The sequence below is a fragment of the Lonchura striata genome, chromosome 15, assembly GCF_050655825.1.
Source record: "Lonchura striata isolate lonStrDom1 chromosome 15, ASM5065582v1, whole genome shotgun sequence".
Taxonomy (NCBI): Eukaryota; Metazoa; Chordata; class Aves; order Passeriformes; family Estrildidae; genus Lonchura; species Lonchura striata.
In genome coordinates this window covers 5,543,466-6,094,096 of record NC_140717.1, presented here as the reverse complement: position 1 = coordinate 6,094,096, position 550,631 = coordinate 5,543,466, and the positions used below count along the sequence as shown (strand labels likewise).

General features: G+C 42.9%; 20 protein-coding genes and 1 long non-coding RNA gene across 107 annotated transcripts; 13 read left to right on the top strand and 8 right to left on the bottom strand.

The window, feature by feature from the left end:
• Positions 1-5,698: 5,698 nt before the first annotated feature.
• C15H12orf43 (chromosome 15 C12orf43 homolog) lies at positions 5,699-26,618 on the bottom strand. Of its 9 annotated transcripts, XR_014958650.1 has the most exons (8): positions 26,354-26,618; positions 25,921-25,968; positions 25,568-25,667; positions 24,889-24,962; positions 24,473-24,563; positions 23,147-24,086; positions 11,446-11,617; positions 5,699-5,946 (listed from the first exon to the last, which is right to left on the bottom strand). XR_014958650.1 is itself a non-coding variant. In XM_077787141.2 (6 exons), exons 1-6 carry the CDS (start codon positions 26,616-26,618, stop codon positions 23,732-23,734), a joined length of 933 nt encoding a protein of 310 aa, XP_077643267.1. In that variant the 3' UTR covers positions 5,699-23,731. The 9 variants fall into 9 exon arrangements, 1 of the variants encoding a protein (XP_077643267.1); XR_014958645.1 differs by having other exon boundaries at positions 9,097-24,086; XR_014958646.1 differs by having other exon boundaries at positions 11,446-24,086.
• On the top strand, positions 7,552-22,412 carry HNF1A (HNF1 homeobox A). Its single transcript, XM_021549919.3, has 10 exons — positions 7,552-7,886; positions 14,473-14,672; positions 14,783-14,969; positions 15,269-15,507; positions 16,272-16,429; positions 17,818-18,019; positions 19,257-19,448; positions 19,712-19,833; positions 20,126-20,267; positions 20,847-22,412. Exons 1-10 carry the CDS (start codon positions 7,552-7,554, stop codon positions 20,972-20,974), a joined length of 1,905 nt encoding a protein of 634 aa, XP_021405594.1. The 3' UTR covers positions 20,975-22,412.
• A 39-nt stretch (positions 26,619-26,657) lies between the features above and the next one.
• Positions 26,658-41,877, top strand: RNF185 (ring finger protein 185). 5 transcript variants are annotated; one of them, XM_085593062.1, is made up of 8 exons: positions 27,683-27,726; positions 31,951-32,057; positions 33,132-33,359; positions 34,870-34,888; positions 35,523-35,635; positions 36,157-36,211; positions 38,137-38,254; positions 39,383-41,877. In XM_085593062.1, exons 3-8 carry the CDS (start codon positions 33,184-33,186, stop codon positions 39,478-39,480), a joined length of 579 nt encoding a protein of 192 aa, XP_085449188.1. In that variant the 5' UTR covers positions 27,683-27,726; positions 31,951-32,057; positions 33,132-33,183; the 3' UTR covers positions 39,481-41,877. The 5 variants fall into 5 exon arrangements, with proteins under 5 accessions (XP_085449189.1, XP_021405597.1, XP_085449188.1 ...); XM_085593064.1 differs by lacking the exon at positions 27,683-27,726 and adding an exon at positions 27,793-27,915; XM_085593063.1 differs by lacking the exons at positions 27,683-27,726; positions 31,951-32,057 and adding an exon at positions 26,658-26,799.
• Positions 40,529-72,685, top strand: LIMK2 (LIM domain kinase 2). Of its 6 annotated transcripts, none has more exons than XM_085593045.1 (16): positions 40,529-40,664; positions 44,645-44,744; positions 57,113-57,248; positions 58,516-58,625; positions 58,855-59,043; positions 59,442-59,547; positions 60,867-61,063; positions 61,753-61,939; positions 64,292-64,378; positions 65,105-65,236; positions 65,503-65,559; positions 65,718-65,783; positions 66,579-66,753; positions 68,098-68,153; positions 69,937-70,094; positions 70,677-72,685. In XM_085593045.1, the coding sequence occupies exons 3-16, from the start codon at positions 57,231-57,233 to the stop codon at positions 70,831-70,833; spliced, it is 1,695 nt and encodes a 564-aa protein (XP_085449171.1). In that variant the 5' UTR covers positions 40,529-40,664; positions 44,645-44,744; positions 57,113-57,230; the 3' UTR covers positions 70,834-72,685. The 6 variants fall into 6 exon arrangements, with proteins under 6 accessions (XP_085449171.1, XP_021405653.1, XP_085449170.1 ...); XM_021549978.3 differs by lacking the exon at positions 40,529-40,664 and adding an exon at positions 42,105-42,159; XM_085593044.1 differs by lacking the exon at positions 40,529-40,664 and adding an exon at positions 42,552-42,860.
• A 781-nt stretch (positions 72,686-73,466) lies between these two features.
• Positions 73,467-80,094, bottom strand: PIK3IP1 (phosphoinositide-3-kinase interacting protein 1). 8 transcript variants are annotated; one of them, XM_077787135.2, is made up of 6 exons: positions 79,934-80,094; positions 79,669-79,785; positions 79,462-79,581; positions 77,291-77,479; positions 77,076-77,154; positions 73,467-75,079 (listed from the first exon to the last, which is right to left on the bottom strand). In XM_077787135.2, exons 1-6 carry the CDS (start codon positions 80,016-80,018, stop codon positions 74,872-74,874), a joined length of 798 nt encoding a protein of 265 aa, XP_077643261.1. In that variant the 5' UTR covers positions 80,019-80,094; the 3' UTR covers positions 73,467-74,871. The 8 variants fall into 8 exon arrangements, with proteins under 8 accessions (XP_077643261.1, XP_021405655.1, XP_077643262.1 ...); XM_021549980.4 differs by having other exon boundaries at positions 77,291-77,476; XM_077787136.2 differs by having other exon boundaries at positions 79,462-79,578.
• A 6,392-nt stretch (positions 80,095-86,486) lies between these two features.
• Positions 86,487-110,656, bottom strand: PATZ1 (POZ/BTB and AT hook containing zinc finger 1). Of its 6 annotated transcripts, XR_014958643.1 has the most exons (8): positions 109,319-110,654; positions 106,880-106,943; positions 103,709-103,780; positions 101,177-101,348; positions 95,319-95,456; positions 92,321-93,527; positions 90,869-90,989; positions 86,487-88,775 (listed from the first exon to the last, which is right to left on the bottom strand). XR_014958643.1 is itself a non-coding variant. In XM_085593039.1 (6 exons), exons 1-6 carry the CDS (start codon positions 110,602-110,604, stop codon positions 93,109-93,111), a joined length of 2,151 nt encoding a protein of 716 aa, XP_085449165.1. In that variant the 5' UTR covers positions 110,605-110,654; the 3' UTR covers positions 92,009-93,108. The 6 variants fall into 6 exon arrangements, 4 of the variants coding, with proteins under 4 accessions (XP_085449165.1, XP_085449166.1, XP_021405550.1 ...); XR_014958642.1 differs by having other exon boundaries at positions 86,487-90,989; XM_085593039.1 differs by lacking the exons at positions 86,487-88,775; positions 90,869-90,989 and having other exon boundaries at positions 92,009-93,527.
• Positions 110,657-120,337: 9,681 nt separating this feature from the next.
• Positions 120,338-125,741, top strand: DRG1 (developmentally regulated GTP binding protein 1). The gene is made up of 9 exons (XM_021549964.4): positions 120,338-120,434; positions 120,610-120,733; positions 121,509-121,684; positions 122,083-122,152; positions 122,704-122,873; positions 123,608-123,738; positions 123,924-124,091; positions 125,034-125,156; positions 125,626-125,741. The coding sequence occupies exons 1-9, from the start codon at positions 120,393-120,395 to the stop codon at positions 125,723-125,725; spliced, it is 1,104 nt and encodes a 367-aa protein (XP_021405639.1). The 5' UTR covers positions 120,338-120,392; the 3' UTR covers positions 125,726-125,741.
• Positions 125,742-127,023: 1,282 nt separating this feature from the next.
• EIF4ENIF1 (eukaryotic translation initiation factor 4E nuclear import factor 1) lies at positions 127,024-147,299 on the bottom strand. Of its 7 annotated transcripts, none has more exons than XM_021549959.3 (19): positions 147,146-147,299; positions 146,568-146,691; positions 143,352-143,425; positions 142,429-142,556; positions 141,600-141,880; positions 140,788-140,989; positions 139,516-139,691; positions 137,869-138,004; positions 137,352-137,531; positions 135,236-135,465; positions 134,269-134,340; positions 133,721-133,904; positions 133,193-133,272; positions 132,685-132,824; positions 132,425-132,509; positions 131,227-131,359; positions 129,774-130,118; positions 129,397-129,561; positions 127,024-128,884 (listed from the first exon to the last, which is right to left on the bottom strand). In XM_021549959.3, the coding sequence occupies exons 2-19, from the start codon at positions 146,661-146,663 to the stop codon at positions 128,658-128,660; spliced, it is 2,934 nt and encodes a 977-aa protein (XP_021405634.1). In that variant the 5' UTR covers positions 146,664-146,691; positions 147,146-147,299; the 3' UTR covers positions 127,024-128,657. The 7 variants fall into 7 exon arrangements, with proteins under 7 accessions (XP_021405634.1, XP_021405636.1, XP_021405638.1 ...); XM_021549961.3 differs by having other exon boundaries at positions 129,774-130,055; XM_021549963.3 differs by having other exon boundaries at positions 129,774-129,836.
• Positions 147,300-147,466: 167 nt separating this feature from the next.
• On the top strand, positions 147,467-173,976 carry SFI1 (SFI1 centrin binding protein). 17 transcript variants are annotated; one of them, XM_085593012.1, is made up of 31 exons: positions 147,488-147,585; positions 149,577-151,261; positions 152,079-152,258; positions 153,294-153,365; positions 154,989-155,096; positions 155,254-155,348; positions 156,855-156,972; positions 157,631-157,730; positions 158,657-158,813; positions 159,580-159,741; positions 160,173-160,243; positions 160,989-161,081; positions 161,454-161,551; positions 161,841-161,922; positions 162,829-163,007; positions 163,239-163,314; positions 164,079-164,174; positions 164,607-164,683; positions 164,992-165,094; positions 165,579-165,675; positions 166,310-166,470; positions 166,866-166,940; positions 167,222-167,296; positions 167,647-167,823; positions 168,513-168,754; positions 169,676-169,771; positions 169,952-170,204; positions 170,860-171,001; positions 171,768-171,888; positions 172,585-172,687; positions 173,220-173,456. In XM_085593012.1, exons 2-31 carry the CDS (start codon positions 151,227-151,229, stop codon positions 173,325-173,327), a joined length of 3,552 nt encoding a protein of 1,183 aa, XP_085449138.1. In that variant the 5' UTR covers positions 147,488-147,585; positions 149,577-151,226; the 3' UTR covers positions 173,328-173,456. The 17 variants fall into 17 exon arrangements, with proteins under 17 accessions (XP_085449150.1, XP_085449146.1, XP_085449138.1 ...); XM_085593014.1 differs by having other exon boundaries at positions 147,567-147,581; XM_085593017.1 differs by lacking the exon at positions 147,488-147,585 and adding an exon at positions 147,892-148,327 and having other exon boundaries at positions 151,093-151,261.
• PISD (phosphatidylserine decarboxylase) lies at positions 173,565-198,078 on the bottom strand. Of its 11 annotated transcripts, none has more exons than XM_085593046.1 (10): positions 198,024-198,078; positions 194,993-195,087; positions 191,139-191,314; positions 182,716-183,131; positions 180,929-181,094; positions 178,685-178,921; positions 178,422-178,560; positions 177,551-177,697; positions 176,616-176,776; positions 173,565-176,309 (listed from the first exon to the last, which is right to left on the bottom strand). In XM_085593046.1, the coding sequence occupies exons 4-10, from the start codon at positions 182,910-182,912 to the stop codon at positions 176,085-176,087; spliced, it is 1,272 nt and encodes a 423-aa protein (XP_085449172.1). In that variant the 5' UTR covers positions 182,913-183,131; positions 191,139-191,314; positions 194,993-195,087; positions 198,024-198,078; the 3' UTR covers positions 173,565-176,084. The 11 variants fall into 11 exon arrangements, with proteins under 11 accessions (XP_085449172.1, XP_085449177.1, XP_085449176.1 ...); XM_085593051.1 differs by having other exon boundaries at positions 182,910-183,131; XM_085593050.1 differs by lacking the exons at positions 191,139-191,314; positions 194,993-195,087; positions 198,024-198,078 and adding exons at positions 187,195-187,265; positions 187,479-187,600 and having other exon boundaries at positions 182,716-182,832; positions 182,910-183,131.
• Positions 197,636-211,460, top strand: LOC110481375 (serotransferrin-2). Of its 7 annotated transcripts, none has more exons than XM_085593035.1 (19): positions 198,377-198,476; positions 198,791-198,873; positions 201,508-201,643; positions 203,127-203,290; positions 203,663-203,762; positions 204,151-204,327; positions 204,510-204,672; positions 204,779-204,843; positions 205,514-205,671; positions 206,157-206,343; positions 206,499-206,647; positions 206,858-206,948; positions 207,254-207,322; positions 207,542-207,724; positions 208,004-208,160; positions 208,845-208,927; positions 209,744-209,928; positions 210,234-210,420; positions 210,711-211,460. In XM_085593035.1, exons 3-19 carry the CDS (start codon positions 201,589-201,591, stop codon positions 210,758-210,760), a joined length of 2,223 nt encoding a protein of 740 aa, XP_085449161.1. In that variant the 5' UTR covers positions 198,377-198,476; positions 198,791-198,873; positions 201,508-201,588; the 3' UTR covers positions 210,761-211,460. The 7 variants fall into 7 exon arrangements, 6 of the variants coding, with proteins under 6 accessions (XP_085449159.1, XP_085449160.1, XP_021405641.3 ...); XM_085593036.1 differs by having other exon boundaries at positions 198,389-198,476; positions 198,806-198,873; XM_085593033.1 differs by lacking the exons at positions 198,377-198,476; positions 198,791-198,873 and adding an exon at positions 197,636-197,868.
• Positions 211,461-212,266: 806 nt separating this feature from the next.
• On the bottom strand, positions 212,267-232,121 carry PRR14L (proline rich 14 like). 2 transcript variants are annotated; one of them, XM_077787130.2, is made up of 9 exons: positions 232,038-232,121; positions 230,403-230,895; positions 229,264-229,345; positions 221,722-228,052; positions 218,771-218,839; positions 217,821-217,986; positions 217,431-217,537; positions 216,448-216,519; positions 212,267-215,827 (listed from the first exon to the last, which is right to left on the bottom strand). In XM_077787130.2, the coding sequence occupies exons 2-9, from the start codon at positions 230,850-230,852 to the stop codon at positions 215,551-215,553; spliced, it is 7,554 nt and encodes a 2,517-aa protein (XP_077643256.2). In that variant the 5' UTR covers positions 230,853-230,895; positions 232,038-232,121; the 3' UTR covers positions 212,267-215,550. The 2 variants fall into 2 exon arrangements, with proteins under 2 accessions (XP_077643256.2, XP_085449136.1); XM_085593010.1 differs by lacking the exon at positions 232,038-232,121 and having other exon boundaries at positions 230,403-230,954.
• A 132-nt stretch (positions 232,122-232,253) lies between these two features.
• DEPDC5 (DEP domain containing 5, GATOR1 subcomplex subunit) lies at positions 232,254-271,284 on the top strand. 10 transcript variants are annotated; one of them, XM_021549976.4, is made up of 43 exons: positions 232,274-232,510; positions 233,088-233,205; positions 233,929-234,016; positions 234,677-234,723; positions 235,058-235,143; positions 235,942-236,025; positions 236,689-236,738; positions 237,235-237,304; positions 237,656-237,734; positions 238,669-238,730; positions 239,149-239,218; positions 239,634-239,706; positions 239,846-239,949; positions 240,246-240,320; positions 240,511-240,645; positions 241,123-241,184; positions 241,278-241,351; positions 241,868-241,937; positions 242,430-242,466; positions 242,848-242,968; positions 243,993-244,213; positions 245,750-245,953; positions 246,447-246,582; positions 246,910-247,007; positions 248,922-248,987; positions 250,338-250,494; positions 251,550-251,710; positions 252,090-252,207; positions 252,364-252,531; positions 253,372-253,591; positions 254,467-254,600; positions 254,945-255,053; positions 257,762-257,824; positions 259,359-259,510; positions 260,273-260,350; positions 260,785-260,917; positions 261,730-261,838; positions 262,118-262,342; positions 266,188-266,357; positions 267,304-267,475; positions 268,502-268,562; positions 269,632-269,714; positions 270,491-271,284. In XM_021549976.4, the coding sequence occupies exons 2-43, from the start codon at positions 233,148-233,150 to the stop codon at positions 270,784-270,786; spliced, it is 4,779 nt and encodes a 1,592-aa protein (XP_021405651.3). In that variant the 5' UTR covers positions 232,274-232,510; positions 233,088-233,147; the 3' UTR covers positions 270,787-271,284. The 10 variants fall into 10 exon arrangements, with proteins under 10 accessions (XP_085449127.1, XP_021405651.3, XP_085449129.1 ...); XM_085593002.1 differs by having other exon boundaries at positions 232,370-232,510; positions 262,118-262,282; XM_085592999.1 differs by having other exon boundaries at positions 232,370-232,510; positions 250,311-250,494; positions 262,118-262,282.
• Positions 271,285-272,265: 981 nt separating this feature from the next.
• On the top strand, positions 272,266-283,511 carry ANHX (anomalous homeobox). Of its 4 annotated transcripts, none has more exons than XM_085593009.1 (9): positions 272,266-272,530; positions 272,801-273,073; positions 273,691-273,815; positions 274,031-274,154; positions 275,049-275,235; positions 275,706-275,838; positions 276,089-276,390; positions 280,617-280,704; positions 282,586-283,511. In XM_085593009.1, exons 2-9 carry the CDS (start codon positions 272,819-272,821, stop codon positions 282,611-282,613), a joined length of 1,242 nt encoding a protein of 413 aa, XP_085449135.1. In that variant the 5' UTR covers positions 272,266-272,530; positions 272,801-272,818; the 3' UTR covers positions 282,614-283,511. The 4 variants fall into 4 exon arrangements, 3 of the variants coding, with proteins under 3 accessions (XP_085449135.1, XP_085449134.1, XP_077643425.2); XM_085593008.1 differs by having other exon boundaries at positions 272,281-272,530; positions 281,469-283,511; XR_014958640.1 differs by lacking the exon at positions 272,266-272,530 and adding an exon at positions 281,469-281,647 and having other exon boundaries at positions 272,668-273,073; positions 282,586-282,722.
• Positions 283,512-288,444: 4,933 nt separating this feature from the next.
• Positions 288,445-323,792, bottom strand: LOC146765994 (uncharacterized). The gene is made up of 4 exons (XR_014958639.1): positions 323,650-323,792; positions 321,962-322,093; positions 290,423-308,280; positions 288,445-290,305 (listed from the first exon to the last, which is right to left on the bottom strand). It is a non-coding gene; the product is annotated as an uncharacterized LOC146765994 (long non-coding RNA).
• YWHAH (tyrosine 3-monooxygenase/tryptophan 5-monooxygenase activation protein eta) lies at positions 291,048-298,196 on the top strand. The gene is made up of 2 exons (XM_021549952.3): positions 291,048-291,374; positions 296,772-298,196. Exons 1-2 carry the CDS (start codon positions 291,288-291,290, stop codon positions 297,426-297,428), a joined length of 744 nt encoding a protein of 247 aa, XP_021405627.1. The 5' UTR covers positions 291,048-291,287; the 3' UTR covers positions 297,429-298,196.
• On the top strand, positions 300,438-350,426 carry SLC5A1 (solute carrier family 5 member 1). 5 transcript variants are annotated; one of them, XM_085592994.1, is made up of 17 exons: positions 300,440-300,576; positions 307,626-307,699; positions 322,358-322,488; positions 326,663-326,734; positions 333,963-334,067; positions 336,107-336,166; positions 336,507-336,611; positions 340,872-340,977; positions 341,192-341,272; positions 341,611-341,831; positions 342,760-342,895; positions 343,626-343,733; positions 344,640-344,790; positions 345,321-345,489; positions 346,542-346,757; positions 347,050-347,152; positions 347,943-350,426. In XM_085592994.1, exons 4-17 carry the CDS (start codon positions 326,666-326,668, stop codon positions 348,164-348,166), a joined length of 1,854 nt encoding a protein of 617 aa, XP_085449120.1. In that variant the 5' UTR covers positions 300,440-300,576; positions 307,626-307,699; positions 322,358-322,488; positions 326,663-326,665; the 3' UTR covers positions 348,167-350,426. The 5 variants fall into 5 exon arrangements, with proteins under 5 accessions (XP_085449118.1, XP_085449120.1, XP_085449117.1 ...); XM_085592992.1 differs by lacking the exon at positions 307,626-307,699 and having other exon boundaries at positions 300,438-300,576; XM_085592991.1 differs by lacking the exons at positions 300,440-300,576; positions 307,626-307,699; positions 322,358-322,488 and adding an exon at positions 323,934-324,068.
• Positions 350,427-354,442: 4,016 nt separating this feature from the next.
• On the bottom strand, positions 354,443-428,415 carry RSPH14 (radial spoke head 14 homolog). The gene is made up of 7 exons (XM_077787129.2): positions 428,266-428,415; positions 427,360-427,808; positions 425,611-425,713; positions 425,304-425,422; positions 358,856-359,081; positions 356,033-356,169; positions 354,443-355,058 (listed from the first exon to the last, which is right to left on the bottom strand). Exons 2-7 carry the CDS (start codon positions 427,556-427,558, stop codon positions 354,799-354,801), a joined length of 1,044 nt encoding a protein of 347 aa, XP_077643255.2. The 5' UTR covers positions 427,559-427,808; positions 428,266-428,415; the 3' UTR covers positions 354,443-354,798.
• Positions 372,207-421,816, top strand: GNAZ (G protein subunit alpha z). Its single transcript, XM_021549917.3, has 3 exons — positions 372,207-372,614; positions 392,626-393,902; positions 419,747-421,816. The coding sequence occupies exons 2-3, from the start codon at positions 393,180-393,182 to the stop codon at positions 420,089-420,091; spliced, it is 1,068 nt and encodes a 355-aa protein (XP_021405592.1). The 5' UTR covers positions 372,207-372,614; positions 392,626-393,179; the 3' UTR covers positions 420,092-421,816.
• On the top strand, positions 428,347-444,692 carry RAB36 (RAB36, member RAS oncogene family). Of its 3 annotated transcripts, none has more exons than XR_014958638.1 (13): positions 428,347-428,445; positions 429,442-429,643; positions 431,053-431,190; positions 431,941-432,037; positions 433,548-433,636; positions 436,175-436,240; positions 436,906-437,007; positions 438,629-438,693; positions 439,284-439,335; positions 440,666-440,747; positions 441,745-441,831; positions 442,370-442,489; positions 442,721-444,692. XR_014958638.1 is itself a non-coding variant. In XM_085592995.1 (13 exons), the coding sequence occupies exons 4-13, from the start codon at positions 431,969-431,971 to the stop codon at positions 442,783-442,785; spliced, it is 801 nt and encodes a 266-aa protein (XP_085449121.1). In that variant the 5' UTR covers positions 428,356-428,445; positions 429,442-429,643; positions 431,053-431,190; positions 431,941-431,968; the 3' UTR covers positions 442,786-444,692. The 3 variants fall into 3 exon arrangements, 2 of the variants coding, with proteins under 2 accessions (XP_085449121.1, XP_021405494.2); XM_085592995.1 differs by having other exon boundaries at positions 428,356-428,445; positions 441,741-441,831; XM_021549819.4 differs by lacking the exons at positions 428,347-428,445; positions 429,442-429,643; positions 431,053-431,190 and adding an exon at positions 431,197-431,341 and having other exon boundaries at positions 441,741-441,831.
• A 3,405-nt stretch (positions 444,693-448,097) lies between these two features.
• On the top strand, positions 448,098-547,982 carry BCR (BCR activator of RhoGEF and GTPase). The gene is made up of 23 exons (XM_021549904.4): positions 448,098-450,233; positions 495,850-496,034; positions 505,687-505,791; positions 506,291-506,476; positions 510,024-510,131; positions 511,535-511,595; positions 512,034-512,086; positions 512,439-512,579; positions 521,231-521,352; positions 522,580-522,748; positions 524,042-524,161; positions 525,004-525,079; positions 525,656-525,760; positions 526,345-526,419; positions 526,985-527,082; positions 527,761-527,892; positions 534,960-535,019; positions 535,149-535,258; positions 536,081-536,220; positions 537,620-537,754; positions 538,344-538,449; positions 539,254-539,416; positions 540,121-547,982. The coding sequence occupies exons 1-23, from the start codon at positions 448,724-448,726 to the stop codon at positions 540,208-540,210; spliced, it is 4,050 nt and encodes a 1,349-aa protein (XP_021405579.1). The 5' UTR covers positions 448,098-448,723; the 3' UTR covers positions 540,211-547,982.
• Positions 547,983-550,631: the final 2,649 nt, after the last annotated feature.

The following is a 550,631-nucleotide window of genomic DNA, read 5'->3' as shown; positions in this document are numbered from 1 at the left end:
AGCCCCGGCGGAACGGCGCGGGCGGGTTCGGGGCCGGGGCCTCCCGCGGGCAGCCGCGGCTCCCCAGGTCAGTCCCGAGCCGGGTTCCGTGCCCGCAGCTCCCCCGGGCTCGCGGCTGGGCCGGGGAGGGACCCCGGGGCGCTCCCGCCGCCCCGGCGCGGCGCTGGATGCCCGCGGAGCCCGCGCGGTCCCGGCGCTCCTCTGAGCGCGGGGTGCGCGGTAAATGCACCCTTCAGGTAAAATGATTCATACTGCGTTGTTAATTCATCAAACGCACAGGTGTTTCTAGAGATTACTGTACTTTTGGATTTGTGGACTTTGAGTAAAATCAATAGGATCAAATGCTCAAAATGTTTTGGTTTTTTTTTAGGTACGGAAAATAGCATTCCAGACACTTTGACCAAATAAAAATCATGTGTGCTTCGTTTTATCACCAGCTTGATATTAAACCTGTGCGAGTCTCATGCAGAGAAACTGCTGCGTTGATATTGGTCTGATTTCTGCTGCCAAACCCTCAGCCCTTCGTTATGTTTCTGCCGAATGCAGAACTGGTGCTTTTTGCTGGGTTTGCTCGCGTCAGTAATCCTCACCTCCTGGGAGTTCACTTGCAGCAATTTTGTGCAAGTGGGGCTTTACAGAGCTTGGATCAATTGTTCCCATCCAGCTGTGCATTCCCACTCATTGTCCCTTTCAGTGTGGGAGGGAGAACAGCCACTTTGAACATACAGTTAGAGGTGATGTAACTGCATCAAATATAAATAGAAGCACAAATGCCTGGGGATGATAAAAATAACTATTTGTTTTAAAAACAAGTATGAAGAAATTCTATGCCTCGATAGAATCTTCAAAAAAATAATGAGACACTGGGACATTCTCATTGCATCTACAGGAATGCCAGATGCCTCTGAAATTTGGAGCCCACTTTAGTAGTAGATTGAATAAATTATTTTCATGCTGTCCATCTTATTTATTCTCTTTAATGGAAAAACCTTAGGCTGCTGGATGGTCATGACAGAGGATTAAAACTAAGGAATGTCTCTGTTCATCTTTGTTGTGTCACCAGTTGCTGTGTAATCATGGGCAGATCACTTCATCCCTGCTAGCTCAGATCATTAGTCAGTGCAGAGGGAACTGCAAAGTGCTGCAGCCACCTGAAGTTTTGGGGAGCTGCAGCAGGAGGATGCTGCACACCCAACACAGGTGTACTTGGTCTTGGTGGAGGGAATGCCTGGGACTCCTGTGCTCCAGTTAAACATGGCTTTTATTAAGATGGTGCTGGACACGGAGGGTTTCTCCCCCTGTATCTTTATGCTTTCCAAACTAGTGATATGGGTTGTGTCACTTCAGCACCCAAATCCTCAGTGTTCTTCCCAGCCCTTTGGCCTCATGGACAGGAATGACCTTAGAGCTCCCGACATAATCAGCTCTTTACCCACTTACTAAATCTGTTTGAGAATGGGATTTATCAGCCATGAGGTGGAAATGCTCCAAGTACCTGTGCCTGACTGGGTCACGGGATCCCTGCTGGGGTCAGTCCTGGCAGCTGGGGGTGCTGGAAGGATGAGAGGGTGAGGAATGTTAAACTTTCCTCCCATCCAGTTCAGGCTGGACTAACTGGAGAAACTTCCTGCCCTGTTTGATCTCTGCCCTCGGCTTGCACCCTGTGCACAGTCCCTCTGCCCATCTGGGTAGATCGGTGAGCTTCGGTGGGCATGAGAGGAGGAGGGAGGAGTCATGCTCAGAGCTGGAACAGTGGGGTCCACAGCCCATTCTGTGAGTTTGGGGGGAAACTGCTGTTCCCACATACAGATCCCCTGTCTAAAAAACAAAAATCTTAGGTAGGGTTTGCACAGTAGATACAGTGCCTGCTTTTGTTCTCCTCAGCACAGCAGAAAGACCTGCAGAAATGCTTAGATAATAAATAAACAATTTGGAATCCTCACTCTACTGTGGTGCAAACCTGAATGCCTGGAATGCCTATTGGTGCTACCCTTTTCATTGATTATAACAGAGTAAATGTAAGAAGAAAAAAGGACCTCTCTGTCCTTTTAAATCAATGCAGAGAAAGATAAATCAGTCTTCAGCCTTGTCTTGATACTAAAGAGCCTTTCCAAATTTTCTTTTTGCTGAGAAGGATGTAAAACTGATATTGCTATCTATGAAACAATATCCCTGTTTTGTGTTCAGCTTTCAGTTTCTCAGTCTTGCAAAATTTCCAGCACATTAATTTGGCACAAATGATTTATAGCTGATGAGCAATTAAAGTATAATTTCTTTCCAGCATCTCAGGCTTTGTGACTAGACTATTAAATGATTTTGCAAGCTTGCTCTATCATTACAGGATAGCGATGTAATGAATTCACAGGAGAAATTTATTCCTCCCTGCAGACCCAGCATCTACTCTCAACTGCAAACTGGAGCACTGCTTGCATTCCTCAGATAATTTTCTCATTGTATCTTCTGTACAGTCTCTCTTTGGACCTACAAGAGAACTTTAGTCTGAATTTTAGTGACAGTTTACTGTGACATTACAAAGTCCTCGCAAAATGCCTGTTCTGCCTGGAACCTTTGATGTAGACTGATGCTTTACTTAGACCTGTCAAGGTATTTCAGAACTAGCAGCAAACAAAACTCTTTTAAAAATTATTTTTATATTTGGAAGGGCAGCTCCCAGAGGCAAGCGTGGTAGGTACAGAAAAATCAGATTAAAGTACTGGCTACAGAGTCCTCACCTCCAAGCTGTTTAAATGTCAGCAGATGACATTAGCTAACCATGTCTTGATTCTGCTGTAGTGGAGGTGGAGAGAACCAGAGGAGCTTCATGTAGACACTTCACCCTTCAGGAAAGGACATGACAGGTATAGTTGTCAACCCTGCTTTGTTTAGGAAGGAACAAATAGCATGGACAGGAGCAGAAAAGGAAGGAAAAAAAACAAAAATCAAGAGATCCACTTCTGACTGTACAGCTGGGAGCTATACTAGGCTATTTACTTGTTAGATCCTTGTGGGATTCCCCTTTATAAAACCTAATTACAACGTGCAGTGACCATGTGTGACACGATTCTCTTCACTACCACCTAGTGGGAAACCTCTTCATAACCCAGCTCCAGAGCTGCTCCTGATCTCCACCCTCACCCTCAGCCTGATGGTAGAAACAGGGAGTAAGGGGAGAGAGAAAATGACAGATGACTGGGAAGGAGGACACAGTCCTGTTTCCACATACAGGTGGAGGAATGTGTAGAGAAAGTTTGTCATTTAAATCCATTTGCCCGATGGATTTACCACATCACAACTCCAAGCCCTGCATCCAGCCCAGCCCACTGATGAAAAAACCCAGCTTCCTTCTCGGTAAAATCACATTTTCCAATTACACTCACATATTTACACCAAAGACTACTGCATTAGAATCTAAATGGGTATATACTGGAAACATTAAAACCATGTATTCAAGCAAGTCCTTCCCCACTGAGATACTCAGGGTTTGCACAAATAGCTGAAATCCAACCCTGTGATAACAAGGTATAAATAACATTTATCTCAGATTTTTCACACTCCTGTGTGCCTTTTGGGACTAAGCTCCCAATGCACAAATAATAATCGGTTTTGGGACTCATGTAGCTTTTTTTTTTCCCCAATAACAGAAATAAGGGTGAAAATTATCATAATAGCTCTCACATTTCAAGGAGGGGATTATGTTAATGTCTTTCAGGCCAGTAAAGCATTTATCAGCCACAGCAGGAAGAACAGTAAAATGGTAAAGAATTATTAAAAGAACCATTTCTCCATGTTTCATTTGCCAATGGCAATTTTACCACTCTATTCAGGGAATTATATGAGCTCCCTCTAGTAGCACTTTTATCATAAATATATTTAGACTTCTTTTTTCTTTCTCTGTGTGCTCCTTGAAGCTGCATTACACTGGCTTTGTACCAACAAATTACTGTGTTTTTCATCATGTACACTTCATAATAGATATAATTCAGTACATTAAAACATCAGAGGTAAAAATGGTGTTGATACAGGACTGAGGGTTTGGGAGTCTATTCTGCCTTCCATGAGGTTCACAGGACTCTGCTGTCCCTCATTTGTGAGTTTGGCCTAGTGCAATAAGCAGAATACAGACCAGTAAAATAAGAATAATGTTCCTATTGTGTACCCATTCATACTTTCATGCAGTGTTTCCAGTGTTAAGTAATTCACTCACTTTATTAGATACAGGAGAGAAGAAGAGATTACTTTGGAACAGTTAATACAAAAGCAAATACTGTAAACATGAGAAAAACAAGCAGGTATCTCTTAGTGTCTTCAAACTTTAAGTTTCCCCTGTTACAAGGACCAAGATCATATTAATCAGAGTGACCTGAGAATCAAGTCATGACCTAGGATGTGGTTACAATTAAGGAAATCAACATAGAGTAAGCACTAGTAATAGATAAAAATGGGTATAGGAAACATAAGTCCCCTTATTTCAAATATTCACCCTCAAGGCATCATCCCTGAGTACAATTCAGTTTCAGGAGAACATTGTCTGATTATGGCACTCTGCAACTGAGTTCTTCCTCCAATAGAACTATAATCTATTTCCACCCTTGACCTCTGCCATTCTCTCATCAACTCAAAACTGCACTTGTAATAATCTGATAAATTTGATATTGCAATCTTTAGTGCCAGGCTATAAAATAGGGATGCTGGTTAATTCACAACAGGAATCCCTTTCAGTCTGACCCCTAGCTATTTCTACCACTTAAGAAACACTGAAAAGCTCACTGGTTTTCCTGCACTGAGGATCTGAAATACTTAGTGGGGCAGAGCCATTCACTGGCACGGCCTGGCAGGTTCCAATGAATGGAAAAATGAAAGTGGGTAAGTTTATTTAGTTTTTTGCTAATTGTCCTACAGTTTAAAATGGACAATCCCAATAGACCAAGAGAAAAAGCCTTTCAGGATAAAGTGATACAGAATATTTACCACCTCTTCAGTATTTGAAATGTTTCCTTGTCCAGCTAAGCGTTGTCCACGTGGCATCCAGTTGTGGCATTCAGGGAGGTCCCATCATACAAACAGATGTGCATTTCTGGTTTTATAGACTTCAACGTTCACTGGTCTCAAAAAAAAGCTTCTAGAGCTTAAAGTACTCAAGGCAAGCAGAAGCAGCAGCATCAGGACTTCTGGGTGCATAAGGAATCCTTGAAACCACATAACATAGACCTAATTTCTTGCTATGCTTTCTTCTCTTTACAGCTTCTATTGACAAATATTGCTGTTCTTTATTTAAACTTAATGATCTGTGTTCCCCATCACCCCTCAAACATTCAATAGGTTTTATATACCAACAGAATATGGACAATCTCAAGAACAGTGGTAATATTTTCCACCTTGGTTTATGTAAAAGAGATCACCATGCCAAAGAGAGGCAGAAATAAGTAACACAGAATGACAGCATCTCCTCTGTCACATATTGCAAGAGCTCCACAATCTGCTGTGTCTGTTTGCAAAATCCTTGAGTTATAAGGACATATCATGCAGAAACCGTATGTCATGGTTGGATACTGTAATTACAATTGAAAATTACTGTTATCAGCTGGTAATGTTGTCATATCTACCTGAGGGGCGGGAATGAAGGAAAACTGTAATAACAAATAAAATACATGGAAATTGTATCAACGCAGTGACAGTACAATGCCAGAAATGCTCACCATTCTTTAAATACTCTTGTGATGGGTGCAAAACCAGCACAACTCTTTATTAAGAATATGACCCCAAAAAAATCTTTAGAAGCTGAAGTTGTCTTTACATTAATGCTCACATGAACATTTCTTCAAATAAATGGTTTCACATGGACTCGGAATTCTCATTCGTTTTAGCCACACAAAGCCGTCAGTATCCATTAGAGCTTTGTTAACGCCCTGCAGGGAGGGGACGCGGTGCTCTGGGCACAGACCAGATCTGAAATAAAAGGCAAGAGTTAACACAATCCCGCCCGGTGCCGGGAGGGAGGAGGGTCCCTGCAGGAACCCTGTCCTGCAGCTGCTGACTCAGGAGCCTGGAGAGCTTGGCCAGTGCTGCCCACGATGGAAAACAGGAGCCAAGGTCCTCTGCAGCACTGTCTTGGGACACTGCCCAGTCTGGGGACAGCCCTACCAGGCTCCATTTAGCTCAGGCTCCATGGGAGTGTACAGACACAGGCAGTTGTCCTGGCAAACTTCCATTGAGACCACAGCTTTACATCCTCCAAAGGATCACTCGCATGAGACACTCGTGCATCGAGCCCACGTGTGCACATAAAGTCACTCCCTAATTTAGCCATTCAAAGTAGATAGATTCATTCATATAATTTCAGACCAGAAAAGAGAATTTAGTCAAAAAGATTCCTGGAGAATTGTTTTAAGCAATTCCAGCCAAGCCAGGGATCGTGTTTTAGGAAATCACCCAACAGGTGGGAGCAGAACCTCAGAGGAGGGCTGGTATCAAGAAGGGATGGAGGCAGATGATAAAGGGGAACCACAAGCTTACCCAGAGCACTCATCAGAAGCAGTAGGGCAGGCTGATGATAGAACAGGGGTATGAGCATGACCCAGCACCCAGGGATATCCTTTATCAAATACATTAATCACAAGCTCAGAGGGGCAAGTCCTGCAGTCCCCCAGATTGTGTGGGAACACTGCTTCTGCTCATAGTTGAACAATAAACACGGAAAGGTGTAGTTTTTGAACATCAAGATACCCAGCAGCCAAAGCCAGAAATGAAAATGTCACTTAAGTCTTGATGGTCTGCCACAGAAATCAGCTGGAGCTTCAGAACACCATGTGAGGTTTGGGAATGTTCACATAAAGCCAGTGGTCACTTTCCCCTCTTCTGGGGGTTGCACAAAGACCAGTGCAGCCAGTGTGGCTTTCTCTCAGCCCAAAGCCTCTGGCAGGGCCTGACACTGGCTGTACTTCACCAGTGACAGAGCTCTGAGCAGGTTCTGTGATATTCCAACAGCAGCACCTTGTCCTGAACCATGGGCAGCCAAGCACAGCTCCTCCTTTTGGGTACTCCACCTCCTTCCTTCTCCAAAATGAATGGGGCCACAAGTAAGCCATGCTTTTCCATCCCCATCTTCCTAGTTTTCTTTCCATACTCACTTTTCCATGCTGCAGATTTTTTATCCCTTCATTTTCTTCTCCTTCTGACTCCTGCTTCCCTCCCTTTCCCCCTCCCCCTGCTTTCTCTCCCTCTGCACTTTGTGAACTGCTGCGGCAGTGCTGAAGTCCAAAGTTCAGTAACTTGCTAAAGCACACAGATAAATATGAACCTTGGAGAATTTACATTTGCTCCAATGTAAACAGATAGCCAAGGGTCCCTTTATCAGCACTGGCTCAGGACAGTCGTGGGGGGTCTGAAGTGGCTCAATTTTGTATTTTGTTTTTTTTGGGGGGTGTAAAGGCGGGAGGCTGCGCTGTGCCCACTCTCCTGACAGTCGGGCGCGTTACCTCAGGAACATGGTGTAGGGAAGCTGGAAGCAGGATAACCCGAAATTCAAACCCAAGAGACACCAGGCTGAAGACCATGGTCTCGAAGCTGACTCATCTCCAAGTGGAGCTGCTGGAAGCGCTGCTGGAGTCGGGGCTGACCAAGGAGACCTTGATCAAGGCACTGAGCGAAGCGGAACCCTACGGGCTCCAGAGTGAAAGCCAGCGCGCTATCAATGCCCTCCAGAGTGAGAAAGGGGAGCCCTGTCCCGACATCCCCAACCTCCCCAACGGAATGGGGGAGCCCCGGGTATCAGAAGATGAAACCTCAGATGACGGAGAGGAATTTACCCCTCCAATAATGAAGGAGCTGGAAAACTTGAGCCCTGAGGAGGCTGCTCACCAGAAGGCTGTGGTGGAAAGACTATTACAGTAAGGACAGATTTACTGCTCCTCTTTGCTGCTTTCTTGCATTCTCCCTCTAAATCTCTTTTCCTTTCCCCTTCTCCTCAGTGTCCCTAGTATTCACAATTGATCACAATCTTCACCCAAGCCAGGACTAGCATCCCCCAAACACCCCCAAATGCTTTATAAATGCTCAGATTTTCCTTTTATCTCGCTTAAAATGCATTAAGGAAGCTATGGAGCCTGATTACATATTTGACATGCTTATAGCATCAGGCTTCAGAATAGTCCAAGGCCTGTATAGCTCTCATCTCTTTTACTGAATTTTAGGGTTTAGGATTTAAATTTTTAATACAATTCAAAATTTCAGTCATCAGGAAGGGAAAAAAAACAACTGGTCACTCTGAGCTGGTGCTATATTTGCATGAATGGTACAGTGAAGTTGTAATGTTTCCCAGCTGTATTTAAGGATAATTATATTGTTAATTTCACTGAGGTTTGCTATAGATTATTGGCCAAAGCCAAATCAAGAGACCCTGTCCTTGTTGTTCTTTTGAGTGTGAAGTGCCCTGACTTTGGTGGGGATTTTTCTTGTAAAAAGCACATCCCAAATACATGATGCAGAGGTTAAAACCTGGACAGAACACTCTGCTTCTACCACCCACTGCCCATCACAGTTACAAAGTACATATGCAGCAACAGTTACAGAGTTTGCTGCCACATAAAATTTGCCTTTGCATACAAGCATTTTTGAGATCAAAAGACAGGGAAAGCTCCCTGAATCAATAAGCCTCATAATAAAGTCAGAGAAGCATTCACTCAATTTCCCATTTGGGATTCTTACTGGGATACAATCCCCATGGGAGACCAAAGTTTGTCCAAGCAAGGGTCAGGCCCATCCTACCATCCATCACAACAGATTCCTGACTGCTTTAGGGCTATTTTGAAATGACAAGCTGACAGAAGACAGAGGTGCAGCAACATCCTGCACCTAAAGTCTTCACAAAAAATCTAGCTGCGGAATTTCTCAGGCTTTCTGATCACTCTCTTTCACTTGCCAAGGAAACAACTGAAAATATAACAGCAGAAGCAAACATCAAATCCCACCACAAAAGGCCAGAGTTAAGAAAAGAGCATGACAAGACTTAGCATTCCCTGTAAATACTTAAAAGAAAGCTCCCTGGCAGATTGGGAGTTGAGGATTCTGCAGAACCCAAGAGAGGAAATCAGCTCTTACCTGGGTGGGAAAATATTCCCAGTAATTCTCTCTTCTTCCTGGCCCAGTATGTCTCTCATCTTCTGCACTTCCAGCTCTTCCACATCTTTAAGTTTTCTCTACTTCCTTTACATCTTTCAGATTCTTTTTACCTATCTCCCTTCTCTCCTCACTATTGTTTCTGCTGCTATTCCTCACATTTTGTTATGTCCTTGGCTGGTTCTCTCTCTGCCTCCCACTCTTTTTCTTCCCCTCATCCTTGTCTCCTTCTCATCCTCCTGAGTCTGCGTACAGGTCTTGGGGCAGTTTGAGCCCAGTGGCACCGGGCGGGCCCTGGCTAGTTACTAATTATCCAATGGCTTTATTATTTCTCTTTTGTCTTATAAATTTATAGATGAAAATACCTTGATAAGCTTTTTGATCATTAACTTTTGATGGTTTATCAAGTATTTCTCCAGAGAGGAAGCCATGGAAGTTGAGGAAGACCTCCCTGGCTTTGTCCCTTTTCTCTAATGAGTGGGTGAAGCAGGACTGAAGTGACATCTGCTGTGATCTAAGAACAGACACAGGGATGGAGGCAATTCCTTCCTGTCACCCTCACTTCAGCACCATTTCTGGCTTCTGATCCTCCCTGCCTTTCTAGGATCTTGCTGCCAGTCTTCCCTGTGCTTACCAGTCTCACCACAAGTCTTACCTCTCTTCCAAAGCTGTGATATTAACACTTTTTGATGTACAGTCAGACAGTGTGCTGAGCAGCATTTCCATTTCACAAATGGAAACTGAGGTACAGACAAATTCTAGGACCTACCTAAACCCCTGAGACAGCACAGAGGAGACTGGGCAAGGACAGGGATCTCCTAAGCCTCACACTGCCTCTTAATTACAAAGGCTTTACTCTGAAACAGAGATCTCTGCCATCAATCTCCCCCACCACAGGACAGAGCAATTCACTTCTGCTGTTGACAATAGGATGAAGACACCAGTAGCCTCAGTGTCAGAAAAAAATTACAAGTACACTTATGGAGGTCTAGAATAGATTTAAATTAATCAAGTTAAAATGAAAAGAGTAGGAAGCCTACACTGACATATTTCACATTTCTCATCAAATCAACAGAATGTCTAAAAATGTGTTCAAAGCACCTGAACCAGTATCAGGGCTTGATAATACCCAAGAAGTTCTTATCTACTAATACACTTTTTTGGTTTTAAGACCACACCTTTCCATTAATAGATTTAAAGTAATGTCCTTAAAATAATACTATAAGTATTGTAAAGCAGGGCAGAATAGTCTATGGTAGAAATTACTTCCAGCAATAGACAAAAGAAAGGCAGGCAAGAATCTCCATGCCCATGGATTCTCAGCAAAAGGTCAATGCTTGCAAAACTATTTCACCATCTACACAAGGGTTTCAAATGCAGAAATCAGATGGAGGCAAATCTCCCTTTAGACAGAAGCCTCTTTGGGCATTATTAACAATTCCTGGTCTGCAGACCAAATTTCAACAGACAGATTGACTTGTGGGCAGCTATTGCTGATACAGGAAAGTCTGTGGTAATTGCTTTATAAAATAGAATCAGGAAAAGTGTCCATTATTAGGCTTTCCAGGAGCTGGGAAGAGAAAAAACTGACAGCACCAAGAGACCAACTATGTCTTCACAGGACCACTGAAGCTGAAACTGGTTTGAAAAACTCTGGTCAAAGCTGAGTAGAACAAACAAGATACACTCACAGGACTGGGTGCACCCATGGGTGTTGATTAGATTTTGTCCCTGCAGAGAAAACATGCTAAAAGCAGTTCAGATAAAGGTTTCTCTAGTGGGCAATTAACATAATTTCATTTTGTCCTTTCCTATGTCTCACTGATCTCCTGTAGATTTACAGTTTGAATAAAAACATTCTTTCCATATCAATCCACACACAAAACAAATTGCATCTATGATAAGAAATAAATGACTCAGTAGGGAGGTAGAGCTGTGAGGAGAAACTCCCAGACATTCCCAGAATATAAAGCAAGAAGGAGGCTACCTTGGGGGAAGGGATTATACTACTGCAGGTAAAGCAAATGAAGAGAGGTATAGTGACAATCCACCTGTAGGGCAAGGGCTGAAATTCCATTAGGAAAGAGAGAAGTTGAGATAAGCAACAGATTTCCCCTGGAAGCAGATATAAAAGCATGTTTCCCAGAAGGAAAAATGAAAACAAAGATATATAATGACAAAGGTTCAGTCTTTCCCCTGCTTAGAATGGCTCTAGTTGGGGAATCTGGAGATGAAGCTGCCACACCCCTTTCATTTCCACATATAAACCAAGATGAGGCAAACCAGGCCAAGTTCAACAGAAAGGAGCTCTGCCAGGATGGATGGTCTTACCTTCCCTCTGCCCAGCCTGGCTCCAGACTGGGCACTGAGTTGTGGAGCAGCTCCAGAGGAAAGGGCTGGGGATGGTCCTGAGCACTTCACAGCTCTGAACCTCTGCTTGAGCAGGGTCTGGTCCAAAGCAGCAATTCAGAACCCACCTCAGGGAAATGAAGGCTTCTCCCACCTGAGAATCAGAACAGGAAAGAAGGGGAGAGAGACAGAACGAGGAAGAGGAAAAGAAAGAAAAGAACAAAGGAAAAATAAGAAGTCAGGAAGAGTGAAGGAGGGAGAAGGTCCCCTGAATGTTACATCTCCAGCTCTCTGGAATGGGTTTTCTTTAATGCTAACAACTTGATATTTACTTTCCATTTAAATTTGAGATGTTGCTATAAATTATCAACCAGCCTCTTGTTCCCTTTGAGTTTATAACTAACTACCTGGGTTACTTATTGTTCAGGTAACAAAAGGGAGGTGAAAACGCCCTTAAAAAGTGACCTCAGAACTAAGAAAATGGGAAGCTGACATGGAGAGAGGACCCTGGCCCCTGTGCTGGGGATGAGCCATGGAGAAGGGCTATGCTCACATGGCAATAACCAACTGAGAGCAGGAGAACAAGACTTCAGAAGACAGAAGTAAAAGCAACCTGTGTAAGACCAACTAGGAGACAGATTACACCCTGGAGAACAAGACCCTGGGGAGACAGTTTGCTATCTGAGGAGAAAGGGAAACTAAAAGGCAGAAAATTGGAGATGATAGGGAAGGAGAGCTTGAGCAAAGCAGACCTATTTGTGCAGTTCTGACTCACTGTAACAATTGAGATTTGGCTGTAACAACAAGCAGGAGAACTCAGTTTAGAGTGAAATCCTCCCTCTGACAGTCAATGATATTCTTAAGACAGTGAAATAGAAGAGGTCTCAACTTCTGATGTCTTAGCCTGTGATGAAGGCTCTGCAGGTGGAATTGTGTATTTGAGCAAGGGTTCAGCTGGCCAGACTGTCATCACTTGGACTGTGGTGTAGCCTTGGGCCTGAAGTACTCGCTGCATTGGTTTTGCAGACTGGCCTTTGACAATGTACAGAGTAGCCAGGATTTCATACAGCTGTCCTAGGAAATCACACTACTAAGATCCCCTGCACTATTTTGTATCACAAAGCTTCCTGCTGTGTCAAAAAAAGGCAAAACCCACAAGTCTTTACTGTGAGAAGAGACTCACAGAACTTACTGTTTATTCCTGCTACAAAATGAGGATCTCAACAGAGGAGACAAAACTGACTCGACTGGGGTGCAGAAAGGAACTAACACATAACAGAGGCTTCCATCAGTGACAACACAGTCTTTCCTCCTCCTATCTGAGCCAGAACTCAAATCAAAGAAGTCAGCTTCCCAGTCAGAGGCTTTTCTCCTCTATAGAGGGACTTGGACAATGAACACAGGGTGCAGGTGCTAGGCAGACTATCACAAGCACAAAGGCAGGAGACTGGTTTGGGCAGCAGAAAGAAAGAAGCAAACAAATAAAATGAACCACAAGGAAAGAAAAGATTTCTTAAATTCAGCTCAATTTGAGGTTTTTGAAAGTCAAAGATAGTTAAGGGAAGATGCTGAAAATCAGAAGCCTCTATGGCAAGTGCTCCAATGTAAAAGAGAAACTAAGGTTCTATTTTAAGCAGGTTTTCAAAAAGCTGTAACTGACACCATTTGTGTCACACTTTAACTGCTCTGGAGCTTGCTCCTTGGACTACACAGGCCCTGGGAGAGGGGCTGCAGGGGAACAGAGATAAGGGTGTTTGTACTGAGAGAACAGGTGTGGACTTTGTCCTCCTTATCACTGTGCAGCCTCCAGCAACCTCCTGAGTCAACAAAGCCATGAACAGCACAGTTGTTGCCTGTTGCTCAGACATGTGTGCTCTTGAGACAGTTTCTGCACCCTCCCAGGCACCTTTTTTCTCCCCACTGCTCCTTTGATGCTGGTGTTGAATATGACACCAGTGTCTTCCTACAGCACTGCAAACCATTTCCTCCAGACACTTCACACAGAAGGCACAGAAGGATGCTCTTGTTCAAAGTGAGCCAGGAGCTGTGCTGCAGAGGTGCTCTGGCACTGCTTGGATTTAGACTGATGTGTTTCTTTACTTCTACTGTGACTTTCAGCTGGGGTGAAATCAATACACATAAAGTCACAGTCATGTTTTCTCTATTTTCCTCAAGAACCTTAATGGGATATTCTAACTGGATATCAAAAAGCCCAGCGGATCACATTAATTATAAAATCCCAAACTGTTCCTCAGATTTTGTGAGCGGTCTTAAATAGTTCTATTCCCTCAGCTGTTACCCAAAGGAGGGCAGCAGTAGGAGGAATCAGTGGTTTGCCTGTGGTTCTACATTGCATTTAGAAGCTTTGAGTAGATCTAGGTGTGAACCAATGTGTTTGAGTAACACGTAGCAGATGTGTAAAAACATAATTCTGGATGATTTGTCATATGCATACAGAGCTGCCATGTCACAGCATAATGACAGCCTGTTTTCATTTGCTGAATCATTGCAAGGCAACCCAACCTGGACCATAATCAGGGAATGAGTCAAGTTCAGTCTACTATCACAATCAATCTGTCTTGAGAAATTCAGTACATCTGCCCCATCTGCTTTAATGAGAGGGGGATAGAGAAGAAAAGTAATACAGGGAAATGGAAGAGAGAGGTTGCCTCTGTGTATTGGGAGATTCCCTGGTAAGCAAAGTCTCCTCCTAAGGGCAGACCTAAGCGTGTACAGACAGCAGTTCAAAGGAAGCCAGTGCTACATTTTTTGCAATTTATTTCCAATATGATGCAGTTTTACCCTGCACACAGAGTCAGAACTGAGCAAGGCACACTGGGGAACAGCTTTCTCCCCTGCAGGCAATGAGCGCTCTGGCCTCACCAAACGTGATGGTGGTGACTGACAAGTGCCACTCAGGAGCTATTACTGCACTTCCTTGAAGTCCAGGTCTGCTGAGAGCAGGTGCTTGATCTCTCTCCCCTGAGAAAGGTTTTCTGTTCCTTCCAGAGAGGATCCCTGGCGAGTAGCAAAGATGGTGAAGTCTTACCTCCAGCAGCACAACATCCCTCAGCGTGAGGTGGTGGACACCACTGGTCTGAACCAATCCCACCTCTCACAACACCTCAACAAGGGCACTCCCATGAAGACCCAAAAACGGGCAGCCCTGTACACCTGGTATGTCCGAAAGCAGCGAGAGGTGGCCCAGCGTAAGTATGGCAACAACTGCTCTCCTGACTCAGTTTCAGAAAGGATTCTGCTTGTCCTTACTCCTTATTGTTTTCAAGGAAAAAATTCCCTTGCCCCTTTGTGCTTGCAGAATTCACACACGCTGGCCAGGGTATCCTGACAGATGAGCCCATGGGAGATGACCTGCCCACCAAGAAGGGAAGAAGAAACCGCTTTAAGTGGGGTCCTGCCTCACAACAGATCCTGTTCCAAGCCTACGAGAGGCAGAAAAACCCCAGCAAAGAAGAGAGGGAGGCACTGGTGGAAGAGTGCAACAGGTAAGGGTGGGTGTGTGTCTTTGAGGAAGAGGGGCACAGCAGAGTCCCTCTGTGTTCTTGGTGTTTGCTGGTGCCACTGTGAGGCAGGCCAAAGGTACAGCACTGGGTGGCACCACTGACACCAGCCACGCTTGAATTAAATGCCACAGCTGATCATTCTTTGTCCACAGAGCACAAGGAATGCCTCAGGACCCTTCCACACAGTGTGCCAGAGCACAGCCACTTTGGGGCTGTGCATTTACTTTGTGTCTCTGAATAAGCCCAGCTCAGCAAGGCTCTTCTTGTGCTTTTCCCAACAGGGCAGAGTGTATTCAGAGAGGCGTTTCCCCATCTCAGGCCCAGGGACTGGGCTCAAACCTGGTGACAGAGGTCAGAGTTTACAATTGGTTTGCCAATCGCAGGAAGGAGGAGGCGTTCCGGCACAAGCTGGCCATGGACACCTTCAGCGGCCCACAGCCCACCTCTGCCCCTCCTCTAACTCCCCACAGCTCCTCCTCCCTGCAGCCACCACCTGCTCTCTCACCCAGCAAAGTTCATGGTAAGAAACAACCAGAAGGAGATCTGAAAGAGATCTGAACCTCCCCAAACTCAGTCACCCAAACTGTCTCAAAGTCCAGCCCTTTAGGAAGCGAATCTACAGATAGAAAAAGCAGATTAGTACAAGGGAAGAGCAAAGGTGACAAAGAGACCATGTTTCTGGGTGAGGAGTGGCTAGAATGTCAAGGGAGATAAAATTCAGTAACAAAACCCACAGCCAAAGCTTCTCACTTACTGTGAGGCCTCCCAGGTAGCAGGCATCAACCCCAAACCGACTCAGCTCCAGGAGTCATCACTGCCTATCAGAAGTCAGTTCTGTGCCCTTTCAGTCATGTGTGCCCCTTACTCCTTTCAATGCCAACCCCATCAGACTCTGTGACAGCGTTTTTAGGCATGAGGAAAAGCCATTCTCCATCCAAAAAGAGCACAGCTTTTTCAGCTTCACAGGCCAGAGCTGGGGGCTGCTCTCACTCTGGGAAGAGATGATCTCACTGAGGCTCCTCTCTACAGGCACATTCAGAGGGGTGGTTCCTGCTCCCTGCAGCACTCACAGCCAGCCAGTGTGTGAGGAAGCAGTAACACCAAATTGCAGGGGAAAGTCAGGGCAGGGTGTGAGTGCCTTTTCTTCTGGTTCCCCTACTGACCATTAACTACCTGCCCAAATATCTGGTGGCAAGTGCCTGCAAAGGAAACTGAATTTAGTGCCTGCCTAATTTTCTCAGTTTCTCACTTGTGACAACCAGTTTCCCTCCTGTTGTGATGCAGGAGTGAGGTACAACCAGCAGCCAGCCAGTGAGGCAGAGTCCTCCAGCAGCAACCACCACGGGAACAGCTCCATGGTGACCACCCAAACCATCCTGCAACAGGTTTCTCCCCCTGGACTGGAGCCCAGCCAGAACCTGCTGAGCACAGACACTAAGCTTGTAAGTGATGGATACTCCCATTCTGCTGACTTGGAGATGCTAGGCCATCTGCCTGTGGTCATAATATGAACTAATCATGGGTATTTTTTCTAGAATGTTCTTAAATCCACCTTATGTTTCACAGTTATATGTAAGATATTGTACATAACCTGTTATGTAACAACATGTTATATTAGAGTCACTCTACACTGACCATGTAAGACCAATAGTCCTGAGATATATGTGCCCTCTAGACTGTGGTGAGGGCTGGTACTAGAGCATGAAAGCAAGAAGGCATTTCCTTATGAGCAATTAAAACAGTCTGCTCTGGAGACACAGCACTCAAGGTATGACAAGATTTTTTTCTTCCCAGGAAACCCTATTCTCTCCTTTTCACAGAGAGATTCTCATCTCTAACTCTTATTTGGACTCTACCCATCCTGAGAGTAGATCAGACCAGCGGGATTACCAGAACACAAACTCATACTTACATCTAGCTTATCTGTAAAAATGAAGCCAAACAGCCTGTACAGCAGACATGTACTCGATAACTAGATTGCCTCCTCAAAGCCAATTTCCTCCTGAGATCTGACCAGACCTTTTCCCACATCATTTACAAAGAAGCATCAGAACTACATGACTGATCATTTTCAGTCTGCACATGTTCCCTTGTTTTCAGAGAAACAGCAGAAGTTTGCATTAGCAAAGGCTGGCTGGAGGCAAAGTTAAGGTTGCTAAAAATAAGTATGATTTAAATCTCATCAGTCACTCACTTTGCTGGCTTTCTGGTCTCTTGGTGAAGAAAATAAGTCTTTCACGAGGTCCTGAAAATCTTCTATGTCAGTATTCTAAAACTGATATCAAGGTGGTTTGTCCCACTGTTTAACCTCTTGGTGCTTATTCTTACTAAAGATTCTTTATAGCTTTTCATCTGAGGGGAGAGAAAAGAAGGATAATATAAGGCATTTAACTTTATCAGCCAAATCACTAGAATGCTTTTTTGTTCTTCCACAATACTATGACTACAGGTCCCAAAAGGAAAGAGGAACTCCTGGAATCTGCGCTGAACTCTGCTAGTAGAATTACCATGTGAATTTACCTGAGCCTCTTAATGTCTCTGAGCTTCACCTTCTGCTCTCAGCTATGAAAATGATCTTTCCCTATAGAAGATTATCTTTCCCTATAGAGAATGCAGTGGTTTTAATTTCATTCTTACAATTTCTTAAATGTGAAAGCAGTAAACCAGCAGGGATTTACTCTTAGTATGTCAACAGCTGACCTGTGCTAGTTAATTGATTTGCAGACAAGGATATGTGAAGCTAATTGGAAGAGCAGGAAGAAAGGTGTTTATCACAGCTTTGGGACCTGCCTGCTGCAGGTGGCACATTCAGGGCTCTCCTTTCCCGCAGGTGTCAGCTCCTGGAGGAACCCTCCCTCCTGTCAGCACCCTGACTGCCCTGCACAGCCTGGAGCAAAGCCCACACACGCTGAGCCAGCAGACACAGAACCTGATCATGGCCTCCCTGCCGGGGGTGATGGCGATCGGGGCGGGCGAGACGCCGTCCCTGGCACCCGCCTTCACCAACACGGGCGCCTCCACCCTGGTCATCGGTGAGTAGGGGCTGCAGGGCTCTGCTCCTGCACCCACAGCAACACCTGCCTCTCCTTGTTACAACTACCCACCCCGTTTTCAAAGCCTTACCACTAACTCGGCAGTGATAGAAACCAGAGGAAACGGTCACCAAAGATCAGCAGCGCTGCTGGCAAGTACCACTGGGATTAAGGATAGATGTTCCTCATTCATGGTAGAATTAAGTTACACACAAAACCCACGTTTTAAGAGTAGGGGACTTTTACAATCTATTCCTATCCCAATGTTTTGGTTTGCTGCTCTTCATATTTCTAAATATAAATATAGTACTTCCTTAAAATTATGAAAATTAAAGAATGTTCATAGTGCTTGAAAGACAAAACATCGTGTTCCACTTCCTGCAAAGAGCAGCATATGCCTTTGGAATTCATAGCAGTAATTACTATTTTTTTATATTTTTCATTTTGACAGCTTTTCTGGACTTTTACGAGATTTCTTTTTATTCCAAGACTAGTCTACAGCCAAAGTGCATCTCATTAAGAAGGAAAAAAAAATAAAGTGTATACTCTTTTCTTACACTTTCTTCCCAGGAAGAAAGAGGCCTTGTTTTGTTCCATGGTGACAGCTGTGAACTAATTTGCATTCATTCCCAAGACTATGATATGGATTTGAATTCTGTGCAAACAACAACAAAAAAAAAACGGGAGTGCTGGAGAGACCTGGTGATTTACAGGGTCTGGACAGTTGTAGAAAATGGGCAGTAATGTGTGAAACCTTCTACCCCTCTCACTGATTCAAATTCCTTTATTTTGCAGCCCTAGCAAAAAGAGCTGAAACTCCATTTCACGTGGCTGGACAGCTACAGCCTAGTTGTCTGTGTTGCCAACAATTTCATAAAATAAAAGGAGTAAATTAACTGGGCACTGAGGTGATGCTCTGAATTTATTTTTGAGCAAGACCCCCTGGTGATCACTAAATTGGAAAAGAAACTATACTGGTACACAAAAATGTAGACAGGAACAAACACTGGAAACCAGAGGTGGGTTTATGCAGGTTTTTGGACATTTCCACTTCACTCTCACAGGCATGAAATCTATTCCAAATCATAGACAATCAAGGGAACACCTGAAAAGCAGGATCTGAAATCACCCTGCAGTGACAGGCTGTCCCAATGCCTGTTTCAGATGCTCCCATTGCTGAGCAGCCACACTCCTCCCGCAGTGTGGGACACCACTGGCATCAGTCCTTGTTTTCCAGGCCTGGCCTCAACCCAGCCCCAGAGTGTTCCTGTAATAAACAGCATGGGCAGCAGCCTCACTACCCTGCAGCCCGTTCAGTTCTCCCAGCAACTGCACCCATCCTACCAGCAGCCCCTCATGCAGCAAGTGCAGAGCCACATCAACCAGAGCCCCTTCATGGCTACCATGGCTCAGATACAGAACCCTCACGGTAAGAATGTGAACTCATTTGTTTAAGTAAACAAAAATAAAGACACTGTTCCTTGAGTCCATTTGCTGGGTCTTTGGGCTTACAGCACTCTTTTCCTCCTCTGTTCTTGTTGCTCTAATTATGAAACTATTTTTATATTGCATTTATCTCCCTGTCCCTCCACTCCCAGCATTTTGGATATAGACAGCAGGTCCCATTGCATGAGGAGAAGAACTCAGCCAAAGCTCCAGCATCCACATGATGTTGTTTTCTTTTACGTACAGCTCTTTATGGCCCCAAATCTGAAGTGACTCAATACACACACGCAGGCCTCTTACCACAAACCATGGTGATAACAGACACGGCCAATCTCAGCGCCCTGACCAACCTGACACCAACTAAACAGGTAACAGCTTTTCTTTAGCCTTTGTTCCCCCTCCTGAGAGCTGCACCAGTCTGCAGGCAGCTCCTTGCAAATCAAAGAGCTTTGGGTGTGTCCATGCCATCCCAGTAGAAGCATTTTTTCTCATCTCCTGGCCCTGCTGGTACCAGCTGCAGCACTGGAGGCACAAGTGCAAGATCTGCACTGCATCATCCAGGAGGATTTCACCTCCCCAGAAACTGCCCTGCTCAATGCTTCTCTCACAGCTGTTAGAAGGGATGTAGAAGGCAGGTACTATTAACTCTCTTTTCTCCAGGCATTCACACCTGACTCAGAGACTCACACTGAGTCTGGGATGCACACACCAGTGTCACAGGCACCAACAATCCATCTACAGAACCAGGACACAACAATCCAGCACCTTCAGCCAGGCCCACGCCTCACCTCGAGCCCTGCTGGTAAGAGCAGCAGCCACTATTGTGGCTCTTAAGCCGTGTATTGCCTAGTTTTTATAGATAACACTGTAAAATCTAGTTAGAAAATGGTAACTGGGGCTGTCAATTCCCTAAATTGGCTCTGCCAGTGTCCTGAGGGGTTTGAAAAGTCAATACAAGGAAAAGATTCAGAGCAGAGTGCATGTAAGGCCAGACTGTGGAAACTGGACCTTTTAGAAAGGTAAGTGCCTTGAAAAATATAAACAAAAATCAGCCTCAATGAGTACCAGTCCTGTGGGCAGTTTTCAGGGCTGAGAAGCCCAAGACTCCCTTATGAAGACTCCAATTGGGTCTTCCCAGTTCTAAGAGCAGAACTAGGACATCATCTAGAATTCTTAGAACTGAACTCTCTGGAGATTGCTGTCCTCAATGTTTTCAGGCTAGCCTGGACAGAAGCCAGGTATTTAGCAGCACACAAAACATACAGACTAAAGCAGTTATACCCCTAAGCCAGGAGAGCACAGCCATGCTGGAAATGGGGGTGTACATGCACTAAGGGGCTGATGAGAACCTGCAATTGACTTCTGCCTGTACCTTTGGCAGTGTCCTCCAGCAGCCTAGTGCTGTACCAAAGCTCTGACTCCACCAACAGCCACAGCCAGCTGCTGTCATCCACTCACAACGTCATTGAGACCTTCATCTCCACACAGATGGCATCTTCCACCCAGTAACCACCACAAGCAGCCCCTGAGTGACTGCCACAACCAACCTGCCAGGTGCAACTCCAGCCGTGCTTGCTTCCACAGCCTCACACAACCCCCTACTCAGCTGCCTCCAGGAGAGAAGAAGTCTCAGGCTCAAGACAGAAAACATGGAGAGATGATGCTGGCACTGCTGAAATCCACTGCCACCTCCTCCCATCCCTCCCGAAAAAAAACAAACCACAGCAAACCCAAACCCTAACAGCCAGCTCAGAATGGCCAGACATCCTTTTGTGGCTGCCCAAGAAGGAATCCCAACAGTGCCAGGATGTGGATGGGACTTTATTTCAGCTCAGCTTTCATCAAGCTGGGTCTGTATAAACCTGCCAGCACCAGACTAAATCATGTGGGAAAGAGGAAGACTGAGCTGCCAAAGAAGGGACACCACCTTTAAACACTCTCCTCCTTTGATGCAAGGAAGCACCAACAGGAACTATAAGAAATAACAGCACCTTGGAAGTTCCTGACTTTGCAATGAGAATAACCAAGAAACAGATTTGGGAATGGCTTGGCACAAATCTGTCAGTATGGGATCACTGACAAGCTACAAATCCTTAATTAACTACCAAAATACCAAACATTCTTGGTTAAAAATGACCTGCTCTAAAATCATGCTATCCTAGTGGAAATGGCTTGGTTGTTTTTGATATAGCTCTGCTTTGTTTTAAATGCAGAAATTAAAGTTTAACAGCTGCAAGGAGAATTCCAGTTCTCTGCATAAACCTTCTGGATTCTCATCTCATCTGACTTGCTGAATGATTTTCAGGATGGCATTCCCCACTGGTCCCTGATGCTGTCCAGCACCTGAGAGGTTCCCATGCTCCACACAGAGTAGAGGCTCCTCCAGTTTTCTCTGTAAACATTCAGCCTGGATTTATTTTACAGAACATGGCTCATCTCAGCTTCCATTTAGGCTTGATTTGTAGTTTTTGGTATACAAATAACTACCCGGGGTCTGAGTCCTGCTTGCACTAAGTGAAGAGTTTAAGTCCCAAGAATCTACTTATGTAATTCCTCTTCTAATTATTCCTCTATTTACTCTCAACATCCACATCACTGATACATCATTAGCCAGACATGAAAACAGCCCCAGCTAACAAGTTTTTGTCTGTGACTGAAACTGAGCTACTCTTTCAACTGTGAAATGCATGAAAAACCTTGAGACTGGAAGGGAGAACTGAAAAATGCCCAACAGTGAACTCTTCAGTTATGGTATCTGGGAATACCAAAATTGCAGATATCCGTGAAAAGTTTCATAAGCGTTTTCTCTAGATACCATCAACAATTTCAGTAACAAGATTCTCCGAGGAATTTTATCCTAGAATTGTTTCCTAATTTCCCATGTACACCAGTTGCAAACATATCTAATTTCCAGTTAGCATAAAAATAAACTCAAAACAAAACTAAATGTTTAGGCCACCATGAATTTGAAACCCCAGGTTTAAAATTCAGTACACTGAAGTTTTAACTGCATATAAGACAAGTAATTTCTGCTGGCACATTCTGTTAAGATTATAAGCCAAGTTTCTACTTAGTTTCTCTATTTTTGGATGCCAGCTGTGTTTTCTTAACTAAAAACCAGCAAGAATCTTACAACTATTTCCCATGCTCAAAGGGCTACACTTCACTCCTTTGGTTTCTCTAATCTGGCTTTCTGAACTTCTGAATTGGGCCAATAAGTTGGCTTTCCTGAAACCCAGGAATCTTAAAAATGTAAGTATTTATCAATAACAGTTGATCTCCTGAAAGATTGGGAAATGAAGAATAAACAGACAAAGAGTGAAAACGACCAAACCTCACAGTATTTCATGGAGACATAAGTCATTAACCAGCCCAAACAAGGACCGAAAGGTGGTTTTTAAATTATGTTGAAGTCCTTCCTGTAGCAATTTCATAGCATTGAACACCAGGCAACTAAAAAGCCATTCTGAGCCACCTCTATCTCTACTGGGGACAATCTGAATACAGCAATATTTTAAAGCCACTGTTGTACAAAACCTTCAAAATTAAGTATGTCCAAGAGTATAGTAAAATTTAATAACAACAGATGCCATAAAAAAACCCCTATACATGAACAAAAATTTTGAATAGAGACAACCGGAACAGTAGGATGCATTTACACCAACCCTGAAATCAGCTCACCACACACTGTTTATGTGCAGGGGTCCTGGAGAGGTGCAGATTGCAGAGGGATTAGTAACACAGCAGGTTTCAAAACCAGATTGTTGTGATGATCGCAGGGAAAAAATAAGGGGCCCTGATTTCTGACAGGATGCTTTTGAAAAATGAGTCTCCCATGGGCTGGAGCTATTCTTAGCAGTCTACAAGGAGGCAAAAAGTAGCTGATCACCTGTTGCCATGTAAACCAAATTCAATTCATCACACACTTTCTCCAGAAGGGTTTCATGATGTGAAGGAACAGACCAGGAGGAATGCAGCTATGATCACATCCCTCTGCCATGCAAGCCTGGCACAGGATTTAATCCTTTCAGATGGGGCCTGCACAAGCAGCAGCACAGCCAACTGCTGTGTGAGGAGAACAATGTTCCTTTCCTCAGGGACGCCAGTAGCACAGGAAGTCACTTAATTAGTCTCTCAGGCCACTGAGCTTTTAGAACAGATGCTTTGCCAATTAATTTTCCCTCATCTGCAGCAACTCTTGTTGTTAGGTTTTCTTTCAGTTTCCTTCACCCATCACAACCACCTGCTGTTTGCAGAGCAAAATCATCATTCTTTTTTCTTCTTCTTTTTCTTCTTCACAGCTCCTGGCAGCACAGAGTTCTCTCTGTGATGGCTGTTCTGTCTCTCCTGCTGGCCATTTGCAGACACCAACCGAGGCAAATCTTTGCAGATCTGGTCACACTCTGCTGGGTCTATTATTTTCTCTTGAATATTATTGTCTCTCCTCATTTTCTTCTTCTTCTTCTTCTTCTTCTTTTTCTGATTGGGTTCCACATAACTCTGACTCTGATCCTGGCTGGAGCCCTGGGACCATGCAGGGAAAGCACTTTGCTTCAGAATATCTGCAGCTGACACGGCAGCCTCCTGGCACCTTTGCCATTCTTGCTCACTGTCTGTGTCACTGGAAAGGCAACAAGAGGGAAGGAATTTGTATTGTATTTTTTCCTTGAATTCACCCAGAACTTGAACAGCAGAATAATCTGAGATGAGAACACACGATAAACACCCAGTGGCTCTGAGACTCCCACACCTACAGTTTGCATTTAACCAGTCTGAAGGCCAGTGTGCTCTTTACACACACTAGGAGGAGAAAGAAAATCTCCCACAAACGTTTCTCATTCTCCAGCACTAAAAAAGTAACAAAATTCTGGTCTAGTCAAATATAGGAGTCATAAATGCACACTTCTCAAGCTCTTCAGCTTCCTATTCCCTTGTGGGAGTCTCAGCTGCCTCTGAAATGTGGGATGCAACAGTACCTGAGGAGCAAAGCAGCTGCCAGCACCTCACCTGGAGCTAACTGGCCTCCTCCTCCTTGCTGCAGGGCAAGGCTCCGGCTTCCCACAGTCTCCAGGGACAGAGGAAGAAAAGAGGCGGAAACCTGAAGTATGGAAAGAGGGGTTTTAGGCAAAATATAAAACAGAGGTGGAATCAATCAACTGCTCTTTTCCTGGAAGCCTCAGTGCTGTTTCTGTATTTCCACAGTGCTTGACAGCAAATATTTGGGACTGTGTGGGAGGACCTGGGGCACAGAGGTCAGAACTGAAAAGGAGCAGCTCTCATAGACACCACCAGAAGTTCTTTCAGTTCAGAGCAAATGTTTATGAGACACTGGGATGCACTGTCCTGGTGATGGACAGGATCCACCCCACCTGTCAGCAGCCAACAGTCACAAAACAGATACAAAGGCTGAGACTGGAACTCACCATCATCTTCAGAGTCAGACTGTGCCAACCAAGTCTGTGATGGTCCTGATGAATCCTTCAAGACAGTGATGACACTAAACAGAAAATCCCAGTCAGATCTCAGACAGGTTTGTGCACACTGAGCTACAGGTGGGTATTTCTGGGAAAGAAGATTAGAGGGAGATGTTGCACAGATCCTTTTTTGTTAGTGAGGCTGCCTCAGCTCCCTGTTTCCAGAGCAGACCAGGCCTTCTCTCCTCAGCAATGAGGAAGAGAAGAACAGTTTGAAAACAGTGTTTCTGAAGCCAGCTCTGAACAGCAGGAATTCCAGTTCCTCAGGGCCATCCTTGCCTAATAGACAGAGGGGCAGCCCAGTATCATTCTGCCAGCACAGCCCTGATTCAGGGACTGGTGGAGGTTGTGAGAACAAGATTCTCTCGCCAGCCTTTACAGGATGGACGTCTCTTTTTCTCCGCACAAGATGTTCACCACAGAGGCAAATGAAGACACCCAGTGCTGCACAGAGAGTTTTGACTAGATGGGCACAACACATCAGCAAGGTTAGGTCACAGAATACTGGAAGTTTGTACTTAATACAGGCATGAAGGAGACAAGATGTTGACTTTCCCGTGTTTAGCACACAAACACGTCAGTGTAACTGACCCACAGAACACAGGTTTCAAGCCTTGCACACCAGTACCTGTCTAGCATGGTTCCCAGTTTCTTTGCAACGTGTGCTCTGAACTCTGGAGTCGTCTGGAGCTCATTGTCACCCTCCTCACGGCCGATTGCCTCACGCCCGTTTGAAATAAGAACAAGGATTATCTCTTTCGAGGCCAATAATATCTGTCCCTCTCACCCAAAGCCTTAAAAACATATTATCCTGTACAAATTTAAGCATAATTTCAGATTATGGTTGGACTAATTCCCCAAACAGAAACTTCCCCTTTCAGTACGAAGTATCATAAGGTACAAAGCAGAAGCAGCAAAAATATTGCACATAAATTTTTTCTTAATGGAAACATTAAGTCTGAAACCAGAAGCAAAAATACCTCAAGCTTGGCTGATCTTTAGGCTGCAACCGATCCTTTCTAAAGCCCCCTGAAAGGAAAGCAGCAAAGCACACTTAGAGACTTGCCAGAACTTCCTTAACCCCCGTCAGGCACATGTCAGAGCATAAAAACAATGCCTGAAAGACAGCCCTGGGCCGCCTTCGGGGGAGAACAGTTATGAGGGGAAAGGGGAACTCCCCTCAGGCCAGGACTGCCGGGAGGGGGCTCTGGGCCGGGCTGGAGGCCGGACATGGCTCGGGAGGGTCGGGCAGAGCCCCCTCGCTTCTGACACCGGCAGCGCGGCACAGAGGAATCCCCACGGGTCAGAAGTTGCGGAGGGGGCCGGACCGGAGCGGCGGGGCGGGGCGGGGAAGAGAGAGGAGGGCACGCCGCAGCGCGGGGAGCAGAGCCCAGTCTGTCCCCCGCCCTCTCACCGCCGCACGGCTCCGCCCGCGCCGCCGCCAGCGCGGTGCAGTCCCAGGCAGCCTCCCGGAACCGCGCGGCCGCTTCGCCGCCGCTGTCCGAGTCCGAGCCGGTGTCGCTGTCCGGGCCCGAGACGCCCCTGGGCGCCGCCATCTTGCAGGCGCGGGGCACGCTGGGCGCTGTGGTACGGCCGCAGCGCGTGCCGGGAGCTGTAGTCCGGCCGCAGCGCATGCCGGGAGCTGTAGTCCAACACCGTCCCTCGTACCCGACTTTCATAAACTGATCCTTGTTTTAATCAGCTTTTGGAGGATCCGGTTCATGTCTGTGGGGCCCTGGTAACGTTCTAATCAGTTACTACACTGACATGAAAGTTTTTGCTGGGGCATAGAAGCTGTGCCAAGCTGTGCTGGTGGAAAACGAGAGAGTGGCTTTGCTGGAGATTTTCACCGCTCTGCAGGTAGGAAGGACTGCTTTGTGTGCTCCTCATGCCATCAGCGCTGTCACGTTAAGTGCTACATTTTCAAGTCATCTTGAAATTTTCTGGTGTGAGACAATGTGTTTGGTGACTCCAGGTGGGCTTCTGGATAACCATTTTGCTGTGGGTTTTGCCAAGCCTGTGTGCAGGAAAGCAGCAGAAAGATTTCGTATAACTGTTTTTATCCTGGTGGACACTTCCCGGCTTGCACCTTCCAACCTCCACGCCAGAACTCTGCACTCTCAGGCTGCCTGGCAGCAGACAGGTCACTGCCAATATCCTTGGGCTCTTTCTGATGGGTTCCCTTGGCACTAACTTCCCTTAATTTCTTCACTATTCCCTAATAAAACTCACCTGCTATAGTGGAATACCTTGGTTTAGGATTTACCCGTTCTCCACCATGTAAAGAACAAGCAATTTTGGGCTGTTTTGTACCTTGGAGTTCCCAGGACTGGTGGGGTGCCCTCAGAGCTGGGACAAACCCTCCAGAAATGCCTTCTCGGGCAGGTCACCTCCTCTCCCTCGCTTTGGTCCCTCTGGTTCTTTGGTTTCTCACAACTGTATACATACCTTTATCAATCTCTAAATACCTTTATCCAGCTCTCTGTTTCCGTTTCCATCCTGGAGATTCTCAGCTCAGATTCTTTCCATCCTGAATCCGCTTCTCGGCTCAGACTCTTAGCACTCTACACTCCTAAGTCAACACTTCGTTTCCCTCAAACTTACGTCCTTCCCTTTCCGTCCTTTTCTTTCCTCCCTTCCTGCTTGGGCCGAGCTTTCTCGGCGCGCTCCTGGCAGTGCCCGGCGCCGCCGTTCGGAGCGGCCCCGCCCCTCCCCGGGCAGCAGAGCCGCCCACGCCCGCAGGACCGGGGGTCGCGGCGGGGCCGAGCGCGGGCGGGGCTGCCCGAGGTAACGGGGCCGGGGGCCGGGGGCCGCGAGGGGCGGCGGGGCGGGGGCCGGGCCCTTCCGCCGGCCGCGCTTCCGGGCGGTCAGGTGACGGGCCCGGCGGAGGGCGGCTCGGTTCGGCTCGGCTCGGCGCGGCTCGGCGCGGCTCGGCTCGGCTCGGCTCGGCGCGGCGCGGCGCGGCGGGAGCCGCCGGTGAGCAGGGCCGGGCAGGGCCGGGCCGGGCGCGGTGGGGGGAGCCGGGGCCGCGGCTCCGGGGCCGGGCCGGGCCGGGCGCTGCGAGGCCGGAGCCGTCCCCGCCGCGGAGCGCCGGCCTCGCCCGGTGCCCTGGAAGCGCGGCCGGCGGGCCCGGGCGAGTCCCGAGCTCCGCGGCTTTGCGGGGCTCCGCAGGTGCCGGCGCCGAGCGGGGCCCGACCCGCCGCCCGCAGCGAGGGATGGCTCGGGCACGGCTCGGGCACGGCTCGGGCACGGCTCGGGTACGGCTCGGGTACGGCTCGGGGCACGGCTCGGGCACGGCTCGGGGCACGGCTCGGGCACGGCTCGGCCACGGCTCGGGCACGGCTCGGGCACGGCTCGGGTACGGCTCGGGGTGTCAGCTGCTGCGGCGGGACACCGGATATATTTTGAGAATTGCTCGTACATTAAGACTCGCTTGTTACTTCTTAAATCACGTCTGTTGTATGTAAAAACTGCTGTGTTTGATATTTTTACGTTTTGCTGCTAACCTGGGTTAGCCAAGCACGTCTCTCACACGGCACTGCAAACCAGGAAAACGCTGGGGCAGCATTACCCAACTGGTTATATTCCTTTTTTTTTTTTTTTTTCCCCCTTTGGACTTTGTGAGGTAAGAGGATAAAATCTTTGTTGAAAGATTTTTCTTGGAGTCTATATTAAACCTTTATGGAACGGATAACAAAAAAGCAGTTACTTGAATCATCCGAGGGTTTTTGCTGTTTGCATTTACAAGGTACATGGACTCCTCGGTGTTCCCAAAAGAGCCCTTCAGCCTGGCAGCACTGACTGTAACACAGATGTGCATTGCAGAATCCCAGTTCATGAAACGAGGCCAGCAAGGGCACGTTGGACTGGAAGGCAAATGGCTGCTTTTGCAAGAGCAAGTGATCACAAGTGAATTCATGTTTTGGGACCACTTTGTGGTGATATTAAAATGCAGGTGCCCAATACGGGTTGCCGGAAGTGGAGAGATGAAACTTGAGAAATGTTTCCAAGGAGTTAAAATGTAACATGTTTGGGGGATAGAAAAGAGTAAAAAGGTAGTGAGAGATAAATATGTATTTAATGATTAACAACAGGACACTCATTCGTTTGTTAAAAATATCTAAAATGACTGTCAAGAAGTCAGTGCACTTTCTTCTAGGCACTGTCAGCAATTTTCAGCTAAGGTTACCTGGTTGTACTTGAAGCCCAGGCAATTGTAATATGTTAAGTTTCAGATTGTTGTTAAATTTATGAGTGGGCATATTTATATAAACTCTCAGTAGTAGTTTTAGATTTAAATTTATTTTCTAATTTGAATTTTCCTTTTGTAAAATTTTTCAGTGTCAGAAAATGACACTATTACCTTAGGGATAAGAAAAATACACTGACAAATCTTTTTGATTTAAACTGCAAAAGGTTCAGGAACTAAATCAGAACTTGTTTCATAAACAAACTAGATTTAGATTATTTAAATTTCAGTAATCTTAGTTAAAATAAAATTTATTAGGAAAGAAATATGGAAAAGGGTCTTTCCTGTGGAATTGACATCCAACAGTGCTGCTCTTTTTATTTCATTGTTATGGCAAAGAGGAACAAACTTTGGGTTTTGTTAATAAACTAGCCAGACTTCTATATTCTCACCAGAACTTTTTCTCATTTTTTCATGAAAAAAAATAAATACTTGAGACATCCTCATGTCATGCTGTGAACACGTATTCCAGGACTGTTTTCTATAGGTGAAATTAGCTTCTAATTTATAGTCCCTCTTTGCCTTTCTCAGGTTGAATTAACATTGAATTAATGCTGTTTCCAGCAGGTTTTTTTGTGTGTACCTTAACTTATGGTGAAAACTCCCCTAGCCTGTCTTGAAGTGTTTTTCGTGTGTTTTGAGGGCTAGGCAGTGTACTTTGGCAAATGCAGTCATTTGCTGAGTTCAGAAGTGTGATCTTTGACAGTAGCCACTCAGCTCGTGCTTTCCTGGTGTACAGTAGATTTACAGATGAAGTTTTTAAAATATTAGGGGAAAATTTCTTTCTGACTGAGATCCATACCCAGCCCATGGACATGCCCAGTCCCCTGCACTTACTCCTGTCGTGGACCTCCTGTGCTCTCAGCTGTCACCACACGTTCAGGTCCTTCTGGAGTTCCACCCTCTCATGTACCTCCACTTCCATGTCTTCATGCTCCACCAGGTTTCTGTATTTATTTAGGAAGCCTACTTGCAGATGAGTTCCTTGTTTCTTAACTGTTCCTCTGCTGCCACTCTTGATTCTTGGTAGTAAACGTCAGTCATTTTTCAGAAGAACCTGTTGGGGTATAACATAGGGATTGTGGTTTAAAGGAAATAAACAGCTAATCTAGATGGCTTTTATGAAACAAAGATAATGTTTTCCTGTAAATATGTAGAGAGCAAAGAAGTAAGAAAGAGAAAAGGCAAGATCTCAGAATGCCTGCAGTTAGGTATCAGCTGATTTTTATATCCTTTCCCTTGTTTTGTTTGTTGCTCATCATGCCTCCAGGGTTGATTTGGAGACCTGATCTGATGGATAAGTTTGTAGCAAACCTGCAAACCTTGACTGGCATCCCTCAATTGTGTTTACTTAACCCCAGAAGTCATATTCTATCTCAGTGTACTCAGTCTTCCTCCCAAACTCTAAAGCAAATTGAGAATGGGGTTCATTTGGCCTGTTGTGTTAGTTGTTGATTTTTTTAGTTTGTGATTTGCATATGGTTTATTGTTTTGTTTTTTTTTTTTCCTAGAGAGTTTTGTCTCAGAGTTTAAGAAGTTTGAGTGTTCGATTTTGAGCTCATTGTTCACTCAGAACAGGTTCCATTTGCAGTTGAATTCCTACTTTGGGATTCACATTACACTCACAAGCTACACATTGTATGATTATCAAATGTAAATTTAGCCACTGGAAGCTGTTTTAGGTTTGCTTCTTTATCTATGTGCAGATGTACAGAGCCCAGCAGCACTTGTTACAGACCAGTTATGTTAAACTGGGATATTCCAGGGACAAGAGCAAATGTTTAAGAAGGCTTTTATAATTTTTACTGTTGCATTTTGCTATGGTTTTGCGATTTTAAATTGGTTATATTCTAAAAGGTCACTGGGCCCCATCAGCCAATGAACAAATACTTAGGATCCCCAGCAGAGATTAAGGAATGACCCTGTTCTAGGAAAGGAGATTCAGTGCCTGTTGCATTATGTCATTTTAATCTTTCTTCTGTCTAAGCCATCTTTATTCCATATCATTACTGATATTTCTCTGGATTTCTTTGTCATCCTTCTTCATAACATTTTATTTATTTGTTGTAGTAACTAAAACTGAGGGCTTTTTTCAGTAAGTTTTTGTGGAGATACAGATTGTATCTTTTTGACAAGTCTTCAGATTCATTGCATTAATATACAGAATTTAATTTGAAAAAAGGATTTTCTTTTCCACATTGGTATTAGGGACTATTTGCTTCTTGTACACATCCTTTCCTTGTGTTAGATGTCAAGATGTTTCTTGTGACCATTCCATAAAGGGATGCAGTATTTTTACAGTGTGTTGAGCTTCTTAGTTTCAAGGAGGTTTTCTCATTTTTTATATTAATATATAGGTCCAAGTTGATAAGTTTTCACTTAACTACTGAGCAAGACAAGCTGAAGATTCTGGTTTTAAGGATGTGTGAAAAATCCAAGTGTCTTTGGCATACAGTTTGTGGGTTGGCAGCATTTCCATCTGCCTTGATCTAACATGGATTTTAATTCTGTACAATGAACTGAGTGTAAATGGAGTCGTGGTGTGAAATGCTAAGAGTCAGCACTACTGAAAGCAGCGTATGTTGAAGTGCAGCATCTGTGAATACAAATCTGCCCTTCTGGGACACTGTGCAAAATGATGTAACAGAGTGAAAAAGCTCTGCAGAGATAGATTTCACCTGCTGTAGCTGAGTGTTTGCTGCAGTTCTTCACAAGGCCCGGGTGTGATACTTTCCTGACTGTGCAGTGGGATTGTATTGTAGGAAAAAAGCTGCTGGCAATAACAGCTGGAGATCCTGAGGCTTTAGTTTGCTGAGCTGCAGCTCTGCTACAAAGAGGCAACACTAAGGAAAGCCTTTAGTTCTTGGGGGTAAGTTGGGAAAGAAATTACCTTCTGAAAAATTCACGTTGCCCTTTGAAAATGCTTCACTGTTTGTACACTTGCAAAAAGTTCAGATAATCTGAATCACCTGTTTGTTTCTCACAGCTTTATCAAAGTATTCCTGCTCCTGCAGCATCAACATGATGTTAGAGTTTCATGAAAAGCATAGTGAAATATTTTAAACATTTTTGTTTTAGTGAATTAATTTCTCTAGCTACTGAAACGCTCTTAGTTGTTGGATTGCAAATCTTGTACTGGCAAAAGTGTTTCTAGAAATGTAAATGCCTTGAGCTCAGTCTCAAAGTTTTAGGTACTGTGGAATTTACATATAAAGGAATTGCACTGTAGGGGTTGTTGCTACTGGAATAAAATAAATGTTCTTTGGTTATTATGATTATGTTAATGAGAGATGAAAGCATGGAAGTAAAATTCAAGCATATTAAGGTAAAATTTTTGATACTTCTTCATTACTACTTTGCTACTAGATTAGAAATGTTGAATAGTTTGAAAGTACTAGGAATGTTTGATTATTAACACTGTTGTGATAGCAGCAATATACAGCTCAGGAGAGAATGCAAGTTCTAAGCCACCTTTGCTTGCCATTATTGTCATTTATATTCCAAACTAACGAACCTTGAACTTAAAATTCTGCATTGTCAGTCTGTTCAAACTGTTAATTACTTCATGATTAAACTCTGCTTCCAAGTGCCCTCTCAGTTATAAGTTGTGTTGAATTTTGGAAGAGCATATATGACTAGGTGAGCTCCTTCTCCTTACAGCAAAAGGCATTTATGAGAAAATACAGGGGGGTTGTTTTGGCTGTGGATGCTTATCAGTAACAGTAAAACACAGGTCACACATCAGCCAGGTCATACTGTGGGACTGTAAAGTAGCTTAGTTTCTAAAAAAAGATCCCTCTTGGCTATGTTAAATTAAAACCATCAACAACAGGATTCAAGAGCTTCTTAGATAAATCACTACCAGTTTGGAACGGGGCCAGAATACAGTGTTCATAATGCCAATAATTATTTAGGTTTGTTTGGTTTTTTCCCTTTCTCACAGCTAGGATTCCAAGAGGAAAATTTTCTTGACCTTGTGTGGGCAGTCCTTGAGGATGGCAAGCAAAGGACCCACAACTTCTGCATCAACAAAGAGCTCCAGTACTGGAGGGACCAGTGGCAGCAGTAATGGTTCTGGGGACAACACTAATCAGGACAACACTTTTGAATGCAACATCTGTTTAGACACTGCCAAGGATGCTGTTATCAGCTTGTGTGGGCACCTCTTTTGGTAAGTGCTGCAGCCCCACACATCAGCCAGAACACCACCTATCTGATCCTATAAAAACCTGTGGTGTTTGTAATTCTAGAGGAGGGACTGTGGGTTTGGTTTAGGAGAAGCTTGGGTTTGCTCCTCAGCTGGTTTTCTTTGCTTGTGTTCCAGGGAGTGGGGTTCCTGTGTCTTAAACTCCCTGTACTGCTGGATTATTGTGTAAAAGCAAACAAACAGGCAGCCCCACACACACAATTCAGTGCTCATTGATACTGTTTGCTTCTGTGTGTTATTTTATCTGTGCTGTCTGGCCTAGCACAGATATGTTCTTTAGACCTGAATTCCTTTCTGACCTCTGCATATCTGGGTTCTGCAGGCCAAATTGTAGTTTCTCTTATAAGATTGCTCTTTTTTTTCCTTTGAAACCATAAAAAAAGAAAAGAAATAGGAAATAAGCTTTTACATATGGGCAATTTCTCTTTTCCCATAATTTTGTACTTGTGTTAGGAACTTTTTAGTTTTTTAATTTGACTTAGAAATAATGTACAGCACAGATATAATATCTGTGTAGAATTTCTGATGTGAATTTCTTAAATGTGAAGAATTTAAGGGTTGACATGGCCAAATGTGGGGGGTTGGAGTTTATTTTGCACAGTGGGCTAAATCTTTAATAAAAAAGAAACCTGAAAGTGCTTTTCTCCTGTGCAAATATACATAGAATCTGAAAATCCAGGACTTTTTGGGGGGAGATGGAAAATCACTGACTTAGGGAATGTTAAGATAAAATAACATTAAATTATTGCACAAAAGGATTTGGAATAATGGAACCTTAAAAGCACTAGGTGTCTTGTCTGTTTGGTGTTACTGAGACCATTTTGAAAGCAGATGGCTGTTTAGCAGTTTTATCTTGTAGTTGCTTATCTTTGACCTTTTTTTAATTTTCCATACCAATTTAATCTATATAATGGGAATTTCTTTGCCCTGAGCAACTGAGTCTGATCTCAATAGCTGACCTTGCTCTGAGCATCAGGTTGGACTAGAGGCTACCTGAGGTACCATCCAGCCTTAGTTATTCCTTTGATTCTGTGAATGTGGCTGATGTTTCAGCTCGGTTTCTAAGATCCTAAAGTCTCATTACTGACATCTTGCTCATTTGCATCTTTACTTTGGGATAGCTTTTCATGGTATCAGAAAAGAAAATTTGTACAATAAACTCTAAAATTAATGCAGGCTCTGTCTGGGCCTTTGGTGTGGATGAGGACCCAGGAGTAGGAGATGCACAGAACCACATTAGGAATTTAGATTGCATAACCTGAAAAAACCCAGTGGAGATCAGTCTTGGGCTGTGTTTGCAAAAATGATTTTAATGGGAGGCTACAGAACTGGCCCAGCTGGATTCCAGGATTCTGTTGTCACCAAGCTGTGCTATCCCTGTACGCTGCACATTTGTCATAGAGAGTTCAGTAACTAATTCTATTTTCCTCTCTTTTTCTGCTCTGTGAACAAATTGTCCTGGGAATGCTCACAGTTGGCCTTGTTTACACCAGGTAAGACAGGTTTTCTTTTACTCTGTCTTTCATCAGCTCCAGTTGCTCAATAAAGCCCTTGGTTCTCTGGAGTATCCCCCTCTTTTCAAATGTGCTTTTCTCTCCAGGGCAGTCACAACCTGTTCATGCAGCTTAATGTGCAACAGCTTGCAATCTGCTCTTTGAGCAACAAGAAAACTTAGATTCTGTTCCACTTGCCTCCACTTTTGAGTTTCTTAAACCCTGCGTAATTGTATTTTTGGTACAATTGTTGTTGGAGCTTACAGGGTTTAGTTTGCACGTTTAAGTGCTGAGTGTACTTCTCTTTGTGTACATAGTGTTTTACATTGTGGTAGCACTACAGAGAAGGTGGATGACAGGAAGGGTATCTGCACTAACCCTTGGCCTTTGTAGGACTTTTTATTTCTTATTTTACTCCAGCACAGATGTGAATATGTACACATCAGCAAGTTGTTCCCATCAGAACAGCCTAAGTGCCAACTCCACTTGAGGGAGTACTTGGCACTTAGAAAAATGTTTTGCTCCAGAACTTTGTGAGAAATTGCTACAGTCTTTCTGCCTGGCTGCAAATTAGGTTTTGCATAGTTATTTTTGTGGCATTTTAGTGGTTTTCTTGTAATTTCCTTTCTTTTAGTGGCTAGAGACCAGGCCAAACAGACAAGTGTGCCCTGTATGCAAAGCAGGAATCAGTCGAGATAAAGTTATTCCTCTGTATGGAAGAGGTAGCACTGGGCAACAGGACCCCAGGTAAGAAACCTAAATGCAACTCTTCTCATTTGAAAATTAAAGATTAAACTTTAGTTTAGGGTCAAAAGATTAAGCTGTTAAAATGCTGGATTCACAGTTTTAAATACTTTGTCAAAAGACATAGATCTCATATTTCTGCCAAATATTTCTGGCTTTTTTAGGGCTTGGGTTTGCACACATTTCTTGTTCTACTGGCAATTCATTTTAATTTTAATCAAGTGTTAATTATCAGTTACAAGTGGCAGGTTGCAGTGATTATTATCTGACTAGAGAATCTTATATTAAATGTTCATATCCTGAGTTTTTAGCCTTTGCAGTGGGTGTTTGTTATTCAAAAATACAGCATTATGTGCTGCTGAAGGTCCAAAGCTGCGTGGTTGACTCTCTCACACACTGTTCCAGCTCTGCTGGATGGCTCCAGGAGACTGTCTCTTATGGTGATTCTGTATTATTAGCCAGGCTACTGCAGATACTGTTGTCACATGTCCTTGCACTTGAGTTAATTTCACCACTTCCTGCAGAGAGAAAACTCCACCACGACCCCAAGGACAGAGACCTGAACCAGAGAACAGAGGGGTAAGTGATCCAACAAGCTTGAGTGGTTTAGTTGTTTTTCATTGATAGTGGTATTTATTCATCCTGGAGGACATAATGCGTGTGAGAGAACCTGCATGAGGATCCTGCAGCTTCCCCAGCTGGTTGTTCATGAATCATTGGTAGCTGTGGTGTGGCAGAGAGCTCCATTCCTGTGGTACCCTTTAGCATCCCAAAGAACAACCCATCTTGGATCATGCTTCATGAATGCAGCCCAGTGCAGTATCACTGGAAAAGCTTTTAATGCTTGATTGTTTTCCATGTTTAAATACAAGGAACACTTTGCTTTGAAAATTCGTTGTGCAAGTGTATTTCTGTCAAAACATACGTGTCATTAATTAATCCACGTATTAATTTGGATTTTTTGACACTGACACCTGCTTCTCTCATTTTGACGGGATGTTACTGTACCATGGCATTACAAGCAAGAGGAAGTTGATATCTGTTGGATGCATGTTAATTTGAAGAGGGATCAGTGGTTTTGTTGAGGAGATTACATAGGGTGAATGTAAACAGCAGCTGGCACAGATGGAGCAGACGTGGGAGTAGGCGGTAGGACAGACCACAGCGTTCTTCAGCACGATGGCAGCAAGCATGACCTGATGAAACAATGGCACATTTCCATGTAACTCAGCCCGGGGTCCTTGGAGAGGATTGTCTCCCTCATGCTTCAAGCAAACAACTCTGCAGGGTGTGATTAAGGTGCATTTCTGTATTGAATGTATTGGGAGCTCAGCTGTTCTCTCTCACTAGAGCATTGCTGCCTTATTAAATCAGCTCCTGTACCTTACTTGAACCTTTCAGGTGGTGCTGCTGTAAATCAGAGGGATGGGGTGTGAAGGCAGGACAGTAGTGATGCTATTCTCTTCATATCCTGTATCTGCCACAGAGAGCTTTGCTGTCCCCAGAGTTAGTGGCAAAATGTTTGAAGAGAGTATGGTCAAAAGACCAACTCCTCAAATCAAGGGTCAACCAAGAAACATTTGACTTTTATTGTATAAGTAAAACCATCTTTGTCCTCCCATTGCTGGTGGTGATAAACCAGAGGGTCTTTCAGAACTGGTATCACTGTTTTAATTCTGAGGTGAGAGGGCAGTTTACTGGATTACAGAGCTGTGGGCTCTCCACAGTGTTTAGTCATGACACAAAGCCCCTAGATTCACACACAGTCAGTATCAAACAGCACACTGCTTCTGCAGAGCAGGATTCATCTCAATTCAGAGCACTTATCTTTTGACTTGATGCGGTATTTCAGTCTGGATCGCTTAAGGTCAGTGTTATTGCATTGTAACTTCCTTTATTTCATCCTTTCCTTATATCTTGCATTCCTGCCCCAGGTTATTTTGCCACCTTAATTTGAGTTCCCATGGTAAATTTTTTTGTGGTTTTCCTTCAAATGCTCTATGCATCCCACTGGGAATTTATAATTTCACTGAGTATTTAACTGATGCACATGTATCACAAATATCAGTTTAGGTTATTTTCTTGAGTACCTTTCTTATATGGCTAACAGCTGTTAACACACGATACATTGTTAAGACATTCTAAGTAGAATTCCTCCTGGTGATTTTGATACATTGGCAGATACTACTTTAAGTTGAGAAAGGTTACAGTTGAAAAACACTGTCCTAATTTGTGGCCCTCAAGCAAGAACTGCAGTTGCTAGTTTTCATTTTCTCAAACCTTTGGGTTGCTCGGTGAATTTGCTGCTGTCTGAAACATTTTAACCCAGGAGACCTAGGGGGGGATCTGGACAAAAGTGTGTCAGACTGAAAGTTGCCAGACAGCGTGACCCTCCTTCTGCCATGGCAAAGCCAGCGAGAGGGAATATCTGCTCATCCACAAAATACTCTGAAATAGGCTCTAAGTGAGTCCCTTTTTTGTCTTCTGTTCTTTGTTCTCTGCAGGGATTCCAGGGCTTTGGGTTTGGTGATGGTGGCTTCCAGATGTCGTTTGGAATTGGGGCGTTTCCCTTTGGTATATTCGCAACAGCCTTCAACATAAACGACGGGCGACCTCCTCCAGGTACCACGGATCCTTCTCCTGCCCCATCACAGACAGACATTTTACAAACTCTTAAATAACCTGCTAAATGGCAAAATATTCTGAGCAGTAACCAGTGTTGTCAATAGAACCACTAAATGAGGGCAGAAACACTCTGTACAGAACGTGGTCTGTGGCTGGTATGTTTTGTACACAGACTTATAAAAGAGCAAGTTTGTCACTTCTATATAATTTGCTGAAGGCCCTCCTGGGAGACCAGTGACTGCAGAGAAACAGTGGCACTGGAGACTACTCTCCTCTAATTCAGATGTCTCCTCTGGTACACCAGCAGACTTCTCCTGAAAAATGTGACAAATTGGACTAGACTTTCTAATAATAATAAAAAGGAGTCACTAGGGGTGTATGAAGGAGACCCAGTTTTAAAAACAGCAGGAAAGTACCATTTCCTGAAAGATGAGAAGGAAAAATTTAAACTGGTGCTCTGTACCACCAAATTATAAATGCAAAGATTGTTCATTTTCCAGAAATTTATCTGAGACAGTCATCTGTATTCTACAAGAAGTAACTTTCCAGTGAAATTACTTCACGTTTTTGATTAAGAAAAAACAGTTGGATTATTCCAAGGGGTGACCTTGCTCTCTAACAATGAAGTAATCCCTAGAGAACCTCCTCCCTATCTTCACTGTAGACAGACTGAATCTGTTTTGAACAAGAATGCCTACTGCCCAGGATTTTGTGAACTTATTTTGTGAACTTATTTTGTGAAAGGTTATACCTGGCAAATCTTCCACCATGTCATATGGCACGGGAATTATGAGGAACAAACTCATTCTTCACATCACACCAGCGTTGCCATGGTCCTGTGCTGTCCTTAGGTCAAATTATTTTCCCTGTTAGCTATAGTTCAGTGTCCCCTGAAAATCTGCTGGGGGTGGGACTGAACTAAGGAATCCTGCTTCAAGATACTTGTCTTCCTTCTGATCTGCCCATACAGGCAGCCAGGCTGAGGGTAGAAAGTAGCAACTTTTCTCACCAAGCAAATCCTTTGCATATTTTTCAATGTATGAATATACTATATTCAGAATATACACAATCCGAGAGAAAAGGAAGGAGCTGAACTGTTTGTTTTTTTTACTTCCTGTTTTCCAGCTGTTCCAGGGACTCCTCAATATGTGGATGAGCAGTTCCTTTCCCGCCTCTTCCTGTTTGTGGCACTGGTGATAATGTTCTGGCTGTTGATTGCATAAATCTTTTCCATTATTATATATATTCATGACCAACAAGGCCACTGAAACAGTTACAAACTGCATCCCCATCCCATTTTAAACCTCTTGGTGTCTGGTTCCATAGCTACCTATGGGCTTCAGGAATTGGTGGTACCACAGCACAATGAGGAATCTCACATTTTGCACCAGAGTTGGTAATTAAAACATTGGTTTAAAAATGTATTTCAGCTCAGATATGTTGTACAACAGGTTCCTGCCACAAACCATGGGCCTAGCGTTGAGCTGCACTCCGAAAGGGAGTGCTGCTTTGAAATCCTGTGCCAATCAGTGACACCAGGTCTGTGGGATACACAGTTATCCCAGCGCAGACTGGGCAGGTAAGGAAACTTCTTCAGTGTCACCAGTATCTCCTGCTTTGCAACCACGATGGATCTGCCAGAGCTGCAGATGTTATTTAATGTCTCCATCAACATCTGACCTTCTCCAGGAAATCATCTGCAGCACTGCTGAGACTCTCTGGGGCACAGCACGTGATGCAAACGGAACCAGGCCTGGAGACTGGTTTCTTTTCCGCCTGTTATTTCCTGGTGTGATGGAAAACCCTTCCTGAATGGTTCTGATGGCTGTTAGAAGAAGGGATACATATTTATGCTGCAATTTTTTAAAGCCTAAGCATGCTGGAGCCATCCACTGGAAGATTCTCTGGCTGTGGAGCCAGGTGGGGCTGCTGGACCCAGCCCAGTTCCTCACTGACAAACAGTGTTGTCTTCCCCAGCTCTGTGCAGCACCTGTGGCTGCACCCGTGGATAATCCCCTCACAGCCTCGTCACTGTAGCAACATTTATCTTTCTCAAGGCTTTGAGACTTTCTACAGAAGGTCATGTACTCCAGATAAAATCCTATTACAGATCTGAGATCAGCTTGTTTGGGGAGAGGAACAAAAGGCATCTTTACATGAGTTTTGAGGTAAAACTTGTCATACTGTAAAATTATACAGGAGGAGACATGAGATCCTGCCTTTGCCAGCACATGCTCAGTAGGGAACATTTGGAAGACCTTCTCTCTGCAGATGCACGCAGACCTTCTCCCGTGCCACAGCAGAACTACAGCGCAAGAGTCTCTGCAGCTAAAATCTACCAAAGATTTTAATTTGAAGTGCTGGAGGAGACCACAACCATTAATGTGCTGAGGGGATATTTCAGAAGGTGAGCAATCTGCAGCCGCTTTGGGATCCTGTTGGGTATCCAGCTTTAAAGAGTACTCCTGATGTATTTGTGTAGATTCCTTCAAAACAGGTATGAGAAAGTCCCTAGCAAGATGAACAGTTCATATTTCTCTGACTAGGCAATTCCATTTTTTTTCCTCTTACTGTCTATAGATTTTTTTGATTCCGGCCACTCATAGTCATAATGATTTCCTGCAAGATGAATGTTGTGACTTCCCTGGCAGTAGACAGAAAAACTGAAAAGCAAATCAATTAATAGAAACTTCATTTCAATATCTTGGGATTTTTTTAGCATATGGAAGTGTTTCCTGGGCAGGACACCTTTAATTAATTGTTATAGAAGTTTATTTATGTAATTATAAACTGTTTCCTTTTAGTGTCAAGGCAGAGTATGACTGAAGTTTAACTTGCCTACCTCCAAAATTCCATCTGGCAAGTAGAATGTTGCAAAGCTTCTGCAGTGTTTTGTCACGTCAGATTTATACCTGACTTAATGATAATCTGATAGAATATATTGCTCAACTATTTATAGTTGAGGTGGTGCTTCAGCTTTTGTTGTGTGACACTTCTGAGTAGCTGAACTTTGGCATAGGGTTCTTCTCAAGTGTGTAACTTGGTAACTGGGGCCCTTCCCAGGAGGAAAGGCTGTTTTGTTTGGTTGTCCTACAATGTCGCAGCTTTGGCTTCCTCTCCTGCGCAGTCAGCACCACCTGCTGATGGGAAGGGAAGGTTTGTGTGACAGTAAGAGATGGATTCCTTCTCCTTTTGTACGGAGAAACTCGATGCTGAGAGGTTATGCAGGAAGGAGAAGCCTTTATCCCGTAAAGAGGATAGAGAAGTGACTGCAATAGATTCAAGAGGTACTGAAATATATTTAATTAATACATTTTAAAAACCAGAATTTTAATGGATTGGGGATGGGGAATTTCCATCTAGGAGTGAGAGAGATAATGGATTTAGAGAAGGCTGCAGAAGCATGACCGAGAGCTCTTATTTTCCGGCAATTCAAGGATGAAATAGTCTAAAAGTGTTAACGCTTGGTTCCCCCTTTCCCTGGTGTGCTTTTGTATGTACCCCTTCCCGTAACCTGACCGCACACGGCCCGGACGGCTCGGTTAGTGCGTTACCGTTGCTCCTCACTAATTTTCACTGTTGTGAAAGTGATTTAGAATTAAAAAATGGTTTTACATTGAGCGGAGTGCGCCGCCGTTCCTTTGCGCTGCCTCGGGGGCGGGAGCGGGGCCGCGCCCGCCGGGCACGTGCGGGGCGGGGCTGCGGGCGGGCGGCGCCGCCATTGGCCGCCGGCGCGGAAAGGGCGGGGCGGGCGGGGCGGGGCAGCGCGGGGATTGGCCGGGGCGCGGAGAGGGCGCCGCCGATTGGTCGGGGGCGGGCGCGGCGCCGCGCAGAGGCGGGCCCAGGTGCGGCGGCGGCCGCTGGCGTCGGGCGCGGCGGGCGCGGGATGGAGGCGCTGCCAGGTGAGCTCGGGCCGGGCCGGCCGCGCCTCCGCGGGAGGAGCCGCGCTCCGCCGCCGCGGGGCGGCCGCCGCTGCATCGGCGGGGGCGCGGGGCTCGACGGGGCCGCTGCCTCCGGAGCCGGCCGGACGTCAGCCCTGGCTGGGGAGCGTTCTGGGGCCGGCCCGCGGCTCCCTCCGGCCGGTGGCACCGCCGGTTCCCGGGGGTTCCCGGCGGGTCTCCGGGGCACTGAGATCCGCAGGACGGCCGTGGGAGACGCGGCGCGTCCCCCCCGGGGCGGCCGGAGCCGGCCGGGTCGTGCAGCGCCGGTGCCGCGGGGCCGCCGGTGCCGCGGGGCCGCCGGTGCCGCGGGGCCGCCGGTGCCGCGGGGCCGCCGGTGCCGCGGGGCCGCCGGTGCCGCGGGGCCGCCGGTGCCGCTCAGCCCGTCCCCGTTGTCCCGCTCGGTGTCCGCCGGGGCCACGGCGGCTGCTCCTCGCTGGCCGTCTCTGACACATTCCTCCCGTCTGGGAAACTCGACAGACCTGTTACATGGATTATGTCCGTTTGCGTTTCCTTCGCACTGTTTCCTGCTCTGTTTTCTTCATTTCCGTCGTTTCTCCTGCATACTGAAGCAATTTCTGTTGGATTGAGGACTGTTCGTTTCCCTTTGTGAGCTAATCAGCCTTCCTGGGTACACTTAAAGAGATGTAGCACTGCAGCTGAGAGTAGGTGTAGTTTCTTCGTGGAGTTCCGAAGCCGATGGGTCAGATTCTGTAAGATGGTCGGGGAATAATTTGTTGCTTCTGGTCAGCTATGGTGTAATAGTTGATCTTTAAATATCTTTAGTAGGATCCACAGACAGTTTTTACACGTGTGTGTTGTGCTGGTGACACTGAATGGGAGGGGATGGAGCTGCAGAATGTTTGGTTTGCAGGTAGTTTTGGCCTGCAGCTATTTCAGAAATTCAGCTGACTTCCAGGGCTTGCCCTGCTTGGAGAGGAGAGCGTTGGCTGCCTGTGCATGGAGGCACAGGCACACGGAGCTTTGCCTTTTATTCCCAAGCCCGTTTGGTGCACTGAAAAGCCATTTCCTTTATGGGACAACATGGATAGGATCAGGTTTTTCCAAGGTTCTCCCAGCCTTTACTCTACTGTGCAGGTGTGAGCTCAGGTGCAGTTCTTGGTGTTCTGGATTAGCAGAAGGGCACAGGGGCAGGTGATCCAGGTGTGGTGCTGATGCACACTTAGGGACTGAAGTAGCAGTCACATTTGAAGGAACCCTTTGAGCCTTACATCTTTATGGAGACCTTCCTGGGTACTGCTGCTCTGCTGGTGATAGTGGTGCTTGTAGCTGAGCAGCAAATGTTTTTTTTCCCTGAAATAGCTATTTATGTAAAAAGTGCAAGATCTTCACCCTAGTTAATTTTAAACATTGTCATTGACCTAGACGGTGGGGTAAAGGTGCATGGAAAGTTGATGGCTTCTGTTTTGTGTAGCTTCAGGGAATTTAACAGTGGTATGAACTTGCCTAAGCAACTACCAAGTTGTACCATTCTTTGGAAAAGGGAAGTCCGTGGTTTGTGGTTTGCTTTTCTAAGTGCACCTTTTTCTTTAATGCTGCCTTGCTACAAGGAAACTGTTAGTAGCAGGAAGAAACAGGTTTGGGATCTTTTCAGCTCTCTGACACATTTCTTGTGCCATCCTGTGCTGAACTAAGATTCTTGACTCTTTAATATGCCTGCACTGCCCTTGGGATTTTGGATACCATTTATCTGTGTGCCAAATGTTCTTTGTGCACAAGCTTTCATTCTGTTTTTCTAGCTTGCTTGCATCTAAGTAACCAGCTCTCTCTGGGGCTTTCTGGCAGTTCTAGCAAAAACTATTATAGCTCTATTATAACTTTTATAAGTATTTTCTGAAAGGGCAATAGGCCAGTAGCATAACTCCCCCTTTCTAAGTCTGATGGGTAGTCTGATGTTGGCTGTACAGTCTCTATGGGATTATTCATTCAAGAGTGTAATTCCTTCCTGGTAGTCTACTTGTTCTCTACTGAAAGAAGTTTGTCTTTCCTTTCTTTCAGTTCTGGGAAATCCAGTTAATTCTACAAATGCGAGCAAATGTTTTGTGCTGAGTCAGTGGTGTGGGGGAAGCAGTAGCGTGTCTTCCTGGCCTAGCATGGTTCTCTGTTGGAATTGTTGTACTAGACCAGTGTTGCCTTCCTGAAATCTCTGCTCTGACAGAGCTGTAACTGAGCTGTTTTATGTGAAAAGTCATAGTCTTCTTTTCTGCAGAATGTGAAGAAAGAGATGTCATGTCTGGGGAAAAAAATATACAAGATATCAGAGTTTGATTTGGGAGTTCCCACTCTGGGGTTATAGACTTCCTGCAGCTTTCCATGTGGGAAGGCTTTCCTGTCAGTTACTTAAGATTGTTCTTTATGAAAGATGTACCAATCTTTGTTTTCTCTGGTGTAAACTGGTTGCTGTTTGTCCCCTTATTGCTGCGTGCAGGTGAAGAAGTCTGGAGATGCCTGGGATGTGGGGACAGCATTGCTGCTGGGCAGCGCCTCCACAAGACTGTCAATGAAGCTTGGCACATCTCCTGTTTCCGGTAGGTGAAGCTTCAGCCTTTAAACCCTCCTTGTGTTGTTCCACTGCCTGGGAGCTGGTGGTGAAGTACCAGCATGAGCTGGGAATTCCTACAGTGATCTCTGTGCCTGACCTGTTCCGAGCTCGTTTGTGCTGTACCCCAGGGACAGCATCCAGTCCTGAGAGCAGCTGACACTGCCTGGCAGCACGGCTGCGCTGACGCAAACGGGATACAGATAAAGTGCAAATAAAAGCTCTGATTTACTGGTGGTGGCAGAAGCCATGGCTTACATGTTTGTCTTCTGCAGCATTCCAAAGTAGTGCCCAGGCAATTTGCACAGCCTGTTACTTTTTCATTGTGTGGTAGGTGCAAGGGTGTTATCAGGGTGCTGATAGAGAGGAGGGAAGAGACAGAGATCTTGCCTTTTGCTTTCTCTCCTTTGCAGACTCTTAAGACAAATTTATGAAATCTGTTAGATAATGTTGCTGTCTGCAAGGACAAAAAGGAATATCTGCTGTGCTTTTTCGTGGTGGTAGGAGTAATACCATTTTGGTTTTCCATGAATATTCAGTCCAGTTTTCATGCTCCAGAATCACATTTCTGAAGGGGTCTGTATTTTTGAAAGAGGTTGAGTACCTCCAGCTTCTACTGGCTTCTCTGTTGGTTTGAATATGGGGAGGCTAATGTTTCGTTATTGTTAAAGAAAGTGGGGAGAAAAGGAAGCCAAAGTGTGGCTTTGGAGGAATGTTTTTTGTGCCAAAATAAGCATCTATTGTCCTCGTTTAAAGAACAGAAAAAAAAAGAAGCCAACAAAATACCCCAACTTTGTTGAAGGTTGATTGTGGTTATTGGTATATTTAAAAAAAATAAAGCATCTCATGCTGCCAAAGCAATGCAGGCTCAGTTCACTCAGAAAATGCTGTTTTAGTGACACATTAATAATCACAATAACATTTGATTTCATTACAAGTCCCAGTATTTCGGATTTCTGTTGGTTTTAGTGTTCATGTTTAGCCATAATGAAGCAGCTTGTCTTAATCCTGGTTTTCTCTTTTCCCTGAAGGATGAGTATCCTGCTGAGCTTCCCTAGATTCTGCCAGTAGCCAAACCCCAAGCTGTGTGTGCTGGGAAATCTGTCCCTCTTGCCATTGAATGTATTTCTCTTGTGGGTCTTGATTTGTAAATGTTGTGGTACTTCTTGCTGTTGGAGCTGTTGAGGTAAGGAACAGCTGAGCTGGAGGCAAATCCTGCCTTTGGGACACTTCACAGAGGATTTGTTTTCATAGGTTATAGTGTATAATGGAGGTTTGTTTGTTGCTTCTGGGCTGGTTTGTTTGATGCAAGCGATGACACCAACCTTTCTCTGAGCAGTGTAGTCACTTTTTGTATTTGCTGATGCACTTCTTTTGCTCTGTGCTTTTGGTGAGCTCCAGCACCCAGCGAGGCTGCTGTGCTCAGTGAACAGTTGGAACCTGCAGGAAAGGAAGCTGCCCTCCCCTTTTTCCTAGTTCCAGGGTAGGACTGTACATGAAAACAAGTTTCCAGTTTACACTGTGCTCCTCCTTTTCTTCTGCTGTCCCTAAGCCATGCTGAGCAGCAGTCTTATGCCTGATATCCCAAAGCCAAACTTTAAAAAGCCTCTACGGGTAGGAGGCTTTGGCAGTTGGTAGCTGTGAGTTCCGGCAGCTCTTGTGGAGTGTTTTTTGCAGTCTTCCTGTGGATTAGCTGACTCCCTGGCCTGGCACATAATTTCTCTAATGCTGATTGGCACTGCTCCAGGCTCGTTAGCTCTGTTTATTCTTGGTCAGGCTTGGCGCTGACGTACATGAGCGTCTCCGAGGATTTAAGTTTTTGTCACTTCCCTCCTTCCTCAAACTGCATGTACAGGAGCTTTTGTCTCTGAATCCTGCATTTTCCCTGCTGTGGCTTGAGAGAAGAGCAAATCCCTGTTTGTAGATCTTGGATATTTTAGACTGTTCTTTGGCCAGCCTGTTCCTTAGGCTTGAATCTGATGGGTTGGATCTGGCTGAGGAAGTTTCTTAAATGTTTCTGTCACAGTGTCTGTTGTGAATTAACTCTGAATGTGCTTTTGTGCCTCTGAGTTCAGTTGAGACAGCACACTCTATCAAAGGTCACTGCTTTTCACAGTTTGACTGGATTTGGAAATTTCATTGCACAGAACTTCAAACATTACACCAAGAAAGGGAAAGATAGAAGTGAAAAGGTATTTTTTTCCTAGGTCTGGATCATTTTTACCTCAGGGGATTATTGGAAGAGCTTTTTTGACCAAGAGCTTGCTGGTTTTATTGTTTTTGATCCAACTCTTTTCCATATTGCAAAATAGAAGGTAATGCCTTGAATTATACTTTTGAATAAAGTATTATTACCAGTGTTTATTTTTGGTGGTTTGTGTTGCTTTTCTGTAGTTAATGACAAATGAAATTAGAGACAATCCTCACTTTCTGTAGGGATACTGTGTATTTGAATTGGAGTAGGATGGAATGAGAAGACCCAGACATAGCTGTGTGGCTTTATCTTAAGGACATGGTATTTGTTAAAAATCCAGTTTTGATTATTTGAAAACCACAAATTCAGATCAAGCCTGTAGACTACATCCAGGTGGAAAATGGACGCATAGGAAGAAAATAATTGGAAATGCTGGCAGGAATTCCTACTGTAGCAGGGTGCTTAAGCACTTTTTAGGAAGGAAGACAGCTGAGGCTCAGTTCCTTCCTAACCATGAAATAACAGAGCATGTCTAGTACTGTGGTCTATAAAATAAACCTAATTTAAGTAGCCAAGCAACACTGGCTTGCTGCAGAGATCTCAGCTAAAAGCCAAAGCCAGAAAAAATGTTCACAGTATATCTTCAAAAGTAGCAAAAGGTGATGGATTACTGTGGTGATTTTACAGTCACAGATTTAAAATATACATGTTTTTTTATACCCAAACAAGTTAAGTAAAAGCTGAAAAATCATCAGGAGTTTGAAGAGGAGTGGATTTGCTATCCATGGATCAAGGGGTGCCCTAAGCTCCACCCTACTGAACAGAAAGAGAAACACTACTAATTTCCCAGCTCTAGTGGTTTGATTGTCTTTCAAAATGTGATTTTTCTATACTGAATGCCGTATTTTGTGGGCTACTGAAATGGTTTTTTCTGAGCAAAACTTAGTAAATCACTTTGATTCCTTTTACATTTAGGGGCAGGGGAAAGCAATCCAGACAAACTTGTATGAAGACTATGTATAATTAAACCTGGTCTGGGAGTGCAGGATAAACTGGATTATTTCTAAGGGTATTTTTATAAATCTGTTTTCTGTTTTTAGTATATCTACTATCAACTTACCTTTGAAGCAAGTAATTTTTGTGGCTTAGGGATGATCAAGGAATTGGTCATCTAACAATCTCCAGTGACTGTAGGACTTTGGTCTCCCAGACTGTCTACTAGCACTTCATTATCCTCGGGGTTAGAACCTTCTCTCTACTGTCTTCAGAAATCCCGTGTTGCAATTTAAATCCATTTCTTCTAGCCATGTTCATGAAAAACAAGCCTTTTCCCCTGCTTCTGCTATCCATATAGCCTTCCCCTGTCAGAAAGCAGATTGTGTCTCCCATCAGTCCCTCGAACAAGGCAGAAGCCCTGCACTTAGCAGACTTAGCTTTTTCTCCAGACTGTATTTTCTAGACTTTAGATCACTTCTGTCAGTTCAATCTCTTTGGCACAGGCCTTCATTTTCCAAAAGCAGCTCCCTCCCCAGAGGACAAATGGTTGAACAGGATTTAAAGCACAAATGTGGACAAATGAAATTGTAAGCAAGATGTGTATGAGGAGGAATTTAAATTGTGGGGTGTTTGGTGCTTTGAATTTTCCTTTAGCTTTTCACCTGTGAGCACAAGGCAGGTTTATACACAAGGCAGCTGAATTTGAGAGCAGGGGAAACAGCAGTAGTGATAACAGGCAGCTGAATTAAGGTAAGAGCAGGAAGATAAAAATCTCCTCTTCCCTCTCTTCTCCAGTTTCTGGCAGTTACAGAAACTTAATGATAGGGGCCTCAGAGGTGAGAACTCTTCACTAATCTTGCAGATTCCTGGGACTGTTCCTTTGGTGGTGTCTTCAGCATTGCAATTCAGGAGCTCACTAGCAGATTCAGGGAGAAATAGTTGCCTGTTGGCACACAGATCACTATGACCGTTAAAGAGTTTACACAATTCAAAGGAACAATGAAGCACTTTGCAGGTGGCCGAATTCCTCAGGGGACTCTATCACATACAGGGCATCAATGACCAGCCTTTATATTTAAGGAGGAGTAGGGCATTCCAGTCCAAACTTTCTTTTGGTTGAATTGGCAGCTTGTCCTTTAGAGCAGTGTTAGAGCATTATTATATCAAGGTAATTAGAATTACTCACACAGCACAGGAGCGAGGCAGGATCCTTCCCTGAGGAGTTCCCGGTCTTCACAGACCAAAGCAGCACGTTAAAGAGGAGTGAGGATGCAGTGGTGTGCCAGTCTTACTGCCATGTCTGCTGCTTTTACAGAGCAGAAGCCATTGCTTCCTAAACCCTAGATAACGTATGAAGTTTCAGTGGGTTGAATTTCCTTGGTTTGTTTTTCAACCTGCACACATTCAGGAGGGTTGCAGCCATCAGGTGAGTGTGGTGGGGATAAAAACTCTCCTTCCTCATGTGCTTTGTGGTGTGAGGTACTGAGAATCATCGCGGTGTTGTTCTGAAGTTGTGCTGCCGCTTGGAAGTGAGATGCAGTGATGGAGCTGAGCTTCACATCGCCGTTTGTTGTAGTTTACTCAAGATCCGCGTACAAGAGCTCCCGCAGGTACGTGCGGATGCAAACGGTGCTGCTTTCAGGGGCTGACTGCATTGGTTTCAGGAGCTGACTCTCGTCTTTCAACAGCAGCAAAGCACGTGTTACACGTTAAGTGCCTTAGAAATACAATGAGGTGTTGGGATTGCAGGAAGTATTTGGAATGCCTCCAAGCTGCACCCGTGCTAAAGGAAAGGCTTGCTTCAAACTCTTCAGGCATCAAGCAGATTCCTCTTCCCTCAGTCCCACACATATCGCAGTGTCTGTCTGTGCCAGGATAAATTTGTGCTGAGCGATACATCTGTCTGCAGACATGCTACCGAGCGCGGCATGTGTGGCAGAGTGTCGAGAGGCTGCCCGGCCCCAGCTGGCTCAAGGTATTCATCACTGGAATATCACAACAGCTGTGTGATTCATTTCTGTGGAGATAAATTTGTAATGGCTAAGACTCGGTGAGTCGTAAGTCGTTGTCAAGGTTTTTCACGTGTTCCTTTTCATTTCTTAGTTAGTCTTTTTGGCAAAAGTTACTGTGCAGTTCTAAACCCTAATGAGGAAAAAAGCTTTCCCTGCCCCCACTCTGTGATGACTACCTGTTTGGAGTGGAAATGCTGTCAGCACTTGCAAGAGAGAAGTTGCTGATGTCTGACTTGATTTGGTGAAACAAAAATTTACACCGGTGCGTTTTGGCCCCCAGAGATGGTATCTGTAAAATTAGAGAAGGTTTCCCCCCCACTTTTATCAGCATTTTTGAAGTACAGTCATTCTGGCAGGAATTCAGATCTAGAATGTATGACCACATTAACACCTTTTCCAGAGCCCTTTTATCAGAGACATTGTGTTCTCAAATAGGTCATAGAGACAACAGAAAAAGCAAGAAGTAACAAGACATTTCTGTGTAGCCAAAGTAACTCACTGGCTGCTGCTGCTGGGTCTTGCTGCAGAAGTAAAATAATTTTGATAAGAAATTTCCTGTTTAAATAGACATTTGACTATGTGTCCTTTGGCTTTAAGGAAGTCTTAAAATCCTTTCCTAGTTGCTTAGCTGTCTGGGTGGTTTTTATTACTTTGAAGTTCGGCTTTATCTGCTGGCTTCATTCACAGACTAGCTGGCTGCTTATCACATCTGTGGATCAAATCTTCAAAGGTTTTGTCTGAAGAGCTGGGATTGATGAGGTCACGCGGAATGGCCCTGGGAGGGCGTTGAGCCCACGGCAGCAGAATTGTGGGGAAGGCTTTTGTGTGTAGGTGCTGGGGCTGTGCTGGAGGTGGGCGTGTGCTGGGGAGGTGCTGATAGCCAGGGAAGCGCAGGATTGCGAGCCTGGCCCCTTTTCAGCACGCAACATACAGAGAATGTGGGAGACCAGAGCGCATTCCTAGACACAGACTCACCGTGTTGCTGCTTCCAGTAGAGCTGTGTGAAATGTCAGAAGGAATTAGACCCGTGCTGGAACTGACAAGCACATCGGGCTCTGCAGCACTCGGCTTCACTGCACTTTTACAGCCAAGCTTACCAACTACACTGAATGGGGAAAATGGAGATTTTTTTTTTCCCCCCTGCAGGAAGGTGGCTGATTATTAAAAGTTAAATTTAAAACATGTTTAAGAGAGGAGAAAAAAAGAACACAAAAAGCTGCCTAGGTTTCTGCGTACTTCAACAGCGAGCAGCAGCTGTCAAATCTGCAGCCAAGACTGCCTTGTTCCAGCCCCAAGCGTCCCTGGAACAGTTTGCCAGCTGAGGCGAGCATCTCCAGGAAAAGCACTTTAGAGTGCTTGTGTTCTTGCCTCTGGAACAGAGCATGGTTTTCAGGCTGTGTTCAGGCATGCCAGACTTTGCTGACTGTACAAAAATGGGCGGGCTTGGTGCAGCAGCATATGTTTGTTGCATTTTTGAGTGTCTTGTGAGCAGCTTTAGCTGATTAAGTCACTAGAGATCATGCTTGGCTTCAGACAAACACAGTGATACAACTGGATGTGCTGCGAGCTGGAGAGAGTACTCTGTGCTGATTTATACCTCTCAGCTTCCATTCAGGAGATGATTCTGTTGAAGGATTGTAATGATCTCTTAAAACAGTATTGGAAAGAAAGCACTGTTTCTTTAGATGGAGCACAATGGGAGTTACCTCCTGCAGCAGGATGAACGGATTGCAGGTGCTGTGAAGGCAGGATAACCCCACCCACTGTGCAGGGTTTAGGAACGTATGTAGTTAATTTGATATACTTGGAGATGTGGCTCGTTGCCGTCTTTGACTCCTCCATTAGAACGTGCGGCTGCTGCAGTGACGAGTTTCACGTGTGTGTGCTTGTATTCTTTGGCCAAAGCTGCTCTCTTTCCGCACTGAATACTCAGCCCCTCTTTGGGTCAGAGCTCCACCCCTGTGAAGGAGCAGAGCCTGTTGAGGCTCTGGAGCCGCCGCTGTCCGCCTGCCATGGCCCCTCCTCCCCTCCCACCCTTGGGTGGAACCAGAGAAGGGAAAACTTGCCAGTAGTTAGCAGGCAGCAGAGCTCGCAGAGCCGCTGCAGCAGCATGTCCCACTAGGCCGGTCAGCAGTGATTCTGTCCTTCCCGAGGTGCTGCTGAGCGCAGAAGAAGATGGTTATAGCAATGGGAGCCAGGAAAAATCTGAAAAGGAATGAGCAGCCGAGAGACCTGGCATTCCTTGGGCAGCTTCAAAGGGAGGTGAAGTATCTGAATCAGCGCAAGAGTAAATGAGCACTGGCTGCTGCCATGTTGGCAGAACAGAACTGTTCAGAGGCAGTTGGACAAGTTTGTGGCTGATCCGGTTTATCCAGTGTTGAAGATGGGAAGTTACTTGTCTGCTCCAGCTTACTTTGCTCCCAAGGATCCCTTTCGGTAAGTCTTGCACAGGGTTAGCAGTGGGACTCCAGAGTGTGGTTGCCCCCCTGTGATGCCTTCCCAGGCAGTCAGTGTGTGAGGCTGGAAGAATGAGGTCCCGTGCTCGTGTGCCAGAAACAGCCGGCCTCAAGCTGGGATCCCATGTTGCTTTCAGGAGGTGACAGGGAATAAATATTCCTATTGCCAGTCCCTTCCCAGCTCCTGGTTCAAGGGAGCAGCTCCAGTGTGTGCACAGCCAGGCAGGCTCCCTTCCAGAGAGCACTCGATGTGCCACTGTACCCTGTGCTTTGCTCACCAGCAGAGGAATGAGATTAATGTGGCTGCTGCTTCTTCTCTTCCAAAGCTCCTTGTGACTGGGTGAGATGAGGTGCTGCTGTAGGAGTTCAGGAAGGTGATGTAATCTGCAGCGAGGCAGATTAAGAAATCAGGCACTTTGCAGGTAACTAGGGATGAGAAGGATTCTTCTGTGATATTTTGGTTAATTCAGCTTTTATTCGGTTTTGGTACAGTTGAACAAATGAGGATCGAGAAAGGCGATAGTTCCAGAACAACACTTTGATTGCATTGCTTCTCACAGTGAGAAATATCAGTGGGGCTGAACACAGCCAGTGATTTACACTGATGTGCTGATTAGGTGGATGGATGGTGAAAGGCACAGCTTGCACTTTCATTGTCTCCCTCCTATCCCCTCTGCTTGGATTTGCTTGTTATTGATCCTGTTCTACAAACACTTTTGTACTGGTTTGGGAGTAAGGAGCCTATTGGTAAAACAGTCTAGGATAGGAGTAAATACTGCTGCACAGTTGCTGAGCTTCTTTAGGCAGCTTTCTGAAACAGCAGCTGCTTTCAGAAGAAGGAAAGTGAGCAGACACTCGTTATTTGTAATATGTGTAGGGTATTATGCTAAGCCATAGATACACCTTCTCCTGAGTGTGTGGAAATGGTTTTGCATAGTCAGAGCTTAAGCACTCTGTCTTTCTAGTAGTCTGTTTCCTAGCATCTGTTCTTCCTCGTCTGCTGTCTCTTACGTAGCCAGTGCACACACACTGCTAAGGGTGAGTAAGCCTTTGGGTGAGCTACAGGCTGGGCTGGTGCTTTATTCTGCAGCTCTCTGTCTGTGTGACTGTCCTCCCCCTGCCCTGCCTGCAGAATTGGAACCACGGCGCTCCCGAGCCTGGCCAGCGTTAACTGATCTGGCCTGACTGTGTGTGTGAGGGGGGCATTTTGTTAATGAGCCCTTCTCGAAGGGATCTGTCTCTTCAGTGCCAGGGAAGTCTTTGCTTCCATGAAGGGATTGCCTTTCATTTAGCTGTAAAAGAGATGCCACCAGGCACCAGTGCTGCTTTTCAACTGAAACTAGGCTAGTTACCTGTTGTGACCTGATCCTCCTACCACCCCCCACAAAACCAAGAGTCCATGGAGCAGTGATTTGGGAGCTCTTTCTGCACTTGCTGTGCTGCAGAGCATCAGGGCTGAACTCTGCACCCAGATGCTGCTTGTGGTTCCTGGAGGATGGCTGTGGGAGGCAAATTAATTTATTCTGTATAGCCAAATCTGGGAAATGAAGAATTATAATGTCTGGTCTGTAAAATCAGAGCAGGGTTCTGCAGCTCTGAAAATGGTGGCTGGGCAGCAAGAGGAAGCACACATGCAGGTATGGCTGTTACCAGTCCTCCCTGAAACTTGACCACCATGGTTTGCTGCTCTGTAATAGGAATAGCAAATAATCTAGGAGGAGATTAGTGGTTTCTAATCTATAAAAGATAGAGGAGTATGGCATACTCCTTTTGGTTGCGGTGACTGGCAAAGGTTAGCTTCCTTAATATTTGTAGCAGTTAATTGCATTCCTGTCTCAGCTGATGTGAACCTTGGTGCAAGGGCACAGCCCCAGTGAGGCGGGAGAGGAAGAAATGGCAACTCTTGTATCTTCTGGGATAAAATTCTGACATATCTCTTCAATGAGAGCCTTGTGGAACAATCATGTGCTGCTTTTATCATTTGGTGAATAACAAAAAGCATTGAAGCCATACCTGTGTGCTGTCAGCCAGTTTCCCACACCTCCCAAGCCTTTTTGAGGTTACAGAATGTCATTTTATAAGTGACAAAGGTGCTGCTTGGCAGCATGGGCTGCAGCCATGTCCTGTTCCTGGCAGGGATTAACCAAGCAGTCAGTTAGACCCATTCCAGCATCCAGCCTCTCCAGGGCTGCTTGCTCCGTTCCTGTTGCCTCATTGCCCAGGGTGGGGCACTGGGCCTTAAGCTGCAAACTTGTCCTGCCCAGATTTGTTTAATTACATAGCAGAGAACTGACTGTTTGCTGGCTCCACCTCCTCACCTTCATTTTGCTATAGGTGTGTTCCAAATTAGATACCAGCGCTTATTTCCGGATGGAAGCAAACTTAACTAAGTGCTGTAAGGTTGAACCAAAAAATTTAGTACTAGAGGAGGGGTCAAGGGAAGGCAAATGCACATGATTCTGTGGAGCTCACCTAAACAGAATGGCAGTTTGTATTGCTTTTGCAGAAATTTTACATTTACTTGGGGAGAAAAAGGAAGGGATTGAAGGTGAATTTTAAGAGGGGTGAGGAAAGGGAAGGTGATGTGCTTAAAAACAAATCAGTGACCCACCTGTGTGGAGAGAACACAGACTTTCAGAACAAGTCCTGAAATCCTGGTGAAGCAGTCTCCAGCACTGCTGTCTGCATCCCAAGTGCAGGTCTGGTCACAGCTCCCTGTTTGAAGATGTAATCACTCGTGGAGCACACACTGGTACAGGCATGCATGGAGGAGTTGGATAAGTCTGAGGGATCCCATTTGCCCATGCTGAGCCAGATGTTCCTGCCACAAAATGATAGAAATCTTTGCTGTTAGTCTCCACTTGCTCTTTTTTCCCTCCCACTCACCTATTTGCTCATTCAGCATGGAGTATTTACTGCAAATGGAAGCCAAAGGCCAGTGGTTGAAGGCACTGGGATGCCTTCTGGGTCTCTTGCATACCAGGAGCAGGGTGTAACCATGACAGTGCCTCCAGGCTGGGGCTCAAGTGATGTACGTACCATGTAAAGCAATCTTAAATTACTGTTCCCTCTGCTTCTCACAAAATTGGCAGGGCCTGTTGCATGTGCCAGAGTTCTTTCCCATCCCTTGGAGGGGGAACAGGATCTGATGCTCCTCAGCTGGGAGAACAAACATTGTAGAAGCCAAATACATCTTAAAGAGCAATCTTTCTGAGGGGAGGGTGCAGCACTACATGAGGTGTGTTTTTCCCTACAGCCAAAGGCTGCTTACAAGCAGCTTTACCTTGTTGCTTTGCAGTCTCTTGAGATGGAGCAAATATCTTTGTGCTCTCTTGGAGCATGACCAGCCTCACAGATCATCCTGCTCATTGCAAACTGCTGGAGTCTACAAAGAATGTCTTTGGCACAAATGAGCTTTTAGGAAGCTCGTGAGAGGTGAAGTCAACTGTAGCTCTCATCTTAGCCCTGGGAGCATGTGCTCCTCCAGTGCCACCAGCAGACCCCAGCACAGTGAGTGCTGAGGGAGACCAGCTGCCTGGAGGGACACCCACCTAAACCCCCATCCCACTGCAGTGCTTCCCCCCTAGTGCAGTAACTGAGACAGATGACAGGATTGATCCTCGAAGTGTTTCTTTGAACCGGTTATTGGTGACTAACCTGGATTCTGCACTCAGAAATGGCCAGTGCCAGACTTATTTTCCTTTTAAAGTCTGAGAACATGCTGCCCAGGGCTAATGGAATAATCCTTACTGATGCAACTCCTGTCTGTGCCTTATCTCTCCAGTAAGTCACACCTCAATGCTGCTGAACTCCCTTGCCCAATGCATCTTGCTGAGGCAGGATTATTTTGTATTCAGCAAACTTTTTTTTTTTTTTTGGAAGGATGTAGATAGATGATTAATAATGGTTTCTTGTTGAAATAGAGGCTGACAGATATGTGAAGGATTTGAGGATTCTGTTCATGAAATCAGAGAATTAGTTTTATTTAGGGTTTTTTTTTGTGGGTTGTTTGTGGTGTTTATTTTCTCATACACTGTGATCAGCAGAAGGGAGAGGTGGACTTTAATCACAGTTAATTGGTGGATGCAGTAAGTATATAGAGCTCAGGGGATGAACTGCTTTGAAAACTCTCCCTCAACTGCAGAATGCTGCAGTTTACCTTTTGGGAGAGGCCTTCCTACAGAACAACAGAAAAACTTTCCAGATAGGTTGGTGCAAATCTAGCTTTGCATTTCAAAGGGAAGTGGATGCTGCTTCTCAGTCCTGCTTCCTGAACTGAGGAGGCAGGTGCCCTGGCATAAGGGTGATGCTATAGAAACACTAAGCAGAAACAGAGCAGAGCTCTTGCTGTGCTGGGCAGCTCTGCAGCTGGAAACTTGCATCCAGAAAGAGGGAGAAAGCAGAGGAGCAAAATTTATAAATGTGGGTTTCAATGTGTGGGCTTTGTTTTAAAATTTGGAAGCTTCTTTTTCTTTGTAGTGGTTGAATCCACCTCTCCTTACAGACCTTGGGTTTGGTGCAAATTTTCAGTTCAAAGAGCACTGGCAAGTGGAAGGGTTTAGTACATTTAGTACATCTGTAACTGGCAGACCTACCTGGTGGTGAGCTGCTGCTGAATATTTGTGTTCTCCATGCAGGAAAGGACTGTTGATTTATGACTTGCTGCCAACTGGAACTTTGTTCTTTTGTTTCCTTCAAGGTGCTCTGAATGCCAGGATCCCCTCACTAACTGGTACTATGAGAAAGATGGGAAGCTGTACTGTCACAAAGACTACTGGGGGAAGTTTGGGGAATCTTGCCATGGCTGCTCTTTGCTGATGACTGGACCTGTGATGGTAAGGACTTTGAAGGACTCCTGCCTGGAGGCAGAACATGCCTGCCTTCATCTCCTCAAATTTAGTTGTGAGTTATTTTAGGTATTCAGATAACCAAATAAACTGAGGGTAATAATCTCCATGTTACTCTTATCTCTAATCAAAGATTAGAAATGGAGCTTGTGTGTGCATCTTCTAGATAAAAATTAATTTTGAATGGGGGTAGCTGTTAAAGGAGGGAGATGTGAGGATCTGAAGCACATGAACAAATCAAGTGCTGAAAAGTACAGACCTGAGAAGCACAAAGGTGATTCAGGGGACATCTGCTCAGTTTCTGTAGCACAGTGCCTCAGTGTCTCCAGGGGTGATTTTGCACTGCACTGTGGAGCCCAAGCTCTCGGCTCAGGGTGAGCAGCAGGTTCTGGCTGTGGGAAAGTTGCCATCCAAGTCCCACCTTGGCTGTGGCCAGAGTGCTTTTTCAGGCTGACAATGTCCTGAAGCAGTGTTAGCCCCGACTGCTTTGATGCATTGAACTCTTCCTGCACAATATGGGCTCATCTAAATGTTTCCCTCCTGCCACAACCTTGCAAATATATAAACTTTAAAACTGCCAAGAATGAAACAAAACCATTATTTTTCTAGAGCCTAAATAAAAAGCAGGATGGTACTCAGTAATATGATTGCTACCTCAAAAGGAAATACTGAGAAATGTGCAAACAATTTCTCATTGCCTGCAAAAGTCTTTGCTTAATAATATCACTAAAGGAAGTTCACGTAAGGGAAATAGAAAAATAGACCAATTAATTAAAATATTCTTTAAAGGTATTTTTTGTCTCAGTTTGTGCTTTTTTTTCAGTCAGCTAGCTGGTTAAATATCTGAATTTGTGCACTGCCTGTCTGCCAAAAAAAAAGCCCTTTCAGCTTTATTAATTCAGGCGTAACATTAATTATCTTGCCAAGAGCAACTGAACAGGAAGGTTTAATACCTTGTTTAGTAGTCTGCAGCAGACTGTCAACTATTTTTGATAGTTGAGCAACTGCCAAATACAGCAGAGGTTCCTGGGACACAAGCTTTGCTTAGAGCATTGATGTGTTTGTTTTGGAGTTCTGCAAACAAGGTGCCATGGATGGGGTTCAGGAAAGACAGAATGGACTAATATAACTCTTCAGGAAAAAACAGCCACTTGCCTTAGAGATGTGAGTGAACAGGTTAATTGGAGAGGAAAGCAGGAGCTGCATCTGCTGATGGGTTTTGGCCCTCCTAAGCTACTCCCTTTTCTGTCTGTAGGTGGCTGGCGAATACAAGTATCATCCTGAGTGTTTTGCTTGTATGAGCTGCAAAGTGATAATCGAAGATGGGGACACTTATGCACTGGTGCAACATTCCACTCTCTACTGGTAAGAGGAGATGGACTTTGCCACAGAGCTGCTTCCTGCTGGGTGTAAGCCGTGTTCAGCTGGCTCAGAGTGGTTCAGCCAAATGCTACTCTGAGGAATGCCAGGAAGCGGCCTTGGAGGGAGGAGTGGTGTAAACACTAAAACTATGGCTTGTGGTCAGTGAGAGAACTCAGAGGTGTGAGTTTGGCAGGGAGGGATGGGACATAATGATTTTCTTCACTTCTTCCAGTGGAAAATGCCATAACCAGATTGTGCTGACTCCAATGATAGAAAAACACTCCACCGAGTCCCTGCGTGAGCAGCTGCCTTATACACTGACCCTCATCTCCATGCCAGCAGCCACAGATGGCAAGAGGGGGTTCTCTGTGTCTGTTGAAGGTGGCTGCTCCAGCTATGCCACTGGTGTCCAGGTCAAAGAGTGAGTATGACCAGGTTTTGTGCAATACATGTCCGTGCAGAGGGAGCTGGTAAAAGTCCTGCAGCACTGTTGTCCTGAGGGAATCTTGGCATTACAGGGACGTAGGTTGACTAATAGTCATTTGTGTTTGGCCTTCATTTCAGTCTTGTGACAACTGATAATTGTATCTCTCAGTGCTGTCTCCTTCAGTCAATGCAAAACGTTTGGACTAAAATTTTACACTGGTGATATGAAGAGCTCTCTCCAAACCAGCTCAGACCTAAGCACCTGATATAATGGTAGCTCCCTGTGTTGGTAGATTAGCACTGGTTTATTTCAAAATACAAATATGAAGGGGAGAATATTTTTGATAATTTTGGCTAAACTGATTTCACACAGACTGTAATTCCCATATTCAGAGTTAACAGGATGCACATCAGCCCAGATGTCCGAAACGCCATCCACCCTGCAGATCGGATCCTGGAGATCAATGGAGCTCCTATTCGGACATTACAGGTGGAGGAGGTGGGTAGAGCTCTATTCTGAAGCCTCCTTCTCTGCCTTCCTACATCTTTTCTCTTCCCTGACACTGTTCTCCCACCTTACATACTGTGTGTGTACATCACTAGTACTCGTGCTGACAGGAGGAATAAACATGAAGGCAAGCTTTGCCTTCCAGCTGGAGTGGAAAATGTAACAGATGGAAATGCAGTTAGGATTCAGTCCTAATTTTGTGGCGTTCAAATGTGAAGGGAGGTAATAAGAAAAGTCTAGGGCTGTGACAGAGAGGCTGTGAAGAATTTCCCATGTCCTGCTGGTAAAGTGCACAGTTCTGATCCTTTTACAGGCTAACACACAAGGGCCCAGCTGATCCTAGGGACATTTTCCATTGCAAAAAAAAAACCTATTTGCTGTCTTTATTTACAGGTAGATACTTTCTACAGATATCAGGTGATGCTGCAAGAGTGTAAGGGGGGCACCATTACCTGCACTTCCCAAGGGGTTTATTTACTGTTGGCACTAAAGAGAACATGAAGAGCACAAGGCATCTCTAAGATAAATCTCCATGTAGCTTTTGCAAAGCTGTTTTTTGCAGTGCTGTTCAAGGTGGAAACTTGTGTAGTTTTTGAACGCTTCTCAGAGAAAGAAAAGTATTTAATAGAGTCATAAAATACCAGACTGGAAAGCACCTCAAGGATCATCTAGTGCAATCTTTCTTGACAAAAGCACTATCTAGAGCACTATGTCCAGCTAAAACATAAATGTGTCCAGTGTTGGGGAATCCACCACTTTGCTGGGGAGATTATTCCAAGAGCTGATTGTTTTTTGTAAAAAAATGTCTTTGTGTCTACCTGGAATCTTTCCAGGATTATTTTGTACCCGGTACCCCTTGTATCTTCCATGTAACTCCTTGTGAAAAGGGAGTCTTCATCTTCTTTGTAGCCACTCTTTAAATACTGGAACATGGTGATATGGTCTCCCCTAAACCTTCTCAAGGCTGAACACACCCACTTCCCTCAGCCTTTCCTCACGTGGCAGCTTCACAGCACTTCAGTCATCTTTGTGGCCCCTCTCTGGACCCTCTCCAGCCTGTCCACATCTTTTTTATATAGGTTACTTGTAGCTGACCAGAAAGAAGTATTGGAAAGCATAAGGAACTTCTGTGTTGCCAGTCTGATTTGTCTGATAGGCAGTTGTGGTGCACACAACTAAACCACAACTATGGAATGATCTCACTGGACTCTCTCCTCTGATTCCTGAGGGGCATTCCCTGTGCCTCCTTTGCCTCCTGTAGTTTGCATTCCTCCTGCCTGCTGCTATCCTGCCCTTTGGTTTGATTTCAGGTGGAGGAATTGATTCGCAAGACAAGCCAGACCCTTCAGCTGCTGATAGAGCACGACCCTGTGTCGCAGCGCTTGGACAGGCTTCGCCTGGACTCCCGTCTTCCCAACCACATGAAGACACCCATGTCCCCACGCTCCCTCTCCCCCCTGGACATCAAGGAGAACCTGGAAGGAACGCTGCGGCGGCGCTCCCTCAGGTAAAGACGTGGAAGCACTCTGACCTGCCCTGCCTTTGCACTGTGCTCCCTGGCTGGGCAGCTTTGGCCTTGTGATGGCAATGACTGTGGGGACATGGCTTGTGTCGGATGTGAGCCGTGGTATAAACCAGTGGAGAAATCGTGGAGAGCTTTGGATTCTGTTACACTCTCTCTCCATTCCCTTTCAGGATGACAAATGTTCCTTAATAAAGATAAGGAACTCTACTGTTAACAGAGAAAAGCTACTGTGTTTCAGAGTCAGTAAATGTGAAGGTCAGGTTTTTACCAGCCTCAGATGACTGGGGATGAATCTGGGGAAGGGGAATTTGGCTGAGATCTGGGGCTTGGGAAAAAGTCTTTCTAAGAGTGGACCACTCAGGTGCTCATTTAGTCTTTTTAGAGATAGTAAGTGATGTGTCTTCACAGCTTCCTCCCCCTGTTCTCAGAAGTCCACCTCAAACTGCCAGTGCAGGAGAGCTTCTTGTTGTTGTTGTTATTAGGCAGCTCTAACTTGGAAGCTGCTCTGGATTCATAGTGTTTCCACAGTGCTGGGAGAGCACCTGGTTTTGGAGATAGTAAAAGCATTGGAGCACATTAGAAACTGGTCCCTTAGCAGTAAATGATGGGATATGCTGGACCAAAGGTTACTCAGCAGCTTCCCTGATCTTCCTGTCATCCTTGTTTTCCAGGAGAAGTAACAGCATTTCTAAGTCTCCTGGCCCCAGCTCTCCAAAGGAGCCGCTCCTTCTGAGCCGTGACATCAGTCGTTCTGAATCCCTGCGCTCCTCTTCCAGCTGCTCCCAGCAAATCTTCCGGCCCTGTGACCTGATTCATGGTGAAGTTCTAGGAAAAGGATTTTTTGGACAAGCAATCAAGGTGAGGGAGGTCCTCAGACTTTCATCAATTACTTTGAGTACAGCAATGTCTCCCTGGCTTGGCATCCTTCACCACAGTCTCAGTGGCTTTGCCTTGCCGGTAGTGATCAGTCTTGGATCTTCCCCGGTTTGCTCTGAGATCCATTTCTGTTTCTTTCCCTGATCATGAGTGTGTCTGACTGCAGCTGGCTTTGACTTTGTCCCCTTTGAATGTCAACCTTGGCCATACATGTTCATCTCACAAGTCAGATTTAGCACTCCAGAGTGCCTGTCACAGCGGGCTCCTGGGTGAGGTGGGGAAAACAGGGAACAGGCCACACTCTCTTATGAGCATCTTTCATATGATGTACATTCAGCCCCCCAGCATTTCTTACCCACCCTTAGTGTGGCATGTTCAGGGGTTTGCCAGGCTGATGTAGTGATCATGTCTGAACCCCTGGCACAGCCTAAATGGCTTGTGTGGGGGTAGTGGTCAAGTTCTTGGCATGACTCTCACAGTCCTAATCTCAATCATTCTCTTGCATTTAAGCTCTCTGATCTTGACTGAGGGTACTCCAGCAGTTCTATCCCAACATTCCTGACAGCATCAGGGACAACTTCCTCTGTCTTGTTAAGGTCCTGTGAGTTCCTCAGTACTCAGACTGCACTCACCATGGGATGGGACTCCTCCCCTTACACTGGTATAAACTTGAGGTGTCCAGCCACCATGTTCATCTCACGCTTCCATGGGAGGTGATAAGGCAGCTCTACAAACAATGCTTGATTCATACTAATGAGCATATTTCTCTTCTTCTCTGCTCATAGAGAAATATCAGGTGCAGGTAAGTAAAACCTTTGCTCTGTTGCATGCTTTTGTCGTCTGTGTCCCAGCAATTACTGGCACAAAGGCATTTCTTTTCTGCTCAAATTGCCCCATGGCTATCCTGTTCTGGTGCATGCTCTGGGAGTTAAATTTGCCCCCATGGAGTTTCATGTGACACTTGTTTTAGTTTTGCTGGTATGTTAGCTTAAGAATTCCACTTAGTCTTGCCTTTGTCTCTTCACTTCCCTTTATCACTGGATATTAGATGTCCCTGGCTGAAACATGCAGTGTTCCCTGGCTCATTACTTGTGTATGGATGCTTGATTTCAGACAGGAGCAGAAGAATATTGTACTCTTGCTTCTGTTGTGTTATTCCATGCACTCACATTCCACCCGTGTCAGCTTTGTTATGTCCATGGCTCCAAACAGAACTGGTGTGTCACAGTGTTTGCAAGAACTCATAAGCTTCCAAAATACTGTAACTGGGTCATGTGTTCTGGATTTTAGTTCTAGAGGTTTTGTAAAGGCCTATTATGCCTCCTACCTTTAAAACAAAAAAGTGACATTTTTCTTAGGCTTCAGATTGACTGGATGTCAAGTACTGTATCTGGTCACATAATTCTCTTCTGATCAGAGAGGCAAGGTGGTTGTTTAGTTTGCTGCAGATCTTAGGGAGCCAGAGTTCTCCAAGTTAAGCAAACAAAGAGGAGAGGATTTCCAGGAAAATGTGCTCATAGGAATTTGGACCCTTCCTATTCACTCCTGCACCCAATGCAAGCAAGCCTGAGCTGGTTACAAAAAACCTCCATAATACATCCAAATGCCAGGAACTAGTTGGAGACAGGCAAACAGTTCTTGAGGAACTGGAAATGCTTTCCATGTCAAGAGCCAGGAAATTTATTACCTTATTATTATGATGGATTTCTTTGTGTTTTCCACTGTTCTAGGACATTCCTTGCATGTTGAGACACACTGCTCCAAAGGAGCAAGGTAAAATTAACTGCTTCCTGCCTTAACTGAACAGCCTGTGTGCACTCCAGTTCCACTTGCATGTGGATGAGATTCAGATTCCCCATAAAGCCAAAGCATTTATAATGCAGTTTTGGGTTGTTTGGTTTGGTTTGGTTTCTGATGCAAGTGAACGTTGATTATTTTGCTGACAAAGAATGCAGTTAGTAAAGGCTGTGTACAAAATGTGAGCATCCCGCTGGATAAATCTGTTCCATAAGGGAACTTGGAGGCATGCACCAGTGTGGAGGCTTTGGCAGCCTGTGTGCACACTCAGCCCTGTGCTACCCAATCTGGAGCCCTCAGCTCTGGGTCTTGGCATGATCCTCTGTCAGCTTTAGGTAGTTTCTGTTTCACATAAGGCATCTTTGGTGAATTCTGAAAGGAGAAGTTTCACATGGTTCTCAGCAGATCTCTGAATTTCCTCCCATCTCTCTTCTTCTCTGGATGGAGGGCAATGCTACACTTCTTCAGAAGTTGCAGGAGCATTGGAGCTGTGTATTCTTGAACCTTGCCTGTAGTTGTGGGTTTTGTTTCCACCAGGTGACTCACAAAGCAACAGGAAAGGTGATGGTGATGAAGGAGCTGATTCGCTGTGATGAGGAAACACAGAAGACTTTCTTAACAGAGGTAGGAGCAGGATTTCAAACAGCTTCTGAGCCAGTAGTGTGGTAGAACTCTCCCATCTTCTCCAGAAAGAGATCCTGCCAGCAACCTGGCAGGAGTGAAGGTGCTGAGGAGGGAGACATTGCATGGGGAAAAGCTGACATGGGCTGAATGATTGCTGCAGTGAAGTGTGACTCACACTGGGCAATAGAGATTGCTTCAGCTCCAGTTCATTAATTTTTCAGTGATAAGAGCAGCTTCAGTCAGAAGCAAATTGAGCTGTGCAGTACATAAAGGATTTATCCCTTGAGCCTTGTGCATAAGTACAAAGGATGAGGGCCAATATCTGTAAGATATTTAAGACTCATGCTGTATTTAAGCAAAACTATTTTCTTGGTGGCTGCCTATTGTGTTTTTCAAAGTCGTATTTAGCTTAAAGGCAGCTCCCTAAACACCTGACACTGCTTGTTGTGGCCCTAACACACAGAGACCCAATAGCTGCTTTGGAGAGTTACACCCTCTGAAATGCTAGCCAAACTCAAGGGTGCTCCCCTTAAATACTAAAATCAGGTTAATTGCACAGCATGAAAATGAAGAGGCAACAGTTAATTGACTACTTTAAGCTTGGGGTTTGAGTGTTCTCTGTGATCCCTGGACAGGACTTTGAGCACTGGAGTGCTTTTCTCCATAGAACAGATCTGTCAGGACATGTTCCATTCACTTTTTGGGGTGGGATGTCTCTGCTTGCAGGTGAAGGTGATGCGCAGCCTGGACCACCCCAATGTGCTGAAGTTCATTGGTGTGCTGTACAAGGACAAGAAGCTGAATCTCCTCACTGAGTACATTGAGGGGGGCACACTGAAGGACTTCCTCCGCAATGCAGTGAGTATGGACACCTGGGAGACATGTACTCAGTGAGCCTGGCTGTGCTGATGGTTGTATCAGCCTCATGTACTCATTACTAGTCTTCTTTGGAGCTGTGTAGTAAAGCTGCTTTGTAGCTGTGGGTGAGCTTGAGGCAGGAAGCCTCTTCTTTCTGGGGCTGTATTGTGTGTCTCTGAGTGCTGTAAGGGTCTCTGCTGTGAAGGAACTGCTGTCACCAGCTGGCTGGTAAGATGGTCCCTGACCATTGAGGATTTGTCTTTCAGGACCCATTCCCCTGGCAGCAGAAGGTCAGCTTTGCCAAAGGGATTGCCTCTGGAATGGTGAGTTGGACTGAGCAGACTCTAGGGTCAGGGTTAGTGCCTTCAGGAGGGTGGTGTATGAGGGGCTGTGGATGCTGCCTGATACTGGAATTGGTTTATTGAGTCTGTAAATGCTCAACTGGGAACTCCTAACACCAGATTCTCTCCTTCTGCTCCAGGCTTATTTGCACTCCATGTGCATCATTCACAGAGACCTGAATTCACACAATTGCCTGATCAAGCTGGTGAGTTACACCTCAGTTCCCACCGCATGCTGCTCCTCTCCTTGGCATCTTCCTCCCTTGGTTTTCTCCACATGATGTTCCCTCTTTTGTCAGGGTGGAACTGATTTCAGAGAGGCTTTGTGCCCTAAGCAAAGGAGCTTTATTCTCACACAGAACTTTCCAGACTGATCTAGCTTTCACTGTTTCTGTGTTCTGTTCTATTACCACCCTTCCTCTGGTAGCAGCTCCTATAAGAGTCACCTGCTGAGAGTTAGTACAGCTCTGTTCTTTATCTCAACTATGAAATGTTCTCTGCAGCTGTTTCTGTTCTTTTAACCACTCCATTACCTTTTATTGGCACTCAGGATTCAGACAAGTGTGTAGGTGTATCCACATGTGTCTTCTCTCATTTTTTTAAAAGCTGGGTCACAAGATTTTTGTGTAGTTTCATTCCCTCAAGCTGACCATTTTTCACTTGGCTTCAGACAACCCAGGATGAAAGTCCAAGTTAATTCCTGACCAGATAAAAGAGAAAGATCTAAAAGGAAAGGTCCAGGTTTCCCCTGGCAAGTGTAGCCAGATTGATGGGATAAGTGCTAGCAACCACACAGGAAATAAGATCATGAAGGGAGCAAGTGACAAATTTGGATCATGAATTGGGTCTCTGACACTGGACATCTTGCTGTGCTCATGTGGCTGCAGGAAACCTGGATAGCTGTCCTTAGACTATAGTTGGTAGTGAAGAGGAATTGCAGCCTCTTTGCTCCTGAAAGGGGCTGAGAGTAACCAGTGGCTTGTACTAAATTCCCCGTGCAGGATAAGACAGTGGTGGTGGCTGACTTTGGTCTGTCCCGGCTGATTGTGGAGGAAAGGAAAAAGCCAACTTTGGAGAAGCCGTCTGCCAAGAAACGGACGCTGCGCAAGAGCGACAGGAAGAAGCGCTACACGGTGGTTGGGAACCCGTACTGGATGGCCCCAGAGATGCTGAATGGTAAGAGTCCAGCAGCAGGGAGCAGGCAAGGAGACAGCCTGTGACAAGGTACAGAGATGACAGGATTACTGAAAGTTTCTGTGCCCGGTAACAACTAAACCTTTTTGAGCCTGTGGTTTTAGAGCTGCTAATGTGGAGGCTTTTCTATACACAGAGAGGCCATAGCTGCAGTCCTGCAGTGTCTGCCCTGGTAAGCCTTTGTACCAGCCCAGGTAATGTTTCTGGCTTGACAACAGGATTCTTCAGGAGGGCAATCCAAATAAAATAAAAGACAAAAGAGGCCTGAGATAAAACTGAACCCAAGACCAATTTCTGTTACAGCGTCATACTTTGGAACTGTCCCTTGAAACAAGGAATCATTACATTCTGGGATGAGGTTTATGTGTGCTGTTGCATAGATCTAGAGAGAGGCTATGTGCTGCCAGGTTTGCTGAAGGCTCAGGATTCAGGTGGGAGTTGTCCAAGTGCAGGGAAATCTGGGTTTTGACATGCAACCCTCAGTTGCATTCATTAAGGTTGAGCTGTGACCCTTAGAGAAAAAGCTGCCCCCGCAGGAGTTGAGATGAGTGAAACACAGTGGATAAAATTGCTCTGTCACCAGGTTGAACAGTTTGGCTGGCTGGGATATCACACTGTCCAGCACAGCCTACTGGGGAAGGGAAGACTGGGCTCCTCTCCTCCAGCTCAGTTCTCTATGTTGCTTTCTTGTGTGTGGTTCTGTTTGCCTTTCCTCAAGGTCTCCAGCCATAACAAAGGCTGAGGCTGCTTCTCTAAGTTTGTCTCAGTCCTGGCTTTTGTCAAGAGAACAGCAAAAGCATAGTCTGACATCAGCTCTGAAAGCAAGGCTGCTTACCAGCTACTGGTTGGAGGGGTGTGTCTGTAAGCAGAGCATGGCATGCTGGAGCCTGCCAGTTTTCCCAGGATCAAAGTGCTGCCGGTGTGTAATTTATTATCTCTGCAGTCACTGCAGCCAGGACTCACTGGCTGCTGGGGAAGCTGAGCACTGGCTCCATGCTCTGTAGAGGCACAAGAACAGCAATCAATGGAAATGGGCAGAAGCTTTCCATAGTTATCCTTAGCATTTGCTCAGATCTGATACAGTGTTGTCCTGTAATTCCCCAGTACAAGAGAGAAGCGTGCTTAAAATCTGTAATGGCAGTGTAATCCAGTTGGTATATACAGATCTTGGGGTGACCGACCCTGCTCAGGTTTAAGCCTTGCTTTGTCTCCTGTTTTAGGGCTCTCCAGGGAATAGCCTTAGTTAAGCTTGGTACTGGCAGTTCCTGAAATAGCTGGATGGGGAGCTCTCTCTTTACAGAGCTGAATGTCTCATGTTTCCTACAGGACAGAGCTACGATGAGATGGTGGACATTTTTTCATTTGGGATTGTTCTCTGCGAGGTAAGACAAGGATATTACACAGCATCTTTAATGTCCCCATCTCTGTGTACACATGGTATCACCCAGATCTCTGCACCTGAGTGTGCAGCCTCTGACCTAACAGCACATTATTAGTGAATTAGACTGGGAGAACAAGCTTACCCTGCCTCTGTTTCCTCAAGTAAGATAACTGTCTTGTAGTTTTCTGGTCCCAGTTTCTTCCTGGACTGAGAGAAGCTGTGCAAAAGTCATCAAGTTCTGACTGAACCTGCTATCTGTTTGAAAGTAGATGTATTCCCTAGAGCTGTGATGCTTTTTTTTTCTGCCTCATTAAAAGAACAATCAGCTGCATAATCTCAGCAAATTCAGGGCCTCCACTGGGGATGGCACTTCACTTCAAAAAAGTGGAAACAAAAACCTCTTTGCAGGTAGATTAATGAAGCTTGCACCCTGAAGTCTGTTGGCTTAGTTTATTTCTGAGCCAATGCAGAGTCTCACTGTTATATCAGGCTTTTCTATCTGCAGAACAAAAAGCAGCACTTGAAAGCTGCAAGGTATTTTCAGTTTAAAAGGTATGTATGACTGTGGAAATACAGATTAATGGCAGGCTGTTATGTGTTACACAGCAGTTGCAGGAACACCAGGGGATGCCAGCACAGTTTCATTTTCAGTGTTTGGATAAATGGGACAAAGAAAATGACTGTGCATAAATCTTTGGCCTCATCTGGAGCTCTGTTTACACTGGGCCCTCCTCTCAGAGAATGTTGTGGCTGTGAGTGATAGAGTTAGGAACTTGAAAAATCTGTATGTGGGAATAAAACAATTGTTACATTTAGAAAAAAAGACAAATAAAAGGGTAGTAGCATATGAACATTCTCTTTGCCACGAAAATTATGATAAAAAAAAAAACAAAACTAAAATTAAACACTTAGATAAGGAAATAAACCTGCCAAAATACATAATGGGTGTTTTCTGTCTAGTTACAGGATGTAGCTGTCATGCTGAGTTACTGGCATAGAAAAGCCTGGGTGGTTATAAATAACACCCCTTCTATGATACCCAGTGAGGCTTTAAACCTAATACTCTGTCCATGTGAAAGTTTGTGTTGACCTTCTGTGTCCAGATCACCCCACAGCTCTCTGCTCTGGGCTCCTTCCCTCCTACACTTGTGCTGGAGGTGGTGAGCACTGGGGCAATGCTGGGGCAGGGCTCCCCTGCCCACCCAGCTCTTTACTGGCTCTCTTTTACCTGCAGCCTCCTGGGTGCCAGTTATGGTTGTTCTTGTCCGACCCAGCCTCTGGCTGTGGTGGGGGTTGAATCTGTCAGTGGCAGAACAATTCAGAATTAGAGGTGCTGTTGGCTTCTCATCATTGTTTAGGACAGGGTCTGTACTGAGGGGCTTTGCTGACGGTGTGGTAAGATGGTTAGAAAGGGGAGGGATGGGATGGTGATGCAGGTTGCCTTAATTACCTGCAATCAGGAGAGACTGCATCATCCTCACTGTGGAGCTCCCTTGGAGGGGCCCATCATGCTGTGTCTTCTGGCAGAGAGGCCCTGGGCAGAAGGAGAAGGCATCTGGGACTTCCTCCACGGCCATGGACATGTTGCCAGGTCTTGAAAAAGTTTCCAGTGAAGTTTGCTGCACATACTGACATGAGCAAGTGGCTTCATTGGAAAGGAAGAACAGTGTTTCTGTTGTTTAATATTCACCATAATACTTTGAAGGAGCCCCTGCCTGATGCAGAGAGTTTGTTAACACTCTGAAACTGTTGCAGTACTTAAGTGCTTCTCTCACTTTCCCTAGATCATAGGCCAGGTTTATGCTGACCCAGATTGTCTCCCACGCACACTGGATTTTGGCCTTAATGTCAAGCTGTTCTGGGAGAAGTTTGTTCCTGCTGATTGTCCTCCAGCCTTTTTCCCTCTGGCTGCTATTTGCTGCAGACTGGAACCAGAGAGCAGGTAGGTTTGGGGTCTGGAGGACTCCTCTTTGGAAGCCTGCAGGATGTGTCTGTGTACCCATAGTGGAAGGACTGCTCTGCACAGAGGGCAGCTCCAGCCATCTATGGGAATGCTCAAAGGCTTCCATGAGTGAGAGGCTTCAGAGTCAACAGTCTGGGAGAGAGACTGCTGTATGGTGGAGATGTCTGAAACAATTCAAAGTCAGAGTAAAGAGGGAATGATTGTTCAAGATTTCTCAGGTACAAACAGTAGGAGCAGACTTTGACAGTAAGGTAAATACTGCATTTGATTTCAGTTATGAAACTTGTAGTTTCAGTTTCAGTTATGAAACTTGTAGCTTCGGCTTGTAGTGTTGCTGCCAAGTAGGCTCCAGAGAGCCAGACCTCCCTGGTCACTCACTGGCTATAAAAATGGGTAGCCCAGACAGATGAGTGCTTTGTGGTCTTGAAATCTGAATGGGCAGGAAATCATGTTCACCACTCTGTACATGGTACAGGGACCTGGATGGACAACTAGTTTAGCCTTTCCAGATGCTGTTCTGCTTCCTTTTTGCTAATAATGTTTCCTCACTGCTGCTTCTAGGCCCCCTTTTTCTAAGCTGGAAGATTCCTTTGAAGCTCTCTCTCTTTACCTGGGAGAACTTGCCATCCCCCTTCCATCTGAGCTGGAGGAGCTGGACCACAATGTGAATGTGCAGTATGGACTGAGCCGTGACAAGCTACCTGAAAACACAACCTAGTCTGCTCATCCTGCTGCCTGTGCCACTTCCATTGGAGCTGGGATGAGCATCAGGGAGGGAGGCACTTCAGCCACTTCCAGGGCATTAACGGGGCACCACGCTGTGCACCTGCTGCACTGCCTCTCTCTCCCCATCCAGCTTCCCTCCTCTTGGATATCCTGATTCACTGTGGATTCCTGGCATGTTTCAGAAGCAAAAAGGATCGTTTCCTGCCAGCTGCACCTAGGAAAGCCGCTGAACACTATTTTTCTGGCTTGAGAAATATTTCTCTGGCCTTTTCAGGCTTCTTTACTGTGGTGCCTTAGAACTTGGCTGCAAGCTGTGAAGCCAACTTGGCCTGTCTGCCAGGGAGGGAATTGCTATAGGAGACTCTCCTGGGTAAGGACCAGTATTTCTGGAACAGCTTCTCCCACTGACTGCCCTGCCCAGAAAGCTGGGGAAATTGGATATCTAGCAACATGTCTCACCAGGACAGCACATGTATGTATTTCCATGTGTTTCCCAGAACAATCCACTGAGATTTTGGCCTCTGACACACATCAGCAGAAGGAGTAAAAAGCCCCAGGAATTGGGCAGCTCTCCTGAAAAATGTCTCTGGGGAAACACATATGAATTGTTGTTTTGGTTTTGTGGGCTTTTATTCCTTCTGTGTCTCTGAATACCTCCAAAAGCCTGCCTAGAAACACTAAGACTGAGCTCTGCTTGCCCCTCCTGATGGCAAATGAGGCAGGCAGCAAATGAGCCACTGGAGCATTTTCAGACCCTGCACCTGCAGTGAACTTGCCTGCCCAAAACCTTAACCTAGGTGAAAGTATTTGAACCTGAATGTGTAGTTCTGCACTAGGCACTGGGTGTGGACATTCCTGAGTGTTTGAGCTCTTGACCTGTGGATGTGAGGTGACAGAAATGGAGGCAGAAGGTGCTTGTCAGAAAGCCAAAGGTTTGAAGTGGCTCAGACCTTGGGCATGGACAATGGGAAAAGGGGACTTGCCCAAGGTTAATTAAAGGATGGACTTGTCATTAATAGAAAAGTGCTGGAGAATGTTCCATCCTCTCTGGAGTGGCAGCTGGAGAACTAATAATTCAGTTGCCACTACCTCATCCTTTCCTGCAGATTGTGCAAGTTGTTCCCTTTGAAGGTCCTTCTTGCAGCTACTGCTGTAGCACCTGAGCTGATTCTCCAAACAGAAATTTTCCTCAGGGTCATTCCCTGCTCTGGAGGGGGGGAAAAAAAAAGGGCTTGGAGCCATTGGGAGGTGGGTAGGGCTGTATTTTCTTCCTGTACTTCTCTTCTTCCTCCCTTGGTGGGAGAAGGAAGGAAGGAAGCTACTGCTGCAGTAGCTCACATGGTAGGTAGAGCTGAACAACAAGCTGAATCAAGTTCTGCTCTAAGTCTCACAAACATCATGGTTTAACTGGATTTTTAGTGTGCTCCTTTTTCCTTCCTCCTCCTTTCAGCATGGGGTGGGGAATGGGTGTTAGTCTTTGCTGTTACTTTGGTTTCCTCCCCTACCCATGAGTTTAAAGTATTATGTAAAATAACATGGGACCATGCATCACCTGACATCAGGTATGCAAGGGGGGTGTTTTTAGTCTGTGTAGTGGTGTTTTAGAAACACTGGGGACTCCCTGTGCTGTACGTCAGGCAGGAGCCTCTCTAATCTGGGTCCAGTGGATCCAGGATTGTTAATAGGATTTGCCCTTTCATTCCCCCTCCCAGGCTGGTTTGTGAGGGGATCCCTGAAGGGAGAGTCCTGGGTGATGTGTGGGTGGGTTTCATGAACTGTGATTTGCACAGCTCCACGTTCTAACTAAATTAAAAAGCAGTAACCATATGCTATTGAGAACAAGATTTTGTGGTCTCTGTGTTAAATAAAGCCGGAAGCCGTAACTTTCTCAGGTTTCTATTGTAGTCACAAAATGGCAACACCAAAACTGCCCAGATGATAACACCCTTTTTTGAGTCAGTGAACTTTGCCACATTCACAAAACTGCAGAAGCACAGTGCAGTGCTCTGTAGGATTATTTACCTGGAGTGAGGGAAAGGGAACAAGTTAAGTCCTGTTCATTCGCTGGTTGGTTTTAAGGGTGGACAGGAGTCAGCAGATCATGGAGCCTCTCCATTTTCCTTTTCTAATCCAGGGATAAAAATACAACCTGTTCTTGGAAACATCTTATTCTGAAATATGTAGTTCAGGGGACTTTTGTTAAGGCAACAACTGAACAGAAATACTGCCTCTGTTGGTACCTCTTGTAACCTGCTGTGCCCTGTCTCCATTGTACTTCTCAAGGGATGGAGCAGCACCAAAGCAGAACTGACCCAAGTCAGTGCAGGAAGGGGCTGTAACCAAGAGTCTGTTCCCATGGGCCAGCCTGCTGAGTCACCCACAGCTCACACCCCAACAACTGCTTTTCAGGAAGTGTCCCAGTCCAAGAGCAAATGCTGGCAGCAGGGAGACAAACTCCATGCCCCTGTCAGTGCTGGTGCATGAAGGCACTGCTTGTAGGGATTTACTTTTGGGCCTGGCAAAACTGAAGTGGCACCTTCCCTTCTCCTCAATTCAAAGTCTGAAAGAAGGCAAAGGATGCTGCTCTGGCAGGAGGAATGCACAGATGAGCCACAGTCCACATAATTATACAGAGCATTCTTCTTTTAAGCTTTAATACAAGGTAGCACAGTCTGCACCTTCTCATAATGAGGTATTTAAAACATTTTACAAAGAAATGGTATTCAAAGGCATTTAAAAATAAAATATTTCCCTTTTCTGAACCAAACGTTAACACTAAAACCCCTGCTGCCAAGTGCTGCTCCCTGTTAGGCCCACAGCTATAAAGCAGATGGCTAGAAAACTTACTTGAATGGCTTGAATCCCCTGAAGCGGGGACAGATGTTTCCCTGAACTGGCCTTGCCTTGATGCCATTAGGCAGACACTGCAGCAACCATCCCTTCCAAACCCCCTGAAATGCTAATAAAAGTTGTTACAAAACCTCTCTAATAGGACCAGGCTCTGTAAGTAAGTAGTCTTGCTGCATAAGCTGAGTGTGTGACAGGCTGTGCCAGGAGCCACACCAGAACTTCAGTATCTTACAAAACAGCTGCCCTGTTCTGCCCTTAGAGCCACAACTGCTGCACTGTGACCAGGGTGACCTCCACAGCTTGGCCACTCTGTCCAGCACTGGCTCTGTAGGAAGCCTAGGGAATTCAAAAGAGGATGTTATGTATCCTCAGTGATTAACCTGCTATAAGTAACTGAAGGGCAATTTGTTTTCATCACTCCACAACTACCTACCACTCACCCTGACTTTCCTGAACTGTGTAAATGAGCAGGAGGCACAGACAGACCCCCCTGGACACCTACAACTGGCTATGCATGTAGCACCACAGGGAATGGAGAAGTGGCCTCAGCCCTGGAAGACCTGGATTTGTCAAGAGCTTGAGGAGTGCACTGGGGCTAAACATTCTACTTCTGGCCAAAGATATCCCTCAAATAAGCTCTTCCTTGGAAAAAAGCCTGATCCAGTAGCAGGATTCTAGACAGTGATTCCAGCTCTCAGCCACTAAAGCAAAAAGGCAGGAACTATAATCAGAGTGTAATTATCTAGCTAAATCTGACATGAAGCTCCCCTCAGTCCCTGCAGTACTGTTCTCTCCTGAGGTTCCAGGCTGAAACTTAATTAACAGTGCACACCATTAAATAGGAAAAGAACATAGAAAGAGGAAGCCACGACCACACTCCAGGCTACAGGATCTGTGGCCAGTTTTAAGCCTGGCCCATCATCCCCCCCAGCTCCTTGGCACACCATGGAGATAGGTGGGAGGAAGCAGCAGGGTCCACCACACCAGTCCCCAGCTGGTCATGCACTGAACGGTGCCCCTCGAACAGATGATGAATAGCCCATTGCTCTGCTCCTCTGCATCACCTTCATCCGGCGTTCATCAAAAAGAAAACAAAATAGAAATGAACACACGCAACCCCTGCACTCACAGTGGGAAGCTGGAGGCTTTGCTCAGCCTGTAGCGCTCCTGCCTGAGCTGCTCAGGCACCAGGAGTCCCCGCCTGCCCCATGAGGGGGCCGCTGCCATCCCGCGTGTCCTCCACAGGCGTCTGGTTGGTGTGCACCACAATGGTGTTCTCATCCACGAGCTCGCAGGTGGGGTTGCTGAACGCTGACAGGGGCAGCGTGATGCGCTGCATTTCACGCTCATAAACCTTCTGCTCGTGCTTCTCCTTCAGGTCTTTCCCCCTGCATTACAATAAAAACCAAAACACATACATGGGGTGAGGGCTGCTGCTTGGATGGAGAGTCTCAGTAAAGCTGATGGAGTAGAGAAAAAGGGACTCTGCTCTTTAAGATAAACAGTGGTTTCAGCTGCATACAAAGGGCCAGAAATATTCCCTACTGTAAGCAGAGGACAACAGCTGGGCATCTTTGAAAAACAAGCAGCCAAGTGAAGTCTGTCCCTCCCTCAAACTGGCTTATTCACTGACATTGCTGCTGATAAATGACTGTACAGCCAGGCCCATCCTTCAAACCACAGAGCTGCCATGTGTTTCCTTATCCTTTTCAGTCCCACAGCACAGCCTGGTTCAGGCCCAGGGGAGAAGTGAGACAGTGCAGAGGCCACTGCTGTGGAATAGAGCTGCTGTAACCTGCTTCATCTGAAACAAATACTAGAGCTGGTGACAGCTTCTGCCTTTTGTTTCAGCAAATTAAGCTGTCCAGAAAGTATTAAAGCTGACTTCAGAGCTGGCCCTGCTTTCTGCCACTGCAGCTCTAACAGCTTATTGCCACAACCAGCTCCTCAAACCTACCTTAGTCTCCAGCCTGTTGCTAAGTGAAGGAACACCTCAGTAATTTGCGCTGTGGAAGAACTGCCTTGCTATAAAAATGGATTTGGCATTAATAGCATGTTGTCTTCAGAAAAACTATGTATACCAAAAACTACTAAACCCATTAAAGGTTTCTCACCACACCTACTACCCAAACCTGCCGGCTTGTACATGCAATTTTGAGATCAAGGCAAGGAAGGAGACAGTAAACCTGCTGTACATCCCTGCTGTGAGCTCTCTGCGACTGGAGAAGCAAAGCTGCCTTTGGACAAAGCCCAACACTGGTCTATTGCTTCCTCCCACCAAGAACAGGAGAGAGGTGGGACAGGCACCACTCGTTCCTCCTGAGGCTCATGATCTCAAGCAGGCAGAGCTGCTGGGGTTTCCTGTTGGCATTTTGGCTGCTTTTCAAAGCTGCCTACAAGTGTGCAGCAGTGGCTGCTGTTCCTGCCAGCACACAAGACAGCAATCGCTGAAGTGACACCTCAAATCAGATTCCTCGACAAGCAGTGCTCTGTTTTGCCCCTTATGTAACACTCCTCCCTCTGCTTTTTTTCTGTCAGCATTTATTATAAACACTTACATAAGGACATGTCCCAGCTTGGGAAAAGGGTTCCTTCTGCTTGGTTGTGTCAGACTGTTGTCAAACAGCCAAAACATAGAACAAACCCTCCCAGAGGAGGGAGCCTGGGCCTTTGCTTGCTGCAGTGACAATCACTGCTATTTGTTAATCCTGCCCTCTCTCTTTGACTAAGCAGCTTGTTACTGCCACTACCCTCAAACTCTGCTGAGCTACAGAAACATTTCTGTCCAACACAATAAAGTGGCTGAAAAAGAGTAACTGAAGTAGATATCAAAATTGGCCTTAAAAGTATACAGGAGCTTTGCTAAAAATGAACTTGAACCAAAAAAAAAAAAAAAGTACTACCTGACAGTTAGCTTCATAGGATAAAATGCATTAGTAGCAAAAAAGATTGTCAATTGTTTTTCTTCTAAAGATAGAGAAGTTAGGGGAACAGGTGGCCTGCTGGAAGAATTGTTCTTTTTCTGAATAAAATAAACTTCCTGTGAGGGCACCTGGGATCTGCTCTTTCCAGTTCTGACAAAATCCTGCTCCCCTGGATACATCTGAAAAAAACACATCAAGGTGCACATGCACACACAAAACCCAAATATCAAAGAGGGCAATTTGAAACTTTAAGTGAAATAGAACATCACAATAATAGGGGCATGGAGAAGAACAGAGTTAATTCTTCAGTAGTTCTTTCCTCAGTGTGGCAAACCAACTTGCTCAATGTGCCATAATCATACACTTCTGTCCTGTTCCCTTGGGATCTGGTTGGGTCTGCAGGTGCTCAGACATTCCTGCTCTATATTCAGCAGCTTCTGAACAAAGAACAGCCACTCACCTCTTATAGATGTATCCCAAGACAATGCCAGCCCCGATGGCAATGATTATCACCATCATGATCAGCCCCAGCACATAACCTGTGGAAAGGGAAAAAAAAAGAGCCAAAATTATGAGGCAGCAGATCAGCTATAATGTTGTTTTCAGAACCTCTGTTGTTTTCAGAACCTGCCAGAATTACAGGAATGGATCTATCACAGCATCCCGGGTTTGTACCTAGTATCCCTAAGTCCTTTTTTTCTCTGGAGTTCATCTGTACTCTCTGACTGATGCCGATGACGGGCTGCACCGCGGCTGCCTCGCTCCGGGAGGGCAAGGTATCAGCTGGTTCAAACACCTGCTCATCCTCCTGGGAAGTACCAACTTCTGCTGTAGGGACTGGGGCTGTGGTAGCTGTAGCATCTGCTGAGAGGAGAAAAAAAAATATATATACAACATACCATTCACTTATGAGTACTCCAAAACAACGTGTCTTGAGAGTGGGACAGCTCTAGACTGCTATCACTGAACTGCCTTCAAAGCACACTGAAAAACACTTTTCCCCTTAAGTTGCTCCCCCTTAAGTTGTTGCCAGAAATCCTACCAAAGTAGACCAGAAATGTACTCCTCCCCACACTTTCCTTTGACATGAACCTATTTAACTAAAGAGCCCAAGAAACCAGCACAGATGAAAGAAGTCAGACTGCAGAATGAGACCCAGGTTCAGGGCATGAGTCCAGAAGATACACAATGACTTCATTTAGTGTATAGATCAACATACAGGCTGCAGCTTCAATCATGCTGAACAAGATTATGAGAATCTCCATCCCATCTCCCAGGAGCCTATTTATCTTTCTTCTACCTCAATCTTCCTGACACAGGAAAGTTTGACAGGAGACTTCAGCTGGTATGAAACCAACCTGGGGATATTCTTCCCTGGTCCCTGTTTGCAGTGGGTACCAAACTAATAGTCTGGGACACCACTGGACAGGCTAAGTCAGAGCAGCTCTCAGGCAGCACAGCCACTGACTAAGGACAAGTTCCTTCCTCAGTCAAGGCCCAGAAATGGCACCCAAGGATACAGGTTCCTTCCCAGCCCTGTTTTTTATCTGCTCTTTTTCATCAACAGCATTGAAAGATTTTCAAGGTAGCTCCTTCTTTCATGCCACAGTTTAAGTGGAAGCTGTAGCACTGTAAAAGCTGTGGTGACAGTGTAAAGTAGGTATCTATTACCTTTTCTACACAAAACCCCCTCCTTTTTGGAAATGCTATTCACAGTATGCATCTACACCTGAAAACTCACTCCACCTGCCTCTCCCCCCACAGCAGGCAATTACTTCATGTGGACTTTCTATCTGCAGCCATTTTGAGTCTTCAGTGGAATGTGAAATGGAAGTACAGAAGGGAGTCAGAGACAGGAAATCAGGGGTACTGCACAGTAAATTCACATAGGGTCAGCCAGGGCAACTGAACTAAAGTGAACTGTTGGACCATGAAAAGGTGCCCCCTCTGAGATGCAAAAATAAGAAACCTATTAAATACGAAAATGGCTGAAAGGTCAGGTAGCTCTTCTGATCCTAAAGCTGCAAGAATGTTTTGAGTAAGGATCTTGGCAGCAGAACATTTTTTTGCTTCATCTTTAGGGAAAAGCAGCAAAAAAAGAGCAAAGTGAAAAAAAGGGGAGGGTGTATGTGTGTGGGAAATGTATTTAGATGCAAGGATAGCAGTCTCAAGGGGCAGTGGTGCGAGTAAATCTTGTAGGGCTCAGAAAGTAGTAAACAGTTCAAAAAACCCCAAGTGGTTACTCTGATGTCAGTCAACACTGACACCTCCTCTCCCTGAAACAGGCTTCCACTACAGTTCTTTTGGCAAACTCTTTCTCACTGTGACTATCAAGGAGGAATCCAGTCTTTCCATTTCTTACCGTCCTCCCTTCTAGTTCTCATTTTTTCCACATTCTTCCCCTGCACCCCGTACTCATATTCCCACTGGCAATCCTTTAACAGCAAGAAGCTTCTTTAGTCAGCCATAACATGCCCCACAGCAACAGTCTACCCACAGCTCAGCAGTTCCTAGATGTCCAGACCTCAGCCTTTTGCAACACAGCTAGAGAGCGCTATGGTGATAAGCGAATTGTGGGGGAGTGGGGGCTTTTCACAGGCCTTTTCTGGCACTAATGGCAAAGCTCTAGGGGCGGAGCACGGCATAGCTGGGAGGCAGATGTGCACGCACAGGCGGCGGCTGGAGGGGAGCCCTGGGTACGCGGTGTTTCCGAGGGAGGTGCTGGCGTAGTCCGGGGTTGTTTGTGCGCCGGAGGGACCCACCCTGGTGACAAACCCAGACCCCAGCCGTAGGGGCCAGGCCAGGGTGGGCAGGAAAAGAGGGGAGCCGGCGGCGGCCGCTCTTACCTGAGCACTGGGCGATGTCGCAGGATCGCCGCTCGGGGATCCCGGTAGCGCCTTGGATGTAGCACCAGGGCGCGGCGTCACCGTCCGGGTTCCTGCAGCTGTTGTGGTCCTCATCGACTGCTAGGGAGCAGCGGGGCCGTCAGCGCGGCCGCGGCACCCCCCGCTCCCCCGAGAGCCCCCCCCGCCTTCCCCCGGCCCCGGACCCACCTGCCGGGAGCGCGGCGCCGGGGCCGCTCCGCACCGTCAGCCAGTTGAGGCACGGGGCGCCGCCGGTGGCCACTCGCCGGCTGCCGCGGTAGGACGCGCCGTTGCCGCGGAGGCATTCTGCGGAGAGACGAGCCGAGCCTCGCGGGCGGCCCGAGCAGCCCCCGCCGCTCCGAGCAGCTCCCCAGCACGGCCCCCGCCTTCCCCACGGGGGTGTTCCCCCTGCCGAGACCGGCCTTTGTCCCCCACAAAGCCGGGTGGCACTCACCCTCGGCGCCGCGGGCGGCCCCCAGCAGCAGCGAGCCCAGCAGCAGCACAGCGCGCAGCGCCCGCCGCGAGCCCCCGGGCAGCATCCTCGGCGCGGAGGGCGAGGAGCCGCCGCCAGCCCGGCCGCGCAGCTCGGCTCCGCTCGGCGCCGCGGCGAGACCTGCCCCGGCGCTCCCCTCCCCGGTAAACAACCGCCGGGCTGCGCTTCCCCCCCCCGCCCCGCAGCCGCCGCCGGGTCCTAACGCTGCCGCTGCCGCCGCCCGCCCCCAGGAGGGGAAGGGGCGGCTGCCGCGGGGCAGGGCTCGGGGCAGCCGGGAACCTGCTGCCGCAGAGGGTCCTTCGCCCCGGGACCGGTGCTCGGTGCCGTGGGGCTGTTTGGCTCGAGAGGAACTCCGTGTCCCTGGGCTTGTCTCCTACAGTCGCAGGAAAAGTCAGACCAGAAGAGGAGACTTTCCACACGGAACTATGCTTGAACAACTGCCTGTGGCAGGAAAAGTGTTTATCTTCAGAGACCTAAAACTGTTCTCTCCCCCAGAGAATTATCATGAAGGACTAAATCCTGCCGCCCTTATTCTCCCTTTGGATTCCCTTAGATCTAAAGATGCGTTGGAGGGGCTACACACTGCCATGGAGGCCGTGCAACTCCACCTTAAAGGGGTTTACATTCTCCCCTCTACTAATCCATTACTTTTCACTGACTCCTTGGACTTCCTCTAAGACCTGTGCCTGCTTATAGAGAAAAACAAGGTAAACAGCATCAAGGTGGTTTTAGAGTAGTTCTACTGCAGGCATTCAGCCACCATGATAAAACCTGTCTACAGGCATTTCACACAGCTCACAATAAATACTTCTGTTTCTAAACATGTCAAGGGATTCAGACAGTACAGTGCAAGTGCCTGTACACAGCATCTGGAGTCCTCAGCACTGTTTCTATTGCACCAGTGAAAAACAAGCCACTGAATAGCTGGTCCTGTTCAACAATGAGCTTGCAAAGGCAGCCTGGGCCAACTGATGGGTCTGTAGCCAAGGCACAGGCCTGCAGCACAAGGTGCTATTTCTGGCTTTCCCACAGAGTTCTTCCTGACCTTGGCCAACCTGCCTGCCTCACTTTTTTGCGCTTTCCCTTCCTTTCTGTTACGTGAGGTACAATCAAACCTTCCTTCTTAGAATAGGACAGGGAAGTTCCCTTCTTTTAAAGTTCATTGAAATCACATGGAAGCCACTGAACACAGAAGTCTTTCTATGTCAGGAAGCTGCTCCAGTGTTTTATGAATCACTTTTCAAGGCAGTGCTGGCTGGAGCAGGGGTCTTTCCCTTCTACTCCCAGATGTTTCCATCCTGGCAGTGCTCTCTGTCAGGCTGCTATAGGTAATTGTGTAACAAACTTGCTCAAAGTTCTGATCCAACCCAGCTTCTGCCCCTTTTTCACCAGGTCATGAATGCTTTAAGCCCTTTAACAGCCAGGTCGCCTGCTGCATCCAGTCTACAATGGAGCACAAAAACATAGATGTACCAGCATGATAGAGGGGCAATGAGGAAACAGGTCAATTAAGCAGCACTACTGACAAGTAGGAGACCACAGGTCTTAGCACACATTTGTGTGACTCGCACTTTAACAACATGATTTACCACTGCAGAAAATTTAGTTTAGTAATGTCAGATTAAAAGAAAATATGGTTGCAAAAAATCAAAACAGGAAACCAAAAACCAGCTGCATGTGCTAGTCCTGACTGACATCACCAGCAAAGATGCAGCCTTTGTGCAATTATGCTCATTTTCTGCACAGACACCCTGCTACTGCATTCCTGATGTTCTCCAGTTACTCTCTGTAAAGACAAGGCTAACTGGAGTCAGCAAGAATTTTTAATAAGGGCTATTCAATCAAGCTGCCTGTTTGCAATAGCTCTTCATCAGATTTTATGAGACAAATTCCATACAGCAGGAACTGCAGGGCCACACATGCATCCAGAGGCACTGCCTGTCCAAAACTTTGCAGATGGACTGCCAATCTGCACAATTAATGTCTTTTTGCTCATTTCATAAGACTAACTAATGCTTCTGTGCCACCTAGCACAGAAAGCACCTCCTTCTGTACATACTGATCCAAGAATTGCAGTAATCTCTGTGGAAACAAATCTCAGACCTTCCTAGCTCTCTCTCCTACTATGTAACAAGATAAATTTGCTCTTCTCATTACACCCAGCCAAGTTCCAGCAAACAATTTGAGTTTCTAGTCCACAGAAGGACAATGGGGAATCTGGAAGAAATACAAAAACCTTCACATTAATGGTAAAGATCAAAGTCTTTTCCACAACTGACTTCTAAGCATATTTTTTTTCTTTCATCTCTAGCTTTCTCCAGGATGAGGGAAGATTTATGCCTGGCAGTTTCACAGAGTCAAGTTTAATAGGATGCCAGGTGGCAGCTGTCAGAAGCAGACTCAATTGCTCTTTCCACTGCTTAGGAATAGGTTTGCTCTTCTTGCTACACTTTTAGAGATTAAACATTACATTATTTCCCATTACTTGATTTTAAACTACCCAAATTATAAGTAAGTTAATAGCTTTGCAGCTACTTCCTCACATAGTTTACACTTAGATGTCTGTTGGTATATACACACACATGTATCACAACATATCCCCACATTTTACAGAAAATATATACACTATTTTTTAGGAATCAGGGACATTAAACATCTTCCCTAAACTCAGTGTGAACCAGTTTCAGCTGTGAGCTGGTACCTTTCTTTATGCAAGTTCCAGAATGAACAATGCCTGCTTTCTTGCTCTCCTGTCTGTCAGCTGCTTGCTCTTGTTTATTTGTTCTATACTTTTACCTGTGGAAAAATTCAAAGTGTTTTGAGATTAAAAAAAAAAACAACTAAACAAATAAATAAAGGAATCTAACAGCACAACACTCTGTGCCAAGGAAGGCAGCCCCAGATCTATAGCTCTGGAATGACTCTGCAAGGAGCCATCAAACCCACCCTCCTTCTCTGGCCATAGCCAAGTGTGTTCAGATCTTGCCAGGCAGAAGTTCATCTAACTTCCTATGCAAGAACTAACATGCTTTATTACTTAATCTTGCTAAATAAGACTCTGAGTGGAGTAAACAAAATGAGTTTTCTAATCTGAGTAATCTTTCCTAGCCAAATTAACATGGATTGCTTAAAATGGAAAAAGTTGACCATTGCCCTCCTTGTAACAGGACATAAGTCATGTTCCCCTAGCCTCCTTTCATCTTCCCAGGTAATTAAAATAATTGTTCCAGTTTTCCCCAAAACTCCCTTTTCTCAATTTTCTGCTTCTTTCATAAATGACAATGTTTGAAATGACCAGTAGTACAATTCTGAGACCTCATCATGAACAGAACATTAGAGCAGTTTGTGCTTAAGCTTAAAAAGATAACCCAATTTGTTCTTGTTAGAAAATGCCGATCTAAAAATAATTGTTTATTATTTGCACATGAGAAATGCGAAAAGGCAGCATCAAAACATCTGGAGATCTGAGCCAAAAAAGCTGCAAGCATCGAATGTTACTAAACATTGTTAAGTACTTGAGTATTGTAACTCCAGCAAAAGCAGGGGTTTTATTTCTTTTCTGCCTCTCTCTTGATCATGAAAACAACTCTGGGTCTCACCTGTTAAAAGGCTTCTGTAAGCAATGATGTAGGAATCGGAAACAAATGTGTTTAATTTCTAACCTAGATATAATTTTAATGTAATAAAAGAACATCAGGGCTGCAACAATAGGATCAGATATTGACTTTATGAAACTGAGCCGAGTATAACCAAATATCGAGACAGAGGCAGTGACTACAAAGGAGTCGTTGTGGAGCGACAGGAGTATCTGCTGGCACTGTTGCATCGCGCTGCTGACATGCTCAAGGAGAGGCTTTCTCCTCCCCCTTCAGTCTGACAGCATAAGCTATTGCTAAGTAAATGCCAGCCACAGCCTCCAAGGACTAACAAGGAAGTCTGCAGAAGCAAAACAACCATATGCGATATTTGAACTGGTTCAGACTGGTTCAGTTTGCTCCACTAACTCCGAGTGCTTTCTCTGATGAGTTTTCTGTGTGGGCTGTAATAAAAGGCCAGAGGTTTCGAGAGGGCAATCTGGGTCCTATTGTTTACTGGGGAAAAGCATTAAGAGATTACCACTAAATAGTCTCGGCAGTCAGTGACTTGAGAAATTTCACACAGAGTCCTCTTAACAGCATAATTTTTTTGTCCTTTTTTTGACAAGAACTGCCCAGTGCCTTTCCAGTTTTCTCAGCTTTGCAGGACCCAAGTGCTGACAGACATCTGTGTTCACACCAGCCCACTGTAGCAGTGGCGACCCATGGATGATCCCTCTGCTCTTTCCCTGGCTACAGCATTCCAATCTCGGGTATCTGATCACAGATTGCTTTACCTGCTATCCAATGGGTGGGTGTGTCTCATAGAAGGATACTATAAAACCAGAGCAATATTGTTAGGAAGTGGGTACAGCTGTTTAAAGATGTTTCAGTAACCAGCTGCACTTGTTTTTGTTGGGTTGTTTGTTTGTTTGTTTGTTTGTTTTTGCTACAGATGCAGGCTGCTACTGACAAAAGCCAGAGCACATATTTCTAAGGGTGGAGGAAGGGAAGCTATTTTGAAAGATACTGTGATCTACTCAGAGAACACATAACTCTGAGCCAAGAACAGAAGCTTCACTCTCAGTTCTTTAACTGATCTTTGCCTGACCTTAGGCAAGCTTCTGCATTGGTTTCCCATGTTAGTATTACTTATGTCACAGAGGCAGAAATGATTATATATCTGCAAAGCGCTTTGGAAGCTTCAGACATCCAATACCTACCTTATGAAATGGTTCTGTAGGGGAAGGAATCCTGGAGACAGATATGCAGGACATGCTCTCAAGTACTGCATGTGTAGTGCTGACTTAGATGGAAAATACAAATAAGCATTATTGCAGGAATTCATTAGAATAGGAGAATGTGTTGTTTGGTTGTTTTTTAAGGTATAAACATACTTTTGTAACTTTCTTGTTTCTCAAACCACAGTTGTGCCCAGCAGCACCTGACAAAGCTACGTAATCTGAAAATGCCATTTGTTCTTGTTAGAAAATGCCTATCTAAAAATAATTGTTTATTATTTGCACATGAGAAATGTGAAAAGGCAGCATCAAAACATCTGGAGATTTCAGTCAAAAGGAATAAAGATTTATGTTATGATACCTGTTAAAATTAACCTCCAGTGAATCGGATGGGATTATTAAATATCCTTCTACCAATCTTTCACTCACCATGGAAGCCAATTCCACAGTGAAAGCCCAAAATTCTGCCGTGTAAACCTCAATAATAATAGAATATTACCACAGTAATAGTTAGATTTCATTGTGGAAAACATAAGGTTAAAGTTGCACTTAAATATGCAAAACTCCTAGTCTAAAAAGCACTACCATTCATGTGACCTCTTTTGCAAGCCATCAGAAAGGCTGATAAACTTGAACACATAAAAAAGTCAAACATCTCTCTCTAGGGCTTTGGGACTAGGACTAGAGTCATCAGCATAAGAGCAGAAGCAGAGATTCATTTTGTAATGGGTCTCTGTAATTCAGCGTGAGCAGAGGAAGTAGAGACCAAACCTTGCAATGGAGCTACTGCTGTTTCCTTATCAAGTGCAGGATTCAGGGACATTTACAGTGCAGAGCTCACAACTCTGGATTTTTCTTCTTAGCTGACCTGAAAGCAGATAAAACCACTGGCACACAGGTACTGTGAAAGACTCCACAGGTGTTTATCTGAAGGCTGTGGGAGGAGTTGGTTATTTTGGGAAGTTGTCCTTTCTTTCCTGTTGAAGAAAGGCAAATCTGTGTTTTCTCTGTGTTGCACATATGCCATAAGCATGCAGAGGTAGCTTTTTCCATGACTGACATAGGCACGTGGACTTTTTTACATCTATTTACAAAAGCAAAGACATTGTTCTTTTAAATATGTTTACAGAACAGGGCAAACCTCTTGTAATTTTGGTCTTCAGCTTGCCATTCTTTTAGAGTGTTAAGGCTCCAACTGGGTAACACCATGAGGAGGTTAAACAAAAAGTGAGGAAGAAATAAAGGCTTAATAAAGTTCCACTCAATACTTGCACTTATTTCTTTAGTATGTAAGGGTGTGGAGTTAAAACACTCTGCATTTAACCAACACTCCAGCACCTGAGGTAGGCAGGCCAGAAGCAAAATTCTATATATATGATCTCAGTTTTTTTTCACTGCCATTCGGTGAGGACAATACCAAATTTCACAGATAATTGTTACTCCATCCAGTTATGCTAAAACAAGAAATCTCACTACACAGTGCCAGAGAAAGGATTTCCTAGTTGAATAAGGCAGTCCTGATACACAGTTTTTCAACCTGCCTGCCACACTATGAATTCTCATGTAGAGCTGTGGAAATGTGCAAAGGCAGAACTGTCTCTGAAAAGGGGAAGATTTCAAGATACGAGAAGTCCAGGCCATCTCTGTGCACTCATGGTCTCTACTCTCCATCTCCAGGAAATGAATGCATGCAGCCTGCAGAGTTTAATTCTCTTTTGGTTTATTACTATTTAAAAATCAGGTTTTGTATCCCCTTCTACAGAGGCTTCACCTTCCAACAGAACATACAAAAAATACACACAATAGAAAAAAAAAAAGATAGGTAGGTAAGTTGCTTTATACAAACAGGTCCCTAAGAACCCAAAAAGGCTAAAACAGGCTCGGTTTCAATAGAAGCAGGCCCATAAATAGGCAAGAGACTTCATTCAAGTAGGGAAAGAGTCATCCATCCTCACCCAAGATCCTTTCTTGCTCCACTGAAGACAATGGGAGGATTCCCAGCAACTTCAGTAGAAGCAGGATTGGGATTCATCAGAGCCAATGGCAAACTTTTCTGCTCCTTCCCTTCCAAGGCACTGTCTCTTCCATATGGCATGCAGCCAGGAAAAAATACCAGTTTTCCTGGCTCATCCCACACTCATATTTCAGTTGTTCACTCTACAAGACATCTAAGAACAGCCTTTTATTTTCTCTCTTATTCTGGTATTTGCACTAATTGCAGCAAACTTTTAGATTACAACAGTACCGAAGAGAAATTCTGAGCCCGAGAGCAAGGCTTGGTTGATTCCTTAAGAGCCAGCAGTCAGTCTGACAGCTTTGCAGAGGGCATGTAAAATTTGCCTGGAGAAGGCACCAGTTTGTAGACACAGCAGCCAGAAAGGTATTAGCAAGCATGAGATTGATTTATTACAAAATCACTTACCCAAGGTCACTATGTAACTGCAGGATGCTCAAGAGCATTTATGGCTGCCAGTGGCTGCATGAAGTGACTCCATGGTCTACACGGAACACAGGAGCTGGGAGGGAGTCACTGGAACATCAGTGAGACTCCAGTTACTGCCCTCCTTCAGCATATCTCAGCTCAGAGCACTTCCAGGCCTCCAAAACTGCAGCACAAGTATGGAGGCCACCCAGGAAAAGCTTCGTTCACATAAACCCTGAGAGCAGATCAACAGTGCCAGGCAGTTTTTAAATAAATTTAAGTATCACACCTTTCAGGAAAAATGTGGCCAAATGTTTGTTTAACTTTACATTACATCTGAAGTCAGTGAGGCCAAACATTTGTGACAGAGTTCAGCAGCATAACTGTGCAGCACAATTTGGTACATCAATTAAATATTGGCACATTCTTACCCAAAGGTTATCATCATCTCATCTTACAGACAGGAACACAACACAGGAAGAGGCTAGAGATGACACAGCGTGTTAATTCTTGGTGAACAGGCCATCACTGCCGGCCAACACAGAGTGCACAGTTGTGGTTTTTCACTGAGGTGCCATAACCATTCCAACCATCACCACAACTCCTCCTCCTCCTGGGCTGCATCACTCTGCAGTTATGTCATAGCACCCTTTTAAAGTGCTGCTTTCTCTTTTTTCTTCTTAGCCAAATAGCTCCTGCTTTGTTTTACAGCCAACAGCTATTTTCAGAGCTGCACACATCCGAGGAGGCACCACACTGCACAGGACGTGTGGAGGGTGAGGATCAAAGCAGCAGGCACACAACACTTTGCCAGTGCTGGTGCTGACTCTGTAGCAGTACCTGTGGCTGCAGCCCAGGAGCACTGCCTGCCCCCTCCCTCTGCATCCCAGGCTCAGTCCTCTGGAACATGCTGCCTTCTCACAGGGACAGGGAGCTGCAGCAGATTGGGCTGGAAGCCAAATCCATTCCCAAGGGCTCATTCACAACAGCTGAAGGATCTTGTTTTGAAAAGGATGTTCAGGATGAAAAAACATGGCTCTTTCAAGAGACACTGGAGCCTTCCAGAACTTCTTTTCCTAGTGGGTTTATTTTTTCCCCCTCTTTGCTCATTTGTTTTGTCTCTCAGGGTAGAACTGAGATTTACTCAGAGCTTCTGTGAGTTTCTCAGAGATTCACTATGAGCTTCTGCTCTGTTAAAATAAAACTCAGCTATTGTGCCCAAGAAAAAGGTGAGCAGTACAAAGCTGGCTTAATTTACATTTAGGTATTGACAATGCTGTTAAGGTAAAATCATAATGCTGAAAAAGCCAGCACATTGTGTTGTTTGGCACTTGCTCTCAGATTTTATGCCATGGGGATGATTAAAAATATTTTATTGTTTTTGTGGGTGGTAAAGAAAAACCTTTATTGTTTCATTACTTAAAATTTTGGTGGCTGTTTTTTGCTTTGTCCATTTATCTCTCACGAAACCCAAGGAGAGCTCTTGCTCTCCATTCATTCTTCCAACACTGAAGTCTGGAGTTCCTTTGAAGTTTACTTTGGCATCTACTTCCTCAAGCAAGCACCTTAAAAAAAATTAAAGCTGAAAGTGGTATCCCACTCCCGACTCAAGACATAAGTTTAGATACTGAATTCTAGGAACAAAGATTTAGTGAAAAAACAAGACACTAAAGTTACAACAGAGCCTACAAAATCTAGGTTAGCTTTCATACTAGCAATTCAATTAGTTGAGTTATAGACATTCAGTTACACAGCTCTTCTATTCAAGTCATTCCTTACTGCTGACAGCAGTTGAGGGAGGAACAGTAATTTCAGGGAATACATGGGAAATAACAAATATTCCCTAAGTCACTGGCACTCAAACAGGTCTCAAATTGTGACTGGGCATTTACAATTATTCAAAAGATTGGTAGGAAGACCAACTCCACACCATCTTAATAGTTCTAAGCTTTAAAAACAAACAAAAAAAAACCCCATCCCCCCAACATATAATACTTTGCCCTACTATAATTAAGGCACTGGATTGAGAGAAGGAAAAATCTGTGTTCAATTTCTGGTTCTGCTATCAATTTCCCATATCATCATGGGCAAATCACTCAGGATTGAGAGCTCACGTGCACATTGCCATGTGTCAGGTGAGCCACACTGTTTGCACACATTTTAGACATGACAAATGCAAAGTCATGTTACCTAATTTAACTCAGCGTGGAAAAAATCACATTAAATTGCTTTACCTTGCATTTGTTCTGGATTCACATTTATAAATTCAGGCAACAAAATAAGCCTGAGAAGTTTGTGCCCCCACATTTAAGACAACACTTAAGCATGCATGTAAGTGGTTTTTAGTCCTTTATCTTTCACTCATTCTCTTATAAGCATCTATTCCTTTTTGTCTTTAATATTTCTATTATGAATGATTAAAGATGTTTTCATCATACCTAATACACAAGGCTTGAGCCTCAGATGAGAGGTTATGAGACTCCTATAATACAAACAAGTACTACAAGTCTGATTATATAAATTTGCATGAACTGAAGTTTCCTTCTTGACATGTGCACCAACTCAAACATTGGCTTGCAGTCCCTCCAAAGGGGAAGGCAAGGAAGGGAGGGTGGCCCAAATCAGAACTATCACCTACACACCAATTAAAAATAAAATGTAATAGCAACAAGCTGCAGCTCAAGGCATGTTATGTACTTCCCTCTGAACTCTGAACTTGTGAGGCTGAGTTTTCTGTTTGGATCTGTCTCAAATTCTAGAAGAAACAGGCATTTCCCAAAGTACAGAATACAAAGAATTTGCATGTAGATTAAATTACTGTCCAGAATAGAACAGTATGCCCCTAAAGAAGCAAAAAGCACTGAAAACACACTACAGCTAAAGATCTGTCCAACTTCCTAGTGGCACTAGGCTGCACGAGCCTCCTGTGTTGGTACAAATCTCTCCCATTTACACTAGGATGATCTAGAGCTGTCATTTCAGGATTGTTAACCTCCTGCCTAATTGTTTCCCTGTCTGCTAGACTGAGAAGTATGTAGTTTTCATTCAGTGTATTCATGACAACTTAGTAAGCATTTTCTTTGACAAGCAGAATACACAGTGTTTTTGAAGACTTCGTTTTCAGATAAAGGCTTTTGTTTCACCAGGTCAAATTCTGTAGCATTCAAAATTAAATTCTGATAGGTACAGCCAAAATTCAACCCACTTGTAACACTAAAATCAATGTAGGATGGAAGTATTCTATACTCTGGACTTAGCTTTTGGAGTTGAATTTTATGATTAATGCACCTTCTTTGAGTGCATATAGGAACACTGGGGACAAAAACTTCTGTCTTTTAGCACACAGCCTCAGTTCAACAGAAATTTTCCTTGTGGATTAATTATGAGCTATTACTAAATCAGTGACTGCAGCTGCATTTGCTAATCCCAACAAATTGTTTTGCTGACTGGAAGGCCTGCTCTCTCCTGATTTGCTTGGTAGCTTATAAGGTTGTCTCAGCACTAGATTTGTAAGGTATTTTAAAATGTTTTCTCACTTTCCTAAGATGTTTTGTTTTTACCTGTCTACTAATCTTACCAGTACAAGAGCAATTCCATGAAGCTTTAGTGGTGGGGTTTGTTTGTTTCACTGTTTTTTCCTTTAAAATGAGGCTCATACCTATTCCAGGATTCTGGGAGGAGATGACTGGAGAAGAACATGTCCTTCAGTCTCCCAACACAGATTAATAGCAAAACATCAAGTCCACTGCAACATGCTCTCAATTTAGAAAGTGCTGGTGCTATAAAGAGAAAGCCATTGATTATTCATTCTTGATTTATAATAGTCGAGAGCAAGTACAAAAAGTAGCTTCTTACAAGAGGGAATCTGGGTCTTCTAACTCTGTAGAATTTAGAATGTAATTCCAAAATCCATATACGTACAAAGGCCTCTCTAATTCTAACATAAAAACAAATTGGGAATATCAGTTAAGCATCAGCTGCAGGGTTTGGATTAGAAGCACCTGGGCAGTGCAGGCTGTGGTACAACACCACTTTGTGTCTCTGTGCATTACACAGACAGATCTCCTGCAGCAAACGAGAACCTGGTCCAAGAGGGTCTGTCCTGCTCCAGCACTGTATTAATGATGGAGATATATATTGTTTCATGGGATGCAAGTTCGGTGCAGGACATAGGCTCTTCAGAATGGCCTTTTTAGAAACATTCAATACACAAAGGAGTTTACCAAATCACTACTTAAACCTTTGCTCAGTAACTCTCCCAAAAATTGTGATGTAGAGAAGATTCTTCACAGATATGAAAATAAGGAATAAATTCAGGTAACTGTTCTATGTGACTTTGAGCATCAACAGCAGAACCATAATTAAAACTCAGAGTATTCCTAACTCCTAACCCTGTGTTAAACAACATTTATACCTGGGTTTGGTACATAAAACCATGAGTAGTTACATGGAAGGAAAGCGAGGGTCAAGAAATGACATTATTTCTGCACAAGTGGTATTTTCAGATTAAATGGAATGTCCAACAGCCTGAAGTGCAGCTTCTTTGCATTTTGTAATAAATTATTTTTCAAATATATGTTGTTTGCAATTCCCACCTCATTTGGAAAAGAAAGGAGTAACAGTGGCTTTTGCAAACCTGACTAGAGACAGATCAGCAGAGCATGACTGGCCAAAAAGCCTTGCTCACTGAGAATACAGCACAGTGCAGTGTGGGATTCACATATTATTTACTGGCTCTCATTTGCACACCTTTTGGACAGGTGGCTAAACTGCTCAAAAATCAGACAAAACGAGGGGATGCAAAGTAACATACTAACTTCTTTAATAGAGTCCAATCCAATTAAACCAAAATCACTCTGTGAACCCCTGGGTTTATTCACACTAAACATGTCAGTGGTACATACTGTTAACCCGATAGCTGATTGTGTTCATCCCCTAGGTCCCCACATGAAAAATGAGCACCAGTCAACCAGACTGTAATGGTATTTTTCCTTCCTTTTTTTTTTCTTTTTTTTTATTTTCATAAAAACTATTTCTTTCATAGACTTAAAACAACCAACTAGCCAAGTCATTAATTATGGTACATCTAAAAAAAAATAATCATACTAACCCTAATGTGACTGCTGCTTTACGAGTGCTCTGTGTATCGCCTTAGACTGGCTTTTCAGTAGCAATTCACTACAACAGGTCCTAAAATAATAATAATAAAGAATTAAAAACCTGACAGCAAGTTTAATGGTCAAAAGTAATAAAAACAACCTGTTCTGAAAGGTGATTTTTCTCAGCAGTTCAGTCCTGCTCCAGCACTCACTGCCTCACGAAGGCAGAAGGGGATCAAATACTCTCACCTTCTTTAAATGTTTCTGGTTTTAAAAGGATAACTGCATTGTAACATTGTAACCTGCTAGGAACCATGGGGCATTTTAATTAATGTTATATTCAATAATGGGTCTGTTTTTTAAACTTACTGTTTTTCTGGGGGAGTTTAGGGAGGGCAGGGGAATAGAGAGAGAATAAAATCACAGCTCCCTGTAGCTGCAGCTTCCCAGGCGCCTCGGTCACTAGGTCTGTCTCATTCTCAGACCAGTGCTGGTAACTTTTGATTACTCTCAAAGAACACAAAGAAAACACCACCAGCAGCCTCTAAAGCTCCATTTGTTTTGGGTCATGTCTCCTATTCAAGGCCACCATCTTCTGTAATTTATCAGCTAACGAAGCATTTTCTCCCTCTCCCCAGTGAAGGTTTAAAGGTGGGGTAGGGCATGAGACAAAGAAGGAAGCTAAAATGAATAAAAATTTCTCAGCTATAGAACCAAATTTCATTATTTCCTCTTTCATTCACAGCATCTTATCATTATAGCCAGACTGCTGCTTTGCTTTGTTAAGATCCAAGTGATCTCATTTCCCCTCTGGCCCCATTGGTTGCTGGTCGACCTCTGGATCCACTAGGGATGATGCAAATGCTGACTGGACGATCTGAAACCCGAACGACTCCAGGAGAGACATGTTCTGTTGGGGTGAGAAGGGGGATCCCAGAGCAGGACCCAGGTCCCCCAGTGGACCACCAAGGGCTCTGACGTGCACTTTCTGTATGTGTTTGTTCAGATAAGACTTCGATCTGAAAAAGCTGCCACATTCGGGGCACGGGTACTTCTTCTCTCCTTCCATCTCCATCTTGTTTTTGCTGACTGCCAGGTCACACGAGAAGGACCCATTGGTGCTCTGTTTCTCAGGAGTCTTGAGGTCACTGGTGTCAGAGAGGTCTCCATATGAATCAGAACTCTCAATCGGGTCCGAATGTGAACATTTCTGGCCTTCTATGGGAAAAAGAAATGAGAGAAGTTTTCAGAATCTTGGCTTCCAAAGGAAGATATTTTACATGCATTAAAATAAATTAGGTTGGTTAACACCTTATCACATTAATGCCTGTCACAACAGAATGATACACACTTAACATCCAATTCCTCATATCCTAAAGCCCTTGAGCATAGGTCCCTTTTCCAAACCACCAGACTGTTATCACAGCAACAGCTGGGGTTTCATTAGGGATTCGTCATGGTTCTGAATGCAACCATAATGGGTCTCTGCTTCATATAACACTTCTTGAATCCCAAGGATGTCTCACAATATTTACACCTCAGACACTACAAAAGGATGGACCTAATGACAAGTTTTCAACTGTGCAATTCACTTGCACACTTCTGAAATGCTGTTGATACTTTGGGGGAGTGCCTAGAAATTTCATGAAGTACAACAGGCTGCAGCAAGACATGAAGAAACCTGGAAACACTCAGCAAAACAGCGAGCTACTGCAATTTAAGAAGTGCAATTCCATTTAGTCTCAAGGAACTCTTTTTCACAAGTGTAACGCTGTTAGAAGTTAACTTCACAACCTAAAATTGTTCTGTCTTTAAATACTGCAGTGTGAAACAGCAGAGGGGTTAGGGACATTACTGAACTTATTTGGATATATTTCCTGGCAAAGCCATTGGTATGTTGGAGTCTTCCCCATTCTCCTCGGGCATTATGCCAAGGAAGTTTGTTCACACTTTTTTGCTCAGTGCATGTGAATGAGCGTGAGAAACCCAGACATGCTCACTAAAGGAGTCTCTGAATACAAACAGGCTGTACCTACTATGAACTCTAAGAGACCAAAGAACCACTTGGCACAACCCAAAAGACAGATTTGCTCTGGACTCAGCATTACAAACCTAACAGGATATGCATGAAATCAATACACCACTGAGCTGGAATAAATCTCTTGTTAAGTCAGCACACCACCCAAAACTACAGGGTTTCTGTAGTAACTCTATCAAGACTTCAAGAGAAAAAAATTACACAACCCAAGCTTTCTGCTGGTACAGTGTTTATTTAACCCAGCCCACTGTGTTCTCCTGGGCAAGAAAAAAAAACAGAACCACCATGGCTTTGAAGAATTTTCTGACGTTTCACTTTCACCAGGAATACTGACACCTCAAACCAAGAAGCAAAAAAACTATTCTACACAGGTAAACACACTACTTTACTTATTCAGAAGTTAAATACTCCTCAGCTATGCTTACAATAACATCTTTTTCTCCCCCCCGCCAAGGTAAATGAATGTCAAAACAAGAAAGCACTGGTACTATTATCACCCTCCTCCTCTTCTCCCCAACAACTGCATTTGGAAGTGTAAGTTTAGCTACAGACAGCTGCCTGAATGTACAGTATGGCTCCTATCAAAACCAGAAACGGGTTTGACTGATGCGATTCAAGTGGAGTGGGACTAATGAATTTGCCCTCAGGCAAAATTCAGATGCTGACTGCTCCAAGGAAGAGGGTCAAGATGAACAAACATGCTTTTTCAATCTTCCAAACTGAAGAAGCTGCCAAAGCTTCACACAGTCTTCTGTGTGAAGCCCATTTCCTTCCCCTGGACTTGTTAAATCTGCCATCCAATGACAGGTATTACATCCTATGTGATGCTACGGAATTTCTCTGCGTCTCCCTAAGCTTCTCTCCAGTATTTTCCCTGTCCTTCCTCCCTCCCCTTTCTTGTGCCCAGCCCAACACCCCACAACACAAAGTTCTGCACAGAGCAGCAAGGTGCAGAGCAGCGAGTCTCTTGCCTTTGATGCCATAGGTCCTGACGCAGTGGAACGCTGCTCCCCCATTCGGGATGGACTCCTGGTGCCTGGAGACCTGGGGAAGGGGAACACCGTGGTGGGTTTTAACATGGACCTTTAAGTAGGAGGCAGAGGAGAAACCTAAACAAGATAAAAGGAGATGAGATCCTGCCACCAGCAAAGACACACATCTGCCTTCCCTGTTCCTTTAATCTTTCTCTTGCTCCTGCTCCCTATTTTAATGCTGCTGTTCCACCAGTTCCCTCTGACATGCTCACGTAGGAGTCCTGTCATCCTCAGGCAGTAATGTAATGCACACTTTTAATCAGACTGAGTTTGCTTTCTGTTAGTCACAAAGAGAGAACAGCCTCCTTAAAAACAAATTCTTTGTAACCAAACCTAGCAGGTGACATGAAACTTTCTGGAAAAAAAGGCAGAAGAGACATTATACAAAAAGGCACCCATGTCTCTTCACCATTTCTGTGCTGCTTTATTTATTTTAATTAAAAATGCTTTTGTCATCTGAAAATACATTGGAAGATAGTTCCAATTAGTTGATTTTGTGATGTTAAGATCTGAAGGAATGCTACGTAGTAACAATCCTTGCTTGTTTAGTGTGCTTTCCCCTTAGATTACTATAGCACTTATAGTGACTTCTAGAAGGCAGAAAGCTGAAACGATTGACTTTTTAAGGTATACGCTTTTGCTCAATAGTAATTTTTGAAAAACATTTCCTGCAGTCAGCTCACCCTGAGTTTTAAAAAATATACTAGAACTCATATTTTGTCTAGTTAACAAAAAGTACTAAAAATAAATTTCAGTATTTTTATTAGCTCTGATCTGTAAGCGCCAAACACTGAAAATAAAAACATATATATCAAACAATTGATTTCTGAACAAAACAGTGTTTTACATTTGTGCTTGTGCTTTTTAAAATGTTTTTTTTTAAGTCTCACAAATAGTTTTTCTTTAACACAATAAATTATCTCACCTCAATTCAACCTCAGTAAGATCTGCAATTACTACTAGTACATCTGGAGCATATACGAGGCACAAGGAGGATGAAGTTTTAAAGACTTCCTACAGAGGTAAAGCTGCCACCACCAACCAGCTTAATCTTCTGTTATACTTTGAACAGAGTATTATGGCCCTTTCATGTGAGAACATTTTCCATTAACAACTAAGAATACAGCACAGGGCTCATCATGACAGACCCAGAGTTGCAGGTTCCCCTTCTGGAGACAGAAAACCCAAGCCCTAGACTTTTTTAAACCAATATAGCATTTACAGCGCAAGTCCTTGCAAGAGAACTTTCATATTAATAATTTCCTTAAAACATGAGCAGATATTCTACTATAAATCAATTTTTAGTGATATATCTGCATTTACATTTGATGGTATATAATAATATATTAGGAATGCTGCAAACCAAATACTACACCCCTCTCTGGGGTGGATTTTCTGACTGCAGCTGTTAGTTTCAGGTGCTGAATTTAATAATGAATCTGGCTTCACACAAGATTTCCCTGTGCCTAGCACACAGACTATCCCTCTACCTCGACTTTTATCCAGAGGTTATTAAGAATTATATATACTGCAAAGCAAGAACTCCATAGCAACCTGCTGAAGGGAAAAGGGGCAGGCTGCTGAGAATGAACAAGAGATAGTTACTGTGGACCCCTGAGTTGAAGATAAAAGTACAGAAAAGTAGACACATCACAACTGAAGAAACCAAGAACATACAGCTCTCAAAATACAATGGAGCAGAATCACCAAGGCCATGTCATCTGGGGAATTAATGTGAGGATATTATCCTCCAAAATAATGCAAGACCTACCCTCAGACACAAAATGCTGCATTGAAAATCTCACTGGGCAGCAAGAGAATATATACTTACAAATGCCAAAAATTCACTGTAGAACCAGTCTTTGACTGGTGGAAAAAAGGGCACAGTCTACAGATATAATGGGGACACTTCCACCTATGAGGTACCTTCCTTATTTCATACATGTGGCTAATAACCACATGCATGCTGAGATCAACCTCTTTGATGCAGTAATGCATTAAAATCTCACTGCCATTAAAAAAGGACTACATGCAGGTATTCCATATTTTTCTACACCACAACTGACACAGGAAAGTCTGAACTTGTAATCTCCTCACACAGTATTTTTTCTGAACTCTGCAGTTCTATTTGTAGAGTACATTGTTTTATATAATGAAAACTGCTGCAAAGTGTGTTAGTTCCCCTTTACGCACTTGGCAGATGAACATGTGAGTCATCAACTTCCATCAAAACCATAAGAATGCCAACTGCTTCATGGGAAACTATTTAAATGGAGATTTTTTTGGGGTTGTTTTCATCCTAACTTTTTCCTGAAGTGCTTAGCACTGGCCTTTTTATCTCCACCAGACTTTAATTGTGAATGCCTGTCCTAGGAAGATGGGGGTTTACAGACCATAATCTTTCACTCTTAGAAGTGTCTTTCAGAGCAAAGTCAGACTAATCCAGAGGATAAAGTGGCAGTATTTTTCAGAGTAGGAATGTATTTATTGCTTTACTCATACACATCTCTCCACTTTGCAAGACAGATTATTTTTTCATACCAGAAGAACCAAAATTACAAACATGTATAGAGAGGAAATGATCTCCCTTTATATAAATGGGACCTGTCCCTTGATGTCTTAGATAATATCTATAAGGAGAGAAACTAGAGAAATAATTGCAGGATGCTGATGCTCCTTATTCAAAAATTGTAATTTGGATTTAGCTGGAACATTAAGAGCATGTGTCTTTATTTACTGGATTCTATCCCCCATGAAATGTATAAGAACTCAGTGTGAAAAATAAATTCTCATTTGTGACTGGAGTATTTACCCTTTTCCTAACTAATTTGATCTGTGAAACAATTGGAATATTTACCCTTTTCCTAACTAATTTGATTCTGTGAAACAATGTATGTGTGTTTGAAACACAAACCCAAAGTTCTGAGTTGCAGGTGTAATTGCTAATTACCAGCTTGAGACCTGCCAAAGTCATTAATCTCTTGAATACTTTGCAAAAGTCTACACAAGCAAATAAAGTTCCTAAGGATGGTAATAGAAGATTGTGTAACAATGTAACAGGAGCATTTCTTCTTTATTTAAACTGATTAAAGAGAATTTGTCTAAAAATGTGAGGCTTGAGCATTTGTTTCTTAAGCACATTTTAGACAAATTGTTTAAGAAAAAAAATACAAAAAACAACAACAACAACTAAATACCAACCCAAAAAAGAAAAACAACCAAAACAAACCCCAGAATCCCAGGGGAAAAAAAAAAAAAAAAACACAAAACCCCCCAGAATCACTTCACTGTTTCCCTGGTTTAACAAGATTTAGTTGCTTCCATGATTACTCTAAGGATAAGGACCTTGAGTAAGAAAACAACCTGGAAAAAAACATCAAATCACAGCTGGTAGTTTTTTAAAAGTATACTGCCACATTGTAAAAGAAATAAGCATGATAAACAAATGAACCATATGACATGGCAAACTGTTGGCTACTGCTTTCTGCCAGGTACCGAGTTGCACCCCCACCTCCTAAAGCATTAAACCTTTAAAACAGTATGAGACACTTCATTAAGTTCCACAGAAAAGCCTTCAGTCCAATGGGATAAACTGAGGGAGTCGAAATCCTTCATTAACACTGGGAATGTCACCTTTTCATCCACTTTTTTTTTTTAAGTGGCTAACATCCAAAATTCTCTCCACAAGCAGCTTGAGCTTGTAGAGCATTCTTGCTTGACAATTACTATATCCAGAACCAGCTAAGTTTCAATTAAAAAATACATCAGCACATTAACCAAGGGAAGAATAAACAAAACCTCTCTGCACAAGCACCTCAGCCATGGCACAGCTGTGATCAGGTTACTGTCTGTGGCTTCTGACTGCACCAATGACTATCAAATACGTATTTCTAGTCCAGAAATTTTCCATTAGACTTCATATTTCCAGGCTCTACAGTTTAAAAAATAACTGTTTAAAACAATGAACATTTATCCTTTGATTCCAGAACACCTGGGATTAAAAATTCTGCTGTCATTGATCATAAATCTATAATCAAAATTTACAGCATAAAACGAGTTTACAACACAATTGTTTGACAAATCCAGTCTGTAGCTTCCCCTTCTTATGAATTTTAACACTTCCTATGAAATTTCACATTATTCATTATTACATTTTTAAAATCCTGATGTAAACTGAAATTCACAGCAGACAATTCTGACAACTCTCATGAAATACACAAACTGTAAGAAGAAAGTAGTTGCTTAAAGTTTGCTGTACAGCCGATTCCCTGTCCTTCTACAGAGAAGTATATATTTTATTTAAACTCTCACTGTACATTTAGATTTGTAAAATGTGAATAAACCACTTAGTCATTTTATTGTTTGAATGCCGGGTCTGTCTTTGTCACACTGGCTCCATTTCCAAAGAGCTGCAGTGACATCCAGTGGTAGTTAAGTTGAAATTCAAGCTTACAAATCTTGGAAACAAGACAATTGCCATCTAGCTTCTGTTTGGCACTACGTTCAACAGAAGGAGAGCAGGATAGCACCTGGATCTCCAACAATATCTTCCATGTTGTTGCCACAAAAAGAACTGGGATAAGCTCAAGCTGTTTTTCAGAAGCCAGGCCTTCAGCTGAAAAGGAGGGCAAGCTTCATTTCACACCATCTACCTGGAGCTTCAAAACCTGAAGATTTTCAACTCAGATGCCTTTTCCATTCACACTGATACCATCACTTTCAGGATTTACAGACTGTTCACCTGAAAACACCTCCCTTGCAATTTAATGTCTCATTAATCATCAACTCCATAAGCTCCCTGAACAGTCTGCACATTAAACACAGAGGAGCTTTATTTTCTCAAAAGATTTCACCTCTCTTAAACTAGAAAAAAGAACAAGTCCGGAAAGAAGACTCATCGAAAAAAACAAGATCCCAAAACACAGCAGCAATCTCTTCTAACACCTACTAGCTACGTATACTTGTGTGAGCCAAAAAGACATTTTTGAAGCTGTGAATTAATCCCTCAAAAAAAAAGGACACCAATAAGTCAAAATAATTTTCCCAGCTTGCCTTACATCCCACAAAGCCTAAATTTCCAACTCTCTCCAACTGAAGAGTACCACAAAGAGATGGAAAAGCTTCACAAGTTTAGTCATATGGTTTCATTTTACATAGTGCTGCATAAAGCAGGGAGTTGGACTTGGCGATCTTTATGGGTCCCTTCCAACTGTGAAAAGCTGTATTTGTACAAATAAAGGTAAACCACATTTCTAGTGCTCTTTACAAAGTATTTTTTATACATGTACATTAGTACAAAGCAGTTGCTTGTGTTAAGAGGGAGAAGCAGCTTGACTCTATTGCACCAGGAGGTTAAGTAATACTTAGTAATACAATGTAGATTTATGTTCAATGTATGATTCTCAACTTGATGTGTATTTCAAAGACACAAAAACATTCTTCTTCCAAACTGACTGCAAGGCCTCAAATCTAATCAGGTATAGGAAAAAAAAAAAAAAGAAGATGTATGTTGAACAGCAGCAAGGCAACTTATCTTGGTTATTGTATAGGGATCTGGCTATTTAGCAAATAAAATTTGCTTCAGATTTAAACTGCATTTCTTTGGGAACTATCTACCATGCAAAAAGGCCAGACCTATACTCCATCAGTTTCATGGTTAAGTATTCAGTAGGAAAAGCAGAGTATGTACACAAATAGGGTACAACATCCTCCTGTTGCAGAGAGTCATGCAGCCTTACAGCTCCTCTTGAGTGCTGTCCCATCCCAGTGGATTAAAAAAATAGTTTCTTCATTACCTCGGTTACAGATAGTGCAGAAATTGCTTGGTCCTTCACTATGCTTCTTCAAGTGATCTGCCATATATGCTGCTCTCAAGTACTTCCCACACACCTGGCATGGAACTTTGTCTTCATGACATGCCAGGTGTGAGCGCAGCCGGTCACGCGTGGCAAAGGAAGCATTGCAAGTCTGCAGGTATAACGAGAACCATGTGACTCATCAGCTCTCTAACAGCACTGATATTGTTGAAGGTATTTAGTATTCTTTAGAGTAAATACCTTAGATACTGTGCAAACACAAAAAATTACATGATGCACAAGCCATTTTCCCCCAGATAAAAAATTCAGAACACCAACACCTTGCACAAGATGTAATGTTACTACATTAAAGCAGCAAGAAAACAGCTCTGACACACTACAGATAGTAAAACTTACACCAAGATAGACTTGTAAGGTTTTAGCTCCTTTCTGAGGATGAAGATACTAAAATTTTAAGTAATATTTAACAGAAGAAATAGCAGAAACCACTTGACTCTGTTTACAATAAATTCTGCCATTTCACTGAGCCATTACAAGCACTTTAAACCACTCAAATGCTCTCTCTCTCTATCATTTTCCTAAATTCTACTCTTTGATGAGATAAATCTAACTTCAGTACACAGAATTCTATTGAAGTGTGAAGACATGCAAACAAAGGATCACAGAATTATCTGGGATGACAATATGATGAGAGACAGCAGAAGAGTCATCCTGGTATCCACAGCAGCAGTGCAGACAAACAGTACAAGTGAAGCCTCAAAACTGAGCAGGTATCAAAATAACTGCATGACATTTTAATCTGTTTTAACTTACCCCTGATCAAGGTAACATATTCCATTACTGCCACAAAAGCTTGATTTGGCATAAAATAATTTTGATTCTATTTGTCCACTTTCCAGCTGAAATATGTATAATAAGTGAAGGCTCCCTCCCATTTTCATAACCCCAGCAATGGGCAGGCAGGCTGTGCCCACAGCCTGTTCTAGTGGCCTGCCAGCTCTGAAAGGCTTGCTCTGTCTCTAATGTGTGAAGGGAAATAAATCACCAGCAATATGCTGCACAAGGGATTAGGGTTATAGTCTAAACCATTTCACAAGTGCAAGAGGAGAAACAAAAGCAAACACACATCAGAACGACCAGACTAAGCCAGAGCAGTGCCATTCAAGAGTGTACAGTGTTTTGTTTACACCAACTTCATATAAAATAACACAGTTTTAAGAGATATAACCAGAACCTCCAAAGAAATAATTTGAGGCTGTTCACTGTCTTGGTAACTGGGTATATACTGTATTTTTAAATATCAGTGTGTAATTAAACCACTATTTCAATAAAGATAAGACTTGTTAAAGTAACAATCTTAATAAAATTCCAAAAGTATAATTCAAATAAGTGGAATTGATAATACAGAAGAGGATAATGTAATTACATAAAATTCAGTTAATCAAGAGCTTAATCCAAAAACCATTGAAGGCAGCTGAAAAGCACCTATCAATTTCAACAGGCTTTACAATAATTCGATCCTGTGAGATGCTTAAGTGTGGAAAACTCCTATGAACCTGAGGCTGCTCTGCAGCAAGTACAAGACTTAATACCCAGAGGACCAGGACTTAATGAAATTGAAAAGGCAACAGTAAAATTATCTGGATTTCTGCAACATACACAGTTTAACTAGGCCCACCAGACAAAAGATTTATAAATTACAAGTATTGAGGTTTAAGAGGCAAATTCTTGAACATGGAAGATATCTCTTCATTTGTAATCTCAGTACACAGCACTGAGCAAAACAGGTGCAGCTTTCACTTATTAAAGCTTTCTTGGAGGTAAGCACTCTCTTAAGGCAGGACTGCAGCACTGATACAAATCAATCTGCTGGGTATCAACTAAAGATATATGACTAGACTATCAACAATGACAGCCAAGAGATCCATCATCAATAACTCTAAAGCTATGGAGCCACAGGAAGGTCCATACACGAGCATTGGGAGTGCATTAGCCGATGAGAAGCAGACCAGAGACAAATCACATAAATACAGCGATGCCAGAAGTAAAACCAAATTTATCCCACAGTGAACTTAGCAAGTTGAAAGCTTAGGTAAAAGCAGTACAATAATTCATGTGTTTGGTTTCTCACTGTTGCTGCTGAGTTGTGTAAAGCTCACCTTTGGATAAACTATATAATAAATATATCTGCAACAAAGCTTAAAAACAGTAATTAAGTCCAGTGGAGAAAGCAAGAACTAGTTTAGCTGAATCATAACAATGGGTGACAAGACTAGGGTTAAAGAAAATCCCAAAGTTAACATTCAAATAGTTAATATTTATAAAAGGCATAGAGAAAAAAAAAGTTTTATTTTATGAAAGATGTGAAGGGCTAAATGAGTGCCAAGTATTTGTCATTAATTGTTAATCATAGAAGAAAACTCTCCAGTGCTTTCCTATCAAACATTGCACAGGTATATAAATAGATCAAAAAGAATATATAAAGTTTAAAAAACATTGTTTAAGAAATACCTCTTGAAGTTTCAACTTTTCTATGGATGTGGATGTCTCTGAGCTTATTCCATGGTGGCTGCCATTTTCCTGCTAATAGGCAGGAAGTAAGAGAAATTAGGACAGGAAGAAACTCATTCTGCATTGAAATCAATGGGATACGCACTGGACTTGGGATGCCAATTAAGTTGTGCTTTAATTTAACCAGCATTTTTATTTTTTATTTAATTTGCCTGATGAACAACCTGTCTTGTCTCTGAGAGGAGCAAACTTCCGTTTTCTCCCCTTGTTCTTTCATGTCCACAGATTTTCAGATCACCGTTTGCTCCCAAACTGCAGCCTGACTTTCATAGATCGCAAGCCAAGGCCGACAGCTTCACCCCAATCCTGTGGGGTCAGGAACTGAGCTGCCCCATTCTAGCCATAAAACTGACTCCCTCCTTCTCCTATAGCCAGAACTCAGCTGTCAAACTGGGGAAAAAAGTATAAATTCACCAGTGCAACAATCCAAGGGAGAAGATCCAGAGTGCTATTTGCCTGGACACCAAAGCAACTTCTTAGATCTGATTTCTCAGCTGCTTTGGTTCTGTGGAGATCTTCCCTAATCCAAGTTTATTTTAACAGTAATGAAAAAGCTGGAGACAAGACTTTGGCATCAGGTGCTAGAGGTGCTGGAAGCTAGGATACTTGTGTAAGATCTGTGAAGCACAGCCATTATTTCAGGGGGATGAGTGCAGGATAACAAACCGAGCACTAAAAATTACTGCTGTTGCAGGGATGTTCAGCTTAAAATTATCCTGTTTCTCATACTTTCATTTATTCTGAAGTTGGGTTGACACCTTCCCATTTTTGTTTTGGTACTCCAAAGTGTACTGTGTTGCCACACCAACAAAACATTATCTATAACCAGTCTGTAAAGATACCTAAGAGCTCAGGCAAATGGCCAGTTTGTTTAAATCATAACAGAGCACAAATTCCAAAAATGCTATCACAGTGGAAGATTCTGGAGTGCTCTGCTCTTTACTGACAGAGTAATTCTCTTTCCTGGTAAACATAAACAAAGCACAACAATAACAGGAATTTTCAACAGGATCTGAACAGATTCAAAAAGGATGCTCAATGCTGTTCAGGCTGCTCTCAGGGGGAGCTAATTTGCCAAACAAAATCAATGGGAAAAGACAATGGAAAATGGGCAAACAACATGTCAATATTAAGTTATTTTCCTTCTTGGTGGCCAGATCCTGTGTTAGATACATATAATGGAACAGGTGTGTAACTGATTATGAGATAATCACAAGGAGAATATCATCAATTTATTTGTCAGTTTTCATATTTGAAACAAGTTTTCAGTGATTGCATCCCTTCTGTGATGTCTACAATATATAGCAGATCTGTGCATATTCAAGAAGACTTTCTAAATCTGATAGGATATTGCAAAACATTTTCTGCAAATACACAACAGGTCATTAACAAATTTTCTGTGCTTTAAGATTTGCAAAAAATTCACTTTGCAGGGCTAAGCAATCAAAACTCAAGGATAACCCAAGCCTGAAGGATAAATCTCAACTCTGCCTTGATGATTGTAACCTCTAGCCTGTACCTTTTAACTGAAATGAACAGTGTATACAGTATTATGACACTTTAGATAACACACAGTAAGAAAGACTGTTCTTGGAAAGTGCTATCACAAAATACATGTGTGTAAGGAAATGGATTTGAGTTTGGCTGTGCCATCATAGCATCCATGTTTCTTTACTTCTGAGCTCTTAGTGTATCCTCTGATTCACACGGAGTTGATATTTAATATTCTTAAATCAATGTTAAACTATGAAAGAATTATCAGTCATCACCTGGCAAAGGACAATTCATAGCTATCCATGTTATTTGTAAACAGTGTTCATCCAGTAATCTTGGTATCAACTAGCAGAAGACTGATGAGTGTCTGTTCATGCTGGGACGTAAACATTCATCATCAGCTCCTTCACAGACCTCTTGCTGTCCCCACATGTGAATTCTTTTTATGAGTGGAATTTTCCTGTTTGTATAAATCTAACCCATAAATCATCTCAAGACACTTGAGCCAACCCAAAGCTTTATACAGGACAGGCAGTTAAATCAATGTGACACCTCTGTGGCCTGACTTTCAGATGTGCTGGGCTTTCAGAGATCATATGGATGTCAACAGAAACCTTTACATGGCTCCAGCTGTCTAGAAAACTTCTCAGGATTCTTAAAATTTCAAAACGTTTCAAAACTCTCACAGTTTGAAGGAAATATAGGTGTGTCAAAACGTGCAACAATGCAGATCAGGAGGCAGCAATCATGTAGGACTGTCTAGGTTCATAAAACATGGTTAAATATTTTAGAAGAAAAAATCCTCTAACCTTCACTGTCCTCAAAAGAAAAAAAGGAATAGAATCTTGCTTCAGCTTCTTTAAATAAATATTAAATATTTCTTCAAAAGCCAAGCATGGAGATTGTTAGCCCAACATCTCTCTGATGGCAATGTATGATGGTGGAAGCTGATTCTCAACTTTGTTTTAATTGATACTTCCAGGCACCTTTTAAATATTTCTATAAATGGATTACAAAATATCTTCCTTTATTTGATCTTTCAAACTTATTATCTGTCAAAAACTATATACAGTATTATGACATTGTACAACAAAGGATATTGTGATGTCATTATTTATATTCTCCCTGAGATAAAAATAGCTTCCAATTTTGCTCAGTGCAATGTTCTGAAGGCTATGCAATTTAAAAAAATAATATCTTGACACGTTATGATAATTACAATTTACTCATTTTTTACTGAAGTTATAAAAAAATGAAGTCAGCATTGGAGCCTCCTGATGGCAACAACTGCAATTAAAAAAAAGGGAGGGAATCATCAGTGACATCAATTCCAAGCCCAGGTGGCTGGGTAAGAGCTCCAGGGTGAGACTGGGACAGCACAGTAGGGAAGAACATGTGTTAGAAGGGGGAGAGGCAGGAGAACCAAAGCTGTAGATGAGGTGAGGTGGGACGGGAGGGATGTAAAGCAGATGTCACTGTGGAACATTGTTCTTTACAAACATTTATCCCAAATCACATATACATGGTATTTCTACTGGTACTTCAAAATTGTCTGCACACATAAATGAAATGCCAAAGATTACCCACATCATTAATCTAAACCCCTCTGGCTCCTACCTGACACTTGTGAGGTCTCTCTGAGGTATGCACCTGTTTGATGTGTCCATTCAAGTGGTCTGGCCTTAAAGGAAAATACACATAAGCACACTTAAAACAAATACTAAAAATAAAGTTACAATTTTAACAGGAAAAAAAAAAAAAGAAAAATGTAAGGAAAAAAAAAATATATCCCCGTGCTTAGTATCTATGACAATTGTAATGATATTTAACTTTCCAAGAATCAGACTGCAAATAACTGAGACTCTACCTTGTTATGTACCCTCTGCAACTTGCTAAAAAGGCAGCATTTTATCAGAAAGAAATCATGACTGAATGTTCAGAGGAAACAGGAAATACAAATTATGATTTTCAAGCCTGCATGTCCCCATCCAAAATCCTATTTAGACCTTAACAATCAGGGCACTGTGATTTACAGTTGCTGAATATTTGAAAATCACACCCTTGTGGTTTAGGTCCTAAACACAGATTTAAAAAGCCAACTTTAAGCACCTCTTGCAAAAAGACTATCTAAACTCTGTTGCTGTGACACATTTTCCACCTGCAAGATGGAAAAAATACTCCTGACTTAAAACTTGGTAGGGAGACTGTATCAATAGAAATAAAGTGCTCTGAATATTCCAACTAGAAGGTGCAATGGAAGAGCAAATTTTTACTGTAGAAAGTTAGACCATGCTTCACAACCAGCAAAGCCTACTTAGAAGAAGAAAGGACTTGAAGAGCTGCAGATTGTCCTGGTGGGAGTTTCTCCTAGTGGGAAGAAAGCTTTTCATTGTATGAGACCAAAACTGCTTGGAAACAAGTTCTCCACCCTCTCCTCCCCCAACTTCCCAGCTGCACCAATGAGAGGGCACGGGATGGAATTCACGCACTGCAGACAGAAAATAGGCTGGACTGCGCGGGGAGGCTCTTAAAGCCGATGCTCCAGCGCTGGGCTGGGGCGGTGTAACCGGACAGACTGGTTGGGGTCCTGGGAACCTCAAGCCCAGCAGCCTCACGTGCTGCGCTACTGAATACAGGGAAGGACATCACGCTTCCAGCTTCCTCTGGCTGCTCCTGAGAGGGAATACTGAAACTTTAAGAGTCTCTATAGTTTTCATTCATATTTCGGTTTTACAGATACGCAAACGGTTTTGTTGTTAACATTTGTAACAGCATTCCCGCCTGTTCACATGATCTTACTGGGGAAAATAAGAACTACACGTGTATGTCTCAGTTCCCCTTAATGACAAAAACCTTTCATACAGCAACAGCCGAAATCTTTTAAGTGTCAGTAAAAACAATAAAACTTGGCACGCGGTCCCGGGTAGCACTATAGAAAGAAAAGTACTTTCACTTCTAGCCACAGATGAAATTTTCATTTTGTGACCTTCCATCACTCAATCTGCAGTCCTTATGAAGATGCATCCGTAATTACTACCGATTTAAAAGAAAAAGAGGGGGAGGGGTTGGGCTACATTTTCATAATTTATTTCTATAACAGAAAGTCCCTTTATCAAAAAGACAGTAGGGACAAAATTCCACAATTTACACAGCCTGGTGGCCTTTTGATTTGTTTTCAGATCTCGAGTCCATCCCTCAAGCTAGAGCAAATCAACTGCTGTAGAAAACCGACTGCTGGTACAGAAATAGCAGAGCACATCCCCCTCCCCCCACTACTTCTACACTCAAAGCGAGCGGCAAACTTCCAAAAAAGTTTCGAATTCATTAACTTAAGACTATAAGATACCACTAACACAACTACGTGTACCAAACTACTTATTAAATTAGCTCCCACAAACAGCGACAACAAAAAAATCAGCAACATTAAATGCACAGATCTTACGTATGTTGCAGGGCAGAAACAGGATCCCCTTCAGAAGGATGTAAACCCAAAGGACACAAAGATCATGTATTAAAAGATACTTGATGCTGCAGCCTTTGAAATCTCACCTCTTCCTTCACATTTGGGTGATAAAAAACATTACGAACTAAGAGAAATGAAGGGAAGTTAAGAAAAAGAAAATTTAAAATGGATACGAGAAAAATAATAATCTTGAGATGTATTACTTTGCACTTCAACAGCACCTTCAAGATACCTACACATCAGGGATCTCAAGACACTTCTGTGAGGCAGGTAATTATTCAATACCCATTTCACAAAAGAGTCATTTGAGGAAGAGACTAACTGATTTGCCCAAGGACAAGCATACACCAACTCTGGGACAAAGCTGAGAACCGTTAGCCAGAAGCCAGCTGACTCCCAGTTCGATGTCTTAATTACTTTTAAACCTTTCCAAGAGACCGGAATAGCATCTCAGAGAAAATGATGGAAGTCTCATTCCTTTAAACATTCAAAAGTGGGACAGTCAAACTACCCTAAGTACATTTCCAAGATATAGGAAAGTCAACTTCCTAGGTCTCTGTTTGTGTCCATGGTCCACACAAGCACTCTCTTACCTGGAAAAGCCTTTTCCACAGCTCTGGCAGATGTAGGGCTTTCCCACAGAGCCATCATGCGATCGAACATGATAGGACATCCTGTCTTTTCGCTTGAACCGCAAGCCACACACCGGACAAGAGTAAGGCTTTTCGCCAGAGTGTGACAGCTTGTGCCGATTCAGGTGGTACACGTCCCGAAAAATCTTGCCACAGATCTCACAGGCCACCTGTTTCCTCGTCCTGCTTCTTTTTCGAGGTGCGTCGGGGTCATCCTGACCAGGAACACCATTTTCACCCAGTCGTGGGGGTGGGATGTCTATGTAGCCCAGCTGTAAGCTTGTCACCCCATGTTGAGCCTCGTGCTGCCGAAGACGATTAGCATCCGTGAATACTTTCCCACAGAGACCACAAGGCAGGATACCAGCCTCTCGCAGGCCCCCTGGGGTACCAAACATCATGGAGTCCAAGAGATTGGCTTTACGGGGGCGCCCTCTGCCCCTCTTGGTGCTTAAAGTGGGGGCGCTAGCAGCAACATTCTGGAAGGGTGAGGCCAGCAGTGGTGGGGATAGAGGTCCTGCCACCATGGGCAGGCGGTCCACACCCTGCAGGACAGGTAGGGAGGACTGCGCAGCAGTGAGCGCAGCCCGCGTGGCCTCGTCTTCAGGCATGCCAGCAATGCCATTGCCATTGGGTGCCAAAGTAGCACCGTTGGTCATGTCAAGAGGGAAGCCGAGGTCAGCAGCACCCGGACGGAATAGCATAATGTCAGGGCGTGCGGGGGGCACGAGGAGCTGCACGTTGGACTGCTTGATGACCTCCTGGCAGATGTCGATCACAGAGCGCATCAGCAGGAACTTGGCGGCCGTCATGAGCTCCGGGAAGCTCTCCAGCCGCACCACGATGCGCGACGTGTAGGCGAAGTCCAGGATGTCTCCGAACACCTTGGAGCTGATGGTGTGCATCTCCAGCTCCCGCCCGCCCCCGGGGGCTCCGCCGGCCGCCGCCGCAGCCCCGCCGGCCGCCGCCTCCGCAGCGCTCCCCTCCGCTCCGCCGCCGCCACCACCTGCCCCGTCGCCGAGCTGCGCGCTGAACACCGACTCGAAGTACTCGCTGCAAGCGGCCAGCACGGCGCGATGCGCCGGGAAGCTCTCGTCGCCGACGCGTAGGAGCACGTCGCAGAAGCGGCCGCCGTTCTTGCGCTGCTGGTTGAGGCTGTGCAGCACGTCGGCGCTGTGCCGGCTCACCTGGTAGGTGTAGCAGCCCGACGAGGGGCCGCAGGCGGCGGCCTCGCTCACCCGCTCCATGGGGGCTGCGCCGCCGCGCCGGCGCCCGCAGGGGGCGCGCGCGCTCTCGGGCCGCCCGGCGGCGCGCGCCGCCTCCTCCTGCTCGTTCCCCGCCCCTGCCCGGGCCGGCGGCGCGCGCGCGGCGCTCCCTGCACAGCGCGAGGGGCTCGCGCGGCGCGGGGGGGGCGAGACAAAAGGCTCGGGCGGCCGAGGCGCGCGCGCGGCCGCGCGAGCCCCGCCCGGGCCCGGCCGCCACGAGGCGCTGCGGCCGCGGAGCCGCCGCGGGAAGGGGCGTGCGCGGCGCGGCGGCAGCGGCCGGGAGGGACGGGGGTCCGGCGGCGGCTCCGGGCTGCCGGCTCCGTCCGTCCCTGTGTGTTTGGAGCGGAGGAAAGATGGCAGCGGCTGCACTTCCTCTTGCACTTTCACCCCTGGGGGGAGGAGAAGGAGGGGGCGATACCACCCCCCCTACAAAAATCCAGCGGGGGCCCCCCGGCTGCTGCTCCCCGACCAAGCGCCGCCGCCGCCGGCCCCGGTCCGGGCCCCGCCCGCTTCGACGCACCCTCACCACCGGCGCCGCAAACTTTCCTCTCTTCTTTGGACGAGAAGACCCCCACCCTATTCACAGAGACCCCCCCTCCAGCCAGTCGGGCTCCCCCCCTGCCCCCCCGCTTCCTGCCCCCCTCCCTCCCCGCATCCGCCAATGCAAGAGCAGCCAGAGCCAGCAGGCCGGCCCCCACCCCGCCCGCCCGCGGGGGCTGGGGGCTGCAGTCTCCCCCTTCCCCAGCACCGATCCTCCAATGCCGAGCCGGCAGCGAGGCCCCCCCCTCCGCGGCTCGTGGGGGTGGTGGGGCTGCGCTCGCCCCCTCCCCCAAATATCCGGGCTGCAGCTCGCCCCCGAGACCCCCCTCCCACTGGAGAGAGGAGGAGGGGCCGGCGGGGGGGCTGCAGGCAACCTTCCCCCCTCCCCAGGCGCGATTCGTCCAATGCAAACCCTCCCGGAGCTGCAGAGGCGCAGAGCGGCCCCCGCTCCTCGGCTCGCCTGAGGAGAGCCGATCCCAGAGGGGCCAGGGGCTGCAGCGCAGACCGGCCTCCCCCCGGTCTTTCATTGCATTTCTCACCCCCACCCCCCGTACACGATCAACTCTCAGCCTCGCTAGAAGAGCGAAGCGCCGGCATTGTGGGGGAGGGAAGGGGTACAGCGGGAATTCTTCCAGTGCGAAAATGCCCTCCCCTTGGGAGCTGTTGGGAGGAACGGTACCCGCGGGCCGGGGGCTGCGGGAGGCACGGGCACCTCAGAGCCCCGAGCGCGTCCATGTTGGGGAAAGCGCTGCCCGCGGAGCCCCTCCCGCGCACCCGGGGTTCCCACGGCGCCCGGAGCGCCCCGCGCCCCAGCGCGGCGAGGCTCCCGCTCCCTCAAGTTACCCTTCCCCGGCCCAGGTTAAACGCTCCAAAAGGCACTGCCGAATGCACTGCGCAGGGTTGTCTGGACTGTCCTAGTGCTGAATCTTCCCTGTGTGCTCGAGGTCTCTTTATGAAGAGCTGCTATTTCAACATCATCGTTATTCATTTGCATCTGAAATCTGCTTTCTGTCTTAGAGAGGAATTTTTCTCTACTTTTGAAAAAACATCTCCCCCCCGCCCCCCCCCCCCATCACACACACACATACCCCAAACAGAGTTCTTTGTTTTGTTAAAGACAACGCTTGGAAAAAAGTGTTCAAGGACACTTTTTTGCATTTGTAACATCAAGCCTAATTAAGAATGCTCGGACCACCTATTCACGATCTAATATTGTCACTTAAACTATTCTGCGGAAAATAGTGAGCTTGGCGCATGTGAGGGCATCACAAACTCAGAGCCTTCCAAAAGCTCCAACCCAGCACTTGAATAGTGGTGGAACTGAAAAAGCATTCTGGGTACTGATGTGCAAATGAGTGCACCAAGCTTCCAACTTTCAAAATATTACGTTAACACTTAAGGCCACACAGTGCCCTCAGCCTGTACACCAGATTTCTTATGCTTTCCATAGGAACTGTTTGTCTCTACTGCAGTCAGAATATTACCAGTAACTTTTTTACTGCACTTCGTGTGCACACACCCTGATATGAACATATACTTTGAGAAATTCGACGTGGAGTGGTAGCAATGCTGACTAACCCAGCTTAAATACACTCTATTATATAGATAACATAGTGCTTGTGTTCTCTTAAATCTGTGTGTCACAGACACACACAAGTTGTACTTGCTATAGTGAAGAAAATGATCATGTTTGACTCACTAGCCAGGCTGCAAGCACAGCCAGCCACGGAGCAGTTAAAGAATCTGGAATTTGCTTATCTTTCCTAGTGGCTTTGGACAGTTGTGTGCCTTTCCCCCAGTGGTTTATTAATTTGCTTTCTTTTAGCCCCCAGCCTCCTGACATGGTTCCTGCTTCCTATTTCAGTTCCCTCCTCGCCTGTTCTTTGTCTCTCCTCTAGGCAGGGGGAGGGGGGTCCTGCCTCTCTCAGAACACTTTCCTCAGAACTTTCTCCAGTTGCCACGGAATGATCTGGTTTCAGCTTCCAGCCCTCCTGCTTAAAAGGCACCATCCCACACACCCTGCCTGTTTCTCTGGGTAAAAGCTAAAAAAACCCAAAAGCATGGCTGTTTCTTGGCAAGTGACCCACTCACACTTGCCACGAGGATGCCAGATCAGCACACTGGGAGCTCACACTCCGAATAGTTGCTGGATGCTCGTTCAACATGACCATCAGCACCTTGCAGTCCTGGGTGATCACAAGGGTACCGACAGAACCCTTTGCCTTGGTTCCTCAGCACTTGCCATGGCAGTGGCTGTAGCTCTCCTCTTGGTACTTACAGTCTTTCTACACTGGCTTATTGCACCCTACAGCTCCACCAGCACACTTAAAGGACTGCTGCTTAGAATGTTTTCTGGTCCCAAACTTACCCTGTCTCAGAATACAAGACTATCGAAGTAGTCACTCAACTAGCATTTGTTAAAACATTGCCAAATTTCTTCTGAAAATGAACAGGTTCTAAACACACTGAGCAAAAATTTGGCTCATCACTATGAACAGACTTGTAAGATGAAGTTCCCTAAATTTAATGTGATGACTAAATGGCATTTCTCCATACATAACTGTGTAAGCAAACAGGAATGATTACCTTTGAACTCAATTACCATCACAACTAGCAAGTTACTTTTAAAACACAAAGTTCCAGATAATGTGGAAGAAAATTTTAAATTTCAGTTTTTTGAAATTTATGTTTTCTATATCCAATATATCCTCTCCTTTTTAGATGATACCTATTCTATATTCTGCACTGGAATGTGCTGAACTTCTTTTGAATCCATCCCTCTTTTAAATAAAGGCATTTTCTTCAGCTACTTTATTCAGCTTCTCACTATTTCCTGTCTCACTTCTGCTCAAGGGAATTCCTGAGGTGTCCCTAAATGTTTTGCAGCTGCCTGGTGCTTGCTGAAACACTTTGATTGGTATTTCAATAGTATTAGTAATCTCCTTTTCTCCAAACATGTGTGTACCATTTGGGACTCCACATTGTACCATTGCTCGCTTCACTGCAGATCAATTGCTACTGGCCTTACTCAGAAGTGCAGACCTTAAATTGGTGTGCAAATATAGGAGGTAACAAAAGACTGTTACAGTTGAATCTGTTCAAACATATTTGGGTATACGTTAATTAGAGTTGAGTCATACCTATTTGTTCAACACTTTCAACTTGTGAATCTGTGCAGGTCTTGAGGCTACTGAAATTTTTCAGAATAGTCCCATTATTATACTCTTTAAGAAGGTTAGTCACTATTTCACAGGGATTATAATATTAGCAGAGACATTTGTGCATGGCACTTGTGCCAACTAATCAGTCATATGAACCATTTCTTTTCCATGCGTGTTCCACAGAAATACACAACACTGAACAGTTTGTGGCACACTTGCAATTTCAGTGAGTAGCTGTCAGTTTTTCTGAGCTTTCACCTATATTTTAATTAACTGCTACTGATATAACAAGCAATTAATTCAGCATTCATTACTTATTAGGTTGATTATTACTTAAATTTAGTTTTTAAAGCTTGCTTAGTTTATTATTAGGAATCATCCCATGAGAATGCCAACCCTAGCAGCAAGGATTCTCAGACCTGGAGACAGCAGAGTTTCCTCTGTAACCCAGACTTGGGTTTAGTGATTTGTCAGCTTTCTTCTCTACAAATAGATGAAAGTTCTTTAAAAATATCCAGCACCCTCACAAAACCGACAGCAATAGGGTATATGACGCTCTGGAAAGTACACAGAAAGACTTTCTGTGTGAGAAAACAGCACTGTTTGGTTTTCCTCTTTTTGATCACTCTCCTCACTGCACTCATGTGCTGTGTACTGTGTGTTGCATGGCAGTCCACGACAAAGTGTGGGGAGCGGATGTTAAACTATACAACTTTTAGTTGTTATACTGATTTTACACATTCTTGGAAGCCAACCTTTTGATACTTAATCTCGTTTTTGTTCCCCTCATTTCTTCAGTCTGCTCAGTTTAACATATTCTAGATTGCCTGAAACCAAAAGCAACCTGACCCATTCAAAGCAAGATTGCCACATCTAGGGATCTGTGCAACGTGGAAATACAACCTAGGATTACATCTCCTTGACTCCCAGTGAATTAGGCATTCATGCCTACCTAAGCAAACCTGACAGACAACTTTTTCTCCTAAAGCATACATTAGAATACAATCCTAAATATGCAATGCAAGCACAAAGGTTTGGTATTTACAGATTAACAGCTAAACTACGTGCTTTTCCCCAGGAAAACTCCTACCTAGATAACAAGTAAACTGGCATTAAAAAAAGCTAATCCTAGAAGACAACTAGGAACAGCTACATCTTTACATTTTACAACATTCAAAAGAGACACAACTTTCTGTCTGTTGGCTGAAGAGTTAATTAAGATGTGAATTGCATCAACTCTCAGTCACTTCACCTCAGGCAATCAGTATTATGAGTCCATTGAAGATTCAACACTATGGATTTAAAAACTCTTACCTTTTGATAGAGCATTTTCAAAATATCTTTCCTCCAAACAGGCATGAAGCTGGCCCCAAGTCAAATCATTATAGCTCATTATAGATTTGTCTCCTCTTTAGCATGAGCAGTTCTTCTCTGAAATACAATGATAGGGTTAATTAGCAGCCAGTTCTAAATCAAAATACAGTTCATAGGGTAAATTTGCAAAACTGTAAAAATTGAATAAAACCAAACATCAAAACTGAACAAAAACCCACAGAAAAACCACCTTAAAATGAACCAATTCTTTATATGCCTTAAGTTGCAGTTACCCTTTTTCATGAGGAAACTCTGGCAGGTTGGTTACAGTGTCATACCTATAATTCTTAAAATCATAAGTACTCAGATTGCCATTACCATTTGATACTAATTATTTTTCACTGGGTGGGTGATCGTTTCTGAGAGGATATGAAATTTCAAGATCCTTGCTTCACTTGAAATCATGATTTCATTTCCTCTCTGTCATCTTCTCCCCACTTTCTGAAATCCTGCAGAAATCCCACCACTAATCTAGAAATGCAGTCTGCAGCAAGCCCACAAACACACAGCATCAGCTGATTGCCAGTATAGTCTGCAGCTTCTGGCATGAGGTGAATTACCAAAACCACAAGGGTTGTACTACCAGAGTAGCTCTTAAGCTAAAATGACCTTCTCAGTGCACTGTGAATAAACTTGATATCCACAAGTATTTGAGATATTTATTAGAATATAAAGAGGAGAAAAAACCCTCAAAACTGTCTAGGTGAGCACTCACTGCTTATTTTTAACAAGGTACTTTATGTGATTTTAATGAAGCATACATGAGTTATCACAATTAATTTCATACTCACAGTATTTACCATGTATTGTACTATGATAAATTTCACATGGCTATCCAAAACACTTACAAGCCTCTTGTCAATATACTTTGTTTGCATCTCACTATCTCATGTAAGTAAAACTCTTACTCAAGCTAAAATACTAGTTGTTTTAAAAAGAATTTCAGAGTTTAATCCATAATGAAGTAGCTTATTTTAAATGGATAGTTTGACATAAAACCTAAATGCATTAGCTCCTAAGCTCTCCTAGGAAAGTGAGCTATAGTTACCATACTTGCAGGGCAATGCTATGGAAACATGAAAGTTTCAATCATTCTGTGGCAATTGCACATTCCTCTTGTGCAAAAATAAAACTGAGGCACAAGTAAAGGAAAAGACTTGCTCAAGATCAGTATCAGCAAGACTGAAGTGTGTAGAAAATGAATTTCTGAAACCCATTTTTCTACAGCCCACCATCATTCAGAACTTGCTGATGAGGTATGTGCCATTTCAGTCACATTCCTGTCACTGTAGCTTGGTGAAACAAACACTCCTGGTTTTTCCCAATCATTGATTCCATACTGTATCCTGTTCCTTAAGTGTTTGATGAGACAGCCTTTATGTATGATGCAGTCTTTGTCCACCTGCTGAATACCTTTTAGTAAATTGCTTTCCTTATCTTATTAAGAACATTACAAGAGAAGTGCTGAGGGGATATACTTCAGGTTTATCAATTAGTCATTCATACAACTGAGTGATCATTTGTGAGTTTAATTCCAGAGCTGAACCTTCATTTTCTGTCATCTGACATAGGCAATTGGTCCCAGGAGAGATTGACTGTTGTGCAAGTTACAGCCTTTGGAAGTATTCCCTCTGCTGCACTTAATTTAGATTTCCTAAATTGAATGATTGCAATTTAAAAAACACACATATATGTTTTAATAAAAAATATGGCAATTCACATACTCCATCTTCTATCAGTGCCCACTATAAAGCTCAATTAACCTTTTGAGCAGATCTCAGTCTCTTGCATCTCCTTTCATTTGCTCTCTGGTTCTACTGGGGGCTTTTATCTCTTCTGACATTATATCCAATTTTCTATTAATAATTTCCTTGATTTTTCCCTTCTCTGACTGACTTTTGTTTTCTTTTTCTTTAATAAGGTTTTAGCATTTGCACTCTATTTTCTAGTTTTGACTGCAGTCCTCAGGGGACATAATTTATCCATTCCCAGTCACCCACCCTTCAGTTATTTTTCCAGCTGTTGCATCTTATTTCCTATGGTCAGAACCACCCTGTTCTCTAAGCACCATATCACATAAAACACCTTTATATTAAAAAATTCACAGCAGTACTCACAATAAATACGTTACTCTGTTTACAACCTGGAAACAATCTCTGTTGGACATACGTTTCTGAAGCTTAAAAGATGGTGCTGTTATAAATGAATATAAACTACTTCAAATATCCAAACCAATTAGAAAGTGTTAATTTGGCTACCAAAAATGAAACTAATTATCTTTATTAATTAAATTCTTTCTCCCTTCAGGTAATTAAGGACAATACTCAACACTGAAAGAAGTTTTTAGGTGCCTAAATTCCTTGTATCCTTTGCTTGAGTAACTTTCTGAAAAAAAAAAACAATTTAAGAGCTTCCTGAGCAGCTGTATGTTAAGAACACTATGGAAACATAAACCAGGAACACAAAAACCAGCCAGTAACTAAATTTTCACACCATGTACTTTACTGACATCTTTGTTCATTCAGCCCCCACTTTGAAAAATAGTTTTAAGTTAGACTCAATTTATGAGATTTGGAGTGAGTTTATAAGAACAGCTAGCAGTAAGTTCTGAGGTTAACCATGATCTACTGCACAAAAGAGGGGAGGTCTAAAATCCTGATTCAGAATCTGTATTTTTCTCAATGTTTTTCCTTTTACTAAAAAGAGCCACAAATGTAGACTGATTGTATGGCTGAATTCAGTTGAGGCATAGACAAGTTCAACTCCATCTGAAGTAAATAGGAAAAAATTTATGCCAGGGTCAACTCTCCATCCCATGTTGGAAAAAGATTTTGTTCACAAGAAATAATTAGAAAGCCATGAACAAATATACAGAGGGTAGGTGCATTTATATTTACCCTAGCTTAGCTGAACTAACATTACCAGGAATAGCAATTCCACTTTATTTGAAATTCTATTTTAGTAAGCTCTGTATAAGTTTATATTAATGACAGTTCCTACTATAGAGTTGATGACAATAAAGGCTGCTTTCTTGATCAAAATGAGACAAAAAGGGAAATGCGGAGGCAGAGACCACATATAGCAATGTGGTTCCCATTACACTAGCACTCTTTTTCCCCTTTTCACTGTAATTAGAGAAGATTTAATGATTCCATAAAAATTCTATCACCAAAACTGTTCTAAGGTTAGTTCAATTTTGTCAGTTGTAACATACTCAGAATTGTCTGACAATGTGGCAGGTGTGTCTCTAAGTGCTCACACTACAGGCCCAGGAGAGTGTATTTTTGGCTTTTTTTTTTTCCCCTAAAGTTAAGTTTTACATTTAGATACAATCTATAGAAACAGACATTGCAATAAGTTGAGATAGAAGAGCCTTCCTGGAAAGGATACTGGACAGAAAGATTTCTACAAATATTCGAATTTAGACAAAATATGACATGGAAATAAACTTGGAAAACAATGTCCTGAACAATTATTAAATTGTATTTTCTTGTCATAAAAATACTTTTAACTTGAAATCAAATTGTTTGGCTTCTTGTGAAACAGCCTAACACTGGAAATACTTGGCATTTTAAAGTTTGAAGGGGCCTTAAAAAAATCCTCTCTCTAATTACCCTGCATTCAGTGCAGAGTTACAGATGTCCCTGGGGCAAAGTGGAGCGGTCAGGGCTCAGCTGAAAGGAGCCGTGAGAAAGCTCCGGCATGAAGTCCCGGCGTGACAAAGCACCAGCTCGGGAAGGCTCCGCCGCGGGCAGTGCGGCAGCGCCGCGCCACAGAGACACACCTGGCGGGGAGCAGAGCGGGCTGCGGCCGGAGCGGGGAGGCTGGTCCGGTTTAACCCCGGGAAGGGCACACGCCACCTCCCCTCGCGGGCAGCGAGACCCCCGCTCCTCTCGCACCTGCGGGGCCGCTGCCTCAGCGCACAGCTCCCCTCGCTCCGTCCTGTCTCACAGCCCAGCACCCGCCGCCTCGCGCCGGCTTCTCTGGGCGCCGCAGCCCGGCTGCCGCTCACGGCCAAGCGCCTCAGGCTCGCCAGCACCGCCCCGGGCCCGGCAGGGCTCTGGCACACCCGGCTCCCGCCGCCCCGCAGCCGCCCCAGCCGCGCTCTGCCTCGGTTACATCTCACGGACACGGGCAGACACACGGGTCTCACACACACACATCACACGTACACGGACCCCACACAGATCCCAGAGATACATGAATCGCTCTCACCCACACGGGATCTCACAGGCGCGCGATCCCTCTCACACGGGTCTCTCACACACATGGATGTTACAGAGCCACAGATCTCTCACACACACGGATCCCTCACACACATGGATGTCACAGGGACACGGATCTCTCGCATACACACGGATCCCTCGCACACACACGGAGGTCACAGGCACACGGGTCTCTCGCATACGCACGGATCCCTCACACACACGGATCTCACACTCGGACACCTCTCCCTCACACTCGCCCCTCACAGCGTTGCCCGCTGTTTCTGAGGCGGCGCGCGCTCTGCACACGGCCCAGGGGGCGCTGCGCCGCCTCCCCTCAGGGCAGCGCGCGAAGCCGGCGGCGCGCGCCGCGCGCCCTTTCTCGCCCGCCGTCTCTCGCGAGAGGTCGCAGGCGCGTGCGCGGCCGCGGGCGGCGCGCGGGCAGCGGCGGCGCTGAGGGGCGGCCGGGCGGGTCCGGCCCGGCGGCGCCATGAGCGGCACCCTGGCCAAGATCGCGGAGATTGAGGCGGAGGTACCGCACCGCCGCCCTCCGCCTCCCGCGGGGCGGGCCGGGCACGGGGCGCCGAGCGGGGCGGACGCGGCGCTCGGGAGGGGGAGGGGTGGCGGGGCCCTGTCCGCAGGCGTCGCGCAGGGGCCGAGGGCGGCAGAGCCCTGCCGTGTGAGCCCTCGGTCCTGTGCCCTTGCAGATGGCCCGGACGCAGAAGAACAAGGCCACCGCCCACCACCTGGGGCTGCTGAAGGCCCGCCTGGCCAAGCTGCGCCGGGAGCTCATCACCCCCAAGGGCGGCGGCGGCGGCGGCCCCGGCGAAGGTGCGTGGTCCGTGCGGGAGCTGCCGAAGTGCGGGAGGTGCGACGGAAGTCGAGCTAACTGGGGGGCTCTTGTCCCACAAATCCTGTCAGATTATCTGCTAAACAGTCATAGAATCACAACAGCGTTTGGGTTGGAAGGGACCGTAATGAATATTTCGTTCTACTCCCCGTCATGGCGGGGACACCTTCCAGTAGATCAGGAGCCCTATTTAACCTGGCCTTGCACACTTGCAGGGATGGGGCAGCCACAGCTTCTCTGGGCAACCTGCTCTGTCCTTGCTTTCTCTAGTCCTACCCGGTACAGGACCTCTAACCATGATTTGTGGTTCTACCTAGGGCTATGGGCTGGAGCACTTCCTGAAGTGTAGATGAAAGTGCTTTTGTATTTTGGCTCGTACAATCGGCAGAAATCTTAAGGTTTTTACGTGAAGATGCACCTTTGCAGCAGCCACCTGTTTTTATATATAAAGGTGTGAATTTCCTAAGCTGCAGTGCTTAAAGGGAGTGCTCTATTTACATTGAACTCAAACAAAGACCACTGTGAAGCTTTGCAGCCAAGATTTTATTAGGCAGGTACATGTAATGGAATATTACAGAGTGGTGCAAGGCAATAAAGATTGTGAACAATGTGTTTCCCACCCTCATCCTTCTTCTAGGAAAGCTAACTTGGCTTTTGCTCAGGCAATATTAAAAATAACAGTGTCTCTACTGTCCAGAACATTAGCAGATAGAAAATGTCAATCATTAGACAAATATTTCTACTCCTTATTTGCAGGTTTTGATGTTGCAAAGACAGGTGATGCCCGCATTGGGTTTGTGGGCTTTCCATCGGTGGGAAAATCCACTCTTCTGAGTAATCTTGCTGGTGTGTACTCTGAAGTGGCAGCCTATGAGTTCACCACACTGACTACTGTGCCTGGAGTCATTAGGTACAAAGGAGCAAAGATCCAGGTGAGATCTTGTCTGTGAGGGTAGGATGGGCTATACAGATGCTGTGCTGTTAGGGTTGAGTGGTCTGGCCTGACATTAGCAGGTTAGAAGTGATGTGTAAAAGTGCTTGAGAATACCTTGGGAATGTTTCCATGAGGTATGGATTCTTCCCTGCTTTTTACTTTGCTCTGGGAAGAAGTTCCTGTGGTAGTTCTAATTATTCCCTGTGAGTTAATCTGTTCTACTGGACTGGTAGGGCACATGGGCTAATACAAGATACAACAATCAGATGGGAAACAGTCTTGTCATACTCTGCTCAGATTTGCAGTAGAGTCAGCTGGTTTAGAAGGGTAAAAGTAGGATTGATTTAATGAAGAATACTTTTCTCATGTGATACTTTCCTTCCTGTGATCAAACAGCTGCTTGATCTGCCAGGAATTATTGAAGGGGCCAAAGATGGTAAAGGCAGAGGACGGCAGGTCATTGCAGGTGAGTGTGTTAGAGCTGGAGACAGCAGCTAATCACTGGTTCCTTTAACACAGTACAGGAGAATGAAGGGTTCAGTCACTGTTCTGATGTCTTTAAAAAGCTGGATTGTTTGCTGGACTTGAGCTGTCTGCTGAGAAGCAGTAGCTACTTTCATATTGTTACTTTAAGTTCTGGCTTTGTGCACTGGTTGGGTTTTTGTTCTGCACTGACACTTCGGTGAAAGCACATTGCCAGTTTTGCAGGCAGATGTGATCCTGTCCTAAACAAGGCTGCTGTTTTTATTTCCTCACCCAGTCAATTGTCCTCGGTCTGGTGTCCGAATGGAGACAGGAAGATTTTTTCCACCCTCTGTCATTCTTCCAGCATGTAAAGATCTATCACTGCTTGGTCAGCACAATAGACTTCAGTCCTACACTGGTATTTAAAAATAACAATATGCTGGCCTTCAGGGTTTTGTAGTGTCATGAGTCCACCAAGCCATACTGTGGTTGTTTTGTCTCAGTTGTGTGAGCATGCTTTTTGAGAGGTGGCTTTCTTTTTCTGATTCTTAGTTGCTCGAACCTGTAATCTCATTCTGATTGTTCTGGACGTGCTGAAACCCCTTGGCCACAAGAAAATCATTGAGAATGAACTGGAGGGATTTGGAATTCGTCTGAATAGTAAGCCCCCCAATATTGGCTTTAAAAAAAAGGATAAAGGAGGCATTAACCTTACAGCCACAGTAAGTTGGAAGTTCTCTTTAACCAAAATTAAAAACAAAATTGCTTGAAGAAAGAGGCATTTGTAGTTGATGGTATGTCTGGGACTATGCTGTACTGTGACTTCTTAAGGAGCTGAACTGTGTGCAGTGCTGCAGTCATTAACTTTCCTTAGAGGCCATCCGCACCTCTCCTGGAGCATGAGCACTTCCTTACCCTCAAAACAGAGCCTCAGTTGCTTTCCACACATAACAAGTTTGAGATCCAAAGGAGAATGTGCAAAAAATGCCTCTTACCTGGTGGTTACAATGTTCTTCCCGTGAGGATTGCTCAGAGTTTCAGGCCTTGCAACCCATTTACCTGAATCTTTAGAAGCATAGAAATAACCAGAGATACCAAAAGTCACAACTCTGCACTCTAAGTACCTAAAGTGTAGTTGTCTGGGCTCTGAACTAGAAGATACTTGGGTTTGTGTTGCATCTGGTCCCAAACTGAAAGGAAGCACTGCTTCTGAAATGTTGGATTGTAGCTCTCAGTGGGACATTAATATAAATGAAGCTGTTAAGATTTAGGTCTGTTTTTCCTTCTCCTCAGGCCAGCTGTGGTGAAATGAGAGTCACGTCCAATAACTTAAAATGCAGCTATTCTTTCTAGTAATGTATATGCAGTGGTTGCTGGGTGACAGCAATGTTAATTGTAATACTTGATTTGGCTGTTAGCTCTGCCATTCCTTAACACTGTGTCTGTCTCTGTTCAGTGTCCTCAGAGCGAGCTGGATACTGAGACAGTGAAGAGCATCTTAGCAGAGTATAAAATCCACAATGCTGATGTCACCCTGCGCAGCGACGCCACTGCCGATGACCTGATTGACGTTGTGGAAGGAAACAGGTACTGTTGGCTCCCTGCAGTCTGCAGTACAAAGAAAAGAATTTTCCTTTGGGTTTGCTTCCCACAGCAGCTGAGCCAGCAATGTGGCATCAACATAGAGATATTTTCAAAAATATTTTTTTGTTGCAGTGAAGGTAGCAGCATGCTGCTGTCAGGTTGCTCTAACAATTTTTTTCTCTTTCCAGGGTTTACATCCCATGCATTTACGTCTTAAATAAAATTGACCAAATTTCCATTGAAGAACTAGATATCATTTACAAAGTACCCCACTGTGTACCAATATCTGCTCATCATCGCTGGAACTTTGATGATCTGCTGGAGAAAATCTGGGACTACTTGAAACTAGTCCGAATGTAAGTCAAAATTGCTGCTTTCTGTGGAGTTAAGCGCATGGCTGAGACTGAAAAAGGTCTCAGGAATGGATGAAGAATATTTTACAGTGCTTTTCTACCAACTGGTATTTGCTTTGTAACCCAGAAATTGTGTTCGTTTTAGCTGTTTTGTGATAGCCACAATGCTGTTTTGAATTGGTAGGGGAATGAAAGGATAACCTTGTGAAACCAAGACCAAAGCACATCTTAAAAAAAATTCATGAAAACATGGAACTCTAGACAAACTTAGTGGTAACACTGTGATTCCAGATGTAATCATCTTTTTAGTCTGTCATGGATGCAACTCTCTTGACAGAACTTAGTTCTTAATCTAGGATTTCAGATATTTTTAGTACACGTTATTCCAGGTTTACCTCATAATTCTTAGGCATTTTTGGATGAATTTATGAATGAATTTACTAATACTCATAATACAGTAATTGTTGTGTTTTAAATTTATATCTATCTTCTTGTAATAATATAGAATATATTGTGAAAAGGCATTTCACAATCCCCTGTATCTGTGGTCTAGGTATCTATGCTATAGACTTCATCAGGTGCCTTTTTTAATATATGTTGAGGTTTTCACAGAAAAAAAAAAAAGGTAAGTTGGAACCATAATTAATATTAAAGATGTTATTTTCCAACAATTCTTGCCATCTGACTTTTTCTAAAGCACCTTCAGAAAGCTCACAAGTGAGAAACATTGGCAGTTAGAAGGGAGAGCCCACTGCGGCCACTGGCTGCCCAGATGCATTTTCAGCTTAGGTCCACCAAATGTTTTGCAGTGTATCCATTGTCACCACTGGAGTAGTGGGATGTGGCACACATGCTGGGGGTGACAGTGCAATCACTGATGAAATATCACAATGGGTTTGAAAAAGCAAGTTTTGGTATTGACTGATGGTTCCATCTGTGTTACAGCTACACAAAACCTAAAGGGCAGCTCCCAGACTACACCTCTCCTGTGGTACTACCTTACTGCAAGACCACAGTGGAGGATTTTTGCATGAAGATCCACAAAAATCTCATAAAAGACTTTAAATAGTAAGTATTATAATAAAAGAATATATAGAATAGAAAATAACTTGCCTTCAGAGATTTCATCCTCTTCTAAACCAGAAGGGAATGCCAGGACTTCTTTTTTTAATGTTAAATTGAATAAATCTGCCTAGAATAATCACACTTAATACTTCAGTTGCTGTATTTCATGTTCTCATGCTCTTTCCTACATAAATGTCCTCTGTGTACTTTTAAATTTTGCTATTTAAAAGTAGCACTAGGCACAGCATTGCAAAGCATTGTCCCATGCACTTGGGTACTCAGGACAACTTCAGGCTTTGTTCTGAGCTGCTTCTAACCCTGGTTCACACCAACTACTCAGCCAGGTACTTGTAGGAGAATAAAAATAGCTCTGAAGCATTGCTTTCTGTATTAGCTGTGTGACAGAAATAGCTGCTATTCTGCTTGCATATCATACTTCTAAGCCTTTTAAATTTGATTTTTCTTCTTTCAGTGCACTGGTCTGGGGTTCGTCTGTTAAACACAACCCTCAGAAAGTTGGAAAAGACCACACTCTTGAAGATGAGGATGTTATTCAGATTGTGAAGAAATAAAGTTATTCTTACATGGTTTGTTGCTGTGCCTGAAATTTTGTCATTGTAATTAACACCCAGCCCCAGTTTTGATTTAGAAATGGTCTTTTATTATAGCACTGTGCTGCATGGTAAAAGTGATGTTTCTGGTCAACTTACACTGCAGGGGCTTGTTCCAGCAGAACTTGCAGATGAAAAGCTCTGGTTAAATGACTTTCACAAGGACAAAATCTTACAAGAAGCTTTGATTGCAGGGATAAGGTTCTGCTTCATGTACGTGTCTTTCCAAATTAGAAGAAAGTTCACACATCAGGAATTATTTGTTCTAAGAACAAAACATGAAAAACAGAGGCTAAAGAATCCTATCTTATGAAACAATGCTAGAGGACAGAGTCCCAGCTGCCTTTATCTCAAAGTGTTCCTGTTGGAATACATCAAGGCTATTAATAGTCCTGCAGTAGTGGAAAAGCTGGTCAGGAGCAGTTGCTTTTTTAGTTGTTTAGACTAGTGGAAGTGAGCTAGCTGCTTGTGTCTGTATCACTGAAAGCTAAGTTTTCTTAAAATAATTTCCTGCCTAGATAAAGAAGGAAGGTGCTCAGGAGAAGCACATTGCTCTTAAGAGTGGTTCTCTTGATTAATAGGGATAAATAAAGAAGCTTTTAGCTCATATCAAGAGTTTTTATCAAATGCATCAGCCTCTAGCATTTGCTCTCCTACAAAAAGGAAGTAGGGGTGTTTAATTATAGGGGTGTTTATTTAGATGCATAAAAAACACTCCCCCTCATGTTGTTATACATTCAAGAAGACAAAGTGATTAGAGACACCCACTCAAGCACTAAATCCTTGGACCAGTGCTTGCTATTCAGCCTGGTAAGGAAACATCCAAGCCTTGGTTCTACTCCAAGCACGTCCAACTGTGCTTTTTCCCAATCCCTGCAGAAGTGAGGTGAACTGCTGCAGGGCTGCTTGGTTGATGTGCCTGAATAGAAGGGGCAGAAGATGAGGCTGTTGCTCAGATTCAGTTTCACTGCTGTTTTCTCACATTCACACTTTGTTTAGAGCTGGTTAGTTCTACAAGTTCGAATACACTGAGCCTCATTCCTCACACTTAGCTGTGACATTTAAATGCAGCAATTCCATCCAGGCTCATCAGTGAGGCCAGTCACTCTTATCAAAGCAGACTGATCCTCCCCACCCCTGGACTAGTTGACATTTTCTGTATCTCAACTCAAACCCAGGTTCATCTTACCCACAAGAACAGTACTAAAAATCAATCAATATTCTGACATGATTTAGTACAAGAGCAATTGGTACAGAGAGCTGGTAGAATCAACTTTATTTACAGAATGTTACTGGGAAAGTGTCAAGTTAAAAAAAGTATGAAAACAATCTTACAAGGACAAGCTGGTGATTGCATGTTTTACAGGGATTGTTTTGGGAACAACCACTAGAAGTATGGGTGACCTCCAACAGCTTCGACGTTGGAGATTGCAGCTTGCTATTTCCATACAACACAGTCTCTGCTGGACTGAAACAAACGCACCACAGCACACTGGCAAGGGTTATAAAATACAGACAAGTGATTTTTTTTCCCTGCTGCTGGTTTTGCTTTCAGTGAGACCTAAGAAAGAGCAAGTCTGTGAGAGTTCAGGTTTTACTTTCACCTCTTAAAAGAGCACAATGGCCTAAGCTAGGTAGGACATGACAGCACTACTAGACTCAACACAAGTGAGGGAGTGAAGTGAGGAACCATGCACAAGAATGGAAGAGAACACTTAACTGTTCAGGGAAGTGAAACAGGCTTAAAAGGAACATCGTATTTTAAAACCAAATATACACAGTAAGATCACAAAACTACCCCATCCTCCCCCTTTCAAGCCACAGAACACGACTCCAAAGGCAAGTTTCACAGTAATGGCATCACCAGATGCATACTAGATCGAGGACAGTACTTGGGACTCCCTTCTACGAACAGCACTGAAGGCAGTACAGAATATCCACAGCTATGACTGAGGAGTTGAAGGGTGAGGATTCCAAGGCTCCATTTTGATGACCTTTAGTAACTGGCTTGAAAGATTAAAACAAGGAAAATACTGCAGCTAAATAAGGACCAGCAGCAGCCCTCTTGAAAGAGCAACAACCAGTAGATACCTACAGACTGAAGATCTGGATTTATCATGACTGCACCAGGTTCCATCCTCAAGGCTTTTGAAGACTAAACAATTCTCTAATTTGGTGGCAAGTCACACGGAATCAGACCTTTGTTACATAGACAGCAAGATGTGGGCTTTTACTTTGAATTTTAGCTACACTGAGTGCACAGTACATGACAGAAAAATGTGAGAGGGAGACCTAGAGATGAGCAGCAAGAAAAGGCAAAGCAACTTCATCCTGTTCACTCACACTTAGGATATGCAACTTTAATCTTAAAGAAAGTCCCACACGTACAATGGAGAAAGGTCCAAACCATAGGCACAACTAAAGCTCAACTGTTATCAGCTACTCTTATGTACAGCTGTATAGATTCAAAAAGGCTATTCTAGGTGTGTATGTACAAAAGATTGTTTATACACAAATCTGTACAGAAGGGTCTATACATGTAGTTTTCTGCAGAAGGAATCCATAGCTGCTACCTCTACACTAGAGAATATCAGCATTCATTCACATATCTTACAAAAACAAACAAAAAAAATAGACACTTCCAGGATTAAACTGGCTTTGTCGTGCATCTAAATTTCTTCAGGCTTCACTATTCAAGCCATAATGGATCCTTTAGTCTTGATGCAGACATGAGACCAGGACAGGTGCCATGTGCTTTAGTCTCTCAAAAGGAAATTCTGCACAGGAGTGCTAAAAATAAAAGCCCCAAAAAACCAAACAGAAGTGAAGTCCTGACTATGGACATTCCCATCCAGTCTAAAGAATCGCAAGTGTTCCACCCAGTGGTCACTGTTCACTGCCGGAATTCCAGTTCATCTACACTGATGACTTTGGATGGCATGGATGGAAGAGGCTGCTGCAAGACATCTGAACCAAACCATTTTGCAAGGCCAATGGGAGAGCCACTTCTCTGGCTGGGGCGATGGTCAAGCTGTGTGTGCCCGTGAGATAATCCAGTCCGAGGCAGCACATTTTGAGGGGTTGTTTGTGCACCAGCAGGTGATCCCTGTGCTCCAGAGCCTGTGAAATGTAAAGCTATTAGAGGTGGAGTAACACCCAGCACAGATTTGCCCTCGAGCTATCACCTGATAAGGCATGTGAGCTGAATGTGGCTTTTATTCATTCTATGAGACCCAGGAAGTCCAGGTACCACGTGCTTATTTTCATTAGTACTCCCATAAATGGCCTGACACTGCCAGTTCCAGACACGGACGGATTTGAAGGGAAGACCAGGATCAAATAGCATTTCCCTGCAGAAGGTGGGTAGCCTGTGGCCCAAGAAAGCTGAAAGCCTGCACACATGCTGCAAGAGTCAGATCTGTCAGTAGCAACACATGTTCTGAAACCAAACACTTAACTTGGACTTTGTTCTGGCATAACAGCTTGCACTGGCCCGAACTACTCGAGACCCACACAATATTAGTGATCATGAATAACTCAATTTAAAAGTAGCTTCCTGCTACCACAGTGCACTCAACACCCCAGAAAACAGTTTTCTAGAAGTCACACTCCTGCTGTCTGGTCTAGCCTACCTGATCGTTGTAGCTGCTGTTGCATCATGGCGAGCTGCAAAGGTGTCCCCGAGCGTGGATTTAAGATGTGATGGCTTGCTGTTGGTAGTGGATAAAAAGGTTGGCCAAGGATGGGAGCAGATATTCCCTGCAAGTGAGATAGGTCCACTCCAGGAGGAAGCATACCTGTTGAACACAAGCAAGAAAACTTCTTACCTGATAAGCATAAGGAACTTAATGCAAAACAAAACATATGTATTTAGATGGGCTGGAATTTATTGTCTGATTTTGAAGGTAAGTTCTGATATAATAAAGACTACCAGTAGTATCAGTTTGTGCTGCTCCTAACACAGTCTCAAAGAGAACATGCACAAACAGGAAAGAAAAGTATGGATTACCTGCTTGCAGCAGAGGAAGATGTTGCGGATGGACCCCCTGTGCCATCATTCTCTGGACCAATCCTGGGTGCAGTTGATGAGCAGGTCGTACAAGTGGTACATGGGGAACAAGGGGTACTTGATGAACAGGACGAAGAAAAGGGCCTCCTGGTACTGGGGAGGCCATTGTAGGAGTCTTCCTACCAGCTGATTTGGGCCTGTAGTCTTGCTCTTTGGTGCAACGATTTGCTTGGGTAAGAGGTGTGGAACATGCAGAGCGCTGCAGTGCAGGTAGTTTGGTACCTAAGGTGGGCAAAGTTCCTTGATCTGCATTCTCCACAGAACTAGACAGTAGGTTATCTGTAGCTAGAATTGAATACAGCTATTACAGTCCACAGCTAGAGATTGCACCTAATGAAAATTAGAGCTTAATGATTGGATTTGATAGTTTGGTTCCAGAACTAGCTGAACTGTAGTCATACATATTTAATAGTAAGCATCTTTTTTCTGAATGCTTATGGCCAAATTATTTCAAAAAGAGTAATGAGAAGGAATGTTCCACAGAAATCCCTGTACAGGAAATTTAAATTACTTTAGAATCAGCAGTAACTCTACTTTTAATTCTTATTTTTCCTTATTAGGAATATTGAACTGGCAGCGTGGATGAGTCAGTGCCAAAGGTGATAAAAGGTAAAAGAGATCCTCCCTAGAGAAGATAAGTTGGAGTTGTGCCAGAAGTTGGCCAAACGTGGTTTTTCAGTTTAGCTGTGTTTGGAGGTTAACAGCAGCCTTCTACATCTGACATCTGCTTAGCAAGATTTGTAACACTGAAGCACCTCCAGAAGCTACTCCCACAGACCATCCAGATGAGTTAGACAAGGCCTGAAATACCCTGGCATCAACTACTACAGTGGAGGTATTTCAGCTGGACTGCTACCACGAACTGCAAGCTGCCTCTGCCGCTACCAGTGCTGAAGCACAATGCCATGGCCATTGGCCACATCAGTCTGACTGGGCCAGGAAACTGGTGTTGAGCATTTCCCTTTAACAACCTCTTACATCAGTTTGGGTGACAAAATGCTTCCCTGATCTGCTACACTTAAGAGCTTAATTGGTCTCAGCTTTGACTGTTCAATTGTCTCAAGACAAGTAAGTTTTCAAGTACTGGTGTAGAGAGCTGTGGAAGCATTATTGTCACTGTGCTTGTTCATCAAGAAAAGTTGCAAACAATTATGGTCCAGCCCTCTTAGTGTTGCTCAGAAATTTATAGGAAATAGAGATTAAACCCCAGCACTACTGGAAGAGTATTCCCTCCATAGCTCTGGCCCCTCCTCCCATAGGCTCCCTCACTTCTTCCTCCTCATCTCCACAGATCAGGAATGTTTAAAGGTAGCCTGGGTGTATTATGTGCTGAGACAATCTGAGTCTATTCCAAATCCCTTTTGTCTGTGGTAATTTAAAGCCATTACAATACCTTCATTTGGTCTCTGATTTTCATCTTTAACATCACTGATTTTCATTTTCACAGAAACTGGATCCTCTTTGCTTTTCTCTTTGCTCTCATACATCTTGCGAATCACCGAGGTAGGTGTGAAGGAAGGAGACAGCTGCAGAGAACACAGTAAGAAGCAGTGCCTCACCCAGTGCTCATTATCCAGGCCACAATATCTCAGCTGTGGGAGGACACCAATTCTAGCACATCCTTGCCATTTAAAGTTCTTTTGAATCAGCTGCTATGTACCCATGATTTTACTTCACACCTTGTTTAATAGCTTTATTCTATAATTTAAACATTTATTTTTCATTTTTTTGCAAGTCCAATATCAAAATCTGCAGCTGTCCTCAGTTAAAGGTACCTTAACAGGCTTAAAACAAAACAGCTGAGCTGTAGAGTAAGTTACAGCTGTTTTCTCTTTGCTATTGGTTCAGAAGAGCAACTCCATAGGAATTCCTGTAGAGCTGCTTCATCTGCATTAACTCAGGGCTGATGTTCTGCAGACAACTATTGCCTCATTTGGATTTTCCCCCATTCAGAGTTTCACAGCACCTGTGCAAGTCACTGATTTGGAATATAAACCTGTATTACTTGTTTCACTTGGCAGGTGATGGTCTGCATCAGCCCTGAGCTGCAAGAACTTGAATGATTAATTGGAAAATTTAGATCAAAACTGCATTCTACACAGTACTAAAGACAGATTTTGGCTTTGAGCTTTTACTCATTTTCAAAGTGACCCTTGAAGCACCTAGACATTATTTCAACCCACAGACACTTAGGTCAAACACTTCATACCCAAACACTGTTCTCTAAAGCATCTCGTGGCTTTCAGCACTTGTCTTCTTAAAATTTAAGCACCAAAATATGACGGCTTGAGTTTTCATAATCACCTTCATTTGGTTTTAGAACATGAGGTCAAGGTAACACTAATGGTGTTTCTTCAGTTTTAGGAAGACAGTGGTCAGAAAAGGCCCTTTTCCAAGGTGAAGACATTCAGTTAAGCATGAAGGAAAACTTATTTCTGTATCACCTGGCCACAGATACAACATGGATGTGATAAACTCAGTGGCAAACCCTTTTCCCATTGATTACTGCTGATTACAGATTACTGCTGTAATCTGGTAACTGCAGACACTTTGACAGTTCTCCCTACAACCACTGATCATCAGGTACTGACCATGCTCGTAATGGATGCTGCAGGGGCTGGAGAAGATGCATTCCCTCTGTGTCCTGGTGCAGGGGATTTTGTCATTCGCTGCTGCCTGTGAAGGGACAGGGAGTCAGAAACAGCTCTGCTCTTGGCACAGAATCAAAGGCAGCACTGCCAAGAACCAATGCAATCCTGAGTGACTAGTGCTAGTATCTAGTGAAATACAATACTCACATTAAAAAATCAGTTAACAGCATACCCCTTATATTTTGCAGTCAGGTGCTTACCTGTTTCTGTAGCCATCTCTGCTTTTGTCCATTTGTGGTTTACCAAAGCCATGCTGATAGAAATTTGCTGCATGTATGGCCAAGTCATGTGGGAGTGCCAGTCCCTCTAATGCAGCCTGCTGGATCTCCAGGGGACTCATCTGAGGTACAGTTGGATAAAAACCACACAAGTCAAAGCCTGTATTTGGCTGGGTTTTTTTTTAAGATACAGAAGATTGACTGCTATAGCTACTAATGCCTTCATCACCATCTGCACATCAACAGTCTCTGTTTTATTAACAGGCAATAGAAGTTTCAAAAAATTTTGTATTTCAGGTACTCTAAGGTGAGCCAAATTGCAATGAGGTTTTGAGACTGTATTAAATTTGACTTTGCATCCTCACACTCAGAGTAAACTTAACAAAGCACAAACATCTGTGTGCAACAGCTACGAGTTTCCACAAGTTAGCTCTAGACCACAGAAGACAAAGGCATGCAAATATATTAAATAAAAAGCAGTTCATCCAACCTGTGCAGCAACTGGGCTCATGGGCTTCCTTACACCTGGAAATGGATCACCAAGCAATTGCTGAGAACCTTGTCCAAAACCTAAAGAATATAAAACAGTTGTATTTAAAAGTATTAACAGTTTCTTTCAATACATATCCCAAAGTAAAATAATGCTACATGAATTAAGGATTCATTGTGAAGATTCTCAGCTCACCCCTTAAATCTACATAGAGCTACATCTCTTCCTTGTCACAGAGCTGGAGAGCTACAAAAGAGGTTCCTGGTAGTGTTTTGTAGTACAAATGGCCAAGCAGTCCTTGGGAGTTATTCTTACACAGTAGCTGAGCACATTATTCCTCACCAGAACTCACTGTGAGGTCTGGGTGATGAATTTAGCATTAGAGACTAGTAAATGAAAGGGCACTTAGCACTCAAAAAGCAGACACTGCCCTAGCTGCCCACTAAGTGCCAGGACTTTTTTACAGTTCTGTAAAGCAGTATTAAAAAACCCTCAAGTAATAAGAACCCACTTTGCAACCAGTCTCACCAATGGGTGAAGAGATTCTGTGGCGCAGGTAATCTGCAGAAGCAGCTCGTGTGGGGAACACGGGTGGGATGGGGGGAGAGGGGGCTCTCTGTGTCAGCAGAGAGGCTGCAGGCTCCAAACCACCTATCAGGCCACTTAAGACATTCGATGAAGCAGGTCTGGAAATGGGTGGACCAAGAAGTTCCTAAGAATAAAGAAAGGACATTCAAAATATGGCAAATTTACACAAACTAGCTCATTTTACTACACTACAGACTGCCCTATTTATAGCAACTTAGAGACAAGGGGACTTGTGCAACCAGATACACCAATCCTGGTTTGCTCAGAATTAGGCACTCAGCAAGCTTTTCATTTTCAAGCTGTAATTACAGGAAATAATATGACAAGACAAATTTTTACGTAAACTGATCTAGTCCCTAGCGCTTTCTTTATAGTATCTTGTCAGACTAATGATACCATAATTGCCTTAAATGCCTTATTTTCAAATAATTTTTGTTTTCCCATTGGGGATATGCTTTAAAGTACTTTCCTCTCCCCAGTAAGAATACCTGCAGAATATTCTTTGACAGAGGCTGGCCTGACATCTCTGGAGGTGACATTAAGTGGCTTTCAAGGCTCTGCTAAGAAAATGAAAACACTAAATTAGACATAAATACAACCAAGCTCAATAAGAAACTATCTACATTTGCTTTAGTGACAGAAATAATTTCATCTGTTGTGTTAGAACACTTGTTTATGCAACAGCCAAATAAAATTTCAACAAAGTTAAGGGCTGAACTGGCTCACAGAGCTCCCCCAAGAAAAATGCCCTGTGTGCTAGATTGCATACAGGTACTTCACTGTGCCTCATTCAAGTTTGGGTCAAATATATGAATTTATGTAATTGTGTAAAGTGGAGATGGAATACTGAGCCATTGGTTAACTGAAAGTATATAACAAACTAAAAAGTGTTTGTATGTTAAAGAAATTATTTAAGATATTCTTCTGAGCATCAAAATAGCATGTTAATGTAAAGAAACACCCAGAAGCAAAAGTATTGATTTAAGTCTGAGATCAATCTGCAAATTCTTCACAGGGCAAATTTACATTCTTCACTATCTTTTAGTGAAGTGGGATGAGTCTAAAAGTCCTTGGGCATAGTTTGGCAGGAAAACCACATGCTTTAGACCTACTCGGTTGTTAGAAGTATCTTCTGGTGCCAGAAATATTTACTGACAGCTTCTGGGTCAAGCATGTTGCTTAGGCAGTTAGTGACAGGATGAAATTTCATCCTACAATCCCTTGCAGTCTGAACCTTGCTATCATCTGTTGTTTAATATTAATCTTCCAGCTAACAAGTGCTCACTTCAGATTCCTCTTAGTACAAGTGCTGTTAGAAGTCAAGTCCAAAATAATAAATTATTCACTGACATACCTCTACTAAACAAAGGTCACTAAAATGATCTGGGCTTCAGGTAAGGGTTGGCTGTTGCCCCCCTGCAAACACAGGCCAGCAGAGCCACTGGCTGCACTTACATTGACTTTGGGCTGTGAAGGCAGAGTCCCGCTTGCCTTCATGCTGCTGACGAGTTTGTTAAACGCAGTCATATCCCCATCCTTCTTCATCTGTCTGGAGCCACTGACATTCAGGGCTTCTTCCATCTGCTCAGCCATAAAGGGAGTGGCAATTTTCCCCTCCTGATCCACTTTCAGACCTTTTAGCCCAGCTTCAACTTCCTCCACTGAAAGTACAACTCCTGAATGTGCTGAGAAATACAGGAGAAATACTGGTAAACCACAGTTCTGTTCTCAAGTGAGCTACTAGTTCTTGTGCAGGAGTTGAATAGAAGTTGTTTGGAAACTAGGAATAGCTAAAAACTTATTTTCTGATACTGCTAGTAGCTGTCAATCCATGACTGATCTGTGTTTAGACTGACATTCTAATATATTCAAATTCAGAGAACTGACATGCACAACTACTGCCATGTAAGATTCTACAAGAACTGGTTTAGACTTCAGCTACTAAATTCTCACTCTTTCATTTATCCTGAAAGAAATGTTGTTGCTACATTTTACAACTTTGCCTGCATTTAACAGAGAATATTCATGTGACGATTGAGTTGGCTTCTTTTCTTAATTAGGAAAGTTTCATTTATCTTATACTCCAGGCAGGAGATCAGATGGTTTTACAGCCATAGTGCAAGCCATGTAAAATTTCTGAAGCTATCATAAGCAGAAAGAATACATACCTGGAAAATCTAGATACTTTAGAGATTCAGTTACACACTTAAGCTCAGTGTGCATAAAGTATGAAGTAGATTTTTTGCTCAGAATTAAAGCATCTTATAGAAAGATTTCACTGGCATAACCAGCACAAGGTACAGTGCTCTCAGCAGTACCTTTTTCTGTATATGCATATGTATATATACACGTACATAAACACCTACTGGTGCCTGACATCAAGGCTAAACATGCTTTATGGATCAGCTAACACACATCACAAGGTATGACACCTTAAAAGAAAAGGAAGAAGAGACAGAAGCATGCCATGGGTTGCAGATGTTGGCCCAAAGAAATAAGATTTACTGGAAATTTGGGCAAGGAGGTGGAAAAAGAAACAATAATGCAGACATGCAGCATAGAACATGAGTAAATATGAAGTCGGTGGAGAGGAAATGACCTGAAAACTCCACAATACTTGAAGAACTGTACAGCATTTTGTGGGAATGCAGAGCCCCACATCAGGTACTTTTGAGTGAATGGAAATTTCCCCACAGATTTTTTTTTCCTTCATCCTTGGTTTGTGAGGATCAAAGTTGAAAAAGTTTTTAGTAGGAAAGTCAGACTAAGCAGAACAGAAATAGAACTACAAATCTTTTAAAAGTGAAATTAAGGAAGTTCTCCACATGTTAGCCAACACGCCCTACTCCCAGACTGGATGCTTAAGAATATTTGCAGTGCTTAGATGCTTTCCTTCCTAAATGCTTCACACTAATCAGAGGGGCATCACTTTTTCTTCAGTCCAGTTTACATGGCAATACATGCTGCTTGCCAAAGAGAAACCACTTTGGAATTAGAACTCGAGATTTCACAGAACACATGCATTTTGTACACTCCATGCATGCTATGGGCACAGACATGCAAATTCCTAAGCTGGAGGCACCGTTGGAAAAAAAAAAAATCAATCCCATTCTCAGGCCACTTTGCAACTTCTTAGATACTGAAATTTAATGGATCAATGTGATCCATCACAGACACTGTCAAGGATGACTGACACTGTCAGTTTTTTGGTAAAGCCAGAGTTTAAATGCCACAGTTTCAGAGCTGACATTACCAGTCACCAGTATGAAAAAACTGCAAATGGTATACACAAAGCTGGAAACTCAGACCAAGACTTGCATCATCTTATAATTGTTTCTGGCCACTAAAGCAGTCTGATAAAGTGATGTCATCCTGTGATTAGGATGAAAAGAGTCAGTGATGATATTGTCACAATTGAGAGCTGCTGAATACTGAGTTTTCAATACTGTAAGTAAATCTGTAACACTGCCTACACTCCTGGATTTGGGCTGTTAAGGTTTCCAGAATACCAAGCCTCTTGTTGGGAGATACTGCATCACAAGAACTTGACAATAGCTGAAGAGGCACTTACTGCTCTCTCTAAGCTTTTCCTTGTTGGCTGAAAGACTTGAGAGAAGAGGTTTTAAGTCCACTTTGGCTTTCTGTAGCATTTCTAGGATGTCCACTTTGTTTTCAGAGTGGTCTTCCAATGGAATGGGAGCAAAGTAGTTTCCAGAGTTCTGGCCAGGGGAGAGAATGGCTTGCTCTAGACCTGAAACAGCAAAACCAGGAGCACTGCGACATCAGTTTACCAACCCAATGGCTCAAGATGAACACACACTGGCAACCAACTTCAGCATGCCACTGCAAAGTTATGCCTCACACCCCTTGCCCAAGATCAGCTGGAGAGTCATCAGAAAGCACTGACAAGAACATTTATTAAAAGAGAACTTACAGCTGCTCACTCTAAGAGCTTCCAAAAGAATGCCAAGTGCTGAAACTGTGGGTGAATTCACTGTCCTAAAGCCTTATCTGCCATCTTCTTATTGAATGTGTAAGAAAGAATGTGGAAGGAGGCTACCTGACCCTGCATTGTCCTGCAGCCTTACCTGCTAGCCTCTCCAGTTCCTCATGAGGGGTAGATCTCAAGCTGCTTGACCGACTTCCAGAACGACTGGGATTAGAAAACCACCTGCTGAACCTGCTGGCAGACACTGAACCTTCCCCCAGCACATCTTCTATCATCTAAGGGAGGGAAGAAAGAAAAAATCTTCACATAAGCAAGATCAGCAACATCTGACTATCTTTACTGTACAAACAAGATTCTTCTGCTACAGACAACTAGATGCTGCTCCCAGAGTTTCAAAGCTTTGATGTGCTTTTTTCCTGCAGACAGTTAACATAACCCAGCATACATCTCTGATACCAAATATTTACTCACAGTAAAACTGTAACTGAAAAAGCACAGTCAGAGCACCCAAAGGCCATTAACTACACCATTTTAATGTGGAAGTGTCAAAAGAATTCCAAGTATTTAAAAAACATTGCATTACAAAAGTATAACTCCAACTAAAACTTCTCCTATCCTGCAAGACAGTACCCAGTTAAAGCCTGGCTCAATTGGCACAGATGCAGTTTCAAGCAGTGTGTTTCCCTTTAGACAAAAGGAAGAGCAGCTTCTTCCTCTCAGAGAAACTCATTTTTTTCTTAAACAAGGAACACTCAACACTATTTACAAAAGATTAAAAAATAGTATTGCTCCATTTGATTTTGATTGTTTGACTCTAACATATTAGAAGAATTAAGACAATAAATGTACAAACCTATGGTAACACTTGTCACAGACATATCACCAGTACAAAGAACTCTTTTATTACAAATTGTAACATCTGCCCATCTGTTTTGTCAGTAGTTTTTTTCACTTGGGAAATCCCTGCTTTTAAAAGGAGTCACCACCTTGCACATATGCTGAAAATTAGATTATCAAGTCTAAAGAACCATTTACAACTTCTATAGGGAGAATGAACTCTCCTCCATTTATTTGTCAAATCACTGGCACCACATGATGCCTCTTTTCTAATGCAGTCAGCTTGTCCACATTAAAGATTGAAAATTAGGTCAGAAGTCCATTTTTTTTAACCTCAGCATTTCTAAATCATGTCTGTTTGTTTGCAGTTGGAACACAATTTTTGACTTTTGACTGAATTGGAAGGCTGTGTTTATCCAACACAGGAGTAATAGTTCTAAAAAATTAATTAGCCTCTTAAAGGTCTAAGTAATAAAGATTCAAACCCTTTCAGGCATACATCCTTTCAGGCACTAGTGTCTCCAGGCTCACTGCCTGCCAGGAAGTCTGCACAGAAGATCTGTTTGTTGCATTTCCCAGACCTAGATAGAAAAGGTTGTCTTCAGCTAGACTAAATTTGTACAGTGAATCTTCTCTGAACATATCTTTAATAATTCCAAATAAGATCCATTCAGAATGTCAATTTTGAGCCTTCAAGGAATGACCAAAAGAAAGGAAAAATAGTCAGCTAGTCTGCTTCAAACACTTTGGAGATGGAGCCAGTCCCAGGGATAACACCTTGGCAGAAACATCCTAACACTCCAAAGCCAAGTCTCTGCAAAGTCATCTTAAATTTACACACTTCATAAAGAAACTTCCACAGTGCAAGGAGTTTTAACTTTCACAAAATGCAGCTGCAGCAAAAATCCTTCTCACAAATATACCCAGTCTTAAAACCCAGAAAACTCACTGAAGCCAGGCCAGGAACACTTTTATCCAAGTTAAAGAACTCATTGAAGTCAAATTCTCCTGGAGCTGGTTCTTGTAGAACAGCTTCTCTAGGAACTTCTTGATCTGCTGGAGTTTCATTGGCAAGGACAGCTTGCACTTCATCCTCTTCTGCCACTCCACCATTGCATTCTATGCCTTAAAAAGAAAACCAAGTGACTGCTGAATCACTGAACTTGATGATTTCCTGTGGGAACAGTGCCTGACAGCCAATGCACTTGCCCAGGGATTAGAAGCACAGGCCCAAAGGAACCCAGCCCCCAGCTGATACCTCATCAGTTACACTCCACTGGCTCCTGCAAGAGAAAACAGCACCCACTACAACTCCTAGCACACAGCTTCTAGTCTGGTAAGACTATCTAGCTCAAAAAAATAAGAATTGCCATTGAACCATGCACAAAACTGCATCCTGATCAGCCTGGGCTGTTATGCCACACCAACCACATACAGCTGTTGCTGAAAGTCAACAGCTGCTGCTGTTTTTACATCAAGAATCCTCTGGCAGCTCCTGCCTTCTTGACATGGGTTCTTAATAGTCAACATATGACAAATACTGCTTCTCCTTCACCAGGAGCAAGACACTTCTCACTTTAAAGACTTCTCACCAAGCTTGCACAGGGCACTGCAAAAAATTTGTGACAAAGTTGGCTACAAACTCCTGTGCTTGGAACTGCACTACACTCCACTTATGTTGTCCACCTGCAGAATTTCTAGCATTAAAAAGTCATCTCTCTCACCATACTGAATTTTTTTTTTAATCATCCAATGACTGCACACAAATTCAAGTTTCCTAATTCAATTTAAAGCTGTGTTACTGGAAGATGTATGCCCAGATCAGTGCTCCTAATGTTAGTATTACCATAAGAAAGAAAATATTTCAAGTACCTCAGAGCATTAGCTTAATTTAAACAGAGCTTTCAGCACCCAGCAGGATGTAGAAATGAACAAGACCTTTAGAATAACTTATCAACTTCTGATATAATTCAACATCCACGCCAAGTTTTTTCCCCCAGACTCTCAATCTCACCTCTCTTTGGGAAAATAAAAGTAATTTATCACCTAATTGATCCTTCAGATTACTAATACCATTATAGGCTTCAGGATGTCCAAAAGCCATGCAAGCTTAAGATAAAGGTTTTCATTTACACTTGTCTGGATCTCTAACAGTCACCTCCACAGCCAGCAATCTGCCCCACTAGCAGAAGAGCAGAGCTTTCGTGAGATTTGCCCTTACCTTCTTTCAGAGAGGCCGTGCGTCGCCTCGTACGTTTTCTCCCTTTGTGATCTTCCTCCAGAATTTTATCATCAAAGCCTGTGAGCTCAATGGTTTCAGACTGACTTGTAGGCCCAGCAGAGAACCACTCAGGTTCCTCTTCAGTGTAGGAATCATTCCTTCTTCGCTCCCCAAAGACACGTTTACTGTCACCAAATTCCCTCTGAAGAGGGATATTAAAAATATTAGCCTTCATAAAATACTGCTTCCTAAGATTCTTCCCCAACTTCCACTTTCACCAGTTCTGGATATTTTAAAGTGTGTATACAACCTCTCTGTATGTTCTGTAAGATTTTACATTTAAACTTCACAGCTGAATTTCTGCTTCATTACACCAAAAGCTATTGATCTACAAGTGCTTCCATAAAATCAATTTTGCAGCCTGTGAGTTATCAGTTCCTTTTTTTTTTTAATTAAAAAAAGTATTAAAAAAAGCCTGGAAGCATGGAAAACTCCCATTTGCTGAGGTTAAAGACAATGCTTGTTGACAACTGCCAGGTGAAGAACTACAAATGAACTATTAGACTTTTGAACCTCTTGCTAGTAAAAATCAGCCACAGGCAGGGTTTGTCTGATAAACTACAGTACATACATCCCTGTGAGCTCTCTGAAGGAATGTAAGTTTTGAAACACCCTTCGCACCTTAAGAATAAAGGGCCTGTTTGCACAGAACACTCAGCTGCTGTATGCAGCTCACCTGCCCCTGGTGCTTTTAGTGCCCAGGTGTCCAAACTCCCCAGTTGAATATACAGTCAGGAAAAGAAGGAACAAACCCTGAAGCGTTTATCTTTGTAGTCCCTGTCACGATCCCGGTCTCTCGCGTCCCTGGAGTCACCACCCCGATGGTCTTTGTCGAAGTTCCTCGAGGAGATGATCCTGCCGCTGCCGATCCTGCGGCCGCCGATGACGCGGACGCCGTCGCCGTCCTTCTCCAGGGGGCTCCCCGCCCGCCGGGAGCTGACCGACGCAGTCACATGGCAGCCGCCCCCGAAGCTTCGCCTCTGGGGACTCAGGACTACATCCAAGTCATCTTCTTTCACTCGCTCTCTTGGATCTGCAAGTCAAAGACCACACAAAAAGCACTACATTTAATGTGTTAGCAAAGACAAGTGAGTTGTCTGTATAGCAGCCTTCTGTTCCATAGCCTTGCTGCTATCCCAGCGCTTCTAAAGGAAAATGCTCAAGATTTATCTCTGTGAAGCTGATCTAGCTGAGACCACAAGAAATGCAAACAAAAAATTTACAGCTGCGTACTGAGGAGCTACTGTGGTCTCCTAGAAGTACCTGCTTTCTCACTATAGACCTTCTAAGTGCTCAGCCTCAAGTTGCAGGGAAATTGTCCCACTTGCACTTGACACATGTATTCACTATTACATGGCAAGGATAGGAGGATATGACTGTTGCACAGGTTTGTTCTTAGGTAATAGTTACCAGAAAACCTGCTATAGTCCAGTTGAAACCATCAAGATTTCTTTGACACTTATCCTCTCCAGTCAAACAATTTTCAGAGACTTTGTTTGGTCTCCTTTGTGGTACCCCAACAGAAAGGTCTTGCCAACAGCCCAGGTTCAGTTTTGAGCAATATGCTGTAGAACACCTCACCTACTATCCTGCGCATAAGAGAAGTCCGATCTGAATCCAAATCTTTTTTAAAGCTTTCTACTGGTGAAGTTCTTCCTGAAGTTGGATATAAAGATGCATGCCACTTCTCTGGATCCCAGACACCATCACTAGGAAAATAAAATTGCAGGATTGTTTGCTACCTTGTAGTCTAATAAATATTTCATAATGCTGCTTCTGGAAACCTAGAATTCACTGGTTAGCAACCTGTAGAAGTGAATTATCCTTCATGCCCAACTTTTAAATCTGCTGTACTATGGTTTATTACTTCACACATAGCATTTGGATCTCTTCTGCAACAGCTAGGAAGTATAATACCTACCCAGTATCAGATTTTAAAAGACTAGTTATTGGTGAAGCTTGCCTGGTACACTGAAAAACAGTTCAAGTGCATCACATGGTGCTGCTCTTAAGCATTTGGGTAATCAATCTCACACTTGTACAATAAATTTATCTGAATAGTAAAGAAACTCCTGCTTAATGAACTTGCAAAAACCAGCCAAGAACGTTCACCTCCATTTTTTAACTGAGGTACAGTGACAACATGGGAGAGTAATCCACTAAGCAAGGCAGCTTGTTACAGCCTGACCCAGTCTGTGCTACACACACACACCCATCTACATTCTTGGTACTTTTTCCTGCAAGTCTGTAAAAGTCTTGTGTTGTGTGAAGTTATGAGATCCAGCAGAAAATAATCTCTGTTCAAAGAGCAAAATCCTTGGCCAGAGCATTGAGCCTTTCCTAGTAGGTTAGTACTTCTTAAAACTGGACTCTGTAGCAGTCTGAACTTTGTGGCATGTACACCTCCCATCAATGTCAGAGCACTTATTAGCTAAGTGATTTTTGCAATTTAAACTTTTATTTTGAAATAAATGTATATAGCCTTTGTATAACCAAGAAAATACCTGTCATATTTTTCAGAAAGACAAGAAGGTCTTTTCTTAGAGTAGGGACGCTCTTTAATATCCAGCAATTCCTCCTAGAAAAAAAAATTAAAACAATCAAGACATGAGTTTCAATTCACACTGAGACAAAATTTAAGTGACTCAAACCATCTATTCCAGACTGCCTGTTCAATTTAGTGTTTTGACAGCCCAGGTTTCCCAATATATGAAATGCAGCACTGAAAGTTTATATTTCAGTTGTTCTACCAGTAGCCACTGACTAAACACTTATTTGAAGCACTAAGTCTTACTAGGCCAGGTTCAGTTTCTCATGAACACTCCAAGGCTGCTCACATCATAAATGGTTATGCATTCACTTTCCTAGACAGTTCAGCTTAAAAGCAACACAAGCATCAGAGACATCAGAGCTAGCGACTTCTCAAGAAGGAATCAAAATTGCTGTGGTGCAGCAGGTAAAAAAGCATTAGCACAATTTCAGTCACTGGTGTAGATCTGAGAATTCTAGACAAGCTTGCCATTTCTGACCACCACAACTCCAAGATATTAAGTTACGTGTTCTACAATTCCACCCAACACCAAATCAATGCTGAATGATAACTTATTTTCCCACTTTCTACCAGCTTTGAACAGCCATTAGCTTACCACTGTCCACCCTCAGCAATCAGTCACTTTACTGGCAACCAGTGCAATCTCACTGCAGCTTGCTACATTCAGAAAGCATTATTAATAGTGTGACCATCAGTGCTTTAAATCAGCATTAACTCTGCTGCAGTTAAGATGCACATTTCTAGTTACACTTATTCATTCTCCCAAAATCCCCTTTCTTCAACCTGCCTCACTCCCAACTGCGCTGAATTGATTCAGAACTGTCCAGGGATAAATGGGCAGCTGAAAGGATGAAGAAATCCTAACAGCAGACACCACACATCAGCCAAACTGAAGGAAATCCCTTCACCCTTTCCCCCCAAAAATACAACATCCTTCAGAACTTTTATATCATTTTTCCTACATGATTAAAATCAGATAATTAACTATGTGAGTTTGACACTTGCTCTAGATGGCAACTTGGTAGCTGGATAAAACCTTAACATCAGCCTGCATTAGACTTCAGCAAAAAGAGTGCCATTAAAGGGAGCCTGACTTCCCTGCCCACAGCTTCCCAAAATAAATCTCAACCTGTGAGGAACATCAGTGCTGTAATACTATCAGAGCCTGGTGCAGATACTACAAGCATTACCAGCCCTGTCCATCACCAGATTGGGAATAGGTTGTTTTGCTGGCCACGAGAGGGAGTCCACAGGCTCTCATTCACATCCTATCACAATTCTTCCGCTCAAGTGAGGAAAATTTGAATTGTTTCTTGCCTTTCATTCATTAGCTGTGCACCCTTGGGGGAACAGCTTCCCAAGAACTAGAAAAGACACAGGTTAAACTGTAGAGCATTCCTGTAACAGAGGAGATAAATGCTGGCACTTCCATGTGTGGGGTTTTTGTTTAATTCACATACATTCTAAGCAGGCTGGGGGGAGAAAAGTGTGCTTAGCTGTTATCATACAGTTTTAAGCAAACAGCTTAGAACTACTCATAGAATGAGCCAGATACTTTCCTAGTGGTAGTAAGTGAATATAAACCATTAAAGGAAATCACCCCTGTTTCCAAATCGGCAGCACATACCCCAAAACAGTGTTCCCTCAACCCCTAATTAGTAGGAAATTGGAACACATGAAAATGCCCTACAATGTTCATTACCTCACCATCTTAAAATATTTGAGCTTTAACAGCTAAAGAAACTACATAATGCAAAGTATTTTAACACAGACTGATTTCTGGTATTTCTTGATTTAGGGTCCTTGGAAACCAACTGATAAACAAGACTAGGCACCTTTTGACACTAGTTCTGCAGCTTTATCCTGGTCAGAAACTGAATTAATAAAGCTGAAGCTAGTAAGGCATTGCTTTCAGTAAACAGCCCCCACCAGCATGGGCGGAGCATTGCTCTAAAAAGCAGAACAGAAATTGAAGCTGAATTCAGTTACTACACAAGAGGACTTGGACAAGACTGAAAGAGAATAGAGTCCACTTTTTCAGCAGGGGAGCTTTAAAAACGGCTCTTCTCTTTCACTTAGCAGTTAGTTAACTACCTAGGTCTCAATAGCAGTATACTTCACACCCTCAAAAGTTAAGGGCACATCATTTTTAGGAAGTTAGAGAGATTTAAAAAGCTTTGCCAAGAAGTTTTGCCAGTTCTGAAGTACGTGGTTTATTGTTGATGTCTACTTAAAATAAGCCAGAGCTCTACTATGTCAACAGAACAGAGCCACAATGATAATTTTTTTTCTTTAAAAAACAACCTACTAAAAAGCCAACAGCTCTGAATTCCTCAAGAAAGATAACACAGTCAGCAGCAGTAAACTATCTCACCCGTTCCACACTTCAGGCCGTTTGCTGCAAAGTATCTTAACAGCTTTTCACAAATCAATGACCACCTGTTCCCACAGCTTGCCATGGGAAAAATCACTTACAACTACGGACTCTTCCCAAAGGCATTTTTCAGCAGTGGTACCAAAACCCCAAACAAGATGTGAATTCCTAAACCCTACAGTATATCAAACTCAGTACTAGAACAATCTTTCTTTACTTGCAAGTTATTTGGCTCTTCTTCTTCCACTCACACATATATTTAGGCATCATAATTAAACAAAAGCACCTGTGAACACTAAGCATTGATTAGAGTCACAACTGTTTAAGCTTCCAGCAATCAAAAATGAGCAATTCTAAGGTTACAAAAGGCACCCAGCAAACATATGAGAGATCCTGATAACATCTAGAGTGCTACACCTTTCTATGAAATGGCACCTACTGCAAGAAAACAGTTTTGGTCAACTTCTCAAAAGAACACTGCTGAAAACAGAACTATGAAGAAGTACTTGAGAAAGCTGGTAGAACAACATACTTCAGTCTCTACAATAATCTCTCAGCACAAGCTATGGGGTGCTCAGATACTAAGATAAAGTGGTGGGAATCAAATGCGCATCGAGGACAAGATTGCACAACTGCATCACATTTAATAAGCTGTTCGTTTGATGCCACCGTGTAAACCCTAATGCAGGCAAAGGCTTTCCAGCTTTCACCTCACTGCTTCCCTCCACCTCCCACTCTACTCCTGTGACGGAGACCTACACACACAACTCAGAGATGAAAGGAGAGTGAGCTGACCTTTGTGTAACGATGTGGGTATTTAGTTGTAATTCTGTTCAGCTCCAGGAAAGCATCGCCATTTTCAGTTTCTGTTGCACCTCCTCTTTTATCCATGGTTACTTCAAAGCCTTTGACCGCGGAGCTAATTAAAACAAAACCAACCCGTCAGATTTCAAGACGTACCTTTCTAGAGGGTGCATTTTCCTTCCAGCCTGACTCAGATTAACACTTGGGCACAGGAAAGTAGAGCCGCGCTCCCCAGCAGCGCCCGTCCCCTCCCAACCCTGCCCCTTCCCCCGGCCCAGCCAGGCGGCTCCCGCTGAAGGCTCCGAGCCGCTCGGGCAGCGCGGCCAGCCCTACCCCGCGCTCCAGCGGCTGCGGCACAAGGAACACCGGAATATCGGAAAATCGGTCTGCGGGCACGGCCGGGGCGCGCGGCCGCCGGGACCCGCAGCCCCGCACCCCGCGGGGCCCTGAGGGGTTGGGCGCCGCTCGGGCAGCTCGGCCCAGGCGCCGTCCCGAGGCACCGGAGCCGCGGGGGGGAACGGCGGCAGCGGGGCAGGTGACTCAGCGGATCCCCGCCCGGCCGCACTCACCGGCGGGTGTCCCGCGCCGCTCCGCTCCGCTCAAGGCCTCACCGCCGCCCGCGGCGCTTCCTGCTCCGGCCGCCGGCCCCACTTCTCCCCCGCCCGCCCCCACTGAGGGGCCGCACGCGCCCCGGGCCGGCGCCGCCGCCGCCGCCGCCCCCCCAGCCCCGGCCGCCCCGCGCAGCCCCGCGCGCCGCCGCCGCTCCCGCTCCGCCCGGCGCCGCCTCCGCTCAGCCGCCGTAGCCGGGGCCTCGCGCCGCCCGCTCCGCACCCATTTAACGCCCCGCGCGCAGGCGCGTCGGGCGCGCGCGCCGGGGCTCCCCCGCCCTCCGCCTGCCCGCGAATGGGCGGCGGGAGGCGCTGAGGGCGGCCGGGCTGCGCTCCCGCCCTGCGTCCCCGCCGCCGGCCGCCCGCGGAAACGGCGTCTCAGCCTGCGAGCGGTGCGGTGGGTGAGGAGAGACGCGCGGCTCGCCGAGGGCCTGCAGGCAGTCTGGGCGGGCAGCCCTGCGGGGGAGGCGGCCACCGGCGGGATGCGGTGCGCGCCATGTGCGGGGTGGCGGCGGGACCGGCGCGTCCCTGTCCCGGGCTGTGCCCGTGTCCCCGTGTCCCCGTGCCCGGCTTGCCTCGGGGGCAGCGCGGGGTCAGAGAAGCGCGGGAAGCGGCGGGGTGGTGGCGGCTGAGATGGGCCGGGAGGGCGCTCGGCGGGCGCTCCCCTCGCCCCGCGCGCTCGCCGCGCTCACGGGCGGGCTCGGGGACGCTGCCCGGGAGCGCCTCCGCGTCCCGCCGAGCGCGGCCCGGCTCCCGCGGGTGGCGGGGGCGGTGCGGCTGAGCCCGCCGCCCAGCCCGGCAGTGTGGGCACAGGGTGTTCTCAACCCGGCCCGGGCTCCTGTCACGTTGGAGTCTGCCATCCCTGTGGGATAGCAGGACTAGATTGGTGCAGTGAGCGCAGCAGCTTATTCGGAGGCACCGGAAAAGTCTTTCAGTTTTTGCTAATAAAGAGCAGACATTGTTTTCAACATCAGTTTAAGGAATTTACTGAGCGAGATCGCCTGCTCCGTTTGTCCACAGCTCTGTCCCCGGCACTTGCATTCATTCTGCCGCAGGAACCCAGCGGGGCCACAGTTTCCAAACACCTTGGGCAGTGAGGTCTGTGTAGGAGCAACGAATTTCATGTAGGATCTGGTGAATAAGGTATTCTCTTCCCTGATCTGTAATGAAGTTGAATACTATAATTAAAATCTGGTTACCTATGGAATGAGAGAAATATATGAGAAATAAATTTCTTGTTTTTTTCATGACAAAGTGCTCCATTATTAATGAGACAGGACTATTGCCAAGTCTTCTGAAGCTAACAAGTGCTTTCCAAACAAATACACAAGAAGACTCCATGGCAACCAGTGGGCCACCAGCCTCGAGCTGAGTGGTTGTTACGAGATGCTGTAGGCTTTGAGAAGGCCTGAACTATGTTGTGTTTCACTGTCACCTTTGTGCACGTCGCTATTTTGGGCTAAAACAGCTTTTTTGGCTCCCAAAGACACATCTGCCACAGGCGCGTGTTACTTGATGCCCACAGCAGATATATCCAGTGGTGCAGAAGTGGCAGAACACAGTTTTTTCCCAAGTGCAGCAACACCTCCCTGCCGCGCCGTTCGGCCCGTTTCCCTGCGCGGGCCGGTCCGTGCTCGTGGTCGGTAAATGCCGGTCACACCGGGCCCGCCCCGCCGCACGGGGGCGCTGCCCGCCCTCCCGCCCCGCCGCACGGGGGCGCTGCCCGCCCGCCCGCCCCGCCGCACGGGGGCGCTGCCCGCCCCGCCCCGCCGCACGGGGGCGCTGCCCGCCCCGCCCCGCCGCACGGGGGCGCTACCCGCCCGCCCCGCCCCGCCGCACGGGGGCGCTGCCCGCCCGCCCGCCCGCCCCGCCGCACGGGGGCGCTCACTCAGGGGCGGGCCGGGAGCTCCTGCCCCTCATGGCGGGGCCGCCTCAGGCGCTGCTGCCCTTCCCTCCGCTTCTCTCCCGTTTGCTGTGGATTTCACCGCTGCTTTCCGCCCATCTCCTGTGCCGGTGCCGTTTCCCCAGTCCCGGGTTCTGTGGCGCCCGTCAGCGGGGGGGGGCGGCTGCCGCCGTCCCTCACGGCGGGGTTGTGGAGCAGCGTCCTGTGGGTCTCCAAGTGTTTGTACAGGGTTCAGGGTATAGATACCTGCTGGAAGGAATCTCATGTAGTAAAACTCCAGAAAAATCTTGTAGGGTTCTGTTTGGTTTTGGTTTTAAGCCTTTTTTGTTTAGTTTCGGTGCTTTTTAGGTTTTTTTGGGAGGGGGGAGGGGTTGGATTTTGGTTTTTTTTGGGGGGGGGCAGAGGGTTCTATCACACAGTAACTAATGCTTATAGAAAAATCCACTCTGGATCTCACACTTAAAAGGAGATGCCTGGCCGTAATTCCAGGTGCTTCCACAGAATTGACTCTTCCCAGGACCTTTGGAAGCCACAGGATTCCATGCATGGAGAAGTTCTCGTTGGAGCTACCTTCATTTCTAAGTGCTTGTGAAGGAGAGGAGCATAGTATTTTAAAAAAGAAACCAACAGGTGAAAAGGAATCAGCTGCTGATGGTGTCACCCTTGGTTATGTATTTATTTTTAAGTAGAGGCACATAACTTGGAGTAGTTTACTTTTTACAGCACCTTTCTAGCACAGTTTTGTTTAGGTGGGCAGAATTGCTGTCTTAGGATTCATATGGTTATAACTTTATCACCATTACATCAAGCCAGCACAGTGTTGCTAAGTGAGACAAACAGAGGATTTTCATGTTAAACATCTGGAATTGCATGATGCTGTTTGAGTGCAGCATAAGTCTGAGTGGAAACATGTCATTTTTATGATACAGACTGCATTTAGCATAGATCCATGTGATGGATTCATCACAAGTAACAGGCACCAATTCATGCTTTGTCCAAAGTTACTAAACAACATTGCAGAGCAGAGAGTGCATTTGTACTGTAGGCTTAGAACCACAGTGAAATGGGGAAATTCAGGAGCAGGTAAGCAGTAATAAGAAACTACTTTGTTAAAGACCTCAGCTGTAATTTACTTTATGTTTACAACATCTTAAGATTTCCATGGGACAGAAGAAGGTTGACTGATTCTCACAGAAGGGCTTATTAGTCTCTATGGAACTTTGTTAGCCAGAAAATGTTGCTCTTAAAATCAAAGTAAAAAACTATGAACACCTAACCCCCAAACTGATAATGAAACACAACTTTATGTGAGTTTACATTATCTCAACATTTACTTATAAAAGTGATGTTCTTGAGCTTGAGATACTATACTGGAACATAAGGTATTTGGACACAGCTGTTTGTCCAGCCACAGATTTACTCCATGTTCTCTTCTTCCCATGCTTTCCGTTTCTGACTTTAAAAGGAATAAATGATCCTTTGACTCTTATTTTTCATGGTCACTTGCCATAAATTTTGGGGGACATAGGCTGTAATCATTAAATATATGCAGCACATAACAGTGTTCCAAATACAGAAATAAAAGTACATATGTTGGAAAATTATATAGATACTCTTACACCTTAGACTTTCATACAAAACTTCACAGGTTGGATTTTTTTCAATTCCTTTGTATAATGTCACTGCATATGGTCAGGCCAGGTTTGTCTTTGGGGCAGATGAAATAGTTTTAAAGGGAGCTGGGTCTAATAGGTGTGTACAAGAACTTGTGCTGAAAACTGTTTTGCATCAGTTTTAAAGTGCCTGAAACTCCTTCAAACATGCATAAAGTTGCCTTAGAGTTGCCTTAATTGCACATCTTGATGTGAACAGAGCCTGCTGTCTGCTGGACAGGGCCTACCCCTTTCAGAAAACATTCAGATAATATTTTATAGAACAAGAATTTCTCACACAAAATATAGGTCTTGTTTTCTTCCATTAACTTTTTTTTTTAACTCTTTTGCAGCCTACTGGAATAAACAAAAAATACTGTATTTCCTCCCAGTGATTTGTTGTTAATAGTGGTTATTCCGTGGAACTTTTGAAACTTGCATTGTTCCAGTCACTTTGTGAAAACAACTTTTTTTTCTGGCTGCAGCCATGTTTTCCCTAGTTCAGTTCAGGAGTTCATTGGGGTGAGATTTCAGATTATCCTCTTCTGTTGGCTCTTCTGGAACTGAAGAATGTGTTTGTGTTTCTAATGTGCAAATTTTCAGGGTGGTGGCAGCATTTGTTTTGGGAAAGAAGCTTCAATGGAACTGGTGCAGCAAGTTTTATCTGCATAGTTTTTTTTTTATCCTTGTTTTCAGAAATTTACCAAGAAAAAATATTTAGAATTCATAAAAACACACTTGTTATTTTTCAGATTAGAACTACACGTGAAAGTAAACCGTGATAGAAAAATAGGTCTAATTTTGTTTTTTAATGGTGAATATGTAAAAACAGGAAGAGATTTTTCAGGGGTTTTTTTTTTGTTTTAAGGAGAAACATTTAAAATAGCAACAAAACTAGGAAAGAGCTTGTTAAAGAGCATTTTATATTAAAATAGAAATCTCAGAGCTAGAGCTCAAGAGAATTTGTCAGCAGTAGGCAGAATACCTTGATGTGTTTGAGACTAAAAGGCAGAAAACCACAGTCAGAACTTCTCAGTCAAGACACCTTGTATGCACACAAAGGCATTTCAGTGATTTCTCATTTCAACTTTAGAGGAGAAAAGAGTTGTCTGTGACCTGATTGCACTGAAATGTATCTTCCTGGTTGTGTTGGGGAAAGTTTAGAATTCCTGATACTGAAAAACACCTGATAAAGAAACAATAAATGTTTATACCATTTTGTAGCTGTCATGTTCTGTGTTTGATTAGATACCTTTGCTACAGACCAGGCTATTGAAATAATGCCACTTCTTTGGAGGTAATACAGTTTTCCACAAAATATTTCTTCTTTCCTTTTAAGTTCAAAATCCCTGATGATGCATGAAACCCAGCAACCACCTGAGCATCAAGTTCATGCAGCTGGACAATCTGTTGCTCCCCAGCCTGCAACACATGTATTTCAGGACAGAGGTCATGACAAGCCAGGTCAAGATGTGTATACCCAGAGTCAAAGAAGAAAGTTAAAAAAATTCCAAAGCAGGTGATAAGTACAAAACATATTTTTCACTAAATGGAACAGGGGATCAGACCTGAAAATGTCTGGGTTTAGTAGTAGCAGTGTAGGTTACAGCAGAAGTTTTAGTTCATGGCCATGGCAGACAGTTCTGAGGATGCCTTGTGGTTACTTGAGGACAAGGGCTGACAGTCAGATTTCACACATTTTTTACTTTCAAAGGTAAATTTAAAAATGGCTATTTAAGAATATTATTTTATATACTGCCAGGTGTAATGATTTCTTCCTGCCTTCCTCCAGTGTTTTTTATTTGCTGCTTTTGTTTGTTGAAAGAATCTTGACAAAGGTGGGATGTAATTGTGTAGAGATTAAAAGCCCATCATTTTTTGAGCAGCTGGAGCAGCTCAGACCTACTGAAAGAGTGAGGCTGCCCTTCCTGGCTGTGTGCTTTAACTAATCACCTTGTGAAGCCTTTGGTGCTTATTAGGAGCCTCCATGTGCCAGCTAGTTCAGCTAATTCCACTGGGATTTAAAAAGAGGGGAAGGGTGATAGTGTCACAGCAACACATTAGTGAGCTGAGCTGGTGCTGGGAGAAGCTTGTGGAGATGTGGAACTGCTGAGGGGAGGTGGGAAGAAGGAAGATTTGCTGGCTTCAGGAAGGGCCAGACAATAGATTGGCTCAAGTATTCTGCACTCAGCTGGTTGACTTGGGGGAAGCAGTGATGTTACCACACTGAAACCTCAGAAAGGGCTGCCAGCCGGCCAGCCCCTTGCTCAGTGCTATCACTGGGAGGAAGAGTGTTTTTTGGCTACCCAGCATTCCTAAAGAAGTACATCCCAATTCAAGTTTTGCAATGATGCTTGGGCCTCTTTATGCTTTAGGAATTCTTCTGTTACAGGTACTAATTTCAGGGTCTAAATATTTCATATATGCATTGATCTCTGAAAACTAGACCGTTACTTTTATTACTGAAACTAGAATAAAAATTCCTATTTTCACTACTGCCTGTGAGTTTGGAGAAGAGGAGTGCAGAGGTAACTAATCTTTCCTTGTATTCCAGATACCTAGCAAGGAAGTTTTTTTATCTGTGGGCAAAAATGACATTTGGACAAGTTCTCCCTTCCAAAGCCAGGTAGATAAAATTACAGAACTCAGAGGTAGAGGTTTTTTTGTTTATCGTTTGTTTGTTGAGGATTTTGTTTCTTTGTTTTAAGGGTTTGGGTTTTTTTGTTTGGTTGGTTGTTTTTTGGTTTTTTTAGTGGCTTAGTGGCAAACCACTGGGCTAAGAGAGTACTGGCTGCCAAAAAAATATTTTTATGTTTTTGAGATCACTTGAACATTTTCTTTGGGTACCTTTCTTGCTCTTGCTTTTTTGTTTGTTTTTAATAATAGGGGTTAAACTTCTATTAACCAAATTAATAGGAATTGTGTTTTGATAAAGTTGACCAGTATGTGCATATAAATAATGGGATGTGATTGGGATATCTGCTTTAAATTTAACTATTTCCCAAAGTTATGATGACAGATTTCACAGACTATTCTGAGTTGGAAAGGACCCACATGGATCATTGAGTCTAACTCTTAATATGAAATTCAGTTAATATTAGTGTTTGCACTGTTGTTCTTAATGTATATCTGTGTATGTTTGGTATTTGTCTGACTTGGAAATACCTGTGGCAGATAATTCCTTTCTGCTGTCAGTGTTCTGTGAGCTACTGAAACCCCATGCTTTGATATGCATTTCTTGTTTTGCATTAATTTGCATGTTCATTCTTGCTTGACCACACCCTTGGGAACAGAAGCAGTTAACTGGGAAGAATTGCATTTGGAGTAAGATCAGTTTCATTTTTCTGTATCAGATATATTCTGTTTCTGCCTTTGTTGGGAAATGGAAGTTGTCCTGTGAACTTCCCCATTCCTCTTGTCCCATCTACTGAGTTGGCACTATCAATTCAGCACAATGATTAATTTATTTTTTAGAGGAAATAGATTTTATAAAGACCAGCAAGGAGCACAAGCAATAATTAATTGCCTTTCTAGTATTAAAAGTCCCCAGTTCTCCATAGTTTTAATTTCTAATACCTGTTAATGCATGTGCAATACTGTTAATGCATCACGTCCAAAAAGATAACATATAGCTCTTTTCTTTTTTCCTTTTCTGCATGAGTGCTTGGAATGACTTAGCTTGGCTTGGGGTAGGTGGCTGAGAATTGCAGCTTGTGAGAGGATTGATATGTTTCACCGAGAGACCTCTAGGTATTCTGGGCCTAATTCTGCTGTTATTACATGATAAAAACATCAAAGCATTATAACATCTGTTGTAGCTTTTGTATTTATTTATATATTAAAATATTTTGTGTTAAAATAGCAAAGAACAAGATTAGAAAGGAAAATACATGTATTGTTATCTACTGTTCCGATTGTCAGAGTAAAACACAGAACTGAGGACAAAAGATATGAATAGGTCTCAAGTCAACTGATACTCTGATATTTGACAAGCTAACAACATCTGTCTTTTATTCCTTGTTTTTATGTGAAATATTTGCAGTCAGTAGAGTGATTGCTTCTTGCAGTACTTCAGAGAGTCTTTGAATAAAGTGTCACAGTAGGGTAGTGGTTTTAAATGCAATTAGATGTTGTTAGGGTAATCAGGCAAGCCTGGAGAAAAGGTGGTGTAATAATAATTAAAACTGATTTGTGGTCACTTTGGAAACCTGTATGACATTTCTTCTGTCCAAATCTGTCTACTGTTTAGATGTTTTTATGATCAGAAGATTATTCAAAAAACTTTCGGAGAGTGGAAGGAGCAGTGGACACTTTGCAGGGAAAAGAAGCTCAGCCTCAGAGCAGATAACCATTACAGGTTAGTGAAATTACTTCCCTTTGGGGTGTGTATGAGAAATTTTCTGAAGGAGCTTTTAGTACCAGTGAGCAAGTTCCATCAGTGGTACATCTAGGCCAAGAGCAATCTTTTAATTGCTTATTTTAATATTTTACTGAATGGCACTTTCATTTTTCAGGAATTTACTCCTTAAATTTATATTCAAGGCTTGGAGAACCTATGTATGCCAACAGCAAGGAAAGAGGAGCAAGTATTATGTTGCAGAGTCTCATGGTAAGTGAAGTGGTGGTAATTACCAGTATTTGGGGACATACCGAGATGGGAGTTTCCAGTGGGAATTTTTTAGCAGGATCTCTGTCCCCTGTGCATGTTTTCACCCTGAGCTCCCCCACCCCATAGTAGTGCAGTGCTTGCAGGAGCAGATGGCAGGGAGGTTTTGTTATAGGGTGTTCCTATATAGTTATTTAGGGATGCCAGTGAATAAGCTTAAGAGCCTCTCCATCTGCTCTGGATTGCATTGGTTGGTTTTGGGTAACTCGATTTTTGGTTGTTTTTTTTGTTTGGTTGTTTGTTTTGTTTTGTTTTTTTCTTAATCACAATATGTTTTCAAGTAGATGTTTTTTGATCAACTGTTTTACTGGAATTCTCTATCAGCTGTTGCTATAGACATTAGATTGTAATTTCCTGTGCTTTTAACAGCACTTATTTTTTATCTATTGACTGTTCTTTCCAGCTGGTGTCTTGCAATTGAAAGAAGCCCAAACTTTTGAAGTACCCTTTGTCTTATTGTGTAGGTTCTTTGCTCTGGAAGGGATTTGACTTGGAGTTGTCTGTACTGGTAGCAACTTTCTTGGGTTCAGGGAATATGTTTTGCTGAAGGGAGGTTGACCCTTGTTTAAAGATGATACTGAGGTTTTGTTCTTTGAGGTTTTATTTTCTGCTGATTTGCAGAATAAGTTAACTGCTTGCTCTCTTTGCATGTGAACGTAGCCTCAGAATGTCCTAGAGGCTGGCACCTTTGGACACAAACTGACAGGCTATCCAGATTTCTTTCTTACTGAGTGATGCCAGAGTATTTACAGCAGAAGCTGTGTGTTACTTGGTCAAAAATAAGAAAAGGTGACCTGTTTCAAGGTAGGTTAATGCTTGGTTCACAAGGAAATCCTAAAAAGGAAAAGTCAGGGTATGTGTATAAAGTGGCATAGAATCAATGACAGTTTTTGCTTTAGTAGTGTCAGTTCTGACAAGCCAGCCTGATGTGAGAAGAATATGCAGTGTGCTGCAGTAAGTGGTAAACTGGAATTTGTGACACCACTTCTGTTTTTAGCTGCATGACCAGACTGCTAAATAAAGACGACTTGTTTCTGGTTCATTTCTCTGGTTGTAGGAGAGAATAACTCTTGAAAAGCAACTGATGAACCTGATACACTTTTTTTTTTTTTAACCGAATAGAATCCTCTAATTCTTATCCAGTTCAGTCGTTATCCTGGCTATTGTTCTACAGTTATTTCCCCTGTAAGCACTGAAGACAAAGCGATTATTGGCCATTGTCCGATAATTCACGCTGCTCTGAACGAGTGGCATGGACGGTGCTGTCAGCGATTCTGAGACTTCTCTCTGTGACACCCTCGACCAGAGGGAGGGTCGCTGTCGTTTCAGGCTTTTCCACAAGGTGTCCCTGCAGGTTGAGGACACAGGAGTCGGGGCGAGCTGTGACGGTCTGGTTAAGATTTGCCAGATTCCAGAACTTAATACGCTGCCGTTTATTGTCATGCACAGCCAAGAGGCAAACTCTGCTCAGGACCTGGCAGCACTGGCTGGTTTATGTTGATGTTCAAAGGACAAAACGTGAGATGCAGTCTGTGGCGCTGGCATTCAGGAGAAGAAGCTGTTTGCGGTAAGGATGAAATACAAACAGGCAGAGAGGTGTTGACCATAAGGCCATGGCTTTTATCTATGTTATCTTTTCCTAAAAGATAAAAAATACAAAGTCACACTGTGACTTTTTTTGGTGGTTTGTTTTTTTTTTTTTTTTTAAGCAATCTTTGACTTTCTGGGATGTGAGAGTTCTTCTGGCACACCCACAAACTGTGAATTTAAAAGATGTTATATAGCAGTTTGCCAATACCTAATGGGAGCCTACAGGAAGGCTGGAGAGTGACTTCTGCAAGGGCATGCAGTGAGAGTACAAGGGGGAATGGCTTTAAATTGAAAGAGGGTAGATTTAGATTGAATAGTAGGAAGAAATTCTTTACTTTGAGGGTGGCGAGGCACTGAAACCTGGAGATTACCCAGAGATGATGTTGGTGCCTCATCCCTGGAAGTGTTCAAGGTCAGTTTGCATGGGACTTGGAACAATGTGGGAAATAGAAAATGTCTCTGCACATAGCAGGGGATTGGAACAAGATGATCTTTAAGGTCTCTTCCAACCCAAACCATTTGATGATTCTTTGAAAAGATTGTTGTTCATACCTTTTTCCAGTCAGATGAAAGTGATTTCTTGCACCAAATTATGGCACCTGTGTTTGAACTTGTCTGTAACATTGTTTTGGCAGCATTTCATGGGCGGTGTGGAGAAGACACTACCGGAAATGCTCTGGACATAAAATGAATATTTTGGCTCTGCAGTATTGGGCCCAGAGTCTGCAATTTCGAGTAAGTCTCAGGAGCTTCAGCTACTGCCATTTCTAATGTTTAAGTCGCACACATGTGAAAATGTTGCAGATGAATAAAAATTAGGCCTTGTACTAATTTACTTTGAAAATTGCAGTACTTACGATGAAATATCATATCAGGACATGGGGAAATGGAATGAAGCTGTGTCAGGGCAAGTTTAGGCTGGACATTAGGAAAATGATCTTCCTAAGAGGACATTAGGAAAATGATCTTCCTAAGAGGGTGGTCAGTCCCTGGAACAGACTCCCCAGGGAAGTGGTTACAGCACCAAACCTCTCAGAGTTCAAGGTGCACCAAGTCCAACTTCTTTCTTCTTGCAGGACTACTTAAAACTAAATCAGATGATTGATCTTAGCTGAAGTGAAAACAGCATGGGTTTCTTTTTTCTTTCACTGAAACCATGGCTTTTTGTCCATTCATTAAAAAGAAGGGATGGTATTTAATTTGACCTGCACTGTAAGATGCAACATGCAAATTTGACCTGCACTGTAAGATGCAACAATACTGGTTGAGGGCACTATTCTGCTAAGGAAAGAAACTTGTGACTTGGGAAATCTTATAGTATCTCATTATGTGATTCCCTTTTATATGAATATAATCTGAAAGAAAGCCTGTTGGCAAAAGAAAAGTATTTTTAATGGAAAGAAGTGAGAAAGTATTTCTAAGAGTGAAAAACTATTTAACATTTTCTATCCTAACATTCCTTTGGTGTTTGTTTGGGTTTTGTTGGTTTTTTCTCCCTTTTTTTTTGGGGGGGGAACCTCATTGCTCATGGCTTTCACTTTTAGAACTTACATGGAATTTCATATTGCGTATGTGTTCTTCCTCTCCTTCTCTTTGTTCTGCTTCCCTAATCTTGTCTGTTTTTTCCCCTTACTGCCCCTGCCCCTTAATTGTTCCTTCAGGCTTGGTTGCAGTGGCGAGAGCTGTATTTACACACCCAGAATGAAAAGCAGAAGTACACCAGGGCAGTAACTCACCATCAGCACTGGGAATTGAGGAGATGCATGGGAGCATGGCTGGGATACCTGAACCTCCAGAGAGCAAAGAAATGCCAGAATGGTGAATGAAAATGATGAGCTGGGACAGAACAGGGCTTAGCCCCTTTGCTGAGGGCATGGTGATGGTTTTTTCTGTTCTAGGAGTCACACTTCTGCCCACCCAGGTCATGAGAATGCAGCTTGGGCTATACACTGACAGTCCTGGCTGGCTTAGGTCATATGCTGGACTGTCAGGAAGATCACTTTCTTTCCACAGGATTTAAAAGAAAATGCTGTACAATTCCCTTGATGAAAGCTTGCATATTGTCTCTTGGATTTTGACTGAGATATCTATGAGAAGGACATACTGAAGACTTTGATCAGTCAGTCAGTCTTTCTTGATAATCAGTCAAATCACAACTCCTGTAGGATGGTAAAGATTATTACACTAGTTCCTTTGTTTCTTCCCTTGAATGGGAATGAGTTCAGATATTTGTATGAATTGCTTTTTGATTGGTTGCAGTGGAAAAGAATCTAGCTTGGATGTGTAGGAACTAGTAATATGAGTATGCTGAAATGTAAGCAAATTTGAGTATGTTGCACAAGTAATACATTGTCCTACCTTCCCTCTCTTAAGTCACTACAGTAAGTTACTGCTTTAAAACTGCTTTTGTGATCAATAGGAAGGATGTGATCTGTATCTGAGTGTTAATGTGAATTCTTGTAACCATTTTTCAGTGTTAGAGCTCCTGTCACTTGTGAGCCAGTGGCTCAGATGCCAGAATCTCATCTGATATGAATGAGCCTAGGACAGAACAAGCTATGAGTGATTTGTGTTTGTCTTACAGAGCTGGCCCAAGAGCTTCACCGGAGGAGGATGCTCCGGAGGTGCTTCTCGGATTGGCAGCTGTCACGGGAGTGCAGGAGAAGAACGCGTGCTCACACAAGTGACCTGGAAAAACAAGCAACAAGGATCGCCTTATGGAGAGTCTTTGCACACTGGAAGCATTGTATCCAATCTGTGTTTAGTCCTTTGCAAAGACACCTTAGAAGCATTCCCACAGGGGGAAGATCCAGATAATAAGCAGGAACGTTGTGCAGTAGCACAAGTGACAACAAACATGTTGTCATTATGTGTATGTAATGCCATACTAACAATTCATTAAACTGTTGTAATTACAGTATGTTGGCAGCTGTATAAGAGTATATTAGAGCCTGCAGAAGATAATTTATGGTTGTTAAGATAATTTATGGATTCAGTTGGAGTGAATCAGAAACATATTGTGATAAGCCAGCAAAATCTAAAAGTTTGACCATAGTCAAAACTTGTGCAGATAACAGTGCTGGGCATTCAAACATTGAAGCAAATTCAGATGGAGATGTAGTGCCCCTCTGTGGGAGAAGGTTGTTCTGTGTAAAACGTACTTTAACTCAGTGACAGATGTTGTGCTGTGTGTGGAAGAGGCTCAGCAGCGTGAGCTGGCTGAAAAGCACTACAGGTGTCACCTGTTGGTAAGAGCACATTTATGTGCCGGGTGGGAGGGGGTGTGGAGTGTCCCTGTAACACTGACAGTGGTCAGCAGGTGTTAGGTGGGAGATACACCAGGTTTCTAAATTTCAGCTATTCTGGAATCTGCCAGCTGACTCCAAATGAGGAAACTCTGCTGATCTCCAAAACAGCTATTCATCCTTTTGGGAAACTGGTGAAGTAGATTCATCTTGAGGGTGTTGGGTTACCTGTTCCCTGGTATTCCATCATGAGATTGCCTTTTCCCCTTGATTTTTTTTTCTTACGCTGTTTGCTACAAGAATTATTTTTTAATCTCTTCAATAATGTGTGCATGCTATTTTTCCCATGAGGCCAAAAATGGCTTGCTGCATGTACAAGTAGTTGAATGTTTTGAAGTTTTGTCTACATTTTAGGGTTTTTTTTTAAGAAAAAGTAAATCCCAGAAGGCTATCTGAAAGGTGGGCACAAGCAAGCCTCCAGCTTTTTGGAAGTGAATTATTTTCAAGGTTGGATCAGTACTGGTCAGATATAAAGAGTACAAAGAATACCAATAAACTGGTTTGGATCATGAAGTGAAAACATAAGTGATTATAAGAGTAGGATGATTAGTGATTTGAAGTAGGATGCTTTCATAATGCTATTTACCATGTTCTGTCCCCACTCAAGGGATTCTAGGATTGTAAATCAGTTCTAAATTACCTGATTTGGATTACAAATGGAAGTTGTGTTTATTTCTTGTGGCTACAGGAACTTGGCCTTAAGGGTCTTTGGCAGAATGTCCTGGACACTCGTCTTCAGCGAATGAGAACAAATTTGTCATTCTGTCAGCATCGAGTTACAGTGAGTTTGACTTTGGTTCTTGTGTCAGTTTGTCTTGAGCTGTCCTATTGACTTCCACTGTCACCTGCAAAGTACTTTTTTATTACAGCAATTGCTTTGTTCTTAAATACTAATAGCCACAGAAAATCTGTGTGAGTCAACTGCCATGCTTATATATGTTTAGGGATTAGTTTCCCTGTGTTTATGGTGGATTTTTCCTTTTATCAGAAAAACTTGTAGGAGTTTTATAAGATTTGCTATATGAAGCAGTGCAGGAGACAAGCATTGCAGTATGCAGTTTCATTAGGACTTTAATAATTTATTTCTTTGCATTCTTCTCACTGGACATCTTTGTTGTGGGGAGAGGGTTGTCTCTTTCTTATTTTATTTTAGGTGCTGCAGAAGTACTGGAACCGTTGGAAGTCCCGTTTGGAAGAGAAGGAGGAAGAACAGCAGCAGGCCTTAACATCAATGGCTCATGCCCATTATAGGTATGCAGAGAAATATTAATACAGACTTGTACAAATGGGGAATCTGTGGGCCTTTGATTCCCTTCTTAAGTATGGCAATACCCTTGGGGGCATGACTTGATGGCAACTGCTCTGACATTTTCTGTGAGTAATGAATAATTTACATCTCCTGCTTCTCTCTGGAATGTAAGAGGGACATTGGTTAAGCCTAACTCTGAGGTTCATTTAGTGAGCTGACATTCATAAGACCAATATGTTTTCTGAAGGAATTGTCTCCTGTGTGCTGACATTCTCCCTTTTTGCTTGACAGGAGGGTGTTGATGAGACAGGTGTTTGACACATGGCTGCTGAAGGCCTGCAAGCTGCAAGGTTATCGAATGGATGAGAAGAGGGTAAATGTAACTCTTGTACCTTGCTTAGGAAGTAGAGGGGATGTTTGCATAGTCTCTGTCTGTGAATATGAGTTAACATAAGATAGACTTGGTTGTTGTAAATTCTCTTTTCCCTGGTAAAGGATCAAGTCAGGGGAAAGGGATTACAACCAATATTTACTGATCACAGTTTTTAAGTTGTTTGTTAATAATAGAAACAAGTTATTATTAGAGGATTGCCATTCACATAGTTCACTCACTTATTCCCTCACCCTGTAAATTTGTGTGTGCTCTCTCTCTCACAGTCTCATAGTTACTTTGTTGAAATAATAATAATAATAATACTAAATGGCCAACCCCAGTCATTTAAGAAGAGAAATACTGAGAAATTAGTTGCTTCTAGGTAGGTGTCCATAAAGTTCTTTACAGGACCCTTCATTTTTTAAGGGGGGGTGTGTGTGTGCATATGTATATATGTATATAGTCCTGGAGTCTTTACATGTAGCAGCCACTGTGGCCTTTATGTGGTCTTTTACAGAACTCCAAATTGACAGTAGCATGTGTGGGTGTCTTTGTGCAGATATGGCTCACCCTTGGTGGAGGGAGATTATCAGTTCTTGTACATTCAACAGGACTGGTTTCTGGAACTTATCAGTTCTTAGGAGTCCTTCACGTGCTATTTATCAGCTTGCGTTTTTCCTCTCTTTGGCTTGCTGTTTTTTGTAACAGCTCCTCCACCCACATGCACACAGGTACCTGAGGTTACATAGCCTCACCACAAAGGGGCTTTGGTGGTATGTCCATTGCTGCTCAACCTCAGAAAAACAAACACTGGACGGTTCTATGCATGTCATCTTTAAGGAGATGTTTCCTGTTGTTTGTAGCTGCCTGTGCTGTGCATTCACTGCCACCTTCCCTCCATCTCAGGCTGTCCTCCATTTCGAAAGGCAGCTCTTGCTCTGCTTCTGGTCCCGCTGGCGCAGAAGAGCAGCTGCACGTAAGGAGGAGCAGGAGGGTATGCTTCGTGCAGGAGATCACTACAGAAACCAGCTGCTGCTAAAGGCCTTCTGTCTGTGGAAACATAAGACTCAGGAGAGAGAAACAGAGTAAGATTTATTTTGAAACAGAAAATTATTTGGATTGGCCCTGTGGCAGCCTGCTTTGGACAAAGAGCATTTAATTCACAATGGTGATCACTCCTTTTTAGTGCTTTGGAGTCTACTAAGTTGTCTTCAGTAAATGAATTACTGAAAATAACAAATGTGGACTCAAGTCTGTGCTAGAAGTGCCCAGTAACATGGATTGCATTGTAGGACAAATAATTATTTTTCTTATAGGAGGCTCAAGGAGACAAAAGCATTAAGATTTCACTGTTCAAAGTGTCTGCAGCAGACTTGGAACAAGTGGAGAGAGGTGAGAGAGTTAGTAAATGGGGAAGAGCGTGAAGTCTTCCTGTTGTGTTTGAATTGCTTGTACCCATATGGCTAGAAGTTAGTGTTTATTTTAAACACTAGTCATTCCTAGGCTCTTCTCCCTTTTCATGTGGATAAAACTAGTTTGGTGTGAACGGAACAGGAACTGTGCAGGGAGAATGGGGAATTCTTTTTGTTCATGTATCTAGATATGGTGAGAATAGGAAAATGGTTTAGATGTACCTGGGAATGTAATCAGAGTTAGTGTGATGAAATTGTCCCTACCCACTACTGGGTATGTCTTTCTCAAAATTCAAGTTAGAAGTTTGCAGCAAGGCCTTTGTGTATGACCTGTATTTGTGTTACAGGTTGTCACAAACACTGTCACAGAATACTTGCATGGTGAGTCCCTTTTCCTTACCATGATATGAAGTACCAGATGTGCCTTGCCTCATGTCTTAAAAATCAATGAGAATTTTATAGTTGGAGCTGCTATGTTGGTGCAGACCTGTTAACTTGAGTGGTTTACATCAGTCTTCAAGAGGATTCCTACAAAGGGCAGGGAAAAAAAGCACCTCAATTAGGCTTTTTGGGGACAAAGCAGAATGCAGTACCAGTTTGAGTGAAAAGTTGTTACAGCAAGGTGAAAGATTGATTCTCCAGAGAATGGAAATGCTCAGTTTCCCTCCTCTCTCTGCCATTACTTGTTTTCCCTTCTTCATGTGTATGTATCTTTTGGTTTTTTTTTCCATTTCCTCCTTCTAGTATGTGGGACATCAGCGTGAGAAATGGAGGAAGCTGATGCGAGCAGATCTGCACTATCAACGTGTGTTGCTGGGCAAGACCTTGGCAGCTTGGAAGGTAGGATGGAACAGCCTTTTTGAGGCACTTGTCTGTATGTGCTGTAGTGTTTCAGTGAGAGCTGAAGAGCTCCCACGCTCCTTCACTGGAGGCACATACACACCACATGTGCAAGCCAGAATGGAGGCTCTTGTATGCAGGGCTGTATGAGCTCTGGCATTGCTTTTTGGAGCAGAACCACCAAGGTAATCTTGTAGCACTGGTGAATGGTATATCACAGCTAGCATTAACTATTGTGTAGTGACTGCTTGCTACAGCAAAGCAGCATTTTATTTCAGTGGCTGTATTTTTTCCTCCTGTACTTTACTGCCAGTGCTACTTATGAGTTAGTAAGAATTAGATGCTAGTAAGAGTTTCTAGATGTTGCTTCTCCTCACAGGTGTTAACAGTTGAAGTAAATTTGCCTCTAAATACTGATTTTTTTTTTTCCAGATTTACCAACAAAACATACAGTGCATTCTGTATCAAGTAGCTGAGAAGGAGAAACAGCACACTCGACTGCTGCTGCGGTGAGCCTCTTCCTAGGCAGCATGAGAGAAGTGACTGCACTGCAGTCAAATTCATTACTTTCTTTCACTGCCATGAACTTCTTTTGTAATTTTCTGAATGTTTGGTGCTGCAAGTGGACTCTGCCATGCATTGCTGTTTCTTTGCATGCCTTCTCTTCAGCAGAGACCTGAAGGGGCAGAAGTTGATTTGCACAACTGAGTTTATAGATGCAGCTGGTTTTGGTTCTCTTGTGAATAGGAAAGTGTCAAATGAACAAGTGCGAATCATTCTTAATGGGTTTAACTTTTGTGTGTATTTTTGCCTTCAGACAGGTGCTGTGTACATGGAGAGAAAATGCTCTTGCTCTTATACATGAATCTGAGGCAACTACTCGGGCAGATGAGCACTACAGGAGAACAATCCTGTCAAAGGTAGGGTCTGTACAGCAGGTGCCAAGGTCTCAGTACAGGTGCTGGTTCAGGCAGGGGTCAGATAATACAATTAGAAGGACCAAAAACTTAAATCTAAGAGCCACTACTAAGAGAGATCTGCAAAGTGGGAGTCTCATCTTATTTTTACAGGTGTCTCTGAAACTTGTCTCTGTGAGCTCATGGTTTTTTCTTTCCCTTTTTCTCATTCTTTAGAAGGAAGGAAAAGCCAGTAGCATGATATGGCATAGTAGTATTGGAGAGATGGGGCAGGGAGGGGATGGATGAAAGAGAAGAACACCTTGAAAAATGCCAAGGGGACCCTCTGAAATACTTTTGCCTTTAATTTGTAGGACATTCTGTCTGCTGAGCCTTATGTGAAAAATGAGGTGGAAATAGTTAAGTTACCAGCAATGGAGGGAGTACATTGTGTCCCCTTCCATTGCAGTGCCAAGTGTCCCATCTCCTGTTTGCATTGCATCCTTAGGTGCTGCTGCAGTGGAGAGACACTGCCTGGCTACAAGCCTGTCACCGCCATCTGAAGGTGACAGCTGTGGTGGAGGCCAGAAAACATTTGGATTTAGGTGAGTTGGTGTAGATGTTGAGCTCTCAAAAGTCCTTGTTGTCTGTGAATGAGCCATAAGCAGTGTTCTGTGTCATCTGTACACATGAAGTGACTGGATGGTCTGTTGGCTTACAAAGGATGTCCCTGCAGAATGGAGAGTGAATTGGGACTCCAGTGATCTGCTGAATGCTGCTTGTGTTACTTTTGTTTCTGTTTGTTCTTTTTACCATATAATGGATGGTAACACTTCCTTCCTCAAAGGAGTTTTCCATTACTAATTTTGAGAACCTCAGACATCTGTTTTGAGTGCAATGCAAGTAGTCTTATCAATTACTGCTTCACTTTTTCTCTAGAAATTCTTACTGAAAGACCCTCAAATTCTGCAAGCATTTTCATGGTACCATGGTACATTCTTGACATGAGGACTCTGAAGCACAGAGGGCTTTCCTAAAGGTTGTAAAGAATGTCAGTGGCAGCAGGGAAGACTTGCAAGTCACAGCTCCCTGTGTGTTACATGAAGTGTTTCACAGTTCTCCCTATATTGAATACTGTCAGTGCTGAGTGTTTCCAAGTTGAATATTGCTGAAACAGTCGGGAAGAGTAGCTGATCACTTGATACCCTGAGATTAACAATCTCCCTTTTCCCCTAACAGTGCATTTACAGAGCCTGTTTCTGCACTGGAAGGAATTAATGAGGGAGTCTCTGATGCTGAAGGCTCAGCACCACAGGGCAGCACAGCACCACCAGCAGCACCTGCTCCAGAAGTACCTGGTGAAATGGAAAAATTATCATCATCAGCGCCTTAGGAAAAAGGTGAGAAGGATCAGCAAACTTCCCAGCCTGTGGGAAGTTAACAGATATGGAGGAACACATTGTGCTCCCTGGTGGAGGGAATGGCAGTCCGGGCTGAGAAAGGAGCATGACAGCTTTGTGTACTGAGGAGGAAGGAGCATGGCTGTGTCTTGCCTGAAGTAACTCCTAGACCTAACAGACTGAACAGGGCAACCTGAGCTTACTGCAAATTAAATCTCTGCTGGGCTTATAGATGTCTGCACATGGGGTTACACTGTAGGGCACTTGGGTATTGAGGGTGGCCTCAACAGAGCAAAGAGAGGGTGATAAAGGCTATTTGCTAGCTGTTCCAACAGCATTTGGCTAAATAAATGGGATTTGTCTGCAAGTGACTCACTGCTTTGGTTGCCTTGCAGCTGCTGCAGAGAAGGGGAGATGAACTAATGACTCACAGACTTTGTTCTGCTTCCTTCTCTTGCTGGAAAACTCGGGTAAGGAATTTTTCCCTGAGTAGACACCTAGCTTCTTTGCCAGTCATTCTCCCTTCTTCTTGTTCTGTTTACACAAGGACCAAGAAAACTTTATTTAAACATTTTCAGAATTCTTTTCGTTCAGCTAGCACAAGAGACACTTTTCTATAGACTGGGTGAACTGAGGGTGTTTCTGCTCTGGCTCTACCATCACTTCCTCCTTGCTTATGCTTTGGCTGGTGTTCCTGGTATTGAGTATATGAATCCTAACCTGGTTGCTGTGCATTTTTTCCTCCTAATAGCTGTTGCAGCAGCAATGGGAAAAGCAGAAGACAGTGCAAGCATTGTGGCACTGGTCCCTTTCAGTGCAGAGAAAGGTAAGGGGCTGTGCAGGGCAGGGGCAGGCAGGTGAGTTTGATGTGCAGATCATGTGCAGATTTGACTGCAGTCAGCAGAGTGCACACTGAATGTCTGTTTCCTTTCCTCTTTGGGGTGCTGGAAAACTCCCTAAAATTTTGTAGCTGATTTTAAAATATGCACATTTTTCCCCATCTGGCCTCAGCTGACTTAAATCTCTGTCCCTTTGTCATTGTGGCAGTGTCCTGCTGTTGCTGTAGCTCTGCCTATTCCTATCCAGTGGAAGGGAGAGTGTTCTGTCTACAGGGGGGAGTCCCTGGCATGGAACCTGTCTGTGTAATACTCACAGCTCTCATTGTTCCTGTTTTAGGTATTTGATGCTTGGCTCAGGTTTGCCAAGGGGCAGCAGGAGAAGAAAGATGGCACTGAAAAGGTCACACGAGTTCACCACACAGCTCCTTTGAGAGAAGGTGTAACCTATGCCTTGAGAAACACTGCAGGCATCAAACAGCTGCAGGGACAGCTCCATACCCAGCCCCAGCTGGAGGTGAGAGAGAGATTGCACAGATATATATCCAGAACTGGGCTATTGTGGTCTCTGCTCTGTGTGTGGGATGTGTTTTTGTGTGTCTGTGCATGTCCACATCCCAGCTATTGTTTAGATCCTACATATACTTCTATCTCTGGTTCAAAACATTTCATTCAGCTGAAACTAGAGGACTTCAGACTCATTGGGAACCTTTCTTAATAAAATTATTTTAAAACTGGCCAATTTCTGCCATAGACAATAGTCCTGATTGAAACCTTTGCATGTGGGTCAGGTCTCTAAATTCTGTGCTAGAATGAAGCTTTAGAGACTACATCTGATCTTGTCTTAGCTTTAGCACTGCTTATACCTTCATATGTGGGCTTGTGTCACTTCTGCCTTTGAGTATCAACCCAGCCCTGTGTGTGAAAAGGATGCCTGTATTGACTGCTCTCTTATTGCTTCTGGGCAGCATTCCCAGTGCTTTTCCAGGTTTTTAGGATACCAGTTGTTCCATTTGCTAATGTGCAGCTTGCCTTAGTGCAGAAGTACCCAGTTAATTCTCCTCACCCAAATGTTACCACAGTGAACCTCTTTGATTTAGTTTAGAGAGCTGGTATGGCTTGGAGGGCATCAGAAATCTTTGTTCCTTCTCCATGGTGCTTCCTGCTCTCAGCCATCAGATGCTTTGCTATTCTTTGTGTTGGCAGGCAGCCTGCAGTCTTCCACCAGTCAGTGTATTGTTGTGCCATGCTGTGGAAACAGAGGCTCTCTTCCAGAAATTAAATAAGCCTTTTTCTTTTTTGCCACCTCTGAAGAAGCAAGTGACATTTAAAAATCCTGATGTTAGTCCTGAGACAAGAGAACATTCATCAGAGGAAGAGCCATGGCCTTCAAAATGCAGATATCTACCACTTCAGCCTGTTGAGGAGAGCTCAGTTCTGTGTGGCCTGTGAGTATAAATTTCCAGTCTCTCCCCAGTTTTTCTGGCATATAAGTAACTTTGCACATATGTAATCTGTCTGTCTCATTTGTGTTTCCAAGTTTTCTCATTGATGACTTAATTCCCTCCTTAACTCTGACTCTGCATCATGTGGCTGGTGGTACAGAGTTATACATAGCTGCTGTGTAATTCAAAGCATCAGCCCACACACAGTGAAGCTATTTGTGACTGTACTTGCCAATGACAGGTAGAACCAGCTCAGCTATAGACCTTCCACTTTGTGTTTCTCAAGGCAGAACTGAATTTGTGGAGCATTGGCCATTTGTCATAAGAACAGTTAGACAGAGAAACATTGAAAGATACCTTTGATGGGACTTGGGCCACTGGGAGAGCTTATCTTGTCCAAGTGACCTAATGTCACTGGAGCTTTTGTCTTTTTTGCACTGAAGTCACGTGATTAAATGATAATCATCAAGATCCTGGTGTACAGAAGCTGAAGTTTCTTCTTGCCCCTTTCTTTTCCCTGGGGAAGCTATTCCTTAAAAAATTCCTATTTATCATAGGGCAGTTGCAAGGAAGAATTGCCTATGAATCTTCTCAGTGCAGGACAGGAATCTTACAGGGAAATAAAATTGTAACTTCACATTGCTTTAAGCAAGGATATGCTGCCAAAAGAAGAGTTTCTGCCCTGTTCATTTGTATTAATTCCAACATTCTTTGTGCTGGCACCACCATTCTCATGGTGAACTAGATTCTCACAATACAGGCTGACATTTAATCTTTTAAGAATCAGGATTGCATGCAAGGAGAATGTTGCAGAGCAGGGATGAATGATGAAACAAGGACTGTTTCCTTAGCTGCAATGCCAGCTGATGCCAATTTACAATAATCATAAGTCTGGGGCATTTTTTGTTCTGTTTTTCTTTCCAGAAATGCCATTCAACGAGCCAGGTTACCACCACGGAAGCCTGCCTTCTCTCTGGAATCTCTAGAAAGCAGGGAACTGCTGGGACCTCCTTTTACTAGGTAGAAAATCTAATTATAGAAGTAAAGAAAAGTGGGTGACTTGCAGTGGGCATAGTAGAGCAGCTAATTGGAGAGCTTTATGCAAGGGAATGACAGGAGTCTTCCCTTTTTTGCACTGACCTCAAAGGACAAGGCCAACAGCTGGCAATGTATAGTGACCTTATTCTTCTTCCTGTACAGGTCAGAGGTGCCCTTTCAGCAAACATCTGTGAATAAATGTCCTGCACAGACCAGGAATTTAATGCTGACACCTCACGTGGAAGAAAGTACCTGTAAATGTCTATCTCAGATGGACAATGCTGCTCATCCCCATCCCTCTCTCACTTGTGCTTCTCTCCCTCCATGGACACAGGACATGCACCGAGCTGGACAGGGGCCAGAGCTGTGGTGTCCTGCATCTTTCATGTCCCACATGAAAGCTGGCTCAGAAGAGGTCAGTGTATTGCTGAAGGAACAGTTAGTGTGTGTACTGGGCTGCTACCAGCAGGCCCATTGCTTACTGCTGTTCTCTTGTGGTTCTTCTGAACTCCCCTGGTTGAGCTGGTTTTTCATCTTTAAAGCTGACCAGGTGAGCTGCCTCTGAATGCCCAAGAACTGTTTACCCCTAGTCTGAAGCAATCCACATGTGGTGTTCTGTATTTCATACCTTTTTCCTGGTTGTCTTCCTAGCCAGATCTTTTCCTAGCAAGTGATGTGAGGGTGTTGCCTCTTTGGAATCCAGAGCAGTTACAGTTTGCTGTCCAGATTGCAGGGATTTAAGAGAAACTCAGCTTAGGAGCAGTGGGTGTGTCTGAGAGCTTCAAAAAGTTGAAATTCAGTTAACCTGCAAGTAGGGGCTTGCTTTTTGAGCTCCTTATTCCACACAGAATAGGAAGTTTTAATATGGGTGAAATATCTCCCTGTTAGAAATCAAAGAGCCCATCTTTTAAGCTATGCTTCTTCTGTGGGATTTTATGAGAGGGGATCATCAGCACCTACAGGAGTTGTCTGAGTGGGAGTAGGACTAAGTAGGTCAGGCACATCCTACTTGTAGGGCTTACTTAAGAAAACCCTTTGAGAAAAACCCCAATATCATTCTAACCTTCTAGAGAGGAAGTCAGCCTGTGAATGGTCACAAAGGAGCCCATTCCCAAGACTCTCAACAGAATTCTGTGAAGTTGTCACCAAACTTGCAGCCACATTTGCTGTCACCTGAAGACTTGATGGGAAAAGGGAGTCACCAGACTGCAGGTACATCCTCAGATCCAAACTGCAGCAGTTGCTCATCCTCCTCTCTAATCTATGAGACTGCAAGTCACTGCCACAAAATGTATGGGAGACAGGGCAATCTTGTGTGCCAGCATCAGGAGGTAAAAGGGTTCCAGCACTCCTTTCTGGGAAGGTAACTGCAGTTGTATGGATTCTGCTGAGTCTAGGGGCTAAAGCCCTGCTCTAGGCATTGAAAGATGGGAACTGCTTGAACATTCTTTTAGCAAGAATGGTGCTGGGGTGTTCATATGTACAACAGAACTTGCTTCAGGAGCGAAGTTCATCCAGTAGAGGTCTCAGATTTCCCTGTACTTACAGTATGGCTGTAAAGGGGACATATGGTGTCTAAGCACCTCCCATTGTGTTTAAAATTACATCAGAGCATGATATTTGTTCTGCAGGACTACTGTACTTAATTACTTCTAGACTAAATGTGAAAGACTAAATCCTGAACAGGCCAAAACACTATCTGTAGTACTGAACCATCCACCAGAGTATTTTGTATCTTTTATGTGTTCAGACTGAGTCTTCAAGAGCTTGTTCTATTGTCAGAACTCCTGCCCTCTCACTGTACCCTATCTTTAGGGTAAACAGGCACATGTCACAGGGTAACCAAACACATGAAAAGCAGTTGGGAGGATTCCTTTTTTCCTGTCATTAAAAATATTTTCTGGGTTTTTGCTTTTGGTAAGAAGAGAGTGGATGTCTGTTCTACCTCCATTGCTTGTGCCTTATGTTTTCCATTCAGCTGAAGGGGAAAAGAAGCACAGTTCCAGAGAAGAAGCGATGTTGGAGAGAAGGGTGGAAGTTGAACTCCGGCATATCCAGCAGCAGATGCAGTACTACTACAGCAGGAAGCAGGAACTCAAGTAATGCACCTTTAGCCAGCCTTCCTTTATATTGTCCACTCTGTTGCACTTTTTCTGTGTATCAACCCTGGAAATAACCTGTTCACAGTAGAACGGTGAATGAAACAGAGAAAAGTTCCAGAGATTTTTTATTTTCTCCTTTCGAGTTCACTCCAGGTGAAGGAGAGTATGTGCATAACTACTTCTGTAGTCAGCCAAGTGGTATAATTATACCTTTGGCTGCTCTTGCAGAAGCGTGTCAGAGGTATCACTGGATGTAATCAGGACACAGTACAAATGAATAGGGCAGAGCTTTAGTAATTTAGCTTCTAGTTATTTTATCAAGAGGAGTGAGAACTGAGCTTTTCCAGCTTTCTATTAAAAAATTATATATGGCTGGTATTTGGTAACTGCTCTACTAGAACAAGGAAACAAAAATGCTCAGAAGAAATGGTGCTTGGCGGGGGGGGATTTAGCTGCCAGGAAAGGAAGTCAGGGACTAGAAGCAAGAGATGGAGATGACAATTTTCAGATTCCTCTGCTTTCCAGCATATTTTGGGTTTTGGGTTTTTTTTTACCTTTTTAAAAAGATTTTAACCATTGACTGTTTTGAGACAAAAAAATGGGTCTTATTGCAAGTATCAATTGCAGGTCTAAGTTGGCTTAGACTGTTGAGCTCTTAATTGGGATAAGAATCCTTCTAATCCATTTTATCAGGTGCTGTCAGCAGCAGGCACAGATTCTACAGCAGTGGCTGGAAATGAGCACGCAACCAGGAGCCCAAGATGGTATGCAAGGAGTTCAGGAAGAATTGGGTGAGGTGTGTACACAGCATTTAAACTGAAGCTACTGAATTGATTATCACTGTACCATGCACTTAACCTAAAGATGGATGGTAGCTGTGAGGAATTGTGTAGCAAGCTGTTAGTGAAATGCCAAGGGGAATTTGTAGTCAGAAGTAGGCTGAGGAGCAGAACAGGCTGTGTCAATGCCTCTTCCTGTTTATTAAGAAATGTAACTCCTGCTCCAGTAGACCTTTCTGAGGCTATTTCCAAGCTATGGATCAAGCTTTCATAGACTCAATCTCAAAATTTTTCTACAATTTCTCAAGACAATTCCCTGTGTGCAGACTGGAGCTGCACTGCTTTCAGGCCCCAGGTTCACACAGCCAGGTGTGGGTTCTGGTACCTCTGACTCCAGCCAGTCCTGAGCTGTTCCTGAGTGACACAATCTGCCACGTACTGGCCCTCAAGTGAGAGAACGCAAATCCAGCAGCTCTTGCTGTCAAAGAGTAAATATTGTCTCACTGTACAAACCTATGTTGATACTGATGTACTTGTGTTCCTTTTCAGTTGCAGGTGAGGATCAAGACTCTCACCAAAGCCCAGCTGGCCGAGAGACATCATGTGCAGGCCCTGCTGGCCCGCCTGCAAGAGATCCAGCTTGCCCTGGATCTGTAGTGCACCTTCCAACCTCCCAGCTCAGGGGTAGGACTTTTTGCCCCTTTCATAGGAGGGGATGAGGGAAGAGATGTATCCATTCCCAGTTCTATGTATGGCACTTATATTTGATAAATTAAGTAAAAATAATTTTGCTTTTTTATTGTTACTTTAGGCGATCAAAACCAAACTGGAGCTACATCTACCTCATGCTGCACTTGCAATACCTAGTTTAGGTTACCTGTCATGCCACAAAGATTAAGCAACACAGATAAGACTCTTTATTTCAAAATGTTTGCAATTAAATGAGTTCATGTCAGTAAGTCATACACTTTGACATACAAAAATACCGTGCTACTGATACAGTTGAATTAAATGGATTCTCCATGCAGGAGAAATTCACAGCATTATCAGTACCCTCGAGGAACTTTTTCACTCCTGGGGTGCATTGCTGCCCCTGCATCACAAGCAATGTTGGTTTATTAGCTTGCTCTGCACAGTATTAAAACCATCAAAACAACAGCCACTTGCATGCTGAATCCTCTCTTCCTTCTGAGATTTCTAATAAAGCAAACATCAAGCAACCCATCCTCCATCACTAGGCTAATATTTACCTTCAGATACTATGGATGATGCTGCTGAGTAGGAAGAAATTAAAGCTTTAACTTCCTTTGGCTTTGTCTGGATGTCATAAACCCCAGTGGAAAAGAAGGAAAAGATTCAGTTGTCTTTTTCTCTCATCCACCGGAAAAAACCACTTTCTCTTGTTAACATGACATTGAAATTCAATCAAAAAGCTCACCCTAATTTTATCCTCTTGGGGCTGATATTTGCCTTACACTTTTCTCACTCTCAAAGGTTTTAAAAAGACTTGTATCTGGTACTTTACTGCTGCAGGAGTAAACTTGCTAATACCAAGAATTTTAACAAGATAGGTGGCTGAGAGCCACTTCAAGCTTTCAAACTCCTCCCTGTGTGAGGAAACACTGACTCCTGGAGCCAAATGAATTTTCTCCTGCTTGTCACCCAAACAGCCACCCTCATCTGACTCATGCTGGGCTACATCACTTAGAGGCAGTTTATCATCCTTTCCTTCCTGATGACAAGCTAAGCATACAGGACTTGGCAAATTGGACATTTGTACAACAAAATTATATTCTATTTTCTGCAGTGCATACAAAGAAGGGTTTCTTTAGGAGATCAGAGCTTATCAAAGCTTGTCATCTCCTTGAAGTAGCAGAAAAGTAGCTCAAGCAAGGAAGTAGTATGAGAAATCTTTCAGAAAGCACAAAGGCAGGTTTCATAAGCGTGTCCACTCCAACAAGCTCTGGATAGCAAAATCAGTTCTAAATGTTTGAGTGCTGGGACTTGAAACAGTTTATTCTTAAAAACCAATTTATACATTGCTTTAAAATTCGATTCCTCTTCACTTTGGCAGTGGTTTTTGTCAGTGCCACATGCAGTAGATCCAAGGTGTTAGCTTTTAACTCTTCTTGATGTGAAGTCATGAAGAGGCTTTAAAATTTTACAGTGGATTACACTTCAGCACAAGGATTTCAGCCCCCAGCACATTCCTAGCATTAACTATGAGGGTAGAAGTCAGAGCCAGTGTGTTTTTTTGGTTTGTATTTTGAGTAAGATGAAGTTGTTGCCCAGTTAAGGGAAGGCCAGACTGGCACCTGGGAAGCAACAGGGGATTTCTTTAAAGAGCCATAAATATTTTAAACACAGTCAGTGCATAGGACATTTCACTCTGTACACTAAAAATTGGTCCTGAAGTAGCTGAAGCTGTCCTTTAACAGAGGAAAAAATTCTTCAAGAATTTAGTGACAAAGTAACAAGATACATAGCAGAAAGAAAAAGCTTACTTTAGTTGCCATCACATTACCCAGCAAAAATATGCCCTGTGTCTTCTAACTCCTTAATCCAAGAGGTGAAGTTAACTGTCTTTCATAAAGACAAAAGCTTTAAGGCCTGGAATAGCAAAATAAAACAGTGGATTAGGAAGAGGACACAGAGCTTTGTCTATCTTAAAAAAAAGTTGCAAGATGACAAGTTCTGTTGCCTGGAATGTAGACACTATTTTCAGGTTTAAAATACAGTGCAAAGTCCATGTTTGAAGGGACAATGTCAGACAAAAGAACTAAAGCTGTTTAACAGTACAAAATTCAGGATGAGTGTCACTCATTGTACTGACTGACTGTTGTACATTTTACTTTGGGCCATGAAGCCACACCAGCAAATTTCACTGTTTGGCCATATGTGCATTCAGAGACTGCTTTCATCTAGGAATTTGGGTGGAGTTTCTTAGAATAAAATAAATATGAGAATATATTCTTTACTCAAGGTCTGAAAAACAGATACTGAAGGTACAAAGTCTGACTCAGCCTGTCCCTTTAAATACAGGTAATCTCTACCTCCACCCTTTCCCACTGCACCTGCCTAGGAAGGCTTAAAAGGGACTTAGAGGCTGTAAGAACATAATTATCCTGTGGCACATTCAGGGGAGAACATGAAAGACTCCAGGCACAGAGTGGGCCTGAAACCACCATGGGCAAGATCTTTAAAGGCAGCTGTAGCCAATACATCCATGATCATTCAATTCAGTTTCTACATTCAGCAGCAGGTAAATGTAGACCAAATACTTTCAAGTTTAATGCAGCAGTGACATCTTTTTTCCTCCTCACCCAGGTCCTGCTGAGTGATACAAACTTGGTAAGTGAAACACTCAGTGGTGTGAAGAGTCCCTTTTTATAAAAAATCTTGCTGAGACAGTTCCTATAGAGAGCCCAGTGCTTCTCCAAAGCGGATTTTCTGTCCAGTTTTGAGGTTGAATCTGAAGTCCTTGGGGGCCTCAAAGATTAGTACGATCGTAGAGCCTAAGTTAAATTCCCCTAAATGTTCCCCTTTCCTCATGGGGATTCCCTCCTTGTTGTTGTTGGATATGAAGCTGAAGTCATTGTAGGAACCTTTAGAGTAACTTGGACTGTTCGTGTGCAAGTCCTGTACAGAGAAGGAAGAAGAGAAGGATTTACTGGAGCATTTCAGTGCTCTGTATTCATTCATCACCACAGCTGTGGACTGTACACACTCACGCATTTTCCATGCACAAACTCACAGTTCAAAGGTACAATAGCAATATTTTAAAAACTGTCCATATTGAAGACAACATTGTTTAGATCAGTCTTACAATATCACTACTGTGAAACACCCCAATTTCAGGGTAATAATATTTTTTAAAAAATTTTGTTATGCTGCACCAACCTCAACCATTAACACCAGAAAGGTGCCTGCTATGACTCTGCTCACCTGGTCAAAGTAGATGCGGATGGAGCCCACGTTTGTTGCTCCTACAGCTGTTAATGAGAAGAAGCCATGTTTCCAGTCACCTCTAAGGACAACCCGCTCATTGTGGCAGAACAGTTCCTTGATCCAGCGAGCAACTCCAGGATTCACAGACATCAGAGAACCTGAAGAAGTGAGAAAATATTCAGGTTAGCTTATCTGGTTTGGAGCAATATTGTAATGCCACTCAGATGATGTTTTCAGTGTAACTGGAGCTGATCCAGTAAACAACTCTGTCCGTTATTTGTAGGAAGAGAGGCAAGTGCCAGGCAGAGAAAATGAAAGAGAAGTCTGTGCTGAAAACAAAGGGGTCACAGAAGGATGTGTGTGGTGGGTCAAGCTCTCTCTCATGGTGTTTGAAACCAAATCCAAATACGTAGGGTTTTGCTAGATACCAAGAAGTAAAATATTTTTATCTGCAAGAACATCTGATCCCAGCTCCAGTAGTGTAACTGTTTGGTTGCATTTTCTTTGCCAAGCACAAGCAGAGATCATACTTTGGGATACTGTTTGGTGTGATCTGCAGAACTATCTATATTTCAGAACTATCTATATTTCTATATTTCAGTTTTTCAGTGTTTGGGAACAAATCAGGTCAGCGTGACTCAAGGGGTACTTCAAAGAACTCAAACAGTTTGAATACAATAATTACAAATTATTGTAATTTGTGAATTACAAATACAAAATACAATATATTACTGTTTTCACCATTTTTATGTGATTTGCTCTGGTAAACTCTACAGCTGCAGAAGTCATTACTGTTTGAGACAAATCACTTTTCCACCATTGTCTATCATGTTACTGTACAACTTCTGCACTGGTGTGTCTCATTCTGCAGAGGCCCATAGCAGTGCTCCCTTCCATAGCTGCTCTGCAGTTTCCTAGGAACAGAAACCAACCTGGAAAATGCCGTCGGTGTGACACTGTCCAGTCCGTGGGTGAGTGGAAGCAGTGATAATCCCCTGGTGCAAGGTAAATTACACAGTGGTAGAGCTCATTCCCCTCCTTTGTGACCAGTTGTTGCTGAAAAGAGTTACCAGGTGGGGCTGCAGAAAAAGCAGGGAAAGGAAGGGGTTAAAGATATTCCTCCTGAAGTCATCTACCAAAGCCAGGTTGTGTTAGAGCCAGTGCAATAGCAGAGGATTAAATGCAGCCCACGTGGTTTGGTGAGACTACAAAAACATAGGTTTCATGCAGAAATCAAATATTTCTACATGTTCCTTTCCCTTTACAAGAAAATTAGATTCTGGATTGTTTTAATCACAGTGAAAAATTTTATTTTGGAGTTTGTCCTTCCCTAAGCAAAATAGCAGAAACTGAAATCCAGTACAACAGAATTGTTATTAAAGCTACCCTTTAAGAACACAATTTGTGAAGAGTCCTCTAAGTCATTAGAGGGGTAGTGCTTGAGCATGGATCTCATTAAGGAGTAGCTTATCCAGTTTTTGCTAGCCAGTGCTTGGGGCCATTTCAGTGTGACAGCAGGGGCGCTGCAGCCATGGTACAGCAACAAATCTTGGAGTTAAGTGTAGGAACCAAGCAACTCAGTTCAGATCATCAGAATGAGCCTTGTATAAAGCCATGGTGAGAAAGAGAAGAACTAGAACAGCGATATGGTTACCCACAAATAAAACTAACCAAAAATCAGACCTGCTTTTGTTCCTGACAATGCAAGAAAGTGTTACTTTTTTCCATCTCTCTTAGTCTTATGATTTCTGAGAACACTGCAAGGGCACAGCAGAATAAATGCAGAACTGACACAGAACTTACCCTGGCTAAAATGCATTTCGTCTGTGGAGATGCGAGGTCCCAAGAAAGATTCCAGAGAATAAGTGACCCCTTTTACTTGCTCCACTTCACAATTTTTTACCTGTCCGAAATTAAGGATCTTTCCATCAGAGGGACTAATCTACAGCAAAGAGAACAAACGGAAACAGTTAGCAGTTCATTAATTGCTCATGAAGCAGTGTCACTCCTCTGGGGGCTGAGGGAAGTGGCAGTGCTGGGTAGAGCCCTCCCTTCCCTTCACTCACCACGCTGTGCACACCGCAGACTGGCCGCGCCTGTGGTTTCAGCTTCCTGCGGAAGAACTCGCTGAGGTTCCTGTAGTGATGCAGATCCTCCACAGCTGCCTCCTTCATGTTGACCCCGAAGGTCCAGATGTACAGGCTGTACACCGGCTTCCGCAGCCACGTGGGCAGCTCCACCTGGTTCAGGCGACCCCAGGCTCGGGAGAGCAGCCGCGTTGGGACCGACTTGTACAGGGCAACCTGAAGGGAGAATTGCAGCAGGTCAGTGGTCTCCCCACCGATGGCTTCCTTGCTTCTCCCCTAACACAGGAAGGAGCAAACAGTTCCTGCAAACCCCTCCCTTGAATTCATGGGTTACAAAGAGCCTTTAAGGCAGCAAAAAATTTACACTGCACTTCATCCTCATTCCCTCCATTCTGGTAAGAATAGACAAGAGACAGGATGAAACTTAATGTAACTTTAAAGACAAGCCAGAATTTCCACTCCTTTGCAGGCTGAAGCTCCACATTAAAGTTACTGGAAACTGCCCAATGCGAGGCTTACAGAAAAAAGAGACATTGCACATATTCTAGTAGAACACTAATCAGAAAGGTTTCATATTATCAATATATAAATTGTTGTGAGTAACTAAATGAAAATTGACTGGAAGATAAGTTCTCAATGTTGGATGACATGCTCCTCAGATGCTGCTGCTACTGAGGGTGTTTCCCACACACAGTACTGTGTGTTGTATGCTCTAATTACACAAGCACCATCAAAGAAATGTACCCACTGGATGCAGCTACACAGGTATAAACTTACACCAGCCTTACTCCTTCTCTCACAACAATGGGAGCTGCTAATTGCAAGAATATAAAGCGCCTTTATTTCTGTAGAAATACACCTTTAGACTTGCACCAAACCCCACATTTTTGCAAGGAAAACAAATGAAAGAAAGTTGGCAAGAGGTATCTGCTGTTGATGAAAGTGGAGAGATGACAACATCTTTCTGTTGATAATTCCAGCAGACAACTCTTCTGGGGTTTGTGGTACTTGCTGTCAGCCAGGAAGCTCACATGGCTATGATGTAACTGGAGGAAGCTGGGGAATATGGACCAAGTGAACTGAACACTCTGAAACCAGTTTTGCAAAGGGAAGTAGTGATCTGCTGACTGGTGCTGCGTTTTTTAACAGCTACATTCAATTTGCAGCTAAAAACTTGGGATTTTTCTTAGTGAGAGTCATTTGTTCTCAATCATATCCTTCATGATTAAGTCTTGCAAAACACAGCCATAAACACAAACAGAAGTATGCACTGGCTCCATCAAACCAAATACAGCAAATTAAGATTTCACTTACAAAACACCATCCTGTGTACATATAGGGATATTTCAGAAAGGAAGTACCAACCTAATCTTACTTCAGATAAAACCTTCTAAATGAACAGTACTTTAGGTTATGTAAGCTGAAGTGCTGAAGAAAAAATGTTGCCATTTTATTTGACATGCCCTATACTGTATTAATTAATTGATTAACTTAGCTAAAATTAACTTTGCTGTTTTCCACCAACACTGAAAATGTACATACAACTATAAAATCACACCAATTGTCAAAAGCAGTATTTCCTAGCAGCCCCTTCTCTTCAAAGGAGCCTGGTTTTCAAGTTGGTGGGATCAAACAGAACAGATGTTCAATAAAATAGGCTTAAGAATGGCAATTTTCTTCCTGTTTGCAATCAAAATACTTACTTGGTTGTTGGATTCTGAAATAGCATGATTTGTGGGGAGAATTACTATGTGTAAGGCATCCCACACCCTGCTCTCAACAGTGTCAGAGCAGAGATTTGTGTATCATTTGGACATGCTCGACTACAAATGCTCAATGAACTCTAGGAACAAACCCTCTTGGTGCAAAAATAACAAAAAAACAAGAGGCAATTTCAATACGACTAGGAAAACAAACTTGCCAAAACGTCTTTCTTGTCCTAGCCCTGATACTGTGAGGTGACTGAATTCCTTCAGAAGTTTCTGTTGACTTTCCCTGACTCTTAAAGGACAAAGTAATTCTCTGCTCCCGAAAAGGTCACTTGTCTGTGAAGCAACACAACCACGAACAGTAAAACTAAACAGAAGCACAAATTGCACCTCTGCTTTCACACCAGTGAGCAGCAGGCTGTCCTGCATGGAGCAACTCTTCCCCCCAGCTGCTGCCAGCTCCTCCAGGACACAGCTCCCAGCCGCGGCGCGCGAGAGACCTGCTGACACTTACCCTGCTCACAGGCCTCCATCCCACTCTGGTCAAGGGCTTAAGAGCACCGAAAGGCAGAAGGTAATAGAGAATAGTCAGAGGCCAAGAACGGAGTTTCAGAGCAGGCCTAGACATACAGCTCAGCTGGCCCAACCTTCGCCTCAGGGCCAGCTGGGGGAATTGCAACCTGAAAGATTACATACACAACATCAGAGGGTCAGGCATCTCAGCTGCAGAGCCACCAGCTACCGACAGCTGGGTGAGTTATTCCTGCTAAATGTTTCTTAATCTTTGATCCTACAAGTCTTTACGCCTTTATTTTGATCAGTTCTTCCCCTTCCCAAAATAGAAGAACAGTTTATCTAAAAAATAAAAGTCTTCCATCCAAATAATGGTGTTCACCCTCATAGGTCACGTTACATGAACAACACCCTCAAAAATTAAAGGTAAGACTAGTTTCCAGATCTTAAAGCCTTGACTGAGTATATCCTGGTTCCAAATAGGGAACATGTGCACAAAGCCAATATTTCTACTACTGCACAATAATCTAGTCTCCATAGCCCAGTAATCAACTCCCCTGCCTCATAACCAGTTGCATCTCTGACTTTTTTTGTTACATGGATGTCCTGAGAGAGGCCTCATTTTGCACAAATGGCCATGGGGAGAAGTTGACCTTCTAACTCTCACAGAGAAAAGCTACTCAGCTTCTTAGAAAGGACAGACATCAAGGGCCTCAGTTCAGACCCTTGCAGGAGGTCTGGATGCAAAACCCTTCAGGTCCCCATTTATTCTTTGGCTCCTACTCATGAAAAAACCACTGGCATTTCCAAGGTCACATTATCAAATGGAAATCTGTGTACCTGAGGGCAAACTATTAAAATGAGTGACTGAACTCCTGGCTAGGAGACTGTTCTCCAACCAGGACACAGCGACACGCGCACACAAACTGAAGTGGCACAGTCTGGCTGTTCCCAATGGCTCACTCTCTCAAGGGATCCTGTGACATTGAAGAAGAACTACAAATTACTGCGTTATGTCTTTCTGAGATGGAAAGAAGCTGAGAATTTAAAAGGAAATTTTCTTGCCAACTTGTTCTTTTCAAAACTTGGATCAGAATTAAAATATCAGGCAGACAGGTATAACTGTCACCAGTTTGGGATGCAAGATGGTGCTTTTGGCTCAGAGATGTTTTTTCTGCAGTGAACACAACTTCTTTCCCATGAAGAACTGATAAATAGAGAATTATTTGTGCATCTTAATGCAACAGGGAAGAAGAACCCTGAGCAGAAGTGCCGTCTTAGCAGAGTTACTGCAGGCTTCTCAGCAGGAGGTAGGACTGACTTGACATGGGAATAGGAAGGGACACTTCACTTTCTCCCTCCCATCCGTACCACCCAGCAGCCTGCAAGGGCTGGCAGGCCAGGAGCCGGGTTGAGTCCCGTTCTCCCCCTCCCGCTGCTCTCCCCCCCTTCACTGCAGTCGCTCCTGGACCAATCCCTGCAGAGCTGCATCGCGTTGGAGCCCTCGGGCTTCTCACTGCCTTGGCCTGGTTTCAGAGCGGCCCCTCAACTAATTTTTCCATTCTCCTAGTGAAAGAGAGTTGAAGGGAAAGGAATGGAAGCTTCCCCATTCCCCTTGTCATGGAACAGCTTGCCCTTCTCTGCCAATACAATGTATAAGGAGCTTTATAGTAATTAGGCCAAACAAAAGCTTCGCAGATGGCTCCCGCTCCTTCTGCCCAGAAACCCTCCCAGCCTCCCTCCCGCTTCAGTCACTATTCCTGCAAAGCAGAAAATACTGAACAGTACCTGAAACGAGTTCTCCTACTTGGTGTCCCACCGGCAGAGCCAGCTGGGCCTGGACTCTCCAGCTGCGGGTGCTGGTCCCCGGCACAGCTGCTGCTGCCGCCGTTCCCTGAGCGCAGCCTCCGGACATGAATTTTAACTTTGCGGAGGTTGTAGCAAGAGGGTGGAGGGTTAGATAAAGCTTTGTAGCATCTCACCATTTCCCTGTGTGGAGCTCTGGTCCCTGCAGGGTGTTTGACTGACACATCGTCAGGGTGACGGCTGTTGCAAGGCTCAGTCTTTTTTCCTCTACCTCTCTTTCCTTTGCTTGCTCCGGCACAGGAGAGAGGACACGGCGTCACAGTTCCTAAATCCCCCGCCGGTTTGTCTCTGGATTCCCTCTCTGTTTCCCACTTGAATCTCTGCTATGAGAGTTGCAGCTATTGCAAACAAACAGGCATTGTGTCACATTTCAACATCCCACTACAAAGCCGACTCTGCACACGATAAAAATGAGCTGTCCATATGAGCAGTCCTTGCTTCTTGCTAGTCCGGGTGGCCATTGAAACCCAACTCCCCAAAAAACACCCTGCCGTTTGTCCCAGGCTGCTGGGCAGCAGTGCTCTAGTGAGAGGAGCAGCCAGCTGGCCCCGCACAGCTCATCCCAGCGCCAGCCCGAATGCAAGGCTGGGAGGAGGAGTGGGGCGGAGAAGAGGAGGAGGAGGAGGAGGAGATAACTCCCAGCTTCAATTCTGCAGTGCAGCAGCTGCTGCTAAGAATTCTGGACTGCTGGGCACCAAAAATCCTTTCCTGATCTTAGTGTCCAGCTTGTAAAGAACAAAACAGAAGGGAAAGGAATGTCCTTCTATTTTACAGCTCTTGCCAGACACAAACATCCATCTGCGGAAACCTCCTTCCATCTCAAAACACTCAGTTAAGGGAAGAGGTAATGGACATTCTTCTACACATAACCAGATACATACAAAATAAGCCAGTTTTAGGGCCAGCTTGAGAATTGGGTAAAAAAAGTGATATGTGTCTTATTATGTGACTTTTAGTACTGTCACAGTTTTTATGTCCAGTAGAACTAAAATACAAAACAGTTGGAAAGGAAGCTGGTTTGATCTTTAAAGACCAAAGACTGCACTGTTTCTAAGCATTCTAAATATACAGAGAAATTTCCCTCTTTAATCCTACAGAACACACCTCAAACATTGGTGCCTGGGTTTGGATTGTTAAGGGAGCCTTGCTTCAAGAAGTGGAAGTCAGATAACTACATGTCACCTCAGGATTAACCAAATACTCAGAACAATTTCAGGGCTGACCCTCTAGTGGTTCCATTTCACTTCTGCTTTCTGCTAAACCTGGGTTGAAAACAAACAAAAAACCCCCTCCTTGTTTCCAAAGCTTTCTAAGCACCATGAAAATTCTGTGGCTAACAGAGTAGATCAAAAAGAGCACTGTTGCTATGATTGAGGGAATTGTATTGTAATAGGGATAAGGCAGGAGGAGTGGGAGGACCTGCAGGAAAAGCTAGAATTAACTAGCTAATGGCATCCCAGTCAGGCCTCAAAAGGAAAATACTCAAGCAGTAATTGTGTATTTTGATTGGCCTTCAACTCCAAATATTACAGATACTCCCTAGAACCACCTCTGGAGAACCTGCATTAGAGTATTTTTCTCAGGAAGAAAACTTCTATATGGTATTCTATGTGTCAGATAGTTCCAAGACCTGTGTGCATGTTGTTCTAGATGGATTTCAACAACTTCAAATTTTAAAATATCCAAGCTAACTGAAAGAAGGGAAATTTAAGATCAGTGAAAGCATTCAAAATATCCTCCTTCCTCCCTGAGCCTTGCGCCAACTCTTTTTGTTTTCCTATTTAAAATATCATTTAGTCTTTCTCTGGCTGGCACAAGAAACTCCTACACAACAAAATGATGCCATCTGTATAGTAAAATGCTGAAAGCAGTTAGCCAAAATCCTATCAAAATTCAAAGAAAAGCAACAAGGAGCTAGTTCTTGATTCAATGGGAACATTAAGAATTACCACTCGTAGACACTTAATTTTAAACAGCAACAAGCTAAATCCTCAACATTGTTTCAAAAGAAACTTCATCAGACCAAGACAAAATTATTTTTTACACTGAACACGTGTGTTCACAGAACTGTGGGGAGAGAGTGAGTTTGGCACTGGTGGAGCTGGGCAGGAGCAGCAGAGCAGCCAGGCCAGCAGCTCCTGCAGCCAGGGTGGAACCCTGCTCCCCTTCCCATCCCATCTCCTGTGCAACCTTCACCCTCACAGAGAGAGAGCAAACACATCTTATCACCTTTGCGTCAGTGCTCTTCCCTTCAGGATAAGGGAGGTAACCCACAAGCTCTTCCAGTAAAATTTTATCCCTCAAAAGGCTTTTAAGGAATTATAATATTCTCAGCTGAGTAAGCATGATTCTAAGGAAGCATGTACCCAGATAAACAGCTGGCCTGCTCCTTAAAAAAACCCAGACACTGAAATGTTCTACAGCCTGATGAAGTGGGTAGTACCACCCTTCAGTTCAAAACAAAAAATGTGGGGCAAGAGAGATTCCTCTTCAGGAAGGGAAGTCTTTTTTGGAAGTTTTTTTCCTCCACTTCTTAAAAAACTGCACACAGCCAAGTAAGAAGTTTCTCTTAAGTTCTCTTCTACTCCCCTCATTATATTCACCAAGATGCCACCACCTGAGTCCTGCTGAGGTGCTGACATGCCTGGCCAGTTGCCATCCCTGCTGTGGCTGCCCCAGAAGTAACATGCAGTTCCTACAGTGTAAGAAGGCTGAAATGAAAAATCCACCCTGAATTTACCTGTTTTCCATGGGGAAAGGAACAAGAACTGCTCATCCAACAGCTCATGACAGAGAAACTCATATAATGGCATCTCAATAGCTGGACCTCTTGGGATGCAGGTAGTGCCCACAGCCTGTATCAGCTTAGAGATCATCAGCTTAGATAAAAATCTTTAAAATTTTTGGTTTGTAGGGGTTGCACACTATTACCAAATTCCCCCACCTGTCTGAGCTTGCCAGAATCCATGCTGGGCAAAAAAACCAGCAGTTACCAGCAGGTATGAATCCATAGAGAATTATTATCTCATAGAGAACTGCTAATCTGCCAGCTATTCAACAGCTTCTACTCTGTCAGCTCAAATAAGCATCAAATCCAGTGATCTCTTTTAAGTACTTGTCGAACAGTGAACTACTCAAGTCCTTCTCTCAAGTTTTAAAAAACAACAGAGTAAGGCAGTTGCAAGAAAGACTAATATGCAATTGAACTGCAAACCTGCAGCCTCGGTTTTAAACCGTAAGCATGAATCATTAGGCTTGGAATGTGCTGGTCAGTGCTCAAAGCCCTCTGGTCAAACTTTCTACATTTGGTCACAGAACTACTGTTTAAAAAATGCACTGAGTGCATCCCAGTGCTGTACCCAAGTGCCAGCAAAAACTACGGGCGCGGTACTCTGAGCGTTCCTTTCCCAGCAGTAATCGTTCCACATCGCAAAGCTCATCCCTGCTCCCACCCAAGCTCCGCAGGCAGCCCGGCAGGACAAACGCTGGATACTGCACACCCAGGCAGCAGCTCCCGAACTGCGAGAGCACAGCAGAGCGCCCCGATGCCGGAGGGAAACCCGAGCGCTGGCAAGGCCCGGGATTGCCGGGCAGCGCCCGCGGCCGGCTCCGGCTCCTGCGGGAGGAGCTCCCAACGGGACCGCTCTCCGCGGACTGACAGCGCCGTGATGGACCGTGCCGTGCTCGGCTGCATCGACCCGTGGGGACCGAAACTCTTTACTTCGCATTTGAAAAGGCCTTTCTATACATTTTCTCTTCGCGTATTAGGAAAAAAAACAAACCATTTTATTGCTCTACCCTAACTTTACAATGCTGCTTCAGTTACTTTGTATAAATAGAGCAGGGAAAAAAAGAACTATTTTAGGATAGCCTAACTGTACGACTGGGTTCTGAATTCTGTGCAAAAAGCCTGTTATACAGTCTCAAAGATCTTCTGTGAAGCAAAGAGATAGGCTTTATTTATTTTACAAAGTGACATGAAATTTGATGGCACCCTTTTAATACTTTGTAGTAGTAATTTTTAATTAATGGTTTAAAACAACACTCTCCAGTACCACCTCCTACTACCGCCCCCATTATTTTAGCTTAAGATATCGGTAAAGCAAACTCTCAGCCCCATAAAGTATCGCTAAAGGAAGCATAAACCGCGTTACATCCCCCCACAGAGCAGCACCCGGCGGAAGCTGCGCAAGAGCTCCGGCGGCTCCGCGGCCCCCTGCGCTCCCCGCGGGACTCTGGACTGCGATAAGGCTGGTCCAGCAGACTCATTCTGTTTCAATCTACTCAGAGATTACTCATGAGTCGACTTTGGAACATCACTAAAACTTCCAGCAAGACAAAGTGAATCACCCCTTGACCGCCAGCCCTCGCACATCTACCCTGCGGTGCGGTAGCCCTTACCTGATGCTCAGGAAAGTCTCCTTCGTCCCGCCTTTCCGCCTTCACTCGCCAAAATACGACACCGACCCTTCCTTTCAAAGCAGTTTTCAGACACGTGAGCAAAGTTCAGCGGGCTGCGAACCCCCCATCGCGCCGCAGCCCTCCCGCCCCCTTCTCCGGGCAGGGGAGCGGCCGGGGGCGGCCCCGGCGGCCCCGCGGCCCCGCAGCCCCGCGGCCCCGGAGCCCCGCGGCCCCGCAGCCCCGGCCCGCGGCCCCGCAGCCCCGGCCCGCGGCTCCGCTCCTACCTCCGCGCTGGCGCCGCCGGCCGCGCTCCGCGGCTGCCGGGCGCTGCCGCCCGGCCCGGCCTTAAGGAAGCGGCGCGGGCCGCGGCCCTGCCCCGCCTCCGGCCGCTGCTCGGCGGCTCCTGCCCGCAGCGCCCCGGCCCCTTCGGAGGAGGGGCCAGGGCAGCAAAAACGCAAACGGAGAGACCGGAGGGCTCCCAACACGGCGGCCCGCGGGAGGGTCGGGCGCTCCTGGGCATCAGCGCTCAGCTTCCCAAAGAGCCGCTGGCCCGGACAACGGGGAAAGAGGGAGACTTGTCGGGGAGCAAGGCACCGATGCGGATTCTGGGCACTGCACAACTTGCCACCGCGTGTCCGGGTGTGGGAACGCAATCCCACACAGGCACTGGCAGCCAAAGCAGCAAAGTGTGCTCCAGTCTCACAAACTGCTTCCGAAACGCTCTGATAAATTGCTCCATAAGCCCAGCAAAGCGCCCAGGAAGATGCACAGGAAGTTGCACGAGACAGAACAGACTCATCTAGTCAAAAGGCCTTCCCGCTGTTTAGATTTTAAAAAAACCCCATAAACCCAAACTGGTTTTATTTGGTTCCATTTTCCAAGACAACTGAAAAAAACATTTACACCATTGCCACCTTTACACAATCTGATGCCGTTGAAATGTCACTGGTTGTAACATTTTCTGACCATCTTTCTTGTGTACTTTGAACCACTTCACAAGGATTTTTTTTTTTATAATTGCATAGATGCGCCAATAAAACTCCAAGCATCAGAATCTGGGAGCATGAATGAGGAATAAGAGACCAACTGGAGATTATATTTCTTCTTTAGTCGAATTAAAAAAAACCAACAAACCCAATTCTTCCATTATTAGCTTTTTCCTGAACTTGAAACACACCTCTTACCATAACACTGAATGTCTCCTCTGGGCCAAGAAAAGCACCTCTGTATTGTACTGACATATGAACTCCAGTATCCTCTGTTACATAAATACAAGCTCTTCCTGACATCAGTAAGAAAGACTTGTTCTTACCTCTGAGAATCCTGATCCTAAACCTATGCTCAAACACTCTCCTGGTGAATTAAGTTGTTTTTAAAAACTGGCCCTTGACAATAAGCTGCAGTTTGAACACTTCAGCTCATTTCCAGAGACTTTACTGTGCTTTCCTGGCACGTGTCACTCCAATAAACACTGCTTTTTCCTTACACAGAACAGAGCAAACTACTGCAGCAAGGGACATCTACAAGTTCCACTCTCAAAACACTGGTTCATCTGCTCTCTCAGTTCCTCCAATCTCCCTCACTGGCCAAGCCTTCCCACAGTAATTCTTTGATCCTGTATGAACAGTGCCCTGGTGCCAGGTAAGATGAAGCAAAATGCCTCTACTTAGCATATGAATGGCATGCCATGCATGCAGATCCCAGCCAGGAAATGTCCTGTGGCAGCAAAGATTTGGAACAATAAGCTTCCATCCGTCTGATAAACATCTACCTGTCTCCCTCCAAGCCCTCTGCTTTACCTCATCTAATTAAATGAAAGCTGATCCCCACTGGTATTCACAGTAGGAGACACTAAGGCGTTAATCAGCTCAAGCTATTAGCGACAGAATGTCTCTAAGAAAACTACACAAAGAAAAGGTCTGTGCTAAGGAAACAGTAGCTCCGTCTTTCCCTGTGGAGAAACTTAAGGGACACTTGACTTGCACCAGATTAATTTCCCCACCACCACCATTCTTTTATGAAGCTCAAGCAAAACAAAACCACACAGAAGTGTACCGACTCTGTAATTCAGTCAAAAATGATGCACACCTCAGTGAGCATCCCTGCATGTGCCTCTGCTATAGGGAGAGCTTCCCTGCCAGCTCAGCAGGGTTAACACCAATTAGCATCTGTCTTTTCAGAAGCAGGGCAATCTGCCTTACACGCAGAGCTGGCAGGTGGAAGGTGGTCCACATTCCCACAGGAACACGAGGCTGGTACCCTGGAATCAGCACTTCAGAGCAGCAGGCCCAGCAGTGAGGGCACATGCACCAGTTCCTTGTTCTGTTAGTACTCTTTCAAAGCCCATTCAATCACACTTGGTCACTTTGCCTATGCAAAGGCTTATTCTGCCCTAAAAAGAAGACAACATCCCCCCTTCCACAACCCTTAGTGTGATGCAAAAAACCGAAACAATGGAAAATAATAGGTCAGCAAAAAACCCTACTTCACTCTACAATAAAAAGGAACAATGCAGCTCTTATTTTTCTTGAATCCTTCATTGTTTGGAATATTTCTCGCAATGTGTAACCACAGTTTCTCTTTGCTCTTATTTTTCTTGAATACTTCATTGTTTGGAATATTTCTTGCAATGTGTGACCACAGTTTCTCTTTTTCCTCATAACCATTGAGCTTCCTTTCCCTCCCGCAGAAGCATTCAACAGAACTCAAACACACCAGGAAGGACTGGGATGTCTTGTTAGCCTCTCCTACTAGGGTCTGCTGCATCTGGGGCCCTGCTTATCAGTTTGAAATTCTTTGTGTGTTTCCCCAAATACCTTAAAGCTGTTTCATCAAAAGCAACACTCTTGGCTTCACCAAATAATAATAAACCAGCATATCAGTATAATGAAAGAAGGCAAATGCAATAAGAGAATTACCCAATTTCATACCAAAAAGTAGGAACAGTAACAAAAGAATATTTGTTTTCAAGCATCAAAATTGAATTGACATTGCCTTGTTACATAAATACTCTGCGGACACTTACCAGTTTTTTTTTCAATGAGAACCCATTTGAAACAAACTTCAGCAAGAAAAGAATATACAGAAGACAGATTTACAGACAGATTCCTCAGGAGCTATCACAGGCTAAGCTGTTAGCATCTGGACTGTCTGGATCATATCTGGTTTTGGTCACTACTGAAATTTAGGGATTTCAGACTAGTCTCCCACAGGCATGTGGCCAAATCACTCACACACTAGCAGTGTGCTCAGGAATGCAAAGAAACTGGAGTGCCAGAGGTCACACTAAAGCATCTCCTACACAACTTTACAATCCTAGAATCTTTAACTCCTTGACTTCAGAAGTGGCACTGAAGCAGGCACTCAACTGGCTGTCTGGAAGAACACCACATATATTTTAACTGTCCAACGTGGAGTTGAACAATATGCTTAATACTTCAAAGGCAATACAGTAGTTACAGGAAGCCATGAAGTATTTACTTCAATGCTGCAATGGGTGTTTGACCTGTGAGTACGATACACACCATCTGCAATTCCACAATAATTTCTCAACTCCTTGGAATCCAAAAGGAAAAGGCAGAAATCCCTCAGGATCAAGAGGAATTACAGACCTAAGTGAAAAAAAAAAAAACGATGAAAAAAAGGTCTTCTGTATATTCATTCAAGAAACAGGTACGTTTTTATTAACCAGGCATTCATTCCATCTCTGCTTTCTTGTAAAGCACATATGGGTCAGCCACACTAAAAGATGGAGGTGTTGCTGGCAGTTCCTAAAGTATCATGACTTCAGCCAAATGATTTACTGAAGTGACAGAAACTTCAGATCCATGAGTTGTCAAGAGCATGTTGTCAGTAGAGGCAAATTAAAGACTGCTGTGTTGAAATGGAAGCAAAGGAGCTTCGCATCAAACGTGGCAGAAGTAAAATTGCCCGGATTTTCTTACCTCCCATTCACTTGCAAGCTTCACAGGCACCTCTATGCCCCTCTTCTCCAGCTGTTCCAACTTGTAATCCTCATATTTTCTGTATCCTGCATATCCTCCACCTGTAGCTACCAGAACATGGAAGGGCCGCAGGCGGAAGACTTGTCCCACTGGAGCAGTGTGAAACTTCTTCCTGTCTATAACAGAAAAAATCCAAAAATCACAGGCTTCAGGAAAGAGAAAGCAATTCTGTGCAGTGAGGGATATGAGCTTGGGTGATGAAAATGTGATTAGAAAATAAATCTGACACAGAAGGTATGTACAGATTCTCCCGAGTACTTCAGTTATTGTAGTTTACCAAGTTACTGTAACTCAACTGACCAACACTAATTGGTCAACTGTGGTTTTAACCTCATCCTTGTCCCTGCCACCCCACATACTTCCAACATTCTTCTCAAAATATGTGTAAGGTGTGCTCCCTGAAAGCCCTGTGAGGAAATACATAAAATTAGTGTCTGACGGCACCATCATAGTTTGCAGCTGTGAGAATGTTGGTACTATGTAGAATAATCATTTACTGGGGAACAATCTGTGGTACTACTGTGAAGCTTTGTGCTTCTCAGTCATTAAAGCTTTCACTACAGTTAGGGAATCCCCAGACTCTATAGCTAACTGTAAAAGGGAAGGAAATTATGACCTGTTTCAGAGCAGGCATGGTAACAGGAAAACAGGCCCATTTCTGCTGTAATACAAGTCACCACGTGAAACACAGAGATGTGTAGTATTACATCTGGTTTTTACTGAGTAACTACCAAGCTCCTGCCTAAGTCCAGCCTTGCAGTCACTGTGAGATACAAGGACATGGTGTGGTCACTAGGCAAGAGACCAAGCATGGAGCAGGCACAACCTTCAGAGAAAACAAATCTGTCCAGGGCTAAGTCAGTATTAGACTGTGCTGCTCATGTCTGTCTGCCAGTCAGTGAGAAGTTCTCAGCAATGAGTACAAGTCACTACCTGACAGAAAATGCCCAGAACAAATTCTTGATACTGACTGCTGTCATTTCCACAGCAATCATTAACTTGGATGCACCAGAATCAAACCCAATGAACTTTATCTTGCTCCATCAAAGTCAGGCTTCTTAGGGTTTGACTATGAATGGATGCATTAGCAGCCAAAAGAATACAGTCAACACCAACTCTATTTCTAGGCACACACAGAGACAAAGCACAATTGTTTTTAAGTCTGGAAAGCTTTAGTCCTAAGGAACTGAGTTGATTAGAAGCATTCAGCCATGATGCTGGAAAAGATGTCAAACAAAAATAAGAAAATAATTCTTGCCCAAATTTAGTTTTATCAAAGTAATATTTCATAATAATTTCTTTCCTATGCTTGTGGTTTGAAATACTGCTATATATCCTAAATGCATCATAAAACAAAACCAGCTTTGTTACTCTGCTAAAAAAAAGTATTTATTTTCTTGGGGAGAAAACCAAACTCAGTAAACAAACAAGGTAGCAACTACAGTTACAGTTAAAATTCTAAAAATTATTAGTTCCTAAAGAACTCAGGGAAGGAGAGGGATCATTTAGAACAGCTGAATGTTTAAAAAGACAGACTTACTTGAATTTACAAAGACTCTACAACCTTTCAACTTTGCATCACCATTTCAACAGAAATGTCTGTATACACAGACCAATGATACTCTTTAGCCCTAAAGCCTTTAACTCCCTTCCACCACATCTTTGGCTCTAAGTTAGCAAAGCTGCCCAGCTATTTCAGCAATTTCACAAACTCCCTAACCAAAACCCCTGAGCGGGAACAGCTTTTTCTGGTTTGGATCCAGAGAGAGGCAGTTTCTCCTTCAAAAGCATTGATTACACCCAGTGAACATTTCTCTTCCTGTACCAGTGGCCAAACCATGTGGTGTTCCACAAGCCACAGCAAACACAATTTAAGTTGTTGATAAATGAAGAGTTGACTTTTCACCATCTCCAGCATTAATGAAACAGCACTTCTGTAACTAGTCTCCAAAGTATTATCATTGCAAAGGCATCCAACATGCTTTTTTGCCCTGACAAAACAAAATTCCACACCTTTCCCACATAAGTGGAATTCACACAAGTGTACAAATTCTAAGACAAGAACACTAGTTACTGATTCTGGCAACAGATCCAGGTTTGGGCAGCTGGCACTGCTTAGATTTCAGCTGAATATCGTGTTTCTAGTGATGCTACTGCTGCTCCCTGGAGAGCAGCATGGGAGTGTGTGGAGAGCTCATACCTTGGCACAAGAGCCACCAGCAACAAGTCCAGGGCAATGTACTGGATGCAGGACTGTCAATGTACTAATAACATTTTTAGGTACTACCCTAAATCTGAAACCCGCATAGATAAAGCCAACCTCTTCCAGAATTCTCTTAAACACTGAGTATATTCAGCAAAGGAGAATAAAAATTAGTAACTGTTTTCTTCTCTGGAACAGAGAATACACAATCCCTCAGAAATGCTGGAAAATTCAGGATGAGAAAGGAAACTGAATAATGGCAGGAGAGCTCTAGCTTATGCAGTTAGATGCAGTAACATAAACGCTGCTTCATTGCTCTGGCCAAATTAAGAATTTCTTCCAGGACATGACAGAAACACTTAGAGGAGGCCATTATAAGGGGTAGAGATAAAATTACAGAAGAGTTATCTTTCCTTTAAATCCAAATCAGAATATAAAATATCAATGAATTAGAAAATGTCAGGGTAAAATGACCTTTTCTTCCTTGTGATCAACAACTTTGCATTATGTCTCAGCTTCCAAGATTTTTTCTTCTGTAATGACTGATTTATAGACAACAAAGAGCTGTTGTTTCTATTAATCTATGTAAGCATATTTTTCAATAATGAAATATATATGATATGCCAGACAAAGCACTTGGACAGGCAAGTTAACCCAAATAAATGGTTTTGGAAAATGGGACCAATAGCTCAGCTGGCAAGGAAACAAAAATTGAAAACTATTATTTGTGATACTAATATATGGCAATGCACACACAAGTTTACAAATATTCCTTAAAAGCAAACAATAATATTTGATCTTCAAAGCATTACCCAGCTACAGAAACATCAAGTGCAAGTACCATTTTAACCAACATTTCATGTAAACCTACTTTGATTTCTTGATCTATTGAAATTAGAAGTACAGATTGAATAAAAAAGATACGTATACCTTTTCTTTCTTATAGGTCTGTTAAACTGCTGAAATCTGAATCTCTCAGACTTTTCAAGGTGAACAACTGATAAGAGCAGCACTACAAAGCAGGTGATACAGATGAATATTCTAAATATGCGTAAGTTTGATGTTGTCCTTCCAAGTTAGTCAGTTCAGTAGGTGTGGAAAGTACAGAAATTATTGCTCATCAAGTTCATTTAAGTGGGTTTTTTAAAATGTAAAAGCACTGTCCTAACATGAATCTTTCAGGTAAATTATACTGTGTTAAAAAAAAAATTAATTTTTGAACTCTATACTCCTGAGAAAACTAACTAAAGTGCAGAAAATAATTAAGCAAAATAAACCTATGACTAATGTGTTTTAATTTGCTATACAGGAACCATCTTCACTAGAAAAAAATTTCAGATGCTTTGTAAAGTTTGAAAACAACTAACAACAACAGCTCATATGAAAAATATAAACATACTTCTTTTACTATGTGGAAAACATAATTTGGAAGCTTGCGTCTAAGGAAATGCCATTAATTGTTCCTTGATGCTGGACTCCCACTCCTTTCATTTAAAAAAATTCACCTTCCCCAGTTTGAGACCATAATTTGCCTAACTTGAGTGACTGACCCTGAATTTAAAACCACTTGTAGCTACAAGCCATCACTTACCACTGAAAAATGTCCTTGAAGGAGGCTGCTTCCACAGGACTCCAGCTCTAACACACAGGTTCTTGTGCACCAGCAAGTTACAGCTGCACAGCAAGCTGCAAACACAACAAACAAGAAGGGGCTGCTTAAATACAAATGTTTAATAATGCCAATGTCAGCAGTTCAGTGTGGTGACCATCTAATATTGAGCAGCTGAATAACAGGGAAGAGTCTACTCAAATTATCATAAAATTTCCACAGAGCCTTTTGGTCTACTCCTTTCCTAAAAACAAATTGAAAAACCTGACAATTCAACTGCGCCTGTGTGTATTTATTTAATGATGCATCTTTATACTTTCTTTTTCTTAACAAATATTGACATGTTCCTCTTGGGCTGCTGTAACAGTGATACTTTTCTGAGTATTGTAAATGCTGATCTTGCCAACAGCCCTTTACAGGTAACTACTTAAGTTATCAGTACGTACTATATCTTGGCTTGTTTGGAGCTCTAAAATGCAAATAGAGTGGTAAATTTTATAATTATTGTTTAGTACTTGGGATTAGTCCATTTCCACTGGGCTGCTACATTTGAGAACCTCCTACAACAGCACCTGTACAGAGAGACACTTTGAATTTGTTTCATGTAGCTTTTGCTTTACCATCCTGGTGGGAAGGAGGAGGAGTACACAGAGAAGTTTTGGATTCCATGAAGAATGGCATTTATTAGACAAGTGGTGTAGCTGAAAAAGTAAAAAGGCTGCCAGGCACAGCAGCTCTGCTTTAGAATTTACCTTACCACTCTGTTCCCTGTTGAACTGCAGTGAGAGTGGTTCTGCCCCTCTGAAAACACATAAAATAGACTTGGAACTGGCCAATATACAGAAAGAGTTCACCCAGGACTTTTCATGTGTTTAATATATAGTGTTTAATTTCATGTTCGTAATAAATCTGACAAGAAGACATCCAGTTGTACAAGAACTGTTCCAAGTCTGTAAATAAGCATGTTTAAACAAGTATTTGACAGTAGCCTGGCAACGTCCTGCTGTCAGACAGGACCACAGGGAGGAGAGGGACAGTGTTCTCACCCCAACAAGCTCAGACCCTTAGGAAGAACCAGATCTTTGTGCAACCTGTGCATTCTAAGGAGGCAGTGCCACAGCTTGGATGTCTTCATCTGCCCTCTGGCCTTTCATCTGCTCTTGATCAGATATGTGGAAGACACAATTACTTTAGTAGCTTACAAGCTATTGCATCACTTGGGGCCATTCATCTCAGGAAGTGATTATTAAGAATTTAAAGACTTAATGTCAGGCATCTACTGAGTTACATATAGGCATGATCCCTTTATTTCAAAGAAGAATGTACAGATTTCTTGTCTAGAAGTTACATCATTATGCCAGCACACTTGATAACTATGCTTTAACATTAGCCAAGGTCCAAGAGCTAAAGTTTTCTCTTATCCCCACAGCAACAGTGTCAGAATATCTCACTTTGCCCTTCACGTCCATGGTCTCTGTTCAAATCCCTGCATTAACCCAAATGGGAGAGGACAGACCCTCCCCAAGTTGCAGATTCCTGTAACCACGTGCTGAACATGCCCCACTGCTGCATCATCTCCCAGGATGTTATTTCCTTAGCAAGACAGAAAAAGTGTTCCCACTGCTGCAGAACCTGTATGTTCTACAGAGCAACAAGTTGTAATTTGTCATGAACAACGAGGTCACCTGATGTTCTTGGGTCATACCAGGCCTACCCTAATTTGTGGACTTACAAGGCCTGTTTTACAACATATTAAAACACTTGGGATAAAAGGAACAGTTGCTCATCAGTAAGCTGGGAGCCTATGGGCTACTTCTAAGGGGTTCAAAAAATAGCATTAGACTTAAATTTAGCAGAAGAGTTTTCAAATCCTAAAAAGCAATGGAAAACATTATTAAAACTTAACTGCAGCCTAAAGCATTAGTATTTGAGACATTTATTAGCCTTCTTACATAATAGCCTACAGAAAAATGCAGTCAGAACAGAACAAGTTGTGTTGGCTTCACAGGAGCATCCAAGAGCTGTTCTCACTGCTGGGGCAGGGCAGGGCACCTGGGACTTGGTATGTCCTCAGACAGTTTAAGGATACAACACGTAACCCTAAGCTCTTACCAAAATTGTTTTGGTGTCCCACACTGGAAAATCAGTTTCCATCTTACTCTGAAACCTGCCTAAAAACAGGCACAGACAACAAAACTAAACAGTCTCACCTTCCCTGCTCCTGACAGCCTGACCTTGATGGGTACAAATGCATGTTGGAGTATTGACCTCCTGCCTCTCCCATCCGACTGGAGGCTGATGGAAAAGGAACTGCCAAGGAATTCCATGTTAACTGCAGCCCCTCTGTGTCTTCAGCCATCTCTGGACGAGGGACAGCTCGTACTGTCAGCACTGAGGCCAGAGGTAACAGAACGCTCTGTGCACACGGTGTTTTCTCCAGGTTTTGAGAGAGAAAGGGGAATAAGGGGACTGTGTGTTCTATTCAAGAGCAGAGAACTGTGGCCGAGAAACAGCATTCTTTAAGCTGTTTAGTTGCTATGAAAAGCACAACCTGTAAGAGGATATCTCCTGTAGAGGAGTATCAGTGCCCGGCCAGGTGCTTCTCCTCACAGCCATCCCCCCGGCTTGCATAACCCGAGGAGCTGCAGCTGCTCCCCATCTACCGACTGCTACTCAGCACTTCCACACTGACAGCTACAGACTGCAAAACCGAGTCACAGCTACACAAGGCCACACGCTCCTCGTTCTCAGAGTGCTTAAACCCCTTATCTTCCTTTCCAGCTTGGAGAAGGAGGGCAAGGCTCCTCACACATGCCAAGGGCAGCGCCAAGGCTGCAGAGACAACCGCACTCACCCCGGTAGGGAAACGTCAGCGAACGAGGGGGGCGAGAAGGGGGCGGCTGCGGCCCCCAGCCCGGCTCCTCCTCCCCCGCGGGGTGCCGGCTGTCAGACAATGACAGTGACAGTGGCAATGAGAGTGGCAATGCCAGGCCCAGCCCCGCCGTGCCCGTACCTGCTCCGCGCCACGGCCGCCGCCATCTTCCCGCGCCGCCGCCGCCGCGTCCTCTGGCGCGCCCCGAGCGCGGGGGCGGGAACAGCGCGGGGGGCGGGGGCGGGAACAGCGCGGGGGCGGGAACAGCGCGGGGGGCGGGAACAGCGCGGGGGCGGGAACAGCGCGGGGGCGGGAACAGCGCGGGGGCGGGAACAGCGCGGGGGGCGGGGGCGGGAACAGCGCGGGGGGCGGGAACAGCGCGGGGGGCGGGGGCGGGAACAGCGCGGGGGGCGGGAACAGCGCGGGGGGCGGGGGCGGGAACAGCGCGGGGGCGGGAACAGCGCGGGGGGCGGGGCCGCCCGTGAGGGCAGTGGCGCTCGCGGGCACGGCGGGTGTGAGGGGCGGTATTCCTGAGGGAATTCGCCCTGTGGGGAGCGGTTCATTCCTGAGGGGAGACCCGCAGTGGGGATGCGGGTGCGAGGCTGTTCTGCAAAGTGGGGTTTGATCTGTGAGGAGGGTTGGTGCGGGGGAAAAAAGCGCCGTCGCTGAGGCGATGTGGAATGGGGATAGGGCCCTGAGGGAACGGGATGTGGGGACATTTTGCAGGGGATGTAGAGTGGGACAGGGCGGTGGTTCCTGAGGGTCTGTGGGGGTGCAGCTGCTCCGAAGGGCTGCGGGCTGTGCCCAGCGGGAGGAGGGCGCTGCTGCTGGCAGTCGAAGATGAGGCGGGTGGGGCTCGGCTGCTTTCCAGCGCTGCCATTGACAGACAGGTAAATTCTTTACCCCAGGTGTGGGGCCACCAGGTATAGTAAGGCAGGGATTTTAGAGAGAGGACACACGACATGGGATGGACACGATGCTGCTCCTCCAGGTGAGGTGTCTGGCAGGGTAGTGCAGTAACACCTATTCCTCCTCTGTTGTCCTTTGCCTGGATTTTGCCTGGCTGCCTGCTGCCCAGAGTGAATTTTATAGAGGTTATTTGGTTTTCCACTCTCTTAGATGCATCCCTAGATGAATAAATGCTACACTGCTGGGAAGTAGCTAATTCCCTTTCTCTGACCGTGGCAGTTTCATATGGTGAATCAGTAGGAAAAGAATTCAAGAGTCCTGACTGTGTTTCCACATCCTTAATGCTTTAACACATAGTCCTCAGGCAAGCTGATTAATTTAATTTAAATTCCTGATTTATGTTTGTTTATTTTTCCTGACCAGGCCTAAATGAAGCCTACAACACCTTCGTGTGACTCTGCCTTTTTTTTCACATCACCATAGGGAGTAGTATCTGTATAAGTATCTTAAACACATACAAGAAAGCCTTTCATTGTTAAATATGTGAAATTTGAGGGCAAATCCAGATACAGTAATATTATTAGCTGACTGAATTGTTGGGATTTACATATCCTGTACATAATAGTAGGACTGGCAGGAAGTAAAACCTCAAAGAAGATGGGATTTGATGCTGTTAGGTGCTTTGGTTAGCTGCGCAAGAACCATTAGCTTTGATGTGTAAGTGCACCCCACTGACAGACAAGTTTCCCCAGATCTGACTGAGAAATGATTCAGAGGTTAAGGTGCACTTAAATGTAACTTGCTTGTTTATAGCATAAAATAATTGTCACAAGGCTAAACTGATTAAATAATATGTCCTGATTGAATCTTTCTCCTTGGAATTAAAAGTAAATATGTGGTTACATAACTGTTTTAAAATTAATTATCATGTGTCTTGTTATTACATTTATGGGGTTTTTAATATATGGTAAGGATGTTAAAGAGTTTTATCCTTCCCCTGCACTCAGGGAGGGATAAAACTTACTTCCTAAGGGCACTGAGCTCTGCTAGGCCTGTGCAGCTGGGCTAAGTCAAAGAGGGGATTAGTACCACAGCTCCTCCAGCAAATGAGAGACTGGAGATCTTGGGCTTGAGAATGTTCAGGTGATGCCTTAAGTTTTAGCTTTCATATTTTCCAGATTCTATACTGCCTTAGAATGTAACTCTGAACTTCATATAAAGTGCTAACAAGTTCTCTTCACAGTTTAGTCAGCCAAAACAATAATTTTCCAGACCAAGAGCCAGGGACACCATTGTAGCTTCAGGCCCCAAAAGTGCAAACAACAGTGAATTGAGGAGAGCAGTCTGGGAGGATGGAACTTCATAACCTGAAGCTTTAATTGGACAATTAACCCCAATATGGAAATGGACCAAAACGTATAGAAGTGTGAAAACTCATGACTGGTTGTCCATCTTGGGTCTATCTTCGGTAGAGCCACAGCTGGGCTCTTGTACTGCCCAAGGTGTATCCTTTGAAGGCCTTTAATAAATACCTACTTTATTCCTTTAACTCTGTCTAGCCTCTGTTCCAGGTAGTGCAGGGAGAAATCAGGAATGCCTCAGGCTGGATGGGGCTTGGAGCAACCTGATTTAGTGGAAGGTGTCCCTGCCTTTGGCAGGGGGGTGGAACAGGATGAGCTTTAAGGTTCCTTCCAACCCAAACCATCCTGTGGTTCTCTGTAACTCCTGTGGTCAGATCAGCGGGAATCAGCACCTCAACAAATGTTGCAGATCTAGAGAGGGAACTTGCGAAACTCAAGAGATGTGCAATACGTGAGTGTGAAAGAAGCAGGTGGGAAATGATGACTGAATCACTAGGGAAGGGCACATAAGGCAACCAAAGAAATCTGGTAAATGTATCTGCAAAAATACATGAACAAAACACCAGGGAAATCTGTAAGATGAAGAAGGAAAAGTAGGATAAAGACTCTGTTCCTCCAGAACTCTTGGAAGAGTTAATTCTTTCCTGAACAGAAAAGAAGAAACCATATTAGCAGTATTTTATATATAATCAGATAGTTCTGCTTATATATAATACATAAATAAATGTATTTTTTCTCTCATATATAATATATAAATATATATAATTTTGCTCTGCTATAGAATTAATGATGTTAATGGCTGCTGTAGAGCAATTAAGAAGTAATAATCCTTCAGGTTAAGCATTAGAAAATAGGGGAATAAAGTAGTTTGGATAAGATTGCTGGGCTGGAATGGAATGAAGATACTCAAGACAGTCAACAGTGTCCCAGCTCTGTTCTGAATTCTTAGGGTGGCATAGGATTACTTTTTGTTTAAAATTATTCAATAGATAAGCCATTATCAGGCGAAAAGCTAAGGAAGGACCCTTCAGTATTTTGTAGAGCTATATGATCAGTAGTTTGGACAATTCACTTAGCTTTAGGTATCTTTTTTGTTAGTTAGGTGTAAGTCTTACCCATCTCCCAAAGGCATTTGGGTGCCTTTTGAAACAGCAAAAGTACTATTTCTTTTTAAAGCAGAGGTTTATATTTCTTTCTGTGTCTGATAAGGATAGAGCAGAAAATGAATGGGTATTTTCTGTCTTCGGGTGGGAAAGGGACACAGTCCGTTTCTCCTTTGCACACAAGGGTATACCATCCTCTGATTGTTTCCTTAAATCTTGATTTATCCTCGTTGATGTCTTGTTGTCTTCCAGAAGCTTTGGTCATCGCTGTGGAATTCCTGGTATGAGAAGGCAGAGTCAGGGTAGAGAGAAGATCCTTGCTGAACTGCTGCAATGATGAAGACAGTGATTTTAATTCTCCTAATTACCTTTTCTTTGCTGGCTTCAGGTAAGGCTGATACAGAGAGGGAGAGAGAAGGGTTGCCTCTGGGTGGGTGATGTTCAAACTAATAGATGTTTTGGTTTTGTTTTCCTCTGTGCAAAGAAAGAAGTTGCAGTTAAACTGTGCCTGTATTTTTAATGTTTGATCATTGGCAGATGGTGACCTTTTAGTTTTGAAGCAGCTTGATACACAACTTCCTTAGTAATTCAGTGAGGGTTTGTTTCCTTTGAATAGTTGAGATCTGTGTACTTGTTAGCGGTGTCAGAATGAAGCAGTGGCCCTCAAGCTGCTCCCCTCTAAAACCACAAGTTCTTCTTGTGCTGAATTAACACCAAAACAAGTAGAGGACTAATGTCTAATGCTATGCTCAAAGAAATAAAAACTTCAATGATTTGATTGTGCACATTGCTAGTATTAATAGTTCTCCAGAGAGTCAAATGCTTAAACATCTGGAAATGACAATGTTAGAGATGTTGTGGCATTTTCTGTGCATTCAGTCCTGGTTTTCATTACACGGCTTAAGATTCTCTCGAGTTACATAACTGCATGCTATTTTTGTGTACAACAATCACTTTTTCCCCCTCTTAAGTGTCTAATGTCTTCTTGGAGATACATATGATGATATATTTCAGAGTAGAATGTATTTCAGAGGAATAATACAAGATGGAATAATTGCAGCCTAAAGCAAAAGAGGAAATTTTGTTGGCATGTCTGGATTCCTTTAAGATGTAGCTTTATCATTGGTTTAAACCCACTGAATCTCCAAGTCTTTCTGAAAAAGGAAGTTTCACCTTCACCTCCACCCTTAAATGTATCTTTTCGGTATGTGAAAGCACCAGAGGGAGCAGCAGAGCAGAGGTTAAAAGCATGGCCTGTATTCACAACAAAGGACAGCAGTAAAACTGATAAACCCCAGGGAATGCATGTTCACATCAAGGCTGGAAGGTCTGTGTTCTAATAGTGTCACATCCCAGTTGACTTGTTAGGGGAAAATCTGCACTGCGGTAACAGGAAGATGGTTACTCTACATTGTGTCATTCTTTCTCTTGCTGTCCCAACAGGAAATCAGGCCGTAGCCATAAACACATCCTTACCTTTGGTTCCTCCTAATTTTGGGCGGCAGTCTTACCTGAAATTCACTAGGGTTGAAGCAAGGAAGATTCTGTGGCAAAAGATTTTGCCATAATAATTGCTGATTCATGAGAAATCTGCCTAGAACTATTCGGTTGCTTTCAGTCAAAAGGAAGCAAAGAGACATATTAAAGATCCAGCATTAGATGTTGTCCTCATGTTGGGCAAAAGTGACCTTGGTCACATGTGGGCACATCTCTTGGGTGCCTCTAAGTGTGTGGGTATGTCAGTGTGAGTGAGGACAATCAAGCTATTGGGAAGTTAAATAAAATAGAATAACCGCTCTCTTCCATAAGGTGTTAAACTGAGGGTTTTTCATGAAATCCTACAAATCTTGACTTCTTTTTTGACCCTACAGGAAAGAAATTCCGATGGTGCACCCTTTCTGACCTGGAACAAAGAAAGTGTGCTGAGCTCTCCAAAGCACTTACAGCTGTGCTGCCCCTCACTACTGCCAGTTCCTTTACCAGGATTTCTTGCATCAGAGCCCACAATACATATGACTGCATTGATAAAATCAGGGTGAGTTCACAGAGATTTTAAAAACTGATTTTGTATCCAAATCTTCTTGGAAAAGTAACTGGTAAACAGAAACTATGGGAAAATAAAATTATACTGAAATTATTGAACTGCTTATATGACAGTATATGTGCTTACATGACACAGTCACTTGAGAGGCAAGATTTAAATCCTGTGAACACTCTACCAGATATACTGTTTTACCCCAGCTAATGTCTTTGCAATCGCCAGTAAATAGTGAAAGCTGCTTGGAAATAAATAGACCAAAATAAACTACTAAATTAAAATTTGTTCAAGCAGAAACTGTGGTCTTGAAACTTCTGTTTGTTTCCTTGTAAACACACTTGTTTTGAGGGTTTTTCTGTTGGTTTAAAGGCAAATAAAGCAGATGCTGCCTCATTGGATGCTGGAGATGTTTACTCTGCTGTAAAGCTGTACGGTTTGACAGTGGTGGCAAAAGAGATCTATGATCAAGGTAGGCTGCTAAAGGTGAAGAATAAACTGTACTTCTGATTTGGCTAAGAAATGGCTCTAGATTTCTTGGGGAAAAAAAGTCAATATGTTTTTTATTAGCTTTGTCGGAATATGGGGGTGTTTCTAAAATACTTAATGATGATGAACAAAATACCAGTGGTTCCTCATACCCAGTAGCCTTTCTGCCTGTAATACTGACAAACTTGCATTGTTTGTTTGACAGGGTGCCATGTAGTCAGTGTACGGTTAAGTTCTTGACACCTACATTGAATAGGCCTAAGATAATTTCTTCTTTAGCCATGTTCACTGAAGTAGTTCAGCTCCTCATCAGGGATGGAAGCTGCAGAATTTAATTTTTTTTTCGTGTTATACATTTTGTGCTATTGCAGGAAATTGCGTGTTTGCTGTGGCCATTGCCAAACGAGGAACTCTGGATATCCAGAGTCTACGAGGTGTGCGCAGCTGTCACAATGGAGCCAGGTGGACATCGGGCTGGAATATTCCACTTGACTTTCTTCTTGCAAGAAATTCTCTTTCCTGGGATGAGACCCAGCCTCTGAGCCAAGGTAGGCAATAGGAGCCATAGGACTACCTCTGGCCACAGTGGATGTAACTGAAATGCCAGCAGATGTAGGGTGAACTAGTTATGGCCATGATATGTTTGGCCCCTTTTCCTCTTCTGATTTTTTTCCCATTTGACATTTTTCTTTATTTTTGTTTTGTTTTTTTTTTTCCCCTACACCTGTAGCAATTAGTGAGTATTTCAATGCAAGCTGCATCCCTGGGGTTGGTGTTGCTGCTCCCCAATTGTGTGCTCTCTGCCAAGGACAAAAGTCCTATGTCCGAGACAGGAACCACTTCTGTGAGACAAGCAGTAATGAACCCTTCTATGACTCTGAGGGAGCCTTCAGGTGAGCTTTGGTACACTGGGTCTGAATTCACTTTTAGAGGAAAAAGAACTTTTAAGGTAGGAAAGCCAGGAGAAATGTTAATAGGATCGCATTTGTCTTCCTGCAGGTGCTTGAAGGATGGAGTGGCAGATGTTGCCTTTTTAGATCATCTAAGAATTATGAGTGCCACAGGTAATCTTAAAAATGCAGTTTTCTTTTAATCTCTGGCTGTGCTCTTTCCTGTGCAGGTGTTTGAGGGATATGCCTATATTTTTGTTGTTTTCAGGGAAAATTCAATCCCTGCAAGCAGTTCAGGGGTATTTCTTGTCTTTCTACACAACTCAGAAAGAAAGAGAGCAGGAAAGTGTGAGTGAGCAATGGTTGCTCATAGGAGATTCTTAAAATGGGAATGGACAGGTGATTTCATTAGATGTGTCTCTGACACAGCTGTCAGTATTTGCTTTGCCTGAGTTACAAAATTCCTTTTAAAATTCAGTGTATTGAGCTGCATAACTGTGAAGTTCCTCTACACCTGCCTTGTACTTTTAAATTCAGTTGAGCTCTGTACCAAAGGTGGTTAGCAGTAATGTTTTCAGGCAAGTGTTTTTAAATAAATGTATTTACAGCAGTACAGCTTAAAAAGTATTTAAGAGCATGTATTTTGGAGCAGCTCTGGCTGAGTCCCTCTCTTTGTTAGAAGAAGTACTTACCTAAGACAACTTTCCCAAGTGTGCTTGGTACACATCATGCTGCCTGTATAACCTTTAGCAATCTGCACTGAGAAACGTTTTCTATTCCATCTCTGTGCCTGCTGCAAAGTCATGGCTCCAGTCACAGATCCATGAGTGTCTCCTTGTTTCAGAGTCAGAACAACAGGAATATGAACTCTTGTGTCCTGATGGGTCCACAGCAGAGCTGAGTGAATACAGCACCTGTAATCTGGGCAAGGGGCCTGGTCGTGGTATTGTCACCCGCAACAACTTCCAAAAGATCACCAACAAATTTCTTAGCATGATCCAAGTGAGTGAATATTATAAGCTGTCTATGTCCAGACACAGTTTTTTCTTCCATCTTTGTGTGGCAATCATGACCCAGATGGCCTTTTTTCTTGAGAATTTTGTAGTTAGTGTGAATAAAGTGCTAAAGATTGTTTGTTCTGGGGAAGGATCTTGCATTGGCTTGTGTAAGGCTTTGCTTTTTTCTAAAGTGTTCTTCTTAGGAGGATAAGAAAAAAATCAGTAAAAAAGGGGAAAATGCCATAACACACAAACTGGAAAATGGCTAATGATGTTTATCCTGCCATGAAACTTGAATCAATTTTTATGTAGCTAAGGGAGAGTTAAAGGTTCAGGCAGGGCTCACTTTTCTTCAGCTTTTTTTTTCTCAATTTATAAATAGTATTTGGTATCTTGACCACTAATACAAAGGGAGGGAAGGCTGAAGTTGCCTGTTGCTGGAAGAATGAGCAGATTTGTTGCCATTTAAAAGTGTTGTTCTTGTCCTAGCGCCTCTTTGGGCATAAAGGAAAGGAAAGAGCCAGATTTGAACTCTTCAGTTCAGCACCATTTGGGGGAAAGAACCTGCTGTTCCGAGATGCCACTCAGTACCTGCAGCTTCTCGAGGAGCAGCTGGAGATTGCCTATGTCCTTGGTCTGGATTATGTAGCTCTCCTTAAGGGACTCGGCCATGAAGGTGAGAACCATTCCAGAGGACTGTAGCTAAGGAAAGGGAAGAGAAAGTTCTCCTTCCACGTTATTCCTCCCTCCAGGCACAAATGCATTTACCTGAAAATCCCCTTAACATATCACAGATTGGTGCACTGTTGACATGATCTGCTTCCATTTCAGGGAGCTCTTTGGACAACAGCGTTGTGCGCTGGTGCTGCATCAGTGATGCTGAGCTTCGCAAATGTGAGGAGTGGGCACTGAACATCAAATCTGACCCATTAGTCTGTGTCCAAGCCACTTCCATGACCAAATGCATTGAAATGATCAAGGTAGGAGACTACTTCTGCTCAGGGTATAAGACTGCACAGGGTATGTGTATGTCTTGTCTGAACTAAAAAGAGGAAAGCTAGCTTGAGGAATAAGTGGGAATGAGAGGGAATTTATGCAGGGGAATTTCCAGCCAGTGGAGAAGTCCTACTGCTTGGATACTCAATTCATGCAAATCCTGGTTTTGTTATTCTCTCTAATGCTGCTGGCAGAGTAGTGAGGCTGATGCAGTCACCCTGGACGCAACACATGTGTACATTGCAGGGAGATGTGGACTGGTGCCTGTAGCTGCAGAATGCTATGGTGAGTTCTCATGTGACCTTATCAAGAAGAGAGGGAATCAAAAAAGTACTGTTAAGAATATAGTTAAATTTCCACAGTTTGTGATGTTTTGTGATGGAAGCAGGAGTCAGTATAAATGTCCAAATACTCTTCCCAGCTGTTCCACTGACTGGCTCTAGCATTTAGTCTGTTTATTTTATCCCTTCTGTTAAAGGGACAAAGGTGCTGACAAGGCTGAAAATGATCACAAGGGTTTTGAAGGAATGCTGCCATGTAAAAGGGATGACAGCAGTGGCAAGATCCTTCATGTTTATCTTTCCTTCCAGGGAGAGATTGTGCTCCAGCAGCTGAGACCATGGAGAAAACAGGGAAACTAATTGATCTTCAGCACAAAGGTAACAGAAACTTTCTAGTGTTTATGCAGAAATGTATTTGCATGTTGGTTTAGAATAGAATTTTCTGTGCAAGGACAAGAACTTTGTGTCTAATCAGAGAGTGTAAGCTCCTGTACTGTAACTGAAAATACTGTGACAAGATGAGGGAGGGAAGGGGGGCTGTACCCTTCTGGAATACTTAATTGCCTTGGTATAACTGGTGTTGTCATTATTTCACAGCACTACCACCCGTTTATGCTGTTGCTCTAGCTAAGAAAAGTGCCAAACAGATTCACATCCATAACCTTAGGGGAAGGCGATCCTGCCACAGTCACCTGTACAGTCCTGGAGGATGGTTACTTCTGTCCAGACACACAGTGGGAGCTTGGCAGAATGATACTGAGAACTGTGATATTGCCTCTGGTAAGGGCTGCTCTGGCTTCTCTCTTAACTAGACCATGAAAATCTGAAGCTTAAATTTGTGAGTAAACTAGAAAAGGGGCCATGAGGATCCAACCAACAACTAATGACTACAGTTTCAGAGGGTGTTGAAGCAGCTTTTCCTCATATTTGACTATGTGTCACACTATTTAGTCCTCTTCTTACTAGTTGTTAGGATGAAAATCCTTTCCTGTCTTTTCCCATATATGAAGAGGCTTGGGGGCACCTTGCCTTAATCTCATCTCAGTTTTCTTTACTCAGCTTATCAGAATTACTTTTGGAAGGGCTGCATGCCAGGAGCAGATGGAAACCTGTGCAAGGTGTGCATTGGAGATGGTGAGGTGGAAGGAGCTCGAGTGTCCAGCAGATGTGCTGCAAGTCACAATGAACGTTACTATGGCAATATGGGAGCACTCAGGTGAGTTTTTTGTGAGAGTCAGCAATGCAGAACAACAGCCAGAATTTCCTTATTATTTTGATGAGTTTTTTGAAGGACCTTTTTACCCTATTTGTTAAGCATCTGGCTGTATAAACTTTTGTTAGTGTGTATTTTATTTTGGTTGCAGTTGCTATGGGATGTTCAGCTGACTGATGGTTTAAAATTAAACCATTTCCAGAGTAAGGCAATGCTTCCAGATATGTATGACTTAGAGCATTGGTACTGACTCATTAAAGGGATGAAAGAAGACCAGAAAGCAGAGGTGCTCTGGTAAGAAGCAGTGTAGCATACAGGAGATAATTAAATAGAGAGGAGATTAAAAAAATAGTTAAAAAGACAGAGGCAGGGAAGACTATTAAAGGTGAAACTTTTATGAAAGCACTCTTATGAAATATACACAATGCATTTAGTTGAATTCCATTCTCATTCCTGCTTAGGCATGGGTGAAGGTGCACATTGTGCAGCAGCTTTGACTTGGGAGCTACTGTAAGGAATGAAAAGGATTGTTTTAGCAAATCTCTGTGCTGAGATTACCAACATATGCCAAGGGATTAGAGATGAGAGAGATACTTCTAACTACTCCTGTTTTAGTTTCAGATGACTGTCCAAATGTCAGCCACCATGTAGTGCTGTCTTTGATCACTTTTTTTTTCCTTGCACTAGGTGCCTAGTTGGCAATCCCAGTGGAAGAAGCTTTGGAGATGTAGCTTTCCTGGAACACTCAAACCTGCTCCAGAACATAGAGGGTGAGATGCAGATACTGTCTTTTCCTTTAAGAATGTTCATTAATGTCAGTTACTTCCCACAAAGCAACCATCACTTGTGAGGATCACCCTTTACAGGTTTAATCTAGGTCCATGAAGTTGTGTTTGTAAATGGAAGATTGCTAGAAATTTTCTGCATGTAGGTGTTCCAGTAAAGCTCAATATTCAGATACTGTAGGGGAAGAAAGAAGAAGAATCACCCAGTGCAAAAATATGTGTTGGGATCATCATCCTTGGAGACTGCACTAAATTTCTGGAAGCTTTAAATTTCAAAGCCTTAAAAGGCAAACCAAAATATATTTTTCTTAGAGTCAAGGAGAAAAGGAACCCTCATTGAAGCAAAATAAATTGCTATTTTAGGCAATTTCAATAAGAGAAGAGACTTTTCTAAGAGAAGAATCTCTCTAATATCTAATGAAGGTATAAGGGGCTGGAAACCCACAGGCATTCCTGCAGCAATTAGCAGTTTGTCTGAGGAAGCAAAGGGCATGCAGGCCCAATTGCTTTGTTCCCAGAAAGGGATCTGGTTACAGATGCAGATGAGACATGATATGCTGTTCATATGTTTGATATTATTCTGGTTTAGTTGATAGGTGCAGCTTAAGTTCACTGACCTCAGTGGAGACACTACCCTGGTCCTTATGCATTCCTAAGAAATGACCACATAGCATGCTGTGTTTGTTTTGAACACATTGACTAAACTTCTCCCTCTCAAGTTTTAACGTTTTATTTGAGATTCATTCTCTCTTCTGCTTTAATTTTTCAAAAGGATTACCTTGCACTTCATTTTCTTTTCAGATCTGGGCAGCTCTGGTTGGGCAAAAGGTTATACCCCCCTTGACTTTGAACTCTTGTGTCCGGACGGAACACGCGCCGCAGTCACAGAATGGGCAGGCTGTAACCTTGGCCCCATTCCCCCCAGCACTGTCATGACTCGCCCAGTCACTGTCACTAAAATCTCTGACTTCCTACTGAAATCTCAGGTGTGACAGGTAACAGGGAAAAGCTTGGCATGTTACCATTTGTTATGTACAACTGCTGAAAAGCCTTTCAAGATGAAAAGCTTTATATACTAGGGCCTTCAGATCCAATACAAAAGAAAAAATGTGCACAGGAGATTGAGAAACTAGTTATTTGGATTCTTTTAAGGGGCATTTTGGCACCAGTTCCCATTCCACAGAGGCCACACTTTTGCTGAGAAACAAGGTACTGCAAAAGTGCATCTTTTTGTACTAATAAGTACTATTAATAACCCAAGCTGTGAAACTTTTGTTCCTTTTCTGTTCAGGAATCTCTGGGAAGCAAATTGGATTCTGAATTCCAGCTCTTTCAGTCCTGGAAGTATGGTGAAAGTGATCTGCTTTTTAAAGACACCACTCAGTACCTTGTTCATGCAAGTCATCTGAGCTATCAGAAGATCCTTGGAGAGCCTTTCATTCAGCTGGCAGAATCAGTGTTTAATTGCACACCTGCAGGTAAAGTCAAGTTCTTAATTCAGAGTTAGAGAGAAATGCAGCAGGCAGCCTTCTGTGCACAACTCTGACCCTTTTGTTTAGACTGCATGGAGAAGTATGTTCTACCTGAAACTGTTCATAACAAATTTCTAAGGAGTCCTGTGTTAGGCTTCTGTGAGACTAAGGTGGTAACTGCAATTCAAAAGGGGATTTCACCTCTATTCTGCTGTTTTAATCAATAGCATCTGAAGAACTTAGTACTTTTGAAGCTGATAGCATCTCTCAGTGTATACTTTCTTACTGGTTTGTAGGCATCTTGGACTTCTGCAAACAGGATATCTGTGCATCCTCATCCAACTGACAGCTCATACGGAGGCTTTGCAGGGCACGTGCCATCAGCATTGCTGCTAAGAACAAGGAAAACATGCAAGTCCAACCAATCCAAAGCAATTCTCAAGGAAACAATCATCTCCAGATATGTATGCTGAACACCTTCTTGTCCTTTTTTTTTCCATCAGATTTTGTGTTTATGATGATATAATACTACTCATATATTATCCCTTTCTTTTTTGGAGCATGGCAGCATGGGGAACAGCACAACCAACAGCAGAGAACTAGGATCAGCATTGTGGAAAGAGCAGGGCCAGTACCATGGACTGAAATACAGACCTGGTATGAGTAGTACAAGTTAGTTGGTAGCATTTTGCCTTGTTTGTCTTATAAATAGTTTCCATGCAAAAAACCCAATCAACTGACATTTTGGTAGTTGCAACATTGTCTTCCATATCTGTGATTTTGGTTGCAGCTCAATAGCCCCTGCTGAATGCGCATCTGTATTTCTTCTTTAACCAATTGTTTTTTACTAGTAAATCAAAACTTTTTTTTCTCACAATAAATGTATTAGACATTTAATAGCCAGCACAGCTGGATTCTTGCAGCAGTGGATATTCCTCTTTGTCAAGACCTCCAACCATTACTTTATATTGATACTTTGAATTAAGATTCTCTGAAATGTCAAAATACTATCTATCAATTAAACACCAAAAGTTTACAAGCAGAAACTGCCTGAACATGATCTGAAGCCTTTTGAACATAAATCATCTGTTCATCATCACTTTCCTGTCTTGTTCCAGTATGGTGACAGAGCCAAATCCTCAGATGCATTTGCAGCCAGCAAGCTGCAGCCGTGAAGGAGCAGGGAAAGAGCAGGATGCTTCTTTAGGCCTTTAAGGTGTTCCTGCCTTCCTTTCCTAGAGTTTCCCTGCCATCTGTGGGGCCCGTGTGACACTGCACTCGGGAGAAGACAGTTCTGAGAACACGGTGAAGAAATGCATCTGGCAGCCTAGCTCTGCCAAGAGCAGCATGCAGCTGATCATGGATAAATTAAAAATCTGGGTTATACACAAGATTTTATGGGTTGGGAGGGGAGAGATCTTTTCTGACACAGACATCACCAATGCTTACTTGGCCTTGATGATCCCATGCTCCAGCTTTGATTCACAAGCATCAGTGTGCCACCTTGCACAGCCTGTGTGGTACATGAACTACTGGCCAGCCTCAGTCTGGAATCTCAGATCTGAGCTGAGCAGAAACTGTTTGTGCTTTCTGTGCTCCCTGGCTCTTGCTACTCTGCTTTCTGAAGAGATGGACACTGCCTCAGTATTCTGAATAGTAGCTGAGATCACACAATATCTCTCAGGCTGGGATGAAGAAACACCAGAACTGCTGCTTTGTGTCTCAGTAACAGCACACCCTGTTACCAAACAGTGCTGATCTCTTTGGAGATTTGGCCTTTCCCGCTGCATGTAAGACATATTATCATGCATATTGACCCATACAAGCTTAAAAGCCTTAAACACCTGAAAAGTTCTCAGAAAAATTTATTTCCATAAATTAAAAACACACACAAAAGAAACAGTAAAATTTTAGATTCACACAATATTGAACATAAACAAAATGCCAAGAGCATGATGGAGGCTAATGGCACAAATGTACAAATTCTCATTGAGCTATTTGTTACCTTGAAAGCATCATACAGACTTTTAATCCACAGTTACTATCCACATTCTAGAAAAGCACCTGGAACATAATATACCAAAGGCCCACCTGAAATAAAATACAATGAATGGGAACTGCTTGCAGGAAGTCATATCCAGCAAGCACCAGAACTCAAATGTACGCAGACACAAGCCAGCCAGGAAAATGCTGTACCATACATTAAGGAGCTTTAGCTACTCCAGTCTTAGCATGATGAAGACTATGATTTTTTTTTTCTTTTTTTTTTTTTTTGAAAGTGATCCTTCCATCTCTGACAATCAGCAAATTTAGCAAAGAGCTGCCTGGCTCTACTAAGAGACAGGACATGGCCAAAGCTTTGCAATCCTTTTCAAGTTGTTCTGGTCATCAGTCTGATGTACTTTCCATGGTGATATAAAAACTGGAGTGGGTCCACTTAATGAAAAAGCAAGTGTGCATATCCTTCTTTTTGTACATATTCTTTTTGCTTTTAATTAGCTGTGACAGAAGCAGCTCAGAATGGCAAATGCTCAGCTTTTTCCCAGTTATCACTCCCAGTGTACAAGCAGCAGCCACAAGGAACATAGCTGTTCCCTGAGTGCTGTAAACAGAAACAGAGGTGGGAAAGGGAAAAACAAAAAAGTGCATAAGCAGGACTGACACCTGTATGCTGGAGAGGGGAAGAGATACTTGGTCTCCACTAGCTTACATTGTCATACAAACACTAAACCAAAAGAGAATAATGCTGTGTATTTGGGTTTCCACAAACTAAAGGTCTGCGAGAAGCTAGACAACTGCAACATCATTTTGCAACTCCTCCAATTACTGTAAACTGAAGAGTATTTGAGTGTTTTCTTTGCTCTCTCTCCTGTAGCTTGTAGGAAAAAAGTTAATAAATCTCATTTCAATGCAATCAGAAACAAGAGAGAGCAGGGAAGAAAAAAAAAAAACTCACCATGAACAAAACTCAACATAACCCAAAGGAAAAGACTCAACACATTCCATGTTTTGAAGCACATTAGAGGTCTGAACTTCTGGACCCAAGTCTTTCCCTCCCACCCCAATCTTTATTTACTTGAAAGCCCCAGTAAGGTTACAGCTTAATTGTGTCACTGGAAGCCTCCCATATTAATAGAAGGTGAATGAATGCACTGTAAAAATCCCATTCTATAGCATAAATCCATAAAAATATATCTCTCACTCTTGCTACCACTTCCAATTGGTCAATAATTGGGCTAATAAGCCAGCATAGGGAAACTTTAAAACATTTTTAAGAGGCAGTAGATCTTTGTTTTTTAGGGATTTCTTTTTACAAAAATAAACAGCATCAATTAGAATGTTCTACAACAGCCCAGTAAGTTAACCAGAAAAATACTATATCAATATCTTCAAAGTTTGCCTTGCTATTTTACCCTCAAACTCCAAACACTACTACTCTAAATGTGCACTCCTCTTTTTTCTTCAGTCTTCCTGATTAAAGATAATTATCCTTCAAAACAAGAATATAAACTTCTACAAATCCCAGCACACAAGCTAGGAGAAAACAAACCCAGATTAGACTTCTTTCAAGACACAGGCACAGACAGTGTAATAATCCTCTTCCATTTCTCTACTCAAAGCTCTGAAATTCAACAGATTGCTTGTTAACATTCAGTTTTCTGTTTGGTCAGTAACAGAAGTGGTAGAGCAACAGAAGATAATGATGGTACTTGCAGTCCTGCATTTATTGGGACTTTATAAAAAATACCCACCCACTAGATATTTGCTCAATTTGAAGGTAAATAGAAACTCTATTATATGGGTAGATAAATAAGAAAGTGCAAGTTCAAGTGACAAGTAAAAGAAAGAATAGACTAAATTTGAGCATCCCAGCAACAACAGCTTTGCCTGAATAACTTCTCTAGGCACTAAGGGACAGAAATTACCTGAACAGCAGCTAGCATTGGAATTATGCTTCAAGTTAAGTTTAACAGAAGTTATGCCAGAAGGGAGCTCTCTTCCTTCCAAAGGTAGAGCTGAGAAATTGGCCAGTGCTGCATCAGATAATTGCATGTGGCCTTACATGACAAAAACAATGTCCACATACTCAGAGGCTCTTGGTACTGCACTGGCTATTATGTACAACAGTGATGTACAGAGAATATCTAATTATGAGCTACAAGAATTGTAAATCTAAAATGGTAAAAAAAAATCCTTCTTGTTGACATTGAAATCAAGTTAGTATGAATGGAATTAAAGTAACTTTAAAACAAGTATCAAAGATTTTGCTGGTCTTCCCTGCATGCAGCAGCTCAGCTCAGTTAAATAAAAATCTCTGCCTATATATCCTGCAGCTTAACACCCTCATGTACTAATTACCTTTTCCTCTGGAGAAGAATTTGGCATCAGCCAAGTAAGTAAAAAAATCTTCTATTTTGGAAAAAATATTACTGGGCACCATTTTTCCTTAAAATGTTACCTTTTTTTGAGTTGAATCATGTTAAAAGAAGCATACACAAAGTGCAAATTATTTAATGTCTAATTATGTGGGGCTTCTGGTGCCTGGAGCCAGGAAGGGCAAAGAAATTTAGAAGGAACCTTCTAAGTTAACAGAAGGAAGAAACAATTGAACACAAACCTAGACAGCTACTTTTAATTATCAAAAGGTTAGTGGTATATCAATAATGTGTTTGCTAAAATTTTTCTTTATCAAACATCATATCTCTTTTGTCAGCTTGTTAAAAACAGCCATTACAGTAACAACAGCAGACTCAAATGTGCAAATGATCTGGAGTACAGAGTTCTAGCATCAGTGAAGGTGCACTACTTCCTCCTTGACACTCCTACTCTACCCCCAAAAGATATTGAAACATAATTAATTAAATATAAGCAGTAATTTCCAGAGGTTGAGAAAGGAAGGGTAAATTTCATATGGCTGTGTTACACTCAAACAGGGACTTAAAAGATTCCCTCCAACACCATAAAAAAAAAAAAATAGCACCTTAAAGAGAGTCACAGCCGAAAACTGATTATCAGATGTTAGAACAGAGTGGCAGAAGTCAGTAGATGAAGCCAGTATGAAGAAGTCAGTAGATTTCTCCCAAGGAAAAAAATCCTAAAGAAGCTGACTAGACCGTTTCCAGCTAAGTGACTCCCTCAGATGCTGGAGGCCTGCTCCTGCTCAACCTCCTCTGCAAAAAAGGCTTCAAGGTCCATTAGCTTCTGACTCAGAAGAACATCTAACTCTGCACTCTGCAGTGCAGCTCTTTTTGCTCGGGTGAAACTACCCACTGCTTTGATTTTGCCTCGTGTCTTCCTTTTCCGGGGAAGAGTAAAGTCCTGAAACTCTAGAATCCTCTTTCTCTTCTGCTGGCTGACAGAGATCAAGTGTCCATTTTTCTCCTTGGGCTCCTCAAAGATTGTTTCCAAGCTCCTGGTAAAAAAAAAGAACAGAATTCATTAATACCATAGCAGCAACCACCATACACTGACAAGGAGACTGGGGGATTTCACAACCCAGGTAAACACACTTCTAACTTTTACATTTTTACAGCCCCTCCACACACCTTACACCTCCTACAAGGCACATTACTGGCAGCTGAGTTGTTATTGCTGTACAGACATTTGGGTAGAATCTCTTTGTATTTCAGTTCTAAAGCACAATTATAGAATCTTAATTTTACAGAATAAATAAGTGTGAACATTTAATGATAGGCTGTTATTGTTAGTATTTTAAAGAACAATTCCCTTTGAATTTTGGAAAGTAAGTACCATACTTTGATGGAGACCAGAACGAATGGATAGATGAAAAAATATACAAGTCCATACTTTACCAGCTGCAAATTCTTAGTTCATATTATATTTCACTTTTCCACATTCAAATGGTAAAAGATACTATTTTCAAATTAACTTTCTCCAGAAGTTTAAACTAGACCAATTTCAAGAATATATCTCCCTCTTAGCTTTCATACACATTTCATCTCCTCTCTCACCCCCCCGCCCCCAGTTAATTTACATTTATCTCAAGTTTTCTTATTAGGAAGAAGAACCAACCTGGCAGGAGGAGGGGACTTATAGTTCTTGTTTGTGTAAATTTCTTCTAAACTAAATTCTTTCTTCTTAAGTCTGAAAAAGTAATGACAAATTAATCTAGAAGGAAGAATCTCAACCTCTCTTCACAGCAAGCAGATTTTCAAGAAACAAGTACTGCATTCTGTGCCTAAATGCTAACTAATTATGCTTTAGCTAACTGGGACAAGGAAGAATGAAAAATGAACTCGTTAAGTACATAATTTCATATAGTGTTTTTATAAGATCAGTGTCAAGACATGGCCTTTCTGCAGAGATCAATATTCCTTCCAGCATTCTGTGACAATTTGAAATAATGATGATCAAAAGGGGAAATCCCCTTCACCTTTTTGTGAAAGCTGAGAAGTTTTACAGTTTAACGGATTAATACTTCACCTCTTAACACCGATTTTAGTTATTGACAATTACCAAGGTGATCTCTGAAGAAATGCATTCCTTTGGGAAAGGTGGTAGCTGTGTTTAGGACAGAAGTCATACTAGAATGAGTAGGACTAATCTAACCAGTATGACTAGCAGTCACACTAAATGACTGGAAAACTTGATCAGCATCTGGCACTGTGATTCCCCATACTTTCACTGAACCAATGCTTCCCTAAGATCATACCGCAAACAAACTGAAAAACTCAACACAATTTGCATCAACAGAACTTCCTAACAGATCCATTCATCTCACTGTACACTGCAGGTTGACTGATTTTTACTTTATCAATAAAAACTTCTTTCTTCTTTAGAAAAATGATTGCATTGCAGCTTGCTTTTTCACAATTTGCCTAAACTCCAGTCAGCACTTTTGATCTAGTTGATAGAGCTGCATCAATCATTTCTTGTAAAGGAAGTAAACATCAGATGTCACTCAACTGGGGCTGTATAAAATAGTGGTGGTAAAAGAAGCATTTATTGAAATGATTACTCATATGCTTTGAGTCCATTCCAGAGGTATTGCTCACCTTTTTGGTTTGGGTAGTCCCATTGGAGTAAGGTTAGGGTCTGGCTTAGGAACAGTTTTCCTGATTCGGATCTGTGAGACTTTCTTTGGCCTCTTTTCTGGCTCAGTCTTAAGAAAGAAAGATGGAAAAGTTAAAATCAAGGAAATTAAAACCATACCAGTCAACAGAATTCCCTTTTATTCTGCATATACATTATCTATAGCATAAGCATTCCTCTCCGGTTTGCCATCTTCTTTCTGCTTGAATCAAAGCAAGCAGCAGCACAGAGTAGGACCTGCAGCCTGTTTTCTCTCTTCATCTTTAACAGTTACTTGATAATATCCAGCAGCAGCAGCTTCAGCTTCTGGAGAACCAAGAGTCTGAGACATCTAAAATATAAAATGAACTCACTTTTTTCAGTTCTGTGTCATCTTGGGATCTCAGACAGGCTGGAACAGAAGCATCTGCTTCATCAAGGGCAGGGTTCTGGAGCTCAGATGCTGAAAGCCTGGGGGGAGATGGCAATGACTCTGGAAGTGCCTGAGGCTTTGGTAACGGAGGGAATGAAGTTTCCAGACTGTAACAGAGAAAGAAGAGAACAGGTGTAGATTGATACCCACCTGATAATGCAGCAGCATTCCATGCTCTCAGGAGATGTTCCTAAATTGCATATGGGCACAAAAAAACAACACATTTCACAGAAATGGCCCAAGTAAGTGAACTCTGGTACACATATACAGCCCAAACCTGCTGCATCCCACATTGATACTGACACCAACTAAACTGCCAGAGTATTTGAACATGTAATTTTAAACCCATTCTTTTCCTTTTCATACAGCTAAACAGTATACATCTCTATATATCAACTGACAGAAAGGGATCAATTCTCCTTCCTCCAAAGCAAATTTCTTTGGCACAACTATTAATCATACTTTTTGTTTACAGACAAAATATAGCTTTGACACCTGCCATCCCTACACTTAGAAGTAGAAGGAAGTTTCAGCACCTATTGACCAGTTGCTAAGGCAGAAAGGACTTATATCCAAGTAAGGGGTCAAATTTCTAATCAAGTAAGGAGTCAAACTTCTATAGTTTCACATATTCAGTTCATAAGAAGTGGCACAACACGGTTGAAAGTAACAGAACTGTTCTGTCCAATGTTCTGTGTGGTGTTTGCATAACTGCCCCTCCACTCCTCCATTACATCACCCAGTCAGCTTACCTCACCTACTCCTTAATCAGAAAGCTGTTCTGAGAGTGAACTGCCAAAAGCTGAAAGCCAAAATGACATAAGCAATGGCTTTCTGAGGAAGGTTATGATCCCACTACTCAGAATAAATACCAACATCCCAGATACTCACCGTATCGCATGGCCTGCGATCTGCAGTGCTCCCATACTCTGTACAGGCAAATGTGGTAACATGGCACAGCTGGGTCAAAGAGGAATGAAAAAACAAAACAAAACAAGACAGAAATTAGGTCTACACTATAAAAAAATGAGGGAAAAATTATTAGTGTAAACTGGACTGTAAGACAAGATGCTCATATCAGGAATGAGAATGAAAGACTAAAATGATACAAAAGAAAGCCACATCTGCTGTTTAGGCAACTAAATTTCATTGTTAGGAAAACTGTCCTGCTTTCCTTTAAAAATGGTAGTAATGAGAAAAGGAAATAAAGGCACAGAAAGAGAGTGAGACAGTAATAATGAAAGTAATAATCATTTCTACATAGTGATTAAAGTCTGAAAATTGTAATTCTTTCTATGAAAGTCTACATTCCTTACTCAAAACATCAAGCTTTTACAATTAAAGTAGCCACAAACCTTGAAAGATTTGGTTACTAAAGAAAATAAGTGCAAAATGGCAACAGTAACAGGTAAAAGGAAGTACTTCCATTAAATTAACTCCCTGTTGTCTCTAACAACCACAAACTGCAACACCCTTACTTGATTGGAATAACCATAAGGGTTGGTAATTACCAGAATTCTATGGCATAAAAGTCAGCACAGCAGTTCTAAGTCCTTTGATATTAAGCTTTACTTTTGTGCCCATATTGTTAACAGCAGGAAATCACTTGGGACAACTTTTTATTACATTCAACAGCAAATCTTGTATTTGCTGTTCTCTCAAACCAACAGTGAAATGCACTTCACTGTTCTAAAGCAAAGATGTTACAGCCAGACAGAAATTCTACAAAGGAAATGAAAACCAGCCATGCTGGAAGCACAGGCCAGTCCAACTATACATAAAGAGGTCAGAAAGACACACTTGATGTGTTTATCACTTATGTCAGAACTATAACATTTTGTCTCAACGTTGCACACATTATTTCAGTGTTACTGGAACCTGTATAAATATTGTTTTATGCAATAATATTACAAAATTACAAGGACAGAAGGAAATCACTTTAGAAATTTTTAATTCAAATAAGCATTAATTAGAAAAAAACTTCACTGAAAGAATGCTTTTATTATTGACAGTGGAAATTAAGAGCTTTAGTTCCTTGTTCTCCTGGTTATTAAGAACACTAATTGTGAGTGAAATATTTGAAAGAGAACAAATCTTTTCCAGATGAAAATGGCCTGCAGGGAACTTTTTTATTTTTCTGATTTTTAATTACCTTAAAACAGGCAAGCATTTCTGTCAGTGGTAGCTGAAACGGCTTTTATACTGCACCAAACATACTTCTTATATTTATGTACCAAACATCTGAGTGGGACAGATTTACATCTGCCTTATACACATAGTTTAAGGTATTTTAGAGGGAAAAAAAAAACAAATTGAGTTTTAGGGTATTTTAACTCTGGATTATTTTTCACTTGAAGTGAAGATGTTTGATTTGAATACTCTCCCTTTGGGAAAAACATCACCACTCATAGCAAAGCATGCACTTTTCCAATGACTCCTCATGTCAGGAATGAAATCCTCTTATACATTAGCTAACTGGATATGCTGCCCCGAGCTGCTGAGGAGCCTGCAGGCTTAGGGCTGTGGGAAAACTCCCAAGGAGAGCATACCTCAGCAACACAAAACACTGAATTCACCATATACACACAACTAAGTTTTAAAGAGATGTTTGTTTCATTTTTAACAATGTGTTCTTTTTAAATTTAGTGCTCAAACTGTACTTTACTGGTATGATCAGTTTCAGAGTATGGAATGAAAATGGAAACAAGTCCCATAGAAAGTGCTGCAAAAGTTGTCTATGCCATTATTAAACTTAATTTTTTTAGTGCAGACAGCTTTAGAACGGAGCACTCACGCCTGTGGCAGACATTAGAATTGATACCAACAAGTGATAAACTTTTAGGCATATTACCCATTTATACAAAGCGAAGTGCAGCATTTATCTGGCAAGATTTTTGGTCACACTTGTGTCAATCTGTGACATAGGCTAAATTCAACAGTTCTCTACGGACTGCCACACTAATCAAAACAATTAATTAAATAGGCTTTGGTACAGTGCCCATGAAGCTCTCTGTCCAGGAATTGCAAGGTGACAAATTAGGGACTGAACTGCCCTATGTTATTGAGGGATAAAGGTCAAAATCTTTTCTCAAGGACATGCAAAAATCCTGTAACAGAGCTAGGAACTTCTTTCATTCTTTTTATTAGCAAAAAGATCTTAAATGCTCATAACAAAGTAAAATTAAATATGCACAGTAGATTTCAATCCTCTTCCCACTCGTAACAAGATTGACACACAGAGAAAAATTCATTATCAGTGTTAACTAGAGCTACATTTGTTTGTGCCAACATCACATATGAAAAGCCATAGCATGCATAAAGAGGTTTCAGTTAGCACAGAATGGTCATGGAATACAATTAAAAATGTTACTGAATGACAGGCCCCCACCCTTTACAATTCTTCCTAACCTGATATTGAGCATTTTACAGTGGTTCCAAGGGGTATTTGTGGCTCAGACCTCTGAAAAAAACTTTCCTACCTCAGAAATCCAGTTCCTCTGCAGTCACTCTGAATACACCTAATGAAGTAGCTCACCTTTTGCATTATATACTCTGATGCATGGTGTGTATATTTTGCAAGGGAGAAGAAAATAGAGTTAGCCATTCTGCCAAAACAGGATAGTATTAAAGAAGTGAAGGCAAATATATTTAAATTCAGCTAAAAGACTGTTCTGTAAGAAAGGATCTTCCACGTTGAGCCATTCCTGGAGCAGAATGTGTAGATCCGGAAAAAGGAGAAATTGACCCTCCAGTGCAAGCTGCAATTACCCTCTCCCTCCCAAAAAGGAGCAAGAATATACCCTGCACACATTTAATCTCAGAAAGAAGTTGATGGGTTTTACCTGTTCTCGATGCCCACACTTGGCTGCCACTTGCAGTGACTGGAATGGAGAGGAGTGATTTCAGAAGGACGGGCAGAAGGACCGTGCTGACTCCATATGGACAACACCCTGCCCAATGAGTATGGCAATGAGGAGACGAGCTCATCAGACACACACCTCGGGTACCTGTCCCCTTTCAAACCCTGTGCCAACTGCGATATAAATAGTCTCTGGATGGTAGGAATATGACTGGTTACATTTCTTCTTCTTGTCCAAATCCTGTAACATCCAGGGGAAGAAAGTGCTAACACTGTGTGGAGGCCAAGCATGGAACAACCTCCTCTTCTTCCAGCTACAGTGTTTCTTCCAGGGTCAGGATGAACAGCAACAGTCCTGGGGGTTGTAGTGGAGTGAGAGGAATGAAGCTCATTATTTACACGGGGATCTTCCTTGAAAGCTGTTGTATCTGAACAGCTCTGAGGCAGGAGAAAAGACAAAGTCCACTTGGAAGCTGGTGCTGGCGTTTCTCTGAAAACTGGGCTGTGATGTACTGAGTGCTGGGATGTAATCCCTCTGAGGTCTGTCACAGGACTGGAGTCCAATTTTATGTGAAAAGAAATTGGGAAAACTGAGGTGTCCAAGAAAGAGGCTGGAGGCTTGTGGCTTAAGTCTGAAGAAAATATTTTGGTAGTTTCTACAGGATAAAGTGCCAAAGGCTGAAAGCTGAACATCTTGGTGCACCACCTGTCAGCCCAGCATGAGTGTATGTTCCTGTTAATGCAAGAAAAGGCTTCCAAGAGATTTTTAGATCTACACGGACTGTACCTGTCACCCACTGGAAGAATTTCAGAAGAATATGGCAGAGGTTCTAAGTTATGGCTGCTTTTGGCAGGGGCCAGGAGCTTGGTGGCCATTGCAGACAACTTCCTCAACAATGCTGGTTCTTTGGTACATTTTCTAAATTTTATGCTGTTCAACAAACTGCACCTCTTGGCCCTCTGCCTTGGCATATGCACAAATCTCATGGCTGTTTCCTTTTCCACTGTCGGTGGTTTACATGGAAAGTACAAAGATTCCAGAAGTGGGTTTTCCTGTTTAGGGAATATTTCCAGGGGAATCTCAGAGACAGGTAAACTTTTAATTTCTCTTTTTTTTGTTACAGTTTTTAGCTGATACAATGTGGGAACTTTTTTGCATGTCCTTCCAGGTTGTATTTTTAATGGAAGAGGTCCTCTTAGTTTATTTGCAGTTCCTCTTCGTTTATTTGTAGTTCCAAAGGCACCAGGGATCCCATCACACCCTAAATTAAGGTTCAGGTTTTCCATTTCTGAATCCTGAGTCTTCAATAACTCTGAACTAATAAAATCTGTGGTAATCTTTGGCCTTTTAACTTCTTCTAAAGTGCTATGTAGTTTATTTTCACTGCCTCTTACAGCAACAATCTCCTCTGAAGCGTCTCCAAATTTTGTATTTCTAGATGTCATCAACTCAGCTGAAGAGCTGCTTAAGAGTTCAGAACTGTGCAACATACTTGGTTGCAGTGTGATTTTTGCTTTCTCCTGATGTTCTAACTTCTGTTCTTGTTGTGCCTTGCCCAGCTGATGTGGTTTCATCTTTCCATACTTCTTCTGTTTAAATACTTGACCTTCCTCTATTCGATCAAGTCTCTCTGAACATAAAGCCCCATTTTCTTTGCAAATTGCATGAGTTGGTCTTTTGGCCTGGCCTTCTGTTACTTCCTTTACATTATCTTTGCTCCATGCATTTAATTTGTAAGGCACACACGCTTCACTGCAAACCATACAGTTTGGGGATGGTTCTTTGCAACTGTCTGATAGTGTGCTCAGAGGTGGAGAAAACATGGGCGTTGTATCATCCTGCACTTCTGGGGCAGCCTCTGTGTCAGATACAGCTCCAGCTTGACAAGCATGCACAGTTTCTGAAGGTACACTAGTACCTGCTAAGTTTGGGAGCTTTGTATCATTTTGTCTTTCTTTTGAAAGATTATTTAGTTTGGATCTTGGGATTTCTTCCAAAACCTTTCCATAATTCTCAGTCCTGAGAGAGACTTTTTTGCTACCAGACTCTTTAGAATCTTCCAACAAAGCCCATGGACAATCTTTGGGCAACCTTCCTCTAGGGGCTACCTCTTTTCCTATCTTCTCTTGTACACAGGTATTCTTAAATTTCTCTTCACTGGGAGGACTTTTTGGTGAGCTCATGTCCATGTCTTTCACAGTTGGCATGCAAAGCCCTTCACCTTTCAGACTTTCTTTACTGTGGGCACAAACTCTTGAGCTTTTGGCACCATTCAGAGAGACAGCTGCTGATTCATTCCCTGAAGATGGAACCTCAATATTGCTGGATTTTTTCTTAACAGAAATTGTTACAGAAAGAATTTTAGTCATTGAAGTATCTTTGCTAAATTTTTTGTCCGTAGATGAAATATCTCTTTGTGTATTCTCAGGTGACATACACAGATTTTCTTTCTCAGGCAAAGAGATGTGAGAGTTCAGAGCTGACACAGTTTCTGAATCCACCCGAGTCTTACTAGAAGTTTCTTGGATGTCAAGCTTTTCAGAATGGGATGCACAAATACCCCTTTGATCATCAGTGTCTTTACTAGGCTCAAGAGTTAACTGTGGGCAAGAGTTATTTAAGATAGGAGCTATACTGAGACTTTCTCTGTTTTCTTTATCTGAAATCACATTTGTATTTCCAGGCTTATCTGTATTCTTAAACTTCTGTTGACCAGGAGGACTTTTTGGTGAGCTCATGTCCATGTCTTTCACAGTTGGCATACAAAGTCCCTCACCTTTCAGACTTTCTTTGCTGTGGGCACAAACTCTTGAGCTTTTGGCACCATTCAGAGAGCCAGCTGCTGATTCATTCCCTGAAGATGGAACCTCAATATTGCTGGATTTTTTCTTAACGGAAATTGTTACAGAAAGAATTTTTGTCGTTGAAGTATCTCTGCTAAAAACTTCAGCTGAAGATGAATCACAGTTATCTCTTTGTGTACTCTCGGGTGATGTACACAGGTTTTCTTTCTCAGGCAAAGAGATATGAGAGTTCAGTGCTGACACAGTTTCTGAATCTGCCTGAGTCTCAACACAAGATTCTTTGATGTCAAACTTTCCAAAACGAGATGGACCAACGCCCCTTTGAGCAATAGTTTCTTTACCAGGCTCAAAAGTTAACTGCGGGCAAGAGTTATTTAATATAGGATTTATACTTAGACTTTCTCTGTTTTCTGTATCTGAAAGCATATTCCTATTTTCTGGCTTGTATGAAAGACTCCCATGAATTAATGAAATGGGCAGAAATTGAGCATTAATTGTATTTTCCTGGTTCTCCACCAACCACTTTATCTTTGGCAAAGATTGCTGCATTTTGTTTCCTGCAAACGCCAGCTCTGCTTTCTCTTTTGCACATTGGATAAAACAAGCCTGCTGTGAGCACTCTGGTTTGTCATCAGAAAAGTCTTCTTCAAGAGCTCCTTTAGTGCTTCTTTCACATCTGTTCTCATGTTCTTGTAGTCTGATTCTCTTCTCTTCAATTAGATCACTAATGGAGTCCATGTATCCTGAAGAAGAATCTTCAGTTTTCACACCCATTAAAGAGTCCAAACCCATTACATTCTCTTGTACAGCTCCTTTAAACCTGGCTTCTCTTGCACATTTATAGTCTAAGAGAGGCAGGTCACCACCTGTTTTTAGCAGAGCCTCTTCACTGTGATTAGGATCAGTTTTGTCTCTTTCCACAGAACCACGTATGATTTGTGAGCCAGTGTTTGGTTTGTTGGTTAAACTTTCTAAATACTGCTCACTGCCCAGCACTGGGACATCAGACTCACTCTGCCATGGATGAAACCAATTTCCCAATGAACAAAGGGTCTCTTCTGTTTGGCCAGCACGTCGTGTTGGAACATTCATGCTGTCAAGTGCTGGCTGTGGTTCACAGGTTGAAGTGCTACACTTGGAGGGATCAGCTGTGAGCAGTGGCATTTCTTTCTGATCACGTGTGTCGAGTTCTCTCTTCCATGGGCCTAACAGAGAGTTGTAAAATCCAAAATGATGAGCACAGGTGTTTTTGTTCAAATATCTGACTAATTCACTAGTCCTATTTCGCTGATTGCCTTCAGGAGTATTTGGGGAATCCACAGCTCCTGTTTCATCAAATTCATCTGTCTGGGAAGCACGCATGCCAATCTGTTCTTTTGCCTCATCTCTGTCACAAACTATTTCACTGCCCATTACTTTATAATGATCAAATGGTTCCACAACCTCCATATTCTTATTTGAAATCTCATCTCTTGCCAAGGTAGCATTAGACTTCTCTGCAGTATATACTGAGCAAAACATGTTTTTTCCTGTGGGAATATCATTTAACCCACGCAGAGCTATATCTCTGTTGCCCCAGTCATTTTCACAAAGAAGAGATCCACGTGCCAAAGGGGCATGTGCTTCTGGAAAGATGGTTGCCGCTTTACTGTTATATCCTGATGAAGACACTGCTTCCAAATTATCATTTTCTTCAATTTTATCAACTTCAACACCAAAGGAATGACTCTTCAGGAAAACTTCATCCACACTCCTTGATAAAACACAGTAAGTACTGGCAGCTGTACAGTGTTTTTTTATACTCTTATTGTTACAACAACATGTGTGACAATGTTCATTTTCTAAACCAGTGACCACTCTCTCCATATTTCCTGCAGAAGATTTTATATTCATTTGGGATACTCTGGTTGCTGTATTAGAGTTATCAAAAGTAATGGAATTTACAGAAGACTTGAATCTGTCTTTATGAAGCAAAACCTCAGTAACTTGTTCCGCTGTTGTTCCAGAAGCACCAATTAATTCTTTTCTAGACCAATTATCCCAAACCTTGTCCCTGCATGAAATTTCATTATTAGTACAACGAAGACACTCATTATAATGAGGTTCTCTTGATTTTTGTAAAACAGGAGGTAGAGTTTCATTTAGTGTATAAAGCAAATTTGTTTTGTTCCCAGTAGATAAGCTGTCATTACTATCAACTTCTGCAGCTCCAACTAAACGACCAGCCAACTCTTTTGATGTTATATTACTCTCAGATTCCTTTCCAAGCAGTTGTGCCTTGGGTGAGTCTTTTTCTAGCTTGGTACTAAGATGAAGACAGCTGTGCATACTGAGAGGAGGAATTTTATTGCCAGTACTATAAAAGCCCACGTCTCTCTGCCCAGTTTCATGGGAAGCAATGTTACTAGTTTCCACCCACAAACTATTTTCTTTTATATCATTCTTGCCTGGGTCACTGACAGAGAATTGCCACTGGTCCTTTTTCAACTTATCACCTTCTGATGGGAATATTTTAATTTTTTCTTTTGAGAACTCCTCAGGAGATGAAGCAACAGAACTAAAACCTAGAGAATGACACTGCTCAGAATTAGCAGCCTCTTGAGCTTCAGGCCAGCTACAAATTTCAACTTTATCCCCCACAGCAATTTTTGTCCAGACTTCAGCTGCTTCTTTAGATTCAGAGCTGTATGATTTTCCTACAGTAGCAGTTAATTCCCTAGGATCAGTTTTTGCACTAGATAATCCTTTGTTCCTTACTACCGAGATCTGCTCTACCGGTACAGATGTGGACATTTGGTTTTCTAGAAACCCAGTTCCATGATCATAAAGAGTGTGATGTTTGATGTTTTGGGGAAGGTACTTCTGGGGGGTTTCACTGATAATTCCATGAACTGCAGAACTGCTTTCTAGTGGCATATTTCCAAAGTCCAGATAACAGATGCTTTTCAGAACCGGACATAAAACTTCAGAACTCTGCGTGGATAGAGTTCTACAGCTTTCTGCTGAGAACAACTCATGAGGTTCATTTTGCTCAGATACAGGACCCTCAAAGAAGCCATAAGCATCATTTTCTTCATCCTGCTGACAAGTCTGGCAATGAGCAAATGATGTACTGAATTCATTAAGAGGATTTCGTCTCGGTAACTTTTCTTCTCTAATCTCCGTAACAGATACACCATTCCCCCCTGTTCTCAATGGCATGGCAGCATGGGCTTTTGACCCACTATAGTCACTTGTTTTTTGTGGATGATCTGTAGCTGCTCCAACGTCCATGACTTTTACAGGCTCTAAAAAACCTAAGATGCTGGTTTCTGAAACCCCAGCTCTGGCCATGACTGTGTCTACATCTGGGCATTGATTGCTCTCAGGTGGAAGACCTTTACTCACTCTGTCATTCCTGTATCCTGCTTTACTAAATATCCTAGTCCCATCAGCCTTCATACCTTGTACTTCTTCAGTAAGCTTTGGCAGAGTTTCAGCTGTCACCTGAACATTTGCTTGGTTTTCTTCTGCATAAGAAAAAAATAAAGCAAATCAGAAGGCTTAAATTTAGAAGGCATTCAGCTTATTAAATACCTTTTGTTTTTGTACACAACACTCCATGCAGTATTGGTTACCAAAATGTTCTTAAAATTCAGAATTGATGCTAACAATTTTACTACAAGTCTTTAGAGGAAAAAACAAACTACTCCACCACAACGGCGATGGAGTAAGGCAAAAAACCCAATCCTTGTCAATACAGACATTTCCATGATCAGCACACATTCCAAGTCCCATACATTTCAGATTCCTCTAATATCAAGCTAGGTGAATGCAGGTCCTGTAACTTAACACACAGGAAGCCATGGCCAGCATTAAAAGAATGCTTATTTGTAACATCAAAATTCAGCATAGGCTGGGGCTTAATCTGCTCCAGCCTAGAAATAGGGCTGGCCATTGTGTGGCCATTTCCATTTCTTCTTCCTAGGAGACATGTCTGTCAGTAACTCATCCATAGGAAAACAAGACATATCTCATCTGCTCAAAAAATTTGGATTATTCATAACATTCTGTTCTGTAAAATCACAAAGAAGGTGCTAATTAAAAAAATTACAGTTACTGTAGAATATCTTCATACTCAAAACTTTACAGGGAACCTGTTTACTCAGACTTCTGCAGATCTTCTCCCTATTTTCTAGCAAGCAACAAGACTAGATGGCATTCATCAGCTAAATACAAGTTTAAGTAATGACAGCAGGGCGGGAGAACAAAAATAATTACTAGATGTAGGAAAAGTGACCAAAGTACTTGGAGCTAAAAATTTATGGAGGATTATAATGAAATTAATAATTACTTCAGCTGTCCTCTTTCTTCGGATTCTGCACTTTTCATTTTACTTTTTAGAACACTCAAAAATAATAATACTTTAAAAAATATATATATGCTATTACTGCTCTCATGCACTCCATCTTTGAAACTAAAGGAAATGCTAAACACCTACTATTAACCTCTTCTGCTTTAGAAACAAATTACTAAAACACATCTTCTACACAAAAGGTCTTGAAGAAAATACATACCCTGCCAGGAGAAAGTAAAGCATTAAGTTTTGATATTGTTATAGTGACACAAGGTAACGCTTTCTAAATGAACCATCCCACAATCACTCATCCATTTTAAATTAACAATAAATAACTGGGAGAGAAGCAGGGGCTGGATAGGGATGTACAGCTAAAATAACTACCTGTGTTCCTCAGGGATTCTGCAATTTCAGTGCAATAGGTTCTCAAAGACTTTGCCTCTTGCTCATTTAAGTGAGGGTCCTCCTGAAACAAGACAGAAATATGGATTTGGTTAGACATGGTTAGTTATGGTTAGACAGAAAAATGGTTAGATTTCCTGAAGTGTTTCATGTGTCAGGGACTGCATCTTCTCAGCTGGGTTAGTTCAGAATAAGAAATTCACTAAGAAACCTTCAGACACATCAGCCTTGGCCTGAGGCAGCCTTGCAGTGCAAGGGCTTCACACAAGCACTAAGGACATATCCCCAAAACATTGCTGTATTTAGCAGATAAAATTTAAGTACATGGCTTAAAATGCAAATTGTTGAAAACTGGAATGAGAAGACAGTCTCCATGTCTAGTTCACACCCCCAAACCACTACCACTAGACTTCTGGGAAGATGTGTGTATTTTCTGTCTCTACTAGAACTACAATTCCTTGGGCTCAAAACCACAAACCCAGGAACAGGTGACCTAGATCTGCCAGCAAAACCACCCAACCATGATCCCACAACCTAACTACATGCATTTAGAAATATGTGAAAACTCATCCTTAAAACTGAAGGACTATAAAGAATTTAAATTATTTTAATTTCACAAAAGTGATAAATCAATTTTTACAAATGTCAGATAAATCAAACAGATATCAAAATTTGGAATTAAACACATAAAATTATGCAACATCCGATAATTAAAACCTTCAGCTGTGCACTTTTTTCTGTTGCATATCTGCACCATTCCAACAGTATTTAAGCAAGTGAAAACACTGGTATTTTAAAATACTGCTCATCTACTGAATTATTGTCTGATTTTTCACTGGACCCACAATAATCCAGATACTGATACACACACACCCTAGATGTGTCCAAGGCCAGGCTGGACAGGGCTCTGAGCAACCTGGTCTAGTGGAAGGTTTCCCTGCCCATGGCAGGGGGTTGGAACAAGGTGACCTTCAAGGTCCTCTTCCCACCCAAACTATTTTATGATTCTATACTAGAAGACACAAAAAAGAACCAGGAAACCCATTACCAAACCCAGTGCCTAGTGGCTCTAACCCTAAATTCAAATTATCATGCAGGGATTAATTTCTGCATTCACTTACTTGTTCTGACCAACTTTCCCCCAGAGTTAAAGGGCAACATTCAGCATGATGGGCCTCAGCACCTTGTGCCTCTTCATCTTCTTTCTGGTGTCCATCACTAGAACAGTATAGTTTCCTAAAGTGTCTTTTTCTGCTTTTTTCATTCTCTGGAAGGTCTCCAGCCTGTAGTAATTCTTCAGGAAAAGATTCTGCTGGCCCATGAGAAATCACCTGGAGCACATCACCCAAATCCTCTGTCTTCTGGCAAAAGTTTCCTGTGGCAGTAGTCCATGGCCCATCCCTGTGTGCCAGCACGGGTACTGGCCCATCAGACTGTGCATCTAATCCAAGGCTGGGCCCTGGCACTGCCATGGGTTCCCTGGAGATGCTCTCTGGCAGTCCAGTGTACAACTCCTCTAGTACAGCAGACACAGAAGAATCAAGGAGAGACTCCACCCCAGATGAGAGCATCAGGGCTGTTGAAGATCAGTTGCCCTGAGCTTTTCAGTTTATCCTAAAAATAAAAGCAACATTAGACAACGTACATTGAATTAACCATAGAAAACCCTGAGCTGGAAGGGACCCGCAAGGATCACTGAAATCCAGCTACTGGACTAGATTAAAAGGAAAAGCTTAATTCCTCAAGATTCAAGTATATATGTTTAAGAAAGATACTTCCAAATACGTCTTTAAGAAAGGAGCTGAGAAAGTTTTGAGCATATAAGGAAATGCTTCATGAACAAAAGAAGAGAGTAAAGCCAAAAAGATATTCCCAAGTCTCATTTTCACATTCAAACATCTCCCTGCAGATTTAACCACATCTTCTGAATAACATGAGAAGAGGTTATAAAGCAAATCACCGGGGCTTGTATCAGACATCCTCCTCCTTCACTAGAACTAAAGCATTGTTTGATGTCCTGGGATTTTCATGAGTTTCTAGTCTTTGGAAAAGAACTCCAACTTTTCTTCACATCCTCTGCCTCAAACGAACAGTCTCTAAGCCATCGGCCGGCAGGCTGTGCCTGTCAGCTTCTCTCATGTGAGCACTCTGTTCTGGCTCGCGGTACAGAGGATGCCTCGTGCCAGGGCACAGCCCCGGTCCCGGATCCTCTCCGGTGCGCGGCAGCTCCGGCCGAACTGACACCGCTCCTCTCGGCACCGGGAAAAGCCCGACGGGAAACGCCGTCGAATCGCTCCCGAAGGATCACGGACAGGAACGGACTAAGCCAGGCCTTTAGAGGCCATCAGCTACTCAGTTTACCAAAACACGGGCTCATCAGCCGAGCCTTGGGCTGTGCTCTTGAGGCAAGAGCAGCCTGTGCAGAGACGGGCGAGACTCGCAGCAGGCTCCAGGGAACACGCGAGGCCACTCGTCCCCGGGAGAGCATCGCCCTGCCGGCGGTGCCGCCCGAGCGCAGCCGCGCCGGGACCGGGGGCGACCCTTTGTGCCGAGCGCCGCAGCAGCGCCGACGGGCTCGGCCCCGAGCCCCGCTCCTTCTCCGCGGCAGCAGCCCCCGAGGGTCCGCAGCCGCCCTGCGGCGGCGCACCGGAGATCGCCGCTCTCGGTAATCACACAACCGCCGGTGTCTCCCCCGCCCCCGGGCTGGCGGGACGCCGGCACAGCCCCGCGCCCCGCGCCCCGCCCGGTGCCGGTACCTGAGCGGCGGCGGCCGCCGGCCCCGCTGCGCGCGCCCGCCGCGCCGCGCCCCGCGCGCATCACTTCCGCATCCGGGGCGGGCGGGCCCGGCCGCTGCTGTGGCCCCGCCTCACCGGGCCGGGGCCCCTCCGGCCCCGCCCCCGCACCGGGCGTGCCCCGCCCGCTCCGTCCCGCGGCGGCGGCGCCGTCGTCACGTGGCGCGCGGCCCCGGACGCGGAAGTGCCGCGCGGTGCCCGCGGGACGCGCGCCGGCGGGCCGGGGCCCCGCTGCGCTCCGCTCCGCTGTGGCACAGCCGGCCCCGGCCGCGCTGCCCCGGGGCTGGCTCGGCCCGCGGCGCCTGTGGAGGCACGGAGCGTTACGGTGTCCCGGCTCCCTCGGCGCCCGGACCGCGCCGTTCTCCCCGGTGTCCTTCCCCCGGGGCTCTGGCGTGAGCCGCCGTGCTGTTTGCTCCGCGCTGCTGCCCCCCGTGCGGGTAAGGACCCTGGCGGGCCCGTGTGCCCGACCGTGCCTCGCCGCTGCTCCGGGCAGGAACTCGGGTGTCTCCATGCGCTTGTCTTTCCCTGTAAGCTTGGCCGAACGGACGCAGCGGTTCCATAGCTGCTTAGTGCCTTGTAGGCACGGCAGCGGACTGTAACGGATCAGGTTTGTTCGCTTTCCGCTCCGGCCCTGCTCTCTAGTGGCTTCCCCGGCGCAGGTCTGCCGGCTCGCAGCGCTGAGCGGCGCCTCTGTCAAGACCCGCGTCAGTTTCAGCTCATAGAGTTTGTTATAACAGATTTTAGTTGTGCGGGGGCTTTTTCCAACCACGACTTTGTAGCTCGGTAATTGAGTTTCTGCAAAGCACAACTCTTTAATCTATTTGAAAAGCACACTTTTAGGTCCCTCTCTCCTGGTGCCTGTACCTGTAGCTGGCTCGCACTCGCCTCTGCTGGGCGCAGTTCTGCCGCGCTGCGGTGAAATCGGCCAGGACAACGTGCTGTGTTCACGTGCGGAACATACACAATGGTTTTGCATTGACGGGAAATCTGTGTTTGCTTTCCTTTCTATGTTAGATATGCAAGATGCCCTTAACCGTCTTGGCTCGGAGCATCTGAGAGGAACTGGAGCTCAAGATGAGAACCAACAAGGTGTACAAGCTCGTCATACATAAGAAGGGGTTTGGAGGCAGTGGTCAGTATCTCCTACCTCATAACAGTGAGACCAACACTCACTTAATTGAAAGCAATTGTTTTATTGATTTTTTTAAACAAAAGAGTGAAGATGGAACTTTGATGTAACAAGCAATATTTCCAGCCAGAGTTTGGAAAGCTCTTTCTAATAACAGGACACAGCAAAATAAATGAATGTTTATTGGAAGAGACCAATATTGTATCTAAAAAATAAAATAGTTTTATTTTTTCTTTTTCACTTTTGTTGCAACACTTTTCTCTTAATCTGGTGTTTTGGTCACCCTAATGAGTGACATATATGACAGTGACTTATGACTACACATAGATGTGTTTCTGAGCCTTAATAGCAGTGCCACTGATTGGATTGCTCACTACTTCTAGACTGTTAATAAGTCTTGTTAAGATTCTACAGCTGTCTGCTTTCCTGCTGATGTTTGTTGTATGAAGAGTACAGAAGATGATTCTGGTTCCTTAAATAAGGCACAATATTAGCTGAACACTTATTTTGTGAAAGTTCTGTTATTTGAGTTGTTTGTGCCTGCAGGAGTGGCTGATCTGAAGTGGCTGGGTAGGGACCCTCTCATGTGGGGAATAGAAAGCATTTTGCTGATGTGCTCATCTTAGTTTGGTGTATTTATGTGTGCTGAGCTATTGTATGCAAACATGCAGGTGTCTGTGTTTAGTATATATCTGTTCACTGCCCTCATCCATTTATGTCTTGTAGATGATGAACTGGTGGTGAATCCTAAAGTATTTCTTCAAATCAAGCTGGGAGATGTTGTGGAAATTGCACATCCCAATGATGAATACAGGTGAATTCTCTTTGCTGATATCAGTGAGGTTGGAGCACTGAAAGGATCTGTTCATGTGGAGTGGTTTCTATAATGAAAGGCTCTTAGGGCTGACATAACTTTGCTTCAGGATGCTGCCTTGATTTTTTTCCTGCCTAAAGAGAAGAGGTTAACTTTAGCAAGAGTGCTTCCTTAAAATTTATGGAATTCTTTGTGTTTGATGTTAATTTGCTGATCTTCCATAGGCCAAGTAGCACCTGAATATAGTATCAACAATGTCTGTATCCTCTTCCTAGATCTGCTGTTACCTAAGGATTAGTCTACAGTATATCCTAGTCAAAATTAAAATGCTGTGGCCTTGTTGTAGGAACCTGTTCATCCTGCAGCCTCTATCTGAAAAGCAGCAGTACACTTGTGTGAGGATCTGAGAAGTTCTTGTGTGACCTAATTTCCTATTTGTAGTATCATCTCTACCTCAAGAGTACCTTATAATTATGAAGAGTGTAAGGAGCAAGATAGAGACAGGTGGAGACGATGATGTATGAAGCTTTCTAGAAAATACTAATGTTTCTCTTTAGCTTATCCTGTGGTCCATGTTACTAAATAGTTTTGAGTGTGTGATTTACCAGAGAGACTATTGGTATCTCAACTTGTCTACTTTTCTTCTCTTCTCCATGCTAGTCCCCTGCTTCTCCAAGTGAAGTCACTTAAGGAAGATTTGCAAAAAGGTAAAACTTGAGACTTACGCACAGTAGAGTCATAGGAAGGGTGACATGACTGGGCTGTAGCTTTGATTGGCTAGCATGTGTATTTAATTTCATAAGAAAATCAATGCTTTGTCTGTTTAGCAAGGAAACAATTAGAATTTTAACAAAAAATGGGCAGTTGGTTCTAAATCTGCTTTTGTTTGGGTAATGTGAATATGGTTTAAACAAACCTGGCATTTTAGCCTGAAATTTGTGTTTCATGACAGTCTCACTGTGTTGGTTTTGTACCTGTAAAGCACTTGAAACCTGCTGGGGACATTGACTTCTCTGCTGTCCTTTCTCGTTCTTGCGGCAGAAACGATAAGTGTGGATCAGACAGTTGCACAAGTGTTCCGCCTGCGGCCGTACCAGGATGTCCATGTCAATGTTGTTGACCCAAAGGTGTGTGGTTTTGCCCCTTGTTTCCATCCATTCCATCACTTGACTCAAATCAGAGCCCTGTGACTTTCCATCTACATAGTCTGGGGGAAGAAAGGCATTAATTTTTTGTTGAAAGAAATTTAGTCTTCTTCCCTAAGAAAATGAGCCTTGGACTTTTGAATTACTTGTTGGTTTTTTATGTGCTTCTTCTCTCCCTACAATTTCTGCTCTCTTTTTGAACTCTTATGATCCTGCTTCAACAGAGCTTGGTAGAAATGTAGACATTTCACATATTTTTAAATTTCAGAAATTAATGCGAACCAGGCATGGTAAAAAAACCAGAAGGTGCCCTAGTCAAAAGAAGAGCCATGGCCTGGATTTGCATTATTTGATACCACAGAACCTCTTAGAGGCATTTCCTGTAAATGTCTATAAAAATAGCTATTAAAAGAGCTACAGTCAGAACTTACATTCTGCACAAGACAAAAATCTGCAGGAAATGAGGCTTCCTTAATGTCATGAACAATGGCAGTAATTTATTTTACCTTCCAAAATGCACTGAGACTTGTAGTGCAAATTTAGTCCTTGGGCTTTTTCTGATCACATTATGCAATGTTTTGCAGCTCACAATAGTTGAGGTACATGCACAACTTTGATATTTATTTGTATGGGCTTCCCTTTTATCTTGCAGTTTTAGGGATATTGACTTGCTTTTGAATAGCCCTTCTTATAACATTTGGTAATTAAATGAACAGATTTGTGGGTCCTGCTTAAAAACCACCAGTAAAATTTAAGCAGTGTTTTTCACCCATTTCCCAGGAGGTGACCTTGGACTTGGTGGAGCTGACATTTAAAGATCAGTATATTGGGCGTGGGGATATGTGGCGACTGAAGAAGAGTTTGGTAAGGCCCCAGTTGCCCTTGGGCAGGGTGCAGGTGATGAACCTTTATATTTTGTTTGCTGTGAAAGAAAAGAAGTGCTTTGCAAAATGCAGAAAGACAAAGACAGTGCCTGCAGCTCCTGAGGAGCTTGTGCAGTGAGTGGCACACTGGAGTTAGATAAATGGGTGTAAATGTTGCAGAAAAACAAATCCCACCATTTCCTACTTCACTGGTATAATTTTGATTACTGCCTTGGGCACTGAAAATGCTGTAGAGAGTTTTAAAACTTATGTTCTGAATTTTAATTATTTACTACATTTGGAAGGAATTGAATCCAAATGTTTGTCAAGTAGAAGTATGCTGAAGTGTCCCTTCTCTGAGAGTACCACTTAATAAGCAGCTATTAGAATCTCTTCTGCCTGCATCTCTGAAGTGCAATCTTTGGCTTCTCTAAGTGCAGTGAATTAGGCAAATGATTGCAGTTAGAGTTGATCTGTGTTAAAAGTGATTTTCTGTTGTCTATTACAGAGGTTCTGTAGGCTGAGCTATTAGTAGTAACTACACTGAATGGATTTTGTGACGTCTGTCATAAAAATTATATGTTTGAGTGTGAGTGGTTTTTATGTACATTGTTCTCACTCTGAGCCTGCTCTTCTTCTAACACATGTAATTCTTCTTTCCTAGGTCAGCACATGTGCATATGTCACCCAAAAAGTTGAATTTGCAGGTATCAGGTCAGTGCCTCCTCTCAGGGCTTACTTATTGCTTTAGCTTAATGAATTTTAATTGTCCAATTAGAGACTCTTCTCTGAAAAATCCTTCATGTTTCATTGTTCTCTTACTCATCTACAGATTTCTGTCTGCACCATAGGGTGGGGGAAGGCTTCTATCTGGTGTGGGGTAAAATAAACGAATAGTAGGGCAGCCAGCTACACTTGTGGCCTCTGATGGAGGCCAAATAATTTTCTTTTATCTCTTAGAATATTTACCCCCCTTCCCAAGCTGTATTAATAATTCAGAGGGGATTACTTCAGTTGCTGATGGAGTAATACAGGGACCAGGAAATGTGCAGATGCAGAGGGAAATGGCTGTTTGACATCTTTTGGGTTAAGCATCAGGTTTTAACCAAATAAGTCATCCTTGACTGCAGATGTTGGTATATCTCTTACTTGCTCAAATTCTGATTCTCTAGTCTTCATATTCAAATATTCTGCACTTCTTTTCTTGCAGGGCCCAGGCAGGTGAACTGTGGGTAAAGAGTGAGAAAGTCACTTGTGGATACATCAGTGAGGACACCCGGGTAAGAGTTCAGCAAACAGGGGGAAAGCAGTTTTTCCCTTCTTTTCCTTTCCTGCCAGGATTTTTGTAATTCTCTCTTGCCTGCAGATTTGTATGGATCACTGAAATTGGCTGGGTTGTAAGGTGAAGAATGGCAATAAGTTCAGGACAATGAATAATTATTAAACTTCAGCTCTGCTGTGCTGGCAGCACCAGGAATTACTTGTTTGAGTGGAAATGCCAACTTGTTAGAGGGGAAATTCCCTGTGATGCAAGGCCCACATCTGTATGATTTGCTGTGTAGTTAACCTCTTCATTTGGACCTTCTAATGAATGTACTTGGTTTTAAATAAGGTTTTGCATTCCTTTGCAGGTGGTCTTCCGCTCCACATCTGCCATGGTTTATATTTTTATCCAGATGAGCTGTGAAATGTGGGATTTTGATATTTATGGTACGTAGGTAACTGGCTGTGGATGGTAGCAACTGTCCTTTCTGCCCCTACTAGAAAACTGCCACTGCTAATTTTTTCTGCCACTAAAATATCCTGCCTTTGGCCTAAGCAGTGCTCCAGGGTGTGTTGTGGTCTTTCCTTAGATCCTTCCTTGCAGTGCCACCCATTTCTGTCCCTGCCTGTGCCATCCTTCTCCTGTCCCTGTAGAGCCTGGGTACCATTATCTCAGCCACGAAATCACTGTGAGCATTGGAAAGGTTTTCTATGGATATGAACGTGTTGGGTGATGAGGGCAGGTGCAACTTTGTGAATCCTGAAGCCAGAAATGTGTGGAAGTCCTGTGCAAAGAGGACCTTGATGTTTTAGATTTCTCTTGATATTGGCTTCTTGAGGAAGTGAAACCTGCCTTAGCCCAGATTGAAGTTGGTAACTTCAGCTGGAAGTATTACAACTTTAGGCATTAAGAATGAGTCACTTCCCTGTGTCATCCTATTTTTTTTCTGGCTTAATTCTTTAGAAAACCTCTTGCCACTTCCTTTGACCATGTGTTTAGGCATATGGAACCGTGCAACTATTCAAATCAGAGCAGGGGATCCGTTGTGCATTCTATGCCTAAAAGACAGTACAGATGCTTTCCCAGCATGCTGCAAATGTGTTGGGAAAATGAATTAAAGGTCTGATCCTTCTGGCATTAGGTCTCATGTTTACATCCTCTGAAAAAAATTATGCTTTTTAATCTTTTTATCATTAAACAGTCATGGTTTTTAATCTTTTTACCATCTTATCTTAGTGATATTGCCCTTTATTATGCACACAGCTGCTTGAGATTTAATAAATATAATTTTCCTAGAATCTTAGGGCTAGATATGTCCCATATGTAACTCCTATAGGTGAACTATTGTTATCTGATACTTGGGAGATTTTTATTTTGCAGGGGATCTATACTTTGAGAAAGCTGTGAATGGTTTCCTTGCTGACCTCTTCACAAAATGGAAGGTAAATAGTTGAGTTCAGTTTTAATTTTTTATTTTCCTGTAATTGTTAGTGGTATCACTCTGAACAGTAACACTTCAGAATATCAAATTGCTGTGGGTATACACAAACTTTGTCATTTTCCTGTTTTATTAGCAAAAATATTGGCAATTACAGAGAGGAGCTTCTTTAGAGACTCGTGGACTCCTGGTAAATGTGATATAGCCAGGCAGCACAGAATCTGCAGGACAGACCATTTGTTATTTCAGAGGGGCAGATGGAGCACTAATGCAGATCCATTAATGCAACAGTCTAGGTTTTGTTAGTTACCTTGGTGCCTAGGTATGAGGGAAGAAAGGCTGTTACTATATGTGTATATACACAACTTTCTACCAAATGTGACTTTTAATGTTTTCTTTTTACATTTTTTCTTCTTGGACAGGAGAAGAATTGCAGCCATGAAGTGACAGTGGTTCTATTTTCAAGAACATTTTATGAAGCAAAATCTATAGGTATGCAAATTCTCTATTTTCATGTTTCCAATTTTAAACCTATCTCGTCTCTTGAAAGTTGGTCTCAGGCTGACAGGGACTTTTTCTCTTTTTTTTAATTGCCATATTCAAAGTATTCTCTATCAAGCACAGTAGGTACACAGCCACTGTTATGAAAATACTCCAGTCAGAACATTACATAGAGGAGTGTTGCAAATTTTTCTCATCATACTCAAGCTGTCATATTGGTTTAAAAGCAGTTTTTTATTGTATAGGAGGTCTGGTATTTCTCCAAGAATTTTGATTTTTAGTTTGCTTGCTGGAGGCTTTGTTTTTTGTTGTTTATTTTTAATGGAAATAACAGCTTTTTGCTGGAAAAGATGAGTCATTTCTGTAGAAGAGCATGAGATGAGATGTGCTTTTCCTTCAATTTCAGATGAATTTCCTGAAACACATCGTGCATCAATTCGGCAGGATCATGAGGGAAGATTTTATGAAGATTTTTACAAGTATGTCTTCCTCCCTATTCTTTTCACCTCTTGTCCAACAGTGCACGTGGAACCTGATGCACCCTTTTGTGCATTTTTTTACAGTTTGTTCTTCCTTCTCACTTCTTTCATGGGCCTCATCAGGCTGTGTTTTTTCTAGAGTTGTAGTTCAGAACGAGAGGCGGGAAGAGTGGACCTCCTTGCTTGTAACCATTAAAAAGCTTTTCATCCAGTATCCTGTGCTGGTACGACTTGAGCAAGCAGGTACAAGAATCTTCCTTTCCCTACTTCTATCCTTTGCTCTCTCTTTCTATTTTTTTTGTATTTTTAGCTTGTCAGTAAACCATCCATTTTTAGTTGGAGTCTGGTGTCATGCTACTTAGTGGTCTCCTGGCTGGGCGATTTGCCTCGGTCTTTCTGTGGAACTTAACATTAATTCTGCCGTCATTCTTGAACCAATAGTATTTAGTACAGATGTATCTTTCTGTGGTTTTTTTATTATATAAAGCTGGTATACAGGAATGATGATTTTTTTTTTCCCCTTCTGAATACTTTTCCAGAGGGCTTTCCTTCAGGTTACAATTCTACCTCAGCACAAGGGAACTACCTGGAGGCTATAAATCTTTCATTCAATGGTAAGTTATGAGCAATGGGTAAAAATATATAGGGAAAGAACCATCAAAGCAGCTGCCAATAAATGGCTGTGGGCTTATGTTATTTTTTCATAACACTGTGAAGAGGAGGGGAATATTAAGTGGTCATCTGCCTTGCTCGGAAGGAAACATCCAGGGTGTTTTGACAGCATTGCTGCGTTCTCTCTGGCAGTGTTTGACAAGCACTACATCAACCGCAACTTCGACCGCACGGGGCAGATGTCGGTGGTGATCACCCCCGGCGTGGGCGTGTTCGAGGTGGACCGGCTCCTCATGATCCTGACCAAGCAGCGCATGATTGACAACGGTAAGTAACTGCCTGAGCCTCTCTGAGGGCAGACACAGATCTGGGAGAGATCCAGCTGCTGCTGGCTGTGAAAAGTGTCTGCTGTAAGTTGTGTGCTCTGGGAGGAAGGGTTGCAGCTGCAAGGCTTGTGTCTGCACTTCGTATTGAAATGAGCAGATTTTCAGAGTATTTAATGGCATTTAGTTTCTTTTGGTTGTGATAGAGAACTTCACCTGTATGGGTGCAAGCCTTTCTCTTAAAGGATAATCCTGCATGAGTTGCATTAGTTCAGGAAAATAATTTCTTATATCCCCACAGGTACTGTTGGTTTGTAGCCATATCATGGGACCGTTAACTTTTTTTGCCATTTTTCAGTATTGTTGCCTCTGATAATATGATGTGAATACATACTGGGTCTTCAAATTGGTGATCTATTTTCTCTTAGCCTATCAGTCCTGCTTGGGTCGATAGCTGAACTCTACTATTGTCTGTTTACAGGGATAGGTGTGGATTTGGTGTGTATGGGAGAGCAACCCTTGCATGCTGTACCACTCTTTAAGGTAAGGCTGCTTTCCCTTCTCTTGTTCTGCTACAAACATTACTCATTTTGTGACTGGCTGGATACAGTTAGTTACATCTGATTACTCTTACAGCTCCATAATCGCTGTGGCCCTGGTGACTCACGAATGGGTGATGACTACAATATCCCACACTGGATAAATCATAGGTAGGTGAATTCTATCAGCTTTTGCTTAACACTTTTGCTTTGCTTTACTCTTCATAATCTCTTGAATTCTCTTTCTTCTTTTATCTCTTCTGCTTTCTTTGTGAAGCAAAGGAAATATTACATTACTTTTGCAGAACTCTGGGCATGAATGCAACCTAACAGAAATGACAATGTTTTCAAACAGCTGGTGTGAATCACTACAGTTGTGTAAATCAGAGTTGTGTAAATGACACAGTGGAAGTGGATGTCTTTTTGTAGAAAGAGAAAATGAACTGGGCAATGCAGGTGTTAAGCATATTGAGAAGTGTCTAGACTGAGGCTGTACAAGTATCAATGCCCTGTCTTTAGGTGAAGAGTATCTTCTCTCAACTGTCCCTCAGTGTTTTCCATACTTTTTTCTGCACAGAAAGGTATCCCTTTTTCTATATCCTATAGCTGACTCAGGTTCCTGGTCTACTTACAGAGTAGCAAACCAACTGTGTTGAGTTCTTAAAGCCACACTATTTTTTCTTTCAGTTTCTACACATCCAAAAGCCAACTCCTGTGTAACAGCTTCACTCCACGGATCAAGCTGGCAGGAAGGAAGGTGGGAGTCTTTCTGATCTATATTTTCTTACTAGCTTGTCCAATACCTCTTCTCAGTCAAGCATCCAACAGCTGAAACTAAGTTTCTGTGTTAAAAGGCTGTGAAAGCAAAGCTGCAAGGTTTGTTGTGGGGATTGTGAATGAGAGACTAGTTTGTAGGTCTTTCCTTCCTAGATAAAACTGGGTGAGAAATGTTTTAGCCACCACGAAAATTAGTTTCATTCTGTGACAAAGATCTCTATGGTGAGGAAGAAAGGTATTGAGCATTGTGTTTTTTACACAGGTTTGTGATCAAATATCAGTATTTAATATTTCTGAAGTTGTCTGGCTGCCTCACTGAGTCAGCAAGCTAAACTTTGATCACACTGGGGATGTTTCCTTAGAACATACTGACTGATTCCCTTCAATCTGTTTTTTCTGTTGCTCTCTATTTTTTTTTTCCTTTCTTGTTTATTTTTTGGTCACTTCACACTTCCTGTGTTGGACCCTCCAGCCACTGACAGAGAAAGCAAAAAATAATCGTGATGCCTGTAAGTAATTCTGTTCTGGAATGATCTGTCCCACTGGCTCCCAGAAATAACAAACAGCTGCAGGAAGACAATGACACTTTAGCACAAGGAAGGGACAATTGTTACAGAAAACCATCAAACTCATATTTGATGAGTTACTTGCATGTGCCAATTGACTTCTTGACAATTATTCATTTAGTGTTTAGGTTGTATGGAGGAAGGCATTATGGCCTCAGCCTGATTCAGAGGCACCAGCTTTGATAATTGAGCTGCTCTGCTTATGACACCTTGGGATTTCTTTTAGAACAGATACTTTCCTTAGGGGTGAGAGATGGATACTTTGCCTTGCAGATCTTGAACATTCTTGAAAGATGTTCTAGTGCTGTATGATTTTTATTTCAGCATTAGGAGCTCCAAAGGATGCTGAGAATGCCTTGCCTATCCAGGTAGATTATGATGGCTATGATGCCCAGGTGTTCAGACTGCCAGGCCCAGCCAGAACCCAGCGCTGTGCCACTTTCAGGTGAGAGGCTTGGGAGTGCACTGGTTCTGGAGTAGCCATGTTATGTGTGCTTGATACATAAAATACTTGGAGAAATAAAAGGAGAATTGATCTCCACATGCTCACAGTTGAACAAAAAGCTTCATCTGTACCGATCTTCATGACCAATTGTCTGGTGTTTTACTTCTAGAATAGTGTGGGGGGTCTAGGAAAAGCCATAAATGTTTTTTTTTTTCTTTAAATTTTAATTGAAGTGGAATAAAACTAGTAACTAGTCTTCCTAGCAGATTTTGCAAGGGGGTTAAGAAAGTATTTGCACATTAGACTTGCACAGAGCTGTAGAAATAGATTGTTTGATGCACTGCTTCGTAACTGGTGATTAGAGTGGTGAGGAATCCCCCCTGATAATAATGCCAGTCTGAATGAGAGAAGAGGCAGAAAAGCTGATTGCAAGTTCTCAACTATTCCATGTCCTTTTGTCTGAGGAGAAAGACTGATGATTGTCAGGTCCTGGCCAAATTCATTGAATAAATGATACATTTCATTGCTTTTTCAAAAATACAGTTTTGAAGTACTTTTTTTACTTTGCTTCTTTCAGTAGTATTGCCTGACTCAGAGCATGTGGACTCTCTGGTTAGTATGTTAATTTGAGCAGCCTGTAGGGACACATGCTGAAAGATGGCAGCACAATTTAAATAGTTGATCATTCAAAGTAGTTTCTCTATAGCTACATGGTTCTGGCACTGTAGGCTGAGGTCTACTAGGCCACATCTCAGCCAGGTTGGTGTGGTGTCTGTAGGATTGCAGAGGGAGTTGAGCAGGTCCTTTCACAGCCCTTGTGCTGGAAGTGTTTGCAGTGTTCTTATGTTATGTTGTGTGATGCACAGAAGTATAAATTACCCAAGCAGTCAGAAAAGATAGTGATGGCTTCCCTGTAATGCTCTTCTTGAGTTCACCTGCTGAGCATTGAGTCTTTTGCATGACTTGGGCCTGTCCCAGCCCCTGATAACCTGGGGATTAATCTGTCTTTCCTGTCACTGAGCAGGTCAGTGAGGGAGAGGGAAAGCCGCACGAGGAAGAGCTCCAGCTCCTACGACGTCTCGTGCAGCCCCTCCCTGCAGAGCCGCGCGCTGCCCCCGGAAGAGGTCAGGAGCCAGGCTTCTGATGACAGCTCTCTGGGCAAGATCTCCAACATCCTGATGATCCCGCGGCCTCACCTGCACCAGTGTGAAGTCAGCAGCTCCTTGGGCTATACCAGCACCAGAGGTCAGCCTGGGGCAGGTGGGAAGGTGCCTTTGGTGGGGAGAGGGGGGGGAGGTTTGTGTTGGTCGCTGGCAGGCCAGCACAGTGGAGATGGTGCTTGTATTGGCACTCATGGGACAGCTTTTCCATAGCTGCAGCTGGGTGTGCATTCTCCCTTTGTCATCCTTGTCCAATTCCATTGCATTTTTTTAATAGCTTGTCCTAAATAGAAGTGTCCTGACACTTATTTGCTTTTTTCCCTTGCCTATTGCCTTCTTTAGTACTTGAATTCTCCTGTGCCTGCCGGTAAGTGTGGACATGCACAAGGAACTTGTATTATCCAGGTCACCTATAATCTATTGAATGAGAACTGCCCTCAGCAGTGAGCCCTGGGGGACCCTGCTTATAAAATTTCTCTGTGGGGATTTGTTGTCATTAAGACTCACTTTCTGGATTCTTCCCTTTTGACAATGTACTGCTGAGCTGTCTCAGTGTGTTAGCAGTGCTGGCACTCCTCTTTTCTTCCCTTCCAATTTAATTTTGTTCTCAGGCAATACGCAGTATCTTCCACAAACCCAGCTCATTTCTAGGTAAATTGTATTCCTCCTGCAACTGTTTTATCTGCTATAAAATTCTATCCTTGAAGGCTCTTCATGGTTTTTTCATGCCATGCTGTATGACACTGATACCATATTTATCCTGTCACAGGAGTTGCAGTTACTGGTGTGGAGCTGCTCTCACAGAGTGTACTTGACATCACATCTACCATTCATGTATTCCCCTGCTGTCAGTTAATACAACTCTTTTCTTTCTTTGATATTTCTGTGACTCCTTTAGTTTGAAGGATGGTTGTGTGACCCAGCTGAAGATGTTCAGCAGGATAAGGATGTATGTGGATTAGGACTGGCAGGGGGGAAGAGTCGAAGAAACTGAGGTTTTTTCACATGTTGTATTTGACAACATAGAATGGTAAATAAGACCCTTCTCTTTGGGATTTCCACTTGTTGGGCAGAGTAATTGCTGCTTATCTATCTGGTATATTTTTCTCTCCTGTTTCTAAATAACTGCACTTCTGTTCCATGCTGAATAGTGACAACTAACTGGTGTCTTGTGGAGATCATGTCCCATGTCTTCTGGTAGGAATCCCTGATTTCAGTGCTCAGATCTGAGTGTTATAGAAAAGGCATGTGTACAAGGCTCAGCTGTGGCTTTGATACTCATCCTGAAGTTTTTATGTCAGTCTTTTGATTTCTCAAGAATTCTCTAAGGTCTGAGTAGCTCTTCATAATTGTCTTAGCAAGTGTTTTCTTAATGGATTCATTTAATAGAAGCTTACAGCACTGCTGTAATGGCAGATGGAGTAATGGTTTTTCTTGTCTGGGTTCTTGTTTATATTGTAACTTTCAGGCTGGATAGGAATTGCTTTCAGCTTCTCTGCCTGCTTATTTCTTAAGTCTCCTTATTTCCCCTTACCCTGGGCAATCTTTACATCCCTGAGCGATTAATTCCCCTGTGCTTGTCTCCTGCAGGATCTCACGCTGGCTTGGTTGTGTTTTGCAGATTTCCTTGAGAGCACGCTGGAGTCGCAGCAGCGCGACTCCAGCGCTCCGGGGCGGTTCCACGTGGGCAGCGCCGAGTCGCTGCTGCACATCCGCCCGGGCGGTTACGCGCCCCAGCGCGCCCTCATCAACCCCTTCGCCCCGTCCCGCATGCCCATGAAGCTGACGTCGAACCGCCGGCGCTGGATGCACACCTTCCCCGTGGGTGAGCTGCTCGCTGCGCACCTGCCTGCTGGGACTTTGCCCTGCTCCAGGATTAGCACAGCAAGAGAGCCAGGGAGAGCTCTGGTGCATTAAAGTGCTCTGCACACTACACTCTGTACAGGCCCAAGCAACCCTCTTTTGGGAAAATCTCTATTTGTAAACAAGCAGCAACAGCTACAGAACAATTCCCTGCTGAAGTGAACCTAACCCTCTAGAAGGGAATTGTAACTACAATTTCAGTTGATTTTCTGATGCTGAATTGTTTGCATAATTGTTTAGCGCCTTTTATGTAGGCCCTCCAAAATGTTTTTAAAAATATTTTGGTTCACTTGTTTCAGAGGACATGGCAGAGGTTCAAGGCTTTGAAGATCTTGTGAACATGCTTTCATAATGTCCATTAGCTCTCATTGCTTGTGCTGCTGGCAAAAGAGGGGAAAAGCAACTGAGGAATCAGTACAGATGTGGTGATCAGTGATCCAATTGTAACTATGTAGGTCCCTCAGGAGAAGCTATCCAGATCCATCATCAAACCCGCCAGAATATGGCAGAAATGCAGGGCAGTGGGCAGCAGGATTTGACACATTCCTCTGCGGAGCTGCTGGAGCTGGCTTACCATGAGGCAACTGGCAGGTGAGCCATTTGCTCAATCTTGAGTGTTGGGTTTGTAGACCATGAGATCAGATCTGTAGATAACCAGCTAAGCTTTATTTCTCTCCTGAGGGGACGTGAGTAGCTGGTTCTTTGCAGTGTTTTGGTTACTGCTGGAGGCAAACAAACAGTATGGACGTTTATGGAATGCTGTCACAGCCTGCTCTGTGCCGTTCCAGAGAAGAGCTTGCTTCCAGCCCGGGCTCGGCTGAGGCAGAGGGCTGAGGGCTTGTTAGTACATTTGCTAAAAGCAGGGAATGGCACGGGTGAGGAAGGCTGTACAAAACAGGCTGCTTTGTTTCCCTGCAGACACGTCAGCTCTCGGCATCCAGGGGACGGCGCCTCCTTCCTGAGCTTCAGCGGGACGGACGAGTACGGGAACGGGCTGGGGGCCGGCCCGGGCGCAGGTACCGGGGCGGGGCCGGGACAGCGCTCGGGGGATGGGGCAGGACTCGTGGCACGTGGGGGAACGGGCACGGCAAAGCAGGAGGAATCAACCGATCTGTTCGTGCACTTACTTGGACTTCCTGGTGTATGGTAGTTCTTTGGGTTGCTTTGTTGGTTTTAGTTTTGTTTAATGCGTCTCTACTTCTTTAGGTGTGTTGTATAAGGTTTATTATAGAAAGATGCTCATTGTTTACTGATAATAAGCTCTCAGGCAGTAACTGAGTTCCATAATAACAGAGCAGTGATGTTCAGACACAAAAAATAACTAAATATGCGCTAGTGTTCAGAAGCCTTTTTTTTTTCTTGGTGGAGTTGCCTTTAGCTGTTATCCTTTAGAGAGAAGATGTGTCTGTACTTCCAGTTGAAGGTTATCTCTGTCTTCCTTAACTTACCCAGACACCTGAATTAGTGAAAATTCTCAACATTTCTTTTCAGCCCTGTAAATGGAACAACATGCCCTATTAAGCATTCTGCTATGTTGTCTGGTTTTATGTGACCCTCTGCTTCTGAGGATATGCATTTAGGCACATGGAAAAAAGTTAAATACATTAGTTAGGCACATGGAAAAAAGTTAAACTTAAGGACTACAGCATTCAAAACTTAAGTTCTTTTCTCAAAACCAATCTAAAGTTTTTTTTTAAGAATAAACTTGCCCTTCTGAATTACATTGGATTAAGACAATTTTGTTCTCCATTATGCCTTTCAGAGCCATAAAGAAGTTAACAGACCTAATTTTCTTATGCCTCATCTTGTATTCACATAGTCACATTTAAAATTATTTTCTGTTGCTTTCTTCTGTGATTTTCTTCTGATTACATTTAATTTTATTGCTTTATTTTTTTAGTATTTTCTGGCTTCCAGATAGGCTCTGTTTCTGCAATTGCTAAACTGCATTTCAGCTGGCTGCAGTTTGCACAGTGTAAATGCAGAGCAGGTCCTGGCAATAAACACGCTTGCATTTATGGAATTTCTTTGTGTCTGTAGACCCTCACCTATCTATAGGGGCCACACTGGGTACTCAGTGATTGGACTGAGAGCTCTCACTTTATGGTTTGAATCACCTATGAAACGAAGCAGTTTTGGGGGGAGTTGTGTTTTTTTGAATTTCCAGAAATGAGATTTCTTGTTGAGTCTGGTCCTCCTCTGCTGCCTGCAGCATGGTGTGGTGCATCAGGGGCTTCCGAGTGGAAAATGATCCCATCTATTTCCCTCGGGCTTCGGGACGTTGTCGCTGTTGCGCCGCAGATGGAGGTGGTAGCTCAGACAAGGAAATCCTGTTGCAATTCCCGGTGTGGATGGCAGATGGCAGGAGGAGCTGGTGGAAGGTGAAGGACGCTCAGAGCCGGCTCCCCTGCGGGTTACTGGCATCCTCATGCAGGAGATATCCGCCCTTTCTCTTACAGGGGAACAGCAATGATGTTGATACCCATTTCCTGGGTAAATCTACCTAAGCTAGTTTTAAACAATACTACCTTTTAAATATTTGGAGGCTTACTGAAATTTTTATTTTGTTAAATAGCTTTGAAGGCAGCAGTTTTTCTTGTCTCCTTAGCATCTCTTTTTCCTCTTTTGTGCCACACCATCTGTTTATAGGAGCTTATACCATCTACTTTTCAAGATGTTTCACCATTTTGGGGAGGAGAGTTTTGTTTGGATTTTAGCTACTGAACACTTATAGTGCGATGTTGAAGTTTGATCCAAGATATATTTTTTCCTCATTAATTGGCTTAGTGTTTTTTTTCTGCAGAACCCTGACATTTTCCATGCAGAGAAATTCTGTATCTTAAAACATCATCATGCTTTTAATTTATTTTTATTTGAAATTCAAGAGAAGTGCATAACTGCTTAAAATAAAAAACATTCCTTTCTTATAGGGGTGAACCTCAAATCTCAAAACAAGGATTCCTTGGAAGATGCTGTCTCTAATTCTCCAGATCCAAGTAAGCAGGAGAAAGGTTTGGAAGAGAGTTTGCATAGGTGGGAAGATGGGGAGGGAAAGGGCATGTACATATATAGAGGCATCAGGAGGTGGTAGGCAAGAAACTGAGGAGCCTCCTTGGCTTTTGGCAGTGGTTTATTTTGGCCTGCAGTAATTTGCAGGATCTGCCTGTACTGTCTCACTGTAATTGCAGTTCCGTAGTTCTTAAGAACATGTGAAGCTGTTTATTGTGTTACAGCTGAAATTCTTTCCTTACCAGACACTATTCTGCAAAAAGCTAAGGCTGCTGAACTCTTATCTGCCTCTCAGTGTGAAAAGCATGTTTGGTACCAGCTTGTTGAAGTAGAATTAATACAGTCAATTTCTGAATTTGGTACCATTTACTGAGAAATATCTGCATTCACTTCCTAGAGAAACAAGTGTGTCACTGCTTAAGAAAGCATTTTCTTTGTAGTAGTCTGTCATGTATTACTTTCTTGTGCAGTGTTCCTGACATTGGTGTTAACAGTTTTATAGTAAAATAAATTTCTATCTGTAGGAGCTCTGTGACAAGAAGTTAAGCATCAGTAGGTGATACAGATTGTTTGAATGGGGTCAGAATGTAATGCAGTGGTGAGCTAAAGATTTGGTGTAATCTAGTTAGCTTTTCCTTTTTAATGTCTACTTTTACATCCCTGTAATCTCAAAACTGCAGCATAACTCTAGGAAAGGGTGTGGGAAAAGATTGCTTTCCAAGTTACTATTTTTCTGATCTTCCCACCCCTCTGGATATATCTTCTGTTTTTATAACTGTGGAAATACTCCAATTTCTGCTGTTGTACTATTCCAGAAAGAGGCTGGTCTGTCATTCTTTCTCTCCTCCTCTCCAGCTCCTTCTGTAGTTGTCTAGGATGCAAAACTGGTCTGATTTTCTTGTTCAGACTTGGAATGTTGATCTGTTTATTAATAATCAGTAACTGCACCTGACTTGCTGTAATTTTGGAAGAGCAGTGGCTATGTCAGCTCTAGCTTTCAATCAAGAGGAAATTAAATGTATTAACTTTGAATGCATTTTGCATGATGGGGTTGAATCAGCATGTGCACTGCATTGTTTAACAAACTCTGTCTCTTTCTCTCCCTCCCTTCTTCCCATCCTATTTTCGTTTTCCCCTTCCCATTCCACACCCCTTTTTGTCCCTGTTGACTTTGTGCCAACTCTGTTTTTCACCTCTCATTCTTTTTAACTCTCCTCTTCATGCACTTCTTCCATCCCGCTCTGCACCCTGTTTTTCCACGGGTGCCCACACGTGCCCCCCCTGTGTGCCCCCATGACACAACGAGGCAGTTCTGACGCTGTCTGCTCCCCCCATAGTGCCAGGCTTCTGTTGTACAGTTGGAGTGGACTGGAAATCCCTGACCACCCCGGCCTGCCTCCCTCTCACCACGGATTACTTCCCCGACCGCCAGAGCCTGCAGAACGATTACACCGAGGGCTGCTACGACCTGCTGCCAGAGGCTGACATTGACAGGTTTGGCCAGCACCTCCTCTGTGCAGTCCTTGCTTAAGGAGCAGGTGATGGAAGAGGATCACTGCAGTCTGTACAAGTGAATGATGGATTGCTAACAGAGCAGCACAATACTTAGATTTTTCCTTTTTTTTCCAGTGATAGTTTTGGACCTTTTCTGATGTTCCCACCTGACAGTATGGTGTGCTCTGTAGATTTGATGTTAGAAATAGTTTGGATACAAATTTTTATGCCTCTTTTCTGTTGTGTTTTGATCAAAATATTCAACCTCAAGCTACCATCTCTGTTAATCTGCTTTCTAGCGAGTGTTTTGGAAACACTAAATGAGCAAATGCATGTGGACACGGTATTTAAGGTGCTTATCCTCCCTCTAATGAATATTTAGTTTAAAGAATCTTGTTGAAAAACAGAGTTAGTTGGACAGATATAACTTCTCTGCTTGTCTCAGAGGTCTCTGGTAACTATTCTTTCGTAGGCTTAGATGGATGTTTTTTTTTTTTTTACTGAAGCAGTCTCATTATCTTAAACTTTTTTCAGTCTTTCCATAACTTGTGTTCCTGCTTTATGGGAGCAAAACAAAAGTATTAATCAGGGTGATTGAAATACATAAGTAGTAATAGGATTAATGAAGAAACACCTGAAAGAAATGTCAGTAGGAAGGCAAAGTTCAGAGCAGGAGCTGCACTACGATGAATATGTTCTTTAATCCCTCCCTGCTCTGCACTTCCCACTGTGGGAGAGGCTGGAGCATTGCTGCCCACTGGCATTCTGAGCTCTCCTGAACATGTACAAACTGCACTTAGACTGCCTGCAAAGTGCTGGAAAAATCATCTTTGGGGAATTTATTATTCCACAACTGCTGTAGGCAAATTTGTTACTAGTTGCCAAGCTGCTTTCAAAGGCAGCAGTAAATATTGCCAGACAGTTCATCACCTTTTGTCAAAAGGTGCCTCTTTTCCCTCCTGCTCCCACAGTAGGTGTTCCAGGCCCCGGAGCAGAGCTAAGAATAGGTTTGTGGTCAGCTTCCTTATTCTAGTCTGCTTAACCTTTGTGTCCAGGAGGGATGAGGAAGGAGTGCAGATGACAGCCCAGCAGGTGTTTGAGGAGTTTATTTGTCAGCGTCTCATGCAAGGCTATCAGATTATTGTGCAATCCAAACCGCAGAAGCCAGCCCCAGCCGTGCCACCCCCGCTCAGCAGCAGTCCCCTCTACAGCAGAGGTGAGTGACCTGGGCTTGACAAGTCAGGCTTTCCTCTTCTGCCAGTCACAGTAACCTCGAATTAAGCACATCCACCAGTTGCTAAACACTTTGTTGACTCTTCTTTGGTGGTTCTGCCCAGGGAAGTTCTGAATGGGTGGTGTAGGAATCCCAAGTGCTCTTTTTTGCTTATGATATCAGCAAATCTTAACTGTAAGAGCAAAAGACTCTTTGTGCAACTGCTCCCTAAAAATGTGGCCTGAAAGATGGGTTTAGGTTGTGCTGAGATCAGAAGCCCACTTCTGGACTCCAGCTCTGGAGTCTCTTTCTATGGGTACAGTTTGTTGATAAAATTGTGAGATCTGCAGTAAGCTGAAAGGGTTTTGCTTTTTACAACTAGGTCTTGTGTCAAGAAATAGACCTGAGGAAGAGAATCAATACTGGCTGAGCATGGGCCGTACTTTCCACAAAGTCACCTTAAAAGACAAAATAATTACTGTGACTCGGTACCTGCCAAAGTGAGTATCTCTCTGCTTGAGCAGTTTGCTGCCAGTGTTCAGATGGACATTCTTATCCAGCTCTGTGCTTGCTTGAAAGAACACTTTTCTTTTTAGGAAAAGAAAGAGAAGCATCCATTTCAGTACTGAGATTAATGCTTGTGCCTGATCTTTTAGGTATCCATATGAATCTGCTCAGATAAACTACACCTACAGCTTGTGCCCCTCACATTCTGACTCCGAATTTGTCTCTTGCTGGGTAGAATTTTCCCATGAGAGACTAGAAGAGTACAAGTGGAATTACTTGGATCAGTATATCTGCTCTGCTGGTTCAGAGGACTTCAGGTGAGAGCTTCTTTTCCATCCAGACTGTTCTGTGTCCTAATTGCCTCTTTTTCTTTTTGACCTAAAATTTCATCAAGTTCAACCCACGAATTCTCAGTACGCCAGGGAGAATATCTGGCCTGCTTTCACTGTCAGCCTCCAGCAGCTGTTGCCTTGTGGGAACCTTGCTCCGTGTTGCTGCTGTTATCTGACCTTTGATACAGACTCTTGATCTCAAAATTCAGCATGAACTTCTTTTTTCCTCTGCTACAAATGCAAAGAAATAAGATAGCATTTTGCACCACACAGATGCTTTTCTTGGTTTCTTACTGATTTCTGGATCTGACTCAAAACTTCCATTTATTTTGAAGCTGTTGCAGGTTTGCTTGAGTGCTGGGCTTGACTTGCAGTCCTACTCCTAAGCTGTGGAGCAAGTGCTTACCAGAAATGTGGAATATCTCCACTAGTATCAATTGCTTTTTTGATATCTTCGCTCCACACAACCAGTCTTTATCATCTTTTCTTTTCAGGTCTCAGTCAAAATACCTCCTACGCTAATGTGCACCTTGAAAATTCTTTTTTGCTTGCATATTTTTAGAGAAAAAGCTTTTAGGGCCTATCTTTTACAGAAAAGAAAGCATATATCTGTGACAATTATTCTGAGGATAGCCTTGTTGCTAGTAATACTCAAACTGGTGACCACTCCTTTGCGTGTGTGCTCGTTCTGTCTCAGGGATAGCAGCGAGGGTGCTCACTGCACTCACTGAAAAGCGCAGCAGGTATAACGATTTATACTTTAGATTCTGGAAAACCCTTCCCAGGAAACCGCTGACCTCTGTCCTGCCTTCCACATTCCTGCAGCCTTATCGAGTCGCTGAAGTTCTGGAGGACGCGGTTCCTGCTGCTGCCCGCCTGCATCAGCGCCACCAAGCGCATCATGGAGGGCGAGGCGCACTGCGACGTGTACGGCGACAAGCCGCGCTCGGACGAGGAGGAGTGGCAGCTCCTCGATGGCTTCATCCGCTTCGTGGAGGGCTTGAACCGCATCCGCCGCCGCCACCGCTCCGATCGGATGATCCGAGTGAGTCCCCGCTGAGGCTGGGTGTGACCCGAGCCGCTAACGAGGCGTTAGCCGGAGACCCGGGCCAGGCTGGGGCACGGTGCCCGTGTCCGTGCCATCCATCCCTAAAGGGCGCTGCTGACCCGTGTGCTGTGCCAGCTTTCAGACAGTGCGGCTTAATGTACTAGTTTTGCACCACAGAAGTGATGTTTTGGGAGAGGATAGAGAGCTGTTTCCTTCAAAATTTCCCTGGGGTCAGCATCCTGTGCTGCTGTGACTGGACCCAGGCTCAAGGCAGTTCTCGCTCAGGGACAAGCCAGGCTCTCCTGTACTGTCTTGGCCTGGCACTGCTCTGTTTTACACTGTGGCCAGTCTTTTGTTACCCAGGAGCCTGATGCCTGCTCTTTGCAGGTGTGCTCTGCTTTGTGCTGTAGGTGGGCTTAGCCTGGGTGCAGCACTCTGCCTTGTGATACACAGTTCATCCAGAGGGGTCTGAGGTAGTTAAGCTGGTCACTTCTGGGTTAACCTGGATTGGTTCTGTGCTGCAGATTCAGGAGAAGGATTGGAAAAAGAGAAATATGTGAGTGAATTTTTTGATAGACAGTTTCAAGAGGCTGCAGAGACTGGCTAATATGTATTAAATCCTGTTCCCATTCTCACAGCAAATGGGGTAATTTATTTTGAAGCAAATTAATCTTTTTCCACAGTAACAAACATTTTATTTTCAGAATAACATGCACAAAAGACACTAGGCTATTCCACTTCTCATGTACCAGTGGTTGGACTCCCTTTTAAAAGTGTGCTTAATAAAGCCCTGCTGACATGAGGTGTTGTGTTCTTGCTTACTAGTTAAGCCTAGCTCGACTAAGTCTGTGCTTCCCTTTTTTCTTCGTTAGAAAGGGTCTGCCATGAAAGGCTTGCAGATTGCTGGTCCAATTCCCACTCACTCCCTGGAGCAGTCTGGGCCTCCCATTGGGAAAAAAGGAACCTCAGCACTGTCAGCTCTACTGCAGATGGAAGCCAGTCAGAAGTGAGTCTCTACAGGCTGTGTGAAGAGCCAAGAACATCTTTCCTGCACATTGCACCTGGGCTGGCTAAAGCACATTTGGGGAGCCTTGTCTCATGTTGTGTTAAATATATGAGAGATTAGTATTTTTAATGCTAAATTAGTATTCCACATGCATAATAAGACTGAGTTCAGGGGTCCATGTTGTTTGTGGGGGTAAAAGGTACTTTTGGAATGTTGGATCTGCGCCTCGGTGTGTGGGAAAGCAAATATCTGAAAATACACCAGTACCCCTCTGCAACAGTTGCCTTTGGGGGGAAGCTGACACAAAGTATGTTTGATTAAACTCTGTATTCTTTTTCTTTTAGGACTCTGGGGGAGCAGCAAGCAGCAATGCTTTCTGGGAAGAGCTCTGGCCAGCCTTCAGAGAGTGGGAGCATTGCTATCACACCCACCTATATGGACAGCCCTCGGAAGGTAAGGACTTCCTGGGCTGTTTCTGGATAAGAATTTCTCAAATAATCAAAGATTTTTTTTTCTGAGCAATTGGCTACATCATACCACATCCAGTAAGGGCTGCTCCTGTGCTGGCTTTGTGTACAAGGGCAGAGGAATTCCATTCTGTGAGAGTGACAATGGTGTGGAATCCCTGGCATGCTGTCTCAGCATTTTGCTGATGTAAGTGCTGTTTGCTAATTAGTGCATTTCATTTGCTGGTAGCACATTTTATTTATTTCAGTCATGGCTTGACTGTTGGGTGTAGCAGTACAGTGCTGTGTGCATCTGTGTGCAGGCTGTCTTGGAGAGCAAAATCAACCTCTGGATTGTGACAGTGTGAACACTGAGTGGGATTTTAACAGCAGGAACTTGAGCCTCTTGCCTCTGTTTAGAGGAGGGGGTGTGTTCCTGAGAAGTGATTTAGATGTCATTCCTTCACTGGCTGGACTCCAGGCTGGAGAAATGGTCTTCTTGGAGCTCTCTCGATACACTTAAATAAAAGACTGTGCTATCCCTCAGCCTTTCTGAAAAGTGTCCTGTGAGACCCAGGAGAGCAGGAACTCTGCCTTCAAGTCCAACTAGAAATATTTGGTTATTTTTCTGGTCTTTCAACAGAAGTAACAAGGAACTGAATAAAGGTAAAGGACTTAAATGTGACTTGTCTTTGGGGTCAACAGTTCAAATATTGCAAAGAAAAGGTTCTCAGATTCACTGCTATCACCCACTTATTTCAGCATTTTTCTCTAAGCATCTAATGTTTCTACATCCATTGTTTTGTGCACCACCAGGAACAAGTATTGTGTTATCCTGGAGACCTAGATATTGAAAGTTGAAGTGATAAGAGCAACTGTGATCATCTTAATACTAGACACTTATTTGTAGTATCAGTGTTTGGAGAGCACAGATGAGAGTCTGAAGCAGGATGTGCTAGGTCTGGAAACTTCAAACTGACTTGAGGCATGAGTGCAAACTTCCTTATCATAATTTAGGCTTTGTATGCTTCTCTTCTACCATTTTGAAAAATCAGCTTCTCTTTTTAAATACAGAAATCTTAAATGTCCCTCTCTACCAGTAAAACTGGTGAAAATTCCATGTGAGAAGCAGGAGAGAAGAATGTTATGTCCAGTTGTTCTGCATGGCAGAGGGGGGAAGAGGCAAAGTAGGCTTCCCTAGCAGTGGCACAGGAGTGTGCTGGGACCAGATTAGCAGAGTTTGTGCTACCAGAAAATGCCATCATGAGTAATGTTAAAAGTAATGTTCAGAAGCCTCTTTGGAAGGCTGACTGGAGACTCTGGAAGAGTGTGTTATCAGCTGAAGGCCTTTCATGCTGCAGCAGTAAACACTCCTGTAAATATTTACACACAGGGGCTGGGAGATAAGCAATTGCAATCTCCTAATTGATGGCTTATGCCTGTTGGAAAGATGCCAGTGGGCAGGCAGCATTGTGCTCACTTGGGAACAGCAGCAAGTGTGTGCCTCGTGTCACAGCCCCTGCAGGGCTCCTCAGCACAGGGAGCTCTGGCTTCCCACACACTTGCAGCCGGAGAATTGACAAATTATCACAGCTGTGAGCTCTGCCAGCAGCCAAGGGAGCAAGTCCTTTTCTAGGATGCCCTTTAGTGCTTGAGTTTTTCCAGATGAAAACTGAGCCAGTGGCTTTGCATCACTTTGTTTCAGAGTAGAATTGAAAAGCCACTTGAGCCAGTTACTGGGCAACACTGGGTGGTTTTAACCCAGTGAGTTCACTTGGTCCATGGTCTGTTGGAGAAGTCTTTGCCCTTATGGATCCTTATGGATCCAGGGCACTTAGATCTGCTTCTGCTCAATGTAAATTGCCAGCCATGTAACCCTGGCATTGATTCTTCCCAGATACTGTTTTATATGTACCTACCAAGGTAAGCATCATCTTAACTGCAGCCTAGACAAAAATATTTTGCCAAGGGAACAGAATAAAGAATTGCAAATAAGGAATGAAAATCCAGATGAGTTCCACTGCATTGTCTTATGTGATAAGAGAATTGTGACACATCTTTGAATAGCAGCTGGGGATAAATTCAGTGGGGTTTGTAAGTAGGCAGGAACATAGCAGTGTCTGTTAATTTTGCATGAAGTATTAAACACAGTGCTGGAAGGATCTTTGTGATGAGTTTTTCTTCCCTTTCCTTTGCACCATACCAGACCTGCATGTAAGAGGAAGAGGGTGCTTCCTGAAAAGAGCTCCTTTGCCTGTCCCTCTTTGTTTGAGTGTCTAACAGATCAAAAAAAAAAAAAAATCTGTCTTTCTTTGGATATTTGTCATTACACCTGTGATTCCTGTATTTCAGTTTTATATTTGGGATGGAAGCCCCCATACTTCAGAGCTCAAGACTTTCTCCTTTGAAGTATGGAGGGAAGGATGCAGTTTCAATGGGCTTCTGATCAGTGTGGGTTTTAAAATTTTGGGAATGCATCTGTGCCAAGGAAGAGCAATGTCTTGTTACAGAGAGAGAAAGTAAAGGTGTGTGTGTGAGTAATTTCTGATGCTGTGCATTCTGCTGCATCTGACCTTCTGGGTCTTGGATTTGCATTCTCCTCATACTTTCTCTCTGTGGTCATTTCATACTTGCACAACCTTGTATTTGCTTTTCTTGAACTCCTGTTCCTGTTGCTGTTGCCATTAATGGGCCTACTTCCTCTGATGCCTTCAGGATGGGGCCTTCTTTGTGGACTTTGTTCGCAGCCCACGCACAGCTTCAACCTTCTACTCCCAGGTTAGTTTGGAATGGGTGTTGTCATCTCTGGCTTTTGGACTGAGGTGATGGACAGCATTTGTGTCCTGAGCTTAACACGCTGGGAGCCTGTGTTAGTTTCTAGATACTCTCATTGAGACTGAGATGTACAGCACTGACAGAACAAAGTGGCATTTTTTTCCACCATTCAGTGTTTGTGCTGTGTTCTGGATGTTCATGTACCCTGTCTCACTGTCCTTCACTGTCTTGTCAACTACTAAAGCTGCTCTTTTTGTTTTTGAGTAAGTGCTTGTTTTCCATCTTCCCTCGCTGAACAAAATGGCAACAGCTCACTTGTCTGGTTCTTGGCTAAATTTCTTCTGTGGTGTTTGACAGGTGACTGGAGATATCCAAATCAAATTGTCCTTGGATTCCTGAACAACTGAGGCTGAAATAGTATCACCTTGGTTTAAAAGAGTCCCTGTGACTGAAATTGTTTGTCCATTTAACACCAGTTAGGAATTAGGAGTAACACAGTGTGGCCATAGGCAGTGCTGCTGCTTGAAGTGAGCCCTGAGGAGGGAGAAAGGCTTTTGCTGCCTGTGGGTACTGTAGAGTTGACCCTGGAGCATCTGCTGGTTTTGGCTGCCCAAAAGGGGACATCTGCCATTAGAGATATTTGGGGTGTGAGAAATGGCATAAATAAAGGACTTCTGGCAGTCAGCCCTAAGTCAAGCTACCAGCTTTGTGATTTTTTAGCTGTGTATGTGCTGTGGATTCATCACAGCAGAGCAGCCCCCATGTTTATACCAGCTTGAGTTAGAGTTACTCTGCCGTTCGTGTTCTCTCCCCCACCTCTCCAGCGTTTATATAATGTGCCTTTACTAAACCATACGTGTTAATGACAGATGGCAATTACAGCCTGTACTTAGCTGAATCCTTCAGCATTCATGCTCTTTCTGAAATGATTTTATGTTAATTTTGTGAACTATTCAGTCTACCATTGGAATAGTGCGAGTGTTCCTGCGGGAGGAAAGTGTTCCTGTTGTCTTGGCGACATAGGTGTGGGTGGGTGTCAAACCAGCCTTCTCATGCTGCCCTGAGAAAGGAGGGAAGATGAGCTGTTTTTTTTTTTTTTTGAGCATTATGAAACTTGAATTCGTGTGATACATATGCATATTTTTGAGAGTTAGACTTGAAACTATATTTGCTAAATGCTTACTACCTTTCCACAGTGATAAAGTGTCCTGTTGTGTGCTTATAGTCATAGTTATTCCCTTGGGTTGAAAATGTCAGGTTTGGACTGGTGTTGCTGGTTTGCCAGTAGTTCTCTCAATGCAATTGTTGCTGGGTTGGTGATCCTCATCTTTATTTGGGTCTGAATTTGTTGTTTGTCAGGAGCTCTGTAGTGATGACAAAATGAGACTGTATTTATCCCTTCTGCATATGCTTGTGCTTCCTTAGAGTGCTGCTTGTTGTTGACTAACTTGGGCTGAGGCTCAGATGATGCAGGGAGGGGAGAAGATGGATTACCTGATGAATTTCATAGAGATGCTGCTGTGTTTGCTCCTTCCAGGTCTCCATTGATCAGTCAGTTCCTGCAAGCTCAGATGGCAGCGCCTTGCTCCCCGCGGGGCAGGTCCCTGACAGGGGCAGCACCCAGGCCCTGGGGAGCACCCAGAGTGCTGCAGAGCCAGGATACAGCACAGCTGGTGCTGCAGAGGGCAGGTAGGAGAGGCACAGCAGTGCTGTACTGCAGAGCTGTTCAATTCCAGCCCCTTTCAGTGTCAGGGAATGGGCACTTAAACAGGAACGTGGGAACAGGCTGTGCTGTGCCTGTCAGCACGAGCAGGCATTTGTCACAAGACCTTACTGCAGCATTTCCACGTGCAGAGAGAGTGGTAGTAAAATAAACCCTGCAACCCAGTTTTCCAGAATTAAAAGAACACAAGGCCTGATTTCTCCACCCACAAGATGGGCTTCATTCTTCAAGAAATGAAGAAATTCCATTTCTGAAATCTGCTAGTAGGAAACCAGGCTTTGAATTGACATCTTGTCTGTTTTGGCAAGGGGTGGGGGGGCTGCAGGTCTCATTGGATCAAGTAGGTTAATGAAATTCAAGAGGTTCTAACCTGGAAGCAAGACACCGGGGAGGAAGCAGTGTTGACAATAAACTTTATTAGCAGCTGTTTCCTGTGGTTGTATATTACTGTAAAAAAAAAAAATTTAGCCAGCTTCAAACTGTTTGCTCTCAATTGCTGCTGAGTACAACTGGATGTGACACATTGTGCATTGGGTCCATATAGCCATGTCCTGGTGACCTCAGGGGGGAAATACTCATTTATGCTTTTAGTTGTCCTTCTTGAGTTGAAAAGGAAATAAATGTGGGAAAGTCATTGTTGAGAAGAGAGAGCAATTTTCTTAAATGTACATGTTTGAAAAAAGTAGCAGCTTCCTTGATTTTTGAACGTGCTTCTGTTTACTGCCCAGCTCCCAGCAGTGTTCAGCAAGTGCTCTGACTTCCTCCTCCACTTTGGTAGAGATTCTTGAAGCCATGAAACACCCCACGTAAGTTTTTAATATCAATCTGCTTAAAATGTGATGAGATGTTTAATAAGAGGCCATGAGAAATAGAGTCACACAAAGGAGAGCCCCATGTCAGCTGTTTAAGAATTTTAAACTTCCTTTTGTTATTCAGTTCCAGACTCTCTAATAAGGAATTTTATAGAAATTGAGATATGAGCAAAAACTTCAACTATTAGTCCCAGAACCTTGTCAAATCAAGAATTCCCAGTAAGTCACTAAAGTGCTGTCAGTGACAGCTCTTCATCGTGTTACCAAAAGCCAATGAGACATCACTCCAGGGGCACTGTGCATTTCTTGTCCAGCATTCTATCCTCCCTCTCCCTTTCCTACTTTTCCCCAGCAGTGATTTTTGTCTTTGTTACTTAAAAGAGCTCTTGGTCAGCCTGTGTTAACACATGTGGCTTGCTGTGCTTCAGCACAGGGATCCAGCTGCTCTCTGAACAGAAGGGCCTCTCCCCCTACTGCTTCATCAGTGCAGAAGTTGTGCACTGGCTGGTGAATAATGTGGAAGGGGTGCACACCCAGGCCATGGCCATTGACATAATGCAGGTAAGAAAACTACCCAGGAGCATATGGAAGGCCAGAAATGCCTTACTCTGTGAAAAAAGTCAAGTTTTAGAGCAAAGCATAGCAATAATTCCTGTTACTTATTAAAATTTTCGTATGGAGGAGTATTGAAAGCAGTGCTCAACAGAATACAAGATAATGATGACATTTTTTGGATTCCCTATCACAAAACAGCAACATATTCTTCATTAGTAATACATCTTTTTTTTCTACTTATATGATGATTCTTCTGTTTATAACCTGCACAGTGTTCTGCATTGTGTTGGAATTGAGGCACGAGGCTGTGATTTGGTTTTCCTTTCTGATAATTAGTTAATAAAGTTGTAATAAAACCAGCATACGACCTTTCGGATCTGAGGCAGACACACTTTATGCAGGAACACTGCTTTTATTCCTCAAGGGATTTTTTTGTATTGAACTGTGTCAGGGGCAGAAGGCTGGAAATGTTCTGGAGTTCATTCCTCTGCTGAGATCCCATATCAATTAACAGAGAACTTAGAATGCTTCCAAACTCTTACCTTCTATAAATCCATCTATAAAACCAGAGCAGGGTATGGGAGGAAGACAGACATCTGTAGAAAGGTCAAATGTAATTTCTCAGGGAGATAAGAAATTGCTACATTTGCTGAATATCAAGAGATAACTTTGCTAGTGTTCTTGTTAGGCACATATCTGGACAAAAAGATGCCAAGGAAAAGAAAATTACTTCCTAATGTTCTCTAGCAACCTTTTTATGTAACTGGAAGAGTGATTTCTTTATCATGTTTGCTCTGTTCTTTCTTTTTCTTGTTCAGAAAATGTTAGAAGAGCAGCTTATTGTCCATGCATCTGGAGAAGCTTTACGAACCTTTATTTATGGCTTTTATTTTTACAAGATTGTTGTGGACAAAGAACCAGACCGAGGTCAGCATTGTTATCACAAGACTTTCCTCACTATCCCTTTGCATAATCAGTAGGCTGTTCTTGATTCTTAGGGGTGCTGCAGCAGGAATGCATTTTGGGAGCGACCAAAAGCACTGATCTCAAGAGTCTGAGAAATTTGGCCTTTTTAGTTAAGGGAAAAAAAAAAAAATAGCAGAAAACATAAAGTAATTTTATCCTGCCTCTTCTTCATCAAGAACTACTTTTCTGGCTGAGCCTTGTCCACTTGTTTCTAACTGGACTTCCCTTCCCCTCGTGCAGTGGGGCTGCAGCAGCCTGCCATGTGGCACACAGCTGCCATGGATGACTTCTCAGCCTTCCAGAGGAAATGGTTTGAGGTGGCCTTTGTGGCAGAAGAGCTCCTGCACTCGGAGATCCCGGCGTTCTTCCTGCCCTGGCTGCCCAGCCGCCCCGCCTCCTATGCAAGTAGGCACAGTTCCTTTAGCCGCAGTTTCGGAGGACGGAGCCAGGCAGCTGCACTCTTAGGTAGATGCACAGCACAGGTGACAGCTGGGGAAGTTCAAGGGGATAGTTTGAAAGGGGAAGAGCAGCCAGCCAAGGGTATGATCTCACGTGGACCAGCAATAAAGCTGCAAATTTCATGCTGGCCTTACGGTGTCTCGCACGTGGACTCGCTCTCATATGCTTTAGGTGTGTTTCACTGGCTGGGCAGGAAACTTTTACTTCAGAGTACTGGGATACAATAAAAAGTATTTCTTAAAATATTCCTTCTTCCCGAATTTAGGGAAGGAATTCTTCCTTCTAGAATTTAGGGAGGAAGATACTTTGTCCTCCTGCAAATCCAGAGAGACTGTTCACAATCTGTAAGGAGTATGGAGGGATAAGTTGTGAGAACAGCAAAGCAACCAAACTGTTCTTAAAATTACAGATCTAATTGCTTCCCAGGGGCAAAAGGCACAGGGAGGTCCAGATGTGTTAGAAGTTTTCTGTGATGTACTGGAGGCTTTTTAGGTAATCTGAACCAGACTCCTTACATTAATGAGGCTGTGAAGCCCAGCTGCAGATGATCCCTGTGGCATGGAAGCAGTAGGAAGATCTTGCTGCTGGGCACGATCCCATTAGTATCTAATGTTCTCTAATGTGTGGAGAGTAACCCTGACTGCCTCTAACAGCCCATGAAACACACTGGCTGCGTGACTGACCCTGTTGCTTTGTCAGCTTCTTGTTACATTTCCAGGCCAGCCTGAGTCACTTGCTTTTGTTCTTCTTTCCTTGTTTAAGAAAAAAATCATTGCTATGGAACTGCGGCTTCAGGTTTATTTAGATGCATCTGTTAAAGGCCTAGCAATTAAGGATGAAAATAAAAAAATTGCTGTTCTCCTGTTGTGTATATTTGACCTTCTGAAGAGAAGTGCCTTACTGCTGGTGTAGTATCTCTTAAACCTGAAGTCACAGTAATCCTTATGTATTTCTGAGAACCTTGTTTGAAGAGGAACAGCATCAGAAATCTGAAAGCATTAAGGATAGGAAGTCTGAACTAATGGTTAATTCCCTGAAGTCAACATATGCAGGTTATTTTCCCTGTCACATGATAAATCTGTTGCCTTGGCTGGTATCCAACCTCATTAGCTCAGTGGCTGGCTGGAGCTGAAGCCTGAACTGGCTGGCATGAAAGTATTGTGGGGCCAGATCCTCGTCATGGTTTGATCTCTTACTCACTATTTAGCCTGAGAAAACCACTTCCCATTCCCCTGTCTGCTCTGTTGTGAGCTGAGAAGACTGAGACCCAGCAGGCCTGCACCCCTGGGCATGAGTAGAAGTGTGCCTCAGTGTCCCTCCACCTTTCATGTAACACCAGCCAGGAACAGTGTATCCTGCAGCATGTGGTATTACACACCTGAGTAGTTCTCCTTTTCCTTTCAGTTGAGATTATGTCCATTTTACTATTTTAACTAATTTGCAGCCCTTGAATGAGTGATAAATGCCTTCAGATTGCTCTTGTGCAGTCTGAGTTTTCCAGGATTAATAGTTTCTTGTAGAAAAATTGAGCGTGGAGGTTTTTTCTTGCAAAGGAACTGGTTTAAATGATGCTTCTGTGCTGTCCCTCTTCTAAACAGTATTCCAAAAAACCTTCAGCAATTCATCTGAGGTAAAGAGCTTTACTAAACCCAGATGACCCCTGGTCCACGTGACTTCATTTGTTCCTCTCTTGGTCTTGATTAGGTTGTGGTTTTTATTTCTTCCCCTCCCCACCTTCCCTAAATGTCAGGCTGTGACATAAAATTGCATGAAAGCATTGAGAGCTCTGGAACAAGCTCCATGTATCTCTCAAATCTTTATTCCTCCCAATTTCCCAATCACTTGCCCAGTGACTGTCCCCTTTCCCTTCCCAGTGGAAGTCTGACCTGTGATGCAGCTAATCTTGTCCCTTTGATTTATAGCAATGCATGCACTAGCAACTGTAGTCATGTATGTAGTGGAGTCTGTGACTGGAGAATAACCTGCCTGCTCCTCTCCGATTTGCCTAGTAAATCATTAGTTAAATACTCAATAGTAGAAGACAATTGGGAAGCAGGTGAGTCCTCTTAAAGTCTGACCAATGGAAGCCAGAGTATATTCTATTGGAACAAGCTGGTTGTAATCAGAAGCTTCTGAATTCAGTCACATGGACATTTCTCATCAGTGTTTAATGTATTTTTGATTAGCTCACCTCATTGAACTGGTTTCCTCTGGCTTTGCCTGTGAGCTGCAGCTGCAGACAAGGCAGAGACACAGTCCAGCCCTAACAGGGAGTCTGCACTCTCTGGGAAGAGCAACAGTCTAAGGGAGCAGGGAGCTCATTCTTCACAGTGTGCTAGTTTGGGCACACTGGGCTGTGGTGTTATCACTGACCTCTTGGCTAATGACCAACACCTACCTGGCTGAGCTTTGGTTTCACAGCATCCAGGATGTTGTTTTCCAACACACTCTGTTACAAATTTGACACCATAACCTCCTGACCACAAGTATGGTATTCACAATATCACAAAGGAACCAGAAAAATAAACTCTCAGTGTTGGTCTGACAATACCAGATCAACTCAGAAATTGCAAATGACACATTTCCCAAAGACAAAAATGGGTCTTATTTATGAAACAAAACTGGGTGATGTTCTTTCATTTTTGTTGTGTTTTTATTTTTCATGGCGCTGCAGCAATAGCAATTTAAAGGGTCTCCTTGTAACCTTGAAAAGTGCCTCCAGGTAACTTGCAGCAGCAGTGAAGGTAGGACCTTTCCATCTACGTTGAGGAAGGATTTCAGGTTGTTTTTTGTTGTTTTTTTTTAAATAGCATCAAGCCATCAAATTACAAGATAATTTAAAAGCTGATCCTATCAAGAAGTACACATCTACTTCAGCAAGGGATAACAACATGCATCCCTCATGCATGCTACAATAAAAAGAGCAGAAGTTTTCCCATAGAAACCTTGCAGCCCATTGTTTTCTGTCAGTTTTTAACATTACAGAAATGCTAAATTATGCATTTGTCTAAAGAAAAGTTGAAGGTGATGGTGTGTTTCATAGCAGGACTTTGGTCTCTAAGTCAGGAGATCTGGGTTCTGCCCCCAGCCTTGCAGTCCTCTGTGTGACACCAGCCAGGTCACTTCCACTGCTGTGCTTCTCTCCCTCTCCTGCCTGATGCCTGAGGGTTTCTGTCAGGGATGCTGGGGTGTGGGGCACAAAGGGAGCTGCATCTTGGGCACTATCCCAGCCCTTACTGCAAAGCACTAGGAGCTATTGCAGTGGTCGGAATGCTGCTGCATGTCTTGGCTGACTCTTTGTGCTTTTACAGAAAGTGGTGGATGTGCACTTTCAACAATGCGGTAATGTGGGATATTGATATGGGTTGAAAGAAACAAGAAGTTTAATTTCTAATCTCCTTTAGCTGTGGAAAGTCCTGGAATGCTCCTGCCCCATGTAACAGCACCCTGTTGTGATTTCTGGTGGAGGCATATAGAAATATTTGGAATGTTTTGGGCATGAAGAAGCTGGTGTTGTCTAGCCATGCACAATTGTGGCACCAGTTGCCTGTTGATTAACTGCTGGATTTTTGGTTCTTTCTCCTTATTGCAGCTGAAATGTCTTTTGACTGCTTGGGGAGGTGATTCTGTAGCACATACCCCTGACATGAGAAATACTTCAGGATTGTTGTCTTTTGTCATCTGGATGAGCCGCATTCTGGGACTTTTCTGCCAGCTCAAAAATACCTGGGGAGGAATGGGAGGACAAATTAATTTCAAATTACTTATCTTGCTTCTTCTGTTCCCTTCATCCTGTCTGCCACCTTCTCTTTAATGCCCCTTCTGAACTCTGCTGTCCCTTGGCTGCGCAGCTGCCACGGTGCCCGAGCAGCGGACGGTGACGCTGGATGTGGATGTGAACAACCGCACGGACCGGCTGGAGTGGTGCAGTTGTTATTACCATGGCAATTTCTCCCTGAACGCTGCCTTTGAAATCAAGTTACACTGGATGGCAGTGACTGCAGCTGTTCTTTTTGAGATGGTGAGATCCTGGTGTTGTGGACAGCCACAAAATGCCTGTCTGGCCTCTGTGTCCCTTAGACAGCTGGGGACATTGTATTAGGAAGTCTTAGGGAGAGAGACAGTGGCTTGCATCTGCCTGTATTTCCATGAGTAATTTTCCTGGTGGTTGTTTGTGTTGCTGCATCTGGTCAGCATTTATCACACCAGCTATAGTCATTCTGTCTGCAGGAGTGTGTTCTGTTTGCAGTGGGTTTTATGCACAGAATGCAGAGATCAACATAGGTCAAGGTGATAAATTTAAGTCCCCCTTAGGCAAATTTTAATCCCTGAGCCAGGTCTTCGGAAAAAAATCTGTTTCACATTACATTCCTTCTATCCCCAAACCTTAAAACTTTAAATCTCAGTGGAATTGCTTTCATAACAGGGCTTTTCCAAGCAATGTGTTTTTCCTGCCCAGGAATGTTTTAGGGTTTTTTTTAACTTGCTGAAAACATTTTGAAATTTTTAATTTTTAGATTAAATTTTTAGATTTCATTTTTAGATATTTTTTTCCCTAATGTAGCTTCTGTAAAAGTCAAACTATTTAACACTAGGTTTTACCCCACCCAGCCAGACAGCACTAGTTAGTTGGTTTTGCTTTTATTTAAAATCAATTGCAATGTTCCAGTAAAGCAGAAGTGTTTAGCCACTGGTGATAAGTAGGCTGAATCAGTTCCTGAAAAATGTCCTATTTTAAAGTGCTTTTTGATTGATGGAGCACGTCAGAAAAAGGAAAGCCTGATGTCTTGTGCTTGTACTGCTTTGCTTGCAAGGACGTTGGTGTGCCTGCCATGCAGAGCAAGCTGAGCCTGTGGAGAATTGAGCATGTCTGATCTATTCTTGGGGAATGAGTTGCTCTTATGCACATAAGTGCCCTTCGTCAGCTGGCATGTGTGCTATGATTCATTGTGTGAATTTCTTCTCAGGTTCAGGGGTGGCACCGGAAAGCCACCTCCTGTGGGTTCCTGCTCGTCCCAGTCCTGGAAGGCCCCTTTGCTTTGCCCAGTTACTTGTACGGGGACCCACTTCGAGCTCAGCTGTTCATCCCACTCAACGTGAGCTGCTTGCTGAAGGAGGGGAGTGAGCATTTGTTTGATGGTAAGAAATGCACTTCCTTTTACCCCTCAAGGTACTTTGTGCAAGCAGGTCACTGGCATAGCTGACATGAAGAAGCTCCTTTACCAGCCAGCCTTAGGTGGCTGAAGGAGCTGTTTTTACAGGTCAGCAGCCCCTGAGGAAAGAGGTGCTGGAGGAAGCTGTGCTGGCAGGCTGATTGTGGGCAGCAGGAAGCACCAGCACACAGGAAGGGTGGTCTCCCCAGTGATGCTCACCCTGCACACTTTCAGACCCATATCCAGTAGCTGTTGTGTTTGACAGACTGTTGTGTCTGTTTTGCTGGTAGACCCACAGCTGCTCTGCATTTGTATCCTGCATTTGTTTATTCTCCCCCTCCCTAAGACTGGGTTTTCACCACTGCCATCCTTCTTTTGTTGTTGCTATGGTTACTTTAATGGTTACAGTGTTTGCACATGAGATTAAGCAGAGCAACTGCAATCTCCTTTTCTGCAATGTGACCTCGCCCTTTCTAGTGAGGCTGTTGTGGTAAACCTCAGGTGGAACCACAAGATCAGAGACCTGTCCCCATGCAGAGAAGGGCAAAGTTGCATCATGAGGAGGGGCAATTATCAAAAGGCTGTGTTTTAATATAGTAAATTTGATATTTTCATTAACCCTTGACTCGGTGTCCAGGTGTAACTGTACAATGAATGTGACAAATCCATATGCTGTGAGGTCACCATAGCCCAAATGACTGAATTAAATATTTTCAGAGCACTCTTGCGATACAGCAACCCACTCTTGTTCCTTGTCCCCTCCCACCCACCCCCCCCCATGTTCCTCTCCTTTGTCTCAAGAGACACAAATAATAAATTCAGATATGAGTCTGCTACTGGAGTGCACAAGACACATCTCTAAGAGACACCTGACAAAAAAGTGTGACTGAAAGAAATGACAAAGGAAAAAAAAAAAGAGTGCCCTGAAGCCTCCAGAGGAAAAGGAAAGTCTTTAAAAGGAAGGAAATAAAGTAGCTTTAGTAGATAATTGTTACTTTTCTGTTTGTTTCAGGCTTTGAACCAGAAACATACTGGGACCGAATGCATCTTCTTCAGGAAGCAATAGCTCACCGGTATGTCTGCAGTGGAGTGGGGTGACCAAACAGTTCCTGTCTCCCTGGACAATGTGGGATGAAGCCTGTGCTGGGCAGTCGCTCCTGAGTCACTTGGGCTCTGTGCAGTCTGCCTCTGAAGTCTGTGTACAGACTGTTAGACTAAAATACAGCCTCCGTGCCCCCAGGTGGTTCTGTGGGTGCAAGGGGCAGCTGTCACTCCTTAGGAACCATACCCTCCTCCTAGGGAGAGCCTTGCCTTTGGAAAGTGCCTGTTATTCTAAGTTAGAAGCAGAAAGGCTGTAAATAGACTCTTTCTGAGAAGGAACAGTTATTTCCTTCTTGTGTATTTAGCACAATCTTGAACTGGATGACACCTGATGATTGACAATAGGCAGGAGACCAGGGTGGGAGCTGTATGGAGGAGGAGGTTGGGCCCAGTTCAAGAAGGAATTGTTGGAAGCTTTGGATACTATCTAGCCTTATCCCTTTTTATTGAGCTGCCAGTTTCTTTCATGGTGTAGATGCCAGGGTTTTTTTCATGACAAAGAGGGGGCTGCCTTTTGTAATGGACTTTAGCTTGGAAATCAACTTTCATTAGTTTAGAAAGCAGGAGAAGAACAAGTATCCTACAAACAGCAAAGAACTTCCAGGTAAGCTGCTTGAAGTTCCACATGGAATGTTGCACATAATGAAAATAATACTGTTGCAGTTTGAAACATGCCCAGGGAACATTTGTCTTGACTATTGCTCTTCCCTCTCGTGTGCAGCTGCCCCATTTTGTCAGAGACTGCAGAGAGCTGCTGTTCTTTTTTCCAGCTTGAGTCAGGCCAGGGAGCAGTGTGGGGTGACAGGCCTGAGCAGTGTGGAGTGACAATCTTTCACACTGTGTCTGGCAGGGGCAGAGAATATTTGGAGAGGCTCAGCTCTCTTCATCCCTTTTCCTTTTGCCTTCAGGCCATAAGAAAGGGATAGTGGAAGGATTTCCTCTGGTGCCCCTGCCTTTGGCTGAGGAATTCTACCTGGAGCAGCTCTTTCTATCTTTTTCTTTTCTTTTCTTTTTTAATTCCTCTTATCTCTATTTCTTCAGATTTGGATTTGTACAAGATAAATATTCAGCCTCTGCATTCAACTTCCCAGCAGAAAACAAGCCCCAGTATATCCATGTCACAGGTGAGCAATATTTGGAGGCTCTGTGGCAAGGAGGGGGTTATTACAAACAAGAGAACAATTTTACATGTGGCTTTTGTTTCATGTCAGTGATGTTGGTGCTGTTCTGTCCCTAACCAGATGACAAGTAGGTGTGTCAGAAAACACAAACCAGAAAATTGGAGGGGGCAGTATGAAAAGCACAAAGTTGCTGCTAATAAATGATGTTGGTTTGAAATTCTGCTTTACAGTGGCTCTGAAACTTTTCTTTCCAGAAGATGAGGAAATTTTAAAAGATAAGACAAAGTTTATACCAAGGTCAGTGTAAATAAATGTGTACCCAGAAGCAAGAAGGAGGGAAAGGTGTTAGGACAAGTCAGTGCTCTGTTCTCATGTTTAAGGTCTGTTGTAGATGTGTCTCTACCCATACATACTGTGTGGGAGACAGATCAAACATTTAGGGTCTGCATGCTGAGATGAGAAAACAATGATGGGAAGGCAGTGTTTGGAAAATTGCAGAAGAGAATGGAAATTGGGAAGTTAGTAAGATGGATTAGAGCCTACTGAATCTTTGCTTCATTCTGTGCTTCTAAGAGAAAGGCAGACAAAGTGCACTCCTTCCCGGTGTTAGACAGGAAGAAGTAGCACCTAAGAGCCAAGGGAAAAAAGTGTGTCCCATTTTCTCTTGCTAAAAGGCAATTAAATGAAACTCGGGCCAGTTTCATTTGGGAATTTGAGTCAGCTTCCAGTAGTAGGGGCTTAGGTCTGCCTCAGACTGAAGTGCTGTCCGTTTCCTGCAGGGACAGTGTTTTTGCAGCTGCCATATTCCAAGCGGAAGTTTTCCAGCGGGCAGCAGCGGCGCCGGCGCAACTCCACCAGCTCCACCAACCAGAACATGTTCTGTGAGGAGCGCATTGGCTACAACTGGGCCTACAACACCATGCTGACCAAAACCTGGCGCTCCAGCGCCACCGGCGACGAGAAGTTCGCAGACCGGCTGCTGAAAGACTTCACAGACTTCTGCTGGAACAAAGACAGCCGGCTTGTCACGTTCTGGACTGACTGTCTGGACAAGATGCATGCTAGTGCTCCGTGAATAGGGTTGTATCTCTTAGGGAGACAGCTAGAAGCTTTATCTTGTGGCAAGGAAGTAGAAGTGAAGAGTCTCTCTGTTGGATTCATATCGAGGCTCCAAGAGGACCTGAGCAATACTGCTGTTGATATTCAACAGAATTTGATTAAGTGCTTGGGAAAAAAAGAATCTGTGCTCTTGGCTTGCCAGTATCTATCACCTGACCTTAGCTTGGTTTCAAGTAGCTACAGTCCTTGGTTGCCAAAACTTCAGTTAGAGCAGAGGTAAAGGAGGGACAGTGCAAATGGTTTTCAAGGGCAGTTTGATTCAGCACAGTGTGATGGTATCAGCTTCCAGTTGCTGGAAAAGATCGGTGCCAGGTGGCATCTGATGTGGCTGGCAGCAGCCTGCCCCTTCCCCTTCCAAGGTGTACCTGATTGTGTGAATATGTAAAAAAAGATGTGAGAGATGCTTGTTAAATTTTCATACATGTAAATAAGTAAAATGCAGAAAATTAAGTGACCTGATGTTTTGTTGTAACTCCACAGACAGCAATACAAAATTGGTGAGTAAAAGAAAACAATGGCCAAAAGAAAATACTGCTTTCTATGTTCAGCTCAAAGTTAAGTGCTGGGACTTTGTCTTGTAATCATGCAGGATTTTCTGTCTTCATGTCTGGATCTAGAGCAGGATCATACAGCAGGAGCAGGAAGCCAGTTACTATCTTGCAAGGCCAGCACCGAAGCCTAAGGAGAAATCAAGGGCTACTGGGCACAAGTTGCTGCCGAGGGTTATGGGCAGGTTTTTAGAACGCGTTGGCATGCCGCAAGGGGAAGCTGCCTGCACTCAAGCATGTAGCCTTGTCTTTGCAGGGCGCTGGCACGAGTTTGTTACCGAAGTGCAGGTTTAGGGTGAATCACAGCGGGCACCCAGCCGTGCCGTGCCTGGGGGCTGTTGGCTCCTGCTTCGAGATGGCTCCCCAGTGTTCCATGTCCTCGGGAAACTGGAATGAGGGGAGGACCGACACCTGCAGGGTTGTGTTCAGATCTGATTCAAGGCAAATCGTAACTGCTTCAAATGTTTGTCCCTTAAACTGAGTCAGGATGATTCATCTGTTTTTAGACAGCATCCGCCTCTATAGAAGGTGGGTTTGAGCTGTGCGCCTCTTCATTGTCTCTGTGTCACAATTATCAGTGCTTGTTTGATCTTTGATCCCCATTAACGACTTCAAAATACTCTCTACTATGGAAGGAACTTGCTATTCCACACCTTTCTCCATCTCTTGTGCCCTCCGGCAGCCCTGTGCGTGCGGCGGTGGAAGCTGTAGCGGGCTGGGGGTGGGGTGCAGGGGCAGCCTCGGAGCCCCGCCTGGGCGGCGTCTGGGAAAGGGCCCGGCGGCTCCGCAGCTGACCCCGCAGTGCCCTCGGGACTCGGTGACACCGAGCTGAACCCACCGAGGGCTGCGGGGAGCGGGGCGGGCGGCGGCAGGGGCCCGGCCTCGCCGCGGGAGGAGCGGACGGCGCTGCCGCGTGCAGCTCCTGCGCTTGGCAGCTGATTCCCGGCTTCTCCTTCTGCCCGGCGGGGCTGGAGCTGGCCCGAGGCTGCGCGGGATCGCACGGCGTCCTCTTCCCAGGAAAACGGGCGAGAAGCAGCCCCGACGAGAGTTTCATATTTTACAGTAACTGCGGTCTGCCCGGGCCTGTACGTGCCATTTTGGAGAAATTTCAACTGAACGTCTCTGGACTTAACGTTGCGGTAGTTTTAACCTGTAAGTAGTGGATGTAAACCCTAGAGTTAGTCTCCGAGTTTGGGGAAAGTTTAATGCGTCTTTCTGAGTTAAGTTTTCTCAACTGCAAACCAGGTGTGTCTTTAGCTTTTCAGGGCGGCTTTAGACCTTGTTTTATTTTAAACATTTCGAGGTCCTTAGGCTGCTTTTAACAGCATAGTGAATTTCTTTCCTTAAAAAAAAGCATACCGTAGAAGCTAAAAATAGGAGATAAAGAGTTTTTATCTAACCACAACTTTGTGCATTGCATAGAAAAAGTTCCAACAGGACATGAGGATGGAGCAGTTCATGGCCATGTTAAAGAAGAATGAAAATAAGCATCCCCCACCTACCAAGCTGTTGAATCTAGCAGGACAGCTTTGCCAGGAGCTCCAGAGCTCTTCTGCTACTCTGGAGGAGCTGGTTGAAGCCATGATGCAATGCAAGAACAAGACAGATTTTCTTATTAACATCCATGTTGTCCGGGCTTGTGTGTCCGTTCATATCCATAAAGGGCAATATGACGCAGCCTGCAGACTCCTGGAGGTAGGGATGTGTTCTTCAGTTCTTCATGGAAATAAAAAGCCGTGTTAGAAAAACAGTAGTTAGAGCTGTTAGTGCGGAAGTACCTAAACCGCGGCACGTGGAGCACTTCCAGCTTGTGTAAGGCAGTGGAAAGTGATAAGTGCGCATTACTGACCTGCAAAAGCCTTTGTTACAGGCATTTAGATTTAATCAGCCAAGGGGGGGAAAGTAACTGGGTGATTACGGTGTTGGTGGTAGCAGGATTTGTGTTCTACTGCGATGATTCTTGGAGTTTTTCACAATCTTAGGGCTCAGGACATAAAAATGTTGGGAAGCCCAAGATTAGGGGGCTTTGTAGGGTGGGAATATATGAAGAAGGCTTTATGGTGCTATTCAAGGTGAGGGATTTTTGGCCTCTAGATCCGGTAATGTAGATCTTTTCACCAGAGGAAAAGAAGGAATTAGGCAACTGTCTGTGTACATGAGGGAAGGTACAGTGAGCCATATGCTTAGATAATGCTGCTAGTGCTGTTATACCAGTAGGAATCCCTGTATACATTTCTGGTGAGGGTTTTCTCCCTTATGCATGGTGTGAGTGACTCTCTGGAAAGGTTTACTTACACACAGTATTTTTTTAGTATTGCAAGGCAGAACAGAAGGAAGAACTGGTGAAACTTTGGCATGAGATTCACTACCAGAGGGTTATGGAGAAACACCAGACAGATGTTCTGACACCACTGCAGAAATTCCGTTGTAGGAAGAGGTACTGCATAGCTGGGAGACCAAGATTATTTTTTCTCTGTAGTTTCCAGATGCAGGGGCTACAGATGCAGGGGCTTGTTTTACATCTCAAGATGATGCTTCTTGGAACTTGGTTTTTCTTGGTGATTTCACCACTTGTTGCAATGTGAGAAAATTCTCATTAATGTGAATTATTCCTTTTGGGTCCTTTTTAATCCCACTTTCTCCTGTGCACAGGAATCCTCCACCTATTTCCCTTTGTCCTGAGGGTTTGAAGAATCGAAACTATTCAGAAGAAGCACGCCAGCACCTGTACAAGTTTGCTGCAGAGGTGACGGCAAATCCAGACAAGAAACAACGGGTAGGGATATGCAAGGGATACTTCCAATCAAGTCTCTTTGTCACAGAAAAGCAGGACACTGCAATCAAGAGTCTATAACTGCTTTAATTTCTAAATCCTTGTTTCCAAAAGGCTCACTGGAGCTGGGATTCCTCATGTTTGATCTTTCCGTAAAGGTCTCTTTAAAAAATCATCAGGTTCATGCTAAGCAATTTCTCGTGCTGTGGACAAAAAGTTGAGGGGCAATAAATTCATCACTGGGTTTTTAACAGTTTTAATTTTGTAATGATTGAGCATTATTGGCCAAACAGCCATCACTCAGCAGAGCTCTATTACAGTGATAAATAGTTCTGACTTGACTGAGTAACAACCTATATAAAATTGCACTCTGTTCACCAGAAATATTTTGTGCTGACTTTTCAAATGCTGGTAATTTGATGTGATAACACAATAGGCTGTGTTGGTGTATGCATGGATCTACCTTCTTTGGACGGGGACAGGTTTGTAATGGAAGAGATGTGTGCATTAAATCAACAAGCACTGTTGATCACTACCTTGCCAGGTAAGGGCTTCAGACTTTGATACCTGTCCCTGTGAAGCTGTCATTCTGTAGGAAGAACATAGTTTGGTGAGGGCATTATCTGGTGAGTAGTATAGAATAGCAGTGGCTTCCTTAGCAAACAAATTGTCTGGGAGTGCAGGGTGGAATTTGTGGTTTCTATCAGCTCTGAGCTTATAAAATGGTCTCCTCAATGGGATCCACTAGGCCTATTTACTTCACTAGACACCTAGTGAGTAAATGTCTCTGGCTTTGGAAAGTCTTTTGCTGGACTGCTTTTGGAACTGAAGGGAAATGCTTGATCATTTGGATGTGATTTCTTTTCCTTTGATTTCTCCCTGTGCCTGGGTTTGCAGGAGGGATTGGCTCAGGCCTTGAACCTACAGCCAATTCAGGTCTATAATTGGTTTGCAAATTATCGACGACGTCAAAAATCTCGCCTTCTTCATATGGAAGAGCTCAACAATTCATGTCCTGAGAGGGCTTTGGCTTCCCACAGAAAGAAGCCGCAGGATAAAGGATCCGATCCTCCACAAACTGCAGGTTTGTCTCTTCCTAATGGGTTCAGGATGTCATCCAGAGAGGTGAAAATCAGTTTAAATTCCCTCAGGAAGGGAAGGATATTGCTCCTTCAGAACAGCATTATGTGCTGATGGATCAAGTGGAAGCTGCAGGACTCTGCGTCTGTGGAGTGCCTCATTGTTTGGCTCCAGGCTGTCACTCCATAGGAGCAGACATTGCTCATGCCTGTGCAACAACAGGTGAAAAGAGATGTCTGCCTTTAAGGGGGCACCAAATACATGGGAAGCAGCAGGTTTTAGCTCTCATATACTGGAATCAGAGCAGTGTACTCCAGGAAAGCCCAGTATTTCCATGTCCTTCCACAGACACATAACCAAACTTCAGTCACAGGGAACACAGGGGTCTTGCTGCACTTGGCAGATTGGACTTGTTTCGTTGCCTTTTAGAGTAACCATTAGCGTTGTTTCACCTGCCTGGCCTGTACCTTTCAGATGGATCTCGTGCAGGCAACAGCACTGAGCACACAGAGATAACCCACATGCCCCATGAGCCAGGATGTGAGCAATCAGCTGCACCCCTGTATAAGCCTCCTGAAGGAACATATTTAAAGATGCTGGAATCCAGGTGATGTATGGCATCTTTACAGTGACAGTTCAGAAATGAAGCAACAATTAAATGTATTCATGGAACTGACTTGCGTGTTGGTTCCTTGGGGACATCATTTAGGAGTCTTGCCACCACTGATGGAAATGTTCCAAGTCCAGTCAGAGCAGTTCATCTCCCAGCTGTGGAGGGCAGGATTCAGAGGTTTAGCTGGGGGTCCCGTTTTGGCAAAGCAATATGTCTGGCTGATTCATTTTCTCCATCGTTGCAGCTGTATGCAGAGCCCTGTGCTGTATGAAACTGGAACAAGCACGGCTTTGTTGGCCACTCACAGCACTGAACAACCTGTACCTTTTGGCACTGAGGCTGTGATGGAACCAGGAACCTGCTTTGGCTCTCCTGTGCTGCCGCCTGGAGAAGCAGTGAGCAGGGCTGCTGCCAGCCCCTGGCAGGGGAACTTTGTCCTGCACTCTTATGAGTCCCTTCCCTCTGTGAATTATTGGCTGCCCATGTTGTGGCCCCCTTATGGCACTGGAGGAGTCTCTGGCTCCGTGTGGACCCCAGGTGTAGAAGGTTAGTAAAACTGCACCCAGATTGCTGACCTTATGATTTTCCAAGCTCCTCTTCTCATTGCTGTAAACACTCTTGCTTATTTAAGTATCCTGATGAAGGAGAGCAGGGCTTATTTGGAGCTTTGGAATTCTACGTCCATAGTAGTTCAGTGAGAAAATCTGTTGATTTAAGGTGTTGAAGCAGACATTCTTACCTACTCTTTTCCCTAACATGCAAGCACTTCCATTAGATAGTGGTGGATTCCTTTTAGTGTTTCCATTGAGAGAATCCCTCCAGGTGTTGTCTGCTCACCTTGCCCTTTTGCGAGCTTCTGGGTTTTTAATGCCTGTTATCATTAAGTATTGCCTGAGAAAAGTCTGGGAACTTAACTGTGACATGGTGTTTGTCTTCAAGCACATGTTTTCACTTTCCTCTCCCTCTTGCTATTTTTTCTCTCTTCCTCTTTGTCTTCTTCCTGTCCAGTCTTGTTCAGCATTCCCACATCTCTTTTCTTCTCCCTGTTCTTCAGAATAGTCTTGATAGGATGCGTAAGTGATGCCCTCTTGCTTTTGCTGTAAGTCTGTAGAGCAGGAAGGGCTGTAACTGCCATTCACCCAGGCTCTGGTGAATGTGGAGCAAGGAGAGAAGGAATAGCTGGGTCGGAGGTTGGGGCCATGTTATCTGTATCTGTACTTGTGTTTAATACGAGCATTTACTTCAGCAGGTATCAGAGTTCCCTTGAGCACAGTCCCTCAAGGTGGCTGTGTTGAAGCCAGTTCAGAAAGAATCATTCAGCAGTCAGATTTACAGGATGAAAGCTTAAGCCTTAGAGGAGGACAGCTAGGGACCCTGGAATTTGCGCACAGGTAAAAGGAGGGAAAGCACAGGGCTGCCTAAAGGCAGGAATAAAAATGATGCAGAGTCCAGCCATGTCTTGATACCCTGTTGAAGAGAGTTGCAGAAATAGTGACACACCTCATTCCCAGGGACTGCTTCTCCTTGTGTCCATCCTTCTTTGCCAGCATTTATATCTGTGCATGGGTAATCTTGTCTAAGTATACGTGTGTGTGTGTGGCACAAAGGAGATTTGGAACCAGCCTCATCAGAGAAGATATGACCTTCTGTTTTTCAGGCAGGTTCAGTTTCTGAACTATTTGCTTGGTTTTGGCAGAAAAGCATAACCTGTACTGATCCAGTGAGGGCTGGCTCTGTTGGTTCTGTGGGCTGGGTTGGTAGGGCCTGTACTTAATCCTAAAATAGTTTTTGTAGCTTCACAACCTCATGACAAGATTATTCCATAGTGCAAGCTTTCCAAATTGGAAGATGGAAAGACGGGCACTGGTCTCTCTTTGTTTTCCACCTATAACAAATGTTTCAGATTTCAGATATTCTCTGGGAATTGAGATAAATTCAGAGAATGCAAAACAACAAAAATTCATGCCATTTTCCATGTGTTATACAACTTCCATAATGTTACATAAAAATAAACACTGCCAGACATTATGGGCTTCCTTTAATTTACTGATCTGCAAGACAGAGCAAGGGTAGCAGCCTCATTTTATAATCCTTCTGCTTGACGCTGACCAGTATTTGTGCCAACATTACATAGTCAGTATGTCAAAAAAGGGGGTAAAAGAAGCTTTATTCCCACTTTAAAAATGAGGAAGCAGAGGCACAGAAGGCATTGTGGCTTTTTAAACAACAAGTAAATGCAGTGATTCACTGGAGATAAAGATTGGTAAGGCTTTGGCCCCAGTTCCCTGCAGAAAACATTTCTGCATTTTACCCCTGTTTCTCACTTGGCCAGGTGCCTTGTTCACATTCATGTCAGACTTCTTGCTCTGAATTGCTGAGGAGAGCCCAGGTCAGGCATTGTAAACCTCAGGCTGAGTTTTAGGATCCACAGTTTTAAACAGTGGCTAAAGATCATGAAAGATCAGCAAGACTTGCTGGCAATATTTTGCTGGATTTAAAATTGCATGTTCTGACTCTGGAGTGAGCTCATGTTTATTTTTAAAATATGTTCTGCCAGTAGAAGAAATCTATGGTGAATGTCTCCTTGTTGGGAATGTCAGTGTGCCAGGCATCCACACACCCTTTATCATATTCCTGTGAGGGGCAGGACTTGCTGCTTTGCTGGCACCTTTTGGTGAGGACACTGTTATTTGAACCCTATTTGTAAACACTGTTTAGTGGCCTGGTCCAGATCCCCCCAAAACCTTGACCTCCTCAATATTCCATGAATGCTATGGAGCATCAATCTTTTTCAGAAATGAGTGATGCTTAGGGTGTAATTTCATTTTGCAGTTTCTCTCTAGGGAGCCAGGAGAACTTGTGTGGGTAGTCTTTGGTAAAATCACTGCTCAGTCAGTGAGGATCACCTGTGTAATAAGGCAGAGCCCTCTAACAGAGTCAGGGATTAGAGAAGAGTATTGTTACCAGAGTCCTCTTGAGCAGTCATGGTGTAATGACCCCTCTGGGGACTCGTGGGGGCAAGAGATCAAACTGTCTGATCAAGGCAAATGAGTGTTGCTGTCTTGGAAGGACAGGGCAGTGATGTTATCCTGGTTTTAGAGGTAAGAGTAACACAAAGAGAAGGAAATTATTTAGCCAAGATCACCTATTGGAGTGGACTCAGTGTTATGCTCTCCTTGCTTCCTGAGTCCTGGGATAGAGCTGCAAGTCAGCCAAAGGACCCTTGATCTGCTTGTCTCATTTTTAAAAATGCTTACCTGGAAAGGATGTGGCCTCAAAGCTTATCAGAACAATCCCTGTTGATTTCTTTCATGGGCTTTTTACAGCCACTCCTACGCACCTGGGCTGTGTCCAAACCTCTTCTGATCTACAGGGCTGTGAGGTGGGAGTGTGAGAGGGAACCAGGCTGGAAGCTGACTGTCTCCATCTGCTTCTGCTGCCTGAGAGGAGGGTTTGATCCAGCAAGAGGCCTGGAAGTCCCCGTGGGACACCAAACAGATGCTTCCCTTTACAGATAGTGGTGGCGCATCCTCTTCACTCTGCAAGTCAGGACAGGTGGAATGTAGCCCAGCTAATGGTTCTTGCAGAGTGGAAATCTCGTGCCTTCCATTTCAGAAAGAAAAGCACACTGAGCTCTATGGAGCAATGCATTCTGCATTTATGAGCCAGCATATTGATTTAGAAAATGTCAGTGCCGAGATGTTCATGGCAGCTTACAGCTTCTGCTTGCTGGGATTCCAGCTCAGAGTGCTGGGGATCCTCCTGCAGCTGGGCTCTCCCCTCTGGACAACGCAGCATCCTGACACAGGCAGGCAGCAAGTCCCAAACCCCCAAACCCACCAACCAAGAGAGGCTACTTTTTGGCACGTTGCATAACTGAATTGCAGAACAACTCGTTGCTAAGGCCACTGTGCATGTCGGTGTAAGTGGGCTGTAAAAAAGCATGAGACAAATTCTTGAGAGGGTGGGAGAGGGAGATGAGGCCATTTGTCATTAAGAAATGTGACTCTGAATGCAGCCTCCAGCAGAGGAGTCCCAAGGCTTGTTGCTGGAACTTGGGGAACATTCCAAGGAAGGGCAACTTGACACTTATCCTGTTGGTTGTACTTTTTTCCTGTATTCTCCTATTGGGCACCTCTTGTCTGGGCCCGTGTGGACACTCACACTTTGGCTATTCCTGGTGGTGGTATGGGCACTGTTGTTGCATTAGAGAGACTTTTGAGTTGGTGATGATGTGAGAGAACATCCCATTCTTGAGTACCCAGTGCCTGCTGCTTGACCCAGTGCCCACAGACTGACCTGAGAGGCTGGAAGAGCCTCCAGGGGAGTGTGGATGGGGAAGCCGTTTCCCCAGACTCCACTGGTGGCCTTGGAAAGCTGCAGCAGAAGCGTAGCCAATGTTGTGTCTTTGTCTAAAGCCACATATTTTGACTCTTAAGGTCTCTACTTTTAAAACATGTTCCAGGGGCTTTGGTAGACACCACATTGTTTATGGATAGTGTTTTGGGGCAGAAGGAAAGTTGCAAATTGAGATGTGATATATACTACTCCCTATATACTGCTCCTGGTCAAGGCAGTTTTCCCACTGCAGAACCTTTATTTTCCGGCCATAACAATTTTGACAAATGAGGCAGGTGTGTAGACAACAGAACTATCAAATGAGCAGTCTTGTCAAGACCCCCTCTTGTCCTGCTGCAAAACATTACAGTAAGTGGCAAATAATGCATAAGTACAAATGCACTTGTATATAATATATATAATATTTTTTCCAGTTCTTCTCAGACTGTGCCTGGCAGCCCTCAGTGCCCACCTGTTTCTGCACCCTGTGTGGAAGAAAGCCAAACCCTGGGACAAAGCCAGGTAAGAACACACCTAAAGTCCAGAGAAAGAAGCTCTGTACACACGATCCCCTGCAGCTTTCTCAGAGGAGATGTGAAATCTCATATCATATTTAGTATGAAATATGTTTGATCTAAGCCTAGCTTCTGAAGTCCAGTTCAGGGCAAGCTGGACATTCCCTGGCTAACACCCAGCAGATAGTAGAAGGAAAGGTGAGTTTGTTTTTTCCTACTTGAATTGCTAGTCAGACCCTGATTTTACTGAATGTGTCATTGAAATGGTGGCCAAAAGATCCTGTGCATATCCAAAGTGCCATTTAAATTTTCAGCATTGGAGGGCTCACCTATAGAATAATCACACAAAGATGCCTCCTTGAGGTCCTCCCCTCTAAGATGTTTTGCACAATTTGACTCTGTTCTCTCAGATCTTTTAAAATGTTTAATGTAATTTTCATTTGTGGGTCTGTGTTATTGTTGAGGAAAAGGGATTTTGCACTGTTCTGAGATGGCTGCTAGCAGTATACAGAGCAGTGTGATTACTGGCCAGGATAAAGAAGGTAGTTCCATGCTGTGGGTGCAGTCTGCATGCCTTTTGATGGGGACTTCAAGGCAGTAGAGAATACAAGTTAGAAATCTTGTGTTTTCAAGGGGATGGGAACACATCTCTGAATTGTTACCTAAAAATAGGACCTAAGAAAGCCCTGTCTAAGCTGTATACTGATGTATTTTGGTTTCACATGTGTTGGTCTAACAGTCAGTCAGCATCCATTGCTGTTTCCCTTTCAGTGTGAGCTACTGGAGAAACCTTTTCAATAAGGATTACAAAAAGCAGGACCCATATCTGCTGGCCTCATTATGAGAAATTGCTGCAGCTCTGAGGGCGGTAACAGAACCTCTTCTGAGCCTCTGAAAGCATCAATATAAAGATCTGTATCTTGGAAAGTGGTCTTTTTACCAGCCATAATGTAAGCCAGATGAGAAGGAAAGCTTTGGGCATTAATAATGAATGAGTCTTTTCTAAGATTCCCAGAGCAGGCTGTCTCTAGCTAGTTTTCATCTTGCTGTTCTGCATCCTTGCACTGATTTTTGCAGTGATGAAGAAACATGACACTCAATACACTATGGGCTGGGAGCAAGATACTGAGTGATACTTGTAGATGTCAAATGGGACATCTTCAAATCTTTGTAATAATTACTCAGTTCAAAACTTCAGAAAAGCAATTTTTTGCATATTTTAGTGTGTGCGCTATGAAAAGGAAGAGCTTGAATGGGTAAATGATTTTACAGCATTCTACAGACTTCCTGGACACTTTGCTTCTTGCTGAATCAACTTACTCTGGGCTTGTGGCAAGAATAAGCAGATATTTGGTTCCTATGCCTGAACCACAGAGATGCAGATGAAAACTTTCTTTTGTCCACACAACTCAATTTTTTTTGTAGGTCATGCATCCTGTTAGAACCAAAATGAGAATAAAATGAAAGCAAGCAAACAAACAAAACGTTAATTCATTTTGGAGATATTTCTTTCTCTCCCTGAGCAGAGCTCCCCTGTTCAGGACATCACTTCCTTAATTATTTAATTCCTGTCTTACCCTCTGTCAATTACTGGCTTTCATAGGAGCCAAAGCCTAGGGTAAAATGAAGGGAATTTCTCTGCTCTGAATTCCTGGGAGTTGGATTGGGCATGGATTGTGCTCATCACTTCCACACCCACTGATGGATTACTCTACCTGAACTTGGGGGGGATGCAGGCCTTTGTTGCTTCATGCACACAGCCCTGACCAGTGCCATTCCCTCCCATGGCACACCTTGTGCTGCTGTCTGCCTAAAGGAGCTCTTCACCATAACCAACTGTGTTAAAATCATACCTAGTGAGGCTTTGGTTCCTTCTCATGTCTTTCAGGTCCTGGAGGATCCAGTTGACTCACTAAGCAACGATATATTCCAGGCAGCAGTCCTGCTGTGTGAATTTTCTGACAGTGTACGGATGTGACCTGCCTGCAGATACACTCCATGTGTCTGCAGTTCCCCAGGAAATACCCCATTGCTTCCTTTTTTCTCTTTTCTTTTAATAGTAGAAGAGGAGTCTGGCAGGGAGAGAAATAGAGTGAGGGAGAAGGATGGAGGTGTTTTCAATGGTTACAAAGTTTGGTTTAGTTACAGTTTTATTAAGAATTTTGCAAAGGATAGAAGAAAGCAAAGGTGCACTGTGGACTGGCGGTTTTTCTTGGAGCTGTCTGAAGCTGCACTGTAAATGTTAAAATGTTAACAACCGAGGCACTGGTTCTGTGGCAGTAACATAGATCTAATCATAGCACTGGCCAGATCAGAGTCCTTGGTTGCATCATGAAGGTAAATGAAGTTCCTGTGCTCAAAGGAGTAAAATGTGGTTACATTGCCTTGCAGTGGATATTAGATAACCTTTTCTCAGGCTTGGAAAATAAGGTCTCAGCTAAGTGCTGGTAAAATACTGCTATTTCTTATCCCTGCCTTCCTGTTGTACGGCAGGGTGTGACTTCTGAAGTGTTCCAAACTCCGTAGTGCCACCGGTGACACGAACTGGCGTGCAGCAGAATTTTCAGTGCTAGGGCATGCCATCGTATTGGTGTTTAATACAAGAAGTAGAATGTCAGGCCCTTCATTCAGGTTTAAAATTAATTCTGCAAGTTATAGGGTGGGTTTTCGGTATCTTCCTGAAGTGTTACTGTTTTTTTAAAAAAATCTGTATTGTAAAATGGATCTCCATTGCCAAACCTCCAGCCTGGAGATAGAGGAAGATACCTCCCTTACCTTTTGTTATGAAGTTTTCAAATAAAGGTTTTCACTTACTGTTTCTCCAGAGTTCATTTCTTTCAAGGTAAGGCTGTGAAGTGATAACTTTCACAAGGCAGTTATGTACTACAACGCACGACCAGCTGCCCTGGGGACACTTGGGCTGCTGAGAGCCTGGAGCCTCCGTTATTTTGGCTGGGAATAACCCCTTCTTGTTTGTGTTCGGAACAGCAGTGCTTGGAAAGCTCACACAAGTTATTGTTTATTGCCGTCAACAGTGAGTGAATCCGGGCATCCCTACAGGGGGCACAGACGCCGGGCTTGCAGCGCCGTGAGGGGCGAGCGCGCCCCGCCCGCGCGGCCGCGGCCGCAACGCTCCGCGCGCGGCTGTTCCCGCCGCGCCGCCTCCCATTGGCCCGCGGCCGTTGGCAACTGCGACAGATTTACCCCGCCGCGCCCTGATTGGCTGCCGCCTCCCGCCGAGCCATAGCAACAGCGGGCGGCCGGGACCCTCAGGGGCGGGCGGGGCAGCGGCGCGCCGCTGCAAAGCCCGTCCGAAAAGCCCTCCCGAAAAGCCCTGCAAACCCCTACCGAAAAACCCTTCTGCAAACCCCTCCCGAAAAGCCCTGCAAACCCCTCCCGAAAAGCCCTTCTGCAAAGCCCTCCCGAAAAGCCCTTCTGCAAAGCCCTACCGAAAAGCCCTTCTGCAAAGCCCTCCCGAAAAACCCTTCTGCAAAAGCCCTCCCGAAAAACCCTTCTGCAAACCCCTCCCGAAAAGCCCTGCAAACCCCTCCCGAAAAACCCTTCTGCAAACCCCTCCCGAAAAGCCCTTCTGCAAACCCCTCCCGAAAAGCCCTGCAAAGCCCTCCCGAAAAGCCCTTCTGCAAAGCCCTTCTGCAAAGCCCTCCCGAAAAGCCCTTCTGCAAACCCCTCCCGAAAAGCCCTGCAAACCCCTCCCGAAAAGCCCTTCTGCAAAGCCCTCCCGAAAAGCCCTTCTGCAAAGCCCTTCTCCTGTCGCCGTCCCTTCTGCGGCCGCGGTGCAACGGAGGCGCAGGTCAGGAGCCTGCCACCTGCGGCTCCATCCACAGGCAGCAGCCCCATAGCGAAATTCCCGCTGGGTCCTGCTGGGCCGCTGTCTGAGATCCCAAATAAGGTACTTTAATTTTCATCCCTGCTGATGACGTGTCACTACAATGACTCTGAATTAGGGCAGCCAGCGGTACATGGTACATGTGGATGAAAGCCAGGGGGGTTACACCTCCCCGCTGTTGAAGATGTATTGGAGTAAAGAGGAATGACGCCTCTCTTATTTTAAGTTCCTTTCAAATACTTCGTTCTGTTTCCTGTCAGGAGAGATAAGATTAGATTAACATTGCCTGTATAGCATTTTTAGTTAGCTGTCGTTCTATATACATTCTTTTCTAAGAAAGCAACCCATGCTAGGGAATGCAGGTATTTTGGCTTGGCATATAAGTGACCTTTGTTCTACCACATTAACGACACCAGTGTCCTAAGACCTCGTAAGTTTTAAAAATAATTCAAGAACACAGTTGTTTTGAGTTTCCAGTTAAAAAGAAGGGGCTCAATTCAGCAAAATTCCTCAGGACTGCTAGAACAACAAGTCTCTTTTCCAAACTAACTTAAATCTGAAAAAGAATTTTCATCTAAAGCAGAATTAAGGCCTTTTATACTTAATGAATTTAATTTCTGAATTTGGTACAGTTGCTCTCTGGAGGACAACTGAATTTTCTAGGTCTTTTCCCAGGTGAAATAACTTATTACTTTTCTGTAAATTAACGTTAGACAATTCAAAGTTTGATATGTAAAATCAAGCAAATTAAAGTTTGCATCCCTTTCAGAGATGCAAAGTCAAGTGGTTGAAGTACAGTGTATATTGGCCCACTATTGCCCCGTGTCACCTAGATATTGAACCTGCACAAAGCACTTTTGAGGAGCTAATTGCATTTGGACAGGAGTTTGCAAGTGGTGCCTACAGATGACCTCACAGGGCTTGGCCATGCTGGGTTACAGGGGCTGAGCAGGGCTCAGGGGTGGGGTGCTGCTTCCCCATCCATAAGCAGAACAGATGGGGTGTCTGGCCATGCAGCAGGGGAAGAGAACAAGTGAATCTGTGCTGAATGCCAGTAATGCTTTTGACCTCTGCCTGTGCTGCTGGCTGGAGTTCACCTTTCAATGAGAGCCTAGTGGAGTTCTTTCCATTGTATTCACATTGTTCAATTTTGTCTTGCCTCGTTCTGGTTTCCTAGATGTGATTCGTGTCCCCATCATGTTCTGCTTTCCCTGTGCTACCATCTGTAGCAAGCTCTGGATGTGTTTATGTTGTTCTTCCTTGGAGCTGTACTTGGAAGCACGCTGAGCACGTGGCTGACCTGCCCTGAGCTGAATGTGCTGTACCTGCTGTTGTCATTTCTCCTCCTCCACATGGCTTGGCCTAGCAAAGGAAGGAGCTTGCCCTAGATAGAAAAAAATCAAAGTTATTTTTATCTTAAAAGGCATATAAGGGCCCAAAGTACAGTGCCTGTATGTATTGATTGGTCACAGAAAGGGGATGGAAATCTAGGAGCACTTTCAGAAGTTGTGTTACCAGACCCTCCCTGAGGTGAGAGGAACACTTTCCCAATAGGCAGCATCCATGTTGTCCAGCACTGCTGCTACAGGTGGCTTTTCTCTTGGCAGTTCAGCAGACAGCCCTGAGCCTGGCAAGGTCAGAGGCTGAGGGTGGTTCTGCCCTGGAAGTGTGCTGTGGAAATGGCTGTGAGGAGGTCCTGCACAGCAGCTGCCATGAAAACTTCCCTGAACGAATCCACGTCATTGCCACAGGGGATCGAGGGCGTGAGCAGCAGCTTTTCCTGCGTGCCGTCCCTTTGGCAGTTCTGCTTACTGTCACAGTCACTGGTGCATCCAACACCCACTCAGGACAAATGCTGGGAGACACAGCTTCAAAAGAGTGTTTTCAGGCAGTCTCTTGTTCTGGATGCCTGGCTCACCTTTCTTGGGGCCTCATTTTTAGAGGAAACGAGCGCTCTGTGCAGTGACTCGAGTAGGGCACCCAGAATCAGAGGCCACTTTTGAATTGTCGGTAAAGGCATTTTGTTTTATCTCTGCACTTCATTAGTCTTATCCCCAAAGTCTTTCATGTTGTGTTCTACAGTGAAAGGTCATTGTTTCAGATCAATCATTTTCAGTGGGATTTAATCCAGTTCTAAGTCAAACTAATCCACTTTGGTAAAGGTTGAAGGGCAGTGAAAATTCATTTGTTAAGACAGATCTGGTCTTATTTTTTAAATGTGGCTGTTGATGCTGGGTCCTTAATTATTTATGCTCAGCACAAGGCGTCTTTCGGAGAGGTTCCAGAAATCATAGGATTGAGTTATTTTGTGTTCGTATTGTTCTTATTTTCTTAACACAGGTTGTTTCTTTTTCCTCTTACCTGTAGAGCCTCTTTTCAAAATGGTGCTCTGGTGGCAGCTGCTGATAAGCAGGATTTTTCATGTTTTCCTGTTGAAGCTTGTGAATTCTGGTTACTTTGCCCTCATTATATAAAGAGTAAAACTGCATTCTTCTGCCTGGGCAGGACTAGCAAACACTGTAGTTTGAAGTAGCTCATGAGGAGTTAAAGCTAAAGTGTTCTTGCTGCTTAAAGGAACCCCCACAACTGAGCATGCCTGACAACCCCCTGTGCATATCCCTGAATCATTCTAGCAAGGAAAAACTGCCATCATCTTTTATTCAGATATAGTGCTGTTTCCTCACTGGACTCTGAAATGAGCAGGTGCTGGAAGATAGCACATTTTGGCAGAGAGTTCTGAGGGTTTATCAGCTTGTGTCTGCACAGGATTTTGAACATGCAAAAGGCTACTGTGTGTGAATACTGAATGGTATTAAATAGACTGCAGTGATCCCAAATAGGCTTTGGGGTACAGACCTACCCTTTCCCACGTGGGAGCAAGAGCTTCACAGGTTTTATACAAATCAGTACCCTTCTGTTTTAAAGTTCTTCCCATGCAGGTTAATAGATACACAATGTACTTCACCACAGTGCGTGGCATGAACCCTGTTGCTGCTGCTGAGCAGCACTCAGGCAGTGTCATCTTTCTTCATTCTAGGATTTACCCTTGAGTTATGAGGGAGGTTCTGTGAGAGTGATTCAAGATTAATATGAAATTGAAATATGACAAAGAGTAGAATATTTTCACACACTGTGACAGCCTCGAGGCTTGTTAAACTGTGGTGTGTGGCTTGGCTAGAAGTATGTCACTGAAATTACAGTCCCTTGTGGTTTGGGAGAGAATCATCACACTACAGCTACGCCCACTGCTATCTCGTGCTCTGATCTTGTCGTTGGTTACACCATCTATCCTCCTGATGCACATTTATCTCACTTTACTGGGGGAATGTGCTGCTAGAATTCTAACAATAAAAATTACAGACAGTCCTAAGCTTCTGGAAGAATCTGTCCTTACAGCACTATCTGAGCATCATGCCCCATGTAAGGGCCAGGCACAAGTATTTCCAAGACCAGATGTTAACAAACTCCATCTCTTTCTCTTCCATAGTTGTCTCTGCTTCATTTGCTGTGATGTGGAAGCTGGTTAACCTCCCCCACCAGTGGGTGGTTTCTCTTCTCTCTCTCTGTTTCTCAGTATCCTGTCCCCAAGACTTTCATCATTTAGCAGTTCCCTAAATAAAACATTTCCTTGCTGCAGAAAGGAGAGGGAAGATCATTTTCTCCAGGGATCAGGAGGATGGTAGTGGCAGGAACTTTGTAGCAGCACTGCTGTAGTTCCGTGACTCTCAGAAAGAGCAGCACGAAATGTGTGTGCTCCCTCAGTGCTTCCAGGACAGCACAAGGGGAGGTTTTCCACCATGGTGAAAGCCTGGGAATGGCACATGGTGGTTTCCTGGTGGTGTTGCCTCTTCACCAGTGTCCCTGCAGCTAAACATCAGCACTGGGAGATGGCCTCTGAGCCAGCTGTGGTGTCCCCAGTGCCCCTGTGCGAGTGAACACTGAACTGGAATGGCATTTCAGCAGGGAGCTATTTATGGAACATGGGTGCTGTCCAATAATCAGATATGCCTGTGGAGCAGAGCCACTGCCTTAGGTCATAGTGCAATTTTCAGCGCCATAAATTTCTCCATCTACAAATTCTTGCTGGGTGTGGTCACTCTGGGAACAATTCTCAGTCCTGCCTCATGAGAGCAGTATTCCTGAGCTTTGATGGGAATCATGGAGTGATGCCTGGCATTGAGCTCAGCAGGGGAACCACAGTCAGGCACTGCTTGCACCCCATTCGGCACTCTAATAAAAGACCTGCTGATTTTTCCTTTTCCTTTCCATTTTTGTTTTAAGACATTGTGACTCATAAATATTGTAGAAGATTATAAAACTCACTGTGTGAGCTCTAATTTCTGTTTATTTGTACCTCTGTGGAAATGTGGAGCCACTACTGAGGGTGAAGATCCAGAGCACTAGGCACTGTATGCACAGGAGAATATAGGTACTCTCCCCCAGACCTTGGATGTGAAATGCAATCTCTTCCCTTTCTTTAGGTTACAGCCAGAGTGGAAATGCTGCACACAACGTTGCCTTATTTTAGCACTTTTTCTTGAAACTGTTGAATTTAGATTTGTATCTGGTTTTAGAGCAGCAAGGTTACACATGACCTCGTGGATTCAAGGTTAGGAATTTTTGAGACGCTTTAGACTGAAAAGTAGCTGTTTTACAGAAGCCTCAATTAAAGAAACCAAAGCATTTAATGAGAATGTTTTGTGCATGTGTAGATATATCCACATATATTTGGCAGATTAATGCAGATTGGTTCAGTGGGTGAATAACTCATTTTAAAAATACTTTGTAATCCATTTCCCTGGGGAGTCTGAAGCTGCTGTACAAGACTAGAAAGCTGCTGGTAAACCCTACATATTTTCAGAGCTGTTGGAATGCTTTGCAAACTGACTAATCTCTACTGAGAGATTATTACAACTGCAAAGGTTCCCAACTGAAGTGAACTGGGCAAGGAGGATTGGCACATCTGTCACTACTCTTGCCTGAGGGTCAGATGCATTAAAATTTGTATTTTGACATGGAACTATATATTTTCAAAATCACATCTTTGCTGTCTATACCTAAACATTTATTCTAAGGTAAAATCAATGCAAGTTTTAAAATAATTATGATAAAAAATTGAACTGATGCCTGGGATCCATTCTGTTCAAGTTTTGGATGTCACTGCCTTCTCTTAGAAACAGTGAAAACAAAATCCCAGTAGGAAAAAGCCCCATTTGGCTTGCTGGGATGCATGCACAGTAGTGTATGTGCTTCACACTACTGCAAGAGTTGTTTCCAGAATGTTCTGGCAATCAGTTTATAACTTGCTAAATTTTATCTTTCATGCCTTATTACATACAACTATAGTTTATTCTTACTTGTCATATTTATTTATGTCTTTTAACAAGACAGCTATATTCATCTAATCCCTTTAAAAATGGCAGCATTTATTTTAACTGGCATTAGGGTTTAATGCACAAAAGCCAGCAGCATTAGAGTTAAGGCTAAAAACTTTTGTCTGACACAAGGGACTGGATTGACTCATTTGAAGCAGTGTGAGAGTACCGAGGGTAGCGGAGAGCATCGGGAGGAGTGAGAGCAGCCTTGTCCCCGCTTCCCGGGTGTACCGCTGGACTTTCTCTCCTTGTCTTTGGGGGCGAGGACGGATGTGAGCTTCAATTGCCACAGGTGCTCCGTGCTGAACTCTCTGCTGGTGAGCAAACCTTCCGCTCGGCTGCACAGCAGCTCCCCGTACCTTCAGCGGTGCAGGCATGTTTAAATGCTGGCCAGGATTGAATGGGAAAAGTTAATCTATGATTTATTGTAAGAGATGAGTAACGTGGCTCCCAGCGTTTCTGTGGACACCAGCAGCAGTTTGTTGTTTGTGCCAGGTTCTTACCTTGAGATAATTTTTATGTAAGAATGGTAGTCTATCAATCCGCGAAAGCGGAGCTTGACTATTACACATTAAAATACGTAGTAAAATTGAATTTAGCTGCATCTCTTAGGTAAGGTAGTAGAATTGGTCCGTGGTACCACCCCCACAAGTCGGGCTGTTTCGAGGCAGCCGGGATGCGAGATACACTTATTTCCCCGAGAGAGGCACAGCCGTGCCACCACTGCAGGCTGCGGCCGCACAAAGCAGCCGCGGGCAGGGCAGGGTCGCACACGTGAACGCGGAGCGTGGTCACCCCGACCCGTGGTCAGCCAGCCGTGTGCCGCCCGTGTCCCTGCCGCGGCCAGGCAGGCGGGCGAGGCGGTGTCGGTGTCCAAGCCCGTGCCGTGCCGAGCCGAGCCGTGCCCCGTCCCGCAGTGCCCGCGCCCCCCGCCCACCTCCACCTTTGCAGCAGGAAAATGCAGCACTCCCAGCGCGCAGGCGCGGCCCGCGGCCGGCGCCCCGCCATGGCTATTTATAGCAAGTGACGTCACCTAGAAATAGAGCGCGGGGGAGCGGCGCCCCCTCCCCTCCCCTGCAGCACCGCGGCTCCGCCCCCTCGTTGCCTTCCCGGCGCGCAGGCGCGGGCGGCGGCAGCAGCGCCAGGCTCCGAGCCGCACACGCCGCGGTCGGTCCGGGAGCGCGGCCGGCGGGCGAGGGAGCGGCGGCCAGCACAGCTCAGCCCGGCACAGCCCAGCTCGGCCCGGCACAGCCCAGCGGGCGGCTCCGCTTACAGTTCCTGCTCCCGCCACCCGTGCGCGCCCAGCCGCACATCCCCGCCCGCCTTCCGCTCTCCCTGCCCAGCCCGGCAGCCACCACGGAAGCGGCCATGGGGGACCGAGAGCAGCTGCTGCAGAGAGCCCGCCTGGCCGAGCAGGCGGAGAGATACGATGACATGGCCTCGGCCATGAAGTCGGTGAGTGGGGCCGGTAGCGTGGCGGCCGTGGGGCGTACTCGGGGAGGAGTGTGTAGGGGAGTAGCGGCGGGGGAGGGAGGGAAAGGAAGTGCGGGCTGCTCCGAGGCGGGGTTGGTCCGGGCAGGATGCGAGCCGCCGGGTCCCACCCGTGGCGGTGAAGAAAGGAGGGCGGGAGCAGGAGCCAGACCATCCCGCCGGGACACCTCGCCGCCGTGTGGGGCGGTGCCCAGTACTACCTGCCTTCGGCAGAGAGGAGACAAAGAGTAGCCGGTCCAAACCGGACCTAGCACCCCCTCTCAAAACCTGTTTCCTTCCCCCTCCCCGTTCCCCCCATTCCCCGTGGAGGCTGTCTCGCAGCCCTCCCGCTCCCCGGCTGTCCCTGCCCCGGGGGTGTGGCTGTCCCCACGCCCTCCTCTCCGTCTCCCACCGCGCCAATCGGGCTCGCGGTGCGGCCATTTGAACGCCGCCCGCCTCTGCTGGCGGCGGGAGCGCCGCGCTTTCTCCGCCGCACGTGGGCCCGTCCTCGCCCACCCCCACGCGGGGGCTCCACCTTGGGGCGCGTCTCCCCTCTGGGCACCCGCCAGCGTCTGGGGCGCTGGTCCTGCGGGATGGGCACTGCGGCGGGGGCTGTCAGGGCACACAGCAGGAGGAGCCCCTTCCTCTTCTAGACGTTTCTTTTGCCTCGCCGTGAAAGACGCGAATAGCGGCCTCACTGACATCGGTGACTCAAAGGTAGTAGCTGCGTCCAGGTGTGAAAGCTACCCCTTGTTCCAGGAGCATTTCCCGAGCTTTAACGTTGCCTTTTTGCCACTTATTTGTAGGGTAACAGTTTCTCAGTGCATTCCGTACCCTGTTGAATAATGAAATGTGTTTAAACAATGTTACATTTGCAACTCTACTCCTTTCAGAACCAAGCAACGAAAATTATTTGTACTGATCTGATTGTACTGGTGCATAATAAAATTGTAGAATGATCAAACCTGTTACGTCTAGTTCCTTTTTTGAAAACAAAGCATTTACACCATCTGAGTGTTATGGGTAATGTTAGTGCCACTGGATGCTTAGCAGTGTCTTTCCATATCAGATTACAGTTGGTTTGTTCTTGCTGATCTGTCCTCTGTGAACACCAAAGGCCCCAAGAGGAACTGTTTCTCTCGAGAGTTCTGCTGTTTAAAGGCACAAGATGATTTTTATTTTGAAAAGGAGCTTCAAATGGAGTCCACATTTTTATTGTAAGAATGTCGCCTCCCTTAAAGGAGGGCAGCAAAAAGACACTAATTTTGCTGCTTTTGTTCACTTTTGCTATTATGTTATAATAAATACTACAACCAGTCCAGTTCTAAAACAGTGATACTTCTGAGTATCTCAATACCACAGACACAAGATGTTTAAATAAGGTGTATTTACAATTCTATCCCTAGAGTTCTTGATACAAACAATGTAATAGTAACAGCTCTTCTTTCAGTTGGTAATTTTAAAAGATGAAATAGAGAACTCACTAAAATGTACTGCTCAAGAAGACAATTTCTAGCTGTTGCTAGTAGAAAGCTTTATGTATCTCCAAGAACTGCAGACTTACAGTGCATGTATGGTCTCTGGGCACATGTGAAACCATGAGAACACAGCTGCTTTGCTTTAGGAAATGTGTAAATAAAGTACTTGCAACTAGTGTGTATGTCCAGTTGTCTTCAAACTGTTCTAATTGCTATGCAAATTTTGCTTTACCTGGAGCTGTGGTATTCTCATCTGAAATGCCACTTCTGCTTGCAAATAAGTTGTGTGATCATGTAATTGGGAGCTCAAGGACAGTTTGTAAGTAAGTGGAGTCTTGAAACTTACAGATACATTTAAAATACAAAAAGCAGTCTGAGTTTAGAAGCAACAGTTCCCTTACTTAGAGCTGTTCATACACTGTTGCATGTCTGTGATGTAGCATCTGTTATTTGGCTTTCACAGATGTTCACTCCAACACAGCAATTTCCAGAATGCTCTTCAGTGTTGAGGTTGATTTTGTAGGTCTGAGCATAATCTGTGGAATGCTCTGAGGGCTGGCTGTCCTCACACTTCATACTTCTGTTTCAGTGACTGCAAATAGCAGAGAGATAATTCAGAGAGTTTTTAATTCATATAGGTTAATATTGAAGTAATTGTGCAATCCAGAGAATTTAGACTTCCTCCAAAAGGAAGGAAATCAGTACTCTCAGAAATCTATTCTCCAGGGTATCTTGATTTGAAAAGTTTATTTTTTTTTTCCAAAATCTCTGCTTGTAACACATCTGATACTTTTTAAAGGTGCTATATGAAAGTAGTGTGCTTTCAGTGTCAATTGAAATGTGAGCAATTAATTTCAGTTTTAGATATTACTACCCTTTACAATACAGAATTTAGCTAACAGCATGGTAGTTCAGAAACATAAAAATAACAAATGCTTGTTTTTGTGAAAGTGCATTTGCCTGATTTTTGACTCTGCCACTGGAGAGTGACAAGGCTGCTGTTTCATCTGTCAGCGTAAAGCTGGAAAAACATTTATTTTTTATTCCCATCAGTTGTTCTATAATGAAAAAAGCTAGACCAAGTAGCACTTGTAGCTTAAAAAGGAATTTACTGCTCAATATGAATTTTTGTTGTTGTAAACTTTTTTTTTTCATGGAAGAATTCCAGTATTTTTGATTGTAATGTGTAAACAAGAGAGGAAAAAGAAATAATTGCTATTACAAGTAATTGTGTACATTAATTTGTAACTATTAAAATAATTTTAACAGCAAATAGAGTCAAATTTAAATGGCATTCTTCCATGGTATTCCCATTGCATTAAGTGCTGCTCCAGGATTCCGGCTGTTTCAAATAAAGCTCACACGGTAGGTACAGAATTGCTTCTCAGCACACTGGAGAAAGATGCTTTGGGTGTAACTGTGAAAGGCTCTCAGATGATGCAACAAATGTTTCAGCATTCTGAGATTACAGCATTGAGTACCCTTTGGTTTAGATAATTCCAGAAACCATGAAGAATTGTAGCTGTGTAAGCCCTTGGGTTTTTGGACAGTATTAATCCTAAGAGGTAGTGCTTAGGACCTCTATTGATTTATGTTGCTTTTCCAATATAGCTACATAGTGGTAAAAAATAATTTACTTTTTAAAATTGGTAACGTGAGTAGTGTGAGATACAGAATTTTAAAATTAGTCACGTGAGAAATACTACACTGTGAAATAAATTTGAGTATTGAACTAAAGGTTTTGAAATAAAATTAGCTTGAGGTTCTAGTTTGTTATGTAGGCTTTATCTGCCTGTATATATAAATGGACTTAAAAAGTGTGGGATATTCTATATTTTTAGTACCTATCCCTGAGTGTCTGGTTTGGGGTTAATGAAGTGTTGTTTGTGTAGGAGAGGGGAATGAGTTGTCTTTAATGTAAGCAGTGCTCTTCCCTGCTGGGAGATGACTTCCTCATGGCCTTCTCTGGGTACCTGTAGCTACAGAACTTCCAGTTCTTGGTGTAGAGCTCTGAAACCACGTGATACAAGAAACTAATCTGATTTAAATTCATTTGTTTGGTTTGTATTTGTCTCACAATGATGGACTGCATAACTTTGTATCAGGCAAGTTTTATTAATTTAAGCTGATTCTATACTGGCTCAGGTACAATCATTTTTGCATTTTGGTTCAGAACTGGCTGTAGCTGAGTGATGTGCTCCGGGTGACAAAGCCATATAATCACAGGCCACTGACCTGGGTCAGCTCATGGATGTGCTCTCCATTGTGGAACATTCACTTTGGGCTGTTTTCTGTGTGGAAGGAGCTCAGCTTGGTGTGTGGCCTTTGTGGGATCACACACAGAAGTAATTGCTGAGCTGATGGAGTACTGCCACACTCATTAGCATGTGGAGCTAGGAATTCCAGGGTTATAGTCCTTTTGTATGCTCCCATTTTGGTCACTAAACAGTGAAAGAACTGTTAATATCTTTTACTAGAGAAGATTCAGGTAGGTTGTGGTGGAGATTGTTGAGGAAAATATTGATTGGGAGCTATGATGAAGATTCTGAAGATATCATTAGAGTTTATTCCTGTGGATTTCATCCTCTATAGGCTGCCTCTAAATCTATTAGGACAAGCAGAGCCGTGTCATTTGGGAGTTCAGGTTCCTGAACTGTGGAAAAGTCATTTTGGAGATAAAACTAATTGACTTAATACATTTTAAAAACAAAACCTAAATTTGAAAGTAAGTTCTCTCTTACTGTAAGAGTTATTTAATGTATTTTTTTTTTTGATCTGGAAATAAGCACATTTGTTAGAAGGTTCACTGCCTACACCAGCAGTCTCAGAATAGTGTAAATATTTATGACTTGATTGTTTGTAGTATGTAAGTATTTGGCTGTGAACACTCTGGTACCTGTAAAGCAGTGTAAATATGCACATTTTAAAAAATAAATAATTAATGATTTTAACAGTGTCTGAGCAAGGACAAGTTTATTTTCACACTGAAGTACATATCCTTAGAATTCTAGCAACTACTTTTAAAGCAATATGCTTAAGGTAGAGGAGTTACATTTTTCATCCTAATTCCTTTGCGTTAAATTTCATGCATATAAATTTTAAAAAGTAGAACAATTTCAAGTGTCCATGAGTCTGATAGCCTGAATTAAAACATCAAGTGAAATAGGCCTAAACATACAGTATTAGAAGTATTATCCTTCTATCAGCTTTTTGAAGTAGCAGTTTGAAGTTGATCATGGCTTTGTTCTTGATATGCTGTCCTATATCTGTGCAGTTTCTTTCATGGCCTATCCCTGGAATTTGTCTGCAGCCACTTAGCAGAAATCAGGGTAAATTTGTGTTACACTGTATAATCACTCACTGCGTGTCTGAAAAATAATGAAACACTAATTCCATTTGTGCTGTGCAGAGCTTCATGACTGCAGTGCCTCCATCTCTGCTGTCAAATGGAAGCAAGCAGCAGGAGACAGAAATGGGAGAATTTCATCAGCTTCCAGTGTCACTGCTGCGCTCCAGATTCAAAAAACTGGTGTTCTAGGTACATTTAAATTCATCACTAAGTGTGTAGTCTGTATAATTGCAGCAGACTTCCTGAAAAACCTGAGACTTCCTCTGTGATTGCGTCTCCATTACACGTTTGACTCAGTTTTATTCAGTGAATGTTCTTTGCAATGGCTTCTAAATACCCCTTCTATTACTTCAAAACTGTGGGGATTTCTCTCTTAAGTCCTGACTGCAGAACAGTTTGAACTTTCAATGTTACAAAGTTACTCCTGTCTAGAAGGAATTTTGCGTTCTAGAAGAAATTTTGAATCTTGCACTTTGTGATGGAAGTATTGAAGGAAGTTTGTACGCTCTTGTCTAAGGCAAACCCTTTAAATTTGCTCTTTTTCTGTATTTTCAGGTGACTGAGCTGAATGAGCCCCTCTCAAACGAGGATAGAAACCTGCTGTCTGTAGCCTACAAGAATGTAGTCGGAGCTAGACGGTCCTCCTGGCGCGTCATCAGCAGCATAGAGCAGAAGACCATGGCAGATGGGAATGAGAAGAAGCTGGAGAAGGTTAAAGCCTATAGGGAGAAGATAGAAAAGGAGCTCGAGACAGTCTGCAATGATGTTTTGGCTCTCCTAGATAAATACTTGATCAAGAACTGCAATGACTTCCAGTATGAGAGCAAGGTCTTTTACCTGAAAATGAAGGGGGATTACTACCGCTATTTGGCAGAAGTTGCTGCTGGAGAGAAGAAGAACAGTGTCGTGGAAGCCTCAGAAGCTGCCTATAAAGAGGCTTTTGAAATCAGCAAAGAGCACATGCAGCCCACTCACCCCATTAGGCTTGGGCTGGCACTCAATTTCTCAGTGTTCTACTATGAAATCCAGAATGCCCCTGAGCAGGCCTGCCTTTTAGCCAAACAAGCCTTTGATGATGCCATAGCAGAGCTGGACACACTAAATGAGGATTCCTACAAGGACTCCACTCTCATCATGCAGTTACTTCGAGATAACCTCACTCTCTGGACGAGTGATCAGCAGGATGAAGAAGCAGGAGAGGGCAATAATTAATAAGCTTTCCTCTAATCCCTCTTTCATCCACTTGGCCATCCCCATCATCACCAATATTTCCTTGCCACAGTCACACTAAATATCTAGTGCTAAGCATATCTGTATTGTACAGCTGTTCAGATCTGCTGTCCACTTTATCAAGAAGCAGTTTCAGATGGGTCTTCATGGGCATTGATGGATTGATTGGTTTATTGGCCCTATTTATCTTAGTCGCACTTGAGCAGTGCAGAAGGAGGCATTTTTAGTTTGCCTGTTGATTGGAAAATACGGGAAAGAATAATGGAAAGTGATTGAGGATAACTAGATTCCAGTTAAAGTTTTCCATTTGAAATGAGCTGACAGTTCTGTTAAGCAGTACATTTTGTGCATGCCAAGTAAATTAGCCACCCCAAATTTTTTTTCAGTCAAAGAAAACAGCTAAGCTGATGTGAAATGACAGCTCTGTTCATCAGTTTACAATAAACTGTTTGAAATGTGAGGTTTCAGTAGCAATTTGGTTTTTTTGCCTCTAACTTATGTGCACAGTTTCTTTAAATGCAGTGCATCTACCTAAGAGTTTTGATACTTGTAACCTTTTGCAGTTGTTTTGAAGAATCATGAATTTATTTTTTGTAAATTCTTTGGCTGTTTAGTTGTCTGTGTATTCTGACAACTCTATGTCAATATTTGCCCATGTTAAGATGGATGACTGGGAAGCCAGACTTCTAAATTAAATGTTTTGGAATTAAGTGAATAAAATAAAATGCTGCTTCAGGGATGTTATCTCTACATGAGCTGTCCTGTCTTTTGTTCAGAGCAGAGGTAGAGTTATCTAACACGTCACTGATGGGTTAAAACATTTTTAATCAAAAGTTTAATGAGAGGTTGACGCGTGGTAAACAACACAAAAACACAACATAGTGTGCTGAAAGAAGAAAAACCCAAACCCTAAAAGCACCTGCAGTGGGGGTCACCTCTATTAAAGTGGAGTTTCCCAAGGTGGTATATTTGGTTGTTTGCTCAGTACAAGAGCTGCTGAACAGCTGTAAAGCACATAACTTACCATATATATCAATGCAGAGACTTGTGTTTGCTTCTGTCCACTGCAACCTCTAAGCTCTTTCTCTGAAGCGCTGATCACCAAATCAGCTTTACATTTGAGTACCCCAGTAACTATTTCATATTTACGTGCTTCAAACAGAAGCAATTCTTACTGCTGAAGACTGCTTTTCTCTATTTAGCTCACATAAACCTAGTCCACAAACTTAACACTGTTTTTGTTTTCTCCCAACAGTTAGAGTACATGCACGTTTATTGGTGCTGTAGACACTTCTGTCATGGTATGTCCCAGAAGCAGGAGAAGTTAGCTGTATCCAGACTGCCACTGGCACCTGAGCTAGCTCAAAGGTCATGTAAGTTTTCATTTATCAGAACTGGTAGTTTTTAATTATAGAAATATATATTGCTAGTCAGAATTACCCACAACGACTGCTCGTACTTTTTAAAAGCAGTGCACTAGTTCTTTTTAAGTATCCAGAGTTTTTGAGTTATTAATGGTAGGTTTGTGTGCATTTATGTATTCTGTCATCTTAGAGATAATTCTAGCTTTATTGTATCAGTAAAATTTGCAACAATTGAAAGAGTAACACAACATCTGAAAAAGGTGAAAGTATAGGTACACACCTTCCTACTGCCCCCATGGAACCGAGGTAAAACTTGGCTATAAGATTGCCTTTTTACATAGAAACACTCGGGGTGGTTAATAAAATATTGTCAGTTGATTATTTCCCTGTTGATAGAAGTACCTGTCTGTTACCTTTTTTATTGATATTTTTTCTTAATTCAAAAGCCAAGGGGTCCTTTCTCATTTTAGTTACTGTCTTGTGCAGACCCTTTATCACAAAACCATGAGCATTATGTAGTTTGCAAGTGGGTCAGCAGGTCTGGCATCTCTGGACTGGCAGCTGAAGGTTGGCTGTTGCCCTGGTGCATAGGATCCCAGGTGGAGAGCAAAGCAATTCTGCAGAATGATGCTGTGAAGCAGTGAATTGGAGTCCCAGCAGGAAAGCAGATACTTCTCCCATGTTTTCCAGCTGTCAATGAATGAGCCAATGACATGCAGAGCATGTTTTTGTGGTTGTGTTTTGGTAGGAGTTAAGAGAGTTTTCTATGGAGCAAGAAAACAAATGCTCCAGTGGAATCCATATCCTTGCTTACACTTCAGCAGCTTTTTAATTTCCTGGGCCCTGGGATTGCTAAATGCTGTTTTGTAATCCTTACATTGATCTGGAGGAAACCAAAGCTGATGAATAGCACGTGTTTATTTCAATATTTTTCAGTAGACCACAGGATTCAGGTATTTTGGAACTGGTATTTCTCATAGGTGACTCTCAAGTCATGTCTTATGCCTATCTCTAAAATAAATAAAATCCTAGGCTATGCCAAATTTATTGTTTGAAAACACCAGAAGTATTCACCAAAGGTGCTTAGTTGAAGTTCACAACATTGTTTGAAGCAGGGGTAATTCCGATGGAAAGACTCAAAATTGAGTGACTTTCCCCCTGTCCCCAGGAGGGACTTCTTTATGTGTCCTTGAAGGCATAAAAGGTTCTTTGCTGCTCTTGACATGGTGAGGGTTTCATTAGTGTCCATCTGAGCATCACTCTTGCCCAGAACCACAGTTTTCATGCCTTTCACAGGAAATCTTTGTTGAGAGATTCAGTCATTCTGAGGGTGTTGGTATAATATTAACAAGGCCTATGTATATCCTTGATTTTTTAGCAACTTGACAGCTGCTAACAGTAAAGCAGCATTTTCTGAGATGTTAAAGGAACTTGAAAACTATGGCATAGTCAGCCCTTAAATTAATTGTGTGGTCTTTATAGGGAGAGAGATACTTTCAGTCCATGTCCTAATCTGCTCAAATGTGTTCAAGTTTCACAGAAATGGTTGTGGTCATCTCTCAGAGTACAAAAACACCCACACCCTATTGAACCACTGGAACAAAATGTGCCCATGCTATGGGACACTAAACCATGTACTGAGAGGCTGTTCTTCAATATGAGCAGTAGCACTGAGAATGTGAAGGTTCTAGGGAAGCAGAAACCTTAAGAAGAGAGATGAGATTGGAGGCCCATGGATAACACAGATCAGGACCACAGTTCCTCTGGTAAGTAGCCATTCACTCCATTACAACTTGGGTCTCACTATGGGTTTGGAAATAGATTTTCCACATTGCCTTTCCCTTGCCTGTAACTCCAGGCTGTGGATTTCCATCCTTTATACTCACACCTGTGATCTACATCTCTAAGCTGGATGGACTGACTTCCAGAGCTCAATCTATTTCCAAAGGAGCATGAGGGTGTTCCCTAACCTACTCTCAGGGCCTCTTCCAGCAACTGCAATAGGCTGCTTTATAATAATCTAGAAAAAAATTACATGAGTACACCTTACACTGAGGAAAATGAAAAGCCTGGCTGTATTTTAAGTCATGTAAGAGAATGACTTAGTGACAATGGAAGTTAGAAGGGTGAAGGCTGATGTTGTTATACATTATAAAGCATTTTTTTGTCAGCGTGGGACCAACTGGAAGTCTTTCAATAAACCAATTTGAGTTTAAGGACAGAGAGAAAACAGGAAAATTATTCCAGTGCTTTGTATCCTTGTTTTTTTGAAATTCTATCCACACCGCATATTTGAATTAATTTAACATAATTGATGAGGAAAAATTGGCTAAACCACTTCAACAACACAAGAAACCTATTTGAATAGATCTTAGGTTCATTGAAGCAGCTCCTTGAAATCAGTAGCAGATTTTGAAGAATGTGAAGTTGATTATCTACATAATTGACAGAGGATGTTTAGATTTTGTTCTGAACAAGCCTACAGTACTTGAAGTTCCATAGATGCAGATGGTTCAGTGTCTGAGCCTTAATGATTTCTGAGATAAACAAAGATATTTTCTGAACACTGAGGTCAGGCCAGGTAAATTTTGACTTGACGTTAGAAATTGAACCATCTGTTAGAAGTAACATTGTTTATTATGACTTTCCTATATGCCAATTGTGATTTAATATTGAATAACTAGAAATGTTGTAATACACTTAAATATATATATATATATATATGCTTCAAATATACACATTTTTCTAAATCTTCAGTGTTACTTGTCTTATATGTTAGGCTAAATGATTTTAACTAATGCTTATGAACCAGTTTGGTCTGTTTCAACTCAAACATTATAGCCAGATGAATTATTTTCATTCAGTTGGGTTTTTGTAAACCCCATAGTGCACCAAGGCAAAGCACTGTGAATACTTCAGCAGTTAATATATATATTTTCTTATGGAGGGAATCATTAAGAAATCACTTATGTACTGTAATGTACTCAAATTAGTATGAGCTATTTTCACATAATTCGATAATCTGATTCCACTTGAGGACTCAATCTAATGGTAGTTGAACTCTTCCATCTCTGAAGAATTAAGTGGTTTAACAATACATCTAAGAGAAGAAATATATCAAAATATATTGTCTATATGACTTTCAGTGATGTTTTGCCAATTATAAATATTAAACATAATAATTATTTATAAATTATAAAAAACATATGTTATTAGAAAGATAAGCCTATTATGTTTTCAGTAATTGTATATAAAGATTGTGGCATTTAGAGAACTGCGTCCTTGTTTGAACATGTGAGGAATGTCCTTTATTCAGGGATTTCTCCAGCAGAGGCTACTGAAAGAGCAGGGATGGCAGGGAAGCATTGATTCCTTTCCCAAGCACCAAAGGCACACTTTGGAAGGAAGCAGGATTGCAGGGGGCTGGCAGAGCAGCATCTTCCTACCAGGCTTTGTGACTTTTGTTGTGCCCTTCCAGCACAAAAGAACATCTGACTCTTGCAGAGGGCAGAGAAGGAGATGGACGGCAGTGATTATCTGCTTTCCCTGCTGGGTAAAATGGATCTTGTTCTCTCTCTGCAAGGAGAAACTTGTGCTTGTCCATGTTTTCTTTGTTTTGACTCTCAAAAAAAGGCCAAATCCGGGTGGTTATTTGTGAAGTACAGCCCAGGCACTGCAATGACACACCTGCCCAGGGCGTGGGGCCTTAGAGCAGCACCCAGAGGGATGCACGGTGTCACCATCTGTAGTGGCTTCCTGTCTCCATGGCAGCAGAGCCACCTGGAGCAATCATCTCTGTTCCTGTCCCTGCATCCCAGATCCAGAGCAGGGAGCAGGAGGCTGGGCCTGCCTTTGGCAGGAAACGGCCCAGCTCTCTCCAAGGGTTTGCTGACTGGCTGTCCAAGGGGTCAGTGAGATTCCAGCATGTCCTCAAAGGGCAGAGACCTCTCTGCTCTCTCGTGCCACCCCAAGCTTTTTAAGGACTGCCATTTGCCTCTCCTGAAAAAAGTCCTATTAAGCCCCTCTGGGCTCTAAGATGGTGTGGAAGGATTGGGAAGTTCAGACTTTTTCTGCCATTGGTATCATCAGAGCCCAGCATTGCTGAGATGATCGTGCTGTGGCACCACTGCTGAGTCATTCTCTGGGTTTCCACAGCTGACACTTCCTCACTTTGAGACTGGCAATGAGCCTAGGCTAAAAGGGGACAGAATTAACTTATTTTTAGGTTAGTGAAGCTGAGCTTATTATCCCATTGTTAGCTGTGTTTAAAACAATTGCTTTAAATTTTTACTAAACACATTATGTGTGTATGTATGTTGTTAATTCTGCCATAAAGATTATGGATTAGGAACTGATTAAGAACCACTAAAGTACCAGATCTCTGGGTAAGATATAATGAATTATTCATCCTGTTATCCTAGCACAATCACAATAATGTCTTGGTGCTAATTAGCAGGTGGATGGGCTGACACAAAGTAAGGAATACCCAGGAGATATGTTATTCAACCTATATTCTGATTCCTTGTGATAAATATATTTTCTGCCTTTACAATTTATTTCTTACTCAATAGAAACAAGTCTTATTTTTCTCCCTGTTATTTCAACTTGTGTTTTTTAAAATCAATTACTTTTTTAGGGCTAACTAGCCTGAGACCTGAAGCTTTTAAGCGTTTCTGGGACAGCTGCTGCAAAGTTTTACTGTTATTTCTCACTATAATACTTTGTCCATACTGGTGAGCTGCATGTTACCAATTCTTCTATTATGTGTGATTTTATTGACTTGTATCAGTCAGAGCAGAATTTGTCTTATTCTTAATTAACCTAGAACTTGTATGTGCACTTGTAAAGCATGGCACTTACTGTGGGAACGAATTAGATATTTGTGCATATTAATCTTTGTTATTTAGGGCAACACAGTTTATAGCAGATTTGTTTTTGCTTGGCCATTAGTTATTCTAGATTTTCCTCTTTCTCCCTTTTAAGTAAATTCTCAGCATTTTGTTTTACTTAATGTTGTCATATATCATTGTTCACCAACGAGATTTATCAGAAGTCAAACAAAAGGACATTTTGAATTTTGCCACATTTCATAAAAATTCCTAGTTTTTGAAATAAGACTGCAGCCTGGAGCATAGCTTAATGCAGCTGTTTCAGTCTCACACCTCAGCCTGAAAAAACCCCATCTCACAACCAAAACAGTCCTCACCACCTATTTCCCACTTATTTTCTTCTCTAGCAGATACTTTCCTTAATTCTGTGCTGACCCTGCTGAGCTTTCCTCCCACTCCCATGCAGAAATAATTCTGATAACTTCATGAAGATGTAACTGGTTTGTGAGACCTGTTGATTGCATGGGAATGCCCAGCTTAGCCTGATTTTTGTGTGAGTTGTGCAGCTGACTGCTCCATGAATATCTTTTGATTTAGGGAGGAAGTGTATGAGGACAGAAGAATAACTTGGAGGAACCACTGCTGGCCTTCTTTGTGTCTGTCTCTGGTGTTTGTGTTTCTGCTCATCAACAGCGTGAGATATTTATTCTCCCTTTCCTCTCCTCCTCCTCCCCTTTTCCTGTTTCTCTCCCTCAGCCACCACATCCTTCCTAGTGCTGCTTATCTCTGAGAATTTTTCTTCCCTCTCTCAGTTCTCACTCTGCTGTGTGTGATTAAGCACCTGGAACATTTCCAGCCTGATGACTGCAGGGTTTTGCAATGAAACCCCTTGGAGATTTACTGAGTGGGCTGCTCTGAAGGAGTTGGACTTTATGAGCCCTAATGCCTGCCTCTGTAGAGATTTGGAAAGTGCTTGGAATATTAAATGCATAAACAATCTGCATGAGGTCTTGAGGTACAAAAATGTTTCCTTGTGACAAACTGTACAAAGTCCTTTGTATAGGAATGTGCTCTTTTCCTTTGTGCTGAACTGTACAGAGAGCTGTGCTGGTGGGCACTGCTGCCAGGGACTCTGTGGGATACTCTGAGACAAATATCCCATCTACAGCCATGCTTAAATGAGGTTTCTAAGCTTCACATTATTTGAAGTTTGAGTCTGAATAGACCAGCTGATGTTCATCTGCAACTGTAAAAAACAAGTCACTTTTAGCAGATATCACAGCTGCAACCCTGCATTGCTGAGCTGCAGTGTTACAATCACAATCCCTACATCTGATTCAACATTAACTCCATCTGAAAAGAGTGGTGGAGGGCAATAATTGTGCTGAATAAACTGTACTAAGGTTTTGCTGTAGAGAGACGAAGTGAAGATGCCTTGCTGGATGCTGGATGCTCTGTGATAGACCTGAAAGCTTTCTCAGGAACATTGCCCTAAGCTTTTAGCCTGCAGGCTGTCCTCAGAAGCAGAGCTTTTTGTTACTTTATCTTGCATTCAAGGCTGTATACACTGTGTATCAATAATGCTGGTCTTTTATTGCCAAGAAGCTTTTTCCCAGGGGTTTATAGCCATTTAACATAAAGCTGGCAGTAACATTGTCTGCTGGCTGAGACTGGCCAGAGCTAAAACAGGATTGAATGTAGAAAGGGTATTTGTACTCAGTAAATTCAAATATCTGGGAGTTTAACAGAATTGGAAGAAGATCTAGACAATTAAAAAGAAGGGACACTCTTTTATCTTGATGAGGGTCTGAAGGAGCTTTCAGTAAAAGGAAAACACATTTTCATTTGTCAGCTGACCATGTTCTTATTATTGTGGCTTCAACTATGAAGAGCAGAAGGGAGAGGGCAAAGGAATCTTCTCCTCAAGCCCTGTAGAGGTGTGGCAGCAACACCTCGTTTTTGGCATTGCTGTGAAAGAGCCCTGGGTAATCAGTCAGAATGGAAATATATTAGAAAATGTATCTATATATTCTATGTAGTGTCTTTTCCCTCAGTGTCTCTCTGGAGATTTCTGACACTTTCTTCTGGATTGTCAGAAGTCCCTCAAGTAAATCAGTGTTTGAACCATGCTTAAACTTCCTGTGACCATGCATGCTTTGATTCAGAATCTCTGACCTAAATAACGTATTAGAGATTAGAGAATTAAGATTTTTTAAAAAAAAATTGTAGTTCAAATTACTTAAAATTTCTTCTTTTTTGTCTTCTGTCTGTCCTTCAGTCTATCCATCCATTCCTTTTCCTTGCATCTGTTGTTGTTACAAAGTTCGTATTTTTACCTCAATTATCTTTTATCCTGCTCTTCCCTGAGCCCTCTTTTGTCCTTTCTGACCTATCTTCCCACTTAAAGCACTTTCTTCCTGGCCTCATGGAGCATTGCCATGGTGACCAGATGACATCACTGCCCTGGAAGGGTTGCCTAGGAAACCATATGATGTCATTGCACTGGAGGCAGTTGCCATGGTTACTGAGTTGGCTGAGGTAACTGGGAAAAAGGGTTTGTCATCTGATGGGTGCCAGGAAATGTTCCCATAAACTGGAATAAAGAAGAGACTTTTATTTATATTTTTATATTCGAGGGAGGGCTGCCTGTGACTCAAAGAGTCCATTGCTTTATGTCCTGTAACTTCTCTGGCTGGGCTGTTTCCATTGGTCTCTGGGATCTGACCCACCTGTTTCTACTGTTGGATGTTACTGTGAACATCAAACCATACTAAAATGGAGAAAAGCTGTGTTGTCCTGTGGTTCTGCATAAGATGGGACTGCAGTTTCTATTGCTCTTTGTTTTTTCCTCTTTGGTTCCCTTGGTTTCTCAGATAAATAGCCCAGCCCAGTATTTATCCCAGCAGACATCAGAGGTGCTGTAACAGTGAATGTCACAGCCTGAGCTTGCTGCATCTGCACCAGGCTCTGTGCGTGCCTTTAATTTGTTTTCCACTTCTTTCCTACCTTTCCCAATTTCTATTTCATCATTGCTGACATGTACCTGTCTTATTTCAATAATTCCAGCAGTTCCCAGAAACATCTTATGGGAAAGGTGAAGCAGAGGTTAAATAAAAAGTAGGAGGCAGCTATTAGAGATGAGAAAGGTGCTGAAGAACAAGTTTAGTGAGTGTGTGTGATTCATGTAAGGATGTGGGGATGTAAACAGTGGTTAGCACTGTTTGTGATGTGCAGAGCTCTACCTCCGTCAGCATTTGTGTATGTACATAAACATACATGCAGTTGCTCTGTGGATAAGTAAATAACTTTTTATGAAAATAGCTTTTCCAAGCTTTCTGCAATTTGTCTAGGGCATATTAGTCAAGTCATGCATGTGTGAGTGTGATTCACATGTCAAATAAAGTCTGTGCTCTCAGTAGCCCTGCAGATGCTCTGGAGCTCACTAGAAACTAATTACAAACTTCCCACTGAAGTTCAGGGAATGAGCCATTCTTTGGCCCCACTGTGTGCAGTCATCTTCAGGCTGAAAATCAAAATCCTTACAGTTCCTGTGGAGCTGCAAACAGGAATGCAGTCAAAGAAGCAGCCATGGAGTGTGCTGATGTCAGGCCAGGTAACTGAGGAATTTAGGGGCACCTGAACTATTGACTGAAATCCAGGGCTCCTGAAATGTTGGGAGGATGCTGGAATGGGGGCAGCAGCTCAGCTCTGGCAGAACTAGGAGGAAAATCCAGAAGAGGGAATGTAATCCATTGGGCAGGGAACAGAATTTCCACTTAGGTATGGGGAGAAGAAAGAGGATAGAGTTTGGGGGTTTTTGATGTTTGTTTATTTTGGGTACCCCTCCTTATGCTTTAAAAGTACTGTTTGATTGACTGTTTATTTGTTCAGCATACTGAACAAAACAGTCTCAGTCTTTGTGCCAGGATAACTGTAAAAGAAAGTTGTGCTTCATATCTGAAATAATTTAATGTCATTTTGATCAGATGTCAAGGAACAAATCAGCTCACAGAGGGGGAAAGCAGCAGCCAGTCAGTGCTCAGGTCTTCCCAACAACCAGGTGAGACATGAATAGTCACTTGCTTGTGCTTCAGATCTGTGTGTAAAGCCAAATTCTGTTTTGAAAACAGTGTTTAGTCAATTGACATGCTATGGTGGGGTTTGCTGCTCTGTTCATGGTGAGCCAAGGGACTTGCATCATGTAAAGTATGTCAGGAATCCTGGCCTTTCCTGGGCTTTAATGGGCTGGAACAGCATTGCAGGTGCTAGTCTGGGATGTTGCTGAATCTGTAATTAGAGGGATATTTGACCCTACTGTTAATGGCCACTTGTGTTACTTTTTCTGTTAACTGAGCTTCAGAATGACCCCTGAACTTGAGTTTGTTTTATTTCAACACTGTACCTGGCAACTTGAAGTTATTGTATTTAAGTACATTTTAAACATTTATGTTTGGATGACATTTACTGGTAAAATATGAGAAAGCAAGCAAGGAACTAGACTGTGTTTGTTTAACTGTCAGGGAGGTGTAGGGAAAGGTTGGTAGAGCTTATGGGGTTTTGGTAAATTTTACCTGAAATCCATATTTTTATGATTCATACTCCAGCTTTTTCTGTCTCTGGACTTCCACCGATGTCAGGTTTCTGTAAATATTTAAATAATAAAAATTTAAAAAATTAAAATAATACTTAACTAATGTATGCTGTGCTATAGCAATACTGGAGGTCTCAAGTGGTACAGAATTACAGATTCCTTTAGTGTGAAGCACTTGGGGTTTGTACATGGTGAAGTTCTGTGAGTAGCAGTGGAGGTTTGTGGTGCTGCAGGACACCTACAGCCAGTCCTGTGAGAGCTCAGCTTTTGCTGACTAATGCTTCCATCTGCTGGAGAAGTTTGTTTGCACAGCATTCACTCTGTACTGTACTCAGAGAAATAAAATCTTGCTCATTAAACCCCCGAGGATTTAATCATCATTAGTTACTATCAGAAAATAAGTTCCTCTGGGATTTTAAGCAGCTAACACAAATCACTTAGGTACTCTATAGCTTTACATCTAAATGATGTAACTGCCTACCTAGAATCAGTACTTTTATGTTTTATTCTAAAATATTGTAACTTACACAGTAGTAATGGAAGTTAAAGTATTTTAGATTTAGTACTAAAGATTCTACAAACATCTTCCTAGTGGGTGATTTTGTGACCTGGGACTCAAACTGGTGCTTTCACTGAGAGGCTGCAGAGGCTGCAGGACTGTCCCATGGCCAAGCAGGATGGGGCCATGGGGACAGGATGGATTTCAGTGCTGGGACTAAAAAGTTCACTCAGTATTATTTACACTGCCACTCTGCATCAGGATCTGTGCTCCCAAAGCATAGTTTGGAGTTGTGGAATTAATTTGCAATAAACTTGAGAACTTTGAATAAAGCTTGTGTCTGGAGACGCTGTAGCCCAGCTAACAGAGTACTCCCCAGCCCACTTTTCTCTCCTTAATGAGTTATTTTCTCATTTTTTCCTGCAAATCCATTGATTTTTTGGAAAGAATAGCATGAGATGGTTACTCTATCTTTGCATTATCTTTTTATTAGGTTGTGCAGGAAAAGTGTGCAAATAAAAAAGCCCCACCCCAAACCATAAAATTTGTGGAGAAAAATTTGTTCTGTGATACTTGTTTTTTATGATAGTGTTGTTAAGAGTAATGATATCAGAAACCTTTGGACTTGATACCGTGACATTACAAATAAATACAGTTCTTATGTTAGATAAAAATTTTAACTTTATAGATATAAAATTAGATATAAAGTAAATTATCAATTATATTAAAAATATATATGCTTATATATAAGATTAGATGTATTAGTTCAGAATAATTTTAGAGGAAGCAATAAAGATGTAGATTCTTATATATATTATATAATCCTACATGAAGATTACATATGAGATATATTTATTTATATTTACTTAAATATATTAATTCAATAAACTATAAAAAGAACAATAAGAAAGTCAGAGCACTTTGCCCCTCCTTCCTGCAACCTCTGCAATTCTGTGTCCTTTGGGATCATCCAAAGGATGATCACTTGATAGTTCACTTGATAAAAATTATCCATTGTACACGTGGAAGCTTGAGATGACCTTCAACAGCCCATGGAACTCATCAGCTCCATCCCCTTCAATCTCTGGGCTCTGCAGGGCAGCTCTCACTGGGATCTTGGACTGGGCTGGGCAAGGACCACCAAGTGCCCTTAGCTTTAAGGACTTGGAATCAGGGTCAAACACCAAAAAAAGAGATGGATTTTAGGGACTTAATGTTTTTAAAATGATGAGAGTGGTAGGAAATACAGACTTTAGATTTGCATTTGTTGTTCTTCTACTAATAAAGAGAATTAACTCAAGATGTCTTTCACTGATACTTATCTATTATCTATCTAAATACTTATCTATTTTGTAAGTAAATTGATCCCATGTGTGTATAGGTTTTTGGAAAATAAAGAGCTCAGTACTTCTAGGCAGCAAATATTCTGCTCTGGGTGTTGCAAATGTGAGAAACAAATGTGTGACTGGTAAGAGCACTACAGTCTGGGTCCCAAATCCATCATTTGTGTGGACAAATAGCTACTGTTTACCTTGGCAGCCATGAGGAGCTATGTTTGAGTGGGATTAATTGAACTGGATGTGCAGTTTTAAAAACCACATGGAAGCCAGAGGCAAAAGCTTAGGCAGTTATTGTTTTCTTTGTGTTGTTACTTCACTTGCAGGAGCAGCAATATCTGAAGCTGCCATTGGTAGTAATTTAATAAAGAGGATTTTCGTGGATTTAAAAAAACCCAAGCCCAGGCTGTCCATCATCATGTTGTACATGCAGATAAAGGCAGAAGGAGTGCTTTTCCCTGAGTGCCATGCAGGAGCACATTCCATTGCTGATGTCTGTGCCTCAGTGCTTTGCCTGTCAGGATCTTTATGGCTCACATACCTTAGCAGGCTGTAACTCACACCTGCAAGTCTCTGCACAAAGGGCTTGAATTTCTTTTTACTACCTGTGAACTGAGATTAAGCTACTTGCTCTCCTTGTTAATGGATGCATTTGCTCTTGCTGCTTCAAACTGTTTTCTCAAGAAGTTATTAATGATTTAGTATTTAGCCAATTGTCAATTCTTAATTTTCATTAAGAATTTACTTAAAGTAGCCTTAATTGCCTCTTGCATGATGTAGCTTTGGACAGTGCCATATCCCAGGGAAATTATGTTTTTTATGTGCTTCATGTAGGATTGTAAACCTAGATGTTGGGATGTTGTTTGATGGACATCACTCAAATCATAAATTGCCATAAAATTTCAGAACCAGTTCCAGCAGGTGAAGAACATGAGTGCAAAATTGTCATACCCTGGTTGTCAGTGATCAGATTCACAAGAACTGATGACAAATTTTTCTTTGGATAAAGTAATAGGCAGAAAATGTTTTCCCCTGAAAAGTGTATTTACAGCACATTAAGCACAGTAATGCTCCTTAACTTTGGAGATGATATTGTTTATTTTAAAGGAAGAAAAATGTCTGTGTGTGTACAGGAGGTGGGGGAGGGTGAGTATTGATTTGAGCAGTTGAGTCATGGGAATCAATTTACTTTTCAGTTCCTGGAGGATGGCACTGCAGCTGGTGGTTTGTGACTGCCTCATCCTTTGTGTCATTGATGGGGCAGAGAGCAATTCTGTTCTGAAGCAGGGAGTTGCTATGCCTTGGATGCTTTATTCAGCTGGGAATAATGATTTGTTTGCAGTGGTTGAATGATGTCAACCACATTCACAGGTGAAGCTGTGGCTGATGTACCTGTTTGCAAGCTTTCTAGATGTTGTCTTCTCTACACCTTTGTGGTTATAGAATATCCTGAGCTGGAATGGACCCACAAGGATCACTGATTCAAAGTCCTGGCCCTGCACAGGACACCCCAAGAATCCCAGCCTGTGCCTAGGTGTGTTCTCCAAATGCTTCTGGAGCTCTGGCAGGGTTGGCACAGGCTGGGGATGCTCTGTTGTGTGGTATCAGGGCTGGTTTTCAGTCTCATTCTATTCCATCTTGGGAACAGCAAACTGAGGCAGTTCTGTTGTGACATTCTAAACGTTCAGTGATGCTCAGCTTGGTGCAGGAGCAGCTGCCAGGGTTCTCTGCCTACACAAGCTTGCCTGATGTAGCACTTTTGCTGCCTTCTTTCCTTCCCTGTGCCACCTGTATTGGTTCAGTGCACACCATATCCATTAATATCAATTCTGCTCAGTCTGATTTGCAAGATATCTCTCATTGATTGTCTCTCTAATTGTTCCATTGTAAATGCTGGTGTTCCTACCACCTTCTTTTTTCCCTCCTTATCTATTAGATCTTGTTTCCACGTGCTTAAAGATCCTTTTGTTGTGTTTCTTGGTTCAGATACAACAGTAGAACACTCTTGTTCCATGTTTGGAATTGTTTCTTTCTAAGTTTCTGATTGCTTTAATAAATAAGCCAAACAGATGAGCACTGATTGTAACTTTCCTCTTATTTTTGGTGCTGATGCCAATGGATGTCAGCCTCCCTTAACTCTGAGCACTGCATGGATTACTGGTTAGTAAATGTTTTAAGGTGCTTATGGATCACATGATTGTACTCTTCACTACTTGCTTTAGCTACTATGTGAATGACAATCTAAGAACATAAATCAGTAAATTACCTGGTACTTTGTGTTAGAGGTTCAGTGTTCCACCCCTTTGTTGTTTTCAGAGTTAGAAGGTTGGAGCCAGCCAAGATTTATGTGATGTTACTTTTTCCATGGATGTGATACAAAAAAAAAAAAAATTCTTCATCTCCTATCACTAAACCTTTCCAGCCTTGTACATGGAGCTTTTCTATTTGTTGTGAAACAAAATGTTAGAAGTGCTTAAGAGTGGCACTGTGATGATCTCTGCTGTGTTAGCTGTCCCTGTGCATATTCACCACAAATCTGTTTTTTGACCAGTACAGTTTGTGTAGTTTAGGATTTCTTTTCTGTGGATCTGGGATACCCTCTTGTGGATCACAAAGCATGAAAGCATGTTGAAGTTCTGTAACAGATCACAGCCTACTTCCTGTAACAAGTTGTTTCGTAGAAAAACATGAAATAAGTAACTTGTTTTTTCTCCAAGGTTTTTTCAGGATAAACCACAGTGCAGCCTTACAAATTCAGTTCCTGGGATATCATTCTGGTTTGTTTTTTGTTGTTGTTGTTGTTTTTTTTTTAATGTAGAATATTTAAGTGGCTAACCAGGGAGTTAATGAAATTTACTGATGTAAAAAAGTGAAGATGGTCTTTGCATGAATAAGAACTTAGATAATAAAAGCAGGAACCTGCAGTTGGAGCGCTTTTGTAAAGACTAGGGAAGGCTCTTGTTCTTCTGCCAGTGTGGTCCTTGCTTTGTCAAAGGGTAGATCCACTCTTCTGAATTCATAATGTTTTAGAAACCTTATCAGCAGGGACCTCTGGCATGGTCCTGTACAAAGCTCATGTACAAACCTTATTAAAAAGCACATATGTTTGTTGCCAAGGAAACATAAGCCATTAAGCCCTAGGAACATAATTCATAAAAACAAAATTTTAGCTATTAACATCTACTTTCCCCATTAGTGCCACAAAACCTCCATGAAACAGCCTTGCAGTCTCCAGCTAATGGATGTGACAGAACTGGGCAGGAGGAGGGAAAGGAGGAATTGCAACTCACTGAGCTCCAAGTACCCAGTGAGGAGAGTGCAGCACCAGGTTTGTTTTCATCTCTTGTGCTCAGGAGGCACTGAGCACCTGTTTGTCCCACTCCTGTTACTGCTCCTTATCAGTCACATCAAAGACAAGTCTTTGCTAAGCAGGGAAAGATCAGGCTTGCATTTTCCAACAGGTCTATTTGGAATATGAAAAGAAAAATTAGGCTTGGGAAAGGAAAAAGTGAAGTATTTGGTATTGGTTTCAGATTTAACATCTTAGTAATTTTAGTTTTTACTTCTCTGGATTTAGTATGTGTATTCTGTTATAATTAGCACATGTTAAACAATGGGTTTAACATTAATTGTGCTTATAGATAGCATTTTTAAATTTTTTGGTTCTTTTGGTCATTCTCAATTTGTTCTTAAAATCTGTAAGCTGTATTGTTCCTCTTCATCCTTCTCTTTTTGGGAATTAAATTGGATTCATTAATTGTTTTGCATCCTAATACTGCAAAGTACTTAGGAATTTATTGTGAAGAATCCACTGTGGCTACACAGGTGTTCTGTGCCAAAATTCCACTGTACTTGTGTTCTAGGAAATATTTCTAGGAAAAAACAATTAGGAGTAAAGTGAATGTGGCTCAGTTTTTGCCTGGTCTAAGGTGTTGGTTGCCACTCTAAAGTGCTGTCCAGGACCGCAGTCAGGATCCCAAGGCTGGCCTGAGTTATTGTTGACACTTTGTAGTAATGCATGTTCAGCTTTGGGATCAAGAAGCCAAAGTGAACTCAGGGTCATTTCTGCATTTTATTCTCAGCCATTCCACGGATTTTGAACCATCACTTCTGTATTTGAGAGCAGAATTAACATTGCTGTCTGGAAAAAGTGCTGAATTTACTGTAGTGGGGTAAGGCTTATGAATCACTGGGATATGTAGCCTCAGTCTGCAAGTCATTCATCAGCAATTTAGTGTAATAAATCAGTTACAGTCAGTTGATAAATTCTATTGCTTTTCCCAAAGTTATTTGGGCACCTCTCCTGCATCTCTGGAGAGATCTGTGTATGAACTGGACAAATGGTGGTTAGGAGCTCCCAGACTTTCCCCCCACAGCCCCGATGTGGTTTCAGCTCCCATGCAGGTTTGCTCAGATTAGTCACAATGAAGTTGGGCTCTGAGGTGCATTCTGCTTTCTCCAGGGTTTGATGAGCCTTTGCCTGATAACATTCTCGAGGATTTGGCAGTGAGTGATTAGTAAAAAATGAGTTTATGGCACTATTGAGTTTTTCAGCTCCATAATTGTAAGAATTACAATTTGTCAAATGTCTGACTTGTGGGCCTGTGGTAGCAGACCTGAGTGCAGAGATGAGCTTGTCAAACAGCCTTGTACAGCAGGGTAGATTTAAAGAAAAGGAAACGTGTCAGGGATCTCCAGATAACATAACTTAGTTTGAAGTGTGCCTCCAGATAACATGAAGGGCAAGGCTACCTTCAAAGCTAGATCAATTGCTCAGGGCTTTGTCTGATCAGATTTTGAAAACTGCCAGGAACAGAGATTTCTGTCTTTCTAGACAACCTATTTCAGGACTTGAGCACTTACACTGAATTTTTTCTCTTCTATATCCACTCGTGATTTCTCCTGCCCCAATCTGACCACTGCTTCTTGCCTTTGCCCTGTTGCCTCTAAGTGTCTTTATCTTACATGTAATTACCCTTTAAATGTTTGATTATGACAGTGGTTTGGGATTCCTTTCCCAAACTTTCTCTTCTTGAGGCTAAACACACTCAGACCCTCAGCCTTTCCTCACATGCCACATGGTGCAGGCATTTCACTATTTAGTGACCCTTCCCTGAGCTCTCTGCAGGTCACCAGTGTCACCTTGGTGACAAAAAGCCCAGGGTGGGACACATGTCCCAGATGCTGCCTCACAAGGACAAGCAGGGCTCCCTGCCCTACCTGCTGCCTCTGCTCTGCCAGTGCAGACATTGCCACTGCAGTGTTAGTGCTTGCTGTTAGCACAGGCTACAAAAGGATGTCCTCAAATGATCTGTGTCCTGATATCCATGTGTTTTCCTCTGCAAAGCAGGAAATCAGGACAATTGTATAACGCAGAAGTTTGTGGAGAAGTTTGTCCTTTGATATTAGCTTTTTTCCAAGTTCAGTGTCTGGGAAAACACAGAGCTACTGCAAGGACACTTGAGCCTCATGGGTGCCTGGATGCTGTACAATTTCTGATCTCCCATTCAAACACAACATGCCAGGCTGTGGCAAAAAGCATCCTGAGACTGGGAGAGACATTTCTGTTACTGGTGGGGACTCCAGTGCTAATTTGGCAAAACAGCAACCAGCATGGAACAGGGACTAAGCAGTGAGAAGGGAAGCCTTGAAACCTGGCCCTGCACTGCACTATTTTCAAGCGGTTTGGAACTTCAAATCTGCCACCACAATCTGGGAGGTGACCCCAGCCATGTGAGAATTTCTTGGCTATTTTTTATGGATGCACAAATATTAGTAGCAGGCTTCCCTTGTGCAGCTGCAGGGAATTACCTTTACTGCTCTGACAGTGAAGGTGTCCCCTCCCGTGTCCAAACTGTTGAAGTTTGTCTTGATGGATGTTATTTAACAGTGATTTGCACATAAAGGTCACCTCAGCTCTAACATGGTCTGAGGCCGTGGTGGAGTCACTGAAGCATCTGACTGTGGTGAAAAGTCTTGCATGGTAAAATGAGTCTCCTTTCTCTTACTGCCAGTTGTTCTGGACTCTTAAGGAATCATTAACAAGTAGTAAAATAATAGCCATTCTAAATGACTTGGGTGTCCTGTGATGGTACTACAATGATTATTAATTTCTACCCCTTGTGATCTCCTTGGAGAAAGTGCAATTTAAGTACTATTTCAGTCAAGTGAGATCATGTCTAATGTATGAACATGTAAAAGTAGCTTTTTATGTGTTTCCTAATTTGGATACTCAGCTTTCTTATAGAAACTCCTATTACTGATAGATAGGAAATCTCTCAGAATTTTTGAAAGTGACAATATAGTGTAAAAATTAATGTTTCAGGATGTAGAAAAAAACCTAAAAAAAAAGTTACAAACATACAGTTTTTCAGCAAACACATGTGCTATTCTTCTGACAACTGAAAGGGCCTCACTGGTATTGTCAACAGGTTTGTTTTTTTTTTAATTAATGTGTGATTTGTTTGCTCTCTAAAGTATTGCAATCAAATTTTATCTGTGAGCACAAATGGAAGCTGAAACTCTTAACTGTCCCTCTGGGCTACAGCCAGAGTGTTCTGGAATGTGCATCTCCCATTCTATCTGTGATCTTTGCATGATATTCCCTAAACATTTACTCTTCTTTTGCATGAGCTTAAGGGAGGACCACCTACATTTGAGGAGTTAGAAGAGATTTTTGCTCTTCTGGGACAGATCTGTCAGAGCAGATGTGAGCTTGTATTCCAGTGGGATGTATTCCCTCTGTGTGTGATCAGTCTGGGTGCTGTTGGAAGCTGCATTCTTGCCTGGGGTGACTTCAGTCCTTCCCCTGATCTGCACAGGCCAGTGTTACAGTCCTCAACACAGCTTTCGATAAGCAATGTCCTGATGATGTGAAACATCTTAACTGATGCTGAAACATACGTTCCAAATTTTACCCACCCTTCTTAAACATAGTGTTCTACACGGTGCAACTGCATGTGAATCACCCCAGTTCACACCTGCAGGGTTGTGAAAGTACCGGGTTTCAAAGCTCCCCGCCTTTCCCTCTGCAAGCAGGTACAGAGAAGCTGTCACCAGTGCTGATCTTCCTGCCAGTGCCACCCTGCTCACACTCCCAGCCTGTGCTGTCAGCCAGGCTGTCAAAGCTTTATTCCATGGTCCTTGTTTCTCATAGGACCACATAAGGATTTTGTGTGCTGTGCTAGTGTATGGGGGAAAGCACAGGAATTATTACTGTGGGGACAAGAAACAGAACAAGTGCAGCTGCTGGACAAGCTGGATGGAGTTAAGCCCTGTTCTGTGGATCCATCACAGATCCTGCTGGGCCCTGAGCTCCCTGGCAGCTAAACAGGCTGTCAGAGCTACCCGAGCCCACAGGAGCTTTTCTTTCAGCAGTATTATTTGAAAAATAGGTGAAGTTGTTATGTTCTGCTGTTAGAACTGTTCTTTATTAGGCTTTTATTGACTTCCCACTCCTAATTGCTAATAGTATCCTTCTCTGGCTTTAAAGAAGTAAACTGCAGATGTGAAGTCCCCATAAAACCAAGATGACTTTCATGAGGGTTTTTTTGGAGGGGATGGGGAACTAGGGAAAAAGGAAAAGCGTTCCAGGGATTTCTCTGTTCCTTTAGTATTGGTATAATTATCCTATATCTGGATGTGTCATTGTTTCCATTTAACACTGCTGAGCTGAATAATTTGGTGTATGATAGTAAATGTTACGCTAGGCTGTAGCTATAGATTGTGCCATGGATTGGATGGATGAAAAATATTGCTGTAATGACTGGTTTGGGTACAAATGATGATTTTGTATCAAATCTTGGAGCAAGAGCCTCGCACCACTGAAGAGAAAGATGAAAGGATACAATGCTGAATTTTTAGTTGCTTTATGGAAATCCTGGGTTGGCAGGAGTGCAGAGAACTGCTCCAGGAGGTTTTCTCCGTGAAGAACATTTCTTCTGGTGGAGAACATCCATAAGTGAGTCCCACTGTCACCCCCTGTATTCCCCTGGCTCTGTAGCACTTTGGGGAATACCGGCTCCTCCAGTCAGTCGGGCTTTCTGTCTGCAGCTCACAGATAACAGCAAAGATACAGCTTTTGAAGCCAGTGTATTCCTAAATATTCTCCTGCCTGTGCCTGAGTGGTGCATTCTTAGGTGTAATCAGCCTCTGTGCTCCTGGAACAAAGGGGCAGGTGGCTCTAACTTTGGGAATGCTGATGGTCCTCCACTGCTGCCTCTGCTTTGGGCACGGCAAATGAGCACAAATGAGTTTGAAACGTGAGGTTTCAACCATCAGCGAGCTGCCTCCAGCCAGGGTGAGCTGTGCCACAACAGGGGAGCTGATCTACCTCAGCAAGGGCTACAGACGTGTTGGAGAGTTTCCTTCCCGTGAAGGGACAATTATATTTAATTATCAGTTTGTCTGTCTCGGTGCAGCTCCTTACATCACCAGGTGAGGAAACAGATCTCGCTGTGCCTGTAAAGAGCAAGTGGGAGGTGTTTGATGCTCTGCTGCCAGTAAACACTTATCTAAAAATGTGAGCGACCAACCTGTGCCTCAGTCAACATCCTGGAAACATCCACACCCATCCATGGGTCATCTCTCATCGTGTCCTGATGTCTGGTACACGTGGAGAAATGCTCACCTCAATGCACACATGGATTGAAATAACATAGATCTAATGGAGAAAACTATTGATTTCTGAGCTCCATGAACTATAAAGCCTTTCAGAAATGTTCTTCTTTCTACAAAATGACCTTTAAAGTCTATCCAAAGACTGCATCACACTTATTTTGGGGGAGGTACCTCTGAAGAAAGGTACCTGGTAATTTATTGATATTTTTTGTTTTCAGATATCAGTATATTTTTCACACAATTCTTTATTGCCATTTCTCTCCTTTCTTTTCCCAACAGTAATCTTTTTCCAAATAATCTGTTTTATTGTTGGCTGGGATTTTGTTGATTTGTTTGCTTTTCCTTCCCCCTCATAGGGATTTATTTGCAGTCAAATTTTTCACTTTTATCCTGATCAGAGATTCCTTAAAGAATATTTCCCCAGGTTCTCCCCAACAATGTTTTCTGTTCTCTCTCATTTTCAAGAAGCTTCATATATATTTTGTAGAATATTATTAAGATTTTTGTCTCCATTTAATTTCTCAACCAAACACTTTACAAACATTTTTAACTGAAGAGCCCCCGGGACCCTGTGGAGTGAACTGGACATTAATATTAGGCTATGACATTAGTAGATTATGGTCTTTTCCCCTCTTCACTTAAATTTCTTTAATCAGATGAAACTGTCAGATAAAATAAATAAGAATATATTTGTTGCTGTTTATTGCTGTAGGGCAATCAAAACATCCCCACAAAGGCTGAGGCTGTCTGTTGTTCAAGAATAATTACATTGGGTTTGATCAAATCAAGTAGGACAACCAAGGCTTTCATTGGGTCTCCTGGAAAAGTGGAGAATTATTTCAGTGGAAGGGGCCTCAGCTGCTCAGCTCCTGTTCATTTCTCTCCTGTATTTTATGCAGTTGAGATTAAATGTCTCTGGAACATGAGTGTTAAAAATACTTGTGAGAGCTGGGATGATGATTGTGCAGCTCCTTTGCATAATTCCTTCTGTTATTCAGGATTAGCAATAGTAGAATTATGCATGGCAGGCCAGCATGTATCCATCTCTGAAAAAATGTTTTTCTGGACACATTGTTTCAAGGGAAAGGGGAAATCCCAAAAAGGATTAGCATGACTCTAATATATACAAAATATAATGGATTAGATCATAAGGATAATACATAATGTCCTGTGTTATTTAGTCTATTATTTATGAGATAATAATAATAATAATAATAGTAATAATATTTATGTTTTAATGAGAATGCTACTCAATTGAGAAGTTCCTTGTGGGGATTAGCCTGCCTTGCTATCAGGTGGCTAAATCTGGTGGCAACCTGCATTGGCTTTGGGGAGTAATTTTTAATCTGTTATTCAACTTTATTAGTCCCAGTGGAAATTTCAAGCCCATCTCTTGCCATTAGTCCTCCTCTGTTAACCTCCTTAAATATAAAAATTAATAAAACACTAATAAACAAAAAAAAATTAAATCATGTGCTGTCTTGGCCCATTTTGTAGGAAGAATGCAGCCCTAAGATTGTTGTTTTTATAAGATTGGCAATGCTGAGATACTGCAGGGCTGAGTGTACTTAGTGATCACACAGAGATAATGAAGTCAGTTGCTAAAGAAGTGAATGTATTTCCTTGCTTCATTTCTGTTGGTCTATCTGCATATAGACCTATTTTTATGTCCTGATATTTCTCCTCTGTAGAGATACTAATCAGAAAATTAGTCTTTAAAGTGTTCATTTTTGTTATCTCTTTTGTCTCTTGATAAATACGTGGTTTTGTTCATGTTTCTTAATCTGATCCTCTCCCTGAATAAGAATAGAATGACCTTGCTTTCTTTCAGATAACCTTTTAGGAAAACACCTGTTTTCCTGCTGATTTTTTTTCCTATCTACGTCATACCTACTGGACTTCAGCTCTTTTTTCCTTTTAGTAATTCCTCTTCAACTGATTGCACATTTTTTGTTTTCTCACATTTTTGTCATCCTTCTGTGACTAATTCTTTGAATTAGAACCAGGTTCTGCTCACTTAATCAAGATTGCAGAAAGAGAAGATGGACTTTTGACATCAAAAAAAGGTGTTGAACAATTCTCTAACTGCCACCCTCAATTATTAGAAGCATATTAAGAAACCTGTGTTGAGAGCCTTTGTATTTATATTTTGTCCACTTGCAAATATGAACTCTTTTCCAAGTTCACACCACATGACTAGGAAACCATCAAAGGAGGGTAGACAATTTACTAACATAGTATATGGCCTTCTGCAAGTAAAATAATTACAAATTTTTGTCTGTGTTTGTCCTTCGTTACTTGTACAAAGGATAAGTTAACATTTCTGAAGAGCATCCCCAAAGAAATCTACTTGCTTTATCAAGAGACGTGGAGGAGTGTCAGGGAAAAGATTAGAGGAGTTCCTCCATGGGAGGTACTTTGCATGCTGATGCATTTTTCTCTTTGCTTGTAGTTTATTTGTTTTACCATTGCTTAATCATTTGTCATCCTCAGGAGGAAGACCTTTATGCAAAAGTTTGTAAGAGGCTTGGCTAAGTGCCAGTAACTCACATTTTCTGTGCTACAGCTCCATTTTCTGAGGACAGCACAGCAATTGCAGCTTCTAGCCAGTTCCTGAGCTGCCCTGTGCCCCATCAGACAGTGGTGGCCAGTCAGTTGGGAATGCAGGTCCATGACATTTATCCCATTTGGTCTCCATCAGCAGCCTGGGGTGGGAATTTGAACCAGTTCCTTGCTGGTCTGTAGCTAATTGCCCTCTCCTCCATTCTCTGTTTGGTCTATCAGGTCTGAACAGACATATTCATGATAGGCTTAATGTCACCAGGCTCTAACCAAGGGGGAGCTTATTAGAGACATGGATCAGAGGCACTGTGTTATCTTACTTAAACTGTTTGGTTTTCTCACTCCTGTTAAAATCTCTCTTCAATAAATTGCCCTCGCTCACATGCAAAACTAGAGAAATACCCTCAGTATATCAAATTATTTGTCAATTTGTCTAATATTGGAACCCTAAAACTGCTTGAAGAGACCCTCCAGGATGATGAGAGACCCATGGAAGCACATTGCTAGCTGAGAGTGAGGAAAAGAAATGACTGTTGTGTTCTGATGGGTGTTCACTCATCACAGCAGGAGATTCACTCCTGCTTATCTTTGAAAGCTTTAACACAAAGAAAGCTTTAGCCTATTTCCAATCTGAAAACCTGCCTGGCCTTTCAGTGCATACCTTTTTATGCACTGAATTCAAACAGTGAATCACTGGGTACACCAACAACTTACAATGCTTCCAGGTTTCTCTCTGGGCTGCAGATGAGGATGTGGAGATGAGATATTCAGAGCCTTGACAAAGCTGCCTCCCCTTCTGACAGTCTTGTAGATTATGTTGGTTGCTGCTTAGTTTCTGTTTGTGGCCTACAAAAATAAAAAAAAAAATTAAGTTTGTTTCCACTGTACATAAAGATGGGAATTGTGTGATTACTATTTTGTAGATGTTGATTCTCCATTAGTGTTTCAGACCTTGGAATTTTGTTGGTGTGGCCACACTAGGAGCTGTGGACAGAGGCTACAGCACTGCTCAGCCTCTGAGCTCCCTTCTGCAGAGGCTGGGGTGAGAACACGAGGCACATCAGGATAGATCAGTGCCTGACTAATGTTTTCTTTTGCTTGCCTCTGTAGACTGACACAGAAATGGAATTCATGAAAACCAAACTTTTTGTTAGGTGCAAGGAGCTGGAGGAATATGCGTCAGTCTCTAAAGAAGTGCCATCTGCAGCCTATCTTAGGCAAACTGTTTCCTGATAATTAAGGTTAGTAAATAAGTCTTTTATTTTCCACTGAAATACACAGCAGGGAAGGTCAGAACTAATGGGAATTTTGGATGCTCAGCAGCTTCCAGGGTTAATTTTTTCTCTGTTGGATTTAAAGCTAACATTTCACAGTCATGTAGGACAAACTGAAGAATGTGTTTGGGAGAGATGCCTAAACTATCAAAGGGTAGCACTGTTTTATAAGAGTATAGCTGCTCAAACAATAGAGAGATTAAAAAAATTTACTCTTTTAAGTAATCCCATTGTATTATAGGTTCTTTGCTGCTTTTTATTAGCCACAATTACCACAGGGTAGTTTACCCAGGAGAAAATCGTTGCCAATGAACAGTGCCAGCCCTCAATTTCATCTCCGAGGAAATAACACCTGCAGGATCAGTCAGGCCTGCTGTGCTCCCCATGTCCTTGACTGCTTGTTCTGCTCAGTGTCACTGCAGGTCACGTTTTACACCCAAAAGGCTGTAAATGAATAATGATTCCTTAATATCAAACAGAGATGGGACTCTCAGATATCCTCAGAGCCCAGAAATGTGCCTGGCACCCAGATACATTGTTCTAAACACCCTGGATTTCTCTGGCCCCTTCTAGCTCAAACAGAGGATCATGGGCATCATCTGGGGAAGCTTCCTTACTCAGAGATGTGAGAATCTGTCTATAACCAGTGTGTTCCACATCTTTGTGACCACTTGTTTTGCTTAGCTTAATTCTGAAGTCAGAGGAGCAAATAAAGGCAGAGCAGACCCAAGCTCTCATGAACTTTGAACTTACTCAAATGTGAAGCTGATTAGCTACAACAGAGAGAGCCAACACCATGGTCTAAACAGCCTGAAATTCAGCCCTGTAAGCTCCTGGGTCCAGGTCTTGTGTTCATATGCATCTTTAGCTGTATCCATGTGAGAGATGGAAGCAGATTCAAGTTTTCTTCTTCCTGGAAACACAGGTCTGTTTCTCCATTGACTAATGCTGCTGAGTTGAGAGATGACACACGAGGTTGTCCCAGATCCTGGACCCCTGGGTTTTCCCCTGGTGCCAGGTCACTCCTCACAGATAATTGCTTACCATCAACAACTAAAAGAACTACATCTTCCATGACTAGATTTACAGGTACAACCACTTAAAAAAAAAAAAAAAGTATTCACCCACAGTGAGGTAAATATGCAGGTTTATTGCAGCCAAGCCACTCCTTTCTGTGTCATTCCTTCTCAGACATCTGCTCGTGGATGTTAAAACCCTGAGTACCTTTGGCAGGGACACTGAACTGTGAAATCTGCAGCACCTGTAACAGAGGAGGACTCTTTGGGAAAGAGTTGTCCAAGGAAAAGCAGCAGTTTCAACTTGTGTCCCATTGGAGACAAGTGAATCTGAAGTTATATATTATATACGACATAGGTGATGACAGCAGTTTATCATTAACCTGAACTCTGCAAGAAGCACATAAGGAGAGAAAGAAGAAGAAAGCCAGAGAAACAGCCAGGATGGAGCCCATCATAAGGATCAACAATGCTGCAGACATCTCTGTTATTGTTGTCTACTTTTTGGTAGTTCTGGCAGTGGGACTATGGGTATGTTGGGATTTTATTTTATTTGACTTAATGAGCAGATAGATTATAGAGTCTTGGCAAAATAGCTTAGTAAGGGAGAATGTGTAATTATATAAAGATTTAGATGCTTAATTGAAATAGTTAACAAGTGCATGGTGGGCAAAATGTGGGCACTAATTTACATTAGAGGGGATGGTGACCCGGGGAAGCATCCCTTTGGGTGGATGAATGGAACAGTGGGGAAGGTGGAGCGATGGGGTTTGTGGGGGATGGAGCCGAGAGATGCGATCGGTAAAGATCAGCCAGGGCCCCTCTCAGAACAGGCTGGAGCTGAGGGGCGGCGTTTGGCCCGGAGCAGCGGGGCTGCAGGGAGCTGTGGTGCGGTGAGGCGATGCCTGGGAAGCGCTGGGGAGGAGGGGACGGCGGTGGGGTGGCGGCGTGGCAGCACCGGTAACGCGGGGACAGGGACGGGACAGGGACGGGACAGGGACAGGGACAGGGACTGGGACAGGGACAGGGACAGGGACAGGGAAAGGGACAGGGACAGGACAGGAGCGGGACAGGGACGGGGACAGGAACAGGGACGGGACAGGGACGGGACAGGGACAGGGACAGGGCAGGGACAGGGACAGGGACAGGGACAGGGACGGGACAGGGACGGGGACGGGGACAGGGAAAGGGACAGGGACAGGGACAGGGACAGGGACTGGGACGGGGACGGGACAGGGACTGGGACTAGGACAGGGACAGGGACAGGGACGGGACAGGGACGGGACAGGGACAGGGACAGGGACGGCAGAGCCGCCTCGGCCGAGGCTGCGGGTGCCGTTTGAGGGCAGCGCTCCGGGGCTGTTTCTGGGCTCCGCGGTGCAGAGACATCGTAGCCGAGAGCAGGACCAGCCCCGGGGCAGCAGGCACTGCAGGCACTGCAGGCACTGCAGGCGCTGCTGGTGCTGTCGGTGCTGTCAGCGCTGCAGTCACTGCAGGCGCTGCAGGTGCTGCCGATGCTGCAGTCACTGCAGGCGCTGCAGGTGCTGCAGTCACTGCAGGCGCTGCAGTCACTGCAGGCGCTGCAGTCACTGCAGTCACTGCAGTCACTGCAGGCGCTGCAGTCACTGCAGGCGCTGCCGATGCTGCAGTCACTGCAGTCACTGCAGTCACTGCAGGCGCTGTCGGCGCTGGCAGCGCCTCCGCTCGGGCCCCAGTGCCTCGTTGCCCCTGGCCTGGCCTGGCAGCGCTGCGAGGGGAGCCCGGAGCCCCGGGAAGCGAAGCCCCGGGAGCCCGGGGAGAAAAGCAGCTCCCAGCGCCGGGACCTCGGAGCTGAAGCGTTTGAGAGAATGGGCCGATGCCCTGAGCTGCAATGGGGGGAACCGGGGAACGGCGCTGAATTCGGGTTTCCCTGGGGCAAGCCCTCCTGGTCACCTGAACGCCTGACCAGTAACAAGCAGAGAGCAGGAGCTGCCCTTCAGGAATTCTCTGCTTTCCAGGAGCATCCCAGGAACATTTCACAGTGCAGAAAAGTCAGCTGCAGAACAAACATCCTTTTCTAACAGTCTGGCGATATTTTGAGGGGCACCACCAATTTACAGTTTGCACAAAGTGGACACAACCTTTTCTTTGCCTCTTCAGCACAGGAGTAGAGGCCAAAATATAGCTAAAAATCTGAAGCCCCAGTCCACCAGAACACCTTGCTGGCAGGAGGGAGCTGGGTCTTACCGGCTGTTGCTGTGGTTGAACTTCATGTTAAAGGTCTCTGACAATAAGGGGCTGATCTCTGGCTTCTCAGCCATTGTGCGCTGAGTTAATTCCTGGAGCTTTTTCTTTCCAGACATGAAGACACCGGTATTGGACAAATACTTACTCAGTTACAGTACACACAGTTACTGTGTGTAGTTAAATGTAAAGCCATCATATTTACTTCCTTTCTTCTGCATTGGAAGAAAATATATGGATAATTTTCCCAGGTCTTCTTCCTTTATTTACCTGTTCAAAGTCCATCAGAGATGACAATGGAAATTCAGTAAATAATGGCTCAAGGTCATTAATAAAAATTGGAAGAAACTTCCCTCTAAAGCCCATCCCTTGACAAAGACAACATGAGTGTGTAAAAAGGAAATTTTAGGTGTTTTCTTCTTTTGGAACTCCAGAGGGAATCAGGTACAATGCCCATATCACAACAAGAAAACAGATACCTGTAGGGGCAGGATAGTATTGAATAAAAAAAGCTGCACACTTTCTGATAATAAACTTGCATCTAATAGTCTATTTTGATGCCTGAAAGCAAAGTCTTTTCACCCCAGCAAAAAATTCATGTGAGCTTTTACTTGAGTGATTTTTTTCTTGGTTAAATTTAATTATATCTAGTGTTTCACACTATAATGAAAGGTGAAGGAATGAAATTTGAATGGTTAATGTAGACCTAGATAAAAGATTCATTGTTCCATTGTATTATTTTCTTCATCGTAAGGTTGTTCTTTTTAGCCACCCTTTCTTTCACTTTACCCTGCCTATGTGTTTTGTTATCCCTTCATTCTAGCTGTTTGTTCTCAGCCTGTCTATAGCTTGCCTAGTACACTTGAAATATGATTAAAGCTTTCTTTTTCCCTTTTTTCCAGGCTATGTACTCCACCAACCGAGGCACGGTGGGCGGGTTTTTCCTGGCTGGACGGAGCATGGTTTGGTGGCCGGTGAGTGCTGTGTGCTGGGAGGAAAGCCAGGCTGTGCCTCTGCAGCCTGGCTCTGTCCAGCCCTTCCACCAAGAGCCCTGGGACACTGCTGAGGCTGTGGTGGCTTTCTTGTGTGGCTTTCTTGTGTGGCTTTCTTGTGTGGCTGCAAATCCCAACTCATTCTGCAGCCGTGGGGTCACAGGGCAGGTGCACAAACAGAGCCATGGGATGGGCAGGGAAGAGTGTTGGGGGAAGTTGTCTGAGCTGTCTTGATTATGTGATCAACTTTGAATATAAATACACTTGTAATGTCAGTACAGACAAATCCAGTGCTTTGCCTTTCATCCCACTTTAAAACTTTTCAACATTTGGACTCCATTCTTTTAATTGCATTTAAAGAAGCTGGCTCACTTTAAGGTTGTCACAGACAGGAATTAATTTACTGAAATTTCCCCCTTTATTGCTTTATTGTTTCTACTTTTGGTAACAAGTTCTGATCTGTATAAGGAGAAAAAAGTCCTGGAAATGTTCTGATATGTTATTGGTAAAATATATTTTAAATGTATTTAAAGATTAGCTGTGGCTTACCTTGATTGTCTTCTGTGGATCTTTATTGTCTTCCAAGGTCGAGAACAGGAGCCAAAGCTACAAAGTGTTTTTAGCCATCCATTCCATCAGGCTGTTTGGCAGAAATGATGTTAGAAACAATTATCTATTTCTTCCTGATCATACAGTCTCTTTAATATGAAAAGCAGACAACTTAGACAAACCTGCATTTTCTATATTACTGGAATACAGAAGATGGAATAATGTAAAGCATGGTTGAATGGAATTCCTCAACACTTCTGATCTTGCATTCAGTCTCAGAAAATGTTTCTGCACTTCATTAAGGTTTGGGAGTCAAGACTCCACACACATTGATTCAGTTACAGGACCAGAAGACTGAGAGTAAATATTGGTTCCCTAAAGATTTAGGAATTTTCTTGAAGTAGGCTGCAGAAACACCTTTCAGTCCTGTGCTTCAGAGAGCTCTCTGCCTTTAGAAGGCATTGGGACAGCCTCTTTAAGGACATGAAAGGATTAAAGGCCAATGATAGTAAAAGATTTCTTCATCTGATGTAGTAGAGCTAAGAAAATTCAGGTTCCTTTGGAAGATTGAAGAAAGAGAGATTCTAAGTTATTTTAAGATGAAATCAAACAGATTACTCTATTTAACTGTCACTTGAATCAGGGGCTGGTTTTAACCTTGTGCCATTCTGTCTGCCTGTCAAGGGGATATGAACATCCTTTTGTGCAGATATAAATGGAGATGGAGGCAGCAAGGCAACAAAGACTCACCACAGGAAAGTTCTGTCTTGCTCCAGTGGCACTGAGAACCACTGGAGCAAGACAGTGATGATGATGATCCCCCTGAGACTTGGGGGAGAGGATCTGACCCCGAGTCCTCTGCCAACACAAACCCAACAGACCCAGCAAGCTTCCCTCCTCCAGGGGAAGCCAACAGGGATCACCCCACAGTTCCTGCCAGGATCCCCTCCCTCCTTCCCAGGCCCTGTGAGCTCAGCATGGACAAAGTGCTAATCCTCAGTGCAGTCCTAGATCTCCTCTTCAATCCTTCCCTTTGGAATGCCAGGAGTGGCTTCCCATGCCATAAAAATGAACCCTTCTTGCTATTCTTCCTCGTATCACTCAAAATAAACAAACAGCAAGCACTCCAAAACCACAAACTAAATACCATGTCAGCAGCACCACCCTGGAAAGTTTGCCTTGGATAAAAAGAGATTCCAAAACACCAATTCCCACAGCTTAGCAGGTAGATGGGATGTCCATCACCCAGGGCAAACTGGGCTGAAATGGTGAGGAAATCAATGAAAGTATAGAAAGTTTAATCAGAGATGTGAACTCAGCTCTGCATCTGCTAAAGCTGTGTGTGATGTTTTACTTTGTGCTTTGACTTCTCTTTTGTGCCAAGTCAGGGATAAGCTGGAATAGTCCTGGGTAGCCTCAGTGCATTTCCACAGACAGGGTGGGGGCAGTTGTTTCGCAAGTGGACCCTTGTTTGTCAGATTTCTCCCCTGCATTTCAGGATAATGACCCTTGTCATGTAATTGCTTTCTGGAACAGAACAAAATGAAGAAAAAAAATCCTTCCAAAAACTTGGTATAAACTGAATTCCCCTAAACTAATTGTATTTTTCAGTTGTTGTCTGTATTCTATGCTCTGCAGGGCACCCACGAGTGGCTTTTCTGATACCCTAGAGGGAAGGAGGCTCAATAGCAGTGTGTTGGGATCTCTTACTGACAAGCTGGGAAAGGGTTTCTCTTCACTTAAACCATATAATATCTTGGTAGACTAGAGGAGACCCTGGTAACGAAGGGTTAGAGATTATTCCTACTTTTAATATGGATTTTGAATATTTGTCAGTCACTGGCAAACTGATTGTGATTAGATTTCTCAATGTATAAAGTAGGACTAAGACACATCCTGGGCCAAATCTGTCCTGCTTTGGTTCTGATTGTTCTGCCCCAGCAGAATCCAGGAAAGTTGTTCATCATTTTGCAGAACCAAGCCCAGAGACAGTTTTCTGGCTGAGGTGGGAGCTCACTTCACTGGAATTACTGTCCTTGTGCAGTGGCTGAGTAATCTCAGTAGTTCCATGGTTAATTAGGGATAAAGGGATATAAGAACATTCTCAGAGATCACCTGAAACTGAAATCTGTTGTTGTTAGTCATAATGTAAGAAATGCTTATGAAATGCTGTGCCCTTTACATCGTCTTCTTGTAGAAACTGAGAGAAGAATCTTCAAGAAACTGTTTTTGGTCTCTTGGGCTTTGAGGGAAATATCTTCAGAAAAGACTCATGGCTCTTTAAATCCTCATATTCAGCTCTGCTTTTTCCAAAAAGACACAGAGAAGTTCAAGGCAAGTGACAGCTCTTTAGCAATGGGCCTTGCCAACTTCAGCTTCCTTTGCCAGATGAAGGAGTTGGGTTCAGCCAAATGCTTCCTGCCATTGTAGGACATGAAGTATCTGCTCCTGCACAACAATCAGCTTTGGTAGCAGCCACTCTCACAGGATTAACAGCCCTTCATGCACAATTAAAAAACCTCAAACTTTTGAAGCTTTCCTGCTTTTGAATTTTCTTCTTCAGGTTCTGCAGTTTTGCAGACAGAGCTGTCTGCACAAAATTATGGGTTACCTTCTACACCTCAGTTCCTGAGGCATGAATGGTAATAGGACAAAGAGTATCTGCTGGGCATGTGGAGGCCAGCTCTGTTAAAAAGATTTACTGAACATTAGTGCAGGGTCAAGGGCACTCTGAAGAGAAATGTAACTCAGCTTGTTTCTGATCATGTACATTTAGATCTTTGTCAGACAGATAAGAATTAGGGGCAAAAATTCCAATAGATTCTTACTTCAGCTGTGCACAGCTTATCTTTGTGGCCATCAGAACTGATCACTGGCGTGATTTCTCTGATCTCTGCGGCCAGTTAAGTTTTACATTGCCTCAGATTCTGCCCACTTGCTGAATCTGACACTGCTATGAGGAACCAGGAACAACAATTCTGCTGTGAATAAGATTTTAATTTCCTTTACTTAGGTAAAGTAGAAAAATGAAGTAATCAAAGCAAAGCTCTGATAGAAAAGTGAAATCAGTGAAATGGATTTCTACAGAATCCATGAGACTTTCCAGCTGGCTGGGAGGTGTTTCTGTCTCAGAGTATGAAGTGGGGAGTACAAAACAGCTTGTGAGCCTGAGCTGTTGCAGGTTTGTTGGAGCACAGACATTTTGGTGATTATTGAACATCAATCCCTCCTGCTTAGTACACTGGGAATTGTAAATATGTGGCTTAATTGGGTAATAATGCAATTCACAGAACTTTCAGATTAATTGGGAAAGAAGAATAAAAGCCCACACTTCCTTCTTTGGGTCTCAAGGCTTTGGGCCTTGGAAGTGTGGCATTGCATTGTACTGATTTTTCCAAAGTGACTAAGGGTGATCCCCAAAAACTCAGGTAGGAAAAGTAATGCCTTTGCATCAGAGTAAAGTCAGATTTCAGGGTAGAGCTGTTAGTTAAAGAAAAGCATGAACAGTCTCAAGGAGCAGGAATGAGAAATGTGTCAGGGAAGAGGGATTTGAGAAGCAGCTTCTGCAGGAGTGACCCTGTGTGGGGAGAGGATCCCCTGCTGTTCTGAGGATCAGTGGGGAAAGGTTTGGTACTGAGCTGGTGCCTTCAGGAGGGTGGGCACCGGGGCAGGGGGATGTGCTGGCAGGTCCTGGCAGGGAGAGGAGGCACAGGCTCTGCATTCTGCACGCTGCCACTGGCCTGCAGAGTGCATCCACCCAGCTGGGAATGGCCAGGGCTGGGATGTCACTGCATCCTCCACCTAATGACAAGAGCAAGGTGAAAGAGTTAATGGATAACAGGAAAAACCACAGTGGTCATCATCTGTTTCAGGGTGGTGCTACTTCTGCTGAACAGAATGCTCTTGTTAAGGCCTGACCTCTTAAAATATATTTAAAAAGTTAATGTTCCACGTTTGCCTCAGGTTAGTTCAGGATTTTCATCCTCTTTCCCTCTTAGCAGCTTTTGTCCCTTTCAACCAACTTTATTCACCTTTCCTCCTAGATTTGTCTTTAAAGTCAGTTCACTCACACATTCACTGGGAATAGTTCCAGAAGATTTTTTCCCTCTGCCATTCCCAGTTCAGCACAGAGTTTTTAAGTTGTTCAGCAGCATCTACCAATGGCAATTCAAGAATTCCAGTAATCAGCCTCTCCAGTACAAAATCCCACAGCAGTAAGTTCTTCAGCAAGGCAGCTCGGGCCCAGAGCCCATCTACCTTCTTTCCTCATCCTTAAAATATGACAGATGGGAAATTTCTCTTTCCCCTCTGGCATCAGCAGTCAATGGTGTGTGAGGGTATTTGGTCAGCACTCTTCTTGCTGTGACTGTGCTGCAGATTTAAGGGTAATCTGCATTTTTCTGGCTATGAAGACATGTTCTCCCTTCCCAGGTATATGACATAACTGAAACCTATTTTTAAAATTGCATCCATTATTAGTATATATTGATCTTAAAGTTCTGCTGCAATGGATGTTCCCTAATTCAGAGAAAAAAAGTATAGGATGTGAATGTGGGATTTGCATTCACATTGTTTTGTTCTCCTGCTGGTCCTGAATACGTTGGTAGTTTTGCATTGGTTTGGTTTGGTTCTGTATTTTTCTTTCAACACAATGTTATTTTAGATAAATTTGAGGACACAGCATCAGCAGCATTGCCTGCAGTATGTCCTGGGGTTTCAGGCACTGAGCCAAAGCTTGTGCCTGTCAGTTCTCAAAGTTCTTCTTTAGCTGCTTTTGTTACTTGGATCTGCCTTTAAGCTTTTGAAACAGGAGAGGGAACACATTAAACAAAATCAGAGATTAATGTTGTTAATATTTTCTGGTGATTGCATTTCTAGTAACCTAGATTTAAGTTTAATTATTTATCTCCAAGGAAAGCATTGGTCAAAAGTGCTAATGCTTGGTATAAGTGGCACTGTTTGCTTCACTATCATTTCTGGAAAACTGTTGCTGTCACAAAGAGGTTAGAAGAAACAGAGGTCTTTTGTTTGCCAATGTTTGCTGCAAAACTTATCAGTCCTGTAGAAATGTCATATGATCAATTGGTTAGAGTTCTGTAGGGCACAACTGGCTTTTAGAAATGTGTAAAAAAAAGAATCCCAAATCCAGAACCAAGTGAACTTAGAAACAGAAATTTGCTGTCACAGCAAAAGAACAGTTTGTCTGCAGAAAAAGACTTGAAGAAATCAGGAGATCAGACTGGGAAAGAGAAGAACAGTAAGCCTGGAAGAGAAAGAGTGGAGCCCTCTGAATTTTATTTGTGTGTTGCAAATAAAAATAGGGGAGAAGAATCTATTTGTTATGAGAGATCAGGATTGTGGGTTGAAGAGCGTGGTTGCTATTTCTGGCTATGCCATAGCTCTGAAGAATAAATCTGCTTTGCAGAGGTGGAATTCTATGATGAAATCCTTCATCCTCCCAAAACTCAGGTGACCATCCCTGTGCTCCCAGAAATATTGATTGAATATTTGCTGCCATTCAAATCAGTTGGACTCAATGATCCTTGTGGGCCCCTTCCAGCTCAGGAGATTCCATGATTCAAATGAGAGCATTAGAAGACATCAGCAGGAATTCCCTTGCCTGCTTTCTATGTGGTTTTCTTTTTAATCCTAGTTGTTGTTGTTGCTGTTGCTTTAGTTTTCAGAGGATGTAAGAAAAAATAGAAAATAATAAAAAACTGTTCACTTCATTTTTCCATTTCAGAACTTTTCCAGCTTCCTTGTCTTTTGCCCGCAATACTCAATCCAATCCAACCTCTTTTTTATGCCTGACTTCTCACCCTGCATTATTCAGTACCTGATCCAGTAAATTATCCCTGGGTATTTCTGCAGCCTTTTAATGTGTTCATTTTGAGGAAATGAAGCTCATTCCTTTTCATCTTTTCTATTGTCTAAGATACTTGATTAAGAATTAGATCTTTGTGAATGGCTCCTGCCTGTCTGTAAACCAAGAGGAACCTTTCATTTTTTTAATCTCTCCCTGTTCACCAATTCCCATGTTCTCCCTACTGTTCTTTTTGTATGATCAATGCAATATTTGGGGGTCTTAAAGATCCAGCACTCCTTAATTCTAATTCCTTGGTTTACTATTACTTCTTTCTTCCAGAGGCATTTTCTCTGCTATGCAGCTTTCAGAATTTTATTCAGTAAGCAAATACCTGTTGGCTAAAAGTGAACCAAGTCCAGCTGGCACATTTGGATGCACAGGCTGTGCAACGTGGAACAGGGAGTGCAGGTTTGACAAGTGGGGATACCCCTGTCATTCTCTCCTTGAACAAGGAAAATCACAGTCTTCTTCCCTGATTGCCTGGATATCATCCCAATGCCAGTTTGGCAAGTTTTGCAAACATTTTAAAATCTATATTGGTGTAATATATTTTTTGACTCAACTGGAAGATATTTTATTCAACATCCTCTTCACTATTTTAGATGTGATGGCTGGAGGCTCTGGTTTCAGTGGGAGCAGTAAGTGGGAGTCCTGAAAGCTGTCAAGGAAGTTGAGTGTCAGTCATTCTCATCACCACCACCACAGATAGGCATGAGTGCAATGTGCCAAATGAAGGGGAATTTTTAGCAATTGCCACAAACATAAGAGCCAGTTTTTGTTTTTTCCTCTTTGCAGATTGGTGCTTCTCTGTTTGCCAGCAACATTGGCAGTGGGCACTTTGTGGGAATAGCAGGAACAGCAGCAGCTGGAGGAATTGCCATCGGAGGATATGAGTGGAATGTAAGTGGCAAATATGTCAGGGAAATACTTGTGACATCTGGATTATCTGCAGAGCTTAATCAAAATAACATTGCCTAATAATTTAGGACTGTCAAAGTTTTTGCCTGGCAACACTTGTTTTCTGCACAGACCAGTAAGAGCCAATGTAATCCAGTATTTAACCTGTCTAAGCCACTGGAAAAGGTGACACTTTTCGGTCGAGGTTTTTTAGAGAGCATTTGAACCAAATAAATTGGTGGATTTTCTTCTCTATGCATGTCTTTTTATTACTTTTGAAGTATTTGTGAACAACATTTTCAGACTGCAGGATGCTGGGTAGAATTTATTAGGTAATCCATGGTAATTTTTGCAGCATTTTGCTATGTAGAAATTATTGAAGGGGCTTTGATTTCTTCATAGGCTGTAAGGAATTCTGAACATCCTTCACAAGCATCTGCATTCCGAAAATATTTTCTTCTTTACCTTCTCCTTCCTGGAATTATGCTCTTGTTTTCCTTATGGTTCCAGTACAGGGTAGAGATATCTGGAATATATCGTTTTTATATAAACGAGCTTCCCGGAGTACCAGGGTCAGTATAAACTGCAGCAGCCCAGAGGCTCCCGTGAAGGACTGCAGCCCATTTCCTTGTGTTGTCAGGCTCTGTGGGTGCGGCTGACAATGTCCTTGTTGTGACAACGACACAATTCACCTAATTCACCTCCCTAATTCACCCTCGGGGAGGGAATTAGCCATGACACAAAGGGTTGAATGAGCCTCCACAGGTCGGTACTTCCCACTGACTTCTGAGCAGCGAAAGGATCCTCCCACCCTGGGGGATTTGGCTTGTGTTCCTTAGCAAATACATGGTTGTTGCAAATAATCAAGTACTGGTATGATATAAATGTTTAAGGAAAAGGACAAAGCTTAAAATGAATACGAGATATGTGGTTTATCTGTCAGCTCTCTCCTGTTGATTATATTCAGGCCGATGACAGACCTGATTCTCCTTCTTTTTACAGCAGAACAAAGCAAATCAAAACAGAACACAAATCTCTAGGCCCCATATCCTTCTGCAAACATCTCTAACACTTTCTGTCCTGCGAGATTCCTGCTGGACCGGTATCAGTACACGGTGTACAGCAGTGGTTGGTTGGGAAGCAGCAATGATGTCTATGGGTGTTTGAGCAGAGACACTGCAGAGCTCATGACTTACAGTGGCACAGTTAACACACATAACAGAAGTAATGAAAGTAATACCAAAGTTGACTGTTGTCATCCCTATGTGTCCCTGTTCCATTCAAATTATTTCTATTTTGTATCAGAACAACAGCAGAAGCTGACCCAGTATTTCTCCTCCATCTTACAGTTTTGACCTAGGGGCAGAACTTAAATGATACAGTTTAAAAGCTCTAAGCTCTGTGGACAAAATAAATACAGAGTGCAGCTCTGAGGGCAGCAATTTGTTTTATATTTGTTGGTTTAAGTATGTACAACTCGATATTGGACAGCATTCCAGTCATTTCAGTCAGAAAACTTGGCATTGCTATAAGTAAGATCAGTAGTTCACAAAATACACATGGACACACAAAAATACTATTAAATTTCAATATGAAAATACAAAATATTTTACAAATTGCATGTGGTGCATTCTGTACAGTCTTTGAAATTGTTGTAAAGTATTCAACCATCCTGGGCTTGCTCTGAAGAGAGCTGGGACAGTCTGGTGCCACTGGTGCAGCTGTAATTCAATATTAGAGGGCAATCCTGTGCGAAGAAATCAGCTGGTTTTGTAGAAAATACATGATCATGTGTGCTTTGGGACAGCTAGCATGAAACCCAGGCTGCATTATACCTGATAAAGTTTTTAGCCAAGATTCCATCCCCAGATTTTCAACTGGGAATCAAAGGACAGAGCAGAAGCTCCTCCCCCCACACCCCTGCAGTACCCAGGTTTTTGTGATTTCAGTGATCTCTAGCTGCTGTTGGCTCTGATAAATGGTCTTTGGGAGCAGTGTCTAGAGGCAGGAGGCTAATTCAGCTGATCTTGTCTTGGCTGCAGGCTCTGATATTTGTGGTGGTTCTAGGATGGATCTTTGTACCCATCTACATCAAAGCTGGGGTAAGTCAAACCACTGCGTTCCCTCTGTCTTTGCTGCTCGTGCTTACAGCTCAGGGCTGCAAACTCATTATGAATGGCACGAGATTCGAGTGTGCCAGACCAGCACTTTGGCATTTCTGTACTTGGAAAATGAGGATTCTCTGTTCTAAGACCTGTGCTGAGAAGTACTTGGTGCTCCTTCCTTGTTCTCCTTTGATTCCTGGAGCTGCTCTTCATTGAAACTGCAATTACAGTCTCTTAATTTTGTGCTCCACTCTCATAGTATCTAAATACCAAAAAATCTTCCTCTAATTTGATTTTACCTGTTCCCCATTATCTAAAACCTCCTCTGCCTCCACAGGTGGTGACAATGCCAGAATACCTGAGGAAGCGTTTTGGTGGGAAACGGATCCAGGTCTACCTGTCAGTCCTTTCCCTGATCATATATGTTTTCACAAAGATCTCAGTAAGTAAAACTTCTACAGCAATTTCTTCCATTCTACATCGATCTAAAGAAAAGAAATGTCCTTTTACAATATTGCTCTCATAACTGGTCAAGCATTTCAGATTTGGAGCTCTTGGCTGAATTAACAACTGTAAAATTATGATTTTGTGTTTTCTTCAATCTGTCCAGTGAGACTCTGTGTTGCAATCCAAGGTTTTTTCTTCCTGGCAGTTTCTTTTGATGCTTATTGTGCTTTGTCCACTTTTTAAAGTTTTAGGGTTTACTTTTACATTTGGTCTCCTCTAGAAAGCATCAGAGTGGAGGAAAATTTGTAATGTATTATGGTCTGTTATCTTAGGGATCTGTGAAACCCAGAACAGGAATTATTGTCCCTAGATTTCATATTCATCTGTTTTAGTATCTCCTGGTGAACATGCCATCAGTAATATAGATGAGGGTAAAGAGCAAGGGGACTATGGATAAAAAAAGAATAACAAGAATTAGAAAATGGAAGAGTGGGGAAATGAAAATGAGGCAAATTGTAACAGCTGAGGTGAAAGGAGGGAAGAAGAGAGATTCTTTTAATGGGCAAGTGATTGGTGTAAACTTTAAGGTACTAAGAAGTTAATGTTTATTAAGTAAATGGATGTGTTTCTGTGGAGTAGTAAAAAGAGCTGGTATTTTCCACATGTCTTGAAAGTACCAAGCTTCTAAGGAAGTCCACAGTTCAGGCACACTTCAGTCTGTTGTTTTGCAGAAGTTGTCATGGCAGATTAGTCTTTGCCCTCTGAATGGGAGCTGAGTGATAATAGTGCAATTTAAGCTAAAAGATTGGCCTTTTGCTCTCATTCTCACATTATAACTGATCCTTAGAGAGGTTATAAATTAAACAGGTTAGTAGTGTGAGCTGGCCTCAGAGCTGGATTTCTGTATATTTCAAAAGGATTAGAGAGTTTGTTGTAGCTGTGCTCAACTATCAGAATCAGAACTCCTGGGTACAACACAAAGTTCTGGACCTTCCAGCAGCAGAGGAGCTCCTCCAGTCAGTGACTCACAGTCCTTTTCAGCAACACATGTTGGTGGTGAGCCTATCAAGGTGCTGTGTAGGTTCTGGATTTACTATCCAGCTTTGATTTCCAGCCTGTGTCATGCCTGAGGCTCTGATGATGGGATTTTTCACTGTTTCAGTTGGAGTGTCCCGTTTCCAGGAAAAACAGATTCTGCATATAAGCTTCCAGTGTAGCCATGAGGCTCAAACAGCCTCTCCATAGGCAAGGGATCCATACAGCAGCACCTGTTACAGGTGCAGGTTACCTGGGCCCCACTCTGCCACTGGCCCACCCCAGCTTCCCATCAGCCCCTTTATTCCAGGTGTTTGTGGGGAAGTGCCTTGGAGCTGGGTCTCTGTGCTGTGCAGGGGTAAAATATGGTGTTCAATTTCCTTAAGCATTTCTTTGGTTGCCCCTAACTGTCCTGAGCAGCTCTGGCAGTGTCTCTGTCTGTACAGCTGAGATTCCTGGAGTGTACAGACAGGTCTCTGCATTTCTGCCTCATGTGCTGCATTTGGATGGGCAGGATCTGCCCAGGACCGATTCACTTGCTCTGTTTGATTCAGATTAGGCAGAGCAGCCAATCCTTGGAGGTGTCAGGTGCTGTCAGAGGATCTCGGAGTAGGTTTTGCTATGGCCAGAGCAGGGAGGGAAGGGCTGTTCCCTGCTGGGCTGTAGGGAGCTGTGCTGAGGGGAGAGGCACAAGCACAGCCTCCCTCCCCACAGACACGTTGGATATCCAAATCCATCCACGTGTTGACAAGCCATTGTATTGTACTTTCTGCAGTGCTGCCTTTGCAAATACTCCTGTGTGATTTCTGGGGCTCTTTGAGATTTGATAGAGAAGGATGGGCTGCTGCCCTGCCCTGAGTGGGAGGTCACACCCACCAGCAATTCCCACCGCCTCTTACCCTTGGAGAAGAGTGGCATCTCTTGCTTCTGGGGTAGTTATTTCATGTGCTTCTTCTTTGCTGTGTTGAAATATTATGTAGTGTACTTAATATAATTATAGCAATACTTTCTAGGGAGCAGAATCACATATCATGTCGTGTGACTCCTGCTGTGTTTTCTGGCCCAGTGCCACCACCGTGTGAGGATCAGATTCCCTTTGCACACCGCTCCACTGTCCTTTCCATTTCTCTTTCCCTGCACATTTTCTGTTGGTTTTGTTGATTTCTTACCATGCTTTGGGGCTAATCAGCCACTTTACTGACAAGGACATGCTGCAAAGGAGTTAATCCTTGGGATCAGGATACATATGATTTTTGAGCCCAAAGGATTTGTGTCATACAGAAATTTCTGCTCACACAGGGACCTCACCTGTACCTGCTCCGTAAGTGTGCAGCACATTGTGAACACTGCCATAGCAGCTTGCAGAGGCTTTTTAGCCACTGTGTTGATGATCTTGCTCATTATGCCAAAGGAAATGTCTAGTAAAAATAAAGTATTGATGGATAGTAATAGGCTAAGTTACGACAAGACAGAATTAAGGTCTGAATGTTTTTGAAGAAATCAGAAATCATAAACTGGAACTTCTGAATCTGTTAGAGCATTTTTCTCTCTGTTTGTTGTGCATAATTTCAGTAGGAAATCTATGGGCATAGACTTCCCAGGGGAAAGAGGAAGAGAAGAATGACCTTCTCCTAGGAGTGATAGTGCAGGGGCTGAGTAGGTGCTCCTGCTCTGGCACCTACAGGATATGTCCAGCTGGCACTTTCCTGGCCAGGTGTTGCTTTGTGATCCCTGCCTTTGCAGAGGTAGCCTGTAGTGTAAAGGGGAGAGACTCTAATAAGAGATTAGCTGAAGATTGTCTATAAAAGACTATGAATGAAACAGGGAAATATTGGAAGGCAATAATCTTACTGGGGAGGAGAAGCAGTGAAACTGGAAGAAACGCAGCAATTTGAAGAAGTTGATACATTTCCCAGAATGCTCAATAATTAACTATACATTTCTTTGTGGGAATCATTTTAGGCCCATCAATATTTAATGATAAACTAAAGCCAAGAACAATAAAAGGAAGGTCAGGAACACAGACTGATTAGTGGCGTGAAAAGATAAGAAACAAATTGCCATAGAGAGATGTGGGGCAGAGGATGTGGTCTGACAGCCACTGGGGTAAGAGCTAAAGCCCTGGCTCCCAGGGCCAGAGCAAAGCCTCTAAGGAATGTGCTCCAAGGCAGGGTTTGGGAGTGGGACCCCTCTGTCACTCGCAGAGCAGGCGCTGCCCTGCATCTCCGTTCAGCGTCTCGGGAATGAAGATGGTTTTTCTCTCGGCTTCTCCCAGGCTGCAGCACGCCCTGTGGGGGTGGTGTGTGCCCGGGCTGGGCTGTCATCCCGGCTCTGGCCGGCCCCGGAGCCCCCAGGGCTTGGGCAGAGTTTTGTGTCTTTACTTCAGCTCCTGAAGCCCACGGGGACCCGCTGGCAGCTGAGGATGGCAGTCCCTGTGCAGAGCCCTCCACGGGCGGTGTGCATGCAGGGGGAGGAGGGAGCCCGTGAGCTGCATGCTCAGGAGCAGCCTCTAATGAAAGCATAATTTACTGTAAGGCATCACAAGTGCAGCAGGGCAAGTTATTCTGATTGCAAACTTGTATAAATAACATTGATGTCAATTATCTCTAAATCGGGAACTGATTTAATGGGATTAACGTCCCAATGTTACTCTGAAACCTGAACAATTGCTTCCTTATGCAAGAGCTAAAGGTTTCCTCTCTTAGCCAACTGCTGTCAGTTCTTCTGACAGGAACTTAAAAATTATGTTTGTCTTTAATGCAAATGCACCGTTTGTCCTGAGCCAGCAAGACGAGCTACACCACATGTGAGCAGTAAAGGGAAAGAGATTTGTGGGGTGACACTGAATGAATTCTGCCATGTCTTGGAGGTGTCACACAGCCCAGCCCTTCACACAGCAGCAAAGGGAACTCAGTTTTATTTGTTTTGAATCTGTCTCTTAGTGCCTAAGTACTGAACAGTGAGGAAACTGTCTAGAAAAAACAACTCTGTTAAAAAAGGCCTGGAAATTCTCTAAGAAGTGTTACACCTCTGGTACTAAGAACTCCACAGTTCTGAGGGGACACTGGCAGGTGCACAGAAATGGCTTCTATTTTCTTTTTGATTTGTGTGTGCAGTACTACAAGGGGCAGAGTTGTGTATTTCAGTGCCCTCATCATGGAACTATAATAGGTCACCATGAACCTAAACATTGCTGAACCTACCATTTTTTCTTTTCTAGGCTGACATCTTCTCTGGAGCTGTATTTATCCAGCTGGCCATAGGGCTGAATCTTTATTTGGCCATAATTATCCTGCTTTCTATTACTGCTCTTTACACCATCACAGGTGAGTTTGCAGAGTAGTCTGATAAATCAGATGTTGAGGGAGCCAGAAGAAAGAGAAGTGGAGAAAAAGGGAGAAAAGAAAACCTGAAAGGGGGGTTATTTATAGTGGTCCTTGAAAAACAGAGGTGGTGGGAAAAGGGAAAAAAAGAAAAAAGCATTTCCACTGAGACATTTGCCCAGGGCTAACTTATTTGTTCTGACTTCTCCGCCATTAGGTGGCCTTGCAGCTGTGATTTACACAGATACCTTACAAACATTCATCATGGTATTGGGATCCTTTATTCTCATGGGATTTGGTAAGTAAATCGGATGAGTTAAACGGGAATGTTCAGCCACAAATCTTGCAGTGGCTACAGGAATGAATCCTGCAGTGTGAAACTGTTACTTTGACCAGGAGGTTTTGGCTCCTGTATGTATTTATCAGGGAAGAAAACGGGCATGTTGCCAAAAGTCAGGCAGCTTTAGTCACTGAGTCACTCTGTCTCCCAAGCACAAGTGAATGTGTAAGGTAATAAACAGCATCCCATGACAGGATTTTTATGACCACATTAAGGAAGCTTTTCTCCTCACACTCTCAAGCTGTGAGATTTCAGTAATAAATCCTTTATTGCTACTTTTACTTTCTGTGTTGCAGCATTTGCTGAAGTAGGAGGGTATGAGGCTTTCATGCAGAAGTACATGGCAGCCATTCCATCCAACGTCTCCTACGGGGGCACGGCGGTGGATCCCGCGTGCTACACGCCCCGCAGGGACGCCTTCCACATCTTCCGAGACGCCAGCAGCGGGGACCTGCCCTGGCCAGGCCTCGTCTTCGGCCTCAGCATCCTTGCCATGTGGTACTGGTGCACAGATCAGGTAATGTGGGAGCCCAGCACCTTGCAAAGGCCAAACACAGAGCTCCGTGCTCCACTCTGATCTTCCCCTCTAATGCAAAGCTGGCCCACAGAACTGGCTGTTATTTCAAGACTGGTCAGTGACTTTTCAGTTCCTGGTCTCGAGGCATCTCTCACATGTAAGAAAATGGAATGGGTGTTCTTTCACATCTTCCTGCACACTTGTGCCCAGCAGATCTGTGTCTGCCTCCTTTCTCATTTTTTATGTGTGACCATGTGTGAAAACAGAGAGGTTGGGCTGTGAACACTTACTTAGGAAGCCATGGAACAAATGACCCTTGTTAGATGGGTCTAGATACCATTCCCTTTTCAGTAAGACAAGTTTGTTTCCTGTATATGCAGCTTTCATCTTTGCTTGCACAGTCCTGGGGGGATTCATTATATGTTGGATCTTTCATCTTGGAGACTCTTCCCCAGTCATCCTTCCTTCTCTCTAAAACCTACTGTCCAGTTTCCTCAAGAGATCACACTGACATGAGTAAAGAAAAATGTGCTCCTGCAACATGTGAATGTGCCTCTAACAAATGATCTCTCTGCATCCTGAATTGTGAGAAAGATCATCACGAATTCTCAACAAATTAACAAAATCCCCAATGTAACTGTATTTACTGCTCAGTTAAACATTCTATTCCTTTTTGGCTTTTTAGTCTGTCTGCTTTAAAAACTTCTTGTGAGAGAAGTCTTACCCTTCAAACATGCATTGGATAAGTAATATTTTCCTTTACTTATTTCAAACATATTATTTGATTTTCATGTAGTTTTCATTTTTCCTAGTGGCAGAAATGCTAAATAGGCTCTTGTGCTATCACAGAAGTTAAGAAGCACCTTGTATGTGGAACATGGCATGGTATGATCGTGGAAATGTTACAGCTGCCATGTGTCATTGACAGGTTATTGTGCAAAGATGTCTCTCTGGCAAGAACATGTCCCATGTGAAGGCTGGCTGTATCATGTGTGGGTACCTCAAACTCTTGCCCATGTTTATCATAGTGATGCCTGGAATGATCAGCCGGATTTTGTACACAGGTATGATATGGGTATGGAAAAGCAAAGTTCTTGCTGCCTGCTTTTCATTGCCAATCTCTTTGTTCCTTCCAAAATACCTGTTAGATTGTCATCTTCTCATCCAAATAGTCCAGGGACCTTCAGCTAGCTGCACTGTTAGAAGCCCCAGGCCTTCCTCTTTTCCCTGATCCCAGGTTTCTGCTAATACTATTGCTGTCTGTTTTAGGGGAAAGAAATTCCACAGTGTCCCTCCCTAGCTGTCTGTTTGTTACAGCCCCACTCTGACTGAATGAGTGGAAAATGCTGTCAATTGGAGGGACAGGGCCATCAGTCACAGACTGCAGGGTCTGGGCCATGGGCAGTCCCAAGGGCAGCACGGGGAAATGCCACTTTCCCATCTCCCTGACCAGCAGAGAGTCTGGCTGTGCTTGGCAGCAGGCAGAGGAGAGAGGTTCAGGCTGCAGGGAGTAGGCTTGTGTTCCTCTGCTTGGTTTTCTACTTAGTCTCCTTATGTTGTTCAGCCCTGGTCTGACAAACGAGTGTAGATTTTCTTTTGACCTGCAGCACTTGTCAGTATTCTTTTAGAGAGGAAGAGAAGAATCACCTTCCTCCCTGCCAGCAAACCAAGGATGAAGTCAAACGTGTCAATCTGGTGGCTCAACACAGAGATCCATTCTAGAAGCTCTGTTAATTTGGGAGCAATCTGTTGTTTACATGACCTTGTCTCAGTGTCTCATTATCCTCTCCTCAGATGTGGTGGCTTGTGTTGTGCCTGAAGTCTGTCAGCACTACTGTGGCACTGCAGTGGGCTGTACAAACATTGCTTATCCAAAAATGGTAGTGGAGCTTATGCCAAATGGTAAGACGCTGTCTGTATTTGTTGTTTCTTTGTTTTAGGAAAGCCAGACTGCAAAAACAAGTGATAGAAGGAGTCCAAGACCCGTGTTTAGTTCCAAAATTCTTGCTAGAATTATGTACTATTAACCAAAGGGGCTGTCTGTATTAGCTGTAGGTGCAGAATTGCTCCACACTGAGAGTCAGCTCTCAGCTGGTACATACTGCCTGCTGAAATGGTAAATGAGCTCCCTTTTTGTGAAGGTAAAATATAACCTGCTTGGCCAATGATTTATGAAAGACTCTCTGCCAGGATCTCTGAGCTGGTGGCCTATTCCTCCTGCCAACCCCAAAGAGATAGGTGCTGGCTCATGAGGCAAAAAAGCCAGGTTTTTATTACAGAGACCATGGCACTTCCCTGATAGCTTTGGTACTTTCCCATCCTTTGATAACTGCTGTTAAAATCCTGCAGTACTTCCTCATGCTCTGTGACCAGACCAAGCCACCTGGAAAAGTGTCTTACTCTGGTTGCCAGACAGTAAAAGAAAGTAGGCATTTTTTGGCAAATACCTGGTTCACAAATATACAACAAGCAAGTGAGCACTCTCCTGCAAACAAAATGAATTATTTTTATAACTGTTGGGAAAAGCTACTTAATATTGTTTTCTTTTTATTCCAGCATTTAATCAGGCAGAATTCACTAAAGAAGTACCTAACTGCTAAAAGCTCAATGTTTTCCCTGGCACCGCTGTAGCTTTTTGCAAGCTCTGCTTGCCCAGCAAGTGAGTGTCAGGCAGGATTTTATGTCAGGCACATAAATGTGCCAGACATGCTCAGAGCTGGCCGATGGAAAGGGTCAGACCAACAGCTGGTGCCAGGTGCTGAGGCCGTGCACAGAAAGCTCATCCCTGTTCCCACCTTTGTGTTCCAGGTCTGCGGGGTCTGATGCTGTCAGTCATGCTGGCCTCCCTTATGAGCTCCCTGACATCCATTTTTAACAGTGCCAGTACTTTGTTCACGATGGACATTTACACCAAAATTCGGACGCGGCCATCTGAGAAGGAGCTGATGCTGGCTGGCAGGTGAGCGCGGCCGAGCGCTCGGTGCTCCGGCCGCCTCCCCCCGGCGCCCGGCGCGGCCTCTGCCCGGCCCCGCCCGGTGCGCTCCCTTGGGAACAGCCCCGCTCCGCAAGGAGCGCACGGGCTGCACGGAGCAGCCGAGATCGTTGTCGCTGCTTCCCACCGCTCTTCGAAGGAAGATCTTTTAAATCACCTTCCTGGGCTCCGTGCTGCACCAGGCTGCAGCGTCAATGAGCTGGTTCTAGTTCATCTGCTATTGGTTTGTCTCTGGACATAACAACCACAGGAGAAAGTAATTTTTGTATGTTTTGATTGCATATTTAACCATGCGCTGATGGGTATTTGACATACACAATACCCAACTTGGCTTTCTTTTGTTTGTGCAGTGCTAATTTGCCATTATAATTGATTTCACTAGTTGAAATACAAAATGAACATGTAAATTATTGATTAATTGATGTTCTTTTTTCTTTCTGATAGAGTATAGATACTTCTAAGCAGATGGCTAATTGAATATCTGGCTATGTTTACAGGGCATTTATGTTACTCTTAATTGGCATCAGCATTGCTTGGGTTCCCGTGGTGCAGTCAGCTCAGAGTGGGCAGCTCTTTGATTATATTCAGTCTGTTACCAGCTACCTGGGACCTCCCATTGCTGCTGTTTTCCTGCTTGGTATCTTCTGCAAGCGTGTCAATGAGCAGGTAAATGCAAATTAAGGAACAGGTATGCCATGTGTTCCTTTAGGAATTGGGGGAACTGGGTTTATTTTTGTTATGAGCAACTTCTTCCTGTTTATTTTAATCCCAGTATAGCCCAGGGGTTTTGTGTCTCCATACCCCAAAGCCTGAGGTTTCAGAGATGAGTTGGATAAAGTTCTTTCTTAGTCTGATAGATAAACAGTCAGCTAGGAATTCACAGATACCTTTGAAGCTTAGGTTACCTATCACTTTGCCAAGAAGTGTGCTAAAAGGATAATCTATAGACACATATTTGAAAGTTTTCATTTAGTATATTGGTCACCAAGCTCCTTTACCAAACAAACCACCTCTTACTCTCAAACTACCTATCCTGTCCGGTTGGGTTTTAAATATCCCCAAGACTGGAACTTCCACAGTGTCTCTAGGCAACCTGTTCCAATGATCAAGCACCTTTACAGTAAAACAAAAAAAATTATGTTTAAACAGAATTTCCCATATTTCAGTTTTGCCCACACATACCTGTGTGTCTGTTATACTTTGGGCTGTGGTACTGTACACCAGGCACCCACCAAGGCTGCTGAGAATTAAGTAATTACTCAGGGCCATTAGCAGGTAAACCAGACACACATTTCAGGAAAGATGACACAACATTCTAGCTAGTTCCATCGTGCCAGAGCTGTCAGGGATTAAGACCTCAAAGGTAAAAAGGTGTAAGACCAGCCCCTGGGGTGTGCAATCCATGGCTGAAACCTGTCCTGTAGAAGGGGACAGTTGTGTGGAGCCAGATGGACTGTGAGAAATGGTCTGGACGGGGTGTCCTGAGGTGTGCCTGACATCTCAGAGCTGTTCATTGCCCCTTTCAGTTGTGCTCATACACTGAGCTGTAAATAAGGTCACTGAAAGCATCTGAGTTAAAACCCACACACCAAAGCCATTGTAACACATCCATGTTACTACATCCATGTTTCCTCCAGCAACTGTTTGAGACCTTACAGTTTATTTCCATGCTTGAAATTACTAATTTTGGTCCCTTCTTGTCACACCCTTGTCTGCAGGGTGCCTTCTGGGGCCTGATCATTGGGCTGCTAGCTGGACTCGGCAGGATGATTGCAGAGTTTGCCTATGGAACTGGCAGCTGTGTGGCCCCTTCCAACTGCCCCTTCATCATCTGTGGCATTCACTACCTTTACTTTGCACTGATCCTCTTTGGGGTTTCTGCCATCGTCATCCTGGCAGTCTCCTTCATGACCAAGCCCATTCCTGATGTACATGTGAGTATTACTGCACTCCTGCTCCTCAAGAAATGGAACACAATGAAACCACCAGATCGTACTTGGTGTGTAACTTCCAACACTTCAGCCACCCCAGCATACAGCTCTTGTAAGAAAGCAAAGGAAATAGTCTTCATTTACCTGTCACAGATCTTCAGTGACTCCTAACAGCCTGGGACGTCCCAGACATTTGGGATGCTGTGGTCTTACAGCCAGCTCAGGTGCTGGCCAGGCTGGTTGGTCTCTGTGTAGTCAGCCCATGATCAATTTAAGTCCTTTTGTTCTGTGGCAGCTTTACCGCTTGTGCTGGTCCTTGCGGCACAGCAAAGAAGAACGGATTGATCTTGATGCAGATGAGGAGCAGGACAGAGCTGATGAAAAAGATAATGAATCAGGTAACTGTTGAATACCTAGAGATTCTGTCATATATTTGAGTATCCCTGTTTCATTCCTGAAGAAACATTAACATGCTTGATAGTTGAAGAGATCCTCCCTCTCCCCAGCAACAAACCCTCAGCCGCCACAGATTTAAATGGCTCATGAGTTGCCTTTTCCAATCTCTCAAGCTCAGTGTAAATCAGAAGTGAAGTGGGTTTGAAGGGAGAAAATCTTATGCTCTTGCTATCTTGGTGGCAGCTCTAGGAGTAAACCAATGGCAGTGCTCTGGGTCAGAGGCACTGTGCATTGGCAGAACTGTGACTCCAGCACTGGGAGGGAATTCACCTGCAAATAGTGGGCTGTGGTCAGGATTGAAGGAACCATGAAAACAAATTGCAAACCCACCTGCTCTCTTTACTGGGTTTCTGGTTCTGCTCTCAAGTTCCTTTTCATCAGTATTCTCAAATTAATTTATTTGTCTTTCAGTTCAGAGTGTAGAAAATATTGAAAAAATGGAGTTTAAGCTTTGAAGCACTTTGCTTCCCCAATACCTGGCCAAGTCTCTGGGCTGCAAAAGGCCCGAGTGCTTTCTGCAGAAGGCTCTCTTGGAACATGTAGAAAATCCCTCTTTTCCCAGATGAGCTGTGAAAACGCAATATTAACCTAATTCTTGTGCTGTTTTGTACTAAGATGCCCCCAACTGAATTATGACCATAAATCAGAACAGGAATGTTCTCGGTCCCAGAGATCAAGTGTGTGCCATGATCTGTACTCACCTTTCCTGACCAGATTGTTTATTCCTTCCAGTTAATGAAGAAAACCAGGAGGAGCCAGGATGCTGTAGGAAAGCTTACAACTGGTTCTGTGGCTTGGACCAACAGAAGGGCCCCAAACTGAGCAAGGAGGAAGAAGAAGCACTGAAGAAGAAACTAACAGACACCAGTGAAGTGCCACTGTGGAGAAACGTTGTGAATATCAATGGCATCATCCTCTTGACTGTGGCTGTGTTCTGCCATGCCTACTTTGCATAACCCCCTGATCACAGTCCTGGAATTGTACTGCATTGTTCAAGCACAAATGATGGTTTGTACATTTACACAATTAGATACACATTGTATTTTCATCATCTACATTTGTAAAACATCAGAGTGATTTACTCACTGATTTTGTGATCGTAATTTCAACAATTTAAAGATGAAGGCCACTGGGATTTCAAGAGAATTTCTATTTAGACATTGAACCAATCCGGGGCTAACTGAGGTTCAGAATTTCCATCCAATATTCTCTCTGCTCATGATACATTTCATATTTTAGGTTCAGAACAAGTCTGCATGAGCCATATTTTGTATCAGGTTTTGTGAACTATCTTTTAGGGTTCACGATACTATTGATTTTCACCCCTTCCTCTGATCATTCAATTTTCCTTTTCCTTTGGCTATGATAGTCTGATTGAAAAAAACTCACAACCACTGAGGGACTGTTACAAACTCAAATTAAAACATTGCTATTGTCCCTCCAAACATGGGATATCTTAAGTAAAGGATTTATTCATAAATCAATATATTTGATACTACATATAACTTTCCATTATCAGTTTTCCCCCCTTTTTCTCATTTTCCACTGGGTTGTGTTTCTCAGTTTTCAGTGGAACACTAACCTCTGAATTGATCACATTTTGAAACTGAGGAACATCCATCCTGATGATCCTAAGAAGAATTTTGCTTACAGCAGATTATCTGTTTAAGGTTAACTTCCAAAGGTCCTCCTCTCTTGATATTTTAATATATCCCTTTACTTGAATGTGAAGCTTTTTATACAAAATACATGTATTATATATACACAAGCAATACATTATGTATATGCACTATGTATATTATATATATTTAAAATATGTATTTATGTGTGTGTATATATATTTATTTCTTACTGATCAATTCCCACCCTGGTGTGTCAAGGACCTCTTTACTGTGGGCTTGAGTCAATGCACTGTCTCTGTCTCTGGACTGTGCTGCAAACCAGCCCATGGTGAAACATCCACAGTAGTGGAATGCTGGGCTGCATTTTGCAGATACTCTGTACTGCTTTTCTGCAAAGCTATAAATCTTTCCTCTGAAGATTTCATTGAGAAATAGGATTCCTGCTGCATGGCAGCATGAGTTAGCAGTTCAGGAAGGAGAATAGTCACAGCTGTGGGATATCAGCTAAACCAGGCTCATTGTCTCCACTTGATAAGTTTGGTACCAGCTGGGGACACAGGAAAAGACAGATTTAACACTTCAAAGCAAAAAGCAATAGATCTTTTCATCTCATTCAGCTTCCTGGGGAATCGTGTAGAAAGAAGATGCTGGTTGCTCAGTCAGGCAGTGCCACGATTCCCTGTTTCTTTTTGCACACGTTGGGACTGTGCTGTCCCCAGCACTCCCGAGGTTCAGCCCCAGGATGCTCGGGCTGGCAGCAAGTGCAGCTGAAGGGGGAGGCAGAGCAGCCCCTGCCCGTGCCACAGCACCCTGCTCTGTCTCCTGGGCTCCCATCACTCCCACTTCTTACTCTCCTGGCAGGATCTTTGCTTCATTTGGCTCTAAACCCAAATGCTCTGGATTCCAGCAGTTGCTGCTCTTCAGGAGAATTGATGGTCTTCAGCACAATCCCTGCAGGGTCCTTTGCACAGGCTAGATCAAATCAATACTTCAGAAACACCAGTGCAAACCTTAACACGGTGATAGAGTATTTTAAAGACCTTGGAATTAATTGTATTTAATGAACAATGAAGACTTGTATGTATTAAAGAAATTGTATGTTTTGAAGTATTTGGTGTCCACAAAGTGATGGGGTTTTTATATAATATGATGGAAGACAGAGAAACTTCATTTGGTATCTAGGTTTTGACTCTGGGTAATAGTAGTGGATGAAAAACAAACAAGATGTCACTGAGGATTGCTCAGATCCCTCTTTGTCATTCTTTGCTACAAAAATATGGTGAAATTATAAAGCTATTTGGATAAAGGCAAATAATACAAGTGATTTCCTGGCAGTCTGAGCAGCCTTTAGATGACCTCCTGGTTAATCAGGCATCATTGCATGATTTTGGTCCTCAGCAACCTGATTTTGTTCTGGTCTGGAGGTGGATGTTGTGGAGGGAGGGACTCAAATGTTTACATAAATTTGACAGCTACTGTTGACTCCTGTAATTTTGTAGATTTTCAAAGAAAAACTGCCTTATATTGTGAACAGTTGATAAAATTGTAATGTTTAGCTAACATTAAATGCCAACTCAGGTTGGTAGCTATTGCATTAATGATTTTAAGGAAGTAAATTACTTTCCTTCAGTTTTCAGGGGAGCTCTGTCCATGAGCTGTTGTTGGGAACACTCAGCTAAAAGCAGTAGCTTATGCTGATTTGGGCATTGTCATGGTTTAGAGGTGGGAACTGTGAGCACACCCTTTCCCCCAGTGTTGGACTATACATTTGAAATACTTCTGGTTAGTGATGAGACTCCAAATAAATCTCTGGCTCACAGCACAAAGTACCTGCATGATATGTGCAGCATAACACAGTTCTGTTTCAGGGGTTCTTGAGACATCCCAGCTTACCCTGTCAGGTAAGATACATGGTTAAAGCTTATTTTAGTGGACTTTAGTTAGATATACAGAATTATTTCAATAAAATGTAATATGCACTTAGTAGCACTGTCAATGAATTGTGACACTGCTCAGTAAAGAACACACACTAAACAAAATTTTCCATTAAAGAAATACTACATAATCCTTAAGAAAAACCCTGAAAAAGGGTAGTCACTGTTCATTTAATTGGTCTGTATCACCCACAAAAATGTATCCAAGTATCTCACAAATGTTCAGTATTCATGATGATAAGAACACCCTGTTCTTAGAAATCAGGATTTGGGTTTATTCCTAGTCTATTACTGAAAAACCTCATGCACTGAAACACCAGGGGAGGGAAGGTCTGGGACTTTGTTTGGAATCAATCTGCAGTACCCATGGTTTGGTTTCAAGCAGACTGTCTGGCCATGGCACAAGGCTGAGCTCCTCAGGTGCAGGTGATTGTGGTGATTGTGCAGCCCAGCAGCAGCTGGGATTGCCAGGGCACTCAGCTCCCTGACCTGCCTTAATTGGAAAAACCAGGAGTGCTCCTATAAAGAAAAAGCCAACACAAAAATGAGGAGCCAAGCTAACAATAAATCCATGTATTGCCAGTCACTGTATTTGAAGGGCACTTGAGCTCATTGGATTGAAATGTGGAGCCAGAGGACTTTAGAGCTGACATTTCTGAGGACAGCACAGAAAAGGGTTGGGCACAGGCTGTGGGGTGACAGCAAAGCTGCTCTCAGGAAAGCTGCTGGGTGCTTTAATTTGCTTAGTTGGCTCATGTGCCAGCTGCAGGTGTCTGTGCCCTGCAGTGTTCTCTGGGGGAGCAGAGAGCCCCCAGAGAGGGAAGGGAGCAGCAATCAGAGACCTTCCCTTGTGCTGAGCTGAGAACCTGTAGTCCCAGATTTAATAACATCAGACAATACACTGCTGAAAGAGATGGGAAATGAAAAAAACCTAGCTTTATTTGGTGGTTCCTGGCATGTTCTCATGGAGTGTGTATTGTAGGCCTGTGCTAGACAACCTAAAGGACAGACAAAACTTCACTCACTCCAGTTTCTATTGGTTGTTCTAATGCAAGACAGCATAAGCAGTGCCTCTAGTTATCATCCTTATTATTAATTAAAGAGTTTGCCTTTTTTGTGCCTCCTGAAGAACATTCCTTCTTGCCCTCTACCATGGCAGCTGTGAGGAAGACTAATTCCCCTGGAGCTCCTGGGCCCACCCTCCCCTCACCTGGCACAGCTGAGGCCAGAGCAACTCTGCCTGCCTGGATCAGCACCTCCCCTCCTTTTCTGAAGGTACCTGGAAGAGCTTCAAGCTGAGGCGTGAGTTTCTTGTCACTCTGTGCAGCATTTTTGTTTACAATATTGGAGCCTATAACTTTAAAAATGTAGCTTATATACAAGGTATGCTAAAACAAATTATTAAAATGTGTTTTAGTTATTTAAATTGCAAACTTTGTCATGCTAAAAATAAGTCCTGTGCTTTGAGCATATTAGCTTTGTGTGTAGCTCTCTCTGCCATTCTGGTTTAATGTCATTAGCCAAATCTGATTTTCCCACACTATTTTGTCCTTAGACAAATCTCTCACTACATGATTTTTATATATTTTTTTTAATAGAAAAGGTAGTAGTGGGAAACAAATATACTCCCTGCTTTGAAACATGAAGAGATGGAATTAAAAGCTGCCATTTTCCAGAGCAGGACAGGATGATTTCCACCCCTTAGCTTCCTGAAAGCATATAGGGACAGTGGAAATGAGTCTGCAATTGCAAGAACAAAGAGTCATAACATTCAAAACCTTCTGGAAACAGAAAAAATTTAATGTGAGCTCTGTCTGGGTGGGACACCAGACTCTGCAGGGAAATCTTGTTTCCCATGGATGCAGTTGACTTGTCTTCTGGTGCTGCTGAGGACTGCTGGGCAACTGGTTTGAAAACTTAGTCTGTGTAGAGTGTAACTGCATTAATTCCAGTATTGACCTGGGTCCATATTAATTTTATCTGGGCCTTAATATTTGTTGGCTTCAAGCTAAAAAGGCAAATTGATTTCATGATGTTAAAAATCTGCCTTGGTGCTAAAGCCATTGGAGCATAGAGCACTGGGGAGGGCAAGTGCTAAAACCAGAGACTTGCTGTACACATCATGTCCTTTGAAAGAGTGAGTTTAATTAGGGTGTGGGGTGCCAGATCCTGAGATGTTAATTTAAGTATTTGTCATGTGTATGAAGCAATTTAAAAAGATCTTAAGTATTTTTGTGACCAAGTCCATGGTAGCTTTTTTACGGAGTCCAGGAAAAGTGTTCATCAGCTGTTCTTTGATCCAGCCAATTGTTTTACTGACACCTACAGTGCTAATTAATTCCCAGCCTCATGAAATGGGGACTCTTGTGTCTCATCCCAAAGCAGGGAATTAGCCCTCAGCACAGCCTGTGACTTTTGATTATTATATCTGCAACCACCTTTTTGTCAATAATGCACCTTTGTAAGTAGAAAACCCCAACTAACAGTGGTTAACAGTGGCTGTTCCACACACAGACTTTAAATTCTGGCATTTGCAGAGGCAGCACATGGTCAGTACAGCCCAAGGGAATTCCTGTTGTGTTTGGAGTGTGATGGTTTCATGTTGTCAGGTGTTAACAGTGCCAAAGAATTGCTGAGACAAAAGCTGACATGTGGGAGGGCCCCAGCAGTGTCCATATCTCAGAGTTCACCTGAGGCTTTGTTCCATTTCTGTACTGTGTGTGTAAGATGAGAACACTGATCCATGTAGAGGCTTTTTTGGGAACAGTTTATATTGTCTTTGGAGCATTGATCAGGCAGATACTTGGAAAGCACTACTTAAGGTCCAAGTAAATTTCTTCTAGTCAGAGCAGTTCAGTGAAGATGGTCTTATTTCTGCATCTGAACAAGCTAATTGTTTTGAGAACTCACTGAAGGGTGAAACCTTAATTATCAGGGAAGGCTGTGACAAGGTTGGACCTGGGTTAAAATGATGATTGTTATCAGATTTCCCTGCAGTTCTCTAAGAGCAACTGAGCCTACACAGTGCTGCTCTAGTCCTTTAGCAAGTTATTAAAGCTGCCTGGCTTCTCTTATTGAGTTGGATGCACTCTGGCACCAATATGTATTTCGTATGAGTGCCTTATGTGTTTAAAAGGCAGAGTTCTTCCAAGATCCTGCCTGAAGGGAATGAATCCAACTGACTCAATGCTTTTAAATCAAATCCTTATAGGAGAGGAAATTCACCCTTTGGTTACATTATGGAAGAGAAACATTTTAACTGTAATCACTCCTACAGGAAGAGTTTATGCTGTGTGTAAGGGTAATGCAGTTTGCAGTGTGACCATGGGTTTGAATGGAAAAGCAGCCCTGACAAATAACCTCTTTTATACATCTGATGCAGCTTCTTTGTAGCTACAATTCTGGATATAAAACTCCCATGTGAGAACAAAACCCAAATGAAAACAAATTGGACTTGCTGTGAAGCTGTGCCAGCCACTGTGTCACATCTTCCTTGGTGGCTGAGAATGGCCAAGGCTGTTCTGCTCTCCTGTTGGAGAGGCTCCAACTCAGCTTTACCAAGGGCTACCCTTGTAAAGGCTTTCTGACTTTGGTCTTAATCCCATGTTCAACAAATTGCAGCAAAATCCACGTGAATTCCTGTTGGGTCAATTTGTCAGTACACACAACACTGATGGAGGGGTTAATTGTGAACCTTTCTAATACAATTAATTGCTGATAAGTGTTTGATAGGCTGAGGTTTAAAACCAAAAAAGGACAGAACATTATGAAGAAACCAAAAAGGGTTCATGTCGTGTATCATAGGAAAATCTTGGTAATTTGGGCAGTAACTCCTAGTGGGGAATTCCACACTTCCTAACTTTTCTTTTCAATTTTTCTGCTTGTGACCTGCAATATATATGTGAAACTGTTGCCAGATAACTTTGCAGGAGAAACTGATCCAGAGTAAGTGAGGAAGGGAGCTCTGGTGTTGAAGGTCTCACGTAATCATGTACCTTTTACAGCCAGACAACAACAGAGGGCAATAGATGTCTAGAAAAGATCGCGGCTGCAGGAGGGTTTCCAGTCGATCACGGCGATGGCGATTTCGGCAGCTCTTTGCACGGCCTCGCTGGGATCATCCAGACACCTCTGAAATGTGTCCCTGTGATCCAGCAGTGTCTGGCGGCCCTCTGGCAGCTCAGCCAGCAGGGTGAGGGTTTTGATTGCATTCAAACGCGCTTTGCTGGTTTCCTCAGCAACCAGCGTCAGTAAAGGTGGAATGGCTTCAGCACCCATGGCTGAGGATCTCCCTGCAGGGAAAGAAACTGGCTTTGAAATGTGGAATGACATCTAATCATCATCCTTTTGGACTGACAGTTCCATTCCCTGCCTGGCCATGGCTCTGAACAGCCCTGGAGATGCAGTGCACAGAGGCAGAACATGCTCTTCTTTCAGAGCCTAAGGTTGCCTCCCAGCTGTTTATTTTTAAGGAAAAATATCTTTCATGGTTAACTTTATCTGCCTTGCACATTAGTATTTCATTTGCAACAAATTATCCAAAATTACATGAGGTATTAAATGATAGAATAAACTGTTTTGGAGGGGGGTGAGGAGTGGAGTTTGCTAGATGCCCTTAAGAGCATCCTCCAGTCTTTCATTTTTAAAAACACTTCAAAGACCGAGATTCACTTCTGAGTTGTCTTTGGAAGCCCGAGGAAGGGTTGCAGAGAAGGACTGGAACACAACTGTTGTTATTGAGTCTTTTATGTCTAATTACTCATTCATCACACTGGAAATTTAGCAGTTAGTATTTTCTGTGTCATGTAAGTTACTTGGGAGAGCTACAGACCTTATTAATATTCATTGCTCTCCCAGCTGTGAGAGAGGAGCTGCCTCTAATCCCAGAATGTTTCCAGAGAGCACCGCTCCTCTACTGAGCACTGTGCAGCTCCAGCTTTCTGGATCTCTGTGTGGTCTGGACTTGAGTGGAAAATGTTCCCCCTCTGCAGGGAAATTATGCAGGTTAGGTAGATAAATAACTTCTTGACCTACTTAGGGGAATGAAATGTGAAATATCCTGTCCCCCCTAGGCACTGTGACGAAGCAACAATAGCTGCTAAAGACAGTTATAAAGAAATGTCCCACTCTTAGAGTTTCTAGACGTGCATTAACACTGTCAGAAACTGAGGACTTGGGGAGTAGGGAGGGAAAATGTTTTGTTACTTAGTTGCCCTAGAATTGGATTTCCAGGAGGTACCCCAACAGAATTGCCTCTGTTTCTCACCCTGAGGTGTAACAAGAGCAAACATCAGTGCTCCCGCTGAGCTAACTTGAACTTCGGGCTGTGTGTCTTCCAACAGGCTCAGCAGCACAGGAATCACCTCTTCTTTGCACACCTCGATTTTCCCCTCGGCGTGAGAACTGTGGAGAGAAGATGGCTGAGTCCTTGAGCTGAGCCTGCTGCCCGTGCAGCCCCCTCAGCCACCATCCTGGTGCCACCAGCACTGTCACACGCTGCTGTGCCCTGTCCCGGTGCCACCAGCACTGTCACACGCTGCTGTGCCCTGTCCCGGTGCCACCAGCACTGTCACACACTGCTGTGCCCTGTCCTGGTGCCACCAGCACCGTCACATGCTGCTGTGCCCTGTCCTGGTGCCACCAGCACTGTCACACGTTGCTGTGCCCTGTCCCGGTGCCACCAGCACTGTCACACGTTGCTGTGCCCTGTCCTGGTGCCACCAGCACTATCACACACTGCTGTGCCCTGTCCTGGTGCCACCAGCACTGTCACACGCTGCTGTGTCCTGTCCTGGTGCCACCAGCACTATCACACACTGCTGGCCCTGTCCTGGTGCCACCAGCACTGTCACACACTGCTGGCCCTGTCCCGGTGCCACCAGCACTGTCACACGCTGCTGGCCCTGTCCCGGTGCCACCAGCACTGTCACATGCTGCTGTGCCCTGTCCTGGTGCCACCAGCACTATCACACACTGTTGGCCCTGTCCCGGTGCCACCAGCACTGTCACATGCTGCTGTGCCCTGTCCCGGTGCCACCAGCACTATCATACACTGTTGGCCCTGTCCTGGTGCCACCAGCACTGTCACACACTGCTGGCCCTGTCCTGGTGCCACCAGCACCGTCACAGGTTGCTGTCCCCTGTCCCGGTGCCACCAGCACTGTCACAGGTTGCTGTGCCCTGTCCCGGTGCCACCAGCACCATCACATGTTGTTGTGCCCTGTCCTGGTGCCACCAGCACTGTCACAGGTTGCTGTCCCCTGTCCCGGTGCCACCAGCACTGTCACAGGTTGCTGTCCCCTGTCCCAGTGCCACCAGCACCGTCACACACTGCTGGCCCTGTCCTGGTGCCACCAGCACCGTCACACACTGCTGTGCCCTGTCCCGGTGCCACCAGCACTGTCACACACTGCTGTGCCCTGTCCTGGTGCCACCAGCACTGTCACACGCTGCTGGCCCTGTCCCAGTGCCACTAGCACTGTCACACACTGCTGTGTCCTGTCCTGGTGCCACCAGCACTGTCACACGCTGCTGTGCCCTGTCCTGGTGCCACCGTCATATGCTGCTGTGCCCTGTCCTGGTGCCACCAGCACTGTCACACACTGCTGTGCCCTGTCCCAGTGCCACCAGCACTGTTACACGCTGCTGTGCTCTGTCCCGGTGCCACCAGCACTGTCACATGCTGCTGTGCCCTGTCCTGGTGCCACCAGCACTGTCACAGGTTGCTGTCCCCTGTCCCGGTGCCACCAGCACTGTCACATGCTGCTGTGCCCTGTCCCAGTGCCACCAGCACTGTCACACGCTGCTGTGCCCTGTCCCGGTGCCACCAGCACCGTCACACACTGCTGTGCCCTGTCCCAGTGCCACCAGCACTGTCACACACTGCTGTGCCCTGTCCCGGTGCCACCAGCACTGTCACACACTGCTGTGGCCCCTGGAGGGACTGTCCTGCCCCCGAGGGCTTGGCTGTGCCTGTGGCTGCTGAACCCACCCACTGACACAGGCCTGAGGTACCACACTGACCTGCCCGGATGAATTTCACAATATTTTAGCTAATATCTGGATTTTTAAAAAAGCTTTCTATGGTACACTGGACACTGATGGGCAGCTGCATGTAACAGGATGTAGGATTAAGGATGTTGCAACGGAGCTACAAACCTGGCTGGTGAAGCCTCTAGACATGTAAAAACCTGCTAAACCAGAGGGCTAAAATGAATTCTTCTCCCAGACCACTTTTCTCTCTTTCTTTCCAGCCTCTCTAATGAGGAGAATATTTAATGTGGCCCAGCCATTGCAGGAACCTAGAACAAAGCTCATATCCATATTTCAGTTGCATTTTGCTTTCTTTCCATGACTCATGTTAATTATACTCTTTTCATCTAATACCTCTCTTTATTATAGGACATGAGGAAATGTGTAATGCCAGTGATATGTAAACTACATCAACTGCAGACCTTTCCAAATTAGACATTTGTTGAACACTTATTATATTTTCTGATTGCAGTACAGTGGACTTAAGTTATTCCTTTCATCCATTCTCTGATACACAAATTTAATATAAAGATTGCTTTTTCTGATCCATCACTAATGTATGTGGCAGCCTGTGGTAGAAAACCATTTCTGTTTTCAATCACAGTGAAAGTTTCCAAGGATCTCTAATTTTCTGAGAGAGAGCACTTTTCCAAAAACATAAGAGAGATTCTCCCTACCTCCATAGTGGTCAGAATCCTGTTTCTACAGGATTTTTCATGTAAGAATTTTTTTCCTAGCAGTGCTGTACCAGGAAAAAATCCTGATTCCATTGCCTATACTGAAAACAAACAGAAGGAGAAGGAATGACTGATCAGCATCTGCTTTCTTCAGTGATTTTTAGCAGTTAGGAATTTTTAAAGCTCCATGTGTCCCATTTTGTTTTACCCATGTGTGCATTCAGGCTGAGAGTGCTTTACATATGAAATGTGGCAGCCTCAGTGTGTAGTGGAACACAGTTGTAAATGAATGGCATTTATTTACTCCTGAATTAGTTCTGAATTTACTCCTGAAAGAATTAGTTATTTCTTAGACTAAAGCATTAGAGAGGTTTCTTTACCTGATTTCTAAGAGGACCCAGGCTGCTTTGCTCCTGATGGCTGTGGAGGGGTGTGAGAGCTTTTCCTTCAGCACAGGAACAGCACCAGCTGCCAGGGCTTCAGAAACCTCCACACGGAGACAGTTGGAGAGGGTACCAAGGATGAGCTCCTGGATCTCATCCAACTCTGTCTGCATCTTCAGGACCAGTGGGGGAATCAAACCAGCCTGCAGGACACCACCAGCCCCTGCAGAGGGTACAGGAAGGAATGTGGGTGAGAGTTGAGTGCTGTTACTATTGCTACCTGCACCTGGAATTTCTTCAAAGGATCAAAATACATGTGGGAACTCATTTCCTTACACAGAAGTGGGACTGAGAGATGGAAACTACTCCAACACTCCCCTGTTATAAATGTAATCTCAGCATTGCTTCTTTGGGAAGTTTCCCCAAAACTCCTCTAAAGAAATCAGTACCAGGTAATAACCAACATGACAATTGCTTTGATGTTCCCAGTTTCTTTGTAATATTTCTCCCAAAATTATCCTTGCAAGGAAAATACAGGAAATATATATACATTACAAAGTCACCTTCTATGCAGCCTTTCTAACTGTTTTCAACATGAACAGATACTAAGAGAGGCAGAGATGTTGGCCTTTAGAGCTTGTTCTTTTATTCTCCATGGTGCTTTCTGGTGGGGGGAAGTAAAGATTTTGGGAACTGTCAACTTCCTCACACGTTTCTTTGTAGTAGTTCTGTCAAAGCAAAAATATAAATTCTGAACTTTCCAGCAGTCAGACTCTTGCACTGACTCCTAAAATATAACATCAAAGGCAGAGGATCATAAATTGCCCTGCAAGTGATGTCTTTGCTATGAGCAAGAGTCTGATTTGTACCATTTCTCACCCTTTTCTAAGTCAACACTGCAACAGCAATGCCAGGGGAAAGCAGAATGTACTGTCCACAAGTAACTATGTGAAAACAAAATTCTCCAGCTTGTCTTGTTGCTAAGACTGATTCTTTGGTTGCTATGAGAAATGTGGCTCCTTTCAAAGTGATTCATATATGGTTAGATAAGGAAGTTTTGTGGATAAGAGTCATCAAGGTATTTTCAAATGATTCTCCACAGCAGAGACAAGTGGGAAAGACATTTTAATGACCCTTGGTAGTGCATAAGAAAAAATCCCTCACCTTGATAATTGGGTGAAAACCAGGATTCTAATCTAGAGGTTATTCTGTTGTACATATTTCTGAGGCTTTGCTAATACTGAATAACTTCTTATGGTACTAACTTATTAGGATTCACGTCACAATACCAAAGTAAAGAAATGCCTTGGGGTGATATTACAGCTCTACTACCTGTGCTAAATTTGGAGGTCAGTTTCTGTGAGAATTCAAATAAATAAGGAAAATCAGTTGCAAGACAATTCATGTTGAAGGCTAAGAGCATTTTACAAACAAGGATTTCTCCTTGTGCCAGAAAGGCAAAGCAGGAAAGGAAAGTGAAATAATGTTCTTTGAAGCTGTGGCTCTGTGTGTCACTACACAGGGGAGTTGGTGCTTTCACTGTGAAAAAAACCCAACCAACCCTATATTGTTCCATGGAGGAACAAAAGAAATTTGTCAAAGAGTAACTCCAGCCCATTTACACTGTCCCTTCAGAAGGATGTGATGAAGGACACCTGCACTATTGCTCTGCTAAGGACTCTGTTGGAGGGTCCCTGGGAAGGAGGCCCAGCTCGTCCATGACCAACATCAACCCTCTTGACAAGGATGGCTGGAGTTTGGATTATACATTAAAGGTATAGAAAGGTTTTGTCAGGTTAGACAACTGCAGGAATGTATCTGGGAATTCCCCATGCCTTATGGAATGCTAGGCAGTAGGGAACCCACTAGTGAACTGCTCCCAAGGAAGAAGACTAAAGCAGTTAAACCATACTCAGAATTCCTTTAGCCACACTTCCCATCAGTCTTTTGAAATGTCCTGTGAAATACAAGATTTTTCAAATGCAACTTTTAAAACTCCTCCCGAAATTTTTAATGAAAAGAAACTGTATGGCCTGAGTGCATGAAACTGGGATCCCCAGACTGCTCACAGTCACCATATGCACTTCTAAGTTCTGGGTGGAAATCAGTACAGAATCTCAGTTTGGAAGGTACAGTTTCAGAGGAAGAGCAATAAATCAGATGTGACAGACTTAGGCTCACACTGCCTGTTGCAAACACCTGTGTGTAGCCTTAACTCACGTGGATCCCAGTGTGCCTTGCACAGTCCATAAGCAAACCCTTTTTGCACAGACACACTCAAACACTGGTTTGAGCCCAGAGAAACCACTGCTTGATTTAACTTAGCTTTCCATCTTTCTGCAACAACTGCTGCTGTAGCATTCCCTCTACCTCCCTCATGCTGGGAGATGTACTTGGCTCTTTCCTGTTTTTTGTACTTGCTTTCAAATACTTACTAGCCATGTTTTAACCCATCATGTTAAGTTTCATTTTCACTTTGCTGCAATTCCCTTTTGTTCAGGACTTCCTTCCTAAGTTCTCTCAATTCTCTTGATCACTTTATCATCATACAGCCAGGAAGTATAACCAGCATTCAGGTTTCACTTCTTTCTGACTGGGTGTTTCAATTATCCTTAACGTATTCCACCAATACATTCATCCAGCCAGGGCTGCTTCCACTGGCCCTTGGCTTTATTCCTTCCAGGTAATGTTTATTGACTTTCTTTACCTCAGTCATCCCTCATTCATTGCACTTCATGTCTTCTTTTGGTGCTGGCCTTTACTGTGGCACTGCAGTCCTGGGTGTGAAACCCAACAAAGCCACTCTGTTTCTGTGCCCATAAGCTGCTGAGATAATGTACCATGTTGTGTAGAGCAGCTTTGATTTTGTGCAGTCATTAAGCAGGATTTATTCTGGGGCTACTGGTAGTCATTTTGTCTGAACACTTGGGATGGTCTAATGTTTTTTTAAAATTGATTTGTTTTATCAGGCTGGGTCTCTGTAGCAGGAGCTTTTTTGTCTACTGTTTTTGTCAAGCTGTCTGAGCTCAAAAACTGTCGTGCTACTAGAGGGAGCTTCCCAGATATAAATATAGAAAAAAAGATTAATTGTTTGACCTTGTCAAAAGTCTCAGTGTGGTGAAGAGAAAGAGGGTGGAGAGGAAAGGCCATCAACAACAACAAAAAGAGACTACCTAACACTGAGACTGAGATTTCCAAGTGGAAATTCGTCATGGTTTTCCCAAGGGAACCACAGGTTGAAAGGTCTGGAGAGGGAAAGGGAGGAGGCAAAATCAGTGGCAAGTTGTTTGGGAGTCACTTGTAAATGAGAGAGGTCTCAGATCCTTGGATCTTAGTGAGTGAGCAATAAGAGGGGAAGGTAAGCTGGAGTTTCGGGTAGTCCCGTACTGAAAAATACAGTGGCATCCTCAGGATATCGACTTTTTCATGAAAATACTGCCCTTTCAAAGGGGTTGGTCTATTGCAGAGAGTGTCCTAGGTGCCCTGGGCCCAGTGAAATAGTTAGGAAAAATGTTTTCAAAATGCAAATAGTTGCATTTGCAGCTGCATAGTTAACGTCATTATTGATCTGTTTTTCTGAGAACTTGTAATCTTCCCTTGGGCTGCTTTTTATCTGAGCACTCATCTCTTCCTTCTCATAACTGTCTGGCCACTCTCATCATCCCTTTCCTGATTTTTTTTTTTCCAAATTGGCCCAAAGAGGAGTTGCCATTTATTCTGTTCTCTCAGTATGGCTGCAGGGCATGTAAACAAGTTAAATTTAGTAGAAGATGAAGGAGTTATTTACAGTACATAAGAATGGTGTTTTCTTTTGGTTTTCAATTAAATAAATTAAATCATATTGCAAATCCTTTTCCTTAAAAATGTTGGTTTTCAACTTAAAATGGTCTGGTCTGAAGCATAAGCCTTATGCATGGTCACAAAGTGATGACTGGTGTAATAGAAAATAGAAAAATAATATGGAAACACAGATTCTCTGGAATATGAATCTTTGTCAGCACCTTGCATGTCTCTCTGCGTTGGTCACACAAGTATTTGAAATGTTCAGTAAAGGCATTTGTGCTTAGGAAGGGGCACACAAGAAAAGCAAAGCAGAGCCATGGGAAGGGAATGTGCTGCCTGGCATCACAGCCAGCTGGCACAGCCCTGGGGGAGCTCACTGACTGAGGAGCCAAGTGATCCTGACTAAACTCCCAGAGCAGCAGCTCTCTTGCTTGCCCTACAATAATTTATCACCATTGCAGAGGGAAGAAAGGGTTCATTACCCTTGTGAGCCACCATACATCATAGACAAGGCTAACAGTGCTCAGGTGATGCTTCCTTGGTGCCAAGAGTGATGCTTTGAGTGGCAAGATGAGCACAGGGGATGCTGCCCCTGCACACCTTCCTTAATGACTCCTTGCTCACTACTGTTTAAATGGAAGAAATATAATTTATTCTGGGAAGATCTCTGAGTCACCTGTCACAAGAGCACAGTTTATGAACCTTGTAGTAGCTTATTTAATGTTAAGATTCAGCATTTTGATTCTCAGTGCTTCCAGCATTATGGCTGTGTCAGGGAGAAGACTGAATATAATACTAGAAATACTATAAAACTGGGCTGAACTTTCTGGTGAGTTTGGAGCAGGAGGCAGACCAAATTCAATGAACTACAGCTCACCTGCCTAGAACCCATCAGCTTCACCAAGACTCCTACCTAAAGAGGATGATTCTCTTGACCTCTTTGAAAATCAGAATATTTTGCTCTTCTTTGCAAGAATAGTTCTCTGTCTCTCCATGACAATTTAACAGGAACAAACAGCAGTGTCCCAAAGGATGGCTGTGTCTAGAGACAGAGGCTATTTCTTATCTGAAAGGACTGAGGGGTGGGAAGTCTCTGTTTACATGACCTGAAGAGCTACTGGGATATTAAGAGAACTGAGGAAAACTCTGCAGAGATTGGATCAGACTAGAAATAGTAAACAATTCTGTATCAAACCATTTCAAATGGAAGCATTGGCTGGAGGCATTTATCTTATGAGAGCCCTAGGGATTCACCTGGTACAAAATCACAACCTCAACAGTAGTGTCTGCCAGATCTTCATTAAAAATACAAGAGCTTTATAAAACTTTATAAGCTTTATAAAAGCATTATGTGATCTGCTTCTGAAGCCACTGAGAATTTTTCCAATACTCAGGATTTTGGGATGCTGTCTGAATGAAAGATATGACAGAAATTAAGGTTATAAAAATATGAAAAAGTCAGCAGTACCCTGCAGGAACACATAATGTGGCTGCCTCTGGGGATGATTTAAAAACCCAAAATGCTTCCAGCATTAACAAGGAACAGGAAAGATTGGTCTGATAAACAAGAGGTTCCTAAGCCTCAGTAAATAATGAAAGAGATTCCTGTGTATCTTGTTTTTGTTTTAAAAACTTCGCTTTTCAGTGTGGGCAATTGAAATATCAAAGCACCACTACAAAATTTAACATATAAACTACATCTGATATATCTGCATTAGTTTCTCTGCTGTAATTTATAAATCCAAGAAGTAGGTTACTTAAAAAAACCCGTCATTTTGATAGTAATTAAGACTGTCTGTGACCACCTGCTTGAAAGGAGTGGGTTTAATGATTTAAATCATTCATGGCCAATGAAAAGAGGAATAATATCTAAAGAATTAAAAAATTTTAGTCTACAGAATGTATTTTATCATATCACTAAAAAACTCTGGGGATAAATTAGATAGAATAGACTTGTGTTTCACATAGAAATTTTCTAAAATGAGAAATAAACCCTGGGTTCTGTTTTTGTACAAGAACAATCTACAGTCCAAGATCAATAACTGACCCGGACAAGTCCCCTCATTCTGACTGAGGGCAGTGTCACACCCTTCAGTGGGAAATCCCCCAAAACACAATGGTGGAAATAATGAAATGTGTTGTCTGCTGTGATGGTGCACAGTCCAGCAACTGTGGATTGCTGCTCATTCATATGGAATCTGAAGGCAGGCTCCACATTGAAAACCACTTTTCCTTCTTTTACTGAAACTCTCTTGACTTGTTGTCATATACAAGAAAGCAAACAATCAAAATGAAGGTGAAATAGTTTTTCTTCCTAGCTCAAGTTGTTGATAGTCTGCCCGTAAGTTGCAGGATAAGCTGTGCTATTTTTTGTAGGGGTTTTATTTAGCCCTTCTGTACTCCAGGTGCTTGCAGCTCCCTTTTAAGTAAATTTCTATAAGTTTTCTAAATTTGTAACTTCATCTATAGACACACTCAGAGTCATCCTAGGTACTCAAATGTGTGAATGCATGTGCACACACACAGCATGCATTTCACTGATCTTCCATGAAGATTGATCACACAAATTGGGAAATTGCTTGGATTTTATTTCTCTGACAAAATATCTTCATCATTTTCTAAAAATAATAAAAATAAAAGAAAAAAATTGTAAGAATTCACCCAGAGATTTGGGATTTTTTTTCTTGCTCTTTTAGATGAAGAAGGAAATGTCACCCTGAAATTTATTAATTTCCTCTACAGGGAAGACTTTGCCAAAATACATGGAGGAAGGAAAACAATCTGACATGTGCACTACTTGTGCCAAAGTCCTCAGATCAATAACTGTAGAGAAACTTAAAGCCTTAAGATAACTACTCCTAAAAAGCTGAGCCTCAGCCACTGAGGCTATCCCATTTCAGATTTTCAAAGTCAGAATTTGTCCTTTTTTTCTGCTGGCCAGTAATGGACACATTTAGTTCTAAAATGAGACTAGGAGGGACCAGTGTAGCCTTTAACCACAAGAGACTCTTGAATTTCAGCTTCACAAGTACCCACTGTGGCATACAGCATTCACAGAAGGCAGTGGATTTACTGTGCCTGCCAGAAAACATTCTGAAGAGAACCTGGACTGGCACATCCACAAACACTGTCTTAAATCTTGGATTTTGTACTCTATACCAAGCACGTACATCAAATGTTTCCAGTTCCTGTAGCAAGTTTCAGTCACAGAAAAAAACAACTGATGCTGTAAGGTGAATGTGACATTATCAGTTTGACAAATATTCATATGGTTATTACTTCCATTGTGGCAATTTTTAGAGATTCCTGTGGAGAAAGGTCTGCCTTGTCACAGAGGTTTGTAAAGATGTGTGAGAGCTCATTTCCTCCAGAGATGATTGTCTGGCTGGCTGAGGTGGAAGGAGTGGATGGGGAGGAGGGGGGCAAACATTTGTTTCAGGCAAGTCAGTTGAACATCTGAGAAACTATTCAGAGCCATTTTACATGAATCAAGAGTTTGAAACTTTAAAGTCCAACAGTCTTACAAGCCCCTAATGTGAGAGCAATACACAATTGCAGGTTTTCAGAACTTCTGCTGAGAAAATAGGTTGAAAGAGAAAGAAATCCTTCCTCTTTCAGGGCAGAATGCCAAATAATTAAAGCAAAATGAATGAAGTTCAAGAAACAGTTTTCTCAGCCATCTTAAATTTCTGTACCTGGAAGTTATACCTCTGCAACTAGAATTTTGCATTACAAAATGGCATTACACAGTCAAGTGACCATTAGAACATCTTGGCTATCTTTAAGGTTCAGCTTCTGTAACCAGTGAATTAACCCCACACCTTCTCAGGCATTAAAGAACAGTTTTTTCAGTTTTGCTCCTCAGGAGAAATATGTCATTAACATGGTGAAAGTATTTTCTGAACCTCCATAATACAATTATATGGCAAACCATCAGAAACAGAGGTATATAAATGAGAACATTTCCTATAGAGTTTTGATTATACTACTGTCAAACATTAAAAATGAGAGGCTTAAACAACCAAATATCTAGAATTAATTATGTGTCAGATTCCGAAGAATTTTGTCCTGAAAATTAACATAAGCTTACTTTGAAGATATGAATCATTGCACAGACTGAAAACTGAACAGACTGAAAGACTGCAAATACTGGTAGAAGAAAACAGGAAGAAATTAATGGGAACATGAATTCAGTCTCATTGTGTAAACACTGATTTTTTGCATTTTCTCCATTGTTAGAAGGGTGGGAGATATATGCTACATGATGTTACATGTTATATATGTTATATGTTATATGATGTTATTTTAAAAACAACTTGATAGAAATTTCAAAGAAGGAACTGGAGAAATTGTAGTGCTGGCAAATCCACTGCTTTGCTGGTCAGGCCTGCTGGCAAAGCTGCAGTAAGACAATTTTATCCTACAGTTCACACTGCTTCCACTGATGCCAAGATGAGCACAACTGACTGGTGAGAACTGATAAAACCTCCTGAAAAGAAGAATACAGTATTACAGGTGGGTGAAATCCTTTTCTACTTCAGATGCTCTGGCTTGGTAATTTTGTTTGAAATGAGAGCAGAAGCACATCTTGATTGGAGCCACAGGCCCAGATGGCTGCACGACATGAGTGGAGCTGGGTGAAAAAGCAGATTGAGCCTCCCCTCTCCACTCAGACCTGCTACTTTGCAGATTCCATGTTTTCTATGGGAAGCCATGTTCTTAAGGAAATCTGCTTTCTGTCCTCAATGAAAATTGCATTCTGTTCAGACTGAGGCTCTACAGTAGTACTTTCCAGTTTCTTCTAGCCTATATTTTATTTCAAACAGTGAAAAATTCAAAAACCCTAATTGAATACAAACCTGCCAAGGTGTGAGCTGCTTTCAGGATGATTTGTTTTTTAAAGTACCTCCCCAGTAAATGTTTGGCGCAACAGCAAAATGAAGCTGTTATTTAACCTGAACAAAAATATTAAATCTAGCTTCTGTAAACATGCCAGATTAAGCATAGGCACTTCAACAGTACTACTTATGTGCTTATCTATTAGAACATTATATAGAGAGGATTCAAAACACAAACAGAAACAGAGAACACATTTTGTGTGTCTACTTTGTGCTTTCTGTAAGCGGGTAGGTAGATAGATGGGAAGCTCTCAGAGTTTATGGAGATGCAAACCCACTTGTGGGCCTGATGTTGAATAAGTGGATAATTGTGTAAACCAATTAGTCCTGACTGCAATATTGCAAATTTTTAAAGAACTAGACTGGCATTTGAAGTCCTCATAGTAAAGCTACCTGGATGTTCCCAGTACTTCTGCCATAGCTTCCCGGAATTACCTTTGTGTCCACAAAAAAAATTGACCCCCTTTTTCTTTTTTTAACAACCAAATAATTTCTGTTAATCAGACCCAAGGAGGATATAGAACAAATAAAGAACAGTGCCTGATGAATTTGTAGTTATATCTTGTGGTTCTTACATGAAGTGGAATTATGATGCTTAAAGGACACAAGAAAATGTGAAGTCCAATTATAACATTTTTTTCTAAGTATCTATTAAATTATATATAATCCTTCTGAGGGCCCAATTTGGTACTTTGTCATCTGGTAAGAACATAATTGGCAAAACTAAATATATATGAAATCAATACATTTCTTTTTGTTCTTTGTTATTACAAAAAAATTTTAAATCCCCACTAAATGCCTACTGATGTCCTCAAATGGGAGAGATCTACTTTCAAGCCACTTTTCAGTGAATATATTTTATCATTCATATGAAGTGGAAAACCTCCAACCAGGAAGATTGCAGGAGGGAAGAGGATACCCTAAGAACAACCAACAACATGTTGCTCAGACCACTTTAACAGAAGATCTGAAGCTGGTACAATTTGTTTTAAAAAATTCCTGGCACTCTTTAATTGCATCTCCTGGGACTAATTCCCAAAGATCTCTGTATTTTGATCTCAAGTGATTTTTTTCTCTTCAACCTTCATGGATCCTTTGTTGTATACTTTAGTAAGTGATCCCCAATTTGGGTGAGTGTTTGAGGTGTTTTTTTTTGTTTGTTTGTTTGTTTTCCATTCCTTTGCCCTTAATAGTGACAAATGAACAAAGAATATTTTAACTTACTTTTTAATTTTTTTTTTTTTTAATAACAGAATAATGCAGCCTTGAAGGACAGGCTCTTTAAAAAGAACTATGTTCCTTTATCTTATTTCACAGTATCACTGTAGCTTTCTTCCCATGGAGGCTCTGAAGGAATAGGAGTGCATGGATCCATCCCAAAGCTTAGGATAAGCAAGGCCTGCTGTGGAAAGTTTCCTGCACAGGAAAGCCAAGGTACCTCCAGGGCTCTGGGAGAGCAGCTCTCCTCCAGCTGCTGGATTTAATGTTTGTTTTTCTCAACTTGGCTTCAGGAGCAACTGCTGATGCAGCAGCTGAAACAATGAGCTGCAAACACAGTAGGGATATAATAGAACTGTGAAGGGAGGGATGTAAAGTGCTCAGCATTTGTAGGGTTTGGTTGTTGTTTTCTTTTTAAAGAAGTTCTTTTTTAGTTGATTGTGATATTAGATGTAATGCATTGTCTGGGTTCACATTCTCAAATATCTCTCATGATTTGCTCTCATAGGAGGAGTAAACTGCTGATATTAAGCAAAACCCTCAGTTACCTGAAGGGTGAGAGAAGATAAAAGGGTGAAATCCTGGTAGAAAGTGAATTTTCATCCTAAATGATGAAGCCAAATGAGGTCAGGCTGATACCACCTGATAGAATGTGCATTCATGATTTTTTCCCCACCATCTCAGAGTCACTGATACAAAGCAACAATATATCAGATAGATATAAATACCAGATCCCAATCATCTGTTCATGATGCTATTTTAAACTCTTCCACGTGAGAAAAATGGTTAAAAATAAAAATACAGCTCTTTTATTTTCCGTTAAATGTTCTGTTCAGTTCTTCATGCTGAGAGAATCACAGACCTGTCTATAAATATCTAACCCAGATCTACAATTGCTTGTTAAAAAGAGAGTGTTTGGTAGAAGATTGAATGAAATACACTATATCTTTTATTATATTTTTATTACAGACCAGATGTGGCCTCTGTCATTTGGAGATGTATATTCACCAAGAACATTGCATGTGTGCATATAAATATTTTCATGTTGTAATGGTATAATAAAGGGAAATTGGTTAGAAAAATCCCTATGGGATTTTCCACTTAAGAGCACATTTTTGTTTTAGCACTATTGTCTTCAAAATAAACATGTATGAATGTATCTATTTTGATTGATCCAGCAGAAAGCAGCTGTAAACAGGCAAGGCTTTGGCTTTTGGTTCATGAATAGCCCTGGCAAGTTGAGTGAAACTTGTGCAGCCAACGAGCCCAGGAGGTTGTGTCTTGGATGCTGCACCTTGAAATGCTGCTCCCTTCAAACTCAAGCCTGCTCTGGTGGGGAAAAATGGTCACCACACTGACATAGAAGAGGAAATGGAAATCCAGTCAGATTGCACAGGTCCCTAAAATTACTCTTTATATTTCCACACAAACTATTCACTCTCTACAGTTATTTCTGTGTATTCAGTCTACCTGTTTACAGAGCACAACATTCAGAGTCCTGGGCTAAGGACCTGGATTTCTGTGCTGTTTGACTTTTGGCATTTAATCACCTGTCCAGGCTATTTGGAGACTTATTTCTCTTTACATTCCTGTGGGAGCTTAGCTACATGTAATGCAATCAATACATGCTGAAAGGCCCTAATTGAGGATTTCTGGATGCAGGACAAGGTAAGACTGAAGAAAACTTAGACATATCTGCTGAGGTATTTTTCGGTCATGTTGGTTTTTAACTCTGCCATTAATCAGCAGCAAGCTCCCATATGGTAGTGTTGAAATAACTGCTCCTAAACTTCTCAGACTTGTCTCATTACTCAGGTACTGCATGTTTGTAATTCCTTCACTGCCAGCATTTGATCTATACTCTGGTGCCTCCCTCAAAGCTGGAGGAAAGCAGGTGTTCTGTTCTAGCAGTGGAAAATGCCTAAAGCTGCTCTCTCTGTAGACAGCATGCGAATGATGATCGTCCTAGCCAGGATGATGGTGGTTGGTGCTTTATTTCTGCCACAGTTGGTTAGTGTGTGGAAGATGCCTTTTCTCACATATCAAGTACTATGCTAAAGATACATGTAATGTGACAGTTTCTATAGTAACTACTTTATGGAATTGCAGATTAAACCTGTACACCTTGTTATTGTTCTTTTATCCTATTATCTAGACTACTCAGTTACCACAGATACTTTTTTTTTATTCTATTCCCTTGCCAACATAACTATACCAGGGATTTATTCATTTGCAACTAAAGAGTATATATTAAAAACAAAACACTTAGAAGTTTTAAATTGACCACTATCTGATCTTATAAACGGAGATGTTTGTGCATGTATATTGAAAGCTAAAATTCCAAAACAAGACTGTAGAAATATTTTTATTAAAGCAGGTCAAAATTATGATTTGAATATTATTGTTTTGCTGAGAGAACAAAGCAAGTTATGTATTTCACATTTATTTTCTAACAAATTTTACTTGAACAAATTTGCCTAGATGTACTAGCAAACTTTTAATATGAATGACATCTAAGATTCATTATTATAGGAAAATTTTCTCAATATGGTATACTGATTTAAACATGAAATTATTTCATTCTTATAATTTGTCAATTCTGCTGATAATATCAGTACTGGAAGTGATATCATTTACAGGAATCAGATGCTTTCTGCTTTGTATTATGTTAGCCTTATTGTGGGAAAAAATGCCTGCATCCCGTCTGCATGTGACAGTGTCTGTTGCTATCTCCGGCAGAAGTGTATCAGTTACAAATCAAGCTTATAAAATTAGCAGTGTAGGGAGAAATCAGCTACTTGATCAGGGCTGCAGATTCAACAATGCAACTAGTACTGTAGCCAAAAGGAAAAAGACACTAGGAAAAATGTAAAATATGAATCGGGTAAATCCAATAATGAGATAAAAAGAAAACGATACTCATCGTTAATTAAAGAAAAAAAAAAGCTGTAGTAAATTACACATACACAAATGCAAAAGGCAAAAGGGGAAAATCAGAAAAAAAATATCCGCCCAGTACTGAGAGCAACTGAGTGATGGTAGAAGTGGAAAGCAAACAGCCGATAAATCCCGTGTAACTAAAGAAACTGTTTTTTCTCCCTTTACCCTTGACCGTATCCTTCCAACACGTATGTGACTGGTTGTGGAATCAAGCCTAAAACTCGTGCCGCTGCCAGAGCCGGGCACTGCTGTGCTGCAGCGAACATGGACCCGCGGAGCGGCCCCGGGTGCGGATGCAGTTGTGCAGAGGCAGAGCCCGTGGCACGTCTGTGCCCGCACATTATGTAACGCGCGAGTGCAGCGGAGCGTACGAGCCGGGGAAGAGGCACAAACCCCTCGCCAACACCCAGCTCCTTCTGCGCCGCGGCGGGGCGGGGGCTGCGGGGGCTGCGGGCCCGGCCGCCCCCCGGGCGGCAGCCGGAGCCGGAGCGGAGCCGCCCGCCGGCCGCGCCGCCGCCCCGCCCGCGGTACCCCCGCCGTTGGCGTGGAAACGGGCTGGCGGCTCCGGCTCCTCCTCCAGCGCCAGCCCCGCGCTCCCCCTGCCCGGCTCCCCGGCGAGAGCGCGGAGCACCTCCCTGTCTCCCGCGGGGGGTCGCCGGACAAGTGCTCCGCGGCCGCCCTTAGACCAGCCCGGGTTTTTTTACGGTTGTGTTTTCTAGGGAGAAGATGGGAAAGGGCAGGTTCGTGCTCCTGCTGGGGCTGCGGGGCTAGTCCCTGCAGTCGTGGTGTGTGTCTGCTCGGCAAATCACAGATGCTGATGTGAAAAAGGGCCAAAGCAGAAGAGAGGCGTCAGTGGATGAGAGCTGTTTGTACTGATGGATTGAGGAGGTGGAGGCTGCCCGCCTGGTGCTGGAGAGGTGAGTGCAATATTCCGCATTTCCTTCTCTCCTAAATCAGTTCAGTGATCAACATTTCCAAAAATAAAAAGGAACTAATATAGCAAGAAGAAAAAAAAAATGTTATTTTGAAACAATAAGCTATGCTTCTGCTGGATAAAAAACACGAGTGTCACAGTGAGGTAGGGACATTTCGCTGTGTGTAGACAAAAAATAGTAAGGGGAGGCAGGCTGCTGATACAGTGAAAATGACCTTCTCAAGGGATACTGGCCTTCTATTAGCTACTGCTTCAGCTTGGGCCCTTCTTCTAAAAATTAAGTGATCTCCCATTCCTAGCCTGAATCGTAACCCATTAATAGCCAATACCTGAGCCTTAATAAGATCCGTTGTGTTCCCTTAATGATTCAGAAAGATAATCCATTCGATTCTGCCTGTTGGGAGAAGAACCTCCACGCTATGTAGCACCTCCTCCCAGGGAAATGCAGCCTGGATAGCATTCTATCAGAAAAGACTCCTGCTGCCAAATTTCCGTAATAAGTCCTCCTGGTAGCAGTCTCATCTGCTCATTGGAAGGATGTGTGGCTCTGCAGAGCCTGGGTGCATTCCCTCTCCGTGTGTGCCCAGGCATGTGAAGGAATGAGGAGGGTTTCTATTAATCTGCACCTGTGGACGGCTCCCATCTGCACTTGTGAACCACAAGTTTTTTGGTATCTTTGCATTTGCATTTTGGGTGAGCACTTAATACACAAAACCTCCAAGCCTTCAATGTTAGCTGAGAGAGCTGCAGACAAATAGATGTCAGTTTAATTTCTGCTCACAGAACTGATCTGATCTGCTTTTGGCTGTTTCACTGTAGAAGACGTTTAATGTGTGTTCTTGCAGTATTTGTTCTGCAAGATACTGACCTATCTCAACATCTTCCTGGGAAGATTTGAGAAAAAAATCCCTCCATCATGTCTTTATAGTTGTTTATATCCATTTTCTGATAGCCTCACACCCACAAATTGATTTTTATTTGGGCTCAGTATTTCGCGCCATTGTGGGTCACACCCTTCGGGTGGCCATCAACATTTCATCCATAAAGGTTACAACAGCAGGTCAGGTGTTGTGAATGCCTACTTGTGGATCACAAAAGGGCAAAAAATGAGTGTGTACTTTGGACTTAAGGGAAATTTTGTCTGACTTTGTGGATATAGACATTGGAAGTACGAGCTGATGCCTTAGGAGCTGCTATAGGCAGAAATCCTCACTTTTCTTCAACAGGCACAGATTTGACAGCTGAACAGACACAGCTCTGCAGAATAGAGAGTGTTTTGCCATTAACCTGGCTGTCTCCATCAAATCATTTGTTTGGAAGCTATCATGCAAAAAGCTCAGATCCCTGCCCTTGGATTAAGGACATTATAGGAGGAGAGGCCTATATATATAGAAGGATGAAGATGTAGTCTTAAAGAAGCCAGCGACAGGTGTAATCAAAATAAAACCTCTTAGTTATAAGGCATATTTAGGAGAAAAACTCATGCTATCTTTTGTTACCAAAGCACTGATTGCATTTTCAGAGAAGAAACCCCTCCTGTGTACATATGTATGCTTATAAGGAAGAAAAGCTGATTAATTCTGTGCAAGGCATGGAATTTCACTCTGACAATGAACCTTACAGAGAGGAATAAACTCCGCATGCTACGTAAAGAATGCTACACCTCTGGCTGAGATTATATGCTTGTCACTTCATAGGCCACTGGTGATAAGAGTTGAATAAGTCTTCTGAAGATGCTACCTTGAATTTTGTAAGCCTCCAGAACAGTTTAATGTTTCAGTTGCAGACCTTGGTTTTGAATTTAGTGTCGGTGATCTAAAAATAACCAGCCAGGTAGCTCTGAAGGACTGAGGTGAAAGTGTTCTGGTTGTCTCAGTTCTGACTATGCACTGATGGAACAAGGTGTGTTAAATTTTAAGAAGTGTACCTAGAAACAGAAATTTGTCCCTTCTTAAGGAATCTACCTGCTAAGTGGTAGGGAAGGGGATAAGGATAACAGAAAAATCAGTAGGTAATAGAAGCTCAAATCCTTAAATGGTGAAGTCAGCTTTTCCTCTGTAGCTTAAGCAGATAAGGATTTTGACAGCAGCCTTGGTTGATACACAGAGGTGAGGCAATATAGGGAATGATGCTTTATTCTCTCTCCTCCTCCATAAATTAAAGATAAATACTTCAAATTCCTTTGGGTTAAATCACAGTAATCCCACTTATTTCAGATGAGATTCTTCAGATTTATGTAACTGAAAATGAGAGTTGAATCTGACTATTTCTGCTAAAGTTTTGTTCCTGCTTTCACAGGAGTCACTGGAAGTTTTGTCATTTATTTCAGCTGGAGAGAGCCCAGGACACACAGTTTCACTGATCAGGCTCCCCCTTGCCTTTAGGAACAGCAATGTTGAACAGTTTCTTAGCTGGTTTATGTGAGGTCACAGGCTCAATGACAAATTCAGTAACTCTCTACTTGCATCACAAACTAATTCATAAATTATCAGTTACTTGAATCATGCTTTTTTGCTGAGAAAATGGGAGTGTTATGAGTGTTATTCCCATGTTAAGGTTGACAGTACCCACCCTCAGCAGTAATAGTTTCTACACAAGCAACTATTTTCTTTTTCCTAAGAGAAAACTTAGTCAAAGGCCCTTAAAAATTATAATCTTGGCCTATGTGCATAAAATCATATTTACACTTAGCAGAATTATCCTATTTTTATTTAAAAAGAAGGCTAAATTTTGTTCTTTGTGATCCCCAAAGTATCCAGAATAAATCCACATCCATTACTAGTTATAACAGATTTCTTTCACTTACTTGAGAGGATGATATGACTTAAATTTTGTATGTTATATTCAAAGTTCACATTTTTATTAAACTTTCCGGAATTCAAGAGTGGTGATTAGGAAGTCCAAATTTCAACTCTTATATTGATGGAAGAATAATCCCAAGAAACACTATACTGTTCCAAAGCAACCATAATTGATTCTCTTTGCAAAGTTCCCTGGCAATTTAAGGTATGTGGAACAGACAAGATGACAGAGAAGGGCTAAATACAGTTTGATTTATTCTGTTATTGAATCAGGAGTTGATATATATTAACAATTTAAGTTGTTTTAGCTTTCAAGTGGAATCAAGGACAGAATTTAACCCTTGACATGAAGGCTGCAGAGAAAATACTCTTCTCTGAACTGTTGCTTTTTTTTCACCCTGAAGGGCACTGGTGGAGTTGGATGGAAGGAACAGACTGGTGATGGGGCCATCTCTTCCATCCAACCCAGACTTCAAACATTGCCTACTATTAAATAAATTTAAACTCACAACTAACAAAACACATGTCAAAAATTCAGAAAACAGCAACTCTGTATGTTGGGTTTTTTTTTTTTTTTTAACTTTTTCAGCTCAGAGCATTTTCTGTGGTTCAGCAGAAGCTCGAGTCTCCTCAGAATCCCATTTTATTATTTAGTATTGGACACCCAGTAAATCATTAGGGAACACGGTTTTACCCAACAAATCCTATTTGCCTTTTGTTTTCTCTTTAAACCCCTTATACCAGCGAGTTGTTTCTTCTTTGGATTCCTGAGCCATCACATCAAAAACACAAATGTGATAACTTCCACATGATTCTACATTGCAGAAATAACCTGCTGGATTACCAGGCAACACCTTGGCCAACAGAAAAACTCAAAGAGGCAAATAGAAAAATTCTATTTTTTTTTTTGCTCACACATCAAGAATAAAGACTGGAAAGTAAATAATAACTTCATAGGAATTACAGTTGGTTAATCTGTTATTTTTACAGTGGACTTATTAAGTAGTAATTGCCTGGACTTGGCAATTGGAAGGAATTATTCTCATCACATTCAGACGTCCGTAACATGGATATGTACATATGGAGTAGCTGTTAAGCTGTTCCCTTTTAGCTGGTGGAAGAAAAAGAGGTTTCTCCTTTGGAGTTACCCAGACTAGTTTCTGACTACCATGTTAGCGTGAGAATGAGCTGACCTCTGGAAATGACAGCTCCTCTCCACTGCCTCCGAGGGAAGCACTGAGTAGCTCTGAGGTAGCCACCTACATGCAGATGCTAAATCTGCACAGATGAATCCCACTCTTACTGTCTATAATGTAATGTTTAATCAAGATTTACTAGTTAATGATGAAGATATTTTCACGGTTCACCATAATTATTTGTAAGTCATAATACAGTTGCCATTCCCTACCTACAAGCCCCGTTTCCTTGATAGTGACTGGGCTGGTGTTGGCTTCGTCCTCCGAGTATCTCAACAAAGGTATTGGTCATGGCACTGGAAAGGCTTCACTGGAACAGCACCAGTAATCCAAATCTTTTATCAATTCCTCCTGGTGACTCTGGCAGTATTCTAGCATACATTCCCAGTGTGTTTTTACTGATTTTCTGTGTCTGCTTTCTGTGTTTCCAAACCTTGCCCAGACAATGTGGAATAAGCACCTTTATCTTCATAAACCGCACGAACGCAAATACAATTAGGCAGCGTAGCAAGTGTTGATGTACAAATACAGTTGACACAGTTGTGTTGTGGAAGGAAACAACACAGTGGAGCTGAATTGATTACAGTTCAGTGTCATGGCACAGTAACAAAAGCCCAGCTGGGTGTTTAGTTCTGAGAGGGCTTGCTGTTCAGAGGGGGCATGCACCTGGTTTTTATATTCCTTCCTTTAAAAGAGAAAAGTGTGTATGATTCAGAAGGATACTTACCTACCAGCTAAGGGAACATCTTTCTGAAGATAATACAATTTGAGCTTTTAGGTTGGATTTTTCAAGTAAAGAGTTTTGTCTCTGAATATACAAGCTCAAGTTATATAATCCAAATATTCCAATATGTTAACAAAATATGATTTCTTTTGGATGTATACTATCTATTTATACATATATATGCATTAGAATATGTTTTTTTGTTTGGATGTCTTATGAGGAAAGAAAGACTAGGATACTGGTTGTAGCCCTCTCTAGTGTTTGTGTTACAGGACAGGATTCAAACCAATACTATCAGAAATATTTTTTAATATCATTTAAAGAACTTAATTTAATAAATTAATGCATATGATGCTAACCAAGTCCACTACAAGCTAAAATTTTCCAGAATTAACACCATTGCACTAGAGCATCTCTCGATACTGCCAGCAAGTTGATTGTTGCAACAGGGCCTTGGCAAGAAGATTTTGTCTCAAGATGCCTTTCTGTGCCTGACCTTTTAAATTTGGCAGAGTTCAGGGTACCACAGCAGAAGCCATTTTGTGATGGGAAGATCTTCATATATTCTTATCATTGCTAAGAATCTATTGAGCTTCCATGTTATATTGCTCAGTAATAGTAGAACCACACCTTAATCAGTAATTTCAGAGACATGTTTTTAATCTCTTTTTCAATCCATCTATGTCCATGAACAGATAAACTCACCTTAATTTGTAATTCAGTGACATTTATATAGGCATTTAAAATTCTAAGGCTAGCCTACTCCAAATTTGAACAATTGTTCTATTATATTGTTTCTGTTCCCTGACTAGATGTGCAATAAGTCCTCTGATTATGTTTCATACTGTGAATGTTCCTGAAAGCAAATCTGAACTTTGCCTCATCGCTGTGATTACACAGGTGTGTCAAGTTTGCTTTTTGCATGTGTGCTCACAAAAAGCAACAAATTACTGAAGACTTTATGTAATTTTTTTTATGTTACAGGAACAAATTTTTGGCTAGTAGGTTCAAGGGATCAACAATTGTTTTCAATGTGGCAAGACTTGAGGCTGATGTGCAGTTCAGTATTGTATCAGCACAATATTATTTGCTGTCACAGGTCAAGTAAATATACAATGGTCTAAACAAATTAAAGTATCAGGTAGTATCAGGAAGAGGTAGGAATCAGTGACTTTTAACACTGCAGACTACAATTCTCCCTTTTTCCAGAGAGGCCTGATTGTACCCTGCAGTCCCGAACGGTGCAAATTCTAGATAACAGCAGTTAAAAACATCTATAAAGTAATAACAGTAATAACCTACCATATAGACAAAGAACTGAATTATTGGATCTCATACAGTCCTGTTCTCTGTCAGCACATGTGGGTTATAAACTAAAATTAAATGTTTACAGAGGATATTACTGTGGTCTGTGACAAGAAAAACCTCACTCTTTGCTGTATCCATGGCATAGCAATTCTGCCCTTTTCCCACTTCTGCAGTCAAGGAAACCAAGAACAGCCACTGATACTGTGGCCTCTTGGGATCATACTTGGAAACTGTTCTAATTCACACTGCCACTTAGGCAGCACCAACCTGGCTCCACAATAAAGGCTGGATCACGAAAATTCCTTTCTCCCTCAGATGAAGACTAGAAATGTTTGAGTTTCTCTGTATTTTTGATTACTTTATGTTGCTTTTCTAGTTGTGTCTTCTGATACTGGAAAGTAATGAACACCAAGTAGAATATACCGAAATATTGTAAATCAGAAATCATTTAGACAGAATTGTTCTGGAAGAAATGGATGATGCCTGTTATAGTAAAAGTGTGCTTTGATGGGGAGATTGGGCGCACAGGCATATGGAACTCTGGGACTACCTTTAAATATTGTAGATTTAATTACCAAGTGATGGGAGAACTTCTCAGTGAGCAGCACAATTACAGTCTCTAGGTAGTTTCATTCAGTATCTTCTTTGTGGTTTCGGATACCTCCAATGACAGGAGCCTGTAAGTCATCAAAGCTTATCTATGCAACTGTAGCTTTGGATTCTGGATATATTATGTTTTCATTATTAACCTGTGAAGAATTATTCACAGACCTCATTGAAAGTTTACATAAACAAGTCAATTCAAGAAAATAGTAAAGTATTTGTTTTAAAGGAGACCAGATGGAATGCTGTCAATCTATGCAACACTGTTCTTACTCAGCTGTGAGATATGGAGTGCAAATGGAATTTCTTAGACATGGTGTTTATGATCTGTCTTTTTCTATGTTGCAAAGATTTATAGTTGATGGAGGTATGTTAACAATACATCAGTTTCATTGTTTACTTGGTGTCTGCATCTTATTATCAGAATTATAGATTCCATAATTTCTAAGATGCAATTTAAAAGGATACGCTTTTTCAGAGTTAGCTAGTTACAAAATACATAGAAAATAATATTTTTCACTACAGTTTCTTTAGCTTCTATTGGGATTGGTTAGAGGCAAGTGGTGATCAACAGAAGACAAGAAATAGAAGGTCAAGATTGAAAGATTTCAGAAAATAATACAGGTGTGCAAGAGGTCAAGGACTTGGCTCTTCCTTTTAACTTTTACAAAAACCATTAGAAATGTCACCCTTACAAATGAGCTCCCTCCTGCAATCAACACAAAACTGGGAAAGGATAGTTATTATTTTTGTGCAGAGCACTAGTTAACAGTAGACATGAGACTCTGAAATACAAACTAAAATTGTACCTCATTCTCATAAACTGAAAAAAAAGGAGAGTTCTCAGAATAGCCAAGGAGACATATACAGTATCATGATGACAATGTACTGACTTTTTAGTGCCACTCCTGTGTCTCTAATAGAGCAAAAATACTTACAGCTTTTAGTGGATGTTTCCCTATTGCGCTGACCCTTCAGCCAGCAAAGAGGTGACACAGACTTGACACAAACTGGGGTTCACTTCTCCTGAGCTATTTGGCACAAAATATTCTTTGGGATGAGGAGGAGACTGCCAGTAGGTGTGTGTCAGTGGCATTGCATCCTAATGGGATTGCTGCCAGCTGGAAGAGATTGAAACCAATTTGGAATTGCTGTAAGGTGGGTTTGGGCTGAAAGCTAAGCCAGTTGGGAGCTCTATAGCTATTGTCTGCCTTTGTGCCTTTGGCAGAGGTGGGGAGACACCTCATCGGGCATTCTCCTGGAGTTGAGAAGTAAGAAATTTTATGTACCTTGTTTTCTGGAATGCCTGTAGCTTTTTTGGTGTAGATTATGTGTTCTCTTACTACTGAGGTGCATCCTGAAGGAGAATTTTTCAGCCTTGCTACAACAGAGATGCAAAAGTTGTTTGAAAGTCAGAGAGGGCTTTAAAAGGTAGCCCTTTTCATAGTTAAAATACTGATTCCAGGCTCAATTTAAGTCTTGAGGCATGCTGTAAATGAAACAAAATGTAACAAAAGTTGTGTTTTTAGGCACAATTGTTCTGGTAGTTATTAATCAAGGAACAGTGTGATACTTAACCAGAGGTACCTGACATTACTGAAAATGCAGACCCCACACCTCACCCCAGTCAGCCAAGTAATCCGAGTGCCCTCAGAGATGTCCTTGTAGTCCTTTAATGAAGTTTTCAAGATGAATTCTTGTTCTGCTGTGCATTGTGGATATTTCCCTCCCATCCTCTCCCCTTGGTAAATCTGCTTTGTGAGTTTAAGGTGGATTTGGAATCCCTACAGCTGCAATAGCTTTTGCACTGTTTTGACCCAAATATGGCTTGCTGAGAAATTCGTGTCCAGCCCCTCTGCAGAAGGCTGGATGTGCTGTGGGTAACGTCCACCATGTGTATTATTTCATGTCCCAGATCTGTGCCTATTTCACAGAGCTGCTTCTACAACAATATCAACAGTAGATTTTTAGTGAGCAAAAAGAAATAAAATGGTGAGTCATCAGCTTTTTCCCTGCATATCTCATCTGTGTGAAATGCAGAATGCTAACTAGAATAGTTAGGCATCAGCGATAAAATTCCAGCTTTATGTGCCATCTTAATAGTAGGCTAGAGTGTCACCAGAAGTATTTTTTTCCTGGTAATATGAGAAATGAATAACTAAGGATCCACTGCTGAATAATGAATAAACTAAAGGCTCGATTAGCACCTTTCAGCTTTCAGATAATTTTAGCGCTGCAGCTGCTTGAGTCAAGAAGAGATGTCACTGAGAGTAAAAGGAACAGAAAAGCAACTACCTGAGATGCTGCTGTTAAAGCTGTGCTGTGAGGGTGATGGTGTACATTTGGCTGGTCAGTGAGACTTCTCCTTAAGCTGATAGGACAGACTCATGCAGATAAAAACCGCAAAATTTGAGGATTTTACTATTAACAATAGCAGTAGATCATGTGTGTAGTCTCATAAATCAGTCCATCAGTTCTCAAAATATGATTCAAGAGCCTGCTTCAAAAAAAAAGGAATGAAATTACCAGGGTCCCAAAATGCTGAGCTGACCTCTATGTACCTCAAAGAGGAGACGACAAGTCCAGTTAGGGTGTGACCTGAGCAAAGGAGAACTTGTACAACAGAAGAGAGATGGATTATTTAGAGACAGAATTGAAGGGCTAAAGGATCACTAAAAATATAGACATACTGGCTGCAGGACTAGGAAGTTTGCAGGACTACAGAGAATAAAAAAAATGGGGGGAAAATGTCTGAACGATGAGAATGCCCTTACATGCAACACAACTTGAACAGGAGCACTGATTACCCTCCTCCCCCTCTCTCCCCACACACACCACATATACACAGAAAAGTACTGGTAGTGTTAATAGAACACCAAAATATCATCAGTATGTGCAACAAAATTAGAAGCTACACCTGTTAATATTACTAGTAGTGGTACAGTTACCAATAAAAAATAAAATATAAAAAAAAAATACTGGATTTTTGTGTGTCCCTAGTAACAAAAATAAATCTATCATTCATATATTTCAGGTCTGGGGAAAAATAACAAAGTTGCTTGAGGCTGAAAAATAACAACTTTGTCCAGCTAAATCTAAATCATGGTACTTCTATGTTAAAGTAAATACCCAACTAAAAATATACACAAACTTCCTCAAAAGATGGACTTACATTTAGCAGCTTATTTTGTTACTTATCAGTTTTAACAGTAATTAATTTTAATGAATATACAATACCTAAATTTTTCTATTTGTTTTATAGACAAAAAATCTATTCTTGGAATTATAAGAAAGCCATCCACAATTTTGACAGAATCGGTATAACCCTATGGATACGTGAAGCCATCCAACCAAGTCTTGTCGTAGCGTGACTCAAAATGGATGTGGTCAGTCTGGCCTCTGCTCTTCTAAGATTGATGAAACTAGGAACAAACATAGTGAATAACTGCAAAAGCCAGGCAGGGAACATGTGCACAGAACAAGAAATTAATGTTGAAACACAATGATACTGATAATGCTTCAGCATTTCCTAGAAATACAGTCACGCTGAGATCATACAAAAGCGGGGAGCTGAAAATTAAACTATGTTCATATCTATTTTTACAGAAGTTCTCACTGTAAATATTCTGATATATGAAGAGTATGAATCATGCACTGAATACTAAATTTTCATCAGTAAAACAGTCTATATTGCTGGTACTTTGGTATCCTGCTTGTAGTGTTGTTAAATACATTGTTTTTATTTTCATCCTGTTCAAAACCAAATACATTTTGGCTCATTTAAAAACCTATTGAAGTCAATAAAACCATTACTTTTTATGGTAAGCAGATCACAGACAGCACTTTACAGGGTTTGCAATATTTTTACTCTTATTTTCTCTTAATAAATACTGTCACTGTTTCTGGCAAGGAAGAACTATGAATACCCTCACCCCAAAGTGTCACTTTTCATTGGGTATCATTTCACCATAATTACTTAAGTTCCTCTAGCTCATTTTACATTCTCATTTAGTGCCACATAAAAATATTTTTCATCTCAGTAGAAAAAGCAAGGTTGAATAAGAGGAAAAACCTAACATTATCTAAGGAACTTAAACTCTTCAGAGCACAAGTGGTGAAAAACACACTGAGACTATTGCTAGAGATGTTTGCACTGCTACTTTAGCTTCACTTTTTTGGATCAATCAGGCCTTCATCCTCTTCAAAACTACAACCTGCATCTCCATCCATGACCAACTTGCTTATTAAAAGGCTTTTTTTAAAAAGACTGATGAAACGAATTTAACCACCAGTGTCCTCTAATATTCATTGTATGTTCAACATAAGCTGCTTAAAATCAATCGCGGGTGAGGAGCCAGCAGGGAGTGACTGGGATCCCTGTGCTGTGTGGTGGTGGGTGTGTAACTGCAGCAACTGCAGCTGGGGTGTGAGGAGGGTGTGATCACCCCTCCAGAGGGAGAGAATTGAAAGGAGAGACTGAAGAGAAACCCTCGTAGCTGCTAAACCTCAAAAGGATGTTAGGTTCTTTCTGGCAGCAGCAATTAGTCAGTGGTGGGCTTTTGTGTTGGTGTTTTGTTTTGGTTTTGTTCAGGGAGAGGTGTCAGTGAAGGAAAAATGGGAGCTAAAGAGGTTGATGCATCAGATACCAAGGACTTTTTGATTTACTCTGAGTGAAAAAGAACTTTGTTTCTATAGGTCTCTACAGAACTTTATCTAGATGGCAAAATAATGGCCTGGCTTGGCTTTTGAAACCAGGAGCTTATTGGCTATTGTACAATGTTGTACTGAAATGTTTCTGGTTGCAGAGTTCTTTTCTGTGAAGTAACACTATACCTGTGTTTTGGATTTGGCACAAAGCAATTTCATATCAAAACCAGAACATGGGTAACTTACTTCATATTCATCTTAGAAAAAAAGGTCCTTTGAATTTGAGAGTAACTCCAACAACAGCTCAGCTGTCTGAGATGTACCTGCCGAAGCTCTGGCAGGCAGCAGGAGTGTACGACTGTCAGAGCTTCTGAATTTCAAAAGAGAAGCAGAATGAGACCAGGCGTAGGCTGCAGCTGTAATCTGTGCTTGGTAGCATCCAAGTCCTCTCCCATGAGTCACACTGCTGAGAACATCGTGGATTCTCTTTAGCCTCTTGGGATTTTTTTTTTTGGCCCTGCGCTGCAGTCTAATACTTCTTCCACTTCTCATCTCCCTTTTGCTGATAAAATCATGCTTAATTTGGGTTGTTAAGAAGAAACCTAGAAAATCCACAGTTCTCATGTAGATACCTTCTGACATCGTTCATATGGTTAATTTTATGCGTGGCCTAGGGCTGGAAAATACTCTCTACCTTACCTTCCCAATTAATCCCTGATGATAGCCTTGCCTTTTATGCTGATAACTCTCTTCCTTCCTTTCTCTTATTATACTAGGAACAGCATTTTAATCCATGATTCTGTCTTGTTGTGAGGTTAATAAAAAATGCTGAAGTTTTCTTGTTCTTCCCTAAATTCCCTTGTCCTTCCCATCATGAGAACTATTGGCTTTATTCTTCCACTGTACTGTTTTCCTCTCTTTTATTTTGATCAGCTCTTCGATGTTTTCTCTGCACCATGTTGCTCTTTCCTCTCATGTTTTCATTGAGCTGCTGCCTCTGAACTCCCTTACAATTCATGTGAGTCTTCTATAATCCTTTTTTGACATTTTCTCATGTTGGGAACTTACTGCTCCTGCGTACTCATTCAACCTATGTCTGTTTTTCTGTTTTTTCATTCACCAAGGTTCTTTTGATTTCTTCTCTGTGTAACATTACTCATTCTCTGTTGCTTAGCTTCCAGCTTTAACTATCACATTGCCAGTCCTCCCATGCTGTCACCCACCCTTTCTGTGAATTCAGTGTTTATTACTTCTACTGAAATGATTCCTGTATTTTGCTCTTCTCCTTCCCAAACCTTTTGCTCTGCCTCCCCCTGCAAGTCTACTCTTGCTAGCTTTCCAGTCCTGATCCACTCCCAACAATGTCCTTTCTCTAGCAAAACCATTCTGATGGAAGTCTGATGATCTAGGCAATTTCTTCTTCCATGAATACCCTGGATTTATTATATCTTTTTTTTTTTTTTCCTTCCTAGTGTAATTAAATTCCATATGTGCAGACCCATCTTTACAGATTCTGAGTCAATCCTTTCCCTCTGGTATTTTTTTTTTCCTGTGTGCAGATTTCTGCTGATCTTATGCCAGTATGATATAGTAAGATGTGCCCATCTGCTCTTCTCGCCTCATCTTTCCTTCCTCTATTGCTATCTCTTCCTTCTTTTTTTCATGGATACAGGATTCCTTGCTTCCTGTGTTTATATACCATTAAATTTACCCTAGAAATCTTACCTAGCTTCTGTGACTTGATTCTCTCATTCCTTCCCTTAATCTTTGCTTTTCCTCCAGTTCCTGCCCTTAAAACCATTAGAACAGTTGTGATGTATTTCCATCTCCAAGACGCTTTCTTATGGATCATCACAGATAAAACTCATCTGTTGTTTCCAGGATTGCCATTTGCTGGAGCATCTTCTCCTTGCCTCTTGCTTGGCATTGAGCTTCAACCTTTAAATCTTCACTGGCTGCTTTTCTCTATTGCATTAAACAAACCTCCTGTCTTCAGGACACTGTTATCTGTACCCAGACTCTCATGTTCTCACTACAGGGATTCCCATAACTCATGCCTGTTACTGGAACAGCTAAAGCAAGCACGGTTTTGCTTTATTATGTCACTTTTAAGGCACAGGAAGAGAGACTTCCTTTTACAAGGCTATACTGTTTTCCTGTTACAAATCCCTCTTAAAATTTCTTTTGCTAAAACTACTAAAATGCCCTTATCTTTCATACGGTATTGTGTGCAATAAAGTTGTATGAGTGATAGGAAATTTGCCATTATGTTCAAAAAAATCTAATGTTTACTAGTGCTTTTAAAAAAAATGTAATAAAATAATCTCCTTAGCCCTGTAAGATTCATGAAACAGCAACCCTGTGATAGTGAGTCTTAGCTCTTGAATCACCCACATAGGGCTTATGAGTCCCACTAGTGAAAAAAAAGCCAAACAGCAGCACTAATGAAGACATAACCTCCACTGCTGTCATCACCCCAGTGCTTACAAAACTCTGAGTGGCTACTGCATTTTGTTTGCTGCTTTATTGCACACTTTTAAATGGGTCTGATGTTTGTACATCCCTAAAGCAGATGCTGTGTGTGTTGTTTCTTCTCACCCTTGTCTAGCAGCCAGGATTTCCTGCACACCCACTGCTAGACCCACTGTAATATTCTTGTTCTTGTAATGCTTTTTGATGCCAGTCTAAAGGTCACCTCGAAAGCGGCTGCTGTGGCAGACTCTGGGTTAGTCAAACCGCTGTGAAGCACAGCAAACTCCCCGTGCAGCCACTGACACTGCGCTGGGGTTTTGGCCATGCAGAGCACAACAGAACTGTGGTGTATCTGGCTCTATTCAAGAGTCAGTCAGTCTCATGTCTGGTTGTGTTGGTGCTTCTTCTCACTGTCTCACTGTCGTTTGTGGCTGTTGCTAAACACGGCAAAATTTAAATAACTCCTAAGTATTTTAGGTATTAATGCTTCACAGGATTTATGTTTCCAACTTCCTTTAGTAAGTGGGGCGTGCACAGTTAAAAGAAAAATAACCAATAGATTTTTGTTGAATACTTGGTTTATAAGAAATAATATGTTTTCACTGTAAGTTCTTAGGTTTCCCTAAATCTTGGATGAAGCCTGTATGCTAAATTTTGGCTGGGTGATATGCTTAGCTGGTGGATATCCCTAACCAGTATAATTTGTATTGTGGTACTGCTAAAGTTTGTTGGATATTTTCCAAGTACACAAAGACGTATTTAAGATCATTTAAGCTAATGAATAGAATATCTGCAGCAAGTCTGTTCTGTGCCATGTCAGGCAGACTCGATCATACACTGATAGGTCTATGCCTATACAGTAAGTAATTTTCTTTGGGTTCTCCATTATCTCCTTGTAAAACTTCCTTTGCCATGTATCACAGAATGGTGTAGCTATGTGGCAATACTATTAGTTGAGCTCAGATTTTATGCCACAAATCTGAGTATTTCTATAAAATCACAGTGGGAATCAGCAGATGAGAACCTAATGGACCTACCAATTGTTCTTGCAAGGGCACTGAAAGCAGATAGAGCTGGAAACAGTCAGTGCTCGTGACACTAAGGAGCTCATGGTATGGCACCAGTTCTGATCAGTGCCCTTCTCATCCCCTGCCTTGAACTGAGTTCTGGATTAAAGTTTTTTAATAATTGTCCTTTCACCTTCTTTGACAACCTTTATTGTAAGAATCCCATTCTTACACAGCAGTTTCTGTTATTTGGTATTGTTTACTGTGGCTAAGGTCCTGTGCCATGAATATGCATTTCTTGACTCACTTTGCTATTCCTCACATTTTGGTAACTTTTGCACAGACATTAGTAATTTCTTGGCTCTGTTTTGGGGACTTGGTATAGAGGATAGGTCCTGTTTTTCAAATAGAGATCAAGATGGATCAAGTAAAAAAAGATTCCAGTCAGCTAATTAAATAATGACACTTCTTTCTTCACTCATCTGACTAACAGAATATACGTTTTAACTGCTGCACAAAATAAACCTCAAATACATCAGCTTCCTCTGCTGTTTTCTTGTTCAACAACTACATCTGCCCCATCCTTTGTTTTGGGTGAGATTATAGTGCCTTAATGTGTAGTTGAAAGTTTTGTCATAACTTGAACATACTTCCTTGTCTTTCCGGTTTCAATGATTGTATAAAGAGAATGCCAGTAATATCTGTGTCCACAGTTTAAAAATAACTTTCTTCTGCTAAAAATGGACTTCAATCGCCATACATAAAACAGTAATTTCTGTGAAGTTATTTCAACCTTGTATTTGTACATCATGCATGTCTCTGACTTCTTCCTGGATGCTTCCCTGATCCGAAAATCTGGACTGATTTTCCTATTTCTTGTGAGCCTCAGTTCTTTTATTTTTCTCTCTCTCCCTTAAAAAAAAGCCTGATTAGTAGAACACTTTATTTCTTCCTCAGTAAATGCCTTGGGTATGTCCTGATATACCACACTCCCTTGTGCCTTCTTCTTCTTTCATTAATAGTATAAAAATTATTGAAAATTAAAACATGCAGAAATAAGGTTTTGTTAAAGTACAGAAATTCTCAGTGGGTGTGTATAATCATTAGAAACTGATTACAGTAGCTTGGCTTACACTTGTAGGTCTTATAAGAGTTCTGTGCTACTTCTTGCTAAATTTGCTTGAGTTTGCTTTTACATGGGTGTAAAAGCTTTTTACTGTATGTGAATGGGCAGGTGGTCATGAATCTAAATTATCAGACCACTTGCATTTGAGGGATAATACAGCCTTGTGCCTACAACTCCAGCTGAAATTCCTGCTGCCAGCAGCATGCTGTGTGCAGTCTCTGTGCTGTGACAGTCACAGCCCCTGGTTTTGTTCTCAGATTAGGAGTCACTGCCTTTCTACAGGATCGAGGGGGAAGCATCTTTCCAGGCAGGTTCTGTAACTCTGGGTTCCACGGTGACGTGTCAGCAGCTCATGAATCCAGAGACAATGCTTGGATCTTTCCTTATGGAAGTGTTTACACTTCAGTTGTGGTGGTGTGTCATTCTCCTTCCCTATGGCTCTTCTCTCTCTGCTGCCATAACTTGGGAACATGCTGGGAAAAGGGATAAGTGTTTATATTACACACACATGGATCAGTTTGCACAAGCCAGGAGTGATGGATGGGGCAAAGAGCGAGCCCAGATATGAAACAAACAATAATGACTGATTTTATTGGCTACAAATGAGTGGTCAGAACATGGCAGCAATAAACAGCTTAATGGACTTCAACACTTTAACATAGTAACCAGAGCAGAATTTCGTTCAGGTGTCCTTCCTACTCCAGGAATTGGTAGCATTCCTCTTTGATAATGGCAATAGATCAGGATTTGGGGCATGTTAATCTTATCTTGTGGAAAAAGCTACTCATTCTAGTGATGACAAAATAGCCCATCTATATAATCAGATTTAAAAACCCATGTTTTCTTAATATTTTGAGTCTTCGGTTGTCAGGAGAAGGCAAGTATGTTAGTTTAGACACACAGATACAGTATAATCTACTCATTTGAATAATAAGATTTTTAAAAATGAAATTTACACAAGTGTGCAAGTGAAAGGAAGCAATAAGGCTTTCCACTAGAGAACTGAAAATACACGTACCTAATTAGAAACTTACAGCCTTAAAACACTTACATGTTTAATATGAAATCTGATTTTAAGAATCCAACAAATTCTAGACTGCCTTATTTTCTGAGTGTATTCCAAGAGAAAGTAAACCTGGTAAGAGGAAGGTCATCTGTATGTAGCCAGGGCAGTAAACTCCAGTAATGGAATAGTTTGTGAAGTTTCCTGAATTTTAAAAAGTATTGATTGTGAACATGAGAGATTTTTTTTCACTGTATATGGGAAAACTTTTCAAATACACAAAACTTTTACTGTAGTGCCTATTTGAAAAGAGAATTTACGACTCATCTTTACAAAGTAATAATATAATCACCTCATTGTGCTACTACTTGAAATAGTGATATCCAAATATCATTGCAATATAAGCAATAGGAATGACTAGAAGTCAGGGGAAAAAAAAGAAATTAAAGAGTGTAAAACTAATGTGTATTTATATACTCCTGGTCTTTCCTACAGTGAGAGTCTACCTTTTTTTTGGTGTTAAACATATTAATGAATGGCAAACAAAATAGTTCATATGTAAAACACTGTGGAATATGAATGATGCATCTGAATGTGTTGTGGAAATATACAATAGGAAATATGCCACAGAATGTATGAGCTGAATGAAAGCAAAAGATTGTTCCTGAGAGAGTCTTTCTACCCAACCATTTGTCATAAGTGTTTGAGGCAAATAACATCAAGTTTAAAAAAGATCTGCTTGTCTTATATGGTCATAAAATCTCCAGATTGATCCTAAGACTGCTGCCTTTTGGCAGGAATATGTGCCCTCTTGCTGCTCGTTGCTAGCAAGCCTCTTTTGTTCAGGGTGGAACTGAGAGGATAAAGAGAAGGAGCCTGGTGTGTTTCTTGCAAAATTCTTCACCTGTAATCAACACAGTGCATAGAAAGTGGCTTAAAGGATTCAGCAAGTGGTTTTATCAATGACACGAAATGAGGCCTGTGATGATGAGGATTTAAAGGAGGACCAGTTTGAAATGTGTCAGAATAAGTGTGATTAGTGGAAGCAGCTCTGATCTTTATATAAGTAAAATAAGAATCTGCCCTGATATCTGATACAGGAATTTCATTCTCTCTGCCTGGTTAGAAAGTTATTCATTAAGAAAAAGCTTCCTCAATTCTGATTTTTCCTTTTTGGTGATTATTGGAAAAAGTGACTTACTTGAAGAAAGTGTAACTCCTGAGTTGGGAGGGTTTTCCTTTCCACATCTTCGGAATAAGTAAAGTTGTGCTAATTACAATTCTATTAATGTGTACACTAGTTTTTAAATTTTTCACTGATTAATCTGTTCTTCACAAGCTAATGTTGTCTCATACAAAGAGAAGTATGATAAATATAGCTGATATTAAGACCCTTGTAGAACTTCAGACCAGGTAAAAGAAATACATGGTGCATTTAGGGCAAAGGATTTGGATGTCTTTACATTTAAGATGCTTAATTTGCCAGCCTGTTCAAGCACTGTGGTCCCTATAGGCAAAGACAAGGGACAAGCACTTCAAACTGCTATGGAGAGGTGACTCTCTGTACTGACTGGATAATTTAGAACAACTCAGAGTAAGATTAGTTTAGAATATAATTCTAACAATATTCTAACCATATTTTAATAATGGTTAGTTAGAAAGTTAACTACATGAGGTTGCAAGTAGTTGTAGTTATACTTCTTTTCTCACAAAAGCTTGAGGCTCAACATCTTGCTTGGAACATTCTGTCTCTCTCCTGGTAGTGTGGAGTCATTCTCTTTAATATGTATTTTAAATTATTGTCACATCTACATTTAAATATTGGTAAGTTCAAACAGGAAAACTTAAAAAGGCTTGTAGGGCAACTTTGAAAATGGTGTTGGGAGACTTAGTTTTATTAAAATGTAGTTGAAAGTTTTCTTTAGTAGACTCTGCAAGTTTCTGTAAGGATCTCAGTGCCATGTACTTTGGTACTTTGGTTTGCAAATACACTCACTGAGGAGCCTCCAGGCACAAGTAACCAGGCAGCAGGAGAGGTGCCAAGGTGTGCTAGGGCAGCACTCGGGGAGGAAGCTGTGACATCTGTGATTCTGCTGCCCACTGTGCTCAGAGCTTAGTGAGAACAGCAAGCCCTTCCTAGAAGAGAGGCAAATGGTCACCAATCAGCTGTTAGTAATGTGTTTTCCCTCTGCCAGAGTAACTGCTTCCTGCTGCTGCCTTCTGCAGAGTTCCAACTAGCAGGCTTAAAGTCTAATCTGGGAAAGAATAATTGCTCTAACAGACACTGAAAAGCTCTCTGCCCTTGCTTGGGATGGTGTTTCCTGTGCTTCTTGTATGAAAAATTCACCTTGTAGTCATTGTTCTCTTTTACTGTAGCTCAGAAATTTCCTGTATTGAAATGGAAAGAGAGCAGGCTCAAAACCACTTAGCTTGGCTATGAAAAGAAGCTTACAAAGTTTGCATCTCTTTATTGATTAAGCAAAGATGCAGGTACTGTGTTTAACAATACTGTTCTCCAAGGAGAAAAAAGAAAAGAGCTGTTACAAAGATGAGCAACTCTTCATTTCTCAAATACATGAAGAAAAGTTAATCAGCATCTTTTGAATCTTAATTTAGTTATTTAAATGTTCAGTGGAGATAGATAAGATGAAAGAAAACTCAGGAGGATATCTGAGTACAAGATACTGATATAAATAGAAAGCCTAGGAAAAGTGGTTGTGAGTTTTCATTTTCTACTTCAGACAAATCAGAGAGAACAGAACTGTGCAGGAAAAGCACTGCCATAAGCTCTTGCTGAGGGAGAAACTGGGGCACAGCTCAGCACTGTTTGTTTTCACGTAGGTTTAGATAATAAAACACAGAAAGCTGAAAGGGAGATTTGATTTGCTATTGTTCAGAAACCACACTTCCTTTGTCTGTGAGTTTCAGCTGTCCCTATGCTTTTACTATAACTTTAGATATTTGCTTTTCTTTACATTTTTTTTTCCATCTGTATTTTCCATTTGGCATAATAAAAGGTTTGGAAGACTAGAAGTGGAGTAAAAAGTGAGTGGCTTGCTGCAAGGAAGCAGACTCTCTCATTCATTTATTTTCCCATTGTTTGGCAGGTGGAAAGCACAGATTTACAGAGCTGAACAGGATCAGCTGAAGAAGTGGGGGAAGAGAAACAAAACAAGTACAGTACTAGTGAAAAGAGCTTCAGCTTTATCTTGCAGCATCCCCACAGCAACCAGAGAACACGATCAGAAGAAAAGTCTAGAGCAGAGAAGGCAAAAGTGCAGCTTCTTATCTTTGGACAGAAGGTAGCAAAATCATTATGCAGAACAGAAATGGTATTTGATGGTTCTAGACAAACTGTGGCAAAGGGAAGTGTCCCGTCATTTACAGGAATGTGCCACAGTTCATGCACTGGAAAGAGGAGTGCCATGAGATCTGCTGAAGAGACTATTTCTGTGGCTGCATACCTACATGGGTTTGCACCCTTGCTGGGACTCAATTAGGTGGCTGTAGGCATCGGGGATCATCAGGTATTGGATAGCAGCCTTCATTCCATTCGGGGTGTACCTGGCACGAGAACTGAAAGACCCTGCAGATCTTTTTGAGAGACGTCAACAGAGTGAGCCAGTCTGCACCCTTCCCTTCTGTACCTGCCTGCTGTACCATGGGATGTCGGCAAAGCTCTGAGGAGAAAGAGGCAGCGCGGCGGTCCCGTAGGATTGACCGCCACCTGCGCTCTGAAAGCCAGCGACAACGAAGAGAGATAAAACTCCTCCTCCTGGGCACCAGCAATTCTGGGAAGAGTACTATCGTAAAGCAGATGAAAATCATTCACAGCGGTGGCTTTAACTTGGAGGCCTGTAAGGAATACAAACCTCTGATTATCTATAATGCAATTGACTCTCTCACACGTATCATTCGGGCTCTGGCCACCCTCAAGATAGAATTTCACAATCCTGACAGAGCATATGATGCAGTGCAGCTTTTTGCCCTGACAGGCCCAGCTGAGAGCAAAGGGGAGATTACCCCGGAGCTGCTGGGGGTGATGAAGAGGCTGTGGGCAGACCCCGGTGTGCAGGAGTGTTTTTGCCGCTCCAACGAGTACCACCTGGAGGACAACGCTGCCTACTACCTGAACGACCTGGAACGGATCGCGGCCCTGGACTACATCCCCACGGTGGAAGATATTCTGCGGTCTCGGGACATGACCACAGGGATTGTAGAAAATAAGTTCACCTTCAAAGAGCTGACTTTCAAAATGGTGGATGTGGGTGGACAGAGATCTGAACGCAAAAAGTGGATCCACTGTTTCGAGGGGGTTACAGCAATAATTTTCTGTGTGGAGCTGAGTGGGTATGACTTGAAGCTGTATGAAGATAACCAAACAGTAAGTGCACCTTCTGCTCCTTGTTCTCTTTCCTTCTTTTCCTTTCTCCTTCATCAGTATTTGGGCTTTTATCTCCCCCTCCTTCTTTCCCTCCCAAGGCAGTAATCAGTAATCCCCAATCATTAGGAAAACCTGGAAGCTATGGTTCCTTTATTTGGATAGTTTTCCCCACTGAACAGTTAGTTATTTAATGTTACTTTTGGGAAATGGAGGTGTTCTGCACATGATGGCAAATTTTAAATTTTTTGGTGCCTTTAGCTAAAAGTTTACATGGTTAACTGTTACTTCAAACACCAGTTAAAAAGGTAGGCAGTAGTGACATCCTGGTGTACAGGGATGGTTCATTTGGACACCACAAAGGTCCTGGGAAATGTCGAAGGTAAAATACTAGTAAGTGACAGTTTCCTCCCCCTTTTTTTCCCCAGGATTTTCAATAGGAATTTGGGATTAAATTACTTTTTAAAATTAATTAAACATGTTTTTTAATTAGTATGACATTTTTATATTTAAAATTGTATTTTTCTTGTTAAATGGCTGGTTTGCCTTGTCCAAAGAACAGCCATTCCCATTTAATAGTCTTTAATGTTGTAAGCTTCTGTTGTTCACAGCACACAAACACAGTAGCCATGGGAAATATATGAATGCTTACAGATACACAAATATGTATTTGCTGTGACTTTCAAAGTGCCTGAATTAAGCTACACTGGGGTTTTACTTCAAATTTTTTTTTGACAGCCTTGTAAAACATGCTGTTTAAGAGAAGGGAGTTTATGGGTAGGAATGCACGATGGCCCCTTTTTTGTTGGTATAGCTTATCACATATATAGTATTTCCCTATTCTTCTGTAGTGATTTTACTGTTTATAAACAGCACTTCTATTTTCTTTTCTGTACTATTCTGATGAGCCATTCCACTGTCCTGTGCATAGACTTCCCATTCATTATTTGGAGATTCTTTTCTTGGCATTAGTGCCTTCCTACGGTAACAGATTTCTGTATCTACTTTTTTATTTAGTAACCTCATCTTGACATGAGAGAAGCATTGCCACTAATTATTTCGCCTCATTTTCAGATATATTAGGTAAAGTATTTAACATTAGACCCTGACTAGGAGTTTCTTGCAATTTTGACTTTTTCTGCCTTACTGTTCAGATTTAAAAATCAAAAATAGCTACCTAAAAGGGAAAAAAAATCCATATACTCCGAGAAATCCTTATGAGCATTGGTCCATACAAAACCAACAATAGAAACTACATTGGTACATTACTGAAACTGCAACACTGAGACTGCCACTCATGAGAAAAGCCCTACAAATGATGGAATTGCAGAATGTAAAATGCTTCTTGGTGTAGTATCTGTGGTGAAGAGAACTGCTAAATAAAACTAGTCTACTGCCAACATAACTTACTGCTTGAGAGAGCATGTAAGAATCTGGCTGATTTATAAACTGTGAAAATTGAGCAAATGATCTGTATGAATATGAAAACTTCTGTGATCCTGTTGACAGAAGTGGAGAAATGCTATGCATGAACTCTGTCTTTATTGAAGATGCGTTAAAATAATGATTGACGGATATGGTGAAAAATGAGGGGAAAATCAGTTCTGCACACTGTGGGTTCTGATTTTAGCTCAGTCATGAAGTCTGCTGAGGGTGAGATTGTTGTAGTGGCACCAGTGAGCAGAACAGGAGAACAAAAATAATGCCCAAACTATTGGCTGCCTGGACAACTTTTCCTTTGTGTGACATTTTAAGTGACTAAGTTACATTTATCTGCCTGAAAACAAATAACAGAAGGGGAAGGCTGACTTTTTCAGGGGCTTTTGTCTTTCTTCTGCTATGCTTTATTCTGGGTAACATCACTCCTAGGAATAAAATCACCTGAGTTGACAGTTTGTAGACCTGGACAAACCAATATTTTTGCTTGTTTATGAACATACGTGATATTTAGCTGTTTACTAGAGAGACAGATAAAAGAAGTATTATGGTTCACTTTTTTCCTCCACCATGTATGCTCTATCACTCTGTAACAATATTTTTTCTGCTTATCTAGGGTTATTTGGCAATGTGATCTGTGTCTGGTTTCATTTCTACAATATCTTGGGAGGTCTTTCCCTTACCTAATCTAATAAATATAGCTTTATCATTCCATGCACCACAGCTAGTTAGCATGACTCAACCACGTAACAGCTGCCTCTTCTTTTGACAATTGAAAAATTGTAAAATACCTTTGGGTTGCTACTGATTTATTGTATGATTATTATTCCTGACCAGCACTATGAGAAGGTTGCCTTAAGTTTTTATATCCCATGCTGATGTTCTTCTCTACTATGTCAAATAAATTACTGTTTTGTTTTTCATGGTCCTTAGCAGCTGATTGACCCATTGTACCTTTCATTACATATTAAGATGCCATCTCTGGCCTTTGATCATGTTACATTATCAAGTAATAATTTTTTTGCCTTCTTATATGTTGCATCCTGCACTTCGAGGGCACTACCCGTTAATATCAAAGTGTCTCATCTTTATTTCAATTTCTCTTTAAATGAATGTGTGCTAGAGAATGTTGAATACTGTGTACTCTCAGAAGTCAGTGCTGCTGCCTGTCCCCATTGGAAGGATTCTTGGTTCCTTTGGGAGTCCCCAGCTGTCCAGCTCTGTCCTGCTGTACATTTCACAGCTGGTTTTCTTCCACAGCCTGTACATGCAACAGGGTTTGAGACTGAGAAACACTTCAAAGGTGCAATAATGAAGTTCATAATGAACTGAGTTAAACAGGAGTGTATGCCTGAGAATTCCTGAGGTCAGTAGCCACAAGAGATTCACATGGTGCAGGAGATACCAAGTAAAGGTTGTACAGGTCTAAAAATGACGCTGGTTCAGTAATAATGTGAGTGTGGAAGTTAGAGGAAAACTGCTTGCAGGTAACAAGTAAATTTTAGGCTTTTTGGGGCTATTTTTTTAGTATCTTTCTAGATGGAAGATGCAGATGAAAAAGAATGCTGCAGCAAACAGTTCAGGTTGGAATAGGCCTCATGCAACACTAATTGCTGGGATCATAATCAAACTTCTCAATTATCTAATTATAACTGGGAAACCTTCTGTCATATGTCAATTGTATGAATTTTGAACAGAAATCCTGTTTCTGCCAGGAATTTTTTTATCAAGTAAACAACATTGGTAACATTTTTTCATTTTTTTCTGCCCTTTTTTTTTTTTTTTTTTTTTTTTTCCTTTCTTTTTTTCCCTGAGGCCAAATACTTAAGGGGCTTATTTGGCTTTCCTGGCAGTTCAGCTTTTTCAGTAATTCAGGGTATTAAAAATCCTTTCTGGCATGCATTTCTTTTACTGCAATGCTAATAGGACAGAGGGGAAATTGTGATCTGTGTACCCATAGCCCTTCTAGCACCTGTTATTGCCAGTGGTAAAACATCATGTCAGGAAACATTTTTCTGACAAACTAAGTCACTTGAGAATCCTAGGAAAAAATTGACCTACACTGTTACATTTTTTTATGAAGCTTTTCCATTTCAAGACTTTTCATAGTGAAGTTTGTGTGGGAGCAAAGCCTAGATGACTTCAGTACTCATGTGTGTTATCTTTCAGCACTGCAAATGAAATTCTAGCCTTTTTGCACTTAACAAAGTAATATATATAGTCCCTTACCCAGCTTTATATAGTAAGGCATCACAGTTCCAGCCTCAGGACTTGTATCTGTCTGAGAATGTGCCTTCTAAAATATGTAAACAGCAGTAAAATAATCAATATACATAACAGGAAATGATTGATTAACTGCCAATTTGCAGGTTTTTTACTAGATATTCTTTCAAGTCTGAAAATTTATTTTTGTTTACATTGTTCCTTATAAGTGTATGCTTCTTATGTGAATATTCTCACATAGAACACAAGGGACAGCAATTTTTCATATTTTGGATTTGTTGCCATACTCTGAATTTTACATTCCATGTAACTTCAGATACTAACAGTAACTTTATATGCTAATAACTCTGCCTATATGTTCACTAAATTATTTTCTCTAATTGGGGAAAAAAAAGCAATAAATATGATAATGTGCCACATTATGGAATACAAAACCCAGACTCATTCTAATGCCATTGTATGCTTGCAGGAAGATGCCAGTATCAGCCTGGGAAGCTTTCCTGTGAGGCTTATCTATTTCATGTCAATAGACTAATCCCTAAGACAGCCCTGTATTTAAACCTACAGATAAATATTTCTGTCACTGTAGAGCAGTAGAAGAAATTCACAGGGGCAAAACCCGAAAGATTTTTGCCTGTTTTGGAAAACAATGGCACAGAAGTAGTGGACCTACTGGGCAGTATTTGCCTGCTTTGGTATCCAGGGCTAGCTGTCAGACTTACATCTGAATTGATGACTGAATTTCCTGATGTATTTAGGTAACAGCAGGTAATGGCTAAAATCCCCCATGACAAATACCTGAGAGATGATGTAACTCCCGGGTTTTGGTCTCTGTGACTGGCTGTATTCAAAAGTCCTAGACTAGGTAAGGTGTTTTGCTGTGATTTTTAAATGAATCCCAAGCTTTACAACACTAAAGTAAATAAAACACTGAGGCATCAGGAGTAGCAGAATGCTCCTATCAGGCTCAGAATAGTACTTAGGTGGAAAGACTTGGGTACTGACAGATGAATAAACAGAACTTAAGCTAAAATCTCAGTGATCCAGTAACACTGCTGCTCTTCAAACTGTAGAAGAAGGAAAAAACCCCAACCAAAACCCAGCTGAATTCCAGGAATGCCTATCAGTGTAGAGGCAGTAAAGCGTGCTCTGTAAGTGCAGGGTTAAAGCAGCCACCAGTGTAGTACACATGAACACAAGGCACCTGTCAAGCACTGGGAGAATTGTAATGAGTCAGAAAGCCACAGCCACTGACAGGCAGAGGAGCTGATCATACACATGGATAATATCAGTAGGATAAAGAATCAGTTTGTGGAGAAAAGGAACTGAGTGTCTCTGCCTCTCTCAATGGGGTTGAAAAGCTATGAACATCTTCTCAATATATTGTATAGGAAGGATCCAAGTGAAATTGGAGAACTGGTTATAGCAAGCAAGGAGTTGGAAGAGGAATACACCAGAGCAATACAAGGTTCTTCGACAGCATATTGTCATCTTTAAGTGCAACTCTCTAGGTGAATCTATTGTAAATAATTTCCTTAAAAGCAAGCTGTAAATTTGCCCTCAAAGAATCCCTTGAACATTAAGGAATGCCACATAATCTTAGGGCTGTGAGGCACATGTGACAAGCCTGACCTAGCCTTGTGGAAAATATACTTCTTGGACAAGTAGAGTTTTAATCGTCAGAAGTTAATTAGATTCTCTGTAACTTAATGCATATCAAGTAGAGTGGCAATCAGTTTTACTTCTTTGTGATGAAAATACATAGCTTTTAATGCAAACTTAACAATAAACTGAGCAACTTTTAAAAGACATATGAAAAACATTGATGATATAGATGTAGCTTGGAAATTCACTTGACTGCATTGTAAGGAGTCAAGATCCCACTGAAGCCCAATGCCATAAAAAGAATAATGTGGTTTGAGTTTAGAATCTTAGCATCCATGTAGTGGGTAGAGAAGTGTTGATATCATCTCTCATAATTCTGTATGCTGTCTACTTAACAGTCACAGTGAGTATAAAGTAGAAATGTGCCAACATAAAAAAAAGGAAAATTCCACCCTGGTCTAGAAAAACAGCTACTTTGGGTTATTTTTGTAGGTGTATAAGCTGTAACAACTCTCTGTGGTATGCCAGCCCTGGGGAGAGTAGTGGAGTCCAATTAGCCTTAAAAAAAAGCAGAAATGCTGGAACAAAGGAGGATCCTTGCTGCTAATACAGCTTCAGAGTGAGTTTTGGTGGTGGTGGATTTTTCAGAACTTTCCTCCATGATTACAAGTCAGTAATTTAGATTGCAGGTTAAACCAACAGCCATGTCAGGCCAGCATTGGCCATAGACTGGTCCCTGAGCATTCTTGTTCTTGGAGGGCTACAGGATTCATCACATTCTCTTTTTTAAAATTTACTATTGTCTGCTACCTTTATACTAATATCCTTACAGAGTAATCATCCTAATAACCTTTTATACCAATCAGTGCAACATTGGCTGAGCATGTTCTGACCGAGTTAGACAGCACTGGTAAAAAGGCCCTGACAGAAACTTTGCATCTTAAGAAAATGTAGATATTTGTTATAGGCTGTTGTGAGAGGTGGTCAGTTTAAGCTATAGAGTTTTGCAAATACACATATTTTATCACCAAACCATACCTTGAAATATTCTCATGGGCAGTTTGAAGCAGCACTGAATCTAGACTAGAGCCTTTTCAGATATAACTTTCTTTGTTCCTGTTTTTTTTTGCATATAAAATATTATGTGTATGCAAAACTCTTACCCAACTTGAAACTCATTTTACTTGTTTCCTTTGTAAGGATCATTAGTGACTACTCTCTGTCAATTCTGCAAAATCCCTGAACTGAATTAATACATGAATTTAAAAAAATCTCTGTGACTTGGTATACAGCTGAAATTAATTATAATTCTGATATATTGTTGTCTTAATCCTGGCCTGTGTTCATGGCATGTATTAATGTAGTGTTATCTGTTACTGTAGTTATCCCTTCTGTCATTAACTAAGATATTAAATAAGCTTGGCCATTAAACAGATCCTATACACTTGCATTTACTAATTTGCCCTTTTTGTTGCAGTTTTACTGCTTTCAGCCTTTTTTTTTTTTTTTTTTTTTTTTTTTTTTTTTTTTTTTTTGGGATTGTGTGCTGCCAAGACTGAATACGTATGCCTGTATCTTGGGAAAGATTTTTGAGCATCAAAATGCATTTTTTGAAAGCTATTAATAAGCTCAGTTAAACTTTTAACTTGTCAACCAATGACAGTGTCCCCTGATTATACTTCAAAATTAGCAGACAATGAATAACTCCTCTACTCCAATTAATTCAGCTCTCTAACTCCTGTCACTTATTTTTTAGATATTTAAGCTTGATACTGTCCTTTCTTTCCATTATTAAGCTGATTGAAACTACTTGCTTTCAAAATACACAGTCCACATACTCTGTGTACTTTTTCTCATTATTTACTGACTGGCCATATTTTACTTTGCTAATAGGAACCAATTCCCAGCCATTCCCCATCAGTAATAATAAACTCTTGATAATATTTTAAGCCAATTTAGCATAAAATGAGAAGCTAGAATCCTTCAGTCTCTCAGCTGTGGGGAGAAAGCTTGTGCCTAAACTGATTTTGTAGCAGGCCATGGTGGTGTGTCAGATGTGCTGCACCTCCTCCAGGCCAGCTGGGCCCCTCAGTTCAGCACCCTGATGTTCTCTCCCTCTGCTCTTTCCCTGCCAGCACAGCACTGGGTGTCACAGCTGCTGACAATGGCTTCAGCCTGGTCCTGCCAAAGCTCCCAGTGCTTCCAGCAGCCTGAGCTTTGCAACTCTGACAGAGCAATGAGCTTATTGCCATTAATATTTCCCCAGATCAGTTGGAATTCTGCTGGTGTCAATTACTCTGGTAATGCTGATTAGGGATGTCATTGGACTTGTCAGAGTACACTAATTTTTATAAAGCCTGTACTAGGTGTAGTCTGATAGTGTGCATTCACCTGGCAGTGCCACAGAGAGGGATGGCTCCAACAAGAGCTTGCCAAGTGCCTTTGCTGTTCTTCAGAGATCAAATCAAAGTAGGTATTAGAAAGAAAGAAAGAAATAACCCCTCAACAACCCACATATGGAAAAAGGAAAAAAAAATCCAACTGAATTGGAAATGTGAGAGGTTAACAAAGGAGGTTAAAGATATGTTAAAAAAATATCAAATTTAAGTTGACAAGAGTAAATGCTTTGTGGCTGTGCCTAAAATGTCCTGGAGGCAGTGTTCTGCAGAGCATGTGGCTGTCATTGCTATCCAGCAATCCAGACTGAGACTTAGAGCATTTAAAAAGGTTTCAAAAGGTTAATTAGTTTTATAGAGCTAAAAAAAAGTGAAGTACCTGCTTAATGTATAAATACCTGAAGGACCAAAAAAATGCTCAATATTTAAAGAAATACGTCATCTAACAGAGAAAGGCAAAGAACAACTGGCTGGAAGTTAGGTCAGATAAATACTGTCTTGAAATAGTGGCGGGTTTAATTCTGGTTTTTTAGGAAAGAGACTGAACCAATTTTTCTCTGGCAGCTAAGTCTGATTCAGCTGGCAAAGACATAAAGGTTATTGATGTGTTAGAAATCATGGAAAAGCCTGATCATGTCATGATTCCTGGTCATGTGTAGGAATAGTGCTCATTCCTCCCAAAAGGTGGTTGGATCAGTAGCTCAACTGAAGTGCATCTACACCTACACCCACAGCATGGGCAACAAACCAGGGAGCTGGAAGGCACTACACAGCAGGAAAACCATGGCATAGCTGCCTTCACAGAAATGTGGAGGGATGACTGGCACCACTGAGTGCTGCAACGGGTGGCCAGAAACTCTGCAGAAGGAATAGGAGAGCTGGTAGGTGATGTGCTGCTTGCAGGCTGTCTTGGCACAGCAATCACAAAGGGAGTGTTTGCAATTCTCAGAAATCAAGGAGGGACTCAGCAGAAGTGACACCTTGCACTTGGCCTGTTCAGGAGACTGGCTGTCCCTTGAGGGGACAGTCCTGAGGCCAGGAAAGCTGGACATCCTTCAAGAAGGAAATGTGAAAGGCACAGGAGCAGGACAGGCTGTCCCCATGTGCTAAAAGATGAGCCAGTGGGGAAGAGCTTGTCTGGGAAACCTGTCTGCTCCTGGCTTAGATGGGTGTAGTGGTTTAACAAAGAGTCATGTAAAAGATACAACTAGATGATGAAAATCCTTGTATTTATATCTTCATACATGCAGCTTAAATAGTTGAAATACTTGTTTTACTGAAGAAACAATACTGGGAAATTGTACAGAATTCCAGCAGATTATATTGTAGATGCTGATTTCATTTTATTGATAATAGTTTTCAAACAGCAAAATGAATTAAAATATTACTACCATTGATTTTAATATGAGCAAAACCAGGCTCCAGATTTTAATTCTTTGTATTTTGCTTTCCTGATTAATACTTCTGTATTTCTGTGCTCTTTGCATTCATTATTTGCTGTGAGGAAATTGGTAATTTTTATTAGTATGAATTTTCTTTATTAATACTGCACATTCTCAATTGTTTCCTTTATTGGTAAATAGATCCTGGATGGTATCTTGCTTTCTGACTCATGAAGCTAACTTTCCTATTTAGAAATCAGTTTTATATGCAATCTGTTGTATTGCTCAGTGTATAGGTACAATACAAATAGGGAAGTTCTTGTACAATATCAGAGAGAAGTGAGGCACTGTACAGCTAAGAAATATAGAAGAAAAAAGTCTAGCTTTCCCCAGTTTGATTTTTCAATCATTCTTCCTCATCAATATAATTATTTTCATGAATAATTCATCCCCAATCTGTAATACCACTATGTCACTTTTTGAAGTTGACATAACTCAATAACAGCTCCTGCTAAAAGGGCATCAGTCACACAGCAGGGCAATGTCAAGTGAGGTGCAGCTGGCCAGCAAAGAGAAGATGAGTTATAAGATAAAGTCTTGGCTCACCTACATGATTATGTATTGAATTTACAGGCCATGCTGGTAGATTGCTAATATTTTTCCACTCTTTATAACTTGGTATCTGAAGTCTTTCCTATCCATAAACCTCTAAAAAAAATATATTGGTTGTTTTTTTTTTTTTCATTTTTTATCCCACTTATAAAAATCGTTATTAAGTTAAAGATGGCATAATTAGTTTTCAATTTTGCACTAGAGGCAGAAAGATAAATAAATAATATGATTTTAACATTTATGCAGTAGTATTTTTGCTGAGGAGCCCTGTCCCATGTCTTGAGGTTTTTTGCTCCAAAGTAGCCAGCGTGTATCTTGAATGGAAGGTAACTGAGTTATTAGTTAGAGATTTAGTTGAAAATTATTCTGAATATGGATTTTACAGATGGTATGATTTCTGTTAGTTGCAGGTTCTACTTAATGTGAAGATTTTAGAGAAATTGTAACCCTTTTTTCCACTGAGGGCTTTTGCAAGGTGCCTTCTCAGTTTGCCTTACACAAGGGATTCTAGGGCATGCTCATGAAGAAGTGATCAGAGTTTTCTGGAACAGCTTGAGAAATGCTTTTATAATTCTAGTGTTTTCACTATTATGAAGATGATTATCCTCTGAACAACAGAGAAATTACATGATTATCCAAAAGTGCAAGCTGGATACCAACAGGTTTTCTATGATAATAAATCCTGGACATAAAACACCTCCACTGTTCTTAAAATTCAGTGGTAAAATGGTATCTGTGTCATACAGCTGTGATTAGGGCATGGGGCATTTCTGGTGGGAGAAAGAAGGTAAGTTTTTATAAAATGGAAGTGTCATATGATGACAAATGCACCTTCCAGGGAGAATGATTGAGCCACTGCTGTCTAAATCCCCTAATGTGTCCTCAAAGGATCTTTGCTTCAATAGTTGTTTAGTGTCCTGCTGTTCTCTCTCGTTGTTCAGCAGATGACAAACACTTCCTCTAAGTCCTTGCTGCTCCTTTTGATGTGCTCTTGATTCAGCGTTGGTATTTACGTCATCCATTGCTGTTCCAGGAGCCCAATCCCCAGAGCTGAGGCCTGAATGGCAGCATCATAATACAGAAGTGTGTATGACAGGGGGTGTATTGTTTTTTAAATTGTAGTTATTAAGCTTTACAGATGCAGTCAAAAGAGCATATCTGCAGTGACTCTACAACAACAATTCCTAAACTTTTCCATATTATAATGTTTCTTTTCTGGGTTAGAGCAGTGGAGATGAGGGATTTATTTATTGATTGTTCTATCAGCTTGCATCAGTGACTTAATCTTCCTTGTCTGTCTTGCTTTTCTCAGTTCCAGATGTGTATGGCTTATAAAAAAAAGGGTATTTTTTGAAAAATATACTTCTTTAAACACCTTTTTACCATAAAAATGTCCCAGAGTATTTGTTGCATGCAGAGCTTGGATAATTGGTTTAGTTGGCTAGCATATCACTTGTTTGAATGTCTTTCAAAAAAAGGATTTACCAAAAAACATGCCAGAAATCAGGCTGATTTTATAGATGAAGACTAATAAACATTTGGATAGATTTTCATTGGTATGCAGTGGTCATCTGCCTTATGATTTGCAAATTTTTTTGAGAGTAACTTCATGCAAACAAGTCAATACAGCATTCTTGACTTTGATTATTAAAAGGGACAGTATTTTGACATATTTAACTGTTTATTTTCACAGACTTATCCTTTAAAAATACTTTTTTTTCTTGGAAAATGAAAACCACACAAAACCTCTAGTAAATGTTCTAACAGCAAGCTTTTAAATTATACATCTATTTACTATTTGTTTTTCATAAATTTTTAAAAGTTGCCTTTATATTACATACTGTACTCCATTCTCGTTGAGGGTCAAAGTACTGCAGTGGAATCTGCCCATACAATGGTGTTTTAAGGACTACAGTTTATATTTTGAATCAGAAATACAGATTTCCTAGAATATAAATGCTTGTTATCCTACTAGAATTTTAGTAGTGCTTAAGATCCAAATCTCTGTAATGAGTAAACAACCAAAATAATTAGTCTGAATAAGATTAATGAATAAAAATATAAATTAAGTCAATGCATTTTCTGCTTCCAGTTAGATTTTCAAAGATTAAAAGAATGTTGAGGTTTTATACTTATTTTAGAACATTAAATGTACTCAGGAGTTCAAATGTATAAGAGCCTTTTTGAAAGGGTAGAATTTTAATTTTGTATCAAATATTCTATTTGCAATAACTAGAAGGAATTAGAAGCTTTATACAAGTAAGATTTCAAAATTTAATTAAATAGTTTGGAGTTGTGCAGTATTTTTTTTAGTTAACAGAAATAGTTCTGTAAGCTTAAATCATCTCTTCCCTTGAGAAAGGGTTCAACTTCTAATAGCAAAATCTTAGCAGCATTTTATTTTGCATTGTTCTGGGAAATCTTGTAATTCATTCCTGCCTTCTCTGCAGGTCAGGTTTGTCCTGCCTATCCCTTCTGCTACCACTGTGAGGGATTTATTCTAGGCCTGCTCTCAACAGAATGCATTCGCTTACACACATGATCATTTACAGACAAGAACCCTAAATTTGACTGCCTGCTTCAGCAATACAGCATCTGTCATTTAAACTATCTCTTTATCCCTTTTTATGAATATTTTAATGCCAAGAATATAAGCACACTTCTGTGCTATTTCCATGGAAACCTGAAGAGGGACTTGAAATGAATGCAGTGGAAAACAGAAGTTGGAGGAGAAGGCATCTCGTGTTCTCTCTCTGTACTTAGGACAGGTTCAGGAGTCACCAGACCAAAATTATTTTCTGTTATAACTGGGTACAAAATTAATTACAGTATTTCTGACCTAATATTTAAACACTAAGTTGAAAATAGGAAGGCAGTACACAACCCAAGAGCTTTTTCCCTTTTAATGGGTTGAATAGAAAATCAGTCTACACTTCCTTAAGAAATCCGAGAAATGGACAAGTGATAAGTAGCCTTACCAATAAATGAAATCCCTTCCAGCCTGAAAATGCCTGTAACTTGGTTAGTTTTCCTCTTTGTTTCCTCTGTTATAAGTAATTCTCAGAATGTCCCTTTCTTGATTCAATCCTAGATCTATTAATTAAGAGTCCTCCAACCAGACAGGAGTTATTTTACAGAGACAACACTAGAAGCTGATTTGTTACAAAAAACATCAGGCAGGATGCCAAGACTACTGCATTGTTACTCACATGGAGTAAACATTTAAAAAAAGTTCGTATTTTTTTCAAAAGTTAGTAAACATTAAAAAAAAAAAAAGTTCTGTAATAACAGAAATAATCAAATGTTCAAATAGCTTATATTTTTTCCTTCCATGTTGCTCTATGCTGTTTTCCAACTTGTCATTACTCCGCCAGCACTTCCCGTGATTCCCCTTGTGATCCCACAAGAACCAGTTCAAGAGAGATGTTAAAGTTTTTGAAATAAGCCAATAAAGCTGTTTCTGTTGTCTCCTGAGAGCAGGAGAGTCCCATGAGACACTTCCTTGTGTAACTGTCTCAGCACATCTGACGCCCCTCTTGATCTCAGCTATCAATTTCAGCTGGAATTACTCAATGGCAAGATAAAATAAATTATGTGATATGTTAGATGTATGGAATCTTGCAGTTTAAGGAAAAACAATCTGGTCTCACTGAAATTCACACACACAATCAACAGTGAAATTTGGTGATGGATGTACAAAAGGCACAGCCCTATCTTCTAGCAATGCAAATTCTAGGATTAAAGTACCACAAGAACTTTTTCCCAGTGTAGGAGAGAAGGAATTTTAGAATAATACAAGAGTATCCATTTAGAAGTAGCCACAGCTAAGATTCTTTCTCAGATTCTTTCTCTGATACCTAGAGAGACCCTTAAATACACCAAAATTACTGTACTAAACTAGTCATGAGGAAGCTGGAGACAGGATAAATCTGCCTTTCTGCAAATGGTCAAATGTATGGTGATTTGAAAAAATTATTCATTTGCAGGGAAAAATATTTTCAACCATTATTATAAAAGAAAAGCAATTAAGAATTTCATTATTTTAACAAGATCTTTATATTTCAGATGGCACAGCCAGGGTCTCAGAGGTGCCGAGTTTTTCCTAATTCCTTTGCAAGTTTGAATTGTTTTAAACTGTGCAAGCTTCTGTGCCAATATGAATGGTACAAACCATTATTATGGAGATCTGCTCAGCCTCTAATGGTACAAAATTATATAAGCACTGTTTCTCATCTGGAATGTTCAAGTCAGAGGAGGAAACAGCACTGGAAGAGTGAGGAGGTTGGGAGTAAGTTTGAATTGTGAAGCATTGTGGGTTGAGGATGAGGTGGAGAGGAGTTTAGGTGCTCTGGTGCAATCAAATAATCAAGAGTTAGTAAATGGGAGAATGTTGTTGTAACTTTATTTTGACTGTCTTGTTTGTGTATATTTTGATTCCAGCTTTATATTGATGATAGGTTTTTTCCACAGATTTTATGCCTCTTTCAATGAATGCAATGATTTTTCTATGATTAATGGGGGCTCATGTGATAAATAAGACTGTCAACTGCAGGAACACTGCCATCATCTCTAGCAGAGGGAGGAAAATGTGAAATGAATGGAACAGAGGGTTACAGGAAAGCAGAAAGTGAATGTGGCTAAAGCAGTGGAACACTACTGAAAAACTGGACTAGAACCTGGCATTAAGTCCATGATCTTTTTTAGTCCCAAATGTGTTTACTAAATGACAATTTTCTTAGGTACACATTCTTCCTTACTCTTCTCAAAGGAATCTAATTTGAGACACTGTGATTTGATTTTTAGTAGGTCTGATTATTCAGAGCTACACTAGACATCACTGATATCTTGAAAAACCTATTAATCTTTGTTAAATACATTAATATATGTGCTGAAAATTTATGTTCTAGAAAATTAGATTGGGTGTCTAGAATTACTGGGTTCCTTCTAACTATAATTTCTCATTGTATGGATTGTTTCTTCCCTATAATTTCTCATTGTATAGATTGTTTCATTCCCTATTTATAAGTTCCTTTCAACAGCACCTCTTGATCTGACAACATGCTGTGGAAACAAATGTAGTCAATGAAATATTCAGATACAATAATTATAAGCTTGAGAAGAAACCAGTAATTCTGGTTTTTGAGCAGTTCATAAACAGCAAGTCTATAGTAAAGCATGAATCTATAAATTGAGTTGTGACTCTAAAGACAGATATTGACTGGCACAGGACATCGTCCATCTTGTGAGTTGAATGAGACAGAGCTCAGTGAAGAGAAAATGTGTTCCTATAACCTGAGACCACAACATTGTGTTGTTTGGGGTTCTCTTAAATACAGTCCTGATCGAACAAAATAATTTTTACTTCTTTTTCTGTAGCCCAACAGTTTAGAATTTCCATGTCAAATATGGGAGAACCGTTTTTTCAGCATACATCACCATTTCTTTTATTCTTCTCCAATTGCTCTGAAATAACTTCATAGAAATTATCTCTTGAAACTGATTTGTCATGAATCCCCATAATGTTGCTTAAAACCAAAAGAATTTATTGAAAGTGAAGACAAGATTCTCCATGATGCTAAATATGCTGGTTTTGCACTCTTAGTATTTGTCTCAGTTTATGCAAAAATTGCCAAGATCAGACCCAGATTCAGGCCCTCTGCTTGAGGCTGCTTTGCAGTTTCCCTTCAGCTTTCTTCCTCTTGCCTTTTCATTCTTGACTCTGAACACTGGCCTTTGTGCCCCTCAGCCTTGGTTTCTTTCAGGTTAGTAGGAGGCAACCTCAGAACCCCCACAATGGGAAGAACTTTGTGAGAATTACAGGCAAGGCTGCTAAAAATACCCACTTTACTCCTGCTACCTTGCAACATGGACAGGCTACAAAGGGAATGCAGCTCTTGTTCCCACAAGAGCTCTTGCTGTGCTAAACTCTGTAAGCATCCTACTCAAAATATCTTCAAAGTTGCAATAAAACAATAAGCCAGTCTCCTGCAAGAATTTCAGCTGCCTAAACTGTGAGGGTAAGAGGCATCTCTCTCCCCATGTCCCACAGTCTGAGAAATGGTGTCAGGGTTTGTGAGACTTTTTTTCCCCTGCAGTGAATTTCTCAGTATAAAGGGCCATTTACTTTTTTTGGTGTATAATAGGCTGCTTTTATTGTTCAGATACTACTGAAGAATGAAATGACTGGCCAACTCATTCTGGTGAAAACTGGTTCAGCATCAATGTGAACCAGTCTCACTTTCTTTCTTTCTTTGTCTGTCTGTCTGTCTTTCTGTCATTTAAACACTCCAGCACTGGACAATGCAAATTACTAGAGGTCAGTACTTTAGTGCCAAGAGCCTTTGCCTACCTTTCAATGAGAAACACTCACTGCTTCAAATGATGGTGAAGTGTGCGCAACAAACTTTTTCTAAGCTGGGCAAGACTAATGGGAAAGGCAAAATTGCCTGGGAACAGAAGTGATTTCACATGGGTTACATAAAGGAGAATTTTTCACCAACAGGGAGATAAACAATGATTTCTCCCTGAGGATGAGCTGTTCTGACAGCCCAAACACACAGATCAGCTGTACTAGGTCACAGCCAGTACCTGCAGCAGTTTGTGTCTAGCTGTGGGCAACAATGGACATTTAGGAAAATTATGGGAACAGATCAATCATACACTGATATTTCCTGGAATTTACCCTCCCAGGTAACTGAACAGCAGATTGCAACAAGATTTCTCTGTTTAAATGCCCTTTTAATTTAATTGCTTCTTGAACCCAATTACACTTTTTTGACTTTTACTATTATGATTCTCTAACATCTCATGACAGAGTTTTACATTTAATTATGCACTGTATGGAAGGAATACTTGTCTGCTGTCAGATAAATGAATTTGATGTTTCTTACTTCTTGCGTTGTAAGAGATGGTGAAAAAATAATCTGCTATTCAACATTTCCATACCATTCATGGTTTTATAAGCTCTGTCATGTTCTTCCTCAGCTATTTCTTTTTCCAGATTGAAAATAACTAGTTTATTTAACTTCATATGATAGTTATTCTATGTGTATGATAATTCTTGCTGGTTTTCTCTGTTTTCTAATGCTACTGTTACAAATGACTCTCATAAAGATCCAGAGAGTCTTGTTTGAAAGCTGGGCTTGAGTGTGTTGAAATGAAAACTTACTTATTTGATAAGCACTCTTTATATCATATGGTTATTTTCTCCAGAGAAATGGCATTCACAGGCACAAGATTTTGCAATCTGTTCCCCTGCCATTTTAAAAATAAATATTAATTTCCTCTTATGTAGCCAATATATTGTTTTACTTCAATTAAGACAATTGCCAGAAAGCAATAGTCACCCTATTAATACCCTTTCCCACCCTGTAATGTATTAGAAAACTGCCCATTTCAAAGAATGTGCAATGAAAAGTATTCTTTCTTTACACAGACAGTATCAGCAAAAACTTGGGTTATGAATAAACTGTACAAAAGTAGGTTAGTCAGTAGCCTGAAAGAATGGATAACCATTTCTCTTTTCACTTGTGTATTCCTGTGTAGTTCTCTTAGAGATTTCTGCCCTATTTCAGTAGCTTAAGGGCTATTCCAAGGACCAGAGAGCATCAAAGAACAGAAAAGAGTAAACCCTGGATATTCCAGAAAGGCCACAACTCCATTAATTAACTATTTCCTTTTCATCCTGCATTAGCAACAGGATAGAGACTCTTTCCATCAAAGGACAGTCCTTGTGCTTGAATTCTTCTCTTTGAGAGGCAAAGTTTGAGACCTGCTCAGAACTGTGTATATAAAATTGACTTCTTATTTATGCATTCAACTATAAATATGTTTTTAAATTGCTTGGAATTACAGAAATGTAGGCTGGATGTGATCCCTAAAGGTCTGGACTACTGCCAGCAGTAAATCAGGCCAGCTATGGCTTTATCAGTTAGTTGAGTGAAAATCCTCTATGGAAGTAGATTTCACAAAACCCAGCAAATTGTTGCAGAGCTGTGCTAGTCTTCTGGAGGAAACCTAACATCTACTCTGAACTTCACAAACTTCAATTCATGTTCATTGCTGCTTATTCTTTCCTCTAACACTGCTGGGAAAAGTTCTGTGTCACTATTACTTCAAGTAATTGTAGGCTGTCCCCTCTGGCCTCTTCTTTGCCAGCACAAACAAGCTCAGCTCCCCCAGCTTCTACTTGAAGGTCAGAGTTAAGTTCTGTCTTCTGGGTAGATGCAGACTGGAAATTAGGAAGAAATTATTAACTATGAAGGTGGTGAGGCCCTGGGACAGGTTGCCTGGAGAAGCTGTGGATGCCCCATTCCTGGAAGTGTCCTAAGGCCAGGCTGGATGGGGCTCTGAGCAACCTGGTCTAGCAGAGTGTGTCTCTGCCATGGCAGGAGCTGGACCTAGGTGATCTTAAAGGTCCCTTTCAACTTAAACCATTCTTTGATTCTATGAATGTCTAGACACAGAAGGCTGACAGTAAGCTTAAGGCTTTCAAACAAGGACAGCCAAAGTCCTGGATCACTTTATGTGTAAAACTATGCCAATATTTCAGCTTTGTAGAATATATGCTTGAAATGCTCCTTTTACCCTTGAGCTAAGCAAACAATCAAAAGACCTGGGAGAAAACAAAACCAAAAAACCCACCCCACTTGAAAACACTGAGTAAATGTTGAAAGCAAATGAAATATATTAGCAGGAACAGAAAAGCTGGACTCTATTATTCTATAAAAAGCTCAATCTAAGGATAAAACATCCAGGTATTTACAATTGAAATATGGATTTAAATGATACCTTCAATATATTTTCAAGAACTGTGACATTTTAAATAAATATGCTTTTATCAAGAAAATGTTCTTAAGTTAGATTTTTGCTCACCTCCAGAATTATGCAGCTTGCTTGGGATACTGTACAATGCTTAAAAAACTCCTACCCCCAAAGCAAACATAGGTATTATACGCTGCAAATATGCTGCTTGGAATGACATGAAGATCCTAATTTGTACTCAGGAAATCTTAATTCGCTGGCACTGTGAAAGACCCTGGAGATCTATTTTTATATTCCCTTTATGGGATGTTTACCCTCTTAGTACTGGTTGTGCCCCAAAATGATCCACAGAGGAGCAGACCACATGCACTCATAACTCAGCAGCCAGAGGCTTCTGTGGCATGAAACTTTGCTGACTTTGGGGCAGTAAAAGCAGTGTTAACAGCTGTTTGCTGAGCAACTGAAACACAGCAAGCCCTCCCTTAAGGATAAAAACCAAGCTACCTGCCCATTTTGTGATTCTCTTGGTACTTTTACTGCAGGCTGGCAGCATTGCCCTGGCTGGACACTGTCTGGGAAATGTGTAGGTTTTATTATGCTGGCCCATTGGGACATTAAGTTTCTTTTGTCAGTGGCAGCAGCATTACTTTGCCAATCTATCCCTATTACTGCTTCCCAGAAATGTTGACTTGTATGGCTGTATGTCAGACACAGGACCAATATTGGCTGTCCCATATTTCTATTATCTTGAACATACCTTTTTCTAGAACTTTCCTCTGGACTTGGAATCCTCTTATGGGTAATGATAAATATAACACCTGTCACATGCCCATTTTGTCACTTCTAAATATATTTGTCCTGCACTTCAGCTTACTTAAGAGATATGTATAGCCAGTCACAAGCAATAAATGAGCCTATGAGTATTTCTCCATTTCTCTTTTGCCCCTTTTCTTGTTTGTGGAACAGCCTTTAATACTCTGGCCAGACATACAGGAATAGCCTTTGTCTGGATCTTCTAGCATTTCTATGGAATGATAAATGTCCCACCCTTTCTGATCCTTGAACTCAATAACCTTTTCACTGTTCTTCTAAGAGTTTTTTATATATCCTTTCTTTAAATTCCTTCTAATTTATAGGTCCTAGCAGAAGCACCTGTTGTCCTGCTCCTTTGCTTGGAAATCCTCTGGCTCAAAATCTAATCCTTCAGTCAGGAAATTTAATCAAACTTCTTTCTCAGCTCAGCTTCCTTTACTACAACCATATCTTGTTGTCAGACTGTACTTAGTAGGATTAACAATTCTGCATTGTTCCTGATCTAGGAATATAAAATAATTTTGATAGATAATATTAAAGATTGCTTTACCCCTGTCTGTCACTGGTACAAGTATTACACATGTATGTAACAACTACATACCAATGTTTAACTGAGCATGCACTCCTAAGACATGACTTGCTGCAGGCCTGAAAAGTTTCAGGGATTAATTTTCAAAGACAAATGTTCAGGACCCTGTTAAAGTAATATTCCCAATTAAATCTGCCTTGTCTGCTTTAGTCCACAGTAAGCCATAATAACACTGCAGGGTTTTCTCAGTCACAGAGAACATACATGATAAAATATTCATGATGTTGTTCATTGTCATCCTATACAATAGCCAAGCCTAATGGTCCTCTTGTAATTCTCATTCACACTGCCAGATTCAGTTATCATCTAAGGAGTTCTATGTAAAGACAATAGCAACATTCAACAGGAAACCATCATTGGAAATAGTATGGTGCACTACCACTTTATAAGGTTTATTTTCCCTTGCTTCTCTAAACAAGAGGTATCAAATACTGACTACTGCCTCCTCTACCAGTTATACATTTGCATGTAAAAACTGTAAGTATGAACAATTACAGGACATTATCTTTAAAATAAAGAAGAATTGATTTGGTAGCTTACAAATTTTGTTTGCTAATATTTAGTTTCCTCCTGATTTAAGAATGAATCTGATTTTTAAAAAACTCAAAACAAACTTGTTTCATGCTTAATAGTTTCTTTTGCCCTCACCATAGAAATAGATATCTCCCTATCAAAATCACACAATATTTCTTCAGGGCTCCACTTCATAATACATATGTTTCTCAGCATTCTATAAGCTCATTTAATAGTAGTGATTCAATACTCCTACAATATAAAACCCATTCAATTTCCCTTCATTGTGGTGGCATAAACTAACATGCTATGTTAGGTTTTGACCTCTCTACACTTCACAGTCCTCCTATACACAGGACATTGGAAGGCATTTTGGTAGGAAGGACATAAATAGATGGCATGTGCAAGTGTGTATCTGTATGATAGGTGCCATATTGACATCGCTACTTTTACTTATCCAGAGTTCCTTCCTATTTTGTTTACAACGTGACTGAGCAGGATTTCCTGCAGTGGTTTTACACCAATGTAATACATTGTTTGGGTGATGGGATAATGAGGTTGACTGCTGGGAGAATAAGTTAAGCTGCTAAGTGACTTAAGAACACTTCTTAGTGAATTCACAGTGGGACTTACTCTTCTATGTTGCCTCTTCTAATTTTGACAGTTTAGAATACCAACATTTTCCAGGAAAATTTTGGGCTCCTAGGATTGGGAAGAAAAAGTTTAGAAACCAGAACAATTCTGTCTAGTCAAATGCCTATTGCTTACCCCATCCCTTCTGGGAGATGTCAAGGCTAAAAACAGATATACAAAGGATAACCCAGGTAAAGAGTTTTATCCCAATTTAATTCTATGTCAGTGGGGCTGGTAATTTCTTTGAGAGGTGTTGGATTAAGTCTATTTACTTCTCTCCAACAGACAGTTTCTTCTTTTGGATATTTAGATGAAAGAAAATATTAAAAACTCATTAAATTATCATAACTTTTCCCATTTTGTCCAGCAGCCACATGAGCATATACATTCTTGTAGAAGTCTTCTTCCTTTGAGCAAAAGATGAATCCTACAATAGTTTTGTATACCTCTTAGCCAGCACTCAGTCAGGACTGTCTGACTGCTACACAGGAAGGACATTCCAACTAGCACTCATTGTAGTCTTTTTTACAAGAAGAGTATCTTTTTGTATTTACCCAAGCTATCACTTGCTTTCTGTATTTTTGTTTGTGAAATTCTTCTGTTTTCCCTCTGCCTTTACTCGAGCATAGCTTGAATTCCTGAACTACTTTGACTATGAGCATCCTGGGCAATGGTATTTCCTTCATTTGTTTTGTAGACTGCAGTTATTTCAGAATGGATTCAATTTTTTTTTTTGTCTATTAACCTTAAGAAAAAACATCCAACTGATTCAATCACCTTTTTACCCCACTATCCTTCCTCAAATACTTTAGCTTCATCTGCTTTCTTCGGAAGATTTTAAGTCATGGATCTCTAAAGAAGATATTTGAAAAAGAGAGTTTCATGCCATTTTGTGAAATAGCTCATAGCTATCAACATATGCTAAATGTCAGCCACTATTGCAAGGAAAGTCTCTACAGGAAAATGGCAACAGCTTCCACTGGTTATTCCAAGATTTACTGACATTCAAAGATTTTCTAACTTTTCTAGAAAGTAAATATTACTATTCCTGCACAAATTTTATTCATTATTGTTTATGGCTTACACAAGATAAATTTTACTTGGTTTAGCTAGGGTTTTCAAATCCAAGTGCCTACCCGTTTTAAAATAATGATGATGAAAGAAATATAATGCCTGAAAGATGAAGTTCTTAAGCTTTTATACAAATGACAGTTAATTCCCCTATTTATGATAGTTTCTCTCTTCATAATTTTTCATTTTTAATTTCAAAGCTCTCCCAGCTGTGACTAGAAAGCTTTAACGTGAAAGCTGAAAGGAGATACTACATTACAATTTGGCTCCATTTACAAACTCTGTTCTTTTAATTACTTGCTATCTTGATAACTGGGTCTTCCCTTTTGAAAATGCTTACTTGTTCAGAACTCTTTCCTGCTAAGCACACCTCTACTGTTCCAGAAGATGACCAGGGATGTTTGTGCCTCTGCAAACTATTGGAAGCATAGAAGCAGCCATCTGTTCCTTAGCATGTTCCTTTCCCTTAAGCAACCAATTCCTTGTTCTTATGCTCAGAGAAGAATTTGCAATTAGCCCCCAACAAGGCCATCTGGGTAAGGCATTGACATTATCTTGCTTATCCCCCAGCTTGTGTATAATTATAAAATTACAGCAGCACATTTTTTTCTGACCACCTGGCTATGTACTCCCTTCAGGATTCCAGAACTGGAAAAGACACTGCAGAGAAGAATGCCTATCATTATTTTACTATGTTTTATTACACCTTTGGGGGTCATATAACAATTTATTTTTATTATAATAAGCCATAACCCTCTCAAGTTTACTTTCCCTGTGATATGTAAAGTAATTTTACAATATTGTCAAAAGCAGAAATGAGCCTGTTATGCTGGGAGTTTATGAGTGGATATACCATGTATGTTTAGTGTCAGCCTTGACCTTAGAACTGTGGATATATCACTTAAGATACGGCAAGAAATCATGTGGGATGAGGAGATGGAGCAGTGCTGGGGAGAAGGACTCAGGGATGCTGGTGGGTGAGGGCTGGCCCTGCCCTGTCCACGTGTGCTGGGACGCAGAAACCTCCCTGTGCTGGGCTGAGCCCCCAGTGTGGACACAGGGGAGGGGGGGGATTCTGCCCCTCTGCCCCACTGGGGTGAGAACCCACCTGCAGAGCTGCATGCAGCCCTGGGGTCCCAGCACAGGAAGAACAGAGTGAGTCCAGAGGAGGGCCACCAAGTTGATCAGTGGGACGGAGCACTTCTCATATAAGGAAAGGCTGAGAAAAATTGGATTGTTCAGCCTGGAGAAGACAAGGGTTAGGGGTGACCTCACTGTGGCCTCCCAGTACATGCAAGGAACCTGCAAGAAAGTTGCAGAGAGACAAAATACAAGGGCCTGCAGTGACAGGACAAGGGGGAATGACTTCAGACTGGAGGACAGTAGATTCAGATTAGGTATTAATAAGAAACTCTTCCCTGTGAGACTGGGGAGACACTGGCACAGGTTGCCCAGAAAATTTTTGGATGTTCCATCCCTGGAAGCATTCAAGGCCAGGCTGGGTGAGAGCGGAAGGTGTCCATAGCCATGGCAGGAGATTTGGAACTTGATGGTTTATTTAAGCTCCCTTCCAGACTGAACCACTATATGACTGTAAGATTGTAAGACTTGGGTTTTCCTTTCTGATACATTTTTTCATTGTTCAGTGATACATTTTCCTTCTTTGGCTATTAAAATCATGACCTGCCTTTGGGGAGTTAATTTCCCAGGATATATCACACATTTATACCCTGCAACCACAGCATAGCACTGGCATAATATCACCTGCATCTTTATTGGAAATGATTCTTGGTTGGCTTATTTGTTTTTTAACTAAAAGAAATGGTATTCAGTTTAGTTAAAGATATTACGACTTTCTGATATTGAGCTAATATTAAATATTACATTGAAGAAAGCATTTCTTAGGTGTCAGGATCAACAATTTACTAATATTTTCTTTACATCCTACAAGAGATCACCAAGTTTACAATAATTTAAAACTGTCTGCCCTCTTGTATGTGTTCATAATATCTCCCAATTTATGGAAGGGTTTTAACTGTCTGCTTTTGTCCTTGAGTTACAGATTCCAATGGAGGATTTGGTAGTAGAGGGACAGTGTTATCATTCACTACTAAATACAGTAACAAACACAAACATCTTAAAAGGCAATATCCTGTTGGTATGATTATTCCGAGAGTTGGCAAAAACCTACATTAGCTCTAAAAGATGTTTTTTCAGACTATTAGTAGCAAAGGAATTTCAACTGAGATAAAAAGTTTTTGCTTGGTTATTTATCAGCTACAAAATCAGGAAAGGAAATCCTGATTATTTGAAAACAGATCTATGACGTTTCAGGGGATTATCTGTTGTGTTGGTGTTTGCACTATGAAAAGAAATGCACAAACATATTTTTAAAGCTATGTTTTTACACCTATAAATCTGTCTCTATATAAACTAGGCTGGAGTGTCAGATGACCCCACCTTACAAAGAAGTAAACAAACAGCTCCTAAATCAGAACAGTCTGACTGAGCTTGTGTTTCAGTGTGCCTCAAGAGGCTGGTGAGTCAGCTTTGCCCCTGGCTGCCCAGGCAGTGCCAGCCTTCCCAGCACTCCCAGGGCTTTGGGAATGACCAGAAACTGCCACCAGCCCTGGGTTTCACTGTAAACACAGAGCTAAATCAGAGCCTTCATGGAACTCAGAGAACACACGATGCAGTTCTGACCAAGGCAACCCTTAGCAAATGAAAAGGAGTAATAACACAAAGTGAGGAAAATATAACAGGTAATTTTAAAAGCTTATGTAAACCAGTCTGCTCCTATTTCAGCAATGCATTTTTAAGGGGCATTTTTTTAGTATACAGTTTTAGTGTAACAATGATGATCAAAACTGTTGAAGATTTCCTTTGAAACATTTCATTTTCAAATAAAACAAAATAAAAAGTAAATTTTAAATAAATTATATTTAATATTAGTTTTTGTATAATAAACAGTGCATGATTATTATCTCTTCCTCTCAGCAGGTGACTCTACCGAGGTCAAGGGAGATGCACTAGACACAACAAATTTCAGGAGAATTTAGAATTTATATTAGAAATACTTTGTTTTTGTTAAAAGCCAAAGTTATCGTCTTTCCTCCACTGTTTGTTCCTTCCAAACTGGAGAACTGGCCAGAATACTTCACAGTTAAACAACAGCAAAAATGCCCAGGCTCTGATTTTTTTTATCCCCTCTGAACACAAGCCAGACAAATGGAACACATACATATTTGCAAATAGTCTTGTAAACCAAATATACCCTTGGTTTTTGATATCCCAAATCCCTGCTGTTCACTTACCCTGGATCACTCCCATGACTCATGATGTATGCATAACATTTCCTGAAATCTAAACAGGCTAGAAAAATATTGACCTTGCCAAAATGCCTGATTATGACATTTTCTGTATCTACTTTTTTACTGGAGTGATACTTATTTTAATAATATATAATATTTTCTATTTGAAACATTACATTTATTTTCACCTTTTATTGTTGTAAACCAACAATAAATAGCCTCCCAAGAGCTTGGTACCATGGACAGCTCCAGCTGCATCCATGTCACAGTGGCAGCAATACCCGAGGAGCACTCAAGACAGCCACTGATTTTTTTAAAAAAGACCTCTCTTCTTTCAGTCTGAAGCAGCATTAGATTTTAATTTCCAAACATAATTATGGTGGTCATGGTCAATTGTTCTTAAATGGACTTTACCTGCTCAGGGCAGCAGACAGAACTGTGAGCTTTCCACAGTTCTGCTGAAGCACTATTGCTGACACTGTTGTTTCCTCTCCTACAGAGTCGAATGGCAGAAAGTTTGCGTCTGTTTGATTCCATCTGCAACAACAACTGGTTTATCAACACTTCCCTCATCCTTTTTTTGAATAAGAAAGATCTGCTGGCAGAAAAAATCCGACGCATCCCCTTAACAGTCTGCTTTCCTGAATACAAAGGCCAAAACACTTACGAGGAGGCAGCAGTCTACATCCAACGCCAGTTTGAGGACTTGAATCGCAACAAGGAGACCAAGGAGATCTACTCACACTTCACCTGTGCCACTGATACCAGTAACATACAATTTGTGTTTGATGCAGTGACAGATGTTATCATTCAGAACAATCTCAAATACATTGGCCTCTGCTAAGAATCCTTGGGTTTAATCTGTTTTCCTGGAGTGATAAAAAATGGGCTAACTTCTTCCACTTCCAGTGGAAAAAAAATTGGGCAATGCTTAATAGCCCAAGGAGAGAAAAGGGGGAAATCTGATATATGAACACAGTTCCTCTTATGCCCCCTTAACCTGCTACATCATTTTCCCCAAATATATGTTCTGGAGAGTGAGAGCCTCCTCTCCAAGAAAACCAAACACCCCCAGTGAAAAAAAAAAAACAACCAAAAACCCCAGACAAAAACAAAAATAAAAGAGATTGAGGCCAAACTCTGTGGAGATGTTTCACCACAGTCACTGCACTTTTATTCCATTTGTTTCATTCCATTTCCTACAGTGGGAGTGTTATCATGTTCTGTGTAAGAAATTAATCTTCACCCAGTTGTCCTAAAATTTTATTGACGTAAAAATATAAATCTGGTGAGTGATAGATGAACTTGTTTGCAGGGTGGGGAGCAGAATGCTTGTGTCGGGGAGAAAAGCTAGTTCAAACCAGAACCTACTGAATGAGAGTGTTTAAGCAAAATACTACTTAAATCTGTAGAGAGTGGGCATGCACCCACAATATTGGTATCCACAGTCAAGAGTATGTACACATCCATCATGTATGCACATGCACATGACTCTCAGCATATACTATGTACACACCTCTGCTTTACTTTACTGTTTCTCATGGACACCTTGCCTATTAAAGGAATTGTTGGTGCGCAACTGTTTTGTGAGTTCCTAACTGACTAGCAGCTCTTTCTGCTCTTTATGGCTTCAAATATGCAGCAAAACTATATGAAATGAATCTTTGAATAGGCCAAATTAAGGTCGGTGTTTCTTCTACTGTTAAGGAGTTTTATACATCAAAACAGTCTTCTTTTACATCTTTTTTTGCCAAATCTTGTGGTGTTTCATGAAAAACCAAATTATATTTAAGAAATAGGTTAGTGTTCCTTTTTTAATACAGATTTAAAAAATAAATCACAAAGCAATTTTTTAAATTATTGTTGTAGTGTCTGGATTGCTGAATGTGAAAGTTGCCAACGGACAATTCTGTTCCACTGCTCCAAATACCTTCTGGGTATTGTAATATTATAACAGATTTCCCAAGAAGCAGGAGCCATGGAGATTGTGTAGTGTATAACCTCAAAAGTCTTTTTTTTGTTGGTTTTTAAAATTATTTTTTAAATGTGATGTGTTATTAGAAGGTTAAAGATGAGCGATATGAACAATAACTAAATGTCTTGTTATTTCAATTTAATAATTTAAATTATTTACAGTTTAGTGAAGTTAAGGAAACTGAAGAGATGCAATCCTCAGCTCCAGGTTTCATCTCATAAAGAAACACTACTGGATAACATTCCTGCAAAAGAATGCATAAGAAGCTCTGTGGGACTACACTGGAAAATCTCATATGGATTATATAGACCTGAGTCTTTGGTTCTTTCCCCTGCCATAGAAAAGACTTCTTAAAGACATCAGTGTAAAGTTGGTGTGTAAATAAATGTTTGATAACTGTAAAGCACATACGTACACAGAGACACAGACACACATGCACACTGGAAAATCACCTTCTACTTTTGTTCCCCTTATGTACTATGATTAGTGCAAGAAATCTCAGCCAAGGGCTCTAAGAAAATTAAAACAAAATGGTTAATAACATCAACATTTAAATTGTCCACTTCAAAAATAAATAATTCAAATGATACTGAATGTGTCTATAGTGTGTTCATTAAGTAGTGTTACAACAGTTACTTAATTGGATAATGCTTGTGAAGTTTTCTTCTAATCTGTCTAATTTTGAACAAGATATTTTATCCCTGTATTGAAGACATGGGGTCCCTTTAAGCATTCCTTGCCAATTGTTACACCTGGAGAGTAGAGGCAAAAGAGCAAATGAGGCTGTGCCTTCAGAGTCTAAAGACGCACAGAGATCTGTCCATCATGACACACAAAGAGTTTTTAGGTCTCACTTGTAGTGAAGAGCTGCTGCCTGCTTGGGATATTTGCACTCAGACTGCTTGGCTTGGCAAGTTTACGAATCTGTAAAAACTAAATCTGTACACAGTAATTGCTGGTACAAGTTCCTCTAAACTTTGTATACTATTAAATTGCTATCATTTACCTGGGAAATTGTGCAGTATTTCTAGTCTAATTTGCTTTTTTACATGTAATATCCAATTATTAGTTGGCTGAATTGTGGAAAATGTGGGAAGTGAGTCAAGGCTCCCTTTTCCAATGAATGGCCTACTAGATGTTGTGTCTCCTTCACCTCTTTCTTTCATTGGACTGTGGCCTATTCAGATTACTGAAAGAGGAGACGAGAAAACACCAGCATTCATTGCAGCATAGCTTCAAAGTAAGAAAGCTGGATAAAACCAAAAGTGTAGTCAATTATCAGGAGGGTAACAAACACTTTATATTAAAAAGCAAATCTTTATTAAACTAAGAAGGTCTTTCTACCATAAGTATTAGAGATGACAAAGAGAACCTAGGACATTTTAACAAAGGCCCAAGAGGATTTCTAAAGGAAAGCAGCCAGTTCCACTCCTCATTGAGAGAAAGCTATCTTGGAAAGGAGAAATGAAAGTGAAGCACCACCTGTGCTCCTACTTGACTTAAAATCAGAGGCATGGGGAGGAACAAAGAAGTAAATAATTATGTTTAAATAATCAAGTCACATAATTATGTTTTCTGAATAGCAATTTCTTGCTATTAACTCTCTAATAATTCAATTCCTATGATGTTTTTGATTTTAGTATTCTGAGTAATTCATGGTTACTCTGTTTTCTCTCTGAAGAATTCAAGATATTAAAATAAATTATGTTTTCTACAGAGTTTTCTGTACAAAAAATTCTGATTGTATAAGAAAATTGAGGCATATCAAAGCTAGAACGAAAAAGTCTGTTGGCTGAAGACAGGTGCTGAAATTAAATCCCTTGACTCTTAGTCATCCACCTGGATAAATCATGCAATAAATTTGCATCTATTTTCTCAGTTCTCATTTTTATCAGTGATGTAGTGCACTGCCACCTGAAAGAGCTGCATTAATACAGCTGGGATTTCACTTCACCTGGACAACAATGACATTCACAGAAGAGATGTCCCATCTGCTGCAGTAAGAATGCCATCTGTCTTTTCAGCATTTGCACTCCATACAGCAAAACAAGGGAAAAATGTATCCTTAAAGAGTCCTTATCCACACATTCAATTGACTATGATTTTTCAAGGGTGAAAGAATGGAGACACTAAGAGTCAGCAGTGTAGGAGAAAATATTATCTCTTGGGCTCTTCCCAAATAGAGGTTCTGGCAAGCTTAAAAATCCATTGCCCCATCCATTCCACCTCAATCTTTGCCTGAAAGGATTAAGTACCCATAAATGGCAGGATAGGTAATGGGCAAGTGTTAATCACACCATAATAAAAGATATTTTTTCCTAGAACTATTTCTGCAGTTGCTATTTCCAAGGTCATTCATCATTGCATAACACCCTTTCACTAACATTATCAACTATTATATATGTCAACTAATTGTTTTTATAAAGATAGGAAGTTTTTATATTAATTTCTTTAATATTCCTAATTTTCTCCTCCTGCTGGCCCTTCTCCCTCTTCTATCTTCTATCCTACTGAACACATATATCTATCTATTTTTGTCTTTCTTCTGCCCATTATTTTTTTTTTACTAAGTTGTTGTTTATTCTGGAAATGTTACTCTTCAGTGTTCTCCTAGTCTTTGTGCATTCTCCCACCTTTTCGTTTTTAACTATCCCACAGTTCCTGGAAGATACTGGTACACATTCTTAAATTTAGGAATCAAAAATACTTGGAAAGTGGATTTGCTCAAAATAACCACATTTTCCAAAATTATTCCTGTTTGGAGAAAGACCAGGTGGCCTGGCATAGAGCTAGCTGGAGTCACTGACCACTTCCCAGTTAAAACAGCTACACTTCATGCCAAGGGCATGTACAGTTTCTGTTCCTTTTTGTCTAGCACAGAACATGTTGCTTTATTGGCCCTGCAAATTACCTCAGCTCTAGAGAACAGCACAAATAGAGCTGAGGAGTGCTGAGGAGTGCTGCAGTTGCTGACCTCCTCCAGCTGATCCAAGGTACATCTGTTACCCTAGGACAACACCCTATCCCATTTTCTGGATGTGAGATGTAGAAGTGAATGCAAAGAGAAAGTTTCTTGGCTAACTGAAAAGGGCTGAATTACCAAGAAGAGACTATTTCTGTATCTGTAATGTGTCAAATGAATGATGTCAGGCCTTGTGACTCTTACTACTTATTGGAAAATATTTGTGGTTAGCCCTGATACTTCCCCGAATTGCCTCACAGCAAAAAGTTTTGCACCTTTTCATTTTCCTTTTAAATTGCCCTCTGTATGTGAGTCTATTCTACACTGACACAATTCTGCTCCAGGATTTATCTTCCAGCATGTATACAGGCATGTATATTTTTATAGATACATTATATTTTTATCTAAATAAACAGAATACATGACTCAAAAAAACACCTTTTCCAAGAGCAATTACTCAGAGCTGCTTTTACAGACTTTTCCATACTGATCTTCACAAAGTTGTTTAGTCCAACGTTATTAATATCCTTCATATTATTGAAGATTTTCAAAAGGATTGCTTGTAAGTAAAAAATACATCTTTAGATTTTTCAGAATTCATGTACAATTAGTAAGGCTCTAAGCTTTCATTTAATTCTTTTTAAGCATCAGTAATGAAACGGAATTTCTCAGACAATATACTTTGCTATGAATTTAAACAGCATGGCTTTTTAACTGATAATTTCTACTGAAATTTTGTTTTTAAAAGCATAATTTTTATCAACTGGAAGAGAAGTTTAAGACTAATGTTCAGATTAAAACACTTATGAAACAAATGCACTGTGATGAACAGCTGATCCAGACTTTGAACAGAAGGGAATAAGTGAAATTTTGATACAAGATTATGAAATACCAATTCAAGCATGCAGGGCACTCTATCTTGAGGAGGTGGCCTTAACATGCATAAAACCTAATAAAGTTAACTAAAGAAAACTAACATAAGCAAAAATAGACAAGATACTGGTTTAAAATATTAGTTTCAAGGGAAATGGAATAAATTAAATTTGGAACATAGGTGAATTTACCTGATTTCCGCTCTGCGTTGTCTATGTGAGTACTTAACTGCTTAAAACCTCCTACCTTCAGGTAATTTTGCCAGCATGTCAAAAATCTGATGGGTGTTCTTCCGACAGATATCTACTGGATCATCCAGGAGCCCGGCGAGGGCAGAAATGACTCCACTTCGTATTAGCCCTTCCCTAAAACCAACAATGGAGGACAGATTTAGCACAACATAATAAAACTTGCATATGTTTGAGATATTTAATCCTCACTCACTGCTCTTCTTTATGCTGCATCTGTATGACAAAACTTAGGAGCTCAGTTCTGATTTCTCACTGAAAAATCACTTCCCTCACAGTTCAGTAAACTTTGGGATTGCACCTACCTGCCAATACTATGCAAAGCCATTACAGAGAGAACTTCTGTTGTTTTTTGCCGGACAGTTTGGTCTTGATGCACCAGCAAAGTCTTCAGGCTAGCCAAGAATCCTATGAGACATCAGAATTCATGTTAACATTTCTTACTTCCAGCATTAATTTGAAATAGCAATATTCATCATTTATCTCACAATTTGAAGTGCCTCAGGATTTTGAGCTTGTCCTGACAGTGAAATTCTCATTGTCATATTTCAAGTAAGGAAGAAACTTCCAAATTTCAAGGCCTACTGCCAAAAATGTCACGCTACAAACAAGCTCCTGACTCCTTTTCAAGTTAAATCCTAATCCTGCAAATATAAAGTGACATAACTCTAAAAATAAGTCAGTAGAGATATTGATGTCTTTAGAAAAGCATGTTTTTTGCAGGATTGACACTCACTTGTCTTTTTTGAACCGAAATAAATGTGGTGAACCATTAATGGTTGTGTATGCACATATGGCACTCACCAAAGCCAAAAAACCTAACAACCCCAAACTAACAACAATCTCACATTGCTTTGGCAATCAACTGATCATCAAACACTAACTTAATAAATTTTGAACATGACTAGGAAGAGAGTACAAAGGAAGTAAATGGAGAAAAAAGCAATAGCAAACAAAGATTTTTTTTTTTCTGTGTTATACAATGAGCCATGTAGATATACCACAGACTGCTAAAAATTGCAAAAATGAGCTTGTGGTTAGGGGTTTTCCCCCCCACAAAATCAATACTCAAGATTCTTCCAGGCTTTCACAAAGTTGTGGCCAGATGTAGTCCTGATGAGTAAGATAAATTTGGTTATATTCCTTTCTTTTCTAATTTCTCATTAAGTTCCAGGTGAGTGGGTGATGATGGTGAAGGGGTTCTAACTTTGAACCAATTAGGTAGGAGGTTTTTTATTAGCCTATGTTAGGAATTAGCTAAAATCAGAATAAAGTCTGGGGACATGGTTTAGTGGGGATCATGGCAGGGCAGAGTTAACAGTTGAACTGGATTATCTCAGAGGTCTTTCCCAACTTTAACAAGTCTTTGATTTTATGGAAAGAAAGATTCTGCACTACTTTTGTATTTAGGAGTTGATAAAACTTACAGTGATCCAGTGATGAATCCTAAAGTGATGATAATTCTCATAATAACTGTCATGTATATGGTATTATAACATTCTTTACCTTTCTAAGGTGATTTTACAGTAAAACAAATAGGAAATTTGTGGCAAGCACGTTTCTCTCACTCTCAGGATTTTTCATGGAGGTGCACAGAGAGAACTAAAAGAGAAAACAATTTCTATTCCTGCTCCTTGTTTTTCCTATGTAGAATGTGTTTGGAGAATTGTTTACCTGGAATGAGTGCTTGATTGGATTCTGGTGAGGATTTTTTGAGTTTGATGGCCAATCCAACCCACCTGTGGCTGGACTCTCAGGAAAGGGTCACAAGTTGTGTTAGAGATAGAGAAAGTAGTATGTAGTTTTAGTATCTTCCTTTTTATATAGTATATTAATGTATTTTAGCATAGTTATAATAAAGAAATCATTCAGCCTTCTGAATTGAGTCAGACATCACCATTTCTTCCCATGGGTTCACCTGCATTTACAATAGAAAATTTTCCTGCGTATCTTGCATCATCAAAGATATTGTAAGGAAAAAGTAATGGAAGAAAGTGGAGTTGCCCCCTCAGCCTGCTCCAGTGTGTCATTGCTAGTGAGAACAGACCACTTACCTAATGCTATTGCCTGGTAGACTTTTTCTGGGTCGTGGACCAGATCGCAGAGAGCCATCAGCGCCCGCTGCTGCGTCAGCAGCTCAGCAGACTGCAACTCCTCATTCAGTTTAGGAAGGGCTCTCCTCCCAAAGGCCAGAGCAGCTTTGGTGGGGTCTATATCAGGGGGGAGGTAGGCTGAGATACGAGGTTGTGCCATCCCAAATCTTCCTGAGAAAGAGTCTCCCTATCCCTAAAAATAGTTCAAAATGGCTGTACTTGCTGACTGGGCAGATAATGTACCATAAAGACACCTACTGACTTTAAACAGTGCTCTGTGTCCCCAAGGAGCTCTTTTAGCAAACATACACTGTCAAGAAGCTGTGAAAGAGGCTGGACTTGTGCATCATCAGCACTAATGTGTGTTCATCTGCTGAATTGTCTTAATCTGGTTTAATTCTCACTGAACACTGTAAAGAAAAGAGAGAAGATAGAAAGCTTAAAATTTCAAGGAAGATGTTAAAATTGATAGACAGAATGCTTTTTAAAGGATTCAAGTGAAGCATCCCAGTGCCCAAAATCAGAGGGGACTCAAAATAATAAAATTAAAGCAAAGGAAAACGAAATACCTTTTCTTTCCCAAAGGGAAAAAATAATAAAAAAAAGAGCGCATTTTACAGGGATCTGGTTAAAACCTGCCCTCAAAATTCGGTAACGTTTGATAGAATACGTGAGGGCTGCCTCCCCCTCACCGCCCTTCCCTCAGTACGGAAAGCGCCTCAGCTGATTGAACACTACAACCTCCAATATTGAAAACGGCTAACAGCAAAACCAAAACTAAACGTTAAAACAGCGTCTAAACAACTCCCCTTCTCCCTTCAAGGCAAACGAAATTACTAAATAATCGAAGGCGCCGTGTGCCATTACCGAGCCCCGGCTGCCGCCCCTCAGCGCCGGCCGCCGGCAGCGCGCGCGTGCCCTGGTTGCCACAGCGCCCGCTCTTTGCGTACGCGCCTCTTCGTGAATAGCGACCAACGCCGCCGAGCCCCGGGTCCGGCTGCGTCACCAGCGTGAGCGCCGCGTTTGACAGCGCCCAACGCCGAGGGGGTTACGTCAATGGCGTAGTTGGCAGCGGGGCGCGGGGCGGGCGGGCTGAGGGGAGCCGTGAGGGGAGCGAGCCGTGAGGGGACGGAGGTGCCGCCGTGAGGTCCCGGAGTAGTGGCGGCCGTTCTGCCTCGGTGTGCAGGCTCTGTCCTCGCCCCTTGTTTTCAAAGTAGTTTTACTTGAACAAAATTCAGGAAAATTCAGAGCGAGCAAAATGGTGGTGGAGTTAAGGGGCAGAAATACAGCCGGCAAGTGCCTTGGGGTAAAAGGGCTGAAGGGAGCGCAGTAGATTTGGACTAGGTTTTCTTTCCTAATCTTCTCCAGAATGTCACTATGAACAGTTAGAATATGTAGTAAGGGTTTCCATTATTACTTAGTACTTCAGGGGAAGGTACACAGGAAGAAAGGATCATTGCAATGTTGTGGCACAATTTATCACAGTTCTGGATTGTCAGATGTTATCTGGCATCACGGAAAGAACTCTGAACAGCTTGTGCTATAAAAAGATAGTGCAGATAGTGAAGTCGTTGAGATATTTTTCATTATGTCTGAGTAACAATTGTAATAATCAAAGTTTAGAATTTTACAAATCCAAAGTAATTCTGATCAGCCGGATTAAAATGCATCACAGGAATAGATTTTGGTTTGTTGATCTTCCAAATCCATAAAAGAAAAATTGCTACTTTAAAAATGAAAGGATTTATTTTTCTGCAACATTTTAGAGATGATTATTTACTTTACAGGTGATTTACCTGAATTAGATTAGACTTCCACTAGCTATGTACTTGTAAAAGTTCACCTCATATCCATAGGAAGAACATGAACTTTTCTCAGCGTCAAAAGAACAGGACCAAATCAGAGACTTGGTCCTCAGTGTTACCTCTGCTTTTGGTGTGAGTTGTTCTGTCTTGTACTTCACTTTATCTTGGTTAGTAGTCATGACATTAACTTATTTTATGTATGCCTTCTGAATGCCTCACATCTTTTGTCTATCCACAGAAGTTGCTGGCACTACTGTTCCTGCAGTGTTGAAATAGGGAGGACTGTAACACCATGGAGACACTGTTCTCATCCCTCCCTGGTGACTGAATCCCCTTTCAGCTCTTTAAGAAGAGAAAATATGCATCATTCTCAGTATTTTTAGCAGCTTTTTATTTCTTAAATTCTTCTCCTGTAATGGTGTGTCTTATTTCTTGATATGGTAAGTCTGGATATGCTTATGTGTATGTGAGATTTAGATTAAATACATTAAGTGTAAGTGAAGATGACCTCTGAATTTTGAAATATATCTTTGTGGTTGCCTTGGTCCCTCCTGTCCTTTGCATTTACTGAGATGGTTGACTTGTGGTTTTTGTAGTTTAGTTTGTAAAAGAGCTCTAGGAGAGGAGCAGTGAGTCAGTCTGTGTATACATGACAGGTGTTTACCATGCTTAGGAGGTTTTGAACTACGACTAGAACATGCAGAAAGCAAATTAGTATTTGAAACCCTTACCAACTCATGGAGTTCTTGTTTTCAGAACTATACTAATGGTTCTGACATTAATTAAGACATTAATATTGCCATATTCAAGCTGGCCAGAAGGGCAGGAGCACAGCAAAACAAGGGTCTAGATCTCTTGAGTTTTATATGGTCGCAAGTAGCGTAAGTAGAACTCTCCATATGGTAAATAGATAAATACTGTAATGTCACCTTCTTTGGTGAATAACCCATCAGCTACAAATCTGGGTTCTTTGTGGGAAAGTGGCTGTCTTGGTACAGTTGAGATCATATTTGTGCCTGAAGGGATTTAAAAGCAATTCCTCATGGAAGAAAATAAAACATTATTTCTAAGTAGTGGACTAGTTATTTTCTAAAGCATTATTCTTTATGTGCGTGCTTGTAAAACACAACTCTAGGGTTTTTTCTTCTGTACTTGCTTGTTTAAAATTACTAGTCTACTTTGATGCACACTTTAACATTTTTAGTCTGCTGCAGAAGTGGGAAATGCTTGTCTTCTGGTTCAAAATCTCTTCCTGCTTTATCAAAATACAACTGTTAGAATGGAACACCTTTGTTTTCTCCTGAAAGTTAAAAATTTAAATCCTAATAAAATACATAAGCAAAATCTTTTAGCATCCTAAGTTGCACTCTGGCTTACTAAATGCTGTCTCAATTATTGAGTAAATTGACAATACCTAGGTAATGCAAAATGGCTGTATAATTTCTTATTCCTTGTCTTTGGTGTTTTTTACATTAGAAAGCAAGATTATTAATGAGTAGAAAGATATTTATATAATTCAGAATGTCTCATTAGTGGCATGCGCATTCTGACTTTAAAGCTGAGATGAAATCAAGCTGAAATGCTGAAAAGATCCCTTGGGAGTTTCTTTATAATTGCTGCTATGCTTAATATTAGCACTGTGACTGTTCCCCACTCCATTGGTTCCTTGTCTAATAGGTTAATCCTGCTCTTTGTATCCATATATACAATCATCTTTGAAGAAAATGTAACTGTTTCCTTATCCAGGATTAGGGACCATTTAGTTTATTGAGGAGCAGTTTCTGATCAAAGGAATCTGTATGACCACTAAAACGAGTTTGTTGTTTTAAAACTATTGCTCTGTGTATAGTTAAATTACTCCATCTCCGCCTTCCCGGTCTGTGGAAGAAGAGGAGGAAGGGAATTGTTGCAAACCTGTTGCTATGGCCACGTAGCAGGGGCTGGGCTGCTTGTGCGGCTGGAATCCTGCTGCATCAGCTGCTGCTCGGTGAGTCCTTCCTTACACTTTGCTACAGGATGAAAATGCTCCCATTAGAAATGTTCTTTTGAATGCCAGTAAGAAATCTGTACCCTAATAAGGGTCCCCTCCCCCATCAGCCCACGAGGTTTCCTTACATAACCAAATTGATGTATCTCAGGTGAGACATCTGAATGCATTTGTGATTTTCTTGTGAGCATTATTCTTTTCCCATGTCAGACAGATTTCATTTTTTCTGAGATGATCTTGCATGAAAGTCTGATGTTGTGCCAAGAAATGTGGCAGCTTCATCCTTCCTCCCTTCTTCTGACCACATGAAATCTGGGATCCCCTAACATTAATTAATGCACTTAGTGCAGAAGCATTTGAAACAATGATGAGCAAGATTTTTAAATTAAACACTGCAGAATCCTTTGAGGGCTAAACTGCAAGCACTTGGGTTAAATTAAGTGAGCAATTCTCTGCCCTCCCAGGGAATTAGAGTTGGTGCCTTGTAGTTTCAGAAGGACACTGTTGGCTACTACAGCTATGTACACTGAGGTGGTCCTGTTTACATGAGAAGCAGCTTTCCCTCCATGCAAACTGAGTTGCAGAACCACCAATTCTTCAACTTTCTTTCAGCTGTGTTGAAAAGATAAAAGGAAAAAAAAAAAAAAAAAAAAAAAAAGACAAGTCTGCCAGAACTTGGTTAGTCTTTATCATATTGTCCCTGTATTGAGGCAATTCCTGAATACTGTGTTTCTCTTTATGTATTTTCAGACTTGTCAAATTTAACTGAACTTGGAGAATGAAGTCCAGCCTAATGCATTTGGTTCCCCCAGTGAACAGAGGAAGAATAATCTCCCAGTTTCCCAAGGTAAGCATTTTTTATCCCTTTGGTCACAGTATGTAGCCGCTGCTACACTGATCTATCTTTCCATTGTGCTAATATGGTATTTTAATTTAATGTACACTTGTTGTCTTCTGTTAAAATTGCAAATTATTTAAGATTCTTTCAAAGTTTAATGTGACTTCATAGTCCCATTCAATGCTGATCTCTTCAATAACAATCTTCATTCTTCTTTCTAACCTTTACAAAAAGTGACTCTTGTGACAGAAGTGTTATCTTACAATATTTGGGGTTTTTTTCAGCAAAACAGTAATAATTACATGCATAAGAACTCCAAGACTGAGGGCAAAGAGGAAACCAGAGCTGACATTAAATTTGCCAAAAAATCTAATTAGGAGTCTTAGGCTAAAGAATTTAAGGCAATTTTAATTTTCTGTTTGTACAAGAACCTTAGTCATACAGTAGATCAAAGGTAGTAGGCACTGTAGAAACACAGACAAAATACCTTTGATGTCCCCAAAGACTTTTGTATTTGAAGTATAATAGAATAGTTCAGGACAGGGAAGGGCAAGGAATTAGCCCTTGTTTTTTTCAGTTGTTCAAAAAATCCTTTTAAGGGAGTTCACTTTTTTTTTTTTCCATTCTTGATCTCAGCCACATATTTTGCTTTTAATTTTATGAAAAGTACCACAGGTATTTTAAGCAAATACAAGGTAAAATGTATTTTTCTAATTTTTAACTAATTCCCAATTAAAGAGTTAGTAATAAAAACAGTGCTTCACACTTATAAAAGATTGAAAAAACTTCACAGTAATGAGTTGCTGGTGGTATGCTCCCATCTGTGTTTGTCTTCTGTGTCAGATTGCTGGGACAATTGAAAGCATTTTCTGCTGTACAGAATTGTGGCAGCAGCTCCCTGGCCCCAGAGAGCAACAGACAACTTTCTCAGGCCTTTCTGGAAGAAGTCTGTGAGAAGATCAAAGAAAAGAATGAGAAACAATTCTTAATCTTAACTTGCTGCACCTGTTGTTGTGAATATGTGGAATGTATCATGGAGATTTGTTTACCAGAGTGTGGTTTCTTAATTAGCCAATGGTGATGGTGTTATGATTGAAGGACCAATTAGGTCCAGCTATATCATAACTGTCTATAAAAGCAGTGGGTTTCTTAATAGTGGTATATATAATAAGGAGATTGATCAGCCTTCTGTGAATCAGGGAGGCAATGCTAATTACTACCCAGCCAGGGCCCGCTGCAACAACACAGAATGATGAGCAAATGGATTTGGCCATGGGTGCTTAGGCAATGCTGGACACTGACACTCAGAGAGGTGCTCAAAGGATAGTGCTGTCCCAAGGAGTTTTTACAAATACAGCTCTGGGGAAACCTTACTGCCTTCTAACCCAACCTACCCCTTTTCTTATGCCAGGAAAACCCTGTTCTTGAACAATTCTTTTATCTGTTTTTCCTTGCCAGTTTGACTTCTTGCCAAGTATCCATCACCCAGTTTGTCCCAGTAGCTGCTCTCTCTTTTCAGTGGTACACACCTGAGGCCTGTCTGCAGTTTAAAGAGCACTTCCATGCACAGGTCAGGACTGCTTGTCAGCAGAGCACTGCAACAGATGGGTAAGTTTGTTATAACACAGGTATGCAAGGAAGAAAGTATTTTAAGCTCCTTATAGCCTCCTTTCCTCATTGGCTTTCCCCCCCCTCCCCGCCCCATTCCTCATATTCCTCACTCCAGTATGTTTCAAGGCAGCTAAGCCCCTGCATAAGACAGTTCTCTGACCTGGTCCACAGTACATTAATTGAGTGCCTCTTCTGCTGGGATAGGTAGCATTGAAAAAATGGTGTAGTAGTTTAGACAGGTTTTTAACACCTTTTAAATAAACACTTAGTTCAAAACATCTAACAGATTCAGCCTTGCTGTGTTCGCTGCAGGTGTTCCAAAGGAGTAGTTAATAAAGGCTTTGGAGGGATATAAAAGCAGCAGTTCTATGTTTCTTGAAAAATCTAGGAATCTGGTTTTAGCCTTTTTGATGTATACGTGCTGAGAAGTTCTGTTAAAATGTTTCTTAAAGCTGGAGCAAAATTCTGGTAAATTTATAGCATTTAAATATCATAATAAGCTGATTTATACTCTACTAATAATCTAGAAATTGGTTTTTTTCCCCCTGCATTATCTCTCCACCAGAACTGTTACTATTACTGATTTAATCTCTGAAGCAAGGCAAGAAAGCTAAACTGTGTTGAAATCATCACTATTCAGTTAAAATAAATAACTGTACATTTTAGTGATAAATACTTCTGGTTTCAATGTGCAGGATCCTCCATAAATTTGAGCTCCTATGAATACTGACAATTAGCTCACTATTCCCCTAGCTCTAGAGTTGCTGACATGAGACTTGTCATGATATCCATCTTTAAATGCAACTTTATATTCATTTCACTAGGGAGTCTTACTAAAAAAAAAAATTTAACCGAAAATATGTCACCCTGAGAGACATCACTGACTTTATCCCTTTTTTAGAAACACAGTCACTATCTTAGTTTCATGTAAATTTCTTACAAGCGTCTGGACAATTTTCCAAGTACGACATGCTTTATTGAATTGAGGTATTTTTTCGTTCCATTTCCAACATGTATTTGTTTGGGATTTTTATTATTAGGGGTTTTTTTATTTATGTAGTTAGACAACTCTCTATGTAATTTATTCTGGTAACAGAGTATAACTAAAAAGCTATATGTTTTGTCTTTGTGAATAGAATTAAACTAATTTTCTGTCACTGCTTTCTAGATATGATTATTATCTGGTCATTTAGGTCATTTTATGGTGGAATGGGGGTAGGAAGGGCAGCCAGAGTGTTTTGTACAGTACTTGTAAAGCTTGACTGGAATAACCATTATCTTCCTTTTCCATTACCCCAACTAATAAAATATTTCTTTGTCATTTGGAAAGCTAGTCTGATGAATTCAGCAGTTAATGGCTTTATTTAATACTCTCCTGATAATCCATCATTGTGTTAAATGGTCTGATCTAGGGAGTCTTTTCCCCCTAGTACAAATTAATGGAACACACCCTCTAAACCATCACTTACTCTTTACCTTTTCCCTTAAGTTTGTTGATTTTATTTAGTGTTTTCTCAGTAACAGTAATCAAGAGCATGGGGGCCTGTGGTCACCCAGTTAATGTTGACTGGCACATATAGCTTTTTTTTTTTTTAGATATTAGTCATGCAGTTTACCGGTCAATTTTTCAGCTATTCAGGATAGATAACTTAGAATCAGCATCACATGGAAGTTGATGTAACCAGAAATAGTATTCAATAGAAGATTAAGTCCTTTGTTGAAAAGCCATTCCTTAATAGAAAAGAACATTAAACCTCTTAAGCCATTTTTATAGCATTTGCACAGGAGATGTCAATCCAAGTTTAGGTCAACAAATGAACTTAAATTCACTTATCCACCTGGATCTCCTAAAATCTCACAGTTTCAATTTTAAGAATGCAGGCTGAGTCACCTAAGGCCCATCTGCTGTATCCTGTGGGAGAACCTAGAGCAAAGAGGATTATTTGCATGAAGCCAGGTTCAGATTAGTATTATTCCAGATAGTCAGAAAATGTATTGGCTCTAACCCTGTGAGTTGTTTTTCCCAGAGGCACATTCTGCAGTGTGTTCTTTTATTATCAACAATTTCTTATTTCTGCTCTTAGGACTTCATTTGTACTATTAAAGTCAATGAGAAACTTGGGATAAATTGGAATGCCAAGGATGCAGATACACTATGGTCTTATGTGTAAACTTCTGTAAAATTATGCCAAATGCATATACTTGTATTCAAGCAATTTTAATAGAATAAAATTTGTTCCACTAAATTGAAATTAAGAAAAAAACCAAAACAAAGCAAAACAAAAAAAACCCACCAAAACCCAACTAACCAGAGCAAGAAATGGAGTGTTTCTGCTCCAGAAGGGTTTGGTTTTTGGTGGTTTTCTCTCTCGTAATTCAAGACTCTGGTCATACAGCACAGTGGCACATAGATAAATTGAAATCACAGGTACATGTGCTCCTCACTTGATATTTAAAAATCTAAATCAGAATTTTTAGCAGGAGACTGTGAAGTTACTACTAAAACGATGTAATATTTTCAAATATTTATAACAGGCTGAAAATATCCAAAGTGGTTGTGGTAGGAGACCTGTATGTTGGAAAATCCAGTCTTATCAACAGGTACAGTATATCTCAGCTGATGGTTTGATTCTCCTGTTTCTCAAATAAATGTTATAATGTTTGCATTGCTGGCTTTAGAGCAGTGCTTCATGGCCCTGGTTTGAATCTGAACCAGTACTTTTTGGTTTTCTTGAAGACAAAATGAAGTCAAGAGTATGACACAGTCTTGATACATGAACCACAGAAAGTTGTGCTCTAGCACTTCAGTCAATATATGTTACATTCTCAGGTATTTTTATCCAGTCAAATATGATACAGTGCTATACAGTGCTTTCTTAAGGAATCTAGTCTAAAGGCTAAACAATTAGAGAACAATTTCAGTGTCTCAGTCTTGGTTTCATTTGCGTCATTATTTACAACCCAATATATATTCCCTTGTAACTAAAACTGAAGATACTGTACCTCCCTTGAAAGCCCAAAGATGTTTTGTGCTGAGTCTCATATTATCCTGAGAGCTTACTAGATATATGTGCTTTCTAGTTTGTTAAACAGTATCTCCTTTTCTTTTAGTTAGTGTCTTTACATTTTTATGTCTGCTTCTACATTATATAGTAAATCCACAGTTAGTTTTTTCTTTTCTTCATAATTTACTCTAGACAGTGTTAGTTTTGCAGCTATTTGTACTTGTCTTACTAGTATTTCATCCTCTTTTTTTTCAATTGTAGATTTTGTAAAGATAATTTTGACCGAGACTACAAGGCGACCATTGGAGTAGATTTTGAGATTGAACGTTTTGAGATAATTGGAATGCCATATAACCTCCAGATGTGAGTTGAAAGAGCATGGTTAAGCATTGCACAGAGTACAGTCTCAGCAGAGCTTGAATTGCTGCAGGCTGTAGTGGAATAAAGGTTTCAAAAATATAATACAATTGCACAAAGAATAATGTGATCTGAAAAAAAGATTCTGTCTCTGGACTTGCAGTTTTAGTAGAAATTTGACTCTTGGATTTCTTATGCCTAAAAAAATTTGCAAGCTTGTAAATGAAAATTCATCTTGGATGTCTTTCACTATTTCAGTGGAGTTCTGTCATTTTTAGTCAACATTCATGAAAGAGAAGTGGAAGCTTTTGTCACAGCCACCAGTGCTTGTGTAACCTCAGTCTGTGATTTGAGTTTAGTAGGCACAGTGAGCACTGAACTTGTCTTTACTAGGGGTTTTATTCCTGCAGTTATCAAAATTAATAAGATGTCCAGTGATTTCAACAACTCTTAATTAGCAACTAATTAATTATCCCTAAATCATGGAAAGGCCGGAGTGGTTTTATTAGAATGTGAACTTAATATCTTTGATTTTCAACTTTGCTTGTCAGACTAGTGGGAATCCTGCCCTTCTTGCACCTGCTTTGGGTCTGTGGAATGTTTCTGGTGGCCAGAAACATTGTTCTGTAGAGGGCATTATGGAATCATCTGTAATGTAACCTAGAGCAGAAATAAGATGCTTTGCATGAGATATTTTAGTGCATGAATTTTAAAAACCTTTTTACTTAGAAACACTCTTTTCACGGTGAGATCACTGATGTAAATAGATGGCTCGTGGTATTTATTGAAAAATCCATTTCCCACTGATTTCACTGCAATTGTCTTTGGGAAGTTTTGTCAGTTGCTATCCTTTTGGAACTTGAGTCCCTCTAAAAATCCAGACTCATGCATCAGCATTTTGCGAACTGAAGCAATAAGGTCAGGTTGCATTATCTGCAAAGTCTTCAGAAGCTGGGTAGAACATTTCCATATGATAATCACTAGTGCCCCCTCTTGCTGAGAGATTTCCATACAAGATATATTTGCAAGTATCTGTGACTGGCAGTACAAAGCTACAACAAAACCCAAACCTCTGTAATGCTGGCAGTAGCTGAAGGCACTGCATATCATGTTTATTAATGAGAAGGACATTCTTGATTTTATGTAATGGTGTCATTAGTACCTGATGGACTGAGCTACAGGTCTCTAATTTGTAGTGTAGAGACAGATACCTTATCTAGCAGTTGCAAGATTCTAACATGGGCTAATACATGACTTAGCTAGTATTAGCACAGAAAATTTACAAAACTAGATTGCCCTGGAAATACATGCAAATTACATAGGTGAAATAAAAAAAATGTTTTAAGGAAAGGACATTACCATGCAGAATACAAATATTTGAATTGTCTCCTAAATTATTAGTATTTTTTAAGAAAAGGTACAAATGGTGTTTGCATGTCTTCATTGACTAATAGAGTCTTACTATATTTCTATCAGTAGTTAATGAATAACATGTTCCAGATGGTGACACTTCTCTGGTATCACATTCTTCTCCGCCTTGTACCAGCCTGCTGCTTCATTAACATGTTTACTCAGGTTACCCTGGGTTTTATTAACCTGAAATTTCTTTTTTCCCCCTGTTGCACAGATGGGACACAGCAGGTCAGGAGAAGTTCAAGTGCATTGCATCTGCTTACTACCGAGGAGCAGCGGGTGAGAGCAATATTAATTTGATCCTGCTTTTATTAGGAGGCTGTGTTTTGTACAGCAACCTATATCCATATATGCTCCATGGGAAGTTACCTAGAGACACACTGTGGTGGAATGGATTGCTCTTTGTTGAAAGGAAGAAGGGATGAAGAAGTTAATGACTTGATGTGTTGTCACGTCTGCAAACTCTGAGTGTTCTGATGGTGCAGTGATAGAAAGTGGCACTTGTGACTAGGGGGGAAAGAATTTGAGGTCGGGTGAGATTAATGCTGGAGTTGGAAGTGGATATTTCTGGCTTTCCCTTTGCTAAGAGACAATCCTGTGGTAATTTGTGGTCCCAAAATGAAAGGGTTGATAGCACTATAGACTGCAGACTATAGATATACCATTGAAGACTAAGGATTTAGGTCTTATTGGGTGCTAGAAAAAGAAAAGGAATGAGCAAATGGATAGTCTTCCACTTCCTAGGTGTTAAATCTGTTCTTACACCTTATACATAAACATTCTCTCTGTTTAACAAGACAGGTTGGAGAGACTTCTGATACACTTTCTAATTTAATTACTTTTTTTTCTGTTCTTGTCTTTTATTGCAGTTATAATAACAGTGTTTGATCTGGCTGATATCCAAACTTTGGATCACACCAAGTAAGTTTCTGCATCTTGGCTTATCTTTTGAAGGTTTTTACAGCAGGTTTAATTGTCTTCCATATGTAGGTGTTAAGATCTTGCTGGATCATGAGCTCTTATTGAGCTAAGAAATTAAAAATGACAGTTACTAGTTTGGATTACATAGGGAGGGATTTTTCTGAAGAAAATGCAGAACATAAATTTGAGGTGCTTACACTTGACTCCCTTTAAAGTCAGTGCAGAGGGAAAGGCATTTCAGTAAAATCTTGATCCTTCCAAAGCTAGACATGCAGGAAAAGATGAAGTGCACTCCAAAAGCATTTTTTTTTACTTCATTTGATATAAATAGAATAACAGGCTGGAATCTAATGTAAATGAAAAAACTGATGAGATGCATCTCATGCATAATGTCTCATGAGCCTTTCATTTTTTAGGTGCACTCATCTCCAATTTTTTTCTCTGGTTTCTGTGATTCTGATGGGAGATAGGCTGTCAAAAAGAGGAGAGGAAATAAAAACCTCAAGTTTACATACAGCTAAGCTTACTAGTTCAGATCCTTTTAATGATTTGGTTACAGCAACACAATAATTGTTATGAGTAAACTCATTCTGCTTTTAGTGCAGGCTGCAAAACCCTGCATGGATCTATGATCCACACTGCTGTCACAGCTCAGAGAATATGTATTTCTAATGTGCTGTTGTGACTGTAATGCAGGTACAGACTTCTTTACAACCTGTACTCTGTCTTATTTGAATGTGTACTATGGTGCTTAGCTCATTTACATAGGACTTTGTAAAATAATATATATATTAGTGTCTCTGCTTGGCTGAAAGTAATTGAAGCCTGTGAACCTGATTTCCCACACACGCACACACTCCCTTCCCTCCTTGACTTGTGTTGGATGACTCAAGAGAAACTTGATTGCCAGAGTAACAAGAATATAAAAGCTTGTGAGACAAGAATCATACAGCCTTCATAGGGAGCTGTTTTATAATGCTGAATAGATTATTTCACTCTTTATTCCCATTTGTATCTAACCTGCTACGTGGTTCATACCTTTTCAGTTGCTTCTTGCTTTCTTATTCCTTATTTGCAACAAACTTTGCCCTCTCCCTTACACTGAGAAATAGGCTCTCTGGGTGCTAAAATGATTGTTGAATTTGTACTCTGTACTCTGTATGATTTTATGAAGAAAAAAAAGGCTTTTGATACTCTCAGACAAGTTCTTCCACTCAGTTTACTTGTGACCTTATTATCTGTCATATTCTCCTGTACTCCTTGTTCCCTCTGACTGATTCTGCTTTTTTTTTTTTTTTTTTTTTTTTTTTTTTTTTTTTTTGTATTTTAGACAGTGGTTAGAAGATGCTTTGAGAGAGAATGAGCCAGATTCTAGCTTTATCTTTCTGGTTGGAACAAAAAAAGATTTGGTGGTGAGTAAATTGAGTGCAGATGAGGAAATCAGATTTTCCCTAGTTCCTCAAGCGATTTCCCTTGCAAGTTGTGCACAATGTCATTGAGATAAAGACCTTGAGTGAAAAACTTAAAAGGTAAATTGAACAGGCTACTTGAAACCAATTAAAGAAGAGACTCTGAAAAAAAAAATGGGTAGTTAATGAAATATTTCTTGCATGACATTTTCCAAGCATATATAAACATGCATAGTGATCTTGAAGGTTTTGTTGTTGTTCTGTAACTGTTCTTAGGTTTTCTTCTTTCTCTCCATTTAAAATAACTGCAGTATGAAATTCAGACCATTATACGTATTTTTGTTATGCCAGTAAGCCTGACATGTTGGATATGAATCCTAGAAATAAGGAATTCTAAGCTAGATACTCACAAGTGAATATTACAATTCAGAGAGCTATTGGAAAAATTAGAGGGAAATTGGGTTTTAGGGAATGGTGTGTTCATTACTCAGGGACAGGGCAGGTTTCTTACTTAATTGATTATCACATAATTTTCAAAAGAACAGGTGAATGCAATCTCTCTACACAATTCTCAGTCCTGTGTCTGTCTTTCTGTAGAAAAAAGATTTTTAAAGCTTTGAAAACAAACTTGTTTCTTCTGTTACTAGTTGGTCCCACAGATCTTCTGCTGAGAATGATGGGATTACAAGGATTTAAAGACCATTAACTGAGATGCTGACTTGATAGTCCTTTACCAGTGAATGTGTTAGATACAAGGTTAACTCTTGTTTTGTTTCAGTGCTGTGAGAGCTGAGTGGAGACTTCAATTTAAAGCCAGTACTAAATAGTTGAATGTTCTTGCAGTCAAGTCTGATTGCCCAAGTTTAGGCATGGTCAGAAAGGCCACTGAGCAAACTGGAAGCATCACAGTGTAGGCATCACTGCTATGGCAGTGCCTGTGTGCTGTTACCAGCCCAGACACAATTCTGTTCAAGCTGTTCCTTGTTGTTTGCCCAGTCAGATGCTGTGTGTGAAAGAACAGAGCTGGATGCCATCCGTTTTGCCAAGGAGATGCAGGCAGAATACTGGTCGGTTTCAGCCAAAACAGGTAAATTACTGCAAAGGATGTAAAAATAGCATAACCACAAGGACTGATGTTGGAGTGGGAAGAACTTATTATCCCACCATTGCCAGTTTTTTTTTCTTCTTGTATTTTGTTCTTATGAGAAACTTCAGTCTTATTAATGGCTGATTTTATTTGACCATTTGTATGTGTGCTTTCACTGTCGTGTATGCAGAAAGAAACAATCAAGCTGCTTTGCAGTATTTGAGCATGTATAATTCATAGATAGTTACATAAATACACATGTGCACTACTACTCAACGTTTGCAATGGAAAAAGATTACACCACAAAATTAATTCTCTCTGTTGCTGGCTAAAAATAAAGGTGCAGCACAGGATACAGTATTCCAAAGTAAGAAAATTAGAAATTCTTTCTGCAGTTATCAGAATGGGAGATGGATTTTTGGAGAGGCCTGTTCTGTCCAAACATTGAGCAGTCAGCTGTTCACAGATGTGCTTGTTATGCTTGATCATCTGTTGATATGCCTTTATAAAAGCACATAATTTCTGTCTTGTTTCCTAGGAGAAAATGTCAAAGAATTCTTTTCCCGAGTTGCTGCTTTGGCCTTTGAACAGTCCATGATAAAGGAGCTGGAGAGCACTCCTGGGCACAGGGCCCAAATTAGGGCAGGAAATCTCATCAGTATGTGGAGTTTTGCTTTTTGTGTGCATTTTTCTTGTTTATAGTCCAAAGGATTGGGGAGGTTTTTCAAGCATTAGAGCCAATTTCAAACACCTGCAAGCATATTTATATCATTGTCTGCCCAGATTTTATCCTACAGGAGTGACTGGGCCTGCATCCAACTTTTGTTACCCTTAATATCAGATGGTGTAATTTCTTGTACGTTGATTTTATAACTTTTTGTTTCCACAGAGCTAAAGAAGAACATTGTGGAAATTCCAGAAGACAATGCTCAAGTCAGCCTGAGTTGTTGCTAACTGTCAGCTGTTTCTGTGAGTGCAACAATGCTCTCAAACCAGAAATAGAGAGCTTTAATTTTAGAAATGAGGGAGGAAAAATTTGCCCAAACTTTCTTGCTGAGAGTTCCCTTGCTGCCGCAGGCTCCCTGTGCTGGGGGGTACAATAGTGATGTAAACATTTCTCTGTGTAGCTGAAACATAGCATCCTTGTCTTAATGCAAGAAGACATTGCCAGTGCCATGGGCTCACCTGTCTGCCAAAAAGGCTTGTAGTCAAAAATGATCTCATTTTAGTATGTCGTTTTTTGATAATTCTCTAGAAATCTTAGCTAGTAAAGTGGCATTCTCTCATGGGAGCAGGAAACAAGTGGCAGTTCAGAATGAAGGGTGGTATCAATACAGGTTTTCCTTTTAAAACCATCATGTAAAATAACTCTAATTGCTTTTATGCATTCCAAGTATTTTAAAACTATTTGAAAATAAATCTTTTCAAGTATCAGGCTTGGAAGTACACAAATGCAGACTGCATAGTTTCCACTGTGGTTTCTCCATACAGGAAAAATATTTATTACTTTTCATTTTCCACTTGAGAATCAGAGCCCAGTATTAAATGTTTCCAAGCCTAAAAGAAGTGCAGGTAGGAGCTTTGTTGTTTTAACACAGCTGTCTATATTTTGAAAAATGTTGCCAGATAAGACTGCTGTTCTTTTCCATTCTCTTGAACAAAAAAGAATGGTCACACAGGTGCATAAAATGGAAAACATATTATTTCCCTCTAATTTTTCCAATAGTTCTCTGAACTCTAATACTCTGTTGTATCTAGCTTAGAATTCCATGTTTCTAGGATTCATATCCAACATGTCAGGCTTGCTGGCATAAAAAAATATATAATGCTATAAATTTCATATTGCAATTATTTTAAATGAAGAGAAGGAAAACCTATGAACAGTTCCAAGGTACTGTTTCTTAGGATATTGATTCAATCATTGCAGAAACAACAGTATCTTTAGAAAGAATTCTAACAGGACTCAGATTTGAGATGCTGAGAAATAAAGACGTTTGTTAAGGAAGAAATTCTTCAATCTGAAAATATTCTGGATTCTCTGCCATTTCTCCCACTTCTATAAGAAATGGGAAAAAGTAGAGTAAAGATAGCTTGAGCATGCTTTTTATTACTTTTTCCTTTTGACGTAAGTTAGAGCAGCTTCCTAGAATATGATGAATAGGGATCTAGGAACTCTGTGTCTTTTTTTATCAGACAATCTTCACTTTGGCAATTGTGCTGTCTGTTGGCAAGGACACAAATGTAGCATTTGGTGGAAAAAATGAATCTGTAGGGTACAAAAGGAGCTCTTTATCCAAATGTATAATATTCGACCTTCTGATGTTCTATGCAGTTGTTAAATTCCAGAGTCTGTTTCACAAGGGAGGTGAATTTACACTGTGCTTATAGCACAGGCCTTGGCTGAGTGGACATGGCCTTCGTGTTTCCTGAGCCTGAGTGAGAGTGGAGATGGTTCACTCTGCTGCAGCAGGTCAGCTTAGCTGGCCTTCAGTGCTGACATGAGAGACAGTGATTACACTGCAAAATGACTCAGGAACAAATCTAAGGCAAGGTCCATTTTTGTTTGTTTGTTTTGTTTTTTTTTCTCACCAAGAAATATATTCCTAAGGGTTTCTTCTGTTGCTGAGCTCAATAATTGTACAAAATCACAGAGATGCAATCTCTTCAACAACACGATCATGTTGCCTGGGAAATCAACTGGGACAGTTTTTTCCTAGGGATTCAGCACATTGCATGATGTCATTACTGTTTTGTATCATCTGGAGCTCCAAAAACTTCACATACAAATGTAATAGTCTATCAATCATCAGCTATCATGGAACAATAGCCTGAGTCTGTTTATTAAATGATGGATGCTTTGAGACTGGGTGTTTTTTATTTGGTGGTTTGTTGGGTTTTTTGTTGTAATTTTTTGTTTGTGTGTTTGGATTTTTTTGCTTGCTTGGTTGGTTTTAAGGGTGTTTTTAACACCCCTGAAACCTCCCCTGCAAATAACTCCATATTAATAATTTATCATCTAAGATGAATCTTGGATCATGTTGCAAATGATGAGTTGCTTAGAAAAGCACAAAGGAAACGAACTATAGAAAATAAATATAAATTTCTAAGTTCTACCTGGCCAATGTTTTATCTCTGTAAATCCATTCTATCAGCAAATTAATTGACTTTAAAGAAGCCTTAATACTTTGAAAAACAGTGTTGAAAAAACTTTATTAACTCTAATTGTAGGTAGACTAAACCACAATTTCTATGCCAGTTGAAATCCCTCCAGTGATCATGGCAACAATCACAGTTTTGGCTTCCTTGTGGAATTTGCAGGTGAGAAATTGAAATAAACCTTGGAGTCAGTCTGAAGCTAAGGTAAAGAGCAATTGTAACAATCCATTTCCCAAAAGCAGTACTGAAGTTGTGCTGTTTCTTTTCTTTAATAAGTAAAGTTAATGTGTTCATGGATTGTTGATGCATTTGTGCTGAACAAACCCACTGGTAATGGATCAAAAGCCATTTAAGAAAGCCACCTGACAAAGTTAATTTCTTACTATGAAAGCCTGCTCTTTTAATTTTTAATGGTGTTATTTCACCTGTTGAGTTATTATTTGACACTTAAGATGTGATTGTTTATACTTACATAGGTCATGCAATGAACTCTCTGAATCCTGTTGGTTCCCAGCTCTAGGTTTATTTACATCGTGGTAGTACTGGAGTCCATTCTGCATGAATAAATCTGTCCCCTTTGTGTTTTCGGCTTCCATTAATAGTTAGAGGGTGTTCTAATGTAACACACTGATAAGTGAATGCTCTGAGAGCATGTAAGCTAAAATGAAATGTTTGGCAAGTTGTAGGAGAATATGTATTTGGTGTAGTGGAGAGGGTTGATAACTTTCCTGTATTTTTGGCCTGGAAGTTGTTCTCACAGTAAGAAATTGCCATTGTCTGAATTTGGAGAAGGAGAGTTCCTTTTTTTCCCCCAGATTCATAGAAGGATTTAGACTGAATGGGACTTCCCCAGACTTGTCAGCTTTATCAAACTTCTCCAAGAGTGCTGCTTTGTGTTTACGATTTTTTTTTTTAGTTTCAACCACATATTGATCAGAAACCATGTTTTGTTTCTCACTTTAAAAGCTAACCTTATGTCCTACGGGTTTTTTGTTTGTTTATTTGGTTTTTTTGTCCTCAAAAACCCGCAGTTCTTCCGCGTGGGATGATGCAGCGGCTCCTTCTTGCCACAAGAGGGAGCCCGGCGGTCGCTGCAGGATCTGCTCCGCGCCGGCTCGGGGGCGCTTTGCGATCTCCCACCGGCCAGCAGAGGGGATGTGCCGGGCGGGCCGGCCCGAGTTCAGCCCCTCATCGCAGGATTCTCCGTCTCAAATCACAGCTGTGCGTCTGCCACCGTAGTCTTAACGAAATGTTGTATCCAGTTAAAATACTGCTTTCTTCGATGCATAAAGTATCAGCAAAAATTCAGAGAACACTTCAATTCCCAGTGGAATTTCTGGAGTTGTGCTACCTCAGTAGATAAAGAGGGTGTAGTTGTTTATCAGTATTATTCACTAAAAGGTAAGTGTGCACACAGAAATCCCTCATGTGACTCATTACAGTTTTTACTCCCTCCAGAAAGGACACAAATGTCAGAAAAGTGGACCCAAATAGAAACCACTCCAAAAATAAATCAGTATGGTGAGCCTTCAGTAAAAGTTCTGTATGAATTCAGAACAGACCCCAGTGATGTCACATACCTGCTGGTTTTTATAACCATGCCAGTAAAATCTTATTATTCCTAGAAATACATTGCATGTCAGAATTTTGTTGGTCAAACTGCCATTAAGCAAAAAAAAAAAAAAAAAAAAAAAAAAAAAAAAAATCAATAGAGAAAAGGCAGTTTACTTCTGTGACAGATTGAGATGTGTTGAATGATTTATAGAGTTATTTATTAAACATATAGATTTTATAACTATTTAGGTCATAATCTGTTTTCCATATAGGTCAGCCAATGCCTGTTATGTGTTAAAAGCTGAGGAAACAAGTGCAGGAAAAGCAGTTAAAGCCAGGAAACAAAACCAAGAGGGATGAACTATGCAAAAGTGAATACATGAGTAGCCATTTGTGATATAGCTGAAAGTACCCCAAAATATTTTCATTGGCATATAAAAAAGCATGGAGAGGAAAACTGTTTAATGGATTTTGAAACAGTACATGTCTCAAAGGTAAGAGAGCTACTCCAGTGGAGTTGTGCTTTTCATTCCTATGGGATTTTATTGGTTCTTATGAGGGCTATATCCCACTCTCTTTTCTAGCAACATGTACCAGAAAAATATGCTTCACCACAAACATGAAAGGAAACAGTTTTATGGGGGATATGAGAGGTACATATCATCTTTGCCTGTCCTCCAAACAGGCAAGATGGAGCTTTGGTTGATTTTGACCCTTTTTTCAGAGGTTGAATTAGTACATGGAAAGGACACATGCTGTAAGCAAGGTTAAGAAGGAAGTGTGATGGTGTGATTTCAGAAGGAAAATAATACCCAGCACCCAGAATTCTGTTTAAATAATTTGCCACCCTTCACCCAGAGGTGAAGTGTGGGACTGAGTTACTGGGGCTAAATAATATACAAGACAAAAGTGAGACTAATGCCCAAAAAACAGCCTTTATTGTCAGTATCAGAGTAGCAGCTGCCCATCTCGGAGATCCAGCTTATAATTTACTGGCAGGGAAGGTAGAATCGAGGGAATGACAAGCGTGCTGCTAACCAGCACTTACATGAGTGGGGGAAAACGTGACCTTTGAAGGTGAGCTGCATCAATGCCTGGGAGGAGAGCCTTGTTATGAGCATAAGAGAGAGCACAGAGACGTGCTGATGTTTATACATTATATATGAGGGCATGGCTGTATGGACGGGAATGGATACCTCCCTATGCACACAGGGCTGTGTGCATGGCATGTTCTTAACCAGTCTTAGCTATGGTCATGTCTGTACGGTGTGAGGATGCCCAGGCCTGTGGCTGCAAGGGCGAGCGGGCGGGACTGCTCACGACTTTGCCTTTGTCTCACGGGGAGCCGCGGGGAAGGCGCCGGGGCCCCCCAGCCCCGCGGGTCCCCCGGCCCGGCCGGCCCGGCTGCCCCTTTAAGAGGCCCCAGCGCCGTGTCAGTGCCTGCGCCGGGTCCTTCCCTCCCCTCCCCTTCCGCAGCGCCGCCGGAGCCGGGCCGCGATGGGCCGCCGCGGGCAGCGGGGGCTGCGCCGCCGGGGGGGCTCCCGCGGGGCCGCGGGGCGCTCGGGCACCGCCGGCTAGCGGCGGAGCTCGGCCGGGACGCGCCGCCGCATCGCCGCCCCGCGCGGGGACCGTGCGCGCCCCGAGCGCAGCACAATAGCCGGGAGGAGGAGACAGGCAAAGGGGCAGGGGGAGAGGAGGAGAGAGAAAGAGAAAGCACAACACGGGGGCTGGCGAGGCAGCGCGGAGCGGAGGGCTCCGAGCGTGGCCGCGCTGAGGACCGTGCCCAGGACGGCGGCGAGAGGAGGTGGGTGGGGGGCGATATTTACCTTCCCTCCCCCGCCCCGAGCCCATTCCTTTGTCCACGCGCTTTGAAGTGCTGGGGGATCGCCAGGGTGGGAGCATTGTTGTTCGCCAGCAAACGATCAGTCATGCCGGGGAGAGAGTAGCGAGCGTACGCAGGGCTGAGGCCGGCAGAAGCAGAAGGAGACGGGGAGGAGAGACGATTGCGAGAGAGGATTGCTGCCTGCCTTCCAGTGCCCTGCATGGACCGCGAAAGAGACGCGCTGAGTTGACGCTGCCCGAGCTGTTTCTGCTTCTACATGTGAGATCCGGTTGGTTTTTTCTTTCCACCTCTTTCTCTCCAGCCTCCTTCTCGTATTCCCCACTTACTCCCGTATGCAAAATGGTGGACCCTGTGGGGTTTGTAGAGGCTTGGAAAGCACAATTTGCAGACTCTGAGCCTCCTAAAATGGAGCTGAAGTCTGTGGGAGACATTGAACAGGAACTGGAGATGTGCAAAGCATCTATCCGGAGACTGGAGATGGAGGTTAATAAAGAGAGGTTCCGCATGATTTACCTGCAGACTCTTCTGGCAAAGGAGAAGAAAAGCTATGATAGACAGAGATGGGGTTTTAAACGTGTTTCTCAGTTGCCTGAAGGGGGTGCAGAGCAGCAGATCCAGGACCTGCATCATCACCAGTCTGCTGACCAAGACGAATATGAAAAAAGCAAGTCACATCATGGGGAGGAAAAGTTCAAACCAAGGATACCCTCTATGCGGAAGCTGTCTACCCAGAGTGATGGGTCAGACCTGTCTCCTTTGGACAGCCCCCACCATGGAGAAGGAGAGCAGGACAGGTGTAAGTACTATGGTGAAGAGAAACTGAAGAGAGTTGTAGAAGACATGGAGAATCGCTGTGATACGGATGGCTCTCCTTCAAAACACAGATCGGCTTCCACTCGCAGGCTGGTGGGATCTGCTGAGAAGGAGGGATCATTTGAACCTAAGGAGAGAGGGAACAGCACCAGTGTGGCAGCCCTAAGGTCCAATTTTGAGAGAATGAAAAAGGTTAATTCACATTCTTCTAGTGAAAACAAGGATGTTGTTGAAAAGCCCTTTTATGTGAACATGGAGTATCATCATGAGAAGGGTCTAGTAAAGGTCAACGATAAAGATGTTTCTGATAAAATAAGCTCCCTTGGTAGCCAAGCCATGCAAATGGAACGAAAAAAGTCTTTGCACTCCCTGCCTTCTAACATGGTACCCAGCTTCAGCGAGTTCCAGAGGCCTGCCTACAGAGGAAGGTCCTCAGAGAGCAGCTTTGGCTATGATGGAGAATATGAGGATGCTGAACTGAACCCCAAATTTCTTAAAGATAACCTGATTAATGCCAATGGCAGCAACCGTTCACCTTGGCAGCCCATGGACTTTCAGCCGTATCAGAGTATCTATGTTGGTGGAATGATGGGGGAAGGAGAAGGAAAAGGACCTATTCTGCGAAATCAGGGCCCACCTGACCAGGAAAAACATCTCACGTGGCCCAGGAGATCTTATTCCCCCAGAAGTTTTGAAGATATTGGAGGAGGGTATACTCCTGATTGTAGCTCGAATGAGAACCTTACCTCCAGTGAGGAAGACTTCTCCTCAGGACAGTCCAGCCACGTCTCCCCCAGCCCCACCACTTACCGCATGTATCGGGATAAAAGCCGTTCCCCCTCCCAGAACTCCCAGCAGTCCTTTGACAGCAGCAGCCCACCAACCCCCCAGTCTCAAAAACGGCACCGGCAGCAGCAGGTCATCGTGTCCGAGGCCACTATTGTGGGTGTACGAAAAACAGGACAGATCTGGCCAAGTGATGGAGATCTGCCCTCTGCGAGATGTCACCAGGACAGCTGTTTCCACGGGGATACAGGTGTGTGCCAGCTTTTTGCTGAGTCTTTTAAATGTACAGAGCAGGGAATGGCACCATGGAAATGAATGGGAGACCCTGGGTGAATCACTGTGAGGGGGCAACTGTTTCGTATGAGAATTCTATGTTTAATTTGTAGTTTTGCTGTTTTAGGAAGATCATACAGAATATATGTCACACTGCATTTTAGGAATTCAGTCTGGATTCCCAGAAGGGTTGATTCAGACTTCTTTTGAGAGGATCAATGGAGTCCCATGTTAATAATTTCTTAAAGTATCAGTCTGAGCACTGAGCTAAAAAGGGGCCAGAACTTCACCAGGTATTCACCATCTGTGGTGAATTCATCACCAGTTTATTCCCTCACTCATATTTATGCACTATGAAGTAGTTAAACTCTACCTTAGAGGTGGTAGTGGGCCGGCAAGCCACAACCCGAGGGTTTTGCCAGAGCTTTGCCGATAATGATGCTGCTCCCACAGTCTTGTTTTTTCCTGTGTGTGTTAATTGCAGTGCTAGTTTCTCCTTCTGTCTCGTGTCAGCCTTCAATTAGAGCTGATTGGAGGTGATGATTGTGCAGCTCTGTTCTTGGAGCTTTCTGCTATCGCTGTGTGAAGGAAGAATTTGGAATACCAGGAAGCCCTGAGGGAAAAATTTTAACTAAATTTCAGCAGAATAAAACTTTTCATTTGGGGAAGAATAGGCAATGTTTGAACCTGATTTTATGTAACTCATTCAGGCGTGCAGGTGTGTCTGTGAAATCACAGTGAGTTTACAATTGGAAGAGGTATACAAGGAATTGTATTAATTCAGATGAATTTTTGAATGTATGTGGATGTCTGAACCTATTTAGCAAGGCAAGGCATGTAATGTAAGTAGTATCTTGTGCTAACACCTGTAGTCTACACAGTAAATGAAAATCAAATCCAGGAATGAAGAAAATAGGAATGTTTGTTTTGACAGATTTCTTTAATTATAAATCTGTGATTTCTTTCATGGGTTTTCTTTGTTTCTTTGAATCTCTCATTTTAATAAGGGATTAACATGTTATTTGTCAACAGGACCAAATTCCTGTAGTAGTGGGTGAATTCAGAGGCATGTTAGAGATGTCACTTTCTCAGGTTGTGAGAGTTTGTTCTCTTCTCAGCAGAGTAACAGCTTGAAGGAGATGCCTGGTTTTACTTTCCCTGCTGATTGTTTTTGTCAGCAATACTTTTGGGAGCAGCAATGGAGAGAGAACTCTTCTGTGCTGTGCTGCCATCCTCTTATCCTCTTGTATTATTGGAAGGCTGGACAGTTGTAATGGATGCTCAGTGTACATGGAAGCTCTGCAGCTCCTCACAGTGACTTCTCCCTTATCAGATTGGTTGGACATCTCTGTTTTCTCTCTGGGACTGCTGCATTCTTCCTGGGTTTTAGGGAGAGGCTGAGTCTTGTGCTCATTTGAACTGAGCTCTGCCATCTGTCTCTGCTCTTGTTTACTGATGCTCTTTAGATGACTGGGAAGCCTCCTGGCCATTTCAGTTTTTGCAGAAGGAAATAATGGGGTAAAAATAACAAAGGTGGATAAAGGTTGAAGATAAATTCAGCTTTCAAAAAGCAATAGGTAATTTTTATTTTAAATAATTTACCTGGGATGCAGTGATAAAAAAAAAAGGCAGCTGAAAAGGCAGAACACATACAATTCCTGGATGCACTGGAAAGCTTTGTGTCATGTTCCTAAGGATGACCACACATTGCAGGAAAGGACAGAATGTAACTGATCCACCTTCTGCTTTCCTCAGCACGGGGGGGTGACATGGCAAGCTTAGCAGGAACTTTCACCAGATGGCTAATCAGTACTGTCTTGCACATTAGCTGGTGGCAACTTTTTACTTAACTGAAAAGGCTTATGCCTTCAGGAGGGCTGTGTTTCTGATTAATTCCTACTGAGCATCATTTTATAGGAATTTTCTTTCCTTCCCGATTGGGATGAATTTTGATCTGAAACCAGTTGGCAGCACGTCCTTTTCATAAAACAAACAAAAGGCCTGAGAGAGCACTGTGTGATTATCTGGCTGGCTCCCATTCCCAGCTCCCCTGCTCTGATGCGGGCTGTTCTCCATCACCACGTGGTACCAAAGCCATTCACAGATCCAGACAGATTTTCCAGCACCTGTGGTTCAGTCGCTGGTTCTGCCAGGCTTCCCTAAAGTTTTGCTTGAATAGAGTGCAAGTTTCAATCACAGGAGGTTCTGGCCAGCCTTCATGTTAATTAGCATCAAGTAGGGTTTATTCAACAGTACTTGACTTCCCTCTGTATTCAGATTGTTGTGTGTTTTCTGGCTTTGCCTTTGATCACTCTTCCCTTAGTAATGTTGAGTGGACAGGTGCAGTGTGAAATTTTCATCTGGATCTGTCCCAGTGCACCTTGAGCTTGGCCAGCAGACACGTGCTGTTCTGTCCAAGTTATTTAATGACTTCACAGTTAAGTGATGTTTTCCTGATTTTGTATTAAAAAAAAAGGATGTAACTCTCAAGTGGATGGAGTCTGAGCCAAAATTTGAATCTGGGTTTTCGGAGGTGGATTAACAAAAACCTTAAAGCAGACCAAGGTATAGTAGGCTTTCAGTTTTTTCCAAGGAGCAGCATAAGAACTTCAGGGTTGAGAATTGGTAATAGCTGTACTTTCTATTAAACGTACTTAATGAAACCTGGGCTTGATATTACAGTTAATATTGTATCATTATTTTCCTGAGTGGGAATAGAAAAAAAAAATCACATCTTGACTTTGCATTAAGCTTGAATAGCTTTACTATGATTGTGAAGAAAGAACAAGATTTTTAAAATTCTGCCTTCTGTTAAACATTAGTTGTAGAAGTAGACATGAGAAAAGCCACTCATTGTGCATTTCTGCTTATGGTGAAGGGGAAAGTTGCACAGTACTGTTATGGAGCAATGAGACTTGCAATGGCCTCAGCTGGGACAGTTTTTAACTAACAGCAGTTTGTTAATGAAGAGCACACTGGAGCTGTTGCTTGGCTTTGGAGCTTGCTGCATAAAATCAGTGTTCTCACTCTGCGTGAAATGATTTTATCTGTCTGCATAATAACATAGAAACTTTTTGGAGTCCACATAAATAATATTTACCTGCCTCCCTCAAGGTGCCCTAGGACTAACTTCTGTTCACGTGAGAAGACTTGGTGGTGCTCTGAGAGAGTCCTGCCAGGCTCTTTCTCTAGACAGCCACCAACCACCACAGTGCTCAATATGAGGTCAGTTTGGGGATATGTGTAATTTAATTCCATTGGAGTGAGGTTTTACTTATTTTAGCCTCTACTAAATGTGGGAGTTCTGAATGTCCCTTTCTGGAGAGCATGGAACGTTCCTTATTTTTTTAGTGAGTTTAATGTAGGGAAGGGAAAAAGCAGTGGAATTTATGTGAACTGCAAACCTCACAATTCCTATTATGTCAGCAGAAGGCCATTTACAAACTTCTGCTTACCTAGAGCGGTAGGTTCTTCAGTTTTTGTGTGCCTTAAATGCCTGACCAGATAGGCAAGCATCTGAATTTCCTGCTTTTAAGGCAAACTTGACACTACTTGTTTGTAAAGCCCCAAGAAATCATGTAGTGTGTCATCATGGGAAGACCTTATTCTGTACCAGTTTCTGCAAGGGTTTGCTTCCTGAGTTATTTGCTTGCATCTTCTGAGATGTTAGTCAAGTTTCTTAATTCTTCACTTCTTCCACCCAGTATTGTATTCTGTGAATTTTAGTTTTGAGATGTAGTTTGAAAAGTTCTTTGCAGGATTTTGCAGACTCCTGAGGTAACATGCCAGTCCTGTTGCTGTTGTTCAGAAGCACAACTTCCCTTTGAGCAGCTGAGGCAGACTTCAGTCCACTCTGTAGAGATTCTTTCTTCTGAGGAGCTGAAATGTAGAACTTTTATAATGTGCAGATTGCTTGTTAATTTTAAGGCGTGCTGGGCCACAGGTTCTACTTTCCATCTGTGACTTACATTGGATCAATAATGCAGTTTAAATTTTCCTGACACTTGTGTAGTTCATTTTGCTATTACTTTTTAAACATGTTTTAATTCTTTCTTGTGATGATCAGTGATTTCTTAGGAGCAATGATGCCAAGATGCTGTTTAAATGCAACCCCCCACCCTGCCTTGCTTATCAGCGTTTTAGTGGCTTTTGAGATTTTGGAGATTATCAGGATGCTTGCACTACCACTCCCCTCTTGTTAGTCTGGTGGAGTGAAGAGCTCCCTCTCTTTCTCTTCCAGATTTCTCTTTCCCTACAGGAGAGTTTAATGGAATCTACAGAGCTGCTTTATGTCCCCAGTGACTGTAGTGGACACTGAAGTGTTTGTTTTGTTCCTTCTTCCACAGAGAGTTGCTGATGTTTACCTCAGGCCTACTAGAAGTAATAGCATGTAGGCAGTTTTTATTTTTTCTTTTCTTATGTCCACCCTAGATCAGGTACTTCTGCAGTCACAAAGCACCTGCCTTTGAAATGAGAGTGTAAACCATTCCACATAGTAGTTGTCTGGTACTGGGGAGCCCTGGAGACTGCTGGTGTCCCCTCATCTGCCTGTGAGAAGCTCATTTTCATGGTCCATGACAGGGAGATCAGAGTGGGGCTGCCTTTCCTATGGAGTAAGCAGACAGAGAGCTGTGAATTCTGCAAGTAGTGGACCAGAAAGCTGCTTGTCCTCCCTGCACCCTTAGCAGCAGGTCCAAAGGGGTGTCTGGCAGTGGAGATGAGCTCACTTTGTGCAGCTGCCACTGCTGCAAGAGGGCTTGTGCCTATGGGAGGCAGGCAGTGGCCTGTGGCTGGGCAGGTGAAATGTATTCCCAGTGCAGGCTTGAAGTTTGGGAGTGGTATAGGAAGCCAGCTAGGGCCAAGCAGCCCCAGAGCCACAGGATATCCATGCTATGCTGAGCACAGACTGCAATGCTGTGCTGGATACAAAACTGTTGGACCCAGGTGATTGCAGCTTGGTGATTTCTCAGAGCCAGGGGCCCGAGCCCTAAAGCTGTGCAGTGACTTTTGAAGTGATTTACTTGTGTGTGTAGGTGATAGACTTTAAAGCAGTGAATTATATTGGTGAATGAAGTGCTTTGGTCCCCTGTGTCTTGTCATCTCTAGCAAAGCTGTTAATGGTTTTAATCTTGAAGATTTTTATTGTTTAGTGTAAATATACATGATCCCATGTATAGACTTCCAGGGTGCAAAACTGGAACATTATACTCTTAATTCTTATAGTTATGCTATCTCAAGCTAATGGTGAGAAAAAGAAAGCTAAGAGCTTGCTAATTTGTGGAACTAATTGCTCTACCATTTTTCCTAAGTGCTTCCATTTGTCTTATATCTCTGGTTTGGATATTTGGATAAAATGCTAAGTACTGTGTTCAGTCACTCCTTCATTGACAGCTTGCTTTTGACTGCCACCAGCCAGTTTCACTGAGACCTAAGCAAAAGTAATAAAATGAGTTGACTGGAATGGCAAGGAGGCATTCTGAGTAACAGATTTAGGATGAAAGAAAAATAAGGTTAAATTAGAAAATTTGCTAAACCTTCAAGTGTGGGTGAGGAAATGCTTATTTTTGACTACTGGGCAGCATACTAGAGCTATATACTGACTCTTAAAAGCAGTGTTGTGTGTGGGAGGTGTGATTTGTAATCCAAATTTGGCTTTGAAGGCTACCTGAAAGACGGGCCAACAAAGGAGGCCTAAGCCTGTGAAGGTTTGGGCCCCAGTAATAGGCTGGAAAGAGTTCTTTTTGCAGTTTAGCAGTTTGCTCTCTAATGGCCTCCCTTGCTCCCCAACCACTTAGGGGCAAACAGCTATCATGCAGAGGCAAGGGGGACCTGTATTTCAGCTTCAAGGAATTTTGGAGGTCAGTCCATAAAGGTTAATGAGGTGAGACTTGGCAAGCTGTTTGAGAATTGCTCCATTTCAATTACCACAGGGAAGCATATTGCTGCTCATGAAAATCAGAGTGTTGATTGGAGGCACAGCTTATCTGGAGCTTGCTTTTCCCCAGAGAAACCAAGACCAGCAGTTTGGGTTTTTTTTTTACTGTCTCCTCTTTGATTTGTTCTGCTCAGTCAGATAAGCCTGGAAAGAATAATAAGGGTCTGATCCTGTTCTTCCCCTGGTGAAATATAAGTAATCTTATGCTGGCACATGTAGGAAAAGAAATGGTGTTCCAGTCCAAGTTGAATGGCAGATGGAGGGGTAGGCTGCAAGTGACTAGAGAAATGCTGGCATGGATTAGTTTGGGTGAGCTGCATGTGAATGAAGGACTTCCAAAACAGCAATTTGAGTGTCTTGGGTTACAAAACAGGTTTTGGCCAGCTCACTGAGGACAAAGTGGATTGCTTTCCTGATCATATCTTTAAATTACAAGTGATGTGAAAGTAACCATAAGCGGTAGGTAGAACCTTGAATGTTAGTCTGTCCTTCTACTGAGACGGTTTTACAGATTCATAACTTCTCTAATTTTCTTTCAAATTGTATTGTATGTGTTTTAAACAGTAAAAGTGTCCTGTGTAGGACAATTTGTTGTATTTCTGCCACAAAATCTGGCTCAGTTTGCAGATCTGTCTGTTACTAAAACAACAAAGCATGTCTCCCTCTCCCTGTCTTCTTCCTAAATGCCAAAATGGTATCTCTCAGACCCCCTCTTAACCAGGTTATGGCTCATGGAGTAATCAGATTATTGCAAATGTAATTGGAGTCTCTGCTTTAGAGGAAGCTCTGCCCAAATGTGGCAGCTGGAGTAAAGTTAGTTGCTCATGGCTACATGGATACTCGAGGAGTATGTGTGAGAATCCACAGGGACTGCCCTGTAGGACGAGTGAGTTGTTAAAATTCAGTCTGTTGGTCTATATTACTGAATTGTGCCTGTTGGTATTACAGGCTTCTTGCATAGTTGTTACTTTTTGTTATTTTGCAGTCATTTCACCAATCTCTGTTACTACTGGGTGGGGTGGGTTTTTAAAAAATTATTTTTTTTATCTTGTAGATGAGAAAGATTATTTCCAGAAGAGTAGATCCACCACAACCTTCTTTCTTTTAAAAATAATACTTCTTTTTTTTAACCCTCAAAATCACCCCATCCTCTTCAGGAGCTTCTGTGCAAATTCTGAAGTATCCAAAATCCACAAATTATTTGCAGATTGGTCTATGACAACAGCTCAGTAGCAACTATGGTAGGCTGCTATGTATCACACAGTATTATATGAAATCTAAGCAGGCAGCCCTTGCAGGAGGAGTTACTTAATAGTGAGTAACTTGTGTGCTTGGACTCCAGCTCCTCTCTTTGAGGTGTGGAGAAATGCGCTGTGCAGCCTTGGCTCACTGTGTGTATTTACTTCTTAAGGACTCCAGAATATTCTAAACTGCTCACTGAAATGCAGCTACTTCTCTGATGGGGTATTTACCAGCTAGTCTGTTATCAGCAATTACGTATGCCCTTGGCTGCAGAGAGAAGGAAGGAGTGCCCATTTTGAACCCACAAGATGGGTGAGGCTGGAGCAGGCTGTTGTTAGGAAAGTTTTAAGAAACCCAACACACAAAAAAACACCAAAAAACAAATCCCTCAGTTGCCTACAGTCACATCTGTGTGTTCTTTTGAAATGGGCCAGCAGCTTCCTAGGGTAATCTGTTCTCAAGGAAAATACCTTGTTCCCTGAAGCATCAGGCTCCAGATGTATTTGAGCTGCTAAAAAGTGAATGTAGTTGGTCTGTTGTCACAAGGGAGGTGTCACACACAAACACAGCACTGATTTGCTGCAGTGCAGTTACATGGCAGGGTCTGAGTCTGACTGCCCAGCCAGGCAGCCCCTGGCTGGGCTCAGGGCATTCCAAAAGAGGTCAGATTATGATGCTTACAGTGAACCAAGGCACAGAACACTTGTTTCTGTGACTCTTAGTCCAGCTGCTTCAGCTCGTAATTCATTGCCTCGTTTTCAGTTCTGCTTCCTGCTAACCTAGAGCTGCTCCGGAAATTTTTTTGTAGTGGCCTGAAGTGACATTATGACATGAAGTTTCAGAAAATAATATGCTCAGAACAGCAGATCACTGTTGGAAGACTTGGATGTTTTTTCCCCTGTCTTTGCCTGTCACTTCTATGAACTGTCCCCTTTGTTTAAATCCTTTTTAGGTAGAACAAGTATGGGACTCTCTTTCCTGGGTAGGACACTTTTGCTTTACACTCTCCCGAGGTGGTCATTGGACCTGTCAGTCTGACAGGGATGAAATCACTGATGATCTGAGAAAACACAATAATGCCTTAATGTTTTTGAGGAAATCATATTATTTGGATGAATAAATTTGTCTTTGCCAGCTGTATCAATAACTTATTTGGATTTTTAGACTAGCCAGCAGAGAATGCCCAGTTGCAAAATTCTATTGCAGTTCTCCCACCTAAGCCTAATTGTGGTAGATACCAAAGCCAGTGCTTAGCTGGGATTGAAGGTGTCTTGAATAGGGGATGGATATCCTACGCTACATCAGTGGCTGCAGTGAGGAGAGCACAGCTTACAGTCCATTCCTTGTTTTACTTTTCTTGGTTTTCTTTATTAGAAAGCTGGCGAGTGAAATCTGAATTGCAAGGAGGAAAAATAATCTAACGAGCTGTTAGATGAAAATACTCTTTTTAGCCTGGGGACATACACTGCTTCTCTAGTCCTAGTATTGATCACCTGTGGCTCCTGCTATGGGGTAAATGGGTACTGGGGGCAGAATGTTTTAGGCACATCCAGAGTGTTGTCTCAAATGCTTCCTAAGCTGGAACAAGAACTTCTCAGCTCACATAAGCAAGATCCTTAGGGGCCCTTGAGAGCTGCTTCTGTCTCTGACAGAAAGCTGGTGCACTTAATGTGAACAATACATTGGGCTTAACAGTCACCTGAATAATTGTTTGGGTGAATCTTTTGTTCAGCCTTTTCTCCGTTGGCATCTTTCCCGATGAATTTACTCAGGGGAATGAAGTATACTGAATAACTTATTTGAGTTCTCCATTGTCTGCTCTTGCCCTCTTTCCATGAGACCTGTGACTGTAATGGGCCCAGAGGCAGATGCTGCTCTAGCAGAACTCATGACAAGCATGTGTGTGATCAGGTGAGGGGGCTGGTGTGTGGCAAGGAGACTGTGTTTATTCCTTGAGAATATCCAGAAGAACCAGTGTGTGCTCAGCTCAACAGGAAACCTGGAGACCATTTGTTGTCTTACACTTATTCAACAGGTCAGTTTTTTCTGGCAGAAGGGCCATTGGCAGGCCTGGCTGATGGTCCCCATCCTCTTTTCAGATGGTAGGGATCAGGAAAACTCCCTGGTATTCCTTTGGTTTTTCAAGTGGTGTACTGAGCTACAGGCCTGACTGCCTTCTTGAATTGATCTGTCCTGCATGACAGGGTTGAGAGACTGATTGCAATTTTGAGATGCTTTACATGGTCTGGTGCTCTTGCCATTCAGAAGAGGGCTTCATGTGAAAGCAGAAGGTCTCTCATATCTTATGAATTTATATGAGGCCACAGTAAAGGCAATTATTTTCCACTTCCCCTGTTCTTTAGTGGTGTTTTAACACACAATGCAGAGAATGCAGACCTGTCACTGCACCTGTTTAGGCTTTGGTGAGGCACTTGCTCTGTTTGACGTGCTGAATTTCTTGAAGGTCCTCCTGAGCACAGCTGAGCAGTTCCACAAGCCCATAAGCCTTTTCTTTTGTAGTTGTTGAGAAACCACACTGCTTTATATAGAAATATTTACATAGGATTTAAACACTTTGACCCTTCCTAATCCAAATTGATTTTGCAACTTCTGTATGCACTGAGTGAAATATGCTGTCACAGAGCTGAAGTCAACTTGCTCTTACCAGTTTCTCTGTATTGCTAAAAGGGTCAGTGTTCTCAATAGGAAAAAATATCAGGAAAGAAGGTATGCATTTGGAATAAGTAACAAGGAAGGAGCAAGTGAACTGAAAAATTTTTGGTAGATTTTTTTCCTTGGATTATTGTTTTTTGTTTAATAGTTGAACACACCAGGGGCTATGCTTGAGACCTCTAACAGTGTCTTGGGAAAGACATGATTGAGGTCTTGCTGATTTCTTGTGACTATTTTGCTGTGAGTGAAGCTCCACAGCACTAGCTGTTTGTTTCTATGTAACTACCTGAACCAGAATTTCCCAAGATACTTTGATTTTGAAGTTTGAACAGAGCGCTTTTGAGCTCTGACTTCAAAAGCTCTGATAGGGTCTTCACAGGCTTAGATGATAAATGTTTTAAAACTGGCATGCATGCAGGTTGTGCTGTTTCAGTAGCAATACTCATGTGGCTCAGAGCTATGCTGGGCAGGCAGTTCAAAACTGTAATTTTGTTTTGAAGTTTCTTGTACCTCTTGGAGGACTGTGTTAGCTGGCCATATGTGTCTGCCATGCCCCCTGGTTAGGTGCTATGGAAACACTAATGTAATTTGGAAAGCATTTTTACTTCATTTAATAATTCTTTTAGCCATCCTGCATCAGTCATCCTAGAGGGGAAAATGGTCTGACAAAGTGATAAAATGGGTTTTACATCAAAATAAAAAATATGTTCTTTCCAGTTTGCCCAGTCCTCTGAGCAAACTCTCAAAATGAGACTCTCTCAAAATGAATTTTGGTTAGGTAGGGCTTTTTCAGTATTCATGGAGAGAAAAATATGTCTGTTATGTCTCTAGAGTATCTGAGACACCAGCAGAAGGTGCCTTCCTCTGCAGGCAGCTGGGGCTGTGTCACACCCTGCTGTGATGGGGCTGCTCCAGTGGCACTGCCCTGTCCTGTGTGCTCAGCAAACGTGCCCTAGGCCTGACCTTGGCTACCCCAAATTCACTCAGCCTTGAGCACTGACCTATACATAATTTGTTGTGGTCTCTGCTCAAACTGAAACACGTCCTAATGGCATCTAAGCTCTGCTTTGTTCTGTGCTGATAGGTAAACAGAATAAAATTTCTACTGCAGATAAAGGGTTACACATCTTCCTCCAGTCAGTGCAGTGTCCTCCATTCTGAGCATGTTAGAAATCTCAGGATCTCCACTTAAAGCAAAGAAGGAGACCTGATTATTTGTTACATAAATGTGTTCTGAATATTTATGTGCATGAGAAGAATCTGAAGAGGAAGAATTTTTAACTTGAATATTTTATTCTGTATATAGGTGTTCCAGACTGGTTTCAATGTATGTGCAAATATGCACTGATGCAAAGATACAAGCAAATTTAGAGAGTTCTACCTAAACTTTGTAAGGAACTTTTCCTTGTAATTAGACCAACATCTGGTTCAGGAAGCATTCTGATGCTAAAACTGGTTTTCCCATTAATAGACACTTGCCATGTAGGGCTGATGCACATTGAAACAGGCTTGTTTAATAGTCTTTAATAATTGGTTGCTTTGTGGTTGTGCTTTTTAGTTTGTAAGGAAACGAGTCATTTGCAAGTTTTTTTTTTTTTCAAACAAATGTAAAGAATGAAAAAGGAACTTAAAAAGAAAAACAGCCTTAGGTTTATAGCAAACTTTTATCGTAATATAGTGATTTGCATAAATAAATTTCCAAGTGTGTTAATGAGGAAGTATGCAGCTCAGTCTTTTCAGTTGTTGAAACTTGGGGTTTTAGCTGAATTTTGGTGAGCCCTAGTGTACTGGAATCAAATTTGATGCGTTTCTCCTGGATCACACTTTAGTTAGTAAATTAATTAACTTCCTCTATAGGTATGTGTTTAGAAATTTTGTATCCACGTTTAACTTCTAAGGGAAAATACTGTCAAAAAAAACGGACCCAAAACCAAAACACAGTGGAAAAAACCTGAGTTCTGTTCTGCTGCTGGAGGGCTTGCCCTTTCAGTGATTTCTACAATTCATATGCTTGCTCCCACTATTTCTCTTTTTCTTCTTAATTCTGTGTTCATATTAACTCATTCAGTTTCCTCTTTAAGTAAATAAGCCCAGAATCTGGGGGCTTTGCCTGTGGCTGTGGTTGCTCCTTATGTCTTAATCTCTGGGTTTTCTACTCCTTCCTTTTTTTGGTTTATTTGCTTAAAATTTGAAGCATGAGCTGCCTTGTCTTACAACATGTATCTGTGTATGTCTTCCAGTATTTTTGTATTATGCCCCTTGAGGCTAAATCTTGATTTAAATTGTCTCTGGTGCTAAAGCCTCATGCTGTGACCTGCTGCCCCGTCAGCCGTGCCAACAACTGCTCATTTCTAGCTTCACGCTGAGAACTGAATCAGGGAATTTATTTGTGGCACTTTTGGGGCTTTTGTTTGGTTTTTTCTGAGCCAAAACCAATCAAAGAAAAAAAAATCACAAAACTCACCCAACCAAAGCACAAAGCTCCTCTAAGCATGGATCATAACTATCCTCCTGCAGATGTTGCTGGTGGAGCAGTAACTGATGGGGTGGTGTTGGGGCAGAGAGTGTAATGCCATGGAAGATAATTTACACTTCAACCCCTAGTCCCCTGCGACTCCAGGGCTGTTAATTCAACTAACAGTGGTGCATTAATGCTGAGAAGTCTTGTTTAACTTCAGCAATTTCACTTATGACTATCCAGCTGTTCTGGGGTTTCACAAAGAGGTTTGGGGTGTCCTTGGAAATTAGTAACTCTTCCCTAGGAAGGAAGATGCTTTGCTTCTGTTGCTGGGGGAGTATGAATGAGTAAAAGCTGGCCAAAAGCTTGCAGATATTTAAAATTGTTTTGTAGAATAAATCTAAGTGGAACGCTAGGACTGAAAATGGGAGTATTTACAATAAGTATTTGCAATACTGATGACTCCTGGTCTGTATGAGTGACTCCCCTTCCAGTTGCCTATGTAAGTACTTTGTGGTTTTAATTATTACATCAGCAAATACATTGCCTACTTATAACCAGGAGAAAATGGAAGCAAAAATACAATTACTCGTTTTTACTAAGACTTAAAAAGGTGACCAGCTTCTGCCAAAAGGTTGTTTAGGTCATAAATCATCTGAAAGCAGCACAGGAGGGATGCCAGGTCAGCACAGCTTTTAGAGGTGAGTGGACCTCCTTCAGTAACTTCTGTTTGCTTTGTCTGTGTGTGTGTGTGTTCATGAGCTAAGATTTAATGTATTTTTTAATGATGTAATTAAAGTAATGAGACATCTGTAGAATTACATCTTACAACTATGTGAATATTTTCCCTTGATGAGTGTTTTTGGAGTTTTAGAGGTCATTCTTAGGCCTTTCAAAATTTATTTGCTTTGAAATAGAAAATGTCATGTCCTGGCCTAATAGTGCAGCTAAGATTTCTGCCAGATAGTGTGATTTGCTTAAAAAGCTCGGTCTTGCACAAAGAGAGGGCAAGAGTCACCACCAGGAGAAAATACATGTAGCTTCCAGTATTGAAACATCTTTACAGTTTCTCTGTTCAGTTTTGTTTTGAATGCTTACTTGACTCCCAGATAAGACTTCTATTTTTACCTGGCACTCTGCAGAGATTTGTGAACTCTTCTGACTTAACTCTGCTGAATTCCTGCCTGTGCACCAGCCAGGTGCTACATTTTTGGCTTCCAGCTTCTTTTGCTTTTTCTGTTCTTGTTCAGCCCACAAACATGGGGAAAAAAGTGCCCCACCCTGCTGACTCACTGAGGCCAGAACAGTCCCTATATTCCCGAAATAGGATTACTATCTGAGGCACTTTGAGCAACTCAGCAGAGCTGGGTCTGGTTCTCTTCTCTAGAACCTTTTAAAATAGCTGATTTCTTGTTCTTGGCTGTGTGCTCTGCCTCAGCCCCAAGGTGTTTTCCTTAGCTGGTATTCATTTAAAGGGCTTTTAAAACAAATGCAGCTGTTGTAGAAATCAACTTGTATGTAGAATAATCCTTTTAACAGGTTTATTCTGATACTCTGTTGGGTGTTTAAGTGGATTTGACTGCATTGTTTAGTACGTCCTTGAAGATGGCTCCAAATGAAACCTGTCAGTGTGTGTCCTATCTGTGTGTGCATACCAAGTGTGCCTGGGAGATGTCAGCCAGTGCTGGAGGCAGTGGGGAGGAGTTGTTATTTGTAGGGGAAAAGTGGGGGTAGCAAACCATTCCTGCTCTTTAACACTGTGCTGTCTACAGCTCAGTGGCTCAGACAGTGCTGAGAAAGTCTCGTTGCTCTGCCAGGACTCAGCAGCCTGTTACAAGGCAAACTCATATTTTTTTGCCTGTTCTTCTCCTCCTTGCACAGCCTGCAGGTGTCCAGTGGCTCACCCCAGGGGCAGCTCAATGTATCCCTTTAGCTTGGTTTGCTTTGGGAGCAAAGGACTGTGTGAAGGCAAATATCAATTATTAATTCTCAGTTTTAAAAATACACAAAGTGACACACTTTTTGTCTTTGACTGAAGTAAACAGCAGTCTACTTTCTGTCAGCAATGCTGTGCAACCTTGTTGAAATGCCTTGAGTTTTGAGTTCTTGCAGAAAAGTACATCCTGGAAAGGGCAGTATTTGGCAGTGAAATAGTCAGCAAAATGCCTGGAAAAGAACATTACAACCTTGAGCACAGCCCTTTGGAATGTAGCAGGTTCCTGATAAGGCAAAAATTGGGTGGGTGAATGTTTTTCGGAGAAGCAGGCCCGAAGAAAAGAATAGTGTTAAGGATGGTAGGAGTCCTGTGCTTAGAGAGTCCTGGGGTTTGTTCTAATTATATTGAAATATAGTTTTAATAGTATGAAAGTCTGTATGAGACTTGCGATTAGGATCAGTTATCTACTTTTAAAAGGATAATTTGTCATTTTATGTTGCAATGTGCAGAATTGGTGGCTGGCATAAAAAAATGCACATAAGGATCTTCTACCTCTACATGGAAATGGGGAGGAGAAAACTCAGTCTGAAGATTTCTGCACAAAAAATAAAGATACACGCTGTTAAAACTGGGGGTTTCTTTCCATATATTCTGTTGCACTGCTGTAATGATATGGGCTTATTTGTTCTTGGCATCTGCAGGTGTTTCAGAATTGTGGGTACATTCCCTGTCCATCCAGGGAAACGGACAGGGTTTTTTTTGTCCAAGATCATCTATAGATGACCGGTCTGGGATCTTGACCCTGGACTTTAGTTTTGGTTCTAGAACTTAATGCATACATCTCACCCATGATGTGAGGTGGTATCATCAGTGCTAGGTTGGCTTTGGCCCCTCTCATTTTGCCAGTGGTGGTTAGATCAGAAAGGCTTCACCTTTCTTTTCACTGTTTCTGCTAGAGCACTGCTGTGGATAGGGCCTAAAGGGCCCTGCTTACTTAGCTCCACTGCCTTTTTGTTGGCTTATGCTGCAGTATTTGGATGGTAAAGAACCATACTGGTGACCACATCTTTTATGTAACAAACTGAACAGCTATTTTTTTAAGTTACTAATGCATGTAAATGAACTGAAGCTATACAGTAGTTTGTATCTCATTACCAGGCTCCTTACTGGGGAGCTCTTCTGTCTTTCTTTTTTTCTCCCAACATTTCTATGGCTCTTGGCATGGTAGAATCCAGGGGTCTGACTTTTATTCTCTTACTACAATGCAAGAGCCACTTCTTTTGACCATAGCTGTTGTTAATTGAATGGTAATTTTCAATACAGAAATTTTATGGTAGGAGAATATTTCAGGGAAGTCCGATCTATTCTCCCACTGGGTTTGCTTAAGAAACCAACCAAGCCTTTAGCTGGCAACAATAAAGGAGACAGGAATTGAAAAAATTCAATTTTTCCTGTGCTACAGGATTGACTGCTAGACTAACCGGCTTTTCTTATTTGCAGTTCTCCAAAGCCAGATCTGTATGGTGGGGGTTTTTTGGGTTGATGTTTGGTTTGGGGTTTTTGTTTGTTTGCTTTGGATTTTTTGTTTGTTTTTTTCATTTGTGTTTTAACTGCTTAGAAAGGTGCATTTCCAGTAAAGTAATTTGTGTTTGAGAATTACTTACTAACCAGTAAGTTCCTGCCAGAACAGTACTCCCCTAAATTTTAAAGCCTTCCAGGTAGGTCTCATTAACATTCTCTTGCAAGATCAGTGAGAAAAGTTGATGTACTCAGCCAAGAATGCAACTGTCTTGTGATCTGTGGTGTATTACCAGGCCTAGAAACTTTGAGTTTCTTCCTTGCAGCAGCTTTGCCCAGGTTTTCACTTATGGTGTAGTTGCTTATTTATACCCTTTGTACCTAGTATTTTTTCCCCAAAACTCCATTATTATGTGCTCTGCTTGTTCTACCTCTTAAGAAAAACTTTAAAATCTGAAGTTGCTGATGCTCGGAATCAGCAGCTCCCTAAACCAGTTCCCGTGGTAAGTCTGTTTACAGTAGTGTCAAGAAATAAGGTGGCAGTGTTCAAAGGAAAAAGAAATACCCGTCCCTCAGGGAATGTATGGTTTGAGAGGAGCAGTACCTACACAGCTCTCTTGACTCTCCTGAGAACAACCCTCCTGAGCTAAACCCTCTGCATGTGCAGCACCTGTTTGTTCCCCAGCTTGGCCTTTCATCAGCACAGTGGCACAATTTTCTGGAGGGGACTACACCCTTTTGTAGCTGCTGTTGGAAGGGTATCTGCCTTTCCTAATGCAATGAAAAAGACAACTTGGTTTATGCATTGGGAAATTGCTTTTGTCTTCAGTGTTGTTGTCCTTTCTGCCCATCTGCGTGGTCTGAGCTGTCAGATACTGAGCTTAGTGTCTCCTGATGCTATGCTATGATTTTAGTTGTTGTTTGGGTTTTGTTTTTTTTTTTTTTTTTTTTTTTTTTTTTTTTTTTTCACTGCTGAAATATGTTCATGTTGCAGTCCCATGAAGTGATGATTATTTCTGCCTGGGAGCAGAAATGTATCTTCTCCACAAGTGGCTGTGGCCATCTCATATGGTGTTTCCTCTCCTTGTTGACAGTTTTTGGTTGTGGTATTTTTCTCCCATCTCAATGCCCTTTACTATTCTGGTATCTGGTGTCTATGTGCCATGCATGATTCAGCTCCATATGTAATTAGTTTCCTCTTTCATGTTGATTTGTCTATCCTGAACCTAATTAAACCTTAATTGCTCTCTGACACCTGTGTAAGGATTCTTTCTGTGTATGATTTGCTGCTGCACAAACCTGCACTCCCTCATTAGACTAGCTTAGCCATACCCTGAGCTAGCTTAAAACCAACTTTAATTTCAGAGTCTTTGTGTTCCTGTCTCAACACTTTGCTTTTTATCTTTCATTTCCCTCCATCCCTTGGCCATCATCTGCTTCTACTGCAATGCACTGTCTCTTTTGGGGCAGCCCCACAATGTGACTGGGAGAGAGGAGGGTGGAAGGTTGCAATTACAGCAGCAGCCTTGGGGAACCCTAGAATCATGTGAATAGGAGCATGTGAACTCTTGGAGGGGGCTAATGGACTTGGCAGAAATGCTTCTGACTCTGCTTCTGCTATAACAGTTATTCTTTATCCTTCATAGAAAGCACGTGTGTTTGAGTATCAGGTGATGAATGGGAGTCAGGGTGTAGTAAAGAATGTCTGAACAGAGAGCAAAGAGCTTTGGGATATATGAAAAGGTGTTAAAACAGTAAAACTACCCTTTATCTACTCAAAGCCTGTTGTTCTGTTACCCTTAAGCTTTGATAGCTTTGTATTTATTGTCCTCGGGGGTCACCATACTTCTACAAGTTGTAGAAGAGCTGTGCTGAGGAGCAGTAGGGTTATAGGAATACACTGCACCTGAGTTACTCAGTACAACCTTCATCAAGAGGGTTTGTGAGACTGCTGCCAGCACATTTGTAAGCAAGGCTTAAGGAAAGGGCAGTAGTTCTGTGGATTGCATCCTTCTAAATTGCTGCCAGAATCTTTGGGTTTTCTTCATTTTGTTTTTCTTTGGACTACCATTTCCCTGGGACTCGCACATCCAGTACTGAGGTGGTAGGGAGACAATGCTAATCAACAGCATAACAAAAAAGAGTATCTGAATTCTGTTGGTCTGCTTTTGTCTCTAAAAAACACTGTGGCACCATTTCTAGCTCCAATATACAGCGAGGGGTTTTCCACAACAAGCTGTTGGTGATCCAAAATGGACCAGCTAGAGGGAGGGTAAGTAGCTGTCACAAACCAGGATGAATAGGTTGCTTATCTGATCCATCCTGAAATGTCTAATCTGTCACAGGTGTCAGAATCTGGGTATATGCTGGAGGATAAGCTATATTTATGTAATGTCTTGGAGGGTGTGCAAGAGAGAGGTGAGGCTAAGGGGGGGGGGGAAGAGGTGACATTTAATCCCTTGCTTGCTGAACCCTAAAGGTTTGCTTTGTGCTGATCTGCTCCCCTGCACTTCCCTCCTACTTTAATGGCAGTGTTGAATGACAAATGGAGGCAAAGCAGTGAAAACAGGAAACATAATCCCTTAAAAATAACTGGTGGGAAAGGAGGAAAGAAACTAAATAAAGGAACCCCTGCTTTCATGGGGCAGCTCCACAGAACAGCTAGTTCATGCCAACAAGAAGGAGCTGATATTCTCTGAGGTCACCAGAGAGTCCTTTGAGCTCCTGGAAGGGTGAGGAAGACCTAAAAGCAGGGGAGCTGTGGTCTGCTCTGTGTTGTTTTTGTTATTTGTTTTGGTTTTGTTTCTTTTAAATTTTAAAAGAAGGTTTAGAACCACTTCTCTTGACTGCAGAGTGAGGTTTGGCTGGGATGTGATTTATATTCGCACATTATTGCAGGCTGCAGAGACCCTCAGTTTTCTCTGGCTGGGAGAGGGCAGCCTTGCTTCTGTGTTGCCATGTGGTCACTGAGAGCAGGAGGGGTGCAGGAGGGGTGCAGGAGAGCTGGCTGCAGGAGCTGCATCTGCACAGGGAGGGAGCCATTCGAAGCAGTGAGGGGCTGCTCAGCAGGACCTGTGTTGCCTCAGACTGGTTTTCTCACTTGGCTGTCTCTGGTTCTTGTTTCTGTTATGTAAGAGGGGGTGAGAGTGTCACAGTTTTATTGCACACCCAGCGGAGTCACTGTTTGGAGGGTGGACAGAAAGAGTTCTGGTGGGCAACAAAAATCTCTGTCAATGGAGCATTTTAGGAGGCATCATGTTACTGCTTGGCAATGTTGAAGGCTCAAGATTTCTACATAGCTTGATTAAAGATGGCAGATAGAGACAGTTTACCAGTTCATGTGGTCTATCTTATAGGTCTTTTGATGCCATAGCTTTGGGGGGGTGTTGGATGGAGTGCCATCAGTGGGAAATTCTTGAGGTTGAATAAAAGTGAAGAATACAGAAAGGGGAATCTCTAGTCCACTCTTACACCCTCTGTGAATAGTAGGTGCTGAGTAGCTTGTGGAGAAGCTACTAACCTAAACTGGTGAACAAGATTCTGCTAGAGCTCAGCCTTCCCAGCTCCTGTCTCCTGATCCCCTTACTGGGGATGGTAAAAGGCAAATTTGCCTTTTGACTGTGTTGATTCCTGTTCAAGAAAGGAAAGGTAGCCTGCAGGGAGCAGGATCCCTTTGGTATGGCACAGGATAGTGAAAGAAAGTGGGACTGTTGAGGGAGATGTGCTTTACCTCTGCACGTCTGTCATCTTTTTGTGCAAGATTATTTTCTTTCTAAACGGTAAATTTCTTTGTTTTGAATGTCACTTACTGCAAAGGGACACCAAATCCATGGCAGAACTGCCTGTGGATGTGTCTGAAATGCACCCTGTGGCAACTCACTTCATTAGGAGCAGCCAGTGGCACTGCCAGGCTTTGGCTGTGTTCACTGTTCTGGGTAACTTTGGTTTGGACATCTTTCCTGAAGCAAGCTGGGCACAGCTCTGCTTTTTTCCCCCCTAAATGTGTGAGGATGAGGGAGCTCGAACAGCTCTATAATAATATCTCATCTGAAATAGCTAGAGGAAGAAAATAAGTGACATGGATCAGTACTTTGAGCCTTTTCTTTCCAAGTGGAGCCCATGTTAATGGAAAAATGATTCCAAACCTGTGCCCAGGAGCTGCCAGGTGAAGACTGGCAGCCACAGTTGCATGGAATGGGGCAGCAGCTTGGATGCTGCAGAGGCTGGGCTCAGTAAAGGGATACAAGAAAGGCAGATGAAAAAGTTGGATGACTCACCTGTTTATTTCTAGTTTTCTTAGGACTTCTGCTAGTGGGGTGTGGATCTATAGTAGTGTTAATTTAACTGTAATTAAGTCAGTGTTTGAAAAATTTACCTGTGCATATTTTTAGGTAGTTTCAGCCACTACTTGTATGTTTGTATCTGTTTAAAGAGTTTGAGAAAAACTGTTTGTGTGGCTCTTGCACTCTAGCCTCTCTGCAGCTATGCTTCCATTCTGGACTTCCTCAGAGTGCTGCTGCTTATGCATTTGCCTCATCTAACCCCTGTTAATCCAAGAATTTAATGCTCAAACTTCTGCTGCCTGGCCTGCCCTCAAGTTTGCAAGAGTACATGCAGAAAACAGCTGGTGGACCAGCTGTGACAGCATTAAAAACCAGTAGGTGCTGTCAAAGCTGAGCTGATGTTCATTACCTGAGCTCTTCTGTGGAGTGAAACTCCCTGCTTAGCTTGAAAATTGCAGGATAGGCCTGAGAGGAATGTGATACATATCTACATTTGAGCATCACTGCTTACCTGAGTTAGAGGAGTATCAGTTCTTTAGCTGAAGGAGCCCTGAGGACCAGAGGAAGGCACAGAAGAATTTTTGAAAGGGAACACACATTTCATGTGTTACCACTGACTGTGGTAAATGTTACCCAGGCATGTTTCATTTTCTCCCAATGCCCCTCCTATGGTTACTCTGCCAGTTTTGCATTTTATCTGATATTTTGTGGCTTGAACTTGGAGGATTTGGCTCCAGGGAAAGCTGCAGCTTTTCTTGCTGCTTAGATTCCCTTTCTGTGGCCACCACCCTCCAAACTCGCTGTGTTGGCTCCAGCTGGGTTCTGCTGAGAGCTGTCACCTGCTCAGCTGCTGCTTCCCTTCTGTGGCTTTGTCACTTGCCACCCAGCTGTTGTCTGAGGAATGGGAGCTGTCACACACCCTGGGGTGGCATCTGCTGCTGGCTCTGGGGCAGGACTGGGGCCCTGCAGCCTCATGCCAGCACTCAGGGCCACTCTGGCTTGTTCCAGTCCTTTGTCACCTGCATCTGCCTGAAGCCTGGCTGCTGGAAGCTCTGGGTGACTAAGGTGCTGTGTCAGTCAGCCTTCTCTCCACTCCTTTTCCCAGAAATGCTGCAGGCAGGTGAGATTGTACTGTGATTCACATTTTCTTTATAAATTCTCTAGCCTTAGGTGGACTTGGAATTTCCCCAGCATTAAACATGAGCCCTCAGAATAAATTACTGCAAGCTGGAGGGAAGGAGAGGATGCCAGTACATGGCATCTATGTGCTTGCTCTGTTTCCCTGTTTTCCTAAGTCCTTTTTTGTCCCTTGTTGCTCTCCTCTGGGTGTGTTGGGGAGAGCCCCCTGCTCCCAGCCCCCGTGGCTGTCCCTGCAGCTGCCAGGGAGGGAGGCACAAAAGCTGCCTGTGCTGCTTCGGGGGACAGCTGATGGCTCAGCCCTGCTTTAGAAACTTCTGCTCGGCTACAGGTGCTGGGTGGGGATGAGCACTGCTGCTGTTTCCTTGGGGAATGGTGGGAATTTGGGAATTTTTATCTGCTCCACTGGGGAGTGACAGAAAGGGATTCTCCACAAACACGCTTTGAAGGATCTTCAGTCTTTTCCTGCCCAATGTAGCAAGGTGGGATTTTCCCTGCCAACTACACAGATTAGTTTGTTGAAGAACTGTGGATTGATTTTGGAGCACAAGTGCCTTTGTGAAGGTTGCTGGGCTCGTCTGGAAGAAGGGTTATTTCTCTCTTAAGGGGAGGAGTTTGCAGTCAAAATTTGCATTTTGAAAGTTTTGTGCATTGTCTCAGTGTATCCTGTCACTTGTAAATATTCATCACCTTCAAAGAGATGAGTGAGGGTAGTTCTGAGCCTTTCCTCAGAAACCTACCCTAAAAATCTATGTATTTGTTCAACTCTGATTAGCAGCTATTTGGATCAGTTTGGAATCTGTTGTAAATTAAGGTGTACAGGCAGACTTTGTTTTTCCATATTTGTTTCTATGGGGAAGGTGGAGGATGGTGAAAAGTGGAGAGGAGTATGGAAGACAATACTATTTTTGATTGTGATAGGGATACAAAGAACTCCATTGTGTGAAGGCTGAGGTGAAGGAGTTATCTTTGATAACAGCCCTTTTCTCTACAGTCTTTGTTTAGGTACTGCTGAGAGTGTGCTATCTCCAGGCACAAAGGAGTGACTTAAGGACAGTGTAAAGTGTGACAGAGAATTTGCTGCTTGTGCTTTAAATAGAAAACTGTTGCCTAATTACCTGAATATAGTTGGGTTTTAAAAGCCTGAGAAAATTACTGCTTGGATAGACAGTCACTGAAAGCTGTGAAGATGAAACACAACTGAAATTTTCTTTTCTTGTGTTTGTTTTCACGGATAAACTTCATGTGTCTTTTGGCAAGAAATTAATGCTCACCAGGAACACAATGTCTGTCTCTCCTGAGGTGCAGTCATTTCTGTAACTTTTGCACTGCTGAGGTCAATGACACTCCAAATGACACTTAGTATCTGTTATCAGAGTTTCTTGGTTTAATTTAGTTTTGTTTCTCTCTCCCTGGCAAAACATGAGCTGGTTCTTGCATTGGCTTGTTTCTTTCTTTCAGCTTAGTGGTAACCACACCCAGAGTTCAAGTCTCAGCACACTTTAACATTCCTAATTCTTTAACTGCTGAAATACTGATCAGAAAGTGCCAATAAATTTGTTTGGAGGAGTACTTATTTCTGCCCAAGTCTGAAGTATCTGGGAGTGTACTGTAACCTCGAAAATCTAAATGTGTCATGTACACCTGTGAAATTCTGGTAAAGAAGGCTCCTCAAAGCTCTGCCTGGCACATTTGGAGCATTGTCTGGGTGAAACTCTGTGATTTAGAAAAGCCTTGTAGTACCAGCTCTGAAATCCTGTTCATTGTCTCATGTTGATTTGTCCATGTGAACATATCAGAAACTCTTCTAGCTCAAAAGACATTGGTCTACAGAGTATGACATCACATATTGAAGTCTGATTCCAGAATGTCTTAATGCTAAATTGTTACAACTGAATCAGTATGTTCCCTTTGCATGACATTTAATTAGGGATGCACTGTCCTTGGGAGACTTTTAGCTGCAAAGCTGGATTTAAGAATGACAATTAATGGATTAGCTGAATGGAAAATCTGTATCTTTTGGGTTACTTTTTTGTATCTTTTCTTTGCCAAAGTCTATCTTAGTCAAGGTCAGATTTTATACTGAAGCTGAAAACTGGTATGAGACAAGGGTAATTTATTGAATGAATTGTTACTGAGGCTTTCAAAGTCATGATTTATCTCTGAGCAGGAGGCCAGACTCCTGGTGCTGGTGCAGCAGAGTGGTGTTCTCACAGTGCTGTCCAACTGCACTGGCAAGCTGTGTCCTCCCTGCCAGGAGATGCTCCTTCCTCCCTTTTGGTCTCCCCTGCTCTCTGGGGATACAGTTTTGCTGTGATCAGAACTGAGGCTGCAGAAATACCTCGATAATTTATTAATTCCACATAGCAGAGCAGCAGCATGTAAAACATGTAATGTTGCCTCTTTTTCCTGTAGGGATGTCTGATTTGTGCCTCTGCATGGGCCTGGCATCAGGCAGGTTTTTGCTGGAACTGGCATCCATTCCCTTTGGTCTGTGTTGCCTCTGGGGTAGCTGTTTCCAGAACCATCTCTTTGCACTCCTGCTCTCTCAGTGCCTACTTAACCAGGCTCATGGCTTGTTCATTGTCCCTTCCTTTGATGTCCTTGCTGTCACTGTAAGGTGATACAGAGGGAAAGAGGTTTTTATCACTGCAGTAATCCTCAGGCGGCTGGTTCTGCTGGTGGTGAAAAACTACTTCATACTCTCCAGGAGGCTAATGTCTTCAGAATTTGTTGAATAACTGTGTTATGACTGCAGGCATAATAAGCTATAATTGCAGATAAATGCAGGTACAGGCTGGTGACTGACACCATTTTTGTGCATGCATAATGTCCTTATCTCTGTTCTTGTGGATAGCTGTTGCAGTCTGGTCTCACTTGCTCCACTGTGGCAAAGTGGAGAGGTTCTTCCCTAGGAAATCTGTTTTTACAATGTTCTGATAGCAAAACAGACAGGGTCCTTCATGCCTTTATGTGTGCTATGAAAGGTGTGCTTCTCATGTTATGGTTTGCTGTGCACGCACTCTCAAATGTTTTAAAAATCCTGTGGAGAGCGTTGATGGTTTTTGTGGAGTTTTTTGGGATTGCAATGTGCAAAATATTTAATGGTGCAGCAGTAAGGCCTTTTCTCTTCACATCTGTGTGGTGCATAAAGTGTGAGTTCATTTAAAACTCTTGTGTCAGAAAATACACAATCTCATTCATTGGCATACCAGGCTTTTACATCCAGTATTGTCTGTATGCATAATGTAAATTTGTTTGTTTAGTCAGCATAAGAGCTCTGACTCTGGAATGCTTTGGCACTATTAAACTTTTTCCTACTTGCTAAATGTACAAGCCTTGGTTGGAGTGGTTTGGTCACCTGGAGCATCACAGCTACCCATGAAAGGTGAAAGTTATCCTGTCTCAGGGCAGTCTGTGCTGAGGCTGTGGCAGAGCTTCTCTTCCAGAGTCAGTGTAAGGAGGCAATGGCTGCTGCAGAGCTCTGTGCAGGCCCTAATTTCCCTAAATATTTAATTGCATGGTGTAGGTTACCCATTGCTGTGTGTTGGTGTGGTCTGTGCTGTCTGTGTGTGCTGCACAGTGAGCTGCTCGTGCAGCCCCTGAGCTCACTGTGTGCCTTGTCAAATCTGAGCCCCTGTTCAATGACTTACCCCAGTCACTGCCCCAGGGTTGCTCCTTTTCCTCACTGAGGGGCACTTTCCTGTTTGTTTTAATTATGAGTGTTTCTTCTTTCTATTTCAAATAAAATGCAGTATTTTTTTTTCTAAATTGACAGGCAGTCTTGTAGTACACTGTTAGGAGCCATTGATGAAACAAAATATTTGGATTTGCTTATCTAAGTGTTTTTCTTTACATAAATATTTTAAAGAATTGCACCAGGCCAAAGGTTCTGCAGATCTTAGCTATGCCTGCTTGTACATACGAAGAGCATCTTGCTTTGTGTTTGTGTTTCTCAGAACGTGTTTTTGTTGTTCTAATTTGGATTATTCTGCAAATTACTTTCTTGTCTCAAGTAATATGTACTTCAAGGCACTGACTTTTTAGTGTTTCTTCTGACAAAATGTTCTGAGATATAGTCCCACTAGCTTTAGTGAAAAGAACTTTCTCAATTTAATTATAAGGATCTTTTTTGGGTAACAATTTCTTAGATATTTCTTGGTCCTGGCCCACAGGTATCTCAGACTTTTCACTTGGGGGAAAAATCGGTCTCTGAGGGAGAGACCAGACACATACATTTTTAAGCCCACAGAAGTAAATATTTCAGTGCATTATGTGTAGGAATCACCTCAGGAGTTCAGTTCAGAAATGTCTCTGAAGTCTGACTACGTGCTGAAGATCAGGGCTGACAAGCATCCACATAGGATTTGAGTTAACAGAAGAAACTAGCTTGGAAGTGGAAGCATAGAGAAAATGGACTCAAAGTGCTGGGCAGCATTGTGATGAACAGAGCACGTTATTGGAGTGCAGAAACATTGTCTCGGCTGTTTGACTAAGTTTCCAAATGTTTGGTAGTGCAGACTTGTTTTCTTGCATCTCATTTCTGTGAATTTATTTCATGGTAAGTCTAAAGATGGAACTGCAGATTTGTAATGGCAATTGCCATGCTGATAGCTGTCTCTAGGAATGTGGCAACAACTAAAAAACACTGGAGAATGCAGCACATGAACATAAATGAGAAGCACAGTTGTTGAAATGGGCTTAGGAATTCACTTAATCTGCTTCTGATTTCTCCAAATGCTGTCTGCCTTCTTTTATTCCAGGGGACAAACATTATCTGTAAGGATGGGCAGGGTGACAGGGGCATTAAAAGTGCATCTGTTCTGTTATAGCTTGAGGTGGTGAGAAGTCCAGGCTTTACAGTGCCATGATGTTTGGAGTACACTTTCTTTGCCTGTGGGCAGCAGCATGTGCAGTTAGGGGGCACCAATTAAGTTTTCACACACCCTTCTTAAATCATTCTATTGTATTTTGGGACAAAATAAAAGGCAGGATTTTGGCACTTCCTGACATTTGTTAAAGTACTAGAACTATAGTATATTTTAAATGCCCCCCACCTCTTCTATTTTGCTCAGTCATCTCTTTGATACTCTAAGTGATGCTGCTACCTGTGCCTCCCTGCAAAGGATGAGTTGGCAAAGCTTCCTCATCTGTTAGACTGTGGTCTTCAAATTCTTTTGTGTTAAAGGGAGTTAATGTGGCAAAAGGCTGGTTTGTAAAGCTTTGCCAGTAAGTGTTGCTCTCCAAAGAATGGCTATGCACATCAGCTATTCACCCTCAGTTTTCCTAGGGAGGAGAACTAATTTTCTTTCCTGCAGAATTGTAAGATTTAGTTATTTCCTGAGCCTAAAATAATGTGCCCTGCTGCTTAAACCTTGTTAGCAAGCTTAGACTTGCTGAAGAAGCATTTGCTTCTTCTACTCCTCAACCTGTCAGGTTTTCAGATTATCCTTGCTTGTGTCCTGCTTGTAGAGCCAGGTGGAAAATAATAAAGCCCCTCTGCTTATCTGTGGTCAGCACTGACTGAAAGGGAGAGCTTATCTCTCCTCCCCATGTGTCCTAGAGGAAGCCAGGCTGAAGCAATGAATCTCATTCCTAACAACAGGAAAACCCAGAATTTGACTTAAAGGGGATGATTGATTGGAGAAAACAAACAAACAACAACAACAAAAAAAAAGACACCAAGTGACTGGGATTGGTGCCAAGTGGCTGAAGTTCCATTTGTGGCTTGCTCAGGTGTGGCACTGCCCAGCTGCCTTCCCACTGCAGCTCCAGAGCTCCCAGAGCAGCGCTGCTGGGGCTGCACCAGCAGTCTGGCTATGTGTGCTGCAGGTCACAGCAGCATCCCACAGATTCTTTTTTATTTGGTTTTTTTTTTTTTTTTGGAAGTTTCATTCTGGAGAAGCATGTACAGCAGGTTTCAGCTCAAGGAAGAGCAGAGACGGCAGGTGTGAGCAGAGGGGTGGTGCAGGATATGTACAAGAGCTGGCTCAGTCTTAGTTAACCTTCCTCACACGTCAATGCTGTGACAGCAGATGTGATGTTGTGTTCTGGGCCATGATTTCAGGAGAACTGCAGGTTGTGTGGGAGGCATGCCCTTATACAATGACCTTCATACCTGTAAGCCCTCAAAATAATAATGCAGAAGTGTTCAAGAAGATGTCAAGTCAATTACTGTGTAAGCTTGTCTGAGGACCAGCTTCTGGGACTGGCATCCATCAGGGGGGTGTGGAGAGGTAAAAACTGGAAACATAGTGAATTTGAGACTAAGGAAGATTTTTCTCCATACCCTTAGAGAAGCTTTGACTAAAGGATTGGTAGTAGAGCAGGTAAAAGAGGAGTAGAGTGCTGCATCCAGAAGAGTTTGACTGCAGAATAGTGCCTTGAAGGGTATAATATGCAAGATTTTGGGGGTCCTGGATTTATGTAATTCTGAAATTTTTCTCTTGTGTATAGCAGATTGTCTTGCTTGTTTCTATAGTAACTTAAAGCTGTGTAGTTTTCCTTGTCTCAAAAAGCTGTTCCTGAGTGATGCTTTGGGATTTCTCTTTTTTGCAATTGAATAATTTGGCCCTTAACTGTATAGGTTATCCTAATTCACCTAGAAAACCCTCCCTGCTATGAGGAGTGCAAGAGAGAAGCCTAAGAAGAGTTAGTTACTTGTAGGAAGTGACTTTTGCCCAAAAAAAAAAAAAAAAGCAAGGACATATTTTTCTAGCTTTTACTTTACAGTTCTGAGTATAGGTAGCTATTATCTCAGTTTAAAAATTGAGAATGTCTAGGCATTGCTGGATGCCAATCTGGCTCTTCCTAGAGTCAAACTGTTCACCTGCAGAACAAAAGACCCTAATCTCAGCTGTTGTCTTTCTGTAACATGTCCTTAAAGTAATGAATAAAACAGTATATTCAGCACATCTCTACATGTTAGAAAGTTTAAAAGCAATGGAAAAACTTGGGGTGTTGTTTAAAAAGCCATATTTCCAAAATATCATGGCTTTTCCCTATTACATGAAAGGAATTGCTGTCCCAGATGGTTGGACACAAGGGGATTTGGTATAGAGCAGGATTTTGTACCATGTATTGCCTTAGTAACCATGGTGCCATGCTGTCAAACCTTGCAGGAGAGTTTCCTAGTCACTTTTCCAGTGATTGCTGTGAATCACTGACTCTTTTTTTTTTTGTTGTTGTTTTGTGCATCTACTAGATCCAGAGAAGTACAAGTTCATAGTGGCAGTCTCATGAAAAATGAACTGCCTGGGTGATACTGGAAGTAGGGATATTTTTTGCCAGAGCAGTGTGATTGCACTCAGAGAGCTGTGATGTTATAAGCAATTGAATTGAAGTTACTGGAATACTTCTAATTTCCAGCAGTCCTGGAGGCGTGGAAAGTGCTTTCTGCTTTGGATTTGCTGCATGCCAGGGCTTCTTTTCTCCAGCTGTCATTCTCAGAGAATCCACCTTCTCTTTGCCATCCGGTCTTTTTGGATTGGATTCTCTGTTTGTCACCAGCTCTTCTAGCCTTCTATGTCTCCTCAGCTGAGATTTTTGTTCCTAGCCTTGCAGACAGAAGTGTACCTAAATTAAGCTTTAGTCCTCCTGGTTTGAAGCTCTAGCTCAGCATAAAGCTGTTTCCCTGTAAATTAGTTTTATCCTTTGTGGTGGAATTTTGCTACAATTCTGATGTTACCAGGATCATGTATTAGCCATTACCAGGAGAGGCATTAACTTATATGCAGGTATAATCTATTACAAAGGTGACATTGAATGTGTTCCCAGATAAGGGAGAAAAAGGTTTCAGTTTCTTTAATGGGGTAAAAATCTCTGTAGCCAGGAATTCCTGACCCTTTGAATGGAATACTGAGGGAACATTCAGAAATTACTGGGATTTGTTTGCTTGTGCAGAAGAAAGTTGTTTGATGTGTTTCCATTTGAAGCAACTTTTATTTCATACTTTTTCTTCAGTGTTTTCTTCCATTTCTTCTGGACAGTAGTGCAGGATGTCTGTGCTGCATTTCTTGCAAGGAATAACATCCCCAGAAATGCCACTTCTTTTTCCATGTGTGAGCTCTTTTCATCCCTGATTGAGAGCCTTGCTCTGTAGGACCAGGCTCCTGGGCTCTGCTGGTTGAAGAATGGAAGAGGTTTTGGCATTGGTTGCCATTGGTATAATGCTCCTTGTACCTGGCATGAGAACAGAGAGAAAGACTGGGAACAGGGAAATAGGTTTGACTAGACCTGTTGTTGCCATTTAAAGAAACTAAGCAGAAGGGGCTTGTCCAAAGTGGTTTCTTCCTTCCCTTTTACCAATCTCAATAACTATGGGCAGTGGAGAGGGAGAGATTTAAATTACCCAACAAATAGATAGGGAGTAAGTCCTGACATCAAAGCTTCTATTCATGTCTTCTCCTCCTTGCTTCCCTTAAATAATATATATTTTATACACAGCTTTTGGGCCTATTAATTGAGCTGGTTTTGGTAGGTTCAAAATGGGAATGTGGTGTTTTGAGGCTGGGCACTAAACCACAGAGCTGAGCTCACTGAATGGTGCCTGAAGTTCTATGGCCTTGGCCTCCCTTTGCTTGCAGGCCTCCAGATGTGGAGCACAACCCACACTGGCATTCTTAGGATTTCTGTAATGTATGGACAGCATTCAGTAGGAAAAGCAGATTATTAATAGAATTTGAAGGAGGTGGGATCTTCACTGAACGTCTCCCCTCCCAAGTTTCTTCCCAAGCTGCATAGGGCAACCTGCTGTGCTGGAAGCAGAGGTCTCCTGGCCTCTGTGCAGCAATGGGGTGTAGCATTCTTTCCAGCATTTTTGTAAAACAAGGATAGAGAAAGAGGAATATTGACATCCAAAAACTTTTCCAGCCTTTTCCAACCTTGTGGGCCAAGCAAGAGGAGTCCCAGATTTTTGGAAGGCAAGAAAAAGCTTCACATTCTGTTCAGCAAGTAGCAGTGAGGAGAGGCAAACTTGTGATCTCTAGAGGGCAGATTTAGGAGCAAATATTGTTACTGGGGGAGAGGCATATTTCAATCCTGGACTGCTCATATGCCTGAAAGGTGAGCTTGGGTTTGAATAAAAAGTTGTGCATCCAGGGGAAGCTCATTTTGCAGTATGGTCATTCCAAGTTTTAGCTGAGGAGTGGATTTTAAACCTTGTCCTTTGAAGGCACAAGGCTGCCTAATGCCAGCTAGTGCCCATCTCTCCACATTGCCAGTTACAGGATGGAATTGCCTGTGCTTCCATGTGACACTGGTGTCTGCTGCTTGTTTAGCACGCCTGGAGAAGAGCAGCATTGATCCCTCATGCCCATGTGAGACTGTGCTTGGGTTGCCAAGACCTGCTGGTCTCCAGTGAGCTCAGGTTCCACCTGTGCCATGCTTGCCCTGGAGTGTGGGAGTGGGGCCTAAGCTCCTGTTTTAAGGGCTGCTCTGGGGTTGAGCCCCATCAGGTGCACTGTTGGTAGCTGTAGAGTTAATTCTCTCATTTGGCAAGGCCCTCCTGCTGCAGTAACTGCATTGCCCTTCATCCCTAGGGAGCTGGGCTGTTGTGGCTGTGTTGCCTCCTGTCTGTGCCATCCTTCCTGCTAGGACAATGGCCAGCCTCGTGTAAAGAGCCCCCTCTGAGAGTGGCTGATAGCCAGCAATCCCTTTAGAAAAGTCTGTGTGCTGTGAGAGTGTTGTGCTGCAGATCCCACTGTTACTAAATTTTACATTTCACCCTTGGCTTTTTGCCAGGTCCCATGGGGATGGCGGTTTCCAAGAAGCCGTTCCAGAAAAGGAATAGTGGCTGCTCTTTGCTAGGGATCTATCAGGCAGTGCTCATCCTTCCCTGGGAGGAGAGGGAGGCAGCCCTGAAAGGAAGGATCACTTGTGAGGCTCAAATCCTCCTAACCAAGACTCAGCAGCAGCAGGGATGCTTTGTGGTACTCGATTAAAATAGTCCCTTGTGTGAGCACTTCAGGTCCTGAGACTCTCCCTGCCCTTGCTCCCACGACCTTTTGTACCTCTCTCAGGCAGAGCAGTGTGTGCATGACTTCAAGCTAACTTCAGGCTTAGTCCCAGACTAAATCTCCAGGCTTGGGAAGAGGGACCTGGCAGTTGAAGGTCCTGCCATGACTAGCAGAGAACAGAGGAGCCAAGTCCTCTGGTTGACACGCAGGTTATGTGATGTCCAGGGCATTGTAGTGCCACCCTTTGATAAGGCTCAGCTGTGCTTTTTGCTTTTGCTCTTCTTGTTCCTCTCCCATTTGTCAGCATCGGGTGCTGGAGAACTGCCTTGTAACAGAGTTGAAGAGAGTGTGGGTCCTTGTGCTCCTGCTGGAGAGGGATGTAGTAACCAAAGGCAAGAGCCCCATCTGCTTGGCATACACCTGAGCATTGAGTGCTTTAACCTTTCAGATGAGGTGGCTGGCCACAAGGGTATGCTGGCTTTACCTGGCAAGTCCTCACCTTGCTCACTGAGTTTACCCTTCAGCTTCATGACAAATTTGTGTTTAGATTAATTAATACACATGGATCAGCAGTGCAGGTGATTATGAAACTTGACTTTTTTTTTCTGAGCTGTTACATTCAGGAGTAATATGCAAATGGAATGAGTTATGCTTGTTTTGTTTCTCTTCTTGATCCCATCTGTTAAAAACAAACCCTTATGCAAAAATGAAGTTATTCCATCATCTTTCATCTCCACCAGGCTGCTCTTAGGAGACAGCTTTGCCTTTATAAAGTGCTGAGGTCCAGCCCATTTTTATTTTAGGATAGAAGAGACATAGAGGCTTGTTTCACTTCCTGCAGCTCCTGCTGTGTGTAGCCACTTGTGGTCCCCAAGCCCTGGGTTGCTGATGTGAAACTAACAACTTAAACGGTTGTGATTATTAACAGGAAGAAAGTGCCTGAGGATATTTGTCATCTCTTTTGTGTGAACTTGTTTCTTCCATTACAACTTGATGTCATGCTCTGTGGCATCTTTAACACCTGCTGTTTTTATAGTCAACACTCATTTGATTGAAAGCTGCTTGGCCAAAGATCTAGGCTAAAATTCACTCAAATAGCTGGAGTCTTAAGTCTTATTTTCATGAGTTACTTGGGCCTGTGTGGTACCAGTGTGGTCCCAGAAATTCCCCATTTTGACTTGCATTCCCAAGATTCCTGCTTTGGGATTAGAAGAAGAAGTTAATATTTGGGACAGAAAAGGAGCCTCTTGAAGGTGGTGATTGTTGTTTTATGGTTGTGATGTTGTGAACGGGGTTTGCATTGCCACATACAGCTTTTGTAATGAAATATGTGCCCACTGTGCTGGGTGGGTGCATTTTATGAGCTGTATGAAATCTGGACTGGGGCATGCCCCCACTCCGAGAAAGTGAAACAAATCCCCCGGTTAAGGTTTATTATTTGGGGACTGTCTGTCAAACCCTGTTCTTGGGGCAAGATCAAACTTTCCACTTTGTGAGTGGATGCTGTGCTTGAAATAATTGTCTGGCTAGTCCCATAGGGAAACTTAGAAGTAGTGTTTCTGTCTTTCTGCTGTAGTAATATTGACAGGAATCTTGTCTAATCCTATTAGTTCTTCACTATTTCAAACCTATCAAAGTGTGTGTGTCTGTCAGACAGTGTAGTTGTTGTTTAAAATTGCTGCTGAAAATTAAAGGAAGCATTAATGCAGGAAACGTAGTGGTGTGCAGAGGTTTTGTAGAAAACAGTGACTGTGCTGTTGAACAGTATCTGCTCTGTGCAGCTTGCAGTCTGAAACGTCACAACTTCTATTTCAGGGCTGTGGCAAATTGCTTGAAGCTTTTTAGGGCTGGACCAAGCATCAACACAACACGTCTTCCAAGTTTCTGTAACAGTCCCAGTAAAGCAGTATCTAAATATAGTGCTGATGTACAAGTGTTCCTTTATTGTCCCCTGTTGTGTTTTACTTGCTTCTGGTTGTACATGTGTTCCATTTAAAGATGATTAGGCTTTTTGCTGAAGTTTTCACTCAAAATATTTGACTGTCTGCAAACACGAGATGAAAGGCAAGAGATGAAAATAAATAAATACATTTCCTTTAAAAGGACTGAAGATTTGAGGCAGCTGTGCTGCATGGAGGAGTGCAGCCATCCTTCTGGGCGTGTGCTCCCCTGCTGGCACAAACATTAGCTGTACATACAATTTACTCAGTTCAGAGCAAGTATCTGGACCTGGCTAATCTTTTTCCCTTTCAAAATGATTCAGTCAAATCAGAAACCATGGCCTGGATCCTCTCCCTCTGACAGGGGGGCATAACTGTGAGGATTTCTTCTGTTGACAAGTGATTGATCCCTTCCAGTAAGCAGTTTATCCCATCTAAGATTTTTGTTTGCTTCCGGACATGCCTCTGGACTATAGAAGGAGTTTAGGTTGACATCATTTCTAGATCAGTTCCTTGGGGGTAGGTGGGGTTAAAGTACCTTCCACTGCAATACAAGTTGCTGTAAATTTCTATATCCCACCTCTGTTAACATGAATTGAATGAGGCCAAAGAGTCATTTAGGTCTGTATTCTTTCTAAGGTGTCTCGTTAAGGTGCCAAGACCATATGTGTACTTGTAATGCATTTTGGCACCAAGTTCTGTTATCTCTTGCCCCACATAAAGGACTTTTGGAAGCTCAGTGTCTTGAAGATTTTGGATCTTGTCTCAAATATTTGAAGTTTTTCTCTTCATAGTTATAGGCTGCACTCCATAGAGCTTCTGTTTGTGTTTCTGTGTTTGTAGAACTGTTCTTCTCTCAAGATACTGGCTGCAGTGTCAGTTCATGCAGAACATGTGACAGCCAGGGTTGGCACGGGCACCGGTGTGGTGCCAGTGGCAGGCAGGCAGGCCAGCTCCCTGCAGCACTCAGCCAAGCCAAGGGCTCCGGGGTCCCTGGCACAAGGGGAGCTGCTTCCCATCACCAGCTGCCCTCTGGGAGCTGCCCAGGCAGGGATGTGGGTGCGCTGAGGCTTGAGAGCTCCTGAAAACAGCCCCTGTTCCTGCTACTCCCACATACTTGCCTTTTTAATGCTTTGTTCTCTAGCAAAATGTTGCTTGGAAAGGGGGGAGGGAGGAGATCCCAGGCTATTATCTGCTAAGTAGGTCGTAATTCTGGTAAATAATTGATTTTTTTTTTTCAGGCTTGAAATCAGAAGCAGGTCTTAAGTGCCAGTGTCAGACCACTGTGATTATCACTCCTTCTGGAATTTCAGTGCTTCAGCTTGAAGGATAGTTTTCTGGCTCTTTTGGGAGGGGTGTGTCACTGGAAATAAAAGGAGAAAGTAATTCCAAAGCCATATGGAGAAAGCATTTCTTTTGTTGTGGTATTGGTTTTAAAGTTTTCTTACTTTAAACTAGCTCCTGTGAAAATTCTCTGCTTCTGGCTTCTGTTATGCTCTGGAATAGCTGCTCAGACTCTTCACCTTCTGGAATTTGGAAATGAAAGTGTTAACAGTAGCAAGCATCATCATTGGCTGTGTCTGCTCTGTATGAGACTGTCCATGCTGTACTGCTTAATCTTTTAAAATCTTACCCTGCTGTGCAGGCTGCTTAGTAGGAGTCTGCTGTGGATTGCTTGGGTTCAGCCTGTATTTTAGCAGACCAAATCCTGTTCCCAAATAGCTGGGACAGCTGATCAGACTTCTTCTGTGGGGTGTAAATGTAAATGTGTGTGTGTGTTCATGTACAGACACTTGGTGTATGTGTTTTGTGGTTTTTAACTCTGGACACAGAGTGATTCCTTAACAAGCTTTTTTCACCTCAAGGGAAAGAGCTCTTGTGCAGGGGTGTGAAGTGTGGAGACACACTCCCCTGGAACTCTGTTTATTTTGTGACTTGCCTGGGGGTGAGTCCTCCCTGGGCAATCCTTGGCTCCATCACCTGCAGTACAGCAATAGTGCAGAGGCTGCTCTGGGGCCTGCAGTGGACAGAGCTGCTTTCACAGGTAAGTCCTTCTCCTGCTTTGCCCTCTCCTGCACCAGCTGAGCTGAACTGCAGCTTCTGGCTGCCCTTGAGGAATGGGGGTGTGTGTGGCTGTCACAGCTGTTCAGGCAGCCAGGCTCTGTGTATCCCTGCATATCCACAGCTCTCCTCGAGTGCTGGGGAGCTGCAAGAGCTCAGTTCTTGGCCTTGGTGCAAAGTTTTTGAGTGCAACAGCTTTGTGAGTTGCTGGGCATGAGAACACTCAGTCTGCTTTGGGAGCTGCTGTCTGAGCAGGAGCTCTGCTTGGTATCTACAAGTCTGGGTACAGAACACAGCTCTTGGGGGACACCATCATCTACACAGGTTGTTTTGTCTTGGTTGGGATTGATGTGGTCCTGTTTTCCTTTGGCTGGAATTTATTGGCATTTTAGTGCTTCCCCTTGGCATGTCTTCAAAATAATTTTTGGCTCGTTCATGCTGTGGGATGGCAGGGCTTAATGAAGTGGTGGTGTAACACATCTGTGTTACCAAAATAAGCTCCCTCTTATCCCATGTTTTAATAAAATCTGAACAGCAATGGATCTGTCAATGATACTGAAGTGTAAACCAGCATTGTTGGTGTCTGATGAAGCACACCATGAGCTCAGACTGAGAGGTCTTTCCTCACATCTGCTTTTCAGCTTCTCAGAGAACTCTGGCACCACTGTGCTGCTTGTTCTTGAATTTTGTTTTTCTAAAATTATTCTTAATAATAACTGGAGGAGGACTTGCACTTCTAAAAGCAGGTTCCACACAGAAGCACACAGTTTGTGAAAAAGGTGGTGTGGAATGCCAGCTGAGAACTTCCTAACCCAGAGCAGACCTTGACCTTCATCTTAAACTAGTGGTTTCAAGGGGAAAGATATAGAGAGAAGATGGTGTTTATTAATGCTGGTAGGAAGCTGTGTTCCACCTTCAGCATCTTTAATTAAAAGAAGTTCCTACAACTACCTTGCTATGATTATGAATGACACAAAAGTGTTTTTTCTTCTCCAGCCAGATGACAGGAAGGCACTGAGCTTGGGCAGCAGCTGTGTTCAGAAAGGGTTGTCAGTGGTGTAGGCAGAACCATCTGCCCAGCAAGGCATTTAGCTTGGGCTGCTTTTTCTAGGCCAAGATAGTAAATCAATAGCTTATTTTTCACAGTGTTACAAGTAAGATGTCAATGGGTAGATTTACAGTGTAAACAGGAAGAGGGAGCTACCTTTATTGGCTTCTTAGTGTCCCAGATGCATTAGTGAGAAAACAAAACAATGCTGCAAAAAAACCCCAAAAAACCAAAAAAACCCCAAAAAAACCAAAACAACTCATCCAGATAGAGGCTGAAGCTCTAGAAACACAACAGTGTTCTTATCAGACATTTTACTGTTTCTTTTAAATAGACTTTAATACCCCCCACTGCCTAGAGCTGGCCCTCCCTTCCCTTCTCCCAGAACTGTCAGCTTAGTTAAACTCTTGTTTGAACAGGCCCTTTCCTCTCCACATGCCAGGACTGTTGGTCTGCTCTAGTTAAATACAGGAAAAAGTTTATATGGAAATGGGGAGGGGTGTTAAGAGATCATGGGGTGAGAATTGCTCCGTTTTGTTTCAGTTAATTGTATAATCTACTTCTCTGGAGATTCCTGTTGCCAAATGTTTGAAATGATTGCAAAACTCTGAGATAACTCTGAAGAGCAATATAGTAAATGTTATGCTGGTCATGGTTAGAATTTTCTTTCATTCACCTGGCAGATGACAGAGCCACCTTGGGTTTGAGAGCAGCAGCCCTCCCAGTGCAGTCAGTACATGCAGTTTCCACTTGGGTTTTGTTACTGCTGGTTTTTTTTAGAACTGAAGGCTGTAGTTTGAGCACAGCAGTAGTGCTGACCTGAGCAGTCACGTTTGCTGCATCCCACCTCTGTGTTCTACTGCTGCATTGTGTGGAGAGGATCAGTGAAATGGAATAGGAACTGCTCTGCCTTATCAAATAACACTCTTTCCACTTATTTTTAGCTACTGTGGTCTGCCATGATCCCTGCAAATGTGATTTAGGGGACAGTGAGTGGACATGGACAGGAACCTACACAGGGGAAGTTGCTCGAATCCTAAAACTTTAACCCTCATAATGAAGGCCCTGCTTTTGTTGGGAAATACTTTTGACTTCCAGGTTCTTCTCCTTACAGCAGTGCAGGGTTCATGGTTGTTTACTTGTTTGGTTTTGCTCTTGGTGTTTTTTACCTTATTTTTCATGGAAACCTTTTTTCTCAGTTTGCACCTCTGACCTAGTCAATGCTAAAGCTCCTGGTGCCTTTGGCACAAAGCCACACATACTTCTGAATGTAGCTGCCTGTCCATGTATCTCTGTGCTAAAAAGTCTCTATGTGTGAACAACCAAGCCTAAAATTTGCTTTATTCGTGTTGGACTTGAAGTAAATGAGGACAGCTAAGCTTAGTGCACAATCCCTAGTAATGAGTGGAAAACTGTGAAGGTGTTCCAATATGCTTTGGGGTTTCCTTTGCCAAGGACATCCAGTGGCCTGACTGCCAATATGAACTAAACATGGAAACCTTTCCAGCTTGCCTGAGAAAACACAGAACAGAAGAATCTAAAGGCATAGATGCTGTAAGGAAAGAGATTCATTTTCTGCTCTCTCTAAGGCAGGAACCTGAGGTATTAATCTGTGTTGTGGGGTGTCATGTTGTGCCATTATCATTCAGGAGCAAACAGGAGGAATGGTGAAAAAAGAAAAAAAGGTAGCAGGAATTTCACTGCTTTGGGCCCTGGCCTGCACTGTGTTTGTTCTCTCTTCCTTGGGTGGGTGGTACCTGTGCAATTCAGTCTTGACCAGATTTCTCTGTCTTTACCTGTAGGCAAGATATCTGCAGCCAGTCATGCTGGGAACATCCCTTCTTCATGTATGTGTGTGTTTGCTGTTCAGAGCTCTAAGTGGGGCCCATTAGACCTTGTAAGTGCCTGGGAGGACATGCAGCAGCCCCTGGGACATAGGCACTGTCAGCTGTCACAGAAACATGCTCAGGGCTTGCCTTCTTCAGTGGCAATGGGTGTAACTTTGTCTCCTAATGTTAGTCACGCCCCACTGCTTGTAGAATATCCTAGAATTTACAAATGGCTGTGGAGACACCCTGTATTTGAAAGGCCACATCTAAATGTGTAACCTGTTCTCCACCTAATCACAGCTGTTATCAGCTGGACTCCCCTGTCTGGTTTGTGGTGTGCTGTGGTTGTGCTTCCCTCCCTGTTTTTCAGTTGGATTGAAACTGCCCTAAGTGTCAGATGTCTTGGAGAGATGGGAATTTACACCTCTGCTGCTGCTGCCCGCTGTGCTGTGCATTGGTGCAGGCCTGGCTGGGTGTGAGCTGTGTGTGACTCCTCAGCGTGCAGCACTCCGGGGCTGCTGACTGGAGTTGTCAGGAGTCAAGATGAGCAGCAGGGAAGTTGTGCTGGCAGAAGGGACATCCTTGGAATTTGCATGCTACAGAGCAGTTGTGTCTGGACTCTGCTGGATAATCAGGTTAGCTTCCTGGATTTTGCTAATGACTCTCAGTAGTTGTAGTGAGCAGCTGCTTCTGTCCTGTGGGAGGATGCCTTAGGTTTCCCTGAGGTGGAGAATGGCCTCAGTAGTCCCAGCTTTCACATAATGGGTGGATCATGGAACCTCTTCTGCATGGGCATTAGATCTGCGTGGATGTTTAATCTGTCCCCACAAATACACCAATGACAGCAAATGCAGCATGTTTTAGTAGCAGGCTGCTACAAACAGATCAGACCTGTCCTCTACTCTCTGCATGAACTCTTCATGGAATATATGGGCAGATTAAAGAACTCTGATCTTCTTTTTTAGATGTTTAATGATCTGGGTTTGACACACCTAAAAGATTAAAAGTGGACTGCACTTAATTCATCTCCTAAAGACTTAAAGGCGCTGTCTGCTGTGGGGATAAAGCTCATCTGTGGTAGAGACAGAAGTTTCTTGGAGGCTGGTTAACATCCACGGCCTGGGATTCCCCCCGGGGGAGGGAGGGTGGAGAGAACCACCAGCTGTCTTCTTGCTGCTTCCATATGCAAGGTACATTGCTTTCTCCTTCTTCCATCTCAAAAATAAGAAGCAGTTCTCAATCTGTACATGCACATACACACTTGACTCACATGTGAGTCTTACCCTTCCTTAGCAGACATCGAAGCATTGTGTAAAATTCACATGTCACAGGTCTTGTTCCTGCAGCCTCTCCACATAGTTGAGAGATTACTTCCTGGAATGAGAGAGCAGAGGGTGCAAACCTGAAATGGATGTTGGTGGGAAAATCTGCTGAAATTTTGGATTCACAAACTCCTTTTTTGCATGCTGCATAAGCTGCAGTTGTCATTCTAGTGTTCAGCAATGTATTTAGAAACCTCCCTTCCTGGGGTGCTGTTTCCCTTTTGTTCCGTTCCCTGCAGAGGCTTTCACGTCTCCTGCAGAAGGGACAGTGCAGCCTGTGTGAAGCTGCTTGTTTAACTCTGGGTTTGAGCTGATAGCTCTTTCCTGGGGTGAGCTGTGTTGTGTTTCACTGCAGCCCATGCTCCCAGTCAGCTTCTTCAGCAGTGTGAGGGATCATCCTCTGGACATTTTCAGTGATGGTAGGAGTCTGTCAGCACTGATAGCTGGCTTCACTTCATGTGCCTAAAGGAGAAACTTGGTCTGAGGCCATAGGCTGGCTTGGAGCTAGCTGGTTTTGGATGGTTTTGTCTTTGATTTTACCTTGTACTGAAGAATAAGTTTGCAAATTAATGGGACTTTTTGTTGCTAAATGAATTGGTTTTGTACATGGGGGGGGCTTCAGGGTTCACTGAACATCCTTACATGTAGGTGTACTGTCTTTACATAGAGAAGAGATAGAAGGAATGAAGAAAATAGTTTGTTTTGAATCTGTTTAGCATCCTAGCAGAGCCTTTTCTTCATCCATACAAGAAAAATAAAGTTGTAGGGATTTGACATGGCAAACATATCTGCTCTTTTTCTTTTGATACTTGAGCTTTGTGTCCTGGGGGACAGGCTCCTCGTATAGCTAAACACCATAATTATCATTTGTGGATCTCAGTTTTGCGTGAAATTGTATATATTGAGTGTGCTGTTTCCTGGGTTTGGAGATGATGATTCAGGATATGTCAGAGAAATAAGCAAGATGTTTAGCTTTCCATAGCTTAGTTGTTATATCTTTTAGAGAACGGTGCTGTATTCCCCAGGCAACTGAATTCACGGCCCATGCACACTAATGTACTTTGACGTGTGCTCAGCACTGGGCCTGAATCCCTGATCCTTCTCCAAGTAGCCTGGCCAGCACTAAGAAATAAAATTACATGTTTCTGTATTGTTTATCACCAAGTAAACAGTGATATGCAAAAGCCGGAGCTAAGGTTGGAAGGCACATTAGTAACTTAAAGGTTACAAAGGAAAAACAAAAATAGAAGGGGTGTTGCATTCCAGTAACTTATCCCTAAAGCAGCCACGTAGAAATCCCAGGAACTGAGAGCTTCAGCCTGAAGGAAAATGAAGCAGTGTTTTGCTTCAGTTGCAGTAGAAGCTTTTTAAAGTGTACCCACCCCATATCTACTGTGTGTGTATCCTTCCAGTTTGGATTTCTGAGCCATGAACTAGATCACAGAGCTGATCCAGCTTAGAAGGGAAGCGTCAAAGATATTTTTCTTTGAGCTGGCTGAGTTCTTTATCTGGACCACAGGCATCTGTAGGGTTGCAGAACTAAGGGGATAAGAGGGGAAAGGGCAGTGAAGTGGTTTATGGCTTGGTGGGGGAAACCTAAAACCCTGTTGCTGCCAAGGCAATGCATTGTCAAACTATGGCCTCACACATTCCCTGGCACAGAAACACGAGGGTGCAAACTGCCTTAGCTCTGTTCTGCTCTGCAGCTGTGGGCATGTTTTTGGAGTGAGTGTAGAGACATTACAAACTTGTGCTAGCCATGGTACCATTCACAAAGAAGCCACAGTGATGTGGGGCTTTGGCAGGATGTACAGCTCCCTTCCCCCTCCAGGATTCTAGGTATTTACTTAGGCAGGCAGGTCTGAGCTGCTGTGGCTTCACTGCTCTTTTAGCAGGATTAGCTGGAGCACAGCTCGCTCAAATCTTTTCTGCATGCTGCTGTTAAGCCTCTCAAGCAGCTATGGATGTTGTGCTGCTGTGAAAGTATGACATGTGCATTTCGACCATTGTGTGGCTGTGGATTAGATGCAGATAATCTTTCTTTTTACTTAGAAGTTAATTTCTTTTACCCTTCCTGCTTTTGCATTAGGTCTATGATTTCATATTTCCAAAGAATGAATGTGGCACCCAGCAGGAAGGGTGTAGGCAACAGGGCAAGGGAGCAGTGTTGCTGTGCTCTCTCTGAGTGCCAGTGAATTTGTAACTGTAAATTTGTTAGATTCTTCCTTACCCCCCAGCCAGGTGAAATTTGAAGCAGTGAGGAAGGGAAGCAGTTTAGAAGAGGGGGAGGCACAAGGTCACAGAGAAAAGGAATATTATGTTTGAGAAAAACAAAAGAAAATAAAAATGGGACAGAGATGAAAAACAAAATGAGAGGATAGAAGCAGTAACTGAGGAGGGAAATGCTAGAACAAACTCCTATAAGCTGAAGCAAAACAAGGCCAGGCTGCTGTCAGAACCGAAGGTGGGAGTAAATACTTGAGTGGTTTTTTGCAGAATAGGTGAATTAATGATGAGCCTTTGTAGCCCCAGGTGGTTCACAGTGGAGGAGAGTGGTACTGTAAGGACAATGTCAGAGGGCCAGGGGTGGAAATAGCTCCTGTTGTGAGCAGAGAGGGCTCGTTTCTGTAAGTCACAGCTGCTGCCCTTCACTATGGGATGGGATCTCTTTCAGGTTAGCAAAGAGGAGGAGAAGGGCTGTGCCTGGTGCTGAGATGAGAAGCAGAGCACACGTGGAGCCGTGTCCTCAGTGTCTTTCTCAGGTGCTCTCTTAGCACACTGTGGTGGAGCCCATCAGCCTGTTTGCCTGCCCTTTTTCTTGCCAGCAGTTATCTGTTGTTGCTGTGGTTCATCTTCCTCTGGCCTTGATGGCAAAGTTATTGATAGCAACTCTGAACCTGGCTGGCCCTAAATGAGAATAAGAACCCTCTTAATGCTCACCTTGACAGAGCCACTGGCTAAGAGACCGAGTGCTCTTGCTTGAGCCCATGTGCTGTCTCCACCTGGAGCAGCTGCAGGTGTCAGAGCAGGTGAGCTCCTGGCTCTGATCTCTTTGCTCTGGTCCCTTGCTGCCAGGTGGAGCTGAGCAGCCTGTGAGCATTGTGCTGGCTGAGGAGATGTGAATAACCCAGTTTCCCTGGCAACAGCGGGCTCTTTCATCACAGAGACACAAGGCTACCTCTGTTCCTGGTGCTCAGGCTTGCGTAGCGTATCTGGCTATGGCAGTACTTTGCTTTTCTGGGAAAAAAAAAGGCAAATAAAAGCAAGGAGGTCTTTCTGCCTTTGAGATAATTAAAATCACCATAGGTAGATTTCAGTGCTGCGTTCAACAATAATAGAAAGAAGAAGGATAATAACTACTTCTAAGCTTTTTAATGTGTGAAGAATCCTTGGAGGATACAGAAATAAAGTTTTAAATTCTGTATGGGGCTTTATGAACAGATTTCATAGCAGTCTGTGACACTGATAGATTTGCAAGATGACTTATTTTCTTTTTTATGGCTAGGGAGACAAAGTGATTCAAAGGTAGACTGAATCTTGTTGCAAAGCCCTCTGAGCTGATCCTCCAGCTGGCATTTTCCCTCCAGTTTCAGGTAAAGGTTTTCCTGTGCAGTAGGAGACAGAACACATTATGGGAGGTAGAAGTGTGAAGCTGTTTTTTAGCTGGAGAAAGTGAGGAAAGTGGAAATACTGTTACTCACTGCAAGCCTTTCTGCTAATGTATTTTAGTCTGCATTTACTCCCCCACTAACAAAAGTGGAGCAAACTATTCATTTTGAGAGTGAGCACTGGGAATGAAAAATATATTCCTGCCTTAATTTCCACACAGCAACTTGGTCTTGTTACCGCAGGAGTGCAGAGAAATGGGTTTGGGTAAGAATAGTTTGAATAAACTTCTGCAGGAGAAAGAAACCCTTCCTTGAGTGGGCTTGAGGCCAGCAGAAGTGCCCAGTACTGATATTCCTGCTTGGATAACACCTGTTCAATGATCAGTGATGTATCACAGGATTCTTGGGTTAGAAAGTTCCTGTTTTCAGCAACTCCCATTCAAGCTGCTGTTTAGCAAATCAAATTATATGGTATTTTCTGAATGGTTGTGGACTCTGGAAGCCTCTAACACCTGGACCAAAGTTCCTTCCAGAGAGCAGATACCACCTTCCCTCTTGCTGCTGTGATTGTGCAGAGTCTAGCAAGTCATTTGAGGAGCTCTGAGAGTTTGAGCGCAAGGTAATAACTTGAGCAGGAGGGTGACATAAAACTCAGAGTTTGTTAAAATAATATTGCCACAGTCCTTCAGCAGCCTCAAGGCCTTGTACCAGGCTGTTACTTAGCTGGGTGGCATTTGGAACAAGCTGAGACAGAGGCTCACATCTACAGTGAGTTTATTGTTGGGTTTTCAGTATATTGTTTATGTAAATTCCCCAGACCAGCTCTCCCTCCTGAAAAAGCCACATAGATCAAGTTTTATTCTGTTCCACATAAAGTTCACATCTTTTACTGAAATGAGTCATACTTTAACTGAGTTTACTGTGAGGGAGGAAAGTGGGCTTTAAAATGTTACTCCTCCACCCTGCCTTAGTGATGTATAACAGGATTATTAGTATGCTTGGCAGCAGCTGCTTATTATTTTAACAGAACCTGGATATTTGTGAAAACAAGAAATTGCTTCTGCTTGTATTCAAGTGTAACTGGTTTTCCTTTTTTGATGGCTCTGTCTTCCATAAGGCTCACTGGCTTCTGTGAAGGCAGATCTAGACTATCTCCTTGGGGTTATTTTTCAGTTTGGGAAGAAGGGTGGCATTCTGTGACTTGTGGCTCAAAGAGGAGGAACAGCTCTGCTGTTTTGTGGACAGTGGCCCGTGCATGACTGTGACTGTCACACCCAGGACACTGCTGGGCATTGGCAGGTGAAAGTGCTTCACAGGCCCATGGAGATTGTGGTGCAGTGTCACTGTGTAGACACCAAATTTGGCTACTCTGTGTGTATTTCTTTGTGCAGAGAGATGAAAAGCCTTTTAGCTTATGGCAGAAGGAGCTGCTCTGTCCTTGTTACAGATTTTTGCATTTTCTCTGTACACAGTAACTAAAGATGGCACAACCAGTTTTGCTACTCATTTTTCCTGCAGAAGTTCACTGCTGTCTCATGCAGTAATGGTTAGCGTGACTCCTCATACCACTGTTCTTTTCTGCTTGTGTTCTGGATGTGTTGTTTTAGGGCCTTCTGGGGGAGGGGAGACGGCATGTATAGAAGGGAGCAGTGTGGTGGTTTGTTTATTTGTTTAAGGGGTTAAGTTCAAAATAGGAGGAGGGGCAGTCAACAGAAGAGGACCTTTTAGGATTTTATTTTTGTCAGTAGGTTGGTTCGCTTGACATGTAGGGCCTTTCTTTCCTACTCTTCTTGTTGCTGAGAGGTATGGACAGAGTTACAGTTCTCCCCTGAGTTATGTATTGCCTATTTTACCTAAACTGCCAGGGGCATCATCTGCTCTTGATGGGCAGAAAACCCAGAGTCTGTTACCTAGGAGTTTCCTAAACTCAGACTGGTAACTTTTATGGAGCCAGCAAAAGCATTTATTTTGGTGCTAATTCTTTTGAAGGAAGATGTGAGGGAAAGCGCTGTAATTAAATGACCACTAATGTAAGAAAGGACTTTGCCTTTTAGAACTTCGAATAAGTGAAATGAACTTTTGGTGACAACATGAATTTAAGTATATTTACTCCTCTCCTTGATGTGTGTTTGACTTTGGGTCTCGTGATAACTGACCCCAGCAGGTGGAGGGCTGTGCCCGTGTTGCCCAGCCCGTGCCCTGCCTGTGCAGGCTGAGGAGAGCCATAGGATAACAGGAGACCCTGGATGGGAAATGATGGTGTCTGTCTCTAGATCAGAAGGCTGGAGGATCTGCTTATTAAAACTATACTATATTACATTAATATACTATTTAAAGATATACTATCCTATTCTATGTACTTACTTCTTATTTACCTATCAACTAACTCTAACAAAACTTGTGACTCTCTGCTGAGAGTCCAGCACAGCTGGATCCCATTGGTCACTGAACCCAAACAACCTTCACCAGAATCCAACCCAGCCATCACTTCAGGTGAACAACATCCGTACCACATTCCGCATGGGGAAAACAAAGCAGCAGAGACGAAGATTGTTTTCTTCTGTCTGTGCTTCTCCCGAGAGGCAGAATTCTGTCCGTCTGTCCAGAGAACGTGAGTGTCACCCGGAGCCTGTGTTGTGCTTTGCAGATGCCCCGTTCGGGGGGACCCCGCCCGGCTACGCGTACGATGCTGACCGCGCCGAGGAGCAGCGGCGGCACCATGACATGATGCCCTACATCGACGACTCGCCGTCCTCCTCGCCGCACCTCAGCTCCAAGAGCCGCGGCAGCCGCGACACGCTGTCCTCGGGCTCCCTGGAATCCACCAAATCGGTGAGTCCCTCCCTGCTCCCAGCAGAGCCCCGCGGGATTGCCAGGGGTGCTCGGGCTTGGCGGGGCTGCCAGTGCTGTGAGACATCACCCGACACGATACAGCACTGCCTGGCGTTGGACGTTGCACGTTTTAGCTGATGCTGGGCCTGAGCTTCATGGCTCACTGTTGTGTATATGATTTTTGAGCCCTTCGTGCATTTTAGTGGAGAGAATTGGTGACTAATTGCAGTTGAGAGGGTCTCTAAATAGCAGATATTATGGAAAGGAGGCTGTGGAATGAAATACATTCATACGTCTCTGCATGTGAGTTGTCATTGCTATTTTCACGTAGGTTAAGGGTTTTGATCAAGCATCTGGAAGATGTATTTCCTTCACCCTGTGAAAATGGAATAAAAAGAACTAAAAGTGCCAGCTCTGAAATGGTGACTTTGGGTGGGAGATGGCCACTACTTGTAATGGATTTGACTATTCACTAAATAGCTGTCTATATATATAATCAGTTATCATAGATTAAAAATATAGAAGGGGCTGCCTTACCTTACCTGTGGTTTAACATGGCCCTTCAGTCTACCTTGCTTTGGTTTTGCTTCAGGTTCAGTAGCATGGCTACAGCTTGGAACTTCAGGAAAATTTCTATTTTTAGTTTTACAATATTCTTGGTTCTGCTGTCTTCACAGTCCAATATATCTTCGTTTCAGCTTGGATTAGTCTCTTTGACTTTCAACCTTTTGTTTCTTTTTGTCCTCTTGCAATAAATTGCAGAGCACTTGAGTCCCAAGCTGCTGTTTTTCTGAATATTCTTTTAATTTTCAAACTTTTGGGTTTCCCAAATCATTCATAAAGATATTCAATAGCAAAAAGACAACTGTCACTTCCTTTTTACAGTACTTCAAAGAAAATGTGCCAAACAATCTTGAATTCCCACATTGTAAATGACACTTTGAAATCTCTCATCCAAGTGTGTTAACTTATGTGTTGCCTTTATATAGTTCTTTCCTGTTAATTAAGATATCATGGAAGGTAATTATGGATATTTTAGAGATATCAATGTACATGTAAATCAACACCATCACTATTATCAGGAAGTTTTATTTATCTTGCATCAAAAGGCAAGTCTGAGAAGTGCCACCAAACATTATTGTGCACATCCTTCTGCTCTCTGTTGGTTACTGTCACAGCTGTGCTTACTGATTCCAGGATGAATTCTGGGCTAAGAATCCTTCCTGATACAGTGTCCTTGTTCTTTCTAATTTATAAAAATCACTGTCAAGATCTCTTAAAGCATTATTAAATAGATACATTGTTGGTGTTTGCTTAGTTTTATTTGACTGTAAAGTATAGAATCAAGTTAGCTGCTTATGCTTTAGTGAATTCATTTTGAGATGCTTTCTTATCTCTCAAGATGAGAATTCTTGTGATATGTAAGAGGCTTTTGAGTGAAGAAATTATCATTAATAAATCCAAAAAGCTCCAAAACCATTTTAATATTGACTTGAGATTTTCAGGTTATGTTTCTCATGATGAAGGAAAAAACACTCTGTGACTACACATGACTGAGAGTTATCTTCAAGGAACCAGTTATGACAGTGCCTGTGACTGGAGGCCTGGAGGAGACACTGCCTAATAATTAATATTTTTATTTGTTTGAATATTACCTCATAAGCATTTAACAGTAGTTAATTTAAAAGTTACTTTAGTAATGCTTGAAGGCTGCTTCTTCAAAAATAATTTTTAACATAAATTGCTGCTTTCTTTTCTCTGACTATAAAAAGATGTTTCATGGCTTCCAAAAGAAAGAGGTGTCCTGATACAGATTGAACTTCTAATCATGAACCTCAGCAGCTTCATTTACAGATCCTGTCTGTAATCAGTCCACAGATGACAATCCCTGGACAGTCTGTGACCAGCAGAAAGAGACTAAATTTATATCCAGGTATTTCCAAAGCAAGTTAAACTTTCAGTCATCATGAACTGTGAGATGGTTTTTGCTGAGCTATGTTTTCAGCTATAGTGGAAAAGACATCAGTAACAAAATTAAGTGTCAAACACACTGCTGAGCCAAACATAACATGTTGGACCAGAAATACCAGGACATATGTCTCTTCCATTTTCTCTTGTACTAAACTTGATTAGCAGAAAACATGTTTTGTTTAGATGTGTTTGCTTTTAAAGTTGTCCTTCTTGCCTTTTTAACTGAGGTGCCTGCAGTTACTTCTGAAAATTTCAGATTATTTTTATGACCAGAGTCTGGAAGTGAACTGCATGCAGCAACACAATGCATGCACTACATAAATCATGGCAAAACATTAAGATTGTAAAGTCATTAGAAGTTAAGAACTCTTGAATCATTATAACTTTGAATTGCTCAATTGTCCCATCTTTCCTGTGGGCTCCTGCACTGTGCAGTGGATGAAGTGAATGATACTCACAGGATTCAATATTTCATCTCCAGAGCTGCACCTTATTTTCATCTCTAGAGTGTGCACCTTATTTACAGGACACTGCAAACTCCAGTCTGGGTACAAAAGTATTCATTTCCATGGAGTCCAGATACAGCTGGAATGCCACACAGGTTTTAATTCTGCAGTGTTCCTGTGAGATAAGAGGATGGTATGTTCACTAACCACAGCTAATCAGGGCAGACAGGTTATGGGAGAAGCATCTGCTAATTTTGGGTGCTTAATGTGAGATGCGTAGTGTTCTGCAAAACCAGGCTCTGACTTTTAACACAGCTTTCTTCACATTAAAGTAAAATTCCTTTAATTTCACTTTGCAGCCAAGAGTTAACAGCACTCCAATCAGACACCCAGAAAATGGAAAATGTAGCAAACAATGATATTCACATTTTTTAAATATAAATATAAATCTAAGTAATTCCCTTACTATCACACAGGCATTGCAGCATTTTGCTGTTATGTTTATCTGCCTTATCCATGAGACCTCTTGGGGACTGCATTTTTGCTATCTGAATATTGAGGGCATTTTGCTTTGACTTATTTTATGGCTTGCTCTGCTGGGCTTTGTATTTTTCTGCCAGGTGTTTGACTGAGTTCTTCCACCTCCCTAGAGCAGCTATAGCCTGTGCTTGAGTAGCAAGCACATCAGGGTTCATCTGCTCTGTCCAGCCACCACAGAGAAAGTGCAGAGTGCCAAAAGCAGTGTCTCTTGCTAGAAGAGAATGAAGGGAAACCTCCTGGACTGCTTGTGAGGGAGCTTCCTGCTGTTCCCTCAGTGTGCAGGGTGACCAACTCCCAGCACATTCTGTTCTGAGAACTGAGGGTTGCAGCTGACTTCCAGAGGTTTGTGGTGGTTGCACTTTGTCACCTGGGCAGTGTTTTCTTCTCCCTCCTGCCACCTGCATGTCCTGAGCAGACAAGGAGATGCTGCCTGCTCTGTCTCCAAGGGGTGCCACTCCAGCCACAGCTGGGGCATTCCCATTCCACCTGTTCCTGCCCACTGCACAAACTGTTGCTGTGCAAGGAGGAGGATGAGGCTGCACTGGCATTGGTTTTGTCTGTGACCCAGACAGGGACAGCCAACACAGATGTTTGTAGTGTGGATCTCAGCAGCCCTTGACTTGTCATTTGTGTGGAAAGGAGGCCTTAACAAATGTTTGTAGGGTCTGACTCAACTTGCTCCGTTTCTTCTGGCTCTTCTAGAGTCTCAGGCTGGGTTGCTGATGCATGTCCTGCCATAAAACCAGTGCTTTTGCCAAACTTTGCTCTGAAGCAAGCCTACAGGGACAATGGGAAAAGGAGAAATAGGTTCCACTAATGCTTAAGTTGTTTGTTTATTTAACTTGAGAAGAGATTTAGTTTTCCCAAACCTTGCTTTCTGTAACAGCTGAACTGTTTTGATTGGACTTCACAGAAATTCTGGAAACCTCTCTTGGAAAATGTCAGCCCAAATGTTTGCCAAATAAGACAGTGCTGGTAGCTTCAGAAGGTGTCAGACTTGGTAAAAAATAGTGGTAACTCACTCCCAGAAAGAGAGAGAATGTGTCTGTCTTTCCCATACGGTGAGGGTGAAGAGCAGAGAAAATACCTGGATTAAGTTAGAGGAGGACAGAGAGAGGGCTTGCTGCAGTATTCTTAGGCCACAGAAAGGTGTAAAGATAGCTGGAAAATCAGTGACTGACACCCTTCAGAAGAGAAGAGTTTCTGCCAGGAGTTTTGGAGTGGGTAGCTTGCAGCCTGGAGGCTAAAGAAGATTGGGAAAAGGGGGAAGCCTCACTCACTGTCCTGGTGCTGCTCCTTGTATGGGGAGAGGTTGCAGCCCTGGGAAGTGCAGAAATAGGAAATGCTTTGAGGATGTTCCCCAGCAGAGGCAGGCTCAGGGATGTGCCTGGGGCTCTGTGGAGGTGGATGCAGGGCAGGCACTGGAAAAGCAAAGCTCGTTCCACTGCCCCAGGAAATGAGGAAAGTCCCTTCTCAGGAATTTAGAGATGAGTTTTTGACAAAGCAGATCTTTCCAATTCTTGCATATATCAAAGCAAGGGAAACAGGAATGCTAAAGCTGAGTGACTCCTTCCTACTGTCTGTTCTGTTTGGAGGAAATATTGCCTGGTACTTACAGGCTTTCAGGTAGAATTTCTCTTTCCTTTTCCACTGTGCAGCATTGGCAGCCATTGCCTGTCCTCAGATCAGATCCCTTTGTTCCTGTTGTCTGCCAGCTCAGCAAGAGCAGGGCTGTGGCAGAGCAGGTTGTGGATTTTGCTCCTCACTTGGTCCCAAGGGGATGCAGAGAAGCTGACCTGTGAAGCTACAGCAGTAAGTAGGATTACTGCTCCTCTTGGTACTACTCTTGCTAGCTTGTCCTTCCCCCTCCAGCTTTTCCTAATCATTCTCCTTTCTTCCTCTCAGTATTTGAATTGGTTTGTTTTTGTTTTACTGTCACTTTCCCCTCACCACCGCCAACAGATGAAGCTTTTCCTTTTTATTCTCCAATTCTTTGCTCCTTAAGGGCCCTGCCTGGATGTACAGCCCTTCCCGAGGAGAGCTGGCACACCAGTACTGATGTTATAAATAATGTTGGCTTCTCTCCCTGCTGCTTCCCCTCCCCACATGGAGCATGATTAGCTTGATTACAGAATTTGCCCCGTTTAATATCATCAGGACAATGAGACACCTCCAGCAGAAGCTTTCAAACATTTACACTTAAATATTGAACGGAATGTTTTTCTCCTTTGTAAGCTGTCCTTATGGGAAACCTTGCCTTTGAACACATTCATTGCATGGTGTATGAACAGCCTGTACCAAAGGAAGAGTTAAAGTGCCTTTTATACGCCCACTTTGAATCCCTGATTCTCTTTAAAGAGCTGTGTCAGCAGCAACCTCTTTGCAAAATCTTACGTATTGTGGTTTCTAGATTCTTAATCTGTGCTCTCCTACAATTTGCAAGAAAACAATTATTGCTGTTGATTTAAACAAGAACCAGGAAGGCCTGAGTTCTTTAACCAGTCTCAGGAAGAGCTGAATCTGTCTAAACCTTGGAGCTGGTGAATGTCAGCCTCGCAGTAATTGAACTCAACACACGATGCCAACCTGGTTAGTAAACTAAAGTACTTGGGCTGACAAGCTGTAAACACATTGAACCCAGCCATGGCTCGGGGCCAGCGTGTGCTCTCTCATATCTCCAGAGCTTCCAAGCCCTCTCACTGACTGTGGTTCAGGTTGCAAGACTGCACTGTGACTCAATATTTTTGTTTTTAAGGCTTTGGAATAGCAAAAAGCACCACCCAATTGAGAAGAGAGGAGAACACCAGGATCTTACAGGCATGAGATACCTGTGTAATTTCCTGTAGCCTTTTTTCTACCTTCCTTATTGTTTTGGTGTTTTTTTAAACGTAGTTCATGAGGAGTGGAAGCAAAGCACTGATGTCTTGTTTGTTCAGATCTGGCTGGGTGCTTGGTCCTCACGGCTCCCACAGCAGGCAGACAGGAATGCTCTGGCTGCTGCCCTGGTACAGTCCTGTAAGATTTATTCTGAAACACGTGGGTAGAGAGGTAGCCAAAAGATGGGAGGGCAGTGGAGAAAGGCTAGACATGGATGCTGCCATCAAAGGGGTAGGGACAGTCAGAGCATGAAATACCAGTCAGACTTGTACAAGTGGAAAACAGGCTAACCAAGCTGGGTAGGAAGCATGGGATGGACTGCTGACCACCTGGCACTCCCTGCTGAGTGGTTAGAGTTTGCCAATAGAGGCTGCTCCCACTTCCTGCTGGGAACATCCCATCTGCACTTTGGTAATAGGTGTATTTTCCCCATCTTCTGTGGTCTGGTAGATGTGGTACCAGCTCCTCCACTCAAAGCAGCTCAAAGATTTCAGGCTGCTCCCTTCTTGCCAAGGTATGGGAAAGGAGTCCTCAGCCTTGGCAGGTCTCCCTGTACTGGTGGAGAGCTTGATACTGATGCCCAGGATGTTCCCTCTTAGCTGTTCTGGCTGGAGTGCAGGAACAGAGGGGCAGCGAGGCTGTTGGAGTCAGTGGTGCTCTTTGTTTCCTTTCTGTGCCAGACACAGGCAAAGCAGAAATGCCCTTGGCCCAGAGTGCATCACAGCTTGGCTGCTGCGTGGGCAGACAGTCTCTGCCTGCTCACTGCTCTCCTGTTCTAGGTGAGCCTGCTCCCAGGTCTGTAAGTGAGGAGTGTTGTAATACCAAATAATAAACTTACTCTTCCTCCTGATTTTGGCACCAAGTGAATTTCTGAGTCTTGGAGTACATTTCGTAACAATTGTGACTTAAAAGGACCCTGAGGCTGAAGCAGCACAGGGGCTGTTTTCCAGATGTTCACCGTGCTCCAGGCAGCCCCAGCTGGCACTGTGAGCAAAGGCCTCCCTCAGCAGGAGCTCTTGTCAGGACACAGCTCCCGGGAGGGAGCAGCAGCAGCAGCACAATGCACAGAGCAGCTCCCTGGCGGTGCATTGATCCCTGACACAGCAGGAGCAAGGGGATCATCTTTTCACACTGTATGTAAATTCGAGGATACGGCATTGGAGATCTTGTAATGTGCCCTGTGATTGTTGGAACAACTCCCCTGAGGGTTGCTTGAGCAATTGCTGTGCAGAGCATAAAGCAGCCAGGCCCTGCCCCGTGTCCTGGCTGCCTGTGGCCGAGGCTGCACTTCTGCAAGCATCACACTTGGGAAAATGCCCCTATTATCAAAGGGCTAGGACAAATCCGTGGACTTTGCACAGTGCCCTTGTGGTAGTGGCCAGGAAGGAAGGGCTGCAGAGTGTCCTGGGAGGTGTTTGTCTCTCTGAAAGCGCATCTCTTTTAAAGGGAGGACATTAACATTCCGGCAGAAAATGCCGTCTCCGTCAGCTGACGGTGCCCAGCAAGAGCTGGCTTGTAAATTAAAGCTTTTACTTATGAAGAGAAAACTGTTCTCAGTGCTGTAAGGAAAACTGTTGTGCCACTGTCGTGATGGGGAAGTTTAAGTCATTTAAATAACTTGTCATTGTGTGCTGCTCATTACAGATGTTACAAACGTACCCAGCTGGTTTTTAAATCCTCACCTCCTCCAAGAGAACCTGGTAAAGATCATTATGGCGCTGTGTCAATATTGACCAGATACCTCATCCTCAGCAGTGCGGACTTTGGAGCACTGTTAGTTTTTCTCAATGCTTCTTTGTGTAGCTGCACGTTTTCTTTTGTAAGTGTTGTAAGAAATCTTTGGAAACCAAGAGCAATTGTGTTTTTCTTGCACCAGGGCTGCCACATCCTTTCCTCTTTGGATGAAGGCAATCTTTGTTAACTGTCTTGGGGCTGCCTGTCTTGATTATGTGTGTGTACCATGCCTTACCAAGTGGTCCATGAGCTGGACATCCAGGCAGTCCTGGCACAGGGACCATAAGGAATGGTCACAGCCTTGTTGAACATTTCTATGCCAGTCACACAGGTGCTCCATGGATGCACAGTCTGGCGCAGTGCTTATTTTACCATGTAGTTTGTCACTTGTGTTTTTCTGAAGTCTTCTGAATACTGACTGGTGAATTCCAAACTTCTACCTTCTTTGAGATGCCTTTTCAAGATTTTAAAAGGCACTGTGGTTCTTACTGAATGTCACTGAAGGGTGGGATGCAAAGAGAAGTTCTTCTTTCCATGTAGTACCTAATGTGTGTGTAAATCTTACGCGTTTCCTTAGAACAGCTTCTGTCTGCCACTTTTATTTAAGAGGTGGTGGTGGTATTTGACACCTTGCAAAATTTTTATGTAGTTGCTGCAAGGCTTTTAGGCTAGAATATAGCTTGTAAAATTTAATGAAACTGTTCAAAAATCAGGATGGTTATTGATGAGACAGAATCCAGAAATATCTGGGAGCGTGAGGATCTGTTTCTTTCTTTGTGTTGTGCGTAGGCTCAAAGTCACACTCAGGATGTGATAGTTCTGCAAACTGAACCTCTAGCCCAGGTACCTCATCTGTACATCTGCAGAGGACCCTAAACTAAGTGGAGCTTTTTTGGGGACAGCTGTAGGGCTGTATATTCAGTCACTAGAGTGGAGTGTACTGCTCTGCTTCCTGATCCTCCCACTGTGAAATCAAAAGCTGAAGATTCCTCTGGATATTAAGAGTAGGATGGAACCCCAAAAAACCTACCCAAATCCCTTGAAAAGCATGTACCCTTTCAGAGACAGCTTCTGACTCTATTCTTAGAAAGATTTAACAACATAAAAAAGCTGCAGGAGTCTAAAATGCTATTTCAGTGAATGACAGAAATAAAAAGAACTGGGCTCTGTAAAAGGGGAATGTTTCTCATTATTTATAACCTCCATTGCTTGACCAAATTTTTTTTGAGGTTTTGGAAATACTCAGTTTTACTTTATCAGGTTAAACGCTTTTTCAGGTAACAGTTTTGAGAGGAAGGATAATTGAAATTCAACAGAAGGGATTACTGCTTCTCTTAACACTTCATGCTAGTCTTCCCCATTAGCCCTTGAATGTAGTTATGTGGGGTGCTTTCCCCCTCTCTTTCTTCAGTTGTTTCAGTAAAGAACTCCTTCATGGAATCCCAATAAGAAAATCAGCATGTTCATTCCAAGCCATGCTGATTATTCCATCCTCTCACTAAAAATAGACACTGTGCTAGCTGGCACTGAAAAATAATTCAGGGAATAGCAGAGAGTGGGAGGAAGAACAGCCCCATGGAGCCAGGTCAGGCTGTGACCGTGGCACACACCTGGGAGGTGCAGAGGAATGATCCTGTCTGCTCACAGAAACACAGCTTTGGAGAGCTCCTGTGGAGGGAGGGAGGACATTGCACAGAACAAGGGCCCTAACATTTGTTTAGGAGGATGAATTCTGAATTTTTAAGTTCCACGTTTTGAATTTTGTGAAGAGGTCTAGGCACCTAATTGAGACACCACAGTCGGATGACTAAAGCTGAAAACTGTAAATAATCTAAGTGGTATCAGTTGCTGGTAAATAAAGATTTCTTTAATGTTTAATGTTTGCATATTTCTAGAAACATGATACTGAGCACAAGTAGATTTTTTGTTTTTACTCTGAAAGTAAATAAAAAAAATAACTGTGCTCTGGTCAACTGAATGGTCCTTCACTCTCCATCCTCATTCTTGGGTTTTTTCCTTACTCTCCCTGCAACCTGCTCTTTATTTTTTTAATTCTTTTTTTCTCCTAAATAACTTATTTGTAGAGTGAGCCAGACCTGGAGAAAGGCCTGGAGATGAGAAAATGGGTCCTGTCAGGAATCCTAGCCAGTGAGGAAACCTACCTGAGCCACCTGGAAGCCCTGCTGCTGGTAAGGCTGGGGTCAGATGTCAGTTCAAACACTGAACTGAATTTTCACTGCTGCTTCTACCCAGAGTTTCTCTGAACTTCACATACCGTGGGTTACAAGGCACTGGATGCAAAAGGTACCTGTTTCTCCTCCAGCAGAGAGAGAGGCTTAAAGGAAGGACTGGATGTGGCAGAGTTTGGGAGCTGTTAATGTGGCAGTATCCAGGAGCTCTCTTTAAGTATCCTGTGCTAATTATTACATGTTGCTGTACAGTTGGACAGAGATTAGGGAAATGGAGTGCAAAGGGATTTTAATTGTAGCATTAATATCCAGGGAAAATCCACCTACCAGGGGTGGCTGATCCTCATGAGAGAACTTGAACATGTCTAGCTTTTAGAAGTTGTATGAATGTAGATCTCACTTTTTATTAGTATAAAAATATGGAGGGATGTGTTGCAGTGTGGCAAAGATGTATGTTCATGGTTTGCATGATAATTATTTCCTTCTTTCCTCATTTCAGCCTATGAAGCCTTTGAAAGCCGCTGCCACCACCTCCCAGCCCGTGCTGACCAGTCAGCAGATTGAGACAATATTCTTCAAAGTGCCTGAGCTCTATGAGATCCACAAAGAATTCTATGATGGGCTCTTTCCCCGAGTGCAGCAGTGGAGTCACCAGCAACGTGTTGGGGACCTCTTCCAAAAGCTGGTGAGTCACTGCCATCACCAAAGGTGCTGGTTCCCCTCACCCATCTCACAGGACCTGGAAGTTCTCTCTAGTGACTTCAGAGACCAAAGGGATCAGTCTGTGGCTGGAATAGGTGAGAGGTTTCTCACCTCCTCACTTTGCCCCTACAGTGGAGGCCCTGCAGCAAAAGTGGCTCTTTCATTGTCTGTAATTAAAGACTGCAGCAATCTGTGGTGGTAAATTAAATACAATTTCACATAAATGTTGAATCTCCAGGGTTTCTGCAGAGTCCTCAAAGCATTTCCTTTTGATGGAGATGGGAGAGTGGCAGTATTGCAAAGTGAACCAGCAGTGAAGCATTCCTCATTACTGCTGAACTCCCCCACACATCCTTCCCTCTCTCTTGTGCTTTGCTCTACCTGGTGCTGATTTATGGTCATCACCATTGGCTTTGCTTTTCTGCCACTATCCTGGCCTTTCTGTTTTCCTTGCTGTTATGCTGATGCAGTCAACCTGCAGCTGAGAATCCTCTAAGCAACCTCAACAAAATTCTCTGGGTGCAGAAAGAAAAGGACAAAGACATATACAGCATATTCCTGAGGCTGAATTAAAATTGCTGAGTTTCTGAGCCAGATGACAAATTGTTTGCATTCTAGGAGGTTTTTTTGGCCCCTTTAGCCTCTCCCCTAGCATGTGCAGAGAGCAAAGGATTAAAGGAGCTGTTTTTTCCTTTTTAGAAAAGAAAAGAAGCTCTGCATTCCTGAGGTGCCTCTGGTTCTCAGGGTAGGAGTGACATTCCAGTGAGGGGTTTATTGGCTGGGGAGTGTGCTTTACCAGGCTGGATCAATTGTTAGCAGCTGTGTAGCCCAGCATCAGCCCCATCCCCTATGGAGCAGGGGGAGCTGGCCTGGAAGATGATGTTTTCTGTACGTGCCAGCAGCTCAAGATGAAAATACAGGAATCTGCTTTTCACTGCCAGCGTGTTTTAGCCAGGAGGGGTCAAGTTGGTGCCTTGGTGAATAGTTCATGGTATGCAATTTGAGCAGCTGGTTTGAGAGGACAAACCCAGCTGCTGCTGGGTGCTGAAGCAGACACAGAAGGCTGCTGGAAGTGGCAGCCTCACAAGCTGCCCTGGATGTGTGGTGCAGCAATGGGAATAGCTTGGAGAAGACCTGAATGTATTCCTTGGCAGGGCTGTCCAGCACTGCACACCTACTCAGGCTTTTGTTTCAGACCATTTCTTATTGCTGGCTGATCTCCGCTGCAGGAGTTCAGCCCTCACTCTGCTCTTATGTTCCCCTGATTTTTCTGCATTTGTGACAGAGTTGTTGATTTTGTTGGACTAGCATTGGAAACAAAGGAACAAATTGCCCTAGTGCAGGAGGCTTTGAGCTGGCATAGCAGTTTTAGTTTTGGGTGGTTTGGTACAGCAGTGGTGGGAATTGCAAACTCTTTGTTGGACGAGATAAAACTAATAATTCTTGGCAGGCACTGGGAAGCAACTAGATGAGAGAGACAGCAAGAACATCAGGCTTTATAAGGCATCTACACTGGATGTACATCAAATCTTTTGGAGCAGACAGTTTACTCGTGGTCATGTCATGCAGTCTGATGATAAACACTGAAATACCCAGATGTCCTTGGGGACATTAATTTTCTGTACTCTCACGCAAAAAACAGCACAGTAGATGGAAGTTACAGATAGTGGATGCAAAGAATTTTAGAATTCCGTGTGTTCTGGCACAAAGAATGATCTATTTGCAACATCAAATTGACTGTTATTACACCTTTTCCTGTTGAGAAAAAGAAAAGATGCCAGGCATGTGGGAGTGAAATACGCTTCTCATTTTTGGAGAATATATTGTACATATTTTTTTATAGCTAGAAAGGAAACTCTTTAGAGCTCTTTTTAGAAATGGAGACATATTTAGCAAATATCCTCACACTGATAGGCCTCAAAAACAAAAAATGTCCAAAAGCCAACCATTTCTACAAACTCTTGTTTCATTTTCAGTGGGTTCTTTTTAATTGAAAAAAAAAAAATTAAACCAGCATGTAAATGGTGTGTGAGCATTATTGCTTTTATTGGAAGCTCAGTTTTTAATGAAAAAGATGTCTTTGTGATGACACATTCAGAGGAGGAAAATGAAAGCTTAAAAAGACTGTTCAGGAGTAGCGGGAAATGAAAGAACTTCATGGGAATGGAGAAACTTTAAAGCTCTGCCATGTTAGCTGGCATCATCCAAGTCTGAATGGCATAAGCCCTGCAAATGGTCAGTAGTTCTGACAGCAATGTCTTCCCAGGATTGTGCTCAGTGGCAAATACAGATTTCATTCTCTCCATGCTGCTGGGGTCATCCCTGGTATAGGTGAGCACAGTTTTCTTCAGCTTCAGTCATAACTGTAATTTTGTATAAGGGTTGAGATTGGTTTCTAGTATTTCAGTAAAACATCATCTAGGAAATAGCTCACTGCTTCTCAGCCCTGTTAACAGAGTTTTTGCTGGGAATGTTGTTCTGGGAGTGGCTCCACAGAATGGGGAGCACAGTGGCACAAAGCTCCACAGAGAATGGGGAGCACAGTGGTTTTGGGAGAGAGCAGGAGAGGGAAGGAGCAGTGGGGAAGTTCCCTGCTCTGCCTCTTGCACATCTGGTGCAGCAGTGCTGAGGTGAGTGCAGCCCCCTGGCAAAGTCTCTTTGCTGCACCCGTGGCTGCTGCCCGGCACTGTGGGCTCAGGCTGCCGAGGTGTGCCCAGCCCAGCCTGGCAGCTGTGCAGCACAAAGCCAGCTCTGCACTCCAGACAAGCTTGGAGGCTGCCCAGGGATTTCCCGTGCTGGATCTTGTGTTCTCTGGCATGAATATGGCTGAGGTTCCTAAGTCAGCAAATGGGATCAGTACTAAGACTCTGTGATAATAATGACTTACTACTGTACTCTGAGGCCTGTTCCATCCTCTTCTGGATCAATTCCGTATTCCTTCTGCTGGAAAAACTGCCATTTTCTGTCACCTAGTGCCCCAGTCACTGCCATCCAAACAGATTGTGCTCTCTTTTATATTTTCAGCACTCTGCTGCCCTTATAATAATGCTCACTAAGGCAGATATGGGTAATATCTGAGTTTCATTTAGTATATCCATCATTCAAAGGCCAACAAGTAGCTTACTGGGGTCACATTTGTGCTGTTGGGCTGAATCATTCCTCCCTGATTCATATGTTGTGGCAAAAAGCCAGCGGCTCCAGTTACATCAATGAGCTGCAATATTAATAGATGCTAATCTGGCAGTTCAGAAGGGGAAAATAGATGTCAGAAATAAGGATGTGTCACTCCCATAGGCTTTCACATCCTTCACAAGTAAACTTGTTCAGCACAGGGTGGAACTGGGTGCATGGGGGCACAAGTGCTGGTTGGACAAAGGTGAGAGGTTAGAGATGTCATTCTGGGCCTGCTCAGCATTCCCTGCAGTTGTTTGGTGTGAAAGAAACATGACCTGATCATTGGATACCAAGACTGACCATCCCAAACTGCCTTCTTCCACGGCATTCATTATATTTTGTTTTGCTTCCTGCAGGCCAGCCAGCTGGGAGTGTACCGGGCCTTTGTGGATAACTATGAAGTTGCTATGGAGACAGCAGAGAAATGCTGCCAAGCCAATGCTCAGTTTGCTGAAATCTCTGAGGTAATGTCACGGTGTTCAGACACACGAGCTGTCTGCCTCTGACTAATACCCTGCCATGTCACTCCTGTCTATTCTCCAAGTCCCTCTGCAGCCCTGACTTCTGGAGGAGTTGTGAGCTCGCACAGACTCCCTGCTTCAGCTCGTGCTCTTACCCTGAATTGTACCCTGGGCTGGGCACAGACACAGCCTTTGTGTGCTGTCCCCACCCAGGGAATCTGCTAGAAACTGGCATTGCTTTCAACTTCTCCAGCTCTGTGCCACCTTCATGCAGTTCTGGAAGGGAAAGCTCTGTGTGAGTTTCTCAAATGTTTCTCTTGCTAATGATGATTCTGGCTGTGATATAAAAGCCATCCTTAATGGCTTGCACAGTGGCTGTCAGTAGGATTGCAGGCTTCACTGGCATGGAGAGGAGAGGGTAATTCTCTCATGAAAAAGGCAAGTGTGTCTACCATAAATCTATAATACTGTTCTTTGACCTGCTCTGATTTCCTGCCTATCAGAGGAGTACCAGTCTCAAAGCATTTTGAATATTTTTTCAGGCCTCTCAGAGCATCAGCTTTCCCTGCAGTGCATGGTCTCTTTGACTCTTTGTATTGTAGTGATTATTTCTTGAAGAACTCAGGTACCAAGAAAACATGAATTTCATATGTGTCTCCTTAAAAACAATCAGATAAATCGTCAGAGTTGAGTACTACCGGGGCATTTAGTGCTCTGAGAAAACTCCTGAGTACATTCTATATCACATGTCCTGTGAGACTTATGAGAAAGAGGTAGAATATGATCTCTCAGTTTTGCTGTTTCTGACAAATAATTGTGAATCATGCCAGTATCTACTGTATTTGGAATGATGGGATGGTACTTCTGCATTTGTGTCCTGGTGAGGATTTTGGAGCTGAGCACATTAATGCATGGCATGGCCCATGGCAAAGAGCAGAGTCACAGACAGTATTCCTCTGCTGCTGTGGAAGAATTGACGTGTCCAAGGTCACCCAGCTCTGAGTACAGGAGTAAGAAGCATAACCTGAGGGTATTGAATGCCAATCCTGTACTTTATTTGTTGGTGCTGGGACAGTGGCTGTGTCCTTATGGACATCTTTAATCTGCAGGTGATTTCAAAACTCCTTCATCCCTGTTGCTGTAGGTGGTTCCCTGCTTTACTGCCTATTAACAGGTGCTCCTAAGAGCATTGCTCAATATTTGAGATGTGTGGGTGCCTGTGACATGACAGTGGTGGATTTACCAAGAAGGAAAGTGCATTTTTCCATCACTGACTTGAACTGTGATAGGGCTCTCCTTCTTTCACACCTAGGCCTTCCCCTGGAGGAGCAGATAGTCTGTTGTGTTCCCATGTGGTATTTCAAAGTGATTGACCATCTGCTACATGGGTTTTCTTTTTGTTTTAGAATCTAAAGGCCAGAAGCACAAAGGAATCTAAAGATCAGACGACGAAAAATTCCTTGGAAAGTGAGTGATCCATGGAGAGGAGACTGGTCTGTCAGGACTGTGTGGAGGCTGTTGCCAAACCTCCACCCTCCCTTTTTCTTTTGGAATGCTGGAAGGTTATGGAGTCTGGGGCTCTACCTGGGAAGTCAGTTCCCTTTGGTTAAGTAGCAGAGCTCGTGCAAAGCAGGCTGCCTGCATGGGGAAATGCCTCCTGGCTTCAAACCTCATCAGTGCCTTTGGGCAAAGCCAGCCTAACCACAGGGCTGCTGTTATTTTAAGAGAACATCTGCTACCCAATAATAGCACAAATGCAACCCCAGCAGTGATGGGGGCACTTAGAGAGCCTGGCCAAGATCAGGTTCCATGGTGCTTGCCTTTGTACACATGAGTAGAAGACACCCCATGCTAGAAGGAGCTTCCATACTCACTCTTCCTGATATTCCTGCTTTGTTTCCACAGCTCTGTTGTACAAGCCAGTGGATCGAGTGACCCGCAGCACACTTGTCTTGCATGTAAGTATCTGAAGGGGAATTTTCAAACTTTAGACCCCTGTCCTATTTTCTTTAACCTTCAAATTTTCCATGGAGATGCAGGACTGCGAAAATAAACCTGTTGAGCTGCATAAGAGCCTCAGTCCCTTTACACCAAGGAGATGGAGTCCATGGGTAGGATGCTGCTATCTTTGCAGTGATGTCACCAAGAAGTGCAGGGTATTTTTGTCTTTATCTAGAGATAAAGCCTTGCTCTCATCTGTATGAAGAAGCTGGAGCATTTTATCCTACAGCTCTGGTTAGGGGTGCTCGAGCTCTCCTGCCATCCAGTGCTGCCCATGAGTGTGTTCTCTGTTTGTGTTCCTGCTGTCAGGATTTGCTCAAGCACACTCCTGTGAGCCACCCTGACCATCCCCTGCTGCAGGATGCTCTGCGGATCTCACAGAACTTCCTCTCCAGCATCAACGAGGAGATCACTCCTCGCCGGCAGTCCATGACTGTAAAGAAAGGGGAGGTGAGTCTTCCTGTCTTGTTATTTTCTCAGTTTCTAAATACTGGTTATGTCTTTTCTGTAGAGCTGACTAGGAAGTTATGCTGTTAAGCTGTTTGTTGCTAAGATACAGTTTATCCAATGTCCTTGTTCTCTGAAGGATGTGGTACAGCTCCCTCTGTTTTCTTTTCAGAATACAGTTTGGAAACCAAGAGGAAAAGTATGATTAGAGTTTTGTCCTTAGCACTGTTATAATCATTTGTCATTTGTAATTTCTATGATGCACATTGCCATGCACTAAATGGACTTGTGTTTTACCTGCAAACTGAAATCAAATGAGAAGCCTGGGAGGAGAAAAAGATGAGGAAACATCAGAAGTCATGAAAGATAAGGAAAAGCTGTTTTCCAGAATCTTCATTTTCACCATAAAATTAATTTTCTGCATCTTTATTCTAAAGGAGAGTGTTGTAAATATGACTGGAAAGCAAAATGAATGGAATGGGTTGGGAATGCCAGAGAGATTATTGACTCCTAAGAGTATATATAATACAACCCTTCTCAGCTCTATAAGGAGCTGGACTGTGCCTAGAAAGGTCTGAGATGTGCAGATCCTTCACCTGCAGAGCTTCTCTGTGGTGGAGTCTGCATTCCTCAATGGCTTGATTCAGCTGCCTCCAGTAAAAAGGGATTCAGTCCCTCCTGATAAAGAAGGGCCAGGACTGGCAGAAGTGTTGAGAGAAGGATGTAGGAGATTGGAGACAGAGAGGTGCAGCTCAGATAGTAACGGTGTAAGAAGAGCTGTGGCAGCATTCCAGACATGGGCTGATCAACAGTGACCCAAATTACCCTGTACAAAAACATATCTTACAAAGCCCAAGAGATCGTTAAGATACCATGAACCTTCATGATTTATTCCCAAATCCTGACAGCTAAACATGCTTGCTTTTAGCTGTTAAACTCATTTTCAGCTGACAAAAGGTTTGCTGGAAGCTGCAGTTCTGGGAATTTGGTGCACTTTGTCCTGCATGTCTTGCTCATTGTCTCATTTTGTCAACCGAGGACACCTCCAGCTGAGAAAAGAAAAGGAGGGGCTGAGCAATTGGAGGCTGAGGTAGAAGCTCAGCCATCAGTCACCAGTGCCTCAGTGACAGGGGATGGCCTCGTTAAAGTGGCTGCTGATTGAGTCATAGCAGAAAGCACAGGCTAGAATGCCCCTCGCAGGGGAGGGAGCATTTGTGTTCTCTGGTTGTCTGTCAGCATCTCAGTGAGGGATGCAGGCTTTGAAACGTGTCATGCAGAATCCTAATGAGGTGCCAGAGCCCAGGCAGAGGAGCAGGCTCAGGAGGATGATCCTGCTGATGGCTTTTTGGAGCAGTGTATCTGTCAGATCTTAGGAAGCAGGAGGGGAGGCACGGCAGGACTGGGCTCAGCAGGCCTGGTCACACTCTCACTGGTCCTGCAGTGGCTGCAGGTATGATGTGGGAAGGGAGGAAGAGGACATACCAGAGGAGAGGGCTGTGGGTGTGCTGGGGGGGATTTGGAAGCTTTTGTGCCCTCCCTCGCTGCACACAGCTTTTCCCAAGCCCAGGGAACAAAAGGACTTCCCTTCCTGGCAGTCTGACCATGAATATTTTCTTTAGTCATTTGGCACCAATATCCCACTTCTATCAAAGCAGTAGTGCCCCAGTTGAACCCTCTGTGTCCTGAGAGTAGGTATGTTCACTCTCCATGTAGTAATGCAGAGACACAAATCTGCTCCCAGCTACTCTGTGTGGGTTAGTGATGGCTCTTCCTTCCTACAAGCTGCTCAGCTTGGGGTCATAACTGGGTTTTGTTTATGCCTGTAAATCTTTCCTTTTCTACTTATCCTTTCCTCCCACTCGCCTTGCTGGTGCTTCCCCCGGGGTGACAGGACAGTGTGTGGATTGCATCTCCTAATTGACTGCTCTCAATGCATAATGCATTTTTTATTTTAATGAATCACCAGCTTGCTTTGATGGCTTTTTTCATTATTTGTACTCCTCCCATTGAAGTTTCCTTGGTGGAAAGGAAGGAGGGTAAAATAGCCTTTTCCTCTCATGTATTGCTTAGGTGCTGATCTCAGTTATCTTTTTTTCCCAGTCCTTGCCTTTAATGTGGAATATTTTTTCCTTTTGAGTGTATTGTGGGGAGGAATCAAATCTCCTTTGCCAGCCTCTTGCTCCAGCTCTTTTTTTCAAGATTGCTTTGAACTGGGGGAAAGCAGCCAGTTGTTAATCTCCCTAGTGACAGGCTGCTAAGGAGGGGAGTACAGGTCAGGAGAGAGTACAGGCTCATCAGCAGTGTTGTTCTCTTTTGCAGAGGTGATTCCCTGCTTTGGGAGCAGTGACTCAGCCTGCCCTGCCTGCTGGGCTCCCTGTGTGGTGCTAGGTGTCCATCCTGCACTCCAGCCCCCCAGTTCTGCTGGACTCCAGAGGCTTTGTTCTGATCTAGACTTATGCACAGGAGCTGGGAGGTTTATGTCATGTGGTTTGATTTGCTGGGCTGGATGAGGATTTCAGGTAGTGCAAAGAGATAGGAACAAAGGGAGTAAAATCCCTCCCCAGAGGGCCAGAAGGAGCTGCAGCAGGGAAGGCAAAATTGATGCAGTGAGCCTGTGAACAGAGAGTTTGGTCCTTGCTGACTGACAGAGGAACCAGCAGAGCCTCAGCCCCAGGCTGGCAACCCAGGGGAGCCAGGAGGGCATCTCTGGCCTTTGGGATCTGTTTCCATTCAGCTTGATCCATTCTCTTGCTCCCTTCTTTTCATCCCATCTTTCTACTTTCATAGTTTTACCTTTTTTACAGTTTTTAAATGAATTATCTACAGGTATCCACTTTGCTAACCCTCTAAATAACCAAGCAAATGCTTGGTTATTTGCTCCAAGCAAGTGGAGGGGAAGGGAGCCTAAGTAGCCCTGTGCTTTTTGGCTTGGGATGTGAGTGGTGGAGTCACCTGGCCCTTGGGGCCATGGAATGGGCATGTTCTTGTCACTGCTGATCCTTCTGCACCACTGTTGTCTTGGGTTAAATTAGGAACAAGGTTAAGGTTTTACTGGGGACAGTGCCTTGGGGAAGAAGGAAAACAAATGCATTGGGATGAAGGATGTGCCACTGTTATGTGCAGAGGGAGGGCAGTAATAACCTTCTCTAGTCTTATTAATAGAGCAGCTCTAGGTACTGCACATTGGGTTTTTTCAGCTAAGCCCAGATGCAAATGACTGTAGTGCTTGTCTTGGCCTGCCAGAGGTCAAGGCTGGTGTTTCCAGCTAATTCATTTGTGCAAAGCAGGAATTAATGAAGCAGCAAAAAATTGCAGAGTTCACTTGGGGGTCCCTTTCCTGACTGCTGCTCCTCTTGTGCTCTTTGCAGTGTTGTTCCAGGGCAGTTCAGACCAACCTGAGTGTGGTGGCTACCACTCTGCCTTGTCCTGGTCATGTCCTCCCACCCTCTTTGGAGCATTCATACTGGAGTTTGTGTGATCCCACAGCAGCATTGAGGAAATGAGTTTTGGGTCACTGCTGGCTGAGTGGCTTCGTGTTTGGTCTCATCAGCACCACTTCAGACACAAGGGAGCTGACAGGCAGCTTTTTCCAAAAACAAGCCCGGTAGATCACATCACAGATCTGTTTGTGCTGCTGTACACCTTTGTCCTTGCCCTGGGAGAGGAGAGGCTTGGCAAGCTGCTCTCCTGGGTTTCTAAATGTGGTTTTAAACTGCAGTCGAGGGACTGGCTAGCATTGCCTTAGGCTTTTGTTTGACTCTGTAGAGGACCAAGTGTGCTAGAGAAGGGAAAGGAGAAAGGACATGTGCAAGGGAGCAGAAGTGCAAACTGAAGCCTTTGAAAAGCTGGACGTGATGCTTAGCCACAGCCATGCACAGCATGGACCTGGTGCCTACTGCTCCTGGAGGCCTTGGGCAGATGTTGGCAATAGAGCACTCAGAAATTATCTTGGCTGCTTCACACTCTGTCTTACAGCTGGAGACAGAGAGCTCCTGGTGACAGGAGCTTTGGGAAAAAGAAAGAGGCCATTAAAATGCTCAAAGAGCAGCCAGTTTAACTCCCTAGGAAGAGCATCCCTTTTTATTTCGTTTTGCAGTGCTGGTCTTGCAACACACTTAGACACACGAGGAATCATTTTCTTCCTACGCTCTGCACAAAGCCAAACCACCTCTTCCTCACTGACATGTGCCAATACCCATCTCCTGGTTTTCCCCTCCTCCCTGTGCCTCACACATGTCCCAGCCCTTCCTGGGGCTCTCACCCACGCACGCTGCAGGCCTCTGCTGTCACCACGTCGGATGAGCTCTTTCCTCGGCGCACGAGCGGGGAGGTGGCCTTTTGTGCAGCTGTGGGTCTGCTTGAGTAGGTTTTTCAATTCCACTTTTTGTAATGTGTCTCAGACAAGCTGGCCACACTTCCTGGAGTTAATCAGTCTGTGACAGCAGCAGGATTTATCATATGCAAACAGCACAAAATCACTGTAGGATGAATAGATGAGCACACAGGTAGTCGTGAGCTTGGTAGCAGAGGAGGGGAAGATGCTCAGTGAGAGGTAAGAGGAGGAGGAGGAGGACAGCAATAGGCAATCCAAAGAGGATAACCAAGCTCTGGAAAAGGTACAGGGAGAACTCTTTTGTTCAGAGCACTGAGGTGGGTGGGAGAAGAAGCAGATGAAAACATGCAAAGAAAAGCAGGGCTTGGAAAAGAGATGTTGTACCAGTATAGGAGCTTCGCAAGAGCCACTGAAGTTAACAGCACAGGCCTTGTGTGAGATACTAAAGATGATCCTAATTCAATCTATGATGACACAAAATCAAGACTTTTCTCCCACACTTCCTGGAACATCTTTCTGAGGCTGAACTGAGCTCCTGTGCTGGACACCTGACAGATTTGGGGGCTGTCTGTGGAAGAGAGGATGTCACTCTGCCACTTTCCTGCCACTGTCTCCCTATCATCCTAACCTTATGTTCTCTTGGATGTTTATTTGGTGTTTCCGTAGTCAGTGTTATTTCAGAATGTTTTAGGAAATCTTTAACGCCTTTGGTTACTTTAACAGAGTAACTCTGGGAACAAGGTAAAGTGATGGCTTCCCACAGGAGAGCTATTATATGTCAGTACAGCAGGCTCACCCATCCAAAAACCTTTGTGTTTCAGGAGACCTCATTCAACAGGAGGTCACCAAAGGAATAGCTGTTGGTGGCCCTGGGTGGGAGCAGCTGACCCAAGTCCTGGTTCCAAACTGCAGAACTGAGGTGGCACAGGCCTCTGCGTGCCACAGCCCTGCCTGAGGGGGCTGCTGGCTCCCCCAGGGTGGGAGAGGATGGGCTGACTCATGTCAGGAGGTCCAGGAAGGTGCCCTTTGCTCCCACACTGTGGGGTTTGGCGGGGATCTGGTAAGCCATTGGGAAATCCTTTTATTGTTTCCCTCTGACCTGCTGAACCTCCCGGCAAGATGATTCATTTGCAGCAAAGGATGTGCCCCTTTGCTGGAAGTGCCCCTCCTCAGCTCCACGGATGCTGAGCAGCCTGGAGCATGCCTGTTTTACCCAGCCTTAATGAAAGTTTTCCAAGAAAAGCTGGTAATGAGGAGATATTTCCTGACTTGATCCACAAATGTTTTCTCCTCTACTCTCCTCCCCAGATGCTTGGTTGCTCTTATGGCAGTTCACCCCTGCTGCTTGCTGGAGGGACACCTTCCCAACTAGCTCCCATGAGCAAGAAGATAGGAAGAATTAAGTGTTCTGGGAAGCTCTGTGTTTCTCTCTGACTGACTGGAATATCTCTCTTTCACCTCTCTCCTTCTGTTCCAGTCAAGCTTAGGAAGTACAGGCTTGTTCTCTTCCACCCAGCTGCTTTTGTGGGACTTTTTGCTGCCTCGGGGTTGCACTGTGTGTCACTGATAGGATTTGGTTCCCAGGAGTGCTAACCCAAATAAACTCAGTGTCACCTCAGCCCCAGATGAGAACGTGAAGGTTGTTGGGTCACTTGGCTGAGATTTCTGCTCAGTTTTGGGGGAGATGTGCTCTCGGCAGGGTGCTGGGCTGGGGCCCTGGTTCATCTCACACACTGCCAGTGCCTGGCAGAGGCAGACAGAAGGTCAGGTCAGGACTGTGCCCTGTCAGTGCCAGGCAGGGAAAGGACAGTGCCACATCCTGCTGGGTAGCAGAGATGAGTAAGCTGTGAGAACATCTTTACACCTACAAACAATGAGCAGAGGTTGAGCTGGCAGCCAGCAGCTATTCTCATTGCTCCAGAGGAGCTGAGCTGATTTGCAGTGTAATTAATATGCATCAGATCTAGAAACCTGAGATCAGGGGTTTGGCTTGCTCAGAAAATATCTTTCCCTGCTTATTATTATTGCTCCCAAATGAAATTCTGTGCAGGAGTAGAGAGTGTTCTTGTGCTACTGACAACATACCTCATCCTGTTTGTTTATTTATTTTCAAAGCTCAGTGTTTCTAGTTTCCTGTCTGGGGCTTGCTCTCCCAGGCAGGAGGGGAAGGCGTGCTCAAGTGTCCATCAGCAGCAAAGGCATTAGTGCAGGCAGGAGTTCTCTCCAAAAGCACTAAGAAGAAGCCAGGATGGTCACACCCACCTAAAAATAAACACGAACATATGTACAGGCCTTTGTGAGCTGAATCACTGCTGGATGCCAGACCTCCCCAGAGTCCTACCCAGAGATGGTGCAGCAGTCTGCCAGGGAGCAGCCTTGCTTCCTGCAGCTCTGGGAAAGGTGCAGCTTTTGCTCACAGATTTAGAGGACCTTTGTGTAATGGAAGGCAGCACCAAGATGAGCTGCTGACACTGCTCCACGTGCTTTTGCAGGTAGCTGTGGTGCTCTTGTAGCTGCAGATGGGAAAATGCAGACTCCTAGTCCCTGTCAGGAAGCGTAGGGTGCTGTGGGACAGACCATGGAAAGAATTATGTCTGCAAGGGCATTTCTTTGTCGTGTGTTCCTTGCCATGATGCCTGCTAGGCTCAGGACTGATGTGGTTTGTTTTAATTTTGGAAAGCCAAGATGGGAAGAATGGTAGGCAGGAGGAGAGGCAGCGTGGGCGTTTGCACTCCCACACCCTCGGCAGGGAATGCGTTCAGGGTTTGTTAAGTCACGCAACAAACAGAACCCAGGGGCATCACCTGAGAAATGGAGGCATCACTTCTGGTGTGGGTGTCCTGGCCTTGCCCAGGGGAGCTGCTCCCGGGGTGCTGCCCCAGGAGACCCTTCTGTGTGTGTGCCAGTGTGGGGGTCCCGGCCATGGGGCAGGGCAGCGGGGACTCAGGGGTCAGTCCTGAGCCTGGGGCTGAGCAAGGCTGGCAGTGAGGCAGCTGGGGAGGTGCTGGTTAGCCCTGGACAGGCTTAGCAGAACCCTCCTGTCTCCAGCCACAGCACTGTATAGGCAGAAGTGGGATGTCTGATATATCACTTAGGGATGGCAGAGGAGCATCCTCTTGGCTGGAATAACAAAGGAACTACAGGTCAGGAAAGAAAGAGTTCCTTAGCTTACCTTAGCACGTGTGGGGAAGCTGATGGTTGCTGCTTGTACTGGCTGTGAAGTGAGGCAACACTGACAGTTATACATATTGGTGGAAATAAAACTTGCCTGGAGCTGAATGGCCTGACACCTGCTTGAAAATCAGTGGGCAGTATCTGCTCCAGGTGTGCACTGAGTCCTGCTGATCCTGACAGCACAGTGGAGGACCTGAGCACAAGCAGGGCATGAAACTCCTGTTGTGGTCACTGGAAGGAGCACACAGCCACTGTCCACGTGCCAGCATTCCAGCCTTTTGGGTTTTTAGCTATGGAGTTGTCTGTCCCACCCCTCCCCCATGAGGGAATTAGGCAAGCAGTGGTTCTGCTTACCAATGTGTGCCCCTTCTTTAGGAGGCTGTTAAACTCCATGGAACTAGAAGAAGGATTAAAGGCATCAGAGCTGTGCAGCTTCTTCTCATCTTCTAGGTTTGGGGAATCTTAATATAATATATAAAGAAGATTCTAATAGGCACATGAATAGACAGATGGTGAGGGTGCATCCAGGTGGTCCTTTTAAAGCACAGGCTGATAAGGAACTCCTGAGAAGTTTGCCAGGTACACATGTTCAGGAATTATCCCTTAACAGCACTTGTAATGAAGAAGCAGCCACGGCGATTAGCTGTTAGTGTTGACAAAGTCCTTCTGTGGATGGGAAGGGAAGGGAAGGGGTCGAGGAGAGCTTTGCTGTCCCTGCTGGGGTGGCTGAGGCTGATGCAGAGGCTGGGAAGTGACTGAGAGAAGTGGCTGGGAGAAGCGGTGTGTGCTGCTCTCTGCTGGCTCGGGAGGGGACGATCCACTGCCAGGGATTCAGGGACTCTGGAGCTGGGCGGGGACTCACAACAAACTGCACTTGGGCTCAGGGACAGGTGATGGAGAGAAGCCCAAAGTCTGACCCAGCACCAGGCAGGGGAGAAGATGCATGGCTCTTTCTGCCTCTGGGAGAGAGGCTGCAGCAGAGAGCAGAGTTGACAGCAAGGAGTATTTAATAGGCTTTTTCATTTTTCTGAATTAGACAAATGTACTGAATTTGCTCTGGTAGGAGTTGAGTTTAAGGACTGTGTTGCCCCAGTGTCAAATTTGGAGCTCGTTTTGCACTGAAACGTTTTTCTGTTTTTTTGCCCAGCACCGGCAGCTGCTGAAGGACAGTTTCATGGTGGAGCTGGTGGAAGGGGCTCGCAAGCTACGCCATGTCTTTCTTTTCACTGACCTCTTCCTCTGTGCCAAGCTCAAGAAGCAGATTGGAGGGTGAGAGTTTCCTTTTGGACTTCATGCTTTGCACCTCACTTGCAACAGAATCCTGGGTTTAGCCTGCAGTTTTAGTTGCATATGGATACCCCAGACCTGGGTAACCATAATCCATAAGAAGCAGTTAGATAAGAAATTATCAGCAAGATAGGAATGTTTACTATATGAGATCCTGTCTAAGGATTACCTTCTAATTACCTTCCTGACCCCTCAGGAAAGGTAATTCCTCCCATCCCTGCCCTACCTAGGAGAGCAGGATATGTTGTAGCTGCTGGTATTCTGGAAAAATGTCATTAATTTTTCTATTTCCCCTTTCTTTTAATAGGTGACATTCTTCACTTTTTTTATGACTAGGGTTGTTAATTTTGGCTTTGTAGCTACAGCCTGTTAACAGTTTCACAGAAAAATGGCACAGGGGCAGTAAACAGACTATGTGTCAACCCCAAAGTGCAGCTGTAAAAGCAGTTTTGCTGACAATTTTCACATGTGAAGGGGGAGGAACCATTACCAATATACTTCCCTCAAAATAGGGCTTCTCTTCATTTTGTAAATGTTCTTCTTGGGGAGACATCTCTTATCTTCTTGCCCTCCTCAAGAAAAAAAGTTACACCTGCTCTTTTCAAAGCACGTGCTTCTGAGGAATGAACATTCAAAGGAATGGGACATTCCCAAGAGTGGATGTTCCTGACAGCACAGGTGAAGGGGGAGTAAATGACATGAAACATGTAAAAAGTGAGTTGCTTATCCTGGTGAAATCCCTGGAGAATGGCAGCTATGAGCTGTAGTTTCTCTCCCATGGTTGGATTACACGGGGGTTTATATCCATTCGTTCAAACTTGCCCCAGCTTGGGCAGGAGAGAGCTGGGTTCAGATCCCAGGGGCCAGCAGGTCACAGGCGTGGCACAGCTTTAGAACTTCACCACACCAGAGGCTTCAAAGAGAGAGCGCGCCGGACCAAAATTGTCTGCAGGAGATGAATGTGGTTTCCTAGGATGAAAAGAACTAGATAACAAAATGAGTTGCCTTTTTATGGGCTGTACCAGCTACTGGCCCTGCTAGGCTGTCTTGCTGAAAAGCAGCCTGTTGCCAGACTTTTTCCATATGGGAATCACAGTAAAGCTGGGCCAGTATTTGTCTTCTGCATTATAGCAGGGAAGAGCTTGTGGGAAGGACTGGGTGTTGCCAAACACCAGTAGTAGTAAAAGGTTTGGACCTACTCCCTTTCAGGAAAAGCCAACAATATGACTGCAAGTGGTACATCCCGCTCACTGACCTCAGTTTCCAAATGGTTGATGAGTCTGAGGCAGTGCCCAATATCCCACTGGTACCTGATGAGGAGCTGGATGCCATGAAGATCAAGATATCCCAGATCAAGAACGACATCCAGCGGGAAAAGGTAAAGGAGTTGAGCACTCCAGGGCAGTGCAGACACAGAGTCTGTGCTCAGATGAGGTGCTGGTGGCAGCTCTCCCAGGGCTGCACAGTGTGGGATGCAGGCTGCAACAGACTGTTCAGCAGGGGTTTGTGACAGCCAGGTGCTTTGCTCATCCAAGTGCACGGCCTGAGTGATGCTGCCCTGTGAGGAGGCAAAGACCCTGTGGTTGTATCCAGCAGCTCCTCTATTCCTTTGAGCATCTGTGTGGAGGGCAGGGATCTTATACTGCAGACATGAAAAAGGCTGGGAGTGTTATTTGCCAATTTCTGGCTGTTAAATTATGATCCTGATGGTGATTTTGGTCAGAAGCCATATACTCTTGAATTTTAGCAGACTCAGTTATGCCTTTGAACCTTTTTCCTACTTCACTGATGTCAAAGCAGCAGTAAATGTATAGAAAACAGTAATTATGCTGACAGTCAGACATGGACATGGTGCCTCTGGCCCAGGCTTCTCTTTGCTTGCAAGTTATGTTTTCTGAGAGCTGTTAGATCCCAAACCTTCCTGGAGCCTAAAAGAGGAATAAGAGTTTGAACACTGGTGGTGTGTAGGGCAGGATATGAATAACACTGATCATGCTGTGGGAAGGTTATTCTCTGCACTTCCAAAGAACATGCTTCTGCCTCTCAGCCCTGGCTGGCTTTCAAAGAGGGCTTCCTGGAAAAAGTAAAGTATTAGGAAGAGCACTTTGTGGAAGCCATTTACTCACCAGCTGCAGGTGTCTAAGATTCATGCTTTGGTGCATAAGTGCTAAACAATACACATGGCTGGGTTTGGTACTGGATTTTATCCAGGAAAAAACATATTTTTAGCAGACCTCTGATGAAAATGGATCAGCGAGTGGTGAGTGGGAGAGTTCTGGGATCCCTCTACAGAAGTTCCTTAGAGTCGCCTTAGTTAAGGACACTTGGAGGACCTGGCAGTGCTATGGCTGCCTGGTGACATGATGATACTGCAGCCTCTGGAACAGAAAATACAGGGTACAGCTGGGACAGTGGCCACACACCTCTGCACTTCAGCTGGGACAGCTGGAAACAGGGAACAGAGCCCAGTCCGTGTGTAGAGATTCTGCAGATAATGCCTTTCTGAGCACCTGGGAGTCCTGTGGATCCTATTGACAGCATTTCTTCTGCTCTAGGGGCATTTACCTACTCAGAGGGTAGAGACTGCGGATTTCAAAATAGCAGGAAGTGTAAATGAGGGCAGATTTGGAGAATAACACATCTTCTTCTCCCTCTCTCCCACACCCTTCAGAGAGCCAATAAAGGCAGCAAGGTCATTGAGAGGTTGAAAAAGAAGCTGTCGGAGCAGGAATCCCTGCTGCTGCTGATGTCTCCCAACATGGCCTTCCGGGTGCACAATCGCAACGGCAAGGTGAGAGCACCCACCACCCCCAGGGGCCTCAGGTCTGGGGGCTGGATCTGACTGCCTGTGCTCCTGCACAGCGAGGGTTTGTGGCCTCTAGTGTGTGTCCTCAGAGCGCTTTCCAAGCAGCAGACACCTCACCCTTGCTGTGCCAAAGGTTATGATGGCATCCTATAAGGCTGTGACTAATTTGCATACAAGACTGGCATTTAAGAAATAACCATAGAAATGAATCCCCTGCCTTAGCAGCAGTCCTGGTGGAGCAATAGGAGCAGCCCTTCACCCGAGATCCAGCTCTGCACCACCTTCCTTCTAGACTGCCTTGTGGCTTCAAGGTTTGGCGCACTCAGGGCAGTGTCCACAGGGCTGCAGCTGCCCCTGCCAGGCTCCTCTGCCAGGGGTACTCCCTGCTCTAAGTGCTGTAACCTCTGCTGTAACTGTGGCAAAGGAGTCTCAAAGGAGTGTGTTACTCCTCAGTGAAAAGCCATGAGCTGGTCGCTGCTTCCTGACTGTCACTGCTTCACCAATGTCTAGGCCTGTGCTGGAGGCTCTTGGCATTCCTGGTGCAGCTGAATTCCTATTGTGAGGAGTAGCACAAGCTGCCATGGGAGCTGCTGCAGGGCCTCAGCTGCCCTTGGCAGGGCAGGGCTCTGCGAGCTCTGACTGTCCATGTTGGTACCATGGGCACCTTGCCAGAGCCCAGCCTCTCTTGACAGAGATGTGCAGGAAGAGGGGCAGGAGTGCCAGCAGAACAATCTGTCCAGCAATTTGCACTGGGGGAGGGTGGGAGCAGGCCCTCAGTGGTGCATCAGACTAATGCATACCCTATTTTCTTCTGTGTTCCTGGGTAGAGCTACACATTCCTCATTTCATCGGACTATGAAAGGGCAGAGTGGAGGGAGAATATCCGGGAACAGCAGAAGAAATGTGAGTATTCCTCAGTTGTCATTGGTACAAATACCGTGATCTTAAGAGAGCAGGGCTTCAGAGGATGAGGTGTGGGACAGGCTTCCCTGCCAAAACAGAGATCTGCGTTGAAATCCACAGCACAATATGGGTGTCTCCTGTCTGAGGCTGTTTGGGTAACTTCTGCTGCAGCAACATGTGAGGAGTGTGTAGAGAGCAGTTAGGAAGTAGATGCGTGTAGAGGTTCTCCCGTTTACCCTAGAGATCAGAGCTCAGTGCAATTCCAGAGGGAAAAGCCACACCCTTTTCCCTACCTCCATTCAAAAGAAACTTAGTTACTTTTATGTCATGGTGTTTTTGACTTTGCAAGGAACCAAGAACCCTCTATTTCCTGTGAACCATCCTAAGACTTGGACAAGAAACTAAATGTGTCCCCAGCAGAGCTGGGCTGCAGCAGCAACAGGGATGCCCTGAGCACCTTGGTGCTGCTGCTGAGCAGTGCCCAGGGAGCTCTATCCCATGTGCCCAGGATGAGGGGTCATGCATCCAGCCTCTCCTTGGAATTTTTACTTCTCCCTCTTTCAATCTCCATGACAGGCTTTAAAAGCTTCTCACTCACATCAGTGGAGCTCCAGATGCTGACAAACTCCTGTGTGAAGCTTCAGACAGTGCACAACATTCCCCTCACTATCAATAAGGAAGGTAAGACCTTTGGATTTTGCTTTCACATGGTGTAGCTGCAGTGAAACTCTCCCCCTGCATGATTTTGTGCTTTCCCCTAGAACTGCTCTTATTGTTCCATTTTGCTACAGGTTGCAGGCATCCTCCATTATACATTAATCAGCCATTAAATTGTCCTTGCATGCAGCTGTTGTGCAAGGTATTGGAGTGCCTGGTGGGGCCCTAGCCTGGAACAGCGTTGAGCTATGTCTGAAAATCCTTTGCAACAGCACTAGTTGGCCAAAATGTGTCAGGGGCCATCCTAAATTAATACATAGTCTGCTAGGTAGACTTAGCCTCTATAATTCACCTCTTCTCCTTTGAATTTCTTCCATGCTGTCTTGCTGATCTTAGAACTGTCACTATAAAGGCCCCTCTGTGCCAGAAGATATTACAGGTGTCAACTGTGGAACAGTCTCCTGTCTTGCTGAAATGGTTGTTACTTGCTCCTGCCATCCCTGGGGACAGTTCACCCTCTGCTCAATAATCTGTGTGATACCAATCTCATCATTCTCATTCTTGGCTCCACTGTGAATATAACAAAATCCCTTGGGTCTTTTGTACAGATGATGAATCCCCAGGTCTTTATGGATTCCTGAATGTCATTGTCCACTCTGCCACGGGATTCAAGCAAAGCTCAAGTGAGTTGCAGTTTTGGGGCACACAAGATGTACTGATAGGGGGTAGATAAGCCATGTGCTGGGACAGCTGGGTGTAGACTGCAGCATCTGTGGTGATGGTGAGGAGGAGAGGTGTTTTGGGGAACACTTGTTCCTACTCTTAACTCCCAAAAAGATCACCATCAAGGATTAAGCAGACAACCCTTGCTGTTTGGCCTGGTCTGTTTAAGCAGTGTTTGCTGATTACCCAGCTGTTCTAGAAACAAGTCAGCCCTTATCCTGAATTCTTTCAACTGTATTTTATTTTACAGTGAAAGAATGAAAGGTGTTCTCTGGCATCCAGAATTTTTGTTGGGAAGAAAGTGGTGTTAAAATTCAGGGGAATGACTTGACAGAATGCTCAAAAAAGGGGACAGAGCTTCTTAAGGGCAGCTGGGCTGATCAAGACAATGAGATTTGTATGGAATATGTTACTGGTACTAATACAGAGATGATGGAAACTAAGGCACCTTGTACAAGTGATTATTGCAAGTTAGGAGATTCTAGATATTGTTTTTAAGTTTTTGTCCCTGTCTCCACTCCTCAGATTTGTACTGCACGTTAGAGGTTGATTCTTTTGGGTATTTTGTGAACAAGGCCAAAACTAGAGTTTACAGAGACACAACAGAGCCCAACTGGAACGAGGTAGGTTTGATTTTTCTTGATGTGACTTGTTCCATGTGCCAAACGTCAACACATGATGGGCAGATGATCTGCCAATGAGGGCCGTTGCTGCATGCTCAGCACTTGTGCTGCACATGCTGCTTCTGAGAAAACACTTTTCTGCCAGGTTCATTTGGCTGTCAGGGCTTGCAGAAGGTTTTCTCTTGGATTAGCTGTAGTTAAACAGTTTGATACAAATTAGTCTTGTCCAGTGTTTCATCTTTTAAACAGATGTATGTTTGATACTTGATAATTTTTTTTAAACACAAGTAAAAATATGTTGAAGGAGATGGTTTTGTTTATTTGTTGAGTGGGAGAAGAATTAGCTATAGACATTTTGCCTGTTTATAGCCAACTTAGACCTGCTGGTGAGCAAAATTTCTTACAAGGAAGGTGAGCACATTTGTGTCTTCGAATAATGCTTTGCTGAGACCTGTAAAACCTGACTAAGGAGTGAGCCATCTTAGTCTCCAATTTGACCACCTTATAGATACAAAGTACAATTTCAGCTTATTTCTAGACCAATTCCAGCAGGGAGGAGGTTTTGGCTAGTCCTTAAGTGTTCTTCTGATGAGTATTAAAGAGATTGTATTGATTATTCTGAGAGTGGTGTCCTGTTGTGATGCAGCCGTTGCTCTTTCCTTTCCTGGTCCCCTGCAGGAGTTTGAGATTGAGCTGGAGGGCTCACAGACACTGCGGATTCTGTGCTATGAAAAGTGCTACAACAAAACCAAGCTCACCAAAGAGGATGGAGAGAGCACAGATCGCATCATGGGGAAAGGACAGATCCAGGTAAGACTGTGCTCAACTCACTTCTCATACCCTTACTGCAAAACATCACAGGACTTTTGAATCCTGCAGTTCACTGCAGAGGTTTCATCTGTTTTCTGATTGTCTCAGCATTGAAGATTTTTCCCTCAGATAGTGAGGTACGTACACAGTGTGATTCACAGGCAGAAAATCAGCAGCTTTGTTCCTCTTGCTTTGTGCCCTATGCCTGCTCCATGGAATAGCTGCTTGTTTTGATCTCTCATTTGCCCATTAACTTCAAAACTTCCACACCACTGTACAGAAAGTGCCCCTGGCACTGGGCACTGGTGAAGATGCTTCATTTGTGACAGGAGGATGCAAGAATATTCTCCCTACTCTGTAAATCATGTGCAGAAAGGCTGCCATCTGTGTGTGCTGGAAGTTGATGGATGTGTTGGCCAGGCCCTGGGACAGCCTGCCTGTCCTAGTGGCTGCCATGCCCAGTGTGTGGTGTCCATGGCAGCAGGCAGCATCTGAGAAGCATTTCCATTGCTGGGAATTGGCCTGGGACACTTTGCATGGCAGATGTGTAATACAGTGGGGGAGGTGATGATTGCAAAGGGCTGCTGCTCTTGGGGAGCTGCTAAAGCTGTGTGCTCACTTTAGCTGTGATAGAGCAATAAAGCTGGATGTAGGAGAAATCAGGCCTTGTGTGGAGGAAAACATGGGCAACATATGTCCCCCATCCTGTTCTTCTAGTTTGTTGCACTATCTGGCCACAACTTCAGGAGGGTGTTTAAATGCCTGCTCTGAGGACACATCCTTTGTGTTGGAGTGACTGTTGAACAGAGCAGGGACCCTGCCCAGATACTTTTCCTTCCATGTCATGTTTAAAGATCCCACCAGTTGCCCTCCATTTAGGCCTGGCTGTTCATTTCCCTGTGCATGACAGCTTTCCCTGGCACTGGAATGATGGTCATGCAGCCAAGGCCCTTTGTGGGATCGCAGGAGCAGCTCAGAGGGAGGGTGGCCTGTGGGATCACGTCCCACCTTTGCTCTGGCAGGTTCAGTACCTAAATGGCTTTGATCAGGCCTCTTCTTCCTTCTCTGCTGTTTTCAGGGGGAGCTTTTGTCTCAAATGCATGGTGGGATTTGAAGGGAGCTCGTGTGCAGATCAATAAATGCCAGCACAGGCTGGCTCGTGTGTGTGTGTCTCGGCTGGCCAGAAATCCCTGTGTCCCTTCAGCTAACAAAGGCTATTTTCCACAGAGCTGAGCAACTACAAAAGAGCAAATTTTCAGCCCTGAAATGCCCTGGAGATTTATGTGCTCATAACAGAGAACCCTGAAATCACTGACCTGATAAATTCTACAAATATGTTACATAGAAAGATTTTTAAAAAAACACCAAATAAAATATTTTAAGTTTTTGGCAATTTTTTTTCTTCTCACAGCTGTGGGCATTTTTATGCAAAGCAATTGTATATTTTTGTAAATATATTTTATACTTAAGTAAATAAAAATATTCTTTGATGGCAATTAAATATTAATTGCATCTTGATTCTTTTAGAGAAACCTAGACAGTGGGAAGGTTAAAAAAAATCAATTAAAATGTTTTCAATCAATGTACAAATGTTGCATTCTGTTGTCTCATAAAAGACACTGCAAAAGCTCTCTTGTTTTCTGTAAATCCCCTTTGCAATTTATAAAGAATCTTGATGAATTGCCAGAATAACTCCTTAATTTTCAGTGATTTCTGTCTCATCATGGATTTCGAACACTATTGAATCAAAGAAAACTCATATTAATATCTGGTAAGATTTTGGATTGATAAAAATTATTAAAGGTTTTGATTTTGGTTTAGTTCTATTTTTGAAGTTAACACTATTTCTCTGTTAAGAAACCATAATGCAACAATAAAATCTGATTACAGCCTGAAGGTTGGCTGTTCTCCCAGGTGCTTTTATATCAAATTTTGTTTACCTTAGAGTTTGTAGTTTATCCTGGGTTTCCGATTGCTCTTGCACTGTCATTATTCAGCCCAAGTCTGTCTGTCTAAAGGTCTGTGAGGTTGGGTGAGGGTTTTTGTTTCATAAATTCCTTTTAGTTAAAAACTCTGGGAACATGAAGAGTCGTGTCTGCATCCTCCTGTTGATAAAAACAGAGAAGTTTCTCTGTTGGCCAAATTGCAGTGTATTGTTAAGCCATGCCTTATTGTAAATATTCAACTTCCCACTACTGGGAATTCTGACTCACCAAATACTGAGCCTCAGTGATGAAGACAATCAAGGAGACTAGGACTGTTTTGGCTGTAAAAATGTTTATTAAATCTCTCCGTTACATTATGGCAGTGAAGGAAGGAAGGCTGGAAATTGGTCCATGTCACAAGTTTCCAGGAATGGGAAGCAGTTTTAATAGCTCCCATTGCTCATATTTTCTTTTCCTATGGAATATTTTATTCATCTGTCTTTACAGCCAGATACCAGAGCTGCTTCTTTCTTGCCAATCTTCAAGTTTTTTATCTCTTTTATCTACACTAAAACCCATGAGGTTTTAGTGTAGGAGAACCTCCTGTAAATGTAGGAGTGAAGTCCTCACCTGACCTGGGCACAGCAGTGCTGGGTGTGCAGTGTTGAACTGACTGGCACACATGGCTTGGGGCTTCTGTGCACCTCAGGCATGAGAAATACTATTCGTGAGTACACTGTGAAACTGAAATTGCTGGAGGAGGACAGAATGGAGATCACACGATGGGAGAAAATGTGAGGCTTAGTTCAGCTCTGGGCATAAGCTCCTCTCATTGTGAGCACCCTGGGCTTTTCTTTCTGTTGTTACCTTGCAGTCCATCTTTGGCACTTGGCTGGCCCTTTGGCTTCTTGAATTTTGCACTTCATGTGGCAGGCACATCCCCGTGTTTGGAGTGCAGCAGCCTTTTGTTTGGCATTGAGACTGTACCAGGTGGGCACATTTGTCAGCAGGACCAGCCTGGCCGTGGGAACTGTGAGTGCAGTGATACTTCGCCCTGCGATCCAGCTCCTCCCACTGGTGCCTCCTAGAAATGCCGTTTCCTTTGCTGTTTTCTTTTTCTGGATGATCAGCTCAACCTAAATATTTCCTTCTCCCTCACAGCAGTGCTGAAAAATCAGGGAGGATGTGACCTTAGGTCACTCATTCTGTGCAGCAGCACCATTCCTCTGTTGCCTTGCAGAACAATCACTCTTATCTGAATTATCTGGGATGTCTCATAGCAGTGCCCATGGCTATTTCAGGCATTAGGTTGTTTTCCATGTAAACCAGAGTGTCCCATGCTGTACCTCCCAGATGTTAACTTGGAAACCTTTTATTCACTCAAGCTTGTTTAAACAGTTTGCTGAAGCAGAACATTGTCCCAGCAATGAAAATAGGGGGGAAATGAGGAAGGCAACGGGTCATGGCTAAAGGGGGATGGTGGAAAAGATTAACCTGTCAGTGGGGAGCTGTGAGAAGAATGGGATTATGGCAGGACTGGGAGTTCCCAGCAGCAGTGAGAATCTGATAACATGTATGTCACATTAGTTACAGTTCAAAATTGATGGAGTGTAAAGTTGCCCGGGAAATTTAATAAAGGGAAGAAGTAATGTGAATGAATACATAAAACACACTAACCTTAATGTTCCACAGTCCATGGTCTTTCATTTCCACTGAGGCTTCTTTGTTTTCCCCTCCTTCTGCATGTTTTCTTTTCTCTCTGGGGGAAAGGAAATCATAATCAAGCTCTCTGTAGTGGTTTCCTAGGGCAGAGCATAAACACCCTTCCTAGTGCCTGGCTTGCATTTGCTTGAGAAGCATCCTCAGTTTGTCTTTCTCCAGGTTCTCACCACACTGCTGTGCACTCTCAGCCTTTGCTGACTGCTGTGCCCTGTCTGAATTCAGCTGAGCTGCTACAAGGACCAGAGACCTGTACTCAGAAACCCCTGTGGTGCTGAGCTGTTTTGTTCTGCTGTGTTTTGGGCAGGATACAGAGAGATATTGGCTTGATTCATTAGTGAATTTGGGGCCGTAGCTTGCCACTGCAAATACCAAAGGCCACAAGGGGGCTGGAGGAAGCAGCAAACAGGCAGAGTGGGTTGGTTTGTATTTTCCTGTTCAGCATGAGCTTTTGGTGGGGACTGTGCAAAGAAGCCCATGCAGTGCACTCTGTGAGGGTTTTAGCAGGTCTGTCCTATTTGCACAGAGCATGGAAACAGCACAGTGGCTCTGCTTCAACAGAGATGGGGCAGGTCCACTCAAACCAAGGAACTGTCTGGAGGAGCTGTGTAGAGGAGCAGTAAATTCCACTGTCAAATGCAGAGGCAGGAGCTGCACAGTGCCTCCCCTGCTTGAGCTGGCACAGCTTGCTCAGAGCTGCCTCCCTTTGCCATGCTGGCTGTGGATTGCATTTTTCTACTCAGTGTTCCTTCTTTCAGGTCACTGATCTCCAAATCAGGCCAGAAGACTGTAAGGCCCCATTTGTCCTCTGTGTTGGAGCACCACTCTTGCTAGCTCATTGTCCTCAGTGTGCTCTCTCCCTGCCTGCTCTAGCTGCCCTTTCCCTCTGTTGCTCTTGCTGGCCTTAGAAGATCAGTCATCACTTGGGACCACGACTGAAGCTTGATTGAAATCCCAGTGACAGTTCTTGGTTTCCTGTTGACTCTGTTATGTCCTGCTGTGACTTATCAGACTGTTAGACCTGATCTTCCTGTCTCAGTGTTGCTGAGTGTTTATTCAAGCTTTGCTCCTTTAATAGCTTCCATCATTTTGCTTTGTTATTTAAAAAACACCTTGGAGGAGTTTGGGTTTTTTTTCCCCTTAATTACTGTTGTTATTACCAGTGATTTATGCAGGGTTGGCTGGGTCAGCCAGCCCTGGTGCCTGTTCTCCCTGGCTGTCCCCATTCAGTACAAGGCATTCTCCAGCAGGAGTCTAACAGTAGGAGGGAGTGCAGGGGTCCTGCCAGCTCTGCAGGAGAGTTCAGAAACAAGGGAGCAAGAGGCAGCAGCAGGTACATGGAGGTTTACTTGTGCTCCTGGCTCAGCCCCAGCAGTTATCCAGCAAGGAGACATCTCTGTGAGCTCTCAGCTCCAGCAAGGAAAAGTCTGCAAATTCTCAGCTCCAGCACTCTGCTTCTGCTTGTTCTTTGCAGCAGTGCCAAAATTACTCTTGAGACAGAGCAGGATGGTGTTTGACTCATATTTTTTAACAGCTATTTACTTGATTTTGTTTTGTGCCGTGGCAGGAATTCCCTGGTCATTACTGAGACATACACAATAATACCGCTTAGCTTAAATAAACTACAACTGGATTCTGCTGGACTCTTCCTCTAAAGTTTTTGGCAAATATTCAAACCCTCTTTCCCCTTTAGTTTTAAACTATAAATAATATAACTCCCTGCTATAAATAATACACTCAGTGACTCTGTTCTAAAAGTGTATGGAAAACTGGTTCCCAGCAAGAGGATTGGCTGTGACTGTGACTGTGTCTATCAGCAGGGCCATTTTGGCAGCTTAACCAGATGACTCCTCAGAGCTGGAGATCAAGCTTTCAGGAATACTTAGCATGGTTACTCCTCATAGGAAACCAGACACTTCAGAAATGGTTTCCTCTTGATTCTGGGAAAGAATTCCGTTGTTGAAAGAAATCAAACTTCCAGCACGGAAGTTCAGGGTAGAACAGCCTAGAAACTGGCCAGCTTGTAGGGCCCTTGGCCAGCCCCACAGGCGGGGCGGATCTGTTCTGCGGAGTTAAAAGCGAACCCCCTTGGCGAGCAGTCCTGTGTTTGGGGTCACTGAGGCACTGGAGCCAAGCACTGCTGCCCATCGGCCCCCTGGACCTTTGCACAGTCCCATAATGTGGGAGCTGCAGGTTACTGACAATTCCTTGCAAGGGCTCTTCAGGAATTTCTGCCAGCGTTGCACCTACAGGAGCCGGTCCAATTCGACAGGGAAGCATGTGTGTGCTGGCATCATCCCGCTGTGGGCTCACATCCGTAACAGAGCGCGCAGGGATAAGGTTGGCCTCGCTTGTTCTGTTGCTGCTTGTGGTCTCTGCAGTGGGAGGAAGCAGGGAGGAACTTTGCTCTCTGTGCTTGCCTTTCTTTGGGGAGTGGGGAAGGTTAAGGTGGGGGCTTGTCTCTGTAGCTGTCAGCAGCACTGCGCTGCTCTGTTGATGATCTGAGTGCGACCATGACCATGTCTAAGCTCTCCCAGAATTTCCTGCAGCTGCCATTGTTTCAGCATTTCCCTCCCCTGCCAGAGCTCTCTGGCCCTGCATGGGGCTCTGTGGGAGGGGGGAGCTGTGCTGCAAAGCAGCTCTGGTTATGACTGCCTGTTTGCTGACAGCAGCAAACTCAAAACAGAGTTTGCTGCAGTTGCCTCCTCCTGGTCTTACTGTGCCTCTGTGTTCAAGAGCCAAGCTGTCTCAGGAGGCACTGAATTCTTGCTTTGGCTGGTTCCAATGGCAGATCAAACCCCCAGGGAGACAGCTCCTCCTCTCTCTTGCCAGTCTCCCTGAAGCTGAGTGCCACTCCTCAGCCCTTCGGATGTGTTTGGGCTCTCCCGAGGCAGTAGTGGAATTACTGGGTGACATTCTAACACTTGAGTCAGCTGCTCCCCAGCCTCACAACTGTCCACTCAAGAGATCAAGCAAAGCTGACATTGAGAGATTGGAACTTGTTTCTGTTTAATGAGTGTTTGCAATAGCAGGGCCTGGTCTTCTTCCTGCCTCTATGCTCAAATGGAAATGAAAAGGAATAGGCTGTTTGAAGGACAACTTTCCATGATTTATCAGCAGATTCAAACGTTAGTTGTGCTCCCTGAGGTTGCCTTTATTGTTGAGCAGACACTGCTCTCATATTGCTGGTTTTTCCATGTGTATGAACCCTCATTAGCCCCTCATCAGCTCTGTTTAGAGAACTGCACAATATCCAAAGCCTGGTTTCCCTGAAACCAGGGTAACTTTGGAGTGTGGGGTTTTCTATGGAAAAGAAATAAACAAGGTAAAAGTGATTTTGCTCTGCTGACTTGCAGAAGCCTTCCAGGCTAGCTGGTTTCTCTGAAGTCTGTTCCTAGCTCATGGGTAACTTCTGTTTTCCAGCTGGACCCACAGGCACTGCAGGACAAAGATTGGCAGCGCACAGTCATCTCAATGAATGGGGTAAGTGTGGCAAACAGAAATTAGCTCTGCTTCTGTACCTCCTGTGGGCTTTATTTCTTTGCTCTTCATTGCAGCATGAAAAAAAAAAAGAAAATGTTTAAAAAGTAACAGCTGTTCTCTTTGGTTCAGGTGGAAGTGAAGCTGTCAGTGAAGTTCACCAGTCGGGAGTTCAGCCTGAAAAGGATGCCATCCCGCAAGCAGACGGGCGTGTTTGGGGTCAAGATTGCTATTGTCACCAAGTGAGCTGATGGGTCACATTTCTCCCCGTTTGAAACACATTTCTTGTGTTTCAGGAAGACAGCTGGCCAGTGGGGTGCACTTGCCTGTGTCCCCCTCAGGGGTTTGGCAGTCCAGCCTGTTCCATTAGTGTAGGAGTGTAGATGTGGCTGCAGACAGGAGATGCTTTACAATCTCTGAGCTTCATTTTTGCAGAGATAAAATCCAACGTGCAGACAGGCTATTTACTGACAGCCTATCTTCTGAATTCCGGAAATCCCCCTTGCACTTGCCTTCTCTATAGTTAGCTGACATGGTCACAAATTTCCAGAGCCACTGAACAGTGATGTTTCCTTTCCATAATCAAAAATGTTCAAGGTCTTTGGATCCCATTGTATTATTTTAACCCCTGATCTTTTGTCATGAATCATTTGCCAGCAGAAATCTGTTTGTTCTGTTGTATGGTTTGGGAAATGTGGTATTTCCTCCCCATGGTATTGCATCAGTTTGAAAGCAACAGAGTTGCCATGTATCCAAGGGCTGTTTGGGAATCCTCTGATTACCTGGGCAGAGTTCGTAGGCTCTGAGGGCACTGGGACCTGGCCAAGAGCACAAGTGCTCAGGGAGGCTGCAGAACAGCCAGAGCAAGGCTGAGACAGTCAGAAAACCCTCTCCAGTTTTAAAAGGAGCTCTTCAGCTCGCTCCTGACTGCCTGTCAGACTTCCTCTCACCCCATTTTCCAGAAGAGGTTTGCACAGGAAAATGCTTGTGGCCGTCCTGGCTGGCTGGGGAACAGGCACGGAGGGCCTGGGCTGAACTGAACTCTTCTGTCTGGCTTTCTTCAGGAGAGAGAGGTCGAAGGTGCCGTACATCGTGCGGCAGTGCGTGGAGGAGATCGAGCGGCGCGGGATGGAGGAGGTGGGGATCTACCGCGTCTCTGGGGTTGCAACCGACATCCAGGCTTTGAAAGCTGCCTTTGATGTCAGTAAGTATTTGGGTCTGATTTTTCCCTTTGCTCTCTGAGAACCTGCCTGAGCTCCCTGTCAGGTGGCTGTGCTATTTTTAATCTTATGTTGCCCAAGAAGCATTAAGAAGTAAAGATTCTCACTCAAGGAAAACAATTTTAACCCTAGCTGCATATTTTATTTACTGATATAACCCAAGACATACAACAAGATGGATACTTTTTTAATTCTTCCAAGCAGATGCAAAATGATGGCTTTACCTGCCTTGCCAAATCTTTTTAAATGGCAGACACCTCTCTGGGGGAAAACATCAGCAATCAGAAGTCATAATTTCTTCACTGTTGTGAGATGTCCAAATTAATAGAAGCCCTTAAAATAAATAATGTTTTGTGAAAGCCAGTGTTCCTTAGAACTAGGAGGAGTATTTATGAAACTGGGGTTGGGTGGTCAGGGCTTCTCACCCTACCTCCATCTGGACTGATGTGCAGGCTTAGAAAATAGATCACTTTGAGCAACCTTTGCAAAGCTGTCTTTGATCTTGAGCAGAAAAAGGCTCCTTACTGGTGCTACGTTTAAAAGAGTGGCCTCTATGTCACAAAATGCACCTGAGATCAGGCAGGTGAAATGTCTCCAAATTGCTGAGGTACAGAAAGTGAAATTTTTTCTTACTTCCAGCTTCCATGTGATGGTCCAAGAACTGTTCAAGCCACATTCCATCAGTCACAAGATCTGGGCCAGACACCAAAATTCACCCTCCATGCACTTTTCCTTCAGTTTCTAGTGAAATTTCCTTCTTGTGTTTTCTTTTCAATGAGCCTAAGATATCAAAAACCACTGATGAATCACTGCTAGTGGAAGTAAGGGTCTTTCACAGTTTGAAAAACATCTTTTTTCATTTCTGTTAAATGCTGGCTTACACTGCTTTATGAAGCCAATGCTAGTTGGTGTTTAATTCTGGGAGAGGGGCTGGTTTTGTTGTTCTTAATAGTAACAAAATGGAAATATAAGCCCTGAATTGCCTTAGCTACACTTAGTGGGGAGTTAGAGAATGTCAGAGTCTCTTAGTCTGAGCTGTTAGAGGCAGGGAATTGGAACAACAACTGCTGTCAGTAATAAAAGTTGAAATGCATATAAATACAGTCAAGTGGGGCTTGTTCAGATCAGGCCAGGTCTGCTGGCACAGCACAGCTAGCCCTGAGAGGGTGAGGTTCCCTGCCTTGACGTAAAGCAATGAAGTGTTTGCAGTCATTTGTACAGTGCTTCTCAGCTGGAAGGTTGCTCATTTAATCGGAGAAATGTAAACAGGAAAACTCCCAGCTATTTGGGCAGAGATGAAAGACAAACAGACCCAAAGCGAGGAAAAGAAGGAATGCAAGGCCAGCAGTTCCTTTACCCTTCCTCTACTCTCCCTTCTTGCAGATAACAAGGATGTGTCAGTGATGATGAGTGAGATGGACGTTAATGCCATTGCAGGCACCCTCAAACTGTACTTCCGGGAGCTGCCGGAGCCCCTCTTCACAGACGAACTGTACCCCAACTTTGCTGAAGGCATCGGTAGGTGCAGCACAAGGAACCCTTGGTAATGGAGACTCTTCTGTAGGAGGCTGCTTTAAAGCATCATAAAACGCATATTTATAGTGTTGGACAAAGGCTGGAACAAGCTGTGAAGGGAGTGGAATGGAGCTCAGAATGGCATTGCCTTCCCACGTGGTGCAGTATGGGCATGTGCCATGATGTTCTGCAAACTGCAAAAGCCCAGGTTTCTGAAGGACAGGTTGAGAACAGAATGCCAGCCTGTCTGCTGGGGCCCTGCACACTCACTGCCCAGGCAGGCTTCAGGGAAGCCCCCTTTGGAGGGGAGGGGGGTATGTACCTCATCTTACTGTGATGCAGAGAAAAACATAAATGATTGAAAGCCTCAAAGCACTTGAACTGCTTTGAAAGAGAGAGAAAAGGATTCTTAATGCATTTGTGAAATGAAGGAATGAGATGCTGTGGGGTATTGATGTGCAACTCTGACCTTCCAGCCTATAATGATGTAGTCACAGACCTTTTGGGACCATCTGTATTGGCTGTTCTGGGATGTAGTTCAGTCAGATTCGTGCTCGCTGCCTGTGGTGATGTCTCGTTCTCTGTCCTGTAGCACTTTCAGATCCTGTTGCAAAGGAGAGCTGTATGTTGAATCTGTTGCTATCACTTCCAGAACCCAACCTTGTGACATTCCTTTTCCTTCTGGACCATTTAAAAAGGTAATATGTAGTTCCTTCAGAAACACATTTAATGTGTAAAGCATCAGTTATTTTGAAAAGTGGAGCCTTTTCTTTAAATACCTGCTGAATCACAGAAATGAAGAAGTATTTGCTGATCTGCTGTGAATGCTCATCAGATAACTATTGTCTCATACTCACTTAGTGAGGTAGTAAATCCTGAATTCCATTTCCACTCATACTGAAAAAGGATTAGAACTGGAGGAAAGGAGTAAAAAAAGAGTCAGGGCTTATCTATTGCAAATGCAAATTTCTGCTGCAGGGTCGCTGAGACTGCACCTGCATCTGTATACACAGACCAGAAAGGTTTCTGTATGAACCATGATGATTTACCACTATTTAAGGTCTAGGGAACCCTGTCTCAGAAGGTGTCCGAAATCCAGTATGATCTATTTTTTTAATTCCAGCACTTTGCCTATCTGCAGTTGTCAGTTCCTTTTGTAGTCAAGTATTTCTGATTTTGTATATGTCTTTGTAATATGGTTGTACCTCTGAAAAACTATTGCCATACATTTGACATTAATGCAATAAGCTGGCTTAATGTTTGCCCAATGTGTTGATTTGCATAAGTATGTTGTATATACCACAGACTGTCCCTGGAGACATGAAAGATCATCTTGTGATTGAGATTCTGGATTAAAATCCCGGAAATCTGGGCTTTAATTGTGTTTCTGCTCCAGACGTTTCTGCCCTTGGGCAAATTTTTTAAACTTTGTGCCTTGGTTTCTCATTTATAAAACTCAGATATTTATGAAGGTCTGTCTTGTGTGTTGTTTCTTCTCCCAGGGTTGCTGAGAGGGAAAGCATCAACAAGATGTCCCTGCATAATCTTGCCACTGTCTTCGGACCAACACTGCTCAGACCTTCAGAGAAGGACAGTAAAATCCCTGCTAACCCAACCCAGCCCATCACAATGACTGACAGCTGGTCACTAGAAGTCATGTCCCAGGTAAAATCCTGAATGTGCCGTTCCATCTTGTGAAGACACTTTCTGGGAAAGCACAGTCCTATGGCAGGCCTGGCTCAGTGACCCCACCCCCGGGTTTTCATGGTCATTTTCTTGGTAAACATAAAACAACTTTTGCCCTCGCACAGACATTTTAGTTATTTTAGAACAGTGTTCCTTCAGGCAGTCAATTTGCATCTGTACAAATATGGCTTTTCATGAAGGAATGTCTGTGTGTGTGCATCCTGTGTGTGCTTGTGCATGGGAAGAGTTTTTGGGGAGCTGTGTCCCAGCACCATGCTGCTGGCCTGGGACAAAAGAATTGGCAGTGTTTCCACAATGCTCCTCAGTACTTAAACCATCTTCACTGATGCACAACAAAATTCTTTGGCCACTGCTGCCTTTGAAGGCAGAGCACAGAGCCTGTGTCACTGAGTCAGACCGGTTTGTATTTCTCCATTGAGTAATGGCAAATTCTAGATTTAATTTCTTCAGTGCTGGAAGTACCAGCACAATTTTTCCACCTGGAATATAAAAATAATTTCTCTGAACCATGTCAAGTTCTACTATTTACTGCTGTTATCCAGCATATTAAATACACTGCTGCTAGGTGTCCCAGAGAGAGCTGTATCACCAGCTCTCACATAGCCAGGATGAGAATGAATTTTTACAGGGCTTTAGTATTACCTTGTCATTTCTCTTTCCAGGTTCAAGTTCTTCTGTACTTCCTGCAGCTAGAGACTATTCCTACCCCAGACAGCAAGAGGCAAAGCATTCTCTTTTCTACAGAGGTGTAGGTGCCTGCGGTACCAACGGGACACAAACTGCTTTTGGCATAACTCTGTCACCCTGGGAAAAAGATGACTGGTGTGTCCTTGGACTGACCTGTTCCTGTGCTGGGGAATTCTGGCCCTCAGTGCTTCTGCAGTTTGTTAACCGGGAGACAAGCTGGAGAGAATGGAGAAAAATCTCCTTGTGCTGGTAGAACCAGAACTAACCGGAGATGGAGCTGTGCGGAGTCTCCACTAGAAGGAGCAATAGACACTTGGACAAATGCACCACAGAATGTGGTGATTATTCTTGCTAGGAATGTGACAGAAGGTATTCCTCATTTTGTGGATTTAATTTATCATAAAGAAACTTCAAGATTTCTACTGGACCACTTGATAGGACACCTCTTTTTGGAAGAGGGGGCGTTAAATGATATATCACAACTGTGTCTTTAATAACTGCTGTTTTTCAAGTACTGTTCGAGGCCACAAAAAATAGCATTGCTTTGCAAGAGGAAGGAGAAGAGAAGGGTCTGGGATCTAAAATTCTCTCCACAGAAATTCAAGTCTTGATTTGAATATGGTTCTAAAGAAATCAAAGAGTTTTATGTACAGCTAGAACTGTTGTCTGGTTGGGGCTGGCTTTTTTTATTTTGTTTGTATGGTTTTTTTGGCTCACCCAGCCTTTCCCATAGAAATGTTTGTACACCCCAGGGAAGGAGATGCCCTGCTCTTGCCTATGTTGCACTTCTGATGGGTTTTGTTGGGTTGAGACAGACTCAATAAAATTTAAGAAATAAATACAGCAAATTAAAGAGAGGCAGGGAGAATAACAGTTAGTGATTCTGTTGTTTGTTTACTTATAAAAGCAGGGCACTGGTATCCAGGAAGGATTGCGAAGTTCCTTAGACCCCACCAAACTTAATGAAAATTAATTAGGAAGACTTAATACCCAACACTCCAAAGAAAACACATTATTTCTGAAAAGTAATTGAAGAATTTATGGATTTAAAAAAAATCAATGGCTCTCAGTTTGGCTGGCTGCTTACTCCAGACTTTTTATCAGAACATCTTTTTTTTTTGATACTTGAATTTTTGGAGGCTTTGTACATTGTTTCTACAAGAGTCTTTTTCTGATAGATACAAACGCTCTGAAAAAATGCCAGAATGTACTTTTTGGACAATCTAGCAAGTAGCATGCATTGTGGATTCTCCAGAAATTCCAACTCTGTTTTAATTAAGAGCAGTGGAGAAATTTCTGTAGAACTCCATCTAGCAGTACAAAAGGTCTGGCCAAACACCAATTTTGTATTTCCCTCCCTAAATCAGTTGAAGCTACAGGGTTGGAAAGGCAGCAGTATTTGTCCAGGGAATTGAAACTGCAGAATCAAATTGCTGGTATCCAGAGCCAGCATTCTGGCTCTGAAGAGTTGTGCCAAACATCCTGGGGGTGGGATCGATGCCATTGTCCTAAACTATTCCAGCCCCTGCTACTCCTACCCAGCTATGCAGCATCCTTTTAGTGGCATCTGTCCATCATCATCCTGGCAAGAAGTACAGCTGGAAGACAAGGGAAGGAATTGGCACAAAAAGGGGAGGGAGGGACAGATGTTGAAAGATTGCTAGGATCAGGTTGTCTACATCATTTGCAGGGAAAAATGACACAGAAAGCAACTCCTCTTGTGCTGAATTGTGCATTTTCTGATGGGTCATCTGCAAACTCTCAATTTAAAAAAATAGCAAAGGAGTGTTTCAAGCAAATAGAAAAAAATTAAAGGGAAATTATTTTGTAGTCACTGTAATTCTGACTGCTGCAGAATATTAGAAATTATTGTACTGTGAAGTTGCGAAATCAGAAAGGAACAAATATAAATTTCAATTTTGTGAGTATATCAATATTTTGCATGCTTTGTAAGGATTCTTATAGGAATTTAATATTGCTTAGTATCCCTCCCTCCTTAGGTCTGGGAGCAAACCTCTTTGTAATGTAATGTACAACTAGAAATTCCTTCTCTCTTGTATGTATTTCCACAACATTCCAACTTCTGAACCTGCAAAAAAGAAAAACTGTCTGTAGTAGGAGGTGCTTTTTGGGGGAGGGAGGGAATGAAGGCAAGGAAACTTGAAGGCTTAAGATTTTGATTTTTTAAAATTTTTAGATTTGTTTTTTGCCTGTTTGAAGGTAAAAATTGGTCACAATCCTGAAAAACCATTGACTTGAGCCATGTCGTGCAGAGCAGTAAAGCATTCTCTGTGTTTGTTCCTCTGTATTTGTTCTCCCTTTTCCCCAGGAGCTCTACAGCAATCCTTGCACTCCTGCCTGCTCCCACTCGGGGGGATGGAGCTGAGGCAGGAGCACTGCTGATGACTTCATGGAAAAGCGAGAAAACCCAAGCTACACCTGGTGCTGGGTGATGGCCTTTTCCTTTGGTGTTTGGAATCTGTGGCTGCTCCTTGCAGTGTTGAAACTGGAAAGTAATACCATAATGACTGTGCCAATTTACTTTTGCCCAACTTTTTATTTTTTATTTATATAGGAAGTTAATTTTAATATTAGATTACTGATCTATAATATGTAACCATGAGAAAATTGCTTTTGCTTTGGTTACTGTGACAGGTTGTTGCTGTCAGTCTCTCATTACAATGCTCAGTTCTAATGAAATGTTATCTAACATGCAGGCATGTGGATCAGGGAAAAAAGTTAATTTAACTTAACCCATTAATTATTTCTGTTAAGTATGAATATGTTTTCCCCAAAGCTGGTAATTTTGGGCTGGAAAAGATAGTGGATCTTATTGCTGATGATAAAATAATGGACTGATTTGAAATACGAGAATTGATTTCTTGAATTTCCTTTGATTTTGCAATTAATTTTTTTCAATAGTCTTATGTTTTCAGAAATTAAGTATTTCCAAAAAGGCTTTTATGGGTTTTTTTTTCCCAGGGATTTTGGTTGGGGTTTTTTGTTTGTTTGGAGGGTTTTTTTTGTGTTTTGGGTTTTATTTTCATTTTATTTTTTTAATAAGCCTTATCATACTTAAACAAAAAGGGAAATGCAAAACTTGGCTTTAGAAAAGGCCTTCTGATTTCTCCTCTTATCCCTTGTGAGTTGTGTCAGAAAACTGAACTCTTTAATTTTCTAAGTTAAAAGGTACAATGTAAACAACACAAGAGCAAACTAGCAAAAAGTTGCCCTTTATGTATGCACTGGGAGATTTTGCTCCTTCAGTTTCTAATGTATTGGAGAGACTTTTTTACAAGTGTCACTTTCAGGAACAGGAATCTGAAATGTTTAAATTTTCAGCTAAGGAAATTCAGGTGATTAGGATAGTCTGTGTCTCTCCAGCTTAAGGAGAGGAATAAGCATCAGTTTTTTGGCATATAGAAACTACCTTAAAATTCTTGTGGGTTTTTTTAACACTGAAAAGGTTTTTAAGTAAAATTTTTTAAAGTTAAGTAAATGAAGGGAAAAGTTTTCAAAGATGGACAAGAAATTACAGTTACGAGCTCAAGAGTCAGCTTTGTGTTTGTGTATGCTTTGTATGGGAGGGAAGTGTCAGAAACCAAATTGAAATACATCCATTCAAATGCTGCTGGTGTTCTTTATTCTTGCACATTTTTAACAAGTTGAGGTAGTAGCTAAGCTATTTCAGGCTGTATTTTAATGCTGCTATTTTTCAGTGTATAGCTAAGGCAAAATCCAGCAGTGGGGTGCCCGTCCTTGCCGGTGCCCACTGCCCGCCTCGGCTCTGGCCGTCGTCGTGCACACGCGGAATCGTCCGGCCCTCGCGGTGTTGGCCATGAGGTGGTGGAACCACAGAGGATATTTATGGGAGGTGCAGGATTTTTACAATTTATTAATTTTACCTGTTTAAAACTCTTTTATGGTTGTTCCTGTTAGTTTTCTATGAGTTTATTTAAACAAATGGACTGTTCCTTAAGGCAGACCTGGATCTCCAGTTTAGTTTGTCACTGTGTAACACTGAAAGGCATCACAATGTATTAATTTATCTTAATGTGCTGTTCTTTCAAGGGTGTATAAAATGTAAACTGACCAATGTGGTTTTAAACATGTTTAAAGTCTGATGGCAAAACCCCAACTTTCTCTGATTCCTCACTAGGTAATCTTTTTGTTTCACTGCTTGGTCACCTACTGTGATAACTTTAACAGGTGTGGCATTCTTCTTATGGAAATTTTAGTATAAAATGGGAAATGTTTTAAGAAAAAAACTTCCCCTTTCTCTTTTTACTTTAATTCAAGATGACAAGGACTTGTAATAACAGAAGACCAATACATTTGTGCAGGAACTTGAGGGGGGATTTACTTCTGTTCCTTGAAGAAGAAAAATCTGAAAGGGCAGTTCCTAGATACAATCAAATTAATCAAATTCTTGTAGCTAGTCACTTGTTTACACCCTCTTAATTTTCTACTCCAGGGATGTTTTTCTTTGTAGACTTTGCTAACACCGTCCTACTACTATTAGTGAAAAGTAAAAATTCCATTCTGTTTCTTTAGCACAGGGCCTGTACAACTGAGATACTGGAGCCTTGGACTAGTATTAGCAATTCTCCATTCTGAACTAGGATGAAATAAATGTTCATGTGTGTTCTGTGAACTTTCTAATTGAATAGAATTAAATCTATGGATTGCCCTTAAAATCAACAGAAGCTATAAAGGAAACACTTATAGTTAATAGACTGTTCCTTAACAATCATTAGGGAATGAAACCATCACACATGGGAAAGGGAAGCAAACTTAAGAATTGCTCAAGGCCACATTGCTTGGGACTAGAATGAGGCTCTCATTTTGAGTTACGGAAGGTGGCTCATGCCCTCGATAACTGAGCAAAGGCTCTCTTGCCAATAAATAAACATGAACATGGGAATGCCAGGAATTTAGCTTCAGCAGCCTCACAATTCTGATGTGCTGCAACCCCTCTTTCTTGCTAGTGAACATTCACAGTTCAGTGCTAAGAAAGCAAAGCTTACCACTTGCTCTCTACCATTTCCCCCTGAGGCAGCAGCTGTAGCACCTGTATGTTAACATAGGTGAACCACCACAAGGAAGAAAAAGGCTCCTAGAACCACAAAGTTGGACTATTGTTTAAGCTAGAAGTCTGGTTTTGGGCTGCAAGGATAAAAAGGCACAACAGCTGTAATGACAGAAGCGTTGGGGCAGTAGGACCAAAGCAAACCTGAGTGTATGTGTTGTTTTGAGTCTACCTTCCATGACCATATCATTAGATTTATGCCTCTTAGGTCAAGCAAATTCATAAATACTCTTGTTGAGAATTAGAATATTATTAAATTACCTAGTTTGCCTCCACTGTTGATTCTCGTGTTACCATCTTACAGTTACATTGCTAGCGACCACTGCAAAACATGCAGCAGTTTTTACATAATTTTTTTCCAGCTGCCATATTTCACCTCACAGTAAGACAGAGCATTCCTTTCCCAACAGAACCACTTCACATCTTTCTGCACTGTGGCAACTACCACACAGAGAGGTTCAGTTCATAGCAGAGCAACAGAGCAGAGCCCTGGAGATAATTTAAATATTTCCAGTCTTCTTGTGCAGAGTGGACCAGGTAGTACTGTAAGTTCTGGGCTCACGCAGGGCTGTGTTGTGAGCTAAGTACAATTCTGTTATTTACAGCTGTTCAAGCATATTTGGGAATTAATATAATTACAGAATGCCCAAGCCTAGCAGAAGTGTTTGCTCTGCTGCTTTGTCTTAATCACAGTCATGTTCAAATCCTCTTGTCAAAAATGGTTCACAAGAAGAGAGAAAGTTATTTTGCACTAGAGCTTTTGCTTGTGTAACTGCTGTGTTCTTTTCCCCCGTGGTAGGATGTTCTGAGAATCTGAGACATTCTACAGATGAGCTGTTTCTCTAACCTGCAGAATGATTTATACCACACGGCATTTTATATCCCTGTGCATGTACAAAAGGGCAGGCTTGTGTACAAAACAGCTTCCTGCTTGCAAGGAGACTCCAGCAGCTTCCTGGAGATGACCCCAAGCAAGGGTCAGAGCCGGTCCAGCCCACCAGTGAGCAGAGGCCTGGCTGCTGCTTGGGCTCTCCCATCTCCCCTGGGGCAGTTTGCTGAGGTTCAGAAGGCAGCTGTGAGTTCCTTCTTACTGCACCCAACCAAGGGATCAAATGCTGATCGAGAGTAGCTCAAAATTTCTCTATCTTTGTCACATTTTGGGAGAAACAGGGACAGTCCTAATTTGGGATTATAGAAATAGCTGAAAACCAATCTATATTTAAAACCTATTTCATATATAGTAGATGGTAATGTGAAAGTTGCTATAGCAAAAGGTCATTTTTCTACAAGAGCCTTTTCTACTCCCTGCCTACTTTACTGCTTCTTACAGCCTAAAAGAAGTCTTGGGTTTCACAGTCACATACAAAACTTGGAGAATCCTGGATAAAACTTAGCTGTGCAGGGACCAATGTTTCAGGAGTACTTAAAGTGATTAACAAGGTAGAAAAAAGGTGGTAAGGAATTGTTGCATTGGGATAACTGAAAAGCATCACAATGAAATGGTGGATTTAAAAATTATCTCACAGGAGGACACTGAAATGTTGTCCTTTCTGTGTCTGTCCAGCAAAAAAAAAAAAAAAACCAAAACAACTCAGCCTTCTCTTGCCTATGTAAGTTGTGTAGTTTGTCCTTATCTCTAGTATTATAAGTGTTTATAATCCATGAAGAATTCGAAGGAAAGGAGTTAAGACTATTTATTTAAATATAAATACAATTAAATTATATAATTAGTCTTAAATTATCAGATGTAGAAGAAAACAACTTATTGTTTGGATAATTTTGGGTTTCATCAGAACTAATACTGTTGGCATTATTTTAAACACTACCATGTTAGGGAGTCAGTTTTTGACATTTTATCCTGCTAGTGTTGCTAGTGCTTCAGTATCTCATAGTGCTCAGTTTTGAGGAAAGAAAACTTAATCCTAATAGTTTAAATATGGAAAGGTGTTGAAACCATACTGCTAAACATCTCTCACTTTAGGCCCAAAGAGAAGGGGGAAGGGAAAAATTGTCATTCTGGATTTTTTTTTTTTTAACTTTCTGAGAAAAGTGATATGAAAAAGGGATCCAAGAACTGTATTTGGGGGAAAAATGTCTTAAGGCATTTGTAGCCTTTCTTTGTACACAATGTTAAATAAAATCTCCTGTATCTATGTTGTCAGGTTCTTTTGGTCTTATTTAGATAAAAGTGGGCCTACATTACACTGAATGAATCGCATTTAGCTGAGTTTGCTGGGGGCATGGAATTTAACACTGCTGTTTCTAAGTAAAAGCTGCTTCTTGATTTACAAGGTAAAAACTGTTTCTCCTATAATCTAGAGGTTAGTACAGAGAACTAAACTGAAATAACTTGAATGTGTGGAAATAGTTTACATGGAAGGTAGAAAAATAGCTCAGCAACCCAGTCCATGCTCAGATCTGAATCCTTTTGTAGGAGTTCTGCTTCAAAACCCAGCCTGTCTCAGACTTTGTTAACTTTCCCCTTGTGTGCAGAGCACTTGAACTGTAGTTAGTGTGTACTAAGAAATCAGCTCTGGCCTCCAGTTCTTCAAACACTGCATGAAAATAGCGGGATTTTGTAGGAATCAGTGTGGAAACTGAATCAGTTATTTAAATCAAGTTAACTTGGTGCTTTATTTAAACATTGTTTAAATTATTAATGTAATTAAAGTACATTTATGTTTGAATATAGTCCAAATTTAATATAATATATAAACTCTTCTACAATAAAAAGATACCTGCTTGAAAGTTCTCTAGCCCATTTCATTAAGTGTGGATCACAAAGATTACAGGGTTCCGTTGCAACTCTGGAAGTAGATAAAATGTAACTGACTGCAGTGTTTAAAAGTACCCTGGTTATCATGCCTACCCCTGAACTGGACAAAGAAGGGGAAACTCAATGACTGTTACTAATACTTCTGACCTGTGGTGTGGCTAATAATATGAAATAGTTTTCCAATAGCTTCAATGTGGAATTCTCCCAAATGGTTCCCCCTCTCCCAGAAAGTGAACCCCTGAAGTGCAGCCACATGGAACAGCAGCCTCTGCATGAGGCTGGAAGGGATCATGTCCTGCACCAGGCACTCTGCTCCCACAACCAGCTCCTACCATGTCCAGCTCTCCGCTGACTGCCAGCCTGGAGCATCCCAGCCGCTCCTCCTGGATGCTTTTCCCCGGCTGAAGGCCCCAGGTGAGCCTGGTGCAGGTCTGAGCAAAGCAGCCGGCACACGCCTGCGGCACCTGGAACGAGAGGGAGCGAACGGGACCTAAGGCTGGAGCAGGATGAGAAGGAACATGAATATAATAAGCACGGGTGTTCTGTGCAAATTGCTCCACCTGAGCAGGTGAATTTCCATTTTCCAGACAGCCCTGAGGCCTGGACAGGCTGCCCTGGGGCAGCAGCTCCCCTGAGGCCTGCGGGATAGGCCTGTCAGTGTGTCCCTGCCTGACTCCGGAGACACATTTGTCTGCTCTTTGTTAGAAGCCTCCAGTTATGGAGATTCTGTAATCCTCTGGGGCAAGCTAACCCAGAACTAACCACAATGAGAAAGCTTTCCTAGCAGACAGCTGAACCACTCTTGCACACACACAATACTGCCATTTAATGCTTTTTTTAAAGCGACTTTTAAGTTCCAGAACCAAGATCCAAGGCATATGCACTGTCAGCTAGCAGCTTGTTCATTAATTCACTGAGCTGAGCGGCTGCTTCCTGCTGCAAAACAGAAAGCTGAGCCCTTTGTGGGTTACCGTGAGAAATACATTGTTCAAAACAAATGCAGCCACTTTTCACATCCTTAATACAGAAGTAGTGCCATTGAAATGCCACTGATAACTTAAAAATCAATCCAAAGTAGAAACAGGGCAACATTTTGCTGAAGGTATCATGGAGCAGAAAATGTAACTGAATGGCATTGGTTGTAGTGCAGGAAAATAAACATCAGGATTATTACTTAATCATAAAGGAGCATTTCACTGTCTGTGCAGCCGCCTGTCAGGGGAATCCCCACCAGGTAGGAGCACACAGAGTGACACAGAAATGGACATGGAAGGGCAGCTCAATGAAATTTACTTTGGAAGACGCACAAACAGAAAAATTTTCCCACCACGTAAATCAAACGGTGTTGCAATATCTAGCAGCATACATCCTGTCAGTTTTAAAGGGAATTCTGATGTAATGGAGATATAATTTACTTTGATTTATAATACTGAAAATTTACCTTCATCAAAGATAATGAGAGGACTGTAAATCATACTTGCCCTACTGGTCTGCAACCTACAAATTCTGTATTCTTGTGAATCCTATTCCTATGAATTCTAGGAAGGAATGTACCTCAAGGGAGAACATGCAACTCAATCTTACACTGAAATGTTTCTTTTGCTAAAACAGCTGAGCTGGGAGAGAAGCTTTCACCTAAATAGAGGGAAACTTTTACAGGAATGTGTCAAATAAGCACATTTTCTTAACTTTGTGTTCATAGCATTTCCCAGGCAGTGCCTGTAAATACAAACTCTGCTATACCTCCCACCAAAGCACCCACGCTGCAATTTGGGGTTATTAACTTCATTCGCTGGTTATTTGTGACAAGCCAAACATCCTGTGCAGTGATGGGCTACAAAGCTGAGCTTAGTTTAATGCGTTTGAAGGGAGCTCAGACTCTGAAAGCTTTTGTGCATTTGAGTTCTTGTCACCTAAGAAGGAAAAGCTATTTCCTACCACAATGTGCTGGTTTTGGCTGGGGTAGAGTTAATTTTCTTCAAGGTGGCTAGTATGGGCTATATTTTGGGTTTTTGCTGAACAGTGAAGAAAACTCTAGCCCATTTAAGCCACAACACACATTTAAACATCTACTTCTCACTCAAATGAAAAGCTACAGTTATAGACTGGACAGTAAGACACATGTTTAGAAGACCCCCAGCCCACCCACTCACACTTACATTTCCTGTCCCTTGTGTGCTTGCTGCCAGAGCTTCAAATATGCATGCTTATTCCCCGGCCCCAAAACCTCCACAAAATAATTGATATTTTCCGCAGTCCCAGATGTGGGCCCTGGGCCGGGGCTCTTGCCGCCCTCCCACCCTCAGCAACGGAGCTGGGGAAGGGTCTGGAGCGGCAGCGTGATGAGGGGCGGCTGAGGGAGCTGAGGGGTTCGGCCTGGAGAGAAGGAGGCTCGGGGGCCCGTCTGTCCCTCCACAACTCCTGACAGAGGATGGCCGTGAGGGGACGGGGTCTGCTCCCGGCAGCGAGGGGTAGGATGAGAGGAAAGGCCTCAAGCTGCGCCAGGGGAGGGTCAGGTCGGACATGAGGGGGAATTTCTCCACAGAAGGGTTGCCAGGACATCGGAACGGGTTGCCCTGGGAGGTGATGGAGTCACCGTGCCGGGAGGTGTTTAAGGAAAA

Excerpts from the sequence above, each read along its gene's own strand:
- HNF1A (XM_021549919.3), top strand. The coding sequence starts at position 7,552 with ATGGTCTCGAAGCTGACTCATCTCCAAGTGGAGCTGCTGGAAGCGCTG. Across the intron at positions 15,508-16,271 it reads CTCACCCAGCAAAGTTCATG|GAGTGAGGTACAACCAGCAG; the intron begins GTAAGAAACAAC and ends GTTGTGATGCAG. Across the intron at positions 20,268-20,846 it reads CCTCACCTCGAGCCCTGCTG|TGTCCTCCAGCAGCCTAGTG; the intron begins GTAAGAGCAGCA and ends TACCTTTGGCAG.
- C15H12orf43 (XM_077787141.2), bottom strand. The coding sequence starts at position 26,618 with ATGAAAGTCGGGTACGAGGGACGGTGTTGGACTACAGCTCCCGGCATG. Across the intron at positions 25,668-25,920 it reads TAAAGATCAGCCAAGCTTGA|GGCGTGAGGCAATCGGCCGT; the intron begins GGTATTTTTGCT and ends TTATTTCAAACG. Across the intron at positions 24,564-24,888 it reads GTCTGACTCTGAAGATGATG|GTTTCCGCCTCTTTTCTTCC; the intron begins GTGAGTTCCAGT and ends TCCATACTTCAG.
- RNF185 (XM_085593063.1), top strand. The coding sequence starts at position 33,184 with ATGGCAAGCAAAGGACCCACAACTTCTGCATCAACAAAGAGCTCCAGT. Across the intron at positions 35,636-36,156 it reads ACTGGGCAACAGGACCCCAG|AGAGAAAACTCCACCACGAC; the intron begins GTAAGAAACCTA and ends CACTTCCTGCAG. Across the intron at positions 38,255-39,382 it reads CGACGGGCGACCTCCTCCAG|CTGTTCCAGGGACTCCTCAA; the intron begins GTACCACGGATC and ends CCTGTTTTCCAG.
- LIMK2 (XM_085593042.1), top strand. The coding sequence starts at position 44,530 with ATGTGGGAAGGCTTTCCTGTCAGTTACTTAAGATTGTTCTTTATGAAA. Across the intron at positions 65,237-65,502 it reads AGGACTTCCTCCGCAATGCA|GACCCATTCCCCTGGCAGCA; the intron begins GTGAGTATGGAC and ends TTTGTCTTTCAG. Across the intron at positions 70,095-70,676 it reads AGACTGGAACCAGAGAGCAG|GCCCCCTTTTTCTAAGCTGG; the intron begins GTAGGTTTGGGG and ends TGCTGCTTCTAG.
- PIK3IP1 (XM_077787135.2), bottom strand. The coding sequence starts at position 80,018 with ATGCTGCCCGGGGGCTCGCGGCGGGCGCTGCGCGCTGTGCTGCTGCTG. Across the intron at positions 79,786-79,933 it reads GGCCGCCCGCGGCGCCGAGG|AATGCCTCCGCGGCAACGGC; the intron begins GTGAGTGCCACC and ends GTCTCTCCGCAG. Across the intron at positions 77,155-77,290 it reads AAAGGACTTAGGGATACTAG|GTTATGTGCTGGGGCTGATC; the intron begins GTACAAACCCGG and ends CCCTTTCCACAG.
- PATZ1 (XM_085593039.1), bottom strand. The coding sequence starts at position 110,604 with ATGGAGCGGGTGAGCGAGGCCGCCGCCTGCGGCCCCTCGTCGGGCTGC. Across the intron at positions 103,781-106,879 it reads AGAGACCTCACAAGTGTCAG|CAGGAAAATGGCAGCCACCA; the intron begins GTAGGAGCCAGA and ends CCTGCCTATTAG. Across the intron at positions 95,457-101,176 it reads CTGCACTATCTGTAACCGAG|GTTTCTCCTCTGCCTCCTAC; the intron begins GTAATGAAGAAA and ends TATCTTGTTTAG.
- DRG1 (XM_021549964.4), top strand. The coding sequence starts at position 120,393 with ATGAGCGGCACCCTGGCCAAGATCGCGGAGATTGAGGCGGAG. Across the intron at positions 122,874-123,607 it reads GCATTAACCTTACAGCCACA|TGTCCTCAGAGCGAGCTGGA; the intron begins GTAAGTTGGAAG and ends GTCTCTGTTCAG. Across the intron at positions 123,739-123,923 it reads GACGTTGTGGAAGGAAACAG|GGTTTACATCCCATGCATTT; the intron begins GTACTGTTGGCT and ends TTCTCTTTCCAG.
- EIF4ENIF1 (XM_021549959.3), bottom strand. The coding sequence starts at position 146,663 with ATGGATAAAAGAGGAGGTGCAACAGAAACTGAAAATGGCGATGCTTTC. Across the intron at positions 140,990-141,599 it reads ACAAAGATAAACGCTTCAGG|AGGGAATTTGGTGACAGTAA; the intron begins GTTTGTTCCTTC and ends ATCCCTCTTCAG. Across the intron at positions 134,341-135,235 it reads CTTCACAGCCCAAAGTCAAT|CAGAGCCTTGAAAGCCACTT; the intron begins GTAAGTGCAGCC and ends TCATTTTCTTAG.
- SFI1 (XM_085593015.1), top strand. The coding sequence starts at position 151,227 with ATGTTTTCCCTAGTTCAGTTCAGGAGTTCATTGGG. Across the intron at positions 160,244-160,988 it reads ACTACAGGTGTCACCTGTTG|GAACTTGGCCTTAAGGGTCT; the intron begins GTAAGAGCACAT and ends TTGTGGCTACAG. Across the intron at positions 164,684-164,991 it reads CACACTCGACTGCTGCTGCG|ACAGGTGCTGTGTACATGGA; the intron begins GTGAGCCTCTTC and ends TTTTGCCTTCAG.
- PISD (XM_085593046.1), bottom strand. The coding sequence starts at position 182,912 with ATGGTGAGATGCTACAAAGCTTTATCTAACCCTCCACCCTCTTGCTAC. Across the intron at positions 178,922-180,928 it reads GATGGAGGCCTGTGAGCAGG|GTTGCCCTGTACAAGTCGGT; the intron begins GTAAGTGTCAGC and ends TTCTCCCTTCAG. Across the intron at positions 178,561-178,684 it reads TCTGCGGTGTGCACAGCGTG|ATTAGTCCCTCTGATGGAAA; the intron begins GTGAGTGAAGGG and ends TCTTTGCTGTAG.
- LOC110481375 (XM_085593033.1), top strand. The coding sequence starts at position 201,589 with ATGATGAAGACAGTGATTTTAATTCTCCTAATTACCTTTTCTTTGCTG. Across the intron at positions 204,844-205,513 it reads AAGAATTATGAGTGCCACAG|AGTCAGAACAACAGGAATAT; the intron begins GTAATCTTAAAA and ends TCCTTGTTTCAG. Across the intron at positions 208,928-209,743 it reads CCTGCTCCAGAACATAGAGG|ATCTGGGCAGCTCTGGTTGG; the intron begins GTGAGATGCAGA and ends TTTTCTTTTCAG.
- PRR14L (XM_077787130.2), bottom strand. The coding sequence starts at position 230,852 with ATGCTCTCATCTGGGGTGGAGTCTCTCCTTGATTCTTCTGTGTCTGCT. Across the intron at positions 217,538-217,820 it reads ATGACACAGAACTGAAAAAA|ACTGAGCCAGAAAAGAGGCC; the intron begins GTGAGTTCATTT and ends TTCTTTCTTAAG. Across the intron at positions 215,828-216,447 it reads AAGTCCCCTCCTCCTGCCAG|GAGCTTGGAAACAATCTTTG; the intron begins GTTGGTTCTTCT and ends TTTTTTTACCAG.
- DEPDC5 (XM_085592997.1), top strand. The coding sequence starts at position 233,148 with ATGAGAACCAACAAGGTGTACAAGCTCGTCATACATAAGAAGGGGTTT. Across the intron at positions 233,206-233,928 it reads GAAGGGGTTTGGAGGCAGTG|ATGATGAACTGGTGGTGAAT; the intron begins GTCAGTATCTCC and ends TATGTCTTGTAG. Across the intron at positions 268,563-269,631 it reads CAGGAAGCAATAGCTCACCG|ATTTGGATTTGTACAAGATA; the intron begins GTATGTCTGCAG and ends CTATTTCTTCAG.
- ANHX (XM_077787299.2), top strand. The coding sequence starts at position 272,819 with ATGAGGATGGAGCAGTTCATGGCCATGTTAAAGAAGAATGAAAATAAG. Across the intron at positions 274,155-275,048 it reads ATCCAGACAAGAAACAACGG|GAGGGATTGGCTCAGGCCTT; the intron begins GTAGGGATATGC and ends CTGGGTTTGCAG. Across the intron at positions 275,236-275,705 it reads CGATCCTCCACAAACTGCAG|ATGGATCTCGTGCAGGCAAC; the intron begins GTTTGTCTCTTC and ends TGTACCTTTCAG.
- YWHAH (XM_021549952.3), top strand. The coding sequence starts at position 291,288 with ATGGGGGACCGAGAGCAGCTGCTGCAGAGAGCCCGCCTGGCCGAGCAG. Across the intron at positions 291,375-296,771 it reads TGGCCTCGGCCATGAAGTCG|GTGACTGAGCTGAATGAGCC; the intron begins GTGAGTGGGGCC and ends CTGTATTTTCAG.
- SLC5A1 (XM_085592990.1), top strand. The coding sequence starts at position 324,200 with ATGGTGGGCAAAATGTGGGCACTAATTTACATTAGAGGGGATGGTGAC. Across the intron at positions 326,735-333,962 it reads GGAGCATGGTTTGGTGGCCG|ATTGGTGCTTCTCTGTTTGC; the intron begins GTGAGTGCTGTG and ends TCCTCTTTGCAG. Across the intron at positions 347,153-347,942 it reads TGAAAAAGATAATGAATCAG|TTAATGAAGAAAACCAGGAG; the intron begins GTAACTGTTGAA and ends TATTCCTTCCAG.
- GNAZ (XM_021549917.3), top strand. The coding sequence starts at position 393,180 with ATGGGATGTCGGCAAAGCTCTGAGGAGAAAGAGGCAGCGCGGCGGTCC. Across the intron at positions 393,903-419,746 it reads TGTATGAAGATAACCAAACA|AGTCGAATGGCAGAAAGTTT; the intron begins GTAAGTGCACCT and ends CCTCTCCTACAG.
- RSPH14 (XM_077787129.2), bottom strand. The coding sequence starts at position 427,558 with ATGGCACAACCTCGTATCTCAGCCTACCTCCCCCCTGATATAGACCCC. Across the intron at positions 425,423-425,610 it reads GCTTTGCATAGTATTGGCAG|GGAAGGGCTAATACGAAGTG; the intron begins GTAGGTGCAATC and ends TGTTGGTTTTAG. Across the intron at positions 356,170-358,855 it reads TGGGTCCTCTTAGAAATCAG|TTCTCACGCCGAGGGGAAAA; the intron begins GTAAAGAAACCT and ends TTCTCTCCACAG.
- RAB36 (XM_085592995.1), top strand. The coding sequence starts at position 431,969 with ATGAAGTCCAGCCTAATGCATTTGGTTCCCCCAGTGAACAGAGGAAGA. Across the intron at positions 438,694-439,283 it reads TTACTACCGAGGAGCAGCGG|TTATAATAACAGTGTTTGAT; the intron begins GTGAGAGCAATA and ends CTTTTATTGCAG. Across the intron at positions 442,490-442,720 it reads TAGGGCAGGAAATCTCATCA|AGCTAAAGAAGAACATTGTG; the intron begins GTATGTGGAGTT and ends TTGTTTCCACAG.
- BCR (XM_021549904.4), top strand. The coding sequence starts at position 448,724 with ATGGTGGACCCTGTGGGGTTTGTAGAGGCTTGGAAAGCACAATTTGCA. Across the intron at positions 511,596-512,033 it reads GACGAAAAATTCCTTGGAAA|CTCTGTTGTACAAGCCAGTG; the intron begins GTGAGTGATCCA and ends TTGTTTCCACAG. Across the intron at positions 521,353-522,579 it reads CTCAAGAAGCAGATTGGAGG|GAAAAGCCAACAATATGACT; the intron begins GTGAGAGTTTCC and ends ACTCCCTTTCAG.